This window comes from Ceratocystis lukuohia (genome assembly GCF_044167205.1).
Source record: "Ceratocystis lukuohia strain C4212 chromosome Unknown Supercontig2_pilon, whole genome shotgun sequence".
Taxonomy (NCBI): Eukaryota; Fungi; Ascomycota; class Sordariomycetes; order Microascales; family Ceratocystidaceae; genus Ceratocystis; species Ceratocystis lukuohia.
In genome coordinates, this window is record NW_027263521.1 from 1132550 (window position 1) to 1684381 (window position 551832).

The window sequence follows — 551832 nt, forward strand, 5'->3', positions numbered from 1 at the left end:
TTTGGGCATGCTAGAGAGAAAGGAAAGGGACCAAACTGATGGCCTAGAACTGACCGCCCCGTGTAAAGGGAAGCCAGGGTAACATGAGACGCGCATTTCATGGAGATGCGCCTCACCGACTATGTTATTACATTAGTGCATTAGTGTATTGACTGTAGTACATAAATACAGCCAGCAACTTGGTACGTGAATAGGTACTGAGTAAATAGAGAAGAAGCAGGGTCTAGGTTACACAGGGACTTGGGGTCTCACAGCTCCTCTGTTAATCACGTCATCCAGTAAGAAGGGAGGGGCAACTTTGAGACAGGGTGACAGTTTTTTTTTTTTTTTTTTTTACTTTTCTCGGAGACCAAGACATTAAAAAGGGAGAAACAGGACGTGGATCTAGAACAGAACAAAATGCCCTGAAAGTCGAGAGAAAGAACGATCGATAATCTGCTCCACAAACAAGCACCAGCAAAAAAAGTTTGTCCCACAGGTTCGATAGGTATCCAGATGGTCTGGAGCACTGGGAATTGAGCCCAATGCGGGGGTCGAACCCGCAACCTTGAGATTAAGAGTCTCACGCTCTACCGATTGAGCTAACCGGGCGTGGGTGTTTCCGGCAAAATGGCTTCCTAAAATGGCTTATGTTTGGTGGGCGAGTCCGGCCTCGTTTTTGTTTTTGTGAGACGTAAAATATTGCCAGGTCGACAAGTACTTGCTTGAGACCCAAAGTCCGTCCCTAGCTAGCATCCATCATTTCGCCTTTTTTCTACCTAGAATAATGACACATCAAGTGCCCCCGCTGGCTGCTTCAGGTTCAATGGCCGAGCAATCCAGCTGTACCTGGGCAGTCGCATAATCTGCGGTGGCGTCTCGTTTCCCTGGGTACAATCAAAACACGTAAGTCTTTTGAAATCCCAACCAGGGTAAAGAAGAGAGAGAGTGTGTGTGGGAGTGAGGGAAAGACGACTGGCGCTCTAGAGCTTGTTGACATATACTGGTGCTGTGGCTTTACTGATTAAACAAGCGGGGACACTGCAAAGCCGCCGACTTTGGTGCTAGGAGAACTTGGTGTTGGTGTGTTTGGGATAGGAACTTGGTTGGGGTTTTGCTATTCAGCAATAACAGGCGGTTTCACCCTAGAAATCCAAAGCCAGACAAGCTTAGCATGGCATGGCGAAGGTCAACGAAAAGAAAGAGAGAAACCATAGGCTGGCAATGTCAGTCCTGCGGCTTTGCCTACTCCTAGTCCGCTTCTATCCTCCTCGTCTTCTCGTCTTGCAGGTATGGCGCCATCGAAGTTGCAGAGCAAGCGAAAATAGGCAATTTAGTATCTAGCCTAGAAACTCGAGGTGCAAAACAGCAGCATCTGGAGTAGTGATTACAGGAGATTGTCTCTCTTCTAGACACTAGAATCAGATCTCCCAGTTGTCCGCCTATAGTAACCCAGCTGCTGACCGAGATTTTCCAAAGGGTAACCTTGCCTTTCCAGAGCCACAGGTAAATGGCAGAAAGTAGCCTGGTCTTAGCCATTGGCCTTTCGGGTGAAAGCTGCTCTAGGGACTAGTTGCCTCGGAATGTATAGGTGTCTGCGTCAGCGTCTACCACAATATTTCCAGATCTATTGGTAACCTCGGTCTTTCTTTCTCTCCGAGTTAAAGAGGGCTTCCTTCTGTCTTCCCTTTGCTCTCCTTTGATTCAAACATCTTGCCCGTCTATCCGCGGCACACCCCTTCCCATCGACACTCGATGGCTAACTACGTTCACGCCTGTTTAATCTCGGCTCCTTCCTTGTCTTTTACACGGCCGAGAAGGATATTTCGGTGTTGTTGTATTACTACATGGAAAACGGCCACATGAGGCCATACGCCTTATTCTACAGGCGGCGTATCAGTTGTGATTAACGGCGGTGTTAAAGTGCTGCAAGAGACTTTTGCTTCCCGTTTTCCCTCTCTGTCACCTTAGATGCTATTCACTGCATATGGGGGTATGTTTATGACGGAACCACGCCTGCAGATAAGCAGGCCCACCCATCCACCTGGGCAAACATCGATTCCCCCATTCTCTGGCGTGGGGAATTCATGGAAGAATCGGTCAATTATACGCGATTACGGGGCTTCGTCACCCTCTTGGCTGTGTTATAACCAGCCGGTCAATGTATCAGGCATGCCGCTGTCCCGTCTTTTGTCTACGGGCTTGGGCCAGCTGACTTCTTCAAACTGGTAGAAAATGAGGAAAAAACATCGAGTTCTACCCGTGGCATGCTTTGGCATGTTTCTGGCCCTGCTGCCAAGTCTCTCACTATGTAGTGTTCCAATGAGACTTGGTCTGTTTCCTTTTTTCTGTAATGAACGTGTTTTTGCCCTAAGTCTAGCATGGCACTGGTACGTGTAAGGGATCACATAGCGGCAAGTATGAGCGAGTATTATATCATTATTGATTAGTACAAGGAAGGACCAACTAACCCGACTATGGCCGTCCTATATGCCACATCCAAACTGAAAAGCGGTGAGCCCGGGCTGTTTATTTGGAGCCTTAAGGCTATGTTATGATAGTCCCCTCAATATCCGCTCCCAACAGCATCCAGTCTCACCCCAACCACCCGGGCTAGCAGAGATAGGAAGGCCGAGTCACAAGACTATATACACCAGCTCAGTGGGTCAACAATGGCGAATACTACTTTCAAGAAAGACATAGCTAGGCAGAACCTTCCAGACTCTGAGGCAATCACACTTCACAGCTGCATCTCGAATCCTCAAGTGCTCTTGGTGTGGGACAAATGCTACTCTGTATGCCTACCATTGCAACGGACAACCTATATTGTTGCTTTACACCTGAACTTGAGCCAAGCAAATGATACCCTAAAAGCTGCTAGCATTGGATTCCAAGCGAAAAAAGGCGAGGCTTTCATGTGTACTCAATATAGCTGCAATACTGTTGCCCGGCTAGTTAGGCTATAAATAAGTGCTGGAGAAGATAGATAATTGGCTCGTATATTTTTGATAGGAGATAGCTCTACCAAAGGTTCTTAGAACGGGTTTGTCCTTCCTCTTTTTTATTCCCGACTTCTTGGAACTCCCATGCCAAAAAAACGTAGAAAACGTAGAAAAAGAACATGAGATCAGTGAGTCTATGAGAATATCAATCAGTGGCTGCCTGACAAAACCTCGGCTCAAGGAGGCCTTTCGATTATAACTATTGACCTGATCAGCGTAAACAACACTGGATTCAGCTTATACTGAAGGCATGGCTTGTCTGAACACGGGATAAGTTATAAATAGGGTACCTCACACTTGAGTCACCATATAGAAGAAGCGACGCTACACTAAGGCTTGGAAGCTCACCAAAGGTTTCGAATAGTACTCTTTAGAGCGAGAATTTGGGTGCTTGTGTACCCTAGGTAGCAGCAGGTCTAAGAACCCTCTAAGCTACTAGTAACGCGTGGTGCTATGTGTCTGTGGCTTGCACCTGATAGAGGCTTCTATAAAGAAAACGTGATGTCACACAGGCAATAGTTAGTACAGGTCGGTTGACAGGGTTGTGCTTATTAGGGTCTCGTACCACCACAAGATAGAACGTCCATCCAAGTGTTGTTCGGAGTAGAAGCTAGAAGCTAGCTAGTGTTAGTCACTGAGAAGAGCGAGGCCATATCCATTGTGAAGTAGTTCTCTTTTCAATATACACTAAGGGAACGTGACATAACTGAAAGGGTCGCTTTACTACATCATCGCTACAATCAGCACCCTGCGAGAGGTGAAGACCCTCTGTTTCTGTCTTCGGCACGGCACTATCGCAATCTCCGACGAATGTCTAGTCATAACAATACACTGAAGCTCCGTTTCGCGCGAAGGTCATGCTTATATCTGCCCTAGTGGTAGTGATACTCTTACTCATATTCTAATCCCCCTTGAATGCCGACGTAGCTGCTCATGTGTGAGCCCCTTTCTCCATACATGCCAGATCATCCGTTCTAAAGGTTGTCGTGCCAATAGATACTTCGAGTGTGCGCATACGGACACTAATATGGGGCCATGATAGAGATAGAACTGCGGCTAGCAGAGGTGAAGAAACACAGGAGTGAGTGTAGTGAAAATAGCAGTAGTACTGATAGAGGCATAACGTCAGGAAACGGTGCCATCCCGTTAGTCTATACTTTGATGTAATCGCTAAGCTAGCAACTAGCTTTTGTACTCTTTCATTTACTACCACCACTTGATCTTACTATGGTCCTTTTTAAAGTCAGGCGTTCTTTTATGCTGCAAAAGGCTCTGTTTCCACGAGTTAGCAGGATAAAACGCCATAGCAGGCTTCGCCTAGTTCCATTTGGGCTTAGACAAACAAACACTATTCAGGTCAAGTCTGCGCAAGCATTTCCTGGCTACTTCTTTTCGAAATACCTGCCGAATTCATAGCCATACTAGATTTAGGGGGGCAACTGAGCAATGTGGCCTTGCAAATGATGTATACAAAGCATACACGATGCTGCACAGCTACCTGGCGCTAGATAAATGCATCTTGCAATCCCTAAAGATAGAACAACAAGATGCGCCAGGCACAAAGTAGGGGTCATGCAACTGTCCATGTTTCTTTGGAGTTTTGCGGATAGGCTTTCTCTATTAGAGGGAGAATAGTCATGCTTTTCCTTCGGCTGAGTGAAGGCCTTCCCAACAGAAGCAAGCGAACTTGATATAGCTTGTTCCGGCAATAGGTGACACCAACGTTCAACGCCGACTTGTGACGTTTGGAGAACATCAGGGCCAAGGGGGTAGCAAAGCAACAGGCCCCGTAAGAAAAGAAGCGTTAGACAAGCCTTGAATATCATGCTCTGCAAAACATTCCTGATCAGCCCCTTAGGCTCGGCCTTGCTGTTGCACTCAGTGAGCTTGGGGGAGCCCTGTTGACTAGTAACCATTGATTAGAAAAGCCAAGTTGGTCTGAAATTTGAGAGCAGAGTCTTTTGATCACATAGGGACTGCTAACTCTCCGTGAATTAGCGTCCAAAGGACAATTCAATACAGGCCATGTGTGATTTTAGTCCCAAAGCCTCCTCCAATGGTAGAACTCAAGATTGGCTTGGAGGAACCTGCGATAGTACGTGCGGCTGAAGGCCAAGGACCCTAGTACGAAAGATTGACCATAAGGAGCAGCTATAATCACATGGAAGCTTGAGCAAAGGAGATATTCGCCCCAGCAAAAGACACACCCGTGCATCTTCAATAGGCATGGCCGGGTAGTAAATGAACGGCTTGGCACTCGTGAATAAAGCAGCACAGACTGCATTGAAACACCGAATGACAGTTTCCAGTAACCCAATATTAAGCCTGAGATAATTCCAAGATTATCATCTGAACTAGAATGTATTGTAGTAAAAGTCAGTAGGAGAGGGGAAGAATCCTGCCTCTTTTCTCCAGAGCTATGGCTGGCTTTTAGAGAACTTTTGTGTGGTCTGTATTTGTGTTTGTATGGTTATTTTAGTAATAGTACTGTGATAATCGCTAGGTCAAAATAAGGGCCTCGATATAAAATGATACATTGCTATTTGTATATATAGCAGCCCAAGATAGTATGAATATCGAAAGGGATAGAAGACAATAGGACGATAATCGGACAAGATTGCATGTCACATAGCATTTTGGAAGTACACGTCCACACACTTGATCGGAATCTTTCAAGTCCTAAAAGCCTACCACAGTGTGTAACTTGAAATGTTATACATGTAGCAGCTTTGAAAGGCCGTGTTGCTCAATATAAAGCCCTTCTGTTCATAAAGGCTTGCCCAAATTGATATTTGTACGAGGGACAAAGTGGGAGTCGCATTACCGCTTTTAGTTACACAGACTATCATATGTGGAGCTATTGGCTGGTTGTAGTGGGGTCAAGTTGAAGGATGCAAGGCTGTATATTAGTAATCATGTTTCTGGCCTATGATTGGTTGAATATCAGCTCAACTTTTTTGAACTTTTTTCTAAGCATTGTACAGCCTTCCCTCTTCTCCTACAAGAAGCCTTAAAAGCACTTCAACATCGCATTTATCTCTTTTCGAGTTACTTTGGCTACGCAAGCTGCCTATAAACAAGCCGTTCCCACTGATTAAAAAAACGAATACCCAAGGCCTAGAAAACCACGAACCCATCGCCCACATCCCATACCACCCACCATGACAAGTCTAAAAAGGGCTGGCGATGTCGACCCATTGGCGGCCAACATCTCTAGCAAGGTTTATGTGCGGTCAACACGCAGCGGCAAAGTGCAGAAGATCGTAAGAGAGGTTTACCTACGCCAAGACATCCCCTGTTCTTCAAAATTGTGCACCCAGTGCTTTGATGCGGCTCCTAGAGATGCGCGGAATCATGGTAGGCTAGTGCCCCCAGGCAGGATACACACCTATACTAATATGCTACAGTCCAACCATTCATTTTGGCAGAAAAGCCGCTGGGCTCCCAGGCCTTCCCCAACGGCCGGTACATCCTTCCAGATACTAATATCCTGCTCAACGCCATGGATGTGTTTGAGCAGAGTAATGCCTTCTGTGACGTCATCATTTTACAAACAGTCCTCGAAGAGCTCAAGAATCGATCTCTACCGCTGTACAACCGTCTGATTGGACTCGTGAACAGTGAGGACAAGCGCTTCTACGTCTTCTTCAACGATTTTCGACTAGAAACTTACATTGTCCGGGGCAATGACGAGAGCATAAACGACCGCAATGACAGAGCGGTCCGAAAAGCCGCAAAATGGTACAACGAACATCTATCCAAGTGCCGTGGCACGATTCCCACTACCATTCTCTTGACAAATGACAAAGACTGTCTCGCCAAGTCCAAGGCGGAAAATATCCCTTGCATGGCGTTGTCTGAGTATTTGTCGGGCGTAGAGGATGGCGAGCGGTTAATGGACCTTGTAGCCGAAAACCAGGCTCAAAGCGGCGGCTTTTCCAAGGTAGTCAAAATGCTGTACCCCGAGTACTTCACCATGTCCAAGATGATGACGGGTGTTAAGGGCGGTGTGATGCATCAGGGAATCTTCAATGTTTCACAGTACAACTACTTGGAAGGCTCTATCAAGGTGCCCGCCTTTCCCAAGCCACTAATCATTCTTGGCCGTGAAAGCATCAACAGAGCCATCGATGGTGATGTGGTGGTCGTCGAGGTGCTTCCCAAGGAACAGTGGAAAACCCCTACTACAACTATCGTAGAGGAGGATTCCATCACCAAGGACGAGAACGCAGATGTTGAGGAAGACGTCAACATTGTCTCTGCTAAGGAAAAAAAGGCTCTGCAAGATGAGGCCCGCAAGTCTCAGGCCAAGGGTGCCGAGAGCCATGCCCAGCCCACAGCCAGGGTTGTTGGCGTGGTCAAGCGCAACTGGAGACAATACGTTGGCCATATTGACCCCACGTCAGCTTCTAGAGACTCAGGCCAAGGCCGCAAGCAAAATAGCGTCTTCCTCCTGCCCATGGACAAGAGGATACCCAAGATTAAGCTGCGCACACGCCAAGTATCCGAGTTGCTAGGCAAGCGTTTGCTGGTGACCATTGATGGATGGTCTCGTGACTCGCGACACCCTACTGGTCATCTAGTACGCAATCTAGGAGAAATGGAGACTAAGGCGGCGGAAACCGAAGCTCTTCTTCTGGAGTGGGATGTGCAGTACCGGCCATTCCCCAAGACAGTGCTGGACTGTCTGCCGACTGAGGGCCACGACTGGAGAGTCCCGGCCGAAACTGGCGATCCGGGCTGGAGAGATCGCAAGGATTTGCGTGACCTTCTTATCTGCAGCATTGATCCTGTAGGCTGCCAGGATATTGACGATGCTTTACACGCGCGACCGCTGCCAAATGGAAACTTCGAAGTGGGCGTGCATATTGCCGATGTGTCGCATTTTGTTAAACCGGGCAATGCCATGGACTCGGAAGCCAGTATTCGTGGTACCACCGTGTACCTGGTTGACAAGCGCATTGACATGTTACCGCCTTTGCTAGGCACAGACTTGTGCTCGTTAAAGCCTTACGTCGAGCGTTACGCCTTTTCCACTCTGTGGGAAATGACACCAGATGCAGAGATTGTCAATGTCCACTTCACCAAGTCAGTCATCAAGTCTCGCGAGGCCTTTTCGTATGAGCAGGCTCAATTGCGTATTGACGACGTGTCGATGCAGGATGAACTGACTGCCGGAATGCGCACGTTATTGGCCATGTCGAAGAAGCTCAAGCAGAAACGGTACGATGCTGGAGCTCTGAGTCTGTCATCGCCTGAGGTCAAAGTACAGATGGAGTCCGAAACCTCAGACCCCATTGACGTCAAGACCAAGCAGCTGCTTGATACCAACTCTCTAGTAGAGGAGTTCATGCTGTTAGCTAACATCAGTGTAGCTGCACGCATTTACGATGCCTTTCCACAGACAGCTATGCTTCGCCGTCATGGTGCTCCTCCACGCACCAACTTTGATGAGCTTTCAACACAACTACGTGTCAAAAAGGGCATGGAACTGCGGGTCGACAGCAGCAAAGCACTGGCAGAGTCTCTAGATAGCTGTGTGGATCCGGCTAATCCGTTCTTTAACACGCTAGTGCGTATCCTGGCCACTCGCTGTATGATGAGTGCAGAGTACTTCTGTGCTGGCACTCAAGCTTACCCGGAATTCCGTCATTACGGTCTGGCATCTGAAATTTACACGCACTTTACGTCGCCCATTCGTCGTTATGCCGACCTCGTGGCCCACCGTCAGCTAGCTGCAGCCATTGAATACGAGCCGGTACACCCGTCACTGCGCAGTAGAGGCAAGCTGGAGGCTGTATGCAAGAACATCAACGTGCGCCACCGCAATGCGCAAATGGCCGGTCGTGCCAGCATTGCTTACTATGTTGGCCAGGCACTCAAAGGCCGCGCAGTTGATGAAGAGGGCTACGTCATGCGCATTTTTAGTAACGGTTTTGTCGTGTTTGTGCCACGCTTTGGCATTGAAGGGCTTGTGCGCCTACGCGATTTGGCTGAGCCTGAGCCCGAGGCGGACTTTGATGCAGACAACTACACGCTCACAGTCAGGGGAAGCCGACAGCTCAAGGTTGAGCTATTCCAGGTTGTCAAAGTCCGGGTCAGCGATAGCAAAGACGAGGCTACGGGTAAGCGGGGAGTAAAGCTAGAGCTGCTTAAGGCGTAGGAGGGTAGAACGGGAGGAACAAAAAAAAAGAAGGGTGGAAATGGTAAAACGTAGGGCAAGGGCCGATATAGCATAATATTCTCATCACCAGTTCACATTATTCACACAAGTACGTTGCATGTTAAGTTACCAAAAAGAACGGACTGAACTGCTTCGCGTGTCACATGGAGATTAATAAGCCTGTCATTTATATGCAAAATAATAGCCAGTGAATCTTTCTTTCCCATCTCGTCAAATAAAAATAAAATCCCAGAATCAAAAATTCAAAGACGCCCAGACGCCGATGCTTTTTCCTCTTTGACATGTGCAGCCATATCAAAGGTGGTCTTCTTCAGCTTTCATATACTACCAGTTCCAACAAGCCAGATTCCGCACATTCCCCCCCCCTCCCTACTCTTGCATGACATCATCAGTCTCTGCTGCGGCGCTATCATCGCCCCAGAGTCCATCAAGCTTGAACTCCGCCGCCCATTCGGTGACAATCTGCTTCTGATCAGCAGCAGGCTCATCAGCCGTCTTATTGGCTGATGCCGAGGCTTCGATGACGCCCTCGACAGCAAGCACTGGTGCTTCGGCCCAACCCTGGATCCGGCCGTCCCTCCAGTCCGTGATCACAGTCATGGCCGCCGATTTGAGGTTGGGCACGCCGCCACGGCTCAGGCGACCTCTCTTACGCGCTACCTGCACCAGGAAATCGGTAGTCAGATCGCTACCAGAGCCGACCAACGGGGGGATATCGTAGACGTCGAGGAGCTTTTCGAGTAGAGCGGGCTGTTCCGACAGTCTCTGGAGCAGCAGTGTCACGGCAGGCACCGGGTCGTCAATCTGTTTAGGCGGGACAGCATTGAGAAGTACAAGCTGGGCATGGGCCTGGGTAGCAGCCGCCATGGACACGAGGCTACCGGCGGTTGATGTTGAACGGCCAGTAGAAGGGAAAATGATTCCAGGCGAGTCCAAAAGCGTCAGTTTGCTATCAATTTTGACCTGGCGGATGGCCGTAGTCACGCCAGCCTCAGCACCAGCAGGGCAAGCCCGAGTCTTGAGCCCGGCTTTGCCGCCCATGCGGGCCAGCAGGGCGTTGATAACAGACGACTTTCCGACATTAGGGTAACCAATGACGCCAACTGACACGGCGCGCTTGAGTTGACGGCTAGCAGCGTAAGATTTAAGGGCACGGAAAAGAGCGGCGCTAGTGCTCTGAACGGTCATGTCTTTGTGCGTAAAGGTCTGGGCGTTGGGCGCAGGGATGCTTGCACGTAATGGGAGCGTAGGGAAGAAGCGGCGGAGGTGGGCCAGCCAGTCACGTAGGGCCTTGGGCGGCACCAGATCAACCTTGTTGAGAATGAGAATTAGGCGCTTGCCACCGTTAGCAGCGGCCATGACGCTGCGCTCAACATCACGTGATCTTGTGCCTTCGGGGTCACGCGCATCCAGCACATACAGCACGACATCAGCCCGATCAACCACATCCTTAAACACCTTGTCGTAGGCGCGGCGCGAGGCGGCTTGGTCAGATCCAATCTCAATGTCCGAGGCTTCCTCATCTGACATGCCATCGTCGCTAGCAGCCAACTGACGCTCGTAGTCTTCGGCGGCGCGGCGAGCCGAGGCCAGAAGTGCAGCCATGGGGTTTGAGCTGTCGACGTCTTCGTCATTGAAATCCTCATCATCCTCATCCATAGCCATGTCGTCAAGCTCGTCGTTGTCTTCCTGCGTCTCGCTGTTGCCAGTCTTAGTACCCTTGATGTCTCCAGCCTTGGCGGCTTTAGCAGCCTCCTTGCGGCGTTGCAGCTCGTTGGCCTTTTGGATGCGTGTCTCTTCAATTTCTTGCAAAATCCTCTCCTTGTAGGGAAACAGGTTGGGGATTCCAGGGTCTTTCTTCAACTTGGACTTCCATTGCGGGTTCTTCTTGGCGAGCTTGCGGTCTTTGCGCTGCTTAGAGCTAGAAGCTTTCTTGATGTTTGCCCGGAGACGTGTAGTCGACCGCTTGGAGGTGGGCTCTGTGGAGAGGGTGAGAGGCAGAAAATGATGGTTAGCATATGGCATGTCGTCGCTTTATCAGAGGCAGTACAAAGCAGCACAACTTGGTGAGCAGGAGGGGAAAGAGTTGCAGCGAGCTATCATTTTGGAGACTCACTCTTAGGTTTGTTGATGTTTCCGGCCATTTTGCTTGTGTTTGTGTGTCCTTTCTATAGCGTTCAAACGGTCCGTCGGTGATTCTCTCCAAAGGAGCTCTCAAGAACGTAGAGTGGTAGATTAAGACCAGACCATCACCGACAAATCGACATAAACTGCATCCCACCAAAACTTTTTTTTTTTCTGCCGCCGTCCACCGCCCCACAATTTTTGACCGCCTTTAGATTTAGCTTTATCGATAACGATAGCTAGCCTCTATTCCCAAAACGACAGCTCCGCCACGAATTTCGTATTCTGATAATATACTTATCATATAGTGCTAGTCGCTCACTTTAAGCTTAGTGAGCCAGGGCGGAGCTGCCGTAATCTCTATAACCTCCTATACGCTCATTTGAGGGGACTTAAAGCAACAAGCCGCCTTGTTGTTTCGAACACTTGACGATTTCCGCTTCTCTTAATTTCTTCTCAACTTCTGCGGTATTTCATCTCCTGACAGTCTTTCCGCCCCCGTCTCTCGCCTCGCCATCTTCTCCATCATGCCATATACTACCGAGTCAGCCCAGGCCACCTTTGATGGTTTCCTGTTTGACATGGACGGGACGATAATTGACTCTACCGAGGCCATCGTGAACCACTGGAAAGTGTAAGTTGCCCCTCCCTCCACCAGTTTTCTTTTCTGGATGGTAGATCTCTCATCTATAGCTGTCACTGCGAGCATGTTTGCTAACGCTTCCATAACAGTGTCGGTGAGGAAATTGGCATTTCAGCTGAAGTCATTCTTCAAACTTCTCATGGGCGTCGTAGTTATGACATGTTCAAGATCATCAAGCCTGAGATTGCTAGTTGGGACTGTAAGATGGCCCACTACACTATTCGCTCGCACGCCTGTTGACTAATAACACTGGACTTTCTCAGATGTCTGCGAAATCGAGGGTCGTATTCCCGAGAAGTGGGGTGACAGCGCGGTGGAAATTCCCGGAGCCCGAGACCTGATCAATGTTCTCATCAAGAATGGCGCTCCGTGGGCCATTGTCACATCGGGAACTAAGCCTCTCGTGAGCGGCTGGACCAAGCGCCTGAACCTCCCTGAGCCCAAGGTGCTCGTAACGGCAGAGTCGGTGGACAATGGTAAGCCTGATCCTCAGTGCTATCTTATGGGCCGCGAGAAGCTTGCGATGGCCGACACCGACAAGCAAATTTTGGTTCTGGAAGATTCCCCAGCTGGCATCCGATCGGGTAAAGCTGCTGGGTGCAAGGTTGTCGGCCTTGTCACCAGTCACACGGCCGAGCAGGTGGCAGCGGCAGGCCCAGATTGGATCGTCGAGGATTTGAAGTCCGTCGCGGTTGTGAAGAATGAGAACGGAGCTGTCACCCTGGAATTTTCGAGACTCTGGAAGCCTTGAAAGGTATCATTACTCCAAGAGCTTGCGTTCACCCATAGGGGCTCTCCCCATGAATAGCTGCCTAATCTGCCCCATAACTACTCAGAAAAGTCAGGCCATTCTATCATACCATTATCAACTTTAGCATTGCGTACGTGATCACTACAGTCTACATCTTATGTCCTCATCCACAGCCCGTCATATCAATATCTCGAAACTTGCAGCCTTTCTGGTACACTATCCGTTGGGAAGTAAGGCTTCTCTCGTAGAGGCTACGTACTAGTGTCCAGAGTCTAACCCGTCGTTCCACTCTCCTCCCTGCTCCCTCGGCCAGCGTCTACCCATAAAGGACAAGACTTGTCACATCAGACAAAGGGCCCGTCAGGGCAGCTTGGCCAGTTTGCCGCATTCCATGCATAATAGAGGCAAGAAAGGGGAGAGGGGTTATTTTTCCAACTTTTCTGGGGCTTTAGAGAGGGGGAAGAGGAGAGTGAGCTCTTTCAAGGGATCGCTGATCATCCGGACGGTTCTTAAGGTTATAAGGGACCCTAGGGAGGCCTTTGGCTTTTAACTAGATTGGTAGTTAGTCAGGGCCTTACTTCCCTTTTAATACCCCTAGTCCATCCCTATATATAGAATATGTCTATATGTTTGTTAGGTCTGATCATCCGCCAGACTTATACCAGCTGGAATGCACCAACTCATCCAATATAGTTGCCTCCCTAAAAGGGCGTCATGTGGTAAAATGGGACCTCTACTAGTTGAAGAGAACCGGCTCTATGTCTGCTTGCTCACGACCATCAGCCGACTGGGAAGCAACAATGATAGAATGATCTAGTTATGGCCGTGGTCTCTCAAGCCGAGATAACAGTACAACATTTCTTGATATGGCTACACCGCGGGGCTGTGCTGTTTCCCTATGTTTATCAAGTTCTAGTGAGGCATGCGTACTCCGGTGTAGGTGTAGGCTTTTTTTTTTCTGGTATCACCTAATACTTGTTTCGCTGCCAAGAGCAAGTCGGTTACCCAGCGGCAGATTTCCGTCCTTGCCTGTTCTCGGCACCTACATCTAGCATGTCACTACCACGGTCAAGCAAACACAGGCTTTATTCGCAGTGTTTTGTTGGCCTCATGCCCATAGCCACAAAAACAACATCGCAGAGCTGTGCTTGTGTCTCTGACTATGCTAAATTTGTCGTCATGGTTGTATTCGTGCGTGTGTTCAAGCTCAAGAGGCAGACTGCAGCACCTCGCGCACCTTGCAGGCTTTGTGCAAGTATCACGGCTACAGAAACTCAGCCGCACGCCTTGTACATGGGGATGACAGAGACACGTCCTTTGCCACCGGGGTCAAGAGCGAAGACAAACAGCAAGATGCAGCAAAATAATTGCAGATACAGAGGCACGGGGGCACAGAGTCACTGAGGCTTACGCTATCTTTGAACGCCCGTGTCACTCTGGCCCTGCATGCCAGGTACAGGGTCTCCTGACCTTTCTTCGCGGTCATCGAGTCCTTAGGGTTCCGATACTAGCCTTGATGTCTCTGTGTCACCTGTCTGTGCATTTGGTGTAGCGACAGACGCAAATCCAACTTCAGCTGTATGTGCCCCCTTTTTCTTTATTCCACTCTCGGTCGCTGCTACAAAGGCTTGCTAGGGGGGGGGGACGCGTTTGTGGAGGCTGAGTTACTACTAGACTGCTGAACGCACAAACAGGAACAGGAAGTAGGCAGTCAGATCAGACCCAATCTCACCCACTGCGATGGGATCAGGAACAAGTCGTACGTGACCAGGAGCACCAGGAACAAACGAGGGGAACAGAGACATTATCAGAGCCGAGTTACTAATGGATGGCTGGAAAGTCTGACCTTCAAAGTGTTTAGAGGAAGGGAGTGAGCATCATAGTACTGTATTCTTAAGCCACTACTGTTAGCTAGTAAGTGCCTTCGTGACTGGTCTCGATTATACAGTCCTATCGTAGGTTTAAATCGCAAGGCAAGGAGCCCACAGATAACATCGCCCAACAGAATTCAGGGCTATATGATTACTATCGTGATATAGCGAGTTAGTTAGGTCTCACATCCAATCTATTGGCCCAACCTTAGGGCGCAAGAGACTGTAGATATCGCCCCAGGACGGCTCTAAAGCTCACCTCCATTTTGTCTAGCTCACCCTCCCTATATCCCCCACCAACTCCCTTGGACTCTAAGCTTTTCAGTTGTGCGGTAATGAAAAGCAACGCACAGCGCATCCTGCAGAATATCGCATCATGCCGCATAACGGATACCGCATGTTGCATGCTGCACATTGCACGTTGCATTGTATTGCGGCAGTGAACTCTCAGAGCGTAGACAGCATGATTAGACAACACACGTCTGTGATTGGCCAATAGGCAAACAAACATGTTGTATCAACTGCCGCAAACAACTGCGCCGGCAAACTAGGGCAAACGAGGCAAACGAGACGACAAGGCAAACAAACTGCGTGCGTCTACGTTTTATGTGGTTGCAATTAACCAGTTATTCGTACGATCTCATTTGCAAAGTCTTGCTATTGATATGTCCGTTTAAACCCTCACGATTTAACCCTGGCCAAAACTGGCAATTGCAATTTAGGTCAAATATCACAAGGGTTAGCGAGCCATAAAAACCCTTATTCTTTTACAGTTTTGCAGCTTGTTCCCTATCCCCAGGTCGTCTTTTGTATGACCCTGTTCATAGCCCCTGCCACTCACTGCCTTGTGAGCTTGGCTTTTTTTTGTTTCTTTTTTTTTTCTCGTCTTTTGCTCTTCTTGTCACGCCGAGATCTTTTGAACACTTTTATGTTTAGTGCAAAAATGCGGGTTAAGGCGAAGCCAAAATCCCATTCAAGGCAAGGGGGAAGAGAGAGAGAGAGAGAGGAAGAGAAAGAGAGATGGAGAAAATGAAGGAGAAGAGAGAGGGCTGATTTGACGCGAGAAAAGAGATCAGCGGGGGGACAGGCATGAATTGGGAAGAACGGCCTAACACGAGCAAGGAAACAAGCAAGAGAGGAGCCAGCCTGGCGATGTGATCAGCACTGGACTTTGCCGATACAGCTCTTGACCTCCGCGTGTCTAGACGTTCTAGACCTGCAACTTGGCCTTGACACGAGGCAGTGGCAGGGCCGATCAGTTGAGATGAGGCGATGGGACTACGGTCTACGTATGTAGATGGATATAGATGGCTCTAGACCGTAGCTCGGTGTTGGCTTGTTCCATGTATTTCCCGGCCCGGGCTTAAGTGGGAGGTGAACAAATAAGCACCAGTAAACCCGACGCTACGGCTATGGCCACGGTTACGAACATATGTGAGTGGTACAGTGAAGATTTTCTTGGACGCATGCTACTATGACTGACGACAGGGTAACATAACAACATGCAACTGCACTCGGAGCTGGCCCAAACACAAGACAGTTTGTTGTTAGAAGGGGAGGGAATTACCGAAACCGAAATCTGAAGAGAGAAGGGGGGGGGAGGGGAGGAAACGTAAGGGATTCGGCCTTTCTTTGGAGCCGTTGTGTTCCTCGTTTTCTTCCTTTGTTTTTCTTGTCTTGGCTTCACTTCTTTCTCTTCTGCTTGACTTCTTTATCCCCTAAGCCCAAAGTCAGACGACCACCCCTGCCTGGCCTGGCCTAGCTTAGCGCCTTGCTTGGGTCGTCTTCCTCTCTCCGGAAATCCTAACAAGCGAAAGGAAAGCCACATGGCCTGAGGAAGGAAGCAAGTCCTTTCTTCTGTCCCGCCTTTACTTTTTCCTCTGCTTGGGAATGGACCCCACTACCAACTTGCATCTGCCTCGTTGTTATTTCCCTTTCCCTGTTTTCTCTCGATCCCGTTGGCTCTTTCTCCTCTCATCTTATCAAGCTTGCCCGCTTGTGAGTAGTTCTAGACCAATGAGCGGTGGTTATTGCCTCTGTTGGTAGACTGGTGGTGCAGCTGTTTAGCTTCTTGTTTTCCAGCCGGGCGTTTTGCCCTTGCGTTGGCTTTTGCAGCCCTTGTGTTTGCGGCTTACCGGGGACGGACGACTCCTCTCCATAGAGGAGGAGGGTTGAGTGAAAAGACCCTAGGCCGAAGATGCAGGTTTTACCTACGCTGGACTGCGCTGCTGCACCACACTGTGTGCATGAATTTGAGTAATTTGCTCTTGAAGAAGGCCTTTGTATGTATTCGGGGGAGGGGTTTTTCTTTTTTCTCCGTGCTAGTTTGTAGTTGATGGAGTTTGAGTAATAAAAGAAGGGGCAAAGAAGAGAAGAGTGCGAAAAAATAGGAATGGATGAAAAGGAGATTGTGTGAGAGAAATAAAAAAGATAAATAAAATAAATAAAACAATAATGCATGGGGCAGGGCAGGGCAGGGCAGGCAGGGCAGGACAGGGCACAGGTACAGCCTCAGTTGTCAATCTCGCCAGAACAAGGTATGATCAATGCATGCCCTCTTTGTCTGTTGCGTCTCCCACGCTTGAAGATGGATAATGAATGATGACAGCCTAATAATGCCTATCAAAAAGGGGCGATCTTATATTGCTTCTTGTTCTTAGTTGCAGTTGCTATAAGATTTTAACCCATCTCCAATTCTAGATGTCTTCTGGAAGCCCTGCACCTGCCTCGCCATTCTGGGGTAGTTGCTCTAAATTCCTTACAAGACAAAAGAAAATAAGGGCAATAAAAATAGTGGAAAATAAAGAGCGGCTTGCAAGCTCGACCGACTGCATAGCTACGTAGATATCACGGCACCAACTGCCTCTGTAAAACAATATGCGGCCGTTGACACAGACAGCATGAATGTGCCCTTTATTTTCCCTTCTCTCTTTTTAGGACTGACTGTCTGCCATGTGACACTGCAGGCGCTATGCTATCGACAAGCACCATCTTCTCCGCAACCTCTTGTCCGCTGCGCTGCGAAACGGGGTGCCTCTATCCTGGCTGGAAAATGAGGATAGGAAAGCAAGGACAGCAAAGAGGCTGGGCGTTTTCGGGCTTCATGCCTCTTCTTATTCCCGCCTGCAACTTCGTTACTAACCAGCACTTGTTCTGTGGTGACATTTTCTCTCTTCCTTTCTTTTTTGCTCATCTCCTAGGCAATGGTCCTCCGTCTCCTCCGTGTCGACCCATGTTCGTGCTCTTCTACGTAGCGCAAGAGGAAGAGGGGACACCAAGAGAGGCATCCCATTGTCCCCCTGTCGGGCTTTGTCTCCGCTCCCTCGCTGTCCATGCTGTTCCTATGTTGGTGGCCATGTCCATGTCAGCATCTACGGTCATATCCTTGGCCTAAATCCCATGCTCGTGTCGTCTCCAGCCATCTTGGCAGACTAAAGCGTGAGCTGAGTTATTCTCTTTTCGATTTCTTTTTCTCTCATTCTTTGCGCTTGCTTTCTAACTCCTTCTACGCTATCTTAGTGTGGAAGAAGGTGGTCTCCAAAGGTCCCATCTCGGCTGCGGCCGGCTCCATGCTGTTTCTTTTTTTTTTTCTTTTTTTTTTTTTTTTGCCTTCTTTACTGCTGTCCTCACACGTGGCTGCGCGGGCCATCTAGTGCCCTGTTCGTAAGACAAGATATGAAGGCCCCCTTCCCCCCCCCCCCCCAATGACCATCTATTATTGCCTGGGTACTGGTGAATGTACAGGTGCCTCTTATTCAACTTAGACTTTGATATGATTGCCTGCTGCCTATAAATGAGAGGCGCAGTTGCAATTTCATCCGCATATATCTCCTATATGATGGCTGCTATATATAAACATGTGAATAAACATCGCGGCAATGTAGTGCCAGGTATCACTACCGGAGCTTTGACGGCCATGCTCTCTTGGCCTATGCTTCTGATTTAATTATCAAGACGTCGGACGAACGCTGGTGGGACGTGCTGCAGCATTGCAACGACCGACGTGCAACAAAGCCAAAAGAAAACGGGATGATTGCAGCCCCTTCGTTTGTGTGTCTCTCTTATGGGCAAACAAGAGCCCCTAACAAGCGCGTCTCAGGTCAGGCCGTTTACTAGCGGCCAGTAAAAACCGACAAACCCACAGGGCTGGCTTCTGGTGGAAAAAAAAGAAAAAAAAAAAAAGCCACCGCCACTCCACCCACCCACCCACCCACTACTGTAGTATCAGACAAGATAGGAAGAATGAAAAGGCTAAAGCTTCCTCCACCAGACAAAACGCTTGTATGTTTGCTCTTGACCGCATTCGGCCATGTCTCCGGTAGCCTTTTCTTTTTCTTTTCTCTTCTTTTCTCTTCCTTTCTCTTCCTTTCTTTTGGCTGTCAACCGCAGGCTTAGGATTGGGATGTCGAGGATTGCAGCAGTGCTTTTGTCGGGCCTCACCATGGCTCAAAGAAGCAAAGGGCTGAGCTAAGTGCATCGCATAGGAACAAGGCCGGCTGGCGCCAATGACAATTCAAAAGAAAGGAAGGTAAGATGTGAGGAAAGGGAGGGGAAAAAAACGTGGCCTTGTATCTTTGTTGGGACAAGCGCCGATCCTGGTCTTGGTTTTCTTTTCCTCTCCTGTCTGTCTCAGCACCAGTCTCAGTGGTGGTTTTGGCCAGGGTCCTGTAAGCTCTACTAAGCTCAGCAAGGCATGGGCGAGCTGTCTTCTTTTGCTGTTAGTGGTCTGATGTGTCGCTTTGCATCTGTCCTAGTAATTTCACGGCCTTGCAATCGTAGTCTTGTGGGCGGAGTCTTCACAGTCTCGATAAGGGGAAGGGCGTGAGTAGCCCGGGAGGGGGGGGGGTATTTTCTTTATACGTACATGTGGCTTTTTGTTTTCTTTATTTCTTTTGCCTTTGCCAAAATCTCGTTTATTCTTCCAGCGCATCGAAAAACGGCCTTTCCCACTCTCCTGTGGCCTGCATAGAGTCGTGACTTGACAATAGAAAGGCTCAAGCGCCTAATATCACTCACTATTCGTTTCCCTGCCGGCTTTAATCTAGCAGCACACCAAAGAAAGGCGGGAAAAAATGAATCGAGGGAATAATCAAATCAAAGGAGAAAAAAGGAGACAAGAAAAGAAGCCATGGAAAATGGAGCCATGGAAGAAATAATCAACAAAAGGTCCTCGATCGGGCCTCGCAACCCAAGTTAAGCTGGCATGTCCCATCCACGTTCTCGGAACTCGCATCCATCCCATTTTCATATCCATCCTGGCCAAACCATGACGCGAGGAGAGGGACTTTTTCTTGCTAGCTTCAGTTCTTCCGTCGCCTGTTGGATGCCAGATTCAACTTTAGTGTGAGACTAGCCGTATGGTAGAAGCGAAGATATATGGTCTGGCAGGTCTAGGCCTGCCAGGTGCCAGGTGCCAGTGCCAGCCGTCACCTCCTGCAAAGATGCGCGCGCATGCACATGCTGGCCGAGTTTTCTGCCTCTCTCTCCTCTCCTTTCTCCTGCCCACACCTGCAAGCCTGCCCATACTCCATGTGCCGTATCTGCCTGCCGAGATAGCACAGGCATGGGCGTGTTCAAGGGTAAGGAAAGCCCGGAGGTGGACAAAAAGAGTTGGATAAAGAGAGCCTCCAAAACGGCGAAGCAAGTAAGGCTGCACTGCTACATTGGTTGAGTCAGGGATGGTGGCCTATAATACGTGAGTGTTATTAGGGTATATAACCCGAAATATACACGACCCCTCCTTTCGGGTCGTTGCCACCAGCCTAGCTGTCCGTGTCAAGCCATCCCCTGCTTTCCGGGCATATCAGGTGTGGCTCCCTGATTCTCGCCACCCAAGGCAAGAAAAAGGCAACCCAAACAACCACATCATGCAGAGACGAAACGGTAGCAGCGAGTCGGAAGCAAACATATTATGCGTTGTGTCGGGCAGATGCTGCTGTTCAAGGAGCTGTATCTTGGCCAGACCTGAATCGAGGGAGGAGGAGGAGGGGGCGGGGAAAGAAGGAGAGAGGGGACAGGACGGGGGTGGAGTGGAGAGGCTTGGGCTGTGCATAAGCTGGGATGAAGAAGTCTGGGCCTGTGGTGGTGGCTAGGGTTAGGCCTGCAACTACAACTGTAGCTGGGACTAGCTGCTGGGACTTGTAATTTGGCATCCACGTAGTACTACATGAGCCGATGCGTAGTGTATGTCTATTATGTACATCAGCAGATGTATACACACATACATACGCACGCAGGCAGCATGGGCTGTCGGATCCGAGGATTGCTGCTGACCCCTAGCTGTCTCTTTTTCCTCTTCATCTCTCTCTCTCGCCTCGTCTCGCCTCGTCTCGTCTCGCTCTCGTGTTTGCTTTGCTTTGACCTTCTTTTTGTCGTGCCCTCATCCAGGTCGTCGACAGGGACAGGAACAGTAGCAATTCCGCGTGCTTATGTGACTTAGACAGGCACACACACAACACGAATTTCTTTCTGGGGTGCGTGCGTGTGCGTGTGCGTGTGCGTGTGCCCATGTGTATATGTTAGTTGGAGAATTATTTGGAGTGTTATGCTGTTTATTTTTCTTCAAGTGTTGCACACAAGCTTCGGGTCTATATCATCCCATCATTACCAATAGCAGTATACCTACTTGTCTGGCCGTCTAAGCAAGAGGAGATGTATAGTCGGGAATAAGCTCCCGACGCCCGGGCTGGGGCCTTGGAGGGGAGGCTTTGCCATCCCATGTTACTTATTTGGATTTTGGTATTTTCTTGCCGCTTTACCTCGTTATCATGTGGCCGCGGCCTGGGCTTTTTCGAGCTTTGAACCTCGAGACCTTTCAAGAGAAGAGAGAGGGATTGTGACCTATACGGGCTGTTGATTGCGTCCTCTTCCCCCTTAAACAGTTGGCCTTTTTTTTTATTTTATTTTCTTCCTCTTTCTGTTTTTTTTTTCCGCCGTCATCAACGGACAATCTGGGCGTATGCCTGCATTTGGTGCTGTATTTTCTGCATCGGTGGTGTTGCGCATTAAAGACCAGAGAAGGGGACATTGATTTGACTTCACGATGAGAGCCGGTGGCGTAGTTAATTGGACTCGGGTGGGAGGCTTTGTCCTTCTTTTTTTTTTTTCTTTTTCTTTTTTGCGTATTTGTTAATTCCAGGCAACTGACGGCTCGGATAAACCCTTTTCGTTCCCACAAGCGAGATGTGCAAAAATGCAAGGTGCCTCCAAGAGAGCGGCAGTCTGGTGCCTGTGCCGCAGTCCGGTAGTGTAGGCAGGATAACGGCCGTCTCATTCCTCTATCCATCTCCACCTTGGACAAGAAGGGAGGGAATATGAAAAAAAAAAAAGACCTAATGAGACAAAGCCACTCCACCCCCTCCCTGCGCTGAGAAGCCTGTATTTCCTTTCCTCCGGCGTGCTGTACAGCACAGAACAGTACGTGAGCACGCACTGCAACTCTTTTGCTGTGCCTCTTCCCATGAATTTAGCATAATGCAAGCAACCTCCGGTGCGCGGCACTACACTTACACTGCCTCCCAAGCTCAAGTGCTACGCCCATGGTCAATGCAGGTACGGACAACTTAAAGTTGGTTCCTCTTGCATTGTCTGTAGTAAGCAGCGAGCCAATGCACTGATACACGGATACACGGATACACGCAGCTTCTTGGCTGTTGGTTGGCTTTTGTGTCGAGGGTGCTGCTGAGGTTCCCCAGATCGCCCAAGCGTGGTGGTGCCTTGGGCAGGCAGGCAGACTCCGTTTGGGCGAGCCTACTCTGTGTTCTTGGGCTGGAGAAGCGTTAAGCTTATAATTATCTGGTGTGTCTTTTTCTCGCTCTACTCTGGCTTGTGATAGGTTGGAGGTTTCAGAGACATGATAATACAAAACCTGTCTTGCTCTGAAGAAGCGAAGGTCCAGGTGGCACCAAAGAGCCAACGAAGACCGGCGGCTGAGTAGAAAGAGGCTTTTATCATCTAACCCTCAAAACAGGAGGGTTAACCCCCACAGGGGGATGGGGGGCGAGTTGAGCTTTCCCTCTGCTTGAACCAAGGGTCCTGCAAACTTGGGCCAGGGATGTTTTTTTTTTTTTTTTTTCACTTTGCCGAATGTCTAACTTATCCTGGTACCCATACTCTATGCCACCTCTATTTTCTTCTTCGTTTAAAAAAAAAAAGGCCTCACTTCTTTCGTAACCACGAAGCAAGAGGAAGAAAGGAGACAAGGGGAAAAGCACAGCAATCGCCCAACGCTCGGCCTTGCAAGCGGCGTCCAAACTTCGGAGGACAGAGCTCAAAAGAGGAAAGGTCAGAGTTGCGGCGTTGCAAGCATAGCCCTGTCAAGCATTTCTCTTCCTTTCGCATCCAGAGGTCAACCTTTCATAGGGCCTTATACGTGAAAGAAAAAAAAAAGGCGTAGGCAAAGCGGCCGGCATATGGGCCCATCTTTTCAGCGCTCCCTTAAACCAGTCTGGTGGGATGGCGAGTTAGGAGAGGCAGCAGCATGGCGAGAGCCCTCCGCCAAGGATTCAGGCTTTTGTCGAGGGACTTTGAGGTTAGCTTCAGAGGGGTAAAAGACCGCTGGAAAGGGAAACCAGTCTTTGGGAAGAGGAACATATTATTCTTCTCAGGGGACCACGCCAGATGGCCAACAACCAATCCTCTGGCATTGAAGGTAACGTAACGGCGATTTTAAGGGTTCTGCAATTGAGAAACACGATGCCAAGCGTTGAACGTTAAGAACCCCGAAAGACAAAGACAAGAGCAAAAGGTGGACTACAAAGCCAGGAGCTGTGGATCGGAGCACAGATTTCGGTATGCTCTTTAGCTGCATTGGCATTGGGACAGATGGTTGGTCGGGGGTACGAACCAGCAGCAGCAGGAATAAAAACAGAAACATCAACAGCAACAACAACAGGAGCAACAGCAACAACAACAACAACACAGGCACATTCGGGGCTAAGCCTATACTCGAAATACGGGGGGTGAGAGGGAAAGGAGGGGGGGTGGCATGTATGACAAACAGAGAGTAGCAGTAGTACGGGCCCCTACAAAATCCCGGCTAGAGTGAGCGTCCGGGCTCGAGTTACTTGTTCATGAATGGTAGCCAACTTGGACCTTGAGTTGAGCCGAGTCGGGGCTCTAACAGAGAGGAGACTATCAGGCCAAGGTCAGAGACAAGGGGAAGAAGAGAGAAGGCGTTTTTGGTGCAACGCAGGAAACGAGGGTGGACGACCTCCCATCTTCATCCTACTGACCCGACGCCAGCTTTGCCTGCATTCCTCTCTAAAGACCTAATAGGCGAGCGGCACAACGAAAGACAGGCACGCACAATTTGCAGCTCGTTTTTTCGTGTTTGGCTTAGTGCCATTTGGCGACTTTCTCGACTAGGTTCGTACTTTTTTTTGGCATTGTTGTGGTAGATAAGATCGGAGGTTCATCGCAAGATGTAACAAAGACGGAGGATAAATCACTCGTAAAAAAAAGAAATGGAAAGGAAAATGACCGATGGAATCGAATTAAGGTAGGACCTTTGGCCAATCTTGTCCAGTGGGCTTCCGATGGACGAGCGCATGCTTGATGGAGGAGAGGAGGGGGGGCCCTTGGGCCCAAGCGAAAGGGCTTTGTTGAGATGAAAGTCTGGATCGAGATTCTTCCAAGCTCCTCCTCTGGGGAGCCAGAAGAAAGATGACGACACATTGTTAGTAGCAAGACCGGTAGTGAAGTTGCTGCTGCTGGTGCTGGTGCTGCTGCTGCTCCGGGCCCAAGGTTGCTTTTGCTCAAACGCTACAGTGAAAAAGGGAGAAGAAGAGGCACGTGATCAAAGGCGGCCGCCTACAAAAAACGTCCCTTGTTTCTGCCCAGTTTTTATGACAGCCCTTAGGGTTCGTACGCGGCAAACCCTGGCTGGTACAATGGTACATGCACAATCAGACGACCAGCAAAGTCGATCAATCTCCCTTATCCTTCCCTCCCTTCCAACAAACCACCTAAATCGGCCCCACCACCGCCCACCCAACTTGCGGCCAGTTCTTCGCTGGATCCTGGAAGAGCTGCACTAGGGTAACTCTCAGGTTGGTGTATAAAGACTTCAAGGAGGAGCAGCAACACACCATCGCCTTGGCTCCCTTGACAAGACGGCGGTAAGTCTGAAGAGAGCGAGCAAAGTGCTGAGGGCGAAATGCGAGCAGCACCAGCGAAAGGAACGGGGATGGGGGGAAGGCAAAAGAGACCGAGCGAGCGGAAGATTGGGAAAGGGGGAGGGGGGGTGGGGAGGTTAGTTGGTGTTCGATGACGTGGGTTTCTCTTGAGAAGGGCAGGAAGAAGGGGAGAGAAGAAAGAGGGGAGAGGGGGGAGGGGGGAGAGGAGAGAGGAGAGAGGAGAGAGAGGGAATTCAAGATTGGCTTGTTTCTTGGCTTTTAGATACAACTGAGATGGCGAGAGGGTCATGGCAAAGAGGCAGGAAAAAAAATAGGACGAGAATGAGAGAGCATGGCCAAAAAAGGCCCTAGCAAGACACTAGAAACTAGCACAGCTGCTACGCAACAAGCAATGAGATAAAAGCGGTAGGCACAGGCTGCGGGCAGATGCATGGTGTGCGAAAACAGCACACGCAAAAGAGTGCAGATGGACAGCACCAGCCAGAATCACAAAGGCATAGGGGGACAAGCATAAAAGGCAGAAGCTAACAAAGCGGGTGCTGCAGACAGATGGCCAAGTAGAGCAGGACGTTTGCATGTAGTATACATGATACATGTATATATGTGTGTACCTATGCTTGCCTATGCTTGCCTGTGCTTGTGTCTACACAGCATGATGACATCAAGGGCCAAGTCTCTGACTGAGTCTGGGCCTGCGTGGCCCCACTTTCCCGCACTCGCCGCAGACAGAACAACGGGTCTTGGAATTCTGGAGTCTGCATTGTTCCTCTGTATTTTCAGTTCAGGCTTGTTTGGCTTTTGCCCTCTGCATATTAACTGTAAACCTAGTTTGTTTTCTTGTTTTGCAGCAGTGGATACGCTGTTCTTGGTGAATCTCTACATCGCATCATCTGGGTGGACATGGCCCAGCCAGCTTCGTTCCGCCTGATGAGAGGACGGGCCTCGCTGTCAGTCTTGGACGGCGGCTTTTTTCCTTTTTTTTTCTACTTTTTATTTTTATTTTATTTTTTTATCCCTCCCTCTTTCTTGCTCAACTCTTGGAGGGGGAAAGAAAGCTGCGGAAAAAATCACGATAAAATCAAGGAGCCAAACCCCTGGCCTTGTACAAAATCCTGTCCTGTAAATCCACGGCCCACAGAGCAGGGAAGCCCGTTGTGGGATGGGATGGGATGGGATGGGTGGAGGAGGACGAGGTGGAGGAGAGCACCGCCTGTGGCTAGGGGCACGCCCTCTTTCGCTTTCTTGTCCTTTTTGCCCTCTTCTGTCCTGTGCCAGCTTCCCCTATGAGGTCCTTGAGCTCTTCCAGGCGCTCGTAGCCCTCCCTCCTCTTTCCCTTCCCCTCTCCAGAGAGTCCCCTTGTCCTTGACAGCACATCTCTCCCCCTGTAGCTCTGGTTTACACGCCCTGAACTGGCTGTTGCTGCTGACGGCGGGCGGACTGTCTACTTTGAACAAAGACACCCACCCAACCTAAGGCTTGCATAGCGAGTAAGCGTGAGAAACCAAGATGGGAAGAAGCGAACAAAAGGGACCTGAGAAGCTACGAAATAAAACAAAGAAAAAAGAGAAAAGGAAGCAAAAAAAACACACACACATAATCCTTTTGCCACCACAACACGGCGTTCAAGCTGTCACAGAGCTTCAGCAAGCACAGCAAAATCTAGACAGAGAGACAGGCAAAAAGCTAAGACTACGAAAAAGCTGGAAAGACAACAAGGGCGTGTCACTAAGCGGGGAGGCAGAGGCAGCGTTCTGCCAGACCCCCCCCCCATATTCCCATCAAAATGGGGTGTACCTAGCAATCCGCCCACCCTCTCCTCTCTTCGCCTTTTGGCTTTGGCTTGTCTGCTCAGCAAGAAGAGAAGAAAACAGGCGAGGAAGTTGACCTGGCTCGCTCTGGCCATCCAGATCCAGGCTTCCACCGGCTCTTCTCTTTTCCTTTCTTTAATTAATCTTTTTTGCAGATAAAAAAGAAAAAAAAAAAAAAAAACACAAGGCAAAAGGAAAGAACCCAGGTCCGTCCTAGTCCCAAGGCTCCCGAAGTCTTACACACAGACGCAGACAGCGAGCGAACCAGCAAAAGGCAACTTTTATGGGGGTGGCCCAGGACGAAAGAAGAAAGAAGCATAAAATAGGAAATAAAAGAAAACAATTAAAAAAACAGCTGCAAAAGAGAAGAGAAGAAGAGAACAGAAAATAACTAATATAAAGTGTTCTCTGCTTCTCTTTCCTCGCTCTTCTTTCCAAAGCTTGTCCTTCAACTCTTATCTCTCCATCTTCCATCTTCTTCCTCTTCCTCTCCTCTCCTTGCTTTTGCCTTGCTCTTGGGAAAACAAAATAAAAGCAAAAAAAACTACCTTCCATTCTTCCTCCTCCTCCTTGATAGCGAGCTCTTGTTCCGCTGGCTCGAACCTCGAACCTCAGCCTCCATCTTCAAAGACTCGAGACTCGAGACTCGATACTCGAACGCTCCTTCCACCTTCTCGTTCTAGCAACTGGCCTGTCTCACTTCGTTCTCTTTTAGTAATTGCCTTTCTTAATTATCTCTCCCTTTGCTCTTACCCTTTCTGACCACCACCTTGGTCTAAATCGAGTCTTCTTGAGACTCTTAAGACTCTAAAAACTTGGTCTTGGGGACAAACAAGACATCGCTTTCACAACTAATCTCCTTTTCTTTCTCACCTTCCCTTAAACCCTCTATTGTCAAGCACATTCTGTTCACCTTGGGCCTTTCTGCTATAATAGTCCCTTCATTCTCGATTTTCTCCCTCTAGCCCGGTTCTTTCTATCCCCCGCCTGGATCTTTGAGGTTGAGAGCTGACTTTTTGCTCACCACTCGCGAGGACTTGGTTATTGTTCGGAGGGGGGGCTGCCTCTTGTTTAATTCGTTCTTTTAATTCGTTCTTTTTTTTCTTTTTTTTGCTTTCTTTTATTCTGGTACCCCTTAAGAACCGCTTTCCCGCTCTCCTCTTCGTCCAGCTCTCTATCACGCAACAAACCACCCACCACCCCCTTCGTTGGCTTGTCACGGTACTTCTCATCAACCTCTCCCCTTCCTGAAATCTCTCTTGTTCGGTCCCTTTCTCCAGTCCCGTCCCTTTCTTACAAGCCCTTCTTATTTTGTCCACTCGAGGCCCTAAAACTATATTACTTCTATTGCTTCCACTCCCCCAGCCTCATCTTTCTGCTCTCTCCATCTTGCTCTTTCACCATTCTTCATTCGCATTGGTGCCTGCCTGCTCTTTACTGTTACTACATCTTTATTTTATATTCTTTCCTTCTTTTTTTCTTCTTTCCATCACCATGGAATTCAACAACATGCACAGCGGACAGCAGGTCCCCATGTTCCTCCCAACCAACCAGCCCTCACTGGTACAACAACGACCTCCTAATTCCTACCTCCAATCTGCACAAGCTCCTTTTCTGCAGACTTCCCAGGCCCAGTCCCAGTCCCAGGCTTTCATGCAGCATCCCACCGCCCAGAACCCTCTCTTCCAGATGTCGCCCAGTGATATCCAGTTCGCCCTGGCTAGCAGCAACATGGCCTCCATGTCTTTACCAACTGGCCCTTCCCACTTCTTCAATCTGCCCGCTGCTACTGATGCCGCTCACCAAAACCTCATGCAACAGAGTGCTCCCATGTACCGCCACCTGTCCGAGCATACTTACACTGGCGCCATGACTCATGGGATGCCACAGACCGCGGAGACCCGGCCGCGCTTTACCAAGGAGGAGGTCGAGCGTCTGGAGGCCATGTACCAGCAGGATGTCAAGCCCAGCACTGAGGCCAAGAAGCACATGGCTATGGAGCTGGGTGTCGCGATAGCAAAAATCAACGTGAGTTTGCCACTGTTTGCCCTGATCGGCCGGCCCTTGGAACAAAATTACTGACAAGCAATGCATAGAACTGGTTCCAGAACCGCCGTGCCAAGGCCAAGCTCGAGGAGAAGGCCGAGCAATCTGCCGCCGAACAAAGACGTAACAGTAGTGGCCCCTCTGCCACACCCTCGGCAGAGCCCGCTACTACCGAGGTTATCAATGAGCACTTTGCCGACGGCGACGCCCCTCTTCGTCCCTCTGCTGCTGCTTTCCCTTCTATTCCTTCTACGTTTTCTTCTCCCGAAGCATCTTCCCCAACTGCCCAACAGCCCGAGGCCTCATCACCGCAAATCCAGACCCCCCAGGTCTCAGAGTCGCAGTCCGTGTCCCCCCCTCTGCCCCAAGTGCAGTTCCAGTCCGAAGGCCAGCATTTCGCATTTTCTCCCACCACTGATGGCAACACCTCAGTCCCACAACCCATGGCCACAGAGTCTGTGCGTGATACCTCGGTGTCACTGGCGGTACGCCGCAGTCGTCTTCGCAACAGTGGTAGCGGCAGCGGTGGCGGTAGCAGCAGCAGTAGCTCCCCGTATTCTCCTGGCAGTGGCCATGACAGCAATCGCGTGCAAATGGGCCCCCGTATTCGTGTGCCCTCGGCCGTCAATGCCCGTGTGAAGAAGAACTCGGTGTCATCGGCCTCGGGCTCCAGCAGCTCCTCCATGAGCAACAACTACACCATCCCCCAAAACATGATGCTCTCGGTGTCTGTCGACAGCGCGCCGCGATCTCTTAATCTCACTCCCCAGCTTAATAGCCCGTACACTCCTATTGCTCCAAGCAGCAATGCCATGATTTTCCCTTCTCCGACCTCAACCATGCCGCGTAACAGCAGCTTTTCGTTCGCCAGTGCCACGCCTACTATCAACCAAAAGTTCTCGCCTAGTATGCCCCACACGCCTAACAGCGAGGGTCGCATGTTTGGCTCGACGCCCGTGACGCCCTCCTACACTGACTACGTCATTAGCGAGTATCTGTCGTCGCTGAACATGCCAATGGCCTACAGCAACAATGGAGAGTACACTCGTGAGATGGGTGAACTGAGAAACATGGCTACTAGTACTGGTGCTGGCACCGGCGCGGGGGTGGCCTTGAACACCGGCGACGCCGCCTCCAGCGCCATTGTTGATTCGGCTATGAACTCTGGCGACATGAGCCCCAACACCCAAAACATGCCGACATATAGCGCTGCCATGGGTACTGGTGTTGGTCTGGGGGTTGGCACTGACATGACTAGCTTTGGCACAGATGCTAGCGTTTCGATGTTTGCTGCCCCCTCCATCATGCAGGCTACTTCTGCTCCTCTTTCTAACGCCACTGCCGCTGTTGGCACTGCCGAGCAGAATGTGGACTTTGCCATGATGAACATGGCAATGGGAGGCGCAAACCGCAACATGGTACCCTTTCACGCATAAGCAGCTTAGAGCAACTGCCTTGTAATGGTCATGCTGTATGTAGCGCGCAGTACTTTCATATGCTATTTATAGCAGTACATTCCTGTTTATCTTCCATCTGGCGATTGGTTTTTTCCTTTCTTTCACACGAGTCATTCGGGAGCGACTTGGTGTTTTTTTTTTTTTAAGCCTTACATATTTTTTCTTTATTTTCTCCTTTTTCATGACTTGTTATGACCTCCTTTTCTTATTGTTATTTTATTTTCTCGTTCCGGTATTGCTCTCCTCCTCCTCCTCCTCCTCCTCCTCCTCCTCCAACTACTCTCTCTCTCTCTCTCCCCCCCCGCAACATCAGCCTTGTTTTTATTGGTGCTACTCGGACTTGTTTCTATTTCACTTTCTATTCTTCAAGTTGGCTAAACTTGAGTGCTTTCTTGGTTACATTTGCTGTTTTCTTGTTCATTCTAAAACGGCCTATACTTGTATATAGAGCCTAGGGTCTGCCGTGGCAGAAACCTTGATCTGTTTTTATTTAGTTCTCTTGGTGGCTTGTTTTATTGGAGCTTGCTTGTTAGTTTACTTCCTTTTTCCTAATACTTTGACTTGGCTAGAATGTTACGGGCATCTGGTTCATGGGTCATAGAAATTACAAATACTTTTATACAATACTCGAGCCTCGCAGAAAGTAGCAGCAAAAGTGCGTTGTGTTATATGTCGTAATATGTGGGAGACTGTATTCGGTATGGTCGCGACCACAAGCCTTCCAATGCTAAAGGCTATAGATGTCTACCACAAGCCTAATCACTGTCATCGCCGTCATCTGAGTCATCGTTCTGGGTCAACAGTTCACGCTGCAGCCTCTCCTCAACTAATTCTGGGTCATCGTCAACGCCGTCCGCTGCGTCATATTCCTCATGCGCAACAGCCTCATCGTCCTCGTCATCCTCGCCATTCTCTCCCTCTCCTTCTCCTTCCTCCTCGTCCTCGTCCTCCCCCTGCTCATCCTCCCCTTGCACGTCCTGCTCCTCTTCATCATCAGCGCTGCCATCTTCATCTTCATCAACGTCCATAGTAGACTCGTCAACCTTAGCCCTCTTCAACCTGGGCCCATCGTCCTCTCCGTCGCTTTCCGCCACCGCTGCAGGAGCAGAATCGGCATTAGCAGCAGCATCAGAAATATCTTTCTTGCTAGAAGCCGGTTTCTTCTTTGTCCGTTTGACAGCCTGAATTTCCGTGTACTTGGCAAATTCTAACTCTAGTTGCTCTCGCATGAAGCTAAACTCCGTGTCATCCAGGGCCTTGAACACATCTGCTGGCAGAATGGTCTTTTTCCCGCTGTTCTTGGTGTTCTCGTTTGCTCTGTAGGCCTTGTTAGAGCTCTTGTAACTTAAACGTATCGGACTTCCTTTTGCTCCTTCTTTTGATTCCAATTACTTACGCAGACGCAAGATGGTTGATGAAGACTGTGGTGCTGCGAGTTATCGCCATCATAGCATTTGCTTGGATTTGAGTGCCTGTAGGCAAGTCGGCCTTTGCTAGCCGTGTCATGATAGATTTAGGCAATGTGAGGTCCTATGAAATAAGGTCAGGTTTTTAAGCTCCATAGCCCGGCTGAGGCCGATTTGGCCTAGGTCCTTTTAATACATACCTCTATCACAATGGCATCAAGGTCTTTACCATCCTTGCCATCCTTGTCCTCGCTAGGCTTGCCATTTGCATCAGCCTCGCCCCCCTCAGCGCTTGCTGCGTCTTCACCATTCACATGGTTTCCGGACTCAGCCTCATCAGCGCTCTCGGCAGATCTTGACGGCTTGGTGTTGGTCTTCTTAGAAGATAGCGGGGATGAGGGTGGTGTCGTCTGATCAACATCAGGTGCCACAGTACGGATGGCAGTCTCCATGCTCTTTCTAGGGGCCATTTTGTGGGTAGGAAGTTGATGGATGAACTATCAGGTTGGTGTTGTGATGTGTTGCCTGCTGCTAGTATAAATAGAAGGGGGGAGGGGGAGGTGCAGATGCTGATATATGAGGAAGCCAAGAAGAAAAACAAGCAAGTGGGAGTCACTCAGCCAAGAAAAAAAGAGAATATGAAAACTGATATGTAAAGTGAGGTAACATGCAAAAATACCGCGGCTATACGCACCAGAGAAAAAATGAAGGAAAAACTTGGTGATGTTGACGTTCGCCTGGCTATCAATTTTGGTTGCTGCAGTGCTAAATTGCCTGGGAACTAAATCAAGGTACGTTGGCCGATCCCACCGCGTCCTAAAAAGTGTGGCGCTTCTGTAAGACGCGGTATGTGGCGTCGAAAGGTGGGGCCTAATTGAAACGCCACCATTGCTGCTTATGTCACCACCTGAGCTTGAATACTTAACACTCAAGCAACGTCTGCTTAGAAAGTAGCCATCTTGTTGTTTCATTCAGCTTCATTGCCATCGCAAGTGCCGGGAAATGCTTACCTGTCTACTTCTATGACGACTTGTGGCTGTCCTAATTTCAGCTGAAACAGCCTCTCAGCTTGAATCAGTAGTGGCGCCTTAACAGGCCGTCTTCATGGGTTACCTGCAAAATTCAAGATACAGTAACTATACTGACATTGCTATATTCTCGTACTATCTAGCGGAAAGTCAGCAGAAGCTTGTTTTAAAAGACCAACGAGATCTTTTATTATGCTAGATACTGTGTATTAGCCATGCATCCTAGGCTGTAAACTAGGCTGTCACTTGTCACATCTCAGACATCACATAGCATGAATTAATCAGAACATTATGGAAGCTACACCCTCTCTTTGGAGTCAGGTCTTTGATAATGATTCTACCTGCTTCTATGCCGTTGGAAGGCTGGATTTGCGGGTTATATAAACGGTTGACCAGGCTAAATTATTGTCCGGCTCATGGCTTTGATTATGAAAAACCAAGTACCTTTTTCACTTGACTAATAATTATTACGTTGTTTTGCCATCCCCCGGCTGCTGGCAGCCTCATCTGCCTGGATATTGTATTCAGTCTTACGAAAGAAGATTCGAAATGGACTACAAGCACGAGTACGCCTTTCGCCTCATTGCCACTACAGACCAAGCGGCGGAAGCCATTGAAAGAGGAAAACGCGGCAGTGGAGCCTTCTCCGAGTGCCCAGAAGAAGCAGTCAGCATCTCAAATGATAGGGATACCGCGAATACAGCACAGTTTTCTGTGCCTTCCTACCGATTCAAAACATACAGAGACAATTTCGTCGCCTTCAAGTTTGGTATCAACTCTTTTGCGCAGCCTGTACTTTCACCGCGGTGCTCCCCATGTGGCAAACAATTGGTGGTGGTTTTCTACAGCATGGTCACAGCTCAAGTCTTTATTGAGGACTACACCGATACTTTAGATGCAATCGTTTTCACTAGCGAAACTCACCAGCCACTAAAACAAAAAGGAAAACTGTATCTGGCCCCTACCATGGATCACAAGTTTTATGTTAAGGGCACGGAGTGCGCATTCTCGCTTGTCTGGAATGACAACTGGCTCGAAGCCGTAAGACGTCATCTTAAGCGTATTCCAGCGGATCTTCTAATCCCGCCGAGAGAAAGCTCCATCTACAAGAAGAAAACTTCAAAATTTCGTTACGTCGAGCTAGAAACCATAGGTACTGGGGCCACCAGTCAGGTGATTAAGGCTCTAGACGTAGACAGTGGCCAGGTGGTAGCTATCAAACAGACTGAAACCAGCAGAAATAGCCATCTCCGGAAAATGTTGCTTGAAGAAGCCCTTATGCTCAAGCAGTTGTGCCATGTAAGTTCTATCAAGACTATAGCCAATTCCTCCATCTCCAAAGAAGGTTGTGCATGCTGACACATTGCACAGCCCAGCATTGTCGAATTCATTCGTGTTGATGAGTTGGAGAATGGCGTTGACCTGGCCTTAGCTTGCAAGCCCCTTTCCATGCAGCAGGCAATCGAGTTAAAACTCTTCAAAGACAACCTCAATTCCCATAGCGATCTCTTCATGCATCAGATGCTTGAGGCGCTAGCATACTTGAGCTCTTTGTTTATCGTTCATCTCGATATCAAGCCTGCCAACATCCTCTGTGCTCCGGCTCGGCAGCGGAATGTTTGGAATTTCTTCCTTGCTGACTTTGGCCTGGCGATGCCAACCGGCAACCCTTTATGTTCTGCTGGCACACCTGGCTTTGCCGCCCCGGAACTATCCAGTTCGCCTGCCTGCACATCTTGTCATCCATCCATGGACACTTACTCGTTGTACCTTACACTTCTTGTTCTAAGACACGCTACAGCGGCGACACATGCGTTTATATACACCAACTCATATCAACCCCCTTTAACTTCACCTGAAGAAGATCCATATTTGATTCCATATGCCTGCATGCGCAATCCCGTCCCAGAAACCCGGCCTTTAGCCTCCAGTCTTCTGGATGAAAATTTCCCAGAATGTAACAGAATGTGTTTCGCAACCACCAATCACCACAAACCCAAAGCCAGTATCAGCCAACCAAGCGGAACAAGACTCTCGCCATCTCCATTAGGCAAAAGAATTAAACTTCATGATGGCGATGTTGACGGCTCTAAAGAAAGGCTCCGCAGTATTAGCCATGATATTGCCCTCTTTCAAGACATAGATCACTCTAATTCCCCCAAAAATGAGGAGTTTAAACGTATAGGGACCCCAAGTCAAGTCCAAAAGTCTCGGGAAGAAGAGATGTGTCAATGGTTGCACAATCTTCATTTGTGTAACCAGATCAAAATACAAGGCCAGAAAAAGCGTAAGCCCAACAACGATGACACCGCGTCTGAGGGGGATGCATGGCTATACTAAGTATCAAAGGCTGGGCTACAATTCAACAGGATACATCAAGAGGAACCAAGCGGCAGGCAGGAAGCAACAGAGTATTACTGCGTCAATCCATGTCTTTAGCAAGTGGCTAATGCATTGTTTTCAAAGTATTTTATTAGTGTATGTATATTTAGCATCCAGCTTGTAGGTCAAAGAACTAGGAATTTCATTGAACGTATGCAATGATCAAGTAGACATAACAGTTATATAAATCCCACGCGGCGCATAGCCGTCGGCGTCCCATATATACAACAGGTATCAAACCCCTATTTTAGAATAGAAATATAAGCAGAGAAGTTAATCGTATCGCCGTTAAAAACAAAGGAAAATAGAGGAAACAAAGAAAAGAAGGGGAAAATAGAAAAGAAAAAAAAAAAGGTAGCCACCAATAAAGTTGAAACAAAGGAAAAGGCATGGACATGAGAAATTTGGTATCAAATGAAATCGTCAAGAGAGAAGAAAAGAATCGTCAAAAGTCGGAAGAGCGTGGTGGGTGAGTCTTTGTGGACAAAAGGAAAGAGAAAGAATAGTAGGGGGTATGAGTAGATAGAGGAATATATGAGCAAACATTAGACGGTGCTGCTTTAGTCAAGGCATAGAGAGCCTAACCCACAGCTCGTCCAATGCCTTGCAACTGGGGCTTCTTATCCACTGGGCGCGGCGACAGATCTCCAAGAATGACATCCCCCTCGGAAAAGTCAAAAGAGACTGCGGGAGGTACAGCTGCGTCTGAGTATATCCGCATGTGTTGGTTCGACCACGTGTGTAGCGAGCTACCAGTGCTCTTAACATTGCTCAAGCTTCGGCTATGAGACAGCGTCAACGCCAGCGTAGGTGTGCTACTAGAAAATCCCAGAGGCCCAGTAACGCCTGGAGACCGACAGGACTGACTGGGATTAGAGTGCTCGGATGAAGTGGTGGAAGCGGATGCAATGGATGATAGAAGAGGAGGGCTTTTAGGGTCCATGGCAGCTTCGACATCGCGATGGTAGCTAAGCCATTGGTCCTTCCAGCCGATGCCGCCAGATGAGAAGCTAAAAGAACTTCCATTACGCTGGTGGCGCTGCATTGCAGATGAAAGGCTAGAAGAGTGCTTGTGACCGTTACTATAGCCTCGACTGTGGCTTCGGCTGTGGCCACGGCTATGGCCGCGGCTAATACGCATGGTAGTGCTGCGCTTTGGCGAGGGGAGGTAGGCAGCATCACCCTGAACAGTTTCATCAGTAAGTCCAGGACGTGAGTTGGGCGCCCGGGCTTGAATGGGTGTCTGCGGAGCTTCCATGCTCTTCTTGTGATGTGGTGAAGACTCGGAAGTAGATGGCGACGAGAAGATACCCTCGTTCAAGGTGGTAGGGCCGCCGGTGTAAATAATAACACCAGCTGGCTTTTTTATCCTCGCGGGCTTGGTAACGTTGGCCTTGAGAGAGGTTTTTTTTTGAGGGGGGTTGATGGCTCTTGTGGGATAGAGGGGAGGGTAGTGGCTATGGAGGAGCTCGGTGTCATTTTACAGGCAACTTTATGTGTGGATGATAGTCCCAGGTCATCTGGAGACAGTGTCGGTAGGTTGCGAAGCACGGCAGCTTCTGGGGTTTGCGGTCTAGTGTAGGCACTAGGCACACTTTTCATTCTGATGCTCTTGCCATTGAAAGACGATGCCAGAGTTTCCTTCTCAATTCCATCATCGCCCTTCGACACCTTCCATGACTCAATCTCCTCGTCATCGATGGGAGAGATGCCACGGTTAAGAATAGAAAACTTCCGTTTGCGGCGGTACAGGAGGATCAAGATAATAGATATGATGATGACGCCGCCAGATATAGAAGCCACGAGAGCGATAATGAGATTTCTGTCAGAGTTTGACGACTTGGACGAGCTCTGGGTTGCAGTCATGTTGGGAATGGCGCCTTCCACTATGTTTGACAGGACTTGAGCTCGAGGAGACGCTGGAAGTGAATCAAAGAAGGGGGACAAGATACATGGAGCCTCAAGCTCAAAACATGAAAGGGATAGCCGGTGACAGTGCTAATATGAAAGTTCAGTGAGTGGCAGGAACCTCAATAGACACTAATAGAGAGAGAAAGGCAACAGAAAAAGAAAAGAAAAAAAGAAAAAAAGAAAAAGGGAAGAAAAGAAACAAGAATATAAAGGGAATATAAGCAACGAAGGATAAAAAAAAATAAAAAGAAATAGGAAAAGGAAAAGGAAGTGCAAATCAGTTAACTTCCGCTTTTTCAAATTTCTGAAGTGCAACCTCCAGGTAGCACTTCTTCCTTATATGATGCAGCTCGGCAATGAGAGGTGGCACGCATAAGATAGATGAAAGGCCGGCAAGGAAATACAACCCTTGGTTGGATCCGGGAAGCAGAGGTGAGGCGCAGACGCAGAACAGACACAGACAACACACACACAACTTTCTCAAGGTTTGACCCTTGCCTGGAGGAAGAGGAACCAAACGTAAAAACGTAAAAGAACGAGTAAAAGGTCGAGAAATGTGGCAAAGAACAAGATGCCAGTTCAAACAGGAAACGCAAACGAGGGGCGTGGAAAAAGAACCTCTAGGTGAAAAGATTTGGGAAAAAGTCCTCGCTCAAAGTCGTTTCAACATTGAGAAGAACAAGTTTCTAAAGGCGGTGCGTGATCAAGTGGCCAAGAAAAGAGGATTTTCGTTCTTATTCTTTACAGCAAGATCATGTTTCGGGAATTACACACCGCACAATCCAAGAACAGGACACCGCCGCACAAGAGAAGGCTCAAAGAGCGTACGAGCAAAGGTGATTGTGGGAACGAGGAAGTGCAGGATATGAAAGGCAAAAGAACAGACCAGTTGTATCTGTTGAGTGTCTCTAAGCGTCAATTCCGAGTGCTCCAGTCCCCATCCATATAAGTCGGCGTAAAGTTTGGGTTGGAGTGGGGAAGAGATAAGAAGAAAAACGCAGAGAGAAAAGAAAAGAGAGAAAATAGCGATGATGGGGGAAATAGGGAGGAAAGCCTGGGGCAAAAGCTCGTTGCGTATCAATCAAGAACCTCTCAAACGAGGCAGATGAAATATGTGACAATGTGAAGCCTGGGGGATCAGTCAAGAGCATGAACTGAGATGTTGACCTGGCTCGGCGGATCACTAAAGGCCGTAAGACATGAAATGTATGGCAATGATAGCGTCTAGCAATGGTCGCTCGAAATGCCACAAGTCTGCAAAGCTCGTTTGGCCTTTTGGCTAACACAAGAAGTGATGAAAAAGGAGCGGCTGGGTGAATCAAGAGAAAGGTCAAAGCCGAAGGGGAAGCAGGAGGGTTGAAAAAGAAAAAGGAAACAGAATGCAGGCGGCTTTGGTAGAAAGAGGAGCAGGAAGATAAACGGCAGCAGAAGGAAGAAGGGGACGAGAGGAGGAGGATGGGTGGGGGTGCCTGCATATACATATGAGGTGCATTTTAGGGTGAGACGAGAGAAGCACGGGGAGAAATGTAGAGACAAAGAGAGACAAGGTGGGTGGAAATGGTGTAGATGTGTGAGTGCGCCAGTAGGACAGGAGCGGGAGCAAGTTCCTTGGGGAGAGAGCAGCGACCTACAGGGCCGTTCTTTTCCTTCCTTGCTCCTTTGTCTTGTCCCAGTATTGATTTTCATATTAACCTGCCCAAAATCTAAAGACAGATCAAGACTATGCTTCATTCGCTTGCTTGCTTGCATCTAGACCAGACCTAAGCCCAACCAGCTAAGCTAGCAAGGCGAGCCAGGCCAGTAGACGCACAGCTGGTGAGCTCTAGTGATAGCAACTTGGGCTGGGCCAATCCGCCACAAACCTGAAGAATGAATGACCTTTTCGCTTCGTTAGCATTGCAACCTTGTTCTTCCTGTGCATCATTTTTCCCTCGCTCTTTTTTGCCCTGTTGTTGACGGCCTATCTGGGTACACCCCTGATCCCTGGCTCTGCTTGTCACGTCGGCCTGCATTTGTTTTGTCTCTGGTTTTTTTTTTTTTTTGCTTCTTTGACGAGGGCCTATGGAGGGGGCAGCCCTTGTCTGTTTGGCCAATTGGTTTCGTGTTTATCTTAAGGGCGGGGGAGGATAGAAAAAGGCCTGTTGGCTTGCAGATTTGCCATTATGTGTTGGCCCTTCAAGCGGCACCGGGCGGAAACGAGGAACAAAGGCAGCGGAGGTGGGGATGGGGATGGAGGCGGGATTCAGAGCATCTTCTTGGAACGTCAATTGGTAATTCTGCTCTTTATATCACAATAAATGTGGAGTTGATGGTATGCACGCTCAACACTAGAGAGCAGAGGTCGCATGTCTTGCTACACTAGAGCTGCAGCTCAGAGCAACATTTGCCATGCGCTCTACGCATACAATCAAACAACTTGCATGTTACCGTTCCCCTTTCATGCTACGCTTAACCTCGCAATTCGTTCTTAAGCTTTTCGAGGCGAATTACCCAAAACAGTTAGCTACAAAAGCCCCGGCCGCCTGGCAAGCCTTCAAGTCTCTCGCTTTAGAGTTGGAACCAGGCCCTGCCTGACAAAAAGGGAGAAAAACGAGAGGATAAGGAGGGGAAGGACGATAGGTTTTGTGTTGGTTGGTCTTGTGGTCTTGTGGCTTACTGCTGTGGAATCCCTTATTTGAAATTACGACAACCGGAAAGAAGAAAAAAGAGAAAAGATCTGCAACTGGTTATGGACTAGACGATGGTCGGGGTCAGAGGACAAAGCCTGATAGTGGTGATGCTTGATGATGGCATTAATTTCTAAATTTCTGTAACGTGTCAAGACTATGTTGTGCGCTGGTGAAGCAAACAAAAGGCGTGAAACACGATCGAGGAAGAAATTGGGAAATTCATTGGTGGTGACTTAGGGTTCAACTGAGGACAAAGACGGCAACTACCTTTGTCAAAGCCACACGATTTAACCTCTTTTCTCATTGTTGTATTTACCCATGGTTCTGCCGGGGACCTGACTAGTCCGAGATCCGGTTCCGAATCATGCAGGGATGCCCTCTATTTCGTCATTGAAGGGAGGAAAGCAAAAGACATACAGAGACAAGAAGATGGGGGGAGGGGGCTAAAGGGAATGACTTTCTTGCCCATGAGTCTTACTTTTGATCCTGTTTTAGCTTGAGTCCTTGAAGGAAAAAAAAAAAAAAAGAAAAGCTTCACAATGGGCCACATGTTCCAGATGTGGGACTCCATTTTTATCACGTTTTATCGGGGACTCTCTGGCTCTCTCTATATTACAGCAGAATCGTCTTGATTTGGCCACTCTTCTACTTGCTTCTTGCTGACCGCCTGCTTTTCTGCCATTGCTTCCGCCTTCAGTGGCCTGAACTATGGGTGCTTGTGTGTGCGAGAAAGCCAAACTTATGGTGGTCAGTCTTTTGTATGCATACCAGTACTTTGTATTCACTCATATTGCCATACTTCTCTGTCTCCCTTTCTATCCTCCCTTACCATCCAATGAGCTGTAAATCTGAGACACGCCGCTTTATCTGTGGCTTGCCATCAAAAGCCTCAGTTGCAGCCGACCCCAGGGTCAAGACCAGTCCAAAAAAAAAGACATTCAGGCTAACCAGGCTTCTTTCTGCATTCCTTCTATGCTGATATCCGTCTTTCCATACCACACTAGCTGATATATCTGATTTCTTTAGCTCCAAGAGATAATCTTGACCAAGCTCCAACAGACATCTTTTCGTCAAATAAGTTTTAAGTCTGATAATAGCTGAAGCGGGCGAAGCTCAACTAGCTATCGCTATCAAGAGTTTAGCCCTTAGGATCTTTAGCTCTAAACTCTTGCTCTAGCTCGACCTGTTTGATTCTTTAGTTGCTTGCTTTTCTGCAAGGGGGAGCTGCCAGCTTGGCTTAACCGCAGGCCTGTGATACTGCGACATGCAGGAACCAAAACCATACAACTGTAAATACTAGTACGTATTTACCTATCATCTACATACGCATGTCATGAGGGGGTTTGTGAGAAACGTGTCGTGCTTGGTGTCAAGTGGGGAGGAAGTCGGAAAGAAGCAGATAAAGGGGGAATACAAGAGTAGCTAAAGAGAGGAGAAGAGGAAGAAGAGGCCTTTTTTTTTCTTTTCTTCTTTTTTTCTCAGCCTAGGCCGAGTCAGCTGCGCACTGTGATGCAGGTGATGCAGGCAAAATCCTCACTCCTCTCTCCGCTCCTGACCTGGTACTCTGGCTGAGCCCTGAGATCTTCGTCTTCCTTTCCTTCTTGTCCAAGTCTGCACAGCCACACTCTTGTGAGGCTGTTAAACAAACTCGATGTGCGCTACAGTTGCAGTTGCAGATGGACACACACGCTGTACGTGCGCTCGTGCGTGGCATACAAAGAGAAACATGGAGAAACGAACCCTCAGACAGCCCACTTCGGATAATCAGGACCTAGTAGATTGGCATCAACAGATCTTGACCGCATCCCCTCGTCGCTCCACATTGTTGATTCTGGTCCCTTGGCAATCAAAGGACATCGGCTTCACTATCTCAACTGGGAAGGTCAGATACACGATGCTGTGAGCAGCGCAACCGCGGCCGTGAAGAAATATTCCCTAAACTAGTCTTTTTTCCGCTGTCTCTACTGTCTTCCCCCATCGTTCTTCGCTATCTCGTTGTTCAAAGTCGTTGACGCTGAAACAATATGATTACAAGGACAACCCTTGGTCTCCTGGGGCAGCATTAGAGGGGGGGGATGAGAAAAACCAGCTTGCCCGTCAGAAGCCACGACGACTTCCTACTCAACGCCTCTCAAAGCATTCCTTAAACGCTCCCTGACTTCTATTTGCCGCAGATTGCAATCTTCACTTTGCCTCTACAAGCTGAAGATAGAGCCTTACACCAAGCAAGACATTATCGCTCATCTTTCATCAAATCCTACTCCTCAAAATCAAACATGTTTCCACTTTGCCAGCGGACTTCAGGGCGTGTATACCATGCTCTATACTGTATAGTCTCTAGCTTCTAACCTCTAGCCCACTCGTTTCTAAACATAACTGGATTTCTTCCCAAGCTAGACACAGTCGGAACAAACAGGCAAACGAGCGAGCGGGCGGATGCGCGGGCGGCGGGAGTTTCTTAGCTGCTTGTCAGTCTTGGTGCTGCTAGTCCAGGCACTAGTAAGGGACGCTGATCTTGACAGCCATAAGCCAAGTTAAGGGGGTCAAAGAAAAAAGCATATTATTACAAGGGATGGAGGGGGATAATCGGAGTTGCAGTGGGTATACACTGGGGCTTGAGAGTTGTAGTGTCTAGGACTGTAAAATTACAGCGTTCCACTACATATGTACTATCGCACATGACCACGTCGAAACCCTTACCCTTACGGTTTAGGCTTGTTAAAAATGACTGCTCGCAAACAGCCTCCACTATCATGCATTAGGACTCGCAGTAGTTGAGACATGGCTGGAATGGTTATGTCTAACAGGTTCTAGCCTTTCTGCCTTTTCTTTTTTTTTCTTTATTCCCCTGGGCCTGTGCATTGTTATGCGCCTTTCCCTGATTCCTTTATACTTGGAGTAAGGAGTCAGAATGAAGAACAGAAACACTAGTAGATTAACATAGATCAGCGACGACAAGCAAACAGCGGCCTAGGCAGATCAAATTGCGAGAAAGAAGAAGGCGAAGAAAGGAAGTAGGCAAGTATCCAGAGACTTCCACAGCCAAGGCCTTCTTTCTCTTTATCAAAAATCAAAGCCAGGTAGGCCATGGGATCTATGCTTCATCTGCGGTACATGCCATGATTGATCATCAACGGTGTTCGGCGTATCCAGTTAACACGCCGCTTCTTAAGAAATAACACCCAGGAAAGAGCCAAAAGAGGAGAAAAAGGCCCTCACGTCAAAGCGCAATACAAGTCCGCCTGGAATATAGCTGTGACTAAGGGTCAAGTTTGGGACGCACACCGACTTTGATGCTAGACATTGGACGTACGTACTCACTGTGTATACTTGCCATCTCAGACATTGTTGTCCCAGCCTTCTCCTCTTTTCACCACGTTCCCGTTCCTTTCCCAACCTCATGATATGAAGGATCCTGCTTCTGCTTGTATCCGTCCTTGTGCTTGTGTTCTCGCATCTTGCCCCCCCGCCTTCCAGAGAAGAACCGAACGAGAATGTCCACAGAAGGCGGGAAGAACAAGCTGGAGTATCGCTTCCGCCCAGCATAGTTGCAAGGGAACAACAGAGAACATGGAGCAAAAAAGAGCAAAAAAGAAAAAAAGAAAAAAAGAGGGAAAAATGCACCCATGGCCGGCCGCTGTTTCAAGGGCACCAACAACATAATCCTTTGTCGTCTCACGTCATGTCGTCCGGCTATGCCTCTTATCAGAATCCGCGTTTTCTTAGTTGCCTGCAACACATGCGTTTATTAGCTTGAATGGGATTGCCAGATTATATGATAAGCAATTCTCTGCTCTTGCTTCTATCTTTGTCTGCATGTGGACATCATGCCATCATGTACAGGCAGACCAACGTCACACTGCTGGAACTAGGGCTAGGGTTATAACATGTTTGCTGTGTAATTTTAATAGCATCTGGACTCATTGCAACCTCAGCAAAAGCGACCAGCCAGGGTAGCAAAAAAGAAGAGGACATGTTGCGGAAAGACAGAAAGTTGCAGAAATAGAAAAAAAAAACAGAGGCGAGATAAATAAGAAAATATTTGAGCATTTAAGGGAGACACACTGGCATCATAGTCAAGGTTGCAGTGCCCCCAAAGCAACCCTAACTACGTAGTTCCACCAATTAGAGCCCCCAAACTTGCGGCTATCGGACCCAGCCATGGACCCTAGCTTTGCAACACCGCTTATACCACACAGGCTAGGGTTAACAGCATTCTAGCGCTCCGCAGTGCCTCCCCCTCTCTGTGCTGTTGTTTCGTTTGGTTTGATATAAGTATTGTTCTTGGGCATCAACATATAAATGTACAGTTGCTTTGGAGGACTTTTGATTTTTCCTTCCTTCTCCGGTTGTGGCCTTTCCTCGTAAAAGCATGAATGTTTCAAAGTGAGTTTGTTTGAGAGGAGTCTAGAACTAGGGGAAAGAGAACGTTGTAGAAAAGGAAGGACGTCGAGGTTGAGGCACAGGGGAATAGGTTGCAGTGCAGTCTTGTGTGTAAAGCTGCTGTATTTATACTGCAGGTGGCATCGTACAGCGTTGTTTATTCATGCAGGGACAGTCTCTGGGGCTTATCCGGCGAGCGTGAACGCACGACAAAGACAAGGGATGACATGGGCTAGAGACCAGGCTAGCGTTTATTTTATTTCATTTTTCTCTTAGCTTTTGCATAAACTTGTTGACTGGCTTGGCTAAATGGTCCTTCGACAATGTAGCAGTGTAGCATGTCAAAAGCGCCCATTTCCTGCAGCCGAGCCAGTCAAGCCAAGCGAGAAAGATGAGGGGAAAATACGGGAAGCAAAAGGCATAAATGTATAGAGGCAGAGGTGCAGAAGTGTTCATATAATAACATGATTGTAACATCTACTTACTTGTACATGTGCGTAGGCCGTTTCTACATGTGCCCAAGCCGAGTGCAACATTCATGATATGATGTCTTGTCTCAAAGAACGAAAAAAGTCATGCGCACTGGCCTTCTGGGTTTTTTGCATTTTCCTTTGAATTATCTTCTCATCGGTCTCATGTAGCTTAGCCTCTTTATTGTCTACATCCGGACTCCTCGTCAACTCTTTGTCAGCAAAATGGGGTAGGCTGGCACTGTATTTTGCAAGACTATCTATCTCATGCTTAGAAACACTTTCGTCATCGCAGACGACCTGGGTCTGATGCTGGGCTTTGTCGGCCGAGTAGGCTGGGCCCCAAGCAGAGAACAAAGAGATTAAGGGGAGCCGTATGAAAAATATACGTCGGCATTATAAACGTCTGCAGGTCTATGTTTGCCCGCAGGTTTGCCTGTATGTACCCGCAAACATGCTCTTGCATGTATAATACATGCAGCTATGTGCCATTGGGCTACGGAAAATGAGGATTGTGAGCAGCAGCCAAGCCAGTAAGTATCCTTTGCTGCACTGTGTATAGGGATTTTAAGATATGATTTATATTATTCAAAATTATACTGGATTACATACTACTATAACATGGCATCATGAATAGATGCCAAGCTGCGTCTATCTTCCCTTCTCACCCTTCTTCATCTCCCCCCCCCCTTTCCGGGTTTGTATTTACATTTGCTGTCTAGAGCTTCGCCTCCGTCTCCTCCTTCTTCGCCCACTCCTTGACAATTCTACGCATGATCTTGCCTGAAGGTGATTTAGGAACTTCCTTGATCCAGCGTATTCCTCCACGCAGTTTCTTGTACGGCGCTACTTTGGAGGCCAACCATGTCGAGATTTCGGCTGTCAGGGCATCACTGGGCTCCGTACCAGGCCGTGCCACAAGATATGCACGAGGAACCTCGGTGGCTTGTGAATGGTCCATTACGCCAATCACACAGGCATCAATGATTTCGGCACGATCGACTAGGAGGCCCTCGAGCTCGGCGGGCGCGACTTGGAAGCCCTCTGTGAGGGATACTGTTAGTATACAACTGGGAAGGGGGAAGCGGTGGTAATATATATGAAGCTAGCTTACTATACTTGATTAGCTCCTTTGCCCGGTCGGTGACGTAGATGACATCAAGGTCTGTCTTGTACACCACATCGCCAGTCTTGAAGAAGCCGTCCTCTGTAAAGACCTCTGTGTTTAGCTCGGGTCGGTTGAGGTAGCCTGAAAATACATTGGGGCCCTTGACTAGGAATTCACCAGGGGTTCCGTTGGGCACTTCTTTCCCATTCTCGTCGACGATCTTTGCTTCAACATTAGGCGCAAGCTGGCCTACTGAGCCAACAAATTTGCCCCATTCGTCGGGCATCTGCGTGCAAATCACTGGGCTTGTCTCCGAGAGACCATAGCCCTGCTTGGTCCCGACCTTGAGCCGATTCCAGAGCCCCTCAGCAAGCTCACGTGTCAGTGGCGCAGCACCGGATGTGATCCAGCGAAGAGATCGGAGATCGTATTTGGAGACCACAGGGCTCTTGGTAAGACCGAGGATGATTGGTGGCGGGACAAAAAGAACGCTGATGCGATGCTCTTGGATCAGTTTACAGGCAGTCTCTAAATCAAAGCGGCCGATAATGTAGACGGGAATTCCGGAGAATGATGCCCCAAACATGACGACAACAAGACCCTATGGTAATGTTAAAACCCCGATAGCACTGAGCTCTATTATGATGGAGTTCCACTTACAAAGATATGGTAGAAGGGCAAGATGCTTAAAGTACTATCTCGACTGGGATAGAGGAGATACCAGTCAAAGACGGAATGCTGAAGCAGGTTAGCAACAATGTTGCGGTGAGTCAAAGCTACGCCCTTGGGTAGACCCGTGGTGCCCTGAGAGTAAAAAGCGCATTAGTGCTACGAACTTTTACGGGTAGTAGGAAATATATCTAGCAAGCATACCGAGCTATACACAACGAATGCAAGGTCGTTGTGGCCGACAGGCTCTCTGGCGATAGTGTCTGGCTTTGCAGCCTTCAGGTCGGTCCAATGCCGAGTCTTATCGTCTCTCTCGTGTCCCATTAGTATTATTCGATCCGGAGCAAGGCCCGCCTTCTTGGCAGCAGCCGTCGCAGTAGGCAGAAGCTCCTTCACTGTGATAATAGCTTGGACCTTGGCATCAGTAAGCTGGTGCACCAGCTCAGCGACAGTGTACTGCGGGTTGGCGGGACAGGCCACATAGCCCGCCCACAAAACCGCCCATGTTGTTATGGGCGTGTCAACATTGTTGGGCGCAAAGAAACCAATCCTTGAGCCCTTTGGCAGATCGAAGGTGGACTTGAGGGCCTTGCCAAGCGATAGGCTGAGGTTATGGCAGTCTGAAAAGGTGTAGGCGCGTTTTGCTTGAGGGTCGATAAAAAGTTCTGTGGTGCCAGGCGGATTAGTAATAGGCCGGAGAGATGGGGAGAAAAAAAAATCGAAGCGTAGGGAGTCCAAAAGAGGCAACTAGCAAGGGCTTACTGCGGTCTTCGGGCTGGCGACTCTGTGGACGGTCAAAGAAGTAAGACCACAAGTCAACTTCTGGGATATCAATCTCGGGATATGGCGATTTGAAAGGCATAATGGGTGGTAGGACAGCTAGGTTCGAACAAGAAGCCAGAGCGAGACAGTGGGGATGACGAAGATGACAGACGGCTGAGATGACGGATATGACAGATGACGCAGATATTGATAGCTTATATGGGTAAGAAATCCGATAAAAGCAAGCCCACGAACGATTGATGAGAGTTTTCAGACGGGAGAGAATGAAAGAGACGAAATCAAGAGAAGAGGCGGGATTGCTTAAATATATTAGTATGAAGAAAGCCCTCAAGTGAATAGCTAGCAAGCGCAATGCCGCCCAAGAAAATTGGAGAAAAGGCGGGTTTAGGTGGTTCCTTCTTGGGGGCCGCTCGGTTTATTGTCCCGATTACCGATTTCCAAGAAGCTGGTCTGACATAACATGTGGGTGATAATCTTATCGCTACTGAGATCAAAACATGGGGGAACTCATGTGGGTTTATACGAGCTAAGAGGGTTTCCTGAGTTGAGCTTGCTTTTTCTCGTATGCTCGCTCTCCTTTTTGTTTCCCTCAGCGACGTGAAAATACTTTGTTTGTGGTGCTTCTTCCCGTTATTGTCCTGGGCCCTAATAGGCTGAACTCGGCTGAAGAGGCTAAATTTGTTAATTCAGTCATCTTTGAAGGCAAAGGCTCGTCGTCATCTTTAAATCCGGATTCGCTCTTTGCTCTTCTCCAACGGCTAGCTGACCTAAAAATGAAACAAGTGCTTACATGCGCATGCACCGGAATTCCTTCTAACTAGAGCTGAGCCGTAACCGTGGAACGAGGCATGTTAAACGGCAGCATGCAATTTGCAATTAATGTACAATGACAACTAGACTCGCGAAAACGAGGCTGCGTCTCTTCGATGTGTGATTGGAATGATGAGGGCGTGCGTCTGGGGGTTTCCTTCCCTTTTCTTTTCTTTCGCTCCTTTACCCACTCTCGCACTGATGTCCGCAGCTCCTTTCACACTAGCCGCTCTGTCTCCTCCATCAAACGCTCCACGCTGAACCGCTCGTCGCCTGCCACAAAGTAATCAATCAGGTTGCGTCTCTCTTCACCGACTTTGCCGGCCTCAATACCCTCCCATGCACCATAGAACTTCTGCATGCACATGATCAGGAACTGCGCATCCTGCACCTTGGCCCCGCGATTATTAACTACCTGGCCCTGCATCAGAACCAAGCCACGCTCGTCGGCTAGGTCCAAGTGGTGTGTGATAGTAGTGTGGGGCTGAGAAAACTCGCCCCGCATCTTGTACTCAGCTAGTTGCGTAAAGAGAACAGAGCTAGTGCACGACGCTGCATCAAACGTCCATTGTAGAAAGTGAATCTCAGCGCCTTTATCCGGGTGTGGTACTGGCAGCACAAACTGTGGTGCTCGTTTGGCAACGGCTGCCATGGCGTTATATGTTGAGGCGGGAATCACGGCACAGAGGGAGTCTGGATTTGATGCATAGCGTAGTCGCCAAATCGCTGTTAGCTCGCGGCTAGGCAAGTCGCGTACTTTGTCGAGATCGAGGATTTCGCCCAGAGTCTTGATGCCCGAGTTGGATTTGCCAGTTGCGGCCTTTTTTGCAATGGCTTCTGCAGCCGCGCGATTCGGCGTGGAGCTAACTGTCGCATCAGCGGGTGAGCAAGAAGCGTTGGCAGTCGCTGAGGTGTCCGATTTATCAGTAGCATCCGCCGCTGGCGCTGAAGAGCTCTCTGTTTCCGAGTGGGCTTTGATAATAGAGTCATCTTCGCTAATTAGCGCGCCAGGCGGCAGGGTAGAGTCGGCTTTACGGACCTTGGCTATCTTGTCGGCATAGGCAGCACGTAGTTGATCAATGCTCTCGAGACCCTCTTCCTTGGCCCGCCTAGCTAGTTTTTCGCGGTAGGTTTCGAGAACTGTTCGGCTCTCTTGCGTAGTGACGAGCCAACGGACATCGTGCACAGCGGCCCAGCGCCGTTGGGCTGTGAAGGGTGCAATGCGTGCCTGAGTAGACACAAGGCGCCGTAGAGCAAGATATCGACCAGACATGACGGGCAAGGATTGGAGGGGAGGGAAAGGAAGGGAAAGGGAGGGGTTGGAATGTCTTAGTAGCTTTGACTAGGAGGGGTGGAGATGAGTTTCTGTATTTTATCGTGACAGCTATTGACAGTGTCAAGACGTAGCTGACAGCTGTCAATATAACAGTCTACTTTCAGAAGCCTTCGAGTAATATTTACGCGACGCGCCTTGAGCGTCACGTGTCGCGTCAAATAGAGTTTAATGGGTTTCTGCTTAGCAACCGTTCAAATCCTGGCTTGGGGGGGCGTGCACGTTGAGTTTGTATCAAATATTGGATCTTTGTTGTAATAAGTCGCCATCGCAATTGATACGCAGCTTGCCTGAAAGGCTCTCCGTAGAGAAGATTTAGCACCTATACGATCTCGCCCTACCCGACCTCTACCTACTTGTCTCCGGCCTAAAGACCCCGGCATTGGTCTTGCGCCCCATCGCTTCGTCTACTTGTTATTTGTTTGCCGTTTCTGTCTGTTGTTTGCCCATGGCTTAACGCTCCCTGGTCTTCATCAATCCTCTCTTGAGAGCGACCTGCATCAAGGTGTCTTTGCATAGCGCCATGGTCTCATCCTCTGTTCCCCGGGCGAGGTCCCCATCTCTTCCCCTGCTCCCGCTCGACTGGTCTCGAGATGCCAAGCAGCGCTCATCCCATAGTGGGACTTCAACACCGGCGCTCGAGAATCCAGATGCTGGTGAAGGAAAAGAGAACGTAACAGAGAGCCGCAGAGTACACGACCAGTGTCGCAAACGCAAACGTATATCAGATGCTAATGATGCTGTTGAGCTTCTGGGCAAATCATTTGTTCTCAAGGTAGCCTTCCTACACTACAAACCCCAGGGTCTTGTTGCGCCATGCAAGCTAACTCTCAGCAGCCTCAAAGCTCCTCTTCGAATCCAGCCTCTCACACACTATACCCAGTCCTCGTTCTGCCTCGGAAGCATGTCCCACTATCCATGCTTGACTTCCACTCACCTTTTGCCGACATATATGCGGCAAGACGATTCTCGGCGCCAACCATTCGCATAGTTGATCTTGAGACCCGCCGAAGCGGCTCGCCACATGTCCTTGTAGCCGTATCACAAAACCACAAGCTGTTTGTGTTGGATGCATGTGATCAGGGAATCTTTGCCATCTGCCAGATTGGCTACTGGGTCAAGCTCAATGACCTGACCGAAAAGGCGTCAATCTGCAATTGGAGTATTGCAGAGAAGCTACGCATACGGCAGGAAGATAAGGAGAAAACTCGCGAGAAGACCAAGAAAGAGGCTAGAGAGAGCAAGCGAACTTCCTTGTCACGAGCTTCTAGTGAGGCTAATGCAAGGCCCATCTCGAACGACAAAGCAAAGCCTGCGGTGTCGAGTCTCAACTCCGAGGTTGGGCTTCCGAAGCTTGCTACCACCAACCTATCCTCAGCTACCCAAACGTCAATACCAATTGTGTCTCAGTCAACAGCCCCGGTAATACCACTGACACCAGGCTCAAATGCGGCGCCACTTGCCGATGCCCCACCCACTTCGGAAAACATCTTTGATAATACGCGGACGCAATACTGGGAAGCTTTGTACAAGTCTGTGGTGAGTACTTCTCTTTTCTCTTCTACTATATAATGTGTTGCGTCTTGCGCCTCCTAACACTCAACTCCTACCTAGGGACCTCTCACGTACTTTGCAAAAGGCCCGCTTTCCCGCGCCCGGGCTGCCTTTACCCTAGGTACACAGGACAACAGTAAAATGGCCGACCTTGTAGCCTTTTTACAGGACCTCATTATGACTACAGCCCAACTCGATATCAAGTATCGAGATAGAATTCCGCAAATAATCCGTGACATGAAGGGCTTCTATAACGAGAGCGATGATAACCAAGCAGATAGCCGGCCTAAAAAACGACGCCAGCGGAAAATGAAGCTGGGCAAAGATGGGCTGTACCCGTACGAAGAGACCAAAATCCGCGATTGGTGGAGACACAACATGCCACAGCTTAAAGATGGCGCTATCATCACCGAGTCAGACATTAAATCATATGTGTCGCTGTTGCGTGTACGAGAAACTCAGCTGCAGCTTATTATTATCCTGGAGGCTCTCGCACTAGAGCCGCTGGCACAAGTCGAGGAAGCCGATAAAGCTTGCGAATCCGTCCCCATTTCTGTCCTTCCTGATCAAGTTGTAGCTAGCATAGAGACTGATAGACCGGCTAAGACGCCGGTAAAGAAGCCTAAGAAGCGAGATCTTGCAACCCTTGCTGATATTTTGGCCGATCGTTTGGGTATTTGGCAGTCGACTATCTCGGATGAGCTGCGCATGATCCAAAACTCACATGTGCCTAAATCATCTGGCGAAGATACATCGAAGCAGATGGAGATGTCATCTGAGCCATTAAAGGATTTCTGCATTGATGTCATCATCCCCTTGTAAGTCAACCCACTCTCCCTTATAGCCTCTTCCACTATGTTTCTAGGCCTAACGCATTTGCCAGCTTTGCAAAGCGTCTTCCTGTAGTATGCGAGTCTATCAGCGAGAAGCTCGGAGGTCCCTCAATCCTGCCTAAAAAGAAGCCGCCTAAGAACGCAGAGGATGCACCAGCACACAACTCGCCCGCAGTGTCGATCAAAAAAGAGAAGCAAATGCCTGGTGCTGTAACGAAACGAACTGCACAACCAAGGAGCTCTCAATCCAAACGCATTTCTCTTGGCCAGGCTATGGAACGTGCCGTAGCCCGTGAGGAGCGTCAGTCGCTACATCGGAGTCTATCACGTGGTCCAAGCCAGATTATCGAGGCTATGATGGCCACACAACCGCGGGAGGTGCCCGGCCTGAAGCGAGAGTTTAGTGAGTCGAACCTATCACGCATCAAAAGCGATGGTAGTGGCTTGATGAAAGCACCTGGCCTTCCTCATAGTCAGAGTATGGCCGGTGTAGCCGGCGACCCCAAAGCAAGACAGAAGGCTATCGTCGAAGCCGAGTTACAGAACGCCATCTCGGCTATCCGCAAACCAAACCGCGAGTTGGCCGGCAGGGCTATCACCGATGAATCGGCGCGGAGAGCAGGCGGAGGCGGACTATCGCAGATTAGGAAGACAAAGAAGCCCCAGCGTATTGTTCCCAATAGTAGCCCTCAGGTTGTCAAGGCGACTCCCATGCGACCACGATATCGCGATGTCGATGCTAGTGCAAGCCAACGTCATAGCCAGCATAGCCTTCCAGCACGAGAAAGTCAATACTACTCCCAGTACCAGTCGCAGTCATTCACACAGCACTACGATCCCGACTATCACGGCCACTCACTATCTACAGAAGTTTGCCAGCCCATATCACAAAGCTTCCCTGCCCCAGGCTATAGGCCCGACGATGACGTCATTGGTGATACTCCTGCGACATGTCGCTTCAAGAGCTTCACAACTGATGAAGTCACGCACTCTGGGATTGTTGAAGCTAACGAAGATGACGATGTTGTGGGAGAGACGCCTGCACGGCCACAACATACGACGATCAACGCGACACCCACCAACAGTCACCGTACTAGGACTATTCACACGCCTAGCAGAGCTCTTATCACGGCTACCCCCGTATCTGTAAAGAGTAGACTCCCCACTATTGACGACAACAACGGTGATGATGAGGATGAACTAGCTCTCTCGCCCGTATTCGCCCAAAGAGCCTCCGTGCGGCGATCCGGCGGAATTAAAGGCCTCCTCTTTCCACGATCTGGCGGTCGTGATTCCTCTGGCCCTATGGAATTTAAGAGCCCGTCTCGCGCTACCGCTATGCGTACACCAGGGATGGGCATGTCTTCGCGGATAGCGCCGGTAGTGGCATCATCACCCTTTGCATCGGCTACAGCCCGGAGCCTGGCTATGAAGTTGAATCCACCATCGTCAAGCATAAAAGATGCAACGATGAGCAAGCATATAGATTTTAAGCCGCTGCCAAGAGACCCTACTTTGGCGAAGGCAGCCGGACAACCAGACTCAAAACAAACAGGGTCTGTTTTTGCGCAGCTTGGGTGGGATGATGAGTTTGACGATATATGATGAGGTAGGCGGGTGGGTGGCGTCACATTTTTTCCTTATTCCTTTGTTTTCCAGTAACATGTGTTCACGTATTAGACTAGTATAAAGCGTAACATCTCTTTGCCTTTTCTTTCATTCATTATAACCAATACCCTTGCCATCACATTTTGCATAAGCGTCATTAATATATTCAGTCGCCAAAATTCATGCCGTCCATCGCATCTTCACCGTCTTTCGCACCCTTGACCACGATCAAAGGCAACTCTCGTATCTCGACATGTTCTTGCGTCGCCAAATCCACCACACGCACTGCCTCAATACCAAGAATCCCCTCTTTGAGAGCCAAGAAGCGCAATTCCGTAACATGGCATGAACCTGGTGCCAGCGGGCCGACGCGCGTGTCAGCACTCAGACAAACAACGTCAGGTGTATCCACTAGTGAATTGTACTGCAGTGCATGTACGACATTCTCGTCCATGACAGCGTCGGCAATTTGTGCGGCATCAGGTCGACGAGACATGCTTGGTGGACGGGCAATACGGATCTCGTTACGGCGTCGACGTGGCACAGCAACAAGGGCCATCTTGCGCGCAGCAGTATCGGTTTTCTCTGTTGATCTGTTAAGCACGTACACAGACCAGGCAAACTCCTGGCCTTTGTAGACGGGTCCAGGCGGCGCAGCAAAAGTCACAGTAACGCCAAGGTCTGGCACGGAGAGCGTGGGCTTGGCATCATGAGCAGGCAGAGAGTCAGGCCGGGAAACGGAAGGCGAGATCAGTGAGGCTCCATCGCCGGCGCCAGAGATAGAAAGCTGAGATGGTTTATGGGAGCGTTGTATGGGCGGTTGGGCGGCAGATAGGCCAAAGCCAGGATTCACGGGAATAGTAAAGTCGATAGGCGTTGACCATTGCATCACCAACTCAGGCTTTGTAGTAGCATTGACATCTATGACGGCGCGAACCGCAATATCCAGGTCACGAGCGGGGTTTCTCATTCCCTCCGTCTCTCCATCAGGACTGAGACGATAGAGAAATGTTACGTGGTCTCGCGGACTACAAGGCAATGGCAACGTAAGCCCGTCAACAGCATCAGACAGACATATCACACTCCCATCCTGGACAGATAAGTCGATCTGGGCGATCTTTATAGGGGAGGTAAACATGCCGGTAAAATCAACCTCCAGCGAGGCAATCAAGTCTGGCGTCGCTGGCAAAGTATTCGGCCGTGCAAATCGCACTCGTGTATGAACCGCTGGCACAATCGACAGCGATACCGCGGCCTGTGCGCGCAAAGGACGCATTAGGTCGCGTGGGTTGGTCAACGGTGCGACACGCGAGACACGTAGTGCTGATAACCGCGGTACTACCTGGCCCAGCCCATCGTCGGCAGCAAATGCCGAGAGCAGATTCATTCCTGATGCCATGCCACTCTGCAGGTAGCCATTGCGGCTTTTGTGAGCAGTTGCCAAAGTCGATGCAGTACTAAAGCTGGGCTCAAGGGGCTTCAAGCTGACAGATGCAGAAAAGAGTGCTGTAGGCTGTTGCAGGCGGATTCGGGGACGAGCCAGAAAGACAGACATCTTCCATACGGCGTAAATATGCTTGACACGGTCCTCTTTAGACTGGCTCAAAGTCTCGCCGTCTAAGGGAACCTGAGCCTTAGCATTAGCATTAGCATCAATGTTGGTGTCCGTGTCTGTGCCGGCTATTGTTCTGGACTGTGCATCGCCCTCCTCGGATGAATCAACATCCTCGTCAACAATAATGAACGGGTCGTCATTGTCTTCTAGGGTCCCAGAAAAGATGAGATCGTGCGGCACTGGACCGCCTCCCCTGTCAGGCTTGTTGACAATCTGTGCCTCTAATATAATCACCAGCCTCTTTAGGTGTGCGCGCAACGTCTCCTCATCAGCCCACGGTGTGCGCAGGACTAAAAGCACCTCCAGGGTTTCATCTGCGTCATACCAGTCGTGTCAGTAAAGGGTTTGCGCCTAGCCATGATGCACAAGCTAAGACGTACCGAAGAAAAGAGACTTTCGCTGTGGTATCGAATGCAATAGGCCCAGCGGATTGCTAGTGTCGGCTTTGCTGAATATGTCCTCTAGGCTGGCACCAGTTGCCGCGGGAATAAGAAACGATAGCAAAGATGAATCGGCAAATGCGATAGCAGCCTCGTCATGGCCTAGCGAGAGATCTTCGGAGGTGATAGCCATAGCTTTGTGGCAGGTATTATGTAAGAAGAGCGAGAAGCTGTAATATATTTGTTGGCTGTCTTTTAGACAGTCTGGGCAATGCAAATAAGACTGATAAGTGCCTAGGGTTAGCTTGTCTCTCTACAAAACCCGGCGAAATGATGAAAAACATGCAGTATTTATATCTGATCAATGTTCTTCAAGATTGCGTGATGCTGGCGTTGCTGATCTTGGGTTGTTCTGTGTTCTGTCTTTCTTGGGGGTAAGTCCAAGCTGACGCCACACCAAACAGCAATGCGCCACCTTATGACGGCTTTGACGCCACATGTAATCAGCATCAAGAGCAAATCGACAAACAATTAATGTGATGAATACATGTATTTATATATATGTACTACTGTACGAAAAAGAAAAAAAAAATATCAAACTTGCTCTTCAAACGCTACAGGACTATAAACAGTGCCTCTTTCCAATTGGAGGGTAAAAAAAATAAGCCACAGCACAATGACCGCATGATAATCCAATCGGGTCTAATCTCAACTTCAACCCATTGACTCTATACCTTAGTCTGCCCCCGCGGTGTCAAGCCCCAGTATCCACCGCATGCACACACACGCAGCTGTGCAAGCACATATGTCAAGCCTGATTTGTGGCCATAAATATCCTCCATGGCCGCTGCACAGCGCGTACACCGACGTAGTTTACCCGTAGATACAGGTGCTTTGATATGTGGTGATGGGAAGCTTCCAACTCCACCGAGCCCACCCTGGTAGTTTTCGCCTTGCACCGTCTTCTTCTGGGCCAGAACCTCGGCGCTAGGCAGCAGGACATGCTTGAAACTGTCTACAAGCACGCCGCGATTTTTGCGTTCTAGCAGGGCCTCGGGCGAGTCCTCGGCCTCTATCAGCGTATAATCATGGAAGAGCAGCTTCTTCTGATCCATCTTGGCCCTCAGGTTAGGCAAGTCGGTGACAAACAGCTTTTTCACAACTTGTATAAGTACCTGCGGGATGTGAGGCGAGATCAAAAGACCTAGCTCATTCTTAGACTGCATACTTTTCATTCCGGCCTCAATCTGCTGCATCGCCTGTTCGGGTGGTTGGTTGTGTGGGCCCAGTTGTTGCTGGCGCTTAATCATAACCGTTTGAAGGTGCTGGTAGCTGGTACGAATATCCGCCGCGATGCTCGAAAAAAACCTTTCTAGCTCTTCAAACTTGAACAGCGACGATTCCATGACCTTGTGCATGCGCGAATATGCCCGGTACAGCGCCAGATTTGCCTGGCTATCGTTAGGGTTATAGTTGCGCTCGTAAAAGCTGGTGGCCTTTTTGCTGAGACCATCCATATGCTGTAGCCGACGGAGTATAGCCACCATGAACCCACGTGACGATGAACTAAGCACAAAATGCAGCGCGATGTTGTTCCGCTTTTGCAAAAGGTTGCCAATTTCAGCAGCGCCACGGGGCTGTTGGAGGAGTTCGAGGAATTCTTTGTCCTGGAGGAGCTCAAAAAGCGAGTCTAATAGCCAGCACATCAAGTCTATTGACCATTTGTGACAGCCAGTAAGGGCATCAACAACCTCTACCAGTTTGTTAGTCAAATTTCAGTGGGTTAGGCATGCCAGGTGTTTAGTAGTGAGGAAAGCAAAAGGGGGAATCTAATCAAACTTACCCGGCTCATCCAACGGGCTCAGCTTTTCTCGAAGATGCGGCGGGGTGTTGCTTGATATGCTGACGATAACAATGACGCTACGAGCATGGAGCGACAACTTAGCAATCTTGCCGCTGAACGACCGTTTCTTATACTGGCCGTTGAATCCTAGGTGGCAAAGCATCGAGAGAGCCAATTGGAGGTTGTAATTTCGGACTAGAGAATCATGATGAGATTCCTCTGAATAGTCCACTACCATTTTAAGCATGCGGGTAGTCTCCTGGATGAAATCCGCGATGAAGTTGGGCTTTTCTCTCATCGTGCGAGCAATAGCCAAAACATCCTCAAAGCTAGCCTGGCTTGGGCTACATGACCCAGCTGCAAGAGTGAGGCCTGCTATAATAGCGGCATATTGCTCTATCATTAATGTCAGTTTAAGCAGTTTCATGGAAGCAGTTTCCCATATCTGGCACTTCTCTACTTCTCAGAGTAAATTTTATAAAAGAGAGGTGAGGGGATTTCAACATACGATCCGTTTTCATGTTCTCGCCTATATCATCATTTGTGTGAAGCTTGCGCCATTTGATCTTCTTATCATTGCAAATTTGCACCATTGAACAGCCTGTGGGAGAGAATGCCACATTAAGGCCTAGGTTTGTTAGAGCCGAGGAAATAAAGATTGCGAAGATAAGAACGGAGCGCTAGTATACAAAACTTACAAGAGCTCTGATCCTCAAACTGCATTCCAGTTTGGTGCAGGCTGTGCACTTTGGTGTAATTGCTGTCATTATATAGAAGCTCCATTGTGAAGCGATCTCTATACTCAACAGATCCGTCGGCAAACGTGATGAATAGAACACGGCCAAGCTGCATTTGGTGGATGTTGACAATCACGCGGTTAAAAACAACGGGTTCCAGACGGTTTAGTCTAAAGGAGTTCTAGATGTAGGGTAGGCGATTAGCAATCGAATGACAGCGCGAGAAAGTACTACGGCAGATGGGTAAAGAATACTAGAGACCCACCTGGCTTGCATTAGGGCGCCGTGTGCCCAAACTCTCAAATGCTTTGAGTAGCGGCGTCTGCTGTTCCTGTACAATCTCCCAACGGTCCAAGACGCTTTGCGGTTCGTAGTGAGGCGATGGATCAGAAGGCGCATAAGACCGAACCGACATTACAATGCCGTTAGCCCATTTTTTAGTGTTAGGGTCGGTGAGGGATGCCAGAATCTCAAGATGGGTGATCTTAGCCATAGCATGATCTAAAGGCGAACAGCTCTTGTTGGTTCCTTGATACCAGGTGGTTGCAGCAACGTGCTGCTCAGTAAGCATTGGGTTGATTGGCAGCTTGTTGCCGCCCTCGCCACTGATTCCCCAGTCGATATTGATTTGTATGACTCTAAGCTGCTTCGAGGCCGTAGCAATAACCGCCATGAGACCAGTTTTATCCGAGCAAACGGACGCATGGGTAATTTGGTCCTCAGAAACAATAATGCTCTCAAGCTCGTGAGTCGTCTCTTCAACCTTTTCGGCCTTGGAGCCGGGGTAGAAGAGCTTCAACAAGCCGTTGTCAGTGATGCAAAGCAGCGCGCTTCTTCCAGGATGCGGGTGATACGGGGGGAAAGCATGGACAAAAGAGCTTTCATAGCGAAACATATCACTTCCATTCTCCTTGATGGCAGGCCCGTTCAAGATGTGGTACTAGGCATAGTTAGTTAGGAGCACGGCTAGGAACACGTCGGTATGGCAGGGCTGTTTTCTTGCCTACCTGGCGACCCGGCGGCACTGGCGTCAGCCAATGACACCCCACAACAGAATTTAAATCATCAAGAGAATCCGAGACCCATTTTCGACTGTAGCCAGCATTATTCAGACTCACGAAGCTGAGAATAGTCACACGCCCTAGGACATCAAAAACAGCGAGCTCTGGGTTCTTAGTGGCGGCCCAGGCCAAGTGTATTAGCGGAATGTTGTCAATTCCATGGACTAGCTCCGATGTTGTTGGCTCGCTAAGCCCCCACTCGCCAGTGTCGGAGTCTATGCGCAGGAAACGAAGCTCTACTGCCTTTCCGTCTGGTGAGATGGAAGCCACAGTACCACATCGCGACCATGCAATCATTCTATTGTGAAACGAGTTAGCAAAGAAGGGAGTACAAGTGATTTTCAGAGCCAGCCCAAGGTAGCCACGAAGTAGAATCAACGTACTGACAACAGCCCCGAATTTTGAGTTGGTCCAGTCGCATGCGCAGCTCGCTAGGCAGCGGCGGACGATATGGTGCCGATGCCGAGGTCGGGCCCTGCGCCGCTGCCGGAAGATCCATAGTAGTGTTATCCATGTCGAAGTCGGCTTGCTCCATCATACTCGTGCCATCACCATCGCCATCGCCAAAGAGATCATCAACATCAGCCATTTCTGCGTTTGGCGCTACACCTTCCATTACAGGCATTGGCGCGATGCCTTGGTTCTCCATTATGGGTCCCCTGGTGAATACACTAAGGACCAACGTGCGAAAAAGGGCAACAAATTTGAGGAGATTGAGGTGGCGTCAAGACAAACTAATGTAATGAGTGTGCTGGATGTAGTGTCTTGACTCTCTTCGATGCGGTTGACGGCCTAGTGAATATCCCAATAACAAGGCGTGAATGAGCATGTAAAGGTGACCAGAGGGAAAGCGGTGGCCTTAAGCGATGATAAAACGAGTACAATAAGGGTTTGAATGAGGGGTTAAAACTAGATAGAGAAAATACAATTTACCCAGCTTAAAACAAGCCACGAGATAAAAAAAACAAAGGAAAAAAAGGATCAAGTGCAGACTTGAGAGTAAATCTGAAGCTTGAATCGCATCAATATATGGGCGAGGCTGAGAGGGAACTTGTACCTATCGTGTAGCCTATACAGACACAAATAAAATTATGTGCAATCAGAGCTATAGCACCATCGCTATCGCTAAAATCAACGTTGAAAAGGCACTAAAGTGCGCTAGAAGAAGCCCTTGCAGCTAGGCGGCAGCCACTTTCCCACGCTAGCCTTCCACGCTAGCCCACAAATTGCTTCCTGGTGAGAGCCGACCAGCCCTTACTGTATGCTTTCCTGTCTTTTTTTTCCATGGAAACAACCCTAGGCATCAACCCTAATAGCCATGCTAGCTACTTTTTTGTATGAGTGCCACAACACTGATGAGGCGTTGTTCTATCCAGCCACAGTAGAATAGTCTAGGCGTAGATCCCAAAGGTGGATCTTTCTCTCTGACATGTGCATGACTTGATTTCAACGTCAGTCCCACCAAGGCTGAACCCACAATGCAAACAGCATCACCAAAATTAGCACAGAGCCAATAGTCTTTAGTGTCAGTCAAAACTAACTTCGATCCTATCCAAAATGTCCACACAAAGCCCCCAAGCGCCCGTTTTTAGCTTTGCACATAACGATGGCAAAGCAGAAGACCTGATGCGATGATAAGCCCCAAACTAGGTTGATGGTCTTTTCCCCTCTTCTGCTCTTTTCTTCGCCCTTCCCCACTGTCCATCCACGGCCTTCTTTATCCGTCTCGTCTCTCTGTCTTGTCTGTGTGCTGCTTCATGACCCGTGACATGACATAAGACCAGCCCCAAGCAAGCAAGTCCATCCCCTAGACACCTACCTACTTACCATCAAACAAAACCCACTTCTTCTCCGCCTTGCAGTTGAGACAGGATCTTCCTTTCTTTCTCTGTCGCTCGATGCTAATACAATCCCACATTTCTTTTTTCTTTTTAATTTCTTTTTTTTTTTCCTCCATTCCAAACGTCAAGCAAGGCTCCCACTATTACCACCTGTTTTTGCCTGGCTTCATTCTATCCGCAGACTTCAATAACCCTTGGGCTGTGATAGCCACAGGCAGATGCAAACCCGTGAATACTCGCATTTTCGCTAATGATTTGGGCCTTGCTTTTGCTTTGCTTCTTCGGGTCCCCCTAGCTAAGAACCCAACAATCTGTGTGCATCTGAAGCTTTTGGCTATTAGGCTGGTGTTTTCTTCGCTCAGCATCCGCCATTGTCATCTATCTTTTCTCTAGCCCTGCGTCCCTACCTGTGATATTATATTGAGAAGCCTTCCCCCCCTTTTTTGTTGCTCATAGCACCATGAACTGTGATTGAACGTCGTTTCCCCCCCCCCCCCCTCGCCTCTCTAACAAAATATAGCCCTGGCCTCTCGTTCTCCGTTTCTTCTAGAAACCCTATTTTTGGGAACAGCCCTCTTGAAACGGTTTCCCTCCAGTCTTCTCATAGCCTTGATCTAAAAATCCTGGAGTGGCTCTTAAATATATTCACATAGTCTCCTTTCTACTTCTCTCTTTTATGGGACAAGGCTAGCCCAAGCCCTCTCGCTTCCAACCTCCTCCCTCTTGGGTCTCGGCTGCTTTTTTTTCCTTTGTTGTTGTTCACACCCTGTGTTGCAACCCTTACGCCACCACAACAATGGAGATTGATTTTCCCAGAATTCCGACCTCTCCCATACCCATAGTCTCAAGCACAAGCACAAGCACAAGCCTGCTCGAATCCACCATCCCGACCAACCCTCCTGTGGCTTCAAACTTCTCTTCTACAAATTCGCAATACTGCAGTAGCCACTTTAGGTCTTCTTCACCTCTCTCAGGCATTGGTGAATCCCCTTCACCTCCTCCACCGTCCACATCTGGGTTTTTGCAGCGTTGCCCACCCTCACCAACACTAAAGGATACTATCGACAATAAAAGTAACACTCAGGTCAAACGCGCAACCACTATAAAATTGAAAATCGCGTCTGCACCATCGAAAACACCCAGCCAAGACACTCGGACCCAGGCTCAGACACAGACTACAATTTCAAAATCACTACCACAGTCCCTCATTCACACGAAATCTGAAAACACTTGGAAAATATTATTGAAAGCGCCACCCTCATCCCCCACCTCGCTAAAGTCAACAAAACGCCCCAGGACCGCGTTGCCGGATTCCAGGCCCCAGACATCCACTGCTAAACGACGAAAGCTCAATATTACTCCCGAGTCTGACGATATGCGCCGAAACGCGCCCAGGTCCGCCAAAGACGCGTCAGCTACTGCTGCGAAAAATGTGCCAACTCGGTCTAAATCTACAAAGGCTTCCACGACGATAAAAGCATCAGAGCCAAAGAGGCCTGTTGCCACAACAGGAACAGACAAGATTGCTGCGACCAAAACTCCAGAATCAATCTCCTCCACGAAGCCCGCCACCGCCAAGACCACCACTACAAAGGGACCCAAGCTTCGCACCACCGAGTATCTCGATCTAGATGAAGTCTGCAAACCTGCAGCAGAAGATGGCGTGCCTAATCCTGGGGCTGAACATCTCGAGACGCTTATGAATGCACTACGCAAAAAGAAAAAGATTGTAGTAATTGCTGGTGCCGGAATCTCAGTCTCAGCGGGAATTCCGGACTTTCGTTCCGGACATGGTTTGTTTAAGACTCTCAAGAGCGAGCACAAACTCAAGGTTTCAGGCAAGCAGCTTTTTGACGCCAGTGTCTACAAGGACAACAACATGACCGAATCGTTTCACGCCATGGTGCGCAAGCTTTCAGACATGGTCAAAGAAGCTAAGCCCACACCCTTTCATCACATGCTTGCTTCACTAGCCGAGGAGGGTCGTCTGCTGCGATTGTATACTCAAAATATCGACTGTATTGATACGGGACTCGAGCCTCTGGCGAGTAATGTGCCTTTGAACCAAAAAGGTCCATGGCCTAGGACGATTCAGCTGCATGGCAGTGTGCGGCATATGACATGTTCCAAATGCGGGTTTTTAGGCGAACTTCAGAGTGAATTATTTGACGGTCCCATCCCGCCTGAGTGCGCTCAGTGTTTGGAGGAGGAGCTTGTGCGCATGAACTTTGCAAGAAAGCGAAGCCAAGGCGTGGGGAAACTCAGACCGCGAATTGTGCTGTATAATGAGGGCAATCCAGATGAAGAAGCGATTGGCGCAGTTTCTTTGGCTGATCTCCGGGCTCGGCCTGATGCAGTGATTGTGGTGGGCACCACAATGAAGATTCCAGGCCTTAAACGGCTTGTGAGAGAACTGTGTGCTGTGACGCGCGATCGTCGCGATGGCTTCACGGCCTGGATTAATCTAGAGCCTGAGCCGCAGACGGCCGAATTTCGTGACTGCTGGGACCTCGTGGTTAAGGCCAAGTGCGACGACGTGGCAACACTGCTTTCTCTGCCTCGCTGGGACGAGTACCGCGCATGGGCTACAAATGGTAGCTCTACAATAATACCCACAGCGGCAGACCAAGAGGCACTTCGCTGTAGCAGGCTGGAGGTGGCCCTTAACGGTACTGCACAGAAAAAAGGCAAGGGCAAGGCCAAAGCAAGCAACGAAGACAAAGCGCAAATAAAAACCGAATGCACTCTGGACAGCAAGCTGGGATGCGTGGCGCCTGCTTCCAATGCAAAGAAGACAGCAGGAGCACCAAAAGAAGCCATAGCCATAGAAGCGGCCGAAGTCAAATCATCTGGCCAATCCGGTTTTTCTTCGACCGCGTTGACTCCTGTAGCAGCAATAGCTGTTGAAAGCGATTGTGCTGCACAGGAGTCGCGGTTGCTGCAGCAGAAAGCTGTCAAAAAGGAAGAGCTAGAGGGCCATGACCATAGCAGAGATGGGGCCGCAGATGCAAGTGAAGAAGGCCTAATTGTACACCGTCTCAGGGGGGTGAAATTAAGCTCTGGTGGTGATGATGGAATTGAGGCCGTTTTGACAGCTAAGGCTTCTGCTACTACCGCTGTCACTGTCATTCCCATTCCAATTCCCACTACCGCTGCTGTTACTAATACTGGTGCTTGTCTTGATGGGGATGGGGTCCCTGGCGGACAAAGTTTTGCTGATGACACTACCAATTCTGATTATAACAACCAATTGATCAACGGTAAGATTTCCATTTACAGCAATAGTAATAGTAGCATCAGCGCTAGTCACACCCCCAGACCATCGAAAACTACTAGTAGCGCTTCTGATAACAAGACAGTTACCTGTTATGCTGCTGCCACTGCTTCTGCTGCTGCTGTTGCCGCTGGAACTAGATCCATGACTTCAGCTGGAAGCTTTCAGCCGCAACCGAGAGCAAAACCCAAGGCTACAAGAAAAAAGAAAAGCTCCTTTGTCGCTTCGTCTCAGAGAAATGTTATAAGCGAAGAGCCCGCCGCCGAATCTTCCCAACTAGATTCCGCTGTTTCATCACCATCTGAATTTGCGCTTACATCTGCACCTTCCTCTACTTCTATTTCTACCTCTACCTCTACCTCTACCTCTACCTCTACCTCTACCTCTACCTTTAACGCTAACTCTAACTCTCCTTCTACTCCTACTCCTACTTCTACCTCTACTTCTACTTCTATTCCCTCTGCCTCTACTTCTGCTGCCCCTGCTACTATTATTAGGAAGCAATCTACTCGTTCTACACACAAACAATCCAAGTTGGAGTTTTCCTCCACCAAAGCATCTCTTGTTGTTCCTGCTGTCTCGTCTTCAAAAAAGAAGTCTGACCCCGACGTCGACTCTATTTTACCTTGCGACTCAACCTCTTCTTCCGCCCCCTCTCGACGTCGCAGCATCAAGCACCGTGCAGCCAAGACCAAGGCAGCTGCCGTCGCCGCATCCTCCAGTAGATCGACATCGTCCAAACCCAAGCCAGGTGTTGTTACTCGATCCAAGGATTCCACTATCACGACCTTTGTTACGACCGTCACGAAATCTTCTGCACTTAGCCGCAAAGCCTTTTCCGAATTCAAGCTCCCGCGCCCCGTTACGATTACTCCTCCGTCGCCCCAGACTCAATTGCAGACTCAGTCCAGCCCCCCGTTGTCTGCCATTGCACTGTCCAAGACCCCCGAGCCAACATACACACCCGAATCACCCACGAGTCTCTGCGACCTTGTTTCTTCTCCGGTGTCCAATTTTGGTAGTGGTCTATCCCCGGACAAGTCCTCTGCAGCTTGCGACGCCTACGAATCTGAATCCGAATCCGAAGCTCCATCCGATCTTGATTGCCACACCCCAGAAGCCTCTATCACAATGGGCAGCAAAGACGAGTCAGGCAAGAAACGGGCAAAGAAGTATGGTCCTACGTTCAAGGTGCAGCCTATGCCACCGCCGGAGATTCCTGTAATCCCCGACCCTCCATTCAAAATGAGCGAAAACGGCTCGAACAAACCATATAAATGCTTGACGCCATCGACAGCCGCGGCAGCAGCAGCGGCTTCTGCGTCAGCAGGATCATCCGCTACGACGGGGAGCGATTTTAGCAAGCAAGTGAGCACACCAGGCGATACTATTTCACCGAGTAAGGTGCCTCGTGGCATGGAGTCGTTGTTAAATTGACAGCATGGGGTTGCTGGTTATAGTGATGGGGCTTCCTGATTCCTCATCATTTTTTTTTTTCATTTTTTTCATCTTTTCTCCTTGAGAAATTGGAGAAGATCACAAAGACAGGGAAGACATGCAGACAGGCCGAGAGAAGAAAACATGTAGGAGGAGAAGGATGAGGAGGGAAGAGGAGAACGTCCTGGCTTAGCCTACCATGTAGACAGGCATCGTGTCTCCGAATTTTTCTCTTTTTTTTCTGATTCACTTTTTTTTTTTTTTTTTCCTCCTGACTTTAGGAGTACAGCCACTTAAAGTGAGAAGGGGAACCGAATGGAAAAAAGAAAAAAAAAACCACATACAGCAATAGGTGCAAGTTTTCACGCAGTCTTGGACAAAGCTGAAAACTTAGTTCCCTCCTCTTCCTTTCTCTTCCCAACGCAACGCAATGCTTGCCTTTGAGTGGTTGTCAATGACACAACTTTTTGAATTTTTGGTTCTAGGGAAGAGAAGACCCCCCCCCCCCCATTTCCTCCCTTTTGGGAAACAGATAGAGAGAGAGCCCTTTGAGGGGCGTTGTTGTTTGGGCGTTATTTGTGGTTGTCTTGTTTTTGGGGGACTTTTTATTACCCTTTTTTTTTTCTAGAGATGAAATATTTGCTATTCCCCTGTTTATCCTCTTTATTCCCGCCTTTTCCTTGTTATTATTCCCAGTTCTCCGCTCCCTGAGGAACCATCATGAGTCTTGGTCCTAGAGGGAAATGATGATTTGATATACGCAACGAACACAAACACCAGCGACAAAAGGATGGCAAAGCCAGATATAGATATGCCTATCTTTTGTTTTCTTTTCTTTGTCTATTTTGGGTTTTCTTGCTCTCTGATATCGGAATATCAAGTATCTCGGTGGCGTAAATTCTGGTGGTGGGGCTTTGTTTTTTTTTTTTTTTAGGTCTCGTTTTATTCATCTACTTTAGAAGTAATATTATCAACAATAGGAACGGCCAACTTGCGAAGGCTGTCAAAATTCTTGGTCGTCGTTTGTTCCTTTTCTCTCTTTTCTCCGTAATGCCTTACAGTTAAGGAGCTGGGAACAGAACCTGGGAAACAAGGTCAAGGTCAGGCTCCCAAGACACGGATATGGATGGGTCAACACGACAAAGAAGAGGGGCAATACTAGTTGGTTGGTCGGTCGGTCGGTCAGTCAGTCAGTCAGTCAGTCAGCGAAGTGAGGGGTGAGGGGGCAGGGCTGGTGAAGGGGCGAGACCGCCAGGAGAGGACTGGGAACAATGTGTGGAGGGTGGTTGAGGACAATGTGTAAATCTCGGGACTTGGCGAGTTCTGTCTTTTGTTTCCTATGTCATGTCACACATCACATCACATTGCACTGTCGCTTCTTTGCTAGCTACCTTCTGTTTGCTCTTTCTCGCTTCTTTTTCCTCTCCTGTGCCATAGTGCCCGTGGGGACGCCTGCTGGTTGGCTGGTTGGTTGGGTTAGCTGGTATAATAAGCCTTGGCCTTGGCCTTGGCCTTGTCCTCGCCCTCGCCCTCGCATTCCAGTCCAATGGCCGCGAGCATACTAGGATAACAAAACCCACACCGACCAGCTGAAAGCTGAAACGCAACAGTGGGCAGATGGATTTCTGCTTGATTTAGCCTAGTTGTTTAGGCTTGGTTGGTTCGTTTGGTTTTGAAGAGGGGAGGGGGAGGGGGAGGGGAATGATGAAGTGAAGAGAGGGGGAGGGGAAGAGAGGGGGGAGAGCAGGAGATGGAGGGGAGGAGGGATGGGTTCTTGTCTTTTTCTTTGCTTTCTAGGCGATGAGTGTGGCTTGCCTGCCTGTCTTTCAGGCGGGATTCATTGTCTTTGTTGACGAGAAGGCCTTGTGGATTTTTCTTAGGCCACTTATTTGCACTATTACGACTTGCTTGGGGGTTTTGTGTTTCTTTTTTTTGTTTCTTTTTTTTTTTTTTTTTTTTTTTTTTTTTTCACTTGGGGGTGGGGAGGGGGGGGGGGGGGTTTGCTTTTTCCCTCTGTTGCATCGTCCATCGGGAAAGGAAAACGAGCCCGGCCTGGCATCTCTCACCCAGCCAGGGCGACCTTACAGCCCTTGGAAGTCTTGTTGAAATTACATGCTCTGTATACTAGAGATGTTCCCTTTTCTAATAAGGTGTACTGCGGAGACCCTGCCTCTCCCCCCCCCTTTTTATAGAATTTTATATCCTCTTGTAGTGGTGTCCTGTCCTCTCCATGTCCGCGTCACGCCGGTTGTTTTCCATCCTTCTTTCTCTCGGTCTCTCGGTCTCGGACTCACTTCCCCTCTCCCCTCCCCTCCTTCCCTCTTGTGTCTCTTTAATTCTAGCTATTTGACCATCGATTTCGCAAAGTGGCGGTGGCGGATATGAACAAATTCTGATTCTCCCACAAAGAAGCGAAAAACGACAAAACTGACCCACTTGGGACCGGCAAGCTTTGCTCCCGATGTTGTTTCAGGAAAAGCACGGAAAAGAGAAGAATAAGAAGTGAACCGAGGACAAAAAAGAGCCTATTAGGGAGGGTAGAGGGTGAGGGAAGGGGCCGTGGTCGTGGTGTTGGTTATTATTGTATGTAACAAGGCTGGGATTGGCGCACACATAATGCCATAATGCGCACCGTACCATGTTGTGGGTACACAATCACCATCGCTCACCCCCCTTCTTTTATCTATCCCCCCCCCCCCAGCTCCGGCTCGGCCCAGGATCAAACAAGCCTACAAGCCAGGCTAAAGACAAAAAGAAGTCCAGCAAGCCTGAAACCAAGACAAGGAAGCCCAGCTCCGGCCGGGCAGCAGGATAAAGACAGATGGGCACGGAAATGAAGATAGAGATGGAGGCGAGGAGACAGGGACGTAGACCAAGACAGAAATGGACTGGGTTAGATAACAGACAGGGTTTTTAATGTGACATCAGAACCTTGATCGAGGCTCAAGCTCAAAGCTGGAGGAGTGGAGGAAGAGGAGGAGGAGAGGAGGAGGAGTGGAGAAGGGAGGAGGGCAGAGGAGAGGACGGACAGAACGAGTGAGGGAACAGCGAACTGCGAGCTTCTGCGATAGTTGTCATGTCAAGGATGCCAGTGCAGTATCGACTATAACAAAAGAGACGGAGCCAGCGAGCCCTCAACCCCCTTTGCATCGCTTGCCTAACTTGCTCAAGCAAGGCCTTCTTCCGCCTTCTCTGCTTGGTGCTGGCTAACCTGCATTGCACTTCCCATCCCATCTTTGCATGGGAGAGTTTCAAGTCGGCCTGAAGGTTAGTTGTATGTGCACTTGGCGACCTACGCCTTGCGTCGTGCAGCTGCGTTTCTGTCTGCGTCTGTGTGTTTTTATCCTCGTCTTCTCTTGTCCACTTGACCACTCCCTTTCGTTGCGCTCTCCAATAAGATGTGCCGTGCCCATGTTCCCTTGCTATCTCCATGCCATTTAGGGCCATCTTCTTGCCCTGCCCTGCCCTGCCCTGCCTATGCTTTGTTGCAATATCAAGTCAACCGAGGCTTATATTTTCACGTAGCTGCAGATAAGTACCAAAAAGTACAGTTGTGGGTACTTGGGCACATGCCTGTGTGGCTACGTACCATGTTGTAGATACTTGCCTGTTAGCTCCCCTCCCCTCCTCATCTCCCCCTCCCCCTCCTTCCTTCTTAGGCCCGGCTCTGTCCATCTCTTCCTTCCCTCTTCCTCTCCCCAGCCGATGCTTCAGATCTAGTAGTTGCGAATTTGTGGGGAGCGAGTTTCCCCTCCTGCCCGTTTGTGCTTGGGGTTAGAAGGGCAAGATTGGTGGGCTTAAGCAGCAAAGCCTGGGCTCTCACACATCTGCTGTGGACAGAGAGGATATGGGCTGGTATCTGCAACTATGTGTCCTTTCCTTTGCAAGTAGACCAGGATGGAAGGATAAGCAAGTCGACAGCCAGGCATCCGACAGACAGACCCTGACATGGCATTTCTGGAGGCTTTCGTCATGTGCAAAAGCGCAGCTGCGTCTTTTTCCATTTTCCCTGCCTGTCTGTCCGCCTGTCTTGTCTTGCATTTCCCTTTTCTCTCCTCAACTGGACTGTTTCTCTTTGCCTTGGACCCTTGAAGCAGCCTAGCCTATTAAGTATAGCTTTAGGCCCTCCTCGCTCGACAGGGTAGTAGCCTGTCACTGTCGATGTGGCTTTCCTTTTCTTACGAACCACTTCATTTCAACTTGGCCCATAGTGGCCTAGCTCCGAATCATAGCCCTTGGGATGGGACGAGAATCTTCCTAGAGCAAGCAGCACATGTACATGTAGACATACAGTCCACCACACATACACATGCCCTCCAAACGCCCAACGCTAGTGCGCAGGCTGTATACCTGCTATACATGTTACGTATCTATGTATTCTTGACTGTTTTCACCCAAAGCAAGGCCATGCAGTGCAAATCATATCTCCAAGGCAAGCAGCAAGCGAGGCAAGTAGACCAAGGACAAGAGACAGACAAGGGGGGGGGAAGCTACAGATGTGCCTTGGTGTGCAAATCCGTGCGCCTGCATGAATGGGCTGCCTTTCTTTGTCTTTGTCCAACAAGGCCCCGAGAACAAAGACCCTTTTTCTTGCTTTTTGCCCTTCTTCATAAAACTAGAGGAGAGAAGGAGGAAAAAGATTTTCTGGGGAGAACTTTGAAGGGTTCATCTCCTCTCGCTTGTCTCTTAAGCTCTTCAGTCTTGCAAGTATCTCTTTCTCGCCCACCCCCTCGTCCCCCGTTCTTCCCCGTCCCTTGTACTCGTCTTGTTTTTTCTCTTCTCTGTCCTGATGCTCTAACACGCCTAAACCAACAACTACGCCATTTTCTGTCGATCTCTCCTCCTGTCCCTTTCATCTCCGCTTGGCCCTTGGGGTCTTGTAGCCCGACGCCATTGAATTGGCCATCAAGCCCTGGTAGTCTAGTCTTGGACTATAATCTCAGAGTTTGTAGATCGTAGGGCCTTGCTATTCCCTCCGGATCTTGATGCCCTTTCTTTCCTAGTCTCTATTGGCGTCAAATTGTGAATTGAGCCCTTGTCTTGATCGTGCGGGACTTTTCAATGAGCTGAATTGAATGAGGGCGAGAAAAATGGGCGAGTGAGCAGCGATTATCCAGGGGTATCAACTTGTGGCTAGGCTAACCTGTTGGTTGACTGATTCTCCTTTCAAAGTTTGGCATATGTGGCGTTAGCTCCCTATAACGAGGCGTTGGTGCGCTATAGTGTGGCGCTGCTAACGTCTCTCTAAGCGTACCTCAGGGTCCTGTAAGCCCAGTGACGTCGTTCATGCTCCTTTGTGTTCGCCTGCCCCCCCTTGGGCTTCACCAAGTTCACCCTTGATAACCTAGCCTTCGGAAGATATACCACCTCTTTTATTTCTTTCCCTCACAAGCGCTCCGTATTCATCTCTCCTGGTCTGGGCATGTGGCTCTCATTGTCTTTCTCTTACGTTTCGATGTTGCAATGAATCCTTTTTTTGTCATTATTGCTCTTCAGCCTCACACGCTTCTGCAAGCCATGCATATGTAATGTATATGAATGTATGTGTATATATGGGAAGGCTCCCTCTGCTTGCATCTTCATCTGGGTCTAAAACACACACTCTCGAAGTTGAAACGGAGAGCCAGGCAAGAGGGGAAACAAACATAAGTTGGTTGTGACCGTGTACACATCATTACCGTGTTGAGTTAACAAATAGGTACCCATCCCGTAACCAGCCATGGAACATAAGCAGCATCATATGTAGTTGTATGTGCCTTGTATGCACATGTTGCTTCTCAAGGAAGTGCGGTTTGCCATAGACGAGTGTTTTACGCTTTCCTCTCCAGGTGCTCTGCATTATCTGGTCCGGGATTTCCTTTTTCTTGGACCTCCTTGGAATTGCAAACAACGCTGCAGGACGGAGAGGCAGACAGAAGAGAAAGGGAAGAAAAAAAAATAAGAACCAAAGAGTGCCTGGAGGGATTATACTCCGGAGGGAGGGGACGAAAAGAAAAATTGAATAAATGGAAAAAAAAAAAAAAAAAAAAAAAAAAAAGGACCCGCTTTTTGAACAGAAGAAAAGCCCGGCCGGGTAGGGCAACAAGAAGAGAGGAGGAGGAAGGAGACAAAAGGCTGGCTCAACACATGCACACAGATGTACTTGCGTGTATTTACATCCCGGATACTTGTTTATTGTTGCACCCCACCTGCACCTTCACATGTTCAGAGCCAAGCCAATCCAATCCAAACTAGGCAAGCCATTCTAACATATTTTTTTCCTTTTCCCCTCCTTACTAAGCTGCACCTCCCTTAACTTCCGTACCTTCCCCATATAGCAAGTGCGGACGAAGGACCTGGTACCACCCCAACGGGTATACACAAGACCATACTTTGCCAGCGCAACTTGCTTTTATTTCTCTTTCTCTTTCTCCTGGCTATTTCTCTTCCCGTAACTAGCAAGCTAGAATGTCGGCTAGAGCCCATGGTTTCACGCTACAAGAAAGGAGAACTCTGCGGCGGGGCTGACGTTAGTTATGCGCTTTCGTTGATCTATGATCTGCCCCCCCGGCCACCTACATATGTACCTTCTGTCCAGTGGTATGTAGCACATAGGCTATACTAGGCAAATATATAGCCCAGCCCACGTATATATGTACTGGCCATCTGCGCAGCTTCCGTGCTGGACCCATCCTCAGATCCATCGAGCTATTATTGCCATCGCCGTGCTTGCATGCTGGCTGCATGCAGCAATCTACTCTATCGATGAATCTGCACCTGCACCTCCCACACAGCCAAGAAAGTCGAGCAAGCGGCCACTTAGCAGCCAGCTCCCTAGTCCAACTCTTACGCACGTACGCACGCACGCATCAGGAATATATGCATAGAGATCCCGGCCATCCCATCTTTGTCCGCTTGTTTTCTTAGCATCCCCTGGTCTGGTCCAGCATCTAGTATCAAATGTGAAGTAGACCGTCTCCACCAAGAACAACAAGGCAAGAGCAAACGAAGGAGGGAAAAAAAAACCCACATAAGATGGGTTGTTGCGTCCATCCGTCCATCCTTCCTTCCTTCCTCCTGCTTCCTGACCACTTTCCTGCCTTCCTGTTCTTCCTGCCCCCTCTTTCATTGCCCCCAATGGAAAGCAGAATTGTGGGGCATAGTAAACCTAACGAACGTCGTTCTAGACCGCGAGGAGAAAAAGGCGACTTGGGGAGAAGGAAAAAAAAAAAGAGGTGCAAGAAGTTTGATTCAAGACAAGGTTTGGCTGGTGAGGTGAGACAGACAAAAGCAAAAAAGGGTTACTCAGCGAGAAAAAAAAAAAAAGGTGTGGTGCTTGCCTGTCAGGATCCGCATTTTTGTCTTGTTTGGTTTGCTTTTTTTTTTTTCTTCTTCTTCTTCGTGCTTCAATCTACTATTTTGGGGTTATTTCCTTTTTTCTAGCCTCTGGTTTGTTTGCGACTTCCAAGTGCCAACACCGTCATTTCCTTGTTCAGCCAGGGCCATCGACACCTTAGATGCAAGGAAGACATCATCTTTTTTAATTCATTACCTGTGTGCGCAGTTGGCGGCCGGTGGCCAACATCAACAGCATATTTTGAAGACACTAAAAACCCCAAGACGAGGAAGTGAAGAAGAAAGCAGGTTTTAGTTGTTTAAACGTCGTATTCAAAAAAAGCATCAATTTTGTGTTTGGTGACTTGTCACTTCCCTTGCTTGCTCCCTTTAACTTCCCTATTGTCTCCCCCCCCCCCTTCCCCGTTCTGCCCGTACTATAGGCCTGTTCATAGGCCCATGCGCAGGCGTAGTACATCAAAGGCCCTTGTCCAACCACATGCCACACAAAACAACAGCGCCGTAACACTAAGCCCAACACGGATGCACTATTGAATGTTGTTAACATTTTGTACTTGGCATGTACCGTACATTACATACGTGCCATTATGTTGGGCTTTCCTTCCTCTTGTTCTCCTTCTCTCTCTCTCTCTCTCCCTCCCTCTCTCCCCCTCTCTCCCTATCCTCTCCTGTCGGTGGATTTCTCGTCTGGACTGTGGCGTTAATGTCTGTCTGTACCTGTATACTTGTGCTCATGTGTACTTCTGTGTGTTGCACATCACTAGACTGGGCTAGGGCCGGGACCAGGGCCGGGGCCAGGGCTGGGGTTTGCGGACACGATCGAAGTCAATCTCAGAGAAAGACAGAGACAGACAGAGACAGAGAGCCTGGAAGAGAATTCCGACTCACCTCGGTGTCCATCTATTCTGTGTATGCGTGTGTATGAGGCTGGGGAGGGGGAGAGTGTGTGAGAAAGGAGGGGCGTGAGGGGTGAGACGGGCAATGGACAGGCAAGAGATAAAAGGACCCAAGCAGAGACAAGAAGACAAGTGACAAATATCGCAGCAAGGAGGAGCTTTTGTCAAAAACAAGGCCCATGAGTCCAAGAGAGATAGCAGGCAAGCGCGGCCCAGAGAGGTAATCGGCACGAAGATCTGCTCTACCTTTGCTTTTGAGAGCCTGGCCCCAAAACAGGGCTTTTCGACGCACGCACGCAGCAAAAGCAAAGACAGAAACTCGTCAATGTGAATGGCTAACATGGATGATTTGCATCTTTCTGCGCGAGCCGGACGTGGTGGTGTGACTGATGAGAATTGCTGGCTTGCTGGCCTGCTGGCTCGTTGGCTTGTTGGTACTAAGACAACAAAACAAACAAGCCAATCTCCAGTCCGAGTGAACGAGGCCGTTTGGGGTTGAGTCTGGGCTTGGGTCTAGGCTTGGTGATATGACTCCAAAGCTAGATACGGTGCTAACGCCCGTGCTGGTCCTTGTCTTGCTTCTGATTCTAGACTCGTTTCTGGGCTTTTTCTTTGCGCTTTTCTTAATCTCCCAAGCCGGGACTTTCTGCTCGTTTGCATCTCCATACTAGTCGCGGCGAATGCCGGGGAAGCAACAAAGATCTTCCCTCTCTCCCCCTCTCTCCCCCTCTCTCGACCTGTGCCTTTTGCATCCCTCCTTTCCCTATGCCTAAGCCCCCTTTTCTGCTTTTCTGCTTTTCTGCTTTCCAGCTTTCCAGCTCCCCGTGAGACCTCAGACGTGGCTGCTCCCAATCTCCCAACTGGACGGTATCAAGCCCACAGGTCTCACATTCTCTGTATCGCCGATACCTCAGGCTCTCAGTGTCAAAGAAAAATATGTGGAGGAAAGGTGGAAGGAGGAGGCGGAGAATGGCCTGACCAAGCTGCGGACTACAGCCTGGGTGGCCAGACCATGGGACATTGTAATATTGTCCGTAGCCCACTCACTCACTTCTGTAACAAACACCATGGATAGGTGGCTTGGGGTAGAATAGATAGCACATCGTGTCCCACTCCCCTCAGACATGCACTGCAGGAAAACGACGGCCCAACCCAACTCAAGTAAACTTGGCTCAACCCAACTGGTCCAGCCTACTCGGACTCGGCCTGTTAGAGATTTGCTTTTAGGACATCCGAGGATATGCAATGATACATACGTACAGTACAGTACGTACGTACATACATAGATACACAGATAGGCAGATGCATACTTGTTCCCTCCGTATCTTGCGCCCTGCAAATGAAGCCCTAGAACCAAGCTGGACCAGGCAACTGGACAAACCTTTGCAGATCCAATCAGTAGAAAGGCAGAAGATCCGGTAGCGGTAGCGGTAGCGGTGTACCGCTCTGCAATAGTAAGAAGCACGCACGTTGTATTCCTAGAAAGAGGGTTAACGATAAAGCGTCCTTTGCTCCAGTGCATGGCAACCGTTATTGATGAGGTTGCCCCAGCGACTTGCCCGTGTGTGATGTGTGCCGTGTGTCGCGGGCCGTGGGCCGTGTGCCGTGGGCCGTGTGCTCTACACTCTGCGCAGACCTCCTGCTGATGATGGGCGTTGCCTCTGTTAGCTCGTATTCCGTATCTTTTGCCGCTGGCTCCCAAAAGCATAATTCCGTGCCATTTCCGTGTCCTACTCTAGCTCTGTTGTGTGTGTTCTGCCAAGCCCTATCCTGGACTATCCCCATACTACTTGCCACTACTGACTGACTCACTATATCTTGTCCTCGCCTGTCTCTGTCTCTGTCTCTCGATCTCGGGTAGTATGATTCATAGATTCCCATGCGACCAACGCCTTGTACTTCGTCTCGCCTTTGGTTAAAGTCTGTCGTCTTCTTTCTTTTTTTTTTTTTTTTTTCTTTCCCCCTCTTCTTTGCCTTCCACAAAACAGACATTCATTCATCTGAGGCTAGACTAATCAAAATATCGGCTTCTTCACAGCACAAAGTGTATATATATATAGGTTACAAGGGCTGAACTGGGCTGAACTCAAGCTGGGTTAGGTTAGATTGTGATAGGTTGGGTTGGGTCAAGGCGATGCAATGCCCCCCCTTCTTCTATGGGCGGCAAAGCCACCCGCCAACCCGCATCAGGTCGAGTCACCCACCACTGCCTCCTACGCGCGTAGCATTTGCATGTGTACACGGCGAGTAGAAAAGAGGAGGTAACATAGAGACCCAGCAGAATGGAACGGAGGGGGAGTGAGGTGGCCATGAGTGGGCCAGAGGCTGCATAGGAGACATTGCGAACTTTGGGTCTTTGTCATACTAGGAAGCTAGTTGAAGCAGCCTGCTTGCAACCTAAGACTTATGTGCATGTTTGTCTTTATAAAATCGTTGTCTGCATGTCTGTGTGTCCGCGTGCCCAGGACTGTATGTTTGTGTCGTCTTCACACGCCGAGGGAACGTGTTCATGTCTGCTCAGCACCTACAAGCCTTTACAGCCCATGGCCGCGACATTTTGTCATGTCTTGCCTTGTCTTGCCTTGCCTTGCCTTAGGTCGGCCTATCTGGCTGTGTCCTCCCGTGTCCTCCGTCAAGACTCAGCAGCACGGGCTGAACGCTTATGGTGTGGTTTTGCCCATGCATCATTCGTTTTCGCCCACCACTGCTTTCCGCGGAGGAAGGCTACGCGGGTTTTGCATGCTGTGTTCTTTCGGCGGATTTTCATCACCGTATCCCGTGCTGAAAAGAGAGAAGAGAGGAAGGGAGCGAGAGAACTCTTTCGCCTCCCCTCCCGCTGGCTGTGTGCTGGTAGAATTGTCTTCCTCTCGCTAGATAGGTGTAGATGGCTAAAGACCCTATCTGCAAGCTGTTTCGGTCAGCTTGCATTGACACGGAGCACAGAGTACACGTTGGACGCAGAGACAAGCCCTGCTAGTGCCCTATGCAGATCGCCGGCGTCGCCTTTGCCTTTGCCTTGGCCTTTGCCTTGGCCTTGGCTTGACTTTTTCTTCGCCACCTCTATCTACGATCTCCGCTCACCCCTATCACCCCCACTGCTCTCCTAGATACTTGCATTAGCCTAGCTTCCGTCTACTCCAGCTCCAGGCTCAGCTTTTGCCAATACTCCTTTGTCATTCTGGGGATTTAGGGCCTCGCAGTCTTTGTGCGTCCCTGGAGTGGCTGCGATCGTCGGCCTGGTCTCGTGATTCCTTGGAACCATTGCTTGTCATTTGCTTGTCTTGTCTTAGCGTCCTGATAGCTCAGAAAAGGCCATCTGTTAACTTACACGTATGCCGTTTGGAGAAACAGAGACTCTCCCATTGATTGGATGGTTGGTGAGGTGGAAGAGCAGAGTTCCCCCGAGGTACTTGTCAAAACCCTTGACCGAGTAAGCTGGCGTCCTTGTCTGCTAGATTTGATCAGCTTCACTCTACGGATGGAATAATGCAGATTGCGTCTACATGATTGTTACAGGTACGAAAAAGCATCGATGTAAACAAGTATATAGCAAGTATATCAGTGAAATAGAGAAACCAGTCAGCCATAGGCCCGACAATGGGGCATCTTGACAATATAATCGACAGAGACAAACTTTTTGTGAAGAGAAAAACAACGAAAGAAGCGAAAAAGAAACAAAGAAACAAATAACAAGAAGCCAAAAGAGGAACGAAAGAAAGAAGACAACGTATAAAGGTATTGTATTTCCGCTTGACAACCTCGATGCTTTGGGGGATAATGAGCCAGAAGAAACAAAGAAAAGCAGAAAAAAACACACCCGCCCCTTAATCATGACCAAAACAAAACAAAAGCCCCGCGAAAAAAAAGAAAAAAAAAACGCCGTAAAAATGATATCTCCGTCGTTGTATATCGGGGAACAAAGCCAAGGCCGGGCCAAAGCAATCACGCCGGTAGACCGTGGTGTATGTATGTGTATGTGTTACGTGCCCCCTATTAGAAGATTCGGGTTGGGGTTTATTCCGCGTTATATCGATGGACCGTAAAGAAAAGGAAAAATAAAAAAGCAAGAGGTTTTTCCAGTAAGACAAAGAGAATGCTGAAGACGCTCAAAAGGAAAAAAAAAAAAACAGTATCAAAGGAAAAAAAAGAAGAAAAATCAAGACAAAAATCAAAGCCTCACCATCCTGTCCTGGGTCTACCCTGGTCTTGTTTCCCCGTCGGTCGGGGCTAGCATCTTGCACAATTGCCATTTGCTACTCTCATTGGCATGGACCAGATAGACTCCTAGACTCTACCACCACTGCTTTGCCGGTCTCTCCGTGATACCAGAAGATCATACATGCGGTGAAGCTTCTCGCCGTTTAGCGGTACCGATTCCACAGGCCAAAGATCCGCCAGGAACTTCCAGAACCCGTCTCGCGTTGACTTTTCCACCTTGGATCCGCGGATCTCGTTTTCAAGGAAATCGCCAATCACCAGCAGCTCGTCGCCGTATATCTTAGCACGATCCTTGTTGCTGCGTACACGTTCCTTAGTGGTGTCTAGAATACGCTCAAAGTTTTGCCGCACCGGTTTGAGGAGCAGCCAAAGAAGGGTATCGTTATCTGGGTTTTCGAGCTCCGCTAGGTGATCGCCTTGTCTCCGAAGTTCCGCAAGACGCCGGAGTGCCCGTGCTCGGGCATCTTCGGAGGCAGAATCCGATCGGGGGCCGTAGTCATCACGGCGGTCACTTTTGCGGTGAGATCGGTCACGGTCCCTATCGCGGTCACGGTCGCGATCACGCTCTCTATCCCGGTCACGCTCGCGGTCACGATGGTCCCGGTCCCATTCTCGGTCACGGTGGTCATCTCTGCGCCCTTCGCGCCGAGGATCCTCAACACGACGGCGATCATCACGGTATCGATCATCGCGACGAGCATCTCGGCGGTCGTCATCCACTCGTCGATGCTTAGGAACACGGGCTTCATCCTCGTCACGGCGCTTGCGTTTAGGCGAGTCGGGCTCACGCTCCCGGCTGTTGGAGCGACGGCGTGTCTCTTCAGGTCGGCGTTTAGGAGCCCGTTCATCGCCATAGGCACCTCGGCGTTTGGCATCAGCCCGTGGACGATCGGCTTCCCGGGCTCGGTTTCCACTACCATTCCGGGACATGGAGGGGGCAGGCGAGCCAGTATCAGGGCGGCGAAGGCCATTGGTACCGGCCAACTTCTTATTGGTTCGATGATGGTTTTCCACAATCCTTTGCGCAGCAACATCGTTCGAATACTTGGCATAGACAACTGTGAGCAGATACTCAGCTCTTCGAGTCAGATGAACCGCTCCTGGAGCTTTGATCTTGTCTCCTCCCTTGGTGCGTTCCTCCTTCTTTTCGATACGGTGCTCTTCCAAAAAGAATTTGTTTTGCATATCCAACTCAACATCGTCGCGAATCTGGGTCCAGGCACCAAAACCATAGCGGTCAATGCCAACCAAGAGCATTCCATCTTCACGGGCACCCCAAGGACATGAGTAGTGGGCAGACTTAGTGGCCTCGGGAAGACGGAACGATCGCCAATCGCTGGTGTTACTTAGAGCAAGACGGAGCATGCGAAGCTGAGGAGGGCGCTCGACAGGTGTCTCGGCATTGACCTTTTTCAGTACGCCAAAATCGAATAAAACAGCCTTTTTGTCCTTCTTCGCCAGGCTTTTGCCATGCTTCTTCTCCTCTTCCTGGATGCGAGCTGCGTGTTCTTCAACTACGCGCTTACACTCGCTGATGAAGGAGTTCACAAAGTCACTAATCACGCCCCGATCGCGGTCGGCAAGCTTAGCGTCTTGCACAATCTCATCGCCCCTGTCCTCCATCGAGCCATAACGCTGCAGAGCACGAATCAAGTTGCGCTGCTGACGCTCGCTGAGAGGACGTCTGGGGTCGAGCTGCATGGCTCGACGATTCTCCTGGTCGCGCTCCTTTTGAAGCTCTCGCTGGCGCTTCTTAGCCAGCCTATCAGCACGGTCATCCGAGTCAATAGCAATGCGGCTCTTGAGAGTAGCCTTGCGAGGAGCGTTTTCCTCGCGCATCTTCTCCAGGTATTCCTCGTGTTGGCGTTTTTGCTCCTCTTCCTTGAGCTGCGTGAGTTGGTCTTCGGGAATGATGTCATCCCAGTCCATGGCTAGACCATCAACCTTGACATCTGTGTACTGCATAAACGAGTCCCAGTCAATACCGCCATTGCTCAGATTCATCTTATCGGTAACTGCCGTCTTCGTGACCTCCGCAGTCTCTAAAATCTTGTCAATGTCGAGCTGTTCCAAACGTTCTTGGTTGCCAGACTGCTCAAACATTTTCTGGGAACGCATGCGAAGCACCATCTGGATATCTTCAGAGGACGAGGGCCCATCCATCTTAAGACCACGCCGATCCATTTCTTGCCGCATAGACGCATCATCGTCAGTAAGACCGGCCTGAATGGTCAAGTACTCTAGAAGAAGCTTGTTACGAGCGCGCTCAAGAACCTCTTCTTCGACAGTCTCCTTAGAGACAAGTCTGTAAATGTTAACTGGCTTTTTCTGGCCGATACGGTGGGCTCGGGCCATAGCTTGCAAATCGGCTTGCGGGTTCCAGTCTGAATCGAAAATAATGACCGTATCGGCAGTCATGAGGTTGATTCCCAGACCACCAGCACGCGTCGAGAGCAGGAAGCAAAAGTCGTCGCTATCCTCAGCATTAAAATGGTTGATGGACAGGCGACGTGCAGAAGCATTGATGGTGCCATCCAGACGCTGGTACTTATATCCACGGAAGTTGAGATACTCGCCTAATAGATCGAGCATGGCAACCATCTGGCTGAAGATGAGAACACGGTGGCCATCACGCTTAAGCTTGGTGAGAAGCTGATCAAGAAGCATCATTTTTCCACTGCTCGTAACAAGGCTCTTCATTGTATTTTCACGTGATTCATTGCCGTTTAGAAGCTGCTTTTCAACACCATTGATCATGTACGGGTGGTTGGAGACCTTTTTCAGTTCCATCATGATGTTAAGAAGCGAGTTCTTCTGACCACCAGTCGCATTACAAAGTGCAGAGTAGTTTTTAGTGAGAACGGCCTTGTAGCATTCTAGTTGAAGATCAGAAAGCTCGACACGAATGATCTTCTCTGTCTTAGGTGGCAAGTCGGACTCGACAGTCTCTTTTGTCCGACGTAGGATGTAGGGGGCAATGCTCTTGTGAAGCTCTTGGAGTTGATTCTGAGCATCGGCAGCGGACAACGACTCAATATCAGAGTTGATGGTCACTTTGCCGGGGTTGAGGAAGTCCATGAGAGCAGCAAGCTCACCAAGGTTGTTTTGGATAGGAGTGCCAGTAATCAAGACCTTACAGGGGACATTAAGGCTCACAAGCTTAGCATACAACTGCGACTCGCGGTTTTTCAAGCGATGAGCTTCGTCTACAGCTAGCACTTGCCACTTGAATTGTTGGAAGAATGAGACATCAGCCATGATGTAGTCGTACGAAGTAACAAGGACGTTAAACTTGGGGCGCTTTGGGTTGCCATTAATCATCATCTCGTTATTGCGGATGATAGTACGAGCGCTTTCGGGACCAAGATATGTCACATAGTTGATCTCGGGGGCCCAAAGGTCAAAGGTATCGCACCAGGCGGGGACGACACTGAGAGGGGCAACAACCATGAAAGGTCCTTCTTGTCCACGTGAGTTTAAGAGCCAGCTGAGGAACGATACGCTCTGAACGGTTTTCCCTAGACCCATTTCATCGGCAAGAATGACATTGTTTCCCCGTGTCCAATTGAGAGCCAAAAACTGGAGACCTCGGAGCTGGAAAGGGCGAAGCTGTCCGCCAGTAATATACTCAGGCTGGGCATCGAGTTTAGTAAACGGTGACCGAGTATCGAGATTCGATTCTCGGCGGTCAGATATCCAAGAACGCGATTGGCGATCAAGGAATTGGTCGATCTTGTCCTGAAACTTCCCACTGATGTCTTGGGCATCTTCCCAGGTGCAGTCTTGGTAGGTGAGGCCCTTCCATTTAATGTAGTACTCGGTGCGGCCTTCTTCGTCGCTACGAACGGCGACAACACGTTCCACTTTCTTGTAATCTTCCAAGGCCTCTTCGCTGCGTTCCTTGTCCATGAGGAACTGTTCACGCTGTTCGGGAGTGACATCAATCTCAAGGATAACGCGCTTATCAGCCTCAACGGTTTTACGGAAATAGTTCTCGACCTTGCGGAAGCCACGAGTCTCACGTAGCGTTTCCCAATCTTGCCAGGTAGCATGCATGTGAGAGCTTCCTTGCCATCGGATATTATACTCGTAGTCTGCTTTGGAGGAGTAAAGTGATAGTTCCCTGTCGGGCAACAACCGATGACCAATTACTTCACCAACATACGGTGAGTCATCGATCTCGGCTTCTTGTTCTCTCCAGCCAGGCTCTTCGTCGTCTTCGGAATCAAAGTCACTTTCTTCATATGCCCCTTGTTGGACACGAGCAGCGGCTCTGGAAACTCTTTTTTCCGTGAGAGGGGTGTTGGAGCTAGATTGCCGGGCACGCCGAGCCTTTTTGCGGAGTGACTTTCCTTTTTGTCCACCATAAACATCAGAGTCTGAGTCTGAGTCTGAAACGCGGCGCGAAGTTGTGACAGGAGTAGATCGCTTTGAAGCTATATGGAAGGTTTTAAGGGTTAATCGCGGAAGACGGGGGGAGGGTAGGCGACGGCAATGCGCATGTCATACTGGGACTTACCAGCTCTAGAGTTGACAACACGACGTTTAGTGGGTTGTCTGGAGGATGGGGTCTCGTCCGAGTCTGAGTCTGAATCTGAGTCGGCCTGGTATAGAGTTAGCATACAGTAAGGCATCTTTAGGGTTTCCTCAAAGCAGGACAGAGGGAGGGCAGCATTGTCGCATACAATTTTACGTGTTTGAACAGCCCGTGACTATCGAAACGAAGTTAGCCATTGGTTCATTAAGTCTATGCGACTCCAACGTACGCTTCTCCGCAGCCCATAGAGCTCTGGATTATTCTTAATGTACTCGTCTTCATCGACGGTCATTTTGCGCTTAGTGCCTCGTCTAGAGGCGGATGTTGACTGGACGTCATCTTCCTCCTCTACTTCTTCGACGCTATCTTCAACCGCAGATTGTACGCTTTGTTCTTCCATATCATAATCACCATCACCAGAAACGTCTTCCGATGCGTTTTCACTAGCGTCGGATTCATCATGGGGATAGGCGGTATCATGGTCATATGATATGCCATTGTGAGATGCGTGGGCACTAGGGGATGATTCTGAGAGTTCACTGCCAGACATCTGGTCGACGACGTCAATATCGTCTTGGTCACTGTCGGACATGGCTTTCTATAGAAGAGGAGGGCAAGGGGTAGGGTTAAAAGGCCAGTGTGAGATATCGTGAAGTTGACGGGATAGGCTGAATCTAGAAGGGTTGAAGGACAGCATGGTTAGCTACGAGGTAAGAGGAAATACGAGGCTATGGACAGGCGGAGAGATGAGACCAAGTGTTTGCGACCATAACCATGACAATAACAGGCAGAGACGATTCGTAATTGGAAAACTAGAGCCTCCAGAAGTATTTGACATGATGCTGCGATGATAGCCGGTCCCCGAGAGGAATGATGATGATGATAGTGATGAAACAGTGCATTGAGCCTGCTGTGGACGGCTGAGGCAATATGCGAAAGATTTGATGGCATCAGCAGCACGGGGCGACTTCATTTTTGGGATAAGCCGGCAATACAACGCAATATTAAGCTCATTTACATGCAGAAACGACGTCATGATGATCAAGAAGCGGTATCAAGATGGGCGGTGATGATGGGAAATTGAGACGCGATGGGAAAGCTGTAGCCATGTACGGATTGGGAACTTACCAGTGTGGAGCAGCAACGAGAATGCCGAAATCTCACAAGCGACGATTAGAAATATAAAGTAAAAAAAGTGTATTTCTAGTTATCATCAGCTCCGAAATGACGGATATAAAAGGGATAAATATTTGGAGGGTCGTGTTGGTTGATGGGTTGGATGGCGATAGCCAAAAATTCAGTGGTTGTTAGAGAGTTCGAAAGTTGGTGAGGATGGAAGGCGGAAAGAATTGTTAAAGCGTTCGGCAGAATTAACGTGGGTCAGGGAAAAAAAAAAAGTAGGACCTGAGCCAGGCAAAAAAAAAAGAGGCAGTTAATCTGAAAGGCCGAGCCTTTTCTCTATATTAGTGCGGGACGCGACGCGCTGATTGGTGGATTTCTGTGATTTTGCGCCACATACCTGTCTAGTAGGCACACGCCACATACATTCACACGCCACGTCTAAAAAAGAATAGCAAGCAAGACCAAAAAACAAACAGAAAATCCAAGTCAAGCTTAATCAACCACGCTAAGCATCTGAGGACCAATTGCAAATATATCTCCTGTTTGTTTTTCTTTCTTTTCGCTCCGTAACCATGTATTGGGTTAAATTTCTGCAACCTTCGTTGCTGTCGTGCACATTAGGGTCTCTTGGTATTTCATAGGGTTACCCTCTGGTGTCTGGGTTTCCCAACTCAGCCAAGTTCTTTCATCTAAATTGGAGCCTCTAGAAATCAGGGCACTTGCAGAAGTACCACTACTTGTTGTCAGACGAACTATAGTATGGTGCCTCATGTACCTAGTACCCGCAGACCCTAGCACCATTAATCGACTACTAATAACCGACGATTCACAGGCGGCCAAAAAATGCTTACCCACAAAACCCACTTGTATTCGTCAATGTGGTTGGCTGGAGCGCAACGCCAGTAAATTATCGTCCCTTGCTTTAAAATTCTGGCCTGAAGATTTCTTTTTTTGTTCATCGGTGGGAACGACGATAATCACGAACAAATTGATCTTGAGGACTGACCGTGATTGCCGGCCCTCTGAAGCGTCAAAATTGCTGGTATCAAACACCAGTCGTTAATTTCGATTTTAAAGCTCATTTTGTGTCTTTGGTTCTTTGAGTTATATCACAAGAAAAATCCCTTGCGTTTACGTTATTCAAAATGTCCGACAAACTCACGAGGTAAGAAAGGGCCCTCATCGCCCAGCTACAAGCTTTGGGGCCATCAAAAAGCTTCATCTAAGTCATTTCTGACCATTGCATTTACTTGTAGAATTGCTATTGTCAGCACCGACAAGGTTTGTTAGAATCCATGCCCACCAAACCACGCCCAAGGACTGCTACAAATCAGCCTTCAACACCCCGCTACCCCGCCACGAGCTACCTTCCAATGGCAGGCTATACGATGATCTTGCCCACCCCATTCGACAGTTGTGCCTGCTCAGTTGCGATTTGATCTCCATGTGTGTAACGAACTGTCATCGCTAACATAGAGACTCTACTGCTATTATAACAGTGCAAACCCAAGGTATGGATATACAACCTAGCCCTCATCAAACCTGCCTCTTTAGCTAACCCAGCTTCCTATAGAAATGCCGTCATGAGTGCAAAAAGTCGTGCCCCGTCGTCCGCTCCGGAAAGCTGTGTATCGAGGTGAATCCTGATGCCCGTGTTGCCTTCATTTCTGAGGGTCTATGCATTGGTTGTGGTATTTGCCCCAAGAAGTGCCCCTTTGGTGCCATCACTATCATCAACCTGCCCACCAACCTCGAGTCCCAGGTCACTCACAGATACTCGGCCAACTCCTTCAAGCTACATCGTCTACCCATGCCCCGGCCCGGAAATGTCCTAGGTCTGGTCGGTACCAACGGTATCGGAAAGAGTACCGCTCTGAAGATTCTTAGTGGCAAGCTCAAGCCCAACCTGGGCCGTTTTGACAATCCTCCTGACTGGGAGGACGTCATCAAGTACTTCCGTGGCTCTGAACTGCAGAGTAAGTAGAAAAAAGCGGGTTGGACCCTTGGCGTGCACTCTCAATGCAAACATGACCAATTTGCTAACTTGACTAATAATTCTAGACTACTTCACTAAGCTCTTGGAAGACGACCTGAAGGCTGTTGTCAAGCCTCAATACGTTGACCAAATTCCTCGTGCTGTGCGCACCCCCCAAAAGTCTGTCAAGTACTTGATCGAGTCGCGCAACACCCTGGACAACATGCAAGAGGTGGCGGATGTTCTTGGTAGGTGTCGCCTTACGGATATATATTTTACGACCAATGGTGCACTGTCCTGCTAACTGCAAACTCGTGAACAGAGCTAAACCACATCATGGATCGTGACATTAATCTGCTTTCTGGTGGTGAGCTTCAACGTTTCGCCATCGGTACCGTTTGTGTGCAAAAGGCTGATGTGTAAGCGGAATTTCCCCTTTGAGTTTAAGCAATCACATGCTAATCCTCTCTAGTTATATGTTCGACGAACCTTCGTCGTATCTTGATGTCAAGCAGCGTCTTGCTGCTGCCCGTATCATCCGTTCCCTTCTGCGTCCTGACGACTACGTCATCGTTGTTGAGCACGACTTGTCAGTTCTCGACTACCTTTCTGATTACGTTTCCGTCCTATACGGCCAGCCTGCTGTCTACGGTGTCGTGACTCTGCCGTACTCTGTCCGCGAAGGCATCAACATCTTCCTCGATGGCCATATCCCCACTGAAAACTTGCGTTTCCGCCAAGAAGCCTTGACCTTCCGTTTGGCTGAGGGTGCTGAGGAACTCCTTATCGACAAGTCGCGCGCTTTCAAATACCCTAGCATGGAAAAGACACTGGGAAACTTCAAGCTCCGTATTGACGCTGGTGATTTCACCGACTCTGAAATCATTGTTATGATGGGCGAGAACGGTACTGGAAAAACTACCTTCTGCCGTCTTCTGGCCGGCGCCCTCAAGCCTGACAGCAAGCAGCAGGTGCCAGAAATGAAGATTAGCATGAAGCCCCAGACTATTACTCCCAAGTTTGAAGGCACCGTCCGCCAGCTATTCTTCAAGAAGATCAAGGCTGCTTTCCTGTCGCCTCAGTTCAACACCGATGTCATCAAGCCGCTAAAGCTAGAAGACTTTATTGACCAGGAAGTGAAGAACCTGTCTGGTGGTGAGTTGCAGCGTGTCGCTATTGTTCTGGCCCTGGGTATCCCTGCCGACATCTACCTTATCGATGAGCCCTCTGCCTATCTAGATTCAGAGCAGCGTATTGTTGCCGCCCGCGTTATCAAGCGTTTTATCATGCACGCCAAGAAGACTGCTTTTATTGTCGAGCACGATTTCATCATGGCTACGTATCTTGCTGATCGTGTCATTGTATTTGATGGTCAGCCAGGTATCGACACCCATGCCAACACCCCTGAGTCGCTGTTGACCGGCTGCAACACCTTCCTGAAGAATCTGGATGTCACTTTCCGCCGTGATCCCACAAACTTCCGTCCTCGCATCAACAAGGCCAACTCGCAGCTTGACCAAGAGCAGAAACTCAACGGCAATTTCTTCTTCTTGGAGGAAGGTCCCAAATCGTCTTGAACCAGCTGTCTATAAGGACAGGCGCAAGGACAAGCGGAAGCATACACCCCCGCCCTTGTATCTATACAACACTTTCAATTCATTCGGTCCCGGCGTTCTAGGAGTTCAAAAAGCGCTTTGTAAAACCAAGAAGAAGCGCAGTGGTCACGGCGGCTCGGTTGGATTCGAGCTTGGAATAGATGACGGATGCGACGAAGGCGACAAAATTGAGACCGACAGCAAGCGACAGAATCAAGCCACAGTTATTCCCAACAAACCCTCAACCTCAGTTTACTTTGCATGCAAGATATGCATCTGCAGTGCGATTTCATGGTGGCAGCAGCCAAAGCCCTGGACCCACCTCTAAGGCAAGCAAGCCAAGCTAGATCACGTGTTGACGTCCCACACAGTTGAATTCTATTGGCGAGAATGGCTGAGCACTTTGAGCCGCCTGGTTAACTTGTTCAATTCATTTGGGCTTAGCCTGTATTGCACATAGACATTGGATGAAGTAGACCATGAGTCTTTGTTTGTGTTTTGTGTTGTGTGCTAATATCAACAAGGCGAGGCTAATATCAACGGGTTGAGATGAGTGTCTTGGGCATGTGGTGTGATGTGTTAATATTGTTGTTACTGCCTCAGGCGTCCAAGTTGTAATTCAATTTGATTTTCCTTTTTTTTTTCTTTCTTTTTCCGTTTCCTTTCAATCTACCGTTTGTTCTGCCTGTCTGCGAATGCGAGCTCCTAGATAACTTATGGTGTGCATGATCTGATTGTAGAAACTTGTCCTGTTGTGTATTTTTCTTCTAAATGTTTCTATGGGTCACACCTTGTATATCACCTGTACTTCCCCTACCAAAATTATGAGAAGCAGAAGCACTCTAGTACTAGGTATAACTGAGTAAAAAGGAAAAAAGAAAAGAAAAAAAAAATTACTGAACAGATTACTGAACGAAGTCATGCGCTGCATGGCTCCTATCGTCTACTCCTCAATTTCCCCTTCTTCGCTGCCCGAGTTCATAGCCACATCGTCGTCAGTAGTAGCAGTGGCAGCCTTGCCTGACTTGCCAGCTGTCTTGTTTGCTTCCTTGGTGGGTGCGGCGACGCTGTTGCTGGACTTACTAGCCGACATGTCAGCGGGTGACTTCTGGCGCTTGCCAGAGGACCCATTGGCGCTGGAGTCAGTGGCAACCATGCCATTGTTGGAGCTGGTAGTGCTGGGTTCAGGAGCGGGTGATTTCTTGGATGGGCGCTGGTCACGAAAAGGGGTTTTCTCACGGGGTGTTCTCTCGCGAATAGTGCGCTGTCTCTGTCGATGAAAAGAGTTATTAGTTTTCTACTTTGAAACAGGAGGAAAAAAAACAGGGGCAACGTCAAAAAGAGAGAAAAGAAAGGCCTTACTTTGCTATCACGTCGGTCGTCTTCTTCATCGTTGCGCCGACGGCGGGCCGCAGAAGGCCGCTCATCATCGTAGTTGAGCTCATCAAATGAGCCACCGCGCTCGGTAAGGCGGCGGTAAATGCGATCGTCGTCTCGGGGGTGGCGGTCACGTTCATAGTAACTTCCTTCATCGCGACGAGATCGATGGCGATCGTATTCGCGATTCCGTTCCCGTTCCCGCGGTCGGTCTCTCTCGCGATCGCGGTCGCCTCTATCCCTGTCCCGGTCATGATCTCTGTCGCGGTCCCTGTCACGATCCCTCTCGCGGTCGCGATCTCTTTCACGATCGCGAGAACGGGGCCGCTCCCGATCCCGCTCCCGATCAGACCGGGCTGTCGTGGTGGCCGATGGGTCAAGCAGCGACTCGGCGTTTCTGCGAGAGTTGTTGCGCTCGCGCTCGGCGATAGCCTTGCGACGATCTGCTTCATAGGGATCAGCTTCGGCCGAAGCAGGCGTTGCGGGCGACCTGCTCCGGCGTCTTCCAGCTCCACTGCGGTGTGATCTCTCACCTCTCGAACGATCTCTCTCGCGGTATAGGTCGCGGTCACTTGAGGCTCTATCGGCTGCGGCTGTGCCACGACGGCGTTGTTGGCGGTCGCGCTCCTCGTCGTCGCGCTCCTTGTTGCGGCGTTGGACCTTTTCAAAGATGCTGCGGCGGGTTTCGTCAGAATACAGGTATTGGAACTCATCACTACGGGAGATACGAGGCTTCAGCTTCTCGTAGGTGTCAGAGGAACCAATTGGTGGCTCCAGGCGCTTAAGATAGGTCTTGAAGTTTTCAGCAGCTTTACGCTGGAGACGTTCGGGATACCGTTCTTCATCGGATCGTTTGAGCTTCTTTTCCTGTAACTGTATGGCCAAGGTTATACTGTTAGTAAAAGAAGGGGTTGATATCGATAGCAAACTATGAAAAATACATACCCTTTCGAATAAAAGAGTGAGAATATCAGGGTCAGTGTCAGCAACACGGGAGTTATCTTTGATTACGGCCTGGAACTCGTCGAAAGTAGTCTTGGACGTCACCTCAAAGCGCTTATCGTCAAGGATGTCGAGGATATCGTTGCGAAGGTTGCGCAGCGACTTTTCTTCGTCTTCTACAACATCCCAGAAGAGCTCCTGGGCAGTCGAGCCCGATTGGCCAGCCATAGCAATGTAGCGGTCTTCATTCTCGATCAAGGGGAAGACCTTGGACCACTTGCTAGCAGCATTAATCTTTCCCGCCTTGCGTAGCTCGGTGAGCAAATCTAGGAAAGCATCGCGGTTTTTGCGCTCACTGCGGTACTTTTTGATCTTGTTCTGTTGCTTAGAATCGTTGAAGGTTCGTTCTAGTGCTTTGACATGGTTCTGGAAGGAGGTAAGCACATCAAAGTCGCTCAGGGACTGGTACTTCTCTTCGCTCTTGAAGAGAGGCGCGTTGAAAATTTGTGTTTGGGCATCAGCCCAACGGGTGTAAGGCTCTAGGTTCAGGCTTCCAAGAATTTCTACCAATCCGTCCATGGCAGCCTTGCGTTGTGAACCTTGGTTCTCAGCGTGCGCTTTCTTTAAGCCAACCACATACTCGATAAAAAGCTGGCGGCGTTCATCCTCGTTGTTTGTAGAGCGGAATATGGTTTCGCCTTCGATTATAGCGCGAGCAGTCTTCCAGCGGGTGTAATGCTTGATTTCGTCGTGGCTCTTGAGCATTGTTTCAAAGTCAGAGCGTAGTTTAGTCATTCTCTCCTTGGCCTTTTCGCGATCCTGCTCAACCACATTCTGGCAATACTTGTCGAAAGCAACCTTGCGATCACGGGGATCACGAATGGCGCGAAAGTGAGGGTCTTTGGCAGAGGCGCGGATGGCCTGCTCCCAAGTCCAATCATATTGAACTCCGCTGCGCTTTAGGAGCTTGAAGAAGGCCGCCTCGGCTTCCTCGGTCGATGCGAACTCGGGGTCAGGAACCGTGGGAACGAAGACGGGACCCATGGACTCGAGGTTGTGTGCGCCAGGGCGATATGAGTCCCTCTCTCCGCGATTGTCGCGGTGGTAGTCTCGATCACGGTCCCTGTCACGATCCCTATCCCGATCCCGATCTCGATAATCACGGTGGTCTCTGTCGCGGTCTCTGTCGCGGTCTCGGTCTCGGTAGTCGCGTGAATCATGGCGGTCTGGTGCAGCGCTAGCAAAGCCAACTCGGTGCGGGATTGAGGGACTAGATAAATATGTTAGTAGCCAGGTAGCTGTTCAACAGCAAAAAGCAAATGACCTACGTTGAGGTGGCTGGAACACCGAGCGCAAGCTTGTAAGCCTCGGGCATCTCCCAAGAGCTCTGCTGCGTTTCGGTGTTGTACCAGTACTTGCGACCGCCATCGGCTGTATACTCTTTCCATGGCTGGTTGGCTAGAGCACGCTGTTGGATGAAGTTAGTATAAGGCTTCAAGATGTAATAGTCATATGTGCGAGATACCATACCTCTGCCGGAGTCATCATATCTTCAGGTTTCTCCCATTGCGTTGCGCCTGTGACGGTATTGTGATAATACGTGCGCCCTTCCCCACTAGTGTGAGCTTGCCAGGCTCCCGCTGCAGCACTCATGGTGAATAACGAGATTGCAGATTCGAGCTTTGAGAGAAATATTTCGGTTTACTGAACAGAAAAAAAGTTCGAGATCGAAATTGCGGCCAACTAGGAGCTTCGCTAGGGGCGGTCTCGTAGTGATGGCGTTCAACTGTTATTTGGACCACAAGAAAGTACGAAAAAAAAAAAAAAAAGCTGATCCTAATCGTCGCGTCGTGCGCCTAGTCAAAACCCAGCCTGGCATCGCATCACGTGATCACACATCGAATAGTTTCCTCAGCCTTGCCTAGTATTGTTAAGGCCCCACAGTTGACAACGTTGACAACTGTGTTTCACAAAGGATAAGCTTATGAAACGTTCGCCTTGCACGATCATCAACACATGTTACAGATTGTGCGAATAGTTTATCTTACGGAACCGTAACTATTGGAATATGGTAGGTGGTCTTTTCTATAGCTTTGATTATTTCGTGTAGCTAAGACTTGGTATTATTAATTTAAAAAAAGTCGCACAACAATCATTCTCGCCCATGGAGTATCTAAGCTCAACTCGTTCTCCAGAAACTAAGCTAATAACAGCCAGTCCAAGCTTGGCATCAAGTATTTGGGACCTGAAATCTTGCCCATGTTTCAAGACAAGATGGTTTTGTTCAGCGCGCCATATCCCCCGATGTCCACCAGCAAGCTCTTTCTTGTTCTTCTCTCTAGGCGCCATCTAAGAGCCTTGATATGAGACTCTTTATCCGCTTATCCGCTAGTGGCGGGGTCCGAAGAGCCCTGGAAGTCCACGGCCGTACTGGCAGCACCAGCGTTTTTCTCGTCGAGAGCAACGTTCTTGTTAAGCTTAGTTAGCTCCTGTGTGCGCTTGGCAGCAACGCTACCGTCAGCGTCGCCGTTCTTGCCGATTTCAATATCGGCTAGTAGGACCTGGAGCTCTAGCTTCATAACCTTGTTCTTGATCTTGCCGTTCTGTAGTGCCTTTCCAGCATCTGTGTCCTTTCCAGCAGCATCGATAGCTTCGTTGAAACCACCAGCTTCGGTCTCTGCATTTTCAGCAGTTACACGAGCAGCCTTCATGATGGCGATGTCATTGTCACTGACATCAGCGGGATTGGCACGGAATGCAGCAGCCTGGGAAGGAAATATCATGTTAGCTTTGGTCGTATAATAAAGGCTTGTGTGGGTTTACATTGTGCGACATACATTGAATTCGTCGTCAACCTCTTGCAAGGCGTTACCAGCGACACCAGAAGAAACCTGGAAGTCGGCATAATTCTTGACGGTCAGAACATCAGCCCGCTTGGAAACACCCGAATCGTAGGTAGGGGCGGCAAGAACCGACACAAACAGGGTAGAGAGAATGGTAAGCTTGGAGAAATACATGATGAAAAGGGAGTATTAGAAAAAAAAAAGTAGGGTAAGATTAAAAAGAAGAAAATTATACGTCAAAGGGAAGTAATTGGCCAGCAAAACAAAGAAGAGAATAAAAAGCAGCACAGCTGAAAGAAGAGAAAAAAGCGTGAGATATCAGATGAATGATGATGATGATGATGATGAGAAGGATAAACCAAGAAGATGATTTTGAGCAGATGTGCGCCTGATATTTATACAAAAATTTCGCTTCAGCCGAGCTCTAGATGTCGAAGTCTGGTGATCATACATGATTCTTTTCAGATGTACCTCATGTAATCGTTTTGGAAACAGGAAATGCACATCTTACATCTTGATACAGCCAGTGGCGCTTGGACTAACTGGAGTTCGCGCGCAGTTATTGTGCGAGTATTTTCACGATTGGTGCCTTTTCTTTTCGACGATGCCTGTCTTCACTAGTCTTTCAAACGAGGCTGCAACTTGCTCAGGCCCTCACCAGCGGGGCTTTGAAAATGGGTTTTGCGAGATCACCTCATAGTGTAGCCTCCTTGGTGCTTGAATGGTAAGTAGTAGCGACATTTAAGCTCAACTTGTTTTGTGTCAATATCTAGACATTTCAAATGTGAGATCTACTGAGATACGTAGCATGAATGCATGTTACAGACCATACACAAGCCTCGTTAACCTTATGCATAGATGGGCACCCTGCCTGATTATACCTTGTCTGATCTTGAAAGGAAAACTTGGTGATAGTTGGAGTGGCAGGTCATGGGCATAAAAGCAAAAGGCAGTTCAAGGCCTAAAACAAGCAATGCCTAACAGCCGACGAGGCAAAAGAGCTGACAGGCGTTTGCAAGACAGAAAAAACCATGAACATCATGAATTGATTGTGTTGAAAAGAAAAAAAGAGCAACCACTTCCAGGATCAGGATAACGTTAAATCCACGAAGACCATTTGTATGTATGTATGTACTATTTAGCGTCTACCTACCAGTTTTCCCGGTAATACGACGGCTCTCCCTACTTTGTATCCATTTGTTTGTTTCAGGTGTTCTTCGTTTCTCTTTGTTTGGAACCAGAACCAAAAGAAAACCTGCCTGCTACTCTCCAAGAGAGAGTAAAGTCTCAAAGACAAAAAGAAACGTGCCATAACCATGAATCGAACATGGGTCACGTCGGAATCCTGAGGACTGTAAAGACCACAACGACGTATTCTAACCACTAAACTATTATGGCATTAGTAGGGATTCACAAAGAAATGCGTCATTATTCTTGATTAAGTTGCTGAATTTTGCATTTGTGTCATTTTTTTTTGAGGCGAGCATCCACGCCGAAGAAACAACTACAACCCTCGTGGGAGGCTCTCTCCCGCAGGGCTCGCCAATCTCCCCAGTGCTATACATGCTCTTCATGGCACCGCTCTACAAACACATCCCCCCGCTACTGGGATATGCAGACGACGGGGCCTTAGTGGTCAGTGGGCGAGACTTCGCAGAAAATAGCAGCTCAATCGAAGTCATCATGAAGGAAGTGGTAGAGTGGACCACGCTCAACGGTCTAGAAATAGACCAGGGAAAGTCAACGCTTCTGCACATCAAGGGCAGAAGGAGGATTGCAGGAAGCCCATCCGTGACCGTGGAAGGCCTAGGCACGTACAAACCGACCCCGGCAAAAGAATCAATGAGATGGCTTGGACTGCACCTGGACTCGAGTCTTCTCTTCAACAAGCACATTGCACAGGTCATTGCGAGTGTCAACCGGTTGGCAAATGGCTTGAGGTATCTAGCCGGCTGCTACAAAGGAGCAGACACAAAGAGCATGCTCACAGCGGTACGAGCCTGCGCCGTGAGCAAAGCGCTCTTTGCAGCGAGCGCCTGGTCTGGGCTAGAGACAACAAAAGAGGCAGCAGAGAAGCTGAACATCTCGCTGAGGAAGTGCCTCCGAGCAGCTCTCCCCATGTACCGTACGACACCAAGGGAATGCTTACACCATGCCGCAGGCATTCCTCCTTTCGAAATCCTCCTGGAGGATGAAAAGAGGAGGGAAGCCATACGGTGGCACACACTAGATGATAGGCACATTCTGAGAGGGCCAAATTACAACCCAGTGGTGGCGAGGCTACGCAAACTCCTCCCAGCGCAAATGGAGAAACACACTAGGTTGAGGCCGCTCTGGGAAGGACCGGACATGTCGCCCCGAACGTGGCTCAGCAAAGAGGAGGAAACGAAGCGACACCAGGCAGAGGTAGAGAATACCCTACCAGGAACGCTCGTCGCGTACTCCGACGGATCGAAAGATGCAAGTGGCAACGCGGGCGCAGGATGGGCTATCATAGAAGACGGAGCTACCCAAGAAGCAAACCATATAGCTCTAGGAAAGTGGATGGAGGTGGCAGATGCGGAGGCAGTTGGCGCTCTCGAGGCAACTAAGCGAGCAACAGCTCGCGAAGGAGCTGGAGAAATCTGGCTGTGTCTAGACAACAGAGGAGTTGTGGACCGACTCCGAAATGCAGCCACCAAAAACAGCACATCACAGGAAGCGGTAGACGAAACCAGACGAATCCTAAAAGCCTGGGCAGACAAGACACCCGGAAGGCTCGCCCGAGTGCTATGGGTCCCAGGACACATGGGCATCAAAGGCAATGAGCTAGCCGATACCCAGGCCAAGTTGGGATGCCAGGGACTGGTAACGGAACACCGCTTCAGCCTTGCAGGAGCACGGAGATGGAGAAGAGACCAGCTACGTCTCGACTACGAAGGGTGGTGGAAAGAACAAAGAGGATACCGTCCGCTTGGAACCGGCGTCCCCACTGAACCACCCTTCCGCAACTCCCGCTACAAAGGGCTGACTCGAATAGAGCTGGGCCATATCCTCGCGGCTAGAACTGGCGATGGAGACTTCGACAGATACCACGAGCGATGGGGACACAACTGCCCACTTGGATGCAGAGCCTGCAACCAAGCCAAGGAACGAGGACACTGGTGGACCTGCAAGGCACTACCCAGACCATGGAGCCAAAGGTTCGCGGACAAGCTCCTTAAAAACACGAAAGCGACAAGTTATGTCGCCAACGTGCTTCGCCGCAACCTGATGCTCCTTAAAGAGAAACAACAACCCGAGCCCGAGCTGAGCTGTCTGGACACCACAGAGGCAGCCCCCCCTCAAGAAACGCGTAGAGGCAGGTCACTGCCACCGCAGACTACAGGGGAGCGACCACAACAAGGGCAGCCTAGGATGACACAACCAACTCCACGACAGCAAGGGCAACAACGAAGAAGGGGACGAGGAGGGCGAAGTTGAGGGAGAATGGAAGGGGAAGAGAGAAGAGATAGGACGAGGAAACGTTTGCAGGACAGGAAGGAGATGTCGAGGAGGGCTCCGTGTGAAGGTGTGGAGGGAGCTCTGCTACCAACCACCAGCAGAACGGGAAAAATATTAAAAATGATGCGGCAGCAGCCATGCATACGGAAGGACAAAACCGCTGTACTCTGCCGGGGCTTCCCCCCCGTGCTGAAAGCCGGCGGCCTTTTAGACTAGATTACACGCGGTCGTCGCAGACCAAAAATACCTGGAACCCAGCAGGCACGCCCTAGGGCAATGCTGGACAGAGAGCCATCCTGGCCCAAGTGCCGGACCCTAAAAAGTCATAGGAGGCGCTCGAAATCCAAGCAAACCTGCAATTGCTGACCGCCCAGGAGGAGCCACGGGAAGCTGACATCAGCCAACGGCTCCTGTCCGGAATATGCCGTCGTATTACCGCGAAATAATTGGTAGGTAGACGTAAAATAATACAATACAATACAATGTGTCATTTTTTTTCTGTGTCGTAAAGTCTCAGGCACCCTCGGGAAGAGTCTCGAGAGGGTGGTAGCAAGAAAGCTGTCGACACAGGCAGTGGAACTACAGATCATTCCGGTACACTACGCCTCAGCAGTCCCGAGAAGAGCGGCCACAGACCTCACCTGGAAACTGGCAGATGTCATCATGGGAGAGTCAAAGCTGAAGAAGATCACATCGTTGGTCACCTTTGATATCAAAGGTGCCTTCGATGCGGTCAAGAAGGAAAGGCTGATAGCCAGGCTGAGAAGCCAGCGATGGCCAGAATCCCTATGCAAGTGGGTGGCTTCTTTCCTGACGGACAGGCAGGTGAGCCTATCCGTGGAGGGAGGACTCCCGGTGGAAAGGAAAGTCGGAGGCAGCCTACCACAGGGCTCACCAGCCTCGCCAATCCTTTACATGCTCTTCATGGCAGACCTCTTTAGGAAGATGCAGAGTCTCGGGTACGCAGACGATGGCTTGATCTACGTATCATCGCGGTCAGTCAAGGCCAACCTCCTGTCGATAGGAGAATGGCTGAGTATGGCAACGAGATGGTGCAGCGAGAACGAGCTGGAGATCGACTGGAGCAAGACGGGATTCATGCACCTATACAAAGGGCGTAAAGCCGCAGGCATGGACGCGAAACTCCAGATGCCAGATGGAACTTGGCTGGCTCCGATGGACGAAATGAAGTGGTTGGGGGTCTGGTGGGATCCTAGCCTGAGTTTCAACAAGCACTGCAAAGAAACAATGGCGAAAGCCCGAAGGACCATCAACGTACTTCGACGCCTCAGCAGAGTCTACTTCGGAATTCCACCAAAGTCTGCATTGCAGGTCATGAGGGCCTGTGTGGTGTCACAGCTGACGTATGCGGCCACCACATGGTAACCCATGGCAAGCAAGACGGCCCTAGACAAGCTGGAGGTTGTGCTCCCAGACGGAATCAGGGCAGCCTTGCCGGTCTATAAGACGACGAACAAGCCTAGTCTATACAGGTTCGCGGCTTTCCCAAGCCTCAGGATAATCTGTCAAGAAATGATACGGGCGGGTGGGATACGTGCATACACATGCAACACAGACCATCCCCTGCACATGACAACAATAGACGGCACCATAGACAAGGCAAAGGCAATGCTACCTTTCCCGATCAGAGATACCAACAAACTCCTGCCAGAGGGGGAGGGACCGCCCGACCCACTAGCAGAGAAACTGAGCAAGGAAGAAGCGGCCAAGGCCCATCTTAGACTGCTCGAGAAAGAATCTCAGGACACAATCTGGGTCTACTCGGACGGCTCGCGTGACAGCGACAGAAACACGGGAGCTGGCTGGGCTGTCTACCACGGAGGCAAGACCCTGGCTCAAGGCTCTGGGGCATGTGGGAAGTTCAGGGAAGTGGCGGACGCGGAAGCGATCGCAGCCCTCAGAGCAGTCAGGATCGCAGCGGAAGTTGCCCCACCACAAGCAGAGGGTTTGAATCTGTGCGTGGACAACCTGGGAGTAGCGAAGCGGATCAGCAAGCGAATGAGGAAGCCAGGCACTTCTCAACTCGAAATCGACGAGATCCGGCGCATCCTTGCAAAGTGGGAAGGCGGAACGGAGAGCCTAGCACTAGACAAGCCGGTCGGTAGGGTATACTGGGTCCCAGGGCACTGCGAAGTCCCGGGGAACGAAGCAGTGGACCAACTGGCCAAAGCGGGATGCAAGAGCGCGGACCTACTGGTTCCCGAGAGGACGATGTCTCTGGCGGCGGCGAGACGCTGGAAGAACGACGCATTCAGGGCCGACTTCAAGGACTGGATGAGAGACAACTGCCCAAACACCGACCACCTTGGAGGGGCGTTGGGACTTCCAAGGCCATACAAGGTAGACTGGATGAAAGGACTGAACCGAGGCACCGTGGCGAGAATCCTCGCGGCGCGTTCCAGACACGGCGACTTCGAGGAATACCACACCAGGTTCAACCATCAGGACGCGGAAAAAAGATGCCAAGTGCCGAACTGCGGCAAACTAAAGGACTTCAGCCACCCATGGGAATGCATGGGCAACGCTACGAGGCTGGCGGGGAGGTTTGTCAAAAAACTCCTCAGAGAAGATAGGTCGTGTAACTACCTAGCTGGGAAACTGGACCCTAAGTGGAGGGCGTGTCGTGTAGACACATAACAGGGGACGAGCTGGCACGGGGAGAGGAGGGGCGTTTAGACGGGGTATTTTGTTTTCTGTTTTCTATTTTCTGTTTCCTGTTTTTTCTTTTTTCTTTTTTGTTTCTGACGACTACAGATGGAAGACGAGGAACAAGCTTGCTTGGGAGCATACGAGCTTCTCTCGCCCAAAACCTGTGGTCAGCCCTGCAGAGGGTTAATTCTGTCCGGTAACCAATCCGGCGTCGTTTGATCTTAGTGATTCCCGTAGACGTTAAATATATTCAACTCAACTCAACTAAAGTCTCAGGCGTCGTTTGATCTCAGAGATTCCCGTAGACGTTTAATATATTCAAATCAAATCAAATCGCTTCTGTCAACCTCGAGAAAGAGCCCTGAAAGGACGGTGGCCTGGAGAAGAGCCGTGCAGTGGAGTTGAACATCATCAACCTGCAGAACCCTGCATTGGAGGCCTTGAGAAGAGCTGCCACGGATCTCATCTGGAAATTAGCGGCAAATCAAAGAGGCGAAAGATCACATTAATGTCGCCTTTGATATCGCGGGCGCTTTCGAACCAATTAAGAAAAGCAGGTTGGCTACTCTCTTGAGGAAACAACTGTGGCCAAATTTCCTGTGCAAATAGGTAGGCTCTTTTCTGACAGGTAGGAGTGTCAGCCTGTTGGTCAAAGTAGGGCTCTCAGTGAAGAGCGTGGTAGGGGGTAGCCTGCTATATGGCTCCCTAGTCTCTCCCACCCTCTACATGCTGTACATGGCGGAACTCTTTAAGAGACTGCCCAACTTCAGACACGTAGACGACGGCCTAATATATCGTCAACATCGGTCTAAACCAACATCATCATCCTGCAGAACCACATGACACAAGCGGTCGAGTGTTAGAGGAAAGCCAAGCTGCAAATTGACTAGAGCAAAACAGGCCTTATTCATTTATATGCAGGGCGCAAGCTCCTAAGCATAGGGAGAGGCTTGCGACTTTCGGACAGAGTAACTCTAAGCCCAAGGAAAGAAATGAAGGAGCTCGGCGTCATCTAGGACATCAGCCTAAGTTTCAAAACGCAATGCCAAGAGATAGTGACTAAAGCCCGAAGGGCAGCAAACGTGCTACGCCAAATCAGAAGAGTCCATAACGGTGCACCCCCAAAGTCAGTGACTCAAGGAGTGAGGTCGTGCATACTTCCGCAGATGATGGATGCGGCCACCGCCTAGTTCCCTAAGGCTAACAAAGCCAGTATGAGCACCCTGGAAAAGGTGCTTAGTGGACCGCCCTGTTGATCTACAAAACAACAAGCAAGGAGAACTTTCGCAGATTCGCAGATTCGCAGCTTCCCCAGATCTGGCGATTATCTGGCAAGATATGATGAAGGCAAGAGGAACAGGTTAGCTTGGGAGCAATTGCACTTCACTCGCCAAAACTCTACGGTGGATTTTGCAGAGGGGTTAATTCTGTCTGGTAGCCAATCCGGCGTCGTTTGATCTCTGTGATTCCGGTAAACGTAAAATATATTCAACTTATCCCACTAGGACCAACACCCCAGGCCGACCGTCGTTGGTCTCTTATACTAGATTATCTTATATGCAGGCCGCCACAAGCCAAGAACGCCAGATAAACAATCCTAGAGCCTCCCACTGCAAGGAAACCCTCGCTTAGGCAACGTCTGGCAGAAAATCCGCTTAGATGCAAAGACAGACCCCCAAAAGTCGCAGGGGCTCCGTAGTCGACGCTCACCTGCAACTACTGGCTGCCAAGAAGTGGCGTCGGAAGGCAACATCATCCAAGCCGCTCGGCAAAACCAGCGTACTCCATGGCCCAGTACTTGTTGGCCTCTTAGACTAGGCTAATTCACATTCAGGGCGCCACAAACTAAAAATACAAGGTATGGAACCTGGAAGCGTATCCCACAAGGAAGCCCCAGGGCTGCTTCTGATGGAAAAGGCTCCAGTCGCAAAGATAGACGTAAGAAGCCATGGGAGAGCTGGCACACACCTTGGAAAGTGACGGCAGAGGAGGTTGGTTAGATTTGCCCAAGGCCGCCAACCCAAGCCTAATCGGCCACTAGATCTCGGTAAAATTGTCGTCCGTTTGCTTGGCAGATATCTTCCATTGTTCCCATCTTCCTATTTGATGAAGCAAAGCTGTAGGCTTCCATAGGAGCAAACCCCAGAAGCTCGGTAATGGCCATCCACAAATCTTCGTGTTACATTGGCAAACCTGAACATAAAGAATTAGGTAGACGGTCTGTGTAACCAACAGGCCGTGCAGCAACCTAATAATTTCAACGACCAGCCTAAGTTATACGTCTCCATTGATCATTATAAGATTACTTTTGTTTACGAATATGTAAAATATGATATGCATTTTCGGAAGGCCCTTTCGCCCAGACCATCAGCAATGCCTAGCGTATATTCGCCCAGACGGGAGGCCGTGGATGGCGCTTAGGATATCCTAAGTTATGGAGCTCCACACCGTGAAGACAAGTCTTGGAGGGGCTTCTTATAATACAGGCCATTCCCCAGTAAAGCTTGGGCTTAGACTCCCAAATAATGGGCTCTCAGAATGGGTCAACTCTGATAAGGCATGCCATGGAGAATTCAGTGTATATAGGAACAAAGTGATTAAATTTGATAACAAATACGACCAATAGCAGAAAGGATAAAAGCGGCCAATCAAATAACACGTATCCATCCAGCCAGCCATTCCCCTTCGAGGCAGAATTTACTTGAAAGGGCTTCTCTGGAGCTAAACTAGCAAACTTACTAACAGCAGAGACTAAACATGGTGATTTTGGCATGCTTTGTTTAATAACCAGCCTAAGGGAAACAAGCAGAGGCACTAGTGAAGTATTTCCAAGACCATTGGATCTAGCTTCGTGCCTGCACTGCCAAAACTCAACGTCCGTTTTCTAGAATATGCTAAAAACACTACTACGGTACTGAAGATATTCAAAGCCCACAAGAGCGCGGAAATACAGTTCACAGCCAGATTCAATACTTGAGGTTAAGAGCAGATATATTCAAAATTCGAAAATATGTAAAAGTTTGAAGAGAAAAAAAAAAAAAAAAAAAGGAGGCAAGCTCCGTCGGTACAATGAGAAGCCCTGGTGAGGTAAACACGAATCAAAGCAACTCTATGCTTTGCTATGCAGACAAGCGTGTCGTGAGACACAAAGAAAGGAAGAAATGAAAATGGATATAGAATGAGCCAAAAAATAAAAACACAAGAAGCCAGAGTAAACCCAGAAAAGATACGAGATATGACGTAAGAAATTGACGAATGACACGCGGATGCCTTTTGTTTATCATGGAAGTGAATGTTGGAAGGAGATGAATATCAGCTTGTGAGCTCCATAGAGTTCATGTGCTGCATATCCAATCAACTCATTGATAAGCTTGTCAAGACACTTAGGCAGCGAAAGGGCGAATGACCGAAGGACGAGCAGGGTCGTTCGTAGGAATGACGCCGCTTGGGTAGACGCCAGAGGGGACACTGCCTCTGCTGCTGGTGCTGCTGCTGGGGTACAGACCAGTAGGGACGCTGCCTCTGCTGCTGGTGGTGGTGCTGCTGCTGGGGTACAGGCCAGTAGGGATGCTGCCAGTAGGGACAGTGCTGCTGCTGCTAGGGTATCTGGGGGTTTCTTCCTGGGCGGCATCCGACTCGTAGATCTTGACCGAGTTAATGAGCCAGTAGGCCTCAGCATAGACCTGAGGGTTAGCACCAACGTACTCCTTGCAAGTAGCGGCCAGAGCAGTCAGTTCCGGGTCTTCAGTCCAGACAGCGCCAGCCCACTCACCGCAGAAATCGGTGTTGAAGATGATGTTGTGGTCAATGAAGTGGGAGTTGATGTCGCAGCCAGAGCCACCGTTGAACTTGGCAACGGGCGTGCCCCAGTTAGCGGGGTTAGGAGCATCAGCAGTGATGTCAGCAGGGATAGAGTCACGGGGGAAGAAGTAGACCGAGATGTATTTGCTAGTCCAATCCATAGCATAGACACCGCCGCCAAGCTCGTTGAAAGCAGGTCCAAAAGGAGCCTTGGTGTTCTGACTGCAACCAGTCTTGCCTTGGTTCAAGTTGCAGTTGGGATCAACCGGGACGCTAGACTCATCACTGCCCTCGGTGGTGATGCTGCACCCCGGGCCAGTGTGGAGGGTGATGTGGTTTTCGGTCTCCAGGTTAACACCCTCGATAATGTCAATCTCACCCGAGTTGGGCCATCCGGGGCCAAAGGTCCAGAAAGCAGGCCAGACACCAGGGCCAAAAGGCATGTGAGCAATGTCACCGATAATGAGAGCGCTAGTGAAAGCTTGCTTGGAGGTGACACGAGTGCTCATGCGGCCATTCTCGGGGTTAACAGTGGCGAAGTCAGCACCCAGGTAGACGGCATCCTCAACATAGCCAGCGTAGCCGTTTGTTCTGGCAATCTCAGGGCCAACATATTGAACGTAACCCAGGGTCGGGTCGGGCTCGGTGAAGAACTGGAAGTTGTCGAAGAAGTTGGTCATGTTGTAGTTTTGGACCATCTTGTAGGTAGTAGCACCAGTTGAGGTAGTACCAGTAGTACCGGGAATGCCAGTAGTGCCGGGGGCGCTAGGAGTACTGTAAGTACCGGTAGAATGGGGCGCATAGGGAGGGTAGCCATGGGTGCGGCCGGCAGAGACGAGGCTAGCCGCGGCCACAGCCGAGAAAGCAATCTTGGAGAAGGACATTGTGAAGACGTAAATGGCGAGTGTAGATATTTCAAAAAGAAAGTGCAGGGCTTTACAGTGTCTGAGAGAGAGAGTGTGTGTGTGTGTAAATGAATGGAATATTCGTGCAGAATCAAGAGAACCAGCTACTTGAACTTGGGAGCAAGAATGAACAGTAAAAGACAGAAAACAGCACGTTAGCTGCAAGGAATGAAGTGTACAGTAGATTGGTGAGAGACCAACAAAGGAGGGAAACAATAGGCAGAGAACGAAAGAATGAGTGTGGGGGTGGGAATGCAAAGCACAGCTGCAAGAGAGGTAGCAAGCAAAAGAGAGGAAGATAAGGAGTGAAGACTCAGAGACTGATGATGATGGAAAGAAGGAAAGAGAAGATGCAGAGAGGGCCGACAAGGCGATACTTATATTGGACAGGAACAGCGGGAAAGAGCGACCGGGTGGATGAGTCCTTTCAGATGGGCCGCCGTCTCCTGAAAGTTTTCTCCTTCTTTCTACCTTTGGCCTGGCCCATTGATTGGACAAAGGCAGTAAGTCACAGAAGGAAAGAAGCATCAACTTACGTAGACTCTTTTTTCTTTTTTTCTATTTTATCGGTCATTTTTTCTCTCAGTCCTTCATCTTTTTGGTTGCTGCCTCTTATGGCTTTTACTTACACCCTGAGCAGTTACTATTACTCTCTACTGCCTGCTGTTTTCTCTCACACCCCCGCCTCTTCCATCCCTTGCAGCTGTTCCGTTCCTAATTCCTTCCCAAAGAATCCGGACACCCCTGTCCTCTCTTCACCCCCTTTTAATTTGTATCGTCCCGTAGTTTTTGAGAAGCAAGAAGAAGAGAGTGAAAGAAAACCAAAGCCGGATAGATGCATACCAGGAAGTGCGATGCCGCTCGGCAAAGGCAAGCACGCTACGGCGTAGGGCAAGGGGAGCGAGACAAACAAAGACGACAGGCCAGTGCAGCCAAGTAGAAGATACTAGGCAGTACAAGGCGGGGGTACATGACGCGAGGTGTGCAGGCAGCACAAAGAATCAGGTAATCAGGTACAAGATACAACAGACACAAAACGCAGGCAAGTACAGCGCCAGTACAAACCAAGAATGAGACACCTATAGCAAACCAAACCACTCTCCCAGATTCATATCACATGCAAGACCAATAGAACCAAGGCGCATAGCTTTCAACACATGCACATATGCACGTACGCAATTCTCGTTTTACGTGCATCCATGAAGCAGTAGTCTCAACGATCCGATTCCAGAGCAAGCCAGAGCCTGCACTCCGCCAAGCCTGCTGCTTCACTCATCACCTCCGTCCGCCTGCCCCTCATGTCGCAGTGTTCTGGCAATTGTTGTTTTTTTTTTTCTTTTCTTTTGCACTCGGAGCCGGCAGCTATGTGATTACGCCGTTTCCAGGCCGAACTGACGTAGGCCACAGACAATTTCACTCAGGTCCATCCATACATAGCAGCACACAACACACAGACGGTCCCAGAAAGGCTTTGCAAGCTTTTGTTTATTCCCTTTATGTCTACCTCCAAACTCGCTTGTGAAGAAGAAAACCTCCAAAAAAAGATCAGGCAGGTCAAACATAAGGCGTTACAATAGACACACAATGAGAGAACTCCCCCACTAGCGTAAGGCTCGTCGGCGGAATGCAATCCTTGGCTACGGGCTCTTGGCTTCAGCGCCATGAAGGGAAGAAAAAAAAAAAAAAAAAGAGACAGGCCAGCTGGCAGTTGTCAAAAGCGAGGAATTCAGCAAGGCTGTCCCTTTCTTCCGGCCCAGTTCTAGGAGTATTCTTTCTGGTGGTGTTTAGTTTGTTTCCTGCTGCTCAACCCCGCTGTCGTAGGTCCTTTGCACTCCCCCAGCGAATCCAGGGCCGACACAGGAGAAAGAGCCTCTATGTGCTCGACTGCCGTCTCTCTGGTCCCAGCCCCCCACTCTTCTATCCATCTCTAGATGCCAAAAAGAAACCAAGTCTAGCAACAAGACAGACAGTTGTCTCCTTGCAAATGCAAAGTATCCGTTTCCAACTATACGCTCTCAAAGCTTCCGGCGCTACTTCGCCTCCTCTACCCCCCTCCTTGTCCGCTTGTACTTGGGCTCTCTCTGCCTCTCCGTTCCACACCATCATCCTCCATGTCTCCGATACCCTTCCTTTACTATGCATGAACACTATACTGCAGGCAGTATTATAAATCCGGGCATCTTATAATCCTGTGACAAGAAACAAAGGAAGCAATGCAAACATGGCAAACATGGCAAACCCCAAAAGCCCAAATTGTCGCAGCGACGATAAGCTAGCTCTCTCTCCATCACCCAAGCACCCTTGTCGCCTTCTTTGATGCACCACCCACCTCTTTCATGTGAACGAACTCCGACAGGCCAAAGTGAAGAAGGCCTTGGGCTAGAACGGGCCCCATGCGCACGACGTCAAGCAGCAAAAGCAGCGGCAAACAGCAAAAGCAGCGGCAAACAGCAAAAGCAGCGGCAAACAGCATGTTTCTTGGCAGGCCGATGCTGGTTCGATGTGCCAACAACGTCTGCTGGAGGCTGGCGAAGTGAAGGCAAAAGTGGCTCGTTCATGGCCCCTTGCCTTCCTTGGGCGCAACTTGCCCCCTCCGGCTCCCATGTATTGGACGCATACTGTTGATTTTGCCCAGTTTTTTTTAAGTCGACTTTGATATTGCAGCTGCTTGGCACATGTTGCCCTGATCTCCCTTGTATTCTTATCATGGCTCAAGAGATTAATGCCCTTATTTCATCGTCTCTTTTTTTTGTTTCATCGATGGGCCAACAGCCCCTTCTCTTCCCCGGCATATACATCAATCATCAACCTCTGCATAATTGAGGAGCTGAAGATAGGCCGCGATCGATCTTCTTCTCTTTTCCCTCTTTCTTCTGCCTCTCTCCGTTATCTTTCCGCCCGTTTTAAACTTACTACACCGCTTATAGAAAACAGCCTGCGCTGTTTCCGGTTATCGCAGATGACGCTGTGTAAGTGGCTTCCAGCCAATCATATTCCTCCAATCAGCCGCCAAGATTTTGACCCCTTCTTTAGTCTTTATTTTCTCTTCTCTTTTTTCTTGCTTCAAAGAGACTCTATTTTGTCTGCTAGCCTTGGAGCTACTTCAGACACATTAAGCCAAGCCTAGGGACAGGTTTTAGATTTTCTTTTATACTTTCTTTTCCCGCGCCTCATTCAGGAGAAGTAGCCAAAGGGATGGCACAGCAGGGAAGAGACAAGACGCAACATGATCGCCCGCATAATGAAATGCAGAAACCTCTAGGCCTGAAGCTAGTGTGCAGACAGCTTTGCTCCGCCTTGTAGGGCTCGGCGTCCGCTAGGTAAGGCCGCGAAGGAGGGAGGAGTTAAGGCCAGCAGGAAGCTCGATAGGCGACTTAAAACAGTCTTCTCCTAGTCTGCCCAGCCTAGGCTAAGCCTGTGGCCCATAGTGCCCATAAATAGGTAACCCTAATAAACCTCACATAGTTTCTTGGAACGTCTGTGCAAAGGTCTGTAGACTGACAATTTTGGCCCATGACTAACAACAACCGAAGCAGGTGGCAGCAGGCTAACAGAAGAATCAAGGAAAGTTCACTGAAACCATCGAGACGGGCCAGACAAAGCCCAAATGGAAGTAGCCCCCCCCCCCCCCCAAAAAGACGCAACCTTAGGACAGCGCTGACAAAGCTTCGAGACGGCGCCGTCGTTTCCCGCCTCTCGCCGCCTCTTTGTTTCCTTTGGACCCAGAAGTCAACATATGAACAGCTCGACAGCCTCAGTGTTGAGAGACCCCTACAGGCCCTACCCTGCCATGCCCTGCTGCCCTGTCTACAGACCAGCCCTCTCGAGCTTGGCTTCGGCTTGTTTGCTACTAACGAGGCCTGTTTTCCCGAGTAGTACTCGTTTTTCCCATGTTAGTCCAAGGGAAACAGCCAAACAAGGCAAAAGCCGAGTAAAGGCCCCCATTACTTCTCGGCGTTTTTTTTTCTTTCTTTTTCGCTGTGAAAAATCGCCTCCCCCTGGCCACGTTTTAATCCCTGTATATTCTCCGTCTGGCTGGCTGTATATTGCTTGATTACCCCCTTGATCAGGCCTTATCCTACATCTTTGCATACCAAAGACCCCCTGGCCAATGAAGTAGCGCTAGCTCTAGGTTGCTGCTGCATCAGTATTGGTCTAGTCCTCGCAGTTAGCATCCAGCGGCTCACCGTTGATCTTGGCTAAGACAACATGGCGACTCTGAGCCGCCCCCGCCGTCCTATCGGGTGTTCTCTAGGAATGAGGAGGAGGGGAAAAAAATGTTTCGTTTCAAGCGCTTATTGGGGTTGTAAAATACTGCACCAGACAGCGCGTGCATTAGTGCCTAGCGCTAGAGCATGGGACGGTGGCTGCTGGCTGCTGGCTGCTGTTGGCCAGCCACTTCTCTTCTTTCCTTTCCTTTCCGTGAGGGCTCTCTTTGTCCATCTTTCTCAAAAGCAACCAACACTTTGTTCGCCTCAGCTGCTTCGTAGCCCAGCCTCATCCAAAGTCGATCGTCCGCCTGGCCTACAGGACGATCTGTCCCAAGGGGGAAGGACACACGGTCTTCTTCTGCCCTAATAGTGCCCTGTATCATTGATTGCCCTTTGTCCCTTCCATTTCTCACTCTTTCCATCTTCTTTTGCCTCCTACCGCACTAGCCCGTCTTGATGCGTTTCAGAGTTGTAGCTTATGAGAAAACAAAAAGAAAGTTTGAGACATTGACGGCCCCCCCCTTCTCTTCTCCTTTGTCCCTTTCAGTCCCCACCCCCGCCTCCTTTTCCCTTCTTTTTTTTCTGATATTGATCCCACGTCAATAGCGGACACATACCCCCATTGAACACGAGCCCTCTTTTGTGTAGGCCTTCTCTAAGAAGACGAGTATCGAGGCTTGAGCATGGCCGGCATAGCCTGCCATTATTATAGGGTGGCTCTCAAATGTCAAAGAGCTCCAAACACTCAGCTGATTTGCCATTGCTAGAATTGCTGTGCCACATATCAATAGCGGGGAGGGAAGTAAGCAGTAAGGGTGAGACTGGCAAAAACAAAAACAAAAACAAGGTAGAGGACAGCGATTAACCACAGCGCGTCTCTCCAATGCTGTGTGATTATATGCACAGTGTATTCCAGAACCGGGCATTCTGTATCTGCTTGGCGCTCAGCTGTATTTAGCTGCATACTGCGTGTATCATTGCTAGGCACACATCGCTAACGTATCCGCCCATCACATCAGAAGCCAAGTCAGCTTGTATCCGGGCCCCCTGCTTCCCTTTCGCTGATCTAACAGGGCAAAGCAAATCCGAGAAAGACAGAGAGACAAAATCACTCACCATTGCCATGGAAGGTGATAAGCGGTTTGATCATAGTCCAAGTAGAAGCAAAGAAATGAAATAAGCCAGCATAGCTATTTCCTTGGCGTCCGGCTCGGGACCCAACAACTCGGCTAAAAATAGCACACACACCGGAAGCTTTGTGAGGACGCTAACCCTGACATCTAAGGGTCTTGTAAGATCATCGTCTTTCACGACGATTTGGCGTTGTGGCTTGCATGATTATTCGCCCGTAGATTTTAAATCGATGGCCGCATTGATTTGCGCAGAGAGATTTGATGATCTGGAGGCCGTCTTCTTGGTTTCCTTTTTATTTCTTTTTCCCTCTTCCCTCATTCTCTCTTGACGCACATGATTCCCCCCCCCCCCCCCACCTGTATATAAGCTTGCCAGCAAGCATCATTCTCGTCAAAATCTCGCATTGTTACTCTTTCCTTCTAGCTTAACTTGACTTCATTTCCAAATGTTCCATTATGCTTTGGAAATGAATTAATCGTCAAAGCAGACTTACCTTACCGCATTCCTGGCTGCGCTATGTTGTGACTTATCGCTCACCTGAAGGTGTTTTCTCGTTACATCCAAGTGAAATTGAACTAATTAGCCAGTATCAACCACCTAACCGACCCATAACTTTACCCTTTGCTCGGTGCATAAAGCTGTAGGCTTCAGAGAGACTGCAACCTCAAACCTCGTCTTGCCTGTAATTCCATTGTGACTATGCAGACTTGAGGGGAAAGTCGTGCGGTAGTCGATGCTGGACTTCTTGGCTAGAAAGGTCTGGTGTCACCCTCTTTGTTGGTTTAAATTTAGCTCATGATTTAATTAATTTCTTTTTCTTCGCGATGATGAAACAGGAACCAGACAGCCGAACCCTCACGACACATTCATAGGTGTCTTTATGCCTCTACCGATGTTTAAAGAAATCCTTTGTTTCTCCCTTGTTTTCGTTTTCTTTTTTATACTTTGGCCTTGTCTCTTCCCTCTCCTACCTTCCTTCCCCCACAGAGCTCCTCCCCCCTCATATCCGTATCCGTTTCAACCCACCACCGCTGATATAAATACAATATGCCTCAATATTGCCCGAAGCTTACCTACGCCACCCGGGCTATGAGGAGTTGAAACTAGCTTCTTCCGAGAGAACAGTGTTGAAACCCTCTGGATGAGAGCGACTACCGGAGATAGCTTATCACTATGTTTGACTACCGCGTCCTAAATATAAAGTCTTCTCTTCTCATGCCCCCTCCCCTCTCGCTGATACACACAAGCCATTTGCGGGATTCACGATGGCGGCGGATATATATGCTAATGCGTCATCTCAGTTGGCTCTCTGTCTTCTTATGTCTTCTTTTGAGCGACGGTAACATGGCTGGTCTCACTCTGGTCTCGACCGTTCCATAGGCCTATCTCAATTTCTTATACATAGCCACTGCATTTCTCGAGTTTAGAGCAAAAGTTCTTGGCGCTGTATATACAAGCAGATATGAAAAGAGCAGCAGCCTCCCAAACATGTTGCCATTCACTCATGGTCAGGACACGAGTCAAAAAGATGGATATGGGTTCTATTGCCGGTATAAAAGCAAAGTCTCCGCAGTAGAAGCATCGACTTTCACCACTCGCGCTAAGTCTTTCCTCACTCTATGTATGGACTAACTACATCAAGGCTAGTCCGTTGGTCTCTTCGATATAGGCAAGGCGTACATGGTTCCCAACTTCGCAAGAACGTACATGTACGAACAACGCCAACTACCTCCCCATTATCAGATACAATACGAAAATAATGACCCCGAGATCAGAGTGATGAAGGAAAAAAAGGACAGTCTCTGTAAAGTATAAAAGAAAGGGCAGTTCAGCAACCGCGCCGGAAAAAAAGAAAAAAAGACAAAAGAAAACAAAAACAAAAAAAAGTATTTTCGTGTATGGTGTGAGTAAAGAAAGTAAAAAGCGAAAAAGATAAGAGAACAAGGGAAGTAGAAAAAGGAAGATAAAAAAGAACAAGATACACATTGGAATCGTAGACGAAAAAAAAAAACTCAACAGAGGCCCCTCGTGCAAGCTTTGGCTTTTTATAGCTTCACCTTTTGGCCCGTTATCTTGTACCACACCACCGCAACTAAATCCTCCTTGAACCGTTCCCATATGCTACGGTTTAGATAGTAGCTCAACTCCCGGTAGTTGTACATCTCACCCCAGCAGTCACGACCCCACTCGCACCCGGCCATATTGATCAGGAAATCGCGGTCCTTTTGATCGTAATGTATCTCGTCACCGGGCTCCGCATCGCCGCAGGCACCCGTAGGGAAACTGTTAATCATGCGTTGTGGGACAAAGGCAACATGCTTCCGCACCCACGGCTGCGTCATATACAGCTGCTCAAGGGCATCCTGCTCCTTGTGCTCCCATGCCATGTGCTTCTGCTCATAAAGCACAGGGTCCCACCAGACATCAAGCAGGCGATCAGCCCACGGACCACGGCGGATGAAGAATGAGCCCAGGTTGAAACCAGAGCAATCTTGGGCCAGAATCATGTTGACCGACTCAAGCTTGCCATCGCCGATAGGGCTGCGATCCTCAACATCGAGGTACTCCTCCGTAAAAGGGTGGGTGATGTTGAGTGGGTTGTACTTGTTGATATCGCGGTAGATGTACTTGTCGAGGTTGTTAAACAGATGAGTCTGCAGAGAAACCTTGGGCTCCATGATGTAAGTGTTTAGATCCACCCACCAAAACCTAATTAGAAAGAAAAAAAAAAGCTTGTTAGCATGTGCAACACAATGTGGGGGGGGGGGGGGGGTTGTATCTCTTTAACCCCCCCTTCTTCCATTCAGGATATTTTGCATATTATAATTGCAAGGCAACTTACCATTCAGCATGAGGATACTTGCGCATGGCATTGCGGATAAAGTCGACCTTTTCCCAGCTTTCACGCCATTCGTGAGCGTACTTCTTGCGGGTCTTCATGTCGGCGATCTCAAGGTTGTATCCAAACCGGCGAACATACTTCTTTTTGTTGCGGAGGCTGTCTCTCTCAATGGCCCATTCACGAGCTCCCTTCCACTCCATGACACCGCCGCCCACGTTTGAGCCGATTACAATGACAAACTTGTCGCCGCCACCAAGGTAGCTGTTTTTCCGGAAGTGGTAGTACAGAGCTATTACCAAGAAAATAATACATGCGTTAGTACAAAGTCATCCACAAATTAGCAATATCAGAGACATTGTGTAGAATTTAACTTACGAGTGCCATTCCATAGCCAAACTAGCATGATAATCGATAAGACAAACATCAGTCTTGATTTGGTTCTCCGACTTAGGCGGGACAGAAAACCACCACCACCAGGAGACCAGTGGCCATTACGCTCAGCCTTTTCACGTTCGGCATAAGGGATTTCGTGGTTAAATCTGGGGAGACTGCTAGATAGCTTTCGCATATGGCGCGTAAAAAAACCTTGGTTAAATGATGCAGGTGAGGCACGCATTGTAGGAGAATCAGACCACATGGGTGAGTCTTTGTTGGGGCTAGAGCGGCCGCTGGTATTGACATCAAGGCCTGGGCTAGACCAGCTACCACCCGGCGCAGGCGATGGACTCCGAGATAACGACATGCCAACAACTGGAGTTCCTTTGATGGGAGAAAGCGAGGGACGTTAGTTTTATAAATAGAATAGAAGGGAAAATTTGTGAATAGATCGTGGAAACTGTCTTCGGCTGTACGAGATGGGTCAAGAAAATAGATAAAAGAAAAATAAGACAAAGAAATAAAGCATCAATAACTAGCACCCTCCATCGCAAGGAGCAATGAACTTTGGACTTTGTTGCTCGGGTGACCTCTTCTCCCACTCGAGGCTATTTTGGTCTTGGGTTCGGCTCGTGATTGATGAATGAAGGGCTGGATTAGAGATAAAAAAAAGAATGAACGAGAGTCTAGAAGAGTAGTGATTGTGCGGGTACGAGAAGGACGATAGTAAGCACCCAAGGAAGTAGTACGTAGTTCCAAGCAAGAGGCGAGGTGTTCTGTGTTTGTATGTGTATATTCGTGTTATACGGCTTGTAACAAGCTCGCTGGACAGAACAGCCGCAGCACAGTGAACAGGTGGATATGGAGGGGGTTGCAGCAGCCAAAAAAAATAATGGGTTTGGACAACTGTGCAGCTGTGCGACTTTCGCTATCTCCAGCCGAATGCACACCTTTTTGGCAGTGCTCGTGTAATTCTGTCGGTGGTAAAGACGGGGCGTGTGTGGCTTGAACACGGGAATTAAAAGCAATTGGTGGTGATTGATGTTGTGTTTGCGACAAAATTCAACGACGGAAGGACGAAAATCGGTAATGTGTTCTCACGATCGCGGTATTTTTTGTCGCAGGCAATATAACACAGAGCAGGGTGGTTTTGGTTCTCTTGAGAAATGATGTGCATCCAAGAGAAAATTGATGGGAAATGTGTAGATTGGGAGAAAAGGAGGAGAGGGAAAAAAACAGGCCAGTAACAGCGAAAAATCCAATATAGTAAGTAAAATGGGATGGATAGGATGTGGCCAGCTGGCGCGTGGGGAAGAGGGAAGGAAGACAGGGCGAAGCAAAAGTTAAAAACCACCAGAAGCCAAGAGCCAGAATTCGGAAGTTAGCTGGTCGACAGCCATACAATGGTAGAACTGAAGGGTTTGTGAAGGAGTAACTGAATGTGCGTGCGTGCAAGGCACAGCTCAGTGCCGTTCAATTCGGTGGGCACTGGCCAAGCCGACCTTAGACTGGGCCTCTCATTGCCTCTTACTTGCCAAGCCAGCCCATTCTCTAGAAGATCAAGATTTGGCAGGGGTTGGGGATATGAGAAAGTGGGACAGGGCCTAGCTTTAGCTTGTTCAACCCTTTTGGGGAGAAGTATGGGGCATCTTTCTTCCTCAACTCAGACCTAGCCAAGTTCGAGGTCAAGAAAAGGCTAGCAAAACCACCGAAAAACTAGATAGATGGAAGAAGCCGTGTGTTGCGAATGCCATTGATGGGAGGAAGAGAGAAGCAGTGGAGATGATATCACGCCACGCTATGACAGCAAACAGATGCGTAGGAAAGCAAATAGCTGATCAGCCAAAACATAGAAATATTATTAAAACATACCAGGAATAGGTGACAGCGCCGAGGCTCCAACGTTGGCCCGGTTGTCAACCTGCAGATTATGCAGAGACCGGTTGTTTCGACCAGATGGCGCTGCAGATTGTCCGACCGAAGACCGCCTTCTGGAGTGAGACTGTGCCGGGCGGTCGGCAAAGGACGAGGAGGAAGCGGAAGACAAAGGAGACGCCAGGTTGACGATTCACGGGCCGGCTACTGGATGGCTCTTGCGGGCCACCTAGCGGACGGGCTTTTGAGGGTTCTATGAGGTATATGGAAAAGGATCGATGAAGACCAGGCCCAAGCAAGCGGTGGGAAGAAAGAAGACTTCACACGCTAGGTAGGGGGCAGCAGCAGGATAACAGTCGAGTGGTGGGTGCAATTGGCGAAATCGAAGGGGGAGCCGGACGAATTGAAGCCTCTCTCTCGTTTTTTTTTCTTCGGTGTGGTCGAGGAGTCTGAGGATGAGCCGGGCCGCAAATTTGCTCTAACAAAGACAAGTAGCGGAGGAGTAAGAAATATGAATAATGGGAAGAAGAGGGAAGAGCAGCCTCATACAATATAAGGAAAGATGAAGTGTGGCACGCAACGTGGGAAGGGCTTGAACGGCTCCTTTAACTGCTTGGTAGGAAGAGCTCAAGGCTAAAGGCTATTTTACTTTTTTGACGATTTCGCACAAGAGCCACCTGGTGGGGCGAGCGGTACGCGCTATTATTGGTCAATGAGTTCTGGCGAGCAGGAAAAGGGAGATTAGCAAAAAACTTGGCTCTCTGGCTTTTTGGGCTTTTTGGGCGGTATGCGTGGGTACGTGCTGTAATAAATGCTTGTAACGGTGCTGTAGTGCGACGATTAGCTCTATAATTCAAGCAAGTTGGAATTGGATAGAAGATAGGAAAATCGCTAAGAAAAAAAAAGCACAAGCAAGGCAAGATGGGAAAGGGAATGCGAACGGCCAATCGACGGATTAGGAAGGAAAAAGAAAGCTAGATGGCCGGTGATTTGCTATGTGTCTTTTTCATGTATTTTCTTTTCTCTCAGCCTTGTCTGCTTGTTTATTTGCTTGCTCGACTTACATATAGAAAAAAAAAAAAAAAACACAAAGTAGTAGTCTTCTCTATGTCCAAGAATAACCACAGCACAGTGTCTTGATTCAAGTTATGGCCCAATAAGAAAAACGTTGGAAATAGAAATAGAAGAGGAGAAAAATTCTGCACAGCATCAGTGAAGTCGCCTAAGGTTGAATGATAGGCGCAAGTAGGAATAAAAGGGGGAGAACAGGCCTAGAGTGACACTAACTATAAAAGACGGGTCAAAAGATATCAAATTTGAAGCTATTTCAGATAGCTCGTCCAGTCTGCTTGCTTCGTTATGGTTGAAGAGTGTGGGGAGATTAAGGCACATTCTATTACTTATTTATGTTTTTGCCAGCATCTATAGATAGGGTACACACATGCATACATACATAGAATTGAATAAGAAGCAAGCCCAGTGTATACTGTCACACAGGATAAGATTCTACGCCTCAAAAACGATATTTTCATGCGGTATTTTGAGGTACGTGGCCTAAGACCTAATGGAGCTCACAAACAGCAAAAGGTCGGTGTCGGCAGTGTTGGTTGGTTATCATGATGATAGGGGTTAATTTATTAGGGTTTTCTAGTGCACAGATCCCTAGCGGATTTGATAGATGACAGATATATGAATGCCAATCCTAGCTTAATTGGCGCTGCTGCTTCTGTTGCTGTTGCAAGTTCAGTTTTCTTCAGAGGTGACTAGATATTGGCGCATTAATACTACCACCGTAGGGTATGGCGCAAGTACGCATATTTCCGGCGTCGATCTCTAGTGGACAGATAACCAGTAATCAAGGACACACCGCCTAACAGAACAAGGCCAGCCAATTGCATCTGTGTTATTGGTGTTATTGCTTGCACTGATGCAAGACTTGAGTGGAGTGGCTTACGGGAAAATACACAAAGCCACAAACGTCGCTGCTTTCCATGTCTCTGGTGCCCTTTCTTTACTTTTCCCTTAAGCCCATCCCATTCCGCCTTCCATGGACTGGTCTAGAAGCGGCAAAATACGTTAGAACTATCCCTGACTTGTGCATGTTTTCTTGCTTCTTCTACTTCTCAGATGAGTGATCATAACAGAGCCTCTCTTTTGTCTTATCAGGGTTACCACCCATAATACAAAGGAAGCAGAGAAGAAGCTCGACTGCATATCCCCCTGTTCCTTGTCCCCTTGCCCTTCCCTGTCAATAATTTTCCCTTCCGTTCTTTTCTTTCCCCTTACCCTAGTCCTGCAGTAGGTAGGCCAATGACCGGCCCTTTGGTGAAGTTGCTGAGCTGTCCTTTTGAAATTACTTTTCCTCTTATAACCCTAACCCTAACATATGCATGTATGTATGCATGGCACAATGGACTCTTCATGCTTTTCTTGGCGGCAAGGCAAGCCTTTCGATGCCTATAGTCTTCGTATTTCTCTACAAACAAATTGCAAATGGGCGCTTGGTTCTGATGATGGCACTTTAGTTTGAATAAAATTTCTTGCGCCCTGCCTGCTTAGTATCAATATAGCCCATTTTATTTTACTTTGTTTATTATTTGCTGGCTTCTATAGCATTCCGTAGTATTGAGCATCGAAAATTATGGTTTCGGCTTCCCCAGTCTTATTGTTGACTGCTTTTTACGTGGTTTTAAAATAGAACCATCACTGGAGGCTGCGCAAGGTACCGGCAATATGCAGCACGAATCATTCGGATTTTTATACTTGGTATTTATGTACTGTTAGTAATGGGTGGGTTGGGATGCATGAGACACTGAATGCAACTTCTCAATGCCGTCTTATTTATTCTGATTTCTTATACCTCTTTTCTGTGCCTCATCATCTGAATCATCTGACGGGTGCCCCCCATGTTTTTTTTTATAAAAAATGTGCCAGGTGTCAATTTCAATTGTGTGTGTGTGTGTGTGCGTATAATCTATACACTTGAACGCAAGCAAGAAAAGAATACTTGAACCGAGTCGGGGTCCTTTCTCCGGGCTCGCTTGCTGCGGAAGTCTAGTTGCCCCCTATACCGCATCTCTGGCTGCTCTGCTTTACGGGCTTGGTTCCTTTGATTTTCTGCTAAGGGAAATGTTGGATTTTGACAGAAGCTAGGATAGCTATTAGGCATGATCCTTCCTCCTGATCTTACCGGTTGTTGAGGCTCGTGAAGTAGACGGCGTGACGGGAAGAGGCCGTCGTAAGCAGACCTGCATTACCGAGTCTACTCACGAAACAGACATATGTTGTGATATGATAGTTTTGGCGGATTTGTGTGGCAGAGAATGAATGAGTAGCATTCTACTCAGGAGTTGTTAGAATGAGACAAAAGCGATGGTGTGTTTCTGGTTGAACGACTTTTGCGACTCAACTTGAAGGGCAAGAGGATCGCCCTGGCTAGTGTGATGAAGAATGGCTGGTGTGTCCAAATATGGGGTAAATTGGGAACACACATACTCGCCATCAGAAACTGGGTGGAATGCCGTACAGTTGTGGTTAGAGATAGTGGTGATGGTAGTTGAGCGTCCCTGAGGATCCCCCTTGAGTGCGTGTAACACGGCACACAGCTACCACATAAGCGCTTCTCACGCTAGCCCCATAATAATGCACACAAACGAACGGCATGCCCTAGTCCAGTGTAGCCAATAAAGACCCGTTTGACAGCCTGGTCTCCACAAAAGGCTGTGAGCCAATGGGATTGTCTAATTGTATATTCCAGGCGCCTCTCACCAAACACAATTTGCCAAATAAGAGCAGCCAACCGCCGTGAGATAGTGATTTGAGCAAGGCTTCATCAAATCGACAGCCAATGGCCGAGCAGAAGAGCAAAGCCTTCGGCGCTTGCCGCTGCTGCAAGGATGCATGCATATTACCGTGTGTGAGGGCTTGAATAACGAGACGCACCTCACACCTGCTTCGAGACGTGGGAGCTGAATTGTGTGAGGCTATGGTCATGAGTGGTGGTTGCTCGGGACGGGCAGCAAACCAAGACGAAGTCGGTCTTTCTAGACGGACAAATATAACTTGCTGATCAGCCTACTCTGTGGGCGTGTTGAATGCTAACTAGAATCTCCATCCTTTTCCCATTCTTTATTCGCTCGTTTCGGTAGTTCTTGTTCTTACACTCCTTTTTTTAATCAAGCATTGCAATACGCACAATCTTCTCTTTGACTCTTTTGGTTTCTATAGAATCCCAACGTGGACGGGACTCTTCTTTCCCTAGAACTTTCTCGAGTCTTGGTCATTTCAGAGCCCTTTATAACTTTCTCGCTTGCTTAATATTTCGTTTGTTCACGCCCTAAACCTACACATAGCGACAACCCGTGATCTCCCTCGCCTACTAAAACTATACTGCCAGCATTTCGCCATACTGGCTGATCGAAATCCAAAGACTCGTTGGTGGCACTACTAGAATGGATTCGTCACCTGACTATCGACCGACCCCTTATCGATATCAAGAACATCTCGCCCCGCGGCCTCAACCACAAGCCCAAGATTCATGGGATGAGTGGGAAGATGAAGATGTTTATACTCCTATCGATGACAATGTCCAATTGGTTCCGAGAGTGTCTGAGCTCTATGCAGGGAATTCTGAGCCACCGGGCCGACAAAATCCCGACAAAAACCCCGTCAAACAGTCTATAAACCGACTTTCAAAAGCTTCTATTAATCGTCTTAGTCGTCTGAAATCCCGCAAGAGACAGAAGTTCCAAAATGAGCAGGCTGGAATAAAATTAATAACTGACATGGAATCTCTTCGGAAAGGCCAGGACCGGCGAGAGGGTTACCATGTAGGAGGCGCCAGTTCTATGGGCTTTGTCGATGCAGCCGCTTTGCGAGCTATTGCTAGCTCGTCTGCACAGGAAGATGGAAACCAAATACCGCATATTGCTCCTCGAGAGAGGCAGTCGTCTGCGGATACTATAGAAATCCATATTGAGATGTCTCGTCAGGATTTCTACGGTACTAAAAATGGTGCAAAGTCTACTATGGGTGACTCTTTGGCCGGAGTCTCCTCTCAAAACACCCCAGAAGTGTCACCGTACCCTCCGATTTACCATCCCAGCCAACAGTCGGCCACAATGTATCTCTCCCCATCACAGCAAAAGTCGGTTTGGTCTCCTGATACCCCGGATACAATGACAACATTTGATCATACCCCAGCGTCTGCTACTTCGGTATTCTCTATTTCCCAAAATAATCACGGCTCTGATACCCAAGAAACTACTCGCGAAACTGAGCAGACTGTCTCTGCTGGCCAGACACAGTTCCATATGCCCTTTAGGAATCTAGGGGAAAGAACGTCGTGTTACCCTATTTCGATTTTCGATCGCTATGGGCCTGACTCTCCTCATATACACACCGACGACAACCCGGTGCCTGCTATGACAAGCAGAGCTAATGACCATGTTCAAAACCTGGAGGAAGAAAAAGTCAAACCAGCGAAACCACACCTCACCGTGGAAAACCCTGGGGATTATCAGGGCTTCTTCCGCGATAAAAACGAGGCCAGCTACTGGTTAGATCGCCTCGCGGAAAGCCCCGTTCCGAAGCAGCAGTCTGTGCCGACTGCCTTTCCAGCGGAAGTCCGGAATTCGCATGTCCAGGACATGCCTCTCATACCTGTAATCCATAATCAGCCGCTGTCTCGTGCTGTTTCCTACAAGGCTGTCCCTGAGATTATGGTGACACCTACGTATGAAACTATAGAGACTACGGAGTTTAACTGGTGGAAAGAGGGTGGCACATCTGAGAAACAGCATCTGGACCAGGAGCAACTGCAGTCACAGGAACAAAGACATCTGCCCCAGTTAAGCCAAGAATATGATCCATTTGCTGCTCGAGAGCCTACTACAACTCGGCTTGCGTCCTCTAATTCGTCTCTGGCTTCAAGCAATAAAGTGCTTCGAGTCAACACTTCGTCTAGAATGCCCCTGGCTTCGGCCACAATGGCATCAAGTGACCGGCCGCTTGTATCCAGGGACGTCAACACAGCCAACATAAGTAATACAACCAACACAATCGACACATCCAACACAGCCAACACAAGTAATATAGCCAATAAACTCAACACAGTCGACACAGCCAACACAGTTAACACAGTCAATACGGCCAACACAGCCAACAGAGTTAGCATAGCCAATACGTCCAATACAACCGCTGCAACCAACACGACCAATACAGCCAATATTTCCAATACAACCGCTGCAAACAACGCGACCAATACAGCCAATACAGTTAATACAATTAACACAGATAATACAACTAACACCAAAGTCAGTACCAATGCTATGGCTACCACGGCGACCACCAACATCGTAAACTTCAACACATCGTATACCTTTCAGAATGGGAGTATCGTCGATGAAAAGTCTCCCCTAACACACTCGCCACCTGCCATGCGTCAACAGGCCCGTTACCAAGCTGTATTCCCGCCTGACCATCCAATGGCACCACGCCGCCCCCAATCGCCTGGATTAATATCTCCAGGCCTTGCAGGCGGCCTGTCGCCTCGTGGTGGTGTCGCTATGACAGATATTCCGTTGACACCTGCTACGGGTGGTCACGGACCTACACCTTTTGGCCGTGGCGAGGTCTTCCGTGCAGCTCCTGATGCAGCTGCTATCCACATTCATAAAAAGAAGAAGTGGGAAGCCGAGAGACGCCGACAGCGCCATGAAAAAGAGGATAGAGTGTCGCGCAAGCTGGGTAACTGCTGGAGAGGCAGAGGCTGCATTCCGGCCAAGGGATGCTTCGGGAGAAAGGGCAGGGAGGGTCGTTTCCGTCGGCGAATGTGGCTTCTGCTTATTCTGGTGCTTTTAATGCTCATTGCTGGCTCGCTCCTCGCTGGCCTGCTTATCAACAAGGAAAAGACACCATTTTTCGAGCAGCCTGGGTCCCAACCGGAGCCTCAGCCAGAGCCAGAGCCTCAACCAGAGCCTCAACCTCAGCCTCAGCCCCAATCCATCTGGGTCAATCTTACCAATTTCCCGCCTATGCCAACTGGAGTATTGACTGTTGTTGGCCCGAATAACGACATATCTTATGATGGTTGCACAGAGCCTTCCACCCTTTGGAGCTGCAGTCTCCCAAAAGAACAGCAGGACGAAGTTTTACCCTTCCGTGGTACCCAGCCAACAGTTACCCTCAATATCCAGTATGATAACAATACAAATGAGTCTTGGAGAACTGCCTGGGAGAATTCAACAGATGCATCTGCTGTGGCATCCTCTTTTTCTCCTGCTCCCCAGCCACCGTCTACTGAGGAAATGGCCTTCCTCGGTACTTTTACTGACGACGTAAAAGCGGGAGGCAAGGCTGGTGAGCCTACTCCTTTTTACATTAGTATGCTAGATATGAACGACAATGCTACTCGTATTGGTAGTAGCGAGAATTCCGGGACTGTCGTAAATCCCACGCGGAACATCTCTTTGCCATTGCCAGAATCTAAGAGTGATGGAAGCACGGCTACTGCCCGCTTGTTTCCCCGGCTATGGCAACAGCCTGTGCGTTTATTCGATCGCGGCCTGCCCACAGAGCACTACGGATTCTATGCCTATTTCCGTCGAACGATATACATGCAATCATTAGAAGTCACCAATAGCACTACTGGCAGTGGAACTGACGACACGGTGGATGGAAATGGTGGCGCGCTTATTACTGATGCGAACTACTTGATAACTTGGGGCCAGACACGCGTAAAGGTCGCTCTGTGGACTAGTCTAGGCAACTCATCATCGCTGCTCGCAGCTACTTCGGGGACAGAATCTGAGGGCTCGGCAAACAGACCAGGTACTTTGCCGTATCCTGCGACAATTCGTCTGGATACACACGGCGGAAACCCAAATGACAAGCTAGTATGGGCATGGGCCGTAAGCAACTCCAAAGTTGATACAAGCAAGACGTACTTTATTGCGAACGACATTGGGAAAGATGGGTTGGTAGTCAATCCGCGTGGTAATGGCAATGCAGCGTTGGGTGGGTTTGATGGTGGTGTGGGCGGGTGTCGCTGTCAGTGGCAGAACTTTGTATAAGTTTTGGCCAATTTGCTGATCAAAGAGTCGCGGTTTTCTTGTTAGAAATGCCGGTTTTTTTATTTGATGGACATGCGAGTTTATGATAATGGTGACATAATATTTAGTGAAAAATAGAACATACAAAGTAATGTCATGATACAGCATTGTGATCAAATATGTGCCGCGTCCAACTACTATTTTCCTTCATGATATTCTAGTTAGGTGTCTAATATATCTTGTTTGCATGTATGCTAATGCATTCCGGGCTAAACACAACAACGTCCTCATTCTCGGGCCAAGTTTGCTGCTTATAGGTTAAGGCAAAAGCTGTCAGTGTGTCTCTGAAAATGTCATCACCTGGTAGAAGGGTAATGCTTTGACTTAGGAAGGCAATCAGCCTGCTAATGCTGAACACCATCTACCCTACGGGACCATGCTACTGACCTTTTTCTAGATGCTGAGGCCCTGGAAATCTCAAATCACTTTGGAGGCTACTAGACCTGGACCAAACAGCACCCATTCGCTAAAGCCCCTAATTAAATACTGCTGTTCATCGTCCGGGCTCGCAATTGAGGTGAGAGGCTTGTGTTATTAGTCGATGATAGGACTTCCTAGGCCTAACTATGAAGAAAGGACTCTAGGCATCCATATAAGTGTATAGATACCATTGAACACTTTTGCAGCTTCATCTCTGTTTAGTATAATTGAGGTCTAGTCAACGCACAGATTCGCATAGTTGGATATTGTAGCATTAATCAGAAGAACGTTGGTCCGCGGCGTCTGCCCCACTTTTGTCCACACAAGATAACATTTATCTTTACCATTATTCGATTCGAGCTAACCTTGGGCGCTACATCACAACCTAACAGCATCAAAGAACAAATTTACAGTGCCCCCACCAGGTATCATGAGATTGTCAGGACTGCAAAAAGACGTACTTAGTCTCTACCGCCAATGTTTGCGGGCAGCTCGTCAGAAGCAGGTATGTTGCCCTGATATCCCTGGACATCATCCCGTTGTTGATGTTGGTAGAAGCTTCTGTTGACGTATTCAAACGAACGTCTATCCCACTTCAATACGTACGGGCGGCTAGTAACATAACGCAACTCTGACATTATATACACAGGGAGGCTCTCGTAAACACTTCGAGCAATTCGCTCGTGCGGAGTTCAACAAGTATCGCAAAGTTGAAAAGCGTGACTTTGCAACTATCGAGTACTTCCTCCGAAAGGGCACCAAGCAACTAGAACTATACTCTGAGGCTGCCATAAAGGATGTGCGATAGAAGACGACATTATTTCCAACATACTCTTCATTTACATGTATCTGCGGGGGTTATTAGCTAAATATAAGATCATAGTTGTCCTAAGATGAGTTGGTCTATGAGTATTTATCGCCGCAAGAGTTTGGATAGAAATTTCTAGTCAACCGATCATCTATTCTCGGTAGGCGCGCGTGTCCGCACCTGCCTCTGCTCATATGGTCACTCAGTGTGCAAATTTCCCAATTACTGTTGCTTTTGCCCATGTTTATTTCCCTTCGACTTTGGGGAAAAAAAAACTCATATTGATCATATCTATCGCCTCTCAAACTTCCTTCTGATTTGCTTCGTCTGCGCTTTCACCACCCATTATGGACGCCACTAATGATCACGACATATTAGTCTTAGACGATACGCCTTCCCAAGTGCATGCGGCCGCGGCGGGCCATGGAACAAACGAACCTAGCTTTGGAGGTCTCACTATTCGACCTAAACGTGGATTCACTGAATATATGCAGTCCATCGATAGTACTGGCTTGGGGACTGTTCTACCGTCGACGTCCCTTGATGCTGCTACAGCTGGCAAATTTGATGAGGAGAGTCCGACTTCTTCGTCAAAATCAAAAACCCAGACTTTGTCTACACTGAAGAAGAATGTTAGATCGCCTCCATCTCCCTTACTGCCGCAGGGCTTCTCTTCTAGACCCCGCGTGTTTTCGACACCCAAGTCTTTCAGCTACTCTTTTGACTTCAGCCTTTCTCCCATGGACTCAAACGCACCGCCGCCCCAACATACCGGGAAGAAACCTGATGATGATGAATCATTCCATGATAATCTTCTGGCCGATGTGTCCACACCCACCCGCAAAGTCAAGTTTGCACCTACCATGGAGCTGATTTCGGGTTCCGTGAACAACAAGTCCGACATCCCTACTGTGCCAAGAACCATTGATTTTTCAGTCTCGTCACAGACAAGAAGTCGGCCCCTGAAGCGAAGGGCATCTCCATGCTTACTATATGAGGCCGGCCCATCATGTCCGAGAGCCCATCTTAACAAGAAAGCACGCAAACAGGACGAAGAGAGGTGTGGTAACATGCACTCACTTGTCCGGCTTATAGAGAAGGTTTGCGATACGCGGACTCAAGGAGGTGCACTAGACGATGCAACTAATAATGGATTATTTGTGACAGACGGGGTTAAAGCTCTTTTAGACATTGCGGCCAAGGATGATGTCCACGACTCGTTCCTGAAAGCCACTCGGATTGACTTTCGGGAACTTTTGGGACTTATTGGGCGTCTTTCTCGGACAATAGACTGAGGTAGCGCCACAAGTATAAACTATGAATCATAGATAGTTACGCATGTATATGCAATAAAAGGCTTGATAGCTCTCACCTACTTCAAGATGCAAATTGTGTCACAACAGAAACGCAAAAATGGAACCAACATGTTTATATTAAGCAAAGGTGTAATACAATACATCATGACATCATTACAAATACAGATAGACGCAGGGTCATTGGAATATACCCATTAGCCGGAGCTAACAGGAGGAATTATCCCTACCTCATCTCCAGCACTGATAACCACAGTCTCATCAGTGAGGTCGACATACTCGGTGTTGACGGCTACCATAGAGGACGACAGAACAGCACTCTGGATCCCAGGATACTTTTTTTCCAGAGTTGCATAGAGCTGAGTCACTGGCAACGGCGCCGCTAGCTCTTCAGACTCACATCCTGCAAAGGTACTCGCATTGGCGAAGTACAGGATCGTAAAGGTGCTGGCGTCGTTGTTGTTGGCCATGGCAGCACCTGTCCCGTTGTTGAGTGTTGATTTTCGACTATCGCGTTACTTGATATTGCACAACCTAAGAAAAGAAATGCGGGTTAGCACTTCAGATCGTTCACAAGTATGTGAAGCAGAGATGAATTTAAGGAAGATTGAGTTTTGTTGAATCTCAGAGATCTTGGTGATAAAATAGTAAACATCAATGTGTATCAGACAATGTGCATTTAGTCTTCATCATATCAACAGGGCGAATAGGGGTGGGGGTATAAGGAACAAAAGCGCGAATACATATCAAAGTATTTGGTCAAACTTACAAATCGATGCCGTCCACGTTAAGGAAAAAGAGAAACAAGAAAAAATTTCAGACTTTAGGAAGAGGGCCTGACATGGTACTTATATAGTTATTTTTCCTCCTTTCGCTACAATTTTGATTAGTTTTACTTTTTTTTTTTAGGCAAGTTTCACGTGATTGCGGGGCCCTCTGTCTATTTGCCAATCAGATGAAAGATTGGCTTGAAGGCTTGTTGAGCTGCGCTTTGGTTGTATAGAGATCCCAGGTATAGCCAATTCAAGGCAGTTCTACGTATACATGAACGACGACTTGATATGCTTTTCCAACGCTTCCATACTTAAGGATACACTCTTTTCCATATATGACGCAAACCTATTTATGGCTCTTTAAATTCATATGCTATTTTCCCATCTACAAAAATTAATATCAACATTTCACCTCCAGTACTAAACGTTAAAGCTTTTACAAGGGTAGTAACCCCCCACCGTTTACTATCACCATCACAAGGCTCGCCGAAAACCTAGATTCGACATTTAAAGTCATCATAAGATAACAAATCCAAGGTTTCCCGCTTCCATGCTCATCATGCACTCTAATAGAGCGCCGTCCGCTATTGTCGCTGAAGAATATGAACAAAGAAAAATCAAAAGGGCGCTAACATAGATCGAGTTGGAAAGAATGAAACAATTTCTATCCTTTTTCATTGCTTTTATTTTTCTTTCCTTTGTCCTTCGTTGTATTCCATCTCTCTTGCTCACAAGATATCCATCCAAGGTGTCGAGGTTCTCGGTCGTTACTGAAGCCACGCACGGTGGTAGCACTGTCGTACAAAATGGAGAAAACACATCGAAAAGACTTGACGCTTGACGCAGCGTCCAATCCGCTTATCTCAACCGTCTAGCCTCACGCTCAGACTCGAGCAGGCACAGGATATCATCCTCACGGACTAAACAAGAAACAGAGTTATTAGCAATGCAAGTTTCCCATGAAAAGCTCGGCCATGTGTGCGCTGGTGAAGAACCAAGTTCGAGACCGAGACCGCTTGGCGAAATAAAGGATACGGGGTCAAATCATACCGGGTCCCTTGACGTTACGGATGATGGAACGGGTCTGGTCATCCATGAACTCAACGCGAACCTGGGTAACACCACCACGAGAGCCTGAGAAAAGGTCCAGTTAGTACAGCTGGTCCACAGAATTTAATTGACAGCATTTCTCCATCGTCTCAGTCGAGTTCTCCTTGGAAATTGCCACCAGCCCATGTCCCTCCTCTTGTGATCATGATATTTTCAGGCAAAGTTTCCATTCTTTCAGTCGGCGCCGATTGTATCTTTCAAAGTTATGGCGAATCGGTTACAGGCGGTTGCAATATCGAAGGAGGTTGCGATCGAGACGACGATGTAATGCAGATTGATGATGAGAAGAGCAGCATACCAGTGCGGCCTAGAACGCGGGTGACCTTGACAAGCTTGACTTGAACCTTGGCGGACTCCATGATGATCGATATGTGTGATAGATCGAGGATGGGGAGAAATATGGTTTGTAGAAGGGCGAAAAGGAGACGGCGTTTTTTTTTGGCAGGCTGGAATACAGTCAAAATCGAGTGGAGGGGCCGTTTCTGCTACAATCCTTCAATTCACAGGTTGACAAGCAAAATATTTTTTAGTGAAGAGGCCGGGGTTTTAGTGTGCTCCAAGCCCTCGACGCCACATTTTGTGGCGTATTATAAAGTATTAATTCTCGTGCGTGATTAGTCATCATGAACGTTCACTAACTTTCACAGGACATCCACACATGTTGCTTGGTGCAAGGTGTGATTCAATTTGTGTGAATGTTCATTTCCATCTACTATCAATCTATCTCTGTTCACTAATTCCTAGCTAACATGTTTCACACTGACAATCTCATTCACTTAACATGATTTTATGTGAAAATGAAGAGTGTTAATCCTAACTTTCCTCCTCAAGAAAATTTGTTTATTCAATCTGGCACACACATACCCACTTAAAAACATCACTCACTTGAATTATTTCCTAATAGACTTCAAGACTCAAACTTGGCAACCCGGGCTTCAAGATCTTTTACCCATTCTTCCATGACCTTGGTGTTACCTTGCATAGTGGTAGATCCCTCTTGAATGGCAGTCTCGATCTTTGTTAGACCTTCTCTCCACTGCTTTAACTCCAATGCCATTTCAGTCTGCTGTTTTTCGACGCGGCTGAGGATGTCAGAGGCCGAGGCAGCATCCGAGTGGATAGTACGTAGAGAGCGCAATCGATCAAGAATCGAAGGCAATAGCGGCGCTAGGTTCTCAATAGTAGGAAGAGTCCCATAAAGGGCATTGATCTTAGACTCCTGGTCACAACTACCATCCCCTTCCTTAGCACCGTCAAGAGCCTCCTGGGCCTCCTTTGCCTCCTTGCGAGACTTGGTCAGCTGGTCCGCTTCTTGGGTCAAAATTCGTACCCTACGGCTAATACTGTCCAAGGTTGCCGTAGATGCTTGTGAAAGGGTGGAGACTTGTTTTTGCAGGATATCAAGAGTAGGCAATATAGCCCTAGGCATGCCATTGGAGTCGAGCTCAAGACCAAGGGTAGAGTTAGATCCAAGACTCTTTTCCAATGCTAAAAGCCTAGCATCAAACTCCGCAACCTTGGCCAAGGCATGCGTTTGCTCGTAAGCGGGATTGTATGTGATAGTGTATGTGGCGTCTTGCTTGGTAGTCTCTAAGGCCTCGGTCTCTTCCGATTGCTCCGCTGGAGCAGTAGTAAGATGCCTAGGTATATGAGGCGTTACTTGGTTGCCGTAAGGCCGTGATATATCTTCTAGTATTTTTCCAAGGGACTCCAGTGCCTCTTGTTTTCCTTCGAGCTGTTGTTCGGAGTTGGCCTGTTGTTCGAGCTGTCTCTTTCCGTACTGCTCCTTGGCCTCTTCAACCTCGCGCGTTAACCTAGCAATCTTCCGCTCAAGACTCTCGTCGTCTTCCTCATCGCTGAAGTCACCATATTCTTCAGTGTTATCACTAAGTATGCGACGACGGCGACTTGATGTTTTATAGGACTTGCGCTTCGTATCTACTCGATCTGAGAAATCAACAGTACTAGCATCAATATTGGCGGGGTTAAATCGTGATCGTGCTTCGTTTATACGCAATCTAGAACGCGAGATTCCGCCTTCGTTGTCATCGAGTTCTTCGTCAAAGTCAAGCTCAGACTGGGCTCGTAGAGTTGAACCCTAGAAAATATTAGAGGGATGCTATGCAATAGTGTATTTCTGGCATCACTGAACTAATGAAAAAGCACATACAGGAACGGTAGAGTTATCATCAGTCAGGCCGGGAGTTTCGTAAATGTCGGGTGCAGAGTCCTAAAAAAGATACATTCATATTAGAGTTGTGCTCTCATGGAGCTTCTTGAAGCTATAGCATAGTCACAGGCAAAAGAGTGAGCTCACCAAATCCGGCAGGGCGGCGTATTTTCGGTTACTAAGGGCCATTGTGAGCTGTTGCTTTGATAGTGAATAGAGAACCGACGGTTATCAGATTATAGCAACAAGTCTGCTATTATTCCAATGCTTGAACGGGATAAGGAGTTGTGGTTGGATGAAGTTCAATTAACGTTGCGAAGTGACCTGGGGAGCGGGTAAAGTGGGAAAGCCCAGCGTAGAAATCAGGGGCCTAGGAAACGAGGGGTCTCTTTGTACTGGGAAATGAAATGAATAGATAACGAGTCATCAAAAGGTGCGCAGTCATATATTCATGACTTGTAATTATCGCTTCTATGACTTGCCGATAACAAAATATCTCGACTAATGTTGGAACTCATGTCTGGCCAGAAGCAAATGGCTAATGACTGCTGCTTAGGTGGGGCAGGCTATACAGAGTAAAACAGGCAACCCAGAAGATTCAACGCGACGCGATCGTAACCCTATTATATCTATTTAAATTTGCTTGCCTTGCCCAATAGAGGAGAAGATCACATGCATGTGATCACCTCACTGTAGATATCTTCACATCTTACTATTGTTTTTATGGGGAATCGGGCCATCATCCTGTAACATTAACAATTATAAATCACTTTTTGATCGTCTTTGTGAATAGAGCTCGGGTTACTCTACCTCACAGACTCTCGATTTCATGTTCTCAATTTAATTGATTGACTATGGGGCCCCACAAAATACGGAGAAACTACCTTGAGCTTTCCTTGATGGAACTTGAAAGCATCTCTGACATCACCAGCGGCCTCGAATTTTCTTCACTATTAACAAAGCATTGCACAACCGTACAGCAAACCATTTGTATCCAATGTTGGATATAATTATGTGGTGCTAAATATTCACAGAAACGCGTCATACATCTCAGAATAACGCGCTCTAGATATTTGCCCTAGCCTGGCCCTAAAACGAGGTTAAGGCAAGAACAGGCGGGAATTTCTTTGCAAACATTTGACAATTGCTCTTGCTGCTCGCTAGTTGCAAAAATTAAAGTTAAACCCACTTCCCTTCTTGGTTTTGAGGTTACGATTCAAGTTTGCCTCCTATTCACTCAAACACTAAGCCGAGCAAGCCTAAGTACAGCCAAACCTGTCATCTACTGTGATCTACCCACCGCATCTTGAGCCTGTTTCTTATGTTATTTACTATACATGGCTACTTAATTATTGAAGCCTTTATTGCCCCTCTGATACGCTATTGCTCCTATTACAGATAATGCGAACGCGCACCACAAACGCTTCCGGGCTGAATAGGCCAACCCAACTTCAGCAGATGCTTCCTATAAAGCAGGTCAAGCGCAAAAAGTCGCCATTGGAACAGGTTTCCGACTTTTCGGACTCGGATCCAGAACGGCCACCTGAATCTGCGTCAGAAGATGACGGCAATGCATTAGAAAAACCAGACTTTAAGCGTCAACGGGGCTCATCTTCGTCTAAACATCCCCAGAGATCTGCTGATATAAGACCAACCCAGTTCACCAATAGCAAGTCCGAAACGAAAACTAGCGGAGAATATCCTTCGAATATTAGAACACGACCTTTGATAACTAGCAAGGCCTCGTTGAAGTATAGAGCTGATGGAATACGAGCCACTCATAAAAAAGCGTGTGGCACGCTGGAAAAGCAAAAACTAGGTATGTAGACCACCAACATCTAGCACGAGGGCGTTGAACGTGTGCTAACTTTGGTGATGTTCTAGGTCGTGAACCTATTATCAAGCACCTCGAGGATACCGGAAAGCTGTTGATACCACAAGATATTCCCCCAGAGCCAGATGTCCCAAAGACCAAAAGGCAGATTACAGCAAGCCCCAAACTTGATTTATTCGAGATTGATATACCACCAGCACCGAAGTTCTCTAGCACACAATTTACTGGAAAGTTGCTAGCAAGAACAACAACCAGCGATATGAAGCGACCAACGGGGGAAAAGCATACTTTATCAAATGCCTATAAGAATACCTATTCTAAGAATACCATCAAGCAATCTATGTCACAAAAGCCCACGAGAATATTACCGCCTCATAGGCGAGACCGAAAGAACGAAGCGCCACGACGGTGCAGCAGTCCAAACCCTCAGCCTAACCTTGCTGAGCTGTTGCCTGCTGGATTCCTCGATACCGAGTTTCTACCGCTTCCGGCAGTCTCGGAAGAAGTTAAGAATTGGAGACGAGAAAGACGAGCTGAGAAGATAGCCAAGGAGAGCCCTAATAAGGTTCGTTTTGGCAAGATCGGGGACATCGATATTGACGAGCTTGTCAGAGAGGCAGCAGGCGAAAAAGATGCTGGAAATGAAATGGTGAAATGCTCAACTTGCAATCAAATGATTCTTTCGTCTCGCTTAAAGGCTTTCTCAGAAGGGAAGCCTTTATCTGTCCGTCGCATGATCGACTTTTGCGAGCTCCATACCCGCCAGGATGCTGAGGACGCATGGGCGAAGCAAAAGCTACCAAAAATTGAATGGGACGGTCTTGCATTGCGAGTACGCAGCTTCAAAGATACTCTGGCTGATATTGTTACGGGGAAGCGTAAATCAGAATTCCGAAATCGGTTATCTGAAAATATCAAAGCTCATCAAAAACTCAACATTGCCACTGAGCGACCGCCACTCGGCTACTATGGCATTCGTGGTATGTACTGCGTTCAAGAGGTGATTTACAGCATTTTGGGCAAGATGATACAGAAGCAAGCTCTCACAGACAAAGTCGTATCTTCGCGAGGATGGATGTTCTTTACCGAAAGTGTTCTTGTGCCAGAAGCACTTATCCGTCTCATTATGGAAGACAAAGGTGTGGATGAGATCGAGGCGCTTGAATGCCTTAAGTCGACAACATGGATAGGGGATGCCCTTAGTCAAGAAGTACAGGATGTTGTTGAACCACTGCATCACGTCCAAGAAGGAGAAGTGTCATATTTTAGCCATGATAGTGAGGAAGACGATGAGGATGAGGAGGGTGAAGAAGACGAAGAGGCTGAGGAAGAGGAAGAAAGGCTACGGGCGATCCAAGAACGCGCGAGAATAACCCATGACTTTGATAGGGATTTTGCGGACTCCGACAACGAGCCCTAAAGACGAGACATCCAATAGACGAGACAATTTCAGTCACCTAAGAGAATGTGTATATAGATGGAAAAGTTCTAATTTGCTGTTCTCAAACTACAAATATGGCGGCATATTCAGGCATCCTGCTTCAATAGCAACACGGCTGTTTCATATGGACCTAGTCTAATAGTGCCATTTTTGAAGTGCTCTAGAGACTGGCCATAACTACTCAGCAAGACCTCTTCCACGGTGTTTAGCGTACTTTCCCACGTTATTGTACTCGGGGAGAAGCTGCAGACTACAAGAGCTCTGGCACCCGCACTAGATGTCCTAATAAACGCCAGAACATCTGGGTTTTCCTCATCCACCGGCGCAAAATCGCCATAAACAAAGGTTTCCTTGTGCTGCTTGCGTAAGCGCAACACAGAGGCCCAGAATGCATATGGCGAAGAAGGATCAGACACTTGGGAGGCAGCATTGACACGTGTGTAGTTTGGGTTCACACGCATCCATGGAGGAGATGTGGCATCGGCTGGAGAGAAACCGGCATTAGGAGTCACGTCCCATTGCATTGGGGTTCGGGCGTTGTCGCGGGACTTGGCAAGGTACTGGGAACGCAGAAGAGCTTTTGTTTCTGGGCATGAGTCTTTGTGTAGGCTGTGCGGAACAAGCGTTAGCACGATGGGATCTCGGTATTAGCAGTTATGGCAGCGAGGGACAAAAAGGCAAGCGATTTCCTGTGGAAATTCTGACGCCTATTGAATGTTCACTTACTCCCAGTGGTTTAGGCAATCCACATCCTTGTACTCTTCCATCGGCCACTCTGGGGGTACATTGGACATGCCAATTTCCTGTCCTTGGTAGATGAATGGTGTGCCCGCCTGCAAAAGCTGAAGTACTGCCAGCATCTTGCTGGCGGCAAACTGGTTGTCTGGAGTCGATTGGACAAAGCGAGAGACGCCCCGTGGCTGATCATGATTCTCAAGATATAGAGCATTCCACCCGTCGTTATCAAACATGAATCGCTGCCATTTATTGATCAAAGCCTTAAAATCGAGTAAAGACCAATCCCTGGGTGCGAACTTTCCATCGATTCCATAGTCCATGGTGACGCTAGGCAGTAACGCAGGTGTCAGTACGTCTTTGCAAAGGAACGAAACAAATGTAGGAGGAGGGGCCTTTGTAAACATACAAGTCAAAATGGAAGATCATGCTCAGCTCGCCGCGCTCGGCGGCGACACTCTTGATGATCTCTGCGGTATCAGATACACATGGCATCTCGCCTACACTAAACGCATTATATTCTCTCAAGATATCGCCGATTTCTTTAAGATATGTGTGAAGCTTGGGTCCAGCAGAGTACAGATCACAGCCGCGCGGCACTTCAGCACTTGTACTATCAGGAAGGCCACTAGGCTTGCTGATGAAATTGATGACGTCCATGCGGAAACCATCGATGCCGCGATCGAGCCAGAAGCGAATGACGTCATGTACAGCATTTCGCACGGCGGGGTTTTCCCAGTTCAGGTCAGGCTGCTCGGGGCAGAAAAGGTGTAGATAGTACTGGTCAGAGGCTTCGTCGTAGCGCCATGCGGGGCCTGGGTGATAGTCAGTGTAGCCCTATCTTGTTTATGGGATATTGATAGGCAGGCAAACCTTGGAAATGAGATACCCAATTGTTGGGCGGCTGTCTCGTGCCATCTTCAGAGTATTTCGGGTCTCTCCAGATGTAGTAGTCCCGGTAGGGACTGTTTTTGGAGCCTATGGCCTGTTTGAACCACTCATGCTGGTCGCTAGTGTGGTTCACTACAAGATCCAAAATAAGTTTCATCCCGCGCTCGTGAAGCTTATCACGCAAGGTGAGCACATCATCGATGTTGCCGTAAGGCGGGTCAATAGTCTTGTAGTCGGAAACATCATAGCCCTATTGTTTGTATGTTAGGTTGAGTGTCATGACGGCAGCCGGTAATCGTATGTTTAAACACACATACCATGTCCACTTGTGGGCTCTTGAAGATTGGAGACAGCCAAACAATATCCACCCCTAAGTCCTTTAGGTAGTCAACCTTGGAGATGATGCCTTGGAGGTCGCCTGTGCCATTTCCAGTGGAATCTTTGAATGACGCAGGGTATATCTGGTAGACAGAGCTTTCCTTCCACCACATGGGGCTATTTTTCATGTGAGGGGTCATCGCGAGGCAAGAGAAGCAGTTTCTAGCACAAATCACAGCGTTCTAAAAGAAAAGACAAAAAAAGAAGCAAGGCAAAGGAAAGCGATAAACGGCTGCCGTTGTCCTTAATCGTACTTGGCATAATATTTATACATCCCTTGGTCATTTTTCCCTCCACAATCCTACCTCCTCAAGGCCAACAACAACATGTCTCTACTCACACATTGTCGGCAATGCTGACGGGTGAGTTTCAGAATTCGGGCCTTGTTGTGCGGCTACAGCAATGAGGCGGAGAAATGCTCGGAGACTGAGGCAATGATGGAGGTTTCCCGCTAAACCCTAATTATGCTGTTGGTATGGGTTATGGTCTGGGAGAAGCTCTGGTCTACAGGAGGCCTCGGCCTTAAAACTTGTGCCAGCAAGTACCTACCTTGGCCCTAATTGCACGATTGTTGGTAGGAAGTTAAATTATGACAGCCTTACTAGCGCTAGTGGATGCACCTTGTACAGGGTACGCGAGATGATACATTGGCTCTATTAACGGCAAGGTTAAGATTAGATTTGGTGTTAGTGGTGGGCTTTGCCTTTATATGTGTAACTTCAGGGGCTCTCAGACGAGGAAAGGAAACAAACAGGTCACCAGCGCTGACGCATTAGAAAATGCTGGAATGGTTGCAGAGAGCACGGAGAAAGTGACTGTATGGCCAGGCAGGCGAAAGGGAAATTCTTCAGAGGAGCTATGATGCTGGTGGCCCATGCCATTTGGCGTGGCGTTTTTGGTGTTGCTGTTGCTGTTGCTGTTTGCTGGTTCGTGCTCTGGCATCGACAACAATGTTATATGTCTGTTTGAGAATGCACAAAACGGAGTCGGGACTTGGACTTGGAGAAGAGCACAAGACAACCTGAAACTTTTAGCATGTCTAAGGCAGTTAGCCTGGTATTAGGGTTAGCAGCTGATAAGTGGGTTGCAGCGCCATTGCTTGGAAGCTGGGAAATTGCGCGCAATATCATGGGATTTAGCTGCAGCGGCTCTCGACAAGATTAAATGAGGTACATAAAACTTGTACAACGCGTTAACGAGAAGAAAGCCCGATGGATGGGGTGGGAGATGAATAAAAATTGGTTATATTGATAAATCACATAGTTATGCTTGCTTAGGCGGTATTGCCAAAGGATGGAGGCTGCATATTGTCTCCTGCGCCATCCACTCCATGGGACAGCACAGAGTAACAGCACAGCATTGCAGCAGCAATAAAAACCTGTTTCTTGATCCCTATTGGCTCTGAGCAGCAGCGAGAAAAGAGATCAAAAAGCAGGGTTGGATGAGGGGAGGGGAGAGGACAGATCCTGCGCCCGTGCAGACAGCGCAGCGCAGCACATATGTAGGTTGATTGCAAATTAAGTTAGCGACATGTACTGGGCTACGATTACATAGTTGTTCCTGTGCCGAGCTGTATCTGTATCACGACTGTTTTGCCACTTGTACGTACGTAACAGAGATGCGGTACCCGCAGTCGCGAGAGCTGCAGCGCGAGGCAACGTAGTGAGTGGGTGGCAGAGTGGCAGAGTGGCAGAGTGGCAGAGTGTCGTCGTGGTGTTAGTGCAGTGGGTGGGCCGTAGATTTGATGCACATCAGTATCAATAATCCCTTTTAATGTTCCTGTTTGGGGTAGTTTGTCCGAGAGAGAGGAGAGCAGAGCGGGCGGCAGGTGGACGCTGCAGTGAAATTTACATGGTTTTATTGGAGCATGGGGCTGCAGAGTGCTGTAGTGCAGACTGGACAGCAGCGAATGTTGAGCAGGATGCACATGCTAGATGTGCGGTGCGTAGATGGGTAGATGTAGAGATGTGTGGTGTGTGGTGTGTGGTGTCTGGTGTGTGGTATGGTGTGCGGACGTGGACATGTGTGATGTCGATGTGTGCAGCACTATATGTACACATGCATGTATAAATACATTTGCGTCCAAGTGCGGCAGCACAAGGAGCATGTGCAATGTGTGGTAGGCTGCTGATTGAATGGACGTGATGAATCGTATACGATGCTGGTGCATCTTGACAAGATGAAGCAGCTGGCTTCTCCTCTGCCTCTCCTGATCTTGTCTCTTCTCGTCTCGTCTCGTCTCCTCCTCTTATTTTTCCTTGCAGCAATTTGCTTTGCTCCATATGTCAGTGCTATAGCATGGCTGCTGGCTTTTTAGGGCTTGGAAAAACTCCTTGGCCTACCTAGAAGCTGCTATCTTTCCCCAAACTCCACTAAATTGCCGCTGTAGCTTTGCTCGCTTGCTTGGTCAGCCTTGTGTCCCCGATATTTTTCACTTTTCCTTCCTGATAGCGACACTGCGATCACTTGATGCCCACACACAACGCCGCCAAAACAAAAGACCAAGACGAAGGCCCCTAGTCCAACCCTTGGCCGCCATTGCTCTTGCTCTTGTTCGTGCTCTCTCGCTTTTGCCCTGTGTGGGTCACTTGCTCTTCTCTTTGGCCACTTTGAAATCGATCAATCCTCCTATCCACGCTCCAGATCCTTCCCATACTAAGTTGCCGGCTTCAAACTTGACAGCCCAGCGTCCTTGCTTTTTGGCTTCCTAGCTCTGCATTGTCCTGGCTGTTGTCCTCTTTTCTTCCCCATTTCCTACTTCCCTTCTGCGTGTTCGACTCGTTTTTAATCTGCTATAGACAGCTCAATAAAACAGCCAAAAAATCGATCTTTTTCTGCATTGGGCCATCCCTACCTTGAACAGGCTGCATTATATGATAATCCACCGAAAGGCCGACCGATTGGCAGTTGAGTGGGCAGCAACACGAAAGCTGTCAAGTACTTGTCCACTAGTCAGCCTGCAAGTTCCTTGAAGGTTCCTTGAAGGGCTCCCACAACGAAACGACGAAGAACCTTGACCAAGGCCTCGCCCCAAGGCCTCGCCCGCTAACCGGATAACGGGTCGATCTTCACACGCCTTCACTAGACTTGGACAATCGACTCAACAGCGCTTCCTCTACCCCCTTTAGAAACCTTGAGGAGCTACCAAAGTCTGACAAAAGTCTCGATTTTCCTCCGGTCAACAGCCATCGCGCAACGTTAGGAAAACCTCGAACCAAATCGCACATCACAACACGATCGATATATCCTGTCCTCTCTCCCTTTCTTTTGCTTCTCCCATCACATGGCTTGTTTGCTCTTGTTGATGTTCCCTTTGCAATAAATGCCCGTCACCATGCCGAGGCACGATGCGCATCTGCGCTTCAGCTCTATTACTTCAAGCAGTGCTAGCACTGACAGCACAAAATCATCTACGTCTACTGTTCGCCAGCCGTCAAATAGGAGACCGCAACCGACTCGTCTTAACACTGAAAGGTAAGCAAGTTTAAAGTGCAGCCTGCTTGCACCATGTTAGAAAGCCAAAATAACCCAAAAAAAAACGCCCAAAAAACACCACGCTGGTGCTTGGTAGCATGATTGGTCCAGATTCGGCTTGGGCTTTGGTCAAAAATAGCAGCCCAGTTAAGTAAAAACGATTACTGCACTACGCCAAAGTAGCATTGCTTAGTTGTATTGACGCCTTCTTTTTTGACACTGTTCTCATTCTGCTGCTGCTGATCGCCCACCAACGTATTTGTTTGTGTGCTTCTCCTTTATACCTTTGCTCGCTTGCAGACCACCCCCTCTCTCCATTTTCTGCCTCCTTCTTCAACCTCGAAATAGATATACGAAAAGCGACTCGCTGCTTCTAGTCTCTTTCTTCTTTGCCACCTGTACTTGAAAGCAATCACGACAACTCTTCATAACCTCTGCTCCGGCCGGCCTCGCTAACTGAGACTTCTAGTGCGACCTTCATCAACGATGAGCAGCAAATATCGCCCACCACCGCCCATGCCTCCAACTTAGTCCATTCGCCTACTTCAATCACACAGGCTGGCTCAAACCGCAACTCTTTACAACAACTAGCCAGCTCTGGCGCTTATCGACGAGACCCCTCTTCACAAGACCCTTCTTCTGGCACTGACCACAACCTTGCTATGCCAACACATCAGAATTCATTCTCGAGCATCCCCCAAATACAGCACAACCCTCCGACTGCTATTCCTGACTCATCTTCGCAAATCCCTCCGTGGATGTCTCCTCCCAGCAATGCGGCCCCAGGGTCGAACAACGGCTTGGCTACAAGCTTTTTCAACGACTCGAGCGACAATATCTCCACCGCATCGCAGCTATCTCCGGGCTTTCGCAACTCCTTGAGAGCTGACCAGATCTCTATTAGCTCTGGCGCTCACAATGGCCGGGACTCTCCCGACATTGATTTTTATGACACCCATCGGCGACCTTCACAAGCGAGTATTGCAACCGCTAGTAGCCAGGGCTCTGGCATGAACCGTGGGGGGCTGAAAAAGCTGCAAGGGTTCTTCGGCGAGGAGTTTCCTGGACGAGATAGCTTTGAAGCACCTACATCATCTAGCAGAGATGCCCGATCTCGCTCGTTTAGTCAATCTCGCGGGCATCGCGATCGCAACCACTCAAATGCAACAGACCACACACGTGACGCTTCACCCTCGTCCTCTAGGCCGCGGACACCGGTTCCTGCGCCCGAAGTGGTACCTTTTTTGTATCAAGATCAAGATGTAATACTCTTCTAGGCCCATACTGTTTGTCTGTCTCTGTCTGGGGATTTCGGCTAATGTGGTATATTATAGGATATTGCCCGATACGGAGAAGCGCCTGTCCGCGATGTCATGGCTGGCCCTGACCGCGATAGATACATGTCAGATGGCTCAGTTCAGGCGCCCCCAAAAACCTCCTCTTCGAACCGATCTGGCCCTTCCACAATAATGAGCCATAGCCACCGCCACAACAAGAGCAATGACGACCCTCGTGCGCTTAGAACAACTACTAGTCGAGATGAGCAGCCAGCAACTAGCTCGCAGGGCTCTCGTGATCGGTCTCACAGGGATCGTGGTGGCTCCGCTACAACGCTTTATTCTAGCAAGAGCCGCGCTCAGAGCCCTGCGCCAGGGCAGACTGTTAGTCGTGATGGCCCGTCATCACCAAATAACAACCACAGCAAACGAGGAGGCGTCTTTAGGCGGCTCATCCACGGCAAGAGTAAAGAGGACAAAGACTCGGGCTCGCCCTCAGCGAGCCGCCTGATCCAGTCAAGCTCTTCACGCTCCATGACGCACAAGTCTTCACGACAAGAAATCTCCCGAGCACAGGTTTCACCAGGTTACGCTTCTAGTTACTACACTCCATCATTAGCTAGTAGCACTACCGTCTTCTCCAACACTGATGTTTTTGAGGCCCCCGATACTAAACAGCGGCAGCAAACGGCATTTTCTAACAAGTTTCCCTTTGCGAAACGGCCGCGCACGGCCCGGACCTATGATGAAGAGTCTATTGGGCCTACTGACAAAAAGGGCACTGCATTTTTCCTTGATACAAATCTCGGCGACATGAGTGGTGTTATTACACCAGAAGTGGCCAACCTTGCATCTCGAAACGATAGTTTCCCTCGTAGCGAAGTCTTGCGTCGTCCCACTAATGGGTCTATTGGGTCCTTTGAAGAACCGCCGGGCTCCTGGAATGCGCCTGATAGTTGGGGGGTGCGGCGGACAACAGGTGATGCATCAGCTGAAGGGATTGATACAGATGAAATGGGACGCCCTTACCGCACAGAGGAAAAGGTTGTTTCCTACTGCATTCGCATTTTTCGCGGCGATGGTACCTTTGCTACCATCTCCTCACCACTAAGTGCTACTGTTTCTGACGTCATTGGGCAACTCATAAGAAAAATGTATGGTGCTGATAGTTCCGACAACTACCACATCGTGTTGAAGACACATGATCTTTTCCGAATCCTCAAACCATCAGAAAGACCCCTAGCTCTCCAAAAGCGTCTACTAGAGCAGGCTGGATACAAGGAACAGGACCGCATTCCTGATATTGGCAGAGAGGACAACAGCTATCTTTGCCGCTTCATGTTTCTCTCCAGCATCGATCCTCTGTTCTCAAAGGCAGGTATTGATCCCGCTCTGACCAGAATCACCAAGCCGGCTCACATTGATCTGTCTGGTAGAAACATTGCTACCATTCCAATCCCCTTATTCAAGCGAACAGATGATATTCTGTCTCTCAACCTTTCGCGAAATCTTGCGTTGGATATTCCCCGAGACTTTATATCCGCGTGTCACCAACTACGAGACATCAAGTATAACAACAATGAAGTGCGGCGTCTCCCTCTCAGCTTCAGCCGAGCCGTCAAGCTTACTTTCCTCGATGCTGGCAATAATTTTATTGAAACACTAGAAGGTGCTGAGCTTGAGGAGCTGACAGGTCTGCTCAAGATGAGCTTTGCCAACAACAGACTTACATCCCTGCCTCCATACTTCGATACGTATAAGGTTCTTCGCTATCTTAATTTGTCGTCTAATTTCATCGATAAGTTTCCCAAGTTCATCTGCGATCTTGAAAGCCTGCTTGACTTGGACATCAGCTTCAACGCCATTGCACAACTTCCAGAAGAAATTGGAAAGCTTAAGACGCTAGAGCGCTTCTTCATCACTAACAACCGCTTGAGTCACCCCTTACCACCGTCTTTCAAGGAAATGGACAACTTGAGAGAGTTTGATTGCAAGTACAACATGCTGGACAACATTGACATTTTGTCAGAGCTTCCTAGACTTGAGATATTCTCGGCTGATCACAACCAAATCTCTCGGTTTTGCGGAACCTTTGCCATGCTGCGAAATCTGCGTCTTAACTCTAACCCCTTGACTATCTTTGAACTTGAGGGGCCTGTGATGACACTCAAGGTTCTCAATTTGTCCAACGGCAAACTGACTAGCATTGATAAATCGTTCGCATTTATGCCAAACCTGGAGAGTCTGATTGCTGATAAGAACTTCTTGTCCATGCTTTCCCCCCAGATTTCGAACCTTCGTCGTCTAGAGCATCTGAGCATTTCTTGCAACCGGTTATCCGAGCTTCCTCCTCAGATTGGCTGCTTAACTGAATTAAAGGTGCTGGATGTTCATTCAAACAACTTGATGAAGCTTCCCATGGAGCTGTGGTGGGCTAATAAATTGGAAGTCCTCAATGTCTCCTCTAATGTATTGGACTCGTTTCCTAAGCCTGCCTCGAAGCAACCCCGGCCGTTTGGCGAGGAAAACATGCCACCTCCATCTCTCAAGACAGGCAGCCCACCTAGCCTTACAACATTCCCCAGCTCGGAGACATTGGATGAGTCTAGAAGACCGAGCCAATCGTCTTCCACCCTGCTGAGTGTCGGTGCGGTACCGGTATCGCCTGGTGCTGACCGCAAAGGATCGGTTGTTTCTGTTTATGGCAAGGGTCGCAACACCAAAGTCATCTCCCGCAACCCTTCACAAACAACTCTCAGCACGTCGGTAACGGCACGCAAGGATTCGAGCAGCACCAATTCTCGCAAGGAAAACACATTTGCTGGGTCTCTGCGATCGCTTTGCTTGGCTGATAACCGTCTTGATGACGATGTCTTCCAGTCTCTTGTCTTACTTCCTGAACTCCGGTCCCTTAATTTGTCCTACAATGAAATTGGCGACATTCCGCAACGCGCTCTTCAGAAATGGCCACAGATAACAGAGCTGTATATGTCTCGTAACGAGCTCACCACCCTGCCTGCCGATGATATAAATAGAGACACGAGTGTGCTGCAATTCTTGTATCTTAACGGCAACAAGTTCACCAATCTTACAGCAGATATTTCCAACGCTCGCAAGCTGGCTGTTCTGGACTGCGGCAGCAACTGGCTCAAGTACAATATCTCTAATGTGCCGTACGACTGGAACTGGATTCTTAACCCTGAACTTCGTTACCTTAATCTGTCTGGAAACAAACGTATGGAGATTAAGCAGACTCCTATGATACCTGGATATTCGCATGCTGGAAACCGTGAGTCGTACAGCGACTTTAGCACTCTCCAAAATCTGCGCGTTCTGGGCTTGATGGATGTCACGTTGACGGCGCCTCGTGTTCCTGATCAAAGTGAAGACCGTCGTGTGAGAACCTCAGCTTCCCAAGCTGGTCACTTACCATACGGAATGGCCGATACCCTGGGTCGCTCGGAGCACTTATCCACCATGGATCTGGTAGTTCCTCGCTTCAACGGCTCTGACACTGAGATTTTGCTGGGTTTGTTTGATGGCCAGGCTCTTTCACAGGGTGGTTCCAAGCTTACAAAGTATCTTCACGAGAACTTTGCTAATACCTTCACGACAGAGATCAAGGTGCTTAGCCAGCGTGGTACGGATACGCCCACGGATGCCTTGCGACGGTCATTCTTGACACTAAACCGCGATCTTATTAATGTTGCTATCCAGAATTCAGAAGACAGGCCTGCTACTGCTCATCGCTCCCCTAATGCCACCAATCTGGTTCTCACACCGGAAGACCGCAAGTCTGGTGCTGTAGCAACCGTTGCTTATTTGAAAGGCACGACGCTATACGTAGCCAATGTTGGCGATGTCCAGGCTATGCTAATTAGCGATAATGACTACTGCATGCTGAGTCACAAGCATGACCCCGCCGAGGAAACGGAAAGGCGGCGGATTCGTGAGGCCGGTGGCTGGGTATCGCGGAGCGGTAAGCTCAATGATATTCTTGGAGTTTCGCGTGCTTTTGGCTACCACGAGTTGATGCCGTCTGTTATGGCTGCTCCACATATCAGCGAAGTGCAACTGTCGGAGCATAATGATGTCCTGCTGATGGCTACTCGCGATCTCTGGGAGTATCTCGATCCTAAGTTAGTGGTGGATATTTACCGGTCTGAGCGTCATGATCTCATGTTGGCATCCCAGAAGCTTCGTGATCTTGCCATGGCCCATGGTGCTACTGGAAAATTGATGGTGATGATGCTCAGCGTCTCTGACATGAAGCGCCGCGTTGAACGGTCCCGCCTCCATCGCGGCCAAAGTATGACGCGTTATCCGTCGGGCATTCCCGACGAGTTCCTTTCTTCTCGCCGAACCCGCAAGGCTAAAGGTGATGTTCTGGACTCCACTTTGCAGCGCTTGGAGGCTGAAATTCCTGCACCTACGGGAACCGTAGCTATCGTGTTTACGGATATCAAGAACTCGACTACACTATGGGAAATGTACCCCAATGCTATGCGCTCGGCTATTAAGTTGCACAACGAAGTTATGCGAAGGCAACTCCGGCGTATTGGTGGTTACGAGGTCAAGACTGAAGGCGATGCTTTTATGGTGTCGTTTCCCACTGCTACATCGGCCCTGCTGTGGTGTTTTGCCGTACAAAACCAACTGCTCCAAGTCAATTGGCCTGCCGAGGTCCTTAACTCACTAACCGGCCAGCCAGTATTCAACAAGAACAAAGAGTTGATATTCAAGGGTCTGTCAGTGCGTATGGGCATTCACTATGGCGAATGTGTCAGTGAGACTGACCCTGTGACTCGACGTATGGATTACTTTGGCCCCATGGTCAACAAGGCAGCCCGGGTATCAGGCGTGGCTGATGGAGGCCAGATTACTGTCAGTACCGACTTCATCCAGGAGATCCAACGGTCCCTCGAGGCATTCCAGGAAGATCAGTCCATGTTGGCCGATGACGAAGATACATTTGACGAAGAGACATATCTTCCTTCTATCCGCAAGGATCTCCGGTCCCTCAGCTCGCAAGGCTTCGAGGTCAAGGAGATGGGTGAGCGCAAGCTAAAGGGCCTGGAGAACCCGGAAGTCATCTATTCGCTGTATCCTCACGGCTTGGCTGGACGAATCGAGTACCACCAGGCACATGACCGCGAGAACAACGCGACCGAGTTGATACCAACTAACAAGGCTGTCATAATGTCGGCGGCCCCCGGCACACAGATGTCGTTCGACCCAGAGATTATCTGGGCTCTATGGCATGTCAGTCTGCGGCTGGAGATGCTGTGCAGCTGTCTCGAGAACAGCTCGCGCACAGTTGTCATCCAGCCTGAGACAGCCATCTTAGACCGTTTCCGACAGATGGGTGGTGAGTTTGGAGAAAGCATTATGTTGTCGTTCATGGCCCACCAGGTCAGCCGCATCGAGAGCTCAATTACCACTTTGTCCATCAGACACTTGGCTATGGGCGGTGGGGTGATAAGCGAACTAGACGATCTGCGGGCGCCTATCGCTGATCTTCTGGGAGCTGTGGCGGGCAAGCTGGCTGAGGCTGAACGTTACAAGGAGCTGTATGGCCCGTTGCGAGGGCAGGAATATGAGGCTGAAGGCGAGTACGAGTCTGAAGCCAGATAAGCGGGCTAGACGGAGTGAACGAGAGAGAGGAAGGTGACTGACTTGCTTTTCTGGCACTGGTGTTTTTTCCGCACTTTTTTTTTTCCCTATCCTGTTTTTTCAATACCAGTAACGAACAAGAGGAAAGTAGACCGCTTTGCCTGTTGGCCACGACCTTCACTCGGCCTCTTTTATGTACTGTACTATACCCGCATTTTACCTTATTTACCTCTTATTTCTCTTCCTCTCCGTTCATCTTTATAACCCCTTCCCCTAATTCATGGCGTCTTATCCCTTTCTTTCCCCCCCCCCCCCCCATTTTTTTCAAGAATATCAGATGATGATGCTATTTACCTCTCTAGACAACCCTTTGTTTTGGTCAAGAATTTTGGTTTTACGGCGGAAATTGGAGTTGGGCTTTGTTCGAAATTTTGTCTGTTTTAGTTGTTTTTCTTTTTTTTTGCTCTTAGTTTGGTTTTTTTATACGCAAAAATTCTTCCTTCTTTTACGTTCTCCTTTTTGATTATATCGCAATATATACATATATATATATATATCTATAAGTTTGTGTGTTGGTGTTGGTGTTGTAGATATGTACATTGGTTTTAGTTCAGTGTTGTATTTTAGCTATATTATACAAGCTACAAATATGGGCAGGAAATAAACGGTCTAACAACTTCTGCATTACTTTGTCTCATGGCTCTTGCCAGATGCCTCGGGTGCCAGGTGCCCGACGCAAAATGTTGATCTTGTCTACCATGCGTGGCCCAATCCACCAGCCGCCTGTCTTGTCACGAACCCACTCCCTGATCAACGACACCAACTCACCCTTCCCCACAACTTCATGGCCTGCGTCTTCGGGCATACCGGGCTTGAGGACTTCGACGCCTCCGTAGCCACGGACTACAGCCATAAGGTCCCAGTGGCCTGGCGGCGTCGTGTCGACCTCGGTGAGGATATAGTCAAAGCGATCCCAGAACAGCGCATTGTTACGTAGGCGCTCGTCCTCGGTTTTGTCGAACATGAGCCCGTACATGGGCATCTCATTCATGGGGATTCCGCGGGGGTTCTCGCCGAAGCGCGTGACACCGGTCATGCAACTGAGCACGTTTGTGTGTACGAGCGGCTTGGCCGGTGCATAGGGATCATCGCGGGCCAGTTTGTAGAGAGCTGCCAGCGCATCGCCGCCGGGGTAATTGAGCGATGAGACAAACAGCATAGATACACTAGCAACAGCAGACAACAGTACAGACAAGCAAAGACCCGCAGCGAATATGGTGTACCAGATGGACTTGGCCCGGCGGTCAAACAGCGCTGCGGCGCCCATAGCGGCAATTGCAGTCAGAGGAGGCACAATGTAGATGATGAAGCGTGCCTCCTTGTGCGGCTGCAGAGAGTAGATAGCGACGAAGAGTAGAGCCGGAATGGTTATGGCGCGTGCGGGCCGCGAGGTTGCTGGTCGCGAGAGTGCATAGGGCGCGAGCACAGTTGCAGCTAGCGGGTTCAGCAACAGCCGTGGCAGGGCAGATACGTAGTAGTACCACCAAGGGGACGTGCCCCAGAGCGAGCTAGAGCCCTGGATGGCGTTAAAGTAGAAGGCCCAAAGCTCGGGCCAAACGGGCTTCTGCCAGAAGTAGCTGTCAACCGGCACGCTAACTACAAGTGCGACAATGGCTGAGATGGCAATGGGCTTAACCAGGCTCCAAAGCTGCACGTTGTCCATGATGAGCAGCCAGAAACACTGCGTAGCCAAGAGAATAGCCAGCTCGGCACGAAAGATGACCCCGGCGAAGACGATGAGACATAGCGCTAGACGTCGGCGTGGGGCTGACTGGAGGCCCTTTTTGTCGGGGAGGAGAAGGCCGAACGCAAGTGTAGCTGTTGGGGGAGGAGAGAGGGAGTTAGTAATGTGTCAATGAATGTGCATGTGTAATAGGCAGCAGCAGTAGAGTGTCTAGCACTTACTCAGGCCAAAAGCGAACATGTTTGGCAGTAATCGCGAGGCATAGAACATCACATGAAACTGGGCGGCCTGGAGCAAGACGTACCACATGCCGGTGCTCTCGCCAAAAGCCACGCTCAGCCTGCGGCCATAGTAGATCAAGCACGCTGCATTAGCCAAGCCTAGAACAGCACGCACAAGTATTTGGGCATAGCGAAAGCCAAAGAGCACAATCAGTGGTTGCGAGAAGCTAGCTAGCAGCAAGCTGCCGATAAAAGAGCGCGGAACAGCACCAGGAAACGACATGTGGTCGTAGAAGGCGCCGAGCCGCTCAGCTACAAACGATTGTGGCACTCCGTACACGAGAATGTCGTGTGTGGCTTGCATATTGAACGACTCCTCGACCTTGGTGTAAGGAGCGACGAGCAGGTGGGCCATGACGGCCAGCGGAAGGGTCCATTCTGGGCGATGTAGGGGTTAGCTTTAGCTGAGGGGGAGTTTGGATGAGGCGGGAAGTGTATCACACGCAGGTAAGGGTTAGAATAAGAATGGAGGAGTCTAGGAGCCAAAGAAAGAGGGAAAGGACTTGGTGGAGAGGCAAGGAAGCTGGTAGATGCATGTGCTACTGAGAGCTACTTACCATAGAGCTTCATGGCCCTCTAGTGCCAGCCCTTTTCAAGCTTGGCAAGACGCGAGAGCAGAGAAGGGCCACAAGAAAAGAAAGGATGTGTCGGTGATTGCGGGAGCCAACACCGGTCAATTGTTGAGTAAACAAAGCAGCTAAAGCGACACGCTTCAGTTCATGTCCTCGCGATGGAGGATTACTGGTTGCCCCTTACAAAACATGTGAAGCCTGGCAGTTTGTGTTGCTAGTCGATATTAACTTGAGTCGGGATTACATTACCTACTACGACATAGTGAGCGTACTGTAGGAAGGGATCCACCCAAGCTCCTGCTGCCACCTGTCTTGATAGCTTCTCGACAGCTGTTGGCGGCTGTCCGGACAGACAGCCTTGTTCCTTCTTTCTTGGATGCTTGTCCACGTTGATTGATCCCACCCGACGGCAAAGCTTCGCATAACCTCTCTGGACAAAGCCGCAAAGCCGCAATCTTCGTCGTCGATCTCGGGCGTTCCCTTTCTCTCTCTTGTCGTATAACTCGTCTCGTCCGCCCGCTGACTTGCTTCTGCTTGCCCGTCATGCTCTTCTTTGGCAGCTTCTTCTACAGTCAGTCATCCCGTCTAGCGCACAAGCCGGCTGGCCAGTTACTTGCTGGTCATCCTTTCTACTCTTGTTGTTCATTGCGCTGATTCTGTCTCTCTCTGTCTATTTTAGTTGCTGTCCTCCTTACCAATGCCGTTGCCATTCTTTCTGAAGACCGGTTCCTCGCTAGAAGTACGTGATTCCTTGTCCCCTTCGCCTTTCCCGCCGCCGCCTTCTTGCCCTCTATCTCGGCCCTAGACGTGCCTCTGCAACAGTGCACGTCCGCTCTAACATATCTTTCCAACCTCGCAGTAAATCTATCGCCCGCTTCATACGACCCGGCCTTTGGCGCCAATTCCGATACTAGCGTCACTGTCAAAGTGATAAACCTGATCGCCAGTGTTCGCACATTGATGCGAGGTGTGTTCTCCCCCTCCTATTCCCATCCTCCTATCGTGCAATGCTAACTAGCTTCCCAGTGCCATTGATTGTCTGCAACACGTTAATCATTCTCTATGAGCTGGTTCTGGGCTAAGCTCACCAGGAAAAACCTCTGATACATTTATGCTTGCTTCCTCACTGTTACCCCCGCCATTAGCTCCGACTATTCCATCGACTATCCCATGATATTATACCCTCCAAAATATAGAAACATCGCACACCATTTCAATCCTATTCCCATTGCGTTTTCATATGTTGCAGCCAGTGCAAGTAGATAGAGTACATGCTCAACATTATCTATTGATTCGCAGAGTTTCTATTTTGTTCCAGCTACCATGACAACGGCGAGACCCAGTCATTCAAGATAACCTTTTCCCTCAAGCGATTCATCTTTCAACTGTCTTCGTCTTCGTCTTCGTTGTGGTGCTTTTGTTTCGTTTCGTCTATACTTTGTTCCTGTCTTTATACACTTGGGGTTCTGCTCTAGACCCCCTCTCATAGTTATATTCGTCATGATCACAGCCATCCATCCACAATGAAAAGTGGTATAGAAACAAAACCAAAAAAAAAGGATCCCCTTCAAACGCCTCCCAAAAATAACACTCTAAAACAAGGAGCCGGCATGACTTCTAATGTTAAGAGGGTCTGTGATGTGCTAGTTCAAACAGCAAAGACAAAAAGAAAAATTAAAGCCAAAACAAGTCACATGGGTCTCGGTTTCCAACATGTACAATACCACACAGCAGTATCAGCCTCAAGCTGCACCTGTCTTCACCGCTAGTTAGCGACTCACCACCTCAACTTGAGGTTGTCTAGGCGTCTGCGAACATTTGCTTTCCCCGACTAGGACAAAGCAGGAGTGCTCTTTTTCTTGCCTAGACTAAAGCTAAATCGAGACCGGAAATCTTGCTTCTCTACTGGAGACGCAATTGTATCTGCCGGTGGTGGTGGTGGTGGTGGCAGTGGCGGAAGCGAGGCGTTATTCTCGTTGATAATAATGTTGTTGTTGTTGTTGTTGTTGTTGTTGGAGACGCTTGGCATTGGGCCGCTTGGAGCCGGTGGAAACGGTATCGTGTCCGAGTTTGGCTCCAGCGTTGTCGGCGTCGGCGGCATATCTGGAACCTTTGACTTGTCCTTTTCTTGGTCGCGCTTCTTGGATGATAGGAAGTTAAGGCTCTTGCGGCTCATTGACTTGCTTGACCAGCTCGCACGATCAAGAAGGTTTCCTCCCGTGCTTGCTTTGCGAAGCTTTGGCTCTAGCTCAGATTTGCCTTTGCTTGCATCAAGGGCCTTTTTCATGTCCTCGCGCGCCTGCTTTTGCTGTGCCATCTCAGCCTTGCGTCGTTCTGCTTCAGCAGCCTGAACCGCGGCGATTTCCTGGTCGCGCTGCTTCTTTTCCATCTTGAGGCGTTTCTTTTCCGCCTTCCGGTCTTCTACCACCGTTGGCAGCCCTGTAGGTGTTGTATTTGGCGCAGTGTAGACATGCCCATTTTCTAAGGGTGTGAAGACCTCTGATGAAATGGGGGCAGTTCGCACGTGTGCAAGACTCGGAAGGGCATCATCAGCAACGGGGTTTATAGATGAGCGGCCAGTGGAGGGCGTCATATTGACAAAGCCGTTTTCGGCTGTGAATACTGAGCTTGAGATAGGCGTACTCTCTTCTTCAGGCGTCGACTGGCTAGTGACACTGTCGTCCTCCTCTTCAGTAACCCTGGACGTTTCAAAGGTAGTCTCCTGGTAGAAAAGAACATAGGCACAGGCCAGCCCATCCTCATCGCCAAAGAAGTTGTTTACATAATCTTCATCAACGGGCTCTACCATTTCGTCATCGAAGAGAAGCCAGCCCCATTCCTTGGTCTTGATAACCGATACGTAGTGTCCATGGTAGGCATTACCTCCAATATGTACAACAACGGCATACAGCTCATAGACCCGATCAGGATCTCGAGTTTGGGGCGTGGTGTTGAAGAATCGTAGATGTGATGGGTAGACAACGCGATGGTGGAGCTTCTGTAAGCGAGTAAAGTCCTCCGTGTACTTGAAGCGCTTCAGGTGGAGTGCCATGACCTTGGGCAAGCGCTGCACCTTCATGCGTTTCTCGGCTTCCTGGAGACCGCCGCAAGAGTCACATTGGAATTTATTCCGCTCGCACAGCATTTCCTCTTCTGAGAACTTGCTTATGCAAGATGTTACAGACGAATGCTCGTCCAGATCTATGGAAAGGTCCAGGAATGTCTCATTTTTCTGTGACACAGTCTCGCAGGTAAGGCACTTTGTCTCCGAGCTCAGCAGGCCCTCGAATACGTCCTGCACAAGACCATAATCAAAGGCTCCATTAGCTGCAGACCGTTGAGATGATGCGTCCAATGTTCGTGCGTTTACTGGCTCTGGGGCTGATGCCTCAGACATTTTGCGTTCGTGGTCTTGGAGATTGGTAATGATGTCATTAAGGACAATCCCATAAAATTCATGGGCGTCCTGGTGCATAGAATTGCGAAACATTTCGTTGTCACGTTTGAATATCTCGAGGAAGCGTTGTGGACTCAGTACGCCAGTGCGGGTTTTACTTTGTAGGAGGGCCAGGAAAATGTCCTTTAAGCCGGTAAAGGTACATTCGTTCATGGTATAGCTGTCGGTGTTTTCTTTTGTAAGCTCAAGTATTGGACCCTTGAGCATGGCCTGTTTCTTCTTGTATTCGGGAGCATCGGGCCGGTCTTCAGGCCGGATGCCGCCGACTGGGAGCGTTATGCCTGTGTTGTTCTTTTGTTTGGAGACAATAGGGGGGGGGATAACTGTTGGAGGCCGTATTTTCACTTCAACCTTTGTATTGGACTCGGATAAAGGGCCGGGGTAGTTGACCACGCGGTCGCGGAATATTTCGGAGTAGAAAAGCGCCTGAACAATAGAATTGCAGTAGCTACGGGTGAGGTTAGAGGAGGTCAGTAAAGGGCGATGTTGATGTTGGGAAAGCCACACTGCATCCTGCTGGGCTGTTTCAAGCAGAAGACATACCATGTGTTGCCAAACTAAAGAGACAAACGGTTAGCATCAAGGATGACATGATGGCAAAATGATGGGATGGCGCGTTATACGTACATTTTCGAGGCCAAAGAATTTGTCTGCGTCGTTTTCTTCTACCGGGCCAGTAGTCTGAAGCATCTTTTCTAACGGCGTGATCTCTACTGGGGATTCATCTTTGTCTTTCTTTGCGTTGGCTTCTTTAGCAGAAGCGCTGTTATTCGCATTACTGCTTCTGTACCGAGAGAATAGCGAAGTCATTGTGTATCGGCTGGGGGGGGGTGGCTGAAAGCCCGGAGTATAATTACAGAGACGGTCAGGAAGGAGGAAGTGGCGACAGCGTCGATATCAAATCAAGGCAAAGGATATTATTAGAGCGAGGGCGCGACACGAGTTTGCAGGGTGTGTGAGCGTTATGGTAGCTGTGTTAAGGGCGATTCGGTTGTTAGTAGTGAGGAACAGCGGCAGTGCACCAGGCCGGTAAAGTGACAGTGTAGATCTGTCGAAGTGTAGAGCCCAAGATGGATCACCTGTGGGGTTGCAAGGTCGAGGACGCTCGGAGAATCACGGCAGGCTGGGGAGTAGAAACGGAGAATTATATATCGCGAAGAGAGAATAGTAACAGAGAGGACATATAGGGTTGGTAGGGTTTGTTGAAAGCCGTGACGCGGCAGTGACAAAGTCGAGACGAAGTTATCGACAATTAATGATCAATTGGTTGTGTTGTGGCTGTTGATCTAATGGGCGTGTTGGAGTTATGAGTAGCACCTTGAGATGCGCGGCGCAACGTTGACAGGACGAAAAAGAAGGAAAAGGGAGAAAAAAGAGAAAAAAAAAAGATTAAATCAACCGAAGACAACGCAAGGGAGCACAAACAAGGCTGAGTTTGGAGAAATAAAAAGAGGCAGAGAAGTAGAGAGGCACAGGCTAAAAGCAGGCAGCCGATGCAATGTCCAAGACTTGGGAATGCGAAGATACAGCAGTTAAGCCTCGAAGAAGCGAAGATGGCGATAGAAAAGAAAGATAGAGATACGAATGGATAGGGAGGCAAAGGGAGGTAGAGGGCGGTAAGGCAAGGTAGAGAAAGAGGTAGCGAAAGATAAAGAGAGACGAGACTAGAGACAAAAAGTAACGATGCACACAGCTTAATGCTTGCCTGACAGTGAGAGGTTGCCTGTGGTGAATTGTAGCTGAGCCTGTTGGTCAATATGTGACTTCGGGCTGCAGAAATAGGCGCAAGGCACACTCAAACAAACAAGGAAAAAGAGAGCAAAGAATATCAAGAAACAGCAAAGCAAATCAGTGCACAGCCTCTTCTGAAGATGGAAGGAGCGAGAAAAGGCGCTGGTTGTAGTGCAGTGATTTTTACAGCGATGTAGAGCGAGATACAGTGGGAGTAGAGGGACAGGAAGGAAAGCAAGCTTCTTAAGGGTTTTGAGCTTCTATTAAGAAACAGAAATAGAAGGTTTGTCTCAGAAGGGAAAGAGAAGAACCCTAGAAAGAGAAACGCACGAATCAGACGTAGGCAGAAAAATTGACAAGGTAAAATGAGGAAGGAAGAAGGGAAAAAGGAAACAACCTTTTCTGTTTATTAACTGCTGAGGCCGAGTATGGCACATGGCCGAATAAAGGCAAAAGAGAAGTTTCACAACAAAAAACAACGAGAAAAAGAGAGGGCAACTATCCCGTATGGCTGTGGAGGTAGGTGGGTGGGCTGCTTTTCTCTGAGGGGCCTTAGCTGTTTGGGGCGGCTGGCTTTTTGGAGAGAAGCTGCAGCCAAAACTTAGTCTTGACCTAAAAGAGCAGGCAGTCATTCATTCATGGAGCTCTGGGGAAACCCAGCAGGTTGAGCCACGCATCAAAGAAAAATAGCAATGGCAAAAATGGGGCCAGAACTTGATTTGTGGAGGCGGAGTCTACAAGAGTCCGTTCAATAAAATGGCTGGATATTATCAATAACGGCGCATACTTGGTGGGCAGACTTTCTTCTCATCAGAAGGGGCGAAAGCAAACAAAGCAAAGGGCCACTGGATTACTGCGCAAGCAGAGAGGACGCACACTTGTTGAGAGACAGGCAGAGAGAAAAAAAGAAGAAAAAAGCATCAAGAGAGATTTTCGTTTCATCCCGTGGACCCGATTGCGCTATTGCTTTTATCTGATTGGTCTAGGCCACTGCGGGCTTCAGTGAGGTAATTGCTGGATGTGTAAGTCGGCCCGCACTGCAGGTTGATCGATCCCATGGCAAATCCCATACAAAAGTCGGCCTGGGAGGAAAATAGAAGAAAAAGCAAAAAAAAAAAAAAAAAAAAAAAAGAAAAACGCCGGCAAGTCAACCTGGGCGTTGGCGATGTTGGCAAACTAGATGGTTAGCCCATCGCAGCTTACACACGACACAAGCGCATCTTGGATGGCTCTTTTGGCTCACAACTAATCCAGCAAGAACATCTTGGTTATTGCCCACTTTTGCGACTTGATGAATGCAACTTCCATCTAAAGAACGGACAAGCAGGCAGCACAGCCTACCGCCTAGACACAAGTGCAAGTGCAACAACAGCAGTTGCTAGTTTTCGCAACTTTGCACAGGAAGGAGCAAACACAAGATTTATCGATAGCAACCACCATAACTCATGTGTGTATCTCTGGTGTTGAAGCGTTCTCTCTCGGCATTTTTTGCATCTACCCTTTTGTCCTTGGTCCTTTCGTGCTACAAAAGGCTGCTCATGTCCACTTCTAGCTCCACACACTATAGTTTCTCGCCTATTTCTCTCTTTCTCTTTCTCGCTCCTCATCAACCTCCCACGATTTCTACCACCCCACAAAATTCAACCCTTCACCTTGTTCTAGAACTTCCATCACTCTCCCCTCCTTCTCACTCACTGGCATTCCAAATCCTTCGCTTCCCCATTAAAACCTGGGCCATGCGATATATCGCACGCACCATGTCAGGCTGCAGAAAGTGTCTGTTCATGACGCACCCCGGTCGTTCTTTGCTACTAGGGACAAGGTAGGGCTAAACTCCACTCAACTTCTACTTACTCCAGCATTGCCGTCATGATCGCGTGGTCAGTATGAAGCTGGCCAGGCTTAACACGCATTTAGGCGCTTGCAAATGGCCCTAGAGAAGCAACCCACTAAAAGTGCACTTTTTAGTGCATTAAATCATGTGGCGGCGGACCCTCGTGTTGGCGAAACTACAACATGTCCCTCGCTTCCCTCAACCACTTCCTGCCTACCCCGATCCCGTCCCTTGGCCACGTTACGTTGCGTCTGTCATGTCGGCCAAGACAACTAAAAAAAAATGAAGACGTAGAATTTCGCCTGAATGAAACTAGATAAAAAAGGAAAGAGATGCGACAAATCCTAATTCATCTGAAGCCACAGCTACTACCACTGCGGTCTAAACACCTGACCCCCCTCTACTGCTGACATTGATGGCCTCCATCCTCCATTCTCGCCCTGGTCCCAATGAACTACCACGACCTTGTTTTTTAGCCTACAGGCCCATTGCTTGTGCACATCCCCTGCATAGTTGTTTGTGTTTCTCGGACTTTATGCCTCTTCTTCTCCTTTGGCCCTTGTGTAACGTTCATCAGCTGCTGTACAGCAGCCACTCGGCATTTATCTATGGCGGCTACACAGATCTGTATTTGTATGCCTAGGTACAGAGCGCTGGTTTGTGGCAACACATCAAAGAAAATCACCCTTTTTGATCAGCTTTAGCGACTAGAGCGTAGATGCCTAGTGTAGCAAGAGCATGGTATTCATGTTGTCTGCATATGCTGGACGCTATCAGGAGATCCATTTGAATTCAGACTTCGCATTATCTGAAAGCGTACGTGTTATCACGCGCTTTTCAGCTCTACTTTCTGCTAACCTACTTCTTGGCCTCATCATCGCCTCCAGTGGTGGGAAGTCCCATGAAGATCTTGAAATAATCCTACAAAACGAACATGGTTAGTGGTAACTCTCGCAGAAAAAAAGGGACCAACGAAACTTACGTAAATCATCCACTGCAAGCCCGTAAGAGTGCCTATCATGACGATGCGAACAGGCAGGCCGTTCCACAGACCTGCAAAGCCAATCTGCCTGTATATTCTGCCTAACGCAGCACCCGTGCTTTCGCCCTTCTCCTGGTTCGAGTTAAGCTTGCTGACCATGACATCCGATGGATGCGAGACAATGGCACACAAAATACCAGCAAGATAGCCACCTACAAACGACACACCAGTCTGCTGTGCCTTGCTATAGTCATCTTTGCTACCGGGCAGGCGCTTATACATGGCAGCCACAATTGTCTCAAACGAGGCAAACTTCATCATGGTGTATGGAATCTGGCGGCCCCATAGCGGCACAATGCCCTTGTAAAGCCCTGATACACCTTCGCTCGCTACAATTTTTTTCAGCCCATCAGCTGTGCCACTGTATGGTGAGACAGGCGAGGCCTGCATACGCACTTTGATCGCTTCAAGCGGACAAAGGGCGATGTCGGCCAGAAACTCAGCCGACGCCGATGCTGCCAGATACAGGCCTGTCTTGTACTTGTGCGCAGCTTCATCCCCAGCCATATCGGCATATGTTTTCTTGAAGTACTCGTACCATCCATACTTGAAGGCACCTTGGAAACAATAGCCGAAAAAGGTTGGGCTCCATCCCTGGTATATTCCACGCATGCCCTGACCGGCGTAGATGGTCTTCCAGCCCTGTATATTGCTCTTGTAGACATGAGGGTCAACTTGACGTCGAGTCTTGACTACATCAAGGGGTGTGACCGCGGTGTGTGTCGTTCCCTAGCGGTACATCGGGAGTCAGTTGATTCAATTCGTGTAGTAGTGGTTTTTGCTGTTTCACAAGTAGTTGTTTCAGTGAGCCGCACAGCCGGATCATTAGACTTACACATGCAAGCAAACCACCAAAGGTGCATGCGGCGTAGTATTTCCCTGTGTACAGCTGCACATGGCCAGTAGCGTCCTGGGCCTTGAGGCTGGCCTTTTCAAACTTGACTGCAGCTTCCTCACCAAGTTTATGTGTAGCGTTTTTTGTCGATTCCACGATAGAATAGGACCCAAAGAGCTCGGTGCGAGCTTCGTACGGAGTGTGTTTGGAAGGGGCAGCTTTGCTGGCAGGCGATACAACGGAGGAGAAGACCGCCCAGGGGCGATCACCCGATGGAGAAGAGCCGTTTGACATGGTCGAAAATAGGTTAATGTGCAGGTGCAAGAGAAAGACAAGGCGAGGCTGTCGTAGGGAGCTTAGAAAACAACATTTAAAGATTGCAACTATGCTAGATAAAAGAAAATGAACAGTACTGGTTGTTGCAGGAAGAAGTCTATATATCTAGTAAGTAAAGAATATGTGAGCCATGGCACCTCATTGATATCGACAGCTCCATGTCTCACAGCGGAATGCTCGGTAGTCGCGAAAAAATCTAGGAGCGGCTGCATGCGGGCTGACATTTGATGGCGGAAAAGCCATACAGAAAGAAGACTGAAAGGGCGAGAAAGTTGCCGCTCGCTATGCACTTTTGTTTAGATAGCTGTTGAGATTTGAGCCATACTACTGTTCTAACAAATGGTTGTACATGTACAACTTGCGGCTTATTCGGCAATCGATGGCCGAGGCCTAACCAGATGCATGGAGCTATGACGTCACAGGCGGTTACTTTTCGAGCTGTTTTCGAAGTCTGAGAAACGCTGATTGGCTAAATGGATGGCAGCTTCTCTTTTCAAGGTTGATTGCTCTTTCTACTTTTCGCCTTGCCAAATTTACTTTGAGGAAATTGCGATAACGAAACAATCAGAATAGAACAAGAGAGAAGTAATAAAAAAAAGGCGGAAGGTGACACGAAACCCGAGAAGCTGCCTTTGCTAACTCGGAGACTTTATTGAGTCCTTCAAGCACGACGTCGTCAGAGCTTGTTTGCAAAACCATCAAAGATCAGCGGCGTCAGTGGATCAATCTTCAACGTGCTTTTGGCATCTTACTTGGGATGACTGGAAAATTATCAGTTAGAGTATGCCATAGACACTAGGCCTTATTGAGTGATAACACACTGGAAGGACTTCCAGATCATTCAAAGCTTTAGTTATTCATGGACCACGCAGTCAGATAACTAGACAGCTAGCTCTATCATTGGCAGTCTTAGGGTTAGTGCTAACTTGGGCTTGAACTTCAATACTTGGAACCACCAAGATCGGACGGCGCCAGACTAACTCAAACTAACCCTCGGCAGAGCAAAGTCACACGTTTGCCTGGCTTCTTTTGTATTATGATGAGCATTGCGACTGGTTAAATCCCCTTTATCTTACTTATCTATCCCCGAATCCCGAAAAACAAAAGGGAAAGAAACATGCCAACAAAACGTGATCAATGGTATCATCTGTCATTGGAGAACTACGGAAGTATAAGACCCAGGTTTCCCCAACCCACGTGCAACCGCCAAACAGATGAACAAACAACTAGTAAACAAATTTGACGAAGAGAGGAGGACAAAGTCCAGTCGGACTGGTTTTGTTTTTGGTGGTAGGACTCGTAGGAAGCGCAAGGGGCTCCCCCGGCTTAGTCTGAGTGTCAATCGTAACTCTTTTCTTTCTTTAAGCCAGTACTTGGCCATAGCTTCTGCACACAGCAGACTGTGGGGTTAGATCCGTTGCAAGGAAATAATTGAGAGGCGCGAACAAAGCACCGGCGATGCAACAGAACAAGGAACGAAAGCCGGTGCTCCGGCTCGTTGACAGTTGAAGGATGCGATGAGCAGGGAGTCCAAGGGCAGGAAATTTGGGCCTGCGTAAAAAGGGCTTGGTGGCATTTTAGAGCTGACTAGCCAGAAGCCCACAGCCCACAGCCCACAGCCTAGAGTTTGCAGTAACAAATCCAGAGGTGATCAGCCTTCGCCGAGGATTCAGCCAAAATTAAACAAGCCCAAGCGAGGAGCCAGGATGGGAGGGGGAAGGTCTCAGGGTCCCAGTCGGGGGTTCTACAGAGAACACCACGGCCCCCTTGAGTCTCTAGTTTCTTTGTCACCTGGGTCAACTATATTCCTTCGTTGCGCTGAATGGGGGCTTTGTTGATGGAGATTGGCTGGCTCAAGCCTTAGCCAAAGAGGACTGGCGGAAACACGCATGAGGGATGGTAGAGACAAGGGAGACGCTTATATCCGCAAATCGAGGACAAGATATAAAGACGATGGCTGCTCTCGTCTTAGGCTATGTTGGTACGCAGACACCAAGTCCCTATTTGCCCAAACATCTTTTTCCCTCTGGTCATTGCCATCCCCCCTTCCTCCTTCTTTTCTATCGCCATAATAATGCGTTTCTCTGTGTCTGCCTTCGCCCTCCTTTCTGCAGGCCTGGCCATGGCTGCTCCTGCTCCCGTCTCGGCCCCTGGCGGAAGCAGCATCCAGCTTGACCGCCGTGCAGACACATCCAATATCACAGAGATCAGCCACAATGCAGTGGTTGGCTTTAGCGAGACAGTCCCCGCTACGTCTCTGGGCTCGCTGTATCTCAAGTACAAGCCGTATTTGTACCGCTACAACGGCTGCGTGCCTTTTCCGGCCGTCAATGCAGCTGGCGATGTTGGGTAGGCAAGCAAGAGTTCCTAGTACGAGAGGCGTGAGAAGCTGACAGTTGTATCATCTAGTGGCGGCTTGAGTCCCACGGGCTCTCCTAGTGGCCTTTGCACGCAAAGCACTGGTCAGGTCTACGTTCGTGGCGCATGGTACGGATCTCAGTACGGAATCATGTACTCGTGGTATGTAAATCAAAACGAAGACTCATTGATCAGAATGCATATATATGAGCACCTGGACTTTCCTCCGCCCGACTAACACCGGCTCTTAGGTACATGCCCAAGGATGAGCCGTCCACTGGTCTTGGCCATCGCCACGACTGGGAAAATGCCATCATTTGGATCGACAGCCCGGATGTGACTTCGCCCAAAATTGTTGGTCTCTCAACGTCGGCACACGGCGGCTATGCCACCATCAAGAGCGACTTCTCGTCTCACTTCAACGGCAATAGCGCTTTTATTGAGTACATCAGCAACTGGCCCATAAACCACCAGCTAGTCATCAGCACCACCCAGGGCCTTATGCAGCCCCTCATTGCCTATGAGTCCCTGACGTACCAGGCCCGGTATACCCTGGAGAACTGGGACTTTGGCTCGGCTAACGTGCCCTTCAAGGAAGCTAACATGGCGAGCAACCTGGAGAAGGCTTGGGCTGCTGATTCGTGATTCCGAACAACCAACGGGACTGGATGTGGCTATGTGCGCGAAGAGAAGAGTGTTGGGCAAGTGAGTGCACATCAGAGTGAGGGTCAAAGATGTAAGACGTGGATACGCATTAATAACGGGGCATTAGTCTGATATTGGTGGCACAGAGTTAAGTGGAACCCCGTGGGGGCTGGTATTTTATTCGTTGTACATATTCTAATTAGGGTTATATTGTTTTGTAATAAGTTTCGTTTCATCGGAGGAAGCAATCAATCAATCAATCAATCAATGGCTTTCTTTGCTTTCATTTTGGAAAATGGGTATCTTGTGACGAAGTGTAGAAAGAGAAGGCTAATCCACAGTTTCGATCCAGACCTCGCCGTCATCATCATCATCATCGGCATCGACATCGGCATCGTCGTCGACATAATCCTCGACATCATTCTTGACATCACCATCATCATTATCTCTACCGTCGTCGACTGGAGCGACATCGTCCTCAGAGTCGTATATGGCAGGACATGACTCGTAGGTGATGGGGTCGAGCTTGTGGTATTTGGGCGGGTCGGTCCAGATTATGTCAAAGTGCTTGGAGGGATAGTGGGGAGCGTCGTGGTGCTTGAGGCCTAGAGTCTTGACGATTTTGGTAAGACGCTTGTGTTCCCAGCTTGTTTACGGGAAAAAAGTGTTAGTTATTCCTTGTGCTAGAACGAGAGATGAGAGCCACCCTTGTACTAACCAGACCAAGATATTTCCTTTGCCTTCATAATTCTTGATGGTATCTTTCACACATTCCATGTCGTCTCGGGGGCAGGACGTATCAACCTCAATGTCCAAATGATCTGCCAAAGGCTTCACGGTATCATAAGGCCGTTTCCGCCTGCCATCTAATTACGCGAGTTAGCTGCAAGAAAGAAACGTGTACCCAATGCACAAAACAACAGACAAGATACACACTCTTCTTAGGCTTCTGCGCCATGATGTGGCCAATATCATACTTGGAATCCTTGCCAAACAGGCTCTTCAAACACTCTGCACGCTGTATGCCCTTGGCACTCAAGCCATTGCCCTCCTTGGGCTTTTCACCATGGCGAATCAGGTAGACGGTTGGCTTCGACTTGGTGGCCTCCACAAAGCCGGTATCGTGCTGGGGCGCCGGAGCAGCGGCAGAAACAACTAGCTTGGATGCGGAGAAGGAACCCGGCCTGGGCAGTGCTGCGAACATTGGCGAAGCAACGGCCAAGGCAACGCAGAGCACGAGGAGGAGGGCTTTCATGGGGGGTGGCAGGGAAAATAGGCGGATGTGATGTGAATTAGACAATGACGGAGACGAAGGGAGAAGGGCAGGAGGGCGAGAAGAAGAGAGAAAGGGAAAGAGGAAGAAAAGGGGAGAAAGCAATTAAATATCAACACCCACCTGCAAAAACAAGGTTGGAGAAAACAAGACAAGGAAAGAAAATAGACAGCGCGCACTCATGGGTTGACAAAGCCGCTGTCTGTGCTCCCTTTCCTCTGGCCTTTACTTTCCCTGGTGTGGATGTTGATCTAATCATTATTATCAGATTTGCATCTCGTCCTTCCTTGCCCTGTCAACAAAGGGCTTAATTTTCCGGTGGTGCAAAAGAAACGAAACAATGCAACTTTCAACTTTGCAAAACAGAGAAATCCATGGATAGGGCAGGAAGGCTGTTCTTGCCGTTAAAGTTGTTCTGGAAACCCATCACGAACATTGCCTTTCGAGTCTTCGGCTTCCTTCCTTCCTTGCTTTTTTTCTTCCTACCTTCCAGTTTTTGTTCTCCTTTCCTCTTTCACCTGCTCCTGCCTCCATTGGCTGCTATTGCCAATCTGTCCTGCCTCACCCTCCGAGTTCAGCTCCATGTGCTTATTTATGTACATATGTATGTATACAGGGAACAAATTCGCGAGAATCACAAGGCAATTCTTGATCCATGCTTAGATTTTCTCCTTGAGTTTTTTTCATGCTAGTTTCTTTTTTTCAGGTTTGCGCTTTACATGGGCAAGGAAAACGTGGCGGTGCTGTATGTTCATTCTTCTTATTGTGTCCATTTTTTGTCCCTAGAGTAATATAATTCCTCTATTGTTGCGACAACAAAGGGTCCCGAGAACAGTGACTGAAATATTAGACAAAAAGGTACCAGGAAGCTTAACCATATGCTGGCCCCGCTTTTTAGTTGTCACATGAAGCCGCCATTTTTGGTGAGGCTACCAAACGCTGCAAGCTTGTGATTGCAAATTTATTTAGCCTTTAAACTGTCACGTCACCTTGCCTTGTTCCTTCATTCCACTTGCCATCAACCACCGTCCCTCCTAATTTCACAGTCCTTTCCTCTCCCCCATCTTCCAAGCTCAGCTTCTCTCTAGCTCTGACACCAATCGCCCGCCGTTTTCCCGCAATATTACTGCAATGGCTGCTGCTTCAACTTCCGTCCCCGCTACCACTGCTGAGCCTCCCAAATATGTGCCTCGGTGGTCGGACCGTTATCGCGGTGTAAGTATTCCCTCAACCACGGGCTTTTCCCCGCTACTTTCTCGCCTCTGTCTTTTGTTAGGCTAGGTAGGGCATGGCCACTAGAAAACTGTTCATGCCCAATTCAATAGCACCCCAACCAACAAATGTCATCTGTCGCCCCCCTTCCCCTCCCTCTGGCGCCTTTACTAACCATATACTCCGGGCTCTTCGCTCTTTTCCCTCATGCGCACAGGCCACTGTTGAAGATCTCGACCCGCCCGCCGCCCTGTCTATGACGCCCGAGGACTCGATTAACAGCGCACTACTAGCCGCCTTTGAGCGGGAATACACCCATCTGACAGTCGTCGACTCCCACACACGTGGCCTGCTAGGCTACATTTCCATCCCTCAGCTGCAGGGAACGCTACAGGCCGGCAAAGCCAGCCCCAACAGCTCGCTGGCATCGGCCATGGTGCGCTTCAAGCGCAAGGCACGCAGATACAAGGTCATCACCATGGACACGCCGCTCGAGGACCTTGAGGAGTTTTTCTTTGGCGGGCCCGAGAAGCAGGAGTTCGCTGTTGTTTCCGACGACAAGAGACGTTTTGTTCTAGGCGTAGCAACCGTCGAAGACCTAGAGAAATTCGTTGCGCGGAGACCGCAGTAAACACAAGAGCTCAAGGAAAATGCCCAACAAAAAAGAAGTGAAATGATTAATTAACAACACCGTCGTAGAGCCCAGGTGACGGGCTACATCTGACTTAGCTCATCACTAATCGAAATCTTCATGGCTAGATCTCTGCTAAAAGGGGGGGGGGGGGGGCAAAAAAAAGAGGAGTAAAATTCTTGATATAATAGGACGTCACACCATGCCGAGTACTATAGTTACACGAAAGTTTGTTGATTATTATGGACTATGGACTTCCTCCTATATATCCTCTACTCAGTAGCCTTGTAGTCGTATACAAGGCGGGCATACAACGTCTGTGCTCCTGGCTTGGTCACGCGGATGTTGCGGCAGTATCTCCGCTGGCCATCAACGATCTGGAAGCCCCAAATCTGCGTAGCTTCCCAGCCCTTGCCTTCATCAAGATTGCGCACGAAACTGAGGATATGGGCCTTGTTCTCGGGGCCGGCCCGCTCCTCATCTTCGGGCGCCCAGTTCTTCTCAAGATCAACGTCGTTGATCTCAGACCGCTCCAGGAACTTGGAGTAGCCCTCCACCTTGCCAAAGATGTGGTCCTCATGGCTACGCGTCAAGCCGTCTAGACAGCGGTTCTCGCGGGTGCCCTTGATGCTGGGCATGAAACGTACAGGTGCAAGGTGCTGCTCAATAACCACCTGTGTCACTTCTGGGGCATCTTCAGGAGCCGGCGCGGCGGGCTTGCCAAGTGATTGCGTCAAGGTTAGGGTTACGGTACTATAGCCAATGACAGTGCGAGTGGCGTAAGGCATTTCCTGTAGCTTGAAGATCTCGTCGGTGGTGTCCGAGAGCTCTGAGTTCTAGAATTGGGGTTGCTTGGTTAGCTGGCATGTGATGCTGCTGGTATAGGGAGAGCAGGAGGGGGAATTGGGGGTGCTGTGGGGGGGGAGGTGACACGTACAATGACCCAGACGCCATTAAGGTCGCCAATGTTCTTTTCCTTGGGAGCAGCCATATTTGACGTTATGAAGTTGGAGACGAGGAGCAAAATAGAATCAAGCAAAGAAACGATTAGTTAGGAAGAGGGGCGAGAGTGATGTGCAAGAAGAAAAAAAAATAGATGAAGAAAGCAAAGGGAGAAATGCGGAACCGAAAAAAAAAAGAGAGCAAGCGAGTCGCTTTTTATTTACAGCAGTTCAGCTCGGCTCTATTTTCCCATCCAGCTAGCGACCAAGTCAAGTACGCAATTTACATGTGAGGAGACAGCAAAAAGAGCAAGAAGTCCGCCAGCCCGTGCATGTGGCATCCCACTTTGTGGAATTGGCATGTGCAAACACACCAAGGAGAGTAATATGTGGTTTGTGGCAGCAGTACTTCTTACATTGCTGCTCTCTCGCAAGCAAGGAGTCATTGGTGACCAATTAAAACACAGGATCATTAAATCATACCGTCCCGTTGTACCCGCCCGTCTTTCATCCTTTCCAAAGCTTTGAAGCTCTGAGGCTTTGTCCTTGTTCTGAGCTGTCTGCCTTACTCCTAAGGTCAAGAGGCTGCTGGACGGGATGGCTAGTTTTGCTCTGGGCTCTTTCTTGCTTGTTTTCAGTTGCGGGGAAAGCTTCTTGGCTTCCCCTCCCCCCCCCTCTTCCTCCTCCGCTTTTTAGCACCCAAAAGGTGGGGGCGGATGTTGGAGCTTAGTCTCACCCATCCACATTCTCTAGTCTACTCCTTCCCCACTGCACGCCGAGTCAATAGCAAGAAACCGCAGACCCAGCAGCTTGGGCTTTGTAAATTCCCACTCCAAGGAACCAGCCTCAAAGGAGCCAACTGCGAGACAGACTCGTGGTTGCTTAGACGGAAGCTTCCTTCTTGTTAGTGTTACCTTCAAATCAAGCGTTGAAGGACAAACTATATGTTTCGATCTTCAGCCCCTTCTTGGCATCCTTGTTCCTCATCTCCAACACCCGAAATAATACACATCCTCGGCTCCTAGATACACGAAGTTCGTTTGTACATTTCCGGAGCTGCCTCGGCTTTGCCATACAAATCGGGCCTGGTGGGGCTTTCGGCCAAGCTTTCTCCCAGGCTCTCTAGTCGTAGCATAGCAGTATAAGAATATCGCCATAGGTACAAAGATGTATAGAGGTGGAGAATACGGATAATCCCCACCCTCAATTTACGGCCGTCAACTCTCCATTTCTCCATTCTTTCTACCCTGACATAAAGGAGGGCCTTGCTGCAGTCTCAGCTAGATAAAGCGTAATGCAATCTAGGTCGCTCGCCTTCATGTGGCACTTGGCTGCTGCAGCCCTCTCTTATCTTGATCATCCTTCTTGTCTCTCTCCTCATATTTTTCAAGACATTGCAAGCATTTAATATTGCGCCAATACCAACAACATCAATATCCATGGTACAAAAGGTAACATGCTACTCGCTCAGTATTAAGACTAACCAACAAACAAGACTCTTGGGAGGAAAATAAAAGCTACAAAGGTTGAAAAAAAAAAAAAAAAAAACAAAAAACAAAAGAGAGGCAAGAAGAGCCACGGGGGCTGCGCTGGTGATGATCAAAGGAAATGACGAATCGACCAATTCCTTTCCCATGACATGTGACATGGGCCTAGAGAGCACATGGGTATCAGGACAGGACTCTTGGATAGTGTAGGGGACAATCCAAGAGCCCTTGCCTACCGCAGAAGGATAGCCCGAAAAAGTAGTCCGCCTGCACTTTGAGCAGCGCGTCCGCCCAGCCGGCTCTTTATGGCCACCAGTTCATGCGCTTGTAACTCTCAATCACCTCCTCAATTAGCTGCTTGTTGATCCGGGGCTTTTCATACACAAACCCGGTGACCTCTTCCAATCGAGAGCCATCCATGCTCAAATCCGTGTCTTTTAGCAGCTCAGACTCCATGAACGGCGACAATGGGCCAGGACGGGTTATGCCCGCTGCCTCTACCAGGTCTGCCCAGGGGCCCAAAACTTCGTCATTCACGTCATCCACAACACTGTCCATGTTGAGTCGCGCAAAGGTACTGATGATAGAGCCCTGAAACCCCGTACGGATTTGGAAGATATCGCCAATGATCTGGGCTGTTGTGCCTTGGTTGGTAGCACCCTTGTCAACAATGTTGAAAATGGGGACAGTACCCATCTTTGCTGAGTCCCAGTTGGGCCGGCCTTGTTGGTACCACTCGGCCACTTTCCACAAAGCTCGCGTGACATCGTCGATATGCACCGTGTTTGTGCGCAAATCTTTGCTCCAAAGCCACTTCATCTCGGTCTCGAGATGCTGATATACACGCGCCATACACAAGGCGGTAGCAACCCACTGTGAGGCGTATGGTCCGTACACATTGGCGAGGCGCACAATAATGAGATTGAGGCTGGAAGTGATTTTGATCAGTTAGTATCAACCACAAGAGCCCAATGCATAGCATCAGTGACTTACCCCGGAATCTTGGAAAGTTCCTCTTCTGCCTGTTGTTTAAAAAAAGCAATTCTGCTCCAGGGCTTGAGCTTGTGGTCCTCTTTACTAGGTGCTGAGTCGGGTTTGTAGACTTGGCCAGTACTAAGCTCCACAAACACCTTGACTCCTCGCTTAGCCGCTTCCTTCCCTAACGCCACAGAGAGAGCTAGTGATCTCAGTCTATACACCTCGTCCTCTTGTGAGTATCTAGTTTCGCCGCCGCAGTTGAAGACATAGTCCCACGTCTTTCCATCGGCACGTTCGAATATCCGAGTAAGGCCGGCTATACGAATCAACGTCGTGTTAGCAATGCTTGAGTTAATAACGCAAAAGTAGAGCGGGTACTGTACTAGTGCTGCTGTAGGGCAAATGATGAAGAAGAGAAAGATTGCTTTGTGCTGCGTACCTTCCTTGCTGGCATCAGCCTGCATGAATTTTATTCCCGAACACGCTTCATCAAACTCGGGAGCTAGCCAGGCCAACTGTGGGAGGACCTTGTCGACTACTCTGACTTCAGAAGCAAGTTCATTAAGGTGGATGTACAGTGCGAGGAAGCGGCCGATGTAGCCCAAGCCACCGACGATGAGGACAGATGGTTTATCACCAGATGCCATTGTGGGGTGTAGAGGACTAGAGCTGACTTGTGGGAGGGGGGTTGGGACTGGTTTCTTTGTAGTTGTCCTCGTGGGTCGAGATCTGGGGGACGTGGTGGTCGTGAGGCAAGCTTCAGCAGGGCACAGAGAGATGAGGTGGTTGATTGAGGGCAGACGAGGTCGAGGATCGCGAGCTTTTTGATACTTCGGAAATAGTAAATGCGGTGCTGTATTTCTTCAGGGGGTGGATAAGCCAACTATAGCGAAGATGGCGGGGAATAGGAAGAGGGTGTGGATTTCAATTGATGGGCGGCAAAAAAAAAAAAATAGAAACAGACAAGAGGAAAAGGAAGAAAAAATTAGAAGAAAAAGAAGAGAGGTTAGAGGGTGAAAGGAAGAGAGAGACAGGGAAAGAGAAAGAAAGGACTGAGGACTGAGGGACTGAGGAGAGGGGCTAATCTGTGACAATTAAGGAAAGAGCTGCTTCTTGCTCTCTTTGTGGGTGTGGGTGTGGGTGAGGTAATTGCCTTTTTGCTTTTGCCTTGCTACTTTTCTTTGTGTTGCGGCTGCACGTTGCGGCCAATTGCAAAAAGCGTTACAGGAAGTGCAGGAAGAAGCGGCCGTTAAATAGGGACTTGGATGATAATATGAGGCATCAATTGGCGTAGCCGTAGAACAAGTATCACTCTATAGTAATTGTAACTTTGTTGTCAACAGTATAATAGGACACAGCGTGAGAGAAAAAAAAAAAAAAAAGAAAAAAGAAAAAAGAAAAAAAATCATAGAAAGAAGGGAGAGGGGTTGTTTCCTTGTTTAGCGGTTAAGCAGAGGGGAGGAAAAAAGGGTATAAATATGGTCAAAATAGCATATGACCACTTGGAAAAAAGAAAAAAAAAAAAAAGAGAGAAAAAAACGGACTTGGTAAAATTGGTCTACTGCAAGAGGCGGCCTGGCCTTGTAACGGATTCAAGCACTCACTGATTTCCAAGTGGATGTGAGTTACTGTTGTTCGCTCCTTCTTTCAATGCAATGACGATGGAGACAGGAGGCAAGCTCGGATTTTGAAACAAAGGAAAGAAGCCACGAGTATATGTTCCCGTATTTCAGAGCCCCTTCTCTACCGTTATTTCATAAGCTTGAATGCTTTCCATTCAAATCAAGACAAAAACCCAAGGTCACAACAGGATTACAGATGCAAATCCTTGCTCTCCGGCTGTTCATATTCTTCATATTATGTTCTGCACTGTCTGTAGTTCTGGAAAGCTTCTGGAACCAGACAAAACGCAAAAGAAGGAAAAAAAAGGTTCACAGAGGACACACAAGACGACATTCCAGGGGACAAGCAACCGCGACAGCGGAGGGAAGAAGGAAGATGGGAAAGAAAAAAAAAGTAAGTTGGTCGTGCCGCGCATACGTGCGTTGTTGGAGGAGGACTGAGGGACGAGGGGCTGAGGGCTTGCTTGTCTTCGGTTGTGTGTGCAATTCTTAGAGGGGTTGGCTCCCTCGATTGCTCGATTGGGGAAACGGCAAGTGTGTGGCGGGCGGTTAAAGTGGGCAATGAATGGACGTAAGCTCTTTCTGTTTCTTCTTTACCGTCTTCTTTGCAGTTGACTGTGGATAAATACAGACGATAAAGAGAGGGGGGGCAAGCCAGGGAAAGGGAAGGTGGATAGAGCAAATTGGTCACGGGACAAGACAATGCGGGCTGTTGAAGAACCTAAGCAAAGGCCATTGCTTCCTGGTCTCATTTTCTGGCCTGATCTTCAGATGCGGGATGTGCATGCCCAGTCTTTTTTTTCCTTTTTTTTTTTTTTTTTTTTCTTTTTTTTCCTTTTTTTCCTTTTTTTCTTTCCTTTTTTCGTGCTTTATTTTGGGTTCTTGCTTTTTGATCGTTTGTGCGATGACGATGGTGAGTGATGTGACGATGTCCGACTCTTGAGTTACCCCCGCAGTAGCAATATACTAATGGGTGGGGCCACTATAAATATTACAAATTCAAGTCATTGAATAATCGCATTATTGCGTTTGTTGTGGGCTTCTTCTGGGGTCTATTGTGCTATTGTTCTGCTACATCTGTACAAGGGGCTGCAAAAGCCTAGAAGGTGGGAGAGGCGATACCTTTTCCGCCACAAATTAGTGGGAACCCAGCCAGGACAGACAAAGAAAGGGCAAGCAAGCACAAGGACAGACAGGTAAAAAATGGTGCGCTTTTCAGACCATGCCCTTTCTACCCTTGCCCAAGGAGCACACAAAATCAAGGAATCCATCCTTTCATACCCTCCTCTTGTAAAGCCGCAGCAGAGGAAACATGCACAGACAAGAGCTGAAGCCTGTCTACGAAGCGAATGGAGGCTTTCCTTACCTCTCATCATGCAACCCAGCCAGATCGAAATTTTACCACTGCCAGCTTCTAGGCAAGGGCTAAGCATAAACACACAGACCGGCCTCATATTTGACTGTCAAAGACACTTTCTTTGTCCATCTGTCTAGGGTGTGGCTGATCCAAACCAGACTGGAAGTAGCCTGCTATGCCGTAGTCCCATACAACAGCATGATGTGTGCTTATATGACGGTATTTATGTCCGCAAAGGTAGTAATATCGGCTCCCCCTCCCCTGTCTCCCTGTCTCTGTGAGTCAGTAAATGAACCCAAGAACCTCATCGCCAATGATCAGCGGCTAGTTCTTTTACTAGCTTGGCATCGCCCTCATCGCCATTCACGATGCTTGCTTCTATGAGAATCACAGCCTGACACACAGGCCATAGCCATGCTTAGTCACCTGACTGGTTTCAGCTTGTCAATGCTCCTCAACACACCAACCATATCTGGCTGTCTGACTCTGTTCTCCCAGCCCCTTGTGTAGAACTATCAAATTCCAGGTGTGTAAATCGGCGAGACTCTCACCCGTTGTTACTGGTTAGGTGTGAGTGATGTATTCACATGCTCATGCAAATGAGTATGTGTGTCTAGTAGCTGGCCTCACCTGCCATGAACCTATACAAGTCATTCAGCCCGGGCCTTCGATCATACCCACAAGAAGACATAATCCAGCGGCCAAAGCAAAGTCCAGCCTCAGAAACTCGACAGACATGGCAAAGCCAAGAGCTTCCAAGAAACCACAAGTCCCTCGGTAGCTACACATCGTCACCCACAATAAATAAATAATGAAAAAAAAGAGCGCAGTTCGTTTTTCCCTCTACTGCCACTTGCTCTCTAGCACTCGTCTTCTCCGTGCAGGCTTAGCCCATCGAGGAGCTGTCAAAACAACAGATGAGCGAGAACAGGGTTTCCTTTTTTTTGTTTGCTTGACAAGACAAAACATGGTTGGCACTGGCCACTTTATTGTCTGTTTCTTTGTTGCTCCTTTCACAGTAGAGAGCGTGCGCGCGCGCACTAACTCTGAGTACTGTGTTTACCTGCAGATCTTTCTACATACTTGACTTGGACACTAGGAGAAACACCAGCACACGTAAGAGACTATCCGTACATGTGGCTATGGGGGCATGTGTATTTGAATTCACAACCGACAGTCAGACCGGACCATGCTACTCTTCCCCTATAGTCACGAGAGCTCCCAACCGCAAATGGCCCTCCCTATCTCCATCTCTCCCCATTTTTCTCAGCTCGTATCCGTGGACAGCATGTCTCTTCTCCTGTGTCTCTTCATCTCTAGCTCTCTTCCTCGCCATCTTCTCCTGTTCCCTTCTTTCTCTTCTTTCTTCAATATATGCTCGGCTAGTCTTCTCTTTCCCTCATGCCATATCCGCCCTGATCTTTGAGCCCTGTACCACTTTTGTGCGACATCACGCTGCAGCCAAATGCCCTGCTCACGTCTCAGACCTGACCCCCTTCACCATTCATTTTTTTTTGAATCATTAGATTAAATTTGACCCTGCAATCACTTGCAATGTTCGAGAAAAGGGCAGATGGCTCTACCCATTCATTAACTCGTGCTTCTATTCTTTCTCTTCTCGTTTTACTTCTTCCAACAAGTAAGGGGGCTAGAGGTATCACGAGGGCTCGTGTCCTCACACACGCAGCCCTAGCCTGTACTACTTCATGTACCAGTATTTATATGGCTAAAAGGTCATTCGATAGCCTCACAAGTGCAAGTGATATGCATTGCACCTTAGCAATTAGGCCTTGGTATTCTTATTAATAGCCTCCTATGGCTCATAAGCCTCCAGCTACAGAAAGGGTATCGGGACAAACAAAACACGAATAAAAGAAAAGAAATCCCTGAGTTTTCTCTCAAGCCTTGACACGGCGCCATGTCTGAAGGAACTTTGCCTTGAGACGAGCGATGAGTCCAGTGCTGCTGCCTTTAGCAGTAGTAGCCTTACCTGCTGCCCCATCTGTGGCAGCTGGTGTCGTGTGGTTCTGCTTATCGTTCTCGGGGACGACAATGTTCCCCGCTCCGCCGCGACCTTGAGAGTAAGGCTCGTTTTCGGCACTAGCGCGTTGAACCGCAGCTCCTTCTTCCTGCTTAAGGGCAGCAGCAGCTACATCGCCATCCACCATGTTGCCCGCCCCTGTGTAATAATTTGTTAGCATCAAGTGTTACGACATAGCTAGAGACAAGCGGCGGCAGACAACGTGAAGCTTAAAAGTGGTTTCTTTTTTTTTTTGCTTTGGATGACTGAAATTCCCGAGCACAAAAGTACGAGCAGGCCTGTTTTGCCTCAATGCAACATTGACGCTGCCATGCATGTAACTGCGGCATTTGGCAGTCTTTTTTTTTCGAGTGCTTGTTATCTTTTGCTTTACTTGAAAAAATAAAAGCATTGCATCTGGACAGATAACAAAACCCACAAAGAGACAGCTTATAAAGTGGTATGGAAATGCAAAGAGGTAGGTGCCTTAATAGGGGAAAATTCTTACCTCCACGTCCAGTACTAACAACGGCATCATCGTGCGAAGCTGGGTGGGCACTATGGACCTGCTCCGCTGCATCTTGAGGACCCTCGGGAAACATGTTGCCAGCACCGCCACGGCCGTGAGAAATGATGGGAGTAGCCTCGGCCATGATGAACTATCGTAAAAGGGAGAGAGAAAATAAAAAAAGTGAAGATAAGGTTTAGTCAATGCGCAGTTCTTTGATTACAGAACTTCGTTGGTGACAAGCGCTGTTTGTCAACGAACAAGGCCGGCAAATATCAGAGCAGAAAGATCGGAAAGTAAAGAACACAGATTCTCAGTTGAGCCAAAAGTTTGAATAGAAAAGAAGAAAGAAAGAAAGAAAGAAATAGAGAGCGAAGGGACGCGAAAATATCGAAAGGGATGCAACCCAAATATAATAAATAGCTCCTCCAGGGAAAGAAACAGGGGAGAAGAAGAGGGGGAAAATATGGCAATCAACCGTTTGCTTCCACTACCTAAAATTGGCAGGCACGTCACGTCACGTCACGTCTCTACTGAAACTGCTGCAAGCTAATTGCTCGCTTCGTTTGCTTCCTGTTGTTCTTGTGACATGATAACACCTGCCTCCCACCATCCTTATCCTCATTTAGGACTGGAGCGGAGCTTTCCAAGCCTTCTTGTTATGCAACTGCTACCACAGCTTGGTCCATCCCTCTAGGCCGAAACGAACCACTTATATGATTGAGCCATGCCATGCCATGTCTGTCCTCCCCAACAAAGACACATGTAATCTCTTCCCTTGCGTCAATATAAATTATGGGGCCTGGATTTCTGTCGAGCAACAGGAGGCTATGGTGTTTCTCCGTTTGTGAAAAAAATTCTGTCTGAGCAAACGAGCCACGCCTATCAGACAGATGCCTTCTTTTTTTTCTGATCTTGACCTGGCAAGAGCAAACCCAATTTCCAGATATTCTATCTCTTCCTTCCTAGATCTATGCTGTGGGCTCTTTCCCTTCCTTTGTAGCAGCTGCGAGATTGCCTTGTAGGATAAGATCTTATAGGGTTAGTGCGTTCTTGGGCCTTTTCATATGACATGTCAGCCTCACATCATCAGCAATCCTTCTTGTGAATCCTCCGGCTGAGATTGGCGATACCCTAAAAGCTACAAACCCTGTAACGCTAAATGTTGTTAGGTTCTTGTCTTCATATGTCCACCTACCAGCATGCTTGTTTGATAAGAGAAATAAATAAAAGAAAAGTCTATGAATATGAAGTGCTCCCCCTTCTCCCCCTTCCGAAGTAAAACGAAAGATAGAAGTCTGAGGAAACAAATAAAAAAAATAGAGAAAATACACCTATCTATGAAAGGCCAAACTAGTATGACAATCGTATCGTACGACTTCTGACGTCATGCTAGAAGAATGGGTATAGAAAGATCGACGCCACCAGAAATACCACGTACGCATACACACAAAAACCCCAGTCTTCCCATTCAAAGCCCTCGTTCTTGTTTTTCGTGCGATCGTACGTGAACACACATAATAAAACAGACACCTACTCATCATCTGAGTTCACAGTGTAGCCTTGGTCCATGAGACCCCTGACTGTATTTTTTAACTGCGTTTCGGCGGCACCCTCCGATGTTCCTGTTGCTGTTGCTTCTGCTGTTGCGGCACCCGAGCCTGCACCAGATGTGATGACTTTGTCTGCCAACTCAATCTTCTTCTGGCACGTGAGGTATATCAGCTCTTCAACGGTGTTCCGGGCAATCAGGTGGATGACCTCAACGGGTCTAGTCTGGCCGAGACGGTGGGCACGGTTCTCAGCCTGCTTGTCGTCCTGTGGGTTGCTTGACATGTCGAAAATAACCACCTTATTAGCAGCAGTGAGGTTAATGCCCGTGCCACCAGCACCTGTCGTGAGGAGGAAGACAGGAATATCGGGGTTCCGCTGAAAACGATTAATCTCGGCCTGGCGGTCGCCGACGGCAGATTTGCCGGTAAGCTGGCAGTGAGGAATGCCATCGCGGTTAAGGATGTAGGATAAGATGTCGATGACCATGCTAAACTTGCTGAAAACTAGCACCCGATCGCCGTTTTTCTTGTACTCATCAATCATCTCAAGCAGCTTCAACACCTTGCCACTCGTTTTCCATGAGCCCACCTCAATGTCGAATTCCTTCAAGAATCGTGGAAAATCGGTGCAGTACAGGTGCAAATCGAAGTCTGAGCGGCCGCGCAGGTCGTTGTGAAGGAGATCGAATTTAGACTCGGCTAGGTCAAGCTCGCGGTGATCCACCTTTTTGTATAAAATCTGCGCCATATCATGAACCATCTTGTCGGTGAAGTGATGACGGAACAGTTGGGGGTGCAATGCCGCTTTCTTCATTTGAATCCAGACGTTGTTCATGTCGTTGTCACGAGCACCCGACTTTCTAGTCTTAACCTTTTGATCGTTCTCTGCACGGAAGAGTTTTTCATACTTGTCATACAGCTTGCGTTGCTGATCAGGTAGGTCACAGCGAATGATGCGCTGTGTCTTCTTGGGAAGGTTCTGGCCAATCTGATCTTTGAGTCTCTGTAAGATAAAAGGTTCTAGGATCGAACGGGCACGGTTGACACGCTCGCCGTATAAGAGGGCCGTGTTGGAGAGATTTTTGCTGTGAATCTTGTGGTCAAAGACATACTGAATCTCCTCCATGTGCGTGGAAAATAGATAGGGATCAACAAAGCTGAGCAGCGAAATCATTTCCATGAGATGGTTTTGAATCGGAGTGCCTGATAGAAGCAATCGCCAGTTGACTTTAAGGCGGGCCAGGCGCTGGTATTGCTTTGTGGTAGGGTTTTTGAGAATCTGCCCCTCATCGAAAATCGCGTTTTGGATGTTGAGACGGTTCATATTGTGGATGTCGACATTGGTACTGAGTTGCGTATAGGATGTGAGAATCACATGGGCCACCTCATCATCACCCAGCAAATCGTCAACGAGGTCGTTGCGAGCATCTTGTGAGCCACTGTACTTGACAATAGAGAGATGAGGCGCAAACTTTTCAAATTCGGCCAGCCAATTGTCGAGAGTCGAGGGCGGTACTACAATGAGATTTGGGAACGGCATATCCTCCATCTCGTCTGCCTCGTAGTCCTGGACCATGCGGCACATTAGGCCAATAACCTGGCACGTCTTTCCTAATCCCATGTCATCGGCTAGTATGCCACCAAAGCCTTTGCGAAAAAGTAGGTTCATCCAGTTGACGCCGAATACCTGGTAGTCATGCATAGGTAGAGCAGGGTTCATGTTTGCAGGCTGGCCCATCTTCCACATTCTGCCTCGGTTGGTGGTAGACGAAGTCGCCTTGGTTGCCTGGCCTACGTTGTTCATGCCCCAAGAGTCAATTTCCTTCTTGATCTCTTGTGCACGGCGGTCACTCTCAACGACAATCTGATCAACCGCACTGATGGCTTTGGTGAATGATGAAATCTTTTCCACCACAGCCTCGCCAATATTAACCATCTGTTTCTTGCCCCGGACTGTCTTTTGCTTTGAAACTTTTTCAATTTGCGAAATAGAGCGGAATGGACGATGGCTGAGGAGGTGCGTTAGGCTATCCTCCTTATCCCCTGTCAAAGCAGCAAGATCACTCATAATGATCTCGTTCAGCATGTCGACAATCTTGTTACCACTCTGCCCAACGATTTCAGGTGTCGAGTCACGGCTAACATAGGAGTCCATAGCGAGCTCATCCTCCTCATCGTCCGAGATGATAAGCGGTTTCGGGCGTACCAGCTTCTTCTTGACGATGGGAGCAGGAGGCGGTGTAGACGATTTCAAAGCTGCCTCTTGCGAAGTGTTGGGGGACGGAGAGCGTGATCGGGGGCGCAAGCCACGCACAAGACGACGGCGAGGACGCCCCTTGGGGGGGATGAAGTGATCAATATTTCAGGCGATTTGGAGCCGGATTGTTGGGCTGGTTTGGTGGCGTTATTGAGAGGAGGCTTAGTAAGATCTGGGAAAGTTTGAACCTTCCCAGACTTGGGAGATGGTGGTGTATACTGGAAGGAGGAAAAGTCGAGCTTGCCGATAGCAAGCTTTGATTTTTTGTGCTTAGGAGAGCCATCCCTTTTAATAGTAGAGGCGAATTGCGTTCGTCGAATGTCGGCCCGATTATGACCATCATCGTCGTCGTCGTCGCTAACTTCGATCATATCAAAACAGCGCTTCTTGCTTGCGTTTCCATCTGTGATACGCAGGGCAGTCACTGGGCCACTCAAAGGAGAAGCAGATGCTGTAGTACTAGCGGTAGAGTTGGTAATGGGAGTTGTGGCCTTGAAGAACTGTGAGATCATCCCCTGCTTAGTGAGATGAGCTTGCTTAGTAACTTGAAGAGGCGATGAACGCGGGACTTCAATAACAGGCGGTGAAGGAGATAACGAGTGGATGGGCGTCGGCGATTGCTGGAGGGCAAGAGGCAGAGCTCGGCCAAGAACTTGTGTGGGCTGGATAGGAGATGAGCATGGTACCATATCAAGGGGAATGGTAGCAACCTCAGGAGAACTATCTTGCCCATTGCCCTCGTCGTTATCATCGTCTTCTGTATCGCGAAACTCGGGGGGCGTCGAGCGAGGAGGCAGATAATCTGCGAAGCTGCGGCTTCGAGAAGTTGTGAACGAGGGCATTTTGGGGCTGTTTTCGCGGTGACAACAAAACACAGCAGGAGAGGCGAAGGGGGAAAAAATACAGGGAAAAATAGAAGAAAAAGGATGAAGAATGGCTTCGTGATTGGCCTAAACAAAAAGACGGCAGGCCGAATTAATCTTCCCCTTGGGCCTGGTTTCTGAGTGGGACAAACAATAACACAACACACAGACAGGCCCTAGCAACGAGCGTTGGAGGAGAAAGACAGATGCCTGGCTAAATTCAGGGAACCATGGGCTTCTAGCAAGCCTTATAGTTGATTGATGCACAACAGTGGGGGGGTTCATCCACAACAGTGCTACCAATTAATGAGCCAAGGACGGGTAAATCAGAAAGCTGATGAACTTGATGATGAAATAAAACTGCGATAATGTTTGTGTAGAACAGTTCTGGAGTGGGCCAAAACAGGAAATCGAAAACAACATGAAGTAATGGATTTGAACGGGCAAAACAAACAGAGCACTTAGGCAACGAAGCAGCGTCCGGGTGAAGCCGAGCAAAGCGAGCCAGCAGTGAAAAATTGGACTGAAAGAATGTCAGAGGGAGAAGAAGACAATCTTGAGGGTTGTTTGGGGGAGTGCACAGAATAGGGTTAGAACAAGACACACAGCAATCACATCAGAGCCTAATCAATCAAACAAGCATGCAAATGAAGATCAGGTATAGCAGAGGCTATTGCCTATTTGGATACAGTCTGGCCATGAAGTCGCAAATTTTTACAGTATTGGGCGCGGTGGTGAAGGGCGCGTAGCCCTCAAAACTAGCGGCGCACGCCGTCACGTGCTAGACTACAAAACTAGCGCGTTTAGGCCCATCGGACACGCTCACACGTGACTTCGCAGACTCAATTAAACCTTTTCTGGGTAGATTGGCTGTTCCTGTTGTAAAGTGGGGCCTTTGAGTTAACGCAGGATGTGGGGCGTGACGCGGGCTACCATGGTGTGGATGGCCATAGTCCTAAAGCTTAAAGCTCTTGGATTGGACTTCGTCGTGTTGTCTTATGCATAGGAAGAAGAAGCTTCACTCAAACTAGCAGACACGGTGAGATTTTCCCACTGAGCCTACCTAACTAATACTATCCGCTGAGATATGCAATAGAGGTAGCTGCATTCTACTACTTTCTATCCCTGTTTGGTCTCTTCCTTAGCTTAGCGTTTCGTGTACTGCGCAATTAACGTCCACGATACTGCAAACAAACATTTCACCATGGCTACACGCAGAATCATATCGTCCGAAAAGACTTTCCTTGACCAGGATGACACATCGGCTTTAGCAAAGTCCGATACAGCGCCTGCGGTGCCCAAGTAAGCCGCGGTGCCCTCTACCCAATAATCATCGAGCTGTCCTCTAGACAAGGCTGACAAATCTACTAGGCAGGTTATCATGAAGCTCATGGGCTTCACTCTCGCCATGATTATTTGCCCTATTGGCTCGTACTTCCTCACAGTAAACTCTGTATTCAAAGGTACTGAGCTTCGGACAGCAATACAGGAAGCAAGAAAAACCGAGGCGGGAACAAGACGGCTAACTTACGGAAATTCAGGAAACTCCTCATACGCTGGCGGCTTGGCCGCCATTATAGCCAACTTTGTGCTGATTGCTTATGTGATCGTTGCTATGCGCGAGGACCAGTCCGAGCAACACAGTGAGAAAAAGGAGGGCAAGAAGGACCAGTAAGAGCGGAAAGCGGCGACACTCTACGTGGTGCGGACTCAGCCAGCTTGCATGTACTAGTCTTGGTATCTGCCGTTGTGTGCAAGCGGTAGTCGACTATGCTGTTTAGTTAGAGTGTTCACTAACTGCCTGCACAAATTACACGTATGGACACACGAGTCGATATGGGTGGAGGAATCTTTGTATACGCCGTGTAAACATGCCCTGTATTATCCACAGCCTTTCCTTTGGCCTGGACATGTGGCCTTAAAATCTATGCATAAACCTGACCTTGAACCAAAAAAAAAAAAAAAAAAAAGAACGTACAATGTTCTCGAATGTCGAAGGAAGCCACAAAATAAATCAGGCAAATCATTTAAGCGGTTTTCGAAGTCCAAATAGAACAAATAATTATAGCAAACAGACGCAAGACAGGGCTGAAAGAAGAGGAATAAGGATGATAATAGACGGCGCGTTTCGGATGTTGAATTGCAAAACAACGATCCCAAACATAGCTTGATACAGACTACAACATACAGGCCAGCTAAATAGGCGACATTGCCATCAAAAAAGGACGTAAAGAATCAATCAACAGGGTTAAGACAACAAGTAATAGAATAAGAAACAAATCTAAATTTGAAACCACCCAAAATGACCAAGATACAACAAGCACATACACCATTACCCGATGTCCCGTTTCCGTATCCGGAGTGGGTGTTGCAGTGCAAAAAAGCCAACAGGAGAAAATAAGCCAAAGGAGTGAACCATGAAACGCCAACAGTAGAAAGAGGGTTTCCCCATTTTGGACCGAGACAGAACGACATGAAGATAAAAAAAAAAGAAAAAAGTGAAAAAGTGGATGGATGGGATGGGATGGGAGCACACAAGTGGAATAATGGGTATGGCGTCGCTCGCCATTTTCCCATTGCGTCGCAGGTTCGCACACGGCAAAAACTCGTGAGGCCCCAGAGCGAAAGGCCTATAGTGAATATGACATGACGTAAGAAAATGCAAGCTAGCGGCTATGACGCAAATAAACCATTAGGAGCCTCATTCCAACACAGAAGAAGCTGCGCCCAAAAGGGGGTATCATTGGAGAGCTGGTGAGCATGAAGGGCAAGGAAACAAAACTGGGAAAGAAAATGGAAACCGATAAAAAAAACAGGTGTGCTGCAATATCCAAAAGACTGGCACCTCCCTCGGGATAGTCACAGACTATGCGACAGAGTAGAACAAAGAATCGGGACTAGAGATCATGGTCCACTACCCTATTTGCGGAATGTCTTCTTGAACCAACTCTTGCGCTTCTCCTGGGGCGCAGGTGCAGCCACGGGCGTAACTGTAGAAAGCTGAGTTTGTGGGGCAGTCTGGGTGCTGTAATTGTTGTGGCTGTAGTTTTGACCGCCGCTAGAGCTTATTTCACTGCCGGTATGATCGTGTTCTCCGGAAGCGCCGCTTCCAGTGGTGTGGTATGAAGGATAAGCTGCGGGTGCGTTGCGGGGTCTCTGTTGGGAGTCAGAGTAGTTGTTTGAGTTGCCGTAGTAGCTACCGCGGTTGCCATCTCTTGGGTTGCCTGCGAGACATGTTAGACCACCGGTCATGTTTGTATGGCGAAATAAAACTGAACTCACTATAGATGCTAGCACGCTTGACCCAAGTCTCCTTGGAAGGGGGCACATAGTTAGGACGCGTAGAGTAGTTTCCGTCAATTGCGGCCTCGAAGTTCCTGATCGTATCGAGGGGGCGCTCCCAGCGGCTTCTAGTAGGGTTTGACACATCGGGCTCAACTGTAGAAAGAGAGGTGTCAGACATGCGATTTCTACCAAGGTTGGGTGTATACCAAATGGCGCAAATATGGCCGAGACATTCAATATAGTGCTACTTCTCGAAAGTACCATGATAAAACTTACCGATCAGGTTGCCAAAGGGGTCCTTGTGCTGAATGGAGCGAAGGGACGGCATAGAAGTTGCTTGCATGGCAGCAATGGCGGCTAGAGAGCAGACAATCCGTTAGCATGATGCGCGCAATGAAAGAAATTCCGGTTGGCACTTGGCGGCTTACCAGGCTCGGCCTCGTTCATGGCTAGAGAAGGGTCGGCTTTGGTGTGAAGACGACGAGATTCTTTTTCAGCGGGAGTTTCGAAATTCTCGGATTTGCGAGATCCAGCTTTATTGGAGCTCAAGCTAAAACCACGAGAATGCTTGCGTTGATGGGCTGCAGTAGATTCGTGCGAAGGCGCCTGAGAAGCTTCAGTGGCCTGGCGGTCAAATTGGATGTTTGACGGGCGAGAAGAGTAGTCCTGGTGCTGCTGATGCTGCTGCTGCTGCTGATAATACTGTTCCTGAGGGTGGCTCTGGTATTGGTTTTGCTGCTGCTGGAAATTTTGGTGCTGATTGTGAGGGTTGTATGCTTGGTTGTGAGGAGCAGCAGTCTGGTATTGTTGGTCGTATGAAGCCATTGTGAAAGGAGATAGGCGGCGTGGGGGGGCTCGCGGGACTTTAATAGATATCAAGGGAAGCTGGGATTCAGAAAGTACAGTCTAGCGCTATCTTGTGCTCGCTCACAGGCAAAGCAGGAGTGTTTCGGTGGGTGCACGGGCTGATAGATACGGCACACGCAAGGAATGATGTGAAGGTATAGTGGATCACTAATGCCAGAGAAACAGGCCCTGGTCGGTTTTGTAGGGATCAAAGCCAAAGATGCACAGAAACTGAGGCTGTGGAGCGGGAAAGCTGTAAACCCGACTTGGAAGCGAAGCTGGTGGGCCACAAAAAGCAAAAGATAATGTTGCAATGGGAGGCGTGTGGCGGCGGTTCCGGACAAACAAGGGAGCTGCGAGAGACAAACGAGCGGCTTGGGGGTCGAATGATTTTACTCGACGGACGCAGCAAGATAAGGGAGAAGCAGACAGGAAGTTGAAGAATGTCCGTTTTTGGTTTAACGATGTGGCCGTGTGCGTCCTTTTTTTTTTTTTTTTCTTGTGTGCTTTGAAGAGGCTGCTTATACGAGCGAAAGAGCAGATTTGGTTCTTTGCTAGATTTCTATTTCTTTTTTCTCCAGTAAAGTGAATGAATCTGCGAGTGAGTGTTGCCTGGCCAGCAGGGATAAAGCCAAAGTGGAAATTGGAAGGGTGTTTTGGGATGAATCAAAGAGAGCCAAGGAAAAAATATGGAAGACTAAGTGAAATTATGGCTGCAAAGCTGCTCTTGGGCTAGGCGATAGTGATGGCAATAGACAGCAAGGGCGAGAGCCTGTGGCTTGGGGGTGTGGGTGGGCAGAGACAAGCCAAGGAAAAGCGAACCGGGATGGAATGGAGTGGAAGAGATAGTGAATCGGATAAAAAAAAAAAGGCTTGCGATAAATGACGATGACGAAGGGGCTTTCCAGTTGAGAAGCGGCAGGACAATGCTGCAACGAAGCAAACAAGGAAACAAAATGAAGATGGTAGAAAAGGCAGCGGCAAGTCAAAGTGGGAATAGTATTCGGACGTGGCGAAAAAAAAAAAGAGGGACAGGACGAGAACATGAGCTGGAGCGAAGATCGGGTGCGGCCAGTTATATATGTGTGCGACGAACATGGGCACTGCACACAAGACCAGCAACAGATGTACGTACCACAGAAGTTTTATCGAGAAGGACCAGCCGGAAGACTACTCTCTTGCTTGGTGGTCTCTTCTCTTCTAGTAGTTGCAAAAAAAAGATTTTTTGCTCCTACTCCCTCTGAACTTTTTTTCGTCGATTTTTTTCACTGCATTTCCGTTTTCCATGCAACCCCCAAGCAACATCTACTGTGAATGGGGGTGTGTTTATTTAGAGTCAGGGTGCGTATCTAAATGGCGGGGGAAGGGGGGCGTGTGTATAAAAATACCCTTGTAAAAGAATAGAGAAGCAGCCCACCAAGGCCGGCTTTTAACCCTTGTTGGCCTCACACCACCGAGCGGAGGAAGAGCTGGGTACTTCCAGCTGTAGCTAGTACAGAGGTACTTCTTGTTGCTGTTGTACTGTAGCTATAGTAGAAGGCACCGAGAGTGACTTCCAGCTCGGTAGTTGTCGAATGAGTAACAAGTACAGACAACAAAAAGGGTACGTCGTACTATATGTGAGCCACGCACCACTCGACGTAGAGCAGCACATGAGCTTCCTTAGAGTTCTTTCCGCTACTACCACACCGTCTGTTTACTAGCATCGCTCCTTTTGGCTCGTATTGCTTTTATGTGAGGAATTTTCCTATCCTTCTCTCCTGAATTGTTACTGTTTTTCTCTTATTTTCCTCTGGTTCCTGAATCCGCAGCCTGGTTTTTTTTTGGCGCCAATTTTTTCTATACATTATCCATCGTCTTGCTATGCGCAGCGTACCTTTTTCCGCTAAGTCCTTTGGGATGCCCCTAAATGCAAATCACGACTACAAGGTGTACCGCACACATCAGGGTGACGTAGGCCACAGCCACCCGTCCCATCCATAGCGGACAAGAAGAATCCAAGACACAGCTAGATGCCAAAACACGAACATCCTCTAGCTCGAAATCCATTGAGATACCATTCTCTTTTGCCTTTGCTACAATCATGAAAAGAGAGCTAGCGCCTGGTTAATGGCTATTTTTTGCTATATTGCTACCATCTGGGTGCGAGCTTCTTTTCTCTTTTCTCCGCGTCCCAGCCAACAAGCAAGAAAAAAGCGAGCGAGCGAGCGAACGAGCGAACACGCGGACAAGCACAAGAAGTGCGAGGCGATAAACTAGGTTTCAGGGGGATGGTTGTGTTCTGAATGACGCCACGGGACAAGCCAGCCCAGCCGGTCGAGTCAACCTTGATATCAGCTTCTGGTGGGGGACCTATTTCCTCCCAGTTTGAACAGCAAGAGAGGCAGATGAGCCGGCAGAACGAGCATTAGACGTGTAATGTCTTCTCTCTGCCCGCCCTGTTTAAGTGATACAAAGCGAAGGGACAAGGCCTCGTGCTTAGTTGGCCCTGCCTATTTCCATCGGCCGATGGGCTTGATCCCAGCTCTATCTTAGGCGGATGATCGGGGGAACCACAGCCAGCTTTAGGCCTGTGCCTTTTGGTTTGCATTCAAGTTGGGGCCCATTTCTGCATTTCTGCATCTCCAGAAGCATCGCTTCTAGGTTTTGCTGGTAACACGCTTTATCTTATAGCATGCAAACCTGCGCATTGTAAGATTACCTCTTGGCTGAAGCCAGGCATGTGCGTGGTAGTATTGCAGCGATCTAAGAGAGGCTGTTCGTATTTTGTTCCTCAATTGGGTCTTCTTTCTCCATCTTTGCACAGACGTTCTGGCCGAGCTTGTTCTTTTTTTTTTCTTCTCTTTTTCCGTCGTCGTCCGTCCGGCTCCTATTTCCATTTTCACTTTGCCGTTTTTGAGAAACACAAAGCATATGCCAAGGAAACCGGGAGGAAATAGCGTGGCATGAGGACAAAAGCCAAGCAAAGTCGGCCTTGGACGTCTTGTTGTGGCCTATTCCAACGAGAAAAGCACTGGAAAGAAACCACATGAAAAGTTTCATTCGCCCTTCCGAGCTTCCGGTGCTTTTCGTATGGCGAGCATGGGGTGGACACAGGGATTGCTCTTCTTTCCTCACAGGTTCTTTTGGAGGCTGCCTTGTTGTCTGTTTGCAGCATTTTCCCGTATGCAGGACGAGAAGCGAGAAGAGAGTGATCTCTCGGAAACAGGAAAAATAAAACTAAACAGTGAGTATCTGGTAGGGAGATTCCGTGGCTGCATGATACTTCCTCGCTCAATATCTGTTTCAAGATATTGTGTCCAAGGACCTCAGACCTCAACCCCGCCAAAGCCGGTTCGTCTCTTGGTGATTGTTTTCCGGCGGCGCCCGCCTAAATCGTCTCCGTTTTGGTAAAGCTTTTGGCCTGGCGGCGCTTGGTTTGTTTCACAATTTAGTTTCTATTCAGCAGTCTCTCATTTGTTTTGCCGTTTTGGCCTTGGCCTTTTTCTTCTAAAACCCTTCTTTCCCTTCGTCTCCTAGGCGCGTCTTGTTTGTTTTGCAGACGGCCAGAACTAAGCTACTAGCACACACCAGTTCTCTCCCCATTCACAGCCTACTTCCCTTTCCCTCGACTTAGTATCTAGACACGTCAATGGCTGCACACGAGACTACTGCAGTACACTTCAGCAGCGGCTCCTAGAAAAGTCGCCAACCTATCCCCTTGCCACATGATGTACGGTCTACCTCCGTTTCATTGGCTAAATTCTTACGGCTGTATGAGAGTAGCCTTTCCTTTCCTGTCTAGGCAAAGATCAGGTCAAGGACAGGGGTGCTCAAAAGTCATCCATGCTGGGCTTGGCCGCCTCCATTCTTTTTCCTTCGTTCCAGGCCTGGAGAATCAGTTGGTTGGTTGTTTGTTACTGTGTGTTCCGTGTCCCCTACTCCAAGGCCTCCATGAAGAAAGACTGCTCATGCTCAGGCCAGTCTTAGCCTGAACTCTCATGCCCAAGACAGGAACACAGCCATGAAGATAAACACCGGCCATCCGTCTTGTTTTTGCCTTGCTCACTCACTCTATTTACGCTTACCCGCCAGCCATTTGCTACCTCAATTTTGGTCTAACGCAGGAACCAGTTTTTGACAGGCTATTGATCACATGTCCTATTATTTACTGCTGTTTTCTCTATCTCTTTATTTTTTAGCCAAATCCACCCCCTCCTCTCCTTTCGCTCGATTCATGTCGGCGCATGAACTGGCTACACTAAACACTTGCAATCTGACCGCCTTCTGTTTCCCCCTTGGCTTGTGTGATTGCTGTTGTCTCCGCTTCATGGGTTTTACAAGTCCCTATTGCTCACGTGATTACGTTGTCCCTATAGACAAAAGGTCATGTCCCCCACTTCTCCCTATAATGTGCAAAAACAATTAACTAGAGAACCTTCCGCTTCGCCACCCCATCTCTGTAGGCTGATAACCTAGCATCATGAAACACTCCAGCCATCTCCCTTATGCAGTGTTGGCAAAATAAGATATACAAACACGAACCGCTGTTTTGCATGACATACCGTGGATCTAACTTTTGTTTCCATTTTCCAGAAAAAGTTCTTGTATGGGCTGAAGATCACCATCTCTTGTTTTATTTAGAGCAACCCTGACGTCATTTCACTACGCCTTGTGGCTTGAGTGTATAGACATTTTTTTTCTTTAAATTTGTCGTTACAGAACTTCTCCAGCATTAATTCTTTCATTAATCACTGCCTCAAGCTGTTTTACTTGTCTTGATAACAAAATAGACTCTGTCTTCCTTCTTTTTGCGTTTCATGGACGAATTCGGAGTATTCCCTCGTTAAAAGAAGAAATACCCGGTCTCGTCGCCCGTAGGGCAATGCTAACAGGGGGGTGAAAAGATTAAAAAAAGAATCCATACCATCCGTCTCCTTTGATACATTTTTTCCGTCGCATTGGCGCTGTGTTTCTTGGCCCTGTCTATTGATTGGTTTTTAGTTATTAGACAGTCTGTTTCTACTAACACACTTATGCGTAATATAGTGGCAAGTCAAACGATGTGCTCTCACAACACAACATGACAACCTGTCTATATTTATGTGTCAGTTTTCTTTTTGTCTTTTGCACGCCACTGATAATCAAAAGCGTAACAGCAGCAACACAGCCTTGTACCAAGTGTTCCAAAGTCCTTGAGTCCCAGGCCTTCTTTAATAAAGATGCAACCACGCCCCCTCTTCTTGTCACCATGTATGTAGACCCCAAGTATGTTTCTATGTGTATGGTGCATAGAGCGAGAACTCTTTACATTCTAAAGCTACCTGCCTACCAGCACAGCCTCTCAGTTAATATAGATGGCCTCAGTTATCGTCCCCTCGTATCTAAGCCCATACCATTATGGTGCAAACGGCGTAATGTCCTCAGCCACTCATCGTTACACAAACGTTTGAGCTTGAGCCTGAACTTGAACTTAAACTTCATATACTATGGCCTACTGCGACCACAGCCATCAATCGATGCTAGATTGGCAGGTAGACAAATATCTCTATGAAATTTGCTTTAAAGCCCTGACAAGGTAAGCACAAGAAACTTCTTTCAAGCCCACAAGCAAGCTTCCTGCACTCCGTTCTACAATCTTAACGAAAATACAATGTCAGCCAGATCCCGCTACCCATACACACAGCGACGCGTCCGATGTTTCCTCAAGTGCCTACTCAGAAATGTCTCTACTTGCCAGTTCCCTACAAATCTATAGATAATAGCCACTCCCTAATACTTAGAGCTAGGCGTTTGGCACTTAAAGGCTGTGCTGGCACTTGAGGCCCTCATTGTAGTGCTAGGAGTCTCATTCTCTAAGCAGACCGCTATGTCTTGGTTGACTATGTCCTAATAAGCCTGCCATCCACGTTTGCCTTGCACAGTCTCAATGGGTCAAGAGACTTGTCTTATACTTGGGGCTCTTCCGAAGGCCTTGTCAAGCCTCAGCATGCACCGTCGAACTTCTTTACACAGTGCCTCGCTGAGGGCAACAAAATGATCCGGCGGCGGGTCTCTTTAACCCGGAGTCTGTTGCTTTTGCAAACCGCTTGAGCCTGAACTTAGATTTATTCAACGTCTACAAGAGTTATTGACATTAAGCAATGCCGGACCAGTTACCAAACGCCATTAACTCTTTGCGACACTGGGTATAGATTTCAGGCAGCTTTGGCAAAGTGGCCTACCTGGCCTCACTGTGGTCAAAGTTTCAAAACACATGATTAACCAATGCCTCTATATGCAGCGATCTAAGCAATGCCTTGCAAATCCACCAGTGGCCTCATTCCTTTGCTTGGATGCAAGCTCTACATCCAAGTGGGCAGTTGTGTCCCCATCGCTAGTTCCAGCCGCGAGGATATGACTCAGCTCTATTCTAGTGAGCCCCTTGTATCGGGAGGCGCGGAAAGGGGTTCGGTGGGGACGCCACCCCTCGTAGTCGAGACGTAACCAGTCTCTCCTCCATCACTATGCTCCTACGAGGCTGAAGCGGTGTTCTACTACCAGTTCTTAGCATCCTAACTTAGCCTGGGCATCGGCTAGCTCATTGCCTTCAATGCTCATGTGTCCTGGGGCCCATAGCATTCGGGCAAGCCTTTCAGGTGTCTCGTCTCGTCTGCCCTGGCTTTTAGGATCCGCCTTGTCTCGTCTGCCGCTTCCTGTGATGCGCTGTTTTTGGTGGCTGCATTGCGAAGTCGGCCCACGATTCCTCTGTTGTCTAGACACAGCCAGATTTCTTCAACTCCTTCGCGAGCTGCGCTCGCCTAGTTGTCTCGAGAGCGCCAACTGCCTCCGTATCTGCCACCTCCATCCACTTTCACAATCACGGTACCGATTGATTGTTGATTGTACTATTTAACGTCTACCTACAGCTATTTCACCGTAATACGACGGCCTTCCGGCCGGGAGCACCTCCCGGGCGGTCCGCAGTGACAGGAACGCATAGACTTCAACCTTCTCCTATGACTTTTTAGGGTCCAGCAATATAGCCAGGAGGGTCTCTGTATAGCGCGGCCCGAGGGCGTACCTGTCGGGTTCTAGGATTGGTTACCTGATATTTTTGGTTGGTGGAGGCCCCGTGTAAAAACTAGTCTAAAAGGCCCCCGGCTGTCGGCACGGGGGGTAGGCCCCGGCGGAGTACAGTGGTTTTGTCCTTCTATGCGTGGCTGCTGCAACACCTTTGGTTTTCCCATTTTCCACTTTCCACATCCCCCTTTCCCCACCGACAAAAACCCCAGACAAACCCTAAACCCAGAAGTGGAATCGACTCCCAACTTCCCCACAAACATTCGTTCCTCTGAAAAATCTGCTATGTGTCCTGAAGCCATGAAGATCATGGAGACAAGACAACAGATTCCAGTGCAGTCTGGGCATCCCGTCAAGCGACGAGAAAGTCAACCATACTGTGTGAGCATCCGAGGGCTCATGGTCTATCCTTCCACCGCCCTAGTGGCCGCTGCCTCATGCGGTGTGGATGTGACCTAAGGCAGCCCCCTTTCTAGTGACCTGCCACAGTCACCAGTCTGTCCGAGGACAGAGGAGCGCGAGAAAAAACAAAACATAAGAAAAAGGTGTGGACTGTGTGAACTCTCAAATACTCAGTCCTGAGCGTGAAGGTGAACTCCTTGAGTTGGAGTGGTGTTGTGGCGATGAGGAGTTGGCGATCGCGAAAGTTGTCGTGAAAAAGGGGGCGAGTCGACGACGAGGTTGTTCCTCAAAGTTGGGCAAGAGCGGCCTCAAGGCTCCACAGCTCATTGTCAGAATCCATGACAGAGTCAAAGAAAAAGAAAAGAATGAAAGACGCTTATCAGTGTCATAGGCGTCGTCCTCTAGCAGCCCGGAAGAAGGGGAGGCGCCAGACCTCAAAGGTACCCCCCCGAGGGTTGTAAGAGGGAGAGTTGAATCACGGTACCGCCGCCAGACTGCCTTCATATGTACTAATATTGCAAAATCCGGTATGGTTAAAGCGGCTTAATAGTCTAGTTGGTTAGGACGTCGGATTCTGATTCCGTAAGCCCAGGTTCGAATCCTGGTTAGGCCTGAGCACGCACATTGTGCTACTTTTTGCTAGTCTTAGTTCACGATAGAAGCCTAGTTTGGTGATTCCATTTTTTCAAGGCGGGCCCACTCGGAGCCCTCTTTATGCTCACGTGGCATACGGAAATGTGTGGTTCGGGGACACAACTCTCCCTCCTACAACCCTCGGGGGGGTACCTTTGAGGTCTGGCACCTCCCCTTTTTTCAGGTTTCTGGTGGAAAACGTTTATGACACCGATAACCGTTTTTTCATTCTTTATTATTTTATGGCAAATGAGCTGTGATGCCTTGAGGCCGCACTTACCCAACCTTGAGGTTAACCTCGTCGTCGATCCACCCCCTTTTCCACGACACCTTTTTCGCGATCGTCAACACCTCATCGCCGCAACACCAATCCACCTCAAGGAACACACCATCACACACTCAGGACTAAACTTTGAGAGTTCACACAGTCCAAAATATTTCCTATGTTTTTTCCTTTTGTTTTTGTTCTTTCTTGCGGTCCCGTCTGACGACGGACTGGTGACTTTCGGGTCAGGTCACCAGAAAGGGGACTGCCTCGAGGTCACATCCACACCAAACAGGCAGCGCATCGAAGAAGCGGAAGGACTAACCATGAGCCCCGGATGCTCACACAGTCTGGATTTTAGACAAAATTTATGGAAAAGGCTTCCCAGGCTGCACTGGAAGCTGCTGTCCTGACTTCGTGATCTTCACGATTTCCGGGCACTGCAGAATTTTCAGAGGATCGAATGATTGTGGGGAAGTTGGGACAGACTCCCCTCTTCTGGGTTTAGGGTTGGTCTGGGGTTTACCGGTGGGGTAGGGGGAAGGGAGGGAAAATACGGGAAGCCCTCTTCCCTGCCTTTTTTCCTCTCTTCTCCTTACGGGGATGGAGTCAGCAGGGGAATGTCCTGTGGAGGCCCCTATGGGTACGGCAAAGCCGTGACCCGGGACCACACAGACATGGGCGGAGGGGGTACAGAAAAAACAGGCGCCAGAAAATACGGTCCTCGAAAGAGCTCCGGACTCCCAAAGTGGGGCCGCAGATAGTCCCTAGAGTATAAACTGAATTTCATCATCATCATCATCATCGGGGACATGGTCTAGTGGTATGACGGATCCTTAGCATCTCCCGGGATAATTGGATCAGGTCCGGGGTTCGATTCCCCGTGTCTCCATATCGCTATCTGATACAGGCCTGTTAGGAACAGTGTCTAATGTTTTTTAATACTTTTTGAATGGAGATGTCGAAAGGACGCGGAAGGGAATTCGGAAGGTCCTTTCTCCCGACGCCCAGGGTCAGACGAATACCTGCAACTGCTGCCTGCCCGGAGGAGGGGTCGGAAGGCGACATCTTCTAACTCCCCTTCCGTCCAGAACATGCCGTATAACCGTGGAAAACCGGCAGGTAGACGCTAAACAATACATACATACATACATTCCGTCGTATTACCGGGAAAAACTAGTAGGCAGACGCTAAATAGTACATACATACATACATACATACATATGTAAATGTCTGCCCTTTTGCGTCGAGAAACGACACATGATGCCTATACATACTTAAAGAGAACATTTGCCTTTTTTTTTCTTTCAATACTTGTATAGTTGCACTCATTATTCTTATCTCAAAGCAAGTATGTTATGCCTTCTCATGTATAACGGCTTTAACAAAAACACTCGACAACATACTGTCTCTAACAATCTTCGCAAGGTTGTAACAAAAGGACCTATATCAAAAGGGATTTGATCACATCTTCAGTCTATGTGAATTCCATACCTTCCTCTAAACCTCATCACTAATTATCATCTTAGTCGTAGAACCAAATGTCTCGTTTGACAGTCACCCCCCAGGACTTAATGCTCAAACCATGATGTCAAAATAAGGGTATTAGCAAATGGGTTTACTTCGCCATCCACCTAGGCAATCAGTAATCTTGTTTACCAATATTATTTTGCCCTAAAATGCCCTGCCTTCACGTTTAACACAAATATCCAACATGGCAACTGCCTCTTCTAAAGAAACCAACCGTACAAGTCGTATGACGTAGAGGAAATACCAAACGCCTGATAGTTGCGTCCATCTCCCCCCTCTTCGCCCATGACGTCAACCTCAGAACAAACATCTTCAAATTCACCCATGACTACAAGTTAGATGAGATATCATGAAATCCTGATGGACTCATCCGCAGAAATAGTAAGGAATGATGCTCCAATATGTTGCTGTTTCACTTTGTTGAATTGAATGCCCTTTCTTTTTTGTTCTAGGACAAGGCTAAGCTCTGTATCCTTGCCCATGACCCGACACAGCCAAATCATGAACCCATCTCAACCCAACTCCGTCCTGAAAAGTCATTATATCGAAGAGGGGTACAGCATGACGCGCAGAGAAGCACCGAAGGACTTGGCAGGCAGAGGGTGGTCAAACTTAGCGCGGACGACACCGGAGTTACCTGTATATATTTATTAGTGCATGTCCCAGTGAGTATCGGACAACCGATTTAGGGGCATAACATACCGTGCGAGCGGGTGATCTTGCCCCAGATGACACGGATCTTGGTGCCGCGGATCTCCTTGTGGCCACGGTAGACGTAGGCGACCTTCTTGCCAAGGTAGAAGCTGCGAGTATTGTTAGTATTTGAATAGTTGATGATTGTTTGCAGATCTAGCTCTCAAATGCGACACTGGTATACTCAAGTATCCGTGTGCACATCTTTCGAGAGCGGAACTAGCAGGAATATAATGGGTACTCACTTGGCACCCTCGGTGTTGTCGACACCCTCAATCTGGACCAGAGAGGTACCAGGGTTGGTGGTGTGCCGAGCGCGCTGGTAGCTCAGGTGGCGAGCCCTATTCAGTTGATGCAGTCAGCATTCATGTCCGATTCTCCTCCTAGAATTCAAGCAGTTTCTTGGCAAAAGCACATGTCGTCGATTTTTACAGCTCGTCGCAATCATATGGTAGCTAGCAGACTACCATCAGGTTCGTTTCGTATCCCAGGGGTGTGCCGTACTGCGGCACAAACATTTTATGAGGTGAGGGATGGGTAGTGGGATAGCGGCAGCAAATCGACGATATTCAGGAATGGCATTCGAAATAGCGTGTTGGTGTGGTGGTATGCAGTGCGGTGCAGTGCGGTGCAACTTACTTAACGTATACTACAAGAGTTGCGAAATGTTAGTTATCTGATCTTGGTTTTAGGGCACATCATGAGTCGGCCGGTGGTGCGTGATTCTGAAGTTCGGCTTCGAATTCAAACTCGGTGTTCGCTCGACACAGTCTTCTCGTCGCTCGTGAATAATATGCATAGTGTCGACTCACATCTGTGACCGGCAGCCGAAGGCATTTTGACTGTATGATCCTTCTCAACTAAATTGACGAAAAGGAGATCGAGAGTCCGTTTGTGTTGGTTGACACGTCTATCTTGGTGATGCTCGATGTTGAAGACTGAGGGCCACTAAATTTTTGGCCCTCGCTTGATTTAGGGTAAAATCACGTGTCTTGCCGTTTTTGAAAGCCTGTGTGTGTGGTGGGACATTTGGTGTGCTAAATCCCGATAAGAAAGTGTTTGGGGCTGATAAGAAAAAGTGTGGCGCTCGCAAGCGCCACAATAATACACATTAGTCTTTCGCCTCCAATGAGCGCCATCATTTACCCCATTTATTTTAGTAGTCAGTGATTGTGCTTTGTGCTTAGTGATGCTGTATTTTTACAAGCTGGCCCTGGGATAAATCTCCATCTGCGAACCAAGCTGGGCTCGTGTATATCATAGATATTTGTTCTGCAACCCCAAGATGGCTAAAACATAGCCCATTTTAAGATTCCCCTCCAGTACCATGAATTCATCATCATATTAATTATCTAACAATGCTAAATGCTAACAAGCTATGCCGATGTCATATTGACGACGATAGCTACTACAACATAGTTCAATTGCGCATGTGTTATCTAGGGCCACCTCTTTGTACGACATGTGTGTCGATCTCGAGTTTGTCTCTATGGGACAATGTGTTTGGTGCTTGCATAGGCTGAGGTGTGACGCAAGCTGTTTTACAAAAGAACAACCAGATTGATATTCAGATTTACGTTTCGCACACTTGTATTTTAGTCCACTAAAAGAGGGGCTTTTTGGTGGGTCAGGGTATCAGAAAGAGCGAGACGCTCCCTCCCACCAAAATACCCAAGTCCTATCGGAGGGCCTCTCATGTAGGCGACCTTTCTCGTCTCGCCGAAGATCCCTGTCAGATATCTACTGGGTGCTATCAACCGAAGAAGCACAACTCATAATACCATTAGATGCAGCGAGGAATGGAAATCGCTAGTGAAAGGAGGAGCGGCAAGTGGCAAAATCACATGAGGAAGGGCTGTCTCTAGAACCGGGAATGCACCTACAAGCCCCCAGGCCTGATCTCGTCTCTGCATTAGGAACTCCGGTTTGTTCTTGAGGCTCCAAGAAGCCCATTGCGCCGCCGCCCGTGCTTGTAACTTGGAGATATCTCCAAATAATGCTACGCCTTTGTCGCAGAGAGGAGGGAACCTCTGGGTGCAAGGCTTTTATGCGACTCGGCCTAGAAAAAAAAAAGAAAAGTGAAAAGTGAAAACAGCCGAATGGTACGATGTCAAATTGAACATGGTATGTGGTTTAAACAAGCCTAGAACACAACGTCCCATCCAGCCTTGATGTCCCGCTTACCAGAGTAGCAGTAAGATCAAGGAACGAAGCTCCTTTCCCGGAGCTGCTCTTCTCTATCTTGCCATGAGTAGCGCTTCTTTTTTATCCTAGTGGAGAATTTGCCGTTGCAGCGATGCTGACCGACCACTCATAGTAAAAATACAGTAAAGAGAACCTCCAAGCTTCGAAGGATCTTTCAACACATGGTGGGCTTGGTGTCACGTATTGAAGTTGAGGCGTGGCAGCTTGCATTTTTGTACAAGGACTGAATCCCGCCAAAGCAAGGAGAATTTCAACCCCTAAACGTTGATTTCTAAACAAACTTCGGACTATAGAATGGAAGTCCGACACCGAAAACGCAAGTCAGTGGATAGGGGCCCCTATACTCGATGATAACCATTAGAGCAGTTGGAACGAATAGATAAATGCCTGCACCTGTATATACTGACTAAGAAAGAAACATGGTTTATAAGCTAGGAGCTACAGTTGTAGCCGGAAAATAGAGCAAGGCAAATTCAGGTATTGGAGCCGGTAGGAAGGGAGAAGCGTAATAAGTAACTTGAGTAAAAAGATGGAGTTACGTCAAAACACCGAATCAGCCAAATCAATTGTGACAAATCGTCCTTCAGTTGCCAAACGCCGAAGTAACTGCTTGGCCCGGGATCGGCCTTGTTTTGCATGATTGGCTTCATCGCTGTCTATACTTTATCATGGTCTAAAAAAGGCTCTTGCTTTGCTAGAGGAGGGCACCAATGGGTGTAGAGAGAGGTAAAATACGCATGTACACACGTACATACTCTTTCTTTTGCTGCAGCCAGAGAAGTACATTTTATCATTCGCAATTGCTTTCTTGGATCCGACACTACCATCAGCCTCTTTTCTGGAGCTCCTCATTTATTTTACTAGGCCAGATAGATTATTGCCCTTTCCTCAGAATGCGAATTTACCAGCTTGCGGCTCTCTTCATCCACCCACTGGGATGGTGTGGTGGTTATTGCGTTTATTCTCCAATTTTGTATAATATACATACATGCATGAATCAGTGTTAACTAGTAGCCCATCTTGGCCCAATTTGTTTGAATTTGAATTTGAATATATTTAACGTCTACTGGGCTGCGAGGGTTGCTGGCGATTGGTTTCTGTGCACCCTTTTGGCTACTTGCCTTGATCAACGGACAAGTTCTTGCAGATTTTGCTGTTGCAGCTTCCTGCTTTCCTTTATTAGTCTCAGCGTTAATAGCTATACTAATCCAGCTGCCCGTTCCAGCTTACCTTAGGTACTTACTTATCTTGGGTCATTGTGCCTCGCCGCTTCTCTTAAGCTTTAAGCGGTTAAGCGGACCCCCTCCTTCTCTCCCAGCCCATACATCCCATCCTTCATCCCACGGGTGTAGCTTTCTAAGCAAGAACTAGCTCTCTTGTCTCTTGCCAACCCTCAACTCAGCAACTGCCTCTGCTTGTTCATCGAAACTGATCCTCCTTGCCCCTCTCTTTTCCCCTTCTTCTCTTCCCTCTTCTTTTCCCTCTGCCTTCCCTCTACTTTTCCTTTACTCTTCCTCGCTTTTCCCCTCAGCTTTTACTTGTCCTCATCTTTTCTCTTTTAGGTACTCTCCAGTTCAAACAAATCCAAGTTTAACTTTAGGCCGGCCGTCGCCTCCACATTCCATATCATATGCATGTAGTTACGCTGCTGACCTGCCCATAATTTCTTCCCTCTTTCTTTCCTCCTACAAAAACTCCGCTTGGTCTTCTCTGCTTCTTCTCCCTTCCTCATTTTCTAGCTGTTTTTCTGCTCCTTCATTTCCCCTCATAATTCAATCATCACAACTCACATACAATGGCTGGCCATATGAACGATCCTGCGTACGTCCCTCCCAGTTTTTACCCTTTGGCCCTCTATGATGCTCTCCGTCTTCTTAGGCTATAGCTCAGGAGCCTTTTTTGCCCAATCTGCGGTCGAGCTTTATGGAAGCTCAAGCTATCTGCGCTGCCTTCGCCCTCCTTGTCGCAATCCATCGCATTGGAGCTATATCAGCCACAGAACGACCTGTCAATCAACAATACCACCACATCTTGAGCTTCCTTTTTATCTCGTCGACAAAAATGAATGGAGAACTAACACAACATCAAATACAGTGCTATTGAGCTGAAGGACAACACGACCATTGTCGTGCTGGGTGCCTCTGGTGACCTCGCTAAAAAGAAGACAGTGAGTTTTTAGCCATCCGTCATCGGCTTATGGTCTAAGTTATAGTCTGTAGCCTAGCTTATAGCCTGTAGCCGCCTGTGCTTTATACAGTGATATCATTTCTAACAGTCTCCCTAATCGCCTAGTACCCCGCTCTCTTTGGCTTGGTAAGCAAGCTTCTCTCACCTTTATCGAATCGCGAATTTGCATCCCATAACATCAAATTATGTGGCATTTCCTATGACACGCAAGCCTTGCCTCCCATTTCTGCATATTTGCCATTAACATGCCTTTTCTTCCGTAATTTAGTACCGCAACCAGTTCCTACCCAAAGACATCAGAATTGTTGGCTATGCCAGAACCAAGATGGACCATGACGATTATATTCGTCGCATCCGCACCTACATGAAGACACCCACTCCTGAGATGGAGCAGCAGCTTGACGACTTCTGCAAGCTGTGCACTTATGTTTCTGGCCAATACGACAAGGATGAGTCTTTCCAGAACTTAACTCGCGAGCTAGAGGTCTTGGAAAAAGGCAGACCTGAGAACAACCGTTTGTTTTACATGGCTCTCCCTCCCAGCGTTTTCACCATTGTTTCTCAGCACTTAAAGCGGTGCTGCTACCCTAAGAATGGTATCGCTCGTGTCATTGTAAGCTAATAATGACTTGGTCAGCGATCGCCTCAACCAGTTCTAACCCTTTTCTTTCTCTACATTGTAGGTCGAAAAGCCCTTCGGCAAGGATCTCGCCAGCTCCCGGGAGCTCCAGAAATCTCTGGAACCTGACTGGAAGGAGGATGAGCTCTTCCGCATCGATCACTATCTTGGAAAAGAGATGGTCAAGAACATTCTCATCCTCAGATTTGGCAACTCCTTCCTAGGCGCCACCTGGAACCGCCATCATATTGACAGCGTCCAGATCACTTTCAAGGAGCCCTTCGGCACTGAGGGTCGGGGTGGCTACTTTGACGAGTTCGGCATCATTCGCGATGTCATGCAGAACCATCTTCTGCAAGTTCTCACCCTCCTCGCCATGGAGAGACCGGTATCTTTCTCCGCCGAGGATATCCGCGATGAGAAGGTCCGTGTGCTGCGCTCAATCCCCGCTATTGAGCCTAAGGACGTTATTATTGGTCAGTACGGCCGTTCATTGGATGGCAGCAAGCCGTCATACAAGGAGGATGATACTGTTCCCAAGGACTCGCGATGCCCCACTTTCTGCGCTCTAGTTGCCTACATTAAAAACGAGCGTTGGGACGGCGTTCCTTTCATCATGAAGGCAGGAAAGGCGCTTAACGAGCAGAAGACGGAGATCCGAATCCAGTTCAAGGATGTCACTTCTGGTATCTTCAAAGACATTCCTCGCAATGAGCTTGTTATGCGCATTCAGCCGAACGAGAGTGTCTACATCAAAATGAACTCCAAGCTGCCCGGCCTGAGTATGCAGACTGTCGTCACTGAGCTAGACCTGACATACCGTCGCCGCTTCTCTGACCTGAAGATTCCCGAAGCCTACGAGTCGCTCATTCTAGACTGTCTGAAGGGTGACCATTCCAACTTTGTCCGTGATGACGAATTAGATGCCAGTTGGAGAGTCTTTACTCCACTCCTGCACTATCTAGATGACAACAAGGAAATCATTCCGATGGAGTATCCCTACGGTAAGTTGATGATATTGTATTCAATTTTGTGTATACATCAACCATAATTCCATGCTAACTCAGGTATAATAGGTTCCCGTGGCCCAGCTCTGCTGGATGACTTCACTGCGTCATACGGATACAAATTCAGTGACGCCGCTGGCTACCAGTGGCCCACTACTTCGGCGCTCCCCCGTAAGCTGTAAGCTCGCTAACCTAGTCAATTGCTCTGGCGAGATCGGTTTTTATTTTGGAGGGGAAAGGAGGATCTTGGCATCCTGTTCCGGATGTTCCCTAGTCGTAGCCAAGACTTGGTGTAGCAGTTGCTACTTTTGATGATGCATCCCTCAGGATAGTCAAGATCTCCTTGTTCGATTCGATGTGCTATTTTTTTCTATCTATTATCTTTCTTTTATGCTTTCTATTGCCGGGAGGGAAAGAATTATATCGATGCAAAGGTGGATAGAAAGGAGCAAGAGAAAAAATTTCTATTAAATTTGTATGATTGTTCAAGAAATAACAAAATGGCAAAACCTAATCAAGATCATTCAGTGATGGAAATAGAAATGAACCAGTCAACCTCGATAGGATTACAACCTTTTCTAAGGGTTACTAAGTCCTCATGTCACGTGAATGCGTGAAAGACAGCAGGTAACAAGGCTGTATTCTAGGAATGAAACAAGGCAAGCATACTGTGGGGCTGTAAAATCTTGCCTTTCTTCATCACCAAGTTAGACGTTATTTACCATCATTTATTTCCCTCTACCAAGACTTTCACGTGCTTTGATTGATAATAAGTTGTTATCTTTTTACTTGAGTGTCTCTATGTTGCATTGAATATCCTAGTTCGCGATCCGATCACCTGGTGATTTCTGAGTTGTCGTGCTTTGCCTTATTTTTTGTCTTTCCCATTACTTTGGCAATGAGCCCCTAACCCTTAAATCGCCAAACGCGACGAAGCTTTGTTTCAAAATAACCATACGGCTACCGCGACAAAAAAAATTAAACATTTGCTTCTTTTTCTTCGCTGAAAACGCCTGGAGTTGTGGATTTGCAGATTATCTTTTCCCTCGCTTCTTGCTTGACAGCTTTGGTTTTGAGACAGCCTGAGATCACACCAGAGCCTTTGTTGAACCCTAATAAGGTTGCACACAAAAGTCATAGGGTTCAAAGCAACAACAAATGGTCTTCTTTTTTGTGCCAGCTCTAATTTCCTGATTATTCTTGGCCAAAGTTTTCTGCTTCGTCCTTCTCCCTTGCCTTGATTAATTTTTGTTTTGCTCTATACATTTGCGCTTTCTCTTGTTAAATAATCATAAACCTAGGCAAAGCCAACTGCCCTCCTGTCTTTCTTCTCTACGAGTCTTCCAAGCCTACCACTATCGATCAAGCCCTTTTGCGCCAATAAGACAGGACGCCATCTCATCAACCTGACAACCAGCATTCACTTGCGTTTTCTCTATTCTCTCATTGTCTCCTCGCTTCATGTTTCGTCCCTTTTCATCTTGACGATTCACCCGCCAACTTGATCTTCATCCTGACCTGATCTGGGTTGGCCATCGACTACACTTGACTCGACCTGAACATCTAAAATATATCCTTCACAACCACGACCATTAGGCATCGCTGTGATACCAAAAAGCCATTCGTCAATATCGCATCCCCAAGTCCCGCTCCATATAGTCGTCATCCGTCCCATTTCCCGCTCGACTAGCAGATTACTCGTCGTAATAGTCAAAACGTAGCGCGCTCGATGCCTGGAGCAGTAAACATGCATAACGGCAACGAGGCAGGCCTGAGTGAACCTCAGACCAAGTCCGACATGCCCACGTTAAAAGACCAAGCGCAAGATGTCGTTCGTGAAAGTCTGGCCGAAAATAGCAGTAATAACAACACTATGACGCTGCCACTCAGAGGCAACGATCTCCCACCAGAAATTATGCACATCTCGGACGGCTGCATTCCGCTATCCAAAATCATCACTAGACTCGCTCAGCTATGCCATAACCAACTCTCGGATAAAATTCGCCAGATTGCCTTGATGCCAATGCCCACGCCCCAACAACCCTCTATTGTGAATGGCCAGGTACACAGCAGTGCTCTCGGCCAAAAGGAAGAGTTTGACCAGTCCAATGAGAGTGTTGCAAGAAAAGTTGCCTTGAACCAAGCCATACAGAAAATGCACGGCAAATGGGTTAAAACATTGGTCATTGCGGATTGGAGTCGGCGCAGCCAAGATGTCAGCAAGCTCATTGATCTCAAGTCGCATCTGGGCCAAGTAATGACGGAATATGAGTTGCGGTTAGATCAAATGATTAATGTAAAGCGCGACTTGACGTTTGCCCGCTTGCCGAGCCCAGATCTCAAGACGGCGCTTCACGTACTGTCTACTGGAGACGGATCATATTTGCCTGATTTTCAGTTCATCGAGCCCGAGCCTATGACAAATCAGGAGATGATGAAATGGATCGAAAACGTCAACACCTTGTTAACTATTCGACTCAGTCTCGACGACTACGACAATATCCCCGTGCACTTCCACGACTACACTATCCGCGATGGCCGCGTCGTCTTTTCCGTAGAGGGTGAGTTCGAGGTTGAGCTCACGATAGCCGATGAAGACCCTGCGCAACAGTTCTGGTTTGTAGACTTCCGTTTTAAGTTCTCTCCAGCACCCTCAGAAATCTCCCTAAGTCTCCGAATGTACCTCGAGACAATGGTGAACAATGCCATTGCGAAGGACAACCTTACTGGCTGCTACAATTTTCTCCACGAGTTTGTTCTCACACACAAGATCAACGAGATGAAGCGGCAGGCAATTGAGCTCAGCAAGACGTCATGGGGTGGTGTCCTGTCTATTGAGACTCTCGATAGAGCCTTTTCTGCGCAGTACTGGCCTAATCGCCCTGGCCCTAACGGGTCTAAGCACTGGATTATTGTGGCTGTAGACGGCAAAAAGAAAAAGACTGGCTGGGTGAACCCAAAGACTACTAGTAATCTGGTAGCTACGTGGTTCCGGGATGGCAAGCCTGTCAAGGGCGACAAGGTTCTATTTGATACTGTGAATCTGTCTATGGAACAGCTTGTCGTTACGGTTGTCTCTAGACACATGGAGTATATTTTCATGTCAATCTACAACAATCTGGCTACCAACCACATCTACTCATCTCGCGAAGCACATCTCTCCGTCGCTATCGACCCCGAGTACCCTGCAAAGAGCAGTCTGACCATGCAATGTTCACACGAAGAATCTATTACTGTGATTGTCGAGCCAACGACTGGCGAGTTCAAGCTCAAATCTCACTCCAAGGCATCTCACCAGGCTGAGCTAAAGCTGAACAAAATGGTGCACCCTGCTCAGGAAGGCGGTACAATCATGAGTGGAATTCGGTGGACATTCCTAGTGGAAGAAATGTTCAGGAAGTCGAATGGCACAGGGTGGAAATGCTTAACAAACCCGCTACCTATCGATGATATTAGAGGCGTTTTGAAGATTCGCGAGACCTCGTTTTGGTTTTTCGGTCTTCGGCGGACTGAAATGGCACCTTCGTGGATTATCCTTTGTGTTCTGAGGGCAAAGGGAGATGAGTGGTATCTCTGTAACGTGTAAGTCCTAGAGTTTTGCTCGAGGGTCTAGTATCCGGGCTCCCCGTTTTTTCCTATCTTGATTTGAATGCTAACTGGCTAGATCCTCATCGTCAACTCATCCCCAATCAAAAAATGTGCCCTTCAGGTTCACTCAGAATCAGCCAGTGAAGCTCGATATGTCCTCGCTTACTATAGACTTGACACCTCAGTTCTGGAGTAACTTGTCGGTTTCCATTCACAGCCAGATTGCTAAACACAGCGAGAAGCCAGATGACACAAGCACAAGTACAAAGCAAAACCTCATGCATACGGTTATCAACTATGAAAATCAGATTGCCTTCTTAGGTATGCCTAAGGGCTCTACTGCTATGCAACTATCTAGTATTATTCCAGGGGCATCTGTGGCACCTAGGGCCATCATAGCCAGCACAGCCAACTCCGGAACTGGCGCTGGCACCACTTCGCCAAGTACCACTTCAACCAATCCCGAGGTGTCTCAGGGCCGCCGGGGTCCTTGGGCAGAAGATACTATTACTGTAATATTCAACAATGTTGTGCCTGGGCCACCTGTTCCATCAAAAGATCCCCACTCGCGTTTGCGATTCACTCAGACGCCCATGTGGTACTCGAGTTGTATTGTTCGCGTGTTGGACAAGAAGAAGTTTCGGTCCTTGGGCGCTAACATGTCTCGCGATATCCGGTATAACGGCCGGACAGGCGAGTTCTGCATTCGCATCTTCCGCCCTCTCAACACCGCTATTCGCCCATTATTAAAACCCCGCCTTGAAGCTATCGACCGTGTCGTCAACTTTCTAGATGCCATGACTAAGGCTGGCCCCTGTGTCAAGTGCGAGTCCGTGACCTTGAAACGAATCACATTTTCCTATAGTGAAGCGGGTGTGCGGCTAGATAAGCCATTCATCCCCACTTCTGCAAATGAGCCCCCTCCTCCCAAATGGACTGTCGTTCTTGACCTCCGGAAATCCGATCAAATCGCAGTGATTCTTAGCGACAAGGACCCCCACCAACTGGTTGGCGGTATGCTTACGCGTATTGCTAACCAATGGGGTGGTCTCCGTACTCTCATACGCACGCTTCCGCGTACACTAGCTGTTATGGATGCTATCGCTGAAATCGTCAATGGTAGCCCTGAGCGGGATGCGTTGTGTAAGGGCGTCGTACGCTCGCTGCATCTGAGTGCCGGCGCCTCATCATTGATATACCACTTATCATCAGGGACTGGGTTGCGTCTCGATATCAAAGCACGCATCCGCTCTGGCGCCATCTGGTGGACACTTGAACGCGTTGCAATGAATGGACAGTCCTTCACGGCTCAGGCCGGCGCCGACGATGAGGAGGTTGCTAGCCGGCTCAAGTCGTTGTTCAGCATGTCAGATCCGGACGGCCGCTGGATTACCTTTGGATCGGGCTTGACGACGTGTGGTGTAAGACATGTTAAGGCTATGATCAAGGCGGCGGATCAGAAAGTGTGGGGTCTTTAGATAGACGAGGATAAGGGTATGTGTTGTTTGTTTTTTTGTTGACGGAGTTGGGGGTTGTTTTTGGCGTTTTCTGGGCTATTTATTGTTTGATTATGGGCCATTATGCGATTGTTCTGATTCCCTCCCTTCTCCTTTCCCAATCGTTAGCCAAGATCTATGGTCTCTTTTGTGTCGTATGGCGTCGTTCTTGGATTCCCTCTTGCATTTGCTTTCTTTATACATGCTTAGATGTGTCTTTTTTTCTCTCTCACATCTTGAAACAGCTATACACAGTAGCAGTCGCCTCCTTTATCAAATTTGAAACCGTCCCTTTTGAATATATATTATATATTTTAAATATTACCGAAAAAGTCGCAATATTTCTAACGAGCTACCACGAAAACAGGCCCTTCACTAGTTGACAATCTACTCCTCCTTGCTCTGCTTGGTGACTGGATGTGAGCTGATTTTGCTCACTAGGTGCTTGAACCTCTCAAGTGCGTCGGGGTCCTGTACCGTGTATTGTGTTTTCTTGCCAAACTTAGCTAGCGTCTCGTCCTCGACATCGGCAAACTGCTCCTCGCGTACGAATTGCGCTAGGCCCGTTAGTCCCGTGTAGTCATACTCGGGTGCATCGACCTCGCTGAAATTGGTGATCTGTTGGGCGATGCAGTACCCGGCACGGATAGATGGCAGCACACCGATAGCCGTGTATGAGCCGCCGGCCACGGCCAGTCTTCCCTTGAAGTTCTCCATTAGATCCCAATGGGCATCTGCCATGGCGGCACGATGGCCCTTGTAGTGCTGCGGAATGCATTCGTGGGCAACAAAGGAGTGTGTGATGGTGGGTGTCTCACTTATGGAGAGGAAGTTGCGCAGGAACTGGCGCGCTTTGTCCTCGCCCATAGCCTGCATGGCATCGAGCTCCTGGCGTGAGAATCTCTCCCAGTGATGGCCACCGACAAGCACAGAGAGTTTGGTGCCGGGTGCTTCATGGGCGCGGATATGGGTTTCGGTGTTAGGGCCTTGTAGGTTGGAGTCCACAAAGACTCCTAATACGGGGCCCTTGACAGAGGGAAGAGGAAGAACACCAGTGTAGTCGTGGGGAAGATCCAGTTTCTGGTCAAAGTAGAAGCATACGTTAAGTACACTGACGGCTTTTTGACCTTGAAGAGTGGGGAGACATGATATCCCGGACTTTTCATCGCAGGGAACAATCGACGCAAGCTGGCTGGAGAAGATTGTAGAGACAACCTTGTCAAATGTGCGCTCCATGGTAGTACCGGTGGTCTGAGAAGCAGACTTAACTTTCATGTTGTCGTTCTCCTCATCAAATTCTAACAAGGTAGCTTTTTCGTTCTTCAAGATAGTAATGTTTGGTTGAGTCTTAAGCACATTTTCCAATGCGCCGATTAATGTCTGCATTCCACTAGGGAAGACAAGAGATTCACCGAGTCCCATATACTTAATGTAATCTACAACAGCCTGATCATCGCCAAGCTCTTGCATGATCTGAAGATCCTGGACTGGGACCATGCGTGATTCATTGGGTTGGTTTTGGCGGTAGAGCTGAAAGAACCGCGTGCTGAGGAAGCTCTGCACACTCAGCTTCTCAATGTCTCCACCATAGATTCCATGCGCCATGGCAGAAAGCATACTCTCCAGCATTGGCGCGTTGTGCTCCTTGCCAATTCCAAGACTCCGCAGCCATTCAGCCACCGTCATGTCTTCGCTGGTCGTGGGTGGCTTGACCAGGCCAAAACGCACCTTGAGCATTAGTATCCAGAATGCGAGTACGGACTTGGCCCAGCCCTTCCATGCGGGGTGGAGTAGCTGCTTCATCAGAAGGGGTGGAGGGATGCGGAGAAGATGCGAGATCTGATACTCGCCGTCTTCTTGGGATTCGTTAGGACGCGCATCAAGAACGAACTTGGCCCCGGGATAGGTCACACACGGATGGACACCTAGACTAATAAGCTGTAGGACAAGTTAGAAAAGGCCAAGGATGGCCAGGGGAAAATGAAGCGAAATAGAGGGCAATGCAGCTCACCATATCTGCTAGCACATAGTCATCAGCCCGTGTCGGTGTCGAGGTAAGCGATCGAAGAGTCTTTGGCCCATTCTCAATGTACACGGGCATTTCCGTGCCTGGATCAATGGCTGTATGGGTGTTCATCCAGCCGCCCAAGCGATCACTGGCTTCGAATATTGTGATTTTCATGTCGGGGTTTTCCCGCGCCAAATAGTAAGCCGTCGACAAGCCAGTTATGCCACCGCCAAGAATGCCAATAGTCTTTGGAGTCTCGCTGAGTTCTGACAATTGTCCATAGTGGCGGTCCATGTAGGAATGGCGGTCTTCGTCTTCGTCGTACTCATCGTCCTCTATCTCTTCTTCTTCCTCCTCAAGTTTTCTCTCTTCCTGGCGCCGGCGCTCAGCCTCGGAGGCTTTACTCGAAGCCAAAGCTGGGAAAGAAGATCTGACTGTGGAAAAGGACGGAGAAGACCGGGCCATTGAGGCTAGTGATGTCCCTGTGAGATGGGGCAGTGCTAGTCTATAACATGTGCCTGGAATTGGTCGCAGCCCCGGGTGCGATACAAGCCGCCGTAGCGGCGCTCTAGCAAGCTGGGCAGCTCGCATGGCAGCGTTTAACACAAATCAAAACGCAGAACGAAACAAAGAGTAGGAAAGAAAACCAGAGGGAAGAGCGAATGCAAGTTCGAGAGGCAGAGTTGTGTGTAAATTGATCAAAAGGGACAGATAGCCAAAGAGTCTATAAAAGGGAAGTAGCGGAAAAATCTTTCTCTTTCCACCTTCCTTTTTCATTTACTTTCTCTCTTTATGAATCCCAAAATCGGTACTTTCCTCGAGAGCTTGGATGGAACTTCCGCAAGGCTAGCTTTCAGCCTGAGCTTTGAGTGGGTAGGTAGTTTCCAAAACTGGCGTGATCCACTTCCGACCACGGGCTAGATATCGTGTGGGAACATCGTAGGGGACATGAGCTGGTTAATTACAGTAGATGCAGTGTTTATTTTGGACTACACAGACAGTTAATACAATATACGAGTGCTTATTAATCATATATATTGGCGCCTAGAAGCTGCATGCTGTTTGGTTGTCCATGCGGAACTAAGCACAAACTCAAATAGTAGTATTATTCTTAATTAATCACCTTCAAACCACAGGAGCACAATATCAAGTTCTATATTCATATAAGCCAGGTAGGTAAACCTACACAGACGCATCAATCAGTACATGCAACAAAACATCATTCGTACATCGTATAAAGACCAATAACAAAACCCCATGCCAACACTGGGGTCCGTGGATGTGATATAACATCGTTGTGACAGTTTCCAGAAAAGAAAAAAAAAAAAACAAAGTCCTAGGCCTAAGAATCAAGTGAGAAAGATGGCCAGACTCGCGCGTAGCGAGCTTCTTTTTAACCCCTTCCCCTCTTCGTTACTCCTGCCTCATTATCTTCCTCTCTAGGGCCGGTAAAAAACAAGCAAAAACAAAAATGCTGCTATATTTCAAAAAAACAAAAATGGTGTGGTGGTGCGAACCTTCTTTTCGCTCTTCATAACGGGGATGCTGTTGTCTCGTGACCTCATGTTTGGATTTTTTTTCTTCGCTTTTCTTTCTTTGCTTTTCTTTCTTGTTTTCTTTCTTTGTTCATTTCATTCAATTCCTTTGTTTATTTCCAGGATTTCCTTTCCTTTCATTGCAATTCATGTTGTTTCTCGAGTTTCCATCAAAAACATATCCTCCCAGCATCAAGTAATCCTCCTTCCTAGCCTTCCCTCTTTAATTCTCCTTCTCCTCCTCCCTAGGGCCCTGAAGTCGAGAAACAAGAGACTCAAAAGGGCCTTTACGCAATATCCACATCTTCGGGCTTGATATGCTCCGGCTCTTCTTGGTCAATAACAAACTTGCGCTCACTGACATGCTCAGTGCCTGCTTCGGCCCCGTTTCCGTTGGCTCCGCCAGCTGGCGTCCACACTTTGTCCTTAAAGCTGCCTTGCTGGCCCTCTTCATGGACAAAAGCACACTTGGGGTTCAAGCATGGTGCAAACTTGCACTTGGTCTTGACATGGGTGAACTTGCAATCGGGCGTCGAGCAATCAGCCCCGTTAATACACAGCGGCATTGATGGGTGCTTGAAAGGACAGTGCGGATTATGGCAGTTAGGGAAAAACTTGCAGTCCTGCTCCGATTGGTGAGCCAGGCGCGCTGCCGGTGACGGATGGCGACCAGCGCATTTCCAGTTCTTACAAGCGGCACCAAAACTGCAGATATCCTTGATATCGACTGTTGTTCCGGGGGGTGCAGCTGGTGACTGATGGGCAAACTTGCAGTCCTTGTTGGTGCAGCGCAGGTTGAATTTGCACATCGAGTCTTCGGGGTTGGCAGACTCGCGTTTAGCTGTCATGTCGGTGTCCTCGCCGTCGGCTGCCTCGGTCTGCATGGCATCACCGTTCTCGCTGCGATCAGTCTTGGCTGCGCCGCCACCGGGCGTCCAAGTTTTGTTGCCATAGTTGCCTCGTCTGCTGTTATGATCACCACGGCCGCCGCCACGACCACCACGGCCACCACCACGGTTGTTATCCATCATTTGTTTTGATAGTTGTGCCATCATGCGATTTTGTTGCTCGAGGAGGGCAATAAGATCCATCTGAGAAGGCTGCTGCTGGCCAGGGGCACCGCCCATGGGATGGCCGCCCATTGGCGCGCCCCAGTTATTGTTCATGCCGTGAGGCAAATTGACAATGTTCTGGCCCATAGCGGCAGCATTCAACCCAGCCTGAACACTTGCAGAGCGGTTGTTCATGTTATTCCGACCGCCACGCATGTTGTTGTGATTGTTGCGCATGCCCATGCCCATGTTCATGCCATTAGAGCCTCTATTGATGCGCTCATTGCCGGTTCCTCTTGGCACACGGTGGATGCCGCCGTCGATTGTCCGGTCCATGTTCTTGTTCATCTGATTGAAGGTTCGGCGGTCGCGCCCGCGGTTGTTCGTGTTGCCATTGCCATTGCGCATCGATCTAGGGCCAGTAGGTCTAGACAAAAGTTGCGGTCAGTAAAATCCATCAAAACATACTATCGGCAGAAAGGGGTAGACAAGGTGTTCTGGCTGGGCTCGTCTAGATTGGACATGTTGCCTTACGAGGCTGCTTTAACTTACACATTCATCTGCGCCATGTCTCCCGACATGTCCATGCTGTCGGCATCGGCCATCAGCGTATTCTCAGATTGTTGTATGCCGAAAACTCCTTGGTCCGAGGCAGTAGCAGAAGCAGAATTGGCAACGCCGCCATTTCCGTTGGCATTTCCTCCGTTGAGTCGTGCATTTTGCGCCTCGACCTCCGCAAATAGCCATTGTGAAAACTCGCGCGCTACAGGGTCATCGGTGCTCTGACCAAGAAGCTCTTGGGAAATCTCGACTGCGATCTCGTCTTGTGACCGGCCATTGACCAGCATCAACACAATGTATTCGGCCAGCGAGGTGTCATCGGGGTCGCCACTGCCCCAGCCAATTTCCTCTAGCTTAGGTTGTACGACGGCATTGAGAGCGTCTGCCAAGGGCGTGTTGGGCTGAACCTCGATAGGCATGATGGGAAAGAAATAGCAACTCTGGATAGGAGTCGAGGCTGCGCGGTTAGCGAGAGAAATAAATAGAGATAGGGCGCGATCAATAGAATAGAAAAAAGCCTTGTCGTCTTAACACTGGCTATTCCACTTCTTATTCTTCTTGATTCGCCGTTGTCAAATTGTCAGAGATCGAATGGGCGTGCTTTTATCGCAGCGTTTGGTTGTTGGTAGGAGTGAATTTGACGAGAAGGCTGAAGGAAGCAAAATAGAAATAATAAGGGCAAAGAAGTGGTAGAAAAAGTCTCGAAGAATTAATTTGGTCCCAGGATAAAATAAAGGCTGAAGAACAGCTAAAAAAAGCAAGACAATAAGATGTGCTGCTAAACAAGGGGGGAGGGAAAGAACCTTCTTTTTGGTTGCACTGAGCAAAAAAAGAAAAAAGGACAGGGAAATTGAAGAGAAAATATTTATAAAAAAAAAAGAATAATTTCTTTTTTTTTGCAAGAAAAAAGATGTTCACACAATCAAGCGAAGAATAAAAACGCGTCAAAGAAAATGAATAAAGAATTCTGAAGAAATCAAAGAGGAAAAAGCAAAGGAAAAAAAAAATATGGAGAATTACAAATAGCATAGGAGTCACCTAGTAGCTTCTCCAAACTTGCCTTCTTCCTTCTAACGGCTACGCTGCTTCTGGGAAGGGCGGAAGTTTGCTTCTAGAGAAGGGCCCAATCACAATGGCCATATGAAAAAATGGGGCTTACTGTTCTGGGAACAAAGCCTGTTTCGTGCCTTTCACGTCACGTAAGGCCGCCACATTCTGATTACTAAAAAAGGTGTGGCGGTGGCATCGTACGGACTCGGCTTATCTGACAAACCTGTTCTCAGGCTTTATTATACCATGCATTATAAGCAAGACAGCGATCAGGAATCAGAGAACCCCCCAAAGGCTAGGACTCTGTTTAGCCAGGCTGCACCATCTCCTTTACTAACAGATAATCCATGACTAACGGGATGCTCATGCGCATATTCCATTATCCCCTCACCTTCTACCAACTTATCGCTACCCAGAGCCACACCTACAGCCCATAGCCTGCTTGCTGCGATCCTACCCTTCTTCTTTCTCCTTGCCCCCCTTCCCATCCTTTCTCCCCTTTCTATTCCTGTCCTTCTTCAAATCTACTAGCCTCCACCTCAGCCTCTGCGCAATCGACGTATGTTGTTAGTATACCAGCAACACAAATTCTGAACTCTGTCACGACAGCACCAGCAAACTTACGCCATAACCGGTTCGCACTGTCGGAAATAATCTTGGCTTTGGCAAGAAGCCGCTTGGATCGATTGTCGTCTGGGCTGTCCTGTGCTCGGATTTTGTTTGGCTCGGCCTATCGAGGGCAGATGATTATTGATTCAGTTAGCAAAGTTCGTAAATTGTTTGTAGACGAGGGGGGGGGTAGAGAGCCAAGCTTCGCGCATAGACATTTTTTCCATTCTATGCTGCAAATACAGGGCAGGGGTTCTAATATTACCTGCATGAGAACAGGTACCAGCTCAGTCGGTGCTGCATTCGCTATTGAAGCAACCGTTTTAAACCCATTATCCCAGAAGATTCTCCTGTAAAGAAAGCTGTTAGCGGCACAAAATAGGCATCCTTTTTCTGAGTTTCTGCATCTAAAACGCACGCTGTTCGGCTCTTGATAAATGTGATCTTGGCCAGCTCCAGCAAGTCTGATCGGGCTCCCGCTTTCAGTCGGTCCATAAAGTGGTCAAGCACAGCACTAAGGGCCCTATTGCATACATATGCGTGTTAGCCTTGTTTTCCTTTGTCAAGTCGAGTCCAGGCAGCATAGGCTTCCAAGCCCAAACTTACCCCCAGCCCATTATATCACAAAACTTGACCATTCCCGCCGCAAATCCCTGGCTGGTTTGCGATAGATTCTGCACCATCCCCCGCGGCATGTCGTATTTCCGAGCCACTATATGTACTGGAACCTCATTGCACAGATCGCGAAGCTGAAAAGCCAGGTAGAAGCGTTTCATAATCCTCGCCTTTTCTCGTTCTTCTGCTGTTTCTTCGTGCAAGACCGCTCCTCTAGAAAGCTTCATCAAGTGGCACATGTCAATACCAACAACCTGCAAGACCCGTTCGCCGCTTTTGTCAAGCTTCTCAGCCTCATCCATAAATATTTGCCAGTTGACGACAACATCGGAAACGCTGACGGGCGTAAATATGTAAAACACATGCAAATCGCCATCCATGACAAACGATTTGAGCGCCCGCTGGAGCTCGCGATGGATAAACAGTCCGTCTTCGGGATTGAAAGAGGATGCCACAATAGCCTGTCCGAGCTGTGTGGCGGTGTACTCTTCCTTGACGTCGCTGTATTCAACGACTTTTAATTCCTGTAGCTGGTCGATGCATTTGGTCGTGAGGGAGGCGAGATCCATGGACTCATCATAGTGGTAGAGCAGAGTCTTGGACAAGTAGTCGTATATAGACTCAAATGTCGCCACGAGACGAATCGAAATTGCTTCTAGAAGCGCCCTTCAAGTCAACCATCAGCAACACAATCCTGTCAATTTAGCGGTTGTTTATCAAGGGCTGCGAGCCTCACCTCTGTACTCTGCGCTCGTCGGTATTAAGCGAACTCGTGATAGCTGGCAAATCAGAATGCATCAAGTCAACTACATGCCCAAGCTCTTCTTCACGACAGCACAGGTATGTCTCGCCAACTTCATCTTTACCCTTTCTTCCAGCACGACCACGCATCTGGCGTAGCATAGAAGGCCCAACAAATTCACGGCCCATGCGTGCATTGTGGAGGATAACCCGACGAGCAGGCCTGCGTGTACAATTACAAACATTATTAGCTGCGCAGTGGAATAAAAGCCGTAGCCAAGGCTGGAGTTAGCAGTATAGACTTACAGATTGATGCCGGCCGCCAGGCTGCATGTGGCAACACACACTTTAAGCACCCCCTTATCATAGGCATTAGCGATCAAGTCGCGTTCCTCAGTAGTGATTCCTGCGTGGTGGAAACCAACACCGTATGGTATTGTCTCTGCTAGGACATGGTCCAGGCCCGTACTAAGGCCTCCCAGCTCCTCGATAAGACTTAGGCGTGGCTCCAATACTTTGAGTGGTATTTTCTGGGGATTCGGCAAAGCACGACTAATCCATTTTGCCACGGTCTCACAGCCTGTCCGACTGCTTGAAAAGACAAGCACGCCATAGCCTGAATTTGCCGTCTCACAAGCCAAAGCCACAACAGCATTCAAAACGGGGTCTTGGAATTCAGTGTGTATAGACGGTCGTATTGCCCTGATAGCACATGGGGCTTGTTCTGACGAATCTTGTGTGCCAGCTTCAAGTTCCTTTGCTGTTTTGATCAAGCTTAACGTATTGGCGGCTGGGTAAATTTTGCTGTCGTAAACAAGATGTTCGTCGATTGGCACTGGCCGGTACTTTGTGACATAGGCATGGCCTTCAACCCAGCGACCAAGAAGTTCAATATTCTATAGCGAGGGTAGAAGAGGCGAGTTAGGCAACGACTGTAGTCTGGTCATATACAAAATGCGAAAGCTCAAACGGACTTACAGATATTGTAGCACTCATGCCAATTATTTGGATCGGTTGAGCAATTGACAGCAGCTTCGAAGTTAGCAGCTCCATCAGGTACCCTCGATGGCCATCATCAATCATATGAATCTCATCCAGCACTACGGCCTTCAAATTGCTGACATGGCCCTCCTGGATAGCCGTGTTGATCATTGAGTTTGCCTTGATAGTTTTTTATTAGTGACATGTCCCAAAGCGAAGGTCGGAAATCAAAGACAAGAATGCATACCTTTTCGATAGTGCACACAGCAATCTCAAAGTCGTTCCATGTCGCTTTAAGCTTGCTTCCCCCATGGAATCCAACTACTCTCACAGCGTCGGCATCAGCTCTTTGCTGCCATGGATTTCGAGCAAGATCCTGCTTCAAAATGTCAGCCCCGGGTCTCTTTGTTCCCTCTACCAAGTTACGAAGCCATCTGGTCTTCTCCAAGACCAGTGCGACATATGGCAGGACAAGAATAGCCTTGGCACGAGGCTCTTGCATTATCCGGCGGAGCATGAGGACTATAGAGCACAGCATAGCAGTTAGCACTGCCTCGAGATTTGTGAACCACACCAAAGCCACCATTTCGTCTTGCGTTGCTTTATTGTTTCTTACCTTCAGCAACAAGCGACTTTCCTCCGCCAGTTGGCGCACTATAGATCAGATTCTTTTCGCCCGAGAGAACGTCTGGAGCTAGAAGGCAATTCCTCTGCCATGGATATATGCTCTTGACGCCCAGCTCGCGAAACCTGGTCACTATGGTGGGTGGTAGGCCAAAGACACCATATGCCAGAGACAGCGTGGAGTCAATTTCATCAGTTGGAGTAGCCGCAAGCAGTTTCCGCTGGGAGTACTCAGAAGGCTCGGCGTTGTCTACCTCATCGTCATCAGCATATAATGTAGCAATCTCACTTGGGAAAAGCTGCGGCTGCTTCTTGGAATTTTGGAATGGAAGACTACGCGAGCGAAATATGTGTGGCTTCTTGAAATTTTCCTTGTCAAGATGGTTCCCATTGAAGCCGGGCTCAAAGGCATCGGTCAAGCTCCGTTTAGACCCAATGGCAGGTAGCACAAGGGAATGCTGCTGGTTTGCAATGTTCTGAGCATTTCTAGTAGCCACAGTCTGGCGAGCCGCATCGACAGATGTAGTGTGGAATATTTGCCTTTTGATCCGGCTGTTGCTGTGGCTGTCATCCATTTCCATGACGGAGGTGTTTGTTTGGGGTAATGCGCAAGAAGAGTCTAGATCTTTTGAGATCCAGGATCCCAGTTACAGTTGAAGCCCCAATAACGTCACCTGGCTGTCTGGCAAAAGCACAGAGACTAGGAAGGACAAATCTTTTTTTTTGGAGATGATGTTGATGTTTTGCCATTAACGGACTCCGCCGAGGGAAGCAGGGCCTAGCAACGACAAGCCAGCCAATAACAATCGTGGAAGAACGTGTCTTGGCTGGGGGTCTCTTCTTGTGCACAGCAAATATCAAACAGTGAGATGTCTGAGCAACGCTGCTTACCACAGCTGCAGGATTTCAAAGGCACGGTTCAGCTGTTGTTGTTGGCCGCATCAACAAAACAATGGACGTGATTTCTGTGTCGTCTTCTTCCAGCTATCGCCAAAGCTCGTCTGTTTGGCCCATCAACAGGATGCTTACTAGGCAGCCAGCGCACTAGTTTATTTGCCGGCCGTCAGGGGGTCTGTCGCCAGCTGTCATCACCAACATTCTTTCCCTTACCGTTTGTTTCTCACGTGACATGATATTCCTCTCCATTTCCAGGGCAAATTATATCAAATCGCTTAACTAGCCTGCGTAATATCAACATTAGTAGCACGAAAAGCCTCCCCCTACCAATACCTATCAACCAGAAGCGGCGAGCCGGCCAAGGGGAAACGACAACAAACAGGAGGCAGAGGGTCAATAACGAAGAACGGCGAGCAAAACATAGGCAACTACAGAGCTCAAACTTGGCTGCCAAAAAGCACGAGAAAAAGCAATTCTGCACGAAAATCAGCGCAAATCCGAAGCGCCCAGACAAAGGGAGGCCGATTTGGGGGGGGGGGGGAGAGGACAGGGGAGGGGATTCCCCTCTGACCAAAGCACCCAAGTTAAAGGAAGACAGAAAGGAAGAAAAAGGGCCCTAGGGCACGATTTAGTGGGCGGACAAGCCAAGCGTGACAGCCGAGATAAAGCAACGACACCTCTTGAAGCCTGGTCAGCCAGTGAGAAAATAAAAATAATAAAAGGTGTACCATTACCACACTCCAAAATTACCCTGCTTGCAGTAAGGGCTTCCCGCTATCTTCAACACTTCTGTCCCAATCACACCCAGCCTCTGCATAATCAGGGCGATGAGCGCACCAGAGGTCTAACTAGTGCGAGTTCCTCGTTCCTCGTACTACTACTCTGTCACTTCATTCGGTTGATAAGCACAATGAGCGAACCTTGCACGTCACACGCACACACGCACACGCACACGCACACGACACGACACAGCCCATACAAATGCAGCATGGTGACCCTTGAAATTTGCTTGTATTTTGAAATCGGAAATAAAGGTATGTATATGAAGATAATGGCAAAAATAAATCGTCAGAAGACAGACTTTACGGCAAAGAGTGGAAAGAAGAAGGTGAGGAGAAAGGAAAATCAGACTACGCTTAGTACTCTGGGTATTAGCCTCGAATTACACATCAGATCCTATCATATAACCATATACTTATTACGGCTTGGCTATACAAGACGCACAATGGTCCCCCCCTCGCCTCGGGTCTGTGCGTCTATCTTGCAAACTGTTTCTGTCTCTGTTTTTCCGATTCATCGCTGATCGAAGCCACAACGCTTCATTTCCTTCAACTCCTGACTGTTTGTCGGAAGCGAACAGAACAGGTATTAGATAATAGCCAGCCATTAAGATCTGTTAATCTCACTCATTGGCAACTCTCTGTCTCCCACATACTCTCTGTCTCCCTCTCTCACGCTTTGCCCGTTCTGACTCCTAATACAAAAGACTAAGCTCCCCAAGTTCCAAGTTTCAGTTTCAAAACTTACCGCCCGCTGGGCTTAACCTGGTTAAGGGCCAGCCACAATGCTAGGTTATGCACTAAACTTCGTTAAACAGACGTACCACGCTAGCGGGGCTGTAGACGCTGACTTTTTTTTTTTTCCCTCCTCTATCTCTGGACTCCGACTTTTGATCTTGATGGTTTTTTGTCGTCCTATGTGGTTTCAGCCTATCTGTTCAGTCTGCATTGAATAGCCTTGTCGCTTTTTTTTTGTCAGTACCCTTACTTTATCGAGGATAGGACTTCTTCCTCCAGCACATTATGATGTACATGCGTACACAGAGTTTACATGGGTTGAAAATGAAAAAAAAAAAAAAAAAAAAAAGAATATCTAGTGATGGAAACAACGCATGACAGCCCTGTAACAGAGGGTACCCCAAAATTGGTATCTCTCTCCTTAGTTTCCATGCTAAAAAAAAATAACAACGACAAGAGATCAGGATAACGTGGAGAGAGAGACCCGCCATGCCATAGCGCACTTCGTGCTCTGAAAACAGGGTAAAACAAGGTTTTGAGTGAATAGCGGCGCGTCTTCGGAACTATGTGGCCAACGAGCCTGCTGCGCCAAAGATCGGTAGACGTGATTAGGGTCACGGCACATTTTGGCTGATGCTGACTTGGCCAGCCATGAGGGTTAGCCTCTGTCTTTGGCCACCCTCAAATCCAGGCATTGAGGATAACACCTGTTTGCAGGGCTCGATGTACCGCATTCAATGATACAGGAATATCGGCAAAAATATATACACTACGTTCACAGGCCATTTTTCCATCTGTGAAGCCCAATGTCCCTGTCTTTATTATCCCCAAGAGCCGCACTATCATGCTTTGAAAACACCGACTTTTGGCTGTCGGGATGGGATGAGGTGCAAAAATAAGCAAGAGGGACAAAAGAGTAGCAGCAAGCCCCAAGAAAAGCATGGGGAACGACGGGCCACGGGGGAAAGAACCTGCTTGGTTATTTCCTTCTTTGCTTCCCTTGCCCTTGCCAGGTTTTTTTCTGAAAAGTGGACCCCGATTTATCTGCTACATACACCCTGCTGAGCGACAAACTACACGCCCCCTATGCTTACTGGGCTCTGAGGCACAGCTCCTCAAAGGCATTTCGCCGCAGCTTCTTTTCTTTTGTGTTTTTCTGTTTCCATTTCACTCAGTCGCTTTGGTGGGTAATCATGACATAATTGGGGACGGGATAATTACAGCAGGTTCATAGACTGGGAGTATTGTGGATAAAATTAATACCGGAGACGAAGAACACCAAATGAGCGTTGCTCGCCCTAGTAAGTCTGGAGGGAGAGCCCTGTCACACGAGCTGCGACAGGCCTTGCTTTTTTTTGTCTTCTTTTTTTTCTTTTTCCATGAAGAGCTTTTTTTTTTTTCGTCGTACATGCTATCGTATGCGTATGTACATAGGCCTCCTTGCCATGTGTTCCTTGTGCTGCAACATGACATTTTATGTGTGGACGAATGTGTGTGTGTTGTGTGTACACACATACATATGTATGCGCAGAAAGGCAATGCGCCCTGCAATATGCCCGACATGACCAAAGTGATACACTGAATGCTCCTGCTTCCAGCAAGGCCCAGGCAGGCCCAGTCCCAAGACAAGAAGGGGACTGGCATTGGCTAGGGCTAACATACATGACAGAAGGGAAAGCATTAAAGCAGGAGCACCGGCAAAACAGGCCTGACTATTTATTTGTCTAGCGTTTGTTTATTCCTCCATCTCCCTCTAAAACACGAAACGCTCGCCATTTTTGTCGTTGTGACTTTGCTGGGCCTAACTTGCCTAGTTGTTGTCTCTCTTTCAGTTTGCAGCCCGAGACAAAGACAAGGGCATTTGTGGAATTTACGAATCATCATGTCCAAGGTGGACACACTCTCTAGTTTGTCCAAAAACAGAGCGTCAGCAAGTCTTGCTTTATCACAATTGGGTTGGGGTCTAGCAAAGCTGACTCTTACTGGCTGTTCTTGTTCTATTGTTAGGTTGTGAGAGCAGGAGGCCAAAAACTCGGTATTCACGCGGAATTTAGAACTGGCGGCACTTTTTCGGATTCATAGCAGCAAGGATGAGAATAACAGGTTGCTAGACTACTGGCACGTATACTGGGTAGTTTTAGCGGCAGGGCACCCCATCAATTCAATTTCCAACATGATCATAGGGCGACCTCGGCTTTGGATTACTTAACCCTAACATGGCTACAGGTCAAGGACGGCGACATGATGAGAGCTGTAATGCATGAGTAATAGCGACTGGCATTGGGTGTATGATGGGAAGAAGGGATGTGGAAGTCAGAAACATTAGAAGATGATTTGCTTCATCCCAGACAAGGCCTTCCATGAGAACAAATCCGCCCATAAAGAATAAGAAATTTGTGTGATATTGGCTTGGGGGCTTTGATGAACGCCTCCTCCTCTGCGAGCCTACAAAGGGGGGATATGGGATACGGGATACCGAGGAATGCGAAAAGCGAAGTTATAGAAGTCCCTAGGTGTGTCCAAGCCTATATATAACTTTTGCAGTATTTTTCTTTTTCCTCTTTCTTCGTTTTTTCCTCAATGTCCCTAGCTTATGTGCTCTGTGTATATGTTCGTGTAGTGTACTGGTGTATTTGGGTACATCACTTGTGCACCATGCACGACAACAGCCCAGAAAAGAAAGATGAGTGGTGACGCACTACGGGCACCACAAGAATTTAGGATATGTGCGTTGGTGTGTTAATGTGTGCTGCTGTGTAATGCGAGACGAGGATGGGTATGAACACGATGTATTAGGATGCAAAGAGTCAGGAAAGAGAAACAAGGAGTAAATGGATGGTGGTAATAAAAAAGCGCATCAGCCATCAACGAAGAGAAGGAATATTACAGAGCAAACAAATCATTCTATTAGAAAGAGGAGGGGGGGATATTGATATGTGACTCTCCCCCCCTCCCCCAGGTTCGTTTGTTTTGCTCTTCTCTGCTGTTCTGTCTCATCCAACGCCAAAGCCAAAGCCGGAGAGAGTCAAAGCTAAGGGCAGCAGAAAAGCCCTAATCCTTGGCCCCTTCCAGGCCGGGGGGGGGGGGGGGGGGAGGAGGCGTTCTGCCTCAGACTGGAGGCTTTCGATTCCTGACAACACCAACATTTTCAAAGGGATTTGAAGAGAGGGGAGAAGGACAGCACAATTCAATCAAGTACCAAGGAAGGGTTGGAGGTTAAAGAGCAGAGGAGGTTAAAGGAAACAGGAGAAGGAAGAAGGAGCAAGAGGGAACGCCCACAAAATAGGGCGTTTGGACGTATCGCGGTCTAGGCGTTTATAACATTGGCGATGATTTTTTTTTCGCCGCCTTACTGCTTTCATTTCAAGCTCCGGAAGCTAATGGGGGGCATCATTGCTTTTCTCATGATATATCTCCTGTTTGCGTGGTCTTTTGTTTAGTAGTCGAGATTTATCTGGCCGGAGGCCTTTCAATGCTCAACCTTCTAAATTAGGGGCAAAGGGGAGGGAGGCTCATTCATTTTGCCTGGCAGCTTTTTGCGTAACATTGCAAGCTAGGCCAAGCCCTGTTCCGTCCTGCGTCCGTGTGGTGGGTACGAGATTTGCACCCAACTGTCCTGTCCATTTTCCCTCCGTTTCCCTCTTATTGAAACTTGTCAGATATCAAGATGCCAATGCTTAGGGTTAGCATGGGACCGACTTCACCTCATCAACTGAGGCGAATTTTCTTGAAGCACAACACCGTTAAAAACGGGGTTTCTGGGCTCAAGAAGCCAAAGAGCTTTGAGTCTGGATATGGAAGCTACTGGTAGCATATCCTATCCTGTATGGAGACACCGCATCTCAGTGGTTTTTGTCGGGTGTCTGGTTGTTAGGGTCTGATTGCCAGGAACGAAAGCTCTTTGCGCTCCTTCTCGGCCGACATAGCTCTACGACTGAGTGAAAGTCCATTTTATGCCCTGTATTTTTTCTAGCGCTCTGCATTTTCAAGCGAAACATAAAGAGTAGTTGCGCTATTTGTCCTTTTATGTGTATTGGCTGTGAGGCAGGCTGTTTGTTGCTGCGGGACACCCGTATGTGTTGATGCTAATTGGCTGGGTGGCTCTGAAAATGTGGACTGAGACAGAGTAGGGCTCTTTCTTTCTCTCTCTGCCTTTTTTTTTTTTCCTTTCTTCGCATTTCTCCCTCCATCCACGTTAGGCCAGGCCAGGCCAGACCAGGCCAGATTAGATCAGGTGAGCAGGTTAGACAACGGCGAATGGTTGACTGCACAAAACCGGAAGGGAAGATTGGAGGCTGACGAGCTAAGCCGTCTCTCTCCTTTCCCGCAGTCTAGTCAACTCAACGGCCTGGCTTTTGCTAGGCCAGAAGGGCGGGATGGGCACACACAGCAGCCATACAATGCACACAGCGCACATGCACACATGCACACACGCACACATAAGCTTTGATGGGAAGGCAGAAGAGGGAGGTACCCTGCAGCAGCAAGAAACAAGGCAAGCACATAGGAGTTGGTAGATGTACCTTGTGCTGCACGCGTTTTAGTATGGGGAATTATGTCACCATGACATACCGTGGCTGCTTGATCTATGGATATAGCGAAATCGCCACCTGGGGGACATCCCCCTGGCCAATCTTGCTGGGCTACCTGGGCTGGCCTGGGCTATCGCAGTTAGCAGCGGACTTTTAGGGCAGACAGCAGCTGATCCAGATCGCATGTGGAAAAGGGCAACAAAAATGAAAAAAAAAAATAAAAAAGCGACATACAGAGGCAAGCACCAAGCATATCAAACGGGGCCCATATCATTCCTTCGCATAGAGCTGGAGAGGGGGAAAAGAAATAACGGCAAGCCAAACATGGTGGATGTGGATGGCGAGGAAGAAGAAAGACGCCAAGGGAAAGCTTTGGCGGGTGACTCCCCCTCACTCGCGGCTCTGTTCAAGTCATGAGAGGGAGAGGCGAGCGAGAAACAGGACTGACGTATTCTGCGTCGCTGCAAGTTATTTGCCGGACACGTTGAAGAGCTCGTCATCACGCCTGGTGCATGCGTGCATTTACTACATTACATACACAAGGGGGTACATGAGATACATGTATTTTTTTTTTTTTACTTCCGTGCAAAGGCTTATTTCCATGTACTTTGTACATCCGTTTATCTGTATATGTGTTTATAATGGGATGTGGGTGTCATGTGGTACCACAGGCATTAGAAATTAGTTGGCGGATTTGCTTCCCTCCATTACACCAGGAAATTCAGGATCTGACTCAAGCGGTCAATTTTCTGGGTGCCAGAGGAAGGCGGCGACGGCAGACTGAAATAATAAAACGATGGAAAAAGGGCGAATGATAGCAGTGGCTCGCATGGATTGATGCTATCATGCCATCATCATTAGAGCAACATGACAGCATAGCAACAGTATCACCCGCAGAGATAAGGAATGGACGGACGAAGCGAGTAAAAACAAAGCCTTGTCAAAAACCAATTGTCAACCTCGCCCACGCATCTGCCCCCCTGCAGCAGCTACCAGCATTCCGAGGTCGAGGAGGAGAGGAGGAGGAGAGGAGAAGAGGAGAGAGGAAGGGGAGAGCAGAAACCATTGTGGGAGGAGGACGAGGGCAGAGGAGAAAAAAGACCAAGGAAGAATATTTCCTTCGAATTCCCCATCGCTAGGGCAGACCAATTTTTTTTCTCTCGCTGCTTGCATGGACGGCTCGTGCTATGGCTGCTGACCTGGCCCGACGTTCAATGAACATCACGGAAGAATAACCATCTAGCAGCAACCCAAGCCCTTGTCTCTCCTCTTTTTTAATTTAAGTGGGACCATGAAGTGCCCCTTGCCTGGGGCCTTGGGGCCTTGGCCCTTGGTCCTTGGGCTTGTTCGCCTTGTGCTGCACTGCGCTGGGCATCTGGCCTGGCTTCAATGGCGATTGATGTTGTCGGGATAAAAGTAGCGGTTGGCATTTGAGATGAAAACTGCCTCTGCAAAACGGCTCTATTGAGGTTGATGGCTTGTCGGCTGGACGCGCTGTTGAAGTGGTTTGTGGTGTACATGGTGCAAGTATATGCCGCAGCCACTGTAACAGGCGCTATATGCCTACGAATACTACGACCAATTGACGTTCCGCATCTGCATCTGCATCCATACGCAGATGGGCGTATCTCGTTGCTTTTATTTTCTCATTTCTTATTTCTTATTCTGCTTCTCTATTTCCGCCTTTTCGGGCTACTGAGGACACCAGAAGACAGCCGCTCAATTGTGCAGATGCAGATCAGATGTACTACTAAGGGAGTCAGACAGAGAGACAGAGAGACAGAGAGACAGAGACACGGGCGACACATGGAGATATAAGATAAGACCGCAGGTGCAGATAGGATACAAATGGCCAAGGCCACGGGCAGCTGTAATAAGGCGCGTACTGATTGCCGTGGGGTGTCGATGTGCTGGTCCGTTTGCTAGAGGTTTCTGTGCAGTGAGCGAGGTTGTAATGGTGCAGCGAGCAAGCGAAAGGAGAGGCAAGCGTCAAGTTACAAGTTAGCCCCAAGTCTCAGCTGGGGGGGGGGGGGGTTCCTAATCTTCTTTTTTCTTTTTTTTTCCTGACTCTCACATTTTTGATAAAATGGATAAAATCAGAGTGCCGACGACAGCAAAAGACGGCGGGCAAGGCCAGAAGGGAGCGGAAACAGAGCAGCAGAGCGCACAAAGAGGAGGGAGCCATGAAGAGAAAAAGGCACAACCCCACGGGTGATGGGGATTGGGGATGCTCGGAAAAGGCGTTTGTTCCCGAGCGCAGGTCGAAGCCGGCCTGGTTTTTTTTATTGGCAGAGGAAGGGTGGAGGGGAAAAGAGGACGAGACAAGAAAGGATTAGGATACGATTGGAGGGGATGAGAACGGGGATCGTAGGGCCAGCGTCATGGTTTTGCTTTGCTTTGCCCTGCTTGTCCCGCTTGTCCTGCCTGTCCTGATTGTCCTGCTTGTTCTACTTGTCCTGCTTGTCTTGCGTGTTTGTCTACCTGGTCGCCTGTTTGTGCGATTCGCTGTATAGTCGCAGCGTCCTCTTTTCTGTGTGATGTCAGAAGAGAGAGGGAAGAGAAAAGAGTGGGCGTGCTGTGTACCTGAGAGACCTACTTTTGCAGCAGAGGCATTTGCTTACTTGCATGCAGACAAGAGTAGAAGAACCTGAACGCGCCTGGCCAATCGTTGCCGGCCGTTATCCTGGGGATGGGGCCATGCCCAACCCTTTGTGTAGAAGTGCTAGTTGAGGGTTGAGGCTAGCTGGCTGTGGCGGGCTTGACTGTAGTGGTTTATAGTCCCTGCTGAGCGCTTGCTAGCTGGGTCTTGGTGCTGGGTGATACTGACGCGGCGATAGCGGCTCTTTTTGGGGCTTGCCTGATGGTGGAGGTGGAAATAGTAAAGTTGATGGATTGGGAGAATATTATGCTATTATATGCGGTCTAGCTTAGCTTAGCTTAGCTTAGCTTCGTGTGGCCGGTCTCACTTCAAACTTGGCACATGTGTTCTTAATTGCTTCTTATTCTTCCTTTATAGGCCAGACTTGAAATGAAGCTGCGCTTGTCCTCTGGCGGTTTTTTTTTTCTTCTTTTTTTTTCGATTGCGCGTGTTGTGCAGGCTTGACGATAGAACGATGGCAGCGATGTGATGTATATGGGATGCCTTGGTGGTGATAGGCTATTTATTTTCAGAATTTCTTTTTGAGGGGAAGGGGGGGGGGTCTGGTGGTCGTCTTGTCGTCACTGCAGTGAGCTGGATCAAATCATTGGCCCCGGTCGATCTGAAGCTGTTGTTGGCCACTGTAGTTTTGCACAGCGAGTTTCTTTATTTTCTTGTTTCGCCCTCAAGCTGGCTGGCTGGCTGGCTGGCCTTCTTCCAGGTCAGGTTCTCTGGACTATCCAGGTCTTTTCCTGGTTCTCTCTCCTTGTTCTGCTCTCTTATTATTGCCCTGTTCCTCTAAAGGTACGCCCCACCCCACGCCCCAAAAGAAAAGACCGCTTGGCCAGGTTTGGACGCGTCGGTCTGGGAGATCACACAGCATGCAAATAAATCCAAGACGAGGACAAGAACGTGAGCGAGATAATACGCAGATACGGCCCCGTTGCTGGATGGAAAAAGGCGAGCTTTGCTCTTGTCCCGCGACGCTTTATTGCCGCTGGCGTCGGAGTGTATAGCAGCACGTACGGGTGGGCTGCATTGGACCTCAGTAGCTATGTAGCTATGTAGCTATGTACCTCTGTACCTCTGTACCTCTGTACCTTTGTACCTTTGTACCTTTGTGTATGCACATGCATATTGTCGGCTCCCACCACGACTGACTGCCTCTTTTATATCACGTCCTCTGGCGTCGCTGTCGCTGCCGCTGTCGCCGTTGCTGCCGCTGTCGTTGTCGGGTCGCTATTTTGCTGCTCTCGCTCTGCCTGTGTCTGTCTCATCTTTGCCAGCTGGCTTCTGCAAAGGCCAACGTAGGTACGCCGGTGGGCGACTCGTCCTCGCCCTCGTCTCCGCCCGCTTCTTCTTCTTCCTCTTCTTCTTGTCATTCTTATTCTTATTCTCATGGATCGTTGTTGCCGTGGCCTGTCGTCTTGGGCCTTGCTTGGCTGGTCGGTGCTCTCCCTCCTTCTTTCCTTGTATTTTCTTTTCTTTTCTTGCTTTTTATTTTTATTTTTACATTTATTTTTTCCCTTTTTATCCCGTCTTGGCTGAACCCAGGTTGTGTGTCGCTCTTACCACTTGTTTTCGTTGGCTGTGCTTCTCGATCGTGTGTTGCCTTGTCTGCTTTCCATTGCTTCAATCTGCCTGTTCCAATGGCCTCTTGTTGCTTCGTCATGACAACATCATCGCCAACACTGAAATTGCCGTCGTCGCCATCGTCATAACATGCTGTCCCTCGTTTTACCCCTGTGCTCTCTTATTTGTCGCAATCTCTGGCCTCTAAACTCTGGCGGGCCATTTAATTATAGTTTCTTCTAGTCCCTTGCTGGCCTGTTGGCACGTTCAGGGTAGTCGGAAGACACAAAGCCGACAGCCCATTACCGGTCATTATTTTCTCTGGCGCCATCATCGTCAACGTGCCTTTTTTATTTTTTTTTCCTTTTTTCTTTTCCCCCGTACTAGAGACATGCAAAAAAAGCGTGTGTCTCGTCTCGTTGTCCAGGCCTTTGAGGAGGTACAGCCGCCATCCATCAGCCATCAGCCTTGTCTCTCCATTTCCCTCCTGCAAAGTGTAGATGCGCATGTGTGTGTAGATAGATGGAGCTTGTCGGCTTCATTTCACGTAGTCATCAAATTACATGGTTGTCTCCTTGGATTTAGTCAGCCTATGGCGCCATGGCTCAAAATGCCCAGAATGCAGGTTTAAGTGTCCGGTAGCCTGGGAGCAGCAATAGAAAAAAGAAGCCAGGACAAACATGCCCTTTCCCTCGGCTTTTGCCAGGCCATGTCTCCTTCCTGTTCTTTTCCCTTTTCTTATGGCCCGGGGTTTATTTTCTCTCCCTCTCTCGCTCTCTCTCGCTCTCTCTCTCTCTCTCTCTCTCTCTCTCGTTTTTATATCACACACACCAACCCGCAGCTCAGATATATATCCCACCCCCAAAGGCTGGGCTGGGCTGGGCTGGCTACCACTTGTGTATTATTCCTTCGTCCTTATTTTTCTCGAATTTATTTATTCCATTGAATTTATTTATTTTATGTTTTATTTTTTCCTTTTTGATCTTCTTCCTCCCCTTCCCTTCCTTTTCCTTCACTCTCAACTCAACTCAACCTCCGTCCCACGAACGTCTTCTCTTCTCTTCCTCTCTTCTTCCTTCTTGTCTTCTTCCTTCTCTCTTCTCATCATCGTGTCCCGCTTTCCTTTCTTTCTTACTTGCCCTCGAGCACTAGCAATTCTGCTTGCATATCGCCTTGCCTTCATTTTTTTTCTTTCCTTCATTCTCCTCTTCCTTTAATAATCCTGACATAGAGAGCTTGACGCTTTTTTGTCTATCCCATCGCCCATCGACTCTCTCCTCATCTTCATCTCTTGTTTTTTTTTTCTTTTTTCCTTCTGCTGTCTTGTCTTTCGGGTCTTGCTCTATAGGTCTGCTCTCAATCTCACACGCCTGGCCATTGATACATCTCCTCCTTCCCCTTCTTTCTAGCACGCTCTCATCTTTTCTATTCCATCCATATCTTTGTCCCATACACACCACCCTCAGTTTTCCTAGCGACAAAACAGCCCATTCTGCTTGCTCTTCCCAGGTCGTAGACTCCTCTTCCCCCCCCCAAAACAATCACAATTACTGCTCCTACTGCCATCGTCATTGTCACTCTCTATCTGAGCCACATCCCTCCTCCACCATCATGTCCAAAGCCACAGGCTCGGCCTCCCACACTTCGAGGGAAGCCGCTGCTGCTGTCGCTGCTGCTGGCCCTGATGTCTCTAGCCACTACGGCACGCGCTCGCGCAATCGCCACAGTAATAATCGGCCCAACTATGCTGAGGATGCCGGCGAGATGGACTTTGAATATTCCCATGATGCTTCTAGCAAAAAAGACGAATCCAAAAAGTCTTTGCGTAACCGCAATTCATCACCAACTGTTCCCCGAGCAGATGTCTCCACCGCGGGTCCTGCTTCTGCCGCTGGTGCTGCTTCCACCTCTGCAGCTTTAGCATCTGCCTCTGTCTCTTCTTCCTCCTCCCAAGCACCAGCTCCCACTCGCTCATCATCTTCCCGCAAATCTACTGCTGCAAATGGGGATGGCAGCAGTCGCGTCCTTCACCAAGAGTCCATCAAGGATCATCTCGTTAGCACTGCTTCAACACCCTCCAGCTCTAGCGATAGAAACAATGCTTCTGCTACTTCCTCTTCTACCGGCGGCACTGGCGCTGGGACAGGCTCGGCGCAACCGCCGTCTAAAAAGCGCAAGACGGCTCATACAAACTCATCGTCGTCCAATGTGCAAACAAACCCCCAGCTAGCCAAACGCGCACACGCCATTGTGCAAAATGGAAATAGCCGTCCCCAGGTCACGTACCCCGATTCCAACATGTTGTCGTTTACCAACACTAAGGCGCTGCTGCAAAAAGACGGCAGCCTACTTGCTGACGACGGCACTGAGCTGCGGCAAAATGGTGAGTACAGACATAGATATGTCCATAGTCTCTTTCCTCTCCTCTCTCCCTCCCCCTCTCGCCCTTCCTTATCTCGTAGCCATGGCTCCCTCCGCGCCCAATAACGCTGACTTTAACCTTTCCCCCCCCCCTCCCCACTAGACCATGTCTATCTTGTGTCAGAACCCCCAGGCGAGCCCTACTACTTGGGCCGCGTCATGGAGTTTATGCACGCTGGAAATGACAGCAGTAGGCCTATTGATGCCATCCGTGTCAACTGGTACTATCGGCCAAAGGACATTGGCAAAAGAGTGCAGGACACCCGTCTTTTGCTAGCTACCATGCACTCTGATGTTTCGCCATTATCTACCGTCCGCGGTAAATGCCACATTATGCACAAGTCCGAAATTTCTAGCATGGAAGAGTATAAAAAGACACCTGACAGCTTTTGGTATGAGCGCCTCTATGATCGCTACATTCAGAAACATTACGACTTGATTCCCACAGATTCCATTATCAATGTGCCCGACAAGGTCAAGCGCGTGCTGGATGAGCACTGGAAATTTGTGCTTGTTGAGCAGGGCCGAGGCCGAGAGTTAACAGCAGCGATGAAGCTGTGCAAGAAGTGCAACGGCTACTGTGCCAGGTGAGTTTTATCTCCCATCCATCTGTCCCTCTATATGCCCGTCTATTTTCATTCCTATCATGACAAGGCTCGTTTCTTTCTCGGCTCAAGTTGGGTCGAGCAAAGCAATTAAAGCAATAGGAAAAAAAAGGAAACAAAAAAACACGCGACAGCAAAAAAAGGCCAAGCACAGCAAAAACGAAAAGACAAAAAAAAAAACAACAAATAGATACAAGCAGCAGGCAAGGGGGATGACGCTACAGCAAATACTTACTGGGATCGGCATGGGTCGTGGGCAGAAATGTGTCGAAGGGACATGGAAACAAACTGGCGGGAACCACACCTCCATCAAGCCAGAATCAACTCACATGACCTCCGCCCTTCTGTTATGTCTTGTCTTGCCTTTCTGCCTAGTCTGTCTACACTGCAGGCGACCGCTTGTTGCAGCACTCGCACTACACAGCTCCCGGAAACGGCCCAAGTCAACGACACCGACCGTCCAATTCTATCAGCACTATCAATATTGATGGTAGCAGCGACCTGGGCTGAGCCTTATCCTATTTGTCGGCTCTATTGGCAGGGAGTGGCCCTGGCTTGGCTGGGAAACCAGGACCAAGCCAGCCTAGGGCCAGGCTGACCTTGCTTCTGCCGCATCTCGTTTTCCTGCTACTCCCTCTAATTTTCCTTTTTTTTGCTTTATTTGCTCTTGTCTTCTGCCCTCTGTATTCCCAGTGGTCTACACCCCCTAACCCCCTGTCAGACACAACCAGGACACCCTGTTTTATGGCTTATGGCGTCTCCAATCTTGGCTCTTCAGTTACCCACCCTCTTCATGCTTGATAATATCCCTGTTTTTTATTGGTCTGGGTGGCTTAGAACCCCCCCCTCCAGATCCCCACAATGCTGACTCAGCTTCCTTCCGTCTTATAGCAACGACTCAGTCGATTGTTCCGACTGCAAAATCACGTGGCACATGAACTGCGTGAGCCCGCCGGTCGTCAAGAAGCCCTCCCGTGGCTTTGGATGGTCATGTGCTCCTTGCAGTCGTCGTCATGAGAAAATGATTAATGCCCGCCACACACCGGCATTTGGCAACACTCCAGAAATGGACGAAGATGAGCTTGTCGAGGAGGAGGAGGAGGCCGCTGCTGCCGCTGCTGCTGCCGCCGCCGCTGCAAGTACTGAGACATCTCGTACTACTCCCTCTACCGCTACTGAAGAGGCTAGACAGGAGCCAACGGCTGAGCAGAAGCAGCAAGCAAGTCTCTGGCCCTTCCGATATCTCGGCGCGCATTGCAAGGTCGAAGATGCACTTGACCTTGATGACCGCATTTACCCTAGGACTAGCACCCGCATTGGCCCCCGTCACCAGGCGACTGTATTACCGTATCCTGGCCGCCCTGTAGAGTATGAGAAGCCACTTGAGCTCAAAAAGCCAGGCCGCCGAGAGCCGCGCTTGACCAAGGAGCAGCTTGCTGAGTTTGAAGCTAAGAAGCTTGAGCGCGAAAACCGTCCCGCATGGCTTCAAGACGAGCCTCCAGGCTACACCGCCCGCGGCGAAGATTTTGACAACGACGACCCCCGGTGCACTGCAACCCTGTTGTGGAAACCACCTTCTGAAGAGCAAATCTCAAGCTCTCGTCTTACTTGTTTCATGAACGACGCAAGGGACCTTTGCGGCACCGTCGGCGTTCCCGAGAACTCTACTAATCTGCAAGATGTTGCGCTGAACTCGCTGTTCATTTCTGACTTCGACACCAAGGAGGCTCTTCAAATGACCTTGGATACTGACATTGCCGACTTCAAGGAGCCCCGCTTGATGCCCAATGAGATGAAAAAGTTCGAGGAAGGCGTTAGCAAGTTTGGCTCTGAACTCGCTCTTGTGTCCAGATTTGTCAAGACAGTTGAGCACAAGCACATTGTTCGCCTATACTATACATGGAAGAAGACGGCCCGTGGCAAAGAGGTCTGGGGCAATTATGCTGGCCGCAAAAGCAAGAAGGAGGCCAAGGCGGCTGCCAAAACTGCAGCGAAGCTGCAGGACGATATTGCCGATAATGTGGACGACTCAGCTTATGATTGCGAAAAGGCAGCAAAGCAAAAGCGTTCCTTTGTTTGCAAATTTTGCAACACTAAAAAGTCGCGCCAGTGGCGTCGTGCCCCTAATGGAGGTCCTGCTGATACCAGCAAGAGTTCTCGCGATAAGAACAACCAGTATATTTCGGCCCTCTGCAGGCGCTGTGCCGAACTATGGAGACGCTATGCTATTCAGTGGGAAGACATTGAAGAGGTTGCCAAGAAGATTGCCCAGTCTGGAGGCCGTGCTTGGAAGCGCAAGCAAGACGAAGAGCTTCTCAAGGAACTTGTCTTTGCCAAGGACATTCGTAGCCCGGAGCCTCCTGTGGTAACGACCAACGGCTCGGTACCCAAGGTTGCCGCTGCTACAGGCGTTGAGCAGCCGCCCCGCAAGAAGCTCAAGTCTGCCGCTGATGAGAAGAGCCTAGAGTCATCGCCTGCTCCGCCAACCCAGTCTAAAAAGAAGGACAAAGAAAAGGAAAAGGCCAAAGAGAAAGGGGAATTGGCTGAGAAAGAGGCAGAAAAGGCAAAGTTCACGTCTGTGCACGACAAGATGGCTGCAACGTCCGCGGCTCCTACGGTTGAAGTCCCTAAGCCCAAGCCCCAGCCCTGTGCTGTGTGCAGCGAACTTGGCGACACTATTCTCACTTGCAAGGAGTGCCGCCTTCCTGTCCACCCATCGTGCTATGGAGTCTTGGGTCGCAATGCCGCCAAGGCTAGCAAGTGCGGCCGATGGACATGCGACACGTGCATCAACGACCGCAACCCCCAGGTTTCGCTTGATTACCGGTGTGTGCTGTGTCCCTTGGATTCTACAAGCTATGACTTTGTTGGTATCCCCGAAAAGACCAACCGCAAACGGGACAAGGCCGATCGTGAACAGGCTAAGAAGACGGCCGAGTACTACTCGAAGAAGCAGGAAGAGCACGGTCGCCCTGCGAACCCCCGCGAGGCCCTGAAACGCACTGCTGATAACAACTGGATCCACGTGACTTGTGCTGCGCTCACGCCTGAGCTCCAGTTTGGCAAATCGGAAACACTGGTTCCTGTTGAAGGAGTGGCCTCCATTCCACGGTCTAGATTTGATCGCGTGTGTGAAATCTGCAACATCAAGACTGGGGCATGCATTGACTGCGATTGCTGCAATAAGTCGTTCCACGTTGAGTGCGCGCGTCGGAAGCCAAGCCGTTACTTTGTCGGTCTCACCATCAACTCGGTGAAAAGCACTCGCCGGGGCCACCACAAGATTGTCACTGCCAACGGTGATACTGGGGTCATGTCTCCTCTTATCTGGTGTTTGTCACATGACACTGCCACACCTTCGATGATTGGTCTACATGACGAGATCAAGGGCCACAACCAGTCGGCCTTGCAGTTTTACGTGCGAAACTATAAGCAAGCCGACTTGACCTTGACCGGAAACGTCCGCAAGGCCACAGTGATGCTCGCAGCTTCCAAGGCCTCGTCAAGTAGCTTTGGCAGCCGTTTGTCAACAACCGTGCCCGAGTCCCCTACCGCGAATGGCGCAGCCATGGCTACAGCCAGCTCTCCTGATAGTGTGCCAGAAAGCGGCGATTGCAATGACAAGGTATGCGCTGCTTGCGGAATCGATGTGAGTCCTAGGTGGTGGCCTATCGATGAGATCCTTTTGCAGAAGTTCGCCGATGCTGAGCCGGTTGCCAATGCCGGTGACGAGGCCAAGAAGTTTGTAGAACAGCGCAAGTTTAGATGCCACAAGTGCTACAAGCTCGGCAAGACCCCCAATAGCAAAGACACTGAGCCCGAGCCAGACATGTTTTTTGACCAAGTCACACGTGCACGGTACTCGCCGGCTCCTCCGCCGCAGGCTGTGGGTGTCCCTGGCCCGCCGATCATGCACCCGCAAAATAATATGTATGCCATGCAGCCTGTACCTGCTGCTGCTGCTGCCGCCGCCGCTGCTGTTGAGCGCCCTGTGCAACTGGCTAGTCCTCGGATTGCTCCGCCCCCGATGCAGCAGGCTCCACAGCAACCCGACATGCGTCACCCACCCTTCCAGCCTTGGGCTCCGTCTAATGCCCCTGTGCATCGTCCTGCTCCAAACTCGCCTCCCGGTGCTCCTCCAGCACCACGCGATCGCTTTTACCCCATGATTATGCCTCCATTTGTAGCAAACGACTGGAATAACGAGTACCGTGGCTCCCACCGGCCAGAGGCTCCTCTCCGCAACGAGGCCCCTCTCCGTAATGAAGCACCTCTGCGTAATGAAGCACCTCTTCGTAACGAGACCCCTCTCCGTAGCGAAGCTCCCCACCGCAATGAGACCCCTCACCGAAATGAGACCCCTGCCAATCGGGTTGACCCGGTTCACCGGCCAGCACATGAGCACGTGCCACTGCACACGCACAATCAGCGCTATAGTGACCCTGCCCCTCCCCCGCCGCCGCCACCGCCACCGCCGCAACAGATTCCGCAACACTCTTCGCAGCAACAGCAGCAACAGCAGCAGCAACAACCGGTGACTCTGGCTTCTTTACGCCCACCGCCTCTGCCAATCCCCGCTTCACAGCCAACCGCTATGGCTCCTCCTGTGGCACAGTATCCTCCAGCACCGCCCGCTATCAGCATGCCTCCAGCTCCGAGCTACCATCACAGCTATGCACACAATCTCTCCCCTGTCAATCACCATGTGCACCCACCCCATACGCCGCACACGACACACGTGCATGGCCATACAAACCATACAAGTCACGTCAACACGCACCCGCACACACCTCACGGCCATGGCCACCCATCACACACCCCACTAGCTCACCACCAGCCACTTCACCATTCACCGCATGCTAGCATGCCGCCTGCTGGTCCGCCCCGCCGCAATGATCCTATTCCTATGGCCCCGCTTCACCCTCAGCGCGGCCCGGCACCACCTGCACCGGTGCCTCCATATGCAGCACATGGGGCTCACACCAGCCATGCACACGGTGGCCATCCGCATAGCCATGGTGGCTCGCCTATTGGCAGAGATCACCAACAGCAACCGCAGCAGTATGGACACTATCCGTCTCCGCGCGATAGACCTGCCAGTCAGGCCAGTGGCGTTGGAGGTGGCATTGCACCGATGCCATTGTCCAGACCGCCACAGGATGCACATACATTGGGCAGACCGACGAGCAACCATTCGGCAAACGCGAGCATTAGCCCATCGCTAAAGAATCTACTTAGCTAGATGGGGAAAAACCAAAAGTAGGGCGGGTGATTTTTAGCGTAAGGGACTGGGCGGGGGTAATTTGGTTCTTTTTGTGTTTTTTTGCTATTTTATTTGCGTTTGACCTCTTGGCTATTCCGTTCTACATGTTTATTACATTGTCTCCTTTCTGTTGTTAACCTTGAAGGAGGGATTCGCTATTGTCAGTTATGTCACCAATGTTTATCTTGAGACTGGCTTGCCTATTGTGCTATTTGACCATTGCTTTTTCCTTTTTTTTTTTTTAATACTTGCGAGCTATCCCTTAGGGGCTGTTGGGTTTATTATATTTATTTCTTTTTTTATGAACCTTTTATGAATTTCTGTGTCTCGTCATGAGAAGAAAAGAATGTAGGGAGAGAGGGGAAGGTAGAGGTACAAAAGCCGAAGTACACCGGTTGTTCGCCATTTGAATGTATTTACCACACATCCTTTGTCTTTCTTGTTTTTTTTTTGTCTTTTCCTGTTCCTCGCGTAAGAAAGTGAGAAACAAGCCTCAGACACAAGAACCTTAACCACAAAGGACCAACGGCCATTTTGGCTTCTTGTTGTTGAACGAGTACCCAACTAGAGCCCGGGCGATACAGGGAAGCCATTTGATTGGCTGCTAGCTGACTAGATTCGTTTAAGGGGGGGGGGACTTGGGTACGGGATGTCCAGCACAGCACAATGCCGCTTACAAAGATGGCTTGTCTGGTTTTTGTTTAGGCATGAAAAGTATCTCTGTGTACATGGCTTGGGCAATGTGAATAAGATGGATGACAATGAGGCAAATAAAGGGATGGGAGCCTATCACATTGATTTATTATCTGCTACAAGAACAAGACAAAATAAAATGCCTATGCCTATTCTCCAATGCCTGTGATTTTGACGTTCCACAGAGGGACTGGATTGCATGCATTGCGCGCCATAAAGAGAAAACGCAGCTTAGTCATCCGCATCATGGGATGGGTGAGTCGGGGTCGCCCTGATGGGACTAAATCCAGGAGTTGAGCCTTGGGCGCTGGAAACGTAAGGAGAGAAAAAAAGGAAAAAAAGGAAGGCCCGCTGCTATTGCCACTCATTCAAGCTACTGCATTACTTAGTTGAGAGAGCACTAACTGAGGTAGCCGGTTGTAACCATAGCGCAAATACACGGCAAACAGGGAGAAACGGAGAAGAAGGAAAGGGGGGGGCGTTATAGTTTGTTAGACGGCTCCGTCCAATCAAACGGCGTTTTTCCTCTTAGTGGTGGAGAAACTCGATAATCTTCCATAGAGTTCCATAGGAAGCAAAAAAGAAGCAAGAAGAGGAGGCTTTGGCTCTTTTGGGAAGAAGAGGGACGTCCATAGAATCTCATAGATTTCCACAGATTTCCCGATTGGGAGACTGCCTGCGATTTGGGTTTGGCGCTTGAATGTGGTAGGAAGAAGGGGTCCCAGAGCGTGTTATAGAAGGGCTTTGTAGGCACTTATAGAAGGGGTCCTGCAAAAAGAATTGCAGGAGAGCGAGAGTTTGCTATTAACGCCGCGTGGGCAGTTGCTCTTTTCCCTCCCTCTCTGGGCTTTCTCCGGGCTGCTAGAAAGTTCTGTCTTTCTATCGCAGCCTAACCTGGCCAACTTGCTGCCCTGTAATAACCTCTTTGCTCTTGTTAGTGAAAGAGGGAGAAAAGTCTGTCTGTATTTGCTCTATCTAGTCCAATCTAGCCCCGCTAGACCGCGGCCTTTTCCCCAAGCCTGAGACTTTCTTATAGTAGCTTTTGACCTTGCATTTTTTTTTCCTTCTCTTTGACAAAGCCCAATTTGTAACTTTTTTTTTCTGGCGTATTTTTTTCTACCCTTCCTTTCTCTTCAACGAGACACTTCTCTTCTTACTCCCCGAAAGATTCACAGCCTCTTTCTCCCCTCCTTACTTGTTTCCTATTCTTGAAGATTGTAACGACGTCTAGGGGTGAGTTGACCTGTTGTCCCTTTGTTTCTCCCGTTCGCTTATCTTGAAGCATGGCAAAGAATGAGCACGAGAAGTCTCTTTTCTGCTTTTCTCTGCCCTCATCTCCCGCCTTGGACCTGGTCGGGCCTGGCCTGGCTTGGCCTGGCCGGTATGCAGAAAGGAGAGAAGATGGAGAGTAGCTCTTCTACGGCCAAAGGCCTCTAGAAAATAAAAACACCCCCATGCGAGCCCACCAATCCGATGAGAACAACCCGACGATACCCCGCCTCAACAGAGAAGAAGCATAAAGCCCAAGGATAAAGACAAGGAGCAAGAACGGCACCCCAGGCAAGAGCCGTGCCATGCTTGGGGTCTCCCCGCAAGGCCCTGTCTAGAAAATCATGGCATAGCATATATGAAAAGAGAAGAGACAGTCAGATGCTTGGCTGCAAGTCGGTGATATTTCTTTTACCCGCTTGCTTTCACTCGCTTCCACTTAGAAGCTTCCCAACGGCTACCCCTTGCCCTTCGCCGAGTTCTCTTGGCTAGGTTCAATATACACGCAATGGGTAGTACAGTGAGTGAGGGGCCCGAAATAAAGCGCTGCCAAGAGCTGGCTTCTCTGTTTTCGGGCTTGAGCCTCCTTGTCTTGCGCCGCCCAATACACTTGACGGCCTGCTCTCTTGCTTGCTCTACTCCTCTCTCTGTCTCTCTGCGGTCGTTGGCTCATGTATAGCGACTTGTTTCTCCTCCGGCTTCTCGGGCTAGGCTAGTCTTTCTTTTAGCCTCCCTCAAATACTCTCTTGTCTTCTCTTCTTTTGCACCAATCTGACGAGAGATAGCGCCTTTCTCTCCTAAAACTCTCAGACATCCACCCTCTTCTTGCACCCAGCTAATTCTTTGTTTGGTCTTCTAGTCTAGCGAGCTTTATTTGCCTTTCCACGCACGTATTCCTTCCCTGACTACCCTTTGCTGCCTCCCGACTGTCTCTTGTTCCGATACCGTCATCTCGGGACTTCCAGTTTTCAATTCCTTTTACTCGCGGCTTTCCTTTGCTACACATCACAAATATCCACAATGGTCAAAGAAACCAAGCTGTACGATACTCTAGGCGTAAGTACATTCAACTTCTACGCATATGCCATATGGCCTAATCTGGTGTATGTTGCCAATGCCCCGTAACTCACAATTTGCATATATAGGTTTCGCCAACTTGCACTGAAGCCGAGCTCAAGAAGGCTTACAAGGTCAACGCTCTAAAGCACCACCCTGGTAAGCCATATCCGTACTATTACACCCCCAAAAGCACTTGCGGACCCCGACTAACGCAAGAACCCGTACCTTGTTCTTCGTTCGCGTAGACAAGAACCAGTCAAACCCCAAGGCCGAAGAAAAATTCAAGGAAATCTCTGCGGCCTACGAGATTCTTTCCGATCCCCAGAAGAGATCCGTCTACGACCAGTTTGGTGAGAGTGGCCTGGAGGGCGGTGGTGGTGGCCATGGCACCATGGGAGCTGATGACTTGTTTGCTCACTTCTTTGGTGGTGGTGGTGGCGGCTTTGGTGGCATGTTTGGCGGCGGCGGCGGCGGCATGCCTTCTCGCGGAACCCCCAAGGCCCGCACCATCCACCACACTCACATGGTATCCCTCGAAGATGTGTACCGTGGCAAGGTCTCCAAGCTGGCCCTGCAACGCTCTATCATCTGCCCCAAGTGCACTGGTATCGGCGGCAAGGCCGGGTCTGTGAAGCGCTGCGCTGGATGTGAAGGCCGTGGCATGAAGATTATGATGCGCCAGATGGGCCCTATGGTTCAGCGCTTCCAGGCTGTTTGCACCGACTGCAATGGTGAGGGTGAGACTGTCCAGGATAAGGATCGTTGCAAGCAGTGCAACGGTAAGAAGACTGTCGTTGACCGCAAGGTCCTCCACGTGCACATTGACCGTGGTGTTCGTAACGGCACCAAGATTGAGTTCCGCGGCGAGGGAGATCAGGCCCCCGGCATAGAAGTCGGTGACGTGATTTTCGAGATTGAGCAGAAGCCTCACGCCCGCTTTACACGCAAGGATGACGACCTTTTGTACCAGTGCGAAATCCCGTTGGTCACCGCTCTGGCTGGCGGCACGATTCACATTGAGCATCTGGACGACCGCTGGCTGACGGTGGAAATCCTACCTGGCGAGGCCATTGGTCAGGGTGCTGTCAAGATGATTCGTGGCCAGGGTATGCCAACTCCTCGCCACCACGACTTTGGTAACATGTATGTTTCCTTCTCTGTGAAGTTCCCTGAGAAGAACTGGACTCAGGACCCCGCTGCGTTTGAGGCCTTGCGTAGCGTCCTGCCCGCTCAAACCGACATGCCCACTCCTCCCAGTGATGCCGTGATTGATGTGGCAGACCTAGAAGACGTTGACAACGCAGGCCGGCAAGGTTTCGGCGGAAACGCCATGGATGAGGATGAGGATGAGGACGGCCATCCTGGTGCTGAGCGCGTCCAGTGCGCTCCCCAGTAAACTATAGATGGCGGGCTTTGTTTTTCTTCTGTTCTTTCTTATCCATTCCATTCCCTCCCCTATTTGTTTCATTTCTTTCTGTCTCTTGTCTTTTTATTTTTGTTCATTTTTTGGGTTTATTGGAGTTTTCTTTTTTTGTGTGGTATTTCCGTTTGACTGTGTGCCTGTATGCTCTTTTCTTTTTCTTTTGCTTGAGGCTCTTGATTTTTGTCCCGCATGAGCAAAGATTCTTGTTGGAAAAAAGAGAGGACTGGAGGGAGGATGAAGAATGAGAAGATGGGCAAACACGCCAGACAAAAAATTAAGATTAGCGATACGGCTTGTTGATGTTGGGCACAAGTTACCCTTTTTTCTTCGTTCCCTCACCATGACTTCACTCGCCTGCTTGTTTGTGTTTTTTTTTTCGGCGTTGTGTCTCTTCTACTTCTCTTATTCCTCTCACCCTCTCACCTATGCCTGATCTCCCTCCTGTTATCTGTGCGGTGCTGTGCTTGGAAAAATGATACCTTTTGGTGCTGAGATGTGATAGAGAGAAAAGGGAATAGCAAAATGGTGGGTATAAAAAGGCAACCAAGGTCCGCGGGGCTAGACAACTTCTGGCCGACTGGCCGCCCCGTGCTTGTCTTTTAGGTATGGCTTCTGCTTTGAATTTAATACTTGTTAATGTTCATGATTTGTTTTCCCCAAACGGCGAGAAAAAGAAAAAGAAGAAGTGATCTAAGTTGATGAGATCGTTGATCTTTGATATGCTGAGTCGTGAGATTAGATATTGTAGTCTTGTGTTGTTGAATTATACAGGGGTCAGGTCATAAATAGGGTATATAAACCCTATTTATATGCACTTAACGCGCTAGACACGCGATTTCGTGTCTACGTGGTGAACATTGTGTAACGTCGTCGCCTTGGCCCTGAATTTCCCACCAAAGATTTAGCTCATAATAAACAAATCTGGATTTGACATCAACAAGAATAGCAGTTTGGCAACACTATTACTTAGCTTGACCTGGAGCCTCAATCTTTTTTTTCCTTTCTATTTATTGGCTAGAGAGCTGCCTCGACTCCTCTCTTTTGCTATTTTTGTTCGGAAGTCGACCAGAGTTTGAATCGAGTCCTCGTGTTATTTCCTCCCCCTCCTCTCGACAACATCAACTCATAACAATTATGGCTTCGCGATCGCCTTCTCCGGCAAGAAGCTCGCCGGCACCTATTTACAGAGGGCTGACCGGTCGATCGCGACTAAACGCGCTCCTAGCGGGCCATGACAGTGGTTCGGAACATGAGGACAGTGATTTGGAGTCAGCAAAGCCAACACGGAAAACCACACGGACCGCGGCTGTGAGCCCTCTGGATAGCTCATCAGAATCAGAAGACGAGATTGTGCGGCCGCGCGGCCGCTTTGCCGCACAGATGATGGCGCAGGCAACTGCGGTTGCATCGGGTGACGATGGGTCTGATGACGATGTGGGCCTGACGGCACGAGAGAAGCTGCGAAGGCAACTTTTGAAGCCATCTATGGAAGAGAAGATACCAGAGAAAACACCGGACAAATCTGGTGATGATGATAGCGATGCTAGCAATAATGTGCCCACGATAAAACGCCGCCTTAAGCCTAGAGCTAGCACACCTGATGCGAACCTTGTCTCTACGGAGATGGTGGACGACAACGATGATGAGGATGACGATCCCGCAGCAGATGAAGAGGCTGTCGCAGCCATGGCCAAAAACCCACGTCTCCAGGCTCTGTTGGAGCGTAAGCGCAAAGAGCGCTTGGCGCGTGAGGCCGAAGAAGCGGCTCAAAGAAGTGCCCGTCAGGCTAATATCGAGTCGGACGATGATGATGTAGATGGCGATGTAGCCATGGACGACATCAATGATGATTTCCAAGACTCTATAGGAAATGCTACGAAGCAACCACCGAAGGAGAGGGCGTCTAAGCAGGCACGGCAGGCAAGCAAAAAAGCTATGGAGGATATCCATCGCGAAACACAGCGCATTCAGCGGAATATGCAGCTAGCCCATGAGGTTAAGACGCGCAAGAAATTCGATAAGAAGAACCTGTTTGCCATGTTCGACTTTAAGCCTGCAGGTGACGAGGATGAGGATGAGAAGGAGGAGGAGGAGGAGGTACGGAAAACGTATGATGAAAGCCGGGAAAAACAAGATGTGAATAAAGGAGAGGCTGCTGTAGCCACATCACCTAGCAAGACCACTTCCTCAGCTGCTCCTGCCGCCCCCGATATTAATAGGGCTAACGAAAACGCTATTACCATTCCCAATGCTGCTTCTGACTGCTCGACTAAAAAGCCGACCCGTCAAGTCAAGATCCCCGATCTTAAACTCGAATCTATAACGCTAGACGATGCTGAAATCGAAATTGTCGATTATTCTAATGACCGTGTCAGCAAAATTGCGGTCCCTATTGAGAAAATGGAGCCCGGCATGGCTACACTGCTGCAGTTCGCTGGGAAAGATGAGGGCCACCATGTGCGACTTATGAAAGAGAAAGCCGAGGCGGATTTGCGACGCAAGGCACGTCTGCAAGCAAAGCGTGAGCACGAAGCACGAATCAAGTTGCTTAAGAGCAAGGGAATTCATGTGCCCACCGAAGAGGAGCGTGAAAGAGAGGCTGAACAAGTCGAGGACATCTTGGCCAGAGCTCACGAGGAAAACGAACGCATTCGTAAAAGGGAGCGAGAACGGGCAAAAAAGAACGGCGAGGTGATGGATCAGGACCGGCTGCTAGATGACGACAGTGGAGATGAATCGTTTTATGGCTCTAGTGGTGATGAAGAGGAAGAGGAGGAGGAGGAGGGGGCGGCATTGGAGCTTTCTGGCTCAGAAGATGAAGAAGAGGGGGAAGAAGAGGAAGGGGGAGAGGAAGAGGATGAAGAGGCCAAAGCAACGGAGGCGCCCGTTGTCGAAAACGATGACGACGACGACGAGCAAATCATTATCGCTTCTCGTCGGCCAAAGAAGAAGAATGCCCAGGTACTTTCTGACGATGAAGATGAAGACAAAGGGGCTTCTGTGGCCTCTGTAACTTCTGATGACCCAAACAAGGCCATGCAAACTCCTCGCCCTAAAGCCGGGCTCGCTTTTCGTGCATCAACCGGTAACCAATCGCCTGCTGTTCCCACATCCGTTCTACGTTCTGCTACAAAGCCCTTCATCCCTGGCCTGCCAGTGACCAGCCCAACCAAGTTGGATCTCGCCGAGATGTTCGCTGGGACATTGAACGGAAGTCAAGATCCTGATGCTGTGATCCCCACCTTTGATGGCGCCTCGATGCCGGATTTCACACAAGATGCGTTTAAAATGCTAGCCGATAGCCAACCCGATATTATCATGGCTAGTCAAGAGCCCGATAGCCAACTTAACTCTCAGGGGATGAGTAGAAAAGGGCAGACAGAAGACGAGAGCCAGGGCGTTGAAACGCAGGGCCTGGTGAATAACTTTAGCTTACGGTTTTCACAGACTGGCGATAGCTTCAGCACTTTGGACGAACAGGACTCCGCACTATCGCAGTTGTCAAATATGCAAATGACGCAAGATCAAGGTTTAGACTTTGTTGAGCCACTGAAAGAGCGATTTGTCACCGCCGAGCCGCCACGGCGAGATGAAAGCATTGTGCCGGAATCTCCTGTACCTGAAAAGAAGGCTAAGAGCCGACTCCGATCTAAGGAGGAGGCTTTGGCCGCACAAGGATCGGCGCGAGAATCCCCTCCCATTCCGGCTAGCCATGAAACAGGCGTGGAGGCTGCTGAGGATGCCGTCGATGAGTTTGGTTTTGGCACGCGGTCTGCTGCAGACGTATTGAAAGAGGCGGCACGCAAACAGAAAAAGGCCGAGAAAAAGGCAAAGAAGCTGGCTGAAGCGTTTGACCGCAAGAAAAGCAAGGCCAATGAAATGGTTGATGACCAAGCCGAGGAGTCCGATGATGAATATGCCGGACTAGGTGGTGTTGATGGGGACTTTAGTAGCGATGACGATTCTGATGCGGCATCGGTCAAAGAAATCATTGACGACGAGACCAAGGCGAGCACAGCCGATGAGCGGAAGCTAGCAGCCTTCTACAAGTAAGTTTATGGATCCACTAGAGCGCTTGGGCGAGATAAAAGAGCGCCTTGCATATTCAGTTTCTCTTGCAGCTTCTCTATCTAGACGACTCATCATACTAACCGCCGGACTTGCCTTGTAATAGCGAACGTGAACGAGTGGCCGAAGAAGCGCAGGTCCAAAAGCTCTACAAAGACATTACTACTGGAGGTCTACGCCGCAAGCGCGGCACCAATTATGACCTTTCGGATTCTGAATCGGACGGCGAACGTCGACGTCGCATGAAACGTCGACAATTCGACAAGATGCAACGGGAGTTACTTGCCAATGAACGACTGCGAAAGACGGCCGAAGCCCCTGGGAACGAAGCTTACATGCGCGCCATTGTGGATGAATACGCGCCTGACGAGAATTCTATTATTGAAATGGACATGCCTGATCTTGGCCCTGCTGAAAATGACGTGTCACAGGAAGCGCCGACACCCGGACCTGGAACGCTCCCTCTGCGCAAGGCGAAAAGCCGAAAGCAAAGGAAACCACAGACTTTACAGGATGTGCGCTCACAACTTACAGAGCTACTTGATGACCCGTACGAGCGTGCCGCAGTCCTGCGCGACAAGCTCTCAGATGATGTGGCTGATAACGGCGATGACGATGCTATTGAGGTGGCAGGTACACCGAGTAGCTCCATTGATACGTCAGCCATCGCCGGAGCGCCACCGCTACGCCGAGCTGGATCGCAGGTTATTGACCGGCTATCGCTCAAGCGGTCAGCATCAACGCACAGCACAGGCTCGGCAACTAGTGCCAATGGCCGGATGGCATTCACAGCCCCCGGTGCGTCTCAAAGCCGAACACGTAGTCTTCTTCGCGGTGCCACCAGCTCGTTGATATCATCGGGTATGGCCAATGCGGCAGCGGGGCCTTCGGGGGGCACGACAGGCGGTGGCGTGGGCGATGCACCTCCAATGCGCAAGGGCGCTGTCAGGGGGTCTGGCTTGAGTGGGTTTTCAAGAGAAAACGAACGGAGAGCGGCCCTGGCAGAAACGGAAAAGAAGAGGGAGGCAAAGAAGCTCAAAGGGGCAGAGAAAAGAGCACAGGCAATTGGTGGTTTGTTTGGAGCGGGCAGTTGGGAGTAGAACGGCCAAGGCATGGATGTGATGTAATGTGTGTTTTGTATGGAAACTAGGAGAGCTGGCTATCAATGTATCATCTATATATATATACAAACAATATTGTACACAGCTGTGCAACGGCATCATGACCAACCCACCCCACCGACTCTAAACTAACGCACGTATATATCATTGTATGGCTCAGATGTACATGTCCGTATTCGGAGGCTATTCTCGTTCTCCTGGTTAGTAATCAATCTGCGTACACAACGCAACCATGGTATAAGAGCAGCTGAAAACTCACTGGAACAAATTTGCGAAGCTTAACACCCGCCTCACTAAAGATCTTGGCTGAATCTCTGTCCATGGTGTATCCTTGGTTATACACCACTTCGCTGATGCCGACCTGGCAGATTTTGATGCTACAAGTTAAGCATGGGCATGTATCACAGTACAACACAGAGCCCTCACGGATGCGATCGCGACCAGCCTCCAGCAAAGCGTTCTCCTCGGCATGTAAGCATAGACACGTGCTCAGAGCCGCACCACTACCACTACCACCCGAGTTGCATCGCGGACAGCCGCCATCAGCGCAGTTACATAGGCCTCGCGGTGTGCCGTTGTAGCCGGTGCTGATGACACGGTTTTCACGTGTCACTAGTACACAACCTACACGCCGTTTCATACAGTTAGATCGTTTAGATGCTAGCGCTGCCAGTGACATAAAGTACATGTCCCATGATGGTCGCATGCGTTGGGCAAATTCAAAGTGGTGGTTGGTGAGGCGGTCAAGCAAAACATTGACATTCGGTGAGTTGTTTATTAGCCGGATGGCCGCCCGGCTAGTGATGGACCGCACATCCGGACTGTAGTTGTTTGCATCACTCTCGCGGATGAACTCATGAATATCGGTTGCTTGAGAAGACAGCGCAGCGGTGGCACTGGGTGGAAGAGTTTTGATGCGATGGCTGTGCCGGATCCAGGACTCAGAGACTGGAGCCTCTACACTGATGAGAAGGAAAAAGGGACGAGTCTCGAGGATATCCACCACAAGCGGATCTTTGATGCCCACAAGAACCCATGGCTCTCGCCAGCGGATTGTCGTAAAATTAAGTAGTGCATCAATACTGTTGAAAACAGGCCTAGACTCATCAAACGGCTCGGGACAAGGCTCTGCTTTGTCCACCAAAACAATCAGCTTGAAGCCGTGACAGCGTATAAAGTAGTCAGACACAGTCTTCTTGCCAGCACAAATGCCTACAAATTTGTCAGCAAGTTTGCCTGTTCTTGGAGGAGAGTCAGCTTAGCAATTGGGACGTCTCACCGCCACAGATACCAACCAGCATCGTCGAGGAGTGTATGTGTATATTTCGTCACGTGACGAGGGGCTAATGCGGAGTGATGGAACGATGAAGGTACAAAGTACTAAACTAAACAAGTGTCAAGCTTCAAACACACATTGCAGGCCAAACAGCGCAAATTTCGAGGTGTCGAGACGCGTTCCTGCGAAAAGTTTGGAGTTGTGGTTCGCTCATTTGTCGCACGAAATACAGCACTGTCAAGTATACAGTCCCGCACTGTCCCTGGCTGTGGGGAGGGAGACCTGCAGAAGCTTAAATGGAGGTCCATAAGGGCTTTGGTCCTGTTATCGCAGCGGCACAAGTATAGACCCTTTTAGACTCTTTTATTGCTACTATCTCTTGGGTTACAAGAGCCATGGCTGGCCTGGTCTGGCAAGAAAGCGGACGTTGTGCCCTGTGGCTCTCGCTCATATGTATAGAGCTGCTTGTTATATGTGTAGACACGCATGTATGTATATATGTACATATACAAATATAGACTTATACGTCTGCTGATATGCCTAATTAATAAATCCCAAGTCCGGTAATAGTACAAAGCACAAAGAGAATAGCAGATAGTGCAGCACGGAAAGAACCTATGGCAACATCACGTCAGCCAGTCATCGAGCCTTCTATTTTCGTCAATCTCCTCACGGGTCTTAGTCATACAACACAAAACGCGATTGCCTGAGTTTTTCAACCGCAAATTTTTTTTTTTCAATTGACTCTTATATATTCTTTTCTTTCTCGTTAGAACTTTTCCCAGTCCTTCCAAGTATCGCCATAATTTTTCATGGGCTTTTCATTGTTCTTGACCTCTTTCTTCGCTTCCTAAATTGCCATTCTCCGTCAAAGACCTCCAAACGTCATTTGGCCCATATTTCTTCTGCGCTCTTCTTCCTATTCTCTCGCCTTCGCCTGCAAGTACCCCGCCTTTGGTTGTGCTCCAAGAGGAGGAATTCTGTGGATTCTCAAGATTCACTCAATCAAGCCCCTCCAGCTCCCCAAGGCCTGATCTCTCTAGGCTTCTTTCTGTCTTAGCCTAGCCCTGCATTTGGTGGGGAATCATTTTTCTTCTGTGGCTGCTGCAAAGCCCATCCCTGCTCAACCCTGCCCTCTAGATCAAAAGACGCGGAAACTCCTACTTCTCTCTCGGCTTCGCTACCTATAACTCTTGCTGTGTAGCTTTCTTGTTGCTAGATACTGAGACGGAAACTTCTACTAGCAACCAAGCTGGAAATACCCCAGCTTTAATTATACCCAAGGCGTTTTTCCTTTTTCTTCTTTTCCTTCAGCTACAGGCCTGTTGCTATGCTCAACTGCCAATCTCAAAACTTCTATATTTGGTGAGTAACCGTATGACAGATGTCTCGCCTCCCTAGCCAATCACAGCTCTTCTTCTGTTTTCAGTTTGCTGCATTTTAAACAACTCTCCCACCCTATTTCACGCACCCCCCCTCTCTATCTAACCTATTTATTCCTCACGACTCGACATGTGATGCCCTGACCGGCTCGACTTGACTTTCCTACTTTCTTCGCATCTTTCTCTACAACTTTCTCTGCTATTGTGTTGCTCAGCGTTAAGCTAACTTTGTTCTTTGGCTTGTTTCAATCCAAGTCAGCTGGTCTTTCTCCACGCTCCGCGACCTTTCTCAATTTCTCTCGACGCTTGAACTTCCATTGCACCCATCCTCTTTCTCTTGACATATCTGCATATTTCCGCTTAGCTTGCAACGATAGTGCCGCATTTTCCTCTTCTCCCGCGTGCGCGCATACACACACACACACACCCACACTTCTTATCACTAATTTTCAACTCATAAGGAACAAACCACAATCACAAATAGCTTGTTTTCCTTTCACGGCAACCTTTGGTATTTCCCTTCTACTTGCCACAAAAAAATCTCACAAAATGACTGAGCCTTTGGTTGGAAATCCCCTCCAATTTGTGCCTCTCTCGTCCGAGATTGAGCTGCCTTTTTATTCTGCCCTTTTCTCCATGAAGCTTGAGCATGATATGCTTGATGACTCAGCTCGCACCATTACCGGAGCATATGAGGCCCGCGTATCTCGCCCCGAAGACAGTTGTAAGGTGCAGGTTGCAGGTAATTCCTTAACCTCCCAGTATACTTCCCCTCGGGGCTCTGGCCGCGCCGATGGCACTCTTCGCAACACCAATACTTGGGAAGGATTTAAAAACCTTGATCGCAGCGCTCTGCTCAAGCATTCTGCCAAACAAATTTGGGACGCTATCAAGGATGGAACCATCTACTCAGTGCCCTCGCTTCTTTCGTCCTTCATACTTATTTCGTATGCGGATCTGAAAAAGTTCAACTACACTTATTGGTTTGCCTTCCCCGCCTTGCATTCTTCCTGGATCCATGCTGCTGAAATCGCCCACATTACCTCCCAGGAAAGCACAGCCCTAGTTGAGAGCGTTGACGGCTGGCAATATAGAGTCAAGGATCCCCGCCAGCATGGCTTTTTTATTGCGAAAAAAGTCCTTCGCTCAACTCTCAACGAAGACGGTGATGAAGCCACTGAAGTGGCTACTGAAAATAGGTCATTTGCTGGATTTGATGACGAGGAAGAAGAACTTCCATATGTCTGGGTTGTAGACAGCATAGGGAGCTTTGATCGTGGCTTCTTTGATGGTGTTGCTGACGAGGACCGCTTTGTCGGGTTTCTTGACTCTTCAAATTATGCTCGGAACCCTGGCTGGCAACTCCGGAATTTGCTTGTCCTGATTCAACGGCGCTTCAAAATGAACAAGGTCAATATCCTGTGCTATCGCGACATCCATAGTCATCGCGACGCCGCACGCACAATCATCATGACTCTCCAGGCTGTTGACAAGGCAGACGAGCCTCTTCAAGCCGCCGAGATCCCCAAAGTGACTGGTTGGGAAAAGAACGGTCCTACCTTCAAGTACAAACGCGTTAGCTTGGCGGCGTACATGGATCCAATGCGCATTGCAGACCAGTCCGTTGATTTAAACCTCAAGCTCATGAAGTGGCGGTTGGCGCCCAATTTGATCCTTGAGAATATTAGCCGACAAAAATGCCTTCTTCTAGGTGCTGGCACCCTAGGAAGCTATGTGGCTCGAAATTTGATGGCTTGGGGTATCAAAAACATTACGTTTGTTGATTATGGCAAAGTCTCATTCTCAAATCCCGTACGACAGCCTCTCTTTGTATTCAAAGATTGCTTGGATGGTGGTGCTCCCAAGGCCCCCACTGCCGCCTCAGCTCTCATGGAAATTTATCCCGGTGTAACTTCAGTTGGTCACCAATTTGCGGTCCCTATGCTTGGCCATGCTATGACAAATGTTGAGAATACCAAGGCAGATTTTGAAAAACTGCAGCGCCTGATTGAGGAACATGACGTCATTTTCCTATTAATGGACACTCGCGAGTCTCGCTGGCTGCCTACTGTTATGGCCAAGGCTGCCGGGAAGATTGTGGTGAATGCTGCCCTTGGCTTTGATAGCTATGTTGTCATGCGTCATGGCACCGAAATTGATGACGCCCAAGTCGCCACAACTGGCCAAAAGCCGCTCGGCTGTTATTTCTGTAATGACGTTGTGGCCCCCTCAGATGTAAGCTGACTACGAATTTACATGTTTATGTTTCTTTCTTGCTGTTGCTGACAGAAAACTTTATTTAGTCTATGCGTGATCAAACTCTTGATCAACAATGTACCGTCACCCGACCTGGAATCGCACCCATTGCTTCAGCTATGGCAGTTGAGCTACTTGCCAGTCTCCTCCAGCATCCTCTACAGGGAAAAGCCCCTGCTCCCAAAACCACTGGTCTCCATGCCGAACGTGAGCCTCCCAACCACCCACTAGGTACTGTCCCACATCAAGTGCGTGGCTTTATCTCCTCCTTCCAGAACGTCGTTCTCCGAGGTGAGGCCTACCCTAACTGCAGTGCCTGCAGTCCTGTAATTGTCGACTCATACCGCCGCGATGGGTGGAACTTTGTCGAACGTGCGCTACGTGAAAAGGATTACGTTGCCGAGCTATCAGGCCTAGCTGAGCTCCATCGCAAGGCCGAGCAAATGACGGCCGATATGGAGTGGGATTCAGAAGGTGGCAGCGCTGGTTGCAGCAGCATTGGCTCTGACGGGGAGGGTGACCTTCTTTAAAGAACCCAAGAATAATGCTTTCCTAGCGTGCATAATGAATACTAAACACGCGGGAACTCTAGAAAAGAAGAGAAAGTTGCATATATGAACGGCGATATGGAGGAGGCTATGATTTGTCATGAAGAGGAATTAAAATCGGCAGCAAAAGCATAGGCAGGAAGGAAACAGCACCCACCTATCATGCTAGAAAAATGCCAAAGAGAGTGTTTAGGTTTGCGGTGTTCAGCATCAGAGCGGAATCAAGGAAGGGAAATATCTGGCGTTTTCTGGGTTCTTTTTTTTTCTTTATTATCCTTTATTTTGTTATTCCATAACCCACTTGCTGGGAAAGATGGATTCGTTGATGTGCATTATTAATGGGATGGGCTAGATAGAGGTTTAACCTATTAATCAGGTTAAGAAGTGAACATACATAAACAAACATGAAGAGGGGATAGCAGATAGTCGATGTGGATTAGCTGCGTTGTGTCTCGACAGCAGCAACATTAAATGGTATAATTTAGCTGAAACCAGATTGGCATGTGATCTAATTAGTGGGCGGTTTAGCAAAAGACAGTCGTGTAGATAATAAAAAAGGGACAAGTCTAGATTTCCCTATCAAGTTTGCAAACCAGAAACAAAACAAAGGCAAAGAAAGCATATGGGGAAAAAATCCGAACAGCACACGCTGTCTAAGCGGCAATTACAAAAGAGAACAATCCGCAAAAACACAGAAAACGGCGAAGAACACAAGTAGCATGAATGGATACATCAGAAATAGAAGGCAAACAAAAAGAACAAGGCAACACCACGGGCAATGCCATATCACATCGTTCCTCGTGCGCCATGCGGCGCATCAGGTCGTCGACGACGTAATGAGGTGCCCATGGCATCCACTACCATTGGATCGGAGCGGATTGTGTTCTGCACCAGCCAGTCCTTGATTTGACCCTTGAGCGCCGTGATCATGCTAGTGTCATCTTTGAACGGCGCAAACTCTACGTTCATCACAGCTGTGATTTCCTTATCTAGGCCACCTGCAACACCCTCTAGTCGACCTAGACCTTGTGCCAGCGCAACCTCAGCCTTACTTGTAGAGCCATCGTTAGGAAACAGGACCGGTCCGAGCTGGGCTAACGCGATAGCCACGGTGATAGAAAGGCGGCGCAAGAGCGCAATTACTTGAAATTGCACGTAAGGCGCGCGGCCAGCAACCAGGGCTAGCATGGGGTTCATAACATTGGCGAATATTCTAGGCAGGGTCGGACGAGTGAGCAGTGTTATCTCAGCGACTGACATCATAGCCATCAGCAGCCAGCGCCAGAAACGGCCATTCTCCATCAGTCCAAAGAATCCGAGAATGTATAGCAGCATTGCGGCACCTAAGTAATGTGGTACCAGGCGGTCCATAGCTCCCCGTTGTAGATAATCATAGACAGTTGTGCAATGCTTCCACTCATGCACACCAGCACCAAAGCGATCGTAAGCAAAACGCTTAGCGGGGTCGGTCAACGTATCGACAGCGGTCTTGAGCATTATAAAGAAATCAGCCGAGCCAGGCCCGTCAGTGGGTCCTACGCTAGATTTGTCAGGGTGGTGAATGGCGGCTAGTCGGCGAAACCGGGACTTGATTTCGCGATCGGAGGCCGTGGGTGTAACACCCAAAGCAGTATAGAAGTTACCGGTTCGGCTTATCTCATAGTCGGCTTCAAGAATAGTATACAGGAGATAGGTGGATATGACGAGCGCTTGGATAATTCGCCGATGTAGTGTGTGGCGAGGCGAGCCGGGGGCTGGATGCGGACTACCAGCACGAATAGTAAGAGTGTACCATAACGACTGAATCCAGCCTGACACCATCTGCTCGAAGAAGAAGAGTTAGATACAAAAGCACGGATGTAAAGACCGGAGAGTGAAGCAAAATGTGCGTGCTTACACTAGGGAGAAACCACCAGCCAAGAATGGAGAGAGCACCGCTAGAGCTCGACATGACGATAGTTCCTCACAAAGGGAAATTTGTTCGTTGAATCAACTAGATGGGGACAAAGATGTTGTAGAAGAAATAAGGCCGAGAACAACGTGATAAGCCAAAACTATAGTCGAGCTTGCTGTCGCTGCTGCACACAAATGCGACGCAATATGCAACATGTAGCAACGGACTAGGATGCGATGCGGTGCACGTCCGTGTGAATCAAGGCCTAAGGACAGAACGACGAGGACCAAAGCAAAAGGACAAGTAGAGGAAGGATGGGGTATAAAAATTAGAAAAATATGGCCTGGCTGTATTTGTAAAGTAAAAAAGCAAATGTATCCCAAAAGGACAAAATAGTTAAAAGAAGCCAGACAGTCGCTAAGGCAATGAAATACGTGCTAGACCAAGTAACAAAATATGTGTTCGTTGTTTTGTTTGCTTCATGTGTTGGAAACCAAGAAACCTGTCTTCAATTCTAAGCCTAAGCATAAAATTAACAAAAAGAAAGGTTGCCTATAGCTCATCCCTGATCCCTGAGGTCCTTGCAGCTGCATGACAGGTGTCAAATAAAGCTTCAATAGTGGCAGCTGGCAGGCCGAGGAGTAAGGGTTCAAGCATCAGGCATGCGTAACTAAGTGTTCTAGCTTAAGTCGTCCTTTAAAAAATAAAACATGTTCAATAACTCATGATGGAGATGCCCTTTGAAAAAGAATGAGCCCATAATTAGGGCATAGGGATTGTGCGTTTCATTTTGGGCACCCGTTTGGCCTTCGCGTTAGGGCTTAGATACACCGTGATTTATTCTCGCACTCTACGTGCCTTCCTAAAAGCGACAATATGTCATTGAAGATTATGAGAACAGATAGAACTTGAATATATTTAACGTCTACGGGAATCACAGAGATATGAGAACAGATGATAGATATGGGAAACAATATATACACTATTTCATTAGGATTTGATAGAATGGGCAAGGGTATACAACAGCCTTTCACCATACTTGGCGGACCGGAGGCTTGTTCTTCAGGATGTCGTCAATCTCTGCCAAAATCTCTGGCGTCAGTTTATCGATGACAGCCAGTGCACCCAAGTTCTCTTTGACCTGGTCAACCGAGCTAGCACCCATGATAGCCGTACTGACGTTCTCGTTCTTCACTACCCAAGCAAGCGCCAGTTGACTCAGCTTGCAGCCCAACTTGTCTGCAATGGGACTTAGCTGCTTAACCTGCTCAATAATACCATCCCAAGTGCTCTTATCGGTACGCTTCCAGAAACCATTGACATACTCAATCTTGGTCTGGGCAAAGCGTGAGTCTTCAGGAATACCTGAGTTATATTTGCCAGACAAAATTCCTTGACGCATAGGCGACCAAACAGTCAGCCCTAGGCCAATCTCGCGGTATAAGTGTGCATACTCATGCTCGATGCGCTGGCGCTCAAGCATATTGTATGCTGACTGCTCGACAATGGGGCCAATCAAGCCCAGTCTATCGGCCACACGCCATGCCTGTGCAATCTCATCGGCATCCCATTCCGACGTACCCCAGTAAAATGCCTTGCCATTATCAATCAGCCAGTTGAAGGCACGGACAGTCTCCTCCATGGGTGTCCTGCGATCTGGGCGATGGGCAAAAATAACATCGACGTAGTCAAGCTGTAGCCGTTTTAAGGAAGCTTCGGTAGCTTCAATGATGTGTTTCCGTGAGAGGCCCTTGTTGTTGACCGGAAAATCGCCAAAAGCTGACCCAAAATATACCTTTTACATGATGTTAGCAAGTATATAAAATGAACCTAAACAAGATATGCTTACCTTGGTAGAGATCACGAGGTCATTGCGCTTCCATCCGTACTTTCTGATAGCCTCGCCCATAACTTTCTCACTTTCGCCGCCAGCGTAGGCCTCGGCAGTGTCAAAGAAGTTGACCCCAGCATCATAGGCAGCCTTCATACATTCGAGAGTACCCTCTTGGTCAACGTGGCCGCCATAGGTAAGCCAACCACCCAGAGACAGGACAGAGACCTGTAGCCCAGAGCGGCCAAGGAAACGGTATTTCATAGCAGAGGAAGTTTCGGAAGACATCACGACGTAGTGTTGACAGTAAATATGTATGTATTGGGGGGTTATGATGGGTGAGTGTGGGTGAGTGTCTATGTGAACGTACTTGCACCGTAGATCAGTTAAATAAAAGGCTCGGAGTTCTTGGGTTAAGATACACGTTTATTTGTAATCGAGCAAAGAGCTATTATGAGTTCGGCGAATTATGCAACCATCAGTTAGTTAGTTCCATTACTAATATGGAGAGGCCAGCGTTGCATTATCGGCTGTTCATCCTCAAGACAAGATCTGCTGAAAGATACGAGGGCGGGGTTAGCATGCTGACTGATATTCTAAGCAGTCACCGGAGGGCAAATGTTTTACCATTTCTAAAGATCAGGAGCATCCTTCAAACGCATGTACATGCATGCATGTTTGCGGCGAAAACACAAAATCCCAGACGATAAGAGCAGAAAAAGACCCTAGTGTTGTGGAAAGCAAGAACCCAATGTCACGTGACTGACACAGAAAGCCCGTGTAACATGACCACAGCATACCTACTTACACTATCATGAGCTTATATCAGTTCTGTGGATTTGTGTGCGCAAAAAAGCAAACGGACAATATACCCGATACACTAAAATAGGCGATAACCGAGAATGGCATACGGAGGCCTTCACTTAAGACTCATAATTTGGTTTCTATTTCCTTCTGTTTGCTTCTCTATGTAGCAAATCTGGCTCAAAGTTTGCAAATATGGGTATCGCTGAGTTGAAGCAAAAGGGAAAGTGTTATAGCCCATAGAAAATCTCTTTCTTTCTCCCTTTTCCCCTCCACACACCTCACCTCATATCGCCCAACCAACCAGCCCTAAAAGCTCGCCACAGTGGCGATTGAGGAGAAAAAATGGCAAGCCCAATACACTCTCCAATGACCAGATAATGTTGAAACTACTAACCTGGCTATTTGCTAGCCCAATAGTATTGATCTCCAAAGCCAATCTGGCTTGTCTTTAAACGAGCTCAAATGTGACGATACCATTGACGTTAGCTCGGCAAACCACGAAGAGGACCTTCCCCCATATAACGAAGGAGAAGAAGACCCTCAGTATCGCTCGCAGTCAGGCAATGATGATAATGCCTGCTACAATTGTGGCCAACAAGGGTGATTTTAACTCCTGCAATTCGCCTCCTTTTTTCCTTTAATTTACATCTAACTTTATCTTATCAGTCACCGTCGTGTAGATTGCACGGAACCTAGAGTCTTCACTGGCATTTGCAACGCCTGCAATGAGGCTGGCCATGTGCGTCGCGATTGCCCAACAAACCCTCCCAAGTGCAAAAACTGCCTTCAGCCCGGTAAGTAGTGTGATTATATATAATACCTCTTATAATACTAATAAGGAAAATTACCACACTCACAGGTCACAACTTCCGCGAATGTGAAAATCCTCGTTTCATCGACAGAGAGGCCATTGAGGATATTGGGGCTGATGAGGCCCTTGCCGAAATCTCTCTCGCAGTTGATGACAGAGACTGGATATGGGCTGAAAAGGCCGTCAAGAAATATTCCAAAATATTCCCGGAAAAGACATACGTTGATATCCAGAACGATATTATGGAAGCCAAGATAAATTTGTTCTTCATTGCCTTGCCATCCAACTTGATCAACACTAAAACTCTTATGGATCTTCAAGGTAATCTTGATCGCCAGTATCGTGTCAACTACCGATTCTCTCAAAAGTGTCTCCGTCGAGCCGAACAAGACCAATGGCCCGCTACTTTGGAAGAGAATCTCGAGCGTCTCCTGAATGCAGGTGAACCCGTGGACAGCTTTGACTCTCGGTGCTACCAATGTGGTGAACTTGGCCATGTTGCCAAGGCCTGTCCTCAGGGAAAGCGGATTGTTCAAACCGACGAGGTCACATGCAGCCGTTGTGGAGAGACTGGCCACGTACCCCGAGATTGTGAGTCAAGCGATAATTTTCCAAAATCTACAATACAAATTCTAACTCCTAAACTAGGTCTCAATGCCCCCCATGAGCGATTTGGCTGCAGCACTTGTGGGTAAGCGTCTTCTTCAGCTCTTGTTTTTTTTTTTCTTTTGCTTCTTCTGCTAACTTATAGTATTAGTGACCGTGGGCATATCTCGTTAATTTGCACTCGTGGCAGTTCCAAGTCACACATCAAGTGTCACAACTGTGACCAAGGCAAGTTATTTCGTTTGCCAGGATAACTTCAGGCTAGTTTATTAACAAGAAATGCAGAAGGCCACATGGCCCGCGATTGCCCGACGAGCAAGACTGATAAGTCTCGCGTACGGACCTGCCATAACTGCAACGACCCGGGCCACATTGCGAGGGAATGTCCCGAGCCCCGGCGTCAGCTTAAATATGACACGCCGGATATACCTGCCGCTGACCCATTCCCGGAAGACTCTACGACGCTTAACTTGCATCCGAGCAAAGATTCTGATATTGATGGGTTCAACATATCCCATGGAATCCAGGAAGTTTCGACAGAGTGGTAATTTTCATGTCTTTGTACCCACTCTCATTGATTTTCATTTCTTATTTTTTTTTCGATTAGCACAGCACTATTCATAACCTACAACCTACAAGAAAACAAGACCTAGGATAGCATGAAATTGATAACTTAACTCGACCTTTAGATATGAATGAAATATTTTACATCACAATTACAATCATGTGACTAGGTGATTTTGACCCAGCATTTGCTAGAAATAGTAGGAAATTTCTAGAACCCCGTTCAAATTCAGTAGCTATCACGGCCTCAGATCGGCCATTTTCGGGTAGGCTAGAACAGACATGCACCAAGTATTTTCAAGTATTAGAGTAGAGCAGGAAAAAATGACATAATATTTTAAGCAAAGTTGCCATGGCAGAAGAGCACACGATAGCATGAAAAAGATAAGAAACCAAGCCTGAGCTAGAGGCTGGGGAAACAAAAACAAGGCCAAGTCCAATAGTCGAAACGCTCCATCAAAATAAATCGCAGAGCAAGAAAAGAAAACATGTAACAAATAATGACGAAAAATATGAAAATAACCCATCAAAAAAAAACGTTGACTACCAAGTCAGATGGTAAAATAAGAGAAAAGAAAAAGAAGGATAAAAAACTCAAAGACGTTATGTGGTTACATAGCATCGTCGCATGTCGTAAAGTTGACCAAGAATAATAAGAAAAAATAAACCAAATAACTGGCGTAAGAGATAAGATGTCGAAAGTGGATAATACGATGAGTCGTGTACGTCATGAATAGCAAATCAGAGCAAGCTTCAAGCCAATACCGACTTCTTACGCCGAGAAAACATTCTGCGATGGCTTGAAGCTTCAGGCTCAGGAGGGGGCACCGGACTAAAAGTCCGGCTATTCATCATACCAGGGGGAGGCTCCGATGACCGCAAAAACGCTGCTAGCTCCGATGTACCAGTTGCGCGACTAATGTGGACGGGTTCCCTAGGCTCATAGCGTTTCATGGGTGTTCTCCGAGGAGGAGCAATCCCTGAAGAGTTATTGTCGGCTGTCATACTGTAACCAGTAGAAGCAGCACTAGGGCGGCGTCCAGCCGAAGTAAAGCTATGAGCAGAAGATTGGCTAGGGCGTGACTGGCGAGCCGTTGAGGCGTTTGAAGATGTATCAACAAGGCCATATTTGTCATAGCCTGGAGGCATGTTGACCTGAATAGGGATGTAGCCACGGCCGCTGTGAGAAGTCATGACGCTGCCAGACCGACTGTTAAGTGACCGGGATTCATTGGCATTGATATTAGGAGTTGAGGTGTTTTGATTTGAGTTGTTGCGGGAAAAGCGACCTATCAAACGAGGCATGCTCGACTTTTTCTTCGGAGGTGCCACCGGCGTACGTGCAGCATTGACTGATAAAGGAACGACAGGTTGGGCCGGGGGAGGCTCATAGTTCCGCAGGAAATCAGCGAGTGACTCTTCTCTAGCTGGTACTGGCTTGGCGCGGGGTTCGGGTGCACTCGATTCTACTTCATCCATAAAATCTTCCTCGTCGCTGAAATCGATAGCGTAAGGGTCGCGAACACGACGGGTCTTGCGTTGCGGAATAGGCATATCTCCACTGTCGAAGAAAGTGCCATTAGAATATCCCGCGGACCGCTTCAGAAGAGCAGACTGTGAAGTCACGCTAGAGTTAACTGACACATCCGTGCCCCGGGCTGATCCTTGGCTCTTGCGCAGTTCTGAGTCGGAATCCATTAATTTCGTGCGAGGTGTTACGATTGCCGATACACCAGGACGAGGTGTAGCAGCAATAGCACCGCCACCCATAGAACTGGGAGGTCCACGACGAATAAAGTCAATCAGGTCAGCGTTGTTCTCACGACTGTCTACAGCGGCGTCACGAGCCATCAAACGATGGCGTTTAGAAGCATCTATAGACCCCGATGTGTAAAGTCTAGCGGAAGCAGAGTTTGTAGTTCGCATACTGCTAGACCGGCCAACAGCAGCATTTGGTCTCATAGGGGGGTTGTCGCCACCTGGAGGCCCAGTGGAACGGATAAAATCAGCAAAGTCCATGGTGGAGTCACGCTTAGCACGTGCGTCACGGGCCATTGTGTTCATGCCGCGGGGCTTAGCTACCAACGGTGCAGCAGTTGCTTTAACGGGAATAATGGGAGGTGCACTGGTCTGAGGCTGTATGGGGTGAGAAAGGAGTGGGTTCGGCTGGGCCGTGTGAGCAGAACTGACTGAAGCCTTGCGAGGAGGTTCAGGAGAGTTTGATTCAGAGCGGGAAAAAGTTAGTTCGCCAGCCGTGTTTGCTCTACGGGGCGTTCGTGGCATAGCAGGACTACCACTACGTGGGGACTGTTGCAGAGCCATGTTAGTAAGGGGGGTTTCAAGGGAGGAAAAATAAAAACTCGAAATCATTGACGCAAGGGATACACGACACATTAAAAAGTACTTACATCAATGTCACGCATACCTTCAGGGGTAAGCGTGTACTGAATCGTTTGATCGCTTTGAATAAGCTCCTCAAAATTCTTGGCCATATCTTCAGCCTTGCCCAAATTGCTTTCTTCAGATGTCCGGACAAGCTTCAAGCGGCTACCAGTAGCAGATCCCGCAGAGCCGGAAGTATGAATGGGACGTGGCGGTATCTTATCCTCGAAGGATGAAGTCGAGGTGGGACTAGGGTGTTCCTGAATGGGAGTGATTTTGGTTTGACTTCTCAAAGCAGGAGCTGAAGGGCGGTAGGACCGGTCAAGGGAGGCATCGTCAATCTTAGCCTGCCCAAGAATAGGTGACTTGGAAGGCCCTGGAGTTGCAGAAGAGGAAGCATCCATAAATTGAGGCACACGGGGAGAGTGATGAGAATTAGAATTGGCAAGAGGAGAAGATGCCTGTGCTGGTGCCCTAAAATATTCTTGGGGGATAGTAGGAGACTGTGCCATAGCAGCAGCAATGTGAGGAGCCAATATTTCCGTGTGCTTGATCCTGGGTTGCTCAGAGTCATTGTTGTAAATAGCAAGTTTGTTAATCGGAGCATTGCGAGTAACACGTTCAGGGTTACGGGGGGGTGGGCCGGGAGAAGCGCATGCCATTGAAGGTTCTTGCTCTTCCATGATAGGAGAAGCAGAGACGCTGCTTGTGTGAGAGACACTAGATGTTCTCACCCGTTCTAACGTATCAATAGATGATGCACGTGATGCCACGGGACTTTTGGGACCAGTAACTTCAATTATGCGAGCAGAGTGGACACTATTCGTACGCTGAACGCCTTGAGAGTTAAAGCCTCGCGTGGTGTCTGAGAGATTGGGCGAAGCAGAGCCAGTGCTAATGGATACACGCGCTGAGGTGAGGATCTCCGGCTCCTCTTCAAGTTCATCAAGCTCATCATCCTCAAGTGTGATCTCCTTATGATCAATACGTGTACGGTGAGTGACGGGAATGCTCGTCTGAATGACTAGAGGAGATTGGAGGACTCGGCTTCGGCGCTTAGAGGACACCGGAGACGCAGGGAGAGAAGCTTGAGGCCAATCAGCTTGTGAATCAAGACTAGACAGAGGCTCTTCCCTACTGATAGCAGGCTCACTAGAGAGTTGGGTTTCGGCAGCTTCTGGGGCTTCTTCCTTCACCGAGTTCACAACTGGCTCTCTAATCTGTACCTGATCTGGGCCAACAAATTCGACGTTGTCTGTACCAACAAAAGCAAATGGAACAGGCTCTGGGCTAGGAAGGGAGTATGACCGCTTTCTCGGCTCCAATGATACATCGTCCGTAAATAGAACTGGTGTGAAGAAGCTCAATCTCTTGGAAGAAGGGAGCATCATGAAGCTCTTTGGCCGCAGAATCGCTGCAGAAGTGCTAAGCAGATCATCTGAAACTGATTTCTCATCTTCACTGTAGGATACAAGACCAGGCACCTCAATCTCGTTAACATCGTTATCGGTAATGGGAAGAGGAACACGTTCAGGGCTGAGGATCGCAACTTCAGGAGGAACGACCTCGATTTCTGGTCGGGGGTTTCCTTCTTCGACAACAGCTGGTTCTGATAGACTATTGCTAGCATGCCGTGCGTGATTACCCTTAAAGGCATCTCTGGGTTCTCTGGGGCTCTCATTAGCCGGTGTTCGAATACGTTTCTTCCATGCGCGCCAAAGACGGCCTAATGTCCGATCCAGGGCAACACGCTCCATGTCCAATTCCTCGACTGATATGCGATCGGCTGTATCATTATGTTTCCTAGTCCCGTCGCGGAGATTCTTTTCGAACTTTGCGCAAACTCTTTGGTAACTTGCTTGGCCAGCAATAACCAGGGCCTGCTCTCCCATGAACTCTAGAATTGAAGTTAGGAAGATCGCCACAGCAGGTGAGACGACTTCATTCCCTTCATCACAAACATCGAGGCCGTCTTGTTCTAAAAAGAAGTCTTCGTCCTCTTCTTCTAAATCGCCAAGAGAGGAGTATACCATGCAGCGTAGGCGGGTTCGTTTCCATACAAGCTCCTGGTCCCAGTCTGAGTTGGTATTAGAAGATTCCTCTCCTGAAAGCCCTTCCTCGGAGCCGCCGCCAAGGTACTCCCTAAGCTCCTCGTCGGCAAGGTTGATCGCGTCCTTGGCTAGCTTAGGCTTGAGAACTTCAGCGACAGCGGGACGAAGGGCTGATAATGATGTACCACGAGCACGATGAAGAAAGTTGAAAAGAAGCTGGTCAAGGAAAGTGTTGACGAGTTTCAGAGCACCAGGGGTGACGATTGCAGGTTCCGATGATGGTTCAACTCCGTTTTGGTCATACCAAGTATCGGCGTGTGTGTCATGATCATTTGTGATTATTTGGGAAGCAGCAGACTCAGCAATGAAAGCTGCTTCAGGTGAGATTTGCAAGGGAGGAAACATGATAGACAGGCTGCTTGCGCTGTATGCTGAGGGTCTGTCACTAGAGAAGCTCTGAGTTCGCGATCGCATCACCCGTGGTGAAGCCATTGCAGAGGATGGCCGCGACATGCTTTGAGAGTCAGAAGCACTCATATTTGTTGGCCAAACCGCTTCAGCAAACTAGGGCAATGAAGCGCACCAATGCAGTGAGGAAACGAGTGCGCGTTACACCGAGTGACATATACGGTGCGAAAAGACCAAAGTCAGTACAAAGCACAGTCCACTGCAAGGCACCCTTTACTAGTTCCGGGCGTGGCTGCCGTTTCTTGTGCCCGTTTGTTCGCTTGATGGTCTGTGGTGACACGAAGATTGCTTGTGGGCTTAGTAGTCTCTGAGAATACAAAACAATATGCTGTGCTCCTCTTGTAGGAAGGCGTAGAGAAAACGGGTGTCGGGAACAAAACAGACACGGCTATGTGAATGGGCAAGCACGGAATAAGCACAGATCAGCACACTCTTGAATGTTTGAGTGTGTTTTGAAATGCTGAGATACGGTGGGAGTCCAGAGGGGCGGAAAGTAGGAAAAGGCGCCAAGCAGGACGAGGTCGAGTTTCAACGATGCAATGGCTGTGAGGATTACGGCAAAGAAGGCGAATCGGTATGTCAAAAATTCAAAGATGTAACCGACTGAAGAGATAGTGCTGACAGCGAAAAGATTGAGGTTTCCTGTACAGCGGTCGTCTGTTTATACAAAGAATGAATGACGGTTAGAATTTGACAGTGGAATTGAACGAAGGGAAAGTGAAAGGAAACAACGAAATAGCCGGGAAGCAAACAAGCAGCATGAAGTGTTTGAGGCTGGTTGCTTGGTTTGGTGATGCTTTGCGCTACAACGTCTAGCAACAGAAACCGATGGATTCTAGAGGTGAATGCACGGAGGCAGTTGAGGAAGAGAAAAGAAAGAAATAAGGACAAAAGGTTATTTCTGTAGAGAGGGACCATGGAATATGAATAATCTAATAGTAGAACAGAAATGATCGGCGGACAAGCCACCAGGCAAAGCGCCGAAAAAGACCAGTACAGAGCCGGGTTGTTGACTTATTGCGATGTCTTGGACTAGCAAAGATGGCTTGCGCATCATTGCCTTTCGCAGAGACTACTAAAAAAAATCCGTGACTTGGATCACGGCGTTGTCGGTGGTGAAGGAGGGTTGAGGAGCTTTGTGGACTTTCATACCTATTGATTACGAATTGGTGGATTCCCCCAAGACTCTAGGGTCCTATTATAATGCCCAGCTAATTGATGGAAACAAAGCAAAGGGCGTAGGCGAAGGTTGATGGAATAGCAGAGTGAGAGAAGAAAAAATTCAGAAAAGAAAAGAAAAGAAAAAAAGAGAGAGAAAGACGCAAAGAATAGAAGCAAATAACGAGCAAAGGGGACAGTCTATCTATCTTGAAGGGGATGGATGATGTCAACGAAGAGAAGGTTAAGGAGTGTCGTTGGAGAATATTTTTGAAGGGAGAGAAAAAGGGAGAAGAGAATCACGGCTCTTCAAAATATGGGGGTGGCAGGAGAAACACGGAAAAGAAGAAAGAGAAAAAGGGTCAGAAAAGGGAGTCAGAAACTGCACCAGAAGCAGAAAGAAGGATGATCAATAGAAGGAAAGAGCTACCTTCATTGAGTCTATACCTCCTAGAAGAAGTAAGTGCCGGACTAGAAAGAGGAGGAGAGACAAGAAAACAGGAAAGAGGGAAAGAGGGATAGGGAAGATGAGTGCATGCTACCTTAACATATCATAGCATGGGGCTCGACTTCGAAGTCAGAACAGAAAGAGCAAGAGCAAGTAAGATGGTAAAATCAAAGCGTGCGTGTGTGTGCGCGCACAGGTGGCTAGTGAAGGCTTCAGGCGACAAGGGAAATAACGAGCCTTAACTTTGAAGCCTGCTGAAGATCTCTGGCTACAGTCGCACTTTCTGTCTTGAACCTCGCTATTCTGCTTTTTCCGTCTCTTTCTCCTGGTCCTTTTTTTTTGTTTCTGTCCCTGTCCCCTCTGCTGCCGTTTTCTTCTTGAGAGCTTGCATCCTTTCAAAAGTCAAGGGGTCTCAATTCAGGATGTTAATTCTAATAAAACAGTTTAAAAACACAATAAAACATTCCTTCCCAATTGGGGGTAGATAAAATATTATAATATATCGCCAAGGCAAGATTTTTGGTGAGCGCCCCCTACCCCCTTCCTCAGCAATATTGTGAAAGCAAACAGATAACAAAAAAGAATGTGATAATAAACAATTGCTTCTGCAAGCCATTGTTCGTCGTAATAGCTTGAAGTGATGTGATGGCAAGGCGCAACGCAACTCTGGGTGGCTGTATTTTGGCACTCGTCTTACCTAACAACTTGTCCCTTCTTTGCTGTGTTCTCCCCTCAGTTGCCTTCGTTAAGTGTAACATTGCTCGCTGTGGTGTTTACATTGTGTACCATCAATGCGTAGCTTCTCCTGCTTCACATATTTATGCTTTCTCGTTCTTTCCAATATTTGTTTTTTCTATTACTGTGGCTTAATTTTTTGGTAGCTAATAGAACCCAGGTATCATACAATACCCATCTTCCTCTCTCCTCTATTTTTCTCGCCCAAGTTCATGTCATCTGTTTGTACCTCCCTCCAATACTAAGATAACGGACTCAAGTTTCCAAGGGCATATAGAAGCAAGTCAAGTCTGGTTACGACTGGGGCTCGACAAATTCCATATCCCTGAAAATGCCACAAGATGCCCCCGTAATGGACGCGGTGAGTCTTGACAGCACCACCGACTCGCAACAGTGCCACTACTCTGGTCCTCTGGGCGATTGATAGCAAAGAGGAGATAATGTTACTTTGTCCAAATTAGCTATCTATCGTGAAATAGGCAATAGCATGGGGCTAGAAGTTTCAAAAAAGAAGCTGCTAATATAGCTCATACGACTTTTTTTTCGTAAGCGTTGTTGCTCTAACAGTATTCTGTGTTCTGTTTAGGAAGGTCCGAGAAAGGGACTAACGAACCCAAAGGGAGGCCACCTAAGCCCTGAATTGGAAGGCGTGCTAATGATTTTTTTTTCAGTGTGGTTTGATGATAGTCGACTTTTTGTCCACCCAGCCAAACACAATTCATAAGTATAAATGAATATTACAAACAAAACAAGGGAAGTTGACGCGCCTACCTCAATTCCAAATAACAGGGCAACCCGAACGGAAATATAAAGAAAGCACAGACAAACGGAAGAAGGGGAAACCAACATGAGGGAAAAAACCAAAAGGAAATGAAAACCGGGAATGTCACAGGTACCAAGTTCATCGTAGGCACCTGTAGAAAGGCAAGGCAATACAACTACACAGCCAAGGAAGAAATAATAAAAAAAATTATTAAAAAAAAAAGAATTACACTCAAAACCTTGATAAATGCAGACTTTCAGCAAATTGAAGTTGCACTGTATCTGGTTGCAGTGGGTAAAGAGGACGTCAACTCACCTACACCTTCTGCTCGGCTCACATGTGCATGTGTGCACGCACGGTCCCTGTCTTCATTCTTCCCTTGCTAGTTAAGGGCCGTGCCTTATCCTCTCTTAACCCTGTCCTTCAGACTCTCACACTTGGCCGGAAAAATCAATGTCAACCTAACTCAGAATAGGTCAAGGTCTAGAAATGCAAGGTTAGGCCCCTAGGATACACACTACTATCTTGATATAGTATCTGAGTACATTATGCAAATATACATAAGTATATATGTATGTACGTATACATGTATATACATGCACATACTGCAGGCACAGGTTGTGTGCTTACGGGATAATCTCATGGACGGAAACTTCCCTTCTCACGCTCTCATTCGCTTATAATTGCTTTTTGCACTTTCTCTATTGAGCGCCTAGACTGAGAACTACTATTCCTTCTCATATCAGACTAACCTATCCCAGCTTGCTTGTGCTGCATTTTGAGCATTCCTCCTTGGTCTGTTTTGCAGCTTCTCCCTCGAACCATTGACCCTACTCCTGGCCCCTACTCTCCACTTTGGCCGACTTTCATTCCTTACCCCTTTTTGTCGGACTCTTGGCCACTGGTCGAAGGCTCCGCTTTTTAGCTCTTGCCCCATCTTTGGGCATATTTTATGCAGCAAACGGAGTAGAGTACGTCGGTGTCGACAAGAAGAAAAGAAAAGAAAAAGGCATTTCGGATTTATTTGTGACGATCATGAGATGAATTTAACTATCAGTGCAAAGGATCTACTTGAGAACTAAAGTATGCTATGAATAAAATCTTTGAATACATTCTAAGGGGATATGCGACACACAGCCTTATGTTCGCAATTATCAGCTAACTAGGAATGCGTGAAAAAAAGGAGAGGTTCGAATAGCGCTCGGATGTGTTTTGTTTCTATGAGGCAAACAATAAATGTTTACACTGAGAAAGACGCATGAAAAACTCGCCCGTATGCATACGCATGTAGCTCGTACCTGTACTGTACCTGCAATTATTATGCAAAATTACAAACGAGACGGTGAGCTCAGGTAGCCGGCTAGCTGATCTAACGAAATCAAAAAATAAAGCTGGTGGTTGAGGGGCTCTGACAGTCGACAGTCATCAACAAGCGAAACGAAAAGGTTGGTTATGGATTCCCTCCGCACTTCACTAGTAATTGGTGAGCAAAGCCCATCAATCTCCCAACTTAACAAGCGAGGTAGCCTTAGTCCTAGCTCTGCTTCCTTGCTGCTGCTGTCTTCCACAGTATGTGTTTCGTCTTTGAGCGGAGCAACAACACACAGTGTCATGTATTCCATTGAATTGAAGCACTTGCCAATATCTATTGTTTGTCAATCACTCCACACATTAAGAGGGGCCACCAACTACATGGGGAAAGAAGCATGACACTAAAGAGGGAGGGGGACGTATGTACCTTCTACTCTACTTGAACAGCTGAGAACCAGGACAGACAGAGAAAGATATGTGCCATACCTCTTTCCTCATGCGGGGCTGAGAATTCAAGAGGTGCATCATTCATCACCCTTCCTTTTTTGTCTATTCAAGCCACTTTTTCTAACAATGCCAGGGCATTTTTTCCTATGCATTTATGTAGTAGCCTGGCTGATAGATCATAAATCCCCTTGCATGTCTACCTAAAGGCTTTCCTGTTGTCCCCTCTCTTACCACTCTGTATTGAAAATCTACAACGGTGACATTCGAGACCCAGTTTCGGCCTAGGTGCACCTCGATACGATAGCTCAGCCGCTCGCTCTGCAGAAAAAAAGAAGAGGGCAGCAAGGATCATCATTTGGGGTTTCTTCTGCCTCTTCCTGCTGCAGTTGCAAGCTGAAAGAAATTGCCTTTGTCATGATGAGAAGGAAGATAAATGTAATGACCAATTTTCCCCTCTTCTCCAGAGAGGCGAAGACAAAGAGGCAAGGGCAGAAAATAGCTGCTAGATCCGTAGCTAAGAAGCTACGGTCATGGTAGTGAGTGTGTTTATGGCTTGTCCTGGTTTGGCCTGGCCTCCTGTTAACTGTGTAGATAGACACATGCATAGCCGGTCATGGCAGCCATGATAATCGATGGGGAATGAAGAGCACTGACATCTTTTGTTCAAGAGGCGGCAGCCTTTGAGGACCACTTTCGCTCGCTCATAAAACGCCAAAAGGCCAAGCTGAACCAGTAGCCGGGGTCAGTCTGAACTTCACAGCTGGAGGCGGGGGGCTTGTTGTCATGACTCTAATTAGCAAATTGGCACCTGAGAGCCAGCCAGCAAAGCTCGCTCTGCACAAAATTTTACTCTGCGCTACCTTCCATCTCATCGAGAGCAATAACCCAAACTCAAATCCAATCCCAGCCCTTTCCTATTTCCTTTTTGCTGCGGCTCCTGTCGATCTTGTGGCTTGCCTGTGATCTGCTTCCCAGGAAGCCGCAGCTTTATTTTCTTTTTTTTTTTTCTTCAAAGGGTGAAAAGTTTAGACAGAGGCGACAAAGGTTAGCCTGTAAAATGACTTTTTGCTTGGCTGTTTGCAGGCGTAGCTGTGGCTTTTTCTCCCTTAGCTTAGCCCACCTTACCATCCATCACAAGAAATATATTAGAAAAAAAGAAATCCAGAGGTGGCTACTATCACGACCAAAGCTGGGTCTTGGCCACCTTGGCCAAAATCGAAACAACCCCTGTTTTTTGTCGGAGCAATTACGATGGTATGGGACTCAGCTGCAAGCCTACATTTCCCTTTTCTAAAATAGTTGCAATTGCTTGTTGCTGAGCTGTTGATAGCATTTCAAAGAAGAGCTTGAATCTAGACAACCCCGAACTATATCCTTGAAAGTCAAGCCTAGGTTTAATCCAGACCCTAAGCTTACAGCAACCCAAACACCTATCCCTTGCAAGTAGGCTTGTCTTGTCTAGTTTTCTCTGTGTACCCTTACTGTACTTTATCTGCGATGTGATGGCGGGGTGGGTAGAAACAGCCTTGGCTTGGTTGGCCACAGTGTTTTGTTCGTTTTATTTGTGTGCGACTGCGATGTTGATGGCTTGGGGCTGGCTGCGATAGTAAAAGAAGGCGTGCAGTGCAAATGAATGACGAAAAGGGGGTTCCTGGACAATGCCGTACGAAAAAAACAAACAAGCAAGGGTTATAACCCTATATAAAATCGCGATTACGTAATAGAAATAAAATGCAGCACGAATTGGGCGACGTCTTGTTTTCTCGTGCCAGCATATCAAAGACTAGAGTTGCCCAGCCTGCAAGAACCTAAGGTGTCACAGAAAATATGCTGGGCTGACTTGGCTCGGCATAAAAAGCAAAGAGGCAAGTCTGAGTGTGTGCATTTATCTGTGAAATCAAAGCTGAATTCGGGTGGACCGAGGACCAAGTCATTGCGGCCTAGCTTGTGCTCTATGTATTTTGCTTTATGGCACAAAGTGGCTAGTGATGTATTTATCACTGCCTTTATCTATGAATTGCAGCAGCATTGAGCCGAGAAAGTGCTGTTACTAGTACAACTGACTTGGGCAAAAGTGCGACATGTTAATTGACAGTCGCACATGGTTACAAGGCAGACGGGTGTAAGTACATGGAGATAGTGGTACATGAGACCATGGTTTATAGTGAGCCTTGGATCGCGTTGGGCTAGCCAAGGCGAGAGAGGGGCTGCTGGTACAGAGGAGGTCAGTAGGCCAGCTTGTGTAAACCAGTCTGTGTGAACCAGTATGTGTGGTGCTTTTCAACTAGCTGTATCAGGGCGGGCATGACGTTGCCAACCAGACAACAAAGCACAGTCGGTGTATTGATGGGTTGAAACGAGATGGGTTGGAACAAGATGTGTGGAAACACAACGCAGGTGAAAGAGGCAAACAGTAGGAGGGCTAAGGAGAGAGAAAACGAAAGAATAAGAAGAAGGAAAAAAGGACGAAAAAGACCTGCAGCTTGTTGGGCACACCTGCAGCTTGCCGGAGGGCTGGGGGACTATTTTGTGAGGAGAAAACATATACTGGAGGGTGACAGCAGATAAGGGACTTTGGCTGTGTGCAAGAATATGTTTCAGCGTTAAGAGCTGAAGAAGAGGAAGGGGAAGAATAAGAATAAGAAGAAGAGAAAGAAGGGGTAAAGCAAGGCCATATCCTATCACAGAGGCACAGCCGACAAACATACGCACTCACTCCTCGTACATATCGTGCATATAACCACAGAACATGTCTTTGTGCTGTAGCTCTCTATCTGGTAGCCGTTTCCCCCATTGATGATCACTTGATTGACTGCCTTGTGTTTCTTGCTCCTCCATGTAGTGTTTCCAGAATCATTAAATTCTGTTCCCAGGCTGTGGCATAATTCACCGACTTGTACGCCGTGGCAGCAGCAAAAAGCCCTTTTGCTTCTTCTGCCCAGTTTGGGCTGCTTTGTGTCTTCTATCTCCTCATATATTTCTGTCCAGGAAGACAGCGGCAGCGGGTCGCCAGAGAAACTTAACTGCATTCAGTTATTAATGGTGGAAGAGACGAGTAAGTGAGAATAGAGAGCTTGAAGGCTCGCGGCAATTGGACCAAGAACGAGGGCTATGGGGGAATGGAGACATGTAACATGGCAAAGGATGCTGGTCCGACAGTGCGCTAGAGAAAGAGAGAGGCACGCAACCAGAAAGCTAGACAGCCACACAAGACACGTGTGTCTCTTTGCCTTGCCAAGTATGCAAAAGTCAACTGGTTTGAAGCAGGCATGTGGCGAAAAAAAAAGAGCTTGCTATGCCTGCTTGATGGCCTTGTTTTTGACACTTGGCTATGGGAGAGACCTCGATGGCTAGGTGTCATGTGGTCCACAAGCGATGGCCTGTAGGGGACACAAACAACTGGGCCTATCGCCTAACCAACCCATTTTGTGCTGCGGCCTCTGAGCTGTGGGCTGAGTGGCGGTTGTTTGGAGATGTGAGATGTGGCGGTGGCTGATGAAGGGTATTTGCACCGGCGTCGAGGTGCCGCGTGCTTGGGCAGCATGGACGCGCCTATATAAGATGGAAATGCTATTGCCCTTGCTAATAATGCACGGGAGTAGATGCGGGTGGTGACCGACGGCGGCCAAGATGCAACAGATGCTCGCTATTCTTCTGCAGAGATTCTGGAATGCGGCAGGTGGCGGGGATATCCAACACTCAACGGACAGCTTGTCTTGTAAAAGTACACATATGAAGCGTATGCTGTGACTGTGTGAATGTGTATGGACATGTATATGTACAAGTAAGCGGGTATAGACAGTGTATCCTGAGGCCTGATACCTGTGTAAGTAGATGATAGGATAAGTATTCGATAATTGGCTGATTTCAACTACGGTAGACATACACGCTTATTGACTGGAACGCCAGGTTTTTGATTTGGGTTTAATAAAGTAGATTCAGCGCAAGTAAATCAACAGCAGTAGGTAACGTTGGTTACACAGGTGCACACATAGACTGAAATATTCAGCTATTGTAAGTACGAAAACAAACAGGTCAAGAAAACAGATGATAATAATGGCCATAAGTAAAACAGCTAGAAAAACAAAGTCAACAAGATAATCAAAAGCACACAAGCATTCATAGTTGAGCCCCTGGCTCCCACATAAGTGATGAGCTAGCTAGCATCTCTCCCCCTCCTTCGTTTTCATCCCACACGGATAAACTCCAGAATTAAGAAGAACTTGCCTTTGATGCGAGGAGAAGTCACCCGGTTCTTAGCCCCAGTGGCCTTGATACTTGGCTTAGTAGCTGGGAACATGTAGTTAATGTTGAGAGCGGTACTGCAAGTTACGGTCAGCTTCATCCCTTGGATTTGGTGTTGAAAGCAGTTAGTATAGTAATTAAAACTTACCAGTGGTATGAGCCCTGGGTTCCATCAGGCTTTCAGGCTTTGAGGCTGGGATTGGCTGAAGGTCGACCTTGAAGTCAGGTTCCACTGGCGAGTTGTCCGTGCTTATGATTGAGCTGAGGGACATGGTGCGTTTTTCTGACCACGTAATCTTGGCCGTTTCAAGGCTATGAAGATAGTTAGTGAGCCACTGGGGCGGAGAAGCAGTTTTATTAGCAATATCCATATCAAAAACAGAAGCATCTGAAGTAGCGCTAGTTGCACAAAGTCCCTGTAGACTAGGAGTGGGTAGTCCCTTTTCGTGGTTGTTGTCGGAGCGGGTGAGCTGTTTATCTAGGGTGACAAAGCGGCTGTGACGTGGACGGCACTCTGGTCTTAACTGATGTCTGCGAATCTCTGTGACGATCTTGGTGATCTGCTCAAAACCGTTGGGGCGTGGAGGCTGGCGGCAAGTAGAGCAAAGGAAGCCACGAGGGCATTGCATGCCTTGGGTTTGCTGCTCATGGCAGCTGCGGGGACCGCGAACGATGCCAAAGCGACAGGGAGACACAAGTACTGGCTGTGTGGAAGGGCAGCGGGAGCACTGGTGAGCTTCGTAGATGCACATGGTGAGTAGTCTGGCGATCCTAAGAAGAGTAATCTGGCAAAGCAATGGGGGGTATAGGAAGGACTAACTGGCAGCTGCTCTTGGTAAATGATAGATAGACGGCAAGCTAAGAAACGAGTAGATGAGGATAGACAACAACGGCAGAGAGGAGCGGAAGGTGGTGGAAAGGCTGTGATCAAGGCGGCAATGGCAAACAAGAACCGACCAAGCTGTTGGGCTGTGACAGCGGCTGCTCCTGTATATATATACCATCATCGCAGCGAGGCTTCTTTATTCGATACAATGCTGCCTGTCTCATCGTGGGATCTCACAATAGGACAAAGAAATATAGTACTGAAGGGTGGAGCATATGTTGTTGTAGCATAGTGAAGCTGGTGGATATTCTTTGTATCATGACTGAGACGAGAACAAAGAGTAGCAAAGCGACACTAGCCAAGCTTGAAGATTTCTTTGTCATGTGGGTGAAACTGAGAACAAAGGAAGGGAAAAAGGCATTTACCGAGCCAACAGCCTTCATTGTTTAAGCCTATTGCCCAAGTGACGTTCTCATTGTCTGGACTGACGTCTACGTCAATTCTTTGATGTTGAGTGATGGTAGATGAATGACACGTGACTTTGGGTGAAGAATCTTGGGGGCAGTTACCAAATAAAGAGAGAGAAATGCACATAACTGCCTAGAGCAGATAACTGCCTAAAGCAGATGTAAATTCTTTGTTCCTTCCATATATGATCGGGTGTTCTATCACATTCCGACTTGTCTTAATTTTGCTTCGTGACTGGGATCCCGGTGGAATGTATCAAGCGCCCCACATTTACTTCACGGCTCCGAAGCATTAGTCGGTACGATGGGGAGACTGTTGTTAGGGTTAATAACCCACAACGACACGGCACGACATGGCATATTTTGCTTCCTCGGTTCCCCATGTGTGCCTTTGGGCAGAAAGTTTATGATCGGTAACACTATAACTCCGCCTAGGCTTTCTTTGCTGCCCCCTCATTCCTTTCTTCCACTGACGCCACCTCGAGGGATTATTTGAGCCTCTGCTTAATGGGCGTTACATATAGCATCACAGTGGCCGGGCAACCTTGAACCTGGATTAGCCCTGTTTTTGTACGCTATGGCCTAAGCCAGCTAGATAATCTGGGCGACTCAGCTACATGATGTTAGCACGTGTCGGCTTTGCGGGTTAAGCCAAGGCACACTCGCTTCCTTTAGAGTTGAACATGGCGAGCTTTACATATTCCGATGTGCAATATAGCAAGTACTAAGAATATATTTAGGCAGTTATTAGGCAAGGCTGAGACAGCAGTGCGGCAGTAAGTGCAGGACAGGAATTATCAGAGGTTTAAATGAAAATGATAATGTCTGTTTTGGCTGAGTGGCTGTTGGGGGCGCTATCGGCATGTTAGTCTGTAAATCCCACCGTTTAATATGTTTATCGATCTCACAGTCTCTCGTTGTCTGATTTTGTTCTTGTATCCTCCTATAACTCTTCCACCAACGACATATCTTTGATTTGAAGTACCTGGATCTTTTCCAAGTGATCGAGGTCTGCACTCCCCTTCGCGATGACCCAGATTCTTATGCTCCATACTGAGGATGCTATCCACTCGGTTTCCTCTTCGCCTTGCTCTCCAATAGAGCCTCTTCCTCTGCAATCGGACTCCTCTGTGACGTCCAAAGAACAACAGACGCCTAAATTTAGAGCCCAATACACTGATCCATTCGAGTACTATGATGGGCTTCTTGGTTTTGGCGACGACAAAAACTGGCACATAGAGGTGCAATTCTCCGACATCAAAGACAAGGGCAAGGGCAAGGCGGCAGAGAGGTCGACCGCAACTATTCTCGCTGAGCTCACCGAAGATCTAGACCAGGGCCGGAAATGGGTGAATATTGAGCCACCACTAGCACTATACAACGTCTCTGAGGGCTGTCCAGCTGCGGTGGCAGAGTTGGCAGAGATTGCGAACAAGAACATCATGGCTCGGGCCGCCGAAGAAAAGGCAAAGGATGAAGCTGAACAGGCTAAGAAAGCAGAGGCTGCTGCAGCGGCAGAAGCAGCAGCTTTGGCTGAGAGACAGCGACTAAAGAAGACAGACGAGCCTTACTTGCCGATTATATTGCCTGAGGAAATGTCCAAGAATACAATCTCCATAACGGCTAGCGAGAAGTCTGGTCACGGAAAATCCGCATCACAGAGAAATTCTAGCCAAGCCTCGCTCTCCAATTCTAGCACCGAAGACTTAACCTTCTCCGAGGTTGATAACGGATCACACCTACCCGGGAGCAAAACCGAGCAAAAGAAACGGCGGCGAGCTTTTGCGCGCCTTGTTGTTCATGCTGCAAACTCTTCTTTATGGGCTGATCCCCCGGCAGGGGAAAGTAGCATGACCGGTGCGGCCAAGGGACTTTTGCGTACACTGTACAGACGGAAGCCCGCGACAGGTGCTCCAGACCCTAACCAAATCCCACAGAACACAGACGAGAAGATCTGGGACCGCGTACGAGAGATCCAGGAGCAGCGAGTTAAGGAGAGGCAGGAGAAGGTAGAGCTACAGAAAAGGGAGTCAGTCAAGATAAGAGAGGCAAAGGTAGCAAACAAGAAGAAAAAAAAGGCAGCCGCAGTTCAAGTGTAAGTGAGCAACAGGCATCCACTCCCCTGCTTTTCAAGAGATTGCTGCACACATTCTTACTAGTTATTTAGTGAATGCGTGTCCTGTCTAGATGACTTTGATTCCCGGGTCACCGTTCGAGTCACGTGCCACAACTACTGCTTCGAATGTTTCGAGCGCCTAATCGAAGCCTGCACAACCAACGAAGCCCAATGGCCGCCAAAATGTTGCCTCAACACAATCGACTTCAAGCTCATCAAGCGCTACTGCTCGGCCAGCCTGCGTCGCACCGTTCAAGCACGGAGCAATGAGTGGAATGTGCCTGTATCTGAGCGGGTCTACTGCAGCCAAACCAGCTGTGGGCTTTTCATCGCGCCGCCCAGTATCAATCTAGCCGAGCGCAGGGCAACCTGCAATGCTGGCCACCGTACCTGCACTCTGTGCCGAGGCCCGCACCATGGCCAGGGAGATTGCCCAGCCGACCAGGACCTGGAGCAGATGACGGTGTTAGCTGGCGAAATGGGATGGAAGCGGTGCATTGACTGCCGTGCGATGGTGGAGCACCGCGAAGCCTGCCAGCATATGACGTGTCGTTGTGGCGCGCAGTTTTGCTATGTGTGTGGCCAGCGCTGGCGCTCGTGTGGCTGTTCAATGGCTGATCTCAGTCGTGTTAAGGAAGATGCAGCGGTGAGAACACGTGAAAGGCAACAGCGCGAGGCTGCTGAAGCTGTCGAAGCCGAAGAACTACGCCAAGCATTAGCTCAGATCGAAGAGTTTGAGCGAGAAGAGGCCCGCAAGGCGGAGCTACTACGCCAGGAGCACGCGCGTCTAGAGAAAGACCGCCGTAGAATCGAATATGCCAGGCGAAAGACGGCAGAGCTGGCTCGGCAGAACCAGGTCGAGGAGAACTTTGTCATATACAATGTGGCAATGGAGGCCTTAGGTGAGATGCAAATAGCACAGATGGCTAGGGACCATGGCGAGGCTATGAAAGCGCTCAAGGAAGAAGCTACAGAAGCGCAAAGGCTAATGGAAGTCCGCAATGCCGTCGACAAAGAATCTGTAGAAGCAGAAGGGGCGGGCAGGCTGCGGGAATTGCGCCAGCAGCTAGATTCCGAGATGGAGGAGCGTGCTGCGCATGCAAAAAGGCTCGCAGATGATTATGACGAGAAGTTGCGAAATTTTTACCAGAGCCACAGCAATGCAGACGTGCTGGTGAGCACGGCTATGGCGGAGTACAGTGCAAAGCACGAGCTTGGGTATCGCCAGTGGCAGGCGTGGAGGGCTGGGAAAGAAGAGGCATTGCAGTTCGAGGTGGATGAGAAGCAGGCTCTAAGAGAAGAAGCAAACGACGTGCGCCGGCGGAGGTTGGAGGATAGCTTTGGACAAAGAGCTGAAGAGTTGGAGAGTCTTGAAACGGCGACCCGGCAGTGGACAGAGCTCGTGATGACAGAGAGAAGGAGATTGCTAAGGGCCAGAGAGAACATGGAGAAAAACGAGATGGGAGATCTGCTGGAGGACTTTGAAGAGGATGAGAAGGTGGATGACGTCAATATCGAGGTGCTTTTGCAGGAACAAGAGAAAGAGAGTGATTGCTGGTGGATATTACAGAGTCTGCTAGAAGCATTTCACAAGGTGACAAGCGACTGATAGATAGATAAGGGGGGAGGGAGAAGAATAGGGAAGGGGGTGCGGATTAACAGATAAAAAGGATAATCATACACACTGCACGCTATACTATGCATTAGAGGCCCAGGGCACACTAGCTGATGCCCGATACGCTTAACACGAGAGCTCCGTTCTTTGCCTACTCAGCGCTTAGTAGTAAGCTCTTCCAGAACCTTCCCTTTCATCTATCATATCATCCTCCGAGCTTGCATCGTTTTCCTGGGATGCGAAGGTCTCTGTGTGGTCCGGAGGCGCTCGCATGTTCTCTAGAACTGCTGGCTCCAGCTGCGGCACGACATACGGCTTGACTACATGGATCTCGCGTCCCGAGGGCATCTGGGCAAGGAGCGAGCCTGGTGTTGGAATGGCCTGTGTGAGCATGGTATCGTTGACCTTGGTCCACTTCTCATGGAGCATCTGGATGACTCTTGTCTCTTCAATGCAGCCGCCATCAACACCCCACCCTGCCTCCTTTTCCACACGGCGGTCCTCTCGCTTCTCAGCCCATTCACGCCGGAGCTTACCAAAGCCACTGCTACTGCCGCCATTGCTCTTTTTCATAATGCTCCTAGCGTCTACCCCTAGCTCCTGCAAGCCTGCATTGAGCCAGCCAATAGAATTGCCTGCCTGCCCACCAAGATCTGCATCAATACCAAAGAAGCGACACGCCTTGGCCCTGCTGCTTTGGCGTAAGCCTGAGATGTATCGCACTAGATCGGAGTTAGGCTTAGACCCGCTAATGGTTGCGGCAGTTTGGAGAAGAGCAGAAGCGCGCGAAGCGTGATCAGCAGCTGCGAGACAGAGACGGGCAAAGAGGTGGGCCCGGACCTTGGGAATATCAGGAGCCTTGTACATCCATTCACGGTCATCCATGTGGCGGTCCTGCGCTACAGCGGCAGGATATGGGTCGTCTTTCATAACAGCTAGTAGTGTGGCCTCTGCCAGGCCTAGCGCAGCTAGGGCACGAGCGGTTGCCGGCGTGACGTCTAAGCATACAGAGGCCGGGGTGGCTGAAGTGGGAGATCCACCGTCGGTTCGCTCTGCTAGATACGTACATGCAGAAGCAGCGTCTAGTAAATGTCGCGTTGCAGTCTGAATGGCACCTGTACGCACCTCAGAAGTTGGCACAAGTCCGGTGGTAGTGTAGAGCGGGTATAGCGCCGAGCGGGCCTGCAGCGTGTAGCAGCTGGCCAGCGTGGTCATGACAAAGGCGATTTCGTCGTCAAGGCCCGACACCTGCACGCGAGAGATTTCGCGGCCAGGGACGGGGCTGTCCGAAAGTGATGGACGCCACGAGAACAGGGGAATAGTAGCCATGACCACGTTGACGGGCGGCATCGGGCCACGGTGGGCGTTAAGTCCGGCATCCAGAGCTAGCAGATACGGCAGGTAGTTTGTTAGTGCAGCGACGACGACACCCACATGATGTGCTCTCTCACTAGCAGGCAGGCGTTTATGAGTTTTGAGGACATCACGGACAACTCCACGGTAAGTGGTGGCAGTAATAGACAGCGAAGGGTGAGAAAGGCAGTTTATACTGGAAGTTAAGGAGACGGCAGAAGTGGTAGGAAGGGTGAATTGAAAGGGCATCTCGGAGATGGTAGGAGAGCGTATGAATGGGGGAGATGTGGACTATCTGGGAGATTGGGGCTTGGAGACTGGAGCTTTTGAGTTCGTGTTTGATGAGCTGTGAGTGCGAGACATTGAAGTCTTGGAAGCAGGAGCTTCAGGAGCTCCTTGGCATTTGGTATAGGGTTAATGACCCTTTGTGGATAAGGGTTTAAAGCCCTATGTCTGATGTGCTACTTGGAAGCCACACGTTGTGTGTCTCTGTCCAGAGTATGACGACAAGAGCTTTTTTATTGTCTTTGCAGACAATTTCAGATGACATGTGGTGACTAGAAAAATCGCCCTTCGTATTTATTTCCAGTATTATGCTGTTGTACCTCTGATGAAAAGCGTGGTACACAGCAACAAGTGAAAACTAGGCATAAACATGTCTGGGACAGCAGGATAGCCACACATAGGGTGAGAAATTTGTAGATGAATTTGAGTGCAGAGAGCAGGTTAGGTAGTGATGTGAGCATGGATAGTGGCCAAGCAGGCTCGAATATAGACGGTCAAAGTTGGAGTCTGGCTGCAGGGCCAGGCCACACTGCACCAGGAAAAGTCTAGCGTCAGGTTAGAAAATGAGGAGCAAGGGTGCCATATCACTGGTAAGGTATTCGGGGAGAGAGGGGAAGACGCCGGCTCCTATGACTTCCTGGGTAGCTGAGAGTTTGCCATATTTAGACGAGATACTTCATTTGACTTTTGGTTTCTGTGTATGCGACGTGTTACTGTTACTAGCTCGATGCAGCGTCAATGATTCGGGGCATTAAACCATGTCCAGAGCGCTGGCCCTGTATTACTGCGCCCTTAGGTTTTCTTAGCTTGCGAGAGCTATGTGCCATACATGTTACGTAATCATGATTACATAATCAAATATTTCCTTCCTGCTGCGATTTGCACACACAATGTGTGCATACCGCTGTGAAATTGTTACGTGTAGCTCTTGGTTCGACCATCAAGCAATCATTGGCTTGATTGCTGCCTACAAAATCTCACTAACTGCAACTCGTCACAACGAAGAATAATGGCATCATCACCGGCTTCCAGCAAGCCGCGACGCCGGCTCAAAGGAAGCTCTCCTTCGCCGTCTCCAAGCTCCCAACGACCAGCGTCTTCCTCGTCAACATCTCACTCGAAATTACCGTCAACCAATACCTCGTCGTCGTCATCGTCGTCGTCATCGGATACATATGGAAAGGCACCGACCTTTCCGCTGGCCTCATTTTTCTGGCCCGCGCGGTCGGGCATGTCATCATGGGAAATACTCCCATTGACTCTCATGGCTGCCGGGCTTTTCCGTCTTGCTGTCGGCCTCTGGGGCTACTCGGGCTTCCAGAAGCCGCCCATGTTTGGCGACTACGAGGCCCAGCGGCACTGGATGGAACTTACATTGCATCTGCCCATATCCCAATGGTACTTTCACGACTTGCAGTGGTGGGGCCTGGATTACCCACCACTGACGGCCTATCATAGCTGGCTGTGCGGCGCTATTGGTAATGCCATAGACCCCTCATGGTTTGCACTGTTCTCGTCGCGTGGCTTGCATGACGCCGGCCTTAAGGTTTTTATGCGCGCGACTGTATTGGTTAGCGAGTACCTGGTCTATGTGCCAGCTCTTGTGGTGTTTATCAACCGCTACAGCCACCTCAGCAATGTCACTGTCTGGTCGTCGTCCGTTGCGCTGGCAGCCATTATGCTGCAGCCTGCGACGATCTTGATTGACCACGCCCACTTCCAGTACAACACCGTGATGCTGGGCTTTGTTGTGGCCAGTATGTCTAGCATGCTAGCCAACCGGTACCTCTGGGCGGCAGTGTTTTTCGTTGCTGCATTGGGCTTTAAACAGATGGCTCTGTATTATGCACTCCCCGTGTTCTCGTTCTTGCTCGGCAGCTGTGTCTTCCCCGCCATCAACCCAGGCCGTCTTTTTTCAATCGCAGCTGTAACGGCCGTGGCATTTACACTGCTTGTGCTGCCTATCGTCCTAGGAGCCCTGCATGATGCTGCAGCAGGTCTTGATGCTCGGCCGGACTTTGATGGGCCGCCAGTGCCATTGCCTATCTTTACGTTCCTGGATGATATGCTGGACCGCGAGGCTGCGTACTATCCTGTTGTGCAACAGCTGGTCCAGATGATCCATCGTGTATTCCCCTTTGCTCGCGGTCTGTTTGAGGACAAGGTTGCCAACTTTTGGTGTGCTGCTAATGTGGTGGTGAAGCTCAAGCACCTGCCCCCTGCCTTGCTGCAAAAGGCATCACTGCTAGCTACATTAGCATCTATCCTGCCCGCCAACATTGTGCTGTTTTTATACCCCCGTAAAACTCTCCTTCCGTATGCCTTTGCTGCGTCGGCCTGGGGGTTTTTCCTGTTTAGCTATCAGGTGCACGAGAAGAGCGTGCTGCTTCCTTTGATGCCCATGACGCTCCTTTTGGCTGGGAAGCATGGGTTGCGGGCTGACACGCGGGCATGGGTTGGCTTTGCCAATATTCTAGGCGCGTGGACGCTGTTTCCGCTGCTTAAACGCGTTGACCTGGGCATGCCCTATGCTGTGATGACGCTGGTCTGGGCATACCTGGTGGGCGTGCCCGTGCCGGCCATCTTTGAACATACTCTCGAGCACGGGCAGCAGTCGAGGGGGTGGCTGCGGCTGGCAGTCAACACGATGCACGCTCTGTTCTACGCTTTCATCTTGCTGTGGCATGGGGTGGAGATGTTTGTCGAGCCGCCGCTGGGCAAGCCGGATCTGTGGACGGTTGCTAATGTTGGTGTTGGTGCGGTGGGCTTTGGGATCTGCTACCTGTGGTGTATGGTGCGGTTGGTGATGGAAGCAGGCCTGTTTGGTGGCAAACCAGCCAAGACTAAGACAAAGTGAAGGGGGGGGGGAGACAAGAAGGACAGAGTCTATGGAAAGGTGCAGGCGAATTGATATTGGCGTTGGGGGTTGCTTGTTTCTCCTTTGATGGAGTCTGTTTTTATTTATTTTGCTTGCCCTGCTCGGGGTCGTCACATGCCGGACTCTGCTTTTTGGGGCAGTCTGAGTCCCTTGTTTTTTTTTTCTTTTTCATTCCTTGTTTCATTTCTCTGGTGAAGACATGGGTCTTACAGAGTTGTGTATATTCTCTCAGCGGCACCCACCACCCCACCCATATGTAAACCCGATGGCCATGCTTTCAGAGGACCCTTAGAATGTTGGCCTCTAAAAGGGGGGGGGGGGGGCTTTCTTTGTTGGTGGCTCGGCTTGATAGCGAGGCCTTTCGTGATTGGCTAGCTATAAGTGGATCCTAACGATGCCCTATAATAAGAGTGCTTGTACAACTGGAGCATGGGCTAATGACATGGCAGTTTTGTGGGGCTGGTCGTAATTTGAAGACCTCAGTAAGCGGGCGATGTTCTCTTTGGTGAACAAGCGGACGGGGTCTTGGGGTATTTTTCCTTTCTTTCTCTCGCCCCATGCGTGCTATCAACGAGCTGGCTGGCCTATCCCGTCGTGTGCTGATATGACCAAACCCAGCTTATTATGCTTTGGCTACATACATAGGTCAGGTAGGCTAAAGAGGAGGTAAGAAAAAAAAGAAAAAAGAAAAAAGAAAACACTGAAAGACAACACGCTTGGCAGTGTAGATGGAATGTACTGTGTGGCGTGAGACACATCGTCAGCCTGGCTACTTAAGCAGCCGCTCTTTGAAGACATGGACTTGTGGAAAGAGCATCCTCGATGAAGGAGATTTCATTTTCACTCGTCACACAGTCTACATCTGCCAAGACATGGGTACTCGTTAGCTGGACTACATGGAGTTAGCGACTTTCTTTGAGCCCGAGGTACAAAGAAAAAGGAAATAGAAGGAGGAGAAGATAGGGTGGCGGGAGGTAAACGCCTCCAGTCCCTTGTCCCTTTCATCATCGCGTACTGTCCCGGGCTTCTGCGTGTGATGAATCCAAAGGAGAGGGTCTACCGGTGGGTAAATACCTGGTTTGCTGTTGGAAGATCAATATAGCAGCTCTAATTTAGGCTGTGGGCTGTCCGGTGGGGATAGAGTTGTGGTCTCTTTCATGAAGCATTCCTTGTTTTTATGCTTTACGCCTTTTATTCCTTTTTGTTGTTTCTGGTTTTATCTTCTGTTTCTTTTCTTTTCTTTTCCTCCTTCTCCTCTTTTCTTCTCTTCTTTTCCTTCCGTTTTCTCACCGCCCCTCTGCGCCCGCTCCGTCATCTTCTTCCTGCTCTTCCTCTTCCTGCTCTTCCTGCCCTTCGTCCTCTCCTTCCTCGTCCTCTTCTTTTTCCTTTTCTTCTCGCTATCCCCGTAGAGTGAGCAGAGTAATACGTCCAAATATGAAGCCGTCCTGGTTCCTTCTGGCGGCGGCCTTTGCTACCGTTGCTGCACAGGCGGACTCCGATGCCAAGGCGACAGAAACTTCGGCTACGGCTACAGCCTCTGGCACAACATCCGAGGCTGCAGCTACCCACACAGTACTTGTTGGAGAGGTCAGTCGATACCCGAAACGATAGCTTTCCGTCTTGATTTTTCCTAGTGCTAAGATCTCTTGGGCGGCAGAATGGTTCTCATGTCATGAGGCCTAATGTCACGTATGCGAAGGTTGGAGACTACGTCAGTAAGTGGTGGTAGTTCTTGATGGCAATGCCCCCTGTTTTGCCATGGCCAGCCATGCATGCGCTAACAGTCTATGTTCTTTCAAGAATGGGTTTTTTCCCCGCAGGTTCACTCTATCATTAGAGGCGCCGAGACCCAAGCCTGCATTCCATATGAGCTCGCCAACGTTGGTGCTACGGGCTTTTACAGTGGCACCCAATATGTGACAGATACCAGCAACGTAAGTATCACGGCCCTTGCTTCGACAGCTATGGCTCTGCGCCCGCGTATTGTCGCATCACTCTAACGTGCAATGTAGCCCCCTGTCTACCAGATCCGCATCAACGACACGACTGAGCCCATCTTCTACTACTGCGGGGCTCCCGACTCCTGCAGCCACCAGCAGATGGTGGGCATAATTAACCCAGTATGTCTTTGTCTGTCCTCGACATTTTGCTTTGTCTCTCTTGCTACAATCGTGGTTACTGCTGCGCCGCTTGCTAACTGCCACTCTCTCTCTATAGAATAGCTCTGATGAATGGAGCTTTGAGCACTACTATCAACTCGCTAAAACGGCGCCTTACCAACTTCTTCCCGGCGACGACTGGCCGTCCGAGTCAACGTCGACAGCCACGGGCTCCTTTCCGTCCGAAACCTCATCTTCCTCTTCTTCGGCCCCCTCTTCGTCCTTCGATGACTCCCCGGGCTCTTCGAGCTCAAACTCATCCTCATCCAAGATCTCGGCTGGTGCTATCGCTGGTATTTCCATCGGCTCTGTCGCAGTTGTCATTGGCGCAATCTTGCTCTATCTCTGCGGACGTCGTCATGGGAGTAGCAATCTTCAGGGGTGGCCCCGGTCATGGGTCATGGCCGCCAGCACCCAGCGTGAATCAACAGCGATAGGCTCAGACCTGAATGATCTCAAGTCCATGTCTCCACTAGCGGCGCACAAAATCAGCCCAGCCATGGAACCTAGCTATATGGTCCCACAAGGGGCTGCGGGCGAAGCAATGTACTAGTAAGTAGAGTAGTCCTCTGGTTTCCTATGGTTAATCTCTTGTTGCTCAGACGCTGACAATGGGCCGTCTATAGTAACAACAACAACAACAACGCCGACCCCTACAGCCAGCCCCATGGCGGCATTTGGGCTGGCTCTCAGCACCAGCATGCCTCGTCGCACCACACATACTCTCCAATCCACATGTCTGGTCACGGATACGCATATCCCCAGAACACATACCCAATGCAGCACCAAATGCAGCACCAACATCAACAGAGCATTTCCTCGCAAGTCAGCCCCCCGCACCAGGCTCACGCTATGATTCCTTCTGAGCTGCCGATATCGACCGTGGCGACCCCAGAGCTCCCTGGTACATCACAGCCCGCTAGGCCCGAAGAGCTGGGGGCCTGCAATCCATCCAATACAGTGCCTGTAATTCCTACCATCACCGTTGCTGCCGCTGTGGATGAGTCGCCGACTGCTGGTCTTGGGGCGGCCCGAGACCCGCCAGCCTTGGATTTTGGGAGGGCGGATGCCGAGCCTTCGACTGCCAGATCGATGCTTCCCGAGTGCAGCGACTCGGGCCAGAGTAGCTGCAGCGATGCTAACCGGTCATTTTCGTTTGGGATAGGCGAGGAGATAGAATACCGCCCTTTGAAGCACTAGAGCATGAGCGGGGGAGGGGTGTCCATTATTTATTACATTGGTTTCGTGTAGCTTTAGCTTTAATATCAGGTTGATTTGCTCAAAACTCGTCGTACAAGGCAAGGCAAGGTTAGGTTAGGTTAGGTTACTAGCGCCCTGCAGCTGAGCCATGGGGTGGGTAGCTAGCGAGCGGATGTCGAATGTCAAATGGCGATGTCGCTTCGTTATAGGCTTTGGCATCCGCCAGCTTCCTTGATTCGGGGGGTTTGCCTGGTAAGTTCATCTGCTTGTCTGGGCAAAGTGAGTATAGAAGAACAGACGAAACAGTGACGTTGGGGGCCACGCATCGCTACTTAAAGCGCCAGCTAGGCTGCTTTGTCTTTTCCGAGGTACAAAGTCGGGCGACACGCCTAAGTTTTAGCAGCACCCCCTGCAATGCGTTATATAGTAAGCCTGGAGAAGACAACTAACTGAAAGCAGGAGCTCAATGCTCTAACGCCTGGAAAAGCAGCACCTAATCTCACTCTTCCCTTGGCAGGCAATTGTTGACTATCTACGCTCTACCACCTATACCTATACTCACCCTGGTTGTACGAGGCATACGCCATATCCTGTGCCTTGACCTTCGAACACAGCGATGGCTGTAGCCGTGTCCAGGGATAGTCAGCATTAATTGCAACAAAGGGGCTGTTCTCGCTAGCCGTTTCGGGCGATAACTCGGGCGATAATTAAGGTTGGGAAAAGGGCGATAAAAGATTATAGCAGCCAGTTCACGGATACATGTGACAGCTACATCATGTGAGACAGCCGACTCAACCTCTGGTAGCCACAGCATGAACCACGTCAGACGCAGGAAGACTGTCTGTCGTTTAAGTGCAGACAGGGCTGCTGGAGGCAAGCACGCTGACACGAAGAGTCAAAGGCCGTCTTCGTCTTCATCGTGATTTGGGCTGGTTGCATATACGAACGGGTTCGCAGACGGCAGAGGCTAGCTGCAATATAAGAGCATGAGCGTGAGGGACAGTAGCAGCAAGAGCGGCGACGATACGAGAATCAAGACAAGCAGGCTGTTTTAAGAGCGCCGGGCGGGAAGGCGCTTTGCTGGCTGATTGGACTACCCCTCTTTTTCAGTCGGATGCGATGCTCCGAAAAATCCGGGCAGGGCTACAGCTCATCCAACACATTGTGTGTTCGATTCGGCCTGGCTGAATGAAGCCTGTGTGGCAAGCAAGGTTGAGTGCATGGCCAGATGACCGAGGGCATGGCCGCCATGCACCCACAGAGCAGAGGCAGGATCTGACAGGGATGTTTAGGGGGAGGGAACAGCCCAATAGCACGACTACTAGTATACTATATGCCCGCCCTATCCTAATCTTGCCGCAGAGGAAGCAGCAGTGTGCTATTGGCCATGGGATACGTAATATGATGGGTAATATACGCACATATGATGCATCCACCATGTAACTAGCGAAAGTACTGACAGTAAGGGACTAAGTAGACTTAGATTTGGCGTTACAGGTTTGCAGTGCAGCAGATGGCGAATGGCTGCGGGACAGCCCTGGGATTTGCGCTCGCAAGGTCTCATGAACAGTCCAAGCAGCAAGATCGGACAGGGCATTATTAGGCAGGCATTACGAAGGCTTTGCAGACGCCCCCCCCCCCCCCCGGTTTCCTGGTTTGATTGGCTCAGGATATATCATGCAACATGAGATACGCTCAATCCGGGCGGGATGACGGGTTGTCGCAGCTGGGGACGAAAGAAGCGGATTGCATGGGGGGGGGGGGGGGGGGGGGGGGCGGGCATGCTGTCCAGATCACACATACCAGGAGGAAGGTCAGAAGTGCTGAGCGTAGCACGGCGATCAAAACGTTGGCAGTAAGAGCCCCGCGGCCGGGCGTATGAGCCAGAATAATGTGCAGCAGCCGTGACGAGAAGGGAACTGCGCGCGTCTTTGGCGCCCGCTGGGTGGAAGGCGACCAGTCCCGGCCCAGAAGGCTCACAGTCCGCAGCCATCAGTCGTCATCCACAGTCCACAGTCCACAGCCCAGTCCGCCATACACTCTATATATAATAAGAGAGTGCTCGGGACTGTGTTCTATCCCAGACTGCTGTTTGCATGTGCGTCTGTGCCGACCTCTCCTTCTTCATTTCTTTCCTCTTCTCTGTCCGCTTCTGCTGCCAATTGTTGTGCTCTTCTCTGCCTGTCCCCTGTTTGCTGTCTGTCCTCGTGCCCCCTGCTCCGCATGGTTCCTCTTCGTATGTCAACTGTCGCTGTCCTGAATTCCTAAGCTGCCTTAGATCGTCTACGACTCCCGTCGTCATCTGCTCCTTTAGCTGCTAGCCCTCAAGCTGACCCTGATTTCACAGCCATACAAAAGCCGCAAAACCTCCCTCAAAGGAGCCAGGTCTTTGCCTCATACGAGCAGCCATCTCCTTATCCTTTGTGTCTCCCTCCTATCGAGGCACAGCACCAATAAAACAAAAGCTTTGGCCATTGCTTTTGCCTCCTGTTGAAAAGCTCTGATTCTTGGCGAATAGGAGGCTAAGAGGTCTCCAGGACTTTCTGCCAGGGACTCTCTCTGCAGAGTCTGCCCTACCCTGCCCTGCCCTGTTTAAGACCGACTGTCTAGGCTGTTCAGACTTGTCCTAATCTAGAACCGGCTCCATTTCTCCTTGAGGGCATGGCTTTTGACAAGGAATAAAAAGCGTAAAAACGCCAGGACCAAGTGAGGTAAAACGAATTCATCAAAACGCAAGACGAGCTGGAATGTTCTCCAAGGAGTAGGCATAAACCAAGAGCGCGAAAAAAAAAAAAAAAAACAATAAAAGCCTCTTGGTGTGTGTGTGTGCTCCAGGCAGAGAAGAAATTGCTGCAAAAGTCTGAGCTTCTCAAGATAAAAAAGGGAAAATAAGAAAATAAGAAAAAAAAAAAAAAAAAAAAAAAAAAAAAAGAGGCAATCCCCCTTTTCTTTCGCCGCAATGCATGAACATATATCTGGTAACTGCCCCGCCAACAGGCTTGACCATCACTTAAAGCACGCTTGCTACACCTCATTTCCTCGCACTGCGCACCATACTACTACAGCCTCTGGCCGCTCTCCTTGCTCTTCTCCTTCTTATTCTCCTTCTTCTCCCTCCTCTATTTCTTGCTCGTCGTCTCCGTCTTCGTCTTCTTGCTCTCCTGCTCACTCCTACGCTTCTTCCCCTTCTCGCCCTTCTCCCCCAAACGCTCCCCCCGCCTCCAATCCCCCCCATCCCACTCTCGCCACCACCAATCGCCTTCCCCCAGGCCCTCTCCCCCCAACCCTCCCACCAACTCACACACTCCCAAAATGCGCCCTTCAAGACGGCCCCACAACGGCCCCACTCCCACCGCCTCAACCACCACATCTTCCTCTTCCACCATCACCACGCCCGGCGCCGCCTGCTTCGCAAGCTCCAGCCTGGTCACCCTCGCCTCCGGGAACAAGCTGCCCCTGCGCCACCTCCGCCGCGGCATGCGGGTGCAAACGCCGCGGGGCCCTCGCCGCGTGGCTGCCCTCGTCATGACCACAGTCCACGACCATCCCGTCTGCGACTTGCACAGCGTGTTAGTGACTGCCTGGCACCCTGTGTCGCGCGAGGCTCAGTCGTGGCATTTCCCGCGCATGGTCGCTCGCGGCCACGGCCGCTACACCGGCCGCATGTGCTCCGTGCTGCTTGAAAAGGACGCCGATCCGCGCGCCCACGCCATCTGGGTGTCGCCTGCTGCCCACGGCTCCGTGCGGCCGGCCAACAGTGTCCCGCAAGCTCCCCACAGCGCCAGAATGCCCGGCGAGGTTGCCCCAGGAGTCGACGCCCAGCAGGCCGAGGTGGGATTTTGGGGAGTCACACTCGGCCATGGCGTGCGGAAACCCAGTCGCTACGACGTGCGTGCACATCCCTTCTTCGGCAACCACGCCGCCGTTGTTTGCAATCTGGTTAGTCTGGGAGTTGGCGACGGCGGTGTGGTTCTGTCAGGTGGCCTCGTCAAGGATCGCATGACTGGCCTTGTCACAGCCTTTGCCCCCGTCACAAGACGGAATGACTCTACTAGCACCCACAGGCCAGACAATCGCACCGTCACCATGTATGTTAAGACTCCAAATCTACGGGCCAGGTATATTCGTCTAGTGAAAAGAGCAGCGCAGCGCGCGCTACGATCATGATAGATGGCATGCCCACAGAAAAATTGGCCAGGCCAAAGGGAACGAACGGGGGGTGACGAAACCCCCCCAAAAGTTTTGTGTAGCCATGTCTCGCTCAATGCCAACTATGCATCGCATCAGATGTCAGCAAAATCCGGCACCGCAGACATAGCTTTTAATACGTTCATAGATATGAAGAATGAAACCTTGCATGCACATCCGCCCGCAAATTAATACACCTCCAGTCCTACCTCAATAATAAACCACCCCCATCTATACATGCCTCCCTGTCGACCCACCCATTGTGTTTCTTCTCCTCCGGTCATGTCCTGACTCCGTAGTCCCCACAATTGCCTTCAGTGCCTGAGCCAGCCCATTGCTATCGTAACGTAGAGTACCCTCCGTTTTGCCCTGGCGTCCATAGAGTCGGATGGTCTCAATTCCCATACATGCCAGCTGCTGCCGGTCCACTTTGGGCGACGACGGGCAGTCCAGGTAGATCAGGTGTGTGACAAACTGGCTATACAGATCGTCGCCAATCTGGAGCCCTGGCCTCATTGATTGGCCGCACGCCTCAGCAACAGTTCGGACGAAGTCCACCGCTGTATAGGGATTGCTTGAGGGCCCCACCTCCCGGTCAACTGTTGCATTCAGAATTAGGACCTTGTTCCGAATGTCTGACCGGGAGAGTGCATGGCCCACTCCCTTGAGCACCAAACTGGGAATAATGGACGTGAACAACGAGCCAATGCTAAAGATTACAGTCCCACACCCCGCAAGCGCATCCAAAACACGAGGGTTTACTGAGATGCGGATTTCTTGGCCGTATGGGTTGATATACCACAGGCGCTGGATCCGTGCTGGCAAGTCCTCCTCGTGCTCCTTGGAGAATGCAATCGCCGCTTTTCGAAGAGCCGGCAGCGAGCCTGGAAGGTTGGCGTCCTCAGCCTCGGCCTCTTCCTCGTGGGCGGCTGTCTCTTCCTGAACCGGAGCCATTCCATTGTTGGGCGTCAAGGGATCCTCGTCATCCCCAGCCTGGCATGTTAAGGTGATGGCAGTCGGCTCGCCAGGATGGGAAATATTATTTTGGCCCACTATGACGCTTCCGTCGGCAAGACCCGCAGCAATGTGGTGGGCAAAATTGGTGTTTAGCGCGGGCACTACATCCACACTGGCAGGCACTGAGCATATTGACGAGAGCAGATAAATAGCCGCCTCAAAACTACCCGTGAAAAGTCTCGCGCCCGTAAGGAAAATGTTTCCCAGGCTGGCGCTGCCAAAGTCGAACCGGCTTGAGGGACGCGTGCGTTTAATAGCCTCAAAATTGAAGCTATTGAGAATGGACCGTATCAGCTGCAGCTTTGGGGTTGATATGCCCAGCCAGGCAGGATGGCTTCCGTCAAGAAACTTGTCCCATTCATGGCCAGCGGCAACAGAGTCTGAAACCAGCCTATGGTTGAACAGGGCTTTGAGAGCACTATTTTCCGCGCTGCCGTTGTCAGGAATTAGCCGGACGAGGCGAGAGCGAACATCGCCAATACCTAGGATGCTAGCGTTAGAAGGAAATTACTTTGCAAGAATTCCAGTGCAGTTAGCTAGTGAACCCACCAGGCCCGCCAAAGACGCGAATGATCTCGCTACTGCTCCCTCCGTTGTCTGAAATGGGGAGCACATAAGTCAAGGCAGCTTTATTAGCCTGTCTCACGTCCTCAAACACGTCAACAAGTGTGTTGGCCGCACTGCCCCCTGAGAAGATGACGATGCCTGTGGGCGGCGGCAGGTTTAGCTGTTGTTGGGGCAGAGACGGTGCAGTTTTGTGGGAGTCAGCCACAACTTCCCTACCAGAAGAGAGAGAGCCGGGCAAGGAAGCAGGAGCGAGAGTCTGCGTGCTATCATCGAAATCAGCAAATCTCAGCTGGGTTGAGTTGTCCCCTGGTGGGGCTACTATGCTTGCGTCGTGCATAAAGAGTGAAGAGTGGCTCGCCAAGCTTGCGTTGTTAGTGGCTGGTTGACAGACGAATCAAGACAGGTAAATGATCTCTCGACGTTGATTGATGGCTTGGTTGCAAAGTGTGGCTTGAAGAATACCAAGTACATATGAAAAGAGAACAATGGAAAAGAAAAGAAGGTATCAACTAGACAGGCTGTTGTTCGCGAATTTCAAGAAAAAAAAAAAAATTTCATGTATATTTACAACAAAAAAAGCAACTACCAGTCTATCTTGCGCTACCCCTCCCTCTCCCTGTTATTCTGTTCTTTCCCCCGTTGAAATAACACATGTCACAAGTATTTAGTTGAAAAAAAAAGAAAAATATATATTAGAAAGCAAAGAAGGCGGAGCCATTAGCGTGTTACGATAACCCTCGTGTTTCGCTAACCTAACCCTATTATAGCCGAGATCTGCAAAAGGTCCAACCCCCCCTTCTTAGTCTATATTGACTGACCCTTGCTCGGCCGCCCAGAGCTTATACTGGTCTATGCCAATAAGCCCCATGAGAATCATCTTTTCAAACGTGCCGAGGTCATCTGCTCTTGTATTGTTGGTCAAGACCTGGGGTATCATAAAGTGGTTGACCACTACGTGTCTCTCTCGCGACCACTCTTTAACAAACGACTCAACGTCCCGCGCTTCCCAGAGAGCGGCCGAAACAGTAATGTGCGTGAGCTGCTTCTTTCCCGCTACGGACAAGTTAAAACTCATAGGATCCCGGAGCAGGCGAACCACCTGTGCAAACAAAAACACGATATTGAACGTGCGTTGTGCCGATTCTACAAACATCCATTTCCTCCAAAACTTCTCTTCCGTATCTACGGGGAATGTGGTCCACAACGGATCGATCTGGACCGACTCGCTGATTAGCCCGTCTCTAATCATCATGTTTAGAAGGTCCATTGCAGACTGCTCCAGTACCGGCACAGCCTCGTCCACGGCCATCATCATGTTGATATCGCTGTCGGAGGCGCAAATAATGCTATAGAGCAGTAGTGCCTGCACCTTTGCCAGCACTTCGATCTGCGTGGAGGCTGGCACTAGGCTCTTTACGATACAGTGCAATCTCGAGCGGATTGTGCGGAGGATCACGGTCGAATTGGACTCGTTCTTAGCCATGTACAGTGCGCACGATGACATAGCGTCTTCCATTATACGCGGCATAGAGCCAGCGTAAAGCTGTGAGTGACACCATGGAGTTTCCATAGTGAGGACCATGGTGCGCGGCGAGTCCCGGATCTTTTGGTGTGCATAAGCCAGCCTCGTGTAGAGCATTTCACACGGTCGTTCGTCCGGACGCCAACGTATTGGCATGGATATAACGGCCGGTACTTGATACGGACTTGATGAGGGCGATGTGTCTTGTTCGGAGGGTGGGAATGAAGATGATTCAGAATCTTTGAAGCGGGTTCCGGTTGTCATATGGCTTGCCACAAAGGACTCAATTTCATCCATGTTGAAAAGACACTCATTGGGAAAGTCTTGTAACGAAGCGTTTTTAGTCATGGAATCTAGCATGGCTACATCAGCTTCACTCAGGCCAGCTTCTATAGACTCGCTAGAGGCCTGGGCGGTAGCCGCTGAACGTGCAGGTATAGAAAGAGGTGCAGATGCGGATGTAGGCACAGATACGGGTGCCGGCGTCAATGGCTTTACGCCACTCTTGTTTAGCGAGTCTATATATTGTGCATAGTCGCGAGTTTTCAGATCAAAACTATCCAAGCGTATTGGTGACTGCAAAGTCTGGACGACCTGTGGCGTTCGGTCGCCATACATAGGAGGATTGTCGTTGGTCTTGTAGTTGGCCCCGCCATCCAAGAACGTCGACGTGGCGGGCAGAGGAGCCGCCGAGTTCCTGTACAAAGACTGCTGTAGATCCGGGCGTGAAGAAGAGCCTGCTGTAGAGGCAGAGTCTGCTGCAGCGACAGACGACGGTGTTGTGTTCGGTTTTAGGTGGGTAGGGAGGCTCTTGGCTAGCGACTGCGGCTCAGGCGATTGGGTCTTGCGAGCTGGCTTCCCAACATAGACACATTCAAAATCGCGTAAGTTACATCTCGAGCAACGTGGTACTCCTAGATCGCAGCGGCGTTTAGCTTTAACACAGGCTGCGCAGGACTTGCGCCGTGGTGGTGGGTTCCCCCGCTCGATAGACGAGTTACTGCGCATTGGGTCTTAATTCGTATTTCCGTCGAGTTTATAGACGTGAACGTGTCTAGTAGGCGATGGGGGGAGGGGGTTCTTTGATTCCCAAGGCAGATATAGCAGAGTTAAGAGAGGTAGAGAGAATCAAGTTGTCTATCAACCAAACCAATGGATATAATAATGATGGTAGAACTGTCGACTATAAATAAGGGAGCTATCGAAACAGTCCATCTTGTACTCTTTATGTTTTGTATATCTGTATTTCCAACCAGGAGGGCAAATATCTTCATTTGATAGAATTAACACCGGGTTTAGTAAATCTTGTCGCATCCTCTAAGCATAATACGTTGAATTCTTCACCCAACAAGGAAGGAGCTTAGGCGTGGAATTCCGCCGGCGTAAGCTTAAGCCAACGAAACACCGAGTGGCAGGTGTGGACACTCGGCATCACCTGTCAGAAGCGGCTGTATTACATACTCGCTATGATCGCGGCTAAAAAATCCTACGAAAATTACCGCTCGAGAGCAACGCTTTGTTGCATCACTGATTAATCCTTAACTCCATCTGCTTCACATCGGACAAACTTTAAGCCAAAGGAATGATATATTGGGTCAAGTATAAGCGAAGCACGAAAAAGGAAACATACCCTAGATACAACCAGTAAATGAACAACAGAGATATAAACAGCCCGGAGACCTGTCCGGCGCCATGCAAAATAAACAAAAAATAGAGCTAAACCCAAAATAAGACCACGCAAAAGAATATAAGAACGACAAGCTATAGTAAGTACTCTGCCATTTAAAACATGCCACCAGGAAGTCCACCAGGCATCGTACGAAACTCATCGACTGGCTCTCTAGAATTCGATGGATACTCGGGGCTCATAGGAGTAGGAGGGAAGTAGGGAGTGATCATGGGCTCTTCTTCCTTGCGACCCATAATCCCGCCCATCATGTTCCGTCGGCGAGGGTTTATAGGAGGCAGTGGGGGTGCGGCTGGCGACGAAGTCTGGATCCGAAGCTTATTATTAGACCCTGACGTCGACCGCGACCGAGACTGGCCCTCGGGCAAAGTGACAGTAGGTACACGCGAGCTGGAAGACACAAACGTTGGCTCTGAAATCTCCTTCTTGCTAACACGACGTCTCATCGACTCATCAAGACGCAGTGGTGAAGCTGGAGTAGCCGGTGTTACTTCGCCAATACGACCATGGGTGGTCATAGCGGTACTATGATCGCCTGGAGAATTAGCGCGGCTACCATACATTCCCTGAGGGGGGGGCACTTGTGGTCTGCCTCCATTGGTATAGCTTCCGGCAGAGCGCATAGTAGGACGTGCCATGCGGCTACTGCTACTAGCATCTGAGTTACTGCGGTCTCTCTCAATATCGGAAGAAGCACGAGAGCTTATGCTTTGGCCCATTTCGCCAGAATCGCGAGGGTAATACGAAACAGGAGGCCGGCTGGGATTCCGTGTCCGTCCAGGCGACTGGGGCTCGCTTTGCAAGTGGCGCTGCATCTCGCGGCGGGCCTGACGGAATTGCTTCAAGCCAGGGTGAAGAGAGGGTCCCTCATCCTCAGAGGACCGGTGGTCAATGGCAGGTGAAGGCAGCGCCGTCTCGGCCTCCTCAAAGTTGAACCGACTAGGGCTTGGTGTAGCGCTAATAGGGTTGCTAATGTTGAGCATTTTTATGCTTTTGCGTTCTCTAAGAGAACCCTTGCTGGTCCTGCTAGCAACATCCTTGCGGATGGAAGGCGAGGCAGGCCGTGAGCCATCTCCGTCCATGTTCAAAGAGTTGAGCTTCTCACGAACAATGCGTGCCCGGTCCGCTAATTGGTTGGCGAATTCATCAGTAGTTGTTTGAGGAGTGGCAGTTCCCGAGACAAAATTCTCGATAGGCTCCTCCGCAAGAGGGCTAACCTGGGCCAAAGGCTCGTTCGATGGTTCATCATCATACACTGAAGATACGCTGCTATCGTTTCTCAGGTGAGCGCGAACCATTCCACTAAGCCCAGAGCCACCAGGGGTATTAGCCGAGGCCTCTGAGATGGGAGAAATAGGGTCAAACCGGTTGGCGGCAGTATTGACGACAAGAGGCATAGAAGGAAGAGGTGGGTTGTCTCTCAATGCCGGATGATCGCTGTGGTCAACAAATGATCGCCGTGAAGGTGCAGTGCTAGCAACAGAAGGCGACCGAGTTCTATCAAACTCGGGCTCATCTGCTTCCAAAAAAGTCAACCTATTAGGGTCGAGTTTGCCTGGAACGCGGCCAGCTGGTGGAATTCTGCGCATGATACCATCAGTACCATCGGCTGTGGTAGACTCGGAGTGGCTAGATGACCTGATAGAGCCTGTTTCGGACTGGGCGGGCGTAAAGCGGCCTTGTTTTAGTTGCAGCTGGCGCTGGGCATAGCGAGACTCATCATAGGTTTGGCCGGGTTTTGTTGCTTTGACCTCACCAGCATCGCTCATGGGGGGACTGAGAGGTGGGACGGCACCAAAAGGGGGTTTCAGTTCATCTGACTTGGTGTTATCGAGAGGCGGGTGCACAGAGCTGCCACTAGTGGAACGAGCTTTGAGATTAGGAGCACTGGATTTGGCCAAGAGCCTCCGATCAGGGCCAACGCCGCGGTCGATCAGCATGTTACCAATAGGGTGCTCAGTTGTTCGTGGTCCAAATCTTCGCGCAAGAGTGTCCATTCGATTCAGCGACGAGTTTTGGTGATCGTGAAGCTCTTGGTTTAATGATTGTTCGTACAGTCTGCGAGTGCGAGCTACTGACTTCTCGGCGGTGGATTGGGCTTGGGGTTGGGCTTGAGACTGAGACTCGGGCTGGGATTGAGTGTGTGAGACTGACGGGGCTGGTGGTGCAGATGTAGTGGTCTGTACGTCTGTTGGTGAGTCTGACAAGAGAGATGTAGCTGTTGTTGACGTTGACATTGTCAAAGACGGGATAGAAGACATAGTATTGGATGACATAGTTGGCGAGTTGACAGAGCGCTTGCGAACAAAGCTGGGAGGCGACGGTGGCCTTTGTTCTTCAGGCTCTGTGACTAATGTGTCGTATTGGGAATCAGTTTGCTCTTGCATCAAGCGCTCTTTTTCTTGGATTTTCCAGCGCTGAAAAGCAGACATAGAGACATCGTCCTCGTACAGGGCCTTGCCCATAGTTCCTGAGGGCGAAATCTTGTAGATCTTCTGACGTCCACCGAACAAGTTGTTTCCATCGACGGGTTTCCCTCTGTTCATTATGGATTCACCATCATCTGAAGATTGGTATTCGCCCATCCGCGCGAATTGCCGTGAGCGGATGGACTCAACCTCGGCAATATCGCCCAAGCCACCACCCAGCATAAAGTCCATGCCTCTAGAGGCGCGGTTGGAAAAAAGAACGCTATCATCGCTTGCCTTGCCGATTTTAGTGTTGGGATCGTCCTGCTCACGAAGCATGGAAAATCTGGCGGAGAGGCCGGTCATAAGCAGACTGGTACGGAAATCATCCTGTGAGGGGAGCGCGTTGTCGAGGTCCAACTCCTCAACTTTAGGCTCCTCGATGCTCTTTTTCCCTTTGCCGAATAGTTTGAAGCCTGACGGAGACGGCATGGGCTCTTCTGATGAAACTTTAGGCAAGGACATTGTTGGCAACTCCTTGTCCTTGCCTTTACGCTTAGTTCTGAACCGGTTCATTTTGGCGTGGGTATATATCTAGGTAAAAAAGAAAGAAAAAAAAACTTGAAGTTGTCAGCCAAATGAAGCAAGAATGAAGGAAAAGACAAGAAATTTGACGAAGCCTGGAAAGGGGTAATTCAGTTCACAGGAGGTCGATAATATGGCAGGTGTCATAGTTCGCTAACATTCATGGGGCGGGTGCGGGCATTCTGAGAAACAGCATTGCAGACCAGCCAATAGAAGAAACGTCACATCGTCCTCGCCAGGGAGAAGATCATACATGCCGGCATGGAGGCTGTCCCAGAGATGATGCAGCATTGGACAAAAAATAAAGCACCATGAGACGTTTGACACATACCAATGGGGGTTTTTCTATCTCGGGCAGGAAAAAAAAAAATGACACTTACATTGCTTTTTGGTACTTGAAAGCCGATATGCTTGTACACTCCAGGTGTAAGAAGCAGTATGGTATGTGGCACTGATCAGCGCGTGATCTTCGCACAAGGCAGGTTCAAGAAGCACAGGTCAAGACCTCCTGGGGTTTAGCTCAACGACAGAGAGAGAATGCAATGATGATGGCGTAAAGAGAGAATTCAAATATACTGAGATGAAAGGCGAAGGAATTAAAGGAAAGAATGTTGTGCGGAGGGGCACGATGGAAGAGCAATGACGAATGTCGCCACAGGGTGAAGATGCGTCTGTAAAACGAAAGCTTGAGGGATGTATGCGAACAGAGTTTAAAGAGGCTCTATGGTGTCGATAGGTGCAATGCAGCGTAGGCTTGTGACATGAACCAGATGTGCCAAAGAGTAACAAAACACTTTGGGGAGAGGAGCCGGTGGGTGTAGATGCAGAACTAAACGGCGTAATACAGAGAAGTGCAGACGTAGCGAAACATATGCAGGCTGCAATGGTGCGAAATGGTAGCTGGATGTCTGAAACAGCGCTTTTGTATCGCGAAATGCTGTTTATATGAAGCAACAAGACATGTAGGCTGGCGCAATGCAGGAAGCTTGTCTTCGTTTCGGTTCGTATTGGACGATGAGAGATCTGTCGCGAGGTGGAAAGCTTATGCGGATATTGGTGTTTGTGGCAAGTCAGCGAATTAGTTATCGAGATAAGGGCCAAAAAACGAAACGAATGTAGTCGCAGGCAGAATGAAGGGAAATGAGCGAATGGAAGAAAAAAGAAGGACAAATAAAACTTGGACCGGAGGATCGGGAACAGGAAAAAAAAAAAAGATGAACAAGAGCTAAAAAGGAGCAGCAGATGAAGGAGTGAGTTGAAGGCGGAATTTAAATGAGCGGACAAGAGGCATATAGGTCGAAGCAGACAGGCAGACTTTTGGCAGCTCTCAAGGGCGACGATGGATTTTTCGCAGAGGGAAGACGAGAAGTCGTGGAAGAAGTCAAAGCAATGGTGCTTTCTGGCTAGAAAACGAATGGAAATGCGATGAAGATATTGAAGGCAGAAAGCCAAGTCAGAAGGAAGAAATGAGAGAAAAACAAGAGCGAGGGAAAGGAAAGCTAGCGCAATAAGGAGGGTACGGTCCGAAGCAGGGTTCAGGCTGGCTCAGCAGGGACCAAGTTGATGGCAATAGGAGAGCGAGGAAAGTGAGGGTGGGAAGACCCGGTGATTAAATCCCTGGCTGATTTATCGCTTTTTTTTCTGAGTCAAATTTGGAGGGCAAGGCCAGCTAGACGAACAAGAGTCCGGGGGGAAAGAGTGAGGATTTGCTCAATGGCAAGGCAACGAATTTAGGGGTGAGCTGGCCTGGGCGAGACTAGCAACAGCAACAACAACAACAACAACAAGCCGGGCCAAACCCAGACGCCCCATTCACAGAATACACACAGAATACACAAAACATAGTGTGAACTCTGTATGTACAGCGCACGATAGTGCCGCAGCCAGCATACAACACATTGCACAGCAAGCCACTTCTATGTCTTTTTGTATATTCTACGTGTTGCTCTTGGGTCTGGCTTCCTCTGGCCAGGGGTAGCAGGTTAAAGTGGATATGCAAGGGGTCAAAAGAGCGGTACAAAACTACATGTGCACATGTGCCACAGTGGTGACAAAAGTGACAAAGAACAAACTTGGGAGGGGGGACATTTAAACCCTTACAAAAACAAGTAGGCGGTGATGGACGTGGGTATGCAAATCATGGCAATTAATTCAATATTCACTATGAACGCATACACCATACAAAGGAAAACCCACAACTGAGCAACCAAGGCCTCGGCCTAATGAGACCCGGAGGCCAATTTCTTTTTTTCCGTGAGACCTAAAGAGCTCTCTCCCTCTCCCTCGGTCAGAGTTTTCTTGCTTGAGCCAAGATGGATGGTAACTTCTGTGTTGTGCACTTTCCTTTTTGGAGAATAGACTGTGCCTACCTACCTACCTACCAACCCTTTTTTTTTTTTTTTTTGTTCCTTCCTTTTTTTTTTCCGCCGTGCAGAGCCCAACACCCAGCCCAGCCAAAGTAGAATAGGGAGCCTTGTCGTTAGTTCAAGGGCAACTAATGGTCTTATCTTTAGTCCCTGCTTTGTTGCCCACCCAGTATCTTTCGTCTTAACTACGTATAAAACAAGCAAGAGCATCAGCATTGTTTGCAGTAATTACAAGGTGGCTTACTTGTGTGCTGTTGCAAGATTTGTGCGTTTTCTTGGTCCCTCCGTTCATTGGTGCACCCACTGCAGGCTGTTTTTCCCCAGCCTTCTTGCTGGATTTCTTCCTAACACGCAGACGCCTTCGTTTGTTTGCTTGCGGCGCAAGTACTTGCTCAAAAAGCAAGATCCCCGCCCAACTTCAAACATCTGCCCTTGTTCTTTCCTTTTTTGTTCCTTCCTGGAGTCTTGTTTGCTCCTCCTTTTTATGACGGCACAGGAGCTTGATGTGTGGGTGGTGGAAGATGTGCAAATGTAGCCCCAAGTCAGACATAAGCCGTGGTAAACAAACACCTTTTGCTTTCTTTTTCCCCCTCCTCTTCCTTTTTGCCAGGTGCCACACCCTCACGTCCTCCGCTAACGTTTGCCAGCTCCAAACGTAGCTGAGCCTTTTCCGCACAACTAAGAGGCAGGTTGAGGGGCTTCTTGCATCTGGTGGTGTGATGGCTTGGGCTTTCAACCCCTCTCTTAATCAGATTCTGGCGCTGATTGGCTTGGGCTTCTGGCTGGCCGGTTCTTATTGAATAGCCAGAGACTGCCTGCTCCCCCTTGTCCCATGCGACATGGCCCCTTGGAGTCTTTCTTTCCCTCGTTCTTGTGCCTGTACAGACCAAAGTCAAAGCCCCTCCTTCCCCTTCTTTGACGCGTAGAGACAGAAGTGGAGCCCCCTGTGGGCCATCCCAAAACAGGCATAGTCAGGGCCAAATGTCAATAGTGGCTTCAACTGGGAAGCTTGTGTTACAGGGAGAGCCCCAGTTGGGCTTGTGCACAATTTTTCATGCTTCTCTGGCAATGCCAGAGATGAAAAGGCTGGATGAGCGGTCGGCTTTGGTAGGAAGGCACGAAATCTGAGATCCAACAGATAGATGGCTGCTTCCTTCTTTACTTGTGGGTTGTGGGTTGTGGGTTGTCTTATTTGCGCCTCTTTCCATTTGGGGGTATCTGTCTGACTAATATCGAGCCTCTACTTGAAACAAATCCTTTTTCATGCACAAGTGAGGTAATCTTCTTCTCTTCCTCTTTCTCCTCGTTATCTACACAGCAGGGCCATGATTCAGTCCCCCTTGGCTGTGCATGGATGGATTAGACAGCCTTTTCCGTTTATGCCCTTTTTTCTTTTTCATTTTTCGTTTTTGCTTTTGTTTTGTTCTTTCTTCTTCCCCTCATCTCGCCATCCTAATGCAGGGCAGTGGTGGCCGTCTTGCAATATGCTCAGCTCAATGCACTGTAATGGCGATCCTCCACAAAAGGAACGGTCAACGCCTGCCTGGGTGGTGTGGTGGAGGTCCAAATGAAATACGACAAGTGACACACTAAGACGTCGGAAACCGCTTCTTTTTCGAGGCTAGAGCTTAAGGATCACAAAGAGATGAACCGTCCCTACCGCAGGAACGCCTGCCCTTTTTCTGCCTTTGCCTTAGCCCTTGCTTGGTCTCCCTTTTGCCCTCAGGCCCCTCCAGCTGCTTGGTTCCTGTTCTCTCGCTCTAATTGTAGTTGTACCCTGAAAATGGGCTATCTCGCGTCCGAATATCCCCTGACATGGCTAATTACAGTTTGAGCCTAAGAGGCATATTACTACCGAATGCATCACTTCGAAAACAATACAGTTTTTCATCGCCTGCCTGCCGTTTTCCGAGACCCCACAGACTTTTATGCTATGCCTACTTACTCTTTACGACCTGGCACAATTCCTGTCTCAACTCTCTACACTGTAACTCCCAACGAATTGCCCTGTCCCTGACAAGGACAGGCTTCCCATTCGGTATGCAAGCACTGGAGCGGACAATGGAACCCTTCTATTCCCATGCACTATTGCAGCACTACCACGCACCATAACGGCTAATCAGGGGCCCTGACACATTTGGGTTTTTTACTTCTTGCACCTCACCTTCCCAAGGAATTAAATTTAGGTAAACTCGAGAGCAAGGCCTGTTCTGTTCTTGGCTTCAGTTTCTTCAGTCTGCTTTTGGCACATGTATATCTATCTCCATTACTGATTTTTATGTTATGGTATACCATATCTCGGCCGGACAGGATTGCTGGGGAAGTTCCTTGGGCTTGGAGAGGGGTTAAAGTTGCTCGGAAATAGGATTGACGTATGTTGATTTCGGTTCATGAGTTTTTTAGCTTTATTTTGGGGTTGAGATTGGCTAGTACAGAGGCTACCACGAAGAATATTCTATGATCTGCTCACTGCCAAGGGACAGACGAACTTTGTCCCCTTCTTCGAGGAACTGAAAGCCAGTCATTCTTTTACAAGAACTCCCCCTTAATGGGTCGCCGCAAACTGTTCTCTTTCCCATGCTCCCACATTCCTAGGATGTCGTCTTCTGCAACACCATACTGCACATGGGTATCTTTTGCTGGGCCTTTGTTTAGTAAACCAGCAAGAGTGTTACCACCAATATTTGCTGATGTGTCTCCTAAGGGTATTCCATTCTTGGTCAGAGTCTTGAATGACACTGCTAATTCCAGTGGACTCATGGAGGTTTCACGGCCCAAATTCCACCAGTTTAAAAGAAGCGGCAGAATCGCCAGAGGACCCAAGATACTGACAATGGCAGCGGGCACTAATGCCATGTGGTTGATGACGTAGATGACGTCGTTGCGCTCAGATGTGTAACTTAGATTTTGTTGAATCGACATCCGTGTGCCGTAGTCTAATGACAGGCGGAAAGCCAGCTCCCGGAAGTGATTGAGGATGTCCTCAGTGGGGCTATTGAATGCGTTGCCGATAATCCAATTCGGATCATTGCCGTTGCTTTGGCCAAGCGGCACATACTTTTCTCCGATGTGGTATGTGAAGCATAGCGGTCCGGTGCAATCGGATGTGGTGTAGGGGAAGGTGAAAGTACTTCGTGCGGTTGTCCCGTACGTCACTTTTCCGTAGGAAGAAAGGCCTGAGGAGCCATAAGAGGCATCAAAAGACTCTAATTGCCTGTTTGTTTTTTGCCTAGTTAGAGGCGAGTGTCCCGGAGAGGGAAACCTCAGGATAAACATAGAATTAGTGTACAGATGTACTTACAGACGCTCAACGACGGTGTCGTCGCGGTAGGACGATGCTTGAAAGCTGACGTTGCGACCATTGACGTTCAGCTTGTAGCGCATCCGGCTAAGATACAACTGGCATAGGTCTGTGATCAGGTGACCCGCAGGTTTGATTGTTGGCCGCCGGGTGACGTTCATAAATACAGAAGAGAAGTTGCCTAAACGGGCAATGCTGAAATCGACGGAGAGAGTCGTTAGGTTGCCTGTGCCCTTGCCCGAATCATATATGGTCATGTTGTATGGCGTTAGCGTCTGATTGCAGACGATATCAAAGCCAAAGCCATCGACTGCGTTCATTGAGCAATTTGTACACGGTTGGGTGGTGTTGGCAAAGGCCATTGGCATGCGTTGTTGTATTTGCGAAGCTACGGCTGTGAAGTTGTCGGACGGTGCGGGGATGGGAGACCGGCTCAGGCCAAAGTATCCAAGCATAGTCTGGCCAACTGGGGCTTCGATACTGCCAGAGACTGGGACAATTATAGAGTTGATATCAAGGACTCTTTGAACGAGCGGGCCTCTGAGAAGGGTTGCGATTCCGACAGCAAGACAGACTGATAGTGGTGTTAGCAACAAGCTAGGTGGGGTGTTTTTGAGAGATGAAAGCCGGAGGTTAGCTCCGAAACTCTACTCACCTAAGCCGGGGACGATAGCCCGTCTTTTGATTAGGCTTTTGATCCCACCAAGAGGCCCTTGGCAAGCCAGCCAGTTGTAGTGAAGGTTCACCAACTATATCCATCACTCATTAGTGGTGGCTATGACAATGCGAAAACCTAGACGTACCTGTGTTCCGGCCAAAGCCTGGGTCCAGTAATATACAGTGCCTGCCTCAGCCATAGCAAAAGCCAGGGCAGTGTTGGCCACAGTCGACGTGTATGCTAGAATAACAGATGGCTGCAGACTGCTATTGCCATACTTTGAGACTGACTGCCCATTGACATTCAGGACAACACACAGAGCGACAATTGTGCAGCTCAGACTGATGCCAATGCTCAGTATGGCCCAGATGGGGAACGAACGGAAGACACCTGGTCGCCACGGTGTCCGGGTGACTTCAGATATTGACACGGGCTCTCGCAGTTGTGCCATCGGGCTGGCTGCCCGGCCAGCGTCTTGTGCATCGTTCAGAGTCGTCATGGAGTCGGACAGCGCTCCACGATCCATATTGGGTGTCGACCCGCGATTTAGCTCAACTTCGCGGCCAAAATGAAGGACTTCTGTTTCATTATCAGCCCTGGGCCGTTGATACAGAGGTGCAGAAGACATTGGGGGGGAGGGACATTTAGTATTCCAGGAAGAAAAAAGCAACAGGCACAGAGAAAGATAGAGAGAAGAATGGGCGTGACAAGCAAGAATAGAAGATATTTAACACGCTGGAGTCAACTGAGCGTCTATATAGGTCTACTTAAACTAGCAGACGAGCCATAGTTGGCTGGAAGTGCCTCATTGCACACATGCACATTGTAGGAGTCAACCTTGCCAGTTGCATTGTTAGAAATTTGCACTGTAGTATCCTGACATGTGTGGGTCGTGGCGTTTGAACCGCCGAGTATCACAGACAGAACTACCTACGAAACACCACATAGTCGTATTTTGCTCTCCAGCCGGGCGATATTGCGTGCATAAGAAACTGCAAGGCCCGTTAGTTACAGCCAATCAGCGATGGCGACTAGTTTGAATGCATGAAGGAAGCGCCTTTTTTTGAGTAGAATAGGGGTGGGGGGGGGGGGGGACTGAGCTTGACGCGAAGCTTAATATGTTGTTGAAGAATTGTTTCTGCCGGGCTTAAAATCAGCGTTATGGGAGTATGACAGCAGCATGTCGATATGGTGTGAAGATGTGTCAAGACTGCTAGGAATTCTTGTAGTGCTACGGGATAGCGGAACCTTGTTTTTTTTTCCAGAGTAACCCAAAGTCACTCTTTTACAAGAGCTCCCGCTTAATGGGCTGCCGCAAACTGCTCCTTTTCCCATGCTCCCACATGCCTAGGATGTTGTCTTCTGCAATGCCGTGCTGCACATGGGTATCTTTTGCTGGGACTTTGTTCAGTACACTAGCAAAAGTGTCACCACCGATATTTGCTGATGTATCTCACAAGCTACCCCGTTCCTAGCTAGGGTCTTGAATGACACAGCTAATTCTAGTGGACTCATAGACGTTTCACGGCCTAGCTTAAAAGCCGCGGCAGAATCGCCAGAGGACCCAAGATACAGACGATGGCAGCACTAATTTCATGTGATTGGTGACATGGACGATATCGCGGCGCTTAGATATGTAGCTTAGATTTTGTTGAACCGACACGACATCCGCGTGCCATAGTCTAACGACAGGCGGAAAGCTAGTTCCCGGAAGTGATTGAGAATGTCGTTAGTGGGGTTATTGCAGGCATCACCAAAAATCCATTTCGAATATCAGATGGTCTGCATGGTTTGATTGTCGGCCGCCGGGTGGCGTTCGTAAATACAGAAGAGGATTTGTCCGAACGGTCAGTGCTGAAATCGATGAAAAGAGTCATCGGAATTATAGTAATGTTGTATGGCGTTGTCATCTGAATGCAGACTATATCAAAGCCAAGGCCATCAACTGCATTCAGTGAGTAGTTTGTACACGGTTGGGTGGTGTTGGTAAAGACCACTGGGATACGTCGCTGTATTTTCGAAGTTACGGCTGTGAAGCTTCCAGACGGTTCAGGGTTGGGAGACGAGCGAGTCTGAAGTATCCAAACATAATATGGCCACCAGGGCTTCAACACTGCCAGAGACTGGGACAATTATAGAGTTGATATCAATGACTCTTTGAGCGAGCGGGCCTCTGAGGAGGGCTGCGATTCTGACAGCAAGACAGGCTGACATCATTGTTAGCAACAAGCTAGGTGGGGTGTTTTTGCGAGATGAAAGCCGGAGGTAGCTCCGAAAGTCTACTCACCTAGGCCAGGGACGATAGCCCGTCTTTTGATTAGGATTTTGATCCCACCAAGCGGCCCTTGGCAAGCCAGCCAGTTGTAGTGAAGGTTCACCAACTATATCCATCACTCATTAGTGGTGGCTATGCCAATGCGAAAACCTCGACGTATCTGTGTTCCGGCCAAAGCCTGGGTCCAGTAATATACAGCGTCTGCCTCAACCATAGCAAAAACCAAGGAGGTGTTGTCCACGGTCGACGTGTACGCCAGAACAACAGATTGCTGACATGGGCCCTCGCAACTCTGCCACTGGGTTACTCGCCCAGCCAGCATCTTGTGAATCGTCCAGAGTCGTCATGGAGTCGGACATCGCTACACGATCTATATTGGGCGTCGACCCGCGACTTAGCTGACCTTCGCGGTCGAAACGAAAAGCGGACCCAGCGGACTGAGCGTCTATAAAGGTCTACTCAAGCTAGCAGATGAGCCATAGTTGGCTGGAAGTGTGTAGTTGTACACACACATTCTCTCGGAGTCCCTTTCCAGTTGCATTGCTAGAGATTTGTGCTGTAGTACTCTGACATGTGTGGGTCATGACGGTTGCTGCTGAGTATCACAGAGCTGGCTACGAAACGCCATATTATCGTATTTTGCTCTCCAGCCAGGCGATATTGCCTGCATGCGATGCCAGGTCCGTTACAGCTAAACAGCGATGGCGACCAGTCTGCCTCTGTTGATATATGAATATGCTTAAGAAAATTTTTGTGTTACGGCGCTCTGTTCGGCAGCTTCATTCTGAAGAAGGGTTATGCCCCCACTTTGCTGACATAACCCTAGCACCAGACTCACGTGACCAACCGGCATGGTGCCCACTGTGCCCAAAGGGATAATGCGTAAGATGTCAGAAGGTGTCAAGCACTCTTTGCTAATGAGGTCATTACCTATTCCTGGCACTGCTAAAGAGGCTGAAACACAGCTACGGCCAAAGCTGCTTTATGCGTCTATTGACAGCGTTGTTCGCAGACTTGGCTAAAAGGGGTGGGGAGAAGAAGGCGGGTGTCAGACTAACTGGCTGAGCTTTAGTGGGGGAGTTGAGTCTGGGGAAAATGTGGAGAAGAAGAATGGACTTGAGGCAAACAGGATACCAAGTCGGAAGCGTCAGATATTAGCTGAAAACAAAGACCGATTGATGCACATGAGGACGAGGACGGGGCTTGTCACCGCGCTCAAAATCTCACGATGCAATCTGCTTATGGGGCTAGGACATGCACCTGCATTGAAGAGGAAGACAAGCAGGTGATGAGGGTCTGGTCACTTTGCGACTGGCTTAACTTATTGCACCTTGTCTCCTTTGCCTCGTCCCTAAGAGGCCTGTCTGTTTTGTCTTATCATGTCTTGTGCTAATAGCAGAGCTGCTTACGGCCCTGAGTCGCGGGACCTTGTCTGGATCCCTTGAGAGACCTGTTTCGCCTTCTTCCCCTCCCGCCCAATCGAATGCGGCCCAATTAAACAAGCCCTTTTTCTTTCTTTTAAATCATGACACCAGACAACGCATAACTTCGTGGACCCTGTCTCTGACTCTTGGGGGAATGGGGGGCGAGAGGGGTGTGTTGCCTGGGCCAAAGGAAAGGGATCGCCATGAAGTCGGAGAATTGCAGAGGTGCAATGCAAGAAACTGGGCGAGCTAAGCGTAGGCAATATAGCAAATGTTGCATGCGCCTGCACTATCAGCCAAAAGCCGACCAAGAGTATCCCACACATATTACATTGACATCAGCCAAATAGCCACAGCGAATCACAGGCTGCCGATAGCACCCAGGACTGAAACCGCCATTTCACTTACACGATTGGATTTAGAAGCTCCTGTGCGTAGCGTCATCCTGATTCTGATATGAGCCGTTTGGGTAACGTGGCTTCCTGGGCTTGGCGATTGGCTAGCTGGATGACTGCATTGATGCGGGGAAACAAGACGGTAAGAAGGAGAAGAATAAGTAGAAGCCATCGGGAATGAAGGGGCAAAAGCAAAATGGGCGAAGAAGAGAGAAGTTGGAGAAGTCTGCTCTCTCTCCCTTCCCTATGCTGGCCTGACCCTGCCTCTGCCTGGATTTCCCTAGCCTAGACCTTGGCTTAACAGAGCCCTTGATCTGGGGAAGGCCGCGGTTATAGGGATGCTCGATGCGAATCTCGAGGGAGTGTGGCCAAAAGGCCCAACCAACAAACCAACAGGGGGGTGGGGGGTTGCTGAGTGCAAGAGGAGAGGGAAAAAGCAAAGGTGTGGGTTTCGGGTATGAGAGATCTGTGTGTGTGCTTGTATGCACCCACACATCCGTTACAACCAACCAATACGCAAGCACATCCATAGCAAGCAGGCATACTCTATGGTTTTTGGCCTAGCGAGGCTGAGATTGGGTTTTTAGCGAACAAGGGTATGAGGACAGCGTTTCAATGTTACGATGCTGCTGTGCACTCGCTGCCCTCCATACGCACAGTACCACTGCATAACTTGGCAGTGCTACAACTTCTGGCTCGCTAGGATGAGGGACAGGGGGCCTGGCAAGGAGCACAACCCTGCCAATGCGTTGGCCCCATGTTAATTGTTAATGCTGTAGTTCTCAAGACTCAAGAGGCGTGTAAGTGGAGGACACAGAGGTCTGTGCTTTGAGGGATGAAAGTCGTACTACAGGGGGACAGGAGACATGGGGCTAGAGACCTAAAGGCGAAGGGGAGAAGGGGGAGAACAAGACATCACGTAGTAGAACAAGACAGAAGATCACCGAAGGTTTGACAAGATGCACTTTTTGTTGTTTTTTATTTTATTTGTTATTTGCTATTGTTTGTTTTTAGAGCTGAGAGATTCGAAATCATGAAGAGGAGATCGAGCAAAGGAAACAAGGCGTGCTGTTGGACAAATAACAAAAGGAAAAAAAAAAGAAAGCGCAGTATGGGTTATCGTGACAGTAACAGAACAAAACAGCAATAAATGACTCGGCGGGGGCCTTCAGTAGCAAATTTAGGCCCTTTCAAAGACCGGGGAGATATCGTAAATCAACGCAACGCAGTAAACCTTAGGAACAACCAGGCAGAATAAAAAAAATGGTGCTGATCCCCATGAAACATAAAAACATACCGTTCGACGCCAACAGTGATCCAAGCTTATTGTCAAGCAGAGGCCTGGCTTTGACTAATCGAGCAAGAGACTCGAGAGAGAAGCTTGCGACAGGAAAACGCACACCTAGAGATGTGCAAGAGTAGAGAAAGAGAGGAACGCAAGGGAAGGAAAGGAAGGAGTCAAGACAGAGGACTAGTAGTCCCTTGGGGTTTTTCTTGCTTAGTTCTCCTGCAGCACAGCCTTGGCTGCATTCTCTGCCCGGCGCATGGCCACCTCGCGATCACGGCGCTCTTTCTCACGGAACGCCTTTTCACGGAGCTCACGCTCGCGACGCTCGGCCGACTTCTTGACTGACAGCCGGTGCGAGAGAAGCTCGCGGCTGAGCGGGGCGCCAATAGTGGGGGGTGACGGGATGTGACGCGGTGTCAGCGAGGCATAGTCAAAGTAGTTGAGGGTAGAGCCGGGCAACGGTGTGGAGAGGCACTCAGTGCAGCCCTCGTGGTGGCAGAGCGAGCAAGTATCACTGATAGCCAGGATGGTGTTGCACCGGCAGCAGCGGTTGTAGTTGTAGCCCATGATGAGTAGTAGACGGTGAGAGTTGGAGGTGAGAAGAGTGAGAGAGGGTGCTAGCAATGGGTGTATTATAAAAATATATAGCTGGTAGGGCCGCTTGTGTATAAAGATGAAGCTCTGGGTGTTTGGTAAGAATATCGTTAAGAGAGATGGCAAAGTAGAAAAAACGTAGAGTAGAGAAACGCAACTTGGCAAGAACGCCAAATTCTCAGGCGGGTGGAGCGGAGAAGCCGCAGACTTTATAGCCGACAAGCCCCAAAAGCCAAGAAGACAAGAAGGAGGGCTAGGTCAACACAAGGGAAAAACAAGGCAGGAGGTTTAGAATCACCGAGCCGAGCTTCTTTCTCTTTTTGTTTTCTCCTTCCACTGCTGCCTTTTTGGCTCTTATTTCTCCGTTATGCTCAAGCAAGTTTTCCCCCCCTCATTCTCAATGTTTTTTTTTTATTATTTTTTATTTCTTCTTCTTCTTCTCTCAAAGCCCGTTCTTTCCTCTTTGTTCCGATTCGTTTCACTCCCCGCCTCTCATCTCATTCGGAATCGCTGGATAAATTCATGTTTAGTTCTTTTTTTTTTAATGTGCAAGGTTTCAGCTGGTTTTTTTTGGTACTTGCTTGTGCTATTTGCATATATTTTGTATGTAATCCGAAATGCACTTGCCGTTCTTCATTCTCCGTTTTCTGCAATTGCCAAGGCCGCCGGCCAAAAGCATCCAATTCACAGCATAAATCTTTCGATTTTGGCTAGTGACCGCCTGACGCAAATGGTTGCTCTCTTCTTTGGTCTTCCGTTTAGCATCTTACGTTTATCCTTGTGTATTAGTTGCCATATTTGATTTTTTGTCCTTTTGATGCGGCTGTATTTTTCCTGTTGTTTACTTGGTCGTTTTCTCACGACCTGCATATTGCTAGCATTAGCCTCTTCCATGTTGCCCTCTTTTTTTGTTTCATTACGTTGTTTTTTCACTCTTGTGCTGCAGTCCAGCATCCTGTCGCCCATTTTCTTTCAGCGTTTTCTCGCTTTGCTGTGCCGGCCGACTCCGGCGTTCCTTCCTCCTCTTGCTCTACATGCCCCACACCCCTTCCCCACCCCTCCTTCATCTTATTCACTTGACTGTCTGTGCTGTGATTCGCTGGACTGTTTTTCTTTTTCTTTTTTTTTTTTTTTTGGTAACGTAAGCTTTCTTCGGGTCTTCTTAGCGTTTTCACCAGACACATACAAGATGCTCACCAACGTTCTTTGCCGATTTCAACTCCCTTGTCCTTGCAGTCTCTTCAATACTGAAGACATTTAATCTAACCGATGAAGAAAATGAAGAAAAGGAAAAAGGAAAAAAAAAAAAAAAAAAAAGCTCACCACATGACCTTGCACCAGCCATAGTGGCGAATTTCCTCTAAACAAAACAGCCAAGCTGAGACCAAAGGCTCACCTGGATGACAGCAACAACGACGACAAGCAGGCGACAAGCAGGCGACAAGAGCCTGCTTCGCCCAAAGCAAAGACATGACAAAGGAAAAATCATCCCTTTTCTCAAAGCTAAAAGCAGAAAGTCGTCACGCATTTTAGCCCCAAAGACAGTCGCACCCCTCCCCCTTCTCGGCTGGTTGATTTGCGCTTGCTGTTATGACCCCCACGGCTATAACGAAGGTCGTATGGCTATTTTACGTTGTACTCTTCACCATGGAAAGTAATATCCACTGTAGTATTATGCATCCGCTTCCCACTCAACTCCATCTCAACTCATCTTAACCTCAGGCCTCGTTCGTGCGTGGGTCTCTAAATTCCTTTCCTTTCTCCCTCCTGCAACTTCACAGCCCTTGAACTTCGTATGAGAAGAAAGGAGGCTCCTCACAACGTGGAGAATGAACTGTCATTGCTGAGCGGGGTATATATTTCGTCTCTTAATCGCTACTGTACTTTTACGTCGCTCTCTTTTTTTTCCTGGGTTCTCGCTGCCTAAGCTGGTCGATTCGGAGAATTTAGGGGCGCATATGCTCGGCCTCACAGACTCGGCCCACTTTTCTCTGTTTCCTTAAGCCGACGAACCCTAACGACGTGGTGCAACTTTGGGTTTGTTTGGAACTTGCTAAAATGAAGGGGCTTAAGATGTTGCAGTCACCAACCGTCGCACATAAACACGATTAGTCCCGCATTTATAGACAACTCAAAATTGTCCATTGAGAGTAACTAGACAGCCAACTAGGCAACCCGGAACTCTGTGGGAACCCCTTTATTTTTATTTTTTATTTTTTATTTTTTATTTTTCATATTTTTTTTCTTAGGACAGAGAATGCTTGGTGTCGCTAGGTTACACAGCTCATCATCTCATCATCACCTTTTCACTTTTCTTTTTTCTTTTTTAGCTCAGTCACTAAATAACTCCTTAAGCAGAGGTACCATAGCTAAGAACCAAAGTAACACCAGTACAGAAAAGATAATTGCATCATTCCCTGCCTGGATATCACCCGTGAATACGACACTGCGCGCGGTAGATTAGCAACTGCCATTCCAGACATGTTGAGACCATTTCCACTCTGTATAAGACTTACCCAAACAGTGACACGCCGTATGTGCGCATTGAGCGCTTAGCTGCTGCTGCCTCCTCACGAGCATTTCTCCGCGTTTGCACGAGGAACTCCTCCATCATAGCATAGTCCTTTGCGTGCTTGGCTTGGATCTGCTCTAGTGCTTTAGCCAGTGCTGCGCAGCCGGTAGGATCAACAGTGTCGCTACTCCCAGTGCTGTCTTTACTGCTGCTAGTGTCGCTATTGTCGTCATCTGCATTGGTGCCACTAGCATTGCTTCTGCGGTCACGGGTGCTGCTGGCTCCATTCGTTTTGATAACGGCCATGGCATCCCACTTCATGATAACGTTGTCGCGGTCGGGCTTTGGGCTGGGTTTGGCATCTTGAGATAAGGACGGTGTAGCAGCCGCGCCAGTCCCAGCCTTGGTCCTAGTGCAGCTATCTCTGCGGCTGCTATTGCTGCCAGAGGCGATATAGCACGGGCTCGTTTTGTCAGGGGCTATGCTGAGCGAGTGCATGTTCGCATCCATGTGGCCATCAATGAGTGTGTAGGGACTCTCTGGTGGCGTTTGTAGAGTGGAAGAGTTAGGTCTGCCGGTGGTATGCATAGCCTTATCTTTGCCCTGAATGTTGGCGAGAACGGGTTTTGAGTCTCGGGGCTAGAAGCAAAAAGAAGAAGGCCAGAGGTTAGTGATCGTGGGAGAGGGGAGAAGGAGAATGGAAAGAACGCACGATGGCCACAGGGGATCTCATGATGGTGTGATCTAGATGCCGGTAGTTGGTATTATAGTGAATCAAAAGATGAATGAGCGTGGACATAGGCGCACGCAGGAGGAGGGAAGCAAAGAAGAGGAAAACTCTTCATATCTTGATTTAAACACCTTTGCCTGTCCAGACTCATGGTTGTTTGGTCCCCAACCAGCCTATATATCTAGTTTGAGGTTCAATTCCACACAGTTCCAAGCAGGCCCAGTTGCTATGTCCCAGAGATCTTGAATGATGAGGAGGTCTTATAATTTCCTTTTTGAGATAGGCCAAGGCAGAAGTGTTAATTATGTTAGATGTATAGAGTAGACAAAAAAAAGAGCTTTAGCAGGATAAACAAAAAGAAGTAGTTGAGATACGAAGCGTAGTTGTCTTGGAGTCAAGGTATAGAATAAGGTTAGGAGGAAGAGAGAGGCATGATGTATAGCTCTGTAGGCATAAGTCCCATGATAGTTTTTGTCCAAGACACAAGCATGCATACTGCTAATGCTTTTTAACCAACTCCCTGAGAGGGTTTCCCTGTCAAACTCTAACCTGACCACCTGTCTCAGTCAGCTCGCTTACAAGCTCTTCATCCATAACCTACTCCAGAGGTGAGATAACACGAGCCACTATATCGATATTGTATGAGCTCAATTGACAGGTCAACGACTACAATCGTATTAGAAGGTAGAAAATCAAGATAAAACAAAGGACTACTGCCCAACACATATGCTTTCGCCCTACCCGGTCCTAAAAAGGATAAAGAACAGAGACACCAAAAACGCCAATGCAATGAATTTCCGCTCAGAGTCCGTAGACTACTTGATAACCCAAAAAAAGAACCCCCAAAAAACTCCCTGAAAACAAAAAGAAGTCCCTAGAAAGAATGTCGCCCCAATGATGCATGGTGTCCCGAAGACAAATGAAAAGAGAGTTTTGGTTATCGCCAAGAGCCATCACGAAAGTCCCAGCTGTTTGGCTTCCTCCTCTTCCTCCTTCTTGCGCTCCTCCTCCTCTGTCAGCTGATAGCTCCAGTCTTTGAAGCCTTCGCCGCGTATCCAGCTGATGCTCTTGCGCCAATTATTCTCGCGAACTGCTCGCGCATCCTTTTCGTACACCACGCTGGACACCATTAATGCAAACACAAACAGCCAGACATCGCCACCACGCATGCCTACCCACCAGCGTCGCTTAACTCCAACCTTCCACAAAGAATCAATACTCAACCGTGCAGTCGACAAAAAGGCACCGCGGCCGTTCTTGCGCTCAAGGAATGACCAAAGACCTGCGATGAAGCCGCCAAGGAAGAAGCGTTGGCGGGCCATAAATGATCGAGGAAACCATGATTGGAAGAAGCATATGGAAGCCCATGCTGAAGAAATACTAGCGGTAGCCATGGCACTGAGCTTCAACGAACGCAGGACAATATCGGTAAATAGCTTCATAGGTGCCTCTGTAAGAGTGCGGAAGCGTGGGAGTAACGACATAGCCGAGTACACAGCAAAAAGCGTCTTGGCAATAGGAGGGAAAGATTGCAGCCAAAAGGTCAAATAGGTGCGCATGCACGACGGATCGCTGGGGTGCAGTGTTGCGCATGATAGGGATTTGATAAGAGGATGGGCACGCGTTGTTAGAGGGCTTATAGCAGAAAGCGAAGCTGGTAGGACCTCCTTGTTAGGGAACAAGGTAGGCGAAACATATGTTCTAGAAGACAAGGCAGTTTTATGTCAGCATACAGGCTAAGGATTCATCCAATGTCAAGGGGCATTGATCAGAGGGATAGTGTACTTACGGCCAGTTGAGCTTAGCCATTCCGGCTAGAGAGTCGACAATTTCGTAGGCTGAGGGCCACGGTAATCCGATAGAGTACCCTTCGGGTCTCTGTTGGAAGTAAGTCATGGATTGTTTCATGATCCAGTCGGTATAGGCGAGAGGGGAACAATCACGGTCAAAAACTAGGGAGTGGAAAAGCTGCCCAAAGACAAGCGGCTGGGTGAGCCAGCTTCCAAACCACCAAGGACGATGATTTTTGATCTTGAAGCCATTGGTGAGGGTCTTGAATCCCCAAATCATGCCATCGTACTCTAGTAAATTCCATGAGAATTCCAGGGCACGGAAAAGAGCATAGATTGCCACTGATACTCTCATATGTCTAGCTGGCGATATTCCTAGCATCAGGCCAGCAAATGACGCGCCAACGGCTGGTGCATACTGAGATGTTAGAGCAGCGGCTGCTCGGGGATTGCGCAGACGGAATGGTGCGGCCGAGGGATCAAGCAAATGACCTCGTAGCCGAGTGAGGAATCTGAAGAGGAGGCGGTAGAGCAAAAGAATCGTTGATAGGGAGACAGATAGTCGCAGTGTCGCTGATTTGTGGAGGGGCTGTTTCTTTGAAGTAGTCGAGTCTTTCTTTTTGCCAAGCCTGAGCAGCACCATGTCCCATATTTTGGAGGCTAGACCTGTTAGCACGAAGACACGCATCGAGTGTCGCACAGCACGCGCATTGTAGTCGTTTTCTTCCGCTTCATCCTCGGCATTATTAGGATCGAGTAGGCCTTTGCCCTGCATCTTATCCTTTTGTCGCTCAGCATCATCACTACCTACAATCTGCTCGACACGGGCCGGTGTTGGCGCAGTTTGAGAGAGAACCCGCGACCGCGATATCAAGTACCTGTGCAAAGTGGAGTATTCGCGTGCAGAGATAGTGTAGCGAAGAGCATTGCGCAAAATCGGATCTGATGAGCCGCGCTGGGGTTTCTGTGCAGGTGAAGCTGGGCGAGGAGCCGGTGGGGAGGGAACGGGTGATTTCAGCGAGGCAACAGCCTCAGCATGAGTAAGAGTTGGTGATGTGTATGGTGACCGCCGATGTGGAGGAGGCGGTGATGGCATCGTGATGGGAGCAAGGCTTGTGGTGGTTCTATCGGTAAGGGGTGCGGTGAACAAGATAGCAGTAGAGTCGTTGCGAGTTTTAGATGGCTGTCTTTTGGCATGTGAGGAATTACGGATTGTGATTGGAAAAAAAAAAACAGTAATTTCCCCTGTTATTTGTCGTTGGTGTTGGCGAAATTGAAACGCCGATGATGTTTTGCTTGAGTGCGATTAAAAAAAAGACGAAAAATAGGCAGATATAGAAAAATGCACTGAGATTGATGAGAGATTAAGAAGCATGGAAAACAGGAGAATGGGTAGAGGATAATTTTGAGATCGGCTAAAAAAAAAAGAAGAAAAGAAAAGGAAAGAGCTGAGCTGACTGTGGTGACCTCCTAAGGTTCAAATCCAATAACCTCAACACAGATCAGGGAAATCACGGCACGTAGGAAAATGAAATAAAAAAAAGAGGAAGGAGCAACAACAGCAACAACCACAACAAGCTCGCACAAGAAATGTCTCCAAAAAGCAAGACACAGAAAGAAAAATAAAGAACGGTAGGAACTTCCCCCTCGCTTTCCTTCTACTCATGGAACAGAGAGCAAACCCCAAACAGCAAATCAACAATTGGCAATAACCCCCCCCCTGAATAGAATTATGACAAGGGGTATTATAGCATACAGTACTTACTTTAGCTCGGCTCAGTAAGCGTCTTCAGGAATTTTAGGGACAGTAAGAATGAGTTGGGGCACCCAAGAGTGATTGAAGAATGAAGAGAGCTACCAGCAACACTGCATGGTGCTTTCGCTTATTCGCTTCTTGAAGCTGTGTCCCATTTACGCTCTTGGCTACGCCCTTGTGCATACCATGCCAGACGGGCTTAAACCCTAGATGGGTGGGAAGGGCTTTATGAGGGCCAAAAGAGGGCGACTCTTTTTGTCTGCGTCAACATGCTGATCATACTTGTCCTTCTCCTCGTTATGTTTTCACATGCCTTGCGCATTGGTTGGTCCAATCCTTGTCTTATTGAGCTTCGCTAAATCGCCCACACGTAGACCTCGGCTGTGCGTCTTGTAAACCATTTCATTCCATTCTCCAAAATCCAACAAACAGCAAAGCTTATTTAAGCTTGCCTTTAGTGGCTCTTATTCCTACGCTAGTTTGCCTGCCTTGTGGATATCAATTAACACAGGCTTGAGCTCCAAATGCACTGTAGGTCTTGGCTTCAGTCGGGTTTCAGGCGTTGAGAATATTGCACTTGCATAGAAAGTAACTCGCGCATGCAATGGCATAATATGGTTGATACGGTCGACTGGTACGCCCATATCAATCAAGGGTCCCTCCCTCTCTGATGCTTGATACCTATGTAGTATATTTATATATATATATATATAGCTGGCTATAGTACAATAGATTAGCCCATGAATACTTCCACACACCCACATTGACGTGTTGGGTCTACAACGCTTGCAGAGGTTGTGTCATACGATACTAATGTTTGTCCATCCATCTCTTGTGCAATCAACTACGAACTATCACCCATAGTTAAATAATCAAGGAAAAGCATCAACTATCAGTAAAAAAATCTAGAATAAAAAACAGCAAACAGTCCCAAGCCCAGTCCAAATATCTCTCCTCTCCCGGCATCTACCACTTCGTAAAATTTTTGTTTGTATTCCGTTCTCGGGCATTGTATCATTCGTGGTCGTTTGATATGCCATATGCCATATGCCACCCTTTCTGTTCGCCTTCTTTCTCTCATGCTTTGTGTGGTTTGTATGATGTGCATGTGGACGTGTAGTCGTGTATTTGGCTCTGTTGATGTGTCTAGAAGCCAGACAAAGAAGCGGGAAGATGCAAGGCACAGGATAGAAAAATAGAACCAAGGTTGGTAGAAAGAGAGGTTGTTGACATGATGTTGAATGTATTTTTTCCCCCATGAAATGGGATTTACCCAGGAATTCTTCTTTGGTCTCATTAAAAAGATAGAAACAGGATGAATAAAAAAGATTAAAAAAAGACAAGAAGGCGAAAGTAGAAAAAAAAAATGTATGTGATAGAATATGATGAAGATGAAAAGGCGTTAAAAAGTGCGAGAAAAGTAAGTAGTGAAGACAAGGAGGAAGAAAAAAGATGAGAAAAAAAAAAGGGAAAAAGAGAGCAAATACAAGAAAGTGTGCAAGTGAAAGGAAAACGTAACAGCGCTTAGTCAACAGCCGTATCAATCATCTCTAAGGATACAGTCCAAAGTCAGTCTGGCGAGGACCAGCTGGTGTCTTTTCTGTATTCTCAACCGGTACCCATTTCTTGAGGAGATTTGTCTTCGTTGTGCTCTCCTCAAGGTACTCTTTCCAGCATAGGATGTCCCATGCATTGAGAGCTTGGGGTTCGTAGCGCTGAAGCCGTGGGAGGATAACAGATACTTCAGCCCCAGCGGCCTTTCCCACAATAACCGCCGACTGGAGACTGAGACGGCGCCTCTCGCGTTCATCGATGATCTGTTTGGCTACAATGCTGCGGGCTGTGTTGTTACGCCATCCATTGACGCCGCCTTGAAGATCATTCTCAAGGGTCTCTTTGAGGATATCAAACGGCAGATTAATAAGTACACGGGAAAGAACCTTAAAGTGCGCAAAGGGCTCGGTGGTTGGCGTGGTATTAGGTGTCTCTTTGTCTTCCAAAGTCGGTTCAGGTGTGCTAGTGAGATCACCAAACTGGATATGGGACACATTTGATAACCGCTTCTCGCCTCTGTGGTGGCGGAGAATCGAAAAACGGGGTTCTTTCTTTGAGGTGGCTGACATGTTGAGCGTAGCTAGAGGTGATGTGGGTACTGCCATTCCCGGCGGAACGGACATGGGCATCCGGCGGTATTCCAAGGGATCAGCAACACTGGAGTCTAGTTCGAAGTTTGCAGGGAAGTTGTCAATCAAGAAATCAATGACACCACGGACTAGAGTCTTGGAAGCGGCGTCCATAGGCGTTTCCACATTGATAAGACCTCGGTTAGGAATGTCACCCAGGGAAAACTCGAGAGCGCCTTCAATGGTCTCCCACGCTAGAAATTGCAAGGCCATGCGAGCTCCCCGTGCTGCAACTTCTGGCAACTCAAGGATGCGGCCGGCAATGGAGTATCCAAGCGAAAAGTTGAAGCGGTCCAGAGCATTACCAGCCATTGTTAGACCATCGCCGACGGGCATAGGCTCGGGAATGGCAAATAGGTCGTATCCATAAAGGTATTGGAGCGCAAAAATAAAGGCGTCTGATCTAGCAAACCGACTGTTGACATGGAGAACAACATGCGGGAGACTTTCGCCCTGAGGCGGTGTCGATGATGAAGAGAGCATAACTTGGCGCAGAGCGTTGCTTTGAGAAAGAACTAAGCGGTGGGCGGGTACACGAAGGGGGGATGGGCCGCCATGGCGAATTTCAAGGATGCAATCGGCAAAAGTATCGACATTAAATTGGTTCTTGATGTGGCTAAGCATTGGGAGTATAGCAGAGCCAAAGTTGGGGGGTCCGGGAGGACCCATATGGGAGTTGTGAAGATGGTGATGGTGCTGACCCACAAGGCCGTGGCGGGGGCCCATAAAAGGTGGCATCATGTGAGGCATATCGGCTGACATGTGATGTTGGTGTTGGTGTTGGTGTTGGTGGCGGCCATCGTCTATCATATTTTGTCCAGAAATGTGAGGAGGATGTTGGTTGTAAATTGGGTAGTTGGCCATGTTTTCCTCGCCGTGGCCGGACGATTGCGAATCGTGGAAGCTGTGAGGAGTAGAAGGAGGGCCATGGGTGAATCCATTGGAGGGGCCGTTATGCATCTCTGCTGGGTAGCCATTTATGCCATTTATGGGTCGTCCATAGCTATCCATTTGAACATAGTCACCATTGAATGGCACAGGAGGCATGGGTCGATAGCCATTAGCCCCCACCCCGGCGCCACCGCCGCCGCCACGACGTGCGTCAGGGCCGGCTATACCGTTGTGATTAACAGGCATTCCAGGGGGAGGAAACGCAGTAGATTGGGGGCCTGGAGAGGAGGTGTTGGAATCGCGGAACGGGTATTGAAAAGAGCCGGTGCTATGGTGGTTGTAGTGGCGGAAGTGTAGGTCTACTTGGGGCGGGCGGGGGCGGGGTGCGTAGAAGGGAACACGAGGACCGCCGGGCTGCATGTACGGGTATGCGGAGACATCATTCCTCTGGGAAGAGGGGGCGAAGTTGGCGGACGAGCCATTGATCTGAGCCTTGGCAGCGGTAGAAGTAGCAGCCGCAGTAGTACCCGTAGAGATAATAGAAGTAGTGGTTGCTTTTGGGGTTGGGTTGGCAGATTCCTTTTCGGGACTAGGAGGGTCGTCTTGAACAACGGGGTCAGGGCTGTGCTGCCGTGGCTGGTGCGAGTATCGCGGCTGCTGTTTAACTGGCTGGGAGGCCGGGTCTTGCTTGTTTTCAGATAGCAGGGCAGAGACAGCTATTTTGGACGTAGCCACCGGGTCTGAGCTGGCAATGCCAGCGGGCTGCTTTGGAACCGGGACATCTGAAGTTGAGATAGATGACACGGCAGATATAGCATTTGGCCCGTTTGAGATGTCCTTCAAAGGCGGCGAAGTAATGGAGGCAGAGTCGCCTGGAGCGATTGAGGCGGAGCTGGGGGCCAAGGGGGTTTTCTTTGCTACGGACGTAGAAGAAGCGACCTTGTTGTCTCGGCGGTGGGCGGGGTTGGGACCAATGATGGGAAGCGCTGGGACGATCTTTCTGGCAGCAGCTTTGCGGGGCTTTGAAGCGACCGAGGTGGTATGATCCTTGGAAGTCATGGTTTGTGGGTAGACTGGAGCTAGAGAGAAGCGTGCTTGACTCGTCACAGGAAAGTGGGCGGGGATTAGATGACTAGTCACAGGGGAAGATTTTGGGAGAGTGTTGTTGAGCGTTGGTCAAACGTCGCATCTCAGGGCTAGATTCGCCACGATTATGGATGAGGGCGAGGCTATGGTCAGCGGTGAATTGGGAGGTAGATCGCGGTTAGCCCTTGTGAAGTGATGTGTGAGTTGGTGGAGGCAGGCGATGCTTTGTGGTTCGTTGTTGTCGAGGTTCTTTTTTTTTGGGTTGTTTTGCTTTATGATTGCGTCAGAAGAAAGCCTAGGGCAGGCGAGGTTCGAGGCGATGTTGGGGAGCAGCAATGATGATGGCTATGACGATGACGATGATGACGATCAAGCGGGAAAAGCCAGAGGTCAGAAAAGAAGGAAAGGAAGCTGGAAAAATCCCAGCTATGTGGGGTGGATGTAGCTATGGCCCAGAAAGAGAAGGGAAGGCAGAGATGGAGGGAGTAAAAAAAGAGCAGGGAACCTTCGGTGATGAGGATGAGGATGAGGATGAGGATGAGGGTCAGGTAAGCAAAAACAGGCATGTGGAATTTTGCTCTTGAGATATATCTATCTTGTCGTAGTAGGGTGGTATATTATGGTAGAGTAGCAGCAATACAAAGTTGATCTTGCTAGGCTGGCTGTTTGGGGGTGGGGTGATGCCTAAGCCGAATCTGGGCGGTGACTAAGCAAACAAGTCAAAAAGACAAGACAGGGAGGGGGACGTGGTACAGCGTGTACTTGAAATATGACTACAACGTGCAGTGAATAACGTAATTACATATGCTGGCAATTTAGTGAAGACACAAGAGAAGAAGAAGAAGAAGAAGAAGAAGAAAAAGAAGATAAAGAAGATAAAAAGGAAAAGAAGAAGCTCGAATATTATCGTATTAATAAATTGAGACTAACTAGAGCTGCGTGGCTGAGTGAATACCATTATCTAGGCGGATGTCTACGAGGTTTAGAAGCAAGGAATAAAAAAAAGCCTCGCACACTCTAGGGCGATGGGCTTTCAATGCGAAAGGTGTTTAGTTTATAGTAGATAGATGTCTCCTAGTTATGTTACTAACTAGAAGAGGTCACAATAAGCTTCTCTTGTTAGGGCTGAAACTCTGAGATTAGTAGTAGCAGATGCCTTGTTTTGGGTCTTTGGGTTTGTTTGCCTATTAATATCGATAATAGGGCATAGGACTTGGTAGTGGTCGTATAGTATAGGTGCCATTATGCCGTTACGCCGCAATGGAAATTCAGTATATCGTGATTCTCTCTCTCGTGTAGTTTTTTTTTAACGCCTACACTTTCCGTGGCGCCCAGTTCTGCAGCCACACCCTCATGTTGTCCAGGTCCCCGTTCTCCGCCTCAGCTGCAGCGATACACCACTCCAGCCCAAAAACATTTTCCGCTGCTAGCATCTCAGCTAGTGACCACCGCTTCTGATTTAGATCCTCGACACACAAGAACATTGGTGTGTCCTCTTGCCAAATCTTCTCTAGAAGTGGCTTGACCATTGGCAGCGCTTCTGACGTCTTGGAGCCCTTAGGCTCTAAGCCCTGGTTCTTGCGGCCTGTCTTGCACCATTCATTGGAGCACGAAGCCTTGTTGCAGCCTGCAATCAATTGTGTGAGGTACCTGCGCTCTATACGCCGGCGCATCGCCTTGCCATCTGGGTCATGGACTGTAGCAAACAATGGCTCAAAGCAGCCAGGGCAGAAGCCGAGACGGTCGACACTTCCCGGCTCGGCAAAAGAATGTACGGCGCCGCGTGGGCCTACGCCAAACCGTGTTCGGCCACAGCGGCGGTTGCGGCAGATTGGAGGGGGAGAACGACTGACTTTATTCAGTTCATGAGTCTTCATGTGGGTTTGCATATCCCGCAGACGCACAATCTTGTCACAGAGATGGCATTCGGTTGTGCGTCCACCATCGGCAAGTTCATGGGCGGTGAGGCCCGAGAGAATCATCTCTGCCGACGGGTTTGCGGGATCGCCGTCCTGGGGGACCTCTAGATGGCAGAACTGGCATAGAATAAGCTTGCTTGGACACACGCTTGTCCGGTGCTGCGCTAGCAAAGGAAGCGATTCGAACTCCTGCTTGCAGTCCTCGCATGTGTACTTTGTGTGATAGATTGTATCGTGCTTTGATTTGCTAGCGGGACTAGACCCAAAGGCGTCATCGCGTGCGCAATGCCAATGGTTGGCCCATTCTTCTGATGACTTTTGAAAGACGTTGTGGCATTGGGGGCAGGTAACATTGTTGCGCCGACAAAAGTTTTCGTGTAGAAGCATTGCCCGCTTTGGAATCCACTGTTGGCAGTTTTTACACTGTTCATCTGCATCGCCACGGGACTCAGAATTTGGCGTTGGTTCACTGGAAGGGCTGTTGGAGGGCTCGGAGACAGCTGAGGCACGCAGGCTAAAGGCAACGGAATGAGAGGATGTGCCTGGCCCTTGGTAACCATGAACCGCAATTAAAAGTGAATCGGCATTTTCTAGCTCAACATTGGATGGCTGAATCGTGATGCTTTTGGTACCATCTTTGGCAGGTTCATAGTTTCCAAACACATGTTCATGAGACCGGGGTGGCGCTCTATGCCTTGTAGAGTATGGGGATACGAAGAGGTCAATGGAAGTATTAGAATTGATTCCGGACACCTGTATCTTAAGGGGACGATTGTGGTCCCACGACGGAAGCTGATAATTGACATAGTCTCCTGGTACTACCTGGCCGTCGACTGCTTTCCAAATATCAATCTCACCACCAGCGGAAGATCCTTCGCTCCCTGAATTTCGCTCGGACAATATGCGGGCTGTTTTCTTGGCTTGCTCCTCATTGAGCGGTTGGATATCAACCTCAAGATCTGTGTCGACAACGCAAATCCCATCATGGCCTTCGGGCTGGAGCTGGTCGATTAAAAACGAGTATTTGGCTGTGCCATTGGCAAATGAGAGCACTGCGTGTTTTGTAAGGGTCGTGTAGCGTGCGCGTAATTGCTTCTCTAGCAGCGCTCTCCAGTCCTCGGAGTTGTAGCCTGCCTCAAGGGGACGTAGACGAACAAATGTGCCCTTGGGAGCCTGTTGTGCATGTACAACGATGGGCGGATAGGTGGTAGCAGCGAATTTATTGTCACTTGGATTGGCACTATCGTCGTCTTGTGTGAGATCAACAGGGCTATTGGAATTGGCGGGATGCAATGTTGATTGTTGGTCGATACCTAGTGTCTCGGCTAGATAGGGACTCAGTCCAATGAAGCTTTCTTCGGCTGAAAATTCTTGGATGCCAGCAAAGACTGTTTTCCCAGTGACCGGGTTGGATAAGCGAAACATGAGGGGGTGGGGTAGTTTTTGGTCATGGCTGGAGCTCTGAAAGCCTTGATAATCTCGATAAGGAGACGAGGAGTCGCTATTGACCCGTTCCGCTGCGGCTAGAAGCTGTTCCAAGGCCGACTGAGGCAAGACGATTTTGTCGCCGACTAGGTTCCGGGCTCTGGCTTCGTCGGGATGGATTAGTTGAAAAGTGGCCGACCATTTCAGAGGCAATGGCGCTTCTGATGGGAATGCCATGGCGGGAGGGGGGGACAGGCAGCCGTTGTGTTGTGATGGGATGAAGAGGGGTGGAGAGCAAAAAAGAAAAGGAAGAGATAGTAGTGGTCTTGGCTATTGTCTATTGTCTATTGTGGTGGTGATGAAAAGTTTTATGGGGAAGACGTATGAAGAAGCTAGGTGTAGGGCGTCTACGTCATCGGGTCACTAAAAGCAAAGTAGTAACGCGGCAGTAGTTGATGTGAATATGCTTCATTAGTATTGTGCTATCCCAAGGCTGGTGCGTCAATGTTTATATTGTGAATAGGGTGCAAGTGTTGTTAGGCTTCCAAGAGCATACATCATAGGAGCAAGGGTGTTGTTTGGCTGAGAATTACATGTTGTAGGCTATCTCTAGAAGCGCCTAGAACCAGGTGGAGGAAGATGGACAGGGCTTGAGCTAGATAAATTACTGCGGCTTAAAGTTGAGACGGGGATAAATATAGTAGCAAGGCTTTCTCGTTCTAGCGGCGAATCGACCTTAATTTTTACGATTGCTGATGCTTATTAATATTAATTGGGGCTGTAGTTGTTGTGTGAATACTGTAGTAGGAGAGATGGATATATCTGAGTTTGCTGAAGTTCGCCTTGCTAACAAGGCTGTGGGCATATAGGCTTACTAGGGAAGGAAGCGTAGGCCACTCATTAGCCCAGGATAGCGCTCCTTGTGTGAGAAGCATCGCAACAACAGCTTGAGGAACCACAACTAACAACGATGAAAACTCCCCTCAAAGCAGGATTTCTGCTCCCGCTGAAAGCCTCTATCTCGACATGTTTATTGGTAAGGACTAAGAACAACAATGGGGAGATTTGTCTTGTGTGGAATCTGTCAGACACTTCTGTATCGATGTGATCAAATACAGGGGTGTCCCATCGTGTCATTTCCATCATGAATTTCCTTGGACCTTCGACTCTATCGTGGCGTCTGCACCATCTAGATCATGGCTGGATTAAGGCTGGATTAGGATGGAGGTAGCTGTTGGATGTCGAAGCGTCCGACCGACTTGTCAGGCGCGGTGGATGAGGGGCCCGTCTCACAGATCAGCTATTGGATCTACCATCGAGGCACATAAGAGATGAGACTCTCGACGATACTGGATTATAAAAAGGTCAAATTTACTGTAAAGACCATCGATCGCATCCTAACAGCCCTACGTCTCTTTAACAGCGCTGTTTCGGGGATCCCATGGAGTCACTGATGGTAAACTGCGCTAGAGTAGGAAGGACAAGATAATACTCTTGTCATCAATCAAAATTATTCGTGTTCTTATTGCTGCTTTGTCACTTGCGTTGCTCTCGCGATTGGTAATGGCAAAGCTGGAGCAAGCAGGCGTAGTAGAAGCCGGGTCCAGAGCTTAATCTATCGAAATCCAACATTCAGGCAGATGCGTCACCGGAGGCAGCGCCCTCGCAGTCCCCAATCTAGTATGGCCTGGTACTAGTACGCACTAAGAGAAGGTCGTGATCGGGCTGAAGTAGAAGGCCTATGAAGCCACTTTCACCGGCGGCGGTAGTAAGAGCTCCGCAACGCCTATCAGTGTGCGGAGAACTCGCTAAGTAGGATCTCATTTCTGTCAAGGTCTAATGCCGCCATGTCACCAACCTGATGTTTTATTGACTGTTATATTGACCTAACAGTATAGCAAATTCAGGTAATCTCTTCTATCCCATCGGGCAGCCGAAATGCATACTTGCGTATCACTTTATCCATATAGTTGTGGATTTGGCTGTTGATGCAGACAGCTCTCCTCTGGCCTACGAAAGTTGAGAGGATCGATCGCGTCACAAAGCCAACAGACCAGCCCAGCTATTCACTCTACTATGCGGGCTAGCCTGCTCAAATGAGCATCTACCAGCTTGTGCCGCAAACCACTCCGCAGACCGTTGCGACGGCGAGGCACAATTCTGAGATACGGTCCTGCCCGCGACGCAGCCTAGTCCGCCGGTTTCTACAAAGTGATGAATGCGCTTTCCAACATTTCCAATAAACTAGCCCTTCACATAGGCTGACTGCTGGTCTCTACAGGAATGAGGGGCGACCCTTTCTAATAGGTCGGTCTATCATGCAGATTTGGTGCTGTTGGCCAGACTGGAGGTACCAGCATTTGCAGTTGCATAATGTCTCTAGATAGAAAACTAGCCAGGGATGCGTATTTGCTGCATCTAGCTTTCTAGCTTGCGGCCACCTCCGATAAAGACATGGCGAACATGGTGATGTCAGGTCGCTTCGGCTCCGCAGCATCACCAGGGGAATACCACTCCGATGGCCCCAGAGGGCTAGCGGGGTCACATGACTGTGGTGTGATGGGAATCATGATGATAATGTAACAGGGCGATGAGATGACGAAAAAGGCGTGTCTTTGTTGAACCACAAGCACAAGGGAACATGGTTGATGCAGTGGAGCCTTTCGATGGCCCGCTTTGCTTTATCTACGAACACAAGTGTCTGAGGCATCGAGAGCGCCTTGGTGTTGATGATTGGTTTTCAGGGTTCTAGCCCCCTAATTAATCGCCATCTCATGATGGAGAACACTGAGCCTCCAAACGGGGAGCGCTGCTTATCTTCTTGTCTAGGCGGTCACCTCTGGCGGCCAATCGTTTCGAGATTCGTAGAGGGACTGTGTTTCTGCATGCTGGGGACCGCAGATTCCTGTGGCCTCACTACTAGCGCTGGGTAGCTACTAGGCGGCGAAACCATTACTTGAAGTAGTGGTAGGAGTCAGCACGGACAGCTCTGTGGGATATTCGGAGACGCTCTGCATATCTTATATGCGCAGTGGGAACGGTTGCAGCACCCACCCACGCACACAATCTGGGGCGGAGTTTGTGCGCGTCCTGAAAGCCACCGCTACGTTGACAGCAAATCCGGGGGGCGAACCTCTCGAGAACATCAAACTGGTAAGGAGAGACACCAAGGCCGAGGGGACGAGAGGGGAAACAGAGTGGGATGGATGGATGATTAGGCTGGGTTGGCTTTTTGGGGTAAGTCACATGTAGGACTTCTGAATGTGGATGAGTGCATTATCAAGAGTTGTAGTGAGCGGTCTTGTTGTGGCATCTGAGGGGAAGGCAGCGGCGGTCTGTTAGCCTTTCTACCCACCACGTACACGTAGTGTGGTTTAAGGCGGACGGCTTGTTTTTTTTTCCCTCTCTTTTTTCTTTTCCTATTCCTTCTTATTATTCCTTTCTTTTTTTTTTTTTTTCCTTTTTAGCAAGCCAGTAAGTTTCAGGCGCTTACAATAGGCAGCACTAAAGGGCAGAGGAGCTAGCGTACTAAAAAAAAAGAAAAAGCACCTATTGCCAATCCTCTTTTGGTAAATTGAGCCGCTAGAAGGTAACAAGGAGAAACCTCAAAATGGATGAACGTGTGATACTACGCTTGTTATTGCCTCCTGCTCGCTTTTGTCTCTTGTCTCCTGCATCTTGGATCTTGTCTCCTTGCCGCCGTGCTAGAACCTCGGCGTGGCAGACTACGCTGAAAAGCGAGGAAATGGGAGCGGGCGAGTGATGGCGATGCCTGGCCTTGGCCACTGTGGGAAAGTCGTCATATTCGAGTGCTGCTACACACACGTCAGTACCACTTTGCAGTGATATCATCTCGGCTGTCAGTCAGTCGCTAAGCCGCTGTTCTGGGCGTCAATCTCGTTCGATGGTCACTCTAGTAGAAGCCTGACCACTGCACCCTCTTTGGCAACGGCTTCTCGTGGCGTCTGCTGTAACGAGCTGCAACGCACTGTGTAGTAGAGTAGGTACACCCATTCTGTAGGCTTGCAGATTCGTAGATGGCGAGAAGAAGACAAACCCCAAGCGAGCCCACCAGACAAAAGACGGCCGACAAGAGGGCAGGCAGGAGCAAGCGAACCTGTAGCCTTTGCGTACATGCTGGCTGTCGTCCCCCAACTGCTATCTCCAATTTCCGGCCACGGATCCGCCTTCCGCCTTTCTTGTTGCAACGACATACGCGCATCCATCTCTGTTGCATTAGATGAGACAAGAAGGGCCTTTCCTGGTGCAAGCCCGGCCTTTGCTTGGTCTGAAATCTTTTGTCGGAGGTTTCCAAGCTTGGGCAGCAACTGCCGTTTGTGAAGCAGGCAACTACGTTCTTCAGTAGCGCTGGCCTATTGCTGTAGGTCACTGCGGCTGCTTGCTCTATCGATTGCTTTGTCTTAGCCCTGCTGCCGTTTTGCCTTCCTGCCTTGTCTAGCCTATCTCTGATAATACTTTAGTTTTGGTGCTAGGTATTGTGCCCTATCACGACCCAACAGTGCTTTGAGAAAGGGCTAGAATACTTCAGGCCCTCCCTCCTTCTGTGCTTTTGATCAAGCTACAAAAGGGGGGGGGGGGAGGGGATGAAGGCGAGAAATGGCCGCATGGACAATAACAATACATATATGGACTGGGCCTTGGGCCTTGGGCCTTTTCTTCTCTTTTTTTTTTTTTTTTTTTTTTCTAACTCGCCCTCAACTAGGGGGGGGGGGGCAGGCGCTCCGCTCCGCTCTTCTTTTCTTCCAGGATCAACCCCCATCCCATTATCTGTGCATTTTATCGACGATTTTATATCTACCTACGGCATCTGCGGCGGTATCAGCGAGCCAACAGCTTTAGTCTGGTCAAGAATGGAAATAAAAAAAAAACGTGAAAATTCAAACAAACGGCGATTCACCTAGCCGCACTTTGTATCTAAAGTGTCCATGTCATATGCGTGTATGTATATATGTATATATGTATGTACATTGTATATTTTTGATACCTGGCAATCAATCCTCAGGCACTCACGCCTTTTTTCGTTCTTGGCTTGCCTCGCTTGCCTTCATATTTATATCAGAGACGCTGCCTTTTCTTTCTTGCCCTCTCGCCTTCTTTTTTTTCCCCTTTTCACTGTTCTTCATTGTCATGTAATTCAATGCTTGGCTATTCCAGTGTATAAAATTTTAGTCCTGACTTTGTCTATTTGATATACCTGCTTATCCTCTTAGCCTACCTACCCACCCCCAACACCCTCCCCCAAACACATACGCCATGGCGTCCCTCTCGCCGTCGCGTCATGAGGCTCTTCAGCTTACCGATGTCATCGCAAACTCGCTCGTTCTTGACCACATTCTCCCCTACCTTAGCGCCTACGAACGCCTGAGGCTTGCTAGCACTAACAAGTACAACCGGTGGCTTTTGCTAGACAACACCCACTTCTTCCGCCATCTCGATATGGGCACTATGAAGACCATCAATTTCAAGGTCAAGGAAGAGGAGATTAACGAGTTCGACCCCAATGCCCAAATCCGCGATCATCTGACCGAAGAGGAGTATGTGCCCGAGATTGAAATCTTCTTGTCTCGTTATCTCACTTAACTGACCATACATTTGTTTAGCTTCATGTCTGGCCCCATACGGGGCATCTTTTCGTCTTTACGTAGGGCTGACTTTCTCAGAAACATCCAAACCCTCATTTTAGATGGTTTGCCAGTAACAGCTGACGTGTGTTCTGAGATTCTCACAAGCCCTGATTTCAACGTGCGCATTCTATCTATTCGCGGCGCTACGTCTCTCAACGAACGCAGGCTATGCGACGCTCTCCGAGAGGCCTGTCGGCCAACTCGGCCCAAGAGCACCCCCCGTCTCAAGGGATTGTATGTTTTTGGAGCACCTGACAGCGCGGTCCCCTCTGGCACCACCGCCGATATATGGTACCACAAGAGAGGCCAGGTGATCCAGCGCAATGTCATTTCCGATTGGGGAGGCGTTCTTCAGGACTGCCGCGATGTACTGGCCTTTGACAGTGTGCTGTGCAAGGGCCCAGCTCATGTCAATTCCCCAGTGTATGGCTGCTACAATATGCCCGGGACTTCTTTGTCGTCGTCGTCGCCATCCTCCTCTCAATGGGCGGTGGCCACGTATTCGCTCGGCGGTTGTGCAGGGTGTGGCTCGGCCCCCGAGGGTCTCACGTACTGTGACAGATACACACCATCCTCTGATATGCCCATGATTTCCCCGCCACCGCTTCTGACCTCATCCGTGCGTGCAGCTTCCATGCTGTGCGCGGAAGCCATAGCCAGCAGCGGCAATCCCAGAAGCCCCTGTTTTGTAGCTAGATGCGAGTCCTGCGTGCGAGGCCGCATGTGCCGTTGCTGCAACAAATGGTACTGTGAAGACTGCTACCCGGTTTTGCAGTCCAGGCCACACACAGAGCTGCAGACTCAGACTGCAGCTTCACCAACTATTTCACCAGTCCTTTCGCCCCTCAGCTTATCCCCCGACAGCATTTCCAGCGTTCTCAGCGTCGGATCAGCCATGTCCGGGCTTTCGATTAGCAGCAGTGTGTCATCCACATCTTTGCCGGATGATGCGGCTTCTGCACTGCCAAAGGTAAGTTAAGCTACAGGAGGGCAAAGCGAGAAGACAGAACAAGACAGAAAAGAGACGGGGTCGCGAGGAATCTAGGAGACAAAGCTCAGACACCCACCCTCGCCTCTCCCCACTTCACATCACCTCACATCACACTCTCACGCTTCCTTTTGTGTTTTGCGCGAGTTCAGTGTTGTGTTAGTTGTCAAAAGTCGGTCGGACCATGATGACGACAGGGGTGGTCGGTTTTCTCTCTCTCCGAATCCTTCGAACCTGGCCTTTTATTCTCCTTGCTTTCCTATTTTAATCCCTACCGAGCGACTTTGCTCGTACTTCCGATAATGCCGAGCCGAGGAACCTTGCTAACACCGACCCTGCGCTTTCTAGAATCCTATCGCCCGCCAGTGCATTGAATGCGGCTTTAATGTGGGTCCTTCTCTTACTCTTTCCCCTTGTTGCTTCCCCTGCCCCTGTTAGCCCTAGTTACTCCAGTGGCTCTTCAGCGGCTCTTCAGCGGCTCTTTAGTTGGCTCAGGGCTTCATACGAGCCTTGACGGCTCTGGCCAAGCCCAGACTTGCCTTGGTTTTGTTGTCTCTGGTTTCTGTTTCGGTCCATTCTTGACGTTGTCTCAACCTGTACCCCTGTCATTCTGTTGCTGCACTACCACTGCCTCGTTCTTCTGCAGCCAGCCAAATCTGTGTAGGATGTACAACGACAACGACAACACAACACCCCGTCCCTGCTCCATGTATAATATCTCACCCGGGCTTGGCTGCAGATGAGCAGATTCCTGCTTTCCCACCCCACATCTACCTAGCAATCGTGCCATAACTAACCCGAGTCATGCAAACCAAATAGTGTCTCGATTGCTTCGCGGCCACTCAGAAGCGCTGTGATGGCTGTGGTGATAGCTACTGCCTGAAACACCACGAAGGGTCTTCCAGCCACTACGTAAGTTTCCTTGCGAGCTGCTCGATGTGTCTCGTTTTACGGTGGTTACGTACTAACATTCCTCTACATGCTTATAGTGCAGCCGTAGGTGTCCATCGCCTTCCCCTTCCGCATGTTCGCAATAGACCTGCCTTGTTCTGCCTGCTCTATGTTAGATTCTGTTTCTTGTATTTATCACCCCTACCTTACATGCAGCACTGGCCGGCATGGGCTTTCATCACTGCTATCAACCCAGTCGCCCTTGCTGCACCCCCACGAGGTCCACTTTGCTAACGACATGATGCCCTGGCTTGCTCGTCTATTTAATTAGGATGCAATACTAGATTACGAGCTCGTGCCGCTGCTTCAGTTGCAGCTATGGCGAGCCCCCATTCGTCCCATCCCCACTCTCTTAGCGCACCTCACTCCACTAGGCCACTGAGAAAGCATACTCAGGCATGGTCTCAATGGATGAGCCAGCAGAGGGCTCCGGTACCCATCAACGCCCGGCCTCTGCACCGCAATTTGAGACTGCGTGATCGTCTGTAGCTGGCTCTACGTTGACCTTTTTTTTTCTCTTTTTGGCTACTGCACTGATACTACTGCCGCTAGATTCTCCACATGGCATAAAAGTTGTATTTGTGCTCTCTATCTTTGCCTTTGTTCTTGGCGTTCCCTGGGATTTATACATTTTTGCTTTTGCTTTTGCTTTTGCTCCTGACGATGACGATGATATCATACTCCTCTCAATATACTTGCCGTTTACTTCTCTCTCCTCCAAAGTCCCCTCCCTGCTCCATTCTAGTATGCTGAGACTGAATCAAATTCTTAACCCCCCCCCCCCCTTTCAGCTCCCCATTATATAGAATTTAGCCCAGTGGCAAACTTACGTGCCACCCATGCTGCTCCGTTCTCTTCATATTCCTGTTTTGTCACTACGATCTTGTCATAATTTGGGTGTCTAGCAAACCTCACACCTCCAGTCCATGAGGATATAATGGGATCTGCCGGCCGTGCCACCCGCACCACACACTCTTCCGGCATGCGCAAGGTAATCTCTTTCTGCAGCCGTTCCACAAGTCCGTCAAACAGCGCGTTCCCGCCCACTACTACAATATTCAGCAGCAGCCCTGGCCAGAGGCCGACTGGCAACGCCTCCAGCGCCTGCACCACCATATCGGAAATCCCAGGACAGTGCATCCCTGCGTCCGACGGCGTAAACAGAAGCTCGGGCGGTGTGAATCTCTCATTCCGCAAGGTTATGATGTCCTCTGAGGCTTGGGCTGCCTTGAGGGCTTGAGCACGTGGATTTGCATGTGCTGCTACGTCAAACGGGCGCAGTTCGCCGTGCATGCGCGAGTGGAAATCGGGCAGAACATAGTCACGTGCTACGCCATTGCTGCCAGTCGTAAATGCGGGACGGCGGGCGCCCTGTGGGCCCTTCCAGCTAGCTTCAAGATCGGCAGCGAAGTCAGCCGAGACGAAGCATGCCCGCTCTTTGATCTCGTTAACAATATGCGTGTCGTTGCGCATGTCGTAGTATCGCACAGACAGCTGTCGTGCTAGATAGTTTGTCAGGAACTTGCCGCCTATGTCAAGGCGTCGCTGCGCGCTGTGTAGCGGTCGCCCATTTATAAGTGGCGTGACATGAGTGTGGGAGTAGCCCGAGTCGATCACAAGGACAATCTCAGCGGGTGTTGCGGGGCTGGCGTCAGGGGATTTAGGTGTCTGAAATATAGCTTGTATGTCATTGTAGGCGTTCCAAGTCGGCACTATGAATTTCATGATATATAATCAGTTGCTAGAATCAAATGTCTATCACTAAGGCGAGCTAACCTTGGGAGCGGCAATATCGCGCAAAGCCGTACTCTTCAAATACAATCTGGTCGCAATTCGTTTGCAAGGCCGGCAACGCACCCGGCGCCTCACCCAACAATAACGACGTTTCTGCTGGGTCGACACCCAGACCTGTCTTTTTATCGTGGCCGAGTATCTCGCGGTCCCAAATCTCTTTTTGCGATTCCCAGTTGACGATGAATCCCTTCTCGACTGGCCGTCGAAAGGTCATCTCACTATAGTCGCGTGCTGAGAGTACCTCGCTGCCTACATATACCTTCTTGTGGCGGTCGCGCGCAAGGCAATTCGGTATCACATGAGGTGTGGGATGTGTGATGTCGTCAGAGTCGGGAGAACTAGCGATGAGCCCGGCTTTGAGGGTGTATGCTCCGTTGTCAAGAACGAGAGTTTGCGACGGTGGGGGTGGGCGAAATGGTTGTGAGCGGCGATTAGGAGCCATCGTGGGGTGAGTGTGTAAATAAGGGTATCTATAGGTGGAAGATTCGTTGATATGTGCTGGTGATTCGGGATTCGACGGTGTTTGATTCGTAGAATAAAGTGCATGTGCACAAAAGCCAAGAAGCTTTTATAGTGATGTCACCTCTCATAATAAAAACAAATACCATGGCAAGCTACAAGAATTCTGCCAGCAGTGCAAAGATCCCAGTTAAAAGCGGTGAGAGATATAGTCTCTTCTAGGGTTTATAACCTTTGTACGACCTAGGGAAACATAAGTGCAGGGGTTTCCCTTTCCTCTTTCTACTTCCCTACAACTTTCTGTTATCGCTTGGATGGCGTCATCTATTCTACTGTTGTGGAAAGCCGGCCGGCTTCCATTGCCTGATTTAGTGGGTTACTTGAATAAAGCCGAGTGATTTGATGTAGGGCTAGAGACAAGGAAAGCACCCAAGTTTTGTTAGCTTATGAAAAAACGCACTAATAAACCAAGAAGTCTAACTGCCCCTTCATTCCTTTGGGCCTAGTATGCTTTGCTACTTTTCTAAATACATGAGCCTCCCTCTCTCGGGAATACTCTCACTCTTAACCCCTCCTCGTCCATTTTGCTGACCTAACTGTTCAAACTATCCTCTATTGCCATGTCTTCATCCGGGTCCGCTTCCAGTCCAGATCCAGCTGGTCCTCCTCCCTCTCAGCCAGCCCTCTCCACCGTCATACCGCCCCTAATCCTCGGCACCGCCACCTTCAACTACCAATACACTGATCCGAACACCCTCCCATACACTTCCATTGTTGCGCGTGCCCTGTCTCTTGGTATCAATGCCTTTGACACATCGCCATACTACGGTCCCTCAGAGACCCTGCTGGGGACCGCCCTTACTGACTCCTCGGTGCGTAACACATACCCACGCTCGTCGTACTTTTTGATCACTAAAGTTGGCCGCATCGCCAGCTCATCGTTTGACTATTCGCCTGCTGCTATCCGCGCCTCGGTCAAGCGTAGCATAGCACGTCTAGGCAACAGTGGCTACCTAGACCTTGTGTACTGCCATGACTGCGAATTTGTCAGCTCCGATGCCATGCTAGCTGCAGTTCGTGAGCTGCGTGTTCTTCGAAACGAAGGCCTTGTGCGGTATATCGGAATTTCGGGCTTTCCCGTAGGGCTACTTGCGCAACGCGCTGCCGAGGTTCTCCGGATAACTAGTGAGCCGCTTGATGCGGTGCTGAGCTATGGCAATTTCTGCGTGCAAAATACCTCGTTAGGGAGTGACACTGTGCTGGAAGCCTTTGAGGCTGCCCAGGTTAGTGTGCTGTTGAATGCAAGCATTTTGAATATGGGTTTGTTGACAACCCGTGGCATCGATGCCGGCCCCCAGGCTTCGTGGCACCCGTCGCCTAAGCCCTTGAGAGCAGCGTGCAAGGCTCTAGTACCGATCGCACAGAAAGCTGGGTTTAGCTTGGAGGACGTCTGTATTCGATGGGCACTGTCTGCGTGGCTGCATCGGGGATCAAGGTTTGGGTCGTCTTTCCAAAACTATGGGCATGGGCCGCAGCGTGATGCGAAGCTCGGCGTATCGGTTTTGGGCGTCACTGCAATCTCCGAGTTGGAGGAGTCGGTCGAAGCCTTCAACGATGCGTTAGCTCAGGGGCATGAGGATGGCGCTTCTAGAATTAAAAAGGTGGCAAGTTTAGTAGAGAATGAGATGTGGCCTGCACTTGGAACTTGGAAAGACTTTGCATGGGACAGTCCAGACAAGAACTTTGTTAACACACCTCTAACCTCTAGTGTTTCCCCATAATTATTTTAAAGTGAGCTATTCTAGAATCCAGAACTACGTCATTGTCATGAAACTAACAATCGACTAATATACTATAGGCAGCTTGTGAATTCTCTAGACAGAGGGGGAAAAAAAATAAGATACAATTCATGAATTATCGCTCAAACGTGTTTAAAACAGGAAAGGACGTTAGGAAAGCTACAACACCGATAGCGTTGTACTTAATCAAGGACAAGAAGAAAGCAGACCGCTAAGCTCCCTAAGTAGGTTGAAGCTTCTGCACAAAAAAGAAAATGAATATGAATATCATGAGCTATCAAAGACTCAGTAGGACTGTGGCGCTGCAATTGGAAAAGAAAAAAAAAGACTAAGCCACAACTCTCAATAAAATAGAGCGTAGGGCTAAAGATGCGACAAAACAAGGCATTGTTATGAAGCCTTTCGATAAACAGGGAGGCTGATATCAAGACGATACCGTATACGTCGAGTTAAGACCATGTTCGGAGGTAGATGTCGAGACTGTGTTTTTATCTGTTTCTAGATGGGAGCTAGCTGCGGCATGCTCGTTATGTGTGATGGCGCCGGCATGATTTGCCTTACTGCCGCCATTTTTCTCCATGTCTACACCCACAATTTCTGCAAGGCTGCGAAAATTAAGCATATGATCGTTGCCATCATCACCTTCCTGGTTTTCAATGCTAGTGCTACTAGTGCGCATATCTGCCGTGCCTTGACTGGGATAGACATCAAGAACAGAAGACACAGGAGATGATGAGCTGCTAGCTTGGCCGATCTGAGAAGTCTGGGCACCAGAACCAGGCGAAGGGCCTTGTGAAAGGGTGTCGCTATGGTCAACACCTTTGCCTTTCTGTGCTGTCATAGGCTGAGACTGAGACGTAGAGGAAAGAGTGGCTTCTAGATTTGAATTGCCGATTTGCTGCCTTGTAGCAGCCATGTCTTTACTAGAGCCAGCATTGCTATTGGTGGCGGTACTATCACTGTGGGCTCGAGATTGTTCTTGCGAAGACGATCCGTGGTTTCCAAAGCTAAGGGGATAGAAACTTGCACGTTTCTTTTTTTTCTCTTCTTTTTCGCGCTTTTTGGCATCCTTTTCGTTGGCCTTTTGAGCTTCCCTTTCTACTTTGCGCTTTCGCTGCTCTTCGGACAATATCGAAAGCTGCATGGCTTGCGCTAGCATTTCTTCGTCGTATTCCTCATCTGTAATAGTAGGACGAGCCATAGACCGGGTTACAGAACGATTATTATTGGAAGATCTACTATGCGAGGAAGAAATGTGATCTTGAGGGGCTATGCGGCGATGAAAAGCATGGGCGGCACGCTCTGAACTAGCGACCATAGATTCATCTGGATTAGATGACCTATATCGCGCATGGCCATCACGCAGGAATGCAGCATGATGGAGGGCTGTTGCAGCAGCAGACCTCCTAGCCTCATGAGCCCGAAGAGAGGAAAGTTTAGCCTCCCACTCTGGGCGTAGTTTGTCTGATGATACAACAAGAGGATCGTTGGCAGACAGACTTTGGGCACGGCGGCGGGTATTAGTAGAGGGGGATCCAGATGAATTGACAGAAGTGCGTGATCCCATTCCTGCAGCGCCGAGATTTGAGACGGGAGTTTCGTAGACGATGCCACGGCGGAAAGGTGGAGGGTCGTAGGTGACGCCAAATTCGGGCTGCTGGCAGTAAGGACACTGTGTGGGTTTCGTCACTAACATCCAAGGCCGCTCGCCCTCAGGGGCAGGCGCATCGCCCTGCTCGGGATTGTTGGCGGGAAGAGTGGGATCGGGACGCTTGATTTGCACAAAGCATTCGCTGCAAATCGGCTGGTCGCAACACCGGGTATGATTGAGGAATGGAGGGTAGGAAAGAAAGCAAATAGGGCACTCAGTAGCTTCACGATATAGGCAGACCTCTAGAGGCTTACCGCTAACGAAAGGATCAACAGGAAGATGAGTCTCTGGAGGCGTGCTTATCTCAGGGTTAGAATTGTTGCGCGAACTCCCCAGTCCAATTGCTGCAGCAAATGACTTGCGAGTCCGGAAATGGCTAGACTGTGGTCTAAAGCCAGAGCCTGAGGCGGCCGTTGGTGATGTGCGGGTTTGCGTTTGTGATTGCTCGGATATTGCAGGTTGAAGCCGGCCGGCAGGTACGGTTAGCCATTTGGTGTGATCTGAGGTGCCGGCTTCGGCATCCGCAGCCTCGGGATTGAGCAAATCTACGGGAAGCGATGCATAGACATCAGGTATAGGCGAGCCTCGCACAGCAGCGATCAATTGGGCATCGGTCCAGGAGTCGTCGATATCATTGAGGCCTCGCCAAAATGGAGCTATACGGCGTTCAATCTAGAGAATGATTAGCGGGGGTTTCCAAGGCAATGTAATAAAATGAATACACAAGTAGATTGGGCTGCGGCTGCACACAGAAAGGGGAAAAAAAAAACTCACAATTAGCTGACGGACGACGGGCTTGCTGAAATCTTCGGGACCGACATATGTGCCAACAGTAACAAGATATCCGCCATCAACACGCTCGGATTGCATGCTTCTTGCGCGCTCTTGCGCACGCAAAAGCCGCTCCTTTTCCAGTTTCCGGGCCTCTCGTTCAGCACGGGTCTCTTTGTGGGTGAATGGTTGTTGTTCAGTCGAGTTTGCAACAGGAATGCCAAACATGAGCATAGAATCGTGGCCACGCCCGCCACGTCGAGAGCGATGGCGGGAAGAGGTAGAATGAGAGGGCACTCCAGATTGGCTGTCGTCGCGGGAAGAGTCTGGAGCCGAAGCATGGCGGCCGTGTTGGTGGTCACGACTCTCTTTTCCATTAGTGTTTCCCATGGTGGCGGCTAGCTGGGTTCCGTGGGAAGAAGATTGGAAAAAAAAAAAAAAGTTGAGATGATTGTGGCCGGGATTTCAATCAAATAAGCATAGTAGGCGGGCTACAGCACGCACTTGGACGGACGATGATACAAGAACAGATCCCGAGGTCAAAGTGTTGGCTAGCCAAGTAGCGGCGACAGGTGATTTGTCGTGATGAAACCAAGGCAATCTCGTGATTGGCCTGCCGAATTGCAAAATGGACTGCAGCCAAGATCGTGCACGAGTGAGGCAGCAATCGGGTCGATATCGTAGGTTTTGGAAATAGAAGTGGGTTATAGTTGCAGCTCTAGCTATAGCCTTTTGTGGGCTGCACCAGCGAGCGAGCGTCTACGTTGAAAGCCAACAGAAAACAGCAAGCAAGGAAGCGAAAGGCTGCCCGGTTTGTCGGAGAATTCGGCAAAGAGGGAGTGGCAGGTTCTGGAGCAGGGCAATAACAAGGCAGATCTAAAGATAAAAGCGATACAGGATCATCGGGTTGTCGGCCTCGTCATTTGCAGTCGTGGTTTTTGATCGAAGGACAGGCTCAGCAAAGCTTCGGAAACCGAAGGACGACGTGATGGTGGAGAACGAGCCGTGGAGACGAAGCAGGCAAGAGAGCCTGGGTTGTGGCCAAAGAGAGAAATACTAAGCAGACTCGACTCGGGCTTAAAAGAAACAAAAGCAATAAAGGATGATTTGTGGTGATGAAAAAGGGGAGGAAAGCAAAATTGAAGGATACTACACGAAACAAAACAGCAGCAGCTTGTTTGGTTGAGCTGGTTAGTCTGGCTGGCTGGCTGGCTGGCTGGCTGGATTTACTGGGGATGGATGGGATGGATGGTGTTGACAGCGAGACAGCAGAAACAAAAGCAAAAGAAACAAAGGGAAAAAAAGACAAAAGAGACAAAAAGAAAGCAAGTAAAGAGCACAGTAAAACAGTGTAAATTGCGGGTTGGAGAAAGGGAAAAAAGACTGTACTGTGTACTGGGTCACCAGTCTGGTTTGGTGGTTAATGGGCGGGCTGTTTGTCGACAAACAGCGAAGGACCAAGCAGCAACTGCTAGAACAGTAGAGCAAACAGATGTTTGCGTTTGTATTTGCGTTTGCAATAGCAACAACGGCACTACAAGCAGGAAGTTGCCCCAATGGGAAATCAGGGAGGAAGGGGGAGGAAGGCACGGCAAGGCAAGGAAATGACAGCAAATGAAGAAAAACAGCAAAAAGCCCCAAGAGCCAAATCAAAATAGCAAAGGGAAGGCAGGACCCAGAAAAAAGGCAGCTAGTGACGTCTTGTCTTTCGACCTCCTTCTTTTTGACTCAGTTGTGGAGGATAACAGGGCAAATCAAAGCGGGCTTCCAGTTTGAAATTTGACGGGAGCCTAGCAAATAGCAGCGAGATAGCGAGATAGCGAGATAAGAAAGCAGTGGCGGCAACAGCAGCAGCATTAACAATGGGGCAAGAGCTAAAGCAAGAGCAGGAGCAAGAGCAAGAAGGGCACCTCCAGTATCTCCCCCCCCAAAAGCAAGCAAGGGCCAAATAGAAGGAAAGCTTTGACTTGGGGAAAAGAGGAAGACGGAGCAAAAAGAACAAGGTTGGGAATATGATAAAGCCAGAGAAAGGGCGTCATCGATTTGCACGGGATGGCAGAAGGAAGGGGAGAAAGAGAGACAAAAGATGCAAGATGAAATGAGAGAAATGTGGGAGCACATATCACTCTGGCGGGTTCGACTGTGCCTCTGTCCTCGGTGTCCATACAAGGATTGATGCTACTAGCCACTAGCACTGCAACGGAAACCCTAACCATACAGAGACCGGGGCTAAGACCGGCGGCCTGGGTCCTGGTCCGCGGCACGGTCGTCGATTTGCTGTGCCTGTAGTATCTAAGCGACTTCATGCAAGTAGGGCATTCGACCTGCGGATATCGGGAGCCATGCATAGGCCAGCCAGCAAGATTGCCGCAAGCCCATAGTGCGTGCACTTCACGCTGCTGTGAAACGGGCGACAAGAGTATTAGTGGATGCAATTACCTCCGTCCTGTCCAAGTCCGCATTATACATGGTGCTTGTACATAGCCTCCTGACACATGGGCTGTGTGGTTTGTATAACAGGCTCCTGTGTAGGGGAACTCCGGGCTACGGGAAAGGGGGCGGCCCAACATTAATGGCAACAGAACCATCCACAATCACCATCGTCATCATCATCATTGTCAAGCTCTAATTAGACCCCTGTACCATCATATCACCACCGACCCCACACTTACTCACTTTTACTTACCTTACCCTATGCGTACTGGAAGCCATAGAGTACGAGTGCCTGTTAGCGCCCAAGGGTTCCAAGCACAGCGAGGTTCTTTTTTAGAGAGGAACCAAGCCGAGGCCCTGTTCGACAGCTGGCTTGTGCACCGAAAGAAGAGAAAGAGAAAGCAGAAAAGGCGGCTTGTCAGTAGGTTGAGTCCCCTTTGGCAGGACAAGACGAAAAGTGGACGAGCGGATAGATATCTCTATCAAGTAAGACGTCGCCACAAGCCACTGATTTTGCTACCCTAATCCACGGGTTCTAGACATCGGCTTCCAAACATGTACGGGACGCTTCGGCTAGCGATAGCACGTCAAATAAAGCAATGCAGCCGATTTTGGCAGATTCCCCCTCTATTGTGACGTTTGCAGACAAGTTTCAGACTGTCAGCTCTTGATAGTGTCTTGTAAATGAACTAACAGATGCGTTTTGGGATTTCCCAGGGGAGCTGGAATGTTCGATTTAGCGGCGAGTCCTCTATTGTCTCTTTTCAGCAGCCACAGTTAGTTGTTCAATTCCGAGGGAAACACCTGTGACTGGCTTGACTGTTGTCCCTATAAAACGCCACTTGGTCTAGTACATTGCCTCCCCCCGCCCTTGGGCCTGGAAACTGGGCCTGGAAACTAAGGTACCAAGCTAGAACTGTACTGTACTGTGTCACCCTGGCCACATTTGCCCCACTAATTGCAAGGCCACAAAGCCCCTAAGCCCAGGCCCTCCAGGCCTAAACCCGCCATAGCTTTAGACCAACTCTGATTTTCATCGTCCGGTACAAAATTATAAGCCCAGCAACTACAAATATTATGCCACAATACATATTATTTTGTTTCTACATGGTTTACTGAGCCGGGTCCGATCTTACTATACATCTTACACCAAACTATCCGACATCTCCCTAGCCTCCAGACTCTAGCCCGTCCTGGCCAGCCTAGACCATGGCTTTCTTCCGCCCATTGTGATAGTCTTGCAGCTCTATGCTGTCTCTCACACTGCCAAATTCACTACTGCTGTCGTCGCCCAGGTCGATGTCAAAGTCTCCAAGGTCATCCGAGTTTTCGATATGCTGGAAGCCCTCTACTGAGCTCCCAAACACAGTGTCCATGTCCTCCAGCGCGCGGCCCTTTGTCTCTGGGAAATAGCGCCATATAATCTATAAGTGCATTAGTATGTTGCCTCGCACGTATTGAATGCTGCATATTATCACTGGGCTGTGTATTGGAAGCCTGCGCAGTGTTGGTGCAGCCAGCTCCTTCGTCTCAATTACGTACCGGGACAGCGACTGCGTTTACGGCAGCAAAAATAAAGTACTTGGTACCGCCGCTTTGGGGCACGCCGGGCGTCCACATTTTGCTGATCAGGAGAGATCCCAAGGCTCCGGCGGCAGCAGCCAAATTCACACCACGTGCACGAGTTGCATTCGGAAATATTTCCACAGTGTAGATCCAAGACACCGGGCCGATGCCGATGCAGTACCCAACTGCATAAGCGAGGATAAATGTGATCCACAGAATATCAAGTAGCACACCTCCACGTGTCCGTGACATGGACACGCATATGCCGACGGCCTGGATAGGGAGGGGAGATGCAGCTGTTAGTACTTTGTATTTTGTACTCCGTGTTTTGTACTTGGAGAGTGAAAAAAAAATGCAAAAAAATGTATGTGTTGTGCTGTTCTTTCACTTACAAGTGCAGAGAATGCCATTATCACACTGCCGGCAGCCAGACATACACGACGGCCATAGCGGTCAATGATAAGCATGCCCACCACCGTGAGGCCAAATCTAAACATCTCCTCTACGGCATGAGACGTCAATGACAACTCCATGTCTATGCCCAGTGCGCTCACTAGGGGTGGCAGGTAATGTTTAATCGCGGCCGCACCACAAACCTGCGACAAAACCTGCAAAAATGCCGCTCGCCACAACCGCGGCCGCAACTCGGGAGACATTGCAAGAGACATCAAAGACCGGCGATACTCCGTCGTGCTTTGTTTGATGTCCTCAAGCTCCTCTTCGATCTGCTCGGCTGTATGAGTCTCGTGGTGTAGCCACGTAAGCGTGTCGCGGGCACCGTCAAGATCGTTCTTGGCGACTAGCCAGCGCGGGCTTTCTGATATGAATGGCAGACTTACGCCAAACACAAAGGCAGGGAGGTACTGCGCCATGACTGCGATGCGCCAGCCAAGATACAGGCCCCAGGTTGTCCTCCATAGCGATAGAGTGTATCCTGCTCTGTGTTGGGCATAGTGTTAGCTGAATATTCCCCCCGTTTGTGATGGGTTGAGTAACATACGCATAACCGGCTGCCATTCCGGCAACAAACCCCAGCTGGTTAAACGCGACAAGTCTACCGCGTATATCTGTCGTCGCAATCTCACTCTGATACACCGGAGCCGCTGTCATGATTACCGCCGCGCCTATGCCACACATCAATCGCCCCATAATCATCATGGCATACGAATATAACCCAGAACTGCACGCTTCAACAGCCGCTCCGAGTGATAGCACCAACACACCAACAACGCATGCATATCGACGCCCCACACGGTCGCTCAATGTTGGCGACAGCGTCAAGTAGCTCAACAGAGCGCCGACGTAAAACAAAGCCGTGACACCGCATTTACTCTCTGGATCGTTGACCCTCGTGGCTGACGTGAAGCCTGGTGTCACCAAAAGGACTGGCAGAAGGCCGACATGATAGCTGGTCACGATGTCAGAATTGAACTTTCTCACACAAACACTTGTACAGAGACTCTTTCCACTCACCCACATATGGCTGGCCCTAGAGACAGAAAGGCACATAGGTTGTATATGCGATGCGATGCATCAGACGGGGGCATTGCGACTTGTGGCGAAAAGGGAAATAAAAAAGACAAGGAGATCTTAGATCAAAAGACAGGCGAAGCTAAAGGAAAACAAAGACTTTGTGCTATACTGCATGAATACTCGCTCGGAATACTCACGTCAACCGCCCTTTATTGAGTTGTTGGAAATACTAGTCGGCGCAAAAAAAAAAAAAACAAAGGAAGAGAATATAAAGCAGCAGCCATTGTGTCTAAGGACCGTATGATGCGCGGCCATCCGTGTTTTATTTTTGTCACATAAGTCTCAGGTTGTATATTTTTATCAGATCTGGGTTACTCGTTAACCCTAGAGCACAAACCAGCTCACGGAGATCGCCGGGAGAAAAACCCCGCATGGGCCAGAGTCAATTCGTGGTATTTACACTCTATACTTGTAACATTTCGTGCTTTGGAAACCTAATAGTATAGGGTATGAAAACACTCTAGGCATCAAACCAGCACACCATTTGGGTAGTTGGGAGTCTAGTAAGTTATCCTTTTTAACCCTAATCAGCGACCTCGACATCGTGCGCTGGGACGCTGAACGTGGTGGTGATCATGGAAACAACGCAGTGCTTTTATTTTTGCTCTTTTTCTCTCGCTCCCTTACAGCGCATTTTCTTCCTCTCCTCAACGTCTAGGTAGCCTCCTCCCCTTTCTCTTTTTGATCCAGCGCAGAAAAGACTACACAAAGCATTCCAAAAACACCCAAACTCCGTTCCGCGTTATAAGGCACCCGCGTAAAACGACAGGCAGAAGAAATACAGTAACAAAGAAAAGCACACATCATGCATACACAAACACTATGCCTCGTCCCACTCCCCTATGAAGAAAAAAAAAACAAGCTGCTTTCCGGCCCAGATAATTGCCGCCACGTCGCGAGTGGGTATTAGTTATCCTCCTCCTTCTCCCTCCTCCAGCGCTGAATCAAGAACAATGAACGAAACAAAAAGCCGAAAATTAACGTGAAACAATGAAACGTGCCTTTAGAGACTAGGGATCTTGGGCGGCGGAACGGGTGTCATGGCCTTTGCACCAGCAGCAGGGGCCTTGCTGGCGGCAGGAGTAGTGACAGTGCCCTTGGCAGTTTTCTTTTTCCTGCTTGTTTTCTCTTTTGGTGTAGGTGTAGCAGCAGCAGAAGCAGCAGCAGGAGCAGAAGCCTCTATAGTAGCGGGAACAACAAGACCAGGAATCTTCGGGAGCGGAATAGGAGTTTCCCTCACGCCCCTGCCAAATACAGGCACAGGCACAGGCGACTCAGATATAAGGCGGGCCAGGGCGGCGCTACTAGTGGCAGTAGTTGGAGCGGTGGAGGTGGCGGTGGCAGTCTTGGCTTGCACTTTCGGCGCTGGAACGGGGGTCTGCAAGGAGGGGCGGGTGTTTAGTGTTGCTGTCGAAGTTGGCTGATTAGAGTTGTTGTTGTTGGACCAAGGTGGAGTAGAGGGACCAATTGTTTTTGTGGCAGCCGTAGTGGTAGCAGTGGCATGTCTCGACAATGGTGGTGGAGACGGAGAAAACGAGGGGGTAGATGGGGCATCCCCTGCCTTCTTTTTGTATATGTCGAGTTTCTTCTGGAGATTGAAGAGCGCTCTTTCCAATGACAGTTGCTTGGAATTCATCTCCTCAGCAGACTTCTGTTCTTGAGATTTCCAATGGCCGGGGGCTTTGAGCTCTTCCTTGAGAGGGCATTGCGCCTTTTCAGCCTCGTAGGCAGCTTTGCTTTCGGCAAGTATCTGGGACGAGGGCGTGCGATCACTTGACGCACACTCCTCAGCCTCGTGAGCTTTCACAGAGCTTTCTTCTCGTGCTCGGGGCGTTAAGCGGCTGGCCGCATGAGGGGGCAGGGCGACGGTGGGGTTGGTGCTACTGGTAAGTTTTCGAGGGGTCAACAATACGTCTCTAGGGGGCGGTAATACCTGGTCTTTGGATTTCTTTTCCTTCTTTTCCTTTCTCTCCTTTTTAGAGTCCGAGGAACTCTTATCTTTGCGTTTCTTCTTGGACTGGTCATCGGCCATGGTCTCCTTGTGTTTGCGTTTCTTGGGAGATGGCGCTGCAACTGATTCGTCGTCAGAATCATCATATGTCATGCGGCCCATGTCAGCATCGGCGGGCACGCCGATAGGACGAAAGCGCATCTTCATGCCGCGTGGCTGTGGGCGGTAGGTCTTTTTAGTGGCCGTAATGGTGATGTTAGAGATGGCGGAGGTAGGCGCGACGCGGCGCAGGCTGAAGACGGCATTGGCGCGACGGACATCTACAGTCAATTAGTATTTGCTTGCCTTATGGATAGACGGGTGTCTGCTTACCGCAGTTGTACTTGTCATCACTAGGGCCGCTAGGGATCATAAGGGCCATGTTGCGGTTAGAAGCGACCTGGTCAACCTCAACAGCAAAATCTTCACCCTGATGCTTAAAGGAGGCTTCGCCACCAGCCATAGCCTGATCAAGGGGAATCTCCATACTCTCAACTAGAGTAATGGGCACATCGGCGGGCGCAGTGAAGTACCACAACTGCTTGCCACTCGAAGTAGCCTCACTGAATAAACGAGCCAGCTTCTCACCGTCCGCATTTCCAACAGCCTTGCGCAGCATAAAATCGGAGTTCAGTGTATCGGGGGGCGCACTAGCTGCTTTGAGATCCTTCTCGCTGAGTTCGTTAGACGAGGTGGGCTGTTGATCGACATCGTCCATCTCAACGTCCTCATCCCCATCTTCGCTCTCGCTCTCGCTCTCACTCTCGCTACTGCTGGTTTCTACTGTAGCAGCTGACTTGGGAGCCACCGCAGATTTAGATGGGGGAGCGACCTTCTTGGTCTCGGCCTTTTGCTTGATAGGTGCAGGCGTGGGCTTTGCAACAGGCTTTTTGGTTTCGACTTCGCTCTCGCTAGATGAATCGCTGTCAGATTCGCTAGAGGAATCCTCAGAAGAGTCCACTGTATCACTGCTCTTGAAATGTGCGGGCTCAGATTTGAGGTTAGATTTCGTGGGCTTGGTAACAGAGCCGGGCTTGGACTTGGAGCCACCTAGTAGGGTGTCGTTGATGCTCACGCGCTTTTTGGCGCTCTCAGTAATGTCCTCCTTTTTCAAGCGTGAGGGCAGTTCAGTTTTGGTCGTCTTTTTAGGCGTAGAGATCTGCTTCATCAGCGTGCTTTCGCCATCCGACTCAGACTCCGACTCGCTAGAGCTGCTAGAGGAATCCGAGTCGCTGTTCTTAGCATGGCGAGATCCAAGAATACTCTTAACCTGATCTTTGGCGGCCTTTTTGGAGCTGCCGCTCTTAACTGCCGTCGACCCACCCATTGAAGCTGAAAATATATGCGCTTGGGGGGGGGGGGGGGAGGAGCTTAGGGAGATGTGTAGAAAATGAGGGCGAAAAGGCCAAGGCCGGCGGTTGTTCGCTGTTCTGTTCTGCCCGTGTTTGCCGTCGGGAGGACGATGTTGTTTAGGTCGTGACGATGTCAGAGTGTGTGGTGTTTTGTCGCGTTCGAGGCTTTTATCCAAGACTGAAGACACGCTTGGCGTGGTGGCGAATTTGGATGTATACTGGCCCTTAAAAGGTTGAACTCCCTTTTGGCTGGTTGCTGTGAGGCTGGACAGTGGTTGCGATAAGGTATAGGAAAGCCGGCCCTTGCTGGTCTGGATTAGATTTTTTTTTTCTAGGCGGTGAGTGTCTGTGGGGTGGGTCTGACGCTGTTGGGAGTGCACCTAGAATAAAGGATAGGAGTTTGGCGATAGTCTACCAATTAACAATCATAAATAAATGGAGTCCCGCCTTTTTCCCATGCTGCTCTGCCTAGCAAAGGTTGAGCTGTGTCTTGGTGGAAAATGACAGCCGTGATTCTATAAGAGTGAGGGCTACGCTTTAGTAGAAAAAGGATAGGGAAAATAATTTTGCCGTATTTATATCTACACCGCCTTTAAATGATAATTCTATGTTTGCTACTAGAAGGCAGCTTCGATAAGTACTATTTATTGGCTTTATCTTCATTACTTTTGTGCTGCTAAAAAAGGGCAGCCAAGCCGTTGCTTGCCCCAACCAAAGATGCGCCACTGAAGCCGCTGTTGAATATAGTTGTTATATACATTTATTTCGACAGAAAATACACACCATCATGTCCACCCCCAGCAAGAAACGCAAAGTTGCTGCCAGCGGCCAGCAAGCTACTACGTCAGCTTGTATGTCGACCTCCTTCTTTCATGAGCCGACTTCTTGGTATAATTGCTGACCGTTGGCTCTGAAACAGTTAGTGCTCTTGCTGCTAGACGCCAGCAATCAACCGCTTCTCCAGCAATCTCAGCTGCTGCAATGCTGAGAAGCCGCCGGGAGCAGCAAAGCCAGGCACAAGCTGAAGTTAATGACCTACCGAGGAGCCCAGAAAAGAAGACTGGTCGGATAGCGGCTCAGCCTGGTGACGGGCCTGACGTAGCCACTAACATCAAAGAGAAGAAGCCAGCAAGGCGAGGGCGCTGCAGTGACGGCACTACAGATGATATGTCTGTTTCAAAGTCACTCAAGGCTACCAACGATAAGGAAGACATAAGTGCAAATGTGTAGGCAGCGACCGACAACATGAACCAGGCTCATGTAGTTGTACTGACAGGCATTTAGGCATGAACCCATCTCAGTTTTAGGGCTTTCCCCGGCAAGGCAATCTGGACCGATATTACAAATGAGCAGCTTGGTTCAGACTCCCAAGAACTGGTCTATAAAATCAGGCGTCATATCGCTAAACCTTGAGAATGATGAGGTATGGGTGGTTAAGCAAGACAGCATGGCGGCAGGGATTGCCAGAACGCTAACATTGTAACAGAGGCTTGTCATCGTCGGCAGCTACGGCATTAAGATTCATCGTGGTGAAGTCACTATTGCCGGGGCTACCCTTCAGCCTAGTGATATGACGTACTGGATATGTGCTCCGCTGTCCCATGCAGTGCCAGTTTTGCGCTGTTATAAGGGCGTTAGAATTGACCTATACCCGGATCCAGTCTTTCGGAATATGAGACAGCTGGAAAGCTTGTCTCATTTGTTTAAAGAAATATGGCCCAGTAACATGAGTCAATCGTTTAGAGTTGTGAGTCCTCCCTTACCAGTGTTCTTGGCTCAGGGCTCAACCGTCCATAGACTAACACATTTCAGCTCTTTACATCTGAGGATGTCCCAAAACGAACCACCGTGCAGCTCCTGACTTCTCCCCCCGAATGGAATAAGAAGTTGGCTGAGATCGCGAGCTCTGACATCGCCAAGAATCCCATTTATTTCATCTGCGGGCCGAAGGGAGCCGGCAAGTCAACCTTTACCCGGCTTCTTGGCAATAAGTTGATATCAACACAACTGCACGGGTTCTATAACTCGCGTCGCAAGACAACAATCCGTGGAGTCAACATCGTGGACATTGATCCTGGCCAGGCTGAATACACACCTCCGGGGCTGCTTTCGTTGATACACACTAAGAACCTTAATACAGCGCCTCCCTTTGGCCACCCGTGGACAGATGCTGCCATGGCCACTGAACTAGTCCACAGCCATGCCTTTGGGGCCCTGACCCCTGGAGCAGACCCGGACCTGTACCTTAGCCTGGCGATTGACTTGTGCAGCAGGGCCAAGGGCGCACCAACATTGATCAATACGCCTGGATGGACGCTTGGCACTGGTCTTGATCTTTTGATGAGTCTCATCTCTAGAGTCCACCCAACAGAGATTATCTATATGTCCGAAGGCGGCCCGGCGGAAACAGTTGAAGGTCTCAGGTCTGTAAGTAGGAAGAACTTTTACACACTGCCATCTCAGTCATCAGATCCCGCCCCCCGCACCTCGGCTCAGCTACGAGCGATGCAGACAATGTCGTACTTTCACTGGCGACCCAGCTCAACAGACAACATGCGCCCTATCTGGGTTCCAGAGCCGCTATCGGAAGTGACGCCTTTGGTCGCCAAGTACAAGGGCCAGAAACGTGGTATAATGGGAATTCTTTCATATGGCGCACAAACGCCGCCGTTTCTCTTAGCCGAGTCATTGAACGGCATGATGGTAGCAGTCGTTCGAATCCAGGATCCCAAGGCCTTTGCAGCGTTTCAGACAGCTAGAACACCAGTTGATGTGGGAGAAATGGAGGTAGACGAGCCTGGGCCAGCACCAACGGACGCAAAGTATGATGAGGTCGTTATTTCCTCTTCGCCCGAAGGCCTGCCCATTATCGCAAACCCGGACAACGTTTCGCTCGACTCGCAGTACTCTTGCACCATTGGCTTAGCACTGGTTAGGGGCATAGATACTACTTCAGCGACACTTCAACTATTAACGCCCATTCCTCTGGATACTATTCGTAGTCTACGGGAAAACGGCCAGAGACTGGTTCTTCTCCATGGCCAATTTGATGCACCCACTTGGGCATATACAGAGGACGTATATCGTAGATCCCTTGCCTTCAACGGGCTGTCAGTCGATGGAGAGAAGATGCAAGACTCTGTTAATGTGGAGTATGGCTCAGATAATGAGTCGGAAGCTAGTGCCATTACTGTAACTAGCGACGATGAAAAGGGACGAGCCGCGGATAGTGCTGCAGGAGAGGCTATTCCCTGGGTGCAGGTTATACATGGCGATCAACGGCGGCCAAAAGGGTCACGGGCGTGGAGAGTGCGGCGAGACCTTGGCCGTGGAAATGGGGGCGACTGATGCTAGAATAGGGGCACGCAAGGAGCAGGTGTCTGCTGAGCTTCGATATGATCTAGATGGACAATTTGGAGCCAGAGCCATTCGTTACTCCACAGGACAGCTAGTGGGAAACTTCAAGTTCTAGCTCCCTGTCAAACAGACACCCACGCGTACGTCCCCTGCTGTATCAGTCACATCCATCCTCCAAACATCTGTAGTTGCATGCATTGGGTACAAATCTTGCATGCGCAGCAAATCATTGTTCGCCTTGAGAATGCAGCTTTGCAGCCTAAAGTGGGGGCACTGTTGAGTGTATGGACAAAATGAAAGCGAGGGATGCGTGAAGTGTCCGGCCTACGTTGGCACTGTGACGTCACTGTGGTGATAATTCTGAGCTGCAAGTGCGAAGATGCCAGAAGGTTTCAGAGAGATTGGCAATGCTTTGAAAGACGATGACCGGGTATCAATGAGGGCAGAGGCTAAAGACAAGATCGCTTTGCGAGAATAACCATAGACCTGTAAATAACCTACCACTACAAGTATACAACCCAGTTGCCCCGCAGCCCCACAGCCCCCCAAGGCCCCTGTCATTAGTCGTAATTGGCCTCTACAATGCGCTCTAATTGAGGCTTCTGGCGCTGAAACATCATACAGCCCAAGGTGGTTCACCGTTGACCAGCAACCTGCCAATAAGGAGCCCGGTAATGGATAGAAGGAAATCTCTGAGAATTTGCCGCTGACTTATGGGCCTTGGCTGCAGGCAAAAATAAAAGGATGTGAAAAGTAAATAGAGGGGTGGTGTAATGCAGGACAGAGTGGAGCAAGATGAGGCGAGGCAGAGAGCTGAGCGAAAGTCGGCAGAACTTCGGTAGAATATTTAAGGTGTGAGCCAAAAGGCGGTGATGGAGTCTAGCCTCGATAGCACTAACTTTTAGCGTCCAGTATTATGTATGCAGAATAACATGCTAGTATGCATTACTTTAACTTCCAGCTACATGGCCTACAGCAACAACCGCCCATAGCCCAGGAAAGACATGCAGACATTCTCTAACCTGCTCAACCCAGCAGCCGCCGGCCAGGCCTAGAGCGCCCTTGTATCACTTGGTCGGGCCAAGAATAGCACTCTGTATGGCCGCGAGACGCCCAAAGGCAAAACAGCAGTAGCCCTGGCGATGCGCTCTGAATGCATGCATCCGTACAGGAGGACAGGATTTTGTGCTGGCTTGGAGCAGATGTACGTTCTGTCTGAGAAAGAAGCTAGCTGTAAGAAAAGTATCACCATGCTACCCGAAGCCCAATGGGCCGCCCGAGCCCAATGACCAGCCCTGGGCTCCTTTTTCTTTTTCCAGCATAGAAGCATTCCGTCTCAGGTTTATGCAGTGTAAGTTTTCTTCTCCTCTCCTTTCTAGCCGTCCAAGTGCTGGCAGTTAAAGTCTTTGCAGTGCGCTTGTTAGGCATACGACAGGGCTGCCTTGCCCGTTGCTAGGGACGACTTGAAGCTAGCAAATCCGGGGGCCTCTACATCGGAATACCTGTCGTTTAGAATTCTGTGCTGTCCCGTCGCTTCTGCAGCTGCCAGACGAATCTGTCGTATTTGGCATTGAGAACATTCGTACTGGCTGCAAGTCATTTGCTGAGAAGCCTGCTTGCTTTGATATCTGCCTCTACTCTCTCCCGTAAAGCCACATGTACTGTACATGTAGTCTGCAGCTCCTAAAATAAAAGGGCTCGCTATCCTTTGGCCGCATTTCCTTCTAGCCCATCATTTCACTGTCCAACTCCCTTCCTCGGGCTTGTCTCATTAGCTGCCGGAAGCCACATCGACAACACATCATTGTTACCCTGCAACTACAACACTTGCCCTAATCCTCGTTGCCCCATCCTATCCTACCCTACTGCAGCGTTCCCTGCTCCTTAGTTCCTTTGGTTCTGCATAAACAAACCTGCCCAAGCCGACCACCAGGCCGAGTCGTGCATCTTTTTTATAAAGCCCGAGCTTCGACCTGCATTGAATTGGCACAGCTCTTGTTCCTGCTTTTGTTCTATTCAGGCCTTGTCAGTCTTCTAGTTTTCTGCTTCCTTTTGGTCTTCTTTTTTTATCTTTTTCTCTTATTTTCTTTCACACCGCTTCTTCAGGACCCGGGGTACCAACATTTTCTTCCCGCTTAACGCCCCAGATCGACTCCTTTTTCTCTTTTCTATATCAGGCCTGACCAGCCTTTTAGCCCGAACGCATCACCTGCCTGCCGTTGATTAGACTTTGTTTACTTTTCTTTTCCATTACTCTTACCTAGCAGGCATATTGCATCGTTTCTGGCCTTTCGATTCTTTCCTCCTAACTTCTCTCCTCTTGGTCTACTTTATTTACTTACTGCTAGAGGGATACATAGTCCTCTCTGTGTTAGCACCTTACTTGTACTATAATCCTGTTTTTTTTTGTTTAGCTTCGTTGTCCTACAATGCCAGTCGACGATTTGCCAGTCGCTCTTAGACGACAACGTCGCAAGTCGACAAGAACCCCTCAGCCACAATCCGGAGATTCAGCGCCACAGTCACCGCGCCACAGCAACCGTATTAGACGCCTAACTAGCAAAGTTCAAGAAGCAACTGCTGCGGTAGACGCCGCAAACACCACAATCTCAACCTTCAAGCCACTGACTCCTGCAAAATCTAACACCAAGAAGAAATCCGCTGCCCGCCGGCGGCGCAGCGAGCCTATTCTATCCCGACCCCGAACTCACAACAATGCCAGCCGGACAGCGCCCACCTCTGGCTCCGGCCGGGCTTCGATTACGCCTGGTGCGAGTCAAAAGTCTCCAGAGCCCCCCAGTGGTACTATGACCTTCCAGCCGCTTCGAGCAGTCCTAGAAGGCCGTGTCCTACGGCGTATCAAGCGGTCTGGTCTCAGCGAAGAAATGAACACAATTGAGGCAGAGAACCGCCGACGTAAGCGTCTGCTGCGTGAACAGCTCAAGGATCTCAAGAACCAGCTGGAACTGCGTGATCGCGAGATTGACGAGCTGCGAAACTCAACACTCAACTCCACCATGGGATTTGAGCCTGACTCCCGTGTTCTAGATCTGGAGCGGCAGATTGAAGATCTCAAGAACGAGCTGAACCGCTCGGCCATGGCCACCCCCGTCGACCACAAGTTTGACGACTGGGATATGCGCGAAGCCAGCTACTCTGACGATGAGACAGAGCTGGCTACAGAACTCGCAAGCAACGATAATGAACATGACGATAACACTACACAGCACATCGTGCACCGCGAAGACCATGATGACCACAATGACATTAGTGATCATCTAATGGACGACCACGACGATGAATTTGGCAACGCCACTATCCAAAGCCTGGCCTGTGGTACACCGGCACGCGCTACCCAGAAACAAAAGGCGCCTAATTCTAACACATTCCTCACGCCTCCCATTACCAGCCCTGCCGCCGGTACCTTTGGCGGGCCTTCCAAGACCGTATCCCCTGAAACTGCCATGATTGATGGCGGCTGTCAAACTTCGGAGGACCTTCACAAGGCGAATGCTGCTATGCAGGCGGTGGTTAAACACAATGTTAGCATGGCTCAGGATTATTCACATGAGGCTAGAATGGAGCAACAACTGGCGGCCTTGAACCAGCAAATGGGCGAGATGCTTGAAACCATGGCCTCTTACAACCGCGTCCTGCGGGATTTCAAAACCCAGCTGCAGGATTATTCTATCCCTGTTCCTGCGGGCAGTGACCGGGAGATTATTCAAACCAAGATCTCAAGCCTCTTGAACGCTGTCAATGCCAAGACGGCAACCCTTGATAGCCTTAACCACTCTCTCCACCAACTCGGCTTCCCTGGAAGCGACTCCCACGAAATTGTTGACTCCATCAGAGACACCTTCCAAACTGCACGGTTGGAACTTGAGTATCTGATTGAAGGAGAGTACGAACTTCCGGATACTTCAAACAGCGCCGAGATCTTCGACATGGTGCTTGCTAGTCTCCGTGATCTTTCAAAGCGTAATAAGGAAGACGAAGAAGTCATTGAGCAATGTCACGAGACTGAAAATCAGCTTCGTCGCGAGCTTGCCGCTGCGTCTGTGTCAACTGCCGAGAGCCACCGTCAGCTCGCCGAGGCTCACAATCAGATCAACAGCAGAAACGCCAAAATTACTGACCTGGAAAATGACATTCAATGTCTACAGTCTGGTATCGCTGACCGTCAGCATCGACTTTCGGATGCCCATAAACAGCTTGCGAGCAGGGAAGATAAGATTACTTCCCTCGAAACTGATGTCCGGGATTTAAACAACAAAATAACTAGTCACCAGAGCAAGCTAGCTGAAGCTCAGGGCCAGATCTATGGCAAAGACACAACAATTGCCTATCTCGAAAGCAATGTCAAGAGCCTGCAGTCTGATGTTATCGACCACCAGAATGAGGTAGCTGCAGCCCAAGCTCAGATTTTACAGAAGGGCGCCAAGATCAGTGAACTCGAAGGCGACGTGCAACGCTTCCAGACTGATATTGCAGATCAAGCAGTCCAGTTCCGGCGCTTAGAGCAACGCATTGCCACTCTGCAACAAGAAAAGGCCGAGGCTGAGGCGACCATTGCCACCCAACGCGAGACTATCAGTCAACGCGACGAGGCAATCCAAGACCTCGAGCGACGTGTTGACGACCTTTTGGCCCAGACAGAAGCACTCCATCAAGAACTTCAAGAGGCCCACGAATCACACAGTGCCAGTCTTGCTGAGCTTATGGAGCAGCATGCCAGCGACACTGCAGCCCTCAATCAAACGCACACAGCCGCCGTTGTGCAGCGTGATGAGCAGATTGCTGCCCTAGGTGCCGACATTTCACGCCTAAACAATGAGCTAGCTGAGGCCCAGGCTACCATTGCTGGGCTACGACGGGAAAATAGCGACCTGCGTGATGAGAACGATGAGCTACTTGCCAACGTGGAGGATCAGCGCATGCAGGCTGCTACCATGATTGAAGCAGTGCGTGAAGACCTGCAGGTGGCGTTGCAACGCAGTGCCAAGTTCCTCATGGCACCACCACCGCCCTCGCCAGCAAGCGATAAGCGCAGAGCACAAATGGCACGTGCAAGTTTTCCATCAGCCCCGAAAATGCGGCCAACGCCCATGGTGCTGCCAAAAATTGCGAGTGCAGAAATGACGGTAGATATTGATATGGACGATGAGGCTACCATTGTGGCCTAGACGGGTATGACGAGAGGAAGAAATGAAGCTTTTTCGCATGTTGGGGATCAACGGAACGATTTCAATGTACAATGACGGCAGCACCACAGTGCATATATTACATGGTTTGTTTTTTGGTTGTTTTTTTTGTCATTCGCTTTTTCAAGGTTTTCACCTCGGATCTCTCTACAAGCTCATCCGGTTTGTCGAATGATACTTGGTCGTTGGCCGTTTCCTTCTTTGGCAGCAGGACACGTGAGTGACGTCTTTTCACGATGTCTGGATGCCGTTGTTGTTTCTTTTCGGTACTCGCTACCAATTGCCCAATCTTTTCCGCAATCTACTAGTTTATATTTCCTTTGTATAGAAAATTTGATACATTAATTCTATAGTTGAAACCGCCACATCACGTGTCGGTTCTTTGCAATACCATGCCATTTGTATTTTGTATTTTTTTGTGTTCATTAGGGCACAGGTGCTGCAAGTCTAAAGCAACTGCCCAAAATTCAAAATGCTTCATCCGCACTATCACGATAAAGTACAAACAACTCGTCGTAACTAACTGTGATGTGAACTTACAGCCCAGCCCTACTTCGGTTATTTCGGCCCATTTTTCTCTTTGAAACGGCAGTGGGGCAAGTAACCCTCGCATGACGCCTTCAACCCAGGGCCCCACCAAAGTCGCAAACCACAAGGGTTCTCAATTTCGCAACTTTTGACGTTAAGGTGTGCTAGCGCTCGTGCTTCGGCCTTGTCAGTGACTTTGAGATGCTTACCCAAGATCCCATATAATATCTCAGCCTCCCATTACTGATAGACACGTTTTCTTCTTGTGTGGTTCTTGCTAATAATTAAGCCCCTATTTCATCCAAGGTTTTTTTCCTCTCACCCCGATCGATCTAACTCGGACCTGGCTTTCTGTATAGCTTCTCTCATTTCTCCGAGCTTCTTCTCGAATCTACGCCAGCCCCTCACGTGCTGTCCCTCATATTGGATTTCTTCTAATATCGCTTTTGTCAGCTACGAAAGGCGATCATGACAAGAATGTCGTAATGCTCCGTCAAGTTCTTTTTCGACAGTCGCCGGTGCTTCTGTGCAAATCGGCTCTAACCCGCCGACAGCCGCAGCACCTCGGCTTACAGCGCCTATCACCTTTACGCTCCCCTTTACGGGTCCTCCGAGGCTCAATCTACATACATGACCAGCTGCATGCCCGGCTACTCTCCAGCTCTTCGCCATCTGGCACTCCTGATTCCACAAGCACGACGACAACACCGGCCAGAGATCCAGGTAGCCGTGATCAGGCCAAGGCTAACAATGGCAAAGACCCGCTTGCCTCCCTTGGCAACAATAAGTCCACCCAAGAACAACGAAAAGCCGACTGGGCTATCGTCAAGGAGATGGCCCATTATTTATGGCCCAAGGACAGCATGAGCACCAAGTTCCGTGTTGGACTTGCTGTGTCCTTGCTTGTTGGTGCCAAGATACTCAACGTGCAAGTGCCTTTTTACTTCAAGAGTATTGTCGATGGTATGAATTTGGACTTTGCAACTGTGGGTGGTACTGCCACAGCGGTTGCTGGCAGCATGATTCTTGCCTATGGTACGACAAGAGTTTGTGCCACTGTCTTTCAGGAACTGCGCAACGCTGTGTTTGCCAGCGTCGCTCAGAAGGCCATCCGCAAGGTCGCGGGCAACGTATTCAACCATTTACTTCATCTTGATCTCAACTTCCACCTATCCAAACAAACTGGGGGTCTAACACGGGCCATTGACCGTGGAACAAAGGGTATCAGCTTCCTTTTGACTAGCATGCTGTTTCATGTTTTCCCCACAGCCCTTGAGATTGGAATGGTGTGTACCATCTTGACATATAACTACGGCGGCAGCTTTGCAGCCATCACCGCTATTACTATGGCCGCCTACACGGGTTTTACTATCACTACAACCGCATGGCGCACAAAATTCCGTAAACAAGCAAATGCTGCAGATAACAGAGCATCTACCGTGGCTGTTGACTCACTCATAAACTATGAAGCTGTCAAATACTTTAACAACGAGTCCTACGAGGTTGCCCGCTATGATAAAGCCTTGAAGCAGTATGAAAATAGCTCTATTAAGGTTGCTACCTCTCTGGCGTTTCTCAATAGCGGTCAAAATATCATTTTCTCGTCGGCACTGACGGCCATGATGTATCTGGCTTGCAACGGCGTGGCGGGGGGGACAATGACTGTTGGTGACTTGGTCATGGTTAACCAGCTGGTCTTTCAGCTCAGTGTTCCCCTTAACTTTCTAGGATCAGTGTACCGCGAACTGCGCCAATCGCTTCTAGACATGGAAATGCTCTTTGGCTTGCAGAAAGTCAACGTGACAATCACCGACAAACCAGGTGCCCCCGATCTAGCACTCACGCGCAGTGGTGGCGGCGAAATCCGCTTCGAAAACGTCAATTTTAGCTACCATGCCGACCGCCCGATCCTTAATGATCTCAACCTCGTGATTCCCGCTGGCAAAAAGGTAGCCATCGTAGGGCCCAGTGGCTGCGGCAAATCGACGTTACTAAAGCTGCTCTTCCGCTTCTATGACGTAGATGCCGGTCGCATTACTATTGATGGTCAAGATGTGCGCGACCTGCGCCTTGAGTCGCTTCGCCGGTCTATTGGTGTCGTCCCGCAAGATACTCCGCTATTTAATGAGACGATTGAGACCAACATTCGCTACGGCAACATGGCCGCCACTCCCGATCAGGTGATAGCAGCCGCCAGGAGGGCACAGATTCATGACATCATCAACAGCTTTCCCGACGGTTACAACACCAAGGTCGGCGAGCGAGGCATGATGATTTCTGGTGGTGAAAAACAGCGACTGGCGCTGAGCCGTATTCTGTTAAAGGACCCGCCTCTGCTGTTTTTCGATGAGGCAACGAGTGCGCTAGACACACATACTGAGAAGGAGGTCATGGCCAATATCAACAACATCCTACGTGAAAAGGGTCGCACGAGCGTGTTTGTAGCACATCGCCTACGCACAATCTACGATTCAGATCTAATTATTGTGCTCAAGAACGGACATGTCGAAGAACAGGGCACCCATCTTGAGCTTTTGGAGCGTAATGGCGTCTATTCTGCATTGTGGACTGGTAAGTCTTTTCCGAACATTCTTTAAAGCGGTCCTCTCCGTCCTTCTTTTGTTATTTTTGCTGACGTTATGTTCTTCCCTTTTTGCTCTATTATCTAGCCCAGGAGTCTATGTTTGAACCCACAGGCGAAGCCAAGGTTGTCGAGGCCATGGAGGCCACTGAGACCGAGGAAGAGGCACCCAAGAACAATTAAAAGGGGCCTGCCTGCCTTAGTTACTGCGCCATCATCTTGTCGTATGCGTATATATCATTGCCATATTACTTTATCTCGGCCATTGCTACCCAATCTCATAGGCTGTGGTATATTTGAATATAACAAAAATATAAACATTGCTCTAACTTTTCTATCATAGCAAGATCTAAACTAACTGTGTCTAGTGGTCCTATGCTGGTGGTATGCGCTTTAAATTATCGCTTACTACATCCCAGGCTTCTTTTCTCGAGAATATCTTTCCTCTTTTTTTTCTTCTTTTTTTTCTTTAATTTAACAGACAACGGCTTTTTCGGAGCTAACTGGGCCTACCCTTGCGTCTACAGTTGGCTTCATGTTCTCTGTTTTTCGGCCCTCACGCTTCGCCCTTTTTAGCTCTGCCTTAGCTTCTTCTTCTCGCATTTGCATCAGAACCGGGCTCTTAGCACGGATTCTAGCCCCATAACGCCAGAACACTATAGGGATTGGGATCAAAGCGACCTCCAAGAGACCCAGCAACGTACCAGCCCATTGAGGAGTAAGCTTTTCGTACATAATAGGACCAATGAGGGGCAGAGTACCACCAAAAACACTTCTGATGACGGCATTGCCGGCTAGGGCTGAGGCAGCAAAGATGCCATAGGCATTGGCTATGTAGTTGAGACCATATATAAAGCTGATGGTGTTCCCAGCTCCAAAGATAATTCCGGAACAAATAGGCAATGCCCAGTGAATACTCACAGGCAGGCAAGTCCACGAAAAGGCCAGCTGACCAATAGGCGTCAAAAATGCGCCAATCGTCATGACTACAGCAGTAGCCTCGGGCACAGTACGCCCAGTCACGCGGTCTTTCGGCTGCGAGTTTATGATACGTCTAAAGACTGGTTCGCAGGCAATAACAATCATCACGCCACTTGCAATCCCCAGAAACGACATTCCAGTGTGTGCAGCATCCCACCCGCGGTACTGGCGAAAGACAATCGGATAGGCGACGAAGCACAAATACAAGATGCCGTAAATGAGCGAGATCCAAATGTTGAAGAACCACAAGATCGGCTCGGTGGCTGAGAGGACAAATGGCCGGCTCAGATTCAACTTCAACAAATGGATAGTTGACACACGCTGGTCATACTTGCACCAGTAGCGTGGGTCATCCATTTCCTTGCGCATCTGTGCGGTTTTCCGCTTGAGGATCGCTGGCGCGTATGTCTCTTTGAGTGTTAGCAGACATATCACAGCTACACCATTGGCACCCATTACAATCCAGGCAGCCATACGCCAGCCCAGATACTGGTAGAGGAAGCCGCCAATTAGCGGGCCCGTACTGGGACCATTGAGTGGGCCAATGGACCACAGGGACATGACAAGGGCTCTGGTCTCCTCATGGGAGATATCAACAATGGAACCGGGGGCATTAGCGATAAAGGCAGACCCAAAGAGAGCGCTGCAGCAGTCGATTTTTGGTTAGCACATATGGATATACGATTGCAATTTGCAGGGCTAAGGGAATACATACCCAAAAAAACGCGTTACGATAAGTGTGGTGAGCGATTGAGCCGTTGCACACGGGATAATCAGCAGCGATGCGGCTATCATGCCAACAACATATACCAAGTGCCGGCCATATATTTCGCTCAGTGGTGCCAGCACCAACGTGCCCACAGCTAGGCCCAGCAAGTAAGTAGTAACACCGAGGGTTGCGGTAGTGGTAGTGGTATCAAACTCAGCCACAAATCCGGGAATACTCGCTGTGTAGCTAGTGCTGTACAACACAATCAGCCAGGTGCTAAATGACAGCACGAACATAGTCCATGTGCGATACCATATGGGCCAATTTCGCGGGTTCTCTGGGTCATTTTCGTCTAGCGTGACTTCGAATTCAGGGAGCCGTGAAGCAACGCTAGCCAAGCTAGTGGTTGTCTGTACGTGGCCCAGCAGCTCTCGGGCGGTTCTCTCAGCCTCGGTCTCGGATATGGGTGTCAGGGCATGCGGAAGTGGGGATAAATGATTGCTTTCGGAGGATTCACGTGAAGTGGAGGACGGGCTAATGCTCATAGTTTGGGATTCGAGGTCGGATGGGCAAATGTTTGCCGGGGGCCCGGATGGGGCTTGCTTTTCTGGAGTGGATGGCATGGATCCAACAAGCGAAGCAGGAAATATGGAAGGATAGAGGATATGGGCACAAAAGAGAAGGTAAAAAGGGCTCTAGGAGAGAGGGTAGAACGGGATGTGAGTTTGGTTTTTCGGTCTTTAGATGGTATAAATTTCTATGACGAAGCGAGAACTCTAACTCTCAAGAGCACAAGAGGCAAATATCAAGGAACTAGAAGGCAGTGAGAATAATACAAAAGCTCTAGTTCAATATGGTGAACATAGCAGGGTGGTGTACAGGCTGTAACGCCAAGTTGCAATGAAAAGGCAAAAGGTCAGAGCGGTGATAGGAAACGCAACCACGGCAAAGAACAAGGCAAATAGAAATAGGACCAGACAAACCCAGATGGCGAAGAGACAATGATCAAACTACAAGAAACAATGACAGACAAGATACGAAGAACGGATGTAACGAAATAGTGTAGCAGCTCTCACCCTTATATGCACTATACGGCAAGTACGTTCTTAGCTCGCCGGTCTTTTTGCAGGGTGACTTCGGCGTAAATCCATCCAACATGCAGAGAAGTCATCGTTCCAGCCCGTCACCAATACACCAGCGATCAAAGCTTTTTTCACCCGCAAGGATTCATTTTCTAGTCCCATTTACGCCCTTCAAAGCACTAGTTCTGTCAAGTGAGTAAAAAAGAAGAACGAAAGGAATATAAACCCAGGACAAATCAGCGTCTAAGCCGGGAGAGGAGAGGGGACTACAATAGCGGAACAAGGAACACAAGGGACCAGCAAGCAGCTAGCCAGCATATGCATTAGGCCCGAAGACGGCACAAAGCCCAGAAAGCACATTTGGCCGTCCTCTTCCTTTTCTTCCCTGGCTTTTTTTTTTTTTTTTTGCCCTCTACGGAAAACTCGCCCTATCCCAACAACAGGGGCCAACAATGGTAAGATAAGAAAGCGTAAAGACAGACGCACGGCACTCATAGATGCCAATGCTTAAGGCGTTTTTGCATGATGGACTGCGTTGCTATGGCTAACTGAGGCTTGAGAGCGGGAGACAAATGGGAGTGGCACATGGAGGCCGAGATAGGGAAAGAGGAGAGGGCGAAATGAGAACATGAAGTTAATGTAGTAGCGGTGACAGGGAATGATACCACAAGTAACATACAGGTAATAACTGACAATCCAACCTCGACGAACGCCTATAAGCAACAGCCCGCGTATAACATAAAGTCCCTGGGGCTCTACCCCCTCGGCACGTTAAGCCGGTAGTCACATAGCTTCGGAATTGAGGTAGCTATTAGTAATGCGGAACATGGGGCAATTGCCTAGTAAAAGCGGAGGTTTCCCGTTGGCCTTGGATAGCCGAGGTGAGGGCCGGAAAAAAGAAAAAAAAAAAAAAAACATGGTGAAATAAAACCATTAACAGAAAAAATTGGTAATAATTTAACGGCCTTCTCCGAACTAGAAATATCAGCGGCTTTGCTTCTTTCTCATCTCCATCATATATACGTCCGGGCCCTAAAGACCCTTTTCTAGTGCTGTCTCATGCTTAGAAGAAAATAAAACCTGCTAGAAGCCCTTGCTAGCCTCCTTCCTGTTTCTGTCAGCCAAGCTAAGCGGCTGCACATGTCCCCACCTTCATGGAGCACGAATAATCCCGGTTAGGGTTGTAATATAGGGTTTAGTGCTCGTTTTAGGGTATGCTAGGGTTGTGTGTAACATACAGAAACAGGGTCAGGTGTAACAACTCAAATGCTAGCCCACAACAAGCCGGACAAAGCCTAGATCATCACGAGCTCACTCCAAGCTCCAACCAATGCTTACTGCATCGCCCAACTTGTCTGTTATCTCGTGGGGGGCTCATGTTACGGACCACTTCGGTACAAAATCCCATTGTCTAACACCCTCTGACTGCATCCTGCTGGGCAGCCTCATACAAGTTTTACAGCACTGAATCTATACAGAGCGAAGAGGCGATGCCGTGATTTCGAACTACATTGTGGCCTCATTCATGGCAGTGCTACACGAGGGAGCGCCGAAAGTCAGCAATACAAAAGCCCGGCTGATTGAGACAGCCGCAGCGAGGATGCTTTCTCCATGAGCTCTTCTCTGACTCTCCAATGCCCTCGCGTAGCTACCAAGCAAGCCCTCCCTCCCCCCCTCTCTCTCTCCAAGCTCCCAGCATTAGCTGTGAAGTTCCCGCAGTGAGGTAACGCACGGAAACATGCTTGAACATCAGGCCTCCGCCAGCGCACATCGCCTTCTCGAAGTTCCATGCCACTCATCCAAGGACCTGCATAGATACACAGCATTTGCCGAAAAAAGGAAAGGAAAAAAATGGTCTCAATCTCCTGCAGACCCCTTTGCCCTCACCCGCAGACATGCAACTCTTATTTTGATGTTCGAGGCCAACCTTCTTTCGGTCGTAAATATAGTCGTGCTCCGGTGAAGGACACAGCATTGACTCATGCAAGAACATCCTTAAGTCCTATGTAACGCCACAGGAATGCCCCTTCTTCTGTATTCTCACAGCACGCACAAGCACTCTTTCTAGCCACTTGTTTATGTCTTTTGCCTAGCCCTGTGCATGCCATACTAGACAATGTGGGAATAAGACACTAAGGAGTGGTCGAATACCATCTAGCCTCTTTTTTACACCTAGGAGGGCAGACTCGGGAGAGAGGCCTGAGACCTGGCCAGCCTCATATAAAATATTTTGGCCTATTAGAATGAGTACGTGGATTGTCTCAGCAACGTTGCGGCGCACCAAGACTCAGAGCTTGATCTCCTAGTTCTAGCTACCGTAGGTTCGACTTTCTATAGACACACCAGTGATGACGGGACGGGGGCCAGAAAGCGCCCATGCATAACCTCCACGTATTATATATCCGATATATACTGCTTCAAAACTTGCGGGATAGCCCTATTCTGTGGACGGAGGAAAAGAGAACTTTGCATCGCTTGCGAGAAAAGAAATTTGATGTTCTGATTATGTGAAAAACATATTCATTTCTGCCGCCTCCCCCCCCCCCCCCCCTATCGGTCATTCTTCTCTAGGAAAACCACACGAGCAGCCCAAACAAGAAAGAGGGGGTTGCTAGATTATGCAGCACAGAGCAGTCCTCTTTCATCTACTGATTACCGTGATACGAAGCCACAGATAGACATGCCTGACGCAGTCAAGTCAAAAGAGGGCAAAAAGAAAGGAAGAAAAAGCCCCGCTACCTAGAACAAATCACGCACCGGTAGGCATATTTGGCGCATAAAGGCATAGGGGCATGGAGGCATAGGTGGGTAGGAGGGTGGAAGCTCAAGAGGGTGGAGGCTCAGGCTGACCCAAGTCATTCCAAAGATTCTGAAAGAGCTGCAAAGACAAATCATCACCTTTTTGTCATACTCTAGTTTGGAGCAACCAATCCACTTCTTTCCTGTCTGCTTAAATTCTGTTTGGGGAAAAGCTTGTTGTGAAGGCTGGAGGAGGCTTGCTTGACTTTTCTCTCATCCCCGAGTCCACACCAAGACACGGAGAAAACCATAGCTTGTCTGTCTGCCTCTAGGTTTTTTGCGTGACACATACGAGCACCCAACAACACACCGTGATCATGCAGCCCTGGGCATATGACTATAGTAATCAGCTCTCCTACTCTTGGCAGACATCCATCCCCATCCTAAAAGCCCACCATGCCCTACATGTCGACTTAATCTATCAAGAGACATACAGCGAGACCAGGCATGCACAGCTGCAGGCGTTGCCTGGGAAGCATGAGCGGGAGGTGTGGTCTACAGCCAGCAGCGTATGCACATGTAGTATTTTCGGCCATAGACTTTATACTAGACTCACATACCCACACCTTACTCATTCATTATACACCTGCACAGACTCGCAAATCACACAGGCGCAGATGCAGACACAGTGAGAAGGAGGGAGGGAGAGAAAGAGAAAGAGAAAGAGAAAGAGAGAGACAGGCAGACATAAACACAGACAGACATAAACACAGACACAGCCAGTCCACAGACCCTGCTTTGGGTTTGTATCACCAGCACAACACAGCGGCAAAGTGGTCACAGGCCCAGGTCTCAGTCTCAGTCTAAGTCTCAGTTCATGTATGTGCAGGTAGTAGATCGGACAAGCAACAAGACAAGACTCCGAGGGAGCCAGTCCAGTAAATAAGAAAAAAACAAAGGCTAGCCCAGGCCAGGCTAGGCTAGGCTAAGCTAGGTCAGCCGATTATAGCTTAGCTAGACTAAATAGACCGTCCGCACAGCAAGAAGTCTAATCAAGGAATAAACGAACGAAAGACACAAGGCGAGAAAGGATAAAAAGTTTGAATAAAATCTAGAGCTGCTTTTGCTCCCAGCTCTTCTGGATGCAATACACACATACACATGTGTACACGCAACGCAGATCAGCACCATTATCAGCGAAGCAAGCCAGGCCAAGGCAGCAAAAAAGGAAGCGAAAGATTGGCTTCTAGCCCTCGTTTGGTCGCTCTCCCCTTCCTTGTCCTCCTCCCATCTCCCAAGAGTCCCAAGAAGAGTAAAGAGGATGAGAACGAGGGGGATGGGTTATGATCCCAGGAGAAGTGTTCGGCCTTGTGTCTCTTGTTGTGTTAAATCTCACCCGTCGACCTGCTCTCGAGTTCCCAAAAGAGGAAATTCCATTACCTTCGCCTCGGCCGTGGAAACTGATCAGCACAGGAAAGCGAGCAGCAGCTTTTGATGTGCAAATGCTACACATTCGACAGACCCAAATAGAACGTGAAGGAAAGACCTATCTCTCCCTTGAGCACAAGACAAAACTACTCACATGATAAACTGTCATTAGGGCATGCCTTTTGTGTTAGGGTTACAGAAATACAGATCCACTTTTTCTATATCTTTTTTGCGACGCCACACAGACCCTCGAGTTTGGTGTGGCGCTGTAGCGTGGTTTCTTAGCTGCACGCCCCAGCTGAATCCCTGGGCCAATCATGTGTTGTAGGTGCGCTGGCTTATTTCAAAGGCAAGCCACTTGATTCTGGTCGAGATCGACGATGAGATGATCGCAGGACTGACAAAAAGCTGCTTGTTGAGGCGAACGGGGAGGCCAAGGGCGTTAAATTGCGTTAATTTATTGATATTCTTTTCGCTTTTTGTCATTGCGAATCCAGCTGTATTGGGTGGGCGGACGAGACTATAGATAGTATGTGTAATTGGCCGGATACATTAAGGATATGCACCAATACATTCCACCAAGTATCGCTGCAGTAGTGTCGCAAGCAAGAAGTGACATGTCTATTTGCAATTTAGCCTGAGCTGCTCACTAGAAGGCTCTTGGTATTTCATTTAATCCTATGATTTATTATATTTTATGTTATTTCGCTCCCCCAGATGTTCTTTTTCACCGCATATCAAAAGCTGGCAAGCCAGGCACAGAACCTTGGCCATTATAGGAAACGAGGTAGCAATAAAGCCAAGGTTTACCACCGACAAAAACTCAAATATCAAATAATAGTCCTGGGCGTTGTATGTATGTGGATGCTACAAGCTACAGGGGAAGTGGAGGATGGGGGTGGGGATGAGAAGATGAGGACGAGGACGAGGAGGACGAAGATGAGGACGAAGATGAGGACGAAGACAAAGACAAAGACGAAGAGGAAGAGGAAGAGGAAGAGGAAGATGAAGATGAGGATGAGGGGAGGAGGGTCAAGTAGAAGGGGAGGGAGGGTGTGGCTTGATGGAATAATAGGGCGTTGATCCAAGGGGAGCTTCAAGATAGCTTGCTAGCAACAAAGCTAAGGCAGAACAGCAAGCGAACTATACCAAATCAGGACGATTTGAGTTATCCGGCAGCAAGAAGGAAGGGGGGAAGGAAAATCAAGCCGAAACAAATAGAAAGAAGGGGAAAGGGAACGGAAGAAGAAGAGAAAAATACACAAGCAAGGCTGAAAAAGATGGGTAAAAGAGAGAAGAAAGCTCAGTAATCATTAGCTTTATGCCAACCAGCGGCGGCAAGGCAAGGCCAAAAACAAGACCGAGCTGCAAGCGCTAGGTTTCCAGCTTTCAATGTTAACGCAGCAACGCAGCAGTACGTAGTTGAAGTAAGACCAGCGTATCATCAGGTGAGTCGCGGAGTCATGGCATGGAGTCGTGGGGCCGTAGAGTCGCGAAGTCGCGGGACCGTTAGGCCTGAAGGAACCAAGTCGCCGGGAGGACTTGAGCAAGACAAGCAAGGGAAGCAACGATGGCCTTCTCTGGGCTAGGTTTGGCAGCGAGCAGCGGAGTGGGAGGAGAGCGAAGGAGAGAAGAGGGCAAGGACTATAGGTCGATTTCTAACACGTGATATTCCGCCATTACCTTCACCACCACCACCACCACCACCACCAATCTATACATCTGTCTGCTAGTCCGCTGGCTAAAAAAATGTACATGAGAAAGTGGTCAGGCAACCTCATCCCAACCAAAGTATATAGTAGGCTTAGGCGTGGGCGCAGACAGAAATCAAGTCAGTCAGCCCATCAGCCAGCCAGCTAGACAAGCCAAATGGGATAGACTGGACATGGTAGGGGAAGAGAAAGAAGGGAAAATGAGAGAAGAGAGGAGAGTCCCTCCCCATTGTCTTGCAACTTGTCTTGTCCGCTTGGGCTGAAAACAAGGACTGCAGGGGGATTTTGTTTTTCATCTCTAGGCTGTAATTCTTAGCTCCCTCTCGTTCTCTTCACACACAATCTTCTCCCCCCCCCCCCCCTCTCCTGCCCTTAATATACCCTGTCTGTTGCTGACCTAGCTCTCTTGTTTTTGATGCTTCTTGAGACATGGGCTTCTTTTACATTTGGAAAAAAAAAAAATCTCCCCTCAAAAAAAGAGAGGTAACATTGACAAAGCCACCACAAGTCAGCCACTTGCACACCGCGGAGCGTATGGCCTGGCGTATGGTCTACCGTGGTACGACCGCCATATATCTAGCAGCTATTCGGAAACAACAAGGGAAAGTAGGAAAGCTGGATGAATGACAGAGGGCTCTGGAGGAGGGGCAGGAGCAGGAGGCTGGAAGACACACAATAATAACTAACAAGCTTACTGATGCTAGCAAAGAACCCTGTGCTAGATCACATCTTTTTGCCTCCCTTTTGGCTTTTTATCTTCTTCGCCACCAGTACAGCTGGCCAAACAAAGAGATTATATTGTAATAGAGGGGGCTTAGTGAGCCAGTAGTCGTTGGGTAGGTGGAGGTGGCCGTAGTAAAAGTCGGGATACGAGTCCGAGTTTAGGCGCTGGAAATGAGGGGTGGGCGATATGCATTAACATTAGCACCCTAAAGCTTTTTTTAGTAGTTTTTCTTTTGACTTGCACTGAATAGCGAACAAAAGGCTTATATCCATATACACGGATGACAAAAGAAGTCGCAAAGGTCACGCTCACGGTCATGGTCTCGGTGAGCATATGTCTCAGGTGAATGGGCTCATGATTTGGTAGTGACTTGGGGTTGATGCATCGCTACGTACATACATACATATATACGAAGTACGTATGTATGTACATGTAAACATGCACTGATGCCACCCCGCTCTTATTCTGTGCTCCGTCTACTCACCTTGACAATGGGCATCAATGGCTCTGGGCGAGGCAACTCAGCACACGTAGCAAAGGCCTTGTTAGAATAAAAAAAACATGTTTCCTCCCTGGCTAGGATGACATGCACTGGCTGGGCTTGTTTCCTGCTTGCTAATGCGATGCGAGGCTAGCTTCAGCCTCTTTCTCCTGTTCTGAGGCCCAAGTCCCCTCATGATATAGGCCTGACACCAAGCTCAAATAGTCGGCCTAATCACCCGACTTGGCTCTTCGGGTTTTCTTGGCTTACCGGGAACACACACGCCCCCGCCACTCATGCTTGGATGCTGTTCTAGCCGCCCCTTCTATCCCTCCTCAGCTTCGCAGCTTTGGTCCTATTATGCTTTGCTGTGCTCGCTTGGATGCGCGATTCGATAAACAGCAGCGGAAGCGAACCTGGCTCGGCTCTGGGCTTGCTTGCTCCGGGGCTGCCTTCTCTCAAATTGCACTGCTCTCTCCCTTCCCTCCTAGTTGGGTGATGTATCTTGGTCCCCATATTAATCAACAAACTCCCAAACTTGTGGCTTACAATGGGGGTTGCATTATGACAAGACTCGATAGCCTGTCTTGATTCGCAGCGGATTTGTCTGCTTCGGCCTCTGGTATTGCTGGATTTTCTTGGCCAAGGTTTTGCTAGCTCAAGCCACCAAAGACTAAAGCTAGCTTTTGCTGGCGCACCAAAGGTCTGAAATCTTTCCTAAAATGTCCGAGCCCATGGGGTTTGTTTGGTTTACTTGTCTTTGTCTCCCCTCCCCGGCCTTCAGAAGGGCCGGTCATAGTAGTCATAGTGGTTTAGTTAGGCTTAGTGGACTTGGGCAGGGCTGCTAACTGCCAGCAGCAACGCTAAAGACCAGGACCCCCCTTCTAGGAGCGGGACGAAGGAGCTTTGCAACAAAGGCCCGAGCTTGGCTAGAATGGGCTAGCCCCAGACCAGCCATCACCGGCGAGCAGGACTCACCCACTTATAGCTTTGCAGGAAGCTTCAGCTGGAGCAGCTAGTGCCAACCTTTCCAGCTGGGTGTGTGGAGGAGCGCAAAAACGAGAAATTAGAAGGAGAGTCAGTAGAAAGAAAGAGAGAGGAAGGCGTCCGGCGCCAGGATGAGAAAGAAAGGGAGATTGGCTAGTAGATGCAAGTATGCTGTGCAGTTGGCCGCTGACTTTTAGGCGGAGGGAAGCTATTAGCTAATGTTGAAGCAAACTTCCCAACAAGTTCCGGATGAAGTTCGGGTAAACTGATAAGACTTTGTGCTTATCTTAAAAAGGGGAGTATTTAGGAAAAGAGGAGTGGTAAAACTTTTCATCTACTTTAAAAATAATAAAAGAAGGACCAATTTCTACAGGTTATGAGCTTATAATCAATTACCTTCGTCGAACGATTGCTATATCGTTCTCATAAGTCAATCGAGGCTTATAATATTTTGTGTGATTGTATAGATAAAACAACACTCGACTCAACCAACACCCGAAACAGCCAACATGTCGATCATACTTAATGAAAGCAACTGGAATGAGTGGGAGGACAGCCTCCTTGTCCAGCTCCAGAATAGCGGGCTGCATTACCTTTTCCAGAAAGATCCCATGGAAGGTGTCGAGAGAACCGATGTATCTGGCGCAAGCCAGAAACAAAAACACACCAAAGATCAAGAAGCAGCGAGGAGTCTGCTTAATATGAATTTGGATAAATACCACCAGTCCCTAGTTAGGGACGAGGATACCTTGTATGGAGCATATGAGGTCCTCAAAGATATCTGTGCTCCGGACCCGCAGGACGAATGTTACGATGAGTACAAGAGGCTGCTGAAAACGCCTGTACAAAAAGGGAAGTCCATGAAAAGCAATTGGGCTTACTTCAAAACGATCCACAACCGTAACTTCGACCAGGACGCCACGAAAGAGGACAGGATGAAGGAGCAGCACGTCTTTAGGACGTTTACGTGGCAGCTACCGAAAGCGTACAGGGCTGCTATCCTCGAAAGCAGGCGGGAGAAGTATACCGAAGCGAAGACGCTAGAACTATTGGAAAAAGTTCGAATTAGCGTTGAAAGCGAAGGTACCGACAAGAAGACCAAGGGAGATAGGCCAAAGGTTAAGTGTACCAACTGTGAGAAGAAGGGACACTTAGCTGCTGACTGCTGGTCGAAAAGAAAGACCAACTCCGACCAGAAGGCTCAACTGGTCAACCAAGATGCTCAAAGTAAGTGCTCTGAATGCCACAACTGGGTAATCGATTCCGGATGCTCATGTCATATGACGAAAGAGCTAACAGTGTTGAATAATGCACAGAAAACCCGGGAGACGGTAAAAGTGGCGGACGGGAGAAGCATTGAAGCGTCGAAGGTTGGATCAGTAGCCATAGAAACTGGGAATAAAAGTCTTACCTTGTCAAAAGTGTTATACGTGCCAGGCTTGACTGAAAACTTGATTTCAGTCATGGCTTTAATGAAAGAAGGCAAATCCGTCTTATTCAAAAACATGACAGTCACGATAAGCGACAGTGAAGGGGAAATAATTATCCCGTTGAGGAAAGACGACTCCATCACAAGCACATGTTTCACAGTGTATGATGATCTACACAAAAGATTTGGACACGTCAGCGACAGAAGGCTGAGAGTAATCAACCCAAGCAAGACCCCTCCAAGACCTGAGGACTACAGGTGCGAAGATTGTTCGCAAGGCAAAATAACCAAAAGCCACGGCCAGTCATCAGTGTCGATGGCGGCAGAAGAACCACTCGATAGTGTGTCGATTGACGTATCAGGACCGCATGAATCTGGAAGAAATGGTCACCGATGGTACGCCATTGTAGTTGATAATTTTTCCCGGTATAAGTGGCTATTGCCATTGAGAAAGAAAAGCGAGGTCCAGCGAGCACTAGACGAATGGAGAAGGGGCATTGAACTAAAGATGGGTAAAACCATTAAACGAACAAGAAGCGACAATGCACCGGAGCTCAAGCAGATTTTTGAAGAATGGAAGAGGCTTAATGGCACAGAAACGACCTATACCTTACCAGACTCGTCCAACCAAAACGGCATTGCTGAGAGAGCGATAAGAACGGTGGACGAGGGAGTCAGAACATTGCTATCAGAAACTCAACTGGGTAAGAGGTTTTGGGTGGAGGCTGCCAAGGCAACGGTCTACATATCGAATAGGACGCTGAGTTCACAAGGGGTTCCATACACATTGTTCTTCGGAATAGAGCCAAGGACGGATCACATCCGTCGATGGGGATGCCGGGTCATTAGACACCTGCCCACATCGAAACATGGACCTAGGGGGAGTGAATCTCTCTTGTTAGGCTATGATGAAAACGTAGATGGCCGCTACGTCGTGTGGGACGTTAATGCGAGCAAAGTACGTGTTTCCGAGTCGGTGCATTTCTTTGAGAATATGCAACCAAAAGAACCGCAACAAGAGGAGTTGCGAAGTGAGGTACGAGAAAGCGAACCAGCGAGGTTACCTGTCCTCACTAGGCGATTCCCAGCGAGGAACGAGCCTGTGGAGCCGATGCCGGCACCAGAAAAAGAGGAAATAACCTCATTAAAAAATGCAGCAGAAGAAATTCAATCGCCAAAACCTTTTTCAGGAACGAAGACGGTAACAGGAATTGATACAGCACAGTTAGACGCAGTTAATGCGAGAATAAACTTGCTGATAGAATCGCTGAATCGAAACAACCCAAAGCGAAAAAATAGCGAAGGGTATGAATTGATGGAGGAGCAGCCGCCGAGAAGCAAACAGAGAATAGACGAGGAGGACGGAACGACGCAAAGAGCCATGATAGCGTTGTCCGAGCCTTTTATGACACTCAATCATGCTATTCTGCACCCAACTGAAAGCGAAGGATGGAGAAGGGCCATTGATAGGGAGTTGAACACTCTGACCGAATTCGGGACCTGGCGCTTTGTTCCCAAACCGGAAGGATGTGTCCCAATAGACACCCGCTTCGTCTTTGCCAAGAAGTACGACCTTGATGGAAAACTTGAGAAGTACAAAGCAAGGTTGGTCGTGCGAGGTTTTAGGCAGGAGTATGGTGTGAACTTTTTTGAAAGTTTTGCACCAACACCAGGCAGTGCGACTCTGAGGTTATTTTTGGCATCCGTATGCCAATATGACCTGGAATGTCACCAGATTGATGCATGCAATGCGTTTGCACAATCAAGGCTGAAAGAAGAGGTTTACATCAAGTTGCCGGCGAACGTTGAATGCCCTGACGGTATGGTTGCGAAGTTGGAACGCTGCCTGTATGGTTTAAAGCAAGCCGCATACCAGTGGAATGAGGATTGTACAGCGCATCTCAGGGCAATGGGGTTTTCGAAAGCGATAACAGAACCGTGTTTGCTCTTTCACGAGAAAAGAAAGATGTTGGTTCTATTATACGTGGATGATATTACCATTGCGGCGCCAAACATGAAATCGATCCAGTGGTTTAAGGACGAATTCTCGAGGAAGTTCAAGGTCAAAGATCTGGGTGAAACTACTCAAGTAATCGGGGTGCAAGTATATCGCGACAGATCCCGGAGACGAATGTGGTTAAACCAGGAACAATACATCCAGAGAATGGTCGACCAATCAGGCTTTAGAGAACATAGGAAGACTTCGATCCGCACACCAATTGGAGACTGGAAGGACGTGGAACCTGCACAAGAAGGGGAAATGATCTTAGAGTCGACAAAATACCAGTCAATCTTGGGTAAAATCATGTACCCAGCCCTTATGACGAGACCAGATATAGCATTTGCTGTATCAAGCCTCGCACAGGCATCGGCAAGACCAACCCCGAGACACGTGGAAGGGCTAAAGAGAGTGCTGCGCTACATGCGTGACACATCTAAATTTTCCATATGCTACGAAGCGCGTCAAGGGGGGATGGATATTGTCGGATATAGTGACGCGGACTACGCAAATGCAAAAGACCGCAGGTCAGTCAGTGGGATGGTGTTCATCGGACTTGGAGGGGCCATAAGCTGGAGCTCCAAGAAACAAGCAACCGTGGCAACATCAACAACGGAAGCCGAGTACATCGGGTTAACACCATGTGCGAAAGAGGGTATACATTTACGACGTATACTGAACAAAATCATCGGGACCTTCGAGACAAAACCGGAAGAATGCCAAAGCTTATGGCTGAAAAAAGAAACCTTGGTTTTTGGAGACAATCAAGCAGCCATAAAGATAGCTAAAGCATTGGGAGTCAAGAAGGGCACTAAACACATTGACACGCAATACCATGCTGTCAAACAGTGGGTGAAAGAAGGTTTGGTAAAAATCGGATTTGTCCCAACGAGTAGCATGGCGGCAGATGGATTGACGAAACCATTAGGGCCGCAAAAGATGCCTGAATTTAGGGCTATGATAGGACTACGGAATCCAGAAGCGGCGTGGCCGCAGAAACCCACTTATCCGGAACTCCGGGAAAGTGGGGGGGATGTTGAAGCAAACTTCCCAACAAGTTCCGGATGAAGTTCGGGTAAACTGATAAGACTTTGTGCTTATCTTAAAAAGGGGAGTATTTAGGAAAAGAGGAGTGGTAAAACTTTTCATCTACTTTAAAAATAATAAAAGAAGGACCAATTTCTACAGCTAACATGTTGTCACATGTTTCGAAGGATAAAAGGAAAAAAAAAAAGGACCCTTTAAATATAAAGTCCGTTCCGCTAAACTTGCTTGTTATCCGTGTGTCATCAACGGGTATGTCTGCGCAGCCCCATTCTGGGCTGTAGATCCCTTGTTGTTCTAGGTTTGACCATGACCTTGAAAAGCAGGTCCTTGAGACCCTAGTTGCGAGAAACAGAAAAAAATTAGGAGGGCGAGCCAGCAGGAACAAAGAAGTCCCCAAAATCCCCTTGCTGTTGGCAGAGATGGGCGCGGACGGGGTAGAACGGATGACAAAGGGCCATATGGCAAGCCACCGAATGCTAGCCCTGCCTCAGCGTGTGCTAGCCTGGAAAAGCACGTACGCATTAATGTACAAAGCCTTCTGCATCATGGCCTGTGGGCTCTGTGCGTGCACAACTCAAAACAGACCGCCAACCAAGCTGGGACGCCACAAACGCAGACTAATCAAGCTGTAACAGGCTCCGGGCAGGCAGTACGTTTAGCTGTGTTCTGGGCGTGTCCATCTGCGGGTGTGTCTACCTATGTGTATGCCTGTGTGTCTGCTTGTTGTGTTGACTTGCCCAAGTGCGTGTCTCAATGGAAAATTAATGTGTCAGGTTTGTCAAGCTGGAGTTAGTTGGGGGTTGTGTAGGCTTTTTGGGTCTTTGGCCTTGACAGTAGTTGAAAAGTGTGCGCTGGTTAGTTAGCCACAGGCCTCAGCCACCAATGCTCTTGCTTGACGATGGGTAGATGTGCGGGGCAGCCACAAATGGGGCTCGTGTTCTTTCCCCAGCTTCTCTTGTCTCCCTCCGCTTGTCCCGCTGGCTCGCCTTCTCTCGCCCTCTCTCTTCTCTCCCCATGTTCTCTTTCCTGGTTATTTTTTGGAAATTTTTTTTTTCTCTTGACTGCTTCTTTTTTTCTTCCTTTTTGGACCAACTCTCTGGCCTGTGGTGAGTGGAGTGGTATGGGACAAGTGGATGATAGCATATGGGCATTCACATTAGACTAGATAGGCAAGGCAAGCAAGCAGGCAAGCAGACAAGCAGACAAGCAGGCAAGCAGGCAGGCGGGCAGGCAGACAGGTAGAACAGCTTGCCTGCATTGCTTGCTGCTTTTTTAGTGATGCTTCTATTGCCACCACTGTAATGCAGCCGTTCTTCCTACAAAGGGGGGGGGGCTCTAGACTTCCATGCTATATGTAGTGCTTAGCCTTTGCAGCCGTAAGCTCTGTGTCGTGTAGTGTGCATGGGTGCTGTTGCCTTCCGATAGGCAGGACCGCTGTGTTGTATGAGGCTGCCTCTGTCATGATAGTGCTGTTTCCCCCGGGCTCCTGTAGTGGGGCAGTTCCATCGCATATGCCGTTGCTCTGCCATTGCTTTGGCTCTACAGAAGCTCGCCCAGTTTCATCTGCCGCTGAATTTTTTTCCCTAGCCACTGCAGTTGCGATGGCTTCTTGCCCCATCATCATGCTCCGGGACTTGAAAAAATTTCACGCCCACCTTCCCATTTTTCTCATCTCTTGTAATGCCCGCTAATCGTTTCTTTCGCCTCCTACGTTGCTTTGGGTGCATCTCTGCTGCACCACAAACCATCATTTCCAGAACTCGCCCTGTTTCTTGGCTCTCGTTTTAGCTGCCTTCGCCTTCTTGGGCCTAGTATCTCTCCCTTCCTTTGCCATCTCTCTCTCTCTCCTATCTTCTCTGTTTCATAGCTGGCTCTGCTTCCTTTTGCTCCTTTTGCTCGATTTCTCTTAGGCGTGTCTCACCGTCTTGTCTCGACCAGCTCTTCTTGATCACTCGCTTCTCTCCCAGCATTCCGATATTTCTTTTGGAGACTGCCGGCTTTTGTGATGGATTCTTCGGTTTCCTGATGTCGCCAGCAGAATGAGCATCGCAGACTCTGGGTCTAGCTCACAACACCACCACATAGCCAAGCCCCCGATATGTGAAATGCAAGCTCACATACCTATCGCAATGCAGTGTTGAGATATGCTTTGCCCTGCTTGTTGGGTGCTCTGCTTTGCATTACTGCTGGTTGTGCTATACGTGTGACTACTAGCTAGAGATTCGTCTGTCCCATAAGCACAGGCTGTTTGCTCTGTGCTTGTCCTCATGACAACGCTTGGGATTTTCCTCCCCCTCCTCATTCAGAAGAGCTTGCGAGACCGCATCTTTGAGGCTTGGCCCAAGATGGGAAAGCAAGCCGCCGCCGCTACTGGCTGGCGTTGTTTTCTGGTGAGCCTGTGGGTGGGATGGGACTTGCGGGCTTGTTGTTTGTTTGCATGTTTTCTTCTCTTGTCCTCTTCTTGCTTTCTCTTCGCTTTTTTTTTCTTCCCTTCACTTCCCTGTGCTATGTTATGCTGTGTTGTTGTTATACGCCGACTTTAATTCTTTTTTTATTTTATTTTCATTTTTCATGATTTTATCTTTTCCCTCTATCCACCCTATGCCATTTCAGCTCCTGTGGTAAAACGGAGTTGATAAGTCGATGACGTTACTCCTATTGCTAGTGACACCCCTCCTTGCTTCCCTTCCTTTTCCTACTTCTGCAGCATCTTTGTCCGTCTTTTATATGCATTCTTTGACTTTTTTCGTGCAGCCGCATGTCAGACACCCTCCCCTGTCCCCTGTTTATTTTTCAGGTCCTTTTTTTCTCTCATTTTTTCGCTTCCCGGTCTTGTTGCTCTCTCCTCTCTTTATATCACCCCTGTCCACTCCGTCCTCCTTGGCTTAGAGCCTTTCCAGCTGGGGCTGTCCTTGTCTTTGCTGGCCCTGCTTGGCTTGCCCAAGTAAAAAAGCTGCATTATTCTATTTTTTTTTCGTTCTTTCTTTACACGCCCCCCCCCCCCTTTGATCCTTCTTCTCACACCAATTGCTACTGTCGATGGGTTCGTCCACCCACAGCACCGCCCTTTTAAGCCAGAGCCAACGGGCATACTGACAAAAACTAGACAGAGCCATACCAGATCAGAACCGGGACGTGGTCTGAGCAAACAGACTTTGACTTGGTTGACAGCTTAGTTTGGGGTGTTCGATATAATAACATATCTAGGCCCTAGACGCTGCTGAACTTTCAAGTTCTCTCCTATCTTAGAGTTTTGGCTTCTTTTTTGCACCTCTAGTCTTCTTTCTGCCATTCATTTAGTCTTTGGGGCGTTTCTGGCTGAGTATCATCTGTTCACTTATCATCTTGTTCTGCTCTTTGTTTTTAGTGCCTCTCGTCTCTTTTCGAGATACTTTCGTTTCTGACAACCCGCTTGGCATTGCATTTCTGGCCTCTCCAATTTGATTCGGCGAGACCAGTAGTAGCGTGCACCCCGCCCGCGCGCGCGCTTGTCCACCTATCCGCTCACACACAGCTAGTGATCTCTTCGTTGAAATATGCTCTATGCTCTTGCGCAGATGCGCCGCCATTGACGTCGGAATTCTCTTTCATTGTTCTCTATGGACTACACCCGTTCGGGCGAGTAAGTGAAATCAAACTAAAGTCAAAAGACATCATCGGCACTGCGGTCGTTGCTGGTGCTGTCTATATCACATTACTGCGTGAGACGAGGCTTATCTCTTCACATCACTTGCACATTCACATATCTCATCTGCTTCACTCCCACTCACACACTTACCCAACTGAAGGCGCTCACCCCCAGCCCTACCGACATTCACTGCTGATCTTCAGATAATCATTCGACCTCCGATTCCCTCTCCCATAGAGATGTATATATATATATACGCGAATATATGTATATATTTTTTGTCTCTCCTCCCCCTCCCCTCTCCTCTCCTCTCTCCCCCTCTTTCTTTCGGTACTCGTACTCTGGCACCTGGAAAGTCTAAAGCACAGAAGCACAGCAGCTTTCAGGAAAACAAAAACTCCCCTGCCTGAGCTTGTTGCTTACTACATCATTTCCACCCCTGCCATGTTCAGTCCAGTCCAATTCCGTGCTTTGCCGCTCTCCCAAACTCTCACCGGAGGTGATCTGGCTCAGCTTGATTCCTGGAACCGATTTCATATTTACCCAAAGTACCCCATCCCCATATGCACAGTGTAGCCTTTTACTGTTGCTCTCCAGTCCCTGTTATATATATACATGTATATATATATTTCCTTATCCATCCACCCCCACTCTTTGCTTTCCCCCATGTTATATATAAGCCTTTGGTTGTAACCACACACTTTCATGGCCAACTAACAAGTCTTCTTGCTCTTTTAGCCGCCCAATTGTGCCTCCAAATCGCCCTGCGGACTCGCCGTCTCACCAAAGTCAGCCTACAGACGCCAAGGAACAGCAACATCAACATCAGCAACCTCTCCGTCCTATTGTCACTACCACTTCTTCTCAACCATCTACTTCCCCTACCTCTGCTGTCAACCCTCACACCCATCCTCCTCATTCTATTTCTCAAACTTACCCTCATCCCCATTCTCACCGTCATTCTCCGTTCCAATCCCACACCCACACCCATCCACACCCACCACCTTCCCATCGACACTCGCACTCGCACTCACACTCTCGTTCCCACTCTAAAACAGCGCCTGCAAATTCCGCCGCCACCATGATGGGCTTTTCTAATGCCCCTTTGCCCAGCGGAATACCTGACCGCCACTATGCGTCGGGCCACCCATCATCTCACCATCCGCACAGCTCTCACTACTACAGCCATTTTGTTTCTCACCCTCCCCCCCATTCAACCACGCCAGTCTCCGAAAACACACCTCGGCGACTTTCAGACTTGGCGCCTTCGAGTGCTGGACTCTATCCCCATAGCCATCCTTCAACGCCGTCATCTCATCATCACCCTCCGCCGAACTATGCAAGCCAGCCTCTATCTCCTCGTCAGTATAGTCGCTATGATCATACTCCTATGCCAGCGCCATACGAACAACAATCATTATCCGCGGCTATGTCGTCTTCTTCCATAGCTCCTGGGCCAATTCCAGCACGGGTCAATATGCAATCTCCCCGCTCTATGCAAGGGCCGGGCCTCATACCCGCACCTGCACTTTCGATGCCACCCGGACCTCACATCAAATCTGAACCGCCTAGCCACCCTCAGTCACCCTTTCGGTTTCAAACGACTCTGGAAACGCCTACTAGCATGATACAAAGGGACGACGAAATCCCTATCACATATCTTAACAAGAGCCAAAAGTATCGCATCATTGTTTGTGACTCCCAGTCACGGACTATCCAACCGCCTGGGTCGAAGGTGCAGTATCGTACTAGCATTCGCGTGACCTTTGACGATGCTGGACAGCGAAGAGAGCCGGCCGCAGCATGGGAGCTCTGGAAAGAAACAAGAGATACCAGGACTGACGATGAGTCCCGCTATTCCAGTGGACAACTAAGAGCCCTCGAGTTTATTGATGAAGGGGATCGCAGACGCCCCTTTGGCACCGAGGTGCAACTTGAGCGCCACAGCTTTGATAGCTTTTCCGTGATTTGGAGCCCCGCATCATTGGAGAACGCCCAGTGTGCTATCAACGCCCGTTTCAACTTTTTGTCGACCGACTTCAGCCAAACTAAGGGCGTTAAGGGTGTTGCTGTCCGAGTAGTAGCCAAAACTTCCCTTTATAGCAACCCCAACGCCAACACTCCAAACAACAATACCTTTTCGGAGCTCTCCTACTGCAAGGCCAAAGTGTTCCGTGACCATGGCGCTGAAAGGAAGCTGGCTATTGACTCGGATAGAGTCCGCCGCAGCATTGAAAAGATCCGACACACTCTCCGCGGTTCTGAGCGTGGCATGGCACCTAAGCGAAAGGATCGCATTACAAAGAGGCCTCGGAATGCCGCTCGCAGCCGTTTATTACAACGCAACATTATGGATCGCTCCATGGACGACGAAAAGTTCGAAGTTGATGATGATATGGACCGCAACGATGACGATATTGGCTATGTATCTCCAACCGAAAGTTTGCAGATTCAACTGCGGAGCCTAGAGCAAATGAGCAGAAGCACAAGCTCTTGTACAGTTTTTGTGCTCCCCGGCGAGGAGGGAGACGACCCTGACCTTTTTCCGGTCAAGCTTTACGAAGACCGCCACGAGCGCCCCCACGGCTCTGTTTCCGATATATCACGCCAGCATCACCACTCATGGCCAGCTTCGGAACGCACTGGAAGTATATCAGACAGCCAGTCTCGCGCTCCTTTAGGCCACCCCCCTTCCATGACTATTAGCCCAACCAATGCTGTCGATGTTGACCATACATACCGGCCTCCAGTGGCTGCTGCTTCCCACGCAATAGCATGTTTTTACCTGCGACGACAAACCCCCACCACGCACTCGGCACAGCAGCTCCCACGAGTTAGACTGACGCCCGAGGACACCCTTTTCCGCGCTACATATTTGATGAAGCGTACAGCCAGTGAGCTGTGCCAACGGATTGGTGCTAAATGGAAGGTGGACACCAGCACGTCGCGGTTAGTGCATGTGAACGCCAACAGCATTGAGGTTTGTGTCGACGATGATTTTGTGCAGCAAATGCCCGAGGGCCAGGCATACGACATGGAGCTTTTGAAGGTAGCTTCTCCACGGCTTCCACCTGCATTGCCATCAGTCTCTGCACTAGCCAGTGTGACTGGATCTTTGTCACTTCCATCAATTCTAAACGATACCCATAGCAGCCCGCGGCAGCAGCGGGATACCATCTACGAGATACGGCTGGTCCCTGTTTCGCCTTGAATCTTGACAGTTCAACGGGCCTTGCTATTTTCTTGCAACTCTATTTGACACAAATTATTAAGTTGTCTTGGAACATATTCTAATATCTTTCTACTTTCTGCCATTTCACGGCCGTTGTCTTGTCTTGCTTGACCAGGTAGCTTTTCTAGCTAGCTATTTCTTGCTGCATGAAGTATGCTGTTTCAGTTGCATGAACAACTTCCTGCCACACCACACCACGATACCAACATATCTAGGCAAGTCTCTGGGGGTGATTTATGAATTGTTTGTTTGCTTGCTCTGCATGTGTGCATGCACTCTGAAGGTTTATTTCTTTTATTTATCTCTTTTTCCTCTTTTTTTCTGGGTTAATTTCTTTTTTTCCTTTTTCTCCTTCTCTTTTATTCTTCTTGGCAGTGGAGAGGGGGTTCTTTTGTTTTCTCTTGGGGCTCGTTCTTCTTTAGGTTTACGCACGCGGCATTTTCATAGGCGTTAATGCTTTTCTCTTTTCGAACTGTTTTGGCGGTTTATGAAGCATCACTACAGAATTTTTTCTATATATTTTCTATTTCTCTATCATAACCTTACGTTGAAGACCTTTGGTTAGTGCTTAGTGGTAAGGGGGGTGGGGTGGTTGTCTATTTGTGGGTTGATTTGACGTGTACTAGTATATCATTTAGGCAACAAAGATATCATTAGGAAGGGTGGGAAAGCTTCTTGGCTTGCTAGGACTCGGTGTTTGTTAGTGTTTTTTTTTGCTACATTTTCTATATTCACTGTGCAATTTCATTTCTTCTCAGGCCATTCCGCTTATCAGCCGGGTAACAGATAATAATAGCCATCGTGAGGTCTCATGTGCTTGTTTTTTTTTGCCCATGATTTGTCCCTCTTCATCTTCTCATTCCAATGTCCCACATATATCGCCCCCCCCCCCCCCCACGGGATTGCTGCCAAATGCGGCCTTCTTCTTCTTTTTAGATTCTTTTATCCTTATCACAGCTGAATCTCAATCTCGTCACATAGCAAGCAAGATGTGACGAGCTGTTGAGGTCAGCGTTTTTTTTTAAATTGGGTAGGAGCTGACTAACATGAACGAGGAAAAAGATATGCCATCCATATAGTTGATGGCCCTTGCTTCATTGTTATTGTTGGTAACGGCAAGTAACATGAAGGAAGGAAGAAAACGGGACAGAAGATCAATTTGTGAAAATGCCATGAAATTTATGGCAATTCAAGGTGATGGCTGAATATAACAAATAGAGTCCCTGCCCCCTGTCTGCTGCTGACTCTTCTTGTCAGACTGGGTGCGTGTGCCCGCCTTCTGACTACTTGCGTTACAGTCCAAGCTGTGCTAGGGAAACCTCCGCTATAAGCCCCTCTCTCCCCGGCCAGCCTAGCCCCTAGTCCAAGAAGGGAGGATAAAGCAGCAGCAAGGAAAGCACCACAATAGCCCAACGAATTCCTCCTCCTCCTCCTCCTCCTCCCCATCACTTCTACCCCCTGGCTGATACATACAGTCCGACAGGTGGCCTAGATGATGCAGGTGCATGGACAAGACCCAGAGCCGTCTTCCCGAAAAGAAAGGGAACCAAGGGATTAACAGCAAGCGAGACAAAGGCAGGGAGAGGCTAGAGGGCGGGCAGAGACAAAAGCGAAAGCCAAAGCGACAAGAGAAAAACGGAGTAACTGTCGTATTGGCTCGTCATCTTCATCTTTGCCTCTGGATTTCACCACCAGACGTGGCGGACAGACAGAACGAGCGAACCATGTACTTCTGCAAGGGAAAGTCCCCAACACCAAGGAATTCAAGTCGGCTACTTGTGCAGCTGAGGGAGCTGAAGACCACGACACGATCGAAACTAGGCAAGGCAGAGAAGACGGAAGAAAACACAAAATATCGCATAGACGCCTGATTGGCCTCGGGCCCACGTGCCATGTATATTGATGCTGATACCTGTCGTTGGGGCTAGTTGGGGGAAAAGAGAGAACTGACTGCCTAGCTTGTCTTGCCCAGGTTCATTCAATGTTCCTTCGTGTCTGAGCCCGGGAGCCATGGTTCAAGTCAAGTCCGCTCGCCCCAAGACTCGTGATATCTAGAGAAGCTGAGGAAAACAAAAATAGAAGGCGTAGAAGGCCATTTTGCAATTTGCGTGCACAGCGGTAGGAAGCCACAGCAATACGGTGATATATAGCAAGCATAATAGCACAATACGGCTTGAAGACGAGCTACCCCTCCTCTTCCAGTCATCCCACCACACCCCTCCTCCCCTCCCTCTAACATGCAAACATTCGCCTCGGACTAACAAGTTTCGAGCCTGGTCCAAGAAGTATGAAAATAAGATTGTTTGTAACGCTAGGCAAGAGTAAACGGGGGGGGGGAGGAAAAAAGACGGAGAAAGATTAATAAAAAAATAAAATAAAAATAAAATAAAAAAAGAAACAGACAAAAGGAAGCACAGAAAAGAGAAAATAACAGCAAGAATTAAACAGGAAAGTATAGTTGGCCCTAGCTACGTGTAAAACAAAACATAACAGAGATGGCTGACACAAACTACAGGCAAGCTAGGAAATTAAGAAATATGACAAATCGCTGCGTTGTCTGCCTGTCCGGTAGGGGCTTGGATGGATGGTGGTAGCCGATGCATTGTTGAGAGGAGGGAGAAAAGAAGGGAAGGGGAGGGGGAAGACGAGAGGGGTATGAGAGACGAGATTGGTGCGTTTGCTAGGCGGTCAGACAAGTTACGGGACGAGCAGGTAGATCCGAGGACCGTTGCAATAAAGAGGAACAGTTGGTAGATGAGTGGGTGGCGGCGAGCACACAGGCCGGACTGTCCTTGGCTCATATTGGGCAGGCTTCCTGCAGATAGCCATGTAGGTAGTGCTGTAGACATATATGCGTGGACATGCATACATATAGAGATACAGAGATACTAGACGTACAAATATACACATACAAATATACACATACAAATATACACATACAACTGAACAAAACCATGCAGCAAGCTGCATTCACACGGTGGCATGTGGGCGCCTTGGGCATATTATGGAGATCCCAAGCGCAGGTGTATCCTACTTATCAGCCACCCCGCAGATGTACGTACCAAGGCTTTTGTTTTGACTCTCTCCCCCTCCCCATCCCCCTCTCCTTCTTCTTCTCGTCTCTTCGTCTCTCTTTCTTGGCTTGTCTCTCAGCCTCGGCCTCTACTCCTAAATAGGTAAACCACACGCAAAAAGAACCATGAAATCCAAGGCGCAATGCGACAGCATCTACGCCAGGCCACCCCCATCCTATCTAGGAGCGAGTGTTTGTTGCGTCAATCAAGCAAGAAAGAAGGCAAGAAAGCGAGGAAGCAAGTCGGTCAGCGCCGGCCAGCCCAGCTCACCCCAGCCCAACCCAGCTCAGCCGAGCTAGCTCAGCCAAGTAGCAGCCTCATATTCCCCATGTGTCTAGGCCCAGCCCAGCCCGGCCCAGCCCATCATCCTCCATCGGTCTTTGCGCTTGCCTCACTCTCCTTGTTTCTTATAGCCTGCAAAATCGCCCGTGACATAGTATGTGCTCGGACAGACCCCCCTGTCCACTATAGTAGCAGCACTGGAATGTTCTAGACGCCTTTCTAAATAAAGGGATGTGTTCTTTTCCGTGAAGAGGGGGGGGGGAGAAGGCTTCTAGCCATCTTGGCCCGCCCTTGGCCCTTAGTCTTTGGCCCAAAGAGACACAATAGAGCAAAGATAAGGTTGACTGAGCAAGCGAACCGAGCTGGCCGGGCAAAGCAGGCTAATTCCTACTACGATGAATAAATGAAGGAAGGAAGGGAGTGAGTGAGGTCAAAGGTGAGACATGGCTGTTGCACAGCTGCATGGCTTAGCTTTGTTTGTTGTGCAATGTGCAATGCAATACAAAGGCGAGATCACGATATTCAGGTATCGGGGCTGGAAGTATGCATTTACCGCGGCTGCACACTCGCTGTAAATGCATAAATGCCGTACGCACTTGCGCATTTGGAGCCCCATCGCTTGCTTTTTGCTGATGAAAAAGATGCGAGGGAGGAGAAAAGCCTGAGGGGGGGGGGGCTGAAAGCCCATCCTCGTGTTCTCCGCTCGCCCCTCTCTGTATCTCTGGGCTTCTCTCCTCGCCCTTCTCCCTTCTCCCCTTTCCTTTTCTCTCTTACGCAACCGCATGCCACGCTGGATCTCCAATTTGTTTGCCGCAGCATCAGACTCGAATCCTAGAAAGCGAAGACGAGGCCTGCGGATACCTGCTCGGGTGTGTGTACCTAGACATGGATATGCCCGCAATACACACAGCATAGTATGGCAGGACGTGTACATGTACATACTATATCTCCGTTATAAGCCTGGACACGCATGGATACAACGGGGGAGCAGCCGTGCAAACACCTGCACGCATACTGACCCGCATGTCTACGGGCGTAATAGCAAGCAAGGCCCCTCCAATTCGCTCGTCCCTGAAGACACCCAAGTCCAGGCCTGCGTTGTGAAGGCAAACGCTGAAAGTAACTAGCTGACAAGCCTGTCAATCTTGCTGCTACCATCCTTGCCAGCCATCAATCCTTATTCTTTGTTGGCCAAGTGCTCGGACCGGTTTCTGGCCGAGGCCCCCGTCTCCTCCCCCCATCCTCTCCCCTCGCTCTCATCATTGCCTTAGTCTCGGTAATATAGCAGCAAGGTTTGGCCACAGAGAATTCCAAATACCAGAAGCCACTTCATGCAAAACACCAAACGCCAGACGGGCGTTTTTTTTTTACCTTCCTTTTCTCATCCTGGGCTTATGTTTATTTTTGTTTCTATCTTTGCTATGCTTTGGCCTTGTTGCAGGGCTTTCGCTAATTCATTGCTCCCGCTCTCTCTCGATAGGCAAAGAAGAGAGCGCTTCCCTCCCTGCTGGCTTGCTATGTTATTACGCTTAACTCTCAAGTCTTGGGTCGTGTGGCATTCTCATAGCCAGCCCGGGATAAAGAAGCAGCCGCAAATGGAGGAGGGCGGGCAGGTGACGGTGACTGGGCTACAAGGTACCAAGGTGCCATCTGCTCATTTAGCGTATGCAGTATTATAGGGAGAAGTGTTTGAACATATATGTATATGTAGCATTCCACAATCCGCGTTGTACCCTTACATACTATTTACGCACGCCTGTATGCCTATGTGTTGGATATAATGCCGTACGCAATACCGGATGATTTGCCCCAAGTCCCTATGTTCTTCTGTTCTTCTACATTACAAGCATACATACGCACCTATACACGCACACCTATCTGCCCTTTCCTCAAACTTAACAACCAAGAACCACGCTGGCAACTCGTCTAATGTTCGCACTTATTTTATAGGCCCTGCTCCCTAGTTCCTACCTGCCACCGCCGGATCTTGAATCCACCGCTACCCATCTCCATCCCCATACCGTAAAATACTCCCCCCTCCCCCCCCCCCCTTAGCCTGCGTCTCACTAGGGCTTCCAAACCTCGTCTAGCCCGCCCTTGCCCCATCTTCAAGCACTCATGTCAATCTACAATCTACCATCATTTTAAACGTGGTGGCTGCCTATTTCACAGTTCCTGTTTGCCTTGCTTAGCCTGTCTTCTCTTTCCCCCAGAGCGCCAAATCTAGCTATCGCCTGCATATTACGCACATATATCTAGTGGGGCTCCTATATGAAGGAGAGGGAGTATGCTGCTATGTTACTGTTGCTGCAAGCCACTTGCCTGAATTTGAGGTCGGGTTTGAGCTCATGACCGACCAACTGCCCGCTACTTACCCACTCGTTTCACTCACTACATCTGCTCACATTCACACCCCCCCTCCCCACACACACACACACTCACTCACACTCATGAACACAATCATTCACGCAATAAGACACACTACCTTTAATCTACCAAACATTCGCCCTAAACATACTCGTAGACAAGTTTCCTTGTTCTCTCCTTCTCCCTTCTTGCCACTCGGCTAAAAGTACATTCATACATACACATACAACATGCGTATGCAATGCACTTATTCGTTTGCCCTTATATCCACTCCCTCCCCTACCTTAGTCACTTGGTATGCTACTCCCTTCTTCCCCTCCTGTCATGCTCCCGCTTCTTCTCACTCGCTTTCCTCCACCCACCCACGCCCTCCCTTCACATTCAACATTCACACACTCACAAGCCATCCTACATTCTCTTCATCTCCAAAACTCGCAATCTCACTCTCTACGCTTATGCATACACCTCCCAGTAGGTGTCGTGTATAGTGAACAAAAACGCCAAAAACAAACACCACTAGACACGATGTGCCTGCAACCGCCCGTCAAAGACCTACTTTTGCTCCTATTGGTGTATGTATACCCGAATAAACCCTCCCTATGCAACTGACCTAAAGCCCTAGCTGGTAGCAGCCACACTTCACTACGTTTGTTCACTTTGCTCGTTGAGTTTCCTTCCCTGGAAAAACATGCAGCTTTTTTGAAGGGGTTTCTTCCTCAATTGCCTAATTTGTTTGCTAAATCCCAGCCTCATCAGCTAAAAATAAGCGCATTTCTATAGCAAGGGAGAAAGAAGTAATAGTGGAAGAGGCGGGGAAGAGACCCTCTACTTGGACAAGCCCACCTGTATACACAGGAGGAGGTAGTAGCTGTGCATAAGACCAAGGCTAGAATGTCGCCGTAGCTGCGGCCCTCGTCCAGACAGATTAGTTTTCTATGTCTGCATTCCAAATCTCAACCAAGTGAAGCAAGACATGTCAAGCAGAAAAACAACCGGGTCATTATAGGGATAAAGACCCTAAACAACTTCGCTACAACCCCCCCTTCTCATATTGCTACCACCCGCTGTCCCACCTGGCTCAGCTGGGCAGGGGTCCCAATTGCAAATATGGAGCAGCCCCCTCCCCATCCATCTTGTAACAAGGGTGAACTAGCCAGACTAGAGACTTCCCGTCTGGTTCAACTTGCTTCGAACGAACTGCATTAGCTGGGCTGACGGACTGGCTAAATTATGTTGTGCGTGCGTGAGATACGGGAGGGTATTCGTTGGCAAAACAAATATGGGAAACCCAAACTATCACAATGTCTGGTTCAACAAGACGGCCATGCGGGCAAGACAGAAACCAAGCGGATCACTGGTGAAGATAAAGGGGAGAAAAGAAAAGAATGAGAAGAGGAGAGAAGAGAAGAGACGGAAAGAAAAGAAAAGAAAAGAAAAGAAAACAAAGAACAGCCTATGCGAAGAACGCTTGTGTGTGATTCATGAGTATAGACTTGTCACAGGCTGTGTTTATGTGCTGTGACAAGGGGGCAAGCCCTGCATTTTCATCAAGGCCTCTGTAAGCCACCTTGGACACAAATCTCGTATGTAAAAGCACATCGATACATGCTGGATGTTGTGTTGCACGCATGCTGTGCTGCACACCTCTCTATACCACAGCTAATTGGCTTCTCATCCTTGGTGAAAGAAGCTGATCAGCCATTGACATGGAAGCTCCTGATAATATGTGCGCTATAAGCTCCAGACGCATAGGCTACACGCCCCCGATTTCCTAGTTCATCCAACTTTCAGCTTGCCTCCAGGCAAATCGAAAAAGAAAATATAAAATGGGCATTCAAGACCTCGGTTTGTGTCTTTATTCTTTGCTCCTTAACTCCAGCCGCCCAAGTCAGAATATGAACATGAGCATGGGCAAACACAGGCCAGGGATCTAGGCCAGAAGACAACAGGGGGTGGGGCGTGTGTCGTCAGTAAATGGCCAAAGTGGACCCCTATTATTGCAGAGCAGTTTCCAAAAGAAATGGGGCACCTGATTGGCAGAAGATAAGATAGACGATAAGAGACGGACTTGCTATCTTTGTGGAACCAAGGGGTGACCTACTGCTGACAAGATCGTCAATCGAGGCAGGAGGCGGAAAGCGTAGGAAGAGAAAATAATATTAGCACTACGGGACTTTGCATTGGGAAGCTTGTCTGAGAATGCAGCTGGCGCGCGAAGCAGCCTTGCAATTACCGTGAAACGCATGGAATACCAAGTAGAGAGAAGCGGGGAGGGGGGCAAAGACAATGCATTGTTGGTTCAGCTTCAGGTTAGACTCATCCATTGTCAGGGCATTAGTGCTGCATTCCAGATCGTGTAGTCAAGATGGGAGCTGCTTGGTGACCAGCAGCCCGATTTGCCCCTCCACGAATACCCCTTTGTGGAATGGCTAAAGCCCTACACCTACATTATGCCATTTACTGCTCCGCCTCTAGGTAGTTGGCGGTGCTCAAAAAATCTTGAAGCTACACGGCCCCATACGAGTATTATCTAGAGACGGCTGCTTCAAATGATCCAGCGTGACGGTGTGCATGATCAAAAGACATCAGATGTCAAGGTCGATTTAAAGGGTGGTGACACTAGACTTTGTGCGTTACAGTGTGCTATGACTATAAAAGCTCATGCTATGGAGGGCCAGGTGCACACGTAGCATTTTGGTGGATGGGAAGTTGTCAAAAGCCCACTAGCTCACACTACTTACTCTTGATGCTCGATCCTTTTCTTTAGCGACCAGTCCGTGTGTGAACTTTCAGCCATTATCCGAACGGCGACTTAACTTGGCATCACCTACCACCCGCTCGGTATGCGCGCGCTTTTGTATGCAACGGTGGATGCGCATTGACTCATATCCTGTAGTAACGAGCCAGACCACTTGCAAGTCTCTAGAGCATTGCTAGCATAGATGTTCTACATAAGCTAGCATGTAGCGCAATGGTCAGATGAGAGTTTGGTCATAATAAGATGAATGCAAATTAAGCTAGATAAGTGGTTGCGCTTGTCTTGGGACTGTACAACTGAATTCAGCTAGCACTGTGCTGTGAAATCTCCCAGCCTTTTGTGTTCTGGTAAGTATCACATGTTCGTTAGCCAACGAGTGTGTTCGAACTTTCCCCCCTGATATGGCATGACGACATTTTACTTGTGACAATGGGCGGCCGCACAGGGCAGTTGCCGTGATTATTATGCTAGAATGCCGATTTTTTTTTTGCATTGAAATTGTGATTATGCTGTGGGGGGGAAGGGCAAGATGGCTTCAGTGAGCCTGCTGCATTTATCCATCTCATTATTTTTTTTCTCTCCTATTCCAGCTGGATCTCCCAAGCAGTCCCGCCGCATCACATCAAGCCGTAGTTGCGTTTTTATAGAGAAAACTCCCTGTGGTCGCTTTTGTTTTCAATAAACCGGTTTTTCCAAGAAGCAGCCTGCCCGCCCTCCCCCTCTTTAAAATGCAAAAGCGGCAAAAAACAGTGTCTGTGCCGCTACTATCCCTGCAATTTACTGTTTCTCTCTTAGTTACAGTAGCTGCTTTCCGCTATCCAGATTTAGAACCCTCACCCCGCCCCTCCTGCTTGCACAGTGACGTTTTGATACTGTTCGCTTGAATCTTTTTTTTTTTTCCTTCCCCTTTTGCTTCTTCCCCTCCCTATCAGCCTTTTTTATTTCTTTTTTTTTCTTCATGAACCACGCAGACGTGCTGTGTGGTTTTTCATTCTGTACACGACATCTTCGTCATTTCCCAATTTAAAACTACACCTTAAACTATGGCGTCATCCGTGGCTGAAGAAACACAGTCGGATTCGTCCAAGCTGCGGACTTTTCTCTCCATTTTGAAAAAGTAAGGGACTCCCCCCCCCCTCCCCCGGACAACGAGTATGTGCTTGTACCGAGATCGAAGACAACACACCTGACACCAGAGACGTCAATATTCTTGCTTTCGCTCGTGTCAGGCTGGGGTCGTTGGCCCGCTGCGTTGATGGGCCTTTTGGTCTTTGGCTGGAGTGGCTGGCTATGTAGGCGCTGCACACCGTTTCTCTCACAGGCTCCGTTCTTCCCTGCATACATTCATTCACCTTGGGGACTACCTATTTTTGATGATGAACACCGGCTAACGACAATCGTTTGTTGCTTTTCTTCTTGCGCTTTAGGTTCATTGGTGTTTCTGATCTCGCCGCCGTCCGTTTCTCGCTTCCCTCACAACTACTTGAACCCACACCAAACCTCGAATACTGGAATTACCTTGATGCGCCTAATGCCTTTGTCGCTATTGGCACTTCCGATGATCCCTTGGATCGCATGCTTGAGGTTTTGCGTTTCTGGTTCACCAAGGATTTGAAGTATGCTAAGGGCCGTCCATGCAAGCCTTATAACTCCTGCCTCGGCGAGTTTTTCCGCGTAAGCAACCAGCTCATTTTCTCTGCCTAGTCCTTTGCTATCCCCATCTCTAACATCCCATCTGTTATGTAGTGCAACTGGGAAACAGAAAACAATGCGCCTGCCATTGACCATACCGCACATATTAAATCCTCTTCCGCTGCCTCACTAGGAGTTCCCGGTCACGACAAGCCCGCTGCCAAAAGCCACAAGCCCGTGCGGGTATCATATCTTACCGAGCAGACGTCCCACCACCCACCAATCAGCGCCTTTTATGTATCCTGCCCTGAGCGCGGCCTCACTGCTCGTGGCTTCGATCAGATCTCGGCAAAATTCACCGGCACGACCATCAAGGTACTTCCCGGCGAGCACAACCTTGGAATATTCATCAACCTAGAGAAGCGCAACGAGACCTACCAACTGCTACATCCCGAAGCTCACTTGGCCGGCTTCCTGCGCGGGAACCTCAATGTGTCCGTTAGCGATACAACATTCATCACTTGTCCCGAAAGCAAGCTCAAGGTGATTCTTGTCTATTTTGAGGAGGGTGGCTGGCTCGGCAAGGCAGTCAACAAAGTGGAAGGCATAATCTTCAAGTACGACCCCAATAACGACAACAAAACACAAATCAAAGAGGTCCCAGAAGCGGATATTCTTGTGCGCTTTAGTGGCCCGTGGAAGGAAAAGGTTTCCTTTACTCTTGGTCCTAAGCCTTTTGTAAGTCTGAATTTAGCCTTCTCCCTTTTCCGCAGCAGAAGCGAATGATGTCATTTGTTCCTTGGCATCTGATATTTGACCAACCAGACTGACCCTTGTTCTATTTCTAGACTTCTCATCCTCCTGAAGCACAACATACCATCATTGACATTAAACCTCTCAGTGTAGCTCCCAAGACCATCCCACCTCGCGAGAAACAACGGCCAAATGAATCGCTGGTGTTATGGGGCAAAGTCACTGATGCTATTAGTGCTAAGCAATTTAGCAAAGCGACGAACCTCAAGGTTGAGCTGGAGGAGGCCCAACGCGAAAAGGCCCGGGAACGTGAGCGAACCGGAAAGCCGTTTACGCCTGTCTTTTTTAAGCATGTCAACGGTAACGGTGGAAAGCCAGACCTTACCGAGAAAGGAGTTGCAGTATTGAAGCGAGCGCAAGAAGGAAACTGGGACATTGATGATTTATTGTCCGATGGGTCCGGTGCAGTTGCTGAGGATGCGGCCGGTGCAGCTCAGGCTTCCGCAACTCCAGCCACTGGGACTTGAATGACGAAGGTAATCGAGATTTACTATACGGTCACCTTGTGCCCCCTCAATTTCTCTTTACCGTATTTTGTCCGGCCTATTTACTTTTATAGTGTCGTGATACCCTACACACTCTGACTCTTTAGCCGCCCCTGCTTTGTCCCCGACCTTGGCCTTCATTTGTTTTATCACATCAGAAATCGCCCCCTTCCCCCGCGCTCTTTACACTGCATAATCTTGTTCATAGTGGCTCGTTCGGAGTTTAACCAAATTTGTATTTAGCTTAGTGCAAAGACAGGATGCTACAAAGCAGCTATATGTCCCGTCTGTCCTGTTACTATACTCTCACTTCATATTACAGCTCCTTTTTTTCTAGTCATATCTGATGAGTTAAATCGAAGTCTCCACGAGACTAGGACATGGTGTTCCGTCATGTGCGCGTTTTGGAGGCTTCCGACAGTGCCCTAAGCCCTCAGGCATTTAGATATCTCCTAGACTTGATATTTAATACAATTAGTCAGACATGACTACACTTCTGACCTATCTTCTGACCCGACCATTTGGAGTTTCCATAAGCTTCGACGACAATACCACCCTCTTGATAGCTAGAGACGTGGCAGAAACAACACACCTTGACCTTACAGAATCTGTTCGATTGATATATTTGCATTGTCTAAATGTGGCCATCTCCTAGCCCTCATAGTGTCTTGGATATCGGGGAACTCTTTGTTAGTCTATCTTTCTTTCTAGCTTGGCATATTATTTAGTTAGACATAGCTAGAGCTGGCTAAAATAAGATAGAAATGCGCCCCCCCCCCCCCCCCTCCCCTCCTCCTCCCCCGTCAACACCTTTTTAATGTTCATTCATCATGATAGCACTCTTGCTTATTCCTAGAGAGCCACAGAGTACTACAGTTGTGGGGCATGATACTCAAGTCACGTGCATATCGTCGCTATGTATTTGTGCTTAGTCATCATCTTAGCCAGAAATTTTTATTCCTATCAAGGTTGGTTCGAGGTTTAAGCAAGCAACCCACTTAGCTTACATCACTACAAACAAGCCTTTGCTCTCACCTTCTATCCCTCGTCTCTATTCACTCTGTGTGAGCTCAAGGCTAGTCGCAATTTCTTCGCTTGATAATTTGATACTCTACAAGCATATATCTCTCTTCCTCAACCGCAGAAATGTTTGCTCTTCGCTCCGCTGCCCGTGCCGCTCCCCGCGTGCTACCCCGTGTCCCGGCCGTGGCCGGTCGCATGCCCATCATGGCCACTGTCTCTGTTGCTCTGCGCTCGCAGCGCATGGCCAACTTCTCGGTGTCCGCAACCTCGCTTCAAGCTAGTGAAACTGCACAGAAGCTCGCCAAGCAGCTTGAGAGAGAGCTCAAGTTTGAAGAAGAAGCGTCTAAGGAGGACCAGATTCCCGAGCCCGTCACCGAGTTTCTGCAGGACAGCGGCTTCGAGCTGGTTGAGACTCCCGGCATGGAGGAGGTTAAGCTGGTGAAGAAGGTGGGCGATGAACAGTAAGTGTTCTCCTTTCTATCTAACCATGTATTTGCTCTTTCCAAGGCAGGAATCGAAAATTACTAATACTTTTGTTCTTCTTTTCCGCTTAGGATCACCGTTATGTTCTCCATTGCCGACCTCGGCTTCAACAACCCTCTCCTCGAGGACGAATCTTTCGAGGAGGAGGAGGAGAGTTCTGCCGAGAATGAGGCCAAGGATGAGAACGAGATTGAGGAAGACGAGGCAGACAACTTCATGGACCCTACCCCCATCCGCATCCAGGCCGTGATCGAGAAACCCGGCAAGGCTCCGGGTGCCGTTTCTGTCGACTTGACCGCTCAGGACGGTGGATTGGCCATTGACAGCTTCTTCTACTTCAACAAGGCCGCGGAGGCCTTTGCCTCGACTGCCGAAGTCTCACACACCCGTGCCAATGTCTATGCTGGCCCTTCTTTCGAGACACTTGACGAGGAGCTGCAAGACAAGGCCGAGGCTTATCTCAACGAGCGTGGCATCGACAACTCGCTTGCCATATTCGTTGGAGACTACGCCAACTGGAAAGAGCAGATCGAGTATGTCAACTGGATGAAGAACCTTGCTGGCTTCATGAACTCTTAAATACCGAATGACACGTGTTTCTCATGTGTAGTGTCGGGTTTCCAAGATACTTGTCTTTGTTATTCCTTTATCTAAAAGATTATCCCCTTCTATGACCACCCAAGTACACACGCATTGCCTTTCGTGTGTAGGCGGGTGGCATGTGTACAATAGTTGCTGTTCTCAGCATGTCATAGTTTATGATTCCCGGAGTTTATACGTACAAAATATATGCTATTTTCCTACTTTTCTACGCCCGTTTTAAAATCATGCATACACCACATCTTCGCAGAGTCATTATGTAGTCATCATGTAGTCGTTATTTTCTTTGTTTCTAAATCATGGCTATGGCAAAGAGACCAGCTCCACTACCAATTCAACCACCATCATGTTTAATAGTTGTGGCCTAAGTTTTGTGTGTACATGGGCGGTAATCGCCGGTCCATTGCCGGTCTCAATGGCCGTGAACGGCACTGGTGGACGTTGTTATCGTGACATCTCCAGCATGTCTCTGCTGTGCGGCGTTGCCTAGATTCGGCGCCGAGGCCGCAATTGCCGAAGACGCCGGTATGATTAGCTGCCGGACACAGCATCTCGGATATCAACACAGTGTATTCACTGTTGCAGTTCTGGCAATGGCGGATATGAGAGACGTAATAGCACATGGTGGGCAAAGAGATGACTAATGTGTAGGGTTAGCACCGTTAGGGTCCATATCATGTGACGGCACAGAGGCACTTACAAAAGGCTTCTCGCAGGTCAAAGAACGATTTATTTTCAAGAGTAGCGGTTGTTTAGTGAAGAGAGAGATGGATATGGGTATATAGATAGACTTGTCGAAAAAGGTTGTATTCGTTGTTTGATAGAAAGCTTCTCGGTCCCAAGGAGGCGGCAGCGGCCAGCGTATTATAGTCGCCGTCCATCTCAACCCTTACTACTGGCTTCATCGTTTGTCCCAGGCATCCCAGATAGTTTCCGTCCATAGAGGGCGGGATGCAACCCTCCCCTTCGGTATTCTTGACTGTGCCCGCTTCCAGGAACATACTCTAGACAACGGCTGCGGGCCTCTAACAGCATCGACCACATTGTTTGAGACCTGGACAATGTCTTCTCCCCTCATTTTCGTGTCCCCCAGATAGAAAGTAATGGAGTCAAACAATGGCTTGTACTCAGACAAGGCATAGAGAGAGTGTGGGCCGATCTAGCTCTCGATCTTGTGCCCAGTTTTGCTCTAACCCTCCACCTCCTTATCCTCCCTCACCCGTTGGTTCATGTTGTTGCTCAAGCCAGAGTACTGCATAGCCGGGCCGAGAGAAAGGAAGGCAGCGTTGCGTTTCAGTAGCTATAGAGACGATGAACTATAGGTATAGTTCTCCACATTACTGCAGACAGTAAGAGTGACAGCTTGCAATGCTGTACTGCTGCTAGCATGCATGAACTTGCCCCCTCCCCCCAGCTTAGAATCTTGGAGTGCTGGCGAGGTACGGATCGAGATACAAGCTTCGGAAGTGCTGTCAGGCCACAAAAGGAAGCCTACTGTGCGACAAAGGAGAATATGTCAAGAAGTCAGCTGAGGGGCGGGGATAACAGTTATGTATAGAGGGGTAGGTGAGAGGGGTCATGATATGGGCAAGACACTAATGCGGTGGCTATCATAGCCAAGGAAAGACATTACGAAACTTGGTAACTAGTTTAGTTCGTAGCAAAAGGTGCGCTAGCTTTACCGGTAGAATTATAGTCCGTCTGTCTGCAGGGCCACTTTACCATATTTATACCTGTGTAACAAACTCCGACAAAGCTACCTCCAAGAAGCACACCGCCATCAAAAGTTAGTTCCCCTTCCTCGCAGATTCAAACACAGCACATCAAATCGGCTGATTGTCAGACAATCGAGGCCCCGAGTGTCTGGCTATGGACTACCTCTCTACTCTAAAAACGGGAGAAGGGGGGGGGGGGGGGCATGCTCCAGAATAGCGGTCAAGTTCTTCGCGTGCTGCAAGATCCCGCAGCAGTGCAGAAGTCAGAGGAAGCCAGGCGAAGCCAAGAGAAGCCCAAAAGAAGCCGGAAGTAAGATCAAGATCAAGATAGCCTAGCAAAATCTAGGCTCAGGATTCTCGACAAGAAAAGTACTATGCAGATAATTAGCTACATGGACAGGCTCTTCGCATTTCGCTAGTCAACCCCAAACTTTAGTAACCAATGAGCCGTAGTGCCGCCAATACACAAGGCAGAGGCCGGGAATAGAAGCCGGGCGCAGAAGCTGAGTACAGGAGCTGAGCTAGCTTCAGATAGAGATGGCGTGGAACGATGTGCCCCCTTTTTCCAAGGAGTGTTGGGAAACGAACATGAAGCAAACCACGATGTTCCTCTGCACCCCTTGGCGGCTTCTAAGTGGCCAAAAAATGCACAAAGGGATTTAAAGAGACAGCAAGCAGCGGGTCTATGCGGCTCTCGAGACTGCAGGTCAAGTGTGTGCATTTGAAACTGAAATATACAGCCTTGTTTGTATGAAAAGCTAGCACCCGAAGAGAAAAAAAAAGAAAGGGGCAGGTCGAAAGACTTGGCTGGATTAGAGAACGACAGTGGATGAACGAACGGCTACACGCCTTGATGCCTGTACGGCACAAACACGCCACAACAGAATAACGGTGAAGGTTGTGGGCAAAGACCCAGGTAGACAGACAGTAACCAAAGCCGACACTATACTACCATGTGCCCTTTTTATTAGTTTTATTCCTCTCTGGACATTTAGAGGCGCCATACCCTCGACGCTAGGCTCAAATTCGCGAGCGAGAGTGGCTTAACAGAAACAAAAAGGAGAAGAGATAGAGATAAAAGAGGCAACAGAGACACTGTAGACAGCATAAAGTACGAGAACAGCATCAGGACCTGCAGCACTAGCCTGTGTTGCGTGTTAAGTCAACGCTAAAAGAAAGCAAGATATAATTCCCCGAATGCCATGTTTGCCACGTTGTATCTTCCACCTCCTATCCGTGTGCCATGGCTGTCTAAAGACAAGTCATCCCAGGATCTAGATGTTGCCTGGTTGGCCAGCTGGCATACATGTACCCAGGTACTTGTTCATTGTGTGTGACCAGACCCGACCAACAACCCCTTAGTCATATGCATTCATACACATCTATGGCATGGTAGGTTTTCTGTGTGTCTTCTAATGGCCCCCAAAACCGTGGGTCTAGATCGTCGGTATGGCGTGCTACAAAGTAAGAGAATCTGCCTTGTGCGCTGGGTCGGCAACGGGCACGACAACGAAGAAACAGGAAACCGTCGAGGGAAATCCCCGTGTACTACCTAATGCTACTGGCCGCATCCTAGCACTCCTAGTAGCCTGAGCAAAGGGAAATCTCCTTTCGGCTGGTTGCTCTCTCCGAGAATTGCCGATAGGCCAGAAAAGAAAGAGGTTGTGTGTTGTTCTTTGTCATGGAATGGGGCCTGTCCCCACTGCAACAAGTGACAGCTGGCCGCCGTAGCACGGCGACTAAAGAGCGGAGGCAAAGGGAAAAGGGGACAAGCGCATAGGGGGAGGTGAGGCACGCGGGCGCACACGGAGCACAGAAAAAGGCTGCGCTGGCAAAGAACTGGCCTGGTCTGTTCTGTCACAAAGTTCTCAACTCTGACTGGATACAGGAACGATCGGTGATGGTGGTAGAAGAGGGGGGGGGGGGGGGGCATGAGAGGTGAAGCGCATGCAGTTGCAAAACAAAGGAAAAGACAAAGACAAAGAAATCAGACCAATACTTTTTCTCTCAACGAGTCCCTACAACAGGCTCAGAATCCCTTGGGGGGAAATGTGGTGGGCCTGGCCTCGCCTTCCAGCGGCACTCTAACCCAGGCAACATGGCTTAGGTGGGCCCAGTTGCCGCTCCACGTAGCTAGCATAATGATGTTTTTCTCAGCTGTGAGATCAGGAACCACTATAGGAATGTTAGAAGTGAAGGCGAAACAGAAAACGGTTGGGCGCAAGGGCGACCTACAGAAGCCAAGCTTAAACTCTTCCTCATACTCCTGCTTTTTCACTTGCAGTTGGTGCTCTTTAGTTGAAGGGGGGCGGCCAGCACGGCGGGTCTTCTTCACCTCCTCAAGCTCCTCGTCATATTGTTGAACATAGCTACGGACAAGCGTGTTAGCGGACAGTAACGCATGGGATTGTATCGTCACAAGATGCACTACTCACGTTTTCACAGCAAGGTACAGCTCCTCTGACGTAAACGGGCTGCCATCTTTAGTCTGAGAGAGCGTCTGGAAGAAGCTTGCCCGGTCCACTGGGTGTTGGGTTGAGAGTTAGCAAAGACCCACGGAGAAGCCTAGAGTGTTTCTGAGCCTGTTTAGGCTAGAAGGGCAACTGTACATACGAAGCGGCTGTTCTCTTTTGCCCCTTAACGCAGCCTGTTGTGCCATTCTCGAGTCTCTTATACTGGCCTTGCGAAGTCTCCTGGAGTCTCTGGAAAACTCGTGCAGCGCATCTGCAGAGCCAGAGCCCATGCGCTTCTTGGTGATTTGCTTCTTAACCTTTTGGAACGTGGTCGGCATTTTGGGGAGAGGGGCTTAGAGAATGGCGAAAGTGTATAACTAGAAGAAGCAGCTGGTATCCAAGTTTATAGGAATCAAAGAAAAATACTTTAGAATGATCGAAAAGTAGCAGCAAGGAGTTCGTCAGGTTAATTGTTAATAGCACTAAGGTGATGATAGTTTTTTTCATGGGATTTTCTTCTAGGATGCATAGAAATAATACTCTTGACAGCTGTAGCCAGGTGTGTGACAGACGCTGTCACCTGTCGCGGTGAAGTCGGTGTGTAATGGATAACTCTATTTTAAGAACAGCCCCTGCCTAAAGCTATATAGTCCAGCACAAGTCACTTCAGTAGATATACTTTGACATGTCTCTTCCTGACTCTAGAAGAGACATTGGTACAAACCAGTACCTCTTTCTACCAGCACACGTCTTCCCAAGAGTAGACTTATCTCTGTAACACTAGGCTTGGCACCCATTGCAGTTGCACGAACAAGATAGCCGCCCTGAAGCAAATGACCATGAAGCATCTCAATGCTATCAAAAGGTAGCTGGTGCCAAATACTAGATGAAAAGGCTCTGAGCCACCTACTACGTTAGGAATAATTGCCACTCAACATGGCAATCCTTTTCCTACAGGCTCTACTGGAGTGAACATCAAGACTGCCTATGTACTTGCCCATTTTGTATTGATAATAACCCTGGCACTAAGGGTACAGTGGGAGGAACGCTGGGAAGGCCCTGTAACTCAGACGGGGTATAGTAGGTTTGCATGGCAACCACGCCCGCCCTGCCCCTCTGTCTAGGCAACGCAACGCAACGCGCAAAAAACTACCGATAGTTGTTAGCCAAAAGACATAGCGCGTTGGTTCAGTTTGGCCCCTAATTGAGAGGTAGTGAAAGGCAGAGAAGCTCTATGAAAGGCGGATCTCTCCCGACGCTTTCCTGTACCTTACCTTTTCCCTTTCTTTCCCTCAAGCATTCCAGTGGTTACATGTCACCCGTCCAGTATTCTGCTTAAGCCAATCTTTCACCCTCATCTCACCCACGGCCAAAAGCCGGGCGAAGGCGTTTTTCACTCGTTTTTGCCAAAGGCCTGTTTCATTGTTATTCTCCTGGGAAACCACGCGCTTGCTTGTGTTTTCTTTTCCTAACAGGGAGACAACAACCAGCCAGCACGCACAAGAGTGACGGGCGCCCTTCTCAATATCAGCAGCCGCCGTGCATTCAATTCAGCCTCATGAGGCGCTCTGCCACTCTCAAAAGCTCTCTGGATTCCTAGTCAGAGATTTCCACCTTCCCAATCCTCGTCGGCCTTTCCTTCCGTTTTGTTGCTCTTGCTCCTTTCCTTTCGCCCTCCTTCCTACCAGAAATGACAGCCTTGCATTTGTCCGCCTGCCTCTGTCCTGCTGTCTAGTTGTTTCGATTTCTCAGCCTCTTGCTTCCTAGAACTGCCGCTTTCTTGTTCCTACAGACCATTATCTAAACGTCAATTTTAATTTCTTTTGCCACACATCCAACCAACCACTGGAGACGCCATCCTCGCTCTAAACTCGGCCCAGACATATATTTACGCGCTTTCGAGGACCAATTTAAATTTATGACTACCGCCCATTATGGGTGTCCAGGGTCTTTTGGTTCTGCTCAAGAGCATCCAGAATTCAACTACCTTGAAGAGATATAATGGCCAAACGCTGGGCGTTGATACCTATGGCTGGCTCCACAAAGCCGCTATTTCATGTGCCTCTCTACTTGCCCAGGGTAAACCTACTAAACGGTGAGTTAGCTAAGCTTATATTCTTCGTCCCATCTGCCCTACCCCCTCTCTCTCCCCTACAATGCTGCTGTCTTCTGTGCTAACAGCAAGTCTACAGATATGTCGAATATTGCATGCGTCGAGTCCGCATGCTGCAACACTTTGGCGTTACACCCTATCTAGTCTTCGATGGCGATTATCTGCCCTCAAAAGCAATCACCGAGGCATCTCGTGAAGCCAAGCGTGAAGCCAGCAAGAAACGTGGCATGGAGCTTCTCAAGGCCGGCAAGCACAGACAAGCAGATGAAGAATTCCAAAAATGCATCGACATCTCGCCCGAAATGGCTCGTGCTGTCATTGACGAACTCAAGAAGCAAAATATATCCTACGTCGTGGCGCCATACGAAGCCGATGCTCAGCTGGTGTACTTGGAAAAAATGGGCCTGATTCACGGCATCCTGTCTGAAGACTCAGATCTCCTTGTCTTCGGCGCCAAGAAGCTGATTACCAAACTAGACAACTACGGCGCTTGCGTAGAAATTTCGCGCTCCGAATTTTGCCGCGTCCGGGATGTATGCTTGACTGGCTGGTCTGATGCTGAATTCCGCAGAATGTGTATACTGAGCGGTTGTGACTATCTAGCAAGCATACCCGGCATTGGCCTGAAATCTGCTTATCGCCTAATCCGCAATCACAAAACACCCGAGCGGATCGTTCAAATGTTGCGGTTTGACGGCAAGTCCAAGGTATCTGAAAACTACTTGACAGAATTTGTCAAGGCTGAGCTCACCTTTATCCACCAACGAGTATTCTGTCCCATTAAGCGTGAAATGGTCATGTTAAACGACGACGAAACGGGGGCTGCTGATGGCATGCCCTTCATTGGCGCCTGGATAGAGCCCGAGACCTCGCGTCTCATTGCATCTGGCGATCTTGATCCTATGACCAAGAAGCCACTAGGCGACATGCCAATATCGCCAAGGAAGAGACGAGCCACTTCATTTGGCTCTGAGACATCAACTCCGACTGCAGGCTCGCCTGCACCAGGTGCAATTACGTCATTTTTTAACCGCCGAATCCCTATGGGTGAGATGGATAGCAATTGTTTTTCTGTTGACCCTGATCAGGTTGCTGAAATAACCAACCATGGTCTTGCACCTCGTGTCTTTCCTCTGCCCAGGCCCTACATCGAGGAAGCCAGTACTCCCAGACGGTCGCCCCGCCGTCGTCGACAGACAGAACCCGTGCAGAATCTCCTAAATCAACATAGTACCCCTACTCCAAGTCCTACTTTGTCACAGAAAGCGACCACTCCAAACAGGCGCAGCGTCGGGCCAAGCTTCATTGGTTTTGGTACTCAGCCCCGGCCTAAAAAGAAAGCGCGTTTATGCGATGACGATGTTGCTGAGGAAAGTGAGATTTTGGAAACTCCAGTGCAGCAGCGGAGTAGATTCTTTCCAGTGTCTACGCCCAAGGCAGAGGGAGTCAAATCTATGGCAGCGGCAGCTGAAAAGCCGCCATCACTGCCGCCACCCAAAACTGTAAATGAGACTGCCTCTGAGATTTCAGAGACGTTACCTGAGCTAGACCAGTGGCATTCACCACAAAGACCCAGACGCAACAGTTTGTTCAAAGTTTTTGATGACCTGAACAAACCCAAGGAGACAGACAACAGTGAGGCCCCCAATCTCACCATTCAGCTCACATCAGCCAAGAGTACACCGGTATCTCCGCGCAAAGCAGCGCGGCATAGCATTTGTCTGATGCCTCCGCCACCATCCCCCCAAACCCGAGAAACGGTCGATCCCACAAAGCAAAGTGTTGGGCTGTCGCACTTTGCCTGTCAGCTCGATCAAACGGCCAACAGCTCGCCTAAAAACAGTCACACCCCTGTGTCTTCAAGCCAGCCGAGCCCCATCAAAGCACCCTTGGCTTCTACACCTAGTTTTGTGAAGAGCGGCACTCCAGGTGCTGCATCGGCCCCTCGCATGACCCCACTGCAGCGCATGGGTGTACGTGCGCTAAAAACCGCGTCAAGCATGCCCGGACTGTCGAGGTCTACATCCCTACGCAATATCAAGTCTTTTTGGGAGACCCGCTCTGTCAGTTCCCTTGCCCATTCATCCAAGTCGCCAGCCCCTAGTCCTAGTCCTAGTCCCAGTCCCACCCCCAGCCCAAGTTCTGTGTCTTCCTCGGCGCCCGTTGCAAGGGGCTCTACTGGCTCATCTCTGAAGAGCAGTCGTAGTGTACATGACCTTCAGGGCAGTGAAGAAATGCTTCCATTTCTTGATGACGAAAGCCGTGAAGACTCGCCTCCCTTCGAAAGTACGACTTTTGATCTCTCTCGATTCCGTTACTCTTGAGGGTGCCGCTTACATAGCTTACATGCACTCAAGACATCCTCATCTTGAGACCTGTCTGATACCCCTTTATTTTGCATCTGGTCCGACTTTCCACCATCCCTTGCTCAGTATAACCAAGTCGGCCAGCAGTTGTCCATCTCCATTTCGCGTTGTCACTCATGTTTTCTCTTTTCGCTGCCGCATCTTCTACAGATGGCCAGCACCCTCCAGACTTGTAACCAGTAATGATGTCCGCAGCCCTGCGTGGTCCCTTTTTTGCCAATCCATGTTTTTTTTGCGAGCTGTGCTGCTGTCTATCATTCATGACTCCCTTTTTGCGTCAGGCTTGTTTTTGGCGTATGTATGTGCATCACGAGAAGAGGACAGTCAGCACTCGGGTTCTCCTGTCTACATCGGCGTTGGTGGGCTCTCTTTTTTTGTCCTATATAGAATGACGATGGTAATGCTTTGTTTTTGTAGGTAAAGCGCGTTACAAGCAACGCTCCAGTATGCCAATGAATGCGCCAACATCATAAAATCCTAACCAAAGTGCCTTGCCTATGTTGTAATAAAAGAACCCTCACGGCCAAGAGCTTGAAAGAACCGCATCGTGGCCCACTGGTGATGAACAGACATGGGTTTTTGTTCATCGTGTCCCTTCATTTGTGGAGCTCATCGAGTTGATTTGCATGCTCATTTCTGTCCTCCTTGGTACAGAAATGAGCTGCACGCACTCCACTCTGTTGTACCGTTCCTTTTACTGCTGCTAGGAGACAAGAACCCTACCCAAAGACTTCACTTAGGGGAAGCACTGTCAGCTCGATAGGCCTGGCTTTTGTCAGAAGTGGATAATGCACAAGTAATACTACAGTAGCTTACCAGTATTTGAACCACAGCCTTCCCCCACTCCCACCACGAAATTTCGACATCGCGTTCTACGCTTTAATTCTGTGCATCCATACACAAAGCCCCTGTACTTTGTCCATTCTTTTTTTTTTTTTTTTTTTTCCCTCCTTCTTTACTTTGCTCTTTACTGATATTTCCACAATCACCATGTCCCTCTTCCGCTCTTCTGTGCTGCGCTTCGCCGCTGCCGCAGGCCCTCGTCCCGCTGCCGCCCGCGCTTTCTCTAGCTCGGCGCAGCGCTTCGTCAAGGTCGGCGATGCTGTGCCCGATCTGGAAGTCCTGTGCGAGGATTCGCCCGGCAACAAGGTCAACCTGGGTGATGAGTTTGCTAGCGAAAATGGTATCATTATTGGCGTGCCAGCCGCCTTCTCCGGCGCGTGCTCCAGCTCGCATGTGCCTAGCTACATGAACCATCCCAAGCTCAAGCAAGCCGGCCAGGTGTTTGTAGTGTCTGTGAACGATGCTTTTGTGTGAGTAGCTTTCCGCATTCCATCACTAGGTAAACTCTTTGCTAACGAAATACCACATGTATAGCATGAAGGCGTGGCACGACCAGATGGACCCCGCTAAGCAGACCAAGGTATGTATGCCTCTGCTGTTGACAGCATATACCAGACACTGTATGCAACAGCACCAAAGCTGACTAATACTTACCTCTTTTGCAGATCCGCTTCCTAGGCGATCCCTCGGGTGCTTTCACTCGGGCTCTCGAGCTTGACTTTGATAGCAAGGCCATCTTCGGCAACGACCGTAGCAAGCGCTACGCCCTGGTCATTGAGAATGGCAAGGTCGCCAAGGCTTTCGTCGAACCCGACAACATTGGCACCACTGGTATGCTGCCCCCCTAGCCCTCTTATTTATTGCCTTTGCAATTCTGTCCCATCCCTGCCAACCACTAGCCGACAGCTAACATTTGTGTCACAGTGTCCATGGCCAACCACGTTCTGGGTTAAGACATGAACTATCTGGGAAGTCAAGATCAAGAAAGTAATACAAGGTTTCCTGTACATGAATACATTATTCGCATCCAATGTTTGGCTTATAATTGCTTTTTTGTGCTTGTCTGTTTTCACGTATACAAATAACGAGCAGATGGCTGACTTGGGTTCCAAACCTAGCTGCTGCCTTCAGCTCACCTAGCTCTAAGCCCTTGTCCGCCCGACAACGCATGCATGTGCTAAGCTAATACTTGTTGTGTTGACCCTATGTCCTGAGCAAATCTCTACCGGCTTATTAGGCGTCAAGTGGCGAACTAGCCAGATACAGCCAACTTCAACAGGCATCTGTTAAACTGATAAGCCGATAAGCTCCGGAAGATTTACGGCAGATACCCACGCAAACAGCCGATTATTACCCGATGGCAACAACGCCATGTCTTTTTTTCCCTAGCAAGTTGCAACAGGGGAGCGCAGCCGCCTAAAGCCGCCCGTCCTGTTTTTGTGGATCGGCCCATCGCCAAAATCGGCATTTCGTCATTTTCTTTCGTAGTTTCTTTGATGGAATAAGGCTCTTTTTCTCCTATTTATTTATCACATTAGCCAATACATCGTTTACATGTTTTTCTAGACTCTCTTTCTGGCTTTCTGCACCTGGCCTTCTTTGAATTTTTGATTGATTTGCTTCTTTTGCCTTTCTTCTTCTTTCCATTTGTATCACCAACCTCGCCAGCCTATCTGCTCCCTGAAGTGCCCGCCCTAATATTTCCAGTTTGCTTCTACCTTATATTCCGCTACGACTGTCACCACCACCACCACCACCACCACCAGGGCCAGGACCAGGGCTAGGCCGCTTCATCATCTTTGTTTTGTCTTTCTCATCTATCCCATCAAATCTGCTGCATAGCACTGCGTACAACAACCAAAGGAACTGGAACCCAACCCTCGACTTTTTGTCTCCCTTGTCACGCTGATTGGGGCTTTTTTTTTTCCATCCTACACTGCCTACCTGCCTATCCTTGTCTTGCTTGCCTCGCCTTGCTCGCTCCCATACCTCTTCATCCCTCTTATTATCATCATCAGCATCATCATCATTGGCAGCAGCGTTCCCAGGCGAGAATCAGTGTCGTTCATGATATACAAACCCATTTCTAGCCACACACTTGCCCACCATTCCGTCTTTAACTCGAAAGCGAAAGGCCGCTGAGGCTTCGCAAACAGCTTCGTCCCCATCCCACAAAAAGATTGCCGGAGCTTCAGCAGCCTTAATAACTACAAGCCCTGATTCTTCCTCATTTCCTGAAACTACTTCTACAACATCTTCTACCGATAGCCCTACTTCTCCTCCCAACAATATTTACTCGACCTCGGCTTCTGTCCCTCCCATTTCTGTTCCTATCGCTACCGCTTGTCCCCCTGACTCCCTCGCTGCCCCTCCATCTACTTCTACTCCGATACCGAGCAACAACGATACCAACATGTATTCCGACGATGAAGAGGTTGAATACCTCTCTCTTTCTAGCGATGACGATATTATGATTGATGATGACGATTCTAGTGGCGACATTGAAGGTAACGCTCTATTTCCTCTTTTTTTTTTCTATTTTATTTTCCAATCACAACTCCTTGGCCTCTTCACGTGGTCTCGTTTTGAAATGTATATTAACTCTGTGCAGTTGAATCAGGCGACGATTTTGAGCCAGACACCGATTTCACTATCGACAAAGCCTCTGAACCCAAAAAGTACACCGATGTTGCCTACAAGGTCAAGCTGCCTGTCGACCTTAAGAAACAACAGGACGATGATATCAGCGAAGTCAACATGATTCTCGATCTTGGACGAGATGAGGTCGCTATCCTCCTGCGCCGCTTTCGCTGGAACAAGGAACGCTTAATCGAGGACTATATGGATCGTCCAAACAAGGTTCTCGAGGATGCGGGCTTTGCTTCCTCCTCCAACATTCCTCTCAAAATCCAGACCATTCCCGGATTCACATGCGAGATCTGCTTTGATGACGAACCAGGCCTTGAGTCATTCGCCATGAAGTGCGAGCATCGCTTCTGTGTCTCCTGTTATCGCCAATATCTTACTCAAAAGATCCGCGGAGAGGGTGAGGCTGCTCGGATACAGTGCCCTCATGAGGGCTGCCGTCGCATCCTTGATGCGTATTCTCTCAACCTCCTTGTCACGGCTGATCTCAAGGATCGCTATCACTCTCTGCTTGATCGAACTTATGTTGAGGACAGTAACAAAGCCAAGTGGTGCCCAGCACCTGACTGTCCCAATGCTATCGAATGCAGTATCAAACGAAAAGATCTAGACCGTATTGTTCCAAGCGTAGCCTGTCTTTGCGGCTATCGCTTCTGCTATGGCTGCTTGCTTGGTGATCACCAGCCTGCACCATGTGACCTCGTCAAACGATGGCTCAAAAAATGCGCTGATGATAGTGAGACCGCAAACTGGATCTCTGCTCATACCAAAGAATGCCCACAATGCAACTCTACTATAGAGAAGAACGGAGGATGTAATCACATGACGTGCAGAAAGTGTAGATACGAATTCTGCTGGATGTGCATGGGCCCATGGAATGAGCATGGCACCAGTTGGTATAACTGCAACCGCTACGAGGAGAAGAGCGGCACCGAAGCCCGTGATGCCCAAGCTAAGAGCCGCGTCTCCCTTCAAAGGTATCTTCATTACTATAACCGCTACGCCAATCACGAGCAGTCTGCCCGTCTCGACAAAGAACTAGCAATTCGGATCGAGAATAAAATGATTCAGCTCCAGGCTGCATCCGGCCTATCATGGGTTGAGGTGCAATACCTCAAGTCTGCATCTCAGGCTGTCGAAACCTGCCGTGAGACTCTCAAATGGACATATGCATTCGCATACTATCTCGCTCGCAACAACACCACTGAGATGTTTGAGGACAACCAGAAGGATCTCGAAATGGCAGTTGAAGCCCTATCCCACATGTTTGAAAAGCCTGTGGCTGAGCTAGCGGATCCCAAGCAGAAGACGGATATCATGGTATGTTTTTGTTTTCCTACATATACAGCCTCCCCTTCCCAATTTCGTCCCTCTTCTATTCTTCCTCTCCACATACCACGTTGAGGATTCGGTGACGTCATGTCACGTGATGTAAAACCTCGGTCTAACCGCTTTTTTCTACTACAGGACAAGACAGCGTATTGCAACAAGCGCCGTGTGATTCTTCTTGAGTATGCAGCGGAAACGCTGGCTAAAGGTGAGCAGAATTCTTTGGCAATATCTGATGCACCACCATTCTTTCCAAACACCCCAATACTAATAAATCACTCCATACTTAGGGCGCTGGACATTTAATATGGCAAATGAGCCCATTACCATTCAAGGTGGTACAACCACATCTGCTGCTGCCCCACCCCATGGAACAGTGACGCCAGCGTAATTGAAGTGTGACTAACAATCTATATGCGTTTTGGTGTTGATTTCTGGCCAACGAGAACGATGACGAAGATGAAGTACTCGAGCATGTCTTTTTTTGTTTGCTAGGTATGTTACTTGGTTAGACCTGGGATTTGGAGCATTTGCAGTGTTGATTCGATTGTTTTTGTAGTTTCTTCTTTTTATTCTGGACGCCAGCTTTGTCATAGTGTTTCTTGATCTCTCTCCTCCCCATTCGCTTTCTGCCTTTGCTCGAGTAGGTTCTTATCCGTGTTTCCCCGGCATTTGCGTTTGCTCTTTTCTGTTATCTAGCACATTATATTGTATTCTTCCTCCCTTTTTTTGTGCTTATTTTTCGTCTTTCTTTCGTGTTAATATCTTGTTTTTTTTTTGGTCATTGTGTGCGATCTATAGTCTACGATGTGGTTGTCGCTGCTTCCTGTAGGCGCAACCATGACTAACACGTTGTGCTTTTTTTTAATTATCATTTAAACAGGCATATGTTCACTGCCACTCTCTAAATTACTGGTTATGTTCACTCTTGGGCATGGCAATCACACGCTAAAAAAAATGAATGTATATTGGTTTTCAGCCACTTCTTCTCTCTCCTTTGAATACGAGCATCTATCACCTGACAAGACAAAAGAACTAAAACATCCCTATCTTTTTTATGACTTTCCGTGCTCCCGGATTAAATAAGGTGCTGTGATGCTGGTTTTGGTAGTAAAACTAGCCACTAGTCACTGGGTGTGTTGGCTCTTCTCTTGACACCGGTCCAGGTGCTCAAGCCAAGGTGTTCCTCGGCAGCGCCGAGCTGTTTGGTGTGTATAAAAACTTTACGAGCCCCCCCTCCCCACACAGAGAAAAGAAGATTTTGCCCCGAAGGAGAACAAAGGTCAGAGCATGGAAATAAGGGTGGAAGGGCAAGAAAGAAACTCCGAGGTGTAGTAGTCTAGCCAAATAGTTTCTTTGTAAGCCTCACGCTAGGGGTCTTTGCTTAGTCTCGCTTTTGTGTTGATTTGCTAGTGAAAAAAAAAAAAAGGCGAGCGGGTATCTTTGTGTTGGGGGGAGAGGCTGTTGTCGGTTTTGCAATGGGTTAGTCGTGTCTCAGCGCTATCAAGTGTCACGGAAGATGCCCTTGGTCTTGGGCTCTCTCACGGGGGCATTGGATGTTCCTTGGGCTGGGTAGGCCAGAGACGATGTAAGTCCAGATGCTGTAAGTTCGCTTATAATACCTGTTGTATAGCACACAGTGTGTAGATGTTGCCTTCTCCGTACCACGCACTTGCACTGCAGGATACAAGCATGCCGAGTGGGTTCTCGGCGACACACATGTCACTGGCGCACAGTTCAGGGCCAGGCCCAGATTTGCCATGAAGCCTTTTTTGTATTATTTTTCTTTGGTTATTTGTGCTATTTTATTGTCTTGGTTTTCTCCTGGTTACTTACTGTCCGTGTGTCTGTGTGCCCCCCCTTAAGAGGCAGAAAGCCAAAATATCATCCGGGTCCAGATGTTTGGCTGTTTTCCGGAAGTTAAGGGCTGAAGGGAGAGGGGTATACGTATGTCGATGTAGTGTACATGCACATACATACATATGTACTTGCAACTTGTGTGTTTGTACTTCTGCAAGCATTACTACTACATCACATCACATCACATCACATTGTCATCGTATCACAACACGACATGACTCTAGCGAGACTTCTCAGAGCAAGACGCAGAAAAGGAGAATACACCAACAGAACAGATTGCCTCCATTTTTTATTATTATATTTTTTCATGCTCCATGTGGCCAGGGCAAGTTTTGTCGCTTTGACTAAGAAAGAGAAGGGCATTACTTGGAAATAGAAGCCCACTAATACCCCGCTACATGCCATACCGGGCTTTCGACTCAAGAGCGGACTTGGAGTGTGCTAATGTAGAGACGCTCGGGTATATGAGAGCCTGTTCATTCATTTGCTGCATTAAATTGCAGGTTGGGAAACGGCAAAGGAGACTGCTTGATTAGTTGTGGTTGAATATTCAGACCATTTAATTGCTTGGGCAAGTCTGGTTTCGGCCTATAACCAATCACAAGAATAATACAAGTTGGACTGAGAGCACTAGCCCAGGGATCAATCGAGTAAGACCCCTCCTCCATTTAGCCAGGGGACTTGAGTGGTAAGAAATACTAAAAGGTAAGATTTAGGATTGTCAAAGTCCTTCGCCTGCTCAACTCTTTTCCCTTTCTTTCTCTTTGGGTTCTTCTATTTTCTTGAGGGCGCTAAGCCACTTGCACTAGCGCGGGCCCCTGAAAACGAGGGCGTACAACCGGGAGGAGGGAGAAAGTTTGGCGCTGTTCTTGCCCTGAGTTGGAAATTTGGGTCAGCCAAGGAAAGGAATTTCGGAAGATGGAGGCTCCGAGCTAAGCACACGAAGAGAGAAAGAAAGGCAGAACAAAAAAAAAAAAAAAAAAAAAAAAGAACAAAACACACCAATATATCCAGAGACGGACTCTCAATACAGATTGAGGCTAGCGTCAAAAAGATATCATCGACAACGACAGGATTCGAACCTGTGAGGGCGAACCCATATGATTTCTAGTCATACCCTTTAACCACTCAGGCACGTTGCCGCGTTAACACTGTTTGACGCTTTTTGCCTCGCTTATTTGATATTTTCAAGTAAACTCATTACCGGGGGCCGTCGTATTACCGCGAAATAATTGGTAGGTAGACGTAAAATAATACAATACAATACATTATCGGGGACGCGCTTACCCTGTCGAACATTGCAGAGTGACCATCCCGCAGACGCAAAAGATATTCAGGTTCAAGATAGTCGAGAATCCAAAGGCCATGTTGCTTAGCATTCCTATACAAATAATACGCCAGCTTCATGAAACCTAATTTCCAGCTTCGCTGCTCACGCAATCTTTCTTTGCTCTCACATGTCCATCTAACAAGATCTGCACGGGGTTGAAACCTGTGTCATACCCCGGTTTTTGGGGCTGCTTTTTTTTTTCTTTGCTATAGTTTAGCTCTGGACGTGCCTAGCAAGAAATCGAAATGACAACGGCGTTCAAGGCCCCATAAATTCTTGGGAAGTGGCCGGTATGTACAGCAGTAGCCAAGACATGCAAAGCCTCTTGAATCTGACAGCGAACAGAGGATAGCTCAGAGAGCTGCCGGGGACTGCACTGGTCCTTGTGGTTGCTCTTGCTATTCTTCCATTGAGAAGTGTGACTGCAGCGCATATGCGCACGTATGATATACATGCATATACATACATAATGTAGGTGTCTTCATACATGAGATGCGCACATCACTTTTCCTTGTTTTGACTTTGGCTTGCTTTGGCCCAGGCTAGGAGCAATGGTGGCGTTGGATTTTGTGTTGATCCCTTTCCTCTTTCTTCCTCACTTGCATCTGCGTCATCGCCTACTAGGCAAAGACAAAATAAAGAAATGCAAAACCCTAAAGCCTCTAAAGACCCTAAAGCCTGCGATCCGAGCAAGACCATACTTACACTGCCAATCCTAACAAGCACAGCGGCTGGTTAAGCTCCGTATTTCTCTATGAAAGATGGGGTTTAGAAAATCGAAACTCGCAATTAAACAACAGATGAAAATAGGTCCAGGCTAAGGCTGTTAGTTCGTTGCGCGAATGGGGCATCTCTCCTCAGTTAGCTGTCCGCTGCCATTTTTTTTCTTTTTCTTGGATAGTCAAAGTTTAAAGCTAGCCATAGCAGGAGAGTTTGACTTGATTTTCCAGACATCAAACATCCCGTAGCAAGCGGTATAAGGGGCCAAAGCTTGTGGGTGGGTTGGAGGAAATAAACTGCGCTCCATACATATAGCATTAACCAAACATAGAACGGCCGATGCAGACACACATGCAAACAGTTGCCCACACTAACAGCAAGGCAAAAGACGAAAAGACGAAATCACTGGCGAGAGCAAGTGATATCACTTGTACGCACGGATCTCTAGTTGAAAGAGGGGAAGTGAAGGGATGAAGGGATGTTGAGGTGGGGTGCAGAAGGACCAGAAAAAGGTTGAAAGGAGACCTAGCCACCCTGAAAACAGCTTGCAAGTGTGTGTGGGTCTGCCTCCTCTATTTTCCCTCCCCTGTCTTGATTTCTTTTTTTTTTTTTTTCTTTTCTTTTCTCTCTTCCTCTCGCCATCATAGACTGAGCTAAACTGAGCTAAAGCTGCGCACACACGTCCCAACTGGCTGCTTCCTTCTATTCCTTTCTGACTCCGCCTTATCCAGGGGCAGGGAAGGCCCGGCATTGTAAGCCCCATGAAAAATGAAACGAAAAGGTTGATCTCCAAGCCCCTAGCACCGCTTCATCGTCATCCATTACCTACTGGGAATCCAGCCATATGCAGCCACGACTGGCAGAGATGATAAACGCCCTGTATGATGGCTGGGGCTTTCGAGGGTATGTTTGTGTTCATGTTTGTGTTTGGCCTGACTCCAAGGACTCGTGCGTCCGCTCATCCATCCAGCAGAGCTTCACACCAACACCCCCTTTGTTTCTGCATTTATACTCTGTCATTGTCGCCTCCCTTCAAGCCACAGTCGTGCGCACGAGCATCCACAGACTGACAAGGTGAGGCAAGCAAGCCGCTATCCCTACTAGGTGCAGCATCTCAGCAGGAGGCGTCCCTCAAACTAAAATGGAGATATGATGGGTTGGGTTGTGGTCAGGACTAGAACTGGAACTGGAATGGAAAGACCTCTGCCGCACAGATTTAATGGTTACAGTCTTGTGTGCGGGCGCCAAGTTAGGACATGACTTGGTCGACCGGGCACCACAAGTGCTGTGCTACAGATGCGAGTGCGATGCCACATGTATGCGTACAGGTGCGCGCATAGTAATACATGGTTTCTTTTTTTTGGCCTTTTGTGTACTGGTAAGCCCCCTTCCCCGAAACCCATACTGGTGGTGGTGGTGGTGGTGGCGTTGCGCGTTGCGCGTTGGCTCGTTGCAACTTGGTTCTCATGTTTGCAACGTAGCCGACGATGAAGCTTGTCTTGTACTATGTGCATAGGCATGGCAAGCCCGCGCCCGCAGCTACAGCTAGCATAGCCAGGGTAGGCTAGATCCAGGCATATCCTCATGTTACAAGAAAACTGGCATCGGGGTTAGTTGCAACAACTGGGCCAGCTCTGTGTCGGCTGTGATCACGTAGAATAAGCGGTCTGGCCTTGAGAGGCCATCAGGCGAGAAAGAGGTCGACTGCAACATAAATTTCCTGGCTGCGCGAGATGTTTTGTGTCATCTTTCTTGATCCAGGCACGGGCGACTAGCCAGGCCCATGTCTTGCAAAGTACGGCTCATACCACATCCTCTTCCATTTCACTTTACACCCCAACTCTTCATTATCTTGGCTATCGCTCATCCTATCCCTTGCTTCAAGCGAAGCCGTGTCTGACAGGTTGGCCCTGGACAGAGATATTAGGTCCTTGGCCATGGAATTGTGGTTTGGCTCATACCTAAGGCCAACATTTCCCGGTCGTATTACGCACTACACCAACCATGCGGTTTTTAATTTTTGCTTTTATTTCCATTCGACCACGAAAGAAAGTTGGTTTGCAATATATACCTCCTCCCAGTGGCAATGCCGCGCTCTGGGCCAGGGGACAGGTAATTTACTACGCCTTGGTCCCTGGCCTTTCTTCGAGGCGGTGTTTTGAATTATCCAAGTGAATTTCGACGATGGTGAGAAACGAGCAGAAGTGAAAGAAGACTGGGAGCTTTGGCACTTTGTTCCAATACCTTGATAGAGGGGAAGGAAAGGGAGCTTGGGCTTGACGAAGGAAGGGGAAGAAGGGAAAGGCATTGACGATGTTGTCGTGATGGATAGCAGGGGGCAGTCTAAAAGAGAGGAGATAAAAGCCCCGAGCTCCCAAAGTCCCGTTCATTTCAGACGATTAAAGCCCGCTCAAGCCAGGAGACGTATGTAGGCACACGAGAAACGCGGGACGCGAGCAAGAGAGAGTTGCGGAATCTGTAGAGAGGCCCTTTCGACGTTTTCAGAGAAGAGAATCTGCCCCTTCGTCCAAAGGATGCAATGTGAGCTTTGTTTCACATTAATCCGGGCCGTTTGAGAGAAAAGACGTGTTATAACAGAAAGGCTAGCTATGTATAATAAAACCTGGCAGGCGAGCAAGGAGCCTCGTTACTATGGGGTGTTGAGGGATAGGGACAGAGCGACTTCGTATATACAGTTAGCCGCCTGTACCACTATTTGCAGTGTCCTCGAACAAGATGGCTATCTCCGGGAGATAAGGCAATGCGAATGCCGTATTGCCCCAAGTCAAGCGTCTCCCTGTAAGATGTAGGGCCAGCCAATGGGCTATTTAGCAGGATGGCTAGGGGGGGTTAGTGGAGGAAGGCGTGTGCAATGGCAGAAGGCCTTCTGGAAGCCACAGAAAAAGGGTAGCGGGCTAGCGGACTGCCAGAGACAAAATAACCCAGCCCGGGTGTCTCCTTGCTGTGAAGATTGGCATCAATGGGGGGGGGATTTAGGAAGGGTGGTATGACATCTTGTTGTCTCTTAGAATAGCAATTGGGGCTCACCCACTACCGTTACAGGGGTGGGCTGTTCTAGGACCGCTAAAATAGGACCCTACAGCACTGCGGGCCCTGGCTCTAGGGCGTTTGGGAGATGAAGAATAGCGGCCCCATGGCAGCAGCACCCCAGTTTTTACTTGATATTTGATATTTGTGCTGTACATTATATTATATCTATTTTATATTTCACTTTTTTTTTTTTTTTTTTTTTTTTTCCCTATAGTTATCTCGTTATGGTGTGCCTTTCTGTGCTCGTGCATCAAGTTTGATCTCGCTTTTTCTGTGGTCTCCTCCGCTTCTCAAACAAAGAGTGGCGTAGTTTTTGTCTTGTTTGTTGTTTCTGTATACCCTCGCCCGCTGTCTTTTATTGCCTTGTTATCAAAGGGAGACGAGGCGGGGCGTGTTCACAGGCCTTGGTGTTTCTCGCTCCGTAGCTTATTGTCACCAAAAGAACATGTGTTTACTACTGATTAGAAGCTGTAGATACTAACCAAGTCAAGGCCGCCGCGCCTTCTTCTCTCGGTTCGGCATCTCACCAAATCCCAATTCCCATCCCTCCTTGTCCTGCTCCTTGCCCTCGTCCTTTCTCCTCTCATTGCCTGTTATTATCCCCTCTTTCACTCCCCCCCTCACTAAAACCTAGCTACTGAAGTACTTTGAAGCTAAGTAAAGCCACTAAGATACATACCAATTTGCCCCCCCGGGCTGCCTTTTAGCCTGCCAAGTACCAAAAGAGAAACGAACCCCCCCCCCTTTTTCTTGCCTTTCAACACTCGATAAAACATACCAGCGCCACTTCTTTTTTATTTTATTTTTTTATTCCATTTTTATTTCATTTTATTTTCTCTTCTTTTTTACTGCCCAACATTAGCTTGTACGAAGAAATATCTTGAAGTTCGTTTTGTGTTTTTATTCTTCTTTCATTCTTTGCCCTTGTTCCCTTCCACGTTTCCCCTTCCTTGTTCTGTGCTGTTTTATATACGACTGGCTCTTTGTCTTCGTTCTGCTTGTTGCGTTGCCCTTGTGCTTTGTCCCCTCCTCGTACCCCCCCTCTCACCTGCCCTGTCTCTTCTTTTCCTCTCAACCTCGCTTTTATTTTATTTTATTTTCCTTTTTCTTTTTTTTTTTTTTTTTTTTTTTTTCTCTCTCTTTTCTCAAATCTACTCCACTCCGCATAATCAAAGCAGCACACAATTTCCTTTCTATCTCAACCCTTACTCTCCTTTCACACATTGCAATACCGTGATTATCGCAGCCTTCCGTCCTTGTCTGTCTTGGTCTTTTTTTTCTCTTTATTACGAGTCTCGCCTTCAGCCTCTCCCGCAATTCTATCTCTCTCTCTACCTTTGGAGGCTTCCCCTTCCTTTGCTCATTGCCTAATTCCGCTTTTCTTGCTTGATCTCGACCTCATCCGCTATTTTCTATTATACTATTCTTTTCTCGTCTACACGGCCTGCTTGTTGTCCCCCATTCATAGAGCTTCTTGCCCCTTCTTATTCACTCACCGAACAACCAGCCCGCTGTCGAGCTCCCTTTGATTGCTCTCTTTGAAATCTAGTCGCGCATCGCTATCCACCCATTGCCCCGATTTGTCGATATTCTCGTGTGTCGTCCTGCCCGCCTCCTCTCTGTTGCAGCTGTGCCATCTTAGTCGCCCTCGCCGACTCATCGATCCCGCCGCCCTTTACATATACAGCCCGAGCGCCCATATCACCAAATACCTCTCTTTGAGGCTCTTAGGCCCGCCCGCCTAGCTCTCTCTTACCCCGTGGTCTCGTTATCGCCACAATGTCGGTGATGCTACAACCGTCCCGAGCCTCTACTGCGTCAACTTCTTCTTTCCCAGCTATTTCCCGCTTCAACACCATGTCCTCCTACGATGGCTCTGCTACGCGCTCTGCTCGTCAGAGCAAGCGCTTTTCCATGTCCGCGCTGTACATGTCCATGTCCGCGAACGAAACTGAACTCGAGATTGAAGACGACCTTGCTAAAGGTAAATAGAAGTCGCCTCATTCAACCCGTCTCGCTCTGTCTTTTCTTGCAGTCTCCATCCCCCTCCCTCCCTCCCTTCTCATGTCTTGCTAACAGTGTCTCTCTACCCGCCCAGCCCAGAAAGTACTCCGCGATCTCAAGGCCAAAATTTCTTCCCAGTCAAAGAAGAATTTCGTTTTAGAAAAGGATGTCCGCTATCTCGATTCACGTATTGCCCTGCTTATCCAAAATCGCATGGCCCTTGAAGAGGTTTGTTTCTCCGTCTCACATGTCTTACTGCCACCTCTTTGGTCACTATCCACTCAATGGCGCTGTTTACTAACTAGCCAATTACCCTTTTTTTTTTTTTTTTTTTTTAGCAAAATGAAGTCGCTTCGCATCTCGAAGATGCTACCGATATCCAGGAAGGTTTCTTCCCCAACGACGACAAGACTCAAAAGTATGGCAATTTGCTGTTTCTACTCCAATCCGAACCTCGCCATATCGCTCATTTGTGTCGCCTTGTCTCCATGGCCGAAATTGACTCTCTCCTCCAAACTGTCATGTTCACGATTTACGGAAACCAGTACGAAAGCCGAGAAGAGCATCTTCTGCTCACCATGTTCCAGTCTGTCTTAACATATCAGTTCGACAACACTCCCGATTATTCATCGCTTCTACGCGCCAACACTCCTGTTTCTCGCATGATGACTACCTACACCCGCCGTGGTCCTGGTCAGAGCTTCCTCAAGTCTGTGCTTGCCGATAAGATCAACAGCCTGATCGAGCTGAAGGATCTTGACCTTGAAATCAACCCCCTCAAGGTGTACGAACGTATGATTGAGCAGATAGAAGAGGATACCGGCTCTTTGCCCCCAGACATGCCCCGTGGAGTGACCGCTGAGCAGGCTGCCGAGAATGAAACCGTCCGCCGCGCCATCGAGCCTCGTCTTCAAATGTTGACAGACTTGGCAAACGGGTTTCTAACTACCATTATTGATGGTCTGGAAGAGGCGCCCTACGGCATTCGCTGGATCTGCAAGCAGATCCGTAGTCTGACTAAACGCAAATACCCAGATGCCAACGATCAGGCCATCTGCACTATGATTGGCGGTTTCTTCTTCTTGCGCTTCATTAACCCTGCCATTGTCACTCCCAAGTCCTATATGCTCATTGACGGCACCCCGTCCGAGAAGCCTCGCCGCGTGCTGACTCTAATCGCCAAGATGCTTCAAAATTTGGCCAACAAGCCATCATACGCCAAGGAGCCATACATGGCCAAACTACAGCCCTTTATCGAGGCCAACAAAGATCGTGTCAACAAGTTTATGCTCGACCTTTGCGAAGTGCAGGATTTCTATGAGAGTTTGGAAATGGACAACTACGTGGCTCTGTCTAAGAAAGACCTCGAATTGTCTATTACCCTGAACGAAATTTACGCCATGCACAACCTCATTCAAAAGCACCAAAATGAGCTTTGTAAAGATGGTAACTCGCATCTGGCAACAATCATGGGAGAGCTGGGTGCCTCTCCTGCCCAAGTGCCTCGCAAGGAAAACAGAATCATCAATCTCCCCCTCTTTAGTCGATGGGAAACCGCCATTGACGATCTCACCGCTGCCCTAGATATTACGCAGGAGGAAGTTTTCTTCATGGAGGCCAAGTCCGTCTTTGTCCAGATCATGCGTTCAATTCCTTCAAACAGCCCTATTGCCAAAACTCCTCTTCGCCTAGAGAGAATTGCAGATGCTGCCGCTAAGAGCAAGAATGACGCAGTGATGGTCCGTAAGGGCATTCGTGCCATGGAACTTCTTTCACAACTGCAGGAGCTAGGTGTCATTGACAAGAGCGACCAGTTTGCCATGCTTCGTGACGAGGTTGAACAGGAACTGCAGCACCTAGGCTCTCTCAAGGAAGGTGTTATTGTGGAGACCAACCAGCTTTCAGAGGTCTACAAGACCATTCGAGATCACAACCAATATCTAGTGTCACAGCTTGAAACCTACAAAAGCTACCTGCATAATGTACGGTCTCAGAGTGAGGGTACCAGGAGAAAACCCCAAAAGCAGCAAGTCTTGGGGCCTTACAAGTTCACCCACCAGCAACTTGAGAAGGAGGGTGTTATCCAGAAGAGTAATGTCCCTGATAACCGAAGGGCCAATATATTCTTCAACTTTACCAGCCCCCTTCCTGGAACATTTGTCATTTCACTACATTACAAGGGTAAGTCGTCTTCTATCCTGGATTTGCAAGTATGTGAATTAACTCATGCTAACAACTATGTATTCCTATAGGTCGCAGTCGTGGTCTTTTGGAACTAGACCTCAAGCTTGACGATCTGCTGGAGATGCAAAAGGACAACCAAGACGAGTTAGATCTCGAGTACGTGCAATTCAGTGTACCCAAGGTCCTTGCTCTGCTCAACAAGCGGTTTGCGCGCAAGAAGGGCTGGTAGTCCCATCTCTCCTCTATGCCACCCCCCGCAAGTTGCACAGGTTGCAATAGCAGTACTAAAAGTACGCGCGATAACTTCAATGGTGCCGGGTTGAATGCCCCCAAGGTCAAGATCAATTGCCATCTCGTGGACTTTGACACATTCATTGGTGGCGTGGCTTCTGATTATGAGCGAGTTCAAATCACGACCCATCCGTGTATCTCGCTGAATGTCGCAGATGAAGTAGTACATTGTCATGATTGCCGCCCTCATCATCGGTCACAGCGCTACCCACAGCACAATCTTGCCCTTCACCGTCTGTATGCGCAGTCCCTATTTCCTCTTACCACTTAATGACGATGACGACCCAAATACGAACTTTCCGGTGGCTTCTTTTTGTTCTCTTTCTCCTGTTTATTTAACACAAAAATATCACATTTTCCATACAGCTCAGGCAACCCAGGTAGCCGTTCCTCTACCCTACCGCTTTTTATTCTTTCTCTTTATTGTCTTGCGACATGAACGTCATTGCCGTGTAACGCCTTTCTTGTTTCCACTGCCTACCACCCACAGCTCTCTTTTTTTTTTTTTTTTTTTTTTTTTTCTTGCCATTTTTCTCTACTTTCTTTTTTTTTTTGTCTTGGTTTCTTTTGTCTTTTGTTTGTGCTGCATGCTGGGAGAGATGAAAGGCCCAGGGGGATGTTAGTTGCTGTTGTGCCGGATTTCTGCTCTGCATATCTTGCTTTAGATACCAATCTACCGTCTTGTATTGTTTTTTTTATTTTTTATTTTCGTTTCCCCCCCCCCCCCTATTAATACCTTTTCCTTTTCCTTTTTTTTATCTTCATATATTAACGCCTTGTTATTGTCCTGTTTTTTTTCTTCCTCGTCTATGGGGGTTTCTCCTTCGTCTCAGCTGTTCTGTTCTACCATTTCCTTTTAGTTGTATTCTATGAACGTACTTGAGTGTATTTCCTTTTTTACTCTTGTTTAGTTCAGCCGTATCTTGTCAACTCACAGGGGTTTTTTTCCCTCGTCGTTTATTTGTCACTTTTCACCATAAGTAGCATTGCTGAAATACTTATAGCGATAGAATCTAAAGCAGTGGTTAAAAGAAAAAGAAAAGGAGCTTCTATCTATGTAGTAAAAAGTAAGGGAGCCCCATACAAAACAATAAATATGTCACTATCTTGGTCTTGCGAAAGGAATCCCATGTTACCAGCCCCCCTCCTCCCCATAATATTCGTTCACATCATCAAGACAGAGGGAGAAAGAAAGCAATGCAACGCAAAGAGCCACAGAGCAGAGGTGATATGAAGTGGCGTGGCAAAAGAGTAGGAGGAACATGACAGTAGTAAACAAAAAGCCACATATACAACGCCATGGACCAAACAAGAATAAAGGGAATCACAGCGGTAAAAAAAGGAGAAAAAAAGAAAAGAGGGAAGAAAAAGAAAACAAGCAAAGGCTGCTCAAATGGCCACCAAGCTCTGCTGTGGAGCCTTGAAAAGTCTGTCGTCTCCAACCTAGTGAGCAGCAGAAACGGCAGCCTGAGGCTTGGCGTCCGCCATGTCAACATCCATAGCATCACCTCCGGCAGCTTCTTCTTCCTCCTCTTCTTCCTCATCAAACTCCTCCTCGGACTCGCCCTCAATATCCTCGCTGCCGTCATCCGAGATTTCACCCTCAGCAGCCTCCTCGCCCATTGGGACATCGTCTCCAGCAGCCTCGACAGCTTCAACACCCTCTTCCTCTTCCTCATCCGCCTCATCGGCGCCGTATTCTTCGTCATCGGGAGCCATGTCAGCCTCGGGCTGGTCCGGAGGGAACTCGGCGGGGGCAGCGGCTTCGTTGTCCCTGTAAAAGTCCTGTTAGAATCTAGCCAGATACCAAAGTGGCCGATAGCCTCTGTAGCAAGATGGGTATGGCGGGAAGATCAAAGATACATACCACTTGATGGCAAAGCGAGTGACACGCGGCTTTTCCGCTAGAACATTGCGGCGAATGCGCTCGATAAGGGGCTTCGACGGAGGGTCGGCATTGAGCTCCTCGGAGTCATACTCATTGTTGATGTAATAACCAACGCGCACAAACTCACGCCCGTCGTAAGTGCAGGTTAGAAGAATCACCGTGACACCCAGAAGATCAGCATCAAGGATACGGCTCGTATCAGGAGCATCGGCCTCAAAGACGAACTTGTTCACGCCGACGGGGATGGGGCCGACAGAAAGTGTGTCGAGCTCTTGGTCATACTGGTCACTAGATTGCGTGGAGGCGTCATCAGGTTAGTAGTGCGCATTTGCAAAACAAGAGCTTAATTAGAGCAATGGAAAAGACGAATCAGAGCAATCACTGGCCAAAAGTAGCGAAGTCGATGGGCAACATGAAAACGAAAAAAAAAAAATAGTACTTACGAGGTGGCAGAGCCAACGTAGGTGAGTTTCCATTCCAGATCTATCCACACGTTGCTTGTTAGAAGATACACCGCCAAGCCAAATATTGAATTGGATTACAGGACACTTATGATCTTACCCTTATCCAACGGCTCGAGACACTCAAAAGTGATCTCGAAGACGTATTTGTCCGTGATCTTGGCGGGGTTGTTCAGAACCCGAACACCAAGCAAAGTAACAACAGACATGGCTAATGTGTTGGTTTAGTATGAAGTGTACAGCAAAGATAGAGAAGCTTGGCCAATACAGAGGCGTAAAAAAAAAGGAAAAAAGAAAAAAATAAGAGGATAAGAGGGAAATTTGGGGGAAAAAAAAAAGAAAAAAAAGATGAGGTCAAAAGCAAGTTATGGAGTTGTTTGCTAAAAGAGACAGGGGAAAGAGGTGAAGATGGTGTAGATGTTGTTATTGAGATGGAAGAAGAAAAAGAACGAATCGCCAGATACAAGGTGACCAACTGAGGATTAATTAAGCGGTAGCTCAGACGTCAGGGAAAGAAAAACAAATACAGAAAAAGTACAAAGTACAAGAATTAGGCGGGTCACTGACGGGGCTTCTTCAATCCAGCTCAATTCACCTTCAACCCACTCCAGCTTTTGTTTTGTATTTTGTTGTGGAGGAAGCACTACTTGAATAAGGGTTTGTTTCATTAATGAGATGAGCAAATGAGAACAGAACGGTGTTCTTGCCTAGCTCGTCCAATGGTAGGCATTGCGAAAGGAAGGCTTATAACTATCAACAACAAAGCAAAGCCTTGGTTGCCCTGGGCAAGTGAGCCATGGCAACCTCATTGGACTGTCTAGCTACCTACTACTGGGTATTAGGCTTCCCCTCTTCTCTTCCCCTCTTCAGGCTTAGTTAGATAAGCATTGCGTCCAATTCGCTTCATGCAACTTTGGATAGGGCTACGCGCACATTCACATTCACATCCACAATCACAATGTAGCGTGCAGTATTTCACATATCCCATAGTACGGTGCTAATAACGCGCTGACAGAACTGAACACCTAACTTCTGACACCTCCCACGTCAAGCTTTGTGACCCGCTTGTTAGTGAATGGAGTGTTCAGCTACTTGTGGAGAGACAAGGCTCTTACAAAGACCAGAAAACTACTGAACCCTGAAAATCAAAGACAAAGGGTTAGTCAACAAGCTCAAGCCAGGCAAAATTGCGCCAGGAAAACCCCAAGGAAAAAGAGACGTACCTATCACGTGACTAAAAGCCTCACCGCCTAGCACGCGCTAAATCCCAATACGTCAACCTTAATAACTTTTCTGCCATTTTTTTGACTCCCATCGTGAGTGGTTGCACACTACATGAAAGTCTTGCTCCTAGCTAGCAGAGACTTGGCCTAACATTTTTCTTTTCTCTTCACTCTTTATCCTCACTTATCCTCACCCGTTGCGATTTGGTTGCGTGGCATGTTGCAGTGAAAGCCTCTCTTGAATATACACATCCGATTTCGGGCTGCTTCGCTTGTGGGTTTTCTTGCGCAAATTCTCGTCCTTCTATACAGCTTAGCTTTACCTTACTGCCTTGTGAGCGCATCATCCAGCAGACATCAATTGTTTTCTTGCTATAGCATACCTCTAGGACTTGCCGACTCACATCTGCTCTATAAAGCAAAAAAACCTTGCGGATATTTCCTTTGCTCTTTTTCTAGGTACGGAGCGGCCGTGTGTTTCGCAAATTATTCAAAAACTGACGCGATCTAATAGAAGTTTTGCTTGGGCCAAGGTTATCTCGACTACTCTATTGCGAAGCCTACCAAGTCGGCTAAAATCAACGAACCATCTATACACACGTGCGCACATACGATCTCGGAAAGCACTCACCCGAAACTCCACAATGTCATCTGACGAGAAGGAAAACGCTCAGCAGGCTACGGCTGTAGACTTGGCATGGAAGTCGCCGAGGGAGATGGATGTAGATGGATCAGACGAGTATGAACCTAGTGAGCATCAAACAGAACCACCATCTGTCGGTGGTGGTGACCATGAATCCAATGATGGTGAAGAAGAAGATGATGATGATGACTATGATCCCGAGTCTATTCCTATCCCGGAAAACCCTTCCGAAATGATCGTGAAGTCAAAGTCGCAAACTAAAACATCTGGTGGTTTCATTCTGGAAGTGTCTGACGATGATGAAAATGGCGATGAAGAAGAGAACAATGCCAGCAGTGAGCAGCCAAAGACGGCAAACCAGTCTGACCATGATGAAGACCTCCATGAACCGGAAGAGCCAGCGGAGGAATCACAGTCCAACGAAATCACTGAGCAAGAATTACAGAAAAACGAGGGCTCTAAGCCTCTGGTGACGCCTAATGTGGTTGATGCTGATCATCCTGTCGAGTCTGTTGAAACCGCCGAAGACAGCCAGGAGCCCGAAGAATCGTCGCCTGGCCCTAAAGAGGCCGGTTCACCGTCGCAAGCGAAAACGGCCTCATCTCAACCCCAAGAGCACCCGGCTCCCATCGTACCATCCATGACGTTTGCCACTGGTGCACCCATCACTATACCCGCACAATCAATTGCAGCTTTGGAAGTCCGCCTCAAGGAGGATAGCCGAGGGGACATGGACGCCTGGCTTAGCCTCATTGCACAGTACCGGCTTCTTAACAACATCGATGATTTGCGCAAGACATACGAGCGGTTTTTGGAGGTTTTTCCACAATGCGTATGTTGATCTGTATTCATGGAAGAAAAAAAAAAAAAGGTGCATCGTAACTAGTATACTAATGCTTTCCCTATAGGCTGCCGGCTACGTTGAATGGTTAGAAATGGAACTCTCACTCAACAATTTTAGTGAAGCAGAGCGCATTTTCAACGTATGCCTTGTTACAATCACTGATGTCGACCTGTGGACCGTCTATCTCAACTACATCCGACGCCGTAACGATCTTACAAATGATACTAATGGACAGGCCCGCAAGGTTGTTGCACAAGCTTATGACTATGTCATGGATAAGGTTGGCCTCGATAAAGACTCAGGCAAGCTCTGGATCGACTATATTCAGTTCCTTCGTAGTGGACCTGGCCAACTCGGTGGAACGACCTGGCAAGATCAGCAAAAGGCTGACCAGCTTCGCAAGGCTTACCAGCGTGCCATCAGTGTCCCCACATCCGTCGTTAACACTATGTGGAAAGAATACGATCAGTTCGAGATGGGGTTGAATAAGATGAATGTAAGTACTTTGCTGTTTGACTCAGGAAGTATAAAAGCTAATATGGCAAAAAAATAGGGTCGCAAGTTTATCCAGGAACACTCACCCTCTTACATGACGGCCAAGGGCGCTTATATTGCGCTGGAAAGCCTTACTCGGAATCTTAGCCGTAACTCGTACCCCCGACTTCCTCCTGCCGCTGGATTCGATGGACACACCGAATTTATGGAACAAGTGGATCTATGGAACAAGTGGATTGAGTGGGAAAAGAGCGATCCCCTTGTCCTGGAAGAAGAAGACAACGATGCGTTCAAGAAGCGTATCCTCCATGTCTACAACCAGGCTCTTATGGCTCTCCGGTTTTGCCCTAAGCTATGGGCTGACTGCTCTGACTGGTGCTTCGCAAACAACATTCTCCACGTCTCTACTAATACGTCTATGGGGATGTTCATTCTGACACAGGGTTGCATTGCTAACCCCGAAAGCGTTCTTCTTGCCTTGAAACATGCAGATCGCATTGAATCAACCCCCCATAGTGGTGATGACGACCCTAACAAGGCCAAATTTGCCGCTGCGGTTAGGGAGCCTTACAATGCAGTTCTCGACACGCTCTATGAGATGTGCACTTCGCTTAAAGAGAAAGAATCATCAGAAATAGCGCGTCTAGAGCAACTCGAAGCCGTCAAAGAGGCCAGTGGCAACCAACAGCCCAACCCTAATTTCCCCCAGGAGCCCACGCGGGAGCAGAAAACTCAATTCATCAAGGATGCATATTCTACTAGAATCCAGCTCCTGAATCGAACAATCTCTTTTGTATGGATTGCCCTTGTGCGTGCCATGCGCCGCATACAGGGCAAGGGTGGTGCCCACAGCGGTGGTCTTCGACAGGCTTTCACTGATGCACGCACACGAGGCCGTCTCACCAGTGAAGTCTATGTTGCAGTAGCTCTCTTGGAGGCCGTTGTCTACAAAGACCCTGTCGGCGGGAAGATCTTTGAGCGCGGTGCTAGATTATTTCCTGAAGATGAAGTCTTTATGTTGGAGTACTTGAAATACCTCCACTCTAAGGATGATACTACAAGTAAGAGTCCCTGTAGACAACTAACTTTGTTGACCTTTTACTGACACCTGTGTTTATAGATGCCCGTGTTGTGTTTGAAACCTGCGTCAATCGCTTGACGCAGAAGCCAGAGACCATCTACAAGGCAAAGAGCCTTTACCAATATTTCCACAACTACGAGTCACACTATGGAGAACTCTCACAGATTTCCAAGCTAGAAGAGCGCATGGCTGAGCTTTTCCCCGAAGATCCAAAGTTGACGTTATTCCATACCCGTTTTGTGTCAGATCGTGCCGATAAGTTTGACCCTCTTTCTGCTCAGATTATTGTATCACCTGCTGTCCAACAACGCCCTAAAATACAACATATGATGGAAATGCCACCGTCCTCGCGTGAAACCCCAGCCCCAGGGTTTCGTATGGAGGCATCCCCTGGCCCACAGTACATGCGTGCGACGAATTCTCCCAAGCGGCCATACCCAAATGACGAGATGGAAGACAACCGACCCCGCAAATTTGCTCGCGGCGACTCACCTCTCAAAGGAGCTGCTGGCCGCCGTCTAGACCAGCAAAGAAGAGTCCACGGCTCCACACTTCATCGTGACATTACATTCTTACTCACATTACTTCCCCCTGCAGCTTCTTTTGATGCCTACAAAGTCAACCCGTCTAGCCTCATTAGTCTTCTTACCTCGACCTCTGTCCCTGATTTCCATACATGGAAATCCTCACAAGATCCCATGGCTGCAACTCGTCCAGTCCCCGCTGGTCCAGTCGGCACGCATAGATACAACACGAGCCAATCGGGATTCTCCTACGGGGAATACGACGGCGGATCTTCACGACGGGGTCACCAGCCTGGTTCTTATAGACAACAAGCAGATGAACAGTATCGGTACCAGTACTAACCGGTAGTACTAACTGATCATCTGATTTGCCCTTGATTGGGATATTCGTTTCAGCTATTCGTCTCTATGTTGGCGTGCTTGGGTTAGAAATTTGGCGGCCCGCAAGTGCCTTGGGTGGCTAGACCTTTGGTAAAGTTTTTCTTTTTCTCTTTTCTCTTTCTAGGCTGTGGTAGATATTCTGCGAAACCAATGCTAGAAATTGACCCAAGTTACCAAAGTACGATAGCCATGTTGCGGAATGTTTGCTTAATTTTATTTGTTTGATGATTTCTGTACGTGGTGCTTATTTGTGCTTAGTAAGAATAGATAAAATGAGTGAATCATGTCCGTTTACCTTTGCGACTCATATCTGCTCTGAATGGCTTCTGGCTGTAGGCTCCTGTTGTCCTATACAGCATCCAATTTTCATGCTTAAAGTGCTTTCATCTAAGTCTTATCGCGGACTAGATACATGCTCATGACTTGTTGTCTCTGTAACACCCCAGCTATTAGCTATTAAATAGAGAGTTTTTTCTAGGGTGTATTAGTTTATTTAAAGTTTATCTGAAAACACAAGGAGTTGACATCAAGCGGCTAGTACAGCAGGATACGACGATTGCTTGTTATGATTTCATCTAGCTGTTCCCATCGATGGACTTTTGTCCACTGCGAAAGCGCTGAACGGTAGACAGAAAATTTCACTAGATGTATCTTCTGTACTGGGGTTGTCGTAAACGGTATGTACGAGAAAACCTTAGGGTAGTACGGATGAAGCTGGCATAAGTGCTAACCTGTCTAACGTCTTACAACTATTCGTAGTGTCTATCCAACGACATGTTTGTATGCGTAGTTGCTTGGCATGGTGGTATACTGACCAGGATACAGTTTATTGGGATGAGATTGTTGCTACGGCCGCATTATAAAAGGACATAGTTTGTGATCAAGTTCCCATACCTTGTTTAGTCTACGTTTGATTTCTAAGGCTTAGCACCAGATCCCGATACAGTATGTGCACAGAACCCCAAAGCTCAAGGTAGTCGTAAGTATTGCCTTTATTGCCTATCGGCTTTCTCTGCAAACACTGAAGCTTTCCCTTGGTAAGTACATACTAGGTTTGCCGCTTCCTTCTATCTCAAACAGCCAAAGTCCTGTTTAGCATTGTACTCTACATTCTTTCAACACTGTGGAAACAAACGACAAACAAGGAAGCTACACACGTGGGATATAGTTCCTCCCTACTCAGAGATCATCTCTATATCCTTTCGGGAAGTTACCTATGGCTTAGTGGTGACTCAGCTACCGTCTGAAGGTACAACTTAGGCTACCCTTTGGGTACTTTCCTCAGGACCCAACCACATTTTCTGTTAGCCTGGTTACTCTTAACTCACATTTCCCTTTCTGTCCCTTCAACTTTTGTTTCCTTCTTCTTCCCCTTTCTCATTTTTGCCTCGCCTCACTTCTACCTTTCTTCATCTCGCAAGTTGAAGCATTTCTCCGCTTCCAGAGCATCTCGTCGTCTCTTGTAAGTTGCGAAAAATAAACGAGCTGCGATAGTCTATCTCGAAGAAAATTCTGATTTCTTTGTAGTCACTCTATTCCCCCTCTTACTCGGCCTATACTTCATTCTACGATCACAAGCTGCCGTAGAAATGAATACGACCGTGTCACCTCGCCCATCGGGCGCACGTGGCAATACACGAATCGATCTGCCAGCCGAGGCATACTTAGATGTGAGTTTCGAAATTTTGCAGCATCCTGGTGTGACGATAATCTAACAGGTTTGCAGCCCTCATCATCTATTGTGTATCCTCGTCGCCCTGGATACAACTCGGTTGGAGCGGAGATCAATATTGAAATTAATCAGTTCCGCATAATGAGTTTTGACAAGTCCAAGAAGATTTGGCAATATGATGTAGGTTACCACTACAGAATGAATGCGCTAGACACAGTAAACCGATACTAACTACCATCTCATAGGTTTCCGCCAGGTTTCTTGGCCAGCGGGAACCTAGGAACATCGATATACTAATTGCCAAAGCCTGGAAAATGCCTGAATGTATGGCCGCGCTAGAAAAGCACGGCCCCAAGTGGCTTTATGATGGAAGAAAGCTTGCCTGGTATGTCTAGTTCTTGATCAAACTTGGTAATCGTATGTTGTAAAAGCTGATAGCGTATAGGTCGAGCACTAAGGTTAATGATTTAACATTTGTTGTCGACCTTGATTCCGGCCGTCCGAAAAACAAGGGCGAGAACAAGATTGAGCTCAAGCTTCGACCGACAACGGTCATAGACCTATCTCTCATTTCGGCATATGTGTTGCAAAAGTCTGACATGAACAGTGGCGTTTTAGAAGGAATCAGTGAGCTATTCTATTTGCGCCGCCCATAAAATTTGACCAAGTAATTGTCACTAACATTGTCTTGTTAGACTTCCTCGATCATCTTATTCGCCAATACCCATCCGAAATTAACATTGCTATTCGACGTAATTTTTACAGACCTAATGCACAACTTGAGCCCCTGGCTCCATACGTTAACTGTGCCAAGGGAACCTATGCTTCGGTTCGCCTGAACCATGTGAGTAACAGCATGGCGGCTAGAAATTCATCAAATCAACTAACTTGAGAGTTTAGTCAGCTATCAATGGCGGCATTGGCCTTGGCATCAACGTCGATGTAGCTAACACGGCCTTTTGGGCCTCAAACGGAACCTTGATTGACCTGGCTTCGGCTTATCTCCCAACACAAATCAGTGTGTACCATTCATTATATCATCGTCTAGTGCCAACATATTACTAACAAAGTATTTAGGATTGAATACTAGCATTGTAGCCGCCCTAAAGCCAGTAAAAGGCCCTAATGGCATTGCAATGAGTCAAGCCTTTAAAGCCCTTCGCCGAATCCAAAAGATTCGCTTCTGGTGCCCGCACCAGAAATCGGAGGGCTTAACATGTGAACATACTATCTTTGGGTTCGCTGCTAGTCCGAAGTACGGAACTGAAGGAGTAACCGCCAAAACATACAAGTTCACTTACGATGGGCGTGAAGTTAGCGTCGCTGAATACCTTCGAGCCCGTTACGGACTAACCCTCAAGTATCCAGATTGGCCCCTGGTGGAAACCACCAAACGTGGTACATACTTTCCGCCAGAGCTTTGCGTGGTATCTCCCATGCAGAGGTATCCATACAAGTTGGATCCAGACATGACAGCAAAAATGATCAAGTGCGCTGTAACCAGGCCGGATGTACGCAAAAAGGCTATTCTTCAAGGGCGCGATGCCCTACGCTGGGGGCAGGATCCCTACATGAAGCATTTCGGCCTCAACATAGACAATGGGTTTACTAAAACCAAGGCAAAGCTTCTAAAGAACCCAGTTTTGTCATACGGTACTGGACCAATCAATCCCAAGGTTTCTGGCCGCTGGGACTTGCGCAATGTCAAATTTATTAAACCGAATACCCGCCCCTTGAGAGTTTGGGGCGTCTTTTGTGACGACGGCCGTGACAGGCCTGGGGCCGAGCAGTTTGCTCGTACATTCCGCCAGGTATTTACTAACCATGGCGGAATTGTAGCTAGCAATGCTGTAATCCGTGCCCGACAAGGCGAAGGTTGTTTCAAGGCTTTCTATGACAGCCTACGCCAGCAGAGTGGTGCCCATCCGGATATAATTTTCATTATAGTTCGTGGAAAGGGCAGCAGTCTATACGAAAGGTACAAAAAGACTGGTGACTGTGCGTTGGGTGTGATTACTCAAGTTGTGCAGAGTAGTCATGTAGCCAAAAATCAACCACAGTATCATTCGAATGTCAGCATGAAAGTGAATGCCAAGCTTGGTGGCATTAGCTGCTATGTGCCTGACGGCCCGAATACTTCAAAATCATCCAAAGGGCCAACGATCATTATTGGCGCAGACGTTTCCCACGCGCCCGTTGGAATGGCGGTGCCGTCAATGGCTTCGATGACGATGTCATACGATCGTCACTGTACACGATACGGCGCTGCCGTTGAAACGAATGGCTTCCGGAAGGAAATTGTCACTAGAGACAACATTCATGATTTACTATCTCGCCTTTATCAGCACCTCAGTCTGCCGCAACCGCTGAAACACGTTTACTATCTTCGTGATGGTGTATCCGAAGGGCAGTTCCAGCACGTTATCGATGAGGAAGTGGCCCAAATGAAGCAGTTTTTCCGCAAACAGGGCCTGGACCCTTTGTTCACTGTGATTATTGCTACTAAGCGGCACCATATTCGTTTCTTTCCCGAGCGTGGGGATCGAAACAACAATCCTCTACCAGGTACATTGGTGGAACGAGATATTACCCATCCATCCCAGTTTGACTTCTATCTCTGCTCTCATGTAGCTATCCAAGGGACTGCTCGTCCTGTACATTACCATGTCATCATGGATGAGGCTAAATGTTCGCCGAATGACCTCCAACAAATGCTCTATAGCCAGTGTTATCAATATATACGGTCAACTACCCCTGTTTCGTTGCATCCTGCCGTTTACTACGCCCATTTGGCGAGTAACCGAGCTCGCTCGCACGAGAAAACATCGGAGATGCGTATTGGAGATATGGCCTCAGAGCTTCAACACGAGTTAATCATGCATGGTGGCAAGGGAGAAGATACAACAGCTCAAAAACTAGAGACCCTTGGCTGCAAGGCAGAGAACACGTTCTTCAGGTCAACCATGTGGTACATTTGAGGTGTAGCAGAAAGAGGGGAGAAGAGCTGGACGATGAGGGTTTTTCACGTTGGTCTGGAGAATTAACCGGAAAAATCGCGATTACTCGGCAGCTAGTAAGAGTAGTGACAATGCAAAATATTTTCTAGTTATGTGAGCCAACATGAGGGTTCAGCAATGTAGATGTCATGCTACGCCAGTAGTTCAAGGGTATTAACGAATGTTCTGTTTTAGCTTAACTGCTGTATTATTATTTTACTGCCTTGCCATTAGTGACGTCATTATGAAGACCAGACCCCGCCTGAAAAAAGATACTAGGGTACAAGAAAAGGATGTACTTATGTAGTAGCTACAATGCCTTTTGTTTACTTAATTATAATTATAGTTTTCCCACACGGGCCGACCGTCAACATCACACTGACCAACTTGAAAGCAAGGCAGCAGCTTTTTTTTCTCTTTACTTTTTCCCTCCTTGCTTTCATTTTTCCAACGATTTCATGAACATCTTGACGTCGATGTGAGGCTTTTATTCGATTTCATTAACTTTCCGCATATTATTTCAGCTTTTATCTTTTCTTTGTCGGCAATATTTTCTAGCGACAATCCCCGATTGACGAAAAATATATCAAAAAGATCTTCATTAGGAGCTTTCGGCGACAGTGGAAGATCAATCAACAGGTTCTAAGCTATATTTTAATAAAACTGCTCGGCTCCTCCAATCATGTCAAGCTTTCTTCGAGGAAAACAAGTCGGCCTTGATAAGGACCTTTCGGAGCACATCTTGCCCGATTCATTTGCGCTCGATTACCAGGAAAGCTACGGCCTAGGTTCGCAGATCAGGTGAGGCTGGATAGTGTTCGCCGCTATGTATGTGTGTCTCATGCCCTAAACTAACCTCCTTACTCTTTCATCTGCAGCTGTCTGGCCTACGATGCAGTCCAGTCCATCCTAGCCATCGGAACAAACGACACCAAGTTCGGCCCCGGCACGATTTCGCTTTTTGGCTATCAGCGAGTAACGCGATTGATCGAGCCAGCTAAGCGAGTCTCAATTCAGTTTGCGCAATTCACCGCCAACCGGTTAGTCACTGTCGACTCGCGTGAAGAGCTGGCCGTGTGGGATTTAGACACCGGCAACAAGCGATGCAGTTGCTTGATCCCCGGCAAAGTGTCCGCCCTGGCCACCGACCCCATGCTTGACTGGGCCTTAATTGGCACGTCACACGGCGATATCTACGCCTTTGATCTCGACAGAGAGCGCCTCACTAACAACTTCCGCCTGCCGAATTTCTGGCGTGCCCGCGCCGTGGAAAAACGCTCTACTCCCGCCGCACAGCGTGCAACATTGCTAGGGCTGGCCCTGCACCCACGTGATATCGGCAAGATTCTTATCACCTATTCGCACGGAGCCGTGGTCTACAGTTTGAAACAGGGAATGCCCACAGCCTTCCTAGAATATATGCTGCCACAACATGCCCCAGGAGGTAATGCCATGGGGATGGATTTAGTGCGCTACCCCCAGATCCAGCAGTCAGCCTGGCATCCATCAGGCACCTTTATTGTCACAGCCCATGATGATGGAAGTCTTGTCTTCTGGGACCCCAAAGACGAGCGCATTGTAATGGCACGCAGCCTAATGGACGTTGACGTCAACAAGCCAGTGGCCAATCCGCAGACAGCTATTCCCGTCGAACCATTTACCAAGCTTTCTTGGTGCTGCAAACAGAACCCTGATGATACCGGATTGCTAGTGGCTGGCGGATGCCCTGTTGGCAATGTATCCATGGGTCTAACGTTTATCGACCTTGGCCCTACACCCATCTATGCGACATCTTCCTGGCAAGTACTTGCCGACCACTTCAAGGCGAAAAAACAGACAAACCTGCCCATTCCAGTTGGCGCTGTCATCGCTGATTATATCCTGATTCCGCGCTCAACTCCACATTTTGCTGGTGCCCATGATCCCATTGCTATCATTGCCTTGCTGACTTCGGGCGAACTTGTCACTCTATCTTTTCCATCCGGCTATCCAATCACACCTACTAACAAACTCCATCCCTCGCTATCGCTGGTGCATCCCTACGCTACTAAATTTGCAGTATCTGCGGTTGGTCGCGTGCGCTGGCTGGGCATGACAGAGTCTCGTCAATCCGGTGAGCCGATTCTGCGCGGCGGTGCTGGCATGGGCAAGAATCGTCATGTGTATCAGGATCGCACTATCCTGCAGGTTGCCCACGGAGACAGCACTATTCGCATCTGGGACTCAGGACACGGCGATGAAATCGACAACCCCGAACAGCTACAGGTCGACATGGCTCGTTCGCTGAACCGCTATGAAAATATTGATGTGTCAGCCATGGACATGGCCTCGTCAACAGGCGAGTTTGCGGCCGGTACAGCACAAGGGGAGGTAGTCATCTTCCGCTGGGCCGAAAACAAGAATCTTGGAATCGAAAACAATATGGCCGAATTGCAACCAGCATCAGGCACTATCTCCAACATTATTCCACGTGCAGAGCCCAACCTCAGAGTTGGTCTAATGCCATCAAGCCTGTATCAGATGGACCAGGGCCGTGTGACAGTAATCAAAGTCTCAGATGTAGGCTTTGTTGCTATCGGTTCTGAAAACGGCGGGTTTAGCATCATTGATCTGCGTGGGCCAACAGTTATGCTCTCGACATCAGTAGCTGACTTTTCCAAGCCAGACAAGCGCTCGTCATTCATAAAGAGCCACAGATCTTCAGCCTCGGTCTCCAAAGAATGGCCCACTGCAATCGAGTTTGGAGTCATGACTGTAGAAGGCGACTCGTACTCAAGCATTCTATGTTTTGTTGGTACCAGTTTAGGCCGGGTGGCCACTTTCAAGATCGTGCCCGCTAATGAAACATACACAGCTTCTCTAGCAGGCGCAATCAGCGGGAACGATCGCGTTGTTGCTCTGTGCCCTATTATTGCAGACTCAGGTCGACCTGCACTAGCCACAGGAAATGCCGTGGCAGGTCTCCGTAATGGCGAGCAAGTACACGGGCTGTTGGTTGCAGGTAAGTAGCGCTTCTATCCGCCCAGGTTCTAATCAAAGCCCCACAAACGCGGCCACTACTAACATTTGATTCCGTCGCTAGTCACCCAAACTGAAATGCGCATCTTTAAGCCCGCATCCTCAAAGGGTGCGTCCAAGTCATTCAGCGATATCTTCTGTGATGCTGCTAATGTCACTCACCTGGAAAACCAAGGTGCTGCAATCGTAGGCATTTTTGGTGACATGACCACCCGTGCCTTTAGCATTCCTGGCTTGAAAGAAATCAACAAAACCCACCTGAAAATAATAGATCCCAGCCGCAGTACTAGCGCCAAAATCTCACCTTCTGGTCACCTCTTTGTCTGGACTGGGCCCAGTCAGCTTGCCGTCATGCATGCATGGGGTGCTGGCCGAGCTCTCCCCAAGTCGCTAGACACTATCCTCAACCCAGACCTTGAAACTCCGACACGTCCAACCATTTCTAATTTACAATGGATGGCCGGTACGCAGTATGTCTCTCCTGCTGATTTTGATCTGCTCCTTGGCGGCCCAGATCGTCCGCCTAGCAAGCGTATGTTAGCCGCATCCGAGGCTGAGCGGATAGGCTCATCAAAGGGACCAGCCACAGGCAACAATGGCCCAAACCAAACGGCCCGAGTCGGGGCAGCTGCGCAGGACCAGGAGGGCTGGGGTGAATATCTTACTAGACAGCTCAACGAACGCACGGAAAAGCTGAACATCCTCAACGATGGTGCTGGTGGGCTGGCAGACCAGAGCAGCTCGTGGGCAGAAGATGCCAACAAGTATGTGAACAAGCAAAAGAAGAATATGTTTTTGGCTGGGTTGAAGCGCAAGCTCTTCTAAAAAACAATTCTATGGACAAGGGAACAAACAGCATGCTGGAGGAAAGGAGCCGTGAATTGGCTAGGTCTGGTTTATGATGATACCCAATTAATAAACTGTCACTGGGTTCATAATCCTAGTCTTGGCCGTCGTTTTCCTAGTTAGTAATGTTATTTTGCGATGAATTCAAGTGAGAAGCCCTGTAACAAAGACTACGCCGCAGTTGATGTTGATGCCGTGCAGCGAAAACATACGACAGTGACTCCCAGGGAACTAGCCGGAGTTGATTCTAAGCTGGTTATCTGGTCTAGTTCAAAGGGGAAAAGGCAGGGTTTTGCCTTTCTTCTCAAGCTAGCAGGAGATAGGTAGACTATACTAATCGAGCCCAAGCCTCTTACGCGAAATGCTCCTCGACAGAATTGATGCGCCGCCCATGCTAAGAAGACAGGAGGTGGTACGCAGGCAAACAACAGGCAGGGTTTTCTGCAATGGGAGCTTAGGTCCTAGCTGTAGCCAAGTTCTAGTAAATTGTATTAGACTCGATGAGCTTGGTTTATTTATCTTCACAGAGTGTATGCAACAGGCAGGCAGGCTCCCATTTCAAGTCTCTATCCTATTTGCTGAGACACACAACCACAAAAATTACATCATGAGCACAAGACACCTAGACCGAGAGCCTGGCTTGGTTTAACTTGGATGGACATCAGCTAGCATTTCCTAAAGCAGCTGAAGACAAGCATAAGTGGATTGGCTACTGACAAGGAGTGTGGGAATACGTTATACAAGCAAATAGACGAGATATAAAAGATAGGCGAGGATCTAAGGAAATCTAAAGGTTGGGATTTGAAAACAAGTTTTTGCAAATGCAGAAAGACACCGAGTCTTTAGGCCTAGTCTAATAAGGATTGATAGAGTAGAGAAATAGTAGAAAATGAAGAGATAGAATGAGGTGGACAAAGCAGAAGAAGCCTTTCTTCTCAAGACGGAAATGAACGATATCTGATCGCTCACATCTTCCTTCCATCTTTGCTTTTTGTCTTATCTCGTTCGCTCTTTTACCAATATTTTAACAGAAAGGGCAAAAAAAAACAGAAAAAGCAAGCCAAACAAGTGCTTTAGGAAGCAAACTTTTGTTCCGAAAGAAAAAAGAAAGGGGGAAGGGAAATTGTGTAGAAAAATGCGGTCTAGAACAAAATCTGGGCAGGCCAGCTCAATGAAGAAGAACGCCTCTAGGATAATTTGGGAAGTTGATAGCAAGACAAAAGAAAATACAAAAGATAGCGAGATAGATGGCAAAGAAAAGAAAAACAAAGCAAAGAGAATCGACGCAAGGAAAAAAAAACCAAACGGCAGAAACCAAACAAAACAGACAAAAAGCCAGGCCAATGTATCCTTTGTCCATACCAGTCAGTTTCTCATAACAACAAGATGTCAAAATAAACAAAACAAAATCCGAGACGTCAGTAGAAGACACGCCTACCACGAAAAGGGTGATCTAGAAGCAATAGAGGACAAGACCAGCAGGAAGGGTATAAAAGATTTGGAAGAATAAAGGAAAAAAAACGAGAGTTGAGTAAACAAAAGGAAAAGGCTTTAACGAAGGAGAAAGCAGAGAAAAAAACAGACAGTGCAGGAGAAGCACATAATGGTAAAAGACAGGACAATACAAGACAGATGAAAAGGCAGTTGGTTTATCGTGCCTCTACTCAGCCTCGTTATTGTCGTTCGACCCAGGGCCATCGTCTAACCAAGTTCGCAGCGCATTTGTCACGTCAATATCTTCATGGAAATGTGCCGTGCGCAAATGCCGCAAAAAGTTGTCCGAGCGGTTGTATACCTTCCGGCTCACATTTTTCCCACATCCGGGCATACGGCACACATGGCCTGTCTTGGATGTGCTATGCGCACTGTTGACATGACGCTTAAGATCCTTCCGTGTACTAAAGGCCGCCTCACAGCCGTTATGTGTGCACTTATGGTCCTTGAGGTGATAACGCCGGTGTTTACTAAGTTCCGACGTACGCTGGAACAGCTTACCGCATGTTTCGCACTGGTTTGTTCCGACGCGCTTGGCTGTTGGTGTTTTGCGGACGGGTTCCGCCGTTGAAGAGTGAGTAGACTCCGACAAGGACACAGACAAAGGAACGCTAAAGCCTGGGATACTAGAACGGCATTGGGTGCTAACTACAGAAGTAGACGGCAAAGGAGGCGGTGGCGGTGGGGGAGGAGCCACAGGCTCAGTTCGAATAGGTGTGCTAGCAGGTGCTGGGAATATTTGGCCAGAGCTAGAAACTGAACTAACAGAAACCGGAGTGGTGGATGGAGTTGGAAGAAGCGACATTTGGCCAGACAGATCGCTTGGAGTTTCCGACAGAAGAGACAGTGGGGAGAAGAGCGCGCTAGGCATGCCTGAGTTTGTCCCAAAGGACATAGTGGATAAAGTAGGCGATGTCATGTCTAAGCATGTGCTCATATCATAACCGAGGCCCACATCAAGCTGAGGCTCTAGAGAAGAAACCCCCCACATACTGTTCCCCGAAGGCCAGTTAGATGCGCCAGTCTCCTCGCTGTAGCCCTGGTCCCACCGAGACAAATCCTTTTCATAGTTGGGGCGCTGCGGATTCTGGGTGCAGGCATATCTCTGAGAATCAGAGCCTGGAGCCATGGAGCCTACGGTTTCGAAATCGAAAGGCATGGCGAGTCCATTCGGTATCTCAGAGTTGGCCATTGGGGCAGATGTCAAGCCCCGCATAGCTGGCGGAGGCTGCGAGGACCAGTTATCAAATGGAACATAGGCAGCGACTTCGAAGTCCTGACCAAGGCTTACTCCGTAGTTTGAAGGCCCGAAGACCGGATAATTCGTATCCGCATCTTGAAACAAATCCGTTAACTCGCGTCCAATGCCCGAGTTGGGATTCGTAGTGTGCGAATTAGAATTATTCGTACACTGGGGGGTATTGCAATAAATGTTCCCACACGGACAATCCAGCTTTGCGGTGCAATTTAATATCCCCTTTCCGGGAAAAGGGGACGATATCGGATTAAAAAAAAAGAGGGGGGGCAACTAGCCGTTAATATTGAGCAAACCGAGGCTCAATGATCCAACAATGGATATAGACGAGATATGGGTCGAAAAAGACGGACGGCGTGAAATGCTAATTAGCTTCCCTATAATACCTCTTGTGTTTGTGAGATAAAGATAGACAAAAAGGGCAGGCCGGTCTAGGAATAGTGGCGGCGTTACTAAAAACGGGGGGTAACAAATCCCTTGAACTTGTCTTGGACAAGAAGGAGTGCGAAGAGAAAGATTCTGCGCGGGCTGCTTTCCTGGACGGGGATAACCCCTCATGCACCGGGGCCAGTAGTTTAGGAGAGGAGGCCTTGGGAGACCAACGGATAGCAAGATTCTAGTCCGGAGACGAGAGTTTTGCTTTTTCTAGTCTTGGACTTTGAAGATGCCCAAGTTGAGCTCTGTTTCTGAACAGAACAAGTGAGGCTGAATGGACTTTAGCTAGACTTAGAATTTAAAGGGGAGGTCGCAAAGTTGCCGAAAGGTATATGGGCGGAAGGCTAAGGCGAGGTCTGAACAAGACGTGGGTCGATGGATAAAGCGACAAAGGAAATTTTAACGGAAAAAGAAACGCGCCAGCCGAAAAGAAACAAGCAGATGGATAGATTTCGAATGTAGGAAGTTCCAGGCGAAAGTAAAAAGCCGAGACGAGGCGGTAGGACGATGTAAAAAAATATCCAGGCTGAGGTCAAGGTCCTTAGGGAGGCTCACTACGACGAACAACAACAGTGCCGATGATTGGAAGACAAGGAGGAGTGTAGATGCCAACAAAGTTGGTAGAAGCGAATAAACCTGCAGTACTGTGTGACTTCGAGTCTTCGGAAGAGGACATCCGGTAGAGGTTTGATCACTAGCAAATTTTAGGAGGCCACGGCAGCAGGACACCAAGGTAAAAGCAAGACGAGATGCAGTTTGATGCAGAGCAGACGTTGCAGTGCTAGATAGGGTTAGGGTTAATGTATCACAACAGCCTAAATTCTTGAAGAAAAATTGGGTCGCGAGAAGATCTAGCTTGCTTGTAGCAAAATAGGGGGCAAAACGCGACTTGAAAGAGCGTGAAAACAAGGAGTCGAGTCGAATCTTGGGCTGCAGAGAAAAGACAAAGAGCGCGAAACGAGAGCACGGATTTGTCGTCGAAAAATATAGACGAAAAGGGGGAAGACGACGGCGCGATTGGAGTGAGCAAGCGTCTCAATCTAATTGCAGCAGTGGTTTGGTGATGATTGGGTCAAGTGTGGGCCTAGCCTAATGATAACGGTTAGGAGATTAATTACGTACAGCATGAGGATTTGCGGGAGGGGCGTAGAAATGAGGAAACTCACATGTGAATACGGAGACCAGAAAAAAAAAAAGAGGCGGTAGATGACGAAGACAAAGATGAAAGGAAATCGTAGAGCGCCTCGAAGAGTGACAAAAGATGCAGAGATGTGGAAATAAAGAGGCTTCGGATAATCAGCGATCCGGTGCGAGCAAATAGTGTACGTTTGTGTGCTGGCTGACTCTTGGCCTTGTTGTCGATCAGAAGAAGGGTTCGGAGAGATTTGGGGCGAAGAACAAGCCCAGGACAAGCGAAGCGATAGCGAAAGGAAGAAAACAGAGAAACAGGACGAGAAAAGGAGAGCGAAAGACAAAGTGCTGTATGTATATCACGAATAAAATAACATTAAGCAGCAATCGCAACAGGAAGAGAGAAAAAACGGATGGCTTTTGCGTGTGGGACGTGGGCCTTTGTTGTTTTTTATAAAAAGTATCTGCACAATGCAACTGGCCAAATGGTGGAGGAAAGGTGGGAAGAAAAGGCGCAAAAAGAGGGTAAAGTTGATGGGGTGAAGGGGGGGGGCCTCAAAATCAATTCATTTTGGCGTTCGTTCTCAAACAGCAACAGCCAGCAAGTTAGCAAGAGCAAATAGTAATAAGGCGCACATCAGTACAAGTACAGATAGACAGATAAAACAGGCCAAGTAGAGCAATCGCAATTACTTGACTCAGATGTCCATACAGCGCATTACCTTGGACTCGATATAGGCCTTCCTGCCCTTTCTTGCTCTTGGATCACAATCGGCACCTGCTTCTTCTTCTTCTTCGCCTTCTCTTCTCTTCTCTTTTCTCCTGCCCCAGCGCCAAAAAGGCCAGCCAATTGCATCCAGATGGGGTATGTCTACACGTATACCGTGTGCATGACAGTGTATCTATCCAACACATCCCCAGGCCATCCTCGGCCTAAAAAGGAAGCATAAAAATACTGCAGTTGCAGGCTGTAGGCTGCAACTTTCCACCTATTTCGCAGCAGCTACTTCCCAGTTCAGCCTCGTATCAGTAGCAAGTACACGTTACCCAAAGATATCCAGCACGCAACTGCACGCAGCGCAACAGCTGGCCGAAAATACACAGGCTGTTTACTCGTGGCTACAGTTAGATGCCTGGGTATGTATGTACGTATGTATGTACATGTGTACTACATTTGTCGCCCTAACACGTACCCACGTGTGTATATCCATTCTATCCTGTATTATACTGTGCATGTGCGTGTGCGTGCGTACGTAGGTACATGCTGCAGCAATATGTACCCATTATGTGTGTATGAAAGAAAGAGTATGTACGGATTTACGTATAGACATGTATGTATGTACATCACTAGTCTGTGCCAACCAGACGCTACTCTTGCTTTCGGTTCTTTCTCCCGACCCCTCACCAGCATTCTGCGTCCAGTGGCTATCAACTGAGCCAACCAGCCAACTCTCTTCTGCAACTACTCCGTACTCCACCTGACCTTCCCCTCCCCATTAGCACATTTTTCTTTTTCTTTTTTTTTTTTTTCTATTTTTCTGTTTTTTTATTCTCGCTTTCTCGCACTCCTCCTTCTCATCTGGCCATCTCCCCATCTCTCGTCAGCCAGTCCCCTCTCCCTCCCCAGAATTTGTGCGTCAGAGCACGTTCTCCTTCCCTTTCTTCTCCCCAATTCCGGTTTGGCCACCTCCTTGCTCAGTGCTTTTTTTTTTTTTTTGCAGCAAACCAACCCGTCACCAACCACAATTTATTATACGCTGTGCCTTATTGTCTGCTTTCTATTTCACGCACGCGCACACACACACACACACACATGTCCGTATCCTCGCCCTTTCCTTTTTTCCTCGTCCTTCCTTCCTTCCATCTTGTGTTCTTTTCTTCGCCTCGCTCCACTATCTTTCCACCAGCCATCTTGCCTCTGTAGGGTAGCACTAATCGGTCTTTTCCATTTACACACTGGGGATATTTCTTCATGGTATCAAGAATACACCGAGAATATAACCCCAAAAAAAGAAACGCTCGGCTCGCCCAACGAACTCCCAGAAACACAAAAAACCAGGATCCGACAAATCCCGTAAAAAATCGCTCTGTAATCACTGCTGTTGTCGTAATTGCGCTACTGCACGATGCATGCTGCACTAAGCCGCTGCGCCAAACAAGGCACTAGGTGAGACACTAAAAACTCGAGCAGGCCCGCGAACTCACTAGAGCTTTTAGTGGCGTATTGTTCTCTATTGTGCTAGCTATAGGTGTCCGTATATTAGCTATGGAGCTCGTGTGAGGTTCTTGTTTCAGGCCTTTCTTAGCTGCATTAACCCATTGTACTTGCTAGCGTATCTGCCACTGACAACCCCATCTTGTCTCTTCCCGTCTTCCATCACCCATTTTGCTCCTGATGTTTGATTCAAGCTTAGACGTATGCTATCTACCAAATCGAGTAAGCAGAAATAGCGCCTCGTCAACCCTTCCTGTCAATGACTTGCTGTCGGCGACATTCTCTTCAGTTATCTGAGTACGTACGTGCATACATTGATTGGTACAGGGCAGGTGCAGAACCCCATTTGCAGGCCTAGTTTTTGTTTCATCTAAGCCATTGGGCTGAAGGGGTTGTCTAATCTGTGCTACCGTTGACTGTAGTCCTTGTCGCCCAATTTCATTTTACCCCTTGTTAGGGTTGAGGTCATGTGCCATTTTTATTTTACGTTTTCTTTTTTTTTCGTGGGCTTGCGTGGAGAAGAGCTCCTGCCTATCTAGAACACTTTGTATCCACATGTGGGAAGCGATTCAGGGCTCAGTTCGTTTTGCGGAAAGTGACCTGATGCCCCAGTCAAAAATTCTAACCCCAGAAAATAACGCCAGCCTAGCCAGAGCCATCGCCAAAATACGCAAAGCAAACAGCAAACATGCTCTAGGGACAGCATTCTTTTTGCTAGCTGACATCAAGGCCTTTGCCGAATTGCGATATTCTCCACAATGGATCCAAGGTCTGTCCGTCTTCATGCCATGTCTACCGGAATTCTTCGCGGCGCTTTTATTCGGCCGTGTCCGTGTGCTTTTTATGGGTGGTTATACGTGCCCTGAGCTCATCATATAGTCGCAGAACGAAGGCGGCTCTGGGGGCTTCTCGTCATATGCGTTGCTGCGTCATTGCGTTCTTCTGCACCCCGCGATTTATTTTTTTTCCTGGAAAAAGGAAGAAAAAAAAGCACCGTCTTCTGTTGTCTCTTTTTCTCTTTGGCCCATCTCTCCCTTGCCACCAGCAGCTAGCTCAACACACAGGGTTTGAATTACCGTATCGTTTGGCATGCCCCAGTTTTGTGCACAGGCATTGTTTTTCTCATTATGCACAATATTCTTTCTCCAGAGTTATGTTGTCGTTATATTACTTGATTTGCTAATGCATGCTTTTATGGGATCAGTTGACTTCTTCTTAAGGCTTTCGGACCTGGCGGACCTGGCATGCGCCTATCAGCCAATGATACACTGGGCCTGGCTGGCCAAGTCAACAAACTAATTTGTGCTGTGATAAATCGCTTCTATCTGCTGACGATGGGGAGAGCCCACCAACACTGCCCAAAACATGGCTGGGAGACAGTTGCCATTTTTTGAATATAACATTGCGTGCACTGGTCGGTCCGAATTGTGGTTGGTCGTTGAGAAGATCAATACGCACATTTCCCTTATTACGTTCCAGGCATGTTCGAAGGACCACTTTCCGATCAAAAGAAATGTTGCAAGGCAGCGTTTGACGGCTGAATAAATCGGAGATAGGTGACGCATCATGCCTACCAATGCATGTGACCTGTCCCCTCACATGTAACAAAATTCTTCACAAAGGACAAGGCCCGACGTTGGGCTCATAGTGGATCTATCGGGCCGCAAGCGAGCCAAATCCTGGAATGTGGTGAGATGCCATTTCGACAAGGGGCCCTTGCAAGGAAGTACTAAACAATCATTAGTGACAATCAGGGGCTTTATTGACATTCAGACGATCCCTGCGTCTTTGATACTGATTACTTGTTGAGAATTGGATGATTGATTTATTAGGAAACGACTAAGTATTCTTTGCCTATGTTCAGACAAAGGGAGTGCTACATTTACATAATCGCTGAACCAAGGATATGAAATCTAAATAAGAAGGTTGCAGACAGCGAAAATTATCGAAACAGCGCCAACGAAGACCTCGACAGAACGTCCACTGGCACCGGCAGTAGCAGGCTCAGTGGGCACTTCGGTGGGACTGGAAGCAGTGGTGGGCTCGCTCTTGGAGGTAGCAGCAGACGTAGACTTGGTGTGGGGAGCAGGCGAGGTTCCGGTAGCAGGAGTAGTACCGTTGCGGTGATCGCCATGACCGTGAGGACCAGCACCGGACAGATCAGGGTTGCCACCAGCAGGAACAGAACCTTCGGGCTTGGGGAGCTTACCACCGGCGGCGGGAGGAACGACACCAGGGTTACCAGCAGCGGGAGGGACAGGAGCACCGGGGTTCTGACCAGCGGGGGGGACAGGAGCACCGGGGTTCTGACCAGCGGGAGGGGCAGGAACACCAGGGTCACCACCAGCGGGGGGAGAAATGGGAGCAGGAACTCCAGGGTTGCCGGTACCAGGAGGAGCGGGAGCATTGGGTTCGCTGCCAGCCGGAGGAGCAACGCCGGGGTTTCCAGCAGGAGGTACAGGGCCGGGCATATGGTTACCACCGTGAGGGGGAGGTGCAGGATGGCTTCCACCAGTCGGAGCAGGGACGGAGGGCTCGATGGGCACGATGCAGGTTGTTGTAATAGGCACCTCACCACAGGCGGTGCACTCAACAACAGTCTTGGTAAATCCATCAGGAGGGCCATCGGTAGGACGGTGACACTTATGCTCATCCTCGCAATGCTGAGTGACGGTGTAGGTGCGAGTCTCAATGCCAGTCTCACAAACATGAGGGTACTCAGTGACATAAGTGGTGTAATAAGGAGGAGGGGTAGTGACTGGGGGGTCAACAACGGGAGGCTGGGGTTCATGGGTCGGGACCACGGGGGCACCAGTCTCACAGGGGATGGTGAGGGTGGTTGTCACGTCTTGAGGTCCGCATGCAGTGCAGACAGTAACGGTAGTGGTGAAACCGGGAGGCACAGCCGTGGGATCATGATGGCAGGCATCGGTGCAAACCTTGGTGATTGTATAAGTGACGGTCTCAACACCGGTTTCGCAAATGGATTCGTACACGGTAGTGTACTCTGTGGTCCAAGGCCCAGGAGGGGCGGAGGTAATTGTAGCGATGGGAGCAGTGGTAGTGATGGCACCAGTCTCACCGCAGTCTTCGCTCATTGTTTGAGTCACGGAAACAGTTCCCGGAGCACCGGTACCAGTGGCGGAGGCATTAGGGGGGAAAGTGGTAGCAGTGAGGGATGTGGTAGAAGTGACGAGGGGAAGAGTGACTGTGGTTGTGCAATTGTCAACGGCCTGACGAGCGGCCAACACAGCGCGGGGGTTATAAGCCATAACCGCCGCAGGCAGGGAAAGGACAGCAAGCTTGCGGAAAGACATGATGGTTAAAGAGAGTTTGGAAGGAGAGAAAATTAAAAAACAAATTATTAAAGTATATGATAAGCGAAAGAAAGAATAGAAAGGGAGGAAACTTCAACACGACAAAGAGAGAGAATTGGAAAGAAGCTGTGGTCCTGCTGGCAAGAAGGTAATTTGAAGTTTGGGCGCGGCACCCTTTGCCTTATGTATGTCGGTCGGGTCTGCGACCTGATGCTGCAAAGTTCAGCTCGAGTGCTGATATTGGCGAGTTTGAGTCAACGACCCTGGGGCCACCGTTTCCAGAGACAGGATGCAAGCTCTCGAGCAGTTTCTGCATTCTCTAGACTTTCAAACATCCACCTACACATCATGTGCTTCACGTGTCCCGGAATGTAGATGCAGGGTACTGCCAACAAGCCGGTGGAGAAGCAATTCGAGACATTGATACATAGAACTACATTCAGGGTGGCAGGAGAGGGCATTTTGGGAGAAATTGTGTAATCCTTGAGGTACTATCGAGCTAAGAAGTCAAGCCCTTGAGAAGATTTTTGCATGGTAGTGGTAAACATTGTGCGCCTTGCTTCTATTCCGGAAGCATCCGCCCTAAGCTTGGGTGACATTCTATCCCTAGATTGAAGCGGTTTGGGTTACTGTGGTTGAATCCTGTTATCCTACAGACTTTAGCCGAGAATTGGGAAAAGACATTGCTATCCCTTGAGACTGGCCTATCTGGAACGTTGCTATTGACCGCTCTTTATCTTTGCTGGCCTTAACAGACGGTCTAGTGAAGAGCATCCTCTCGTAGCAACCCGGCATATTAGGGCTGCGCTACGTGGGACGGATTCCTTGATCCCTTCAAAGTGACTGACATGTTGGCCACTTGGAGCTATATGCAAATGAAGTCTGAGGAGTGGCAGAGTTTCCCTTGGACTGCTGACCACTGGCTCGCCTGAAATTCGCGACCCTTGGCTCAATCGTGGATCAATCAAAAGTTGCACGCCAGCTGAGCTTGGTTAGGAATGGAGCACTACTTGTCATCAAGGCGCGAGACCGTACATGTTGGCATGGATGGCTGGAATGTTACTACATACCCACCGCAAGAGCGCAAGGGGACTCAATTTTCTTGCCCGCCGCTGGAAGGGGGGCAGGGACTTTCAGACCCAATACGAGCAAGCATTGGCGGGTCTTGAGGGCCGTTGAGGGTGGGGGTGGTATCATCGCAGGGAGTCTAGAACGGCTCCATGTTCTGCCCTTATTTCGCCTTGAGCAAGCTTACATCGTGAGGATCTCAGATACTGGTGACCTCCTATCCAGAAATGGCCAACATGTTGAATTCTGGGTATCTGCATGGTAGGGTTGCGCCATGGAAGCGGGTGGATATGTCCATCTAACGAACGTTGGCTGACAATAGGTGTACGAATTAGATATAAAGCCAGTCGTCGTCTCCTTTGTGGTTCATCTTTTTCCTTCTTCTCCTCACGCAGCAATTCACCAGACACGAAGGACCTTCTCTTCTGTTTGCTTTCTGTTTCCTTTTTTTCTTTTCATTTCTCACCTTCTTTTCTTTTCTTTCACCCCTTTTTTCGATTCTACTCTCACTTTTTACAACAATCTTTTAATTCTTTTCTTTTCTTTACTTCTTTACTTCTTTTCTCTTCTTTTTTTTTAATCCTCATTATAATCTTCGCCGCCATGAAAACTTCTGCTTTTGCTGGGTCTGCCGGTCTTGGCTTGGCCTATGCGGCCGCTGAGTGTCCCAACGGTCTCACCTCCGTTGTGATTCAGCCAACTGAAGTTGTTGTGCAGCAGTCTATTGTTGTGTCCACTCACGTAACTGCACCGACTGTGATCACTGTGACAGATGGTGTGACCTTGACGGTACCTGATGTGCCTACGGATCTCATTACAACTATCCCCTACACATCAGTTTATACCACGACTGGTACCACGTAAGTTCATGTTACACAAAAGAGTATACGTTACACAAACATCAAGGCTAACTAACTACGCATAGGACCATCTATCCCACTGCGTCTACATCCGGCGCGTCCAATGGTGGATCGAGCTCTACTGGCGATTCTGGTTCAACTGGCGCTACTGGAACTGGACCCACCTCGACCGGTTCTTCGGGCACTGGAGTGTCCACAGGCATCGGCGCGACTTCCACGGGCTCTGGTATCCCAACCACCACCAGCCCTCCTCTGACGACTATGTACGCTGCCTACTGTGGATGCCCCCAGGACTATCCTGCCACCCTGACAATCGAACCCACTGGCACCGCTACTGAGACTACTTTGATCTCGGTGCCGCCTGTGTTCGTGACCAACCCCTGGACCGGCCCCTACACTACATCTACAATTAACTGTGGCTGTGGTGGTGCAGAGGACATGACTCTGTATTTCCCTCCCGGTAGCACTCCTGGCCCTGGTGTTGTTGCCAGACAGGAGCAGACTGGTACTGCTTACGTGATTCCTGGTACTGGGACCGGTCTCCCCACCAATTTCCCCACTAGCGCAACAGCAGGACCTGCTTCAACTACTGGGGCCTCATCGTCCGCAACCTCCGCCTCCGGCTCGTCTACTTCGGGTGCCTCTACCTCGGGTGCTGCCACCTCCGCCACTGACGCTTCTACTTCGGGTGCCTCTACCTCGGGTGCTGCTACGTCTGCCACTGACGCCGCCACCTCTGCCACCGATGCTTCCACTTCTGGTGCCGCTTCGTCCGCCACTGACGCTGCCACCTCTGCTACTGGTGCCTCCACTTCGGGTGCCTCGACCTCTGGTGCTGCCACGTCTGCCACTGACGCCGCTACCTCCGCTACTGATGCTTCTACCTCGGGTGCCGCTACCTCCGCCACTGACGCGTCCACTTCGGGTGCCTCTACCTCGGGTGCTGCTACGTCTGCCACTGATGCCGCTACCTCTGCCACCGATGCTTCTACCTCGGGTGCTGCCACTTCGGGTGCTGCTACCTCTGCCACTGACGCTTCTACTTCGGGTGCCGCTACCTCCGCCACTGACGCGTCCACTTCGGGTGCCTCTACCTCGGGTGCCGCTACGTCTGCCACTGATGCCGCTACCTCTGCCACCGATGCTTCTACCTCGGGTGCTGCCACTTCGGGTGCTGCTACCTCTGCCACTGACGCTTCTACTTCGGGTGCCGCTACCTCCGCCACTGACGCGTCCACTTCGGGTGCCTCTACCTCGGGTCCTGCTACGTCTGCCACTGACGCTGCCACCTCCGCTACTGACGCTTCTACCTCTGGTGCTGCCACCTCCGCCACTGACGCTGCCACTTCTGCCACCGATGCTTCTACCTCTGGTGCTGCCACCTCCGCAACTGACGCTGCCACCTCTGCCACCGATGCTTCTACCTCGGGTGCTGCCACTTCGGGTGCCGCTACCTCCGCCACTGACGCGTCCACTTCGGGTGCCTCTACCTCGGGTGCTGCTACGTCTGCCACTGACGCTGCCACCTCCGCTACTGATGCTTCTACCTCGGGTGCTGCCACCTCTGCCACTGACGCTGCCACATCTGCCACCGATGCTGCCACTTCAGGTGCCTCCACCTCGGGTGCCGCTACCTCCGCCACTGACGCTGCCACCTCTGCCACTGGTGCCTCTACCTCTGGTGCTGCCACTTCAGGTGCCTCCACCTCGGGTGCCGCTACCTCCGCCACTGACGCTGCCACCTCTGCCACTGGTGCCTCTACCTCTGGTGCTGCCACTTCAGGTGCCTCCACCTCGGGTGCCGCTACCTCCGCCACTGACGCTGCCACCTCTGCCACTGGTGCCTCTACCTCTGGTGCTGCCACTTCAGGTGCCTCCACCTCGGGTGCCGCTACCTCCGCCACTGACGCTGCCACCTCTGCCACTGGTGCCTCTACCTCTGGTGCTGCCACTTCAGGTGCCTCCACCTCGGGTGCCGCTACCTCCGCCACTGACGCTGCCACCTCTGCCACTGGTGCCTCTACCTCTGGTGCTGCCACCTCCGCCACTGACGCTGCTACCTCTGCCACCGATGCTGCCACTTCGGGTGCCTCTACCTCGGGTGCTGCCACCTCTGCCACTGACGCTGCCACTTCTGCCACTGATGCCGCCCTTTCAGGTGCCTCCACCTCGGGTGCCGCTACCTCTGCCACTGACGCTGCCACCTCTGCCACTGGTGCTTCTACCTCTGGTGCTGCCACCTCCGCCACTGACGCTGCCACTTCTGCCACCGATGCTGCCACCTCGGGTGCGTCCACTTCGGGTGCTGCTACCTCTGACGCCGCTACCTCCGCTATTGATGCTTCTACCTCGGGTGCTGCCACCTCCGCCACTGACGCTGCCACCTCTGCCACTGACGCTGCCACCTCTGCCACTGGTGCTTCTACCTCTGGTGCTGCCACCTCCGCCACTGACGCTGCCACTTCTGCCACCGATGCTGCCACTTCGGGTGCGTCCACTTCGGGTGCTGCTACCTCTGACGCCGCTACCTCCGCTACTGATGCTTCTACCTCGGGTGCTGCCACCTCCGCCACTGACGCTGCCACCTCTGCCACCTCTGCCACCGATGCTGCCACTTCGGGTGCCTCTACCTCAGGTGCTGCTACGTCTGCCACTGACGCCGCTACCTCCGCTACTGATGCTTCCACCTCGGGTGCCGCTACCTCCGCCACTGACGCTGCCACCTCTGCCACCGACGCTTCCACATCGGCCGCATCCACAAGCGGTGCCACCTCTGCCACTGACGCTTCCACTTCAGCTGCTGCCACCTCTGCCACTGACGCTTCCACTTCAGCTGCTGCCACCTCTGCCACTGACGCATCCACTACTGCCGCCTCTTCCTCGGCTGCCGCTACAAGTGCTACTGATGCTTCTACTTCCACTGGTGCCACAAGCTCTGCCTCCACCACCGCTGCTTCCACTTCAGAGTCTTCCACCACCCTCGTTACATCCACTGTCTCTACGACTAGTTCCACTACCTCTTCTGCTCCTACCTCGACTCCCTCTGGTGAAATCTGTGGCGAGATGCCCACCGCTTGCTCCGTTCTCCAGGGTACCTCCGACCTCTCCTACACCCTGCTTGTAGGTGCTTGCAAGGGCACATTCGGCCTGGGTGAATACTCCTCAACTACATTCGCTTCTTGCTTCACTGGTACTGACGGTGACGCTACCTACCAATGCATTGCCGACGGCCTCACTGATTTCTGCACTGGCGTCGTCCCTGATGAATGCGAGAGCCTCGCATCGCTCAGCATTCTGGCCACCGCCGCCAAAGCTACCTGCATCAACGCCCTGGGTCCTTACCAGAATGTTCCTTCAGTCGCCTCCTGCCTGGCCCTCCTCAACATTGATGGTGCAACCATCGTCAGCTGCTTGGAGGATGCTTTCACTGGCGCTTAAATAGGAGAAAACCTCTAGAAACCAGCTCAAGGTTACCACTAAAGGTCTTCGCTTGAGATAGCATAGTTAATTATGGAAATAATATGAATTTACTCACGAACATCAAGTCCCGCGTTTCATTTTGAATGCTGTAGTCACCTCGTTCTCCGTGCTCTAAACCTGCTCTCTAGGTCTCTTCCGCGTAATACATCGAATCACACAACGTGTAACTTAACATGGCTTGTCGCCAACGTAGACGCGCAGAGTCGCACAGAGTTTGGAACACATTTTTCACAAACACCATCTGATTAGAAAGCCTGACTCAATGGGTGAACGCTATCAGCACTTATCGCCCACCAACCTCAGTTATACTCTAGACGCTAACTTATAAAATTAGTCCTCGCTTTTACTGAAGTATCATGCCAACGAATGGTGCTTTCAGTCATCTTTCCTCCATGCCTGTCACGTAGTGCCCATTGAAGCCCCACTTAATACGCCACATGTATATTCCGAACGCCACACATACCCCTCCACTTTTCTCCAAGCCCCAATAAATATTCAGAACAAACTTTGTGCACCTGTGCAAATAGATAACCGCTTCAGTAACCGGCTTGTTTAGTTGTTTACTTCCTACGAAACTTGGGCATTGCAAGCACTCCAGAATTCCATACAACTCTTCGCTTCACCTCAGCATTACTATATATCAAGTTTTTTTCCTACGTCCGCAATCATCTGTGTTTACTACACTACAACAGCGGCAATATCACCACCAACATGGCTCACAACAGTAAACCTGCGCTGGAGGGCACACCGCATACCAGTCACCCCATTGGCTTCACTACCCTTGCGAGCTTCCGCAGTAGACCCTCTTCGTCCATGTCAATGCGGAGCACAACATCCTCCGCCCTATCCCAGCGGCCAGCCATTGCGTCGTTGACCGTTCGAAACACTCCGTCCCGACCGGCTTCGCAACTGAGCTTTTCGAAAACTCCTTCTCACTTGTCGAAAAGAGTCAACCCGGTTTCTGACATCTCGGCTGTTACTTCTCAGTCGCCTGCGGTGAGTAGACTTTTAATAAATGCGCAAGCGGAATCCAATTGTTGGGGGCCCGCCTAGTCATTCATCGGCCGATGCACTAATACTACAGCATCCATAGGACACCGTTGCAATCAACTCCCATCGTATCGAGCCTGTGCCTGAAGTTTATGGCCACGAAGCTTCCGCGCCTAGTGTGGACGAAAATCGACAGGACCCCGAGATATTTCCTCGGGTGACTTCACAGCGCGAAGAACGCATCAATCGCCATGCCTCCAACGAGATATCCGACAGTGAATCAGAAGACGAAGATCTCCCTGACCCGCGCATGTTCATTGACATTCCTGGGCTCCGGCTACCAGCGGTAGAAGATCTTAAACGCCGCCATGCCGAGCGGAATGAAAGAAGACAGGCTAAAGCCGCAGAGAAGGCCAGAATTGCAACCACTAGGCCTGTCTCTGATGCAGGATCGACTGTGAACCAGGACGTGTCTCCCACCCCCAGCCCCCAAGCACTGACTCCCCAGACAAGTGCATCGGCAGCAACTGAGCAGGTTGTGAATGAGGAGGCACCGCCTGTCCAACCTACAGCCATTCACAATGACTCAGAAGAAACGGAAAATGCTGCCAAGGCAAATGGAAAACCCGCGGAAGCTCAGAATGGCGAGGTTGAAATCAGCAGCAACACCTCTGCCAAGCTGATCCAAAAGACAAATCACATCACTTGTAACGCGCCCAAAATCCCATCTCCAGTTTCAGAAATAGACGACAAGACCTGCGAAATGGACTGGGAAATTGTCTTGGTAACTACATCTTCATTCAAGGCAATTCGACCTCGTGTATCCCAATCTGAGCCTGGATTCGTCCAAGTTTTAGATAGAATTCGTGGTATTCTAGAGGGCGACGAGCCGTTTCTTCCAGCCCACAAACGTCACGATCTCGAAACGCTTGATGATTTCCAGTTCCAGCCCGAAAGCGCATATGGGTCCCGCGTTGGACGCAAGAACTACAGTGACATGAGTGTACCCTCGCTCACCGCTGAGATGGAGAGGGTCATTGACATTGTTAAACAAACAAACAAGTCGCAGCTTGATGTGTTTCCCTGCTACGAGCTGCACCGCAGCGTTCTTCACTTAGCGTTCGGAGAAGATACAGCGATGCAGGATCTAGATAATGCGCAAATATGTTACCAGTTCCTCGTCGATGATACCGACGTGGTAGTTGAACAGTCGGGACCAGTCAGTCGAGCACAGCTGGTTAAGAGACAGAGCGATCAAGATTTCCTACGCGGCTATGGTATTGGACTAAATATCAAGGATGAAGACGAGCTTCGTTCGGGAATTAAGCAATTCATGAAGAAGTGCATTGTGCCCTCCATCACGCCGTCCATGTACAGGCGCATGCGCATGACGCCAATGGGGATTTTCATGGGCAGTGCATCGCTGCAAGATCCAGTGCAGCACATGCGGTCGCGGCTGTTTGTATGGGCGGCTAGTTGGTTCAAGCGCTTTGACTTACTGAGGACTAAGACTGAGGTGCCACCGCTGCCTGTACTGCCCTTGATCTCTGCCGAGGGAGATATTTGGAGGTTGTTCTTTGCATGCCGTGATGATTTCGAGCAGGTGGTTATTGTGGGTCCAGTGGTCATTGGATCGACAGCCATGGTGCAAGAGACGTATCGTCTGGTAGCAGTACTCCAGGTACTGGGTGAATGGCTACACCGGGAGTTCCGGGCGTGGATAGAGAATTTGGTGTCATGTCCGTCGAAGTAGAGCAAGTGGACGACAGAGGGCAGGATAGGGAGGGGGGTTATTGAGATTGAAGGAAGGGAAAGGGGTGAATGTTAGTTGGAGAGAGAGAGAAGAGAAGAGATAAGAAAAAGGAGAATTGGAGAAGGCTGTATAGGTTAGGCTGGCGCGCGGTATTGATAGGCAATGAAATGGCATGGTATAGTACGACTCGGGCTACGGGGATGTAACAGCCAAGCTAAAGGAGCTTGCCCAGCCAATATGATATGCTTGACACTTGACACGGGTTCTAGTATGATGTGTTGTAGATGTGTGCTTTGTGATGCGATACCGCGTTATCTGCATAATGGCTTGCCAAGTTGGACTGGACAGGTTTGAGGGCTTTCTGGGGGGTGGTTGTTGGGTATTTATTTATTTCACCCAGCGACACATTATACAGACGACAAAAAATATCGGGCACCAACACTCGCGACTACACATCAACTCTCAATTGTCAGTGGGTTTTTCTTCCGAACGGAATCTACCCAGTTCATCCATCCCATCTATGATGATCCTTTGTGTTCTTTAGCGGACAAGCTGGCAGCGGGGCAGGATTCTTGCCGAACGGGGGGAATCCAGGAGCCCAAAGATAAAAAGTCGATAAATCTAAAAATAAAGACAGCAGGATTCTGCTTGTACATCCACAGTCAACTACACATCAGTAGAGAAAAGAAGAAAAAGATTTGGTCTCTTCAAAAAGAAAATACTTTTCTTTTTCCCTCCTAGCCCTCTCCATTGTCTTTTGTCTCTCTACGTTTTTATCGCGCTGCAGTCATGTGATCAGACTGAGCCTCACCTGAGAGGAGAGAAGGAGAGAAAAAAAAGAAGAAAAAAAGAAGACGAAGGCCATCTTACCCCAAACCCAACTTTTCTCCAACCTTGCTCCTACCCCAACTCGCGCTAATCTGCCCACAGCCAAAAAGTCGCACTAAGGCCGGTTAAACATCGAGGAAAGAGACAAAAAGAGGGAAGAGGGGAAACAACAAGAGAAAAGGGAAAGAGAAGAGAGGAAGTAGATGCAGAGAAATATATGGAAGCCCGACTAGAAAGAAGAGGAGACGAAAAAGGAGGAGGAAAAGGGAGACACATGCCCTGATACTCTGATTCTGATACTCGGGCGCTCTTGGGTGAGTAATTACTAGTCTGAGTCCCCGGGGTTTTGCGCGCACTTGCAAATGGACACCATATATCAAGAATACAAAAAGAGGCTAGGTTAGTCCTATCCGTCCAATTTCGTCCGAAGCTAAACCTCCACCAGACATGTACTTGCTCGTGCAAATTCCTCCAGAGCTAGTCCCTCTTTTCCCCAGATAGACTTGGCCTAGAATAGCAACTGCCCCCAGACCTTTCCCGGTCTTTCCCTTTCTCTTTTTTGCACCCCATGTCGATTTCCCCCCTCCCGCCCGCCTGACCCTTCATTCTCTCCTCCTTCATACACCACACAGACAACACGCCACACTACGGCTACGCTACAGCTATGCTACCATTCTTTTTTATTCCCTACTATGTCCTCCAACTTACTCCAATCCTAGGAGGCTATGACAGGCTAAAATGGTCTCAGTTCTACGAGTAAAATCGCCCTTGTAGCAAGAAAATTATCATGCTACGTAACTGGGAGCAGTAGCGTGGCCTGCTCTCAGCTGCAGCAATGAGTGCTCAGAAGCTTGGAGTCTGTAATTCCAGTGACTGTTATTGTCTGCGTAAGATTTGATTGATACTCATCTTTCTCTTCTCTCTTGGTCCGTAAGGGTTTTACTTGTCTAATGGCGTAGGACTCTAACGGTATATTGTAAGCACATGAACGCCGATATCTGTTCGCATTGGCCCTCGTATTTTCTCTATTTCTCTCTTCCCACTTCTCCAATTGTCCTTTTTCTTACCCGTCTCTTTGTTGTGCGGCGGCTGGTCTTTGTGTCTTCCTGTCTCCTCTCTTGACTGCCGCCGTATCCTCGTTTCGTCTCTTCCCTTTCTCCTTATCTCCGCATCTATTTGTTTCTAGCTTGGGCTTTTGAAGCTCTGCTTCCAATCTGCAATGTTCTGTGCGGTGGTGAGACATCAGGACCAGTGCCAAAGCCTCTCTCCTCTTTGTATTTTTTTCACTCCCCCCCTTTCCCTTCGTCCCGCCATCTATAGCCACCACGCTTTAAGAAATGGGAAACTATCTGCTGGCTAAACCATTATAATCCATGGTCTTTATTGCCTCATCGGCTTGATAGTCGTTCAAGCTTACCCCAACAAAATACTTTTCCTGTCTGTTACCAGCCTGTTAGACGAACCCGGCTTACTTTAGCCGGACTAGTCGGTGAAAGTTGGCTCGCTGTCCGTGTCAAGACAGCCCAAAGTGACGAAGAACGCCCAAGCCCCTTTCCCCTCCCACCCCCATACCTGCTTTGAGGGGTGCCGAGGTCATGAGCTTACAACAAGAAGAGTTTTCAGAGAGGTAACGTTTAGCTAAGGCGTGGCGGTCTAGCGCCGCAAAAGTTCATACGACTCAAAGTAGCTACTCTAAGCCCACTTGTAAGCCCACTTCTAGCACTCGAGCTACAATGTCATGTCGACGAGGTAGATAAGCAGGGGAACTAAGCTTGTATCTGAAATCCGACTCTTTGAAACTCTTTGAAAGGGGCCAGTGTATAAATACAAGATGGATGTCTGAGTTTATAGTTGGGTTTAGTTTCTCGAGTCTTCTTCTTCCTTACCCCCTCCAGTTCCTCAGCACGTTGTTCTTGAAGAATACACTGTCAAAAGGCTGGCTTCTATTAGCCTAACACATCCTGTCAGCTTTCTCCTGTCAGCTACTGTTTTTGGTTTGGCATGTGTATATTTCCTTGTCCTTAGTGGCCATAGTAGTAAGTCATACTCTCTTCTATGCTAAATCTTGCATGGTTTTGTCCATTTTCACGCCTTGTCATCGCCCCCTACTTCTCTTAAATTCATGCTTATATGCATTTTCAGCTTGTCCCTTCCCTCTGACCATTCACTCTTCTCTTGCCTGACTTCCTAGTTCTCGAGATGCTTGTGTATTCACTGTTGCTAACATAACATCTTATCAGATCCTTGTCATTCCTAGTTATTTTCCCGTCTCGTCGCCTCGCCTCCCCTCTTCCCCTTCTCGCCCATTATGGCTCCTCCTCCCACCAGTCCCAAATCCATACCAGCTGCCCATGACGAAAAGCTGTCCCCAACGGACAGTCAAGATACCCATATCCAGCACAAGCCCAGCAACACCGACCCTATATATAACGAGCCCAATCCAGCCGGAAATGCGATATGGCCCCGTATTCGTCAAAGATACCAGGATTGCTTTGCTGAGTTTCTCGGTACCTTTGTTATTGTTCTCTTTGGTGACAGTGTTGTAGCTCAGTCTGTACTCAGTGGCAGCGCTGCCGGGGGTACATCAGCATCAATTTTGGCTGGGCTTTAGCTGTGGCATTTGGTATTTTCGCCAGTGGAAAGTCCGGGGCTCATCTCAACCCCGCCGTAACTGTAGCTCTGGCCGTGTTCCGGGGGTTTTCATGGCGTAAAGTGCCCGGGTATATCGCCTCCCAAATGTTGGGTGGGTTTTTGGGTGCCTTGATTATGTACGCAAACTATGTCTCAGCCATTGACAACTTTGAGGGCCGTGGTGTGCGCACTGTTGGCGGTGAGACCTCAACGGCTGGCCTGTTCTGCACATATCCACAACCGTTCCTCAACAAGGCCGGTCAGATGTTCTCCGAGGCCCTGGGGTCCGCCGTGCTGATGGCTGGTATTCTTGCTGTCACTGATCGTGGCAACATTGGCGGTGTTGTCGCACTGCCCATAGCTGTTGGTCTTCTTGTGTTCGCCATCGGCCTTTGCTTCGGTTGGGAAACCGGGTATGCTATCAATATGGCCCGTGATTTTATGCCCCGCCTAGCCTCCTACATGCTGGGTTATGGCAGCGCCGTGTGGTCAGCCGGCAACTACTACTTTTGGGTGCCCATAGTATCACCTTTCCTCGGCACGCTTCTCGGTGCCTTCGTCTATGATTTACTAATCTTCGATGGCGAGTCGCCTGTCAACACGCCATACATGGGGATGGCAGGACTCTTTTCACGGGAGCCAAAGAAGGCCAAGGCTGATATTGAAGCTGCGCCAACTCAATTTTCCAGCCCCGCCCCCGGGAAGATTTCGCCTCCCGTGCTGCCCAACAAAGTGCCTAGCTCTGCGGGCTCTAGCAAAGACGAGGGCACACTAGGGCATCTAAGTGACCAGCCAAGCCCAGACATGGAGGTTCAGACGCCTGAGACCATGTGGTCTGGGGCGACCTTTAGCGCCCACCCGCCACATGCTCATCTACGATGATTTCCAAGTCAGACTGGCGGTATCTATGGTGTGCAGTGGTTTGCTAGATGGGTGTCTTGGAGATGAGACGTGTTGCATCAGGAGAATGCCTGGGTTGGCAGGAAATGCTCTCATGTTAGTTTTAATATCCTTGTTGTTGGCGATGAAAGCCTTGACGTTTGATAATGGAGATTCAAAACAGAAAATAAATAGACCTGTGTTCTAGAATAACTGGCATCTTGTGGCTACGCCTACCTACATATGTTCTTGGTTACAAGTTGCAGATTTGTAAAATGCGGAAGAAGCGGGGAGAAAAATCAGCTGACATTTCCGCTGGTGACAAATACAGACAGACCAACACGCCAACTTCTCTTGGGCCACGCAGGAGCAGCAATAACACTTGTAAAGGAAACACAAAAAGAAAACAGAGAACAGAGAGCAAGAAGGCGTGAAGTCGTATAGTGATCTTCTTGATTCCCCATATTATTTGCATGGATATGCGGCGTGTAACATGAAATGTGAGGAGTTGTTCGAGTCAGTTCCAGGTGATTAATTACACAAGCCAGAAAATAAGGATCACGAAGAAATATGGAGACTAGGAGGGGGGGGGCCTTGGTAGAAGCTGCTATTAAAAAACGATCTCGGGGGACGTAAAAAATTGAAGGAGATGTGCTGATGCTCACTACCAGGGTCGAACTGGCGACCTTCGCATTACTTGATATTCCAGGTGGAATATTAGTACGACGCTCTAACCAACTGAGCTAAGCGAGCTAAGCTAGATGCTTCGGCGGAATAGTGGGCTAGAACTAGGCTCTATAAAGCCATGAGTTTAGGCGGGCTTGAAGGCCAAAAACCAAGGCCAGCGTCACTATAAGACGACATTTTCATCTAGAATAACCGATTCTTTTTTATCTCGGTGATCATATGGGCTTATGAATCCAAGCACCGAGTCCCCAAGTTTCACGCAAAGCCTAAACAATATAAAAGAGAAAAATATGCAAAGTTCTTGTTGGAGTTGCCAAAAAAATTTTATAAGCAGGAAGAAAAGAAAAGAAAAAAACAGGTATTCCGGTGGCACCGAAGCAAAGAAACACAAGACGAAAAACAAGAATATCCCAAGCAAAAGTGTTGAAACACGACAGCAAACAAATACAAATGAAAATGAAAATGGGGGAAACGGCACGTCATGGGGATGCAGTCAAAAGAAATAAGCGTCATGTCATGGCGAAGGGAAGAAGAATGAGAAGCTCTCCGGGGAAAGGAATAAAAGTCGTAAGGTGAAATGAGGACTTGGATCAACCAGAGCAACAGAAGGAAACAGACAAAGGAAATTGTAGAAATAGGGAAGGAAATCGAAATCGTAAAAGTTCATCAATGTTGTAGGGAGAAAGAGGTGGACTGTGTCAAGGTCGTCGTCATGTATGCGACGCTCAGATCATGCCCAGACTTTGACCCGGGGGATAAGACTTGAAACGCACGCTCAAGCAACCCAACCACGCAGACAGGAGAGCACCAAACAGCAGGGCGCAAATGCGGGCATTTTTTATAAGAGAGAAAAAAAATCCATAGCGGACAGAAGGAGGGGGGAGGGAAAGGGACGCAAGGCTTGGCAAATCACCAAGCCGACGACGGCGGGGTAGTGGGCTTCTTGGTAGAAGGAGAGGACGAGGCCACGCTTGGCACAAAAGAGCCACCGAAGGCTGGCATTTGCATGGACGCGCTGCGCTTGCTGCCATTGCGCTGCTGCTGATGATCGCTGCTGGCAAAAGAGCCGTTTTGGCTAGACAGCGAGGCAGGAGAAATGGGAGCAGACTCGAAGCGATGATGGGACGGGCGGGTGTTGGGATGCGCGTCAAATACGTCGGCATTGTGGCGATGATTGGCGCTGCTGTTAGGCATGAAGCCGCCTCCCATGTTCATGTCAGAAGCGCCTGTGGGGTTGGTGCTGCTGCCGGCATGACTGTTTGTCGACGAGCCCGTCATATTGGGTGTCTGGTAGATGTATTCGCCGTCAACGTAGACAGCATTGGTCTGGAAGGTGGAACGGCGATGGCGGTGACGGGTGTAGCGCTTTTCAAGGCGCATAAGCTCGAGCTTGGCCTGGATTCGGTCGATGATGCCCATATTGAAAGTGAGGCAGATGAGATGAGGGGAAGACGGATGTGTGTGTGTGTGTGTGTGTGTGTGTGTGTATGCGCTGTATGTATCTAGACAACGCGAACGTGCAGCAGTACGGAGATGAAAACACCAGGCCAGCGCAAGACTCGAGAAAGGGACTTTGGCGGTGATGCAAGTGTGTAACCAAGGAAGAAGAAAGATAAAAAAGGAACAACCAAGAGTAAAAAGGAAAGAAAGAAAAACCTATGTAGCAAGGAAGAAACAAAAAAAAAAAAAGGGAAGATGAGAGGAAACGTGGGGGAGGGTGTGCTCTGTTAATATAGTGGTTACGTGGTTGGCGGCTGGCGATTGGTGCTATATCTATACAGGGAAACAGGAAGAAAGAGAAACGAAGGACGAGTGTTTAAGACATGTACTTGCAGAGAGATGAGAGAGAGGCAGGTCAACGATCCTTCATCCATGAACAAAGCCCAAGATAAAATAGCAGGAATAAACCTAGCCAACAAGACACACGTTCGGGGCATGCTTGCAAGGAAGCGTCCAAGCCCAGTCCAAACCTAGTAAACCGGAGCTAAGCTTTCTAGACTGGGGCCAAAGCCCCCTTCAAGCACCTTCAAGCACACGGGGGTCGAGCATCATATCACAGGGCAGGACAGCTTAGGAACTGGCGAGTAGACGCTGACGGCATTCATTCGGGCTGAGGCTTTGGACGATGCTGCCTTAGCATTTCCGACCCCATCGCATCCGCTCCCTTAGCTCTTTATTGTCACGGACAGCTAGAGAATTTCGCGATCAATGCGCTACAAGAAATGCTACCAAAACACCAAAACATACATCTCGCCTGGACAAGCGAAAGTGAACCTTGATATGTAGAAAAATAACGACAGATAATAGATGGTGCAGAAAGGGCCCACTGACTAAAACAATACGCGCCGTTCCATGCAAAGCGGAGCAGGAGAACAAATGCTACCACTACTTCGTTAGCGTTGCAGGCACTTTTATTTTTTAATTTTTTTTTCCCTCGTTCTCTGTGGCCAGAAGCATTCGCCAGAGAGAAGGACGAGGCAGGCCCATGAAAGAGCAGAAACGTTTGCTGCAAGGGATGTAAGGGGCGGGGGGGCGGAGAAGGATGGGCAGCAGGTGGATGGGCAGCAGATTAGCAGGCTTATTTTGTTTTCCTTATTTGATTCTGCTAGCACCGGTAGTAACAGAGCAGAGACAAGATAGATAGATAGACAGACACACACGCATAATAACAAAGGATTTGACACAGGAACTCAGGATTTGCTATGCGATATCGCCAAGGGGGATGCTCCAGGGTATAGGCCGCCCCCTCAAGGTGGCTGAGATGTCCTACATACACCACGGCGCTTCGGCAGCGCAAACAGAGCATGTCTTCCAGGGTTCCAGGGTCCCAGGGCCGTCACCCAGGGATTGCTAGGGCCATGTTCCCCCGTGGCTTTAGGGCTTCAGGGCCTATAAAGCCGCTGTATCACCTTCTCCCCAGCCCCCCAACAATACAAATAGCACAGGGATACACAGACAGCATAGCCTATAGCCAGCCTATCCACCACAAAATACGACATGAGGCTAGGAGACCAGGAAGGGACTTCCGTAACTCAAATATCTTCCTCAAATATCAGAAAACCGGCAAAGCAGATGGGCGGGAAGACTTGCAGCATGAACCACCGGAAAAAAAAATACATCTATCAAAAAAGGGGCAGCGGAAAATCAGGTACTATATGTTGCAGGCACAGCAGTCAGCCAAGCCAGTCAGCCAATCAACGGCCAGCGCCTCTTCGCTGTCTTGTCCGTCTCTCTGCTTGGCCAGAGACCCTGAAGCCAGCTTCTCAAACCAAGAACGACATGCGACATTAAAATCCTTCCTTTGCTGTCGCTGCCCCGTCGCATGACATAAACACGAATCAAACAGAAGAGAGGGGAACACGAGACAAGCTTGGTCGAGGGGCTTGCTTACCTGCACGACACCAACGTAGGAGGAGAGGCTCAAGGGCTCAGGGCTCAAGGGCTGGGAATCAAGCCCCCCCCCCCCCTTCTTGATTTGTCCAGAACGACAAGGGAGAGAGAGAGCCAGTTTCTTTCTTTTTCCTGGTTTTTTTCTTCCTTTCCTAGCCAAAAGCGGCGGTTCATGAGGCTGGGGATGGACAAGGCCAAGTTGAGAAAGGCAGCACCGAATCAACCACCAGCGGCTTTCTCGTGTTGCTTGTGCCCGCCCTCTTGCCTCCCTTACTCGCCTTCTTCACAGCAAGACCGCGGCCTCTTCTGTGTGTGCATGTTTCCTCGCACAGGTTTTCTTGTATTCTGTCTAACATGGCTGTCTCCTCTCCTCATCTCTCACTTCACAAGCCAACCCGCCCGCTGTCTTGACTCACTTTCGCTTTCACCTCGCTGTCTTGCTTGAACTTGGCACCAACGACGCCTGGTGGCACTTTTGCGGTCTCCTGAAGGAGATTAAACTCGAATGATGCAGAACAGTAGGTAATATTATTTTCCTAGCGGAAGAAGGCCAAAGCCCAACCAGGTAGCTTGGCCGGGGAAGAGGATTCTAGCGAACAGAAAAGGCGAAAATTGCATCTCGATCCAGCCCTTGCTCTAGCTCTATTTCCTTAGTCCTGTGCTCACTCAGGTTTTATTCTTTCAACCAATCCTAATAAACAGGAAGAGAAAAAGCCGTGCCGGGGCAGTCCTGTCAAGAAACTATACCATAGACTTGGGGCCTGGCCTGGCCTGGCTGGGGCTTGACGCTGAGCGTTGCGTTTACTTGCATACATACATACAGACAAACAGTCGGCTCGCATAAAAGAGCAAGATACAAGGAGCGAGCAATGAATCAATCTTCCGCTCATCTAGCACGACTCTTACCTAACCTCTCCTTTCCCGAGCCTAACAAAGCCAACAGGGGACAGAGCAATTCTGATGTCTCGTAGAACTAACCTCGCTCTCTTTTCTGTCTCTCCTGTTGTGTCCCTCTCTTATCTCCTGTCGAGGGGCTTGTTTCCTGCTGAAGCACGAGGGATTGATACCACCTTGCTTAATGTTCAAGAGACTGGCTCTTGTATAATAAGGGTTGCGTTCTCGTAGGGTTAAGCGGAGGAAGCTTCCATCTACCCAGCCCAACTCGCCAAGAACATGGTCTAGAGCCCCTATTATTGTCATTTTTCGTTCCTATGAAACCTAGCACAAAAGTCCATTTTCAACTCTCGCTCTTTGTGTTGGGTGTAGAGCATAAAATTGCTGAAACCCAGCTTATATAAACAAGCACACACACACATTTGCTGCGGCACGCTATGGAATGAATGCCTCCTCTCATCGCAAGACTCGCCATTATTATAATCTAGGCCTGAACGGACTTGTTATCGCCCGCTAAGACCGTAGAGCACTCTTCTTTTAGCCGGCTTGGCTGGCATCAACATCGAGCCTAGCTTGAAAAAGACCCAGCAGCCGCACCAAGTTTCAACGCCTTCTCTTCCTGCTCCTCTCCATCTCATCCCTCATCCTGTTCTCTGGCGCAGTTCCTAATCCCGCTCCCTAATCCGTACGAGCTAGCTTGAATGCAGATTTTGATATTGGAACGCTTGAGCCTGAGCTTAAGCCTGGACTCCATGTCTTCTTCTACTTGCATTCTCTTGTGTATTCTGTGTTCCCCCAAGAAGCTAGAGCTCGGACAACAAAGGGCCGATCGTATTTGTCGCTCAAGCTTCCCTGTCTCCTCCATTTTCTCTATCCTCGGGTCATCTTTGAGTCACGTATAGAAGGTATCGAGCTCTACTACTCAAGTGTGCGGCTGTCCTTTATCTATTATCCACATCACAAGCTGCATGACCAAGGCTTTCTGAGCATCCCAAACACCTCTGATATTACCCGAGCTGCATACGATCAAATTCTGCAATTTGGAGCTCTCTCTTCTCTCTTTCTGTGTCGTGCATCCATATGAAAATTGCTTTGCCTCTTATCTCAATATTCCCTCGGCATTTTTTTTTTCTCTTTTTCTACCCCAAATGCACACCATCAAGTGTCGCACATTATCTCCGGTTAATGGCTCAATGACGATCTTCCCAAATGTTATCTGTTAGGGTTAGAGACTAGCGACACACTAGTCACGTGAATTCATGGTATGCATCTCTTATCTTATCATCGGCATTCCTGATAAGATATTGTGCTACCTCTTTGCTCATTATCATTGTCTATGTCGCAACTTCTCTCCGCGAAAGCCGACAAACATGTGTAAAGATACAGTTTCGCTTTTATTAAATGAATATAGGAAAATTTTACATTGAGACAAATCACCGAAAGTCAACCGTGATTTTGCTGTGTTACCGATACCTGACTCGACCCGCTGATCATCAAGATTGTTTTGTCCTACACTAAGGTACCCTAGACACGCTTTGTGTGACAGGACACAAACGCCATAAAGAGAGAGATAGGACGCCTCAGCAGCAAAAGCCCCGAGTACTCTATTATTAGTGGGCGGCTTTGAACGCGCATGCTGTGGAAACATAAACTAACAAATCTCAGCCGTTCATCATGAGCATAGAGACACAGCCCCTCTTGTTACATATCCCTCCTACGCCGCATCTGGGCCACGACCCACCATTCGACACCGAAGCCGAAGCTTCCCTTGCCCAGGCAACTGGCACACTTGATGATGATGCACTGCCCGAAACCGCCGCCGTTGGCCGCCAACTTGATTGGCAAGACACGTACATCTTGATAATTTCCCGTGTCTTTGGCAGTGGCATCTTTGCAACACCAGGAACAATCGTGCGTTCTGTCGGCAGCCCAGGGCTTGCACTAACACTATGGCTTGTCGGCGCATTGATTGCGGCCTTTGGACTGTCGATATCACTAGAATTTGGCACTATGCTTCCGCGCAGTGGTGGCGACAAGGTGTATCTTGAGTTCACTTACCGATGGCCTCGCTTCCTGACTTCAACATTAGTCGCCGTGTATGTGGTGCTGCTGGGATTCACAGCAAGCAATGCCGTGATATTCAGCAGGTACGCGCTCTTCGCTCTTGGCCATGAAGAGGCGAGTGAGGCTTTACGAAGATCTGTAGCGGTCGGGCTATTGACACTAGTTGTGGTGGTGCATGTGGTCATCCCGGGCTGGGGCGTCAAGATACAGAATGTCCTGGGATGGGTCAAAATCGGAATTATCAGCTTTATGATTCTGTCCGGGCTATATGTGGTGGCATTCAGCAGTGCTATCACAAGAGGAAGATTCGTAACAGGAACTGCTGTAGGTGCAGGCTATACCGTCAAGGCACCTATGCCTTCATCATTGGAAGAGCAAGCCACATCGGTCTGGCAAGGCTGGTTTCAGGGCTCGGTCTGGAACTGGAGTGCCATATCGACTTCTCTGTTCAAAGTGTTCTACTCATATTCAGGTCTCGAAACCGCCAACAATGTGGTGAACGAAATTAAGAATCCCATCCACACGCTCAAATCGGCTACAACTGCCGGGCTGGCTACGTGCTGTGTGCTGTACGTACTAACAAACATGGCCTATTTTACCATCGTACCCATAGATGAGATCAAGGCGAGCGGAGAGATGATTGCCGCCCTATTTTTCGAGCGGGTATTTGGCGCAGCCCTAGGTCGCCGAATTTTGCCGCTTTCTATCGCGCTCTCCGCTGGTGGAAATGTGATGGTAGTGGCTTTTGCCATGGCACGACTGAAGCAAGAGATTGCAAGACAGGGCCTCCTGCCGTACGGCGAGTTCCTCTCATCGACACGACCATTTCACTCACCGCTTGGGGCCCTAATCATCCATTGGATTCCCTCGGTACTGGTCATCACGATGCCGCCGTCGGAGCAGGTATATGACTTGGTGCTGGAAGTTGAGGGATATCCAGCACAACTGTTCGCCATGGCCGTGGCAGCCGGGTTGATAATTCTGAGATATAGGCGGCCGGACCTGAAGCGGCCGTTCAAGGCATGGATTCCCGGAGTCTATATCCGTATTCTACTGAGCCTGGCCCTACTGTCGGCGCCCTTTTTCCCACCAGAGCAGCGCTTCAAGGACGGGATCTGGTATGCAGCATATGCGGTGATCAGCATGGGAATGTAGGTTGCTTTTCCCAATATTTCGCTACCAGGAAACTAAGCTAATGATAGTTAGACTTGCCATGGGTGTTGTGTACTGGTTCATCTGGGCCATGTTACTACCATGGTTATACGGATATCACCTACAGGAGACTAGCAAAATATTGAGTGATGGGACCAGCATCACCAAAATCATACGTATTGAGGCAGAATGAAAAGGGCGGTCAAGTCACCAGGAACAGGCAGGCGAGATAGTTCAATATACAATGAACAAACTAGTAGTTGGGGTTTATTTACAATAATGCAACAATATGGCCCCGTAGCATCGCAGCGTGTCCCCTGTTAAGTAGTAATGAAATTACAGTTGATGGTGTTTACATATGCGCACACACACGCACGTATAGTAACAGTAATCTATAGACGTACAAGGAGACAACGGCCCTTCTCCTGCTCGATTGGGCGCATAAAAGCATATACAAAGCGCAGGGCCTAATTTATGCAAGCACTGATTATCTGAGCTTTAACCTGACTTCCTTTAGGACAGGAAGAATGAAGGGAGGCAAGCAAAGAAAGCAAAATGGCTTGCACATGTTCTGGCAGGGGGAGCATGTACCTGACGGGGATGGTAGATTTGTAAAAAAAAAAAAAAAAACAACAAGTAGACGACCGGAGTAGCCTGGTCAAATTTGCGGTGGGATCGCGAGGCGACATGTGCCATAACCCTAGTGGAATACCCTAATGGCATGCTGAAATTAGACGGCCGAATGGAAGCCGATTCAACAATGCGCTGGAAAAAGGAGGACTCATGAATCCGACAAGGAAAAACATGATGTAAACAAGGATGTTATTTCTTAGTCCTGGATTTGTGCAGGTCTAGCTTCGTACCTCGTATCAAGGCAGGATACAGTCTCTTGGAAATGAGGGACTCCAGATATCTACAGACAAGATCCAATAGGTCTAGAGGACAAAAAGAGAAGAGATTTCTGCCAAGAGTTTCTCTTAGGATGAAGCCTACTAGAGGGCTTATTTGTCTCTTGTTCTTGCTGCTGGTCTTTATTAGTGGAGATGCTCTGGGTGTCTACTTTTCTTTCTCTTTTTTTGGCGTTCCCTAGAATGCTGTCCCTATTATGTTAGGGGTAGTACAAGGGGGGAGGGGGGGGAGAGAGAGAGACAAGGCAGCACAAGATAGAAAGCCGTTCAGGAGAATCAAGGCAAATATGAAAGGGGGACCGGCTTGAGCCTGAATGTGTATCGTTTGCATGCAGTGATCCAAGTGGTGCAGTGCAAACCATGTATCGTGGCCTTCTCAAACTAGTTCTGGCCTCTGAGTGGCCTGTCCGTCTTCAAGTCTTTGGTCTTGGATAAGGAGCCATGATAATCTAAGTGCTATAGAGCCCTTATGGGAAAGGTAAGCCAGCGGGAAAAGGACCAGGAGATTCATGCTCAGGCCATGACAGGAAATTTGGTTACAGTGGGCCATTTTGTCATGGCCAATTTCATCAAATGCATAACTGGTTGAATGTATTGCATTGGTGACTTTATTGGTTTGGGGTCGAACGAAAAGTTTCTTTCGAGAGAGTAAAAGAAAAAAAAACAACACCCCAAATGAAGAAGAGAAAAGGGGGCGTTCATTTGCGAGCAGCACGTGCTGCTGTTGAGCAAAACAAGACAACAAGATCGGCAGACAGCGACGACAGACAGACGATGGACAGGGTGTTTAGTCTGGATAGCAGTCATCTTCCACTTGTCACCTGTAACCATGCGTGCAAATCAATCACAAGACTAACAGAATGATAGCGACATAGGCTCCGTGCTATGCTTCTTAGGGAGAGCAGAGTGCATTCAAGAGGATAGACAAGAGTATAGACGGTTAATCATCACCTAAGCGAGTTTAAATCCGGGGCTCGGCAAAGGTAGCATAATTAGCAACCTTGAGGACATGTGGTGCAGATCCCAAGGAAATGAGAGAGACATTAGCTGTGTAGTGCTAGCCTTGGGTTGGCTTCCATCGGCTTTCTCGCGGTTGTGACTGTTTGTTTATATAACAGACTCCTACTATGCCAGGGCTTGTAAGGACACGCCTTGGGTCGTGGGTCTTGGCAATGCTAATGCTAGATTTGCGCACACAAGTACTTGGCTGCAGGTATTGTACAGATAAAAAAAATCAAGCTTGCTTCCTCGTATATGGACAATCACGTGTTATGGACTCTTTTTTTTTTTTTTTTTTTTTTTTTTTTTCTTTTCTTAATTCAGAGTGGGAATGCTGAATGTACACTGCCGTACAGTTTATAGTGCGCGCTACCTACGTACCTGTCTGTATTTTCCAGAAGGAAGGAGCTCCAGAAAAAGGAACAGAGACCCACTTATCGAGTCTATCGGTAAATTAATGTGCCCCACTCATAGCCCCACCGTGTGCTTATCTAAGCAAAACAACGTCTTGAAAGCAGCCAGCCCAGGTTGTGCCGCTTTTGCTTTGATCCCTTAATCTACGGCCAAGACACGGGATGTATTCTATTCTTGTATGCTCGTAGCTGCTCCCACCACATGTTTTATACGCTATTTCGAGTTTTCTCCGGTCCGCAAGACGGGCCCCCAAAAAGACAAAGCCACGCCTTTTTAGTATCCTCGACGTTCTTCGCCTATTTCTATTTTCTTTGCTTCATCCGTTCTTCAGCGTTCCTAGCTTAACAAGCCAGCCGCTGTCAAAGCGCTCTATGAGACACTGTACGGACGAGTCAGTGGAAGCTTACCAGCCAGGAAGAAGTTAGCAGAGAATAGAGCAGAACAGAAGAAGGGAGCAAGAAGGAGGAAGAAAAAAAGGATTGCCCTCTCGTCCCTCCTCCCTCCCTCCTCACTGACCAATAAATCTTGTTTATTTGCTTGCTTTCTTGGTTTTGTTTACAGCCTGTGCACACAGACTCACAGACTCTCTCTCCCTCCCTCTCAGAATGTAAGGGCAAAGGCCATCTAGTGGCCTATGGCTTTGCATGATGGCGGTGCTTTGCTTGCTTGCTTGCAGCATGTTTAAGATACCAAGCTAAGTACATGTCCGCAATACCTTACGCTTGCTCCTGTTTGTGGCTTTTGGCTTGCTGGCTTCCCTGTCCCACTTCTTATTTGCGCCGCTGGCTCTGGCCCCACCAGCGAATCTGGGGATTGGGGGGCTCACAAAAAGACGCAGCAAAGGACCCAAAGTGACTCCACCATCATGTTTGTATGCTAGCTGCTAGGCTTGGCGGCCGGGCGGTCGGGCCGCGCGACGGTGTGTGGACGGCTTTTCAACGAGGAGCAAGCGTGCGTATACGCGATGTGGATGGGATGTGCGTGATCTTTGCGATCCTGCGCATACATGGCCTGGTTGGTCTACACAGTTGTGCAGTGTGCATTGCATATACGTGAGTATGGGTGGGAGCAGAGGGGAAGGGGAGCAAAACGGCTCTGCACGAGATGTGAAGATGATGCAAGACAACGCTTAGGGTTTCTTATGCCAGCTTACTGCATACACACTAAAGAGCTGTTGGCCTGATCGGGTACCTGAATGAAATTAGAAATGCCGCCTGATTTTTTATGTCACTTTAACTCTTATTTATTTATTTTTTGACTGAACCTGGACATTGCCCCCTCCTTCCGAGACTTAAACTACTTTTTATAGCAATAAAAGAACGAAAAGAAACAACGTCGTAGTGCTAGGCTACTAGTCACCAAGGCACAATAGGCACAAACAAGACCCTTTTTTTTTTTCTTGTTGTTATGATACTGCTATAAAAAGTAGCGAGGCTCAGAAGAAGGCAATGTTCAGGTCCAGTGGAAAGAAAGGTCACTCGCAATGTTACCCGGATAAATGGCTTTGATGAAGCGACAATTAAAGGTAAGCCTAATTTTAAAAAGATGACCAGAAAGAAGGAAAAGTAGAGAGGAGATAAGACAGAGTCACAGAGCAAGGAGAGACGGGATAAGACACAAGACAAGACAGACAGGCAGGCAGGCAAGGCACGACAGGTAGAACAGGCGCAAGATGTGCACGTACGAGCCAGGCTAAACGCTAACAACACACCATTAAAAACAGTAGGAAGAAAGCATGGGAGGCGGGAGCGAGATACGGACACGGATAGAGATACAGCTACGCTACAGATACAGATGCACCTACAGATACAGATACAGATACAGATAGACAACAAGCCTGGCAAGCCTGGCAAGCCTGGCGGGCGAGGAAGCAATGGCCCGCCAGGGTTAGAGGAGCATGAACAAGCGGAGCGGGGGTGGAGGGTGTCGGTGGGAGGGGGGAGGGAGGGATGGGGAGAAGAAAGGGTAGGTAGGTGGAAGGAAGAAGAGGAGAGGGGGAGACAGAGACAGGAGGGGAGGGGTGGGTTCTTTCTGGCTCGCCGCAAAGCAGCCAACTTGCATCTTTCCTTCTGCTGTCGGCCTGCTGTTCCGCCATTCCCGCATTGAGGCTCAAGCGAGCATGTAGACAGCAAAGCAAACATAGAGAGAAGTAGAGAAGAACGAAAACGAGGAAGAAAAAAAAGCCCGAAAAAGAAAGGAAGAAATGAGCGCAAAGGGGAAATAGGCGGGGTGTGCTACCGTGTGGGAAGAGGCAAAGAAGAAGGTGCACGGCCAGAAGAAAGAAAAAAGAAAAAAAAGAAAAAAATAAAAGAAAAAAAAAAGAAATACGCGAAAAGGGACATGAAAAAAGAAAAAGGAGCCCACTTACAAGGAACTGGGAACATGTATTATTGCTCTATACCTGCTAGCATTTAGCTTATTTATTAACTAAATACTATTATTACCTCCCAATCTTTTATCGATTTTATCCTCGTGTGCTCCGGCGAGCCTCATGGAGGGCCTCTCTTTTGTATATAACCTCCATCAACATCGCTAATATCAGTTGACTTTCTTTCTCCTTCCTTTCCTCACCCAGTCTTGTTGGCTTCATCCTCTCTTTACTGTTTAATAACTCGCACTTGAGATTTACAACCCCCCCATTTATAGCATTTGCTCTCCTCTTTGCTACATACATCTCAACACCGTTCTTTACCGAGTCTTATTTCTCAATCTTTTGGTTTAGCCTCCAGATCTTTGTCACTTCACCAGACTTCCACTCTTTCAGAAACCTCATTCTTTTTGCATTGTCCTTTTGGCATTTTTCATCTTCTTCGGCATATTTATACCTCTTGTTTCTACTTTTTAATAATTTTTCCATACTTCCCCTTTATCAACCGTCAAAATGAAGGGATCTATTGTTGCTGTTTCTCTGGCCTCCGTTGCCGCCGCTACTCTGCTTGAAGGCGCCGGTAACGCGGGCGCTATCCCCAACGCCAGAGACGTCATTCCTAATGCTCCCGGAGCTAACGGCGTCGCTGCCCGCGAGGCTCTGCCTGTTAACGAGCCCATGAACGATCTTGATGCTCGTAGTGATACCAGTGATGAGGAGAAGAAGAAGAAGGCCGCTGCCGCTGCTGCCTCTTCCGCTTCCGCTAGCGCTACTACTACCTCAACTCTCGGCCACGTCGCACTTGCCAAGAGTCTGCTCTACAGCCAGACTTCTACTACTACTACTCGCGCCCCCTACGCCATTCCTACTAGTGACTGCACCACTGACGAGCCTACTGGCTATGCCCAGCCCACTGGTGCTGCGTACGGCCATGGAGCTAGCTCTTCCAGCTCCGCTTACCAGTCCAAGGCCCAGTCTTCTAGCCAGCCTAACCGGGGTGCTTACGGCGCCGCCAACACTCCCTCGGCCAAGCCTACCAGCACCTCCTCCGCCCACTACGGTGTTGCTGGCACCGGCGCTGTCAAGCCTACTTCCTCTGCCGCAAAGGGCTATGGCGCTCACCCCCAGGGTACTTCCACCGGTATCTACGGCACTGGATCCAGAACTACCTCTATGGCTCCCTTGTCTACTGGAAGCCGTAAGTCTGGTGGCGCTGTGCCTGGCAAGGGCAAGGACGATGATACCACTGACAGCTCCGACAGCTCCGACAGCCCCGACACTACTGACGACGAGAAGGAGGGCAAGAAGGACAAGAAGAAGAAGTTTGGTCTCTCCTGGTTCGGCAAGAAGTCCAAGTCCTCTAGCTCTTCTGCCTTCGGCACTGGCACCGGTGCTGTCTCTAGCACCAAGATCTCTGCCTACGGCACTGGCACCGGTGCTGCTAAGCCGACTGGCACTGGTAGCTATGGCGCCTACGGCAAGGGCGCCAAGTCTACTGGCGCCTACAGCTCCGGCTTGAAGACTGCTCCTTACACCTCTGGCTTGAAGACTGCTCCTTACAGCACTGGTGTCAAGACTTCCACCAAGACCAGCTCTAAGCTCCGCCCCACTGGTGGTGCCTATGATGCTGATGATGAGACTGACAGTGACTGCGACGAGGACTTGGTTCCTGTCAAATACCACAAGAGCAGTGGCACTGCTGTCACTGGCACTGGCGCTTCCAAGACCAAGGGCTCTGCTCGCCCTACCGGTGCTGCCTACGGCAGTGGCTCTCCCAAGGCCCCTCTGACCACTGGCTCTCCTATGGTCCCCCACAGCTACGAGACTGTCTATGTCACTAACGGTGTTACCATCACTACCACCATTTGCGACTCCACTTCTAGCAAGGGTCCCGCCCCCACTGCTCCTCCCACTGGCACCCAGTACACTACTGTCGTTTACGTCACTGACGGTATCACTGTGACTGAGACTGTGCCCTGCGAGCCTACCAGCACCCACCCCATCGGTGAGAACCCCAACTCCCACAAGGACGTTCCTATTGGTGGACCCTACACTCCCGGTCCCGGCGAGAACCCCAACTCCCACAAGGACGTCCCCGTTGGCGGACCCTACACTCCCGGTCCCGGCGAGAACCCCAACTCCCACAAGGATGTCCCCGTTGGCGGACCCTACACTCCCGGTCCCGGCGAGAACCCCAACTCCCACAAGGACATCCCCGTTGGCGGACCCTACACTCCCGGTCCCGGCGAGAACCCCAACTCCCACAAGGACGTCCCCGTTGGCGGCCCCTACACTCCCGGCCCCGGCGAGAACCCCAACTCCCACAAGGACGTCCCCGTTGGCGGCTCTTACCCTGCTGGTGAGAAGCCCTACACTCACCAGGACGTTCCCATTGCCAAGCCTTACACTCCCGGTCCCGGCGAGAACCCCAACTCCCACAAGGACATCCCCGTTGGCGGCTCTTACCCTGCTGGCGAGAACCCCAACTCCCACAAGGACGTCCCCGTTGGCGGACCCTACACTCCCGGCCCCGGCGAGAACCCCAACTCCCACAAGGACATCCCCGTTGGCGGCTCTTACCCTGCTGGCGAGAACCCCAACTCCCACAAGGACGTCCCCGTTGGTGGTCCCTACAACCCGGCTGGCCAGCCCCCCGCCCCCACCAAGCCTTATGGCGGAAATGCTCCTTACCCCGCTGGTCCCACTGGTGTCAAGACCATGACCACCATCGCTTCCGGCTACGCCAAGCCTTCAACTGCCCCTACTCCTGGTGCCCCCGTTGTTACTGCCGGTGCTTCTCGCCTGGTTGGCACTGCCGGTGCCGCTGTCGCCGCTGCCGCTGTGGCTTTCATGTGGATGTAAAGTACTATTTTTGTGGTGCTTGTTTTGGAATGAGAAATAGAGGTTCGCCGATATGGCTTTGCAAACAGAGAGGAACAGAAAAAGTGGCAGGAAAGAGAGGGGTTTCAGCTTATCCTCGACTGCGGTATAATCAAACATTTCAAAAAAACACTTCGCATTTTCTACACTTTTTCGCCTTTCATTACTCTTTCCATGTACGTCTTGATGTACGTCCACTCGTTTACTGTCTGCATTTTCTTTTCTCCACTCCCTTTTATAAGGACTTTATTTGACTTCTTTTGGCACGCAATATGACTTTGTGGTGTTCTCCAGTTTTTGTTTTTATGAAGCGCTTGTGTCTGTTTTTCTTGATTTTTTTTTCTTTTAGACTTGTTTTGTATTTTTGCGTTAATTTACTTGTTCTCGATATTTTCTTGTCACTCTGATGTCGTGAAGTAACGTTTTCTTGGTGGTTGTGCACTCGGCTGCCGGTCGTACTACGTACCACCCACTTTTTTGGTGTAATGTAAAACAAGATGAATGTCCATCTAGCAATTGCCTTATCCTCAGTATCGAGTCATGCTAGCTAGAAAGTACTGGTAATTACTCTTTGTGCTACTATTTTTGAAACCCTGCTGTATTGCACAAGCCAGATTTACAGATATGACCACTGAGCCAGGGGCCACCGAGGTAAATTGACGTAACACTATCGGAGTTTCCCGGCTTATTACATGGCTATTAAATGCCTCTATTTTACTCACGATAGAGCCTAAGGCTTAATGCGGCATAGAATTGAATAAAAAAAAACATACAACACTGGGTATTCCCACGTGGTCACCCACCGTAGTACTAGTCCAGCGCTTTGTAGGTTAACTAGGGGAGAGCGGACGGGATCCCGTGCTTTCTACAAGCTATGGTCGTATGTTGATGATGATGATGATGATGATGAAATTCAGTTTATACTCTAGGGACTATCTGCGGCCCCACTTTGGGAGTCCGGAGCTCTTTCGAGGACCGTATTTTCTGGCGCCTGTTTTTCTGTACCCCTTCCGCCCATGTCTGTGTGGTCCCGGGTCACGGCTTTGCCGGGCGTATGTTGATGATGATGATGAAATTCTATCTTGACTCTTGGGACTATCTGTGGGCCCATTTTGGGAGTCCGGAGCTCCGGAGAGGCCCGTGTTTTCTATCGCCTGTTGTCTATTTCTTCTGCCGCCGGGCATTGTAGGAGGGCCGAGTGGTGTTTAAACGTCTTCCAGAGTGGTCCGTCTGACCTCGCTGCCATTTTCCGATACGTCGTGCACGTTGCGGGGAACGTTTCTCACGATGTATTTTTCCCAGATTGTCTCCTTTTCGATCGTGGAGGCATCCAGGTAGTTTCTCATGATTTCCAGGGCGCCTTTTTCTATAGCGCCCGGGACCTAGACCATGGTCAGAGCAAAACCCGTTTGTGTCGCTTTGGCGAGCTTCACGATTTCCTTACCGTCGAAGAGGGATGCGTTTACCTTGTTCTTCAGAACACCGGCGTTAACGTCCCTCGACTTCGATGCCGGGAAGAGCCTGACCAGCAGTCTGTTTCCCTTGGGGGGTTTCCGGCTGCGTTCCGGTTTTTCCATGGGCGTTGGGCGGACGTCTACCACCTTTCCGCCCGATTGTGTAGCGGCCTTCTGGGCCCAGGTCTTCTGTGTAGCTTCCTGGGCTGCCTTCTCGGGCCGCTTTGCCTTTGCAGCCGCCTTTGTGCTCTCCGGGGCCTTGGTGTTTAGTTTGTCACCCTTTGTTTCTGCCTGAGGGACTCCTGGTAGCCCGTTTCCGGCCAGGGTCATTCGTATTTCAGAGTCTAGGAAAACTCTGAGTCGCGCGAACATTTGTTCGGTGCGCCTCTTTTTCTTTTCTTCCGCCGCCATGTCGATGGCTAGGGTCACCTGCCTGATAACGTCCACCTCCTCTTCCATTTGTTACCGTTTCTTTTCGGGGCCATTCTCCGGCGCGGACGTGAAGCTGTCCACCTCCTCTTCCATTTGTTACCGTTTCTTTTCGGGGCCATTCTCCGGCGCGGACGTGAAGCTGTCCACCTCCTCTTCCATTTGTTACCGTTTCTTTTCGGGGCCATTCTCCAGCGCGGACGTGAAGCTGTCCACCTTCGCGTGCCTGCTGTCCGCCAGGCCTTTCTTCTCTGTCTGCTGGACAGCTTTTTCAGGGGGGGCCTGTTTTTGATTCTGGCCCGGTTTGGGGGTTTCCATGGTAGTGCATTTCTCCTTTGTGGTGTGTGGTTCTGCGTTCCGAGGGGCTTTCGAGTTGGAAGGGGGTTTCATGTTGGGGGGGTTTCCGGCTCTTCGGTTGTCAAGTCGAGTAGGCCTTCTGCCCCGTGGCTTTGGCCTATCTGGTCGACCATCTCGACGTCCGTCATGGCGTGGGACGATTCTGCTTGTCCGTTCCGGTTCGCGTGATCGTGTTCTGTGTGGTGGTTTGGTGCCGCGTTGTCTCTAGGGTTGCTTAGGGTTAAACCCTTGTCCTGGAGTTGTAGAAGGTTTCGCACCTAGCTTACCTGGGCGGTAGATAATGCGGAAGTTGAAGCGGGACAGGAATTCAGACCATCGGGCCTGACGGCGGTTGAGTTGCTTCGTGGATATGAAGTACTCCAGATTTCGGTGGTTGGTGATGACCTTCACAGGTGAAGGGGCACCTTCCAGTTCAGGACGCCATTCCTCGAAACAGCGGATGATAGCCAAGAGTTCTTTGTCGTAGATCTCGTAGTTGCACTCAGCCGCTGAGTGACCTTGGCCGGAACCATACGAATGCCATCACGGCCGATGATCAAGCCTAGGAACTTAGTCTCAGTGCAGTAGAACTCGCACTTACGAGCCTGGGCATATAATCCAGCGGCGCGGAGGCGTTTGAGGACCGCGCAGATGTGTTCAGTATGTTCTTCACGGGTACGACTGTAAATCAGAATGTCGTCCAGATACGCCGTGCAGAACAGGTCGAGATATTCTCGCAGAGAGGAGTCAGGACAGTTCAGGATACAATCGATTTCTTCTAGGGTTGCCACGAACAGGCGACAGGAGGCCCGGCGGGAGTAGGCAATGGCGCCTTCCTTCGTGATCGGGACAATGTTTAGATTACGAAGGCCCAAGGGCCGTGGGGGCAAGTTGCTGGGTCGATCTTTGTGGGGAACGTTGTGTATGGCTCGAAGCTTCTCAGGCTTACCAGGAACATTGCAATGGTTGCGGCAGTACTCACTATTGAAGGTGATGGAGTGATCGGCGAAGCGGACAGTTGGGTCATGTTGTTTCAACCAAGGCATACCCAGAACTATGGGGTAATGAGCAAGCTGAGTGAAAAAGAACAAAACATTCTTTTGACAGTGATCATTTATGCGGAGACGGGTACGAACATAATGGGTACATTTTCCGGCTTCGGTTTCTCTTCCATCGAATACTTCAATTCTAAATGGGGAGCGGAGGGGGTGTGTTGGAATCCGGTGTTGAGATACCCAGGTGGCGTCTATGAAGGCTTTTCCTTCTGCACCACAGTTGGTAAGGGCATAAATCGGGAAGGAACGGTCTTGGAGAGACAGTTCCACAGGGAGGATCATGAGATTTGACCGCTGGTTATATTCTTCCTCAATTGGAAGCCCATGCACAGCGGCAGTCGAAATACGGATAACCTTGTCAAAGGTTGCGCTAGAAGGTTCCACCTGGGGGCGGCTTATTCCAGGCGGGCTCCATTTTTTGATCCTTCACTGGAGTAGCCAGAGTGGGAGGACGAGAAGGAGCCACGTCGGCGATGGGAAGATCGGGGGTCGGAGGCGGAGGGGTTGGCTTGGAGCTGGGTAGCGCGGCGGAGCGGAGCTGACGGGTGTCTATGGAAGGAAGCAACGTAATGTCACGGACAGGCAGGAAACTCAAGGAACTTGATGGAACAGGTCAGCAGACAGACAGGCGGAACGGGTAGACAGGGACGAGGACAGAGAGAACAGTGTATTTATATGGTAACGGGTGCAGGGGAACAGAAGACGAGGACGTTGCTTGGGGAGCAACATTCAGTCAACAGAGAGAGAGAGGCTGGCGTACCGTGACAGTTTCCGGCTCTTCGGTTGTCAAATCGAGTAGGCCTTCCGCCTCGTGGCGTTGGTCTATCGGGTCGATCATCTAGACGTCCGTCATGACGTGGGATGATTCTGCGTGTTCGTTCCTGTTTGTGTGATCGCGTTCTATGTGGTTTGGTCTCGCATGGAAGGGTCATGTTCATATTCCCTCCAGTCCATCAACTTTATGTCGCCTCCAAACGCCATCTGGGTGTCTGGTTTGACGTCTTCCATGCTTGTCGGGCGGGTGACAAGCTTTCCTTCTTCAATGGTGTTTATCGTCTTGGGGACATTAGGGATGAAGAGGTCTCTGTTTATCCTCTGTTTCAACCACTGCAGGGTTTACCATTTTCCAGTTCGAGTCTTCGAACAGGGTAGCCAGGAGCCTGTTTTCGTCCACTTTCTTGTGCGATGTTTTCGGGTTTTCGGGCAAAGCTGGAGATGCGTTTGCCTGTGCCTTCAGGGCTGTTCCTTTGGGTTTGGGAGCCTGTGTCGTCTTTCCCGCTTGCATTTGTTGCTTTTGGGCCGAGTGGTCCTTTTCATTGTCTAATTTTGGAGCGTCCTGTCTCGCCGGGCCTGGGGGGTGTTGTTCTGTCCCAGGAGGATGTTTATTAGGTCTAGTATGATAACCAAATGTTCCAGATGGGTCGTTGTCTGTTCTAATGGGGGTTCGTGTGTTTAGTCTGGGTGTTTGGCTGTTCTGGTATGGTAGGTAGCCTTCAGTTCTAGTGGGGGAAAACTATTCGGCGTTTCAGCCTCGCGAGGCTGACCTTCGCAGTCGGCCATTTCTATGTTAGCCGTCTGGTTGAACGTTTTCGAAAAATAATCTTTTTGAAAATAAATGTATAGGGTATCTGGTGAAAAATAATTGGGTTTGCCGAGCTTGTATGGTGGCACAGATCAAATATGACACTATTTGATGGTCGTATGTGAAGTCCTGACGACACTGGTGTGGTAACACTCATTGCCGCGGATTTCTCAGTGTCCAAGCACCCAGATGCAGTGGACCATGAGTCCAGGGAAAGTTGCCTTAATGTCCCGGGTGAGCCATTTAGCCTCGTCTACCGTATGCTGTGATGTTTTTATAGACTTGGCTTTCTTATTCATCTGTCGGACGGCATTAGCCTGCGGAGGTCGTGTATCCGTCTTCCGGTCCCGAAGGGATCTTCTGGACGGGTCGACTACCTGACAGGGGAAAAGCAAAGCGGAAAAGGAAAACAGGAAACAGAGAAAAGCATTAAAACAGCAATGAAGAAAAAGCTGATGTGCCCTCTAGGGGTCTGGTTGTTGGTGGCGGATTGAACAGAGAGGCGAGGATATTGAACGTTGGGCTTTTTTGGACGAAGCAAATTGCTCGTCTTCTGTCCTGTCCTTCTGTTATCGGTTCCGCTAATGTGAACTGGAGTTCCTAGATAAAAATCATGTCCGTTCCCCTGGAGTAAGGAGTCGGGGTTTCGTTAGGAGACCAGCTTGTTGTTCTCCACCGTGTTTATGATGGAGGGGATGTTCGGGATTACAATTTTTTCTCAAACTGATACCTTCCAGTGTTGGGGAACTGGAAGGGGGTTCCTGTCTCGTTGGGGGTTTCCGTCTGCAGTTGCCAATCTAGTGAGGGCATTTGATTTGGTGGTTCAGGTGGGTGGAGCCTTGCGAGGCTGACACTTCTGGTTTACCATGTCATCTAGCTGATACCCTTTTCAAAGCCTTCCCTGGGATGTTTAGGGGAGGACGGGACTGTTAGTCTATCTGGATTGGGCTAACTGAGTTCCATATAGTTAGACAAAGCGAATCTTTGCAAGGGGGCTTAAGTTGGACACAAACCCTCTATAAAGCCTTCTCTGATTGCTGTTATAGTTATACAATGGGGGTTATTATTTGCCTTTGTGATACTTCCATATTCTCTTGGGCCCTTGGTGTTACTGCCATGGACATGGAGATAAAGTCATAGATCTGCTATGCCCTGAATCTAAATTTCGACTGATTTTAAGCTATGGATGGTGTTGAGTTGCAGTTGGGGAGGCCATTTTGTATTTCAACAGTTACCCAGCATGCCAAGAAGTCCCCCATAACACTTGGTCTATGAGTAAAGTTTCCTGGCTGTAGCCTGCTAGTCCATCTTCAACCGAATTGTGGTTGTTTAGTTTACTCTTGGAAACACAGCCATCTGACGTCTAGTTACCTACAATGTGAGATATATTGGCCTCCGCATTATGGTCATCTGCCGTCTGGCATAACTTGATAGGCGTACATTCAAATTGCAGGCCAGGAGTTTTGGAGCTCCAAAGATAGGGCATGGAATAGACGACCTGTTTCGCCAGTGTCTGAACAGCAGCTAGGCTTATCATGCTTCTAAGCCATATGAGATTGGTAGAGCCTCTCTGGCTCTATAGGAGCTCGCGCACTTCCTCCTCTTTGCATTGTACATAATGATAAAAAGCAGAACAATAATTTTGCTAACAAAAACTTTGAGTATACCCCCTATCCCTTTACCCGAGAGTTACTTGTCATAGTATAATTTTTCTATGCTTCATATATTCTAAACTATTCACCAAGGGCTTAGCCATCATCTACAATCATCATTTTGAATAAAAGAAGACTCGATGTAAGAAATTGTCAAGTGCTTCATTGATAAAGTTATTCCCGAGTCGTGAAAACAGTATTATTAATTAATTCATTACCTATGGAAGGTGTGTAATCTTCTTTCTTTCTTGTGCTACCTACTAAAACTTTACATCGCTTCTTCAAGAATCGAGCACATCTGATTATAGAGATTTAAATTTTCTTTTATGCTGGGTCCATCTTCTGGAAACACGACTTTTCGCAGCTTGTTAACCCAAGGCGCTAGAGGTATAAGGTAGGGAGAAAATGAATGTCCTACCACATGCAGGAAGTTTTGCTCACTGGCAATTATATGTAGTTTAGACGTTGCTATTTTCAACATTTCGGATTCGTACCAACTTTGGTATGCTGTTGTTAAAAGTTCGTAGTTCCCTGGGCCAGTGACGTGAATGCAGATCCAGAACAGAACCCAAAAGAACGACTCAAGGTCATGCATGAATGTGTGTTTGTGGCCTAGTAGTACCCCAATAGCCATAAAAGGCTTTGTGCCAACATTACTCTCTGAGTTCGAGGCCCTGCCAACTTCGATGGCTTTACCAAAATCAATGATGAAGGCTGGACAAGAACTGTCGCCGCCTTGACCAATCATCAAGTTCCCCATGGAGATATCCCGATGTAAAATACCTGCCTTATATAGTTCTTCATGGCCCCGAATGCACTTGGCAAGAGCATTTAAAAGGAGAGAGGGAGAACCTGCTCCATAAATGGGCTTGCCATAATCACGCATTATCAAGCGCCGATGGATTCGGTTTGTAGCTTTGCTTGATTGAAGTCTGCCTCCAGATGAAGTTTCCACGGCAAGGTCTTCGAGACCATGGTACTTAGACGACACCATGGGAATTTCTTGATTGAGATGGCGAGGCTTAGCCTTGGAAATGTCCAAACCTTTCCTGACATTGTCCCGGGTGCTGTCAGCGAAACCATCTATATGGACAGTTTCGTGATGGTAATAGCGAGCAACATGAGGAACGCCCTTTTCGGTTAACTTCTGCAGAATTTGTCCTTCATCCTTTTGCTTAGAGCACTGCCACGAATCTTTGATCACTAGGGGTATCTCAGGGTAGCCTTCAAGATGGCCTGCCCAACACCTAGTAGCACGACCGGATACGCAATTCCTGATAGATATAGCTCTATCAATCACAATGCGCTCAGACGCCCCATTGCGGTTGATATCCAAGAACATCTGGCCGTTAGGATGGATCATTGTGGTATCGAACCCAAGATGGACCATGTCCATAAGGATGAATGCGGCCATAATGTCGACAAACTGTTTGCCATCTTTGTTGATATCAAAAGATTGAGATGAAACGCCACCGGCTCTGTCAAATAGCCAGATTCTCATGATAAATCCACAAAGGGTAAATCCTAGAGCAAAGCGGCGAGAATAATGGTGACAAAACACCTCTCTGGCGGAATTTGAAAGTTCTTGCCAGGTAGCCAGTGAGGAATCAGCGTCTGGGTCACACCTCAGCGTGCCTACCAGTAGAAAGTCTGAGGCATGGTAGTGATGATCGCCATCTTGGACATGTGTGAAGCAAACGTTAGTTTTTAGAAAGTGCAAAACGTCGTCAATATTGTTAGCGGGTTGCACCACAAACTTCTTTTGCAATCTTGGGGTCAAGCCCATATCATCGATATGATTGGTCAGCTGATTAGTAAATTCAGTGAGCCACCTCGTGAGGTTGGTCTTTGTTATGGTTTTGGGCCAACTCGTCCATCCAATTTCAGCTTGGAAACGGGGATTGTAATCTCGAGTGCATTTCTCAAAGAAGCTGGTAGACACTGTCTCAAGACCAGTGATTCCGGTTGAGATGGTGGAGAAAAGATTCGGAACATCAATATGCATTGTGTTTAGCTCCAACCTTAGACTAGCTGCCAGGTCCATGGCTTTAAGTTTCCCGCCACATATATAAATGGAATATTCCACAACCTTGTCGGCTTCATCCCAGACGTCAAGGTCATTGCGAATGGGGGCCATGACAGCGCTGACTAGAGGTTTTAGACGTTGGAGGTCAAATTGTGGATTGAACACATTGTGGCGGAGGCTGACGAGGTCGACGTGGAAACAGTGACTCCCGTGGAAATTTGATGGGAGATAGCTAGCGACCGGGAGCTCGGATAGAATATATGCAAGGTACTGGCCTAACTCTGCAGGATAGTTAGTAGACATATTTCTAATTGCCAAGATAGCTATAGACATACGAACTTGGTTTAGTTGATCAAATGCATCACCAGAAGGCTCAATGCCAGCCCTTGCACATCCCTCGAGGAATGCACTATAAAAAGGGTTAAGGTCTGGGCCAATAGGGTGGGCATAGATGAGTTGACAGCGTGGATCGAGTTCCATAATGAGGATAGAGAGATGGAGTTAAGTGCTTATTGGGGCGGAGAGGAAATGTGTTGAGGTATAGGTCTAAAGGAAAAGCAATATGCGGTTTAGCCTGCTTTATATGTTGTCTCTGTGTTTGCAGTCTCGCTATGGGAGCATAGCTGGGTGCCTGCTGGCCCCACAGTAAGCTTTTAGACAGCGGCTAGACGTTTGCCAGCTCATATAATAGTTGAATTTGCCGTGGGTGGTGTGGGGTAGGTGTCAGGGGTCCACTTTCTCCCCAATTTTCTTGGGTTAGGGAATGCGGCTAGGAACTTAGCCGAATATGCATGAATACTTTTCGTATTTGGTCTCATAATCCCCAATACATTTCAAGAATGCATAAGAAAATAATGGGGGACTTAGACAGCTCTAAGGGTGACATCGGGCACGACTGGACAGAGTTGGCCTTCTGCGGGTCTCGACGAGAGAAGCACAATTGCTCTTGAACAAGCTTGTTACGTGCCTCCTCCACTCCGTAGCCCCGTCGCAGAACAGCACAAAGAAAATACCCCACAAAAATGGGTCTAACCCCCACATTTCCCACAAACATTCGCTCATGAAGTCATGAAGTCATGAAGATCATGAAGTCATGAAGATCATGAAGAAGACAAAACAAGATTCTAGAGTAATTGGAAACGCTGAAAAACTAGACCATGTAAGGTCGGGGTCACCCTCGCTTTTATATTTTGGGTGTTTTTGTATTCTTCCATGGCTACATGCTTTTATTTCACAGCAATACGATGGCGTGCTCCGTACAGAAGCAGATGGGTGATGCAGCCTTTCAGAGCAACTCCCAGACAGTTGGCAATTGCAGATTTCAGATGTTGAGGCGCTAGTGGCCTGAGGCGGAGCCTGCTCAAGCCTAGGATTGGCTGCCTGGCCTTTTTGATCCTTGTTGAACACGTGACAATTAGTCTAAAAGACGACGCTAGTAGAGCACTCCCGTAGTCATGGCGTCATGGCTGTTATAGCCCTTTTTCCTCTTGTAGCTAATGATCGGAGAGACCTGTTTTAACGCCTCTCCATACAGCCCTATTCGACATGACCTTCTGGTATGGCTGTCTTCGATCTTCCAAACCCTCTCCATCGCCCTCAATCCGTCGCCTCTTCCTAAGGCTGTGCATCCTCTTATGTTCCCCTACCAGTGTCGAACGGCGGCTGAGTTATCCTGGAGCGCTCAGAATATAGCACATACCCCTGTCAATGTCACGGCCAGTGCCGCTACCCAATTTTCCCTTGCTGAGGGGACCATGCCCTGGCTTTCCGGAAGCTCAAAAGGAGGTACCTTGGGTGGGATTTGGGCAGCTCACTCAGCCCTGGCTCAGGTAGTTAGTTGTGTTGACTCAGGGGGTATGGGGCTACGGCGCGACACGCTGGCAGCATGTATGGCTTGTTGAATGTGTGTTCTTCTAGAGGCTTGCCCTCGAACTTCAGCATTATGGCTTCTGGAGTGTATCGCACGTCTACCAGACTCATTCTTTCAACCTGCCCTCGTGTGCGAGTGGAAGGCTATGCTTTCATCTTTGTGACAGCTTTAGCCGCTATGATATAGCCTAGCTAGATCCTGATAAGGCCTCTAAAACGGGAGACACGGAAGGGCCCACTTGGAGTGCATAGCTCCATCTTCTGGCCTCTTTGCTTGTTGGTTTGATTGTTCTATTCAACACCTACCTACCTACCTACTGGTCTTCTACAGCGACACAGATAGAAGAGGCTTGGGTGATGTCGTCTTTCGACGCCACTTCCGGGCCATTAAAAAGTTTATGTGCGCACAGACTTGAAGCATCCCTTACGACTTTTTAGGATCTCGTTTTGCGGCCGGGGGCCTTTTCCGCTAGATGCTGCCTAACGGCATTCCTGCGGGATGGGGTTTTGCGATTGGCTACCTATAAATTAGCTTTGCCTAGGAGGCTAACGGGACCTAGCCCTAGCGGAGCAGGCTGGTTTCGTCCTACTTAGCGAAGCACACTAGCAAAATGCTTTGTTACTTTCGTGTTTTTTAGTAGCTCGTCTACAACAAGCTTTTGGCTCTATGGTCTCGCCTCCGCACCGCCTTGCACGTCCAGCAGGGCCACAGAGGATATCTTTGAATGGGCAATACCATTCCTAGCTGTTCCACTACTCTTTGTACCCAGCACATAGCTAGCTCTATACTCTGGTCAGGCTGATGTAGAGTTCTAGATCCTGTTCCTTGGCACCCGGGGCTTCGCTTCCAAATCTGCATTTTCATCCATTTACCGAGAGTTATGGTTTCTGTCTCCGAGGCAGCCCCGTCTGCGGTAGTCACCCACCCCGATATTGTGCTCCCGTTCGTGTCTTTCAAACCGTCGGAATAGGCTATAACACCATGCCCATTTCCTCCTTGTGTCTCTCTGCCTCTTCATTGCTGACTCCCTTTCAAAAAGGCATATTTAGCTTAGTAGCCTTTGGCTTCAGTGCGGTGTAGAGAGCATTTTGCACCACCCCACTACCACTGGCTTGCCCTTGCAGAACGTGTTCCTCATCTAATGTATGCCAGTGTATGAATTCCCTTCTTTTCTCGCTCCCCAACAGAAGTTCGATTAGTGGGAACTCTGCTGCGTACTATAAGCATTCTCTTAGCGTTGTGCAATGCATGGGTAGGGCCGACTTCAGGCATTGTTTGATTGCGACGTTCGTTTCGTCCACAGCTGTTTTTGTCAAAGGTGCTTTGCTCAGTGCTCATGTTCAGGCTACTTTCAGCATGCACGTTGCATTTGCTTATCTATCTTCGCCAGTTAGCCACTTGGTTGATGCCTGCTCTCGCTTTTTCGACGTGTTGGTTGAAAAGAAGGCTAACATTTAGGTGAAGCCCTGGCCATCCCACTGAGTTCTTCGTTGGGCTGTGAGTGGCATAGAGAGGATTAGTGAGACTGGCGGGCCTTGTGAGAGACAGCCTCCTGCTCGCTTCGCTGTCTAGTCTTCTTCCAGGCGTATGCGGGCAGTTTTCCGCTCTATGTAACTCCCGACAGACCGACGCAGTTTAGCTGGCCATCGGCCTTTCGTCGTCCACTGTTCCATGCGCTGAATCGTACGCTCTTCGTATGATAGAAGCCAAGATAGAAGTAGCCTTTTCCCGGTACTATGCATCTTCTATCTTCCTAGTATGTCTGTTTCCGATCTCTTTGATACTGCATACATTTAGTTCCTCGAGATGAACTCTTTCTCAATTGCTTTTTTCCCCAAGATGGGCGGATGTGATATGAGATATACGATTGTAGCTTATTGCGTGAGCGTCCTGGCTATGGAACCGCCACGAGGCCAGCTCTTTAAGAATACTTGGGTGTTTTCCGCTCTCTAAACATAGATTGTGCAGTCTATTTATCGTGTTGCCTAGCAGTTCCCGTGCCAGTTTCTAGGCCTCGTTAGAGATGCAGTCTGCTCTTGGAGCCGTGTTGGAAGGCCTCGACAAGGTTGCTTTCACTCCATTACATGTCAGAGATGGCTACAGTTTGCTTGTGGATTGTGTTCATGAAAGTGACACTCCTTTCCTACATATTATTGTTCCTATGCGTGTCTGGAGGGCCACTAGTCCGGCTATAGGCTTTTCTCGGCCTTTTTTGTTATTGTTGTTGTATTGCTCTACGTCTGTCTGGTGTTATTTTGCAGCAATACGACGGAGACCTTTTCAGCATGGCCTTGACCTTGACCTTGTTCAACGTCTACGGGAATCGGTGAGATCAAAAGACGCCAGATTGGCTACCGGACAGAAATGACTCTCTGCGAGGCTGACTACAGATTTCGGGCGAGAGAAGCGCGTATCCTTTTAAGCAAGCTTGTTACTCGCCTTCGTCCCGTAGTTGTTGGAGAACAAAAAAAAAAGGAAGAGCAGAACATATCTATCCCCGCGTAACTTTAAAACAAAACCGAGGGCCCCATCTCACTCTAGCTAGTCCTTTTCACGTTATATGTCTACTCAACACGCCCTCGATTTTAGACCTAGCTTTTCTGCTAGGTAATTTTAGGACCTATCTTCTCTGAGGAGCTTCTTCACAAATCTCCCTGTCAGCTTCGTAGCGCTGCTCATGTATTCCCATGGGTCGCTGAGGTCCTTTGATTTGCCACAGTTTGACACTTGACACTTTGTCTCGGCGTTTTGGTGGTTGAATCAGGAGTGTTAATGCTCAAAGTCGCCATGTCTGGAGCGTACTGCCAGAACCCTGGCGATGGAGGCTCGGTGTAGCCTGTTCATCCAGTTCACATTGAATGGTTTTGGGAGTCCTAGTATTCCTCCAAGGCGGATCAGTCTTTGGGCAGTTGTCCCTCATCCAGTTCTTGAAGTCGGCCCTGAATGCGTCGTTCTTCTAGCGTCTTGCCGCCGCCAGAGACATCACCATCTCGGGAACTAGAAAATACACGCTCTTGCAGCCCGCTTTGGCCAACTGGTCTAATATCCCGTTTCCCGGGACTCCACAGTGCACTAGAATCTAGTACACCCTGCCAGTTGGTTTGTCTAGTACTAGGCTTTCTGGTACGCCTTTCCACCCTGTGAGAATGCGCCAGATCTCATCGATTTCAAGCTGAGGAGTGCCTTGTTTCCTCATTCGTTTACTGATTCGCTTTGCCATCCCCAGGCTGTCAGCATACAGAGTCATTTCCCCTGCTTGTGGTGGGGCTTTTCAGCATTTATTTAACGTCTACCTCCTACTTTCCCACAGCAATATGAGGACATGTTCGGGACGGGAGCGCAGGAACGCATAGATTTTGAGCATCTCCTATGGCTTCTCAGAGACCGGCAATAAAGCTAGGAGATCTCTCTAGTTAGTGCAGCCCGGGAGTTCTACGGTTGACTACCTAGTATTTTTGATGGATGACAAGAAGCGTGTGAAAAAAAAAGAAAAACTAGTCCAAAAGGCCGGCGGCGGCTATCGGCACAAGGGATAAGCCCCGGCGGGGCACAATGGTTTTGTCCTTCAGACCTTTCTAGCTTGAACTTGAATATATTTAACGTCTACGGGAATCACACAGATCAAAAGACGCGGTCTTTCTAGCATTTACCTTTCTAGCAGTATTATAATACCCAATAAGTCCCGAAAAAAACAACATACGACCATAGCCTGTGGAAAATACGGGGTCCCGTCTGCTCCCCCCTCGTCAAGCCACAGAGCGCCGGACCAGTAGTATGGTGGGTGACCACATGCGAATCCCCGGTGTTGTATGTCCCTTTTTGGCACCGGTTCTCTCAGGCTATGCCGCTATAGTATACGATGTCTCCTGTGTTTTCAGAACATACGACCATAGCTAGAGAAGTAGCGGTACGTTCCTTGAAGGATCCTTTGTGCTCTGGGTTTCCCAGACTTCTCTTTATGACTGGATTTTTTCCGTCGTATTACGGTGAAATAGCTGTAGGTAGACGTTAAATAGTACAAACAAACAAACGACCATAGCTTGTAGAGAGCACGGGATCCCGTCCGCTCTCCCCTAGTTAACCTACAAAGCGCTGGACTAGTACTACGGTGGGTGACCACGTGGGAATACCCAGTGTTGTATGTCTTCTTTTTGGTGTCTTCCTGCGCTAATTCACCTGTTATAAATGTTGATATCTCCAATCTTGATATCACATACGACCATAGCTTGTAGAAAGCACGGGATCCCGTCCGCTCTCCCTTAGTTAACCTACAAAGCGCTGGACTAGTACTACGGTGGGTGACCACGTGGGAATCCCCAGTGTTGTATGTCCCCTTTTTGCTTGTTCTCCAAAGGTCTACTTACATCATCATCATGATGTGTGCTCTTTTAAGTTTACCTTCCTTTTTCTTCCTCCTTTCCAAGTAACTCATAACCTCATTCAACAGATTCTGTTTTAGCCATGTTCACTATATTGTCTTATAACACTACTAGCTCTATACACTCTAATCACTTTCATATGATCAGCATTCTATATGGCCGACAAGATCTCCCCTACTACGCTATACAGCATGCGCATGTCGTAAAACTCGGCCACATTCTTGTAAACCTTTAGCCGATCCACAATATCATCCCGACTTAGCATATTCTTCCACTCACCACTGCATGTACAGTGGTCCATGAACTCGCCCAACTTGACGGCTCCGCAAACCTTGCACTTCTGGTCCTGTGTCGTCCACTCAATGACATATGATTCAACAGCTGCAATGAGCCGCTCCTCGATGCGCATCCGTGAAAACTCAAAGCCACAGCCTGTACAACGCCATGTATTTTCGCCCGCGCCTTGAGATAGATCCTCTGGGAGAAGATCCTCGTCGCGGCAAAAGTCGAATTCACGCGGCATAGCACAATTCTCGCAACTAATATCACGTAGAACAAGGCTCTCAGAGGGATTTCGGAAGGCTCCCGCTGTGCTGAAGTCACTGATGTCAAACATCTGGAGCAGTTCTTTACGCAGGAGGCGAGCTTCCATTATAATGTTTTTGTCTAGCGAGAGAATCTGCATGATGGCTTTGACTAGCTCGAGAATAGCTTTGTGGCTATCAAGTCCAGAAATATGCGAGCCTGGCAGATTGGGGAAAGCATAGTCGGCAGCAAGTTCGGGGTGCATCATTTCGCGCTTTTGGCGGGTGATCAGGCTGGCAATCTCCTTCTTCAAAGGCTTTTCAAAAACGGGCCCGGAGATAATATTGGTGAGATCTGTGCTCTCGGGATCTGCAGTCAGATTATGGATAGGAATTTGCGTCATACGTGGAGTCCCTGATACCGCAGCATTAGGACGTTTGAGGTTATGCATGATGCGGATAAACTCGACTACCCAGTCGCCAAAGACACTCTGCAGGCGAGGAGGCAAAAAGGTCTGCATTTGCCAATGCATCACAGTGTTGAGCTCCTGAGTGCCCTCATGCTCAGCAATCTCTTCACACCCAACACCACCATAGTTGTATTCATCATACCATACCAGATAGTCCCAATACTCTTTGATATCCAGATCAATAAAGTGGAATAAAGGTTGAGTCTTTATGGACTTGGTAATGTATTGACCAAAAGCATATGCAGTCTCAACATCTTGCTTTGTAGTCTGCAAAATTAGGCGGCTAGAGTTGGCGAAGATGACTTGGCATCCAACCCTGCGGAAATCCCCCATAAGTTGCTGGAAGGCCTTGCGGCATATCAACTGCACGTAACGATGGAGAGTATTGTCATAAAGATAAGAATCGGGATCTTCGACCCAGCGCAGTAAATGATTAACCATGAGATCAGCCATGGGGCTGCCTCTACAGGCCTCGGACCACCAGCTTTTGACCATCCCACGAAGAACCCGGATTCCCGCACCCGAAAATGAGTTGTGAGAATACAGAATGCCCGTCCCATCTTTGTCGGTGGAGGGATCAGCGTTAAACATTTCACCCTCTGACCCTTCTAGGGCATTGATAAGAGATGACGTCAAGATGGTATTAATCGCCAAATTGCGAACCTCCATCTCGATACAGACTGTCAAATATGTTCCAGGGTGGTTGACTTGAGGCATGGCCATCATATCAAGTGGCCCAGCAATATTATCCTTTTCATACCCGCCGTGATCCGGTCGGGCATCGGCTGACCACCAAAGGGCAACGTTGTTGGCTTGTAGCCTCCTTGCATATGAAACATCGATAAGGAAGCGCGGGTCTTCCTTTTCCAAATTGCACAGGGGAATATCAGCATAGCGGGCTAGTGCCATGAAATGAGTAATCTCGCCTGCCAAGCGCAAGTAGTGGCGCACTAAGCGCCTGACAGCAACTGGCTGCCAGCCTAAAGGAGGCAGCGAGCCATCGTAAACGTCGTACTTCATAGGCAGCGTAGGAAACTCCCCAAGAATAGGAATGTTGTGAATCAAGGATTCGCATTGTGATGACTGTATCACGAGGACTTGGGCCCGGAGTTCTTCTTTGTGCATCTTCTTAACAACATCGCCGATTTCTAAATGTGCTTTGCGCTGAGTCGTGACCTGGGTGACCTTGAAGGTGAGCTTCTCCTGGAATTGGAAAAAGTCTTGGATACTACCGTTAGAAGCCGTAACCTCGGCGACATGCTCCCGTAACTTTTCCTCATAAATACGAGAGATATTGGGAATGTCTTGCATGGTCTCGCGAGACCGTTGGAGAATAACAATGTGCGCCTGTTCTGCCCGTGATGAGAAGATTCCATATATTTGCTTGTCGCCCGTAGTGATTTGCGAAATGTATATGAATGCAAGGGGAACAGACTCTAGATAATTGCGTTTCTTTTCGGGTTGCTTGAGGCCAGAGAGATCAAAGCCGCGCTCTAGGCCTTTGCCTAGCACAGCTTCCTGAGACTGGTCAATGGTACAGGAATTTCCCAGCTGCAAAAGCGCACGCATATTTAGGGGGAGCTTCTGCTCATAGACACCCTCTACGGTGCGGTCGTTGAGAAGTGGAAACCATTTCTGCATTTCAGTCACGTAGCTTTCTTCCGACATGGTCAATTGAACTAGATTGACGGGTAAATGGCCACTAGGAAGCGTGACATTTGCTGGCTTTATGGAACAGTCTTTTAGTTTCAGTTCTGGGATGCTCTTCGTTTTGAAGTTGACGTATAGTTGCCGTGGAACATTGATTTTGACAGGATGAATCTTTGCATCAATAAGAACGTAGGCCATGACGATGCCTGGACTGTCGGTTGCCTTGAGATGCAATATTTGCCACGTGTTGGTGAACGTTGAATGGGCCTGTCTCATCATGGTCTGCTGGATGCTGTTGTTATTGTTGTTCATACGACGATCGCCAAACAACTGACGACGCCTCCCCCTGGCCTCTTTCTGCATCTTCCACTTGCGCTTCTGATACATCAAAAACGCTATATAGTCTTCTGATGGGTCAGGCATTTTCTTCGGCAAATCCTCTAAAACTGGGGTTTCATCACGCTCGGGGGCCTTTCTCTTTGGCATGGGCGAAGATGCTACCTGAGAGGAGGCAAAAGCAGCTCCAATAGTCTTGGCTTTGGCAAGCTGGTTTCCGTAATCTTCGACATCTACTAAACGGTTTACTGGATCGTCTCTCGATTCGCTAGACTTGACAGTAAACATGTCTGAGAGCTTCTTCTGCTTCATCTTGTCATCCTTTTGGTTGATACGACGCTGAAGCCAATCGGGGTGGGTAACTCGTGGAACCGGATTACGGACTTTTTGTAAGGCGGCAGGGATGGTGATCAGCTTCTGGATAACGGAGCCAAGGCGTTCTAAATAGTAGTTCCAGTCTAAAAGAGCACGGGGATCGACACTGGCCGGATCTTCTTTCAGCCACTTGCGGAGATATAATCGCTTCGTTTCTTCTGGAGCGGAGAAGATTGCAACAGGAACAGCCCGCTCAGTGACAGGAGCGTTGCGGGGGATATATGAAATGATGAATTTACAGTTCAGACCCTTGTCTTTCACCATACCTTCGCCCAAGAAGTCGGCCAGACGTTTGGCTGTTGTAATAGACGTTGACTTTTGGCTGCCGTACTCTTCAAGAGTTTTGCTCATGCTACGGTTCTCCGAAATAAGATCCATAAGCTCCTCATCAGAAAGTGTAGAGCCCTTATTATATAGAACATCAAGCCATCGATTGGCAACCTTGGAAACAGCACCGTAGCACTCGGCTAGAGTAGCACCTTCTAAGAAGAACTTGAAGATCTGCTGCTGGAAGATTTTAATGAGCTTCAGCTCACCACGGCGCTTGACCTCGAAACCCTTGAGCTCAGCCAAAGACCCGTCATCGTTAAACACAGCATAACGTTTCTTCAAGTTCTTGTCCTCCTCCTTTGACGTAGGGATGACCATGGCCTTGTAAGGACCATCGACTTCAAAAAAGATAGAGTTATCGCTGTGTGTTTCATATTTGAAAGTGGCGGGATCAACCAGTGTCTGGTACTGGTGATTGGTAAACTTTGCATGGACTAGATGATTCAACATGACACAGGGATATGAGATGGCCACCTTTTTGCCGTTTTTCAACTTGAAGGAGAAGTTCTCGGGGAATGTTGCTGGAAGCATACACCAAATACCGTCGGTGTCTAGTTCCAAAGGACGGCCGAGTCGGTCAACCAAGTCTTTGGCAAGTTGAATAATGGTAGCACCAGTTAAGCACGTGACACCGGCCATTTCCATTGAGTGCCAGCGAGAGCCCTTTCTCATGACGTATCCGTAAAAGGAATTTAGAATAACTTTGTGGGCTAGCTGCAGGGAATCGAATAGGACGATCATTTTTTTCGCAGCATCTACCTCTGATGCAGGAGCGCCAGATGACTTGAGAGCTTCTGTATTCCCCTTCCATACCTTCGCTTTGCCCTTGTAATCGTAACGACGGTCACGGAAGTCACGTACAGTGTTAATGTAAAAAGGGTTCTCGCGTTGACAGATTATAGCCTCTCGTACAAGTGTCTTTGACTCGTGAATCTTATGGTAGATCTTTTGTGAGTAGAGTTGCAAACGTTTCCGAATCAACGCAGCCTGTTCGTCAAGAGATAGCTCTTGGAAAGACCTCATAGGCATTCCAGGCCGCCGAGGAGGGAACTTTTCACCTTCCAGGGTGTTACGAATCATATTGTATTCGTCTCTCTTGGCCGGTATGTACTCTCCTCTCCAAGCCCAAGGCATTCGCCGATCGCAAGTTTTGCCTGGTCGGTTGAAGTCACAGGCGGCACAGTCAGACTCTTGAATCATAGAATCGGGCTGAAGTCGGTTGGTAGTCATGATGTTAGGGTACATAGACGCAACGTCCAGATGATAGATGAGAGGATTCTCGTTCCGGTTTGGTGTATCTCGAAGCTGAGTTAACTTTTCTACGATTTGGCTTCGGACCTCGTCGTAATTTGTTATGTCGTCCATGCTTTTCTTTTCTTCAACCGTGATGCTAAACTTCAATGCAGCGTCCAAATCTTGAATAAGCTCGTCAATAGCCTCTGGTTGCACAGCAAAGTTCACCGGAATATCAGCACGGAAAACTCCGGCTTCAATACTTTCAACGTGGCCACCAACATAGGTTTCCGATTCAAGCAAGTGTCCTTCCCAGAAAGATTCTCTTGCTGATACGTGCTTGTTGGGCAAAATAATTTCTTTTTGGTAGGCTTGCACCATCAGTAACATTTCGCAAAGCGTACCAGTGCCTTTTCTCAATGTGTCGTCGCCACTTAGGGGTAAAATGGTACACAGAGAGAAGATAAAAGGCTGCACGTATTTCATGTACAGGTAGTACGTAGCTACGGCATCGGAAACTGAGTACTCGGCAAGCGTCTGTGGTCTTTCGCTAGCATAAGGGGTCATCAACTCAGGATCTAATTCGTCTGGGTCATAGCCGAGCTTCGCTACTGTCACCGCCTTTAGACCGCGGGAGCCTTGTGGGAGGTAACTATCACGGTTCACCCAGTGAAAACAATCCATGTGAACGCCGTAGTTGCACTTGAACTGATCTTCTGAGTCTCTCTTCCACCCAATCTCCTGGTACATATCGATACCGTTAAACGCTGCTCTAGCCTCGACGTATGGCCAGTCGAAAAAGTCGCCGTTGTATGTGGCAATGACTGTTGGCCGAGAAATTTTGATGTGCTCGAAAAATCTCTCAATGAGGGCCCGTTCGTTAGGTTCATTGAAGATGATGAAGACGCCGGGATATTCAGGTTTCGGGGTATAGTCAAAATCCGCAATATCTTCTGAAACGATCTCTCGATTCGTGATCAAAAAACCTTGACCATCAATCATGTACGAAATCATCATGATCTGATCGACTGAAGAGTCAGGAAACTTCAATGGCGACTTGCACGTCTCGATGTCATAGGCCATGACAACAGGATCGGCCATTGCGAGACGCTCCTCGTTGATTTTCAAGGTTGTTACACCAGCAGAGAAGTCTATGAAGTACCATCTTCCCACTCGTATGTCTGGGGTTGTTAGTACATAAAGTCTTTCGTTATTGACCAGGGAGGGCTTGAATTACCAAGATCGATCATTACTCTGACATGGTATGGTACGTCATACTCTCGAATATCAACAATATAGTCGCTCGCATCCGCAACATTGGCATTCCCTCGTTCGTCTTGCTCTACCGAATCATCATAGAGATCAAGTTCTCCGGTTGTTCTAGGAGTTTTAGATTCCAATGGTTAGCTAGATCTTGTGACGTGGAAGGCGGGGTTCCCGTATGCACATACCGCACAACATCAGCATATGCATCCATAGCATTCATGTTCTTTCTATTCCGTTCTGCAATGGGCATGATTTCTCTCCTTGCAGTCATTAGATCAAAAACATTGACAAATGTGAGCTTGAGAAAGGTCCTCCGGTAGCCTAACAAGTGGTTCGGCATGGTGAGATCTTCCTTCTCGACCTTTGCAACAGCTTTGACAACACCACCTCCATCAATACGCTTTACCCATTCCTCGACCTCGCTTTCGCGGCCCTTGCGGACTGCAATTAGCATGTATGGTTCGTACTCGACTGTGGCCTTAAAAGTAGACTCGTTTCCATCTTCGATGAAGTAGCAGTCGAGAGCTGCTCGACCATTGACATTGCGGCCATCCGGGATCGAGGTGGGTTGAACATTGACTAGCCAGCCCTCTTTCCTCTTGCCGCTTTCAATACGTTCGAATCCCATTTTTTCGTCTATTTGGTGGGCCATCCGAGTCCGCTCCCATCTCTCATCAGTGGAAGTAGCTTCAAACCGACCTGGAGTAGAGGTGAATGTGCGTGTAGTTTGTGAGCCATGATAGGCGGCTTTACCGCGTCGAGCGAAGCCTTTCTGAGGCTTCCGCAAAGAAGTATTAGGCATGGCGGTGGATATTTGGGGGGGGGGGTGGTCGAAGGTATGTTATCACAGTTAAAGCGGCCGGTACGTGGTTAATAGGAAGAAGAGTAGAAAAGAGGCGACGTGGTGTAGTCGTAATTGTGGCTAGGCTTGATTCTCTATGATATAAAGAGAGATAGAGAAAGACAATCTAGAATTAGTCAGTCTAACAGCTGGCAAAAGACGTGGTGTAAAATGTCACCCTAAATATTGAATGTAGGGTAGGTAGAATTGTAGTGGCATCAAGCTACCGAACATTTAGCATTCTTTGTTATTTTGTGCTAGGGTTGGCTAAATAGAAAAGACGCGTTAAGTGCTTCGCGCCATAGCTTCCAGAAAAACCAAAGCCCCACATTTGTGCCAAAACATTTCTCACGGCGGGTAGTCACGTGACACACGATCAGAAGCTTGATATGGGGGGGCTTTAGATCGAAGCCTGTAACAATGACCGCAGATTGTCTTCAAGCGTCTCAGACAACGGTATCTAGACTATAAATTTGTATTTGGACTGCCTGCAAACGTTGGCGGGATTTCGCTTCTGTAATACTACCAAAATGGATGATCAACGACCAACGAAGCCTGCGAAGAGCTCTAATGAGCGCCAGGTATTCATGTGGCAGAAGCCCGAAGGCAAGTCTGTTGTAATCCAAAACCTGTAAAGAAACTTTACTGATACTTTGCAAAAAGACCCCAATGCGCCTAAAAACGAGAAAGAAACAATTGATGTCAACCTTGAGTCTGCAATTAAGACTATCAAGCCTGACGACTTCAAGGAAATTGCATCTATTCCATGCGCAAAGCAGAGTCTGGAAAAGGGAATCATTGGTGCAGCACTAGCTGGAGCCGGGCGTTTTGTATGGAAAGGCATGTCATTACCGGATAGCTGGGGTTTTGCCATGCTGTGATGCTAACTGACGATACAGGAAACTTCAAATCGGCGGCTAACTTTGCTGTGACTTTTGGGCTGATTGTCTCCGCGGGCGCTTTTGAATACTGCAATATGAACCGCAAAATGGAGAGAATTGCTATGAAGAAGATTATAGAAGTTCATAATGAACAGCAAGGGACTGAAAACATTACTGTTGGCCCCCCTCCGAAGGCCGTAGCCAGACCCCCGGCGCCTTCAGGAGCGGTTATTGATATGAGTTTAACGCGAGAACAGCGTGAAGCGGCTATGATCAAGGCGCGGGAAGCAGAACAAGCTAAACTAAGAAAAGCGTGGTGGAAATTCTGGTAGATACCGGGGATGAGAGAAATGGACATGTACTGGGAAGAATAAAGGGATGGATGGTATGATTGGATATAAATGCCACAGCCACCGGGTATCACGACTGTACAATACTGCGTATCGAAACAAAATAGCACGAACACTATTAAAATGAAACATGGCAGCACACGGGCGGCCTATAAATTAATCAATTAGGCTTCCTATCAAGGAGCTGAACTCATAACGATAAAAGCGCAGGCTAACCAGAACTCCGACATGTGACAGACGTATCATAACTTTGACATAATTCAGAAAGAAGCCCCTTAGTAGACCAATATACATTACATCGTGATATCCAAGAAAAGAAGAACAAGCGAAAAACCACGTCATATCTACTCGCAAAACAACATGTGAAGAAAGGCATTTTTACACGGCGAAATCCAGGAACCGAACCCGCCGGACTTCTTTGCGATCGTCTGGGCTTGTTTGCCGTCTTTTGTTCCGCCTGTTTGCCCGTGCATCGTTTTCAATCTGCTTTCGATAGGCGTCCAGTTGCTCGCGGCGTCTGCGATCGCGGATCTTGGCAAGCTCTGGTGTTGGCTCAAATGCGACGCCGTCCATGCCGACGCCATCATCGTCCTTGTCATCTGGATCAAAAATGGTGATTTCTTCCTCTTTCCAGGTTAAAGCTGCGCGGATGGGCTCTACGACTCGAGGTGGTTCATTGGGTTCTTGCACTGGTTCTATTGGCTTTTCGGTAGGTGGTCGCTTGTTCTCAGTTGGTGGTTGTCTGGCAGGAGTTGTTTTCACTCGATTCCGCGATCGACTTTGGCGGCTGGAAAGGGAGGTGTTACTAGGCGTAGAAGTAGCTTTGGGTATTTGTTTTCTTGCCGATCTGCGCGGCCGTGTGGTGACATCATCGGTTGATGTGTCTGCCGATAGTGGTGACATATCTGGCGTGTTGATCTTGGGTTCCGGCTTATGGGCTAGTTTACGCAGAGGCTGAACTCCATCCACGTCCATAGGATCAGAAGTGCTAGGAGTTGGGGTTTCGGCAGGGGGGATGCGTGCTAAGCGCGCCATGCTGCTTGTGGTATGTTTGGCCTCAGACGATGTTGAAGAGGAAGCTATAACTACGGGGGAAGTAGAAGGAGAGGGTGTAGTAGCAATAGAAGTTGTGGTAGGAGTTGTATCAGCACGGGAGGTGTTGGTAGTTTGATTTGGGCCGTTTTCAAAACCAACCCCGCCCCCACACGTGATATTTAAACCGTTGAATTGATGTGCAACTTGAGATCGGGGACTCAAGTTTCCGCTGGCGCTGGGGTTATCGTTTCTGTCTCTTGAAGGGAGAACAAAGGTGATGTTTGGAATGGTTGAATAGACAGTTGGGGGCTGTACTTGGTCAGCGGAGCTTGTGAATTTCCGCTTTGCAGTCAGAGATTGTTTCCTATTGTGTAGTTGTTGGGGGAGGCTGATGTGGTTATCTGTCATGGCTCAAGATTTTATTGTTACTTATTTCTCGGACGGGGTCGTGTTGCGCTGAGCTATGTTTCTGGCCCTTGTTGCTGGGTTAACGGGGGTCAGGATGGGTTTATCGCTTGGTATTAAATAGACTGTGGCTAGGTCAATAGTGTTTCTTGTTTGGATATGTTGAATAATGGCTAGAAGCTGCCAGTTAAGAAGAATGGAGTGAGAGGCCGTGAAGAATATTAGATATGAAGACAGATGAAGTTTGAATAATAGACTGGTGCGATGTATTGGGCAGAGAGTGAAAGAAAAACGTCACACATTTCACAACTTCTAGGAAATAACAAAATTAACGCTTGATAATGATTGGCTGCCAGGGGTCAAAGAATAAGGCCCTGCCTGCAGTCAGAGTCAACAAAGACCTCCACTAAGCCTTGACTGGTTAGCTTGTTGTAAGCAAGTTTATTGCTTGCCAGTAGGTATATATTCTCATGATGTTACTTGGAGCCTAATCGGTGCTCAAGTGCAATCTGGAAGATTCGCTCTTAGAATATGGTGCAGTAGTACCTTATACTTGGCTGGCGCCCAAAAAGTTTACTAGTTGTTAAATAAATAGATGCAGTTAAGGATAACTTGTTTGGGAGCTGTTTATGGGTAAATAATCATCATGTAACCTTGGGCCTTGATCACCACACTCCTCTCAACCCCACATTTATCTTATCATGTCACTTGGGACCCATCAAGTTTTCTAATATTAGCCGATGTTTACCCGTGATCTTTAAACTCGCTGCATCAAGCTTTCAGCGTCTGTTCTAGGCCGCGATCAGCGCCATGCTGGTGGAAAAAAAAACCACAAGTAGTCGATAACCCGGTTCGCCGCGCACTCAATATGTTGCGAAGCAGTCTGGCAAAGGTTTGTCGCCTGTGGCATAAGTACATACCGGCTAAATTAATATGTGGCTAACAAATTTTGAAGCATCATCACGGCGCAACTGTGCATTTTCAGCACTTACGGGCACTCCAGGTTCAGTCTTTTCCAAAAGCCCCTCGGCCAGTGCAATGCTTTCGCCAATTCTCATCCTCAGGTGGCGACGAAGAACTCCTTCTCCCCTACGAGATCGAAGCTCGGAAAAGGCTTAGAAGCAATACTGCAGCTCCGGCATCGGCAGTATCCTCAGAACCCTCAGTGCATTTGCCGACGCAAACTTCACCAGTGCCACCTATACCAACACCGAAAGCTGAAAGTGCTCGCCAGAATAATAGCAGGCCTAGCGTAGGGCTATCTGAACAGATAAACACCACTATTGTTCCACAACCTCAGCCAGAGACCCTGCCGGTTACACCAACCCTGGATACAACTGAATCCATCACAGCTTCCCTAAATCTCGAGTCTACGGCTATTCCAGCTACGAATACGCTAATTTTAAATGCATCGATTGCGCTCGAATCTCGTATTCATAGCAAAAAGCCTGCGGGATTCACCATTCGAAAGGCATCTAATGATGATGAGTTTCTTCTGCCATACGAAATAGCGGCCCGTAAACGCATAAAAGCTGCTGAGGAAAAGGCCACTGCTGAGGCTGCTAGAGCTAAGGCGATTGCTGAAGTTGAAGCTGCTAACAATGCTAAAGCTGCTGCTGAAGCTAAAGAGCGGGCTGAAGCCAAGGCACTTGCGCAAGAAAAAGAACGTGCTGCACTTAGACAGGCTGCCGAGGCTAAAGTCACAAATGAGGCCATGGCTGCTAAACTCATGGAAGAGATAGCCAAACAAAAGGTTAAATCTGCTGAAGAACAGGCAATGGCTGAGGCTAGGAAGGCTGAGCAAAGGGCTACAGCCGCCCAAGAAAATGCCAGGGCTACAAGTCTTGCTTTGGCAGAAGCAAAGGCTAGGGCTGCTGCTGAAGCAAAACTTATAGCCGAGGCCAGAGCCCGAGTTCAGGCCAGGACCCCTCCCACATCTGCTACTGAAGTTGAATCAAGGAGGCTTTCTGCAACCGGAACTATGCCCCTGCCTATTCGCGCTGCTTTTCCGGCTGCAACGGCTTCGACTTTTGCTGCTACACAGAAACCGTTGTTTTCCATTGGCCGGAAATCAGTGGATGACGAGTTTCTTCTTCCTCATGAGCTTGCTGCAAGGGACAGGCTCCGTAAAGCTCAAATTCCGGGGTCCTCTTCGGCGCTGCCATCCACACCTGTACCGGATCCGACATCTGCCCCTCAATCTTCAGGACAAACTGCCTCTACCCCTGAAAAAACCTTGGAATCCCTTTCTATACTGCCAAAATCTAGCTTTACAATTCGAAAATCCACACCTGAAGATGATTTCTTGCTTCCTGGCGAGATGGCTGCTAGGGGGAGATTGCGAAAAGCAAATGCAGCTGCCTCGTCATCAGACATAGGGACCCCCTCCCCCAAGTTACCATCTTCTCCAAACTTTAGAGCAAGTCGAAGTGACGTTGAAACGTTCCTTAGTACCAAGGCCTCAACCCAAAAATCAGATTCTGAACAGGCAGCTAGATTAGCCTCTCATTTGGCTAGTATGTCTAAAAATGCTTCCTCAAAACTAGAGGAGGGCCAAGATCCTCAGAGCCAGATCAGCAGATTCAGCAATTTGATCAACAATATGCATTCACAGCGCCAGAAAACTGAAAGCAATGATAGCGGCAATGGCAACAAAAGAGAAATAACAAGTGGACAAGGCCTTGGGTCATGGGGCCTGTTGATGCGCAAGCGGGGTCGTGAACAAGGAAAAAGTCAAAGTCGGGGGGGACAAGACAAAAATCAGCACCAAGAGCTAAGAGAAAACACTCATCACCAAAGCAACGAAAGAAGACGACCAGATGCACGAGCTCAGAGTAGGGGTTCGCCTGTGAACCACGCCCAAGGCAGGACCGCGGATTTACCCAAAAATTATGCCTACAAAGAAACCAATAGCGTTCCAGAAACTTCAAGCCAGCGCAAGGGCGACAGGGTTAACAAAAGTGGAACGAATCTGGAAGCTCTGGGGATTGTTGTTGACACCTCATTACCGCCTGACGATTCCCCAGAGGCCCAAATTCAAGATCCTAGGAAGAAGGGGCGGAAGGGTCGTCATAATTCGGCTGAGGAAGATGAGGAGGACCGCAAGCATGACCGTCCTGCTAAAAAGAACAAGAAAAAACGAAGCGATATGGAAAATGACAGGCACGGCCGGCAACTCCACGATGAAGACCCTGATGCAAAGGCCTGGAGTGCTGAGGATGAGTGGCTCTTTGAAGAGCGGCGTCGACGCAAGGCTGAACGCAAGGCCGAGAAAGAAGCCGCCAAAAAGGCGGCCCTTGAAGCCGAAGCCAACAAGGTCAAGACTATTTACCTTCCCGAATTCATTAGTGTCTCAGCCTTATCTCAAGCTTTGTCAGTCAAAATCCAGGAGTTCTTGGACATTCTTCTTGAATATGGATTTGAGGATATGACGGAGGATACCATAATGACAGGCGAGACCGCAGCTCTAATTGCCCAAGAGTTTGGTCTCGAGGCTGAAGTTGACGATGGCCAGGCCCGTGATGTACGGGCCAGACCACCCCCCGAAGATATTTCCGCGCTGCCTCCACGTGCCCCTGTTGTCACCATCATGGGGCATGTAGATCACGGGAAAACAACCCTGTTAGATTGGTTGCGCCAGTCTTCGATTGCTGCACAGGAACATGGCGGCATCACACAGCACATTGGTGCCTTTGTAGTGAAGATGAAATCTGGGAAGCAAATAACATTTTTGGATACGCCTGGCCACGCAGCTTTCTTGTCTATGCGTAAGCGTGGTGCTAATGCTACAGATATCATCATTCTAGTTGTGGCTGCCGACGATAGCGTAAAGCCTCAAACACTGGAGGCCTTGAAGCATGCCCGCGAGGCACAGGTTCCTATAATTGTGGCAATCACCAAGTGCGACAAACCCGATGCTCGAATTGATGTTGTCAAGAACGACCTCAGTCGTCATGAGATCGAAATTGAGGATTATGGTGGTGATGTACAGGTCGTTCCCGTTAGTGGAAAGACTGGTCAGGGCATGGACCTGCTGGAGGAGAACATCATCACACTTGCTGAAATGCTCGACATGCGCGCCGAACTTGACGGCATGGTTGAGGGTTGGGTTTTGGAGGCTAACATCAAGAGCGTTGGAAAGGCTGCCACGGTTCTTGTTAAACGCGGTACTCTCCGTGTTGGAGATTGTATCGTTGCCGGCCATACATGGGCTCGTGTTCGTGCTCTCCGCGATGAGGCCGGCCAGGAACTTAAGGAGGCTGGCCCCGGTACCCCAGTAGAGATTCTGGGATGGAGAGACCTGCCACAGGCTGGAGACCAGATAATTCAGGCCCCCGATGAGGCCAAGGCACGCACTGCCGTCAACTATCGTATGGAAATGAGGGAGCGCGAGGAAGGTCAGAGCCAACTTGCGGAGTCAGAACGCAAAAAGAAAGAGGCTTTGGTGGCAGAGGAGGCAAAGAAGGCAGCCGATGAAAACGGCGAGGATGCTGGAGAAGAGGAGAAGGGACCCCAGATCGTCAACTTCATTGTCCGCGGCGACGTTGTGGGGTCAGTGGAGGCTGTTTCTGCCACGATTTTGGAGATTGGAAATCATGAGGTACAGCCACGTATTTTACGCCAGGGAGCTGGAAACATCTCCGAGTCTGATGTTGAATATGCCGCCATCTCTGGAAGTATCATCATCTCATTCAACAATCCCTCGCTAGGCCATATCAAACGCCTTGCTTCAGAACAAGGCGTGCGAATTGTAGAGCACAGCGTGATCTACACAGTGGCCGACGACGTCAAAACCATTCTTTCGAAGAAGCTAGACGATAAGATCACTTACCGCGTGATTGGCGAGGCTGAGGTCTCCAAGGTCTTCTCCATTAATGTGAAGCGGCGCATTTATCGCAACATTGCCGGCTGCAAAGTGCGCAACGGCATCTTTAAGCGCAATGATCTCGTTCGAATCTTCCGCAAGAAAGAGCTGCTATATGAGGGTAAGTCAAAAAAACAACTAGATCAATGGCTCCTTATCCTAGAGAATGCTTATGCAAGAACCAACTACTAACAGACTGTCCCCAAACCATAGGCAAAATGAGCGAACTAAAGCATGGCAAGCGTGATGTCATGGAAATGAGGGTTGGAACCGAGTGTGGTGTTAGCTTTGAAGACTTCCAGGACTTTGAGGCTGGGGATATAATTCAGACTTGCGAAGAGGTTCGTACCAAGCGGTCTCTATAAGTTCTGAGCGAACTAACCCCCCTTTTGTTTGTATTATTACAACCTATTTTGTGTACGATAAAAATTAAGCGAGAGTATGAGAGTAGTGATGTCATAGAGTTGCTGGTATAGATTTTCTTTTTCTTGTCAAGATTGTTTGTTTACGCATTCTATTTATTTACCTTCTTCCCCAGTTTTTACTTTGTGTGTACATATGTTTTCTAAGTCTTTATGAAAAGTCTCTATCCACGTCCTGGGGCAGACATTATGTTCATTGAAAAGGAAGCTTTGCTCACTTTGACTGCGTTCCGTGCCTTGTCTAGCTTCTTCAGGCCTATCCGGTCCGTCATGGGCGTCGCATCAATGATGTTGTCAAAGTCATCATCATCATCATCATCATCATCGTCATCACTAGCGCCCTCATCTTCGCTCCCTTTGTTGTTGCCGCTCTCGTTCTCGCCGTTATCTGAGTCTGGTTGAAAATCTAGGGCAACTTTAAATTTTTGCGACTCTGAAGCTTTATTCGATCCTTTGCGATTTGACTCGTCTCGCACAATGTGTAGTATGTCCTTGGGTGCGGGGGCATCCTGGAACGTCTTGGAGGCAAGCACTTTGCGTCTAATTTCAGCCATGGCAGCTTCTTCATCTTCATCGTCTTCATCGGAGGAAATGTCGAACCGGTCCTTGATTTTCTCCTCGGCTGCTGGCTTTTTTTCAGGCTTTTTGCCTAGATATATGCCATCAGCACTCTCATCCCCACTGTGGTTGGCTTCATCTGAGCCTTCTTCTTCTGAGCTTTCCTCATCTTTGCTTTCGTCTTGCTCGGAGTCTACTGGTGCTCTGTGGTTGGTGTTTCCAGAAGTCCACATGTCATCCTCTTCACGAGACTCGTGATATTCTCTTTCTAGCTTCTCCATCCACTCATCCTGCACAGTCTTAATGCTGGCCTCGTCTTCACAGGCTGCATAGCGCTTTAGAATGGTTTCATTGATGTCCAGGAAGGCCTGGCCATATGAGAATGGCTCCAAAATTGTTTCCGCCCAGTCTAGATGGCCACAGATAGCAAATGCGGCCGCCATCGCCTCAGCGCAGTTCAGGCGCCAGGGTTTGCCGTAGTTGACGGTGTTGGCAGCGACTAGATATGGCAACAAGCGCTCACATTTGCCGCCAACGCGACTCCATTGTATCTCAGCCATACGTGCCCAAGAGCACTCAACAACCGCACAGCCAAATTGCTCCAGCATCGGTGCATCAGCAGGCGACAGGGTCTTTTTGCCGTTTGGCGTGATAATGACACCAGGGAATCGCTGGCCAATGTGCAGCTCACGCATAAGGCCGCTCTTCATAAGTTTTTTGCCGGAGCATCGCTTAGGGTCGCAGTGTCCTAAGTCCCAACAAGCAGCCTTGAAAGGCAAGGCAGCGGACGGCTGGCCATCGCGTGTTGTGCGTTGGCGTGGAGGGCCATGGGACTTTTTGCCGCGAAAGTTTTCCTTCTTATGGCGAACCATTTTATGGATGAATAACGAGTTGACTTTGGTCTAGAGCTAGCAAAGAATTATGACAAAATATCAATAGCAACTGCAAATCAGGTTCTGATCCGTAAGAGCAAAGTTTGAAGGCGCTTAGCATTAAGCTGCGCTTAAGGAAGAATCGACTGAGGGGCAGATGCGAATTACCCCGCAGTACAGGGTTGATTAGATAGGCTCGAATAAGCTTGCGTGCAAGTTGTAGGTAATTGAGCCTATGAAAACAAAAAAGAAGAGACAAGCGATGAGGTAATGTTCTTATATCAGCGTGTACCGTCTGTATGTCACGATAGTGCAAGTTTTACCCTTGGTGAAGCCTTACAAAATTGTAAACGCCACACTTACGGCCGACGCCACGCATAGATGATGAACGCCACTCAGGTGGGGCCTCACCTTATTAGGCAAGGCAAAGCAAGCAGGCATTTAGCAATGGAGTACTAGGCTTCTGTTAGCTTTCTTATCGAAATGATAGGTGGTTTGTTCGAGAAGACCAACTGTAGCCGTGCATGCATAGCTCTCTCTGAATCTCAAACCTCAATGCCTTTGCTCTTCTAAACTTTGTTTTAACGCTCTCGATATCTAGTGCCTTTTTGCTCTGCCATGCGTGGCTCTTTGTTATAGCACTCGTGACAGCTTCTTATTACACCTGTTTCTTTCTAAAAGGTCTACCTGTTATTTCCAACCCCCAAACAGCTCCGCCCGCCACCTCTAGTGTGTTGATTGACGCCCGGATTCCAGCAAAGCCTATATTGTCACGACATCGCCCCGCACCGCCACTACCCGTCCACCTCTTATTTAGCCATTCAAGTCCTGGTTTCTTTATTTGACTAGAGCCATAAACCTCATAACTTAGGCATCTTCGCCATCGGCCTGCCCTCAATGTCTCAGCTGCAACGATACCTTCAGGCTGCCTGCAGCCCCGAAAACTTCGAGCCAAATCTTGCCCTCAATCTCGAGATTGTCGATTTGATCAACTCTAAGAAGGGCAATGCCCCACGCGAAGCGGCCACCACTATTGTCAGCTATATCAATCACCGGAACCCTACTGTCGCGCTTCTTGCCTTGCACCTCCTCGACATCTGCGTGAAGAACTGCGGCTATGCCTTCCATCTTCAAATAAGCACCAAGGAGTTTTTGAACGAGCTTGTCCGCCGCTTCCCCGAGAGACCTCCCATCCGCTGCTCCAAGGTACAGACCAAGATTTTAGCCTGCATTGAAGAATGGCGCGGCACGATTTGCGAGACCAGTAGATACAAGCAGGACCTTGGCTTTATCCGTGACATGCACCGCCTTCTAAGCTACAAGGGATACAGCTTTCCTGAAGTACGCCGTGAAGATGCTGCCGTGCTGAATCCTAGCGATGTAAGTATTCAAGCATTTGTCGTGATACCAATACTGTTTTCTCACCCACCCCGCCTTCATGCATATCGAATAAGTAAGTAGCAGCAGATTCTAACAAAACCACAGAATCTCAAATCCGCAGAGGAGATGGAGGAAGAAGAACGGGAAGCTCAGTCTGCCAAGCTCCAGGAACTCATTCGTCGCGGAACACCCGCCGATTTACAGGAAGCGAATCGCCTCATGAAGGTTATGACCGGTTTCGACACCCGATCAAAGACCGACTACCGCGCAAAGGCCGCTGAAGAAGTCGGCAAAATACAAGCAAAGGCTCGCTTACTGGAGGAGAGACTCGAAGCTTTCCAGCCAGGCGACAAGATGGTGGATGGTGACGTCTTTTCAGAACTAGCTGCTGCTCTACAAAGCGCACAGCCTAAAATCCAGAAAATGTGCGAGGAAGAGTCTGAAGACCACGAAGCTGTCGCTAAGTTGTTTGAAATCAATGACAACATTCACCGGACCGTCGAGCGTTATAAGTTGATGAAGAAGGGCGATATCGAAGGCGCAAAAAGCATTGCTGGTGGACAACACACCAAATCTAAAGAAGCTGCGCAGTTATCTGCCAACACAAGTGCATCTGCTGAGCTGTCATTGATAGACTTTGGCGGAGACCCAGAGTCTACTGCTGGCTCTAGCACACCATCCTCTAGTCAAAAGCCTTCGAGCTCTGCGGGTCTAGAAAACGATCTCTTGGGCCTAGCCATTGGTGAAAGCTCCTCTACTTCGGCATCTTTTGGCCAAGGCGGAGGCATTGCTCTAGGCTTTGGGGCTAACTCTAACGTCCCCGGTCCAAGCCTTCTTTCTTCTATGACCCATAATAGCACTGCCAGAACGGCCTCGCCACTTGCGAACTTCTCTCCTTCCCCTGGTCTTTCCCAGGCCCAAACACCCCAGCCTGCAGCCTCAAATGACCCCTTTGCTGCTCTCGCTGGCCTCTCTTCTTCCTCTAGCCCCGCGCCTGCTGCTAGTTTTGGCGCCTCTTCGGTTAAAAATACACTCACTTCTACATCTACCCCTGCTACCGCTAGCACAACTGTCCCTGCCGAAGATGACGAGTGGGCATTTTCTTCTGCGCTACCCGAGGTGTCTTCTGCTCCCAAGGAAATCCGCTCTACAGTAAATAACACAAGTATTAAGATTGACATGGTGGCTGGCCGCAGGCCAACTAGTGCCAATGCCATTGCTGTAGCGTTTTTCTTCAGCAACAACACCCCCCAAACTGTCGGTCAACTTCACTTCCAACTTGCTGTCACCAAGGTATGTCATCGCAATTTTATCTACTCTGTGAGACTCCCACTAACCTTTATTCTCACCACACAAAGGGCTTTGAATTGGGCCTTCAGCCTCAAACAGGCCGTGACCTTGCACCTCACCAGAACAATGGTGTGACGCAGGCCGTTGAAGTATGGAAAGCTGGCGATAAGGCCTCTAAAGTTGACTCAGTCAAGTTGCGCTGGCGGATATCTTATTCCGTTTCTGGTGAGACTAAGACAGAAATGGGCGAGATTTCGGAGATTACCATTGCCTGAATTGTGTAGTGGCGCACCGTATACCACACCTCATTGTGTTCCGTGTTGAGTCTTTTGTTCTAGCCGTACATTTGTAGTTGGTTTTGCTGTTATTGGTTTTTTTTTCTCAGCCAGTCTCGTCTTATGCTCTGAGTTATGTCTTGGCCCCTGTCATGTATAACCTGATGATGCTTCACTGCCTCGTTGATTTTTTTCTCTTTCTTTTTTTTTCTTTTGCCGCGCAAGCCTTGGATTTTATGAGCTCGGGGAGTAAAATAAAGTTGTGCTAAGTCTCTCATTCAACTACGATTCTTCGTTAAAAAGCGAAAATTGTCTTAGTCGTTGTGATTCCGTGCGACCGAAAAAAAAAGGTGCAAAAGCGGTGACATCAGTATTTCCTGATTAAGTTATATTGTAAGGCTGACAGTGTAATAAGGTGAAGGATCTGGCAAAATCGAGCAAGGCTGAGGAGAAATCAATACTACCAACTTTTTCTTTCTCAAATCTCAACTTACTTGATTTTGAGTTTATTGCCTTGTAGTAACTGCAAGCTCAGCCACACCTGAAGCTTTTTTTCTGAATCAGACTCATAGTCTAGTGTATACATTGAAAGATCATTGTCTTAGAAAAGACTACATCATCATGGATATCGCTGACAATCCTCCATCATCACGCTCGCCTATTCAAGACCGTACTTTTGAACTGGAAAAACAGGCCGACGACAGGCAGTCCAAAGCCCATTCTCGACGAGGTCGCCGTGACAGGGAGCATGACTCCCGTAGTCATCGCCACCGCGATAGCAGATCCGAGCAATCTAATCGCCACCGACACAATTCTCGCGAACGACGTCACAATCGTGAACGTGACTCCGGCCACGAAGACTCAAGGGCCCATGGATCTTCTTTGCGGCGATCGCGCTCTCGTTCGCCACATTCGCACAGTCACCGACACCGAGAACGCGACGATGCAGAACGCAAGAGCCATAAAACTCGACGAGAAAAAAGACACTCCCAAAATCGCGACAGCAGCGCAGAAGCAGACCGAAAAGATGAACGAGGCTCGAATCGTAGAAGCGGCGCTATATCCAAACGACATCGGCGGTCGCGCCGTTCTTCGCCTTCACGTTCCCGCTCCCCGGGGACTAAAAGGCCAGTCTCTAGAAGCCCAGCACCGGCCAATCGCACAGCACTGCCTTCCCAAGAGTCATCATGGGCGATAACCCGCGGTGAAGCACCACCGATTGAGAAAGAAAAGCCAAACTTTAACACTACAGGTTTGCTCGCTGCTGAATCCAACTCGGTACAACAGTCTGACGGTACTGTCATTCGTCTAAAGTACACGGAGCCTACAGATGCCTGTAAGCCGCGCAAGCGCAAGCGTGAGTCTTGGAAACTTTTTGTCTTCCAGGACAAGCAAGTTCTCGATACAATCCCACTTGTCGAAAAAACAGCCTGGTTAGTCGGCCGCGAAAGCGCGGTATGTGATTTCCCAGAAGCCCACGCTAGTGTCAGTAAGCAGCATGCAGTGTTTCAGTTCCGGCTCAAGGAAAAAAGAAATGAGTTTGGTGACCGGGAAGACACCGTCAAGCTTTACGTCATTGATCTCGAGAGTTCGCACGGCACGAGACTCAATAATGAGACTATACCAGCAAGCCGTTATGTGGAATTGCGTAGCGGCGATGTTATCAAGCTAGGAAAATGTAGCAAAGAATACGTAGTCATGATGGCCTAGAATCTACATTACAACCTTTTTACAATACCGACGTACCAATAAACCATGGCAAAGCGGACTTGCTTCTCCTTCTAGCCAACTTACCTTGTGATTCCGGCAAATTAGTAGGAATGCGTTTTATGCTATTAAATGACAAAGATTGGAACGTCAGAACAATAAAAAATCACCATCCCTAAGCAGGAACTCAAGTTGAGATCTTAGGGTCTATGAGGCACCAAACCCTGGACGCAAGTGATAGGTGGATCAACACTTGTTAATCGGCTTATGCAGATCCAGCCACCGCGGCTTCTTACTGACGGAAGATCCGCAACTAAAGCAGCGAAATGACAAGAAACATGTCAGACTCCAACTCAATGAGAAGGGTCAGAAGGACTCAGGCCTAGAACGAAACGGCAATATTTGAGTGGCATCATCCACAGATTCCTCAAGCCCAGCCAACCAACCAGCCAGCCAAGCAGTGGTACGTACGGCACGTTTAATGTTATTATGTACACCACTTTACAGCTAGTGTGCATATAGGCTTTGATTTGCAAATCACAGCAGGACCAAACAAGCAGGTCTTGGCTCCCCCTAGCGGCCAATAATGTATATCTGTGACTTGTGCTACGTCGCAAGTCAGCTGCAGCTTCATTTATGATTTATGACAGGAGCCTTGGAGGGATTCTGGGTTTAGTTGAATATGTATCTGTATGTATATGCGTATATGTGCTTGTGTGCTGTGCTACTAGTGCGTGTTGCACATGGGAATGCTAATAAAGTACTACATTCCGCTCTATATCACCAGTGGAATGTTTCATGTTGATTCAACGTGTTGCAAGACGCTTCGCCAATAGATGGGAAGAATCACGACGACAAGTAAATACGGAAGGAACTACCGTTTCGGAGGCTCCTAAGACTTTCCTCAAAATAAAGGGCGTTTATAATCAAGCAGGGCCGCTAGACTCAGAAGACTTTTGCTGATCCGATCATCTCAACCCTCCCTCTCTCGATCTTGGTATCTCCTAGCTGAGTTTATACATTGGCAATACCATAACACTCAAAGATACGCGACCTACTGATAGCCCGCCCACAATGCAGCTGGCCCTTGTAAGTCGCGCGCTACCTCCCACCCACCCTCCTCTTCTTCCCTTCTCAAAACAAGATCCGACATAGGCTAACATGGTGATACCTTACAAGATCCTTTTCCTATCAAACATGGTCATGGGCCTGTGTTCAACTACGGCATCAAATAGAACCCGACTTGCGCCACCGGGCTGCCCTGACTTCGGAACCCTAACATCCTGGGATTCTTGTAGACCGAGATATAGCAGCAACACAACATGGGACGACAGCGCTGGGAACTATACCCTGAATAGCAGCGCCACCAACAGCACATGTGACAGCGACATTAATAACACGACAGAAACTGCCAGCATCTCAGAGCAAACAGACATACTACCTGTTGTTCTCTTTGAGCAAGACTGCTGCTATGAGAATATCCAGCAAATCTGCACATGCAGAAAGTGGGATGAGTGGTGCCGATCCCGCTATAGCACTTGTTGCGGGCCTGTGAGAGAATGCGCTGAGCAATGCGTCTGTATTCCAGACGAGCTTATATGTGGCAAGAGCAAGTACGACCGCGTCTGCAGTGATCCATACGCGGGCCAGCCGTCTATGGAGACTGAGATTATGGCACGACAGACTAGTCATGAACAGTCCCGGATATTTCAGTGTCCGGACTGCAGCACTTAGTGCTTGCTTGAATTGGTGGGGCGGGGTTGAAGGCATACATAACCAGTGCTGTGATCTGGATGGCCTACACAATGGCGCAAGACAGACTGGGAAACTTTTATGGTAAGAGAGGAAATTGGACATAGGCTACAGACACCTCAGTTCTAGGAACATGTACTTACTACATACTAAACATCATTACGAAAATTTGCATAACCAATGTAGAAGATCGGGCTTTCAGAGCCCTCCATGCGTTTGAGACGAAGAGAACCCAGATACACCGTGATATAGCACTATTGTGATATGATGTAGATGGCATATCGAGAATGCTTTAGAATCCTTTCTAGTCTCCTGACTCACCAGGCAACCCGTTTATTGGTAGACTTTTTTGGTTGTCTTCAAAGTTTGTGTCCGGACTAGGGTTCAAATATGCAAGAACTCGTTCATGTTGTATCGGTTTTTGAGTGACGAATGCGTTGAAGCTTACACAAAGACGCGGAAACTGTTTCTCGGGGGAAGGGCAGCCGTAGGTTCGTATGCACATGCAACGGGTAGGCCTAGCTTCCATGGGATACATAATAAGCTGTGGCCGTGTTGTGGTGACTACAGTAATGTGCCGTGGTAGTGATATGCATCTAGGTTGTCTGGCGAAGTATCTCCTTCCTTGGCCTAGCCATGTTGAGAGTTCGTGGCAAGATTATCAGCCGCTCTAGTGTCGACATTCGGGCAGTTGTCCGGCTGGCCTGTGTGCACATACGCGCCCCCTGGACCAATAAGATGGCAGAACCGCCGTTTTTCCTTGGGGGTTGGATAGCTGGTGGAGACAATGTGTCAAGTGTCGAAATAACATTTCTATGCCAAGATGCAAGATGGACGAGCAGATCTCAAGGGGGCACCAGCGCAGGCTGGGATTTTGAGTTACATATGTATGCTGTCCGCAAGGGCAGGCCCTGGGTCAAAAGCTAAGACTTGATTCTGGGCAAACTGGTTCTCCTTCACGATTTCAACCATGTGCGCTAGTATTCCGCTTCTGCGATTCCGTCCGTTACTGGTAGCGAGGGGCAAAGAGGCGTACTGCCTGCCTGCCTGCTGGATACGCGGACGATGGGTCTCGGCTACAACGCAATACAGTATGCGTTACTGTCTTGGAAGGCGGAAAAAGGTCGAAAAAGATTAGCACACAAGAGAAGAGGATTGGCTGCATGTTGTGATGGAGATGATGAGGAAAAGCCCGCAGGCGGTTAGGTTAGGCTGTTGGCATCGTGGTACTGGCTCTTCGAGAGGCTGCTTGGTAGAGCTTGGGAGACATGAAACAGGACCTGTGGGCTTGAGTGCAAAATCTATTTAGGTATTTAGGTGGTTGAAACAGAAGACATGCAAAATGACAGACAAGTCAGTATGCTGTGGGTGGCTAAGGCTAGCTAGGCTGGGCCCTTTTTGCGCAAGGCTGAGAAAGTTTTGCAGTGAGGGGCATCAAAAGCGCTGTTTCGCCGCTGCAATTACTCACTCTAGTTATCCGAGATGGAATGCGACCCTCAAAATTTAGAGGCTGGCTGCTTTGCCTTGACTCGGATGGATTCTGTCCAAAGAAAAGCATTCAATTTAGCAAACCCGACCATCCAAATATCCCACAAGCAGAGCGAATCCCGGCTTGTCTTTCTATGAGAAAAGTTCATGATGAACATGTCCAAGGCCTGTACTGGACCCCTCTTCTCAGCCCGATTAAGCTTAAGCCTGCGGGCTCGCAGGGGTTCTTATTCCCTAGACTCCACATTCGATGAGCACCTTCTGCGTGTTCTGCGCTCATTTGAGCAAGTTTCTTTGTCGCTTTTTGACAAAGCTATCGACTGTAGCGGCTGTAGTGGGCGAAGGGGGGGCAACTAACAGCAGGCTAGCCCGTGAGTAGAAACTTAGGGCTCTGTGCGTAAAAGTTGCTCATGCCAGCTAAGCCGGCAGCACCGTTTTCGCCCATCTTGATGAGGAGGGGGAGAAGGGCTCCTCTCCTTTGCACCATCAGGGTACGTAATATGCATACATGGCATCTACAAGACATGGGCAGAAAAATCACGCGATGTCTGCTGTTGGCTGGTGAAGCTGTGCCAGAAAGGGCTCGTTCGCAATACCAAGCAAATTGACAGGCTGGGCAAACGAAGCACAGACAAAACAGGGCGGTAGCTAGCAACACTAAGACGACTCTGCTGGTGTGGAGAGTCCATCCTTCGAGCAAAGATGGAAGCGGAATTTCTTGCTCCGAAAACCTCAATGTCTGAGGTTGTACCTGATAATATGCTTACAGACTGGTAGGGGTTAGATAGAGCGCAGGATATAAAGGCGAGGCCTGCCTGCCCTCACTCACAACATCTTCTCATTGATTATACCAAGACCATTGCTCCTTTCCTTCTTCTGAACATACTTATTCCTTGCCCCTTATACTACATACAACATGAAGTTCTCCGCCTCTCTTCTTCTAGCTGCTTCAGCTTCAGCCCACTTCACTCTCACCGACCCCAAGTCCATCGGCTTCAATGACGATAACGAGGGCGACTCTCCCTGCGGCGGCTTCTCTGTTACCTCTCGTGACAATGCTGTCGAATTCCCCTCCGGCGGCCTTTCCTTTACCGTTGTCAGCACCCATGCTGCTGCCGACTGGACTTTTAAGGCGGCCCTTCTGAACAACACCGACGACTTCCAGTACTTGATCGCTCCCGTCTCTCAGGAGGGGCTAGGCACCTTTTGTCTCCAGAATATCCCCGGCCCGTCTTCTTGGGCCGGCCAGGAGGGTGTTGTCCAAATTGCCCAAGGCGCCACCGATGGCTCGTTGTATCAGGTAAGGCCACGCCCACCAATACACCGCACATGTCTAACCAACCCCCTACTAACTTGGCTTTCCCTCGCAGTGTGTTGCAGTCACCTTCACCGATGGCAATTCGGGTTCCAAGCCCTCTGCTTGCACTAACAGCAGTGGTATTTCCGTCTCCTGGAATGATCTGCCCTCCGATGCTGTCATTGCTGGCTCATCGTCAAGCTCAAACTCCAGCTCTTCCAGCTCATCTTCGACTTCGACCTCGTCGTCATCCGCGGCTTCCAGCTCTCCTACCAGCGCTGCTGGCCAAACCGTTTCTTCATTTGGCTCTGCTGCTCTCCTCGCGGCAGCTGCCTATCTGCTGTAGAAAGGGACGCAATGCTGTATAATGAGTACGTAATACCAACCAACGGAGGTGACAGGATAATGTTGGGCTACAGAGTTTGGAATTTGTTTGTTTCTATGTTTGTTTTGATACTTGGGCGCAAAATATTGAGAACTTGGGAGGAGTTGATATTTCGGTATAATGTAGGTAGATTTAATTGTTTAATATTCTATATGGACATGTAGATCGAATAAATTAAAGAGCGCTATCCAAGTTCTGTGAGCCTTGGCTCTGATTGTGCCATACTGATAGACACAACACAGGCTGCGCTATAAGAATGTGCCTGATACGGGTTAGGTGTATATATTTAATCCTCTCTGTTGCTCAACTTCCTGCCGAGAATCCTTCTACGTGGAGATAGCACGCTTCTTGGCCAACTTTTGCCCGCGAAATATTAATCCGAGCGACAGCTGTCCGCACATCGGCCACAAGCTCCTCTCCACCACATACTGAGACAGCACCAGAGCATGGGCTAGAAATCGCCGCTCTGATGAACGAGCTTACACTTGGCCGGCCGTACGACTCAATGACTTCGCACGTTCCAGCGACTGATACGCCTAGCTCGTCAAGATCCATATCTAGCGAACTCCGTGCCGTATCGACAGAGGCCTTCCGTGCCTCAATGTCCTCATCGTTGGCATCGAAGCCAGAGGAGCCAGGCGAGAAGACCGTAGATGTTGCAGTGTATGGGGTCAGTGGCAGAAGCGGTGATGCATGGGCCTTCATCGGCTTCATAGGTTTGAGATGTAGAGACGGCGGCGGGCCTTTCATAACACTAGGCTTGAGCTTAAATTCCTCGGCGGGGCCCTCTTCCCCCTCTGAAGCATCACCATCGTGACTAGACAAAAGAGAGCCCAATGAATCTGAGGAGCCCATAGCCTCAGCATCTAGGTTTTGGTATGTGCGGCCCGTGATGGCGACTTCAAGAGACACAGCCACCCCCTGATTAATAGCAGCTTCAGTGGCAGCCTTAATACGCGTACGGTAATAGTGCAAAACTGCTTTTTCGCGGCCAATCATCAGTAGCTTGATTTTGCGTACATGCGATTCAGGGGCTGCCAAAATCTTCTCTGCCACAGCGGCTGAGAACGAGGCACCGGTTGAACTAGAAACGAGGACGAGTGTGTCGTGCTTATCAAGCGGTGGCGATCGCCCTTCCTTGTTCAGCACAAAAGCACGGAAGCCATCGTTGCCAATGTTTTGTGAAGCACGAGCAAGATTGTTGAGCTTAGCCGTGAATCCAGTCTTCGTTTTGAGGGCAAGCTGAATGCGAGGGCATTGACAGGAGCGGGCATCTTTCAAAGGAGGCAGAATAGTGAACGGATGCGGAGACTGGAATGCAAACATGGGCATCCATAGGTCGATAGACTGGCCGGCTTGAAAAGAGACATTACCTGCGTTGTGAAGCGTGACGACGGTCATATCCTTTCCTACAGCTTCTAGCGTCATCTTGTGGCCAATATTGTAGCCAGTGCAGTTCCCCCATTGCGACTTCCAGCTGACGTTCATATAAATTGCCGTGACCACCCGCGAAACCCAGTCAACAACAATGAGGCCTACAGCCATCTCGACGCTTCGTCGATGATGGCCAGGCACATGTAGCCACATCAGCCACAAGCACAAAAAGGCACAGACGGTGTGTTGAATTACAAAGAATTCATATGAAAGCTTGCGTAGTGGCAACAGGGAGCTCAGGACCGTCCAGAGCATGATAACCCATGCCACGATTCCCCATTTGACGTACGGAACAATTTCAAGCTCCTTGGATAGGAAGTGTGCTGGTGCCCATTGGGCGAAAAACGCAACAGCATGCACAGTGACAGAGCCGATAAAAATACGCGATACCCAACGGTGGAACCAGATCAGGTCCTTGTATGAGCCACCTAGCAAATAACGCAAGCCCGGGATTTGGGCACGAGTAGCAAGAACATAGACGACGGGCACTTGCGGAATAGAAATCAGGGCCCCACGGAAACCAATGCGCTCGGCATACGTCTCGTCATGCTTGACAACCCGGTAAGACAGTAGCCCGGCGACGAAGGCGCTGTAAAGACCAAGAAAGATGACCTGGCCCAGCGGAATAGCCGGAAGCCTGATGGACGGCAATTTAAGGGTTGTGCTAGCGACAAGGGTAGCGGAGGCGAGAATCGAGCGAGCGATGGTAGTGAGTTTTTCGGAGGCATGTTGAGAGGAGGCCTGTCGCAGAGGCACTGCAGCGCGAGTTCGTCTAGTGAGATGGCTCTAGTTAGAAGGCTGGTTCAAGATATGTGGCATAGCCCAGATAGTGATTAGACGTACTGGCGACGCTGCCAAGATTGATACAAGGCAGTGCTTAGCCTGATGGCGAATACCAGCACCACAGTCGCCATGAAGACATGGCTTAGCAAATGATTTCGGTTGGCCCATTGGCGGTCAGGGCCATGCTTGTGATCGTCGTGGTGCTCTGTCTCACCAGCTTCAAGATGGCCATCTTCCTCCCCCTCATCGTCATGATGGCCTTCATGGCGAGCCAGGAGGCGGAACAAGGACTGCATTGCCGGGGCGGACATTGCGGCAAGGCCAGAAGAGGGAAAGAAAGAAAAGACAAAGATATCAACAAGAAAACGAGTGAATTGAGAAACAAAGGGAAAAAAGTGCAATAAGTATACTAGATTGCGCTGGAGGTGACTGACTGACTTCCTCTGGCCCTGGACCGTCGCAAAGAAGGGCGATGGAGAGGAAAAATAGGGACAATAGAGAAGCTCTGGAATATTTCTGTTTATAAATAACACATGCGTAATCCCGTAAATCTCACTCCTAATCGGGGGCTTAATGATAAGAGAGGGGCTGAGGCTTAGAGCCAGCAAATGAAGCTACTCATTGCAGAAACTTGCGCATAGAGACAGCCCTGTAGCATCCTAAAATAGCGCCCTGTCGCTGCGGATTTCCACAAGGCTAACCAGCCCTGAAAGTCAGCGCAACACGGCCCATCACGGGCGATTTTCAGGGCATGCAGATCCCTGTTCTTCTGAGCTGGTTTCAGAATGCGTGTTTTATGATTGGCTTGGCCGCCAGAGTTCGCATTGTATGTAAGTGAGAGGGAAATACATAAGAACTCTCGTCTCGACATGGAGCCGATGTCTCACTTATGTATATTTGACTTGAGGGCGTTTAGGATCAGGAATGACGTTAAATATATTCAAGTTCAACTAGGATCAGGAACACGTACGTAATAGCTGCGATGTCGCTGAAAATCCTATTTAGTACACGCCTGCTTACACAAGCGAATCCCACTCAAAGATCTGATAAGCATGCAGCATCACCGACTTCGTTTTCAAACCTGTCAGAGACAATGCCAACCAAGCAAAAAGCAAAGCGAAAACAAATATGCCAGCTACTAGATACGTTATTGGTGTCGATGTTGGAGGTACTGAAATCTGCACACGCCACTCTAGTAAATAAAGCGAATCTAACTTTTCCCTTTTCTGCCTCAAGGCACCAACACCGATGCAGTCGTTCTTAACCCCCTCCTCAAAGGCGCTGCTGCTGTCAAGGCCACATACAAGGCCCCGACCGGCTGTGATTTGACGACCGGTATTGAGGCTGCCATCGCCGCAGTTCTATCCAAAGCCGCCATTGTGCCCAGCGATATCACGGCTCTGATGATCGGGACAACAGTCAGTTGAATGTCAACAGTTAAAATAGCCTTGGTATCCTATCTGACCTAGAGTTGCAGCACTTCATCAATGCTGTTGTAGAACGGGATGCAGCGCGACTGGACAAGGTGGCCGCTATTAGACTTTGTGCCCCCAGCTTCACCTCTGGTCTCCCGCCGTTTGTTGACTTTCCTGAAGATCTGAGTCGTAGTAAGTCCATCACGTAGTTTACCCCGCATTCTTATTCCACTACATCACATCATGTTAACATTATCTCCCAGTAATGAAGGGGTATACCGTCCAGATTAATGGTGGTCTTCAAATCGAAGGCGACCCTATTGCCATGATTGATGAAGCTGAAGTAAACGCCCATGCTGCAACCATCAAAGCCCTGGGGCTGCGCTGTGTCGTTGTCACCGGCGTTAACTCTCCCCAGGACGAGTCCTACCGACAAGAAGAAACTGTAGCCAGCATTCTCAGGGCTACCCTCGGACCTAGTGTTAGCATTGTTTGCTCCAAGGACGTTTCAGGCCTAGGGTTGCTGGAGCGCGAAAATGCAGCAATTATCAATGCATCAATCTTGCGTTTTGCCCAAGGCACCATTCGCGGATTCCAACGCGCCATGGACGGCCTAGCGCTTGTGTGTCCGCTATATTTAACTTCAAATTCAGGCCATTTACTTACGACCGAAGAAGCCATGAAATGCCCAGTATCAGTGTTTTCTTCGGGGCCGACAAACTCACTCCGCGGAGCAGCCTTCTTAGCCCAGACTGGAGAGGCAGATATTTCACCCAGCATGGGGGGCAATCCGCTTACTCGATATGTCATTGATATTGGAGGAACTACTACAGATATTGGATGTCTATTGCCAAGCGGATTTCCGAGACTAGCGAGTGCTTTCACAACCATGGGCGGGGTCAGAGTTAATTTCTCCATGCCACAGACTGAGTCAACGGGGCTAGGTGGCGGCAGTGTGGTGAGATTCGCAAGCGGGACGGCAAAAGTCGGGCCAGATAGTGTGGCCAAAGACCTTGCACTGAAAGCCAAATGCTTTGGTGGTGATGTCCTGACGAGCACCGACATAATGGTAGCCACAGGCAAAGTCAGCATCGGATCTGTCAGACCCATGGTCGAGCAAGGGGAGGTGCTACAGTTCAAACTATTGGCCAAGAGGATGATTGAAGACAACTTGGACCGCATGAAAACGTCTTCTGAGCCGTGCAGTGTAATCCTGGTTGGCGGAGCATCGTTCTTATGCCCCCCGTCTCTTGATGGTGTATCCAATATTGAAATTCCTAAGCACGCTGAAGTAGCGAACGCAATCGGCGCGGCCGTTGGAGAAGTTGGGGCCAGTATAGTCACAATCGTTGATGAGTCAAAGAAAGACGAATGCCTTGTGCAGGTGAAAAAGGATGCCTTTGCCAAGGCTGTCGAGAAGGGTGCCTTAAAGGGCGGTATACGTATTATCGAAGAAGAGGTTAGTGGGCTGCCATACGTCGACAGAAAGTTCAAAATCTCGGTCAAAGTCGCAGGGCCGATTGACTACGAGAAACTAGCTTCCATCAAGGTAGGCGCTTTCTCGGAACAACTGGCTACAGGAGATGTTGCCGAGCCACAAACCATAGCCCAGACACACAAACTCGCGAAAACGACTCATGTCAAGCCCCCCCAAAAGGACGACTACGTGACCTACCGCCCAACAATCTTGCCCTCTCGCCTATGGTCTCTCACCGAAACAGACCTTCTCTTCATCTCCCGTGGTTGTTATATTCTAGGCTGCGGTGGCGGCGGCTCCCCGTATGCCAACTATCTCGAAGCTAAACAGCTTATTCAATCTGGAGCTAGCATTACAGTAATCGATATTGAAGATCTTGCTGATGATGCCAAATGCCCTCCTGTTGCAGGGCTTGGAAGCCCCATGGTTGGGCTAGAGCGGCCTGGAAGCAGGGCTGTTCTTCACGCCATCCAAGAAATAGAGCACCACCAGGGCTTCAAGACTACAGCTACTCTTGGAGCGGAGATTGGGGGTGGCAACGGCATGGAAGCGCTGTTATGGGCTAGCAGCAAATTCCTGGATGTGCCGTGCGTGGATGCGGACCTGATGGGTAAGTGCAATCCCCCTATCCCAACACGATCCCAGCTATGCTGTTATGGCTAACAAGCAACAGGCCGCGCCTACCCTCGCTTTGAATGCAGCTCACTCTTCATTGGTGCCAAGGACATTAACGAGCTTCTGCCTGCGGCGCTAGCAAGTGGCGATGGCACTAATTTTGTGCTAACTCATTCCAAGAGCTCACTTGCCGTCGACCAGACACTTCGTGCAGCCTGCATGACAATGGGGTGAGTTCCTTTTCCCATGCAAGTCTATTTGTCTTTTTGAGCCTAACCATCGCATCAGATCCGCTGCTGGCATTGCTTGTCGGCCTGTATCAAAACCGGAACTCCAGAGTTGCGCCATCCGTAAATCTATTTCTCTTGCCTGGCGCCTTGGCCGTGCAGTTTCAATTGCCCAGGCAATGGGCGCTACGGATACCACCCCAGAGCGAATCGTCTCGGAGTTTGGTGGTCCAACCAACGCGGGAAAGGTGTTTGAGGGCAAGATTGTCGGTGTTGGGCAGTATCTTTCCAAAGGCCACACGTATGGTCGCTTAACTATTGAAAGGCTGGCCGAAGGTGAGGGCAGCGAGTGCCAGGGCAAATATGGAGATCTAGTGCGAGTAGAGATCCCGTTCATCAACGAGAATCTTGTTCTAGAGGGGATCACCCGCAGTGGTGAGCGAAAGGTATGCAACCCCCAGCCCTTTGAAGCGCGCTCCTCGTTTTATAGAGGCCATATGTAATATCCAACTATGACTGACCGCGCTCCCGCCTCCATCTAGATCATTGCCTCGGTCCCTGATCTGATCATGATCCTCGATAGCGTTACAGCAGAGGCCGTTGGAGTCCCAGAGTATCGCTATGGACTTAGAGTCATTGTAATGGTAGCAAACGCGCATACATTATGGACTACACAGAGAGGTCTGGAAATCGGGGGGCCTGCGGCATTTGGATACTCCGCCGAAGATTTGCAATATAGGGCGGCTTTTTGTGGCGGCTATGGTGGAGTGAAAAGTGTCATCGATGAGTATGGACCACCGAAAGCTTCAACGTGATATAACTAGGGTTACATTATCCAAACCCTAGAAAAGAGCCATTTCTGTTCTATTGTAGTGCTACCTTGTCAACTTTATCCTGGAACCCTTTGAAATCAGGCTTTCTTCAAATAAATTAATTACTTATCCTAATGCCCTAGATTGATAGCCAACCCCTCTTTGTTTGTCTGGCGCGCTCCCGCCTTGTCGCCGTTTGCCGCATCATCATGCGACATTCAGATTTCTCAACACCAACACCGATTTCGCAAGATGCCATACATTGTACCAATACTGCTACGACACGAACATACACCCAGCAATACACAACACAACACCCGCAATCACGTGTAGTGATTGATATTCCTCACATGCCCTCTCCATATATTCCAGGCTCCGGCCCTGTATCCCGTGATGCCACGATAGTTCCTGTTAGTGACTCCACAGCTTACATAATTGGCCAAGTATTTCTTTCGGAAGGATTTGCCGCCGACGGCAAATTGCGCCCCAAAAGCCTTGCATGGCTTATTGGCTTTCGCGACCGGCCCGCCGCGCGCATCGTAGTGCGCGCATATCAAGTCTATGACTATGTTTCCCCGCGCGAACTTGAGGAATATGAATATCGCCAGTGGCTACAACGCGAAGAGGAAAAAGAGCGACTGACGCAGGCCATCGGAGATGGATTTAGTGCTGAAATCGACGCGGCAGTTGTGAGAAAATTAGCAAAGCGTGCACCGGGGCGGCCCGGCGAACCGCATCCTAGAAAAGTGCGCAAAAACCACAAGGCAAAGCGCAAGCCTGGACATCGCGACCTTACTACGCCTGGGGTACAAACTCCATCAGAAGTGCTCTCGGAAGCCGATGTACGGAAGACAACGGCAATGGTGATTCCGCCAGTGAAAACGACAGTGTCATCAATCTCAGTAGTGCCTAAAAAGCGCAAGATTTCTGCACTGGACGAAGCAGCCACAGCAACGGGCTCCGATACGACAGAACGAGAGGGGACCGTATCGCAGAATAATTTCAGCACAGATGGCTTCGAGACCGAGGACACAAAGATGCACTCTTCATCGCAAGCGTCACCACATAAGCGAGTTATGCGAGAATCAGAGCCTGCCCGGCACTCCTCGACCGATATCTTGGCGAAGCCAAACCCACCACAAACAACACACAGCATTAACGACAAACTCACGTTCGATCAAGCGGGAGCCAGGGACCGAGACGAAAATAACAACGAAGAGGGCAATATTACTCCCATACCAAACGCAAAGTCGGCTGATACGGCTCTAATACCGGCGAAAACGTCCGGTTGGGTTAGCATCAATGGATCTTCCGTCGCACGCCATGTACAAACAACAGCGAATAGCGAGCCGCCCATTGGCGAGAATCTTGGTCAGCAAACTCAGGCATTCGAAAATGACTTCGATAATGAGGACGTCCGTGAAGAACTAGGAGACGACGAATATATCGTTGCTGCCATTGAAGACGTCAAAAACCAGCGAGGAAAGCTGCTATTTCTCGTCCGTTGGGCGGGTGATTGGCCGCCCGATCAGCAACGCACATGGGAGCCTTACGAAAACATTAATGAAGCCATGACCACATCATATCTACTAAATAATCCAATTCAAGCCAAGGCAGCCAAAGCGTCAAAGTTCATTGCAAGACTTACGAAACGCGAGGCTCAGGGGCAGCACAACACCAGCTCTTCTTTAAACAAGATAATGTCGGCGTTCCAGGGCGACCTGGTCTGACTAGATGGAAGGTGACTAGTAAGAATGGCGCAATACACGATGATGGGCTACAAACTTCATAGGCAACAAGCAGTGAGAGAGAATACGAAAGGCTCAATTTCCAGTCGAGTAATGACTGTCCATTTTCATGGATTCTGTCCTCTACATCGCACTTACGGAAGCCTTTCTCTACCCACACACTCGTCCCATAATGCCGGTGATTATTCAATGAAATATATTATATAACCCCAGTATGGGCCTTCTTTGTGCATACAGTGCATAGCGTCTGCACTGCGACATTTCACGGGAATCTTCAACAAAAGATGCCTCAGTGTGTATCTGGCCTCACTCTAGGCCCCGTATTCAACTGTCTAGTTTCCTCCCTTTCACTACTATGTTAACTGATGAGATCGCAATTTACCTTGGCATCTGAGAGGATAGCGGGGGAAAATCATGCCAAACTTTCAAGTTCCTTCCAGTGGTCTGCTTCAGTAACTTCCCAGCCTGTTAGCCCTTGCCGTCGTATTATCTTTCTAAATGATGTACCTGGGGGCGAAGCTTGGTCTGGGGATTGTCTCATAGCTAGAGCTTGAGTAGCAGGGCTTTGGCCAAGGTCTGTGGCTACCTTTATCGCCGCTGAAACGGGACTTGAGTTGTTTACCCAGCCTGGTTCGAATGCAGATAGCGAAAATGGAAGCGGTAAATGTTCAATCCTTGATATAGTCTCATGGAATCGTTGCATAAAGTGGGAGTATGAAGGGTCTTGCGTAACGGGCGAGAAGCGACGACCCTTCTCGGCTATAGCCACCCGATCGCATGGATCGCGCCCCCATATCAACGTTGGCTTTTTGGAGGTGCCATCCCTTGGGGCGGCATGAGAAGGTAGAGTTGCTACGCATAGCGATGTGTATGCATTGGCATTGGGGTCATCTGGCCTTCCATACCCATACTTTGGGGCAGTTGTAAGGACCTCATAAACTAGGGCAGCCCGCTTTAGGGTCGAAAAGTACAAGTGAAGTGTCTGCTGCCCATCTAAGCTTATATGGAGTAGCTGTTCGGCAGCCTCTGGATGGTGCATGCCAGCATCGAGCAGAAAAGGCATAATGAAGGCAGGGTTGAAGTTGGTGGCCTGAATATAACGGCTGAAGCCCTGTTTAATGTACGAGCGGGTAGCGACGGACATTGGGTATGATTTTGTGCGAACTATATCGGCGGAGAAGATCACTTCGCGTTGCTGACATCCGGTGCTGGTCACGTTGGTTGAACTTGTAGCGTTTGGGGGGCTGCAGTTTCCGGATAGGACAGGGACGGTATAAGCACCGATAGGGTGCGTCGAGGATGCCTGTCGGGCGAACATTATTGCATATTCGGGTCTGGCAAATTCGATTACAGCGCATTTTCGGGCAGACTCCGTACGATCGAATCTCTTAGTTGTCTTTGTGAGTGTAACAGGCATGTCTAATAACACTGCTGAGACGACACGCCCACCCCATATGCGCTGCATAACTCGAGACAGATGAGTGTCTGACGGCAGATTGGCAATGATCACACGACGGGATCCATCTAGTATTTTATAGTGTCGACCAGTGTTTTTGGGCTGAAATTTAATTCCATGGCTGAAGTATAGGCAGGAAGACTTAGGGAGTGGTCTGTTTGTCAATAAATGCAAGTCCTGTTCAAAAGAAGCTTGTGTATGATGTGGCGGTAAGCTTGAATGTGACTGAACCATCGCGGATTGATACTTTTAGGAACAACATGCACATATATTAGAAGAGTTTTATATGTAAGAGCAATGGGAGAAGCAAGATAGAAGTAGATATTATATTGAGAAAGAGGGAACTGGGTATTTGTCGGAGGCGGGGAAATGGAAAGAGGAAATGAGACCTCTATGATGATGTTTGTCAAACAATGTGGTGATGTTTGTTGGATAGGTATCATTAGTTAGATAACATTTTTATCTGATATCCAGAAGACCAATCAGAGTCTCAGGATTACAAGCCCCTCAGCTAAGTTAATAGGCAGGGCTAGGCTCGTCAGTGGGAGGAGGAGGGTACAAGCCCGCATGGGCAGGAGGAGGGAGTTCGTCAGGGGTATCGCGATCACGATAGGTAGGTCGACGGACGGAATAGGCAGCTGGAGGGGGAGGGGGATAGGCAGCTGAAGGGGGAGGGGGATAGACATTTACACTGGGGGGGGAGAGGAGTAGGCAGCTGAGCCGGGAGGAGGGGGATAGGCAGCTGGAGGGGGATAGGCAACTGGAGGGGGATAGGCAGCTGGAGGGGGATAGGCACCTGGAGGGGGATAGGCACCTGGAGCGGGAGGATAGGTGTTAGATCCAGGATTGGGAGCACCAGGATCAATAGGTTGGGGAGCTCCAAAAGGTGTGTTAAGCCTTAAGATTTCGTTAATAAGAAATGCTCCAGGAAAGTCCATAGCGATAACACCAATACGGCCAGTATTGCCCGCTTCAAGGTATTCGCCAAGATACCTGTTCATGCCGACATCGTCTACACCAGAGCCGCCACCTGCAATGTCAATAGGTTTAGCACCAAAACTAACAGAAGTATGTGTGACAAAAAGCGTCTTTGCGCTTGACCGACCAACGTTCTGGATGGAACGTCTGGTACTGGCCCACCTTAGCCCTTTAAGAATGTTTCCGGGGTTAGGTCTGAAACTGTACGTAGAAATAGCAGAGGATGACCAGAGAATACCATAAGAGCTAGATTCCTTCTTTTTCTTGAAGTCCTGTAGGATAAAAACTCGACCGCGAAGCTCACCAAGTGTGGGGATTTTGATGATGTCAACATGAGGAGAGTAGACACGATAGACAGCACCATCGCCAAGAGGGGTGTGAAGCGTCAAGTATTTATCGAGGACTTGACTAAAAGCTGCAGATCCGTCATGAAAGGATTCTTTCTGGATACGTAGAATAACGACCTCACGGGGATTGGCGTCCAGGAAACGAAAAATAGTGGCAAGGACTTCTGCAAAGTTGTAGCCAGTGGAAGTGCCTCTATGGTAGACCACAAGTTCGTTGTCTATGATGCGACCACTAATGTCAAAGTATCTGATACCAGAATGAAGCTGGACCTTAAGAGACGATCTTTGACTCTGTAGTTCAATTTTGCCGATCCTGTTGGTCATCGAGTTGTGGGTTCCAGGGATAGACAATTTCGAAAGAACAGTATTATCTGCCACTGTGCTCATCCAACTGGGGTTTTGGACAAGTTCCATATCAAAAGACCAACGGTCAGTGACACCATTGTATTCGGCAGCATGACTCAGGGCCAGAGAGACCAGAGTTGCCAAGATAGAGAAGCGCATATTGCTAGCAGCAGCGAGCAATATAGATACCGGAAAAGCTCAAATATTGGAAGAGGGCAAGGGCGAGAAATGAAGTGAAACAGATGGTTTGAAAGAAAAAGAAGATTAAAAGCTCTCAAGAGAGTGACATCCAATCGTATTAATAGTCAAGCCGTGGCCTGACCTCATCAGCTTCATGATGTCCTGCTGAGGCCATCATAATAGCCTAGAAGCACGATTGAGAAGCCTTCGTAGGTTAGCAAAGCAGGACAAAAGCCCCCTTGCTGGCGGAATCAACTTCCCATTGCTAGCACAGGTGCTTGGGGTCACCATAAAGTCCTATGAACATTAATGTTAGCTATATCGAAGCTGTCAACATTGAGAAAACGCGCCAACATCTTCACTTTTCGCACGACACTCGTCGGTCTTGTGAGGCGTAGCCGTGAGCCGGGTGCAGCTTTCGGCCCAGCTCAGGCCAGAAAGAGGGGGCAGAGGGGGTAGAGGAGACAGATTGGGATCTAGTTAGTCGTTGCATGAAGCCTACGGCCAGTTTGCCAAAGAAGCAGAATATTTGACCTAGCGTCTCCATAACGCGCTTGGTTTAGGCTGTGCATTGGGCAAGACGAGAGAATCAACGAACAATACGACATTAACACATCCCTGGCTTCATCTTATACAGGATGATTTCTTCAAATAAGAATAATAAATAGAGGGTTAAATGGCCTGAGACTTACAGGGTGGCTCAGCTCAACCTGGGACTCCCTCTTCCTCGAGAGAAAAGCGAGTGAGTGAACAGAGTTCGCATTTATCTCCTCCCATAAACGACGACAAGACGTAGAAAGCCAGAATGTAGCCAAAACAGACCCAAGGGCAGATACACAGCCCAAAAAAGGAGATGTCCGTCCAGCCCAAGAAAAAGGCATAAGAAAGATACGGCAATGTCAGAAAACGAAGACATAGTGCTAACATTTGAACTGCGTGGAGTCTGATCTAGACCAGGCGGTGGTGACTGCCAGCTGAGCCAAGCACCCCCATGGCGGATGATTCATTGAGTAGACATAGATGGCGGAGTTTTCAACAGAGGGGACATTGTGAGGCCCTGAGCTTTGCAGTTAACCACCCGATTACTACTTCCAGCTCCATCCAAATAGAGAGCAGAGGCAAACTAGAAGAGTTTCTGCCTACTCACATGTATGAATATATTCGCCTGCGTGTACACCTATTAGCACCCCTTCCATCACAGGTGACAGTGTGATTGCTCGTTCGGACATGGCCGGAATCTTCGTCTGCAGACATCTTTATTCATGCCGCAGCTCCTTTTGTTTTGATCACTTGGATGTCTGGTTCCTTTTCTCTTTATTGGCTTTCATAGCGTCGTTAACCGCTGAACTGAATAGTTCCAAGATAGCAAGCCCTCTACTACTTCTTTATAGCCATGTTCCCCCCGAGGTAGTAATTGTGAGTAATTGAGTTGTACGAATCGCTGGCATGATGTCAGAAGCTTTCCTCCTCCCACCCAGACGTAATATAGCATAAATTAAAACCTGAATTTCCTCTTCCTCGTCTTGCCCTCTTGTTTTTGTTGGTTTTCCGGATCGATGAGCTGCTAACCCCAGGAATACTTTACATGCTTTGGAAGCAAGCACAAGGACCACGGTTGACTCTATTCATCAAACCCGCCATGAAGTGGAAAGAAAAGGATCTTAAACAAAAGCCCCGAGTTTATGCTGTGTTGACGCTATGGTCAGTTTGATAGAATCGCAATATACGTAGTGAGTCAAGCGAGGCTTCAATTTGACAGCACCTAGCCAGCCAAAGATTCTTGGCGAGCGCATGACCGCTATATACAAACACCATTAATGCTACACCACCATCCCATCTCACTTCTCTTATTGCTCATGCGCCTAGAATCCTCAACAGCTGTATGTGGCGAAGAACCAGATGGATCATCAGTAGTGGCTTGGGTTTTAACTACAGGAACAACTCAATGATGGGGGAAAAAGGGGCCTCTAATGCACAGTCGCGCACATCTGATTAAAATTCAGCTAAAAAAGAGGCTCGGCTCAATGAAGGATTAAACGAGAGGGAAATAGGGAATAAAGAAAGACGAGAGGAGACGTAGAAAGACCCCCAAGAGAGGCAGGGCATCAAGCTTCGGCCATTAATATGGTTAATTCCGCGCTTAAATCCATTTACACGCTCACACCCCCTACATGTTTAGTATCCATATCCAAATGGGTGTGTTAGTTCCCAAGTTCTATGTGTTTACCCGATGTTTACCCGGGCAGAACTTAAATCTCCCCAGGTTCTTGTTACACAAGCACTAGAACTCCTCACGTTCTCATTCTTGGCTAGTATGGCTAGTCAGAGTTTTCCGGGTTTTTGCTATAGGCCTTGTCGTTGTGGAGTTTGTTGATTTCCTATTTATTCATTAAGGAGTAAAGTTCTATCGGGGCCAATTAGGCCATGGGGAGATCTACTAGGGAGAAATCCGGCCGACTGGCAGTTACATATACCTGTGATAGAGCATGTAAGCCTCTTGATGCTTTGAAGAATCGGCAACGGAAGACTGCTCCTCGAAATACCAACTGTCCGTTCTCAGTATTGGCAAAACAGTTTCTCGATAAGACTCCCTGGACTCTGAAGCATCGCCGTGACAAACAATTTTCCCTACACGACCATGAGCCAACTCGGCACCCATCTGCTCACCCGGTACCCCGAATACTTTCCGTGGAATACAAGGTCAAGATTGCCAGTCTCTCCAACGGGTCTAGCCCCTAATGATATCCTAGCATATATCCGTCAGAGCGGCGACTCGATCGCTACTCAACAGGATATCTACAATCGGTGAAGCCTCGTCAACGTTATCAGCCGCTTACTGCTAACTCAACCATACCACAATCTAGTATGAGACGAGAGCCTGGTGGGTTCGAGGCAGTTGAGGCAATGGCGCGGCCAAAAGCACTACCGAAGTGTAGTAGATGCCATCCCCTTGGTCATATTATGACTTTACAAGCATGTCCTCGGAGATTTCAGGAGCTTATAGCATCGGTCACAGCTATCGAGCAATCACAGCCCCCCCTTGAATCACAGGTAGTAAAACTGGTCTCGCAGACAGTGGCACTGGGACAGATCAGAGGAATAATTTATCGAGGCTCAAGTAGCACAGGAGATGGAGGGTAACACTTTGCAAGTCATAGAGGTGATGGTGAAAATTGGAAGAGAATTGAGAAGGACATCGAAGAACAGCAGTAGATAAACTTTTGTATTATCGCCAACTCGCAATAGAATCTACTGCTATTTAATCATGAAATTTCCTATTCGCACCTAAAAAGTCCAATGCCCTAAGCAATTTAGCCAATCACATAGTCATATAACGTTATCTTTATAAAATGTGAATATTGGCCAGTACGTCAAGAGTAGGCCTCTTATACGCTCTTGTTCTGGCCTTTGTAGGAAGCAATATGGGCTACCTTGTGTAATGATCTATGGATCATGTATGGTTCAGGCCCTGCCCTCACCCAAGATACCATACGATGTGCCATAAGTCCTTTTCCCTCTAGTCCCTTTTCCTAGTGCCTTTTCCTAGTGCCTCTTCCTAGTGTCTTTCCCTAGTCCCCTATTCCCGATGTATATATAAACTACTCAACCACCACGGATAGCATAGCTCACTTTAGTTTCTTTTAGAACTATCGAGTTCTTCTTTATAATAGAGCCGTTATGCAAATGAATCTTCTTGCCTTTCGTGAAGCCTTACACCTTGTGCCCATGAAATTACTTGGTGTGTGGGGCATCAAATCTTTTAGGTGCGAATAGGAATTCTCTTAATAATTGAGCTGTTGTTGTTGTTGTTGTAACTTGGAGATCTAATTGATCGCGGTACTTTAATGTGTGAGCTATGCCGAAAGGGGGCCCAATAGGTGCACACTAAGCTACGTGCACCTATTGGGGGCCGGTACCTGTGCGAAGTACCCGTGGAGCTGTTGGGCCCCACTTCTATCATTGTGCACGACTACGCAAAGAATCTTAAGCTAGGGTTTACCCAGTGTTAGTCCGGCGAAAGCCAGTCTCCACAACAATTATGGTGCTCTTTATTGTCGTACTATAATTTTGTCTATCCCAAGCCCCTGACACTAGAAATACTCTAGAACAATGGTAAGAAAGTAAATTACTGCCAAGAGTTAGCAGAGCATATATGCTACTAGGGTTAGGATTACTCAGCACGCATTTGCTACAGCCCGTAACTGGTAGCCTGGGAAAATCAAACATTGCAGACATAAATTACCTCGCCTCGTTGCTACCTCCCTCTCTATATATGTCGAGCCCGTCACGACAATCAACCTCGTGACTTATGTTTCCTTCATTCTCTTGAGTTACTATATCACATACACCTACCGTCATACTTGGAAGCCACTACATTGCCCATTGCACTCCTATAAATTCCTTAAACCAGGTCTCAGGGGCGCCTCCAAAATGGTTATGCTGCGAAGCCGTGGTAGCTTTCGGTTCATCCTCATTGCTATCGCAATAACTGGCATTCTTACGTTTATATGGATGTCTAATGCTGCTAATCTCAACATATTGCCAATCCCATACCAAAATGAGGCAGGCACCGCCGGATCTGTTGAAACCCCAGAGGCAAACCATCCACCTCATCATTCTACAACTCCCCAAGCTTCCGAATCTAAACTTCCGAATCAGGCTGAAGCTGCTTCAAGCAGCGTTCCGTTAAATCATCCTCCTGATCCTACAGATACGCCTCCAGCTGTGCCAGTGAAGTATGGTTGGCAAGATATCAGCCAGGGGTGCCCACATTACACCAGCTACTCATCCAAGGCCCATCTTCCAAAGTCACAGGGCAAGCTTGGACTTGGGTTCCAGCGACCCGAAGCTCAGTGCCGGACATTTGTTTCCAAGGAGGTTGAGAAGGAAATTGATCGTATACGCCAGGTTATGACCGATCCAGACCTATTCCGACTATTCGAAAACACATTTCCAAGCACTATCGACACATGCGTCAAGTGGATGGGTGTCAGTGCTGATAACCCCGATGAAGAGCTAGCGTTTATCATCACCGGTGACATTGATGCCATGTGGCTTCGAGACTCGGCTAATCAGCTACAAGTCTACCGTGACCTTATAACTTCACGCACCGACGAGCTTGCTGCGTTGTTCCGTGGGGCCATCAACATGCAAGCACGCTACATCATGAAGGCACCATACTGCAATGCTTTCCAAGCCCCGCCCGAGTCCAATATTCCTGTTGGCTATGGTGGTGGAGGATCCACTGTATACCCTTTTTTCGACCGGAAGCTCGTCTTCACATGCAACTTCGAACTTGACTCGCTTGGGGCCTTTTTGCAGTTGTCACAGGATTATTTCCAGGCAACAGGCGACGTTGAGTTCTTTGGCAAATTCCATTGGATCGATGCCATCAAGTCCATCATGGAGACGGCAGCCGATATGAGCGAGTCGACATATGACGAGGATGGCAAACCGCGCCCACTGCCTTACAAATTTAACTCACAGACAACCACCATGACTGGAACGCTGAACAATATCGGTACTGGAAACCCTGTAGCCTACACCGGCATGGTACGCTCGCCATTCCGACCTAGCGATGATACTGCAGTCTTCGAGTTCTTGGTGCCATCGAACATGATGTTTGCGCGATACCTCGAGACTGCAGCCAAAATCACCAAACAGCTAAGCTCTGCACCTCAGGACCTGGCCACGCAAATGGAAGCCATGGCACACAACATCCGCGAAGCCATATCAAAACATGCCGTGGTCGAAGGCCCTGGCAATGCCGGTCCCATGTATGCCTTTGAGGTTGATGGCTTTGGTGGCCGCAATCTGATGGATGATGCCAACATCCCGTCGTTGCTGTCAGCTCCATTCCTGGGCTATCTCGACGCAGAAGACACCGTTTACCAAAACACGCGCAAGTTTGTCCTGAGCAAGCAGAACCCGTGGTACTGCGAAGGCCATGTCATTAATGGTGTTGGCGGGCCTCACATCAAGCCCGGTGCAGCGTGGCCCATGAGTAGCACGGTGCAGATTATGACGTCGAACAACAATACGGAAATCGAAAAGGCGCTGTTAGAACTGCTATCTAGCACTAACGGTATTGGCCTGATGCATGAGAGCATCAAGAGCGACTCGGCTCAAGCATACACGCGGCCCTGGTTTTCATGGGCCAACGGCCTCTTTGGGCAGACCATTTTGGATCTGAGCAAGCGCAAGCCTGAATTGATATCCAAGTCATACCAGTCCATTATCCCAGAATGGGCTGTAAGTTCACCGCCAGAGAAATAGACGTAAATATGCGTATATTATGTGTATATATATATAGCGAGAGCAAATTTATTTTGAATGTACTAAAGTTGGTATTGGTTAGTTATACTAAGCGGGCCTTCTTCACCCTTGCAAGAAAACAGCTTACCCAGAGTAAGCAGGGAACCCAAACCTCGACTGATTATTGCCAGGCACACCACACTATTAGTGTCAAAACAGCCTTCTCATGCGGCCCCGGCCACCGATTGGTCCACCTCCATGATGCAAATATGCAGGCCGCTCAGCACGGCTATGACCTCCCATCGAGGCCCCAACAACCCGGTAGCGCCCGTCCCCACAAACTTGAAGGTGGTAAGCTTTGTTCCACGAATAGCTTCTGTGTCCCACTGCGCCAACCTCCATGTCTTCGTACTGGCTTTCTCTAAGCATGCTGGAAGTATTGTCCCTTTCACTTCCGGGGTCATCTTGCATAGCCGGGGGCCAACTTCTCGAGGGTGCTCCGTCTGGTGGTCGGTCAGCTGCACGGCGCTTCAGGGCATAGTGCCTGCGACACCGTAACGAATAGCTAGGGCCTTTTCTTTCCCACTACCAAAACGTCTCACGCACATGGTCAACCTCGATGGTGAACTCGAGCCTACGCCCCCTGGTGCTGGGCGCTGCTGGCTCAGCCTGTTCGGTGATGTCGAGCGAACCAGGGACAAAGGTCTTTGTGCCAGTCTGGGTCGGTTGTAGAACAGCTGCTGAGGGAGGCATGAGCAGAATCAGTCAGGGAAGCGAACTTTTTCGGTTCTCGGCGATATGCAGCTTTGGGGGCATTAATTACTCCCATTATCTCGTTGGCGAAGCCTATGGGGGCAGTGAGCTGGGAGGTGGTAACAGTAAATATTATTCAAAAAGCACGCAGCCATCCATTCCTCCTTAGCTAAGTTAGCAGACGCCTGTAGCTGGGTAAACAAAGATATTACCGTTGCATGACCCCCATGGCCATATGGAATGATTGGTCTGGCATCAGACTCGTCGTTGGGCTTGGTTTGAGGTAATAGAGTGTTTCAAACTGTTCGACTCCAATGTGGTCATTAGTCCACCCATCGGGTGAAGTTATGTATTGCTAGTCGGCTATCTTCCTGAGTTGATTAAGAAACTAGTGTTTTTGGAGTTCTTTATCTTTGAATATTATGCTAGGAGTTAAGGGGCCACCGTCAATAGTCGTAGCTTCGATGAATGAGGTCCAATTTTGAGTTTGTCGTCCCTTGAGAAGAGTCTTCCGCTTCAGGTTCGCGCTTTCGACCACCAGGCTATCCAGCCCTAACAAAGAGAGCCTAGTCGGTCAGATTTTCGAGGCTATCGTGAGAATAGAATTAGAGACTTACCAAAACCAATCATGATGCCCCCTTCGTCAACGTTAATAGTGTTCTCAGACCGAATCCAGCCATACTTGCCCTCCCTGATATTGAAGTACTAATGAGCCGCTTTAGACGTGAATGATTAAGACCTATTGGCTTCCTGACGCCTATCAATCTTGGTCTTAAGATCCAAGTAGTGATCAGTGAATCTAGCTACCCTGTCGCGTCTTAATTCCGGTTGGTCACCTTGTTATCTTAGCAGTCCCATAACGCAAGCACGAATCTGATTGGACAGCGGGGCGTACCCCAGAGACTCCTCACGAAGAATCCAGAAAGCCGGCTTGTCTTCCTGATTCTTAGATAACCGTTGAGCAGGCTGGATTTGCCCTTTCACGGCCGTCTGACCGTTAATTCTGTTGATTAGAGTGGTTCGAGGCACTCACTATCGCTGAGACGCCCGAGAGCGTGAAAAGCCATTATTGATGACATCCAATAGAGCATCAGCCATGTCGTCTTCTGTATGATACTTTTAGGAACAACATGCACATATATTGCAAGACTTTCATATGTAAGAGCAATGGGAGAAGCAAGATAGAAGTAGATATTATATTGAGGAAGAGATAATTGGGTATTTGTCGGAGGCAGGGAAATGGAAAGAGGAAATGAGACCTCTATGATAATGTTTGTCTAACAATGTGGTGATGTTTGTTAAATAGGTATCATTAGTTAGATAACATTTTTATCTGATATCCAGAAGACTAATCGCAGCCTCAGGATGACAAGCCACTCAGCTAAGTTAATAGGAACGGCCGAACTCGTCAGTGGGAGGAGGAGGGTATAAGCCCCCATGGGCAGGAGGAGGAGGGTATAAGCCCTCATGGGCAGGAGGAGGAGGGTATAAGCCCTCATGGGCAGGAGGAGGGACTTCATCAGAGGTATCGCGATCACGATAGGTAGGTGGAGGGGGAGGGGGATAGACAGCTGGAGGGGGATAGGCAGCTGAACCGGGAGGAGGGGGGTAGGCAGCTGGAGGGTAGGCAGCTGGGGCGGAATTAGGGGGATAGACGCCTGCAGCGGGAGGATAGGCGTTAGATCCAGGATTGAGAGCATCAGGATCCATAGGTTGAAGAGCTCCAAAACGAGTGTTAAGGCTTAAAATTTGAGTAATAAGATACGCGCCAGGAAAGTCCATAGCGATAACACCAATACGGCCAGCATTGCCGCGATAGATGTATTCGCCGAGATACCTGTTCATGCCAACGTCGTTTACATTAGAGCCGCCAGCTGCAATGTCAATCGGTCTAGCACCAATACTAACAGTGGTATGTGTGACAAAAAGCTTCTTGGTGTTTGACCGGCCAGCGTTCCAGATAGAACATTTGGTAAAACCCCATCGTAGCCCTTTGAGAATGTTTCCAGGGCTAGGTCTGAAACTGTACGAAGAAATAGTAGAGGATGACCAGGGAATACCGAAATAGCCGAATTGCTTTTTCTTCTTGAAGTCCTGTAGGATTACAAGTCGACCGCGAAGCTGACCAAGGGTAGGGATTTTGGAGACGTCAGCACCGGGATAGTAGAGACGGCTGGCAGCAGCATTGCCAAGAGCGGTGCCAGGCGCAAAGTAGTTCTTAAGCACTTGGCTAAAAGATGAAGTTCGGTCACCCAAGTGTTCCTTCTTGATACGCAGAATAACGACCTCGCGGGGGTTGGCGTCCAGGAAGCCAAAAATACTGCCAAAGACCTGTCCAAAGTTGTAGCCAGTGGGAGTGTTTCTATGGTAGACCTTTAGATCGTCGTTTACGATGCGGCCACTAATGTCAAAGTATCTGATACCAGAAAGAAGCTGGGTGTCAATAGGCACTCTTTGACTCTGCAATTCAGGTTTGCCGATGTTGTTAGTCATGGAGTTATGGGTTCCAGGGATAGACAATTGCGAAAGAAGAACATCATCTCTCACTGTGCTCATCCATCTGGGGTTTTGGACACGTTCCAGATCAAAGGACCAACGGTCAGTGACACCATTATATTGGGCAGCATGACTCAGGGCCAGAGAGGCCAGAGTTGCCAAGATAGAGAAGCGCATATTGCTAGCAGTGGCGAGCAATATAGATGCGGGAAAAGCTCAAATATTGGGAGAGATCGAGGGCGAGCAATGAAGGCGAACGGATAATCCAGAAGAACAAGAAGAGTAAAAGTTCTCAAGAGAGTGACATCCAATCGTATTAATAGTCAAGCCGTGGCCTGACCTCATTAGCTTCATGATGTCCTGCTGAGGCCATCATAATAGCCTAGCGGCAGGATTGAGAAGCCTTCGTGGGTTGGCAGAGTAAGACAAAAGCTCATTTCCTGCGCAATCAGCTTCCCATTGCTAGCATAAGTGCCTGGGATCACCATAAAGCCCTATGAACATAGATGTTAGCGATAGAGAAGCTGTCAACATTGAGAAAACGCACCAACATTTTCACTTTTCGCACGACACTCCTCGGTCTTCTTGTGAGGCGTAGTCGTGAGCCGGGTGCAGCTTTCGGCCCAGCTCAGGCTAGAAGGAGGGGCGGAGAGGGTAGACGGGACAGATTGAGACCCAGTTAGTGGTTGCATAAGGCCTATGACCACTTTGCCAAGGCTTACTCTCCAAGAAGCAGAATATTTGGCCCAGCATGTCTATAGCACGCTTGTTATATGGTTTGCTTTGGGCAACACGAGGGAATCAACGGACAATACGACACAAGAATTTTGTGGCTTTGCCTTACATGGGATAATTTCTTCAGACAGGAATGATAAATGGTGAGTTAAACAGCCCGCCACTCGCCTATCTTTACAGGGTCGCTCGGCTCGACCTAGGACTACCAGCAAACGAGAGCTCCTCTCTTGCTTCTCGAGATGACAACGAGTGAAAAGCAAGTGAACGGGGCTCGCATTTATGTCCTCCCATAAATGATGATAAGACGTACAAAGCCATATTATGGTCAAAACAGACGCACAGGCCAGAGTACCAGATACACAGACCAAAAAGGAGATACCCATCTAGCCCATGAATAAGGCACAAGAAAGATCCGGCGATGACAGAAAACGAAGACAAAGTGCTAGCGTTTGAACCGTTTAGAGTCTGATCTAGACCAGGCGGTGGTGGCTGCCAGCTGAGCCAAGTATGCATTGGGTAGACATAGCGGGAGGGTTGTTGGCAGAGCGGAGATTGTGAGGCCATGAGCTTTACAGTTAACCATCCGACTGCAAGCTAGAGAAGATTATTTGTCTACTTACCACAAGCATGTATATATTCGCCCACGTGTACACATATTAGCGCATGTCTTCTCAGCCAGTCTGGCCGCCTGCTGAGGTCCGGTGCAACTCGCTTCTCATTGTGGACTTTTTTTTTTTTTTTTTTTTTTTTTTTCGTCAAAACCACCTTCCATAACAGTTGATCACGTGATCGCTTAATCGGACATGGCCGGAATCTTTGTGCGCGGACATCTTTATTCATGCTGTGGCTGCTTTGGTTTTGATCGCTTTGGTGTCTGTCCCTTTTCTCTTTATTAGCTTTCATGGCACCGTTGACCGACGAACCGAAAAGTTCCAAGATAGCAAGCCCTCTACTACTGCTTTTTGGCCTGCCCCCCCTCCCGGGGTAATTGAGTTGTAGTACACATCACTAGCATGATGTCAGAAACTTTCCTCCCGCCCAGACGTAATATGGCATGAATGAAACCCCGTATGTCCTCATCTTGTTCTCTTGTTTTTGCTGGTTTTCCAGATTGATGGGCGACTTAGCCCCAAGAATACTTTGCATGTTTTGTAAGCAAGCACAAGCACCAGGGCTGACTCTATTCATCAAACTTGCCATAAAGCGACAAAACATCCCCGAGTTTACACTGCATTGGCGCTATGGCCAGTTTGATAGAATCACAACATACGTAGCAAGTCAAATGAGGCTTCAGTTCAACAGTATCTAGCGAGCCAAAGATTCCTAGCCAGCGCATGACCACCGCTACATTGATAATACCATTAATGCAACACCACCATCCAATCTTATCTCTCTCATTGTTCATGAGCTTAGGAGCCCTAGAATCGTCAACCCCGTTTTGCAGCGAAGAACCATATGGACGACTAGCAGTGGCTCGAGTTTTCACTGCAGACAACTCAATAAGCTTGTACTATAGCCACGGGGGGAAAAGGGCCTCTAATGCAGAGTCCCGCACATCGGATTAAAACTCAGCTCAGAAAGAGGGTCAGCTGAAAGAAGGAATAAACAACAGGAAAATAGTGAATAAAGAAAGCGGAGAGGGGATGTAGAATGGCGCCTAAGACAGGGCATCAAGCTTCAGCCATCAATATGCTTAATTATGTGCCTAAATCTACAGGTGAGAATATAGCTCCGGCATTTCCAACAAAGTTCTCTTATCTTGTATTCTCTCAAGCATCAGCAGTTCGGTTATCCTTCTTTCTGTATATAACAGCATCTATGAGAGAACATCGATCATCTTCATGTATCCGAAGCCGTCCTAGGAGCTTACTTTACCCAGGTTAGTGGCCAAATTTCTACACCTACCTGCATAATAGCCATACCCAAAATACACTATGGAATGGACGTGTTAGTTGTTCAATTAATAATGGACGGCTGAGTCCCAGACGTTTACCTGATGTTTATCGGGGTAGAACTTGAATCTGCGCATGTTCTCTTCACACACATTAGCACTGCTAGTGTTTACATCCTTGGCTATTTGTGTTGGTATTTCTTCAACGTCTACTGCAGTCACTAAGATCAAACGACGCTGCATTGGTTACTGGACAGAATTGACCCGCTGCAGGGCACCACGGGTTTTAGGCCAGAGAAGCGCGTATTCTTCCCAGCAAGCTTGTTACTCACTTTCCTCCTGTAGTCGTCTCAAAACAAAAAGAAGAAGAAAAAAACAGGAAATCTCCAGATATACCCTAAGCAGAGAAGTGGGACTAACCCGCAACTTCCCACACAAACATTTGTTCCTCTGAAAAACCCCCCACTTTTTTAAAAGTCATGAAGATTACAAGAACAAGACAGTAGTGTCGATTGCAGCCTGGGAAGCCCCATCCAAAGACGATAAAAAAAAACAGACTGCGTGGGCATCTGAGGGCTCATGATATATCCTTCCACTTTTCTGGTGTGGATGAGGCCCAAGGCAGCCCCCTTTCTAGTGACCTGCCACAGTCACCAGTCTGTCTGAGGCCAGAGGAGCGCAAGAAAAACAAAAACGAAAGAAAAGGAAAAGAGTGGACTGTGTGAGCTCTCGAAATTCAGTTCTGACCGTGAAGATAGACTCCTTGAGTTGGAGTGGTGTTGTGGCGATGACGAGTTGGCGATCGCGAGCTGTGAGTCGACGACGAGGTTATCGTCAACGTTGGCCAAGTGCGGCCTCAACAGCTCATTTTCAAAATCCATGACACAGTCAAAGAAGAGGAAAAGAATGAAAAACGCTTATCAGTGTCAGGCGTCGTCCTCCAGCAGCCTCAAAGAAGGGAAGGCACCAGACCTCAAAGGCACCCCCGAGGGTTGTAAGGAGGAGAGTTGACATTGTTGGCGAGTATAGCTAGTAAAAGCTATTCACCTGGCCACGAAAATGAAGGCCATCGCACGCAACATCCACGAAGCTATATCAAAATATGCCGTGAGCGACGGCCCTGGCCATGTTGATCCCATGTATGCCTTTGAGGTTGATGGCTTTGGTGGCCGCAGTCTGGTGGATGCTGCCAACATCCCGTCGCTGCTTTCAGCTCCATTTCTGGGCTATCTCGACGCAGAAGATGCCATTTACCAAAACACGCGCGCAAGTTTGCCCTGAGCAAGCAGAATCCGTGCTATTGCAAGCCTGGTCTTCGTAGGCCAACGCCCTCTTTGGGCAGGTCATTTTGAACCTGAGCAAGGGCAAGCCTGAACTGACATTCAAGCCATACCAGTCCATTATCCCAGAATGGGCTGCAAGATCATCGCCAGAGAAGTAAACGTAAATTTTTGTATATTATGTGTATATATATATATACATAGTGAGGGCAGGTTTATGTTGAATGCACTAAAGTTGGTATAGGTTAGTCATACTAAACAGCCCTTCCCCCTTCCAAAAAACAGCTTACCCACAGCAAGTAGGAAACCCCAAACCTCCACTGATTATTTCTCATGCAGGACACATACACTATTACCCCCCAAACACCCTTCTCATGCGGTCCCGGCCACCGATTGGTCCACCTCCATGATGCAAATATGCAGGCCGCTCAACACGGCTATGACCTCCCATCGAGGCCCCAACAACCCGGTAGCGCCCGTCCCCACAAACTTGAAGGTGGTAAGCTTTGTTCCACGAATAGCTTCTGTGTCCCACTGCGCCACAACCTCCATGTCTTCGTACTCGCTTTCTCTAAGAACGCCGGAAGTATTGTCCCTTTCACTTTCGGGGTCATCTTGCACAGCCGGGGGCCAACTTCCCGGGGGTGCTCCGTCTGGCGGTCGGTCAGCTGCACGGCGCAGTAGGACATAGTGCCTGCGACACCGGAACGAATAGCCAGGGCCCTTCCTTTCCCGCCACTGGAACGTCTCGCGCACACGGCCAACTTCGATGGTGAACTCGAGCCTACGCCCCTGATGCTAGGCGCTGCTGGCTCAACCTGTTCGGTAATGTCGAGCGAACCGGGGACAAACGTCCTTGTGCCAGCCTGGGTCGGTTGCAGAACGGCTGCTGAGGAAGGCATGCTGATGCCAAAGCCCCGCTTGAAAAACTTTTGCGTCAGCCCGGCTAGTGGCTCAAAGCTGGTGTCGGGGCCGTTGTGTAGAACAAGATCGAAGCCGGATTTGACGCGCATGTGCTCGCGGATACATAACACGGGCTCATTGCGGTGGGGGCCAATGGTGCGGGTACGACTGAGAATGGATTCATAGACACCGAAGGTCGAGGGAAATATGTGGTTAGTGTATGGGGATGGCGGCGGGAAGTGTGTGAAGCCTGGGGATGGGGGCGGGACCAGGGCCGGGGCCGGGGGCAAGGATGAAGATCGCACGCCAAATGAACTAGCCTCGCTAAATACCAACGATGATGTGGATTCCGACGCAAGGTCAGTATATGGCGGGGGAGTTTCAAAGGCAGACGAGCCTTGGGCTTGTCTCTCGGCATGGTTGCGCATGTACTCGGCCTCCTTTTCGCGCATTTTCGCGAGCTTGTTTTTCCCGGACATTTTGGCGTCGTAGAAGAAGAGTAGTTGTGTAGATTAAGAGAATTATGGTTGTGAGGGTTGTGATTAGAATCGTAGAAAAAATCGGACTTGAGTCAAAGGTTGGGGGCAGCAGTGGGCGTCTAATGAGCACACGCGTCAGATTGGTTAGCATTTATGCAAGCGCCTGCCAGATATATATATGTGTGCATGTAAATGGGGCAGTATGACTTTTCGCATTGCGCTATGGCATTGCCAGTAAGTAAAAGCAAAGGTTGCCTATAAGCTGTCAGATCAGTATGCACATAGGCTCTTCTCTTTATAATCTTGCCGATCAAGATCTGTTAGCCGCACCACGATGCCTAAAAGACGCGCTAAATAGCGGCCCCGCTGCAGAATGATAAGCGAAAAGGCTCCGACTCTGACTACACTACTGTATGCACTGCCCGATTCAGGAGGATAAGATGGTGCTTGCCAGCTAATCGACATTTAACTGGTTATTGATGTTCCGCTGCAGCTCCACATAATAATCTTAAAATCCCGTTGCTGCAGACTCGAAAATTTACCCCGAACAGAAGGAGGCTTACTTTTTGAGGAGGCACTTTTCTCTTTTGACGCGTTCTGAGCGCTGCAGCCTGGGATCCAACTTGCATATCTAGTGTCATCGTGCTGGTTTCAGGGCGTCCAATCATTAGTCATCCCTTCTTCCATCGCCAACAACCCTACTGTCTAGCCTGTCGAGATCGCTTCAAGACCAAGCCTTGTCTCATTGAGAGCGTAGTGGATCAAGAATACATGCCTGTGTCCCATCTTTCTTTCTACTCGGCAAATCCCTTCTTTTGCACAGAGCACTTTTTACGAAGCTTTCTAGAAACACTTCGTGTGGATGTGCTTTGTTCTCTCATTGGCGGAAAGGGGGGAGGGACAATGCTCCTTCGAAATCTTCAGACGTCAACCCCAAGCCACGCAGATTAAATGGGACGAGATGGATCGTGGCTAGCCAGTCTCCACTCTTGTTTCTATGCCTAGTCTTGCGCTATCCCTTTTCCTCGCCTACAGAAAGGAGGTGAAACAACGTGCACCATGGGCATGATCTTGTCCTATGTCCGCGTACTCACTGTATTGTGCCTGCGACGCACGACTAGCTTGGCCTTAATATTACTACTCTGTCACAGATTGGTCCAATAACAGGTGGTGTAACTCGACAAACTCGACTTGATACCCTGCCGATAACATGGCGTTTTGAAAACAGGCAGCTGATGTAAGGGGTACCTATCTCCATGCTTGGTCCTAACTACGCCTTCAGCGACCTCTCGGTATAAATCAGAGGCATCGCAGCTTCACAATGTTTACTTGCCTCTCCTCCTCCCCAAGCTTCTGTCTTCATTTCGCCGCCTTCGCTTGTTCTATATTCCTACGCGAGCTAGTCTTGCCCTTTCTTTCGTTCTGTCTCTTACATTCGTTCACTTCGTTTACTGCCTGGAGCTAGTACCACTCGTTTAAAATATCTCCCTTCCAAGATCTACATTGTCTCTGTACATCCTCAAACCTCCCTCCCTGCCCAAGATGGTTTCCTTCACTGCCCTTGTCGCCGCTGTCGTAGGCTTCACTTCTGTTGCTGTTGCCAGCCCCGTAACCATCCCGGACCCGGCTGTCAATGTTACTGAAACTGAGCTGATGAAGCGTGCTGGCACCCCCAACTCCAGTGGTATGCACGACGGCTACTTCTATTCATGGTGGTCCGATGGTGGTGCCGACGCCACCTATACCAACGGTAAAAATGGAGCATACAGCATCAAGTGGTCCACTGGCGGCAACTTGGTCGGCGGAAAGGGGTGGAAGCCCGGCTCGGCTCGCACAATTAACTACTCTGGAACCTACGCTCCTAACGGCAACTCGTACCTAGCCATCTACGGCTGGACCACTAGCCCGTTGATCGAGTACTACATTGTCGAGAACTTTGGCACGTACAACCCGTCATCCGGAGCTACCAAGGTCGGGTCCATCAATGCCGAGGGTTCCGTCTACGATCTGTACACCAGCACCCGCACCAATGCCCCGTCCATCATCGGCACTGCCACGTTCCAGCAGTACTGGGCTGTGCGCCAGTCTAAGCGCTCTAGCGGAAAGGTCAACACCAGCACCTTCTTCAATGCTTGGAGCAATGCTGGCCTGAAGCTAGGTGCTCACGATTATCAGATTGTCGCAACCGAAGGCTACTTCAGCTCCGGTTCGTCCTCTATGACCGTGTGGTAAGGAGCGAGCAGCAAACAAAACATTATGGGTATTTCGAGGCCTGAATCTGTCAGCATGGTGTTTATTGTACATTAAGAACTGGCCAGCCAGTAGTATTCGGCCGAGTATACGGCATGTGCCTTTTCTCTTGGCGGGACCACCCTCAGGCCTGTGTGTCATTATATTCCCTAGGAGACTACTACCTGGCAAGACTCACTAACTAGAACAATGGACGTTTGAGCGAAATTCTAGCCCAGATATAATGGAATAGCAGATGGGTTTCACTATAGTTTGATTGTATCGGTTGACGTGAGATTGTCCTCACAATGGTCTTGTTTTGCTTATGTAATATTTTTCTTCTTGGCTCCCTTTTTTTCTTTTTTTTTTAATACACTCATAGTTAAGCCCTTACGAACCCTAAAACGACTCCCATTATCTTATCTGCCTTTTTTTTTGTCGCATCCTTCTCGCGGAATCTCTCCCTCTTGTTTCTTATCGCAGAAACAGCTAGCCAATCATCTGGTTGACGGCGTTGCACCGGGTGACTACTGGCAGGATTTTCGGGCCACTTTATTCTTCCGTGTCTACTGCAAACTTTGCTTCTACGCAGCGCTCGACAGTAATTCCTCATCCCCTCATCATCGAATCAAGCATCAAGCAAACGCACATCATGCATTTTGCCATTGTGCTGTTGCTTTTCTGGGGACTCGACGTCTGTGGTTGACGTTCCTGACCATCTAATGGCCTGTGCTGGGCTGGCTGGCCTGCTTGTAGGTTCTTATAGTATTTATTTGGGACGCAGCCGTAATTCACTGGCAATGAGGCTCCCGCCTATCCCACACGTCACTCTACCCCTTCTCTGTCGACCCAACGCCAGTATCGCTATCATGTCCATCCTCGTCCCCCCTCTCCTAAAAGGATTGCCAAGCATTCAGGATGAGGGTTAGCTCTTCAGTTATCCCCTCTCCCCAGTGTCAAAGCGACCGCAGCCCCCCCCCCCCCAGGTTTCAATGCGACATCTGGAGAAGTGGAGGGAATAAAATAGGTCTTATTAGAGCCCGTCTAGCCTCCATGACAGCGTTTCTTTTTTCTTTTGCTTGGGTATTGAAATTTATTTTTGTCCCCTCGCTTCTGTCGACTAATTTTTCCGCGCTTGTTTCTGCACCTCTACTCATACTTTGTGCAATTTTGTTTCTTGAAGGCGATTGATTCTGGTGGGAGCCAACAGCTACAAATTCATATCCGCTAAGCCTCAACAGCCAACTTCCACGTCTCGGCACTACTGCTGCTGTTGCTACTCCTACTGACTGCTACTCCTCCTGCTACTACTACTACTACTACTACTACTACTATCGAGGCCCCAAAACTCGCACAGTCGAATATCCCAGCCTGCGTCTCCGCGCACTCCGCCTGCCATAGGAGAACTATTACCCTCGAAGACAATGCCATCGTGATAGTGGCCGGTAGCACCAAGGTACACCAAGAAGCATCGTGGTTTTGCAATGTCCACCACCAACAGCAGTGAAACCACCGTTCCTAGCGGTTCTTCTCTCCCGGATTCATCTACGACTACCTCTGGAACTGCTGTCGCTACCACAACCGTCAGCTCTGCCGATGATGGCAGCAACAGCTCAGTCTCTATTGGGGCCGTAATTGGCATGCTGGCAGGCGCCCTCTTTCTAATTGCCATGGGCGCATTCTTTGTGCTCCTCAGACGAAGACGTCTCCGGAAAATGGGCATCCACGACTCTGAAGCGCATTTGCACGAAACCGTCGAGCGCACACCACCACGGCCAACCACTATTATTGAGATTCACCACGGCCGCCGCCGGCGACAACACCGCGGCGAGGAATGGGTTGAGCCTCCACCGACGTACCAGGAAGCCCATGCTGATGGCGTTGTTCCCGCCTACGAAGAACAGGAATCGGGAAGTGACCAGGATGAAGATGGGCGTACGGGCGGCTCGAGATCGCCGCTGCATAGATCGCACAACCCGCTTCGTAGCCTCAGCCCTATTCACCTGCGTAGTCCAATCAGTATCCGCAGCTTGAGAATGCCACGGACGCCGGGGAGCTTGCGCAGTCCGGCACGCAGTCGTGTGCACAGCCCCGTGCATAGTAGGATGCATAGCCCAGTACGGAGCCCCGGTGCCGTCGTGACTGAACATACCAACACGAGGGGAGATATGACGAGATGACAAATACTTGCAGCAAAATAGCGCCTTTGTTTTGATTTATCCAGCGATGCACTACCACTCACGGCCCAATTATATCACAGTGCCAGTCTATTCTATTGGCCTTGTTTAGGAAACAAATAAAATATGTTAACATACACGTACACATGCAAATATGCACGAATTTTCATACATACCCGCCCGCCTACCTGCGTACTTGTTGACTTCGCCTACCCACCCACCCACCATTATGAGTGGCTCTATGTTTCAAAAGCCGTGACTTTTTCTCTTTTTCCTTTTTTCCTCTTCCTTGTCAAATAAGCAACGAATAGCATGCGAGCGCAATACCGCTTTGACCGATTACGAGCCTGGGCTCGGGCAAGATGCCCTAAGCTGGGGCAAATATTAGAGGCGGAACCACTTCCCCGAAATGGCTAATGAAACAGGCTCGTAACATCTAGGACGTGATTGGCATTTGAGGTTTAGATAGGTGGAGGCAATCCGAAGCGCAAGACAGGGTAGAGCTATCCTATCGTAGGAAACGGGAGAAAGGCTTAACAAAAACAGCAGGGGTTTGATTGAATGACATCATCAAAAGTGTTAGCACTAAAACAAACAAGTAGCAGAACAATGAGCAACAAACTAGAAACCCTTCCTCTCATTCTGCCCAGCCTAGAACAGCTTCAGTATTCCCCGGGTTTCGAAATCTCCGCTTCAATCGCCAAAATCTGCAATGCCAAAAAGCGCGAATAATACCGACACAGCGCTAGATTGCCCCCGTGGTACCAGAACCCAGGGTGACCTGTACGCTGCCACATCATACGCAACTCACCCTCGTCATTGAATCCCCAGACGTCGCTGTTCAGGCGATCAGCAACCTCGTCACCGAATGTCAGGCGCGTCTGTGTGCGCATGTTTTGGTACCCTGTAGCAAAAATAATATGATCGGCCTTGAGCTCTGAGCCGTCATCAAATACCACGCCATCTGGCGTTAGGTGTGAAATTTCATGGCCGCTCTTCACGCCAATTTGGCCAGCCGCGATCATAGCCGCCGCTCCAACATCAATGTAGTATCCGCCCCCTCGTTGGAAGTATTTTATAAACAGCCCTGCATTATCAGGCCCGTCGTCTGTGTGGAAGCCTGCCTTGGCCAGTCCCGCGAGCATTTCGGCATCCATTTCCCGTTGACGCTGGCATATCCGCACCTGGCCGGCCTTGAGTACGCTGGACGGCTGGCCATGCAGCAGTATATCGGCATCTTCAACGTCGGGCCCGTCTTCTTCATATAGCCCGGCAAGGCCAATATCGGTGATGGCACGTGATGAAACTACATGGGTTGAGCTGCGCTGCACCAATGTGATCTTCCATCCCTTTTCGGCGAAGTCGTGGGCAATGTCATGTGCAGAGTTGCAAGCACCGATGACAACAGCGTGATTCTGTGTAGCTGAGGGGCCAGGGGAGGTGGGTGCACCACGGAATTCCGATGAATGGCTCACTGAGCCTTTGAAGCTGTCGAGGCCAGCCACGTCAGGCATGTTCTTTTTCCCAGAGTGACCGGTGGCTTGAATGACGTGGCGTGGATGTAGAGTGCGGACCTCAGTAGTGCCGTTGGCGAGAGTACGCTCAACAACGATTGTCCATTTTGCAGCGGCATCGTCCCAGACAGACGACTTGAGGGTCGTCTTGGTCCAGACATTGAGCTCCATCAGTGTAGTGTAGGCTTCAAAGTACTCGGCCAGTTTATCTTTGGGTGTGAAAATGGGCCAGTTCGGCGGGAAAGGCATGTACGGCAAATGATCGTACCATACAGGGTCGTGGAGTACCAGCTGGTGGTAGCGCTTACGCCAGTTATCGCCAATACGACTATTCTGGTCGATAACTAGGGCCGGAACACCGACCATTTTTAGGCGGGCAGCAATAGTCAGGCCGGCCTGGCCCGCTCCTGTGCATGCGAGAGAATTAGGTCAGCTGTCCCATGGCCAATCTACAGGTCTACTGTGCCCATACGTACCCAAGATAAAGACAGTTGGTTCGACACCGTCATTGAAATCCGCCTCGGCCGCCCGTCGCTCTGCCCAGTTCTGTCGGCCAGGTTTGCTACCGTGCTTGACACCAGAAGGCCTGTTTCTGCAAATCTTCTCTTCGTGGCCGTGTATTTCGACCAGGCTGGTATACAGAGTATAAATTTTCCATGCGCCTCCCACATGCACAAGTTTCGCCAGGCCCTTGCCGCTGCCTATAACCGTGTCCAGCTGGAACATGAATCGCACACATGTGACAACGCCCTCGTGGCTCTCCATGCGGTCAATCTGCGGCAAGCGGGCGGGGCCAGATTCGTCGAGGCGAATCTCAAGGAGACGGAAGCCATTCTTCGACTGGGCCACACTTTTCAGAAAGGACAGGATTTTGTCGCGCCCATGGGCCGTCCGAAACTCCCATGATAAGGCGAGGTGGTCACGCCAGTAGCCCGAGTCGCTGAAGAGCTTGGAAAGAGCGTTGAAATCTTGGCGAGCTATGGCTTCATTGATGGCCTGTACCACAGCGGCGGCGATAAGCACAGGGTTAGCATCGTTGGGACTCTGAGTGTCCTCAGCAACGGGAAATTTAGCAACAGGAATATTGACCGAGCCGGGAACGGTTCTCATGTGTGAGGGTACATCGACGGCAGACATTGTTTTGAAGTGTGCTATACGTAGCGGTTCCTAGAGTGCAGGGTGTCTGAGACATCTGGTAGTAGTCGAAGTAGCTTGGCCTGTCGCCCTTTTATATCTTCCCAATACTAGATTGCGTTGAGTTCGACCTCTCTTAATATCACTGCCGTCATAGAATGACTCATTCTTATCCCCCCCCCTTTCCCCCCGCCTCTGAATACTAGGCAGATGCGCGCGTTAACTGAGATGGTGACGTGACCAAGCTCCTCCACATTGCTTTTATTTACTCTAGGCGGCTGCCTAGAACGTTGAACAGCCGCTAACAAGCTTTTTTAGCGGCGGAGTTTATGCCTCGCTCCCCACGCTGGCGACTTTTGGAGATCATGACGGGGCAAAGCTGTCTCCGCTCCGGGAATTGTACTATTTCTGTTCGTAACAGCGGCAGAGGCTTTGCTTACTGCATTCTTAGGGTTAGCAGGACGCTTTGGAGGCAGTGTATCACGTGCAACGCACATAAGTAGGGTTAGACACCGGCGACCCAAATTTGACGCATTTGGGCTTAATTTCATCCCCCTTTGTTCTTACCAAATCGCTTCCTTAAAGGGGCGATCCGCAGCTCCGTGGGCCCGTGAATTGCGTCTTCCAGTCATCCGGTTGGCTAGTCTAGTGCAACATGTCAGGGGTTGGTCTGAATGACGTTTATGGACATTCGTATAGGTGAGGAGAGGGAGAACTCCAATTTGTTGTTGTTTGTAACAATGAGGCGGAAGATTTGGAGGCAAGGGGAGGGAGAAAGAAGAGCGAAAGGACGTGAGTATGGGTACGGAGGCTAGAATAGACAAGGCGCAGAGTCAGAGAGCGGGGGGTTAGATGATAGAAGGAGTTTGAGGATGGCTGGTCACCTACGCGAAGACTGTTTTTCCTCTTGTTTTTTTTACTTCGCGGCGCATGAGACTTCGATTCTGGATTACTGTGTGCTTCGGACAACAGGGACGGGCCCGACCTGGGGCTTTTACATGACACTGGCTGGGAATCTAGGCCATGCCTGGATCCTATGTGTAATATGACCTGTATTGCACGGTGTGCATGGCATGGTGTGTATGTTTTGAAGAGCAATGAGCAAGGAGGTTGCATTCGTTATCTCCAATTGCTATTCCGTTCTTGCGTATATCTAAGCGGCTTATGCTTGAATACACGCGCCCAATATTTCGCCTTAGCTTCCTCTTTATCTCCGCCTCTATTACTGAATATAGACAGGCGATGATTGGTTGGGTTGGGTGTCTTTTCAGCTCAGGCTAGACTGATATAGCATGCGGAATGGGTGCTTACTTGTTCCTCGTGGCCGGCAAGTCTGATGGCTAAGATGCTTTCAGTTTCTTCGCTGGCTACAAGCCTGTCCGAGAAATCGAGACAGAGTTTCTTCTATGTTTCGCTTGGATGTGATCTAGTGCTTAGTGGCGGCTGTCTCTATGCCCTTGTCCCGATAGCCTGAGTTTCTGCTCATAATCACTTCAGGTTCTTTGTCCACCGTCTTGTCGTATAGTATCTGTTGTTGTTGTTTCATGGTTTGGCCCTGCTCTGGCATGAGGGCGGTAAGTCTTCCTTCCCTCCGTGCCATCTCCAACTCACGAGACCATAGCACCATGAGCCACGAAACTAGGTGCTCTAAGTGCCTGTAGAGGACGCGACGCGCTCTCCTCTTCACTTGCCCTTGCACTAAGCAAATGTCAGCCTATGGACGGGCCGGTGGTGGAGGCGAGCCAGAAGACAGACTATGGGAATGTGTATGCGCCGTTTCCTGCCGCCGCTTGCGTTTGACAAGGCAAGGTTGATCCATATTCTCTCTTTCTCTCTCTTTCTATGTAAGAGGGTGAACGAGACGAAAGGAAAGCATGGGATGGATTCCCAGTTCTTCACCCGCAACCAGACTCTAGTGCTTTTTAATCGAGAAGGAACAAGCTTAGGTTACAAGCTATCAAGATCTCTATTCTTGGCTCGCTGGGCGGGCGGCTCTTTTCCCTCCTAACACGAAGGACGCAGTACAGCCTATAGAAGCTTTTATGCTTGGCAATACTCTGTTCCTTCTCCCCCACAAGAAACAACTAAACTGATAAATTAGATTAATTGCGCTTCCTGAAATGCGGAGAAGTTTCGTCTGCTTTGGGTCTAAACGCTTTCTTCCCTTTCAAGGGAGCTCCGGTCTAAAGGGACTGCAACAGATGTACCAGGGAGTGCGGAGTGCGGGCCTGCTTTCTCTGTGCTAGCGCAGAGATAGGGACAAGCAGGAGCCATGTGTTGCTTTCATGGGTATGGTTGGGCTGGAAACATATGATATTGCTCGCTGGAGGCAGATATCAAAAGTTGGAGAAGGGCCTTCAGAGGTTGTGTCACAGGTAATGTATGCATGCAAGTGAGTGCGTATCTGTACACGGGCGGGTGAATGGGTATGTGCGTGGCACAAGCATGACTGCAAGTACAAGTACAAGCATGCACAAGGACAGCCTATAGCACAACAAACATGATCTTTTGCTATCCTTGGCTGGACTGGCCTGTCAGAACAAGACAAGCAAGACACAAACATGCACATGTTCTTTCCATCTTCTCTTACCTTACACGGCCTGAACATTGGGGCCACACATAAACTCACAACTCACTCATGGACATGGCTGGCGTTGGGGTTGGAGACATCTGGACTGGCCCTCCATGCCGTCCTATCTAGTCCTAGCTTCATTTTTCTAAAGCTCGAGTCCTAAGTAAGTCTAGCTTTAACACAAATCTGACAGTTCTTCATTCGCGTTTTTTGGCCTTTGTGCTTGTATCTATAAGAACAGGACATGCTTCCAGACTTGGGGGACACTCGATGCCCTCTCTACCCATTGCCACTCTCCCCATTGCCATTGGTCCTTGTATAGTATCTTTGGTAACTATAATATCACACACCGCATCACTGCTGTTATTGATACGTCGAATAGCTTTCCTTCGCTGCGTCTACTAGCGCCTTATTAATAGCCTGAGCCTTTCTTCCTCTTCTCGACCTACTCCCTTCTTTCTTCTTGTTTCCTTTCGAATTCACAATGCATCCCCATTCTCACTCCTCACACGAAAACTTGTCAGATAAACCTTCCGTCGAGAAACACGAAAACATGGATCATATTGATCACAACAACGTGGCGAAGACTACCGGCATTGCCCACTCAAACGGCAATGTCCCGCGCATAATCAGCAATGTCAACGGCAACCCGCTAGAGCACCAGCGCACCTACGGTAGTATTAACATCTCCCCTGAGATGTTTGAAGAGCTGTACCTCGCTCCTAAAAACCGCGTGGCCGGCCAGCTGCGCCAGACCTACGGCAACCCAACTCCGGTGGCTATTGGTGGGTTTGTCCTGACGACAACGCCCTTGTCTATGGCTCTGTTGGGCTGGCAAGGTGCTGGTGGACTAGTTGCGCCGGCAAATGTGGGCACATATCTTTGGCTCGGTGGACTATTGCTATTGCTAGGCGGTGTCGGTGAATGGCTACTCGGTAAGCCTCTTCCTTGTGACGCGTTGTTGGCCCGACTAACTTGTCCCGTTGTAGGAAACACCTTCCCATGCACTGTCTTCATGACCTTTGGCGGCTTCTGGCTCACTGTTGGGACTACCCTGATTCCCGAGTATGGCGCATACACATCCTATGCCACTGATCCCTCAAACCCGGCATCGGGCGCTGCCAATCCCATGTTCTTTGCTACCTTTGGGTTCTTCTTAGTCTGCATGACCATATTATCCTTCGTGTTTATGATTGCATCGATGCGCGTCAACTTTTCCTTTTTCATGGTCTTTTTCACCCTCGTGTTCACCTGTAAGTCTGTCCTGTGCATACCCTCCTCTATTACCAAAAAAATGGCATCGGCATCGGCATCGGCATCGGCATCGGCATCAGGACCGGCACCGGCGCCGGGACTAGCACTGGCACTGGCACTGGCACTGACACTGACACTGACACTGACACTGACACTGCAATTGCCCAATAGTTTCCTGCCTTACTGGCTCCTTTTTCAGAGCTGCGCAGGGCCACTCCGATCTCTCCCTCAAGCTGCAGCATGTCGGTGCAGGTTTCCTCTTTGCTACGTCCATGTTTGGCTGGTGGATCTTCTTTGGTCTAGTACTCTCTTCTGTGGATTTTCCCATTTCACTACCAATGGGCGACCTGTCGACAGTCTTCAAAGGCAAGGCAGATCGTGCCAAGACCAACATAGCGTAAGAGGCTCTACATCCTGATATTTCATGTTGCAATGTAATCTCCCTTGCTTGCATTATTTAAATTTGGAGTTCGTGTGTGGTTGCAGTTGGAGAAACATTACTCCATGTTTTGGAGAAACGTGGAGGATGGGGGTGGGGGGGGGGGGGGGGAAAGGCAGCAAATGAAGTGGGATTATGCAATTAACGAAAGAAGAATTACAAGCAAATTAGAGGCGGGAAATAGTCTCGACATATATCGTACAACTTAATGACAGGAATACATCTCGTCTCTTGTGCCCACTACCAATGACTCCTAACCTCAAGGCTCCCCCATCATAATCCCGTACATGAAGCCTAAAGACTGGCGTTGATGCTGATGCTCAAGAGCAAGCATGTTATTGGCATGAGGCCTTGTCTTGTCTAGCTTTACGTGGACGCAGGAATCCTGACCATTATCAGCAGCAGCAAGCAAAATGAATCTCAACATGCCCCTAGCAAGCCATGCCGTCTAAGACTAACAAACGAAACCGAAATCTAAAGCTGGCAAATATCAGGAGCACCAGTACTAGCAGCAATGGCGACAGTGGCTCTGACACCGTTATCCATTCTCAAGATGCATACAAAGAAGCTCTGGACCCGGCGCAAGAAGATGAACACAATAGACCAGTCTAGGGATCCAGAGTCTGGAACAAGAGCGGCAGAAAAGGAGGTTTACGACAAGGAAGAAAAGAGTGATCCCAGAAGAAACGGTATCTAGATCCATGCACAAACATCTGGCCAAAATTTGCGCGGGAGCACCGATGAAATTTGTTTCTGGGCGATAGTTCTACACTGGTCCATAAATTGCTTTTCTCCATTTCGCAAGCAAAACGAACGACCTGTCATGTTTGTGATTCTAGAAGCTTCATAATATCAACATGAGCGTGGGTCAAGCTCTTGGATTGTGATCATAATCTGGCTGCAGACTGCGACAGGGTGAAACAATATCAAGTGTGATAGCATTAAATGGCAGATCCCCTTGATATCGACTTTATAAAAGCGAGGTCATATCCTGTCTGCAGCCTACTCAAGAGTTCCATATATTTTGATAGTACACATACATTCGCGGCATATAATTCCATTCTTTCTTTCTCCCCAATTACACCCACCATGTCTTCTACTCACTTCAACGAACAAACCTCTAACGCTGGCCGTTTGTGGATTCCATCGGCGGAGACAGACCTTCTCTTTGCTATTCTGTATGCTAAGGGCAAGCCGGCTCTTTCCTGGGAGCCAATTGAGAACATTATGAGCCAGCTCGGCTACACATTCACTCGCAGTGCTCTTCGGTATGTCTAACCCCGCAGACCTCTTTCCGAGCTCTTTGGCCTTTGGGCTGCAGCATCTCTTGCCAAGCTAACAGATCAAACTTGGTGAATAAGCTCTCACTTCAATAACAAAATGATCAAGGAATTCCAACTGCGCTGTGACAAGCACAGGATAGAGTTCCAGTTATCTCCCAATAAAACTTTGGGCTCTAGGCGGAAGAGAACGCCCAGGACTGCGGATGACTCGGCTTACTATCCCGAGGATAGCGATGAGACGGACGTTGATATGGTCATGGAAACTCCGAGTAAAAGAAAGAGGCACGACAATTTCTTGGATCTATCAGGTTGAGTAGATTGCGTTTGATTGGGACTGTTGCAAGTACCTTGAGTCTTTTAGTGATACATAACTGCCGAACTTGGTAGCAAACTCCTTCAATATTAGTTCGTGAGCCATGAGCTAAAAAAGAAAAAAGAAACCTAACTCTTCCTGAGAAGAGGAGTTGTCTAATTGACCCCAACCCGATTTGAACGGATAACCTTTTGATCTGGAGTCAAACGCGCTACCGTTGCGCCATAGGGCCGTTGATATCCATGGCAAATGTTGGTTTAGATCAAATTATAAGGAAACGATTCTACTGAAAAAAACGTCAGCGAGGCCCGCGAATATGCGTCGTTTGATCTCTGTGATTCCCGTAGACGTTAAATATATTTAAGTTCAAGAGGCCCGCGAATACAGCACCATGCGCAGTCCGTCATGTTGCTGCGAAATAACAGTAGGTAGACGTTAAATAATACAATACAATATGCGAATACAGGACCAGGAGAAGACTGCATCTCGAAGAAGGTCTGGAAACGCGCATGGGAGCCGCTAGGTAGCACAATAACGAGATTGTACAATCTTTGTTTGGAGAGCGGAAACCATCCAAGTATTTTCAAAACGGCTGACCTTGTAGGCTTTCGGATCATTTCTGTCTCTCCTTCCTGGCTTGGGAAGTGCTACCAGCTTTGCTGACTTGAAGCAAGCCGGGTGATATTCATGTTAGACACACCCGCCGAAGAGTTGCGTAATCCGTCTGTCCAGCTCAGGGCCAAGAATTTATTCCGGATCCCATCTTTTTTCCTGGCGCTGTGTTCTGGGGATTCCTAATCGCTTCCTCTACTTCCTTTTCCGTCACTGGGTCCCAGATGTATCGGCGGTCTAGCCAAACTTCAGGCCTGGAAGTGTCTGGTAAGCCGCTTCCAGTTGGGTGCCTTTCTCTCAGGATCTGTATTTTCTCAGCTGGGGTGGTGTGGAGGCTCCCGTCTCGTTTCTTCAGGTTTTCTGCGGATTTACTAGCCACTTCCCCGCCCTGTGTACTCCGGGTAAGGTCTTCAGGCCGGACACTAGGTCTTTGTAGAACTTCCTATTCGCTTTCGTGACATGGGGTTCTGGCCTTCGGAGCTGATCGTCTGACCGTCCTAGACAGGCCGAGTATCTCGATCGCCCTCGGGACCCTATCCGGGTTCAGGATTGCGACCCTCAGACCCTGCATCCTTGGTTCTTTCTCGTATTCCCTCCAGTCTATCAGCTTGATGTTTCCACCAAAAGCTGCCTGAATGTCCGGTTTGGCGTCCTCCAGACTTGCCCTCCTCGATGGTGTTGATGGTCTTAGAGATGTTGGGGATGACGAACTTCTCCCAGATCGTCTCCTTCTTCACTGTCCTTGCGTTCAGGAAGTTCCGGACAAGGTCCCTTGCTTCCCTGCCCATCTTGCCTTCTTTTGCGTGGAGGGCAAATCTAGTCTTGGTGCTAGTCAGCTTGCAGACTACTTCTTCTCCTTTGAAGAGGTCCCTGTTGACCCTTTGCCTAACCGCTGCTAGGTTGGCGGTCGTCCTCGGAAAGGTTGGCCGGCAGTTGGGTTTTTGTCTACCTTTATAGGCGACGGTTTCGGTTTCCCCTGTAGCACAGGGACTATCAACGTCAGTGGCTTTGGAGCGGGCATTGCGGGCTTGGGAGCCCGTTTCTGGGCTGCCTGTTGTCTAGGGAGAGTCTTCGTTTCCTGTAGGGCGTCCTTTGAACCCGTCAGACTTTGTCTGATCTTGTCCTTGATGAACACCTTAAATTCTTCTAGGAGGCCAGTGAAGGCCGGAAGACCGGCCTAGTCTCCTTCCTTGAAGTCTGAGTTCTCCTCGGCTATGTTCACTGCGGCTGCAAATGCTCAAACGCCTCGAGCCGTGGCCTTCCTCTGTGCCCTGTCCTCTTCCCATGCTTCGTTGAACATGTCCGTGAGAGTCTTTTTTTCAGGGGCTTTAGCAAGATTAGCTTGGGGGGTTTGTCTTAGGGAGGTCTCGGTGTTGTCCGCCAAACTCGTGGTGGTGTTTCCCAGAGTGTTGAGTCTTGTCGGGTCTAGAGGAGGTGGCTGGTCTGGTGCGGGATTTTTTTTCTCGGCCTTTTGGTCTCGCGAGGCTGTCATTCGCACCCGGCTATATTCATGTCCGCCATTTTAGTCGGAAGGTTTTTTTTTCAAAGGAAAAAGGGGAGTACGTACAAAAAAAAAGAAATACCAACATAGCGCTGGTCATGGTGCTCATAAGTTTTGTACTCTTGGGACAATCTGGGGCCCCACTTTACTTTACCAACTCTCCCTCTCACAACCCTTAGGGGTATGGCGGACAACGAGGGTTCTGCCGAAAACGCGGTGGTGAAGTCGTAAGAAGCAAACCTACCGAGTTCCAAGTCAAGGAAGGAAGTGAACTTAAGTCGGGCTATTCGCCTACCCAAAAACGCAGCCACATTTCAGTAACCCAGAAAAGAGAAGAATGGTTCGTGGGCCGGATTGAGAAATAGACTAGCGGTCTAGAAACAACGAAAGAGGCAGCTGGAAGCAGATGTCAAGGACTCCATGAGAGGGTCAGCTTCATGATACTAAATAGGAGCAATCCATGCCGTCTATCAACGGGGCAAGAATCACTGCTCGATAAACGACCATAAAAGTACCGAAACAAAGCGCTTACATAGACTCATCTCTCGCCATGGCGGACGTAGAGATGATTGCAGAAAAACTTTCCTCCTACAACTCTAGGACAATATAGCAACCCTAAGCAACCCTAGAGACGACAGCAGCAATCTACACACAACACCAAACACCAAACTACTTCCCACTATACGATCGTACAGGCCTGAACAGTCGAACCGCATCATCCCTCGTCATGATAGATGTTGAGATGACCGACTAAGCAGGCTAACTCCGCGAGGCTGAAAACCTACTTGACAGGACAATCAAGGGCCCGAAACCCCCTCCAACGCAGAAGCCTCTATGAACACCAAACCCCCTATCAGCACAACCCCCGGCCTGAAAGACAGCAGACACGCAAAAATGGACAGCTTCACGACCGCGCTGTAAAATGCCTTCGCGAAGAAGAGACAAGGGATGGAAGATGAGGTCGACGTCACCAGACAGATGACTCTAGCTATCGACATGGCGGTCGAAGCTCTGGCACCAAAGTCAGCAGAGGAGAGGAAGAAGAGGCGCACCAAACAAATGTTCCAAAGACTCAGAGTATTCGTCGACTCTAAAATACGGATGGTCCTAGCCGGAAACAGTTGGGGAATATAAGAGCAAGGCACAGGTGCAGGGCATCCGTGTAGCGGTTCTCATCCCAGAGAAGTCGCCCAAGTCAATCAAACTCCTGGGTAATGAACGGGTGGTCATGGAAAAAGAAGAAGAGACCATGGACGGAAAACTTTGTCACCAAGCTACTGAGGACGGATAAGGGCAGGACTACGCTTGGGAAAAAGCTGATGACAAACACAGGGCAACAGGCTGCTGCGGCCTTAAGAGCAAGTTGGGTCGAGCTCACATCAGTGATACTGACTCAAGTCTACACTTTTCTTTTTTCCTTTTAGGTTCTCTTTTTTCTCCGTTTCGGAGCTGAAAAGACATACCCGGCAGCAGGGAGTATTTCGCACAGGCCCCTGTGGGTGCGGCACCGTCGCTGCCCGGGACTACGGAGACACGGGCGGCAGGAGATACAGAAAACAGGTGCTAGAAAACTCGGTCCTCTCCAGGGCCCCGGACTCCCAAAGTGGGACCTCGGATAGTCCCAAGAGTATAAATAGAATTCCATCATCATCATTTTTCGTTTCGGAGCTGAGCAGACATACCCAACAGCAGGGGAGTATTTCGCACAGGCCCCTGTGGGCACAGCACCGTCGCTGCCCGGGGCTACCAAGACACAGGCGGCAGGAGGTGCTGGAAAACTCGGTCCTCTCCGGTGCTCCGAACCCCAGATAGACTTAGGAGTATAAATAGAATCACATTATCGTCATCATCCATGAGAGAGTGTTGAGGAATCTCGACCCCCGGCCACCAGCAAAAAAATACACAATGCGGCAACAGCCATGTGTATGGAAGGACAAGATAGCCGTACTCTCCTGGGGTCTACTCCCCGTGCCGAAATCCGGCAGCCCTTTGGACTAGTTTACACGCGGTTGGCAAAAACCAAAAACATCAGGTAACCTGCAGGCATGCTCGCGATTTTCTTCGCCAAGTGTCAAGTTCGAAGTAACTCTTTTTAATTTCGCAACTACTACAAAGTAGAAACCCGGTAGACGTTGAATACATTCAGGCTCAAGACAGCCAGCAATAGTATCTGGACCTCACTTGTCAAAGCCTCATGGTTAGCTGCACAGACATGCTACTTCTGTCCAGCAGCCAATATGGCATCGTTTGACTTTAGTGATTTTAGCAGGCATTAAAGTGAAGTTCAGGCTTCACGTCATGTTTCTCTGCACATTATCATCTCCAAAGGTCTCACATATCGTAGGGTAAGATGCACTCATCAGCCGCAATTTTCTTGTAGTCAAAATAATACATCAGCCCACAGACCAGTGTGTCTGACAAGCCGATCGTTTGTTTTCTTTGCCGAACCTCTACTTGTGAACTCGGGTTTAGACAACACATTGAGTGTGGGGTTTTTGGAAGGAGCGGGCTTGTCTTGTTCCCTTTGATGCAAACTTGCTACTTGTCATAATACAGTACAGTTCAACCTAAATCAACACATCTTAACTGCGCTATCAATTGCACAATCTAAGGGAAGACTTCGAAGATTACAATCAGATAAATTTCCTTTGGCCATTCCAATTTCTTTTAATACCTTATCCAACCAGCACAGGTCCCGTCGCAGTGGCAATGACATCAGAACTTCCTCCCGTTGCCAGCGCGTCCATGCGCACCATAACCATGGCCGGACTGGCTGTTGATGTATACGGTCTCGAGGAAACAT

The 551832-nt window shown here is 49.0% G+C and overlaps 127 protein-coding genes across 127 annotated transcripts in view; 62 read left to right on the forward strand and 65 right to left on the reverse strand.

Annotated features, from left to right (window-relative positions):
* Positions 1 to 6142: 6142 nt before the first annotated feature.
* Positions 6143 to 9144, forward strand: HOO65_020294 (Exosome complex exonuclease dis3; the record flags this gene model as incomplete). Its single annotated transcript, XM_071006404.1, has 3 exons — positions 6143 to 6244; positions 6302 to 6338; positions 6389 to 9144. The coding sequence occupies 3 exons, from the start codon at positions 6143 to 6145 to the stop codon at positions 9142 to 9144; spliced, it is 2895 nt and encodes a 964-aa protein (XP_070860932.1).
* A 390-nt stretch (positions 9145 to 9534) lies between these two features.
* HOO65_020295 (Nuclear GTP-binding protein NUG1) lies at positions 9535 to 11190 on the reverse strand (the record flags this gene model as incomplete). Its single annotated transcript, XM_071000032.1, has 1 exon — positions 9535 to 11190. One exon carries the CDS (start codon positions 11188 to 11190, stop codon positions 9535 to 9537), a length of 1656 nt encoding a protein of 551 aa, XP_070860933.1.
* A 626-nt stretch (positions 11191 to 11816) lies between these two features.
* On the forward strand, positions 11817 to 12683 carry HOO65_020296 ((DL)-glycerol-3-phosphatase 1; the record flags this gene model as incomplete). The annotated part of the gene is made up of 3 exons (XM_071006993.1): positions 11817 to 11923; positions 12022 to 12131; positions 12196 to 12683. 3 exons carry the CDS (start codon positions 11817 to 11819, stop codon positions 12681 to 12683), a joined length of 705 nt encoding a protein of 234 aa, XP_070860934.1.
* A 15309-nt stretch (positions 12684 to 27992) lies between these two features.
* Positions 27993 to 29980, forward strand: HOO65_020297 (homeobox domain-containing protein; the record flags this gene model as incomplete). Its single annotated transcript, XM_071006588.1, has 2 exons — positions 27993 to 28526; positions 28595 to 29980. The coding sequence occupies 2 exons, from the start codon at positions 27993 to 27995 to the stop codon at positions 29978 to 29980; spliced, it is 1920 nt and encodes a 639-aa protein (XP_070860935.1).
* Positions 29981 to 30756: 776 nt separating this feature from the next.
* HOO65_020298 (DNA polymerase epsilon subunit D) lies at positions 30757 to 31877 on the reverse strand (the record flags this gene model as incomplete). The annotated part of the gene is made up of 3 exons (XM_071006880.1): positions 30757 to 31318; positions 31398 to 31531; positions 31608 to 31877. The coding sequence occupies 3 exons, from the start codon at positions 31875 to 31877 to the stop codon at positions 30757 to 30759; spliced, it is 966 nt and encodes a 321-aa protein (XP_070860936.1).
* A 1107-nt stretch (positions 31878 to 32984) lies between these two features.
* Positions 32985 to 34775, forward strand: HOO65_020299 (calcium/calmodulin-dependent protein kinase; the record flags this gene model as incomplete). The annotated part of the gene is made up of 2 exons (XM_071006640.1): positions 32985 to 33734; positions 33807 to 34775. The coding sequence occupies 2 exons, from the start codon at positions 32985 to 32987 to the stop codon at positions 34773 to 34775; spliced, it is 1719 nt and encodes a 572-aa protein (XP_070860937.1).
* Positions 34776 to 35397: 622 nt separating this feature from the next.
* HOO65_020300 (uncharacterized protein) lies at positions 35398 to 36683 on the reverse strand (the record flags this gene model as incomplete). The annotated part of the gene is made up of 2 exons (XM_071006824.1): positions 35398 to 36173; positions 36302 to 36683. 2 exons carry the CDS (start codon positions 36681 to 36683, stop codon positions 35398 to 35400), a joined length of 1158 nt encoding a protein of 385 aa, XP_070860938.1.
* An 8285-nt stretch (positions 36684 to 44968) lies between these two features.
* On the reverse strand, positions 44969 to 46889 carry HOO65_020301 (4-coumarate--CoA ligase 2; the record flags this gene model as incomplete). Its single annotated transcript, XM_071006605.1, has 5 exons — positions 44969 to 45294; positions 45365 to 45959; positions 46019 to 46162; positions 46232 to 46647; positions 46790 to 46889. The coding sequence occupies 5 exons, from the start codon at positions 46887 to 46889 to the stop codon at positions 44969 to 44971; spliced, it is 1581 nt and encodes a 526-aa protein (XP_070860939.1).
* Positions 46890 to 47837: 948 nt separating this feature from the next.
* On the reverse strand, positions 47838 to 48893 carry HOO65_020302 (Protein ATP11 mitochondrial; the record flags this gene model as incomplete). Its single annotated transcript, XM_071000033.1, has 1 exon — positions 47838 to 48893. The coding sequence occupies one exon, from the start codon at positions 48891 to 48893 to the stop codon at positions 47838 to 47840; it is 1056 nt and encodes a 351-aa protein (XP_070860940.1).
* Positions 48894 to 49769: 876 nt separating this feature from the next.
* Positions 49770 to 52945, forward strand: HOO65_020303 (DNA replication regulator SLD3; the record flags this gene model as incomplete). The annotated part of the gene is made up of 3 exons (XM_071006383.1): positions 49770 to 50492; positions 50568 to 51325; positions 51373 to 52945. 3 exons carry the CDS (start codon positions 49770 to 49772, stop codon positions 52943 to 52945), a joined length of 3054 nt encoding a protein of 1017 aa, XP_070860941.1.
* A 169-nt stretch (positions 52946 to 53114) lies between these two features.
* Positions 53115 to 59233, reverse strand: HOO65_020304 (Mediator of RNA polymerase II transcription subunit 16; the record flags this gene model as incomplete). The annotated part of the gene is made up of 9 exons (XM_071006249.1): positions 53115 to 54877; positions 54944 to 55138; positions 55731 to 56696; positions 56787 to 57182; positions 57295 to 57414; positions 57485 to 57704; positions 57789 to 58463; positions 58642 to 58882; positions 58968 to 59233. The coding sequence occupies 9 exons, from the start codon at positions 59231 to 59233 to the stop codon at positions 53115 to 53117; spliced, it is 4842 nt and encodes a 1613-aa protein (XP_070860942.1).
* A 1988-nt stretch (positions 59234 to 61221) lies between these two features.
* On the forward strand, positions 61222 to 65136 carry HOO65_020305 (putative NAD-dependent deacetylase; the record flags this gene model as incomplete). Its single annotated transcript, XM_071000034.1, has 1 exon — positions 61222 to 65136. The coding sequence occupies one exon, from the start codon at positions 61222 to 61224 to the stop codon at positions 65134 to 65136; it is 3915 nt and encodes a 1304-aa protein (XP_070860943.1).
* A 12515-nt stretch (positions 65137 to 77651) lies between these two features.
* HOO65_020306 (SNF2 superfamily protein) lies at positions 77652 to 82714 on the reverse strand (the record flags this gene model as incomplete). Its single annotated transcript, XM_071006265.1, has 4 exons — positions 77652 to 82021; positions 82105 to 82189; positions 82271 to 82297; positions 82352 to 82714. The coding sequence occupies 4 exons, from the start codon at positions 82712 to 82714 to the stop codon at positions 77652 to 77654; spliced, it is 4845 nt and encodes a 1614-aa protein (XP_070860944.1).
* Positions 82715 to 84389: 1675 nt separating this feature from the next.
* Positions 84390 to 86796, forward strand: HOO65_020307 (Translation initiation factor RLI1; the record flags this gene model as incomplete). The annotated part of the gene is made up of 7 exons (XM_071006493.1): positions 84390 to 84409; positions 84501 to 84525; positions 84744 to 84755; positions 84818 to 85220; positions 85306 to 85467; positions 85542 to 85638; positions 85692 to 86796. The coding sequence occupies 7 exons, from the start codon at positions 84390 to 84392 to the stop codon at positions 86794 to 86796; spliced, it is 1824 nt and encodes a 607-aa protein (XP_070860945.1).
* A 961-nt stretch (positions 86797 to 87757) lies between these two features.
* On the reverse strand, positions 87758 to 90786 carry HOO65_020308 (Pre-mRNA-processing protein prp40; the record flags this gene model as incomplete). Its single annotated transcript, XM_071006402.1, has 5 exons — positions 87758 to 88084; positions 88177 to 89064; positions 89137 to 90403; positions 90462 to 90601; positions 90664 to 90786. 5 exons carry the CDS (start codon positions 90784 to 90786, stop codon positions 87758 to 87760), a joined length of 2745 nt encoding a protein of 914 aa, XP_070860946.1.
* Positions 90787 to 91514: 728 nt separating this feature from the next.
* On the reverse strand, positions 91515 to 92150 carry HOO65_020309 (uncharacterized protein; the record flags this gene model as incomplete). The annotated part of the gene is made up of 2 exons (XM_071007056.1): positions 91515 to 91898; positions 91971 to 92150. The coding sequence occupies 2 exons, from the start codon at positions 92148 to 92150 to the stop codon at positions 91515 to 91517; spliced, it is 564 nt and encodes a 187-aa protein (XP_070860947.1).
* Positions 92151 to 93548: 1398 nt separating this feature from the next.
* Positions 93549 to 98117, forward strand: HOO65_020310 (putative double-stranded RNA/RNA-DNA hybrid binding protein; the record flags this gene model as incomplete). Its single annotated transcript, XM_071006282.1, has 3 exons — positions 93549 to 95310; positions 96073 to 96804; positions 97063 to 98117. The coding sequence occupies 3 exons, from the start codon at positions 93549 to 93551 to the stop codon at positions 98115 to 98117; spliced, it is 3549 nt and encodes a 1182-aa protein (XP_070860948.1).
* Positions 98118 to 101512: 3395 nt separating this feature from the next.
* HOO65_020311 (putative endo-1 3(4)-beta-glucanase) lies at positions 101513 to 102814 on the reverse strand (the record flags this gene model as incomplete). Its single annotated transcript, XM_071000035.1, has 1 exon — positions 101513 to 102814. The coding sequence occupies one exon, from the start codon at positions 102812 to 102814 to the stop codon at positions 101513 to 101515; it is 1302 nt and encodes a 433-aa protein (XP_070860949.1).
* Positions 102815 to 110225: 7411 nt separating this feature from the next.
* Positions 110226 to 111638, reverse strand: HOO65_020312 (putative alpha-1,6-mannosyltransferase MNN10; the record flags this gene model as incomplete). Its single annotated transcript, XM_071006767.1, has 3 exons — positions 110226 to 110889; positions 111023 to 111311; positions 111398 to 111638. 3 exons carry the CDS (start codon positions 111636 to 111638, stop codon positions 110226 to 110228), a joined length of 1194 nt encoding a protein of 397 aa, XP_070860950.1.
* A 6085-nt stretch (positions 111639 to 117723) lies between these two features.
* On the forward strand, positions 117724 to 121344 carry HOO65_020313 (Glycoprotease family protein; the record flags this gene model as incomplete). The annotated part of the gene is made up of 1 exon (XM_071000036.1): positions 117724 to 121344. One exon carries the CDS (start codon positions 117724 to 117726, stop codon positions 121342 to 121344), a length of 3621 nt encoding a protein of 1206 aa, XP_070860951.1.
* A 936-nt stretch (positions 121345 to 122280) lies between these two features.
* On the forward strand, positions 122281 to 122611 carry HOO65_020314 (Succinate dehydrogenase assembly factor 1, mitochondrial; the record flags this gene model as incomplete). The annotated part of the gene is made up of 3 exons (XM_071007103.1): positions 122281 to 122308; positions 122362 to 122405; positions 122453 to 122611. The coding sequence occupies 3 exons, from the start codon at positions 122281 to 122283 to the stop codon at positions 122609 to 122611; spliced, it is 231 nt and encodes a 76-aa protein (XP_070860952.1).
* Positions 122612 to 122958: 347 nt separating this feature from the next.
* Positions 122959 to 123906, forward strand: HOO65_020315 (uncharacterized protein; the record flags this gene model as incomplete). The annotated part of the gene is made up of 1 exon (XM_071000037.1): positions 122959 to 123906. One exon carries the CDS (start codon positions 122959 to 122961, stop codon positions 123904 to 123906), a length of 948 nt encoding a protein of 315 aa, XP_070860953.1.
* A 215-nt stretch (positions 123907 to 124121) lies between these two features.
* HOO65_020316 (Molybdopterin synthase sulfur carrier subunit) lies at positions 124122 to 124394 on the reverse strand (the record flags this gene model as incomplete). The annotated part of the gene is made up of 1 exon (XM_071000038.1): positions 124122 to 124394. The coding sequence occupies one exon, from the start codon at positions 124392 to 124394 to the stop codon at positions 124122 to 124124; it is 273 nt and encodes a 90-aa protein (XP_070860954.1).
* Positions 124395 to 125555: 1161 nt separating this feature from the next.
* Positions 125556 to 126166, reverse strand: HOO65_020317 (40S ribosomal protein eS28; the record flags this gene model as incomplete). The annotated part of the gene is made up of 3 exons (XM_071007062.1): positions 125556 to 125617; positions 125748 to 125831; positions 126106 to 126166. The coding sequence occupies 3 exons, from the start codon at positions 126164 to 126166 to the stop codon at positions 125556 to 125558; spliced, it is 207 nt and encodes a 68-aa protein (XP_070860955.1).
* Positions 126167 to 126714: 548 nt separating this feature from the next.
* HOO65_020318 (Dynactin subunit 2) lies at positions 126715 to 128166 on the reverse strand (the record flags this gene model as incomplete). The annotated part of the gene is made up of 3 exons (XM_071006755.1): positions 126715 to 127905; positions 127978 to 128037; positions 128125 to 128166. The coding sequence occupies 3 exons, from the start codon at positions 128164 to 128166 to the stop codon at positions 126715 to 126717; spliced, it is 1293 nt and encodes a 430-aa protein (XP_070860956.1).
* A 1212-nt stretch (positions 128167 to 129378) lies between these two features.
* On the forward strand, positions 129379 to 131231 carry HOO65_020319 (uncharacterized protein; the record flags this gene model as incomplete). The annotated part of the gene is made up of 2 exons (XM_071006625.1): positions 129379 to 129796; positions 129862 to 131231. The coding sequence occupies 2 exons, from the start codon at positions 129379 to 129381 to the stop codon at positions 131229 to 131231; spliced, it is 1788 nt and encodes a 595-aa protein (XP_070860957.1).
* A 107-nt stretch (positions 131232 to 131338) lies between these two features.
* HOO65_020320 (alpha amylase) lies at positions 131339 to 133396 on the reverse strand (the record flags this gene model as incomplete). Its single annotated transcript, XM_071006564.1, has 5 exons — positions 131339 to 131861; positions 131979 to 132317; positions 132397 to 132802; positions 132861 to 133128; positions 133196 to 133396. The coding sequence occupies 5 exons, from the start codon at positions 133394 to 133396 to the stop codon at positions 131339 to 131341; spliced, it is 1737 nt and encodes a 578-aa protein (XP_070860958.1).
* A 3194-nt stretch (positions 133397 to 136590) lies between these two features.
* HOO65_020321 (Adenylate cyclase) lies at positions 136591 to 143641 on the forward strand (the record flags this gene model as incomplete). Its single annotated transcript, XM_071006239.1, has 3 exons — positions 136591 to 136730; positions 137200 to 137965; positions 138065 to 143641. 3 exons carry the CDS (start codon positions 136591 to 136593, stop codon positions 143639 to 143641), a joined length of 6483 nt encoding a protein of 2160 aa, XP_070860959.1.
* Positions 143642 to 144314: 673 nt separating this feature from the next.
* Positions 144315 to 146000, reverse strand: HOO65_020322 (Alg9-like mannosyltransferase; the record flags this gene model as incomplete). Its single annotated transcript, XM_071006676.1, has 2 exons — positions 144315 to 145498; positions 145586 to 146000. 2 exons carry the CDS (start codon positions 145998 to 146000, stop codon positions 144315 to 144317), a joined length of 1599 nt encoding a protein of 532 aa, XP_070860960.1.
* Positions 146001 to 146760: 760 nt separating this feature from the next.
* HOO65_020323 (Protein transport protein YOS1) lies at positions 146761 to 147299 on the forward strand (the record flags this gene model as incomplete). Its single annotated transcript, XM_071007081.1, has 4 exons — positions 146761 to 146836; positions 146897 to 146956; positions 147023 to 147184; positions 147244 to 147299. 4 exons carry the CDS (start codon positions 146761 to 146763, stop codon positions 147297 to 147299), a joined length of 354 nt encoding a protein of 117 aa, XP_070860961.1.
* Positions 147300 to 148048: 749 nt separating this feature from the next.
* HOO65_020324 (ubiquitin carboxyl-terminal hydrolase) lies at positions 148049 to 150484 on the reverse strand (the record flags this gene model as incomplete). The annotated part of the gene is made up of 3 exons (XM_071006491.1): positions 148049 to 150122; positions 150218 to 150231; positions 150302 to 150484. The coding sequence occupies 3 exons, from the start codon at positions 150482 to 150484 to the stop codon at positions 148049 to 148051; spliced, it is 2271 nt and encodes a 756-aa protein (XP_070860962.1).
* Positions 150485 to 154097: 3613 nt separating this feature from the next.
* HOO65_020325 (putative mitochondrial phosphate carrier protein) lies at positions 154098 to 155410 on the reverse strand (the record flags this gene model as incomplete). Its single annotated transcript, XM_071006813.1, has 3 exons — positions 154098 to 154160; positions 154222 to 155010; positions 155117 to 155410. The coding sequence occupies 3 exons, from the start codon at positions 155408 to 155410 to the stop codon at positions 154098 to 154100; spliced, it is 1146 nt and encodes a 381-aa protein (XP_070860963.1).
* Positions 155411 to 157526: 2116 nt separating this feature from the next.
* Positions 157527 to 158455, forward strand: HOO65_020326 (putative necrosis- and ethylene-inducing protein2 precursor protein; the record flags this gene model as incomplete). The annotated part of the gene is made up of 3 exons (XM_071006971.1): positions 157527 to 157801; positions 157862 to 157972; positions 158062 to 158455. 3 exons carry the CDS (start codon positions 157527 to 157529, stop codon positions 158453 to 158455), a joined length of 780 nt encoding a protein of 259 aa, XP_070860964.1.
* A 330-nt stretch (positions 158456 to 158785) lies between these two features.
* Positions 158786 to 159710, reverse strand: HOO65_020327 (uncharacterized protein; the record flags this gene model as incomplete). The annotated part of the gene is made up of 3 exons (XM_071006973.1): positions 158786 to 159101; positions 159174 to 159321; positions 159392 to 159710. 3 exons carry the CDS (start codon positions 159708 to 159710, stop codon positions 158786 to 158788), a joined length of 783 nt encoding a protein of 260 aa, XP_070860965.1.
* A 1149-nt stretch (positions 159711 to 160859) lies between these two features.
* Positions 160860 to 161571, forward strand: HOO65_020328 (Cystathionine beta-synthase; the record flags this gene model as incomplete). Its single annotated transcript, XM_071007039.1, has 2 exons — positions 160860 to 160943; positions 161158 to 161571. 2 exons carry the CDS (start codon positions 160860 to 160862, stop codon positions 161569 to 161571), a joined length of 498 nt encoding a protein of 165 aa, XP_070860966.1.
* A 272-nt stretch (positions 161572 to 161843) lies between these two features.
* HOO65_020329 (uncharacterized protein) lies at positions 161844 to 162562 on the reverse strand (the record flags this gene model as incomplete). The annotated part of the gene is made up of 2 exons (XM_071007035.1): positions 161844 to 162407; positions 162509 to 162562. The coding sequence occupies 2 exons, from the start codon at positions 162560 to 162562 to the stop codon at positions 161844 to 161846; spliced, it is 618 nt and encodes a 205-aa protein (XP_070860967.1).
* A 1740-nt stretch (positions 162563 to 164302) lies between these two features.
* HOO65_020330 (UDP-glucose 4-epimerase) lies at positions 164303 to 165624 on the reverse strand (the record flags this gene model as incomplete). Its single annotated transcript, XM_071006808.1, has 2 exons — positions 164303 to 164927; positions 164993 to 165624. The coding sequence occupies 2 exons, from the start codon at positions 165622 to 165624 to the stop codon at positions 164303 to 164305; spliced, it is 1257 nt and encodes a 418-aa protein (XP_070860968.1).
* Positions 165625 to 169854: 4230 nt separating this feature from the next.
* HOO65_020331 (uncharacterized protein) lies at positions 169855 to 170629 on the reverse strand (the record flags this gene model as incomplete). Its single annotated transcript, XM_071007022.1, has 2 exons — positions 169855 to 170135; positions 170485 to 170629. The coding sequence occupies 2 exons, from the start codon at positions 170627 to 170629 to the stop codon at positions 169855 to 169857; spliced, it is 426 nt and encodes a 141-aa protein (XP_070860969.1).
* Positions 170630 to 172017: 1388 nt separating this feature from the next.
* On the reverse strand, positions 172018 to 175136 carry HOO65_020332 (ATP-dependent helicase fft2; the record flags this gene model as incomplete). The annotated part of the gene is made up of 2 exons (XM_071006390.1): positions 172018 to 174372; positions 174483 to 175136. 2 exons carry the CDS (start codon positions 175134 to 175136, stop codon positions 172018 to 172020), a joined length of 3009 nt encoding a protein of 1002 aa, XP_070860970.1.
* Positions 175137 to 176361: 1225 nt separating this feature from the next.
* HOO65_020333 (Vacuolar ATPase assembly integral membrane protein VMA21) lies at positions 176362 to 176832 on the forward strand (the record flags this gene model as incomplete). The annotated part of the gene is made up of 3 exons (XM_071007093.1): positions 176362 to 176459; positions 176529 to 176620; positions 176699 to 176832. 3 exons carry the CDS (start codon positions 176362 to 176364, stop codon positions 176830 to 176832), a joined length of 324 nt encoding a protein of 107 aa, XP_070860971.1.
* A 1244-nt stretch (positions 176833 to 178076) lies between these two features.
* Positions 178077 to 179267, reverse strand: HOO65_020334 (Meiotically up-regulated gene 9 protein; the record flags this gene model as incomplete). Its single annotated transcript, XM_071006854.1, has 4 exons — positions 178077 to 178381; positions 178440 to 178595; positions 178719 to 178799; positions 178871 to 179267. 4 exons carry the CDS (start codon positions 179265 to 179267, stop codon positions 178077 to 178079), a joined length of 939 nt encoding a protein of 312 aa, XP_070860972.1.
* Positions 179268 to 189698: 10431 nt separating this feature from the next.
* HOO65_020335 (60S ribosomal protein eL33) lies at positions 189699 to 190689 on the reverse strand (the record flags this gene model as incomplete). Its single annotated transcript, XM_071006945.1, has 5 exons — positions 189699 to 189796; positions 189862 to 189962; positions 190098 to 190193; positions 190492 to 190501; positions 190665 to 190689. 5 exons carry the CDS (start codon positions 190687 to 190689, stop codon positions 189699 to 189701), a joined length of 330 nt encoding a protein of 109 aa, XP_070860973.1.
* A 3163-nt stretch (positions 190690 to 193852) lies between these two features.
* HOO65_020336 (Glucose-6-phosphate 1-dehydrogenase) lies at positions 193853 to 196052 on the forward strand (the record flags this gene model as incomplete). The annotated part of the gene is made up of 5 exons (XM_071006537.1): positions 193853 to 193878; positions 194152 to 194224; positions 194513 to 194857; positions 194928 to 195867; positions 195940 to 196052. The coding sequence occupies 5 exons, from the start codon at positions 193853 to 193855 to the stop codon at positions 196050 to 196052; spliced, it is 1497 nt and encodes a 498-aa protein (XP_070860974.1).
* A 1565-nt stretch (positions 196053 to 197617) lies between these two features.
* Positions 197618 to 200936, forward strand: HOO65_020337 (Mediator of RNA polymerase II transcription subunit 14; the record flags this gene model as incomplete). Its single annotated transcript, XM_071006366.1, has 3 exons — positions 197618 to 199452; positions 199580 to 199779; positions 199828 to 200936. The coding sequence occupies 3 exons, from the start codon at positions 197618 to 197620 to the stop codon at positions 200934 to 200936; spliced, it is 3144 nt and encodes a 1047-aa protein (XP_070860975.1).
* A 405-nt stretch (positions 200937 to 201341) lies between these two features.
* Positions 201342 to 203427, reverse strand: HOO65_020338 (Protoporphyrinogen oxidase; the record flags this gene model as incomplete). Its single annotated transcript, XM_071006560.1, has 2 exons — positions 201342 to 202892; positions 202966 to 203427. The coding sequence occupies 2 exons, from the start codon at positions 203425 to 203427 to the stop codon at positions 201342 to 201344; spliced, it is 2013 nt and encodes a 670-aa protein (XP_070860976.1).
* Positions 203428 to 204784: 1357 nt separating this feature from the next.
* HOO65_020339 (Nuclear polyadenylated RNA-binding protein nab2) lies at positions 204785 to 206529 on the reverse strand (the record flags this gene model as incomplete). Its single annotated transcript, XM_071006652.1, has 2 exons — positions 204785 to 205976; positions 206102 to 206529. The coding sequence occupies 2 exons, from the start codon at positions 206527 to 206529 to the stop codon at positions 204785 to 204787; spliced, it is 1620 nt and encodes a 539-aa protein (XP_070860977.1).
* A 1133-nt stretch (positions 206530 to 207662) lies between these two features.
* HOO65_020340 (DNA polymerase theta subunit) lies at positions 207663 to 211311 on the reverse strand (the record flags this gene model as incomplete). Its single annotated transcript, XM_071006333.1, has 9 exons — positions 207663 to 207890; positions 208035 to 208119; positions 208188 to 208292; positions 208376 to 209050; positions 209121 to 209348; positions 209432 to 210021; positions 210104 to 210286; positions 210354 to 210628; positions 210723 to 211311. 9 exons carry the CDS (start codon positions 211309 to 211311, stop codon positions 207663 to 207665), a joined length of 2958 nt encoding a protein of 985 aa, XP_070860978.1.
* A 12186-nt stretch (positions 211312 to 223497) lies between these two features.
* Positions 223498 to 230154, forward strand: HOO65_020341 (Lid2 complex component snt2; the record flags this gene model as incomplete). Its single annotated transcript, XM_071006243.1, has 3 exons — positions 223498 to 224269; positions 224432 to 224894; positions 225804 to 230154. The coding sequence occupies 3 exons, from the start codon at positions 223498 to 223500 to the stop codon at positions 230152 to 230154; spliced, it is 5586 nt and encodes a 1861-aa protein (XP_070860979.1).
* A 3003-nt stretch (positions 230155 to 233157) lies between these two features.
* Positions 233158 to 234592, forward strand: HOO65_020342 (Mitochondrial protein import protein MAS5; the record flags this gene model as incomplete). Its single annotated transcript, XM_071006761.1, has 3 exons — positions 233158 to 233193; positions 233283 to 233352; positions 233442 to 234592. The coding sequence occupies 3 exons, from the start codon at positions 233158 to 233160 to the stop codon at positions 234590 to 234592; spliced, it is 1257 nt and encodes a 418-aa protein (XP_070860980.1).
* A 1161-nt stretch (positions 234593 to 235753) lies between these two features.
* HOO65_020343 (Mediator of replication checkpoint protein 1) lies at positions 235754 to 239787 on the forward strand (the record flags this gene model as incomplete). The annotated part of the gene is made up of 2 exons (XM_071006305.1): positions 235754 to 238668; positions 238794 to 239787. The coding sequence occupies 2 exons, from the start codon at positions 235754 to 235756 to the stop codon at positions 239785 to 239787; spliced, it is 3909 nt and encodes a 1302-aa protein (XP_070860981.1).
* A 222-nt stretch (positions 239788 to 240009) lies between these two features.
* HOO65_020344 (dCMP deaminase) lies at positions 240010 to 241109 on the reverse strand (the record flags this gene model as incomplete). The annotated part of the gene is made up of 3 exons (XM_071006888.1): positions 240010 to 240021; positions 240068 to 241020; positions 241088 to 241109. 3 exons carry the CDS (start codon positions 241107 to 241109, stop codon positions 240010 to 240012), a joined length of 987 nt encoding a protein of 328 aa, XP_070860982.1.
* Positions 241110 to 243015: 1906 nt separating this feature from the next.
* On the forward strand, positions 243016 to 245252 carry HOO65_020345 (Ubiquitin-like modifier-activating enzyme ATG7; the record flags this gene model as incomplete). Its single annotated transcript, XM_071006530.1, has 2 exons — positions 243016 to 244701; positions 244770 to 245252. 2 exons carry the CDS (start codon positions 243016 to 243018, stop codon positions 245250 to 245252), a joined length of 2169 nt encoding a protein of 722 aa, XP_070860983.1.
* Positions 245253 to 246056: 804 nt separating this feature from the next.
* Positions 246057 to 247221, reverse strand: HOO65_020346 (Chaperone protein DnaJ; the record flags this gene model as incomplete). The annotated part of the gene is made up of 2 exons (XM_071006863.1): positions 246057 to 247091; positions 247168 to 247221. 2 exons carry the CDS (start codon positions 247219 to 247221, stop codon positions 246057 to 246059), a joined length of 1089 nt encoding a protein of 362 aa, XP_070860984.1.
* Positions 247222 to 248194: 973 nt separating this feature from the next.
* HOO65_020347 (Potassium channel, voltage-dependent, beta subunit, KCNAB-related protein) lies at positions 248195 to 249283 on the reverse strand (the record flags this gene model as incomplete). The annotated part of the gene is made up of 2 exons (XM_071006894.1): positions 248195 to 248959; positions 249014 to 249283. 2 exons carry the CDS (start codon positions 249281 to 249283, stop codon positions 248195 to 248197), a joined length of 1035 nt encoding a protein of 344 aa, XP_070860985.1.
* A 711-nt stretch (positions 249284 to 249994) lies between these two features.
* On the forward strand, positions 249995 to 251308 carry HOO65_020348 (DNA-binding protein HEXBP; the record flags this gene model as incomplete). The annotated part of the gene is made up of 5 exons (XM_071006811.1): positions 249995 to 250026; positions 250220 to 250402; positions 250469 to 250596; positions 250662 to 251204; positions 251262 to 251308. The coding sequence occupies 5 exons, from the start codon at positions 249995 to 249997 to the stop codon at positions 251306 to 251308; spliced, it is 933 nt and encodes a 310-aa protein (XP_070860986.1).
* A 1228-nt stretch (positions 251309 to 252536) lies between these two features.
* Positions 252537 to 256753, reverse strand: HOO65_020349 (uncharacterized protein; the record flags this gene model as incomplete). The annotated part of the gene is made up of 2 exons (XM_071006292.1): positions 252537 to 254090; positions 254192 to 256753. 2 exons carry the CDS (start codon positions 256751 to 256753, stop codon positions 252537 to 252539), a joined length of 4116 nt encoding a protein of 1371 aa, XP_070860987.1.
* An 8979-nt stretch (positions 256754 to 265732) lies between these two features.
* Positions 265733 to 266543, reverse strand: HOO65_020350 (uncharacterized protein; the record flags this gene model as incomplete). The annotated part of the gene is made up of 2 exons (XM_071007013.1): positions 265733 to 265836; positions 265940 to 266543. The coding sequence occupies 2 exons, from the start codon at positions 266541 to 266543 to the stop codon at positions 265733 to 265735; spliced, it is 708 nt and encodes a 235-aa protein (XP_070860988.1).
* Positions 266544 to 268112: 1569 nt separating this feature from the next.
* On the forward strand, positions 268113 to 270809 carry HOO65_020351 (putative E3 ubiquitin-protein ligase ARI9; the record flags this gene model as incomplete). Its single annotated transcript, XM_071006450.1, has 2 exons — positions 268113 to 269179; positions 269252 to 270809. 2 exons carry the CDS (start codon positions 268113 to 268115, stop codon positions 270807 to 270809), a joined length of 2625 nt encoding a protein of 874 aa, XP_070860989.1.
* A 168-nt stretch (positions 270810 to 270977) lies between these two features.
* On the reverse strand, positions 270978 to 272417 carry HOO65_020352 (pH-response regulator protein palC; the record flags this gene model as incomplete). Its single annotated transcript, XM_071000039.1, has 1 exon — positions 270978 to 272417. The coding sequence occupies one exon, from the start codon at positions 272415 to 272417 to the stop codon at positions 270978 to 270980; it is 1440 nt and encodes a 479-aa protein (XP_070860990.1).
* A 1045-nt stretch (positions 272418 to 273462) lies between these two features.
* On the forward strand, positions 273463 to 275310 carry HOO65_020353 (putative dolichyl pyrophosphate Man9GlcNAc2 alpha-1,3-glucosyltransferase; the record flags this gene model as incomplete). The annotated part of the gene is made up of 1 exon (XM_071000040.1): positions 273463 to 275310. The coding sequence occupies one exon, from the start codon at positions 273463 to 273465 to the stop codon at positions 275308 to 275310; it is 1848 nt and encodes a 615-aa protein (XP_070860991.1).
* A 1455-nt stretch (positions 275311 to 276765) lies between these two features.
* On the forward strand, positions 276766 to 278690 carry HOO65_020354 (uncharacterized protein; the record flags this gene model as incomplete). Its single annotated transcript, XM_071006604.1, has 6 exons — positions 276766 to 276918; positions 276989 to 277046; positions 277132 to 277265; positions 277344 to 277451; positions 277549 to 278042; positions 278117 to 278690. The coding sequence occupies 6 exons, from the start codon at positions 276766 to 276768 to the stop codon at positions 278688 to 278690; spliced, it is 1521 nt and encodes a 506-aa protein (XP_070860992.1).
* Positions 278691 to 282002: 3312 nt separating this feature from the next.
* On the forward strand, positions 282003 to 282857 carry HOO65_020355 (von Willebrand factor type A domain-containing protein; the record flags this gene model as incomplete). Its single annotated transcript, XM_071000041.1, has 1 exon — positions 282003 to 282857. The coding sequence occupies one exon, from the start codon at positions 282003 to 282005 to the stop codon at positions 282855 to 282857; it is 855 nt and encodes a 284-aa protein (XP_070860993.1).
* Positions 282858 to 283109: 252 nt separating this feature from the next.
* On the reverse strand, positions 283110 to 286992 carry HOO65_020356 (uncharacterized protein; the record flags this gene model as incomplete). Its single annotated transcript, XM_071006316.1, has 3 exons — positions 283110 to 284377; positions 284445 to 284725; positions 285281 to 286992. The coding sequence occupies 3 exons, from the start codon at positions 286990 to 286992 to the stop codon at positions 283110 to 283112; spliced, it is 3261 nt and encodes a 1086-aa protein (XP_070860994.1).
* A 774-nt stretch (positions 286993 to 287766) lies between these two features.
* On the reverse strand, positions 287767 to 290655 carry HOO65_020357 (uncharacterized protein; the record flags this gene model as incomplete). The annotated part of the gene is made up of 1 exon (XM_071000042.1): positions 287767 to 290655. One exon carries the CDS (start codon positions 290653 to 290655, stop codon positions 287767 to 287769), a length of 2889 nt encoding a protein of 962 aa, XP_070860995.1.
* A 4904-nt stretch (positions 290656 to 295559) lies between these two features.
* Positions 295560 to 297515, reverse strand: HOO65_020358 (uncharacterized protein; the record flags this gene model as incomplete). The annotated part of the gene is made up of 4 exons (XM_071006594.1): positions 295560 to 296244; positions 296332 to 296905; positions 296987 to 297080; positions 297135 to 297515. 4 exons carry the CDS (start codon positions 297513 to 297515, stop codon positions 295560 to 295562), a joined length of 1734 nt encoding a protein of 577 aa, XP_070860996.1.
* A 5066-nt stretch (positions 297516 to 302581) lies between these two features.
* HOO65_020359 (uncharacterized protein) lies at positions 302582 to 302938 on the reverse strand (the record flags this gene model as incomplete). Its single annotated transcript, XM_071000043.1, has 1 exon — positions 302582 to 302938. One exon carries the CDS (start codon positions 302936 to 302938, stop codon positions 302582 to 302584), a length of 357 nt encoding a protein of 118 aa, XP_070860997.1.
* Positions 302939 to 305477: 2539 nt separating this feature from the next.
* On the reverse strand, positions 305478 to 306210 carry HOO65_020360 (uncharacterized protein; the record flags this gene model as incomplete). The annotated part of the gene is made up of 2 exons (XM_071007032.1): positions 305478 to 306116; positions 306190 to 306210. 2 exons carry the CDS (start codon positions 306208 to 306210, stop codon positions 305478 to 305480), a joined length of 660 nt encoding a protein of 219 aa, XP_070860998.1.
* A 950-nt stretch (positions 306211 to 307160) lies between these two features.
* HOO65_020361 (uncharacterized protein) lies at positions 307161 to 309093 on the reverse strand (the record flags this gene model as incomplete). The annotated part of the gene is made up of 2 exons (XM_071006600.1): positions 307161 to 307908; positions 307997 to 309093. 2 exons carry the CDS (start codon positions 309091 to 309093, stop codon positions 307161 to 307163), a joined length of 1845 nt encoding a protein of 614 aa, XP_070860999.1.
* A 2210-nt stretch (positions 309094 to 311303) lies between these two features.
* Positions 311304 to 313886, reverse strand: HOO65_020362 (uncharacterized protein; the record flags this gene model as incomplete). The annotated part of the gene is made up of 1 exon (XM_071000044.1): positions 311304 to 313886. One exon carries the CDS (start codon positions 313884 to 313886, stop codon positions 311304 to 311306), a length of 2583 nt encoding a protein of 860 aa, XP_070861000.1.
* A 1340-nt stretch (positions 313887 to 315226) lies between these two features.
* Positions 315227 to 317494, reverse strand: HOO65_020363 (ubiquitin fusion degradation protein; the record flags this gene model as incomplete). The annotated part of the gene is made up of 1 exon (XM_071000045.1): positions 315227 to 317494. The coding sequence occupies one exon, from the start codon at positions 317492 to 317494 to the stop codon at positions 315227 to 315229; it is 2268 nt and encodes a 755-aa protein (XP_070861001.1).
* Positions 317495 to 322531: 5037 nt separating this feature from the next.
* On the forward strand, positions 322532 to 323817 carry HOO65_020364 (ubiquitin fusion degradation protein; the record flags this gene model as incomplete). The annotated part of the gene is made up of 3 exons (XM_071006825.1): positions 322532 to 322812; positions 322879 to 323585; positions 323678 to 323817. The coding sequence occupies 3 exons, from the start codon at positions 322532 to 322534 to the stop codon at positions 323815 to 323817; spliced, it is 1128 nt and encodes a 375-aa protein (XP_070861002.1).
* Positions 323818 to 325389: 1572 nt separating this feature from the next.
* Positions 325390 to 327077, reverse strand: HOO65_020365 (Actin-related protein 6; the record flags this gene model as incomplete). The annotated part of the gene is made up of 3 exons (XM_071006674.1): positions 325390 to 325457; positions 325672 to 326553; positions 326618 to 327077. 3 exons carry the CDS (start codon positions 327075 to 327077, stop codon positions 325390 to 325392), a joined length of 1410 nt encoding a protein of 469 aa, XP_070861003.1.
* Positions 327078 to 327714: 637 nt separating this feature from the next.
* On the forward strand, positions 327715 to 328875 carry HOO65_020366 (D-arabinose 1-dehydrogenase; the record flags this gene model as incomplete). The annotated part of the gene is made up of 1 exon (XM_071000046.1): positions 327715 to 328875. One exon carries the CDS (start codon positions 327715 to 327717, stop codon positions 328873 to 328875), a length of 1161 nt encoding a protein of 386 aa, XP_070861004.1.
* Positions 328876 to 329317: 442 nt separating this feature from the next.
* Positions 329318 to 331705, reverse strand: HOO65_020367 (Protein sip-5; the record flags this gene model as incomplete). Its single annotated transcript, XM_071006498.1, has 2 exons — positions 329318 to 331216; positions 331319 to 331705. The coding sequence occupies 2 exons, from the start codon at positions 331703 to 331705 to the stop codon at positions 329318 to 329320; spliced, it is 2286 nt and encodes a 761-aa protein (XP_070861005.1).
* Positions 331706 to 334950: 3245 nt separating this feature from the next.
* HOO65_020368 (Arabinose-proton symporter) lies at positions 334951 to 336424 on the reverse strand (the record flags this gene model as incomplete). The annotated part of the gene is made up of 4 exons (XM_071006743.1): positions 334951 to 335172; positions 335291 to 335610; positions 335703 to 336253; positions 336315 to 336424. 4 exons carry the CDS (start codon positions 336422 to 336424, stop codon positions 334951 to 334953), a joined length of 1203 nt encoding a protein of 400 aa, XP_070861006.1.
* Positions 336425 to 337850: 1426 nt separating this feature from the next.
* HOO65_020369 (DNA-directed RNA polymerase I subunit RPA34.5) lies at positions 337851 to 340164 on the reverse strand (the record flags this gene model as incomplete). The annotated part of the gene is made up of 2 exons (XM_071006510.1): positions 337851 to 339118; positions 339171 to 340164. The coding sequence occupies 2 exons, from the start codon at positions 340162 to 340164 to the stop codon at positions 337851 to 337853; spliced, it is 2262 nt and encodes a 753-aa protein (XP_070861007.1).
* Positions 340165 to 340976: 812 nt separating this feature from the next.
* On the forward strand, positions 340977 to 343537 carry HOO65_020370 (Polynucleotide 5'-hydroxyl-kinase GRC3; the record flags this gene model as incomplete). Its single annotated transcript, XM_071006470.1, has 5 exons — positions 340977 to 341040; positions 341109 to 341415; positions 341474 to 341612; positions 341676 to 341936; positions 342002 to 343537. The coding sequence occupies 5 exons, from the start codon at positions 340977 to 340979 to the stop codon at positions 343535 to 343537; spliced, it is 2307 nt and encodes a 768-aa protein (XP_070861008.1).
* A 2438-nt stretch (positions 343538 to 345975) lies between these two features.
* HOO65_020371 (chromosome segregation protein) lies at positions 345976 to 348732 on the forward strand (the record flags this gene model as incomplete). The annotated part of the gene is made up of 1 exon (XM_071000047.1): positions 345976 to 348732. The coding sequence occupies one exon, from the start codon at positions 345976 to 345978 to the stop codon at positions 348730 to 348732; it is 2757 nt and encodes a 918-aa protein (XP_070861009.1).
* Positions 348733 to 349763: 1031 nt separating this feature from the next.
* HOO65_020372 (Iron-sulfur clusters transporter ATM1, mitochondrial) lies at positions 349764 to 352042 on the forward strand (the record flags this gene model as incomplete). The annotated part of the gene is made up of 2 exons (XM_071006522.1): positions 349764 to 351849; positions 351948 to 352042. The coding sequence occupies 2 exons, from the start codon at positions 349764 to 349766 to the stop codon at positions 352040 to 352042; spliced, it is 2181 nt and encodes a 726-aa protein (XP_070861010.1).
* Positions 352043 to 352333: 291 nt separating this feature from the next.
* HOO65_020373 (major facilitator superfamily transporter multidrug resistance) lies at positions 352334 to 354094 on the reverse strand (the record flags this gene model as incomplete). Its single annotated transcript, XM_071006648.1, has 2 exons — positions 352334 to 353483; positions 353694 to 354094. 2 exons carry the CDS (start codon positions 354092 to 354094, stop codon positions 352334 to 352336), a joined length of 1551 nt encoding a protein of 516 aa, XP_070861011.1.
* A 5421-nt stretch (positions 354095 to 359515) lies between these two features.
* Positions 359516 to 359838, forward strand: HOO65_020374 (uncharacterized protein; the record flags this gene model as incomplete). The annotated part of the gene is made up of 2 exons (XM_071007104.1): positions 359516 to 359654; positions 359711 to 359838. 2 exons carry the CDS (start codon positions 359516 to 359518, stop codon positions 359836 to 359838), a joined length of 267 nt encoding a protein of 88 aa, XP_070861012.1.
* A 3373-nt stretch (positions 359839 to 363211) lies between these two features.
* On the forward strand, positions 363212 to 364062 carry HOO65_020375 (uncharacterized protein; the record flags this gene model as incomplete). The annotated part of the gene is made up of 2 exons (XM_071006997.1): positions 363212 to 363929; positions 364019 to 364062. The coding sequence occupies 2 exons, from the start codon at positions 363212 to 363214 to the stop codon at positions 364060 to 364062; spliced, it is 762 nt and encodes a 253-aa protein (XP_070861013.1).
* A 7824-nt stretch (positions 364063 to 371886) lies between these two features.
* On the forward strand, positions 371887 to 374016 carry HOO65_020376 (transcription factor CP2 and like protein; the record flags this gene model as incomplete). Its single annotated transcript, XM_071000048.1, has 1 exon — positions 371887 to 374016. One exon carries the CDS (start codon positions 371887 to 371889, stop codon positions 374014 to 374016), a length of 2130 nt encoding a protein of 709 aa, XP_070861014.1.
* A 9545-nt stretch (positions 374017 to 383561) lies between these two features.
* On the forward strand, positions 383562 to 385430 carry HOO65_020377 (Oxysterol-binding protein-like protein 1; the record flags this gene model as incomplete). Its single annotated transcript, XM_071006621.1, has 4 exons — positions 383562 to 383635; positions 383946 to 384192; positions 384265 to 384888; positions 384999 to 385430. The coding sequence occupies 4 exons, from the start codon at positions 383562 to 383564 to the stop codon at positions 385428 to 385430; spliced, it is 1377 nt and encodes a 458-aa protein (XP_070861015.1).
* Positions 385431 to 386594: 1164 nt separating this feature from the next.
* HOO65_020378 (Mitochondrial acidic protein MAM33) lies at positions 386595 to 387533 on the forward strand (the record flags this gene model as incomplete). Its single annotated transcript, XM_071006966.1, has 2 exons — positions 386595 to 386932; positions 387026 to 387533. The coding sequence occupies 2 exons, from the start codon at positions 386595 to 386597 to the stop codon at positions 387531 to 387533; spliced, it is 846 nt and encodes a 281-aa protein (XP_070861016.1).
* A 3765-nt stretch (positions 387534 to 391298) lies between these two features.
* Positions 391299 to 392060, reverse strand: HOO65_020379 (Translation machinery-associated protein 16; the record flags this gene model as incomplete). Its single annotated transcript, XM_071007028.1, has 4 exons — positions 391299 to 391444; positions 391505 to 391638; positions 391705 to 391792; positions 391883 to 392060. 4 exons carry the CDS (start codon positions 392058 to 392060, stop codon positions 391299 to 391301), a joined length of 546 nt encoding a protein of 181 aa, XP_070861017.1.
* Positions 392061 to 393656: 1596 nt separating this feature from the next.
* Positions 393657 to 396159, forward strand: HOO65_020380 (Exodeoxyribonuclease 1; the record flags this gene model as incomplete). The annotated part of the gene is made up of 2 exons (XM_071006479.1): positions 393657 to 393817; positions 393915 to 396159. The coding sequence occupies 2 exons, from the start codon at positions 393657 to 393659 to the stop codon at positions 396157 to 396159; spliced, it is 2406 nt and encodes an 801-aa protein (XP_070861018.1).
* A 1032-nt stretch (positions 396160 to 397191) lies between these two features.
* On the forward strand, positions 397192 to 401410 carry HOO65_020381 (IBR domain-containing protein; the record flags this gene model as incomplete). The annotated part of the gene is made up of 7 exons (XM_071006291.1): positions 397192 to 397514; positions 397579 to 397624; positions 397710 to 397875; positions 399135 to 399551; positions 399656 to 401010; positions 401158 to 401227; positions 401310 to 401410. 7 exons carry the CDS (start codon positions 397192 to 397194, stop codon positions 401408 to 401410), a joined length of 2478 nt encoding a protein of 825 aa, XP_070861019.1.
* Positions 401411 to 409759: 8349 nt separating this feature from the next.
* Positions 409760 to 412397, forward strand: HOO65_020382 (GTPase-activating protein; the record flags this gene model as incomplete). Its single annotated transcript, XM_071006460.1, has 4 exons — positions 409760 to 409964; positions 410079 to 410212; positions 410368 to 412165; positions 412237 to 412397. The coding sequence occupies 4 exons, from the start codon at positions 409760 to 409762 to the stop codon at positions 412395 to 412397; spliced, it is 2298 nt and encodes a 765-aa protein (XP_070861020.1).
* Positions 412398 to 413902: 1505 nt separating this feature from the next.
* Positions 413903 to 415017, reverse strand: HOO65_020383 (asf1 like histone chaperone; the record flags this gene model as incomplete). The annotated part of the gene is made up of 4 exons (XM_071006883.1): positions 413903 to 414233; positions 414327 to 414635; positions 414791 to 414830; positions 414909 to 415017. 4 exons carry the CDS (start codon positions 415015 to 415017, stop codon positions 413903 to 413905), a joined length of 789 nt encoding a protein of 262 aa, XP_070861021.1.
* Positions 415018 to 416675: 1658 nt separating this feature from the next.
* Positions 416676 to 419960, forward strand: HOO65_020384 (mRNA 3'-end-processing protein RNA14; the record flags this gene model as incomplete). Its single annotated transcript, XM_071006369.1, has 4 exons — positions 416676 to 417506; positions 417583 to 418014; positions 418072 to 419074; positions 419134 to 419960. 4 exons carry the CDS (start codon positions 416676 to 416678, stop codon positions 419958 to 419960), a joined length of 3093 nt encoding a protein of 1030 aa, XP_070861022.1.
* A 1628-nt stretch (positions 419961 to 421588) lies between these two features.
* Positions 421589 to 424649, forward strand: HOO65_020385 (Piwi domain-containing protein; the record flags this gene model as incomplete). The annotated part of the gene is made up of 7 exons (XM_071006395.1): positions 421589 to 421669; positions 421726 to 421851; positions 421917 to 422056; positions 422117 to 422298; positions 422367 to 422515; positions 422572 to 422689; positions 422749 to 424649. The coding sequence occupies 7 exons, from the start codon at positions 421589 to 421591 to the stop codon at positions 424647 to 424649; spliced, it is 2697 nt and encodes an 898-aa protein (XP_070861023.1).
* A 700-nt stretch (positions 424650 to 425349) lies between these two features.
* Positions 425350 to 428510, forward strand: HOO65_020386 (Lethal(2) giant larvae protein-like protein SRO77; the record flags this gene model as incomplete). Its single annotated transcript, XM_071006386.1, has 3 exons — positions 425350 to 425468; positions 425546 to 427668; positions 427750 to 428510. 3 exons carry the CDS (start codon positions 425350 to 425352, stop codon positions 428508 to 428510), a joined length of 3003 nt encoding a protein of 1000 aa, XP_070861024.1.
* A 1681-nt stretch (positions 428511 to 430191) lies between these two features.
* On the reverse strand, positions 430192 to 431241 carry HOO65_020387 (Zinc finger protein GLIS1; the record flags this gene model as incomplete). The annotated part of the gene is made up of 1 exon (XM_071000049.1): positions 430192 to 431241. One exon carries the CDS (start codon positions 431239 to 431241, stop codon positions 430192 to 430194), a length of 1050 nt encoding a protein of 349 aa, XP_070861025.1.
* A 5733-nt stretch (positions 431242 to 436974) lies between these two features.
* On the reverse strand, positions 436975 to 438378 carry HOO65_020388 (uncharacterized protein; the record flags this gene model as incomplete). Its single annotated transcript, XM_071000050.1, has 1 exon — positions 436975 to 438378. One exon carries the CDS (start codon positions 438376 to 438378, stop codon positions 436975 to 436977), a length of 1404 nt encoding a protein of 467 aa, XP_070861026.1.
* Positions 438379 to 440049: 1671 nt separating this feature from the next.
* HOO65_020389 (uncharacterized protein) lies at positions 440050 to 443744 on the forward strand (the record flags this gene model as incomplete). The annotated part of the gene is made up of 2 exons (XM_071006330.1): positions 440050 to 440306; positions 440372 to 443744. The coding sequence occupies 2 exons, from the start codon at positions 440050 to 440052 to the stop codon at positions 443742 to 443744; spliced, it is 3630 nt and encodes a 1209-aa protein (XP_070861027.1).
* Positions 443745 to 444497: 753 nt separating this feature from the next.
* Positions 444498 to 446529, forward strand: HOO65_020390 (uncharacterized protein; the record flags this gene model as incomplete). The annotated part of the gene is made up of 2 exons (XM_071006577.1): positions 444498 to 444782; positions 444880 to 446529. 2 exons carry the CDS (start codon positions 444498 to 444500, stop codon positions 446527 to 446529), a joined length of 1935 nt encoding a protein of 644 aa, XP_070861028.1.
* Positions 446530 to 449665: 3136 nt separating this feature from the next.
* Positions 449666 to 450870, forward strand: HOO65_020391 (Glycerol uptake/efflux facilitator protein; the record flags this gene model as incomplete). Its single annotated transcript, XM_071006850.1, has 2 exons — positions 449666 to 449936; positions 450146 to 450870. 2 exons carry the CDS (start codon positions 449666 to 449668, stop codon positions 450868 to 450870), a joined length of 996 nt encoding a protein of 331 aa, XP_070861029.1.
* A 1593-nt stretch (positions 450871 to 452463) lies between these two features.
* Positions 452464 to 452973, reverse strand: HOO65_020392 (uncharacterized protein; the record flags this gene model as incomplete). Its single annotated transcript, XM_071000051.1, has 1 exon — positions 452464 to 452973. One exon carries the CDS (start codon positions 452971 to 452973, stop codon positions 452464 to 452466), a length of 510 nt encoding a protein of 169 aa, XP_070861030.1.
* A 4539-nt stretch (positions 452974 to 457512) lies between these two features.
* On the forward strand, positions 457513 to 459057 carry HOO65_020393 (Low-affinity methionine permease; the record flags this gene model as incomplete). The annotated part of the gene is made up of 1 exon (XM_071000052.1): positions 457513 to 459057. The coding sequence occupies one exon, from the start codon at positions 457513 to 457515 to the stop codon at positions 459055 to 459057; it is 1545 nt and encodes a 514-aa protein (XP_070861031.1).
* Positions 459058 to 464256: 5199 nt separating this feature from the next.
* Positions 464257 to 466605, forward strand: HOO65_020394 (uncharacterized protein; the record flags this gene model as incomplete). Its single annotated transcript, XM_071000053.1, has 1 exon — positions 464257 to 466605. The coding sequence occupies one exon, from the start codon at positions 464257 to 464259 to the stop codon at positions 466603 to 466605; it is 2349 nt and encodes a 782-aa protein (XP_070861032.1).
* A 1400-nt stretch (positions 466606 to 468005) lies between these two features.
* HOO65_020395 (Retrotransposon-derived protein PEG10) lies at positions 468006 to 468488 on the reverse strand (the record flags this gene model as incomplete). Its single annotated transcript, XM_071000054.1, has 1 exon — positions 468006 to 468488. One exon carries the CDS (start codon positions 468486 to 468488, stop codon positions 468006 to 468008), a length of 483 nt encoding a protein of 160 aa, XP_070861033.1.
* A 183-nt stretch (positions 468489 to 468671) lies between these two features.
* Positions 468672 to 471182, reverse strand: HOO65_020396 (Retrotransposable element Tf2 155 kDa protein type 1; the record flags this gene model as incomplete). Its single annotated transcript, XM_071006478.1, has 6 exons — positions 468672 to 468913; positions 469130 to 469360; positions 469444 to 469896; positions 470282 to 470446; positions 470658 to 470778; positions 471018 to 471182. 6 exons carry the CDS (start codon positions 471180 to 471182, stop codon positions 468672 to 468674), a joined length of 1377 nt encoding a protein of 458 aa, XP_070861034.1.
* Positions 471183 to 473589: 2407 nt separating this feature from the next.
* Positions 473590 to 475637, reverse strand: HOO65_020397 (uncharacterized protein; the record flags this gene model as incomplete). The annotated part of the gene is made up of 3 exons (XM_071006571.1): positions 473590 to 473638; positions 473695 to 475438; positions 475493 to 475637. 3 exons carry the CDS (start codon positions 475635 to 475637, stop codon positions 473590 to 473592), a joined length of 1938 nt encoding a protein of 645 aa, XP_070861035.1.
* A 5920-nt stretch (positions 475638 to 481557) lies between these two features.
* On the reverse strand, positions 481558 to 488392 carry HOO65_020398 (DNA polymerase epsilon catalytic subunit A; the record flags this gene model as incomplete). The annotated part of the gene is made up of 3 exons (XM_071006241.1): positions 481558 to 487505; positions 487562 to 487704; positions 487776 to 488392. The coding sequence occupies 3 exons, from the start codon at positions 488390 to 488392 to the stop codon at positions 481558 to 481560; spliced, it is 6708 nt and encodes a 2235-aa protein (XP_070861036.1).
* A 569-nt stretch (positions 488393 to 488961) lies between these two features.
* Positions 488962 to 489644, forward strand: HOO65_020399 (uncharacterized protein; the record flags this gene model as incomplete). Its single annotated transcript, XM_071007047.1, has 3 exons — positions 488962 to 489048; positions 489166 to 489256; positions 489331 to 489644. The coding sequence occupies 3 exons, from the start codon at positions 488962 to 488964 to the stop codon at positions 489642 to 489644; spliced, it is 492 nt and encodes a 163-aa protein (XP_070861037.1).
* A 396-nt stretch (positions 489645 to 490040) lies between these two features.
* Positions 490041 to 491105, reverse strand: HOO65_020400 (uncharacterized protein; the record flags this gene model as incomplete). The annotated part of the gene is made up of 1 exon (XM_071000055.1): positions 490041 to 491105. One exon carries the CDS (start codon positions 491103 to 491105, stop codon positions 490041 to 490043), a length of 1065 nt encoding a protein of 354 aa, XP_070861038.1.
* Positions 491106 to 491970: 865 nt separating this feature from the next.
* On the forward strand, positions 491971 to 496331 carry HOO65_020401 (Translation initiation factor IF-2; the record flags this gene model as incomplete). Its single annotated transcript, XM_071006286.1, has 3 exons — positions 491971 to 491994; positions 492106 to 496087; positions 496162 to 496331. 3 exons carry the CDS (start codon positions 491971 to 491973, stop codon positions 496329 to 496331), a joined length of 4176 nt encoding a protein of 1391 aa, XP_070861039.1.
* Positions 496332 to 496552: 221 nt separating this feature from the next.
* On the reverse strand, positions 496553 to 497818 carry HOO65_020402 (Ribosome biogenesis protein TSR3; the record flags this gene model as incomplete). The annotated part of the gene is made up of 1 exon (XM_071000056.1): positions 496553 to 497818. The coding sequence occupies one exon, from the start codon at positions 497816 to 497818 to the stop codon at positions 496553 to 496555; it is 1266 nt and encodes a 421-aa protein (XP_070861040.1).
* An 897-nt stretch (positions 497819 to 498715) lies between these two features.
* Positions 498716 to 502473, forward strand: HOO65_020403 (putative ADP-ribosylation factor-binding proteinC25H2.16c; the record flags this gene model as incomplete). Its single annotated transcript, XM_071006326.1, has 6 exons — positions 498716 to 499198; positions 499304 to 500491; positions 500557 to 500713; positions 500773 to 500836; positions 501457 to 501944; positions 502016 to 502473. The coding sequence occupies 6 exons, from the start codon at positions 498716 to 498718 to the stop codon at positions 502471 to 502473; spliced, it is 2838 nt and encodes a 945-aa protein (XP_070861041.1).
* Positions 502474 to 506626: 4153 nt separating this feature from the next.
* Positions 506627 to 507353, forward strand: HOO65_020404 (uncharacterized protein; the record flags this gene model as incomplete). Its single annotated transcript, XM_071007033.1, has 2 exons — positions 506627 to 507010; positions 507081 to 507353. The coding sequence occupies 2 exons, from the start codon at positions 506627 to 506629 to the stop codon at positions 507351 to 507353; spliced, it is 657 nt and encodes a 218-aa protein (XP_070861042.1).
* A 342-nt stretch (positions 507354 to 507695) lies between these two features.
* HOO65_020405 (Ferric reductase transmembrane component 6) lies at positions 507696 to 509920 on the reverse strand (the record flags this gene model as incomplete). Its single annotated transcript, XM_071006533.1, has 2 exons — positions 507696 to 509598; positions 509670 to 509920. The coding sequence occupies 2 exons, from the start codon at positions 509918 to 509920 to the stop codon at positions 507696 to 507698; spliced, it is 2154 nt and encodes a 717-aa protein (XP_070861043.1).
* An 817-nt stretch (positions 509921 to 510737) lies between these two features.
* Positions 510738 to 514158, forward strand: HOO65_020406 (uncharacterized protein; the record flags this gene model as incomplete). The annotated part of the gene is made up of 7 exons (XM_071006358.1): positions 510738 to 510777; positions 510846 to 511027; positions 511087 to 511216; positions 511288 to 513111; positions 513175 to 513346; positions 513405 to 513789; positions 513886 to 514158. The coding sequence occupies 7 exons, from the start codon at positions 510738 to 510740 to the stop codon at positions 514156 to 514158; spliced, it is 3006 nt and encodes a 1001-aa protein (XP_070861044.1).
* Positions 514159 to 514364: 206 nt separating this feature from the next.
* HOO65_020407 (uncharacterized protein) lies at positions 514365 to 515885 on the forward strand (the record flags this gene model as incomplete). Its single annotated transcript, XM_071000057.1, has 1 exon — positions 514365 to 515885. The coding sequence occupies one exon, from the start codon at positions 514365 to 514367 to the stop codon at positions 515883 to 515885; it is 1521 nt and encodes a 506-aa protein (XP_070861045.1).
* Positions 515886 to 516315: 430 nt separating this feature from the next.
* Positions 516316 to 517320, reverse strand: HOO65_020408 (uncharacterized protein; the record flags this gene model as incomplete). The annotated part of the gene is made up of 1 exon (XM_071000058.1): positions 516316 to 517320. One exon carries the CDS (start codon positions 517318 to 517320, stop codon positions 516316 to 516318), a length of 1005 nt encoding a protein of 334 aa, XP_070861046.1.
* A 725-nt stretch (positions 517321 to 518045) lies between these two features.
* Positions 518046 to 519188, reverse strand: HOO65_020409 (1-phosphatidylinositol phosphodiesterase; the record flags this gene model as incomplete). The annotated part of the gene is made up of 1 exon (XM_071000059.1): positions 518046 to 519188. One exon carries the CDS (start codon positions 519186 to 519188, stop codon positions 518046 to 518048), a length of 1143 nt encoding a protein of 380 aa, XP_070861047.1.
* Positions 519189 to 523640: 4452 nt separating this feature from the next.
* Positions 523641 to 526196, forward strand: HOO65_020410 (Meiotically up-regulated protein 157; the record flags this gene model as incomplete). The annotated part of the gene is made up of 3 exons (XM_071006472.1): positions 523641 to 525461; positions 525656 to 525815; positions 526030 to 526196. The coding sequence occupies 3 exons, from the start codon at positions 523641 to 523643 to the stop codon at positions 526194 to 526196; spliced, it is 2148 nt and encodes a 715-aa protein (XP_070861048.1).
* Positions 526197 to 527603: 1407 nt separating this feature from the next.
* On the reverse strand, positions 527604 to 528890 carry HOO65_020411 (1-phosphatidylinositol phosphodiesterase; the record flags this gene model as incomplete). The annotated part of the gene is made up of 1 exon (XM_071000060.1): positions 527604 to 528890. The coding sequence occupies one exon, from the start codon at positions 528888 to 528890 to the stop codon at positions 527604 to 527606; it is 1287 nt and encodes a 428-aa protein (XP_070861049.1).
* A 3508-nt stretch (positions 528891 to 532398) lies between these two features.
* Positions 532399 to 532620, forward strand: HOO65_020412 (Meiotically up-regulated protein157; the record flags this gene model as incomplete). The annotated part of the gene is made up of 1 exon (XM_071000061.1): positions 532399 to 532620. One exon carries the CDS (start codon positions 532399 to 532401, stop codon positions 532618 to 532620), a length of 222 nt encoding a protein of 73 aa, XP_070861050.1.
* Positions 532621 to 532991: 371 nt separating this feature from the next.
* Positions 532992 to 534001, reverse strand: HOO65_020413 (uncharacterized protein; the record flags this gene model as incomplete). The annotated part of the gene is made up of 2 exons (XM_071006935.1): positions 532992 to 533357; positions 533408 to 534001. 2 exons carry the CDS (start codon positions 533999 to 534001, stop codon positions 532992 to 532994), a joined length of 960 nt encoding a protein of 319 aa, XP_070861051.1.
* A 1542-nt stretch (positions 534002 to 535543) lies between these two features.
* Positions 535544 to 536233, forward strand: HOO65_020414 (glycosyl hydrolase family 11; the record flags this gene model as incomplete). The annotated part of the gene is made up of 1 exon (XM_071000062.1): positions 535544 to 536233. The coding sequence occupies one exon, from the start codon at positions 535544 to 535546 to the stop codon at positions 536231 to 536233; it is 690 nt and encodes a 229-aa protein (XP_070861052.1).
* A 1481-nt stretch (positions 536234 to 537714) lies between these two features.
* On the forward strand, positions 537715 to 538264 carry HOO65_020415 (uncharacterized protein; the record flags this gene model as incomplete). The annotated part of the gene is made up of 2 exons (XM_071007076.1): positions 537715 to 538165; positions 538218 to 538264. The coding sequence occupies 2 exons, from the start codon at positions 537715 to 537717 to the stop codon at positions 538262 to 538264; spliced, it is 498 nt and encodes a 165-aa protein (XP_070861053.1).
* Positions 538265 to 539069: 805 nt separating this feature from the next.
* On the reverse strand, positions 539070 to 541058 carry HOO65_020416 (putative indole-3-pyruvate monooxygenase YUCCA11; the record flags this gene model as incomplete). The annotated part of the gene is made up of 2 exons (XM_071006587.1): positions 539070 to 540328; positions 540398 to 541058. The coding sequence occupies 2 exons, from the start codon at positions 541056 to 541058 to the stop codon at positions 539070 to 539072; spliced, it is 1920 nt and encodes a 639-aa protein (XP_070861054.1).
* A 3053-nt stretch (positions 541059 to 544111) lies between these two features.
* On the forward strand, positions 544112 to 546017 carry HOO65_020417 (uncharacterized protein; the record flags this gene model as incomplete). The annotated part of the gene is made up of 4 exons (XM_071006613.1): positions 544112 to 544562; positions 544617 to 544880; positions 545053 to 545278; positions 545801 to 546017. 4 exons carry the CDS (start codon positions 544112 to 544114, stop codon positions 546015 to 546017), a joined length of 1158 nt encoding a protein of 385 aa, XP_070861055.1.
* A 392-nt stretch (positions 546018 to 546409) lies between these two features.
* On the forward strand, positions 546410 to 546916 carry HOO65_020418 (uncharacterized protein; the record flags this gene model as incomplete). The annotated part of the gene is made up of 2 exons (XM_071007087.1): positions 546410 to 546588; positions 546781 to 546916. 2 exons carry the CDS (start codon positions 546410 to 546412, stop codon positions 546914 to 546916), a joined length of 315 nt encoding a protein of 104 aa, XP_070861056.1.
* A 1145-nt stretch (positions 546917 to 548061) lies between these two features.
* On the reverse strand, positions 548062 to 549129 carry HOO65_020419 (putative 115 kDa protein in type-1 retrotransposable element R1DM; the record flags this gene model as incomplete). Its single annotated transcript, XM_071006903.1, has 3 exons — positions 548062 to 548586; positions 548772 to 549030; positions 549116 to 549129. 3 exons carry the CDS (start codon positions 549127 to 549129, stop codon positions 548062 to 548064), a joined length of 798 nt encoding a protein of 265 aa, XP_070861057.1.
* Positions 549130 to 551738: 2609 nt separating this feature from the next.
* The window catches only part of HOO65_020420 (uncharacterized protein), a gene marked incomplete at both ends in the record, with an annotated part of 1088 nt that continues 994 nt past the window's right edge, over positions 551739 to 551832 (forward strand). The window contains one exon of the mRNA XM_071006895.1: positions 551739 to 551832. This exon is cut by the window's right edge and continues 453 nt beyond it. Within this exon, the coding sequence (XP_070861058.1) occupies positions 551739 to 551832 (94 nt within the window).